Raw genomic sequence first — 550,316 nt, 5'->3', positions numbered from 1 at the left:
CTGCTGCTGCTGGGAAAGATTGAAGGCAGGAGGTGAAGTGGATGACAGAAGATGAGATGGTTGGATGGCATCACTGACTTGATGGACATGAGTTTGAGTAGGCTCTGGGAGCTGGTGATGGTCAGAGAAGCCTGGCATGCTGCCATCCACAGGGTCGCAAAGAGTTGGACACGAATGAGCAACTGAACTGAAATGAACTGAACTGACTCTTAAAGATGATATCATGTCTCTAATTTTAGTGAAGAGGAACCTGAGGGTGTGAGAGGTTAATTTGTGTTCTTTCCCTTGGTACATTGAGCTGTGTGTCCATAGGCCAGTCATCTCCCTCTCTGTAGCCCCTTCCTACAGGGCTGTTAGAAAATTTATATAAAACTTATGTAAGTACACATTGGCACTCATGTATACCTTTTCTTTCCTTTTTCACCCAAGGCAGAGATAGAGCCAGGGAGAGAATCCAGGTCATTGGACTCTTGGAACAGTGCTCTCTGTTGTATCCCAAACCCATGCTTCCCATTTCTCTATGGCCTCACCACCCTCTCCCACTCCCTTGATGTTTCCAAATTTTGTACCTGTCCTTTTGTCTCTTTACCTCTCTTAGCAGCACATGCAAGTTTTAGGGGCCCCACGGGAAATTCTGAGAAGGTTCCTGGAGCTCACATTTAATGGAGACCCTCAGGTGGCTCAAAGAAGCTCATCTTCTGTTGTTCAGTTCTAGGATCAGGTCAGGTGACTTTGAGATTTACTGAGAGTCACTTATGCCCTTGAACCAGGGCAGAAGCAAGAGAGTGGAGTCTAGCTTGGTCTGGACACATAGAGAGAATCCTACCCCTGCAATCTGTGCAACACAAAATATATTCATTAAACAATGGTGTCTGCATCACAGTGGGAAATGCAGTGTCTGGCTTTAGAGTGAAATCTCTAGCAGAGATGACAAGACAAATATTGATACAATATTACATGACAAGGAAGAATATGGTAAATTGTGCATAAGAAGCACAGATCTCATTTAGACGTACAATATAGCACAGACCTAATTTAGACTTTACAATATAGACCCTATTTAGGCCTTCAGAGGACTGATAGGCTAATTCATTCTTTTTATCAAATACTTACTGATAACTGTTTTATCTGTTTTATACAGTGGAAGGTGCTTAGGAGAGGGGAGACATGCAAAAATAATAATAAAATGTAAATAATTACTATGGTGAAGATCCATAGAGGAAGCAGAGTAGAGCTTCAGGAAGGAAAAACATTCACGATGGGCTTTGAGGAATGGGTAGGATATTAGATGTGGAGATAATGTAAACAGTAATAATTTCAGCCAGAGGGACAACAGTTTGCAAAGGTCAGGACGGTAGAGGGGAGAGAGAATGTGAGACACAGCCTGGAGTTTCATCTGGTTGGAACAGAGTTAAGGATGAGGAACAGAAGTGGGAAAGGAGGGGAATTCCCTCGTTGTCTAGTGGTTAGGGCTCTGCACGTCACTGCTCTCACTGTTCGAGTTCAATTCCTGGTCCGAAAACTAAGTGCCCACAAGCTGCTAAGTAGGAAGGGAGGCAAGAAAGGTGGTCTGGGGCCATATCGGGAAGGCCTTGAGCACCCAATCCAAAGGTTTCCCTGTTAGATTGAAGGCTGGCAGATTTAGCAATTAAATTTGAATTTTGAATAAATAAGGAATAATTTTTAGTGTATGAAATATGGGAGACATGCTATACTAAAAAATTTTTTTATCTGAAATTTAGATTCAACCCATGTTTTGTCTGGCAACTTTAGTTGGTACCATCCTTTGGGAAAGTGATTCTGGATCCTCATAACTAAACCAGGCCTGGAGTGGTCCTCCCCCTCCCCCCAACCTGTATTCCCAATTAGATCCCCTAAGGGCCCAGGGATGGAGTCACTCTGGCCAGCCTGCACCCTTTGCTGGGGTGCTTTGGCCTGACCACTCAGGTCCCTCTGGGTCAATACATTCAGTGGTGAAGGAATCTGGCCCATACCCAGCTTCTCTGAAGTATAATCAAGATGTTTAGATAAAATATATGTTGTGATAAAAGATGGTGTTGTAGAAGGCTAGGGTAGTGATGTTACATACAGGGAAGCTGGAACACAATCTTCCAGCTCACAGGTCAAAACAAAAGAGCAAGGACTTCCCTGGGGGTCCAGTGGTTAAGAATCCACCTTCCATTGCAGGGGATGCAGGTGCAATCCCGTGCCCCCTTTCCTCAATTTTACCGGCATTTGCTCTTCCTCTTCACCTATATTTCCCTCCCTCATTACTTGGGTTTGGACTGGAGAAGGTCTTGGGCTGAACAGACCAAAGCAGTTGCTCTACTTTCCACCCCATTCCTGGGCCGACAGCAGTGCACCTGCTGTGGCAGCCACAGCCTTCAGAGCCCGGAGGCCTCCTGGGACTGGTTGGGTCAGGCCAGAGGAACTTGCCTTAGAAAAGCTTATTATTCTTTGGCCAAACTTGCCCTGATTAGCACAGTCACTCTGAACAATGTCCTTTGTTGCGCAGCTCAAAGGATCCCCTCTGCCGTGAGCAAGCACCACAATTCCCAGTTTCCTTTCGAACCAGAGACTCAAGCGCCCTGCGTAACAGAGAAAGGCAGACTTAGAAGTGGGAAGCAGTCTCCCACCATCACACAAAACACAGGTCCCTCACTTGTACCCAAGATTCCATGCCAACAGGCCGGTTCTTTAGTCCAAGGCTTCAGCTTCCTGAATCTCCAGCCTCCCACGGCCCTCCCTCCCTACCCCCCACCCCCACCTCAACTCATCCAAGTCTGCGCAGAAGCTTCTCATCTCCCCATCAGTCACAAAACTGCAGCAGCTCTTGCTTGGGTACCAGCCTTGAGTGGCCAACAGCTTTAAAGGGCCTTCCAGAGGGATGCAAGAGGGAAGAAAGTGACAGCTCCAGGGAATTCAGCTTCAGAGAAAATATGTCAGGAGACCCATTGAAGGGCTGAAGGAGAACCGGAGGGGAGAATGAGTCCCTGAGACATCAGGTAGCTGATTTGCTGTGAAGCCTGAAATAGTCAGGATTCCTGACTCCAGGCCTGGTGACTTGAACCCCTGGCACCTCTCCCTTAAAGCGGGTACCTTGACCTACTTCTCAGAAGCCGCAGGGAAAGAGCAGCCTATAAAAACTATAGCCAAATACAGTAGCAGATAAGTATCCAAGGGCCAAAGACAGCATCTCCACAACACAGGACACCTCAGGAGCTGGGTCAGGGGAACATACTCTTGGCCAGATCCCTGAGATCTGCTTTGGCTTGAAGGGGAGTCTAGAGGGGGCACAGAGCTGCCTGCTGCTGGGAGAGCAAGACCTGAGTGTCTAGGGTGGAGAAGGCTACTGCAGACAGATTTTTACCTCCTCTAAACCAGAGTTCACCAGAGAGTTTGTGAAGTTTGAGATATTGATTATTGACAAGCTGAGGTTTAAAAGTACTAAGTCAGATCTCTGGCGGCCATCCTCCTCTCTGCCTTTTGTTTACCCTGTGTTTACTCTCCAGACAGGTCAGGCTCCCTTCATTGGCTGCAGCTCCCTATGGTCCCTGGGGAAGAGTTTCCTCTTCTACTTGAAGCTCAAATCCATGTCCATGTTGCTTCCAGTTAAGAAGCTCAAGCTTTATCATGCCCTTAGCCTGACTCTTCCATCCTTGCACTCTCTCCTTGCTCCCAGCTGTTGGGAGGCACCTACTCCCCACTCTTTACCTCCCATCTCCGAGTGTGATCCTTGCCCTCACAGGGAGACCCAAGCCCACCCACACTCTGAATGACTCGAAAGCCCATTTTGTGTCATTTTCATTTACTGATAGATGTGACTTAGAAAAGAAAACACAGGAAAATGGACAGCTGGGGAAAGGAAAAAACATATAGTTGGTCAGATAGATAATCTCAGAAGATCAAATCTGGTTTTCCAGGCCATGGCTAAGGAGATCTGCATCAAACACACCACAGCCAGAAGAACAGGCTTGACCAGAGGCTGGCCAACCCGGCTAACTGCTACTGCTAAGTCACTTGAGTCGTGTCCGACTCTGTGCGACCCCATAGACAGCAGCCCACCAGGCTCCCCCGTCCCTGAGATTCTCCAGGCAAGAACACTGGACTGGGTTGCCATTTCCCTCTCCAATGCATGAAAGTGAAAAGCGAAAGTGAAAAGTCAAAGTGAAGTCACTCAGTCGTGTCCGACCCTCAGCGACCCCATGGACTGCAGCCTACCAGGCTCCTCCTTCCATGGGATTTTCCAGGCAGGAGTACTAGAGTGGGGTGCCATTGCCTTCTCCCAACCTGGCTAAAGAGTGCTTTAAATGAAATTGGGTGAGAGGAAGAAAAACACCTCCAGAAAGTTGCAAACCTGGCTACTGGGGAAGAAAATAGAAGATGATGCTGAACTCTAAGACCTGAAAGTGGCGCTGGGGGAGGAAGAGCCCCAGGACCTCAATGGGGTCAGATGCCAACACTCCGAGGGAGTTACCCTGGCCAGTCTGAGCCAAACCCTGGCTTCTTGGCTGTGTCTACTCACTGCCTTGCAGTGGCTGTGGACCTTGAAATCACCCCTCATTCTCCCCCAAATGATGCTGGTTTACTTGCTCAGCTTTTGGCAGCCCTGAAGTTAGAAACCCCTGGCTCCTTTTCCATTCCCTGGACTCCGGAGGCCACAAGACTCCTCTTTGATAATCAGCCCAATTATCAGCTTCTAAATCTCTAGCCCAGTTTTCTCTTTGCTGGCTCAGGGATGACAGCTCATTTTAGTCTCATGACAGGATGCTTAGCAATTCTCAGGTGAAAATAATGGAGAAGCTCAGACATCTATTAATATATACCAACACGCATGTAACCAAAAAAGTCAATTTGATTTTGAACCTGTTAATATCTGATGCCTGTTAGGTCAGGAAGACTTGTGTTCTAATTTACAGAACATGCATTTATTGAAAGCCTATTACATGCAAGAGATTCTGTAAGATGCAGTGAGGAGAGAGAACTAAGAATATCCTTGCCATCGAGAGAAGTGACAGTCTAGGAGAGTAGGTAAGTAAAGACAGAATAATGACATGTCAGAGGAGAGATAAAAATAGTCCCAGGATGTAGATTCTGAAAGCTACAGAATGCAGCTTTAAAAAATTAAAAAAAAAACACAAATAAATAGAAAGACATCCATGTTCGTGGATTGGAAGATTTAATATTGTTAATATGTCCAGGGACTTCCTTGGTGGTGCAGTGACTAAGACTCTGTACTCCCAATGCAGGGGGCCTGGGTTCAACCCATGGTCAGGGAACTGGATCCCATAGGCTACAACTAATGGTTTTCATGCTGCAACCCAAGATCCCACATGCTACAATGAAGATAGAAGAATCAGTGTGCCACAACTAAGACCCAGTACAGTTAAATAAGTTAAAAAAAAGAAAAGATGTCCATAGTATCTAAAATGACCTTCAGATGCAATGCAATCCCTATTAAAATTCCAATGGCATTTTTCTCAGAGGTAAAAAAAAAAAAAAAAACAAACCTAAAATTCTTGAAATGTGTGTGCTAAGTCCCATTCAGTCATGTCTAACTCTTTGTGACCTCATGGACTGTAGCCCGCCAAGCTCCTCTGTCCATGGGACTCTCCAGGCAAAAATACTAGAGTGTGTAGCCATGCCCTTCTCCAGGGAATCTTCCCGACCTAGGGATCAAACTCAAATCTACCTGAATTGCAGGCAGATTCTTTCTTGTCTGAGCCACCTGGGAAGCTCAAATAAATATTACCAAATATATATATATATATATATATGTATATATATATATATTGAAAAGCTGGATCCACCACCTGAAGGCTGTGGAGGCTGCAAAACCCAGGAGCTATTCCTCCTGCAGAGGTTGATGCCCTTGAAGGTGGTAGTAGAGGTCATGGCACTGAGAAGCAACGCAGGCTGGCATGGGAGCCAAGCACTGGAAGGGTCTGATTGAAGGGTAGAGAACAGTTCCATACCCTAGAGCCAGCAACAACTGCAGGAGCCTCTGCCTGAATCAAATATTTTCTAACGGAGTCTGGTTTTTAAATTTTTGAATTTTATTTTTTAAAATATATTTTAAGTCAAATGAGATCCCACTAGTTAATTATTTATTTTGGTACTAAGGACCCATGGTTAAAAACAAAACAAAACAGAACATGAAGGTGTGAAACTTCTGATTATCATGCTGACCTTGCTGCCCTAGATGGAAATTATGTCCCCATATCACTAGCAATTAAGCATCAACATACAGCCTCTGCTGAGCCAGGATCTGTCCATTGTAATTGAAATGAGGGGGGAGGGAGCTTTGCCATAGTAGACATCACAGGCATTCCTGGCCTACTTAGAATAGCCACTAAAGCACTCTCTAAGGCTTCCTTCATGAGCATTCTCTGGGCTACCTTAGAGACACAGTAAGAGGACATGATAATTGTACTCCAATATTTCTGTCTTCCAAGGTCTTTGAATTTCGTCCTCAACTTTATACTCTACTATACCTCCGCTTTGTTTAGCGTTTTCTCCTGTGACTAGGTTTTAGGCAAGCCACCAAGAAAATATTTAGAAACACTTCCAACTACTCAAGCCAACAAGTTAAATTCAAATTTCTAGCAAATACACCCTTGTCGATAAATTCAGCCTGAATCTAAAATGTTGGGTTTTTTCCTCTTTAGAAAATCCATCCCCATGTGTGTTTCCCCTGTTTTCTTGTAAATTAGCAAGTCTCGGTGTGTGGATGCTTGTGTGGTGTGCACCTCGTCTGCAGAGTGTGTGATCAGTAATCCCAGGTTATCCTTTATAATTGGCCTCCCTGAGTGTGCTGGTACCTAATTTTAGTCAAATGTTTGGAGTTAATGAGGAGGGAAGGGGGTAGAGAATAAGGATAATCGGCTTCCTTCTGCTCGATAACTCCCTTTGGTGGTGCTTCACATAAAGCAATAATAGCCTCATTAAACAAGGGGCAGATTGTGCTTGGACTGGTGATGTGCCCAGTGAGGTTTAGGGGCACAAGGGTCCACGAGTTCTGCAAACATTCACATGGATCCCCACTGTAGTTCTTGAGGGGCAGCACTTTCTTGATCAGTGCCCGTTCACATAAGTGACCTGGTGAGGCTGCGGACTCAGTGGACTTGGTCATTTGACGACTCATGGAGTTTGGCTTTCAGTTACCTCTGTTCTGTGAGAAATGAGTTTCTTTTTTGGCACAGTCTTAGAAAATGTTACAATTTCTATTATGATCTGGAAATCTAAGAATTTGAGCTTGTCATTTATTTTTGTTTAAGTAAACTAGATCCAACAGAAGTGACACCATCCACAGTCCTTTAATTCTTTCTGACTTTCCTGTAGTTTGGCAGGAGCAAATAGTTGCTTCTAATGAGCAATAATCAAAGACTTTATTTGTCTTTTAATTTTTCTACCATGGTATGTCGTGGACATATCATCTCTATGCTGTATACTAACATAATGTTTATTGCTCTCAGTCTTAAGTAATCAGCTAGCATAGTCCCTTTCCTGTCCATTTCCCCAAGGTCCTATTGCCTACAACTGTCTCCCAGCACCAATTTTTCTGTATTAGTCAAGGCTCTTGATCCAAATAGCATAAACTAACTTTGGCTAACTTAGGCAGAAAAGAAATTCATCGGAATGGTATAGGATCACAGAGTCAATGGGAAGCTCAAGATAAAAATCCAGCCAGGAACCAAGAGAGACGGAGCGTCCAAATACAGTCAAGATTATGCCACCAGAATAAGGCCACCATCACTGGCACCACCACCGTTGGCTGCTGTGACTCTTGGTGTCACAAAGGATGCCCCCTCCCCATATTAATACTCTAGACTTCTCTACTATAGCAACAATAGAGTCTCTCCTTTCCTGTCTTCACATCCCTCCCTCAATATTAAAAATCCTGTGCAGTAGCATCTGACTCACCAAGCTGAAATCACATGCTAATACCTTTGGGAGAGAACAAGAGCTGTCCCCTTTGGTTTCTACAGTGGGAGGTGGAGTTCTGTTTCCCACATCTTTTTTTTTTTTCTTTTTTTTTCCGGCTGTATCATACAGCATGTAGAATTTTATTCCCTAACTAGGGATTGAACTTGTGCCCCCTGCACTTTGAGCATTGCGTCCTAACCACTGGACCACCAGGGAAGTCCCTCCCACATCTTTTGGATTCCTTTAAATGAGAAGGGTATTTGAATGCTAGGGGTCCCACTGCATTCATCCCAGAAAAAGTCTACTGTAATCCTTAAACAGAAAGGATTTAGAACAAACATTGCAAATAAAGAATTAAAGCAACATAATTGATTAAAGCTACTTATTTTAATACATTTAATATTTAAAAATTTATTCAAAACTGATAATTAAAACCTCCCATATCTAGACAAATTTCTTTCTAAGATGTTAAGAAGACAGACTTGGAAAATGGATTGCAGAGTAACTATTGATAAACCTTAAAAATTCACGAGAAACTAGAGAGGATTTGAAACAGGGTTGACCTTGTATGAAAGGAAAGAGTAAGTTCTGCTAATTACCAGCTTGGTGGTGAATATTGACAATTAATAGAATCCCCTGGTTAAACAGAGTTGCTTGCTGTGAACACCTAGAAAATAATTAAATGAACAGTTGGAGCCAGTATGAGTTTGTTAAGGACAAATCAGTGTAAATGTTTTTCTTTCCTTTTTGAATCAATTAATAGATTTGTAGACCATTGGTGGAAACAGGAGGCTGTTATAAAGATTGTTAACTTTAGAGTTAAAAATACCTTCAATATGCTATTAGTATAGAAGTAAAATATGAAAATTATAGAAAAGGTAGATAGAGTTTTCTAGTTTAATAACCCTAACTATTATGTGCTTCCTTCCCACTGAAAAACACTAAAATTACAATAAAGGAACAAGAAAGATAAAAATTCATAAAGATAAAGTGATTAGGAGAGGAGATAAAAAGAGCAGTAACGACAACAAATGTCTGGAAGGTGAAAAATAACTGGATGAGTGGTAACTGATTTGGCAGAGGAAAAAAAAAAGCTGAAAGCAGGTGCGTACAGAAGATGCCAAAGAAAGAAAGACAATTTGGGCAGCAGAACCCCAGAAAGGCTCAGGAAAAGGCAATATGAACCTCAGACGTAAGTAGTAGAGTTAAAAACAGAAGAACCAGGTATACGCCCTGCCTGTTTGCATTTCTAATAATCATTTTAGTGAGTTGCTTTTAAATATAAACTAACATGACTGAGTGACTTCACTTTCTCTTTTCACTTGCATGCATTGGAGAAGGAAATGGTAACCCACTCCAGTATTCTTGCCTGGAGAATCCCAGGGACGGGGGAACCTGGTGGGCTGCAATCTATGGGGTTGCACAGAGTCGGACACGACTGAAGTGATTTAGCAGCAGCAGCAGCAGCAACAGTCAATCAGACCTTTAAGAAAAGCATCTAACATGAAGGACAGAGAACAAAATACAAAACAAATAAACAGTAAAAGGGACTTGTAGGATATAGAGACAGAAGAAAACTTTACATTTTATATCACCAAAGAGAGAAGATTTTATATGCATGAAAGATGACTTATTTTACACGGCATTTGTAGAACCATATGAATTTATTATACAGGCAAGAAGCAACCAACTGGGAAAACCTCCCACATGTAAGAGCACTCTTGTTTTGTTTTACGTATTGGCATTTTTAAAGTGTCTTTACCTTTTTTAAGGGCTTTAGAGTTAGACTGTTTTTTAATTACAAGCAGCAGAAACTAACCCTGGATAACAAAAGCAAAAAGGCAGTTCATTAGAAGGTAACAGGTAGTTCACTACATCAAAAGTATAGGTGACAAATCAGAATCAGAAAGGGCAGAAGCCAAGGGTGCTCTGGGCTCCTGGCAGCAGAAATTAAGAGCCATTTGGATCAGGGCATGCCTGCTATGATGCATCTGTTCCAACTTTTCTTTGGTGCTAGAAGACAGCCAGCCCCACTGTTCTAGGTTAGGCCAGGTATACACCCTCCAGCTAGGGAAGCAAGAGATACTGTATTAGATAGTTTAACTAAAGGTACCCCAGTGAGAAAGGGGAATTTCCCCCTAAGAAAATCAGTGATATAATCAGAAGAGGGAATAAAAATCAGAGTGAAAACCACACCAGATTTCTACAATATCTATAGCTAAAAATAAGTTTGGAAAACTATGAATCTGAGGAATTTTATTTTTTTATTTTGCAATAGTAAAGAGTAGTCCATCGAAAGTATGTACAAAAAAATGTATTAATCAATGACCTCTTATTGGACTTTAAGGTTGTTTTCTATTTTTTGCTTTTATAAACAGTGCCTCAGCAAACTTGCTTAGAGCCCAATTTTGCAGACATCTTTATTAAGGAGTGGTCATTTTGGTCATCTTTATAGAACATTTATAGACAAGTTGGGAACTTGTAGGCTGAGTGGATTACATATGAAATGTGTTGCTGTTCATTCATACTGATTCACAGAGACTTTTTTAAAGTTATGTTGATTTTGCCTTGGCCTTTTTCTATTCAATAACTTAGAAAAATAATTTTAAAGAGGAGAATTTTTAATATTTATTTATCTGATTGCATTGGGTCTGAGTTGCAGCACATGGGAACTTTGCTGTGTCATGCCAGATCTTTCATTGTAGTGCTTGGGGTCAGTGGTTGTGACACTCAGCAGTTGTGGCATATCAGCTTAGTTGCTCTGTGGCATAGTGGGGATCTTAGTTCCCTTACCAGGGATTGAACTCACATCCCCTGCATTGCAAGGTGGATTCTTAACCGCTGGACCACCAGGAAAGTCTCTCCTGTTCAACAGCTTCATGGATGATTTAAATATAACATTGAAAGACATACTTACCTTACAGATGAGGAAGATCTAGGCATAATAACAAATATAGTAGAATGTTATCAAACTTTAAAACGATCTGTATGAGCTAAAACACTTGGTCCAAACCAACAAAATTAAAACTTATAGGAACAATTTAAAAGTTCTGTATTTGCTTTTAAAAAAAATCAACTGTCCAAAGACAGAAAGGGTAAGTGCTATTTGGACAGAAATTCACACAGAAAGGTCTGAAGGTTTTGTTAAATGCAAGGTCAATATAACTCAACAGTATGATATAGCTGCTAAAAAACAAAAACTATCCAAGTGTAATCTTAGATTATATTGAAATTAGTAAAAATCTAGATCTTGTATGGTGTTAGCCCCTTGTAACTTTTGCCATGTGAGACTAAATAGAATTTGGGGTTTAATTTTGACTGGTTACATCTCAGAAGACTGCATTGACTGGTTTGATGCAAGATCAAACTAGTCAATCCTAAAGGAAATCAATCCTGAATATTCATAGGAGGGACTGAGGCTGAAGCTGAAGCTCTAATACTTTGGCCGCCTGATGCAAAGAGCTGACTCATTGGAAAAAAAAAACCCCTGATGCTGGAAAAGATTGAAGGCAGGAGGAGACAGGGATGATAGAAAACGAAATGGTTGGATGACATTGCCGACTCAATGGATGTGAGTTTGAGCAAGCTCCAGGAAGTTGTGAAGGACAGAGCAGCTTGGTGTGCTGCAGTCCATGGGGTCACAAAGAGTCTGACATGATTGAGGAACTGAAAACAACACACCTCAGAAGAGATATCAACAAAATGGAGTGCATCCAGAGAAAGGCATCTGAAAACTATAACTTGCTGGGTGTTTACTATGTACTAGGTGCCATGCTGAAAACATTTAAAAACTTCTGAAATAGGCATAAATTTATACCTATTTTACAGATGGGAAAACTGAGTCATAGGAAGTTAAATATCTTCCTCAAGTTTACACAACTGAAAACTGGGACTGAAACCCAGTAGTACAACCCTAGAGACAGCTGTCAACCACCCCACTCACTGCTTCTCTATTTTGTAAAGCAAAACACACACCCCCAACATGTAAGTGTGATTTGAGAGACTCTGGGCTGATCCTCTGCAGAGAAAATTTCACTGGTTTGTTGGACAGTACAAACAGACTGATGCACTTGACTTTTATAGTTCTTTTATGTCTAAATATAAATATCTAAATATTTCACAAATTGAAAGTCAGCTGAGAAAAGATTTTGATAAAAGAGAGAATTGCTAGACAGAACTGATGCATTCAACAACTATTTACTGAGTACTGCAATGTACTTGACAACGTGATAGGCCCTGGTAACAGAATGTTGAAAAAGGCTATTATTTCTTTGCCCTGAAAGAGGTAACCTTCAATAAAGGACTGAAAAATAGAATAAGTGATATTAACAAGTGAAGTTGATGAATAAGGAAAGAAGAAGAACTATGGGATCATATAGTAGGGAAACCTTCCCCAGTCTAGTGGGGTCAAAGGTTGGGGGTGGGTGTGTATTTCCTTGGGAAGTGAAGGCCAAGTTGAAACTTGAAGAATTAAAGACTTTTCCCAGAGAAAGGGATGGAAAAGGAAAGAATTTTCCAGCAAGCAGAGCTATTCAGATAATTCCAGTAAGAGACAGTGATGGCTGCAGGGTGAAAAGAGAGTGGATTTTCTGAAGAATGTCATGCCTACCGTTGATCAATACTTGAGATTATTTCGAGTACTTCACAGATATATACATCCTTTTACTAATTGTGTGTTTATTTTAATATATATTATAAAAATATATAAGGGCTTCCCAGGTGGGGCTAGTGGTAAAGAACCCACCTGCCAATGCCTGGAGAATACTCATGGACAGAGGAGCCTGGAGGGCTACAGTTTACGGGGTCTCAAAGAGTTGAACACCACTGAAACAACTTAGGACACACGCACAGAAAAATATATAAGTAGCATATCAAGCCTGTGATTTCCCAGATAGGATTGTTTAAAATGAAATTTAGGATGGTTAAGACACTTGAGTTTTAAACAGAAAGTCAATTAAAATTATTAACCAAAGAATGATACTTGTGGCATTGTATTTAGAGAGCACTTGGTGGGGAGCTAGGCTGAGTTAGCTGGGTGTACCACATGGCCCAGGGTCAGCCCCGCCAGTAACAGTCTTGTCCTGCCTCCCCTTCCTCCATCTTCCTGGACTCTTTCTCTACGCAATGTTTGCCCCAGGTCTTGTCCTCCTTTGTCTTGTTCTTGATATTTCTTTCTCTGCTCATGTGTAAAGAGCTTTCTCTCACCATCTCTTTATCACTGGGTTTTACAGCACTCTAATTCAGACTGTTAATATGAGTTTCAGCTCTCTTAATAGCATTTCCTTTTTGATATAAAAAATTTTACCCCTTTATTTTAAAGTTTTATAGATGTGTTTATATAAACACAGTGGTAAACAATTATCTGGTAGTTCCCACACTCCTCCCACCACCCCCGACTCCTGTTCTCAAGCCCACCTGTACCTCTCGGTCCTTCCAGCATCACTGTGGATTCTCATTCCAGGACGTGCTATCGACACCTTAGCAGAATTAGAGCTCAGTTCCAGTGGTGATAACCTACTGCATTCAGATGGAGCACAGCTGAGCAGGATGACTGGGTCTGTGAATGAGGTTCGGTGTTTGAACACGCTCCTTGCGCACTGCTGCTGGAACAAAGCATCCACTCAAATGCCACAACTCCATATTCCAACAAGGATGTAGAAGAGGGGCTGTGACACAAGCAGAACGTGCAACAGGGAATACTTAACATGCAAGAGAAGGCAACACACACAGAATCGCACTCCAGTGACCACAAAGATAACCCTCTGTGTGGAACCAGGATCTATCTCACACCTCTAGCCTCTGGCCCGGGGAAATGTGCAATGCCTGGTTCAGGTTCAACATCAGGGAAGGGAGACAAGTGTGTCATTGCCATGGTCTGGAGCAAGCAGGTCTGAGTCCTGGAAACATGCTTCCCTTTCTCCTTTCTCCCTGTGACCCACAGGCAACTCTGGGAATAACCAGTTGTGGCCCCTAGCCACATGGTTTAAGGGACAGCCAGATATTTAGTTCTGAGATATCACGGTGACTATTTTGGAACAAAGAGGGAAATGAAAAAGCAGAGGGCTGGTAGCAATATCCCTGGACACGACCACCCACTCTCAGCCACACTCCCTATGGTGGAGGCCACGTTCCTGGGATGTCCCAGGTTCCACTTCAACCTTGAGCCAATGCTTTTTGCTAATATCAGAGGATTCAGTGGTAGGACTTACAGGGGTCATATGGAGGTTTCCAAGAGCAATAGAAATCATTGGGAAAGAGTCCATGAGTAAATTCTGTTACAACCCTTTAAAAAAAAATTTATTTAGTTTTTAATTGAAGGATAATTGCTTTACAGAATTTTGTTGTTTTTTGTCACACCTCGACATGAATCAGCCATAGGTATTCACATATCCCCTCCCTCTTGAGCCTCCCTCCTATCTCCCTCCCCATCTCACCCCTCTAGGTTGATACAGAGCCCCTGTTTGAGTTTCCTGAGACATACAGCAAGTTCCCATTGGCTATCTATTTTACATATAGCAATTAATATCTAAAAATACATCAGATAGGGAATTCCCTGACTGTCCAGTGGTTAGGACTCTGTGCTTTGACTGCTGAGGGCCCAGTTCAATCCCTCACTGGAGAACTAAAATTCTACAAGCTGAAGAGAGCAGCAAAAAAAAAAAAATCATATAAAATATTGTAACTGAACAAAGTTTAAAAAAGGAAGACCACAGAATGTGAAAATGATTCATGGAAAATACAATTGATTGAAGTTTACATTTCTAAAAAATCTAGATCTATGAAAATTTATACAGCTAATCCTTAGCTTCTACTTGGCAATTGGTCAGAGTAGAAAAGAAAAAGAATAGACTTTTATACACAGAAAAATAGATAGAGACCAATGATAGAAATTAGATAAATTATCTAACTCTAGATAGAAATTAGGTAAATACCAAACAGCTCAGGGAATCTATTATATATTTATAGTATAGCAAAAGTGAAATAATAAAAGCCAGCATCAGTGAGATTCAAGTAAAGAATACAAAGGGAAAAAGCATTTGCACAAAGATGTATTGATAGTATTACTTATGATACTTTAAATAATTTAGAAACAACTCCTAAAGTTCTCACAATAAAGATATGGTTGAATAAGTGATGACATGTCAATAAAATGGAATATTATGTAGCCATTAAAATAGTAAGGGTGATGGTCATTGAAATGTGTATATTTGGAAAAAACACAGGAAAACAAGGAATATGTAGGTAAAAATTTCAAGTGAATGTGCACATTCTAATGTGGGTTAGAAGTGATTTGAGAGAGGTGTACTTGTTTTATGGGTTTCCTTTTCTGTAAATATAAGTGCATAATAGAAAGTGTATATAGGCATGCATCATGCAAAAGATGAGGTGGGAATAATTTATTTTTTCTCCTTGCTTCCCGGGGAAGCCATAAGGATGAATTAAGCGGTTTGAACTTCTTGAATGAAAACATTAAATGCTTGAATTGGTGAATGATTCAGGTACTTCCTTGGAGACATCAGAGAATATCCATCTGTCAACTGTTATGATGTTTTAATTTAATTTAATGACTTTAAAAAACACATGATTCTGTTGTTGTTTTTTAAAGATTCTAGAATGTATCCCCTCACATGACTCCCCCACACCCTCCATCATACGCACACATCCACAGTACATTAAAATTAGAGCTTATTATTTGGCATTAGTAAGAAAGGAAGAGACGGAATCTCCAAAGTAGTTACCTTATGTGCCTCCACACCTATCATATTTAATTCATTTCCTTACTCCTCCCACTTGGCTCTTCCCTGCTGCACACGCATCACACACACACACACACACACACACACACACACACCCTACAAATTCCACTAACGCCACCCAGAAGTGGATTCTGTGGATCTGTTACCGACCAGGGTTCTTGAACTCCTTAATCAATAGAAACTGGTAAGAGGCCAGATGAGAATTTCAGGCAAGTCTTTATTGGGACTCGTGCTAGAGCATGAGGAAGCAAAAACAGGTAACAGGTGCCCTTGCTTGCTCCCTGAGTTGAGCAGGGTGAGGGCAAGCTCCTCCCTTGAATGGGCTGCAGGTAGGAGAAGAACCATGGGTTGGGCCAGAGCGCTGGCTTCGATGGTCTGCCCACCCCTCCTGTAGATCTGTATGCGGTATGGTGCACAGTACCCTGTTCTGGCTCACCATATTTCAGGGTTGGCAGTTGGGTTTTTCTTCTTTTTGTATCTTGCTCATAATTTGCCCCAACTGTGTATGGACACAGTTATTTTTACTCCCTTAGAGGTTTTTTTGTAGTCTATTGCTTGAGGAGACATTTGTCCAGGTATAAGACCTGCAGCAAAGGGTTCCAGGTTCCAGTTTCCAGCCTATCTCAGCTCTGCCATTAATGATATGGTACCTAAAACTGAGAAATTCCAAGTCTCTTTCTTTCTTTTGTCCTTTACCTATCCGGGTTTTCCCAGTACCAATGGTAATGTAACAGGCCAGCCTTGCCTCAGAACCAGAAAATAATGGGCAGAGTTGCAAAATCATTTGGAATACACTTTATATGAAAACAGTGAATCTTTAATTATAGAAGGAGATAATTATATCATTATCATATAATGATAAAACCATATTTAAACATTGAATTTTATCATTACATTTCTCAAAAACATAATGTGTTTCATTATATTGAAAACTATGAAAAATAAGGCTCCAAAATGACATCTGATGGTTGTAAAATTCTGCAAAAGAAACTACAGAATGGCGATCTGATACATTGCCTCATGAGAGAGTACTCAAGATACGTTATTAAGAAATCAGAATACAAAATAATGTATATGATAAGAGATCAGTTTTGCAACATACATAGATATTAGTGCATTCATAAAATTTAATAGTGACTGTCAGTGGAATGGTGGAATTGTAATTTAGATTTTCTTCTATATAATTTCTCAGATTATAGAAGGAGATTTTTACTTTTCTCTCATAAGTGTGTGCTAGCTTTATCACAAGAAGAAAATCAGAAAAGTTATTAATAGAAAGCAATACCAAGAGTCTGGGAAGAAGCCTTGCCATTAGGTCAAGGGGCAGCCGGGTCAGGAGCCAGCAGCTATCACAGCTCCTCTTAATGGAGCAGAGGTCAAAGAGGACTTCATCTGGGGAGGGACAGACTCTCAAGAGAGGGTGGCCAAAAAGGGCTGGAGAAATCAATCAGGACTGGGAAGGTAAAATGGTAGATGAGACAAAAGCTCTTTAAGGCTTAGCTCAGATGGCTTCGCGGAGCATTAGTAAGGAAGCTTAACTGTGACTATGCATTTGGAGGACTTCTGCTGCTATCTTCTCGTTGTCAGAAAAGAGCCTCAGAAAAGCTCACCTCATTCCCTCAAAGCTACTCCACAGCTCCCTGCCACCCAGGGTGGTGACTTAAGTGCTCTTGTTATTGTGATTGCTGCCACTGTTCTCATGATGAAAGGATATCACATAATCTTTGACCAGGACTGGAAATCCTGACTGGGGCTGCTTCCCTGACTTCACTGCAGGTGGACCCCCAGTGTTATTCCAGACTGGGATGGATTCACGGTATTTCTGTAGTTCTCTTGGCTCTAAACTTGCTCCCCCAAACCTACTGCTTGGGTCTTGGGACAAGCTCTCATTAGCTTGTCTCCTTTTCCTGCTTTTTCTACTCCTTTTTGTAAATAAAAATTAATTTGCCTTTGTTTTTATCAAAGATAAATTCTTTTCATTCCCATAGTGTTTAAATCTACCAATAAAGCTGAAAAAATAGTGTAAGAACTCTCGTGTATCCCTCTTCTAAATAGAAAAATTGTTAATATTCTTAGAACCTAATCCTCTGCTTGGCTTTCTGCAAATTCTCAAAATGTGTTAGTTGAATGACTTTCCAGAGATGAGCAAAGGTTTTTTGGAAAGAAGGTGTTTTTGCCAGACATTGATGGATGGGTTGGATTTGGGTCAATATTTTTTTTTATTTTGTACATGCCTTTCATATATATGTAAGAGCATCCATGTTTAACACACACACACATATTATATATTTTCTGTCACCATTTGAAATTAGGCTGGAGACTGCAAGACACATCACTCCTCAGTTCTTCAGCGTCACCTAAGAAGAAGGCATTCTCTCGTATAGCTATGATATAATTACAAATCAAATATTATTGCTCAGTTGTGTCCAACTCTGCAAGCCCGTGAACAGTAGTCTGCCAGGATCCTTTGTCCATGGGACTGTCCAGGCAAGAATACTGGAGTGGGTTGCCATTTCCTCCTCCAGGGGATCTTCCTGACCCAGGGATCAAACTCACGTCCCTATGTCTCCTGCACTGAAGGAAGTTTCTTTACCCGCTGAGCCATAGAGGAAGTCCTATCACACCTTAAAAAACTACTATCTAACATTTAGTTCACATTCAGATTTCCCCAATAGTCCCCAGAAATTTCTTTTATAACCATTTCAAGTTTTTGATTAAAGATCTCATCAAGGGTCACATATACATGTGGCTGTTGAGTCTCCTTAACCTCTTTTGATTTAGACTAGAACCTTCACATTTTGTTTTTATTTATGTTTTTCATGATGCTGAAGTTTTGAAGAATTCCAGCCAGTTTTCTTAGCTAATCTCCCATGTTCTGGATTTGTCTGATTATTTCCTTATGATTAGATTCAGATTAAACACCTTTAGAAAGGATACTTTTGATACATAGGGGATGTTCTGTGTTTCTTAACACATCACATCAGAAGGCACAAAACATCAAGTTGTCCCACTTTGCTGAATTTGACCTCTAGGTTAAGGTGATGGCCACCAGATCTTTCTATTGCAAGGGTACGGTTTCCTCTTTGTAATTAATAATGCGTAGAGAGATTCTTTGAGACCATATGAATATCTTAGCATCTGTTGATAATAATAATCCTTGCCTGAACTGGGGTTGCAAAATGGTGCTTTTCCTAATTGTCTTCTCTTATTAGCTGGCATTCTCTGTCAAACAGAAGTCTTCAACGAGTCTCATGTGCTCTCCCACAGCCGTCTTCTGACAACGCCTCCTGCCTCCAGTCTGGCTCACTTCATTCCATCTGCTGCCAGAAGCAGCATGCTTAATTGCAGATCTGGACACATTCATGCCCTGTTTAAAATCCTTCAGGGATAAGCTCAAATCAGTGATCTGGCCCCTCTTACCTCTTCGGATTCATCTCCCTCTTCAGCCCCTCATGTTCTCCACTCAAACTATCTACACTTCTCAACCACAGCACCTCACTTAACACCTGGGTCTCTGCACTCCCCTCATCCCTCGACCTGCGAGACCCTTCCCCACCCTCCAACTTCATCGGACCCCTCTCTTGTGTTGCTAGCTCTGGCTCATGCACCAGCCCCTCTGAGCCTAAAGTTGAACAGGTGCTTTTTGTGGGGAGCTCTCGTGACACCTGTGCACACATCTATCATTGCACAGGTGACCTCAAGTTGAAAATGCTTGCTTGTCTTTCCCACCTGATTGATGCTTTTTGTGGGAAGAGGTTTGTCTTTCATTTCTGGAAGACAAGAATCCAGCATGATGTCTAGCATTAAGTAAGGACTCAGAAAATGTTTCCCAACGAAGAAACTCACATTGCCTCAAATTCTTAAGTAAAGAATGTGACCAGCTTCCAGAATAACTAGAATATATGCTCTTTTAAGGGCCAAATTCTAGTCTTACAAATCTTCTTTTTGTGCACCCCTTTCACCCTATTGCTTGCTCATTAGAATTAGTTTTGAAGTGACTAGGCTGATACTTATTTAAAAAAAATATGGCTGTATTATTTTTTATCTGCCCAGTATATTTTCCTTTTGAGAATTGCTCCTCTTCTGCCTAACAGGAGGGCCAGTCCCTTGCCTGGTCTTCCCACACTACTGGGCTTGTTCAGTTCAGTTCAGTTGCTCAGTCGTGTCCGACTCTTTGCGACCCCATGAATCACAGCACGCCAGGCCTCCCTGTCCATCACCAACTCCCGGAGTTCACTCAGACTCACGTCCATCAGGTCAGTGATGCCATCCAGCCATCTCATCCTCTGTTGTCCCCTGCTCCTCCTGCCCCCAATCCCTCCCAGCATCACAGTCTTTTCCAATGAGTTAACTCTTTGCATGAGGTGGCCAAAGTACTGGAGTTTCAGCTTTAGCATCATTCCTTCCAAAGAAATCTCAGGGCTGATCTCCTTCAGAATGGACTGGTTGGATCTCCTTGCAGTCCAAGGGACTCTCAAGAGTCTTCTCCAACACCACACTTCAAAAGCATCAATTCTTCGGCACTCAGCATTCTTTCTTCACAGTCCAAATCTCACATCCATACATGACTACTGGAACAAACATAGCCTTGACTAGACGGACCTTAGTTGGCAAAGGAATGTCTCTGCTTTTCAATATGCTGTCTAGGTTGGTCATAACTGTCCTTCCAAGGAGTAAGCGTCTTTTAATTTCATGGCTGCAGTCACCATCTGCAATGATTTTGGAGCCCCCAAAAATAAAGTCTGACACTGTTTCCACTGTTTCCCCATCTATCTGCCATGAAGTGATGGGACCGGATGTCATGATCTTCGTTTTCTGAGTGTTGAGCTTTAAGACGACTTTTTCACTCTCCTCTTTCACTTTCATCAAAAGGCTTTTTAGTTCCTCTTCACTTTCTGCCATAAGGGTGGTGCCATCTGCATATCTGAGATTATTGATATTTCTCCCAACAATCTTGATTCCAGCTTGTGTTTCTTCCAGTCCAGCGTTTCTCATGATATACTCTGAATATAAGTTAAATAAGCAGGGTGACAATATACAGCCTTGACATACTCCTTTTCCTATTTGGAACCAGTCTGTTGTTCCATGTCCAGTTCTAACTGTTGCTTCCTGACCTACATACAGATTTCTCAAGAGGCAGGTCAGCTTGTAACATGAACTAAATGTTTAAGGACTTATTTTATCCTCCTTGCCACAGTGGTTGATTCAAGTAAGGACAGTTGGTCTAAGCCAGGCCCATTAGAGCCGTCCTGGGACTTTTGAAGGAGCTAGTGAGAAAGACAAGCAAGGAAAACAATATAGGAGTCATTGCTGGTAGAGTCCCCTTTGTCACAAGTTTGAGAAGAGGCTACATGAGAATGAAGCCACCGCAAGGGCAAACAAGTCAACAAAAGGGAGATGGAACAGGTGACATTATTTAAACCCCTAAACCCAGTCACATCTGAGGAGTCATGTTTTGTGGTTTTTTAAACCATACTGTTGCACATATTAATTTTCCATATAATTGCTATATAAAATTCCATTGGACACTATTTCTATCACTATTTTTATCCAACATACATTAGAAAAAATTCAGATTTGGCAATTTTCAACTCTGCCCTAGCTGTTACTTTTTAAATTTTATTTTTATTGAAATATATCTGATTTACAATGATGTGTTAGTTTCAGCTGTACAACAATGTGATTCACTTATGTGTGTGTGTGTGTGTGTGTGTGTGTGTGTGTATGTGTGTGTGTGTGTGTATATATATATATATATATATATATATATATATATATATAGGTTCAGATTATTTTCCCTTATAGGTTATTACAAAATATTGAGTGTAGCTAGCTGTGTTATATGGTAGGTCCTTGTTGGTTATCTATTTTATATATAGTAGTGTGTATATGTTAATCCCAAACTCCTAATTTATCACTCTCTCTCCTTTTCCCCTTGGTACCCATAAGTTTGTTTTCTATGTTCATGGGTCTGTTTCTGTTTTGTATATAATTTTATTTGGGTCATTTTTTTAGGTTCCACATATAAGTGATATCATACATATTTGTCATTCTCTTTGTGGCTTTCTTCACTTAGTATGATAATCTCTAGGTCCATCCTTGTTACTGCAAATGACATGATTTCATTCTTTTTTATGGTTGTGTAATGTTCCATTGTATAAATATACCACATCTTCTTCATTCATCTGTTGATGGACATCTAGGTTGCTTCCGTGTCTTGGCTATTGTAAACAGTGCTGCAGTGAACATTGCAGGTATATGTATCTTTTCCAAGAATGGTTTCCTCTAGATATATTACCAAGCATGGGATTGCTGGATCTTATGGTAGTAAAGAGTCATGTTTTAGACTTCCTGATACATGAGTAAACACTTCCCTTCCCTCTTACCCTGTAAGTTGACAAAATTCTGACAAACATATAAGATCTGATTCCATGACATTTCGTATTTAGTTAGCAAGTAAACTGAGATGAAGAATTGCACCTTTGTTTAGTTCTTTATTGATATTTGAGAAATTATGTAGAGATGGAATCTTAAGTAAGTTGAAAACCCGGACTTTCATTTTTCTGACCCTTGCTGCCAAATTCCTTCCATAGGGAAGAGGCAGAAACCTGGCTCAGAACAGTGAAGTGAGACAGAGGAGAGCAGCATTTCTCCCTTCCAGCCTATGTCCGTGGTTCCCCCAGTGCCCCAGCAGGTATATCTCTGTCAGGCAGGAAGCCACAACCTTCCAGCTATTCTCAGCTTTTGTGCCCCCCTTCAGGTAACAAAGCACGGATCCCAGTTCTGCCCTGAACTCGAAATCTAAGTTAAAGAAGACACACAAGAGCGATGACCGTACGCTTCAAAAGAACAGCCTGGTGAGCTGAGGGAAAGGAAGGAAAAGACACTTAGCTTCTTTGTTGCCCGTAGGATGGGATGGTGAGAGCAGTTTACTTCCTCTGAGTCCCCTGGTTTATGTAATTAAGTACCTGGGGATTCCAGAGCATTACCTCATAGCAAAGATTAACAAGTACCAGGAGCACTGATCCCCAGAGGGCCTGGGGGAGGGGTGTGAAAGAGGCACCAGCAGAGAGAGGGAGGGTTAAGGGCCAGGCACAGCTGGGGGTGGCCTCTCCCTCCTTCTCTTGGCTGTCATGGGGACTAGCAACACCACAGGCTTAATGATTAGCTTAGTGTCTGCACTGTGGGTCGTGTTCAGAGGTTTCTCCCGGCAGGCAGATTCCTGCTCCGTTGTTCCACCTGTGCACCTGCCTGGCCTCCGCGCAGCCCAGCCCCTCCTGCCTGCCTGGCAGAGCCACTGTCTGCTTCCAGCACTAATTCTCCCATTGTCACTGGTGCCACCATCATCGCCACAAGTCCAGAGGAGCCAGGCTGTGCAGAGAGGGCTCTGCATTCTCCCCAGGTGCCCACAAAGAGCCAGAGCCGCCTGCACACAGCTCTCCGCAGCCAGGGAAAACCAGGGGAGGGCTGGCCCTGTATCCCTGACTAATGATCACGCCTTCAAGACGGATGCAGCCGGTGACTCAAACTGTGGAGGCACTGCAAATGGAAAAGAGTGGGAGGGAGTAGAGGGACACGGAGGAAAACACAGATGGGGGGAGGGAAGAAGGAGAGAAAAAAAGCAAAGGAACCAAGGTCTCTGAACTTTGAATCTAGAAAGGGCTCTCACGCCCATGGCCTCTGCAGTCATTAAAGTACAGCATGATGGCACGAAAGACCTTCATACAGCAGTCTAGCAGTCCAGTTTGATGTCTGGACTTTGGAAGAAAAAGGGAACTGAAGTTATTAGAAGATGCTACTATAATTGCAACTACTGTAACGCAGCACAATGTAACGTATAGTGTTTTATGTAAATTCAGTGTTATATAGACTATGAGATCTTCAAGACAAGAGCCAGGATTCCTTTTAAGTTAGGAAACTAATAATATATATAAAACAGTTTTAGTTTGGTCCCATTCCAAGAATTTAAGTCTGGCCAGGAAGAATATTTATAGACAAGTTTGGTTCAATTTTTCCACAGGAAGTTGTTATGTCTTGGGGTGTATCATTTGATGTATATTATACCTGATTGCTTGTAATAACAAGCTCTGTTATAAGAGGGGATTTGCTTTGTATGTGCAGTGTGTATGGACACATAAGTATCTATGTGTATGTGTGTGCATGTGTGTGTAGACTATAATTCTTCAGTTGTATTTAAAAGTTCATTTAATATTTTAAGACAGTTGTTTCAATCCTGTAAGACTAACATTAACTTTTTATTAAAAATATTTGTAACATACTGAAATGAAATTCATAAACAATGTAACCTACATAATCACATGATTTCCTAAAATTGATGTATATTTGTGACTTAAAAAGGGCTTCCCTGGTGGCACAGATGGTAAAGTGTCTGCCTGCAATGCGGGAGGCCTGGGTTCCATCCCTGGGTTGGGAAGATTCCCTGGAGAAAGAAATGGCAACCCAGGCTAGTACTCTTGCCTGGAAAATCCAATGGAAGAGGAGCCCTGTTGGCTACGGTCCATGGGGTCGCAGAGAGTCGGACACGACTGAGTGACTTCAGTAACAATAGTGTGTGACTTAAAAAAGCAATAAATAAAAGTAACTTATAATAAAACAAATTGTATTTTAATACAGAAATACTCAGACACAGCTTAACTAAAGATATAGTAAAACAGGCAAATGTTTGTGCCTATGCGTGATGAATAAGTTTGCATTTAAGAAAAGGAAGATAATACTCATCTGAATACTGTTGATCTTTCATCTTTGTAGTTACCATTTAGAAAGAAAGGTTAAACAAATACGCTTCTGCATATGGTTCTACGTATGAATCAGACAGACACAAACACAGGCTGATACGGGTGTATTGACTCAAATACCACAAGCAACGTTGCCATCAGTGACGTGATATTCTGAAACTCTGAACAGCTCTTGGTAAAACTCCCAACAAAACAATATGCAGTCTTCTCTCAATCTAACTAGCAGTTGTATTTGAGGAAAATTCAGTATATGGTAAACCATGTAAATGTCTTGTGCCTGTTGACGAGATGGTTGGATGGCATCACTGACTCAATGGACATGAGTTTGAGCAAGCTCCAAGAGATGGTGAAGGACAGGGAAGCCTGGCATACTGCAGTCCATGAGGTCGCAAAGAGTCAGACACGACTGAGCGACTGGACAACAACAATATGTAAAATAGAGTTCACAGCTAGGCTTAGATAAGCACAGAAGGGTTTGTGCCTATGTGAATTTCTGACAGGCTTGGAAAATTATGTGGGAGGTGGGACAACTCTCCATGTTCAGGCTGTCCACACACTGCGGGGTGTCCAGCATCTCTGGCCGTCCAAGCCCCTGGGGCTCTTCAATTATTGCGGCAACCATAACACACCCACAGGTCCAAATACCTCCCAGGGAAACTGTTCTTCTTTTTCAAAAGTGTTTTGGCTATTCAGGGTTCCTTGAGATTCCATATGAATTTTAGGATGGATGTATCTATTTCTGCAAAAAATAAGTGTCACAGGGATTGCATTGACTCTGTAGATTGCTTTGGGTAGTACTGACATCTTAACAGCATTAAGTCTCCCAATCCATGAACATGCATTCTTTACACTTATTTTTCCTGAGCCCTTTTTGAATTTTTAACTATTGGAACAAATCTTCTTTTCTTTGTATCTGATTTTCTAAAATCTAGGACACTGGTCTGTGCCCCAGATACACCCCCTTTCCCTCTAGTTTCTCACCACATCTGCATTAGGAATCTGTTTTCTCTATTTCCTGATAAACTGTTGGCTGGCAGGTCAAGAGTCTATCAGATGTCCTTTCAGCAAACTAAGACTTCCAGCAGGGATGCTAGTAAAGAGATTCCAGAATTAAATGAGATGTTAACTAACTTGCTGATATAAACTTCTCCAGCTCTAAGATCCTAAGATGTATTTTATCTTTCCTTTAGACCATGAGTCACAGATTTTTTTGATACCATTTAATAAATATTAGTAAAAATTTGGGCTGCCCAGGGGGCCCTAGTGATAAAGAGTCTGCCTGCCAGTGCAGCAGACTTGAGACCCGGGTTCAATCCCTGGGTTGGGAAGATCCCCTGGAGAAGGTCATGGCAACCCACTCCAGTATTCTTGCCTGGAAAAATTCCATACACAGAGGAGGCTGGTGGGCTGCAGTCCATGGAGTTGCCAAGAGTCAGACAGGACTGAGCACTTGACACCAGCAGTAAATATTTTAGACTTTGTTGGCCATATAATCTCTGTTGCAACTATGTAACTTGGCCAATGTAGCATAAAAGCTGCCATCAGTTCAGTTCAGTTCAGTCACTCAGTCGTGTCCGACTCTTTGCAACTCCATGAATCACAGCATGCCAAGCCTCCCTGTCCATCACCAACTCTCAGAGTTCACCCAAACTCATGTGCATCGAGTCGGTGATGCCATCCAGCCATCTCATCCTCTGTCGTCCCCTTCTCCTCCTGCCCCCAATCCCTCCCAGCATCAGTCTTTTCCAATGAGTCAACTCTTCACATGAGGCGGTCAAAGTATTGGAGTTTCAGCTTCAACATCAGTCCTTCCAATGAACACGCAGGACTGATTTCCTTTAGGATGGACTGGTGGATCTCCTTGCAGTCCAAGGGACTCTCAAGAGTCTTCTCCAACACCACAGTTCAAAAGCATCAGTTCTTCGGTGCTCAGCTTTCTTCACAGTCCAACTCTCACATCCATACATGACCACTGGAAAAACCATAGCCTTGACTAGACGGACCTTTGTTGGCAAAGTAATGTCTCTGCTTTTAAATATGCTGTCTAGGTTGGTCATAACTTTCCTTCCAAGGAGTAAGCATCTTTTAATTTCATGGCTGCAATCACCATCTGCAGTGATTTTGGAGCCCCCTCCAAAAAAAGTCTGACACTGTTTCCACTGTTTCCTCATCTATTTCCCATGAAGTGATGGGACCAGATGCCACGATCTTCGTTTTCTGAATGTTGAGCTTTAAGCCAACTGTTTCACTCTCCTCTTTCACTTTCATCAAGAGGCTTTTTATTTCCTCTTCACTTTCTGCCATAAGGGTGGTGTCATCTGCATATCTGAGGTTATTGATATTTCTGCATAGAGCCATGTAAAGAAGTATGATTATATGCTAAGTGAAAAAAAAAAAGCCAGGCACAAAAGGCTGTACATTGTATGATTTCATTTGAAATGTGAAGAATGGGCAAAGCAAATAGAGACAGAGGGTAGATTAGTGGTTTCTAGACTCTGTATGAGAGGGGAGAATGGGAAGTGATGAGGAGTATCTTTTGAGTGTAATGGAAATGTTTTCAAATTAGATAAAGGTGCTGTGTGCACAACCCTGAATATTTAAAAAAATACTGAATTATAAATCTTATTTTTAAATAAATTTTTATTGGAATATAGTTGGTTTACAATGTTGTGTTAGTTTCTGCTGTACAGCAAGGTGAATCATCTGTACGTATACATACATCCTCTCTTTTGGATTGCCTTCCCATTCAGGCCACCACAGAGCACTGCGTAGAATTCCCTGTGCTGCCCAGTAGGTTCTCATTAGTTACCTGTTTTATACATAATAGTGCATATATGTCAATCCCAACCTCCCAGTTCATCCTGCCACCACTCCCATTCCCCATATGGTATCTATACCTTTGTTCTCTATGTCTGTGTCTTTATCTCTGCTTTGCAAATAAGTTCATCAATTTCATTTTTCTAGATTCCACATAAAGGCAATATTATATGATATTTGGTTTTCTCTTTCTAACTTATTTCAGTCTATATGATAGTTTCTAGGTCCATCCATGTCTCAGCATGTGGCACAAGTTCATTCCTTTTCATGGTTGATTAATATTTCAAAGAGTCAGACACGACCGAGCAACTGAGAACACACACAAACACACACGAAAAACTCCACTGTATATAGGTACCACCTCTTCTTTGTCCATTCCTCTGCTGATGGACATCTAGACTGCTTCCATGTCATGGCGATTGTGAATAGTGCTGCAATGAATATTGGGGTACATGGATCTTTTTGAATTATAGTTGTATTCAGGTATATGCCCAGGAATGGGATTGCTGGCTTATCTGGCAGTTCTATTTTTAGTTTTAAAGGAACCTCCATACTGTTTTCCATAATGGCTGTATTAATTTACATTCCCACCACCAGTGTAAGAGGGTTCCCTTTTCTCCGCACCATCTCCATCATTTATTGTTCATAAATTTTTTGATGATGGTCATTCTGACTGGTGTGAGATGATATACCTTATTGTAGCTTTAATTTGCATTTCTTTAATAATTAGTGATGTTGAGCATCTTTTCATGTGCCTCTTGGCCATCTGTATATCTTCTTTGGAGAAATGTCTATTTAGTTCTTCTGCCCACTTTTTTATTCGGTTGTCTTTTAGATATTGAGCTGCATGTGCTGCTTGTATATTTTAGAGATTAATCTCGTGTCTGTTGCTTCATTTGCAAGTATTTTCTCCCATTCTGAGGGTTGTCTTTTTATTTCGTTTAGGGTTACCTTCACTGTGCAAAACTTTTAAGTTTAATTAGGTCCCATTTGTTTATTTCTGTTCTTATTTTCATTACTCTAAGAGGTGGGTCAAAAAAAATCTTGCTGTGATTTATGTCAAGGCATGTTCTGCCTATATTTTCCTCAAGAGTTCATCCATTTTGTTACTGATGGAACCTGGGCTGTTTCTAAGTTTTGACAATTTGTTGTTGTTGTTATACATATTTATTTTTTACTTTTTTTAATTTAAAAAATTTCCCATCAATCCCAGTCTCCCAATTTGTCCCACTCCCTTCCCCCCTTGGTAACCTAAGTTTGTTTTCTACATCTGTACTTTTTTTTTTTTTTTATTACTATTCTTAATGATGCTGCTAGGAACATTCTTATACAAACCTTTTTGTGAACACATATTCTCTATTTCCTTGGATAACTACCTGGGAGTATTATTGCTGAGTCCCAGGGTATATACGTGTTTAGATTTATCAAAAACTGTCAGATTTTCCCAGACTCCCACCAACAGTGTATGAGAATTCCAGTTGCTTCAAGGTGAATTTGACATTTTAATCCCTCAAATTATCTATCTATTCTGCTGTACTTTCTTTATAGAGTAAAGAAGCTTCGCACCAAACTAACAGTGTTTCTTTTTTAATGTCCAAGGATACCTTCTCAGAGGGGACCCTGGAAATTATCACTTGGTTCGTGGAATTTCTCTGCCTCCAAGATTTTTCACTCCTATACTCCACTGTGTTGACCATGTGCTGAGCATGACTCAAGTACTTTTCTCAGATCCTGACCTTGCCTTTCCATAAAGTGCTTGGATTTCTGGCTGCCTTTCACCTGAAGCAGCATTTCCAAAGCCTGCTTGACAGCATATACCGTGGCAGCTGCAGACTCCCAGGATCTGGTCTGCACCATGAAGCTCAACAGAAGCCTTGAGCTGTCACAGACCTCCTCTCCTCTTCTGGCAGACAGCGAGTTAAAAACTAGAGCCTGCTTTGCAACTACCCAGAGGGATTTTTTTTTTTACTTCCTCAATTTAGTGTGATTATTAATTTGGTTCTGTTTCTGGAAACAAATAGCCAGCGCTAAGCAACCCACTGTCTTCCATTTGTAATTCTGATGCTGGTATCTTTTCAGAAGTGTTTACTTTTGCAGCTGTATGGCTCTCTGCTCCTCTGCTTCACATTTTCGTTGAAAATCTTTTTGGTCAAGTTAGAAGGTCTGCCCTGAAACACAGTCATCTTCATGTTAATGAGGAGCGTGCTGTCCCTTGCCAGCATTCCTCAGAAGATGTAGCGCACGCGCGCGCGCACACACACACACACACACACACATCCAATGCTGTTCTTCGGTGCTCTCTAATTTGCTGTTTGTTTTGAATATCTGTGCTCCTTGTTATTTTCTCTTTAATACTTGTTTTTGGAATTGTCAGTAGCTACACCCGGTACAAAATATGAAAGGTACAAAGAGTGTTCAGTGAAAAGTCTCCCACTCTTATCTCTCAGCCCCCATCCCTTTCCTTGGGGACCCACAATTACCAGTCTCTCTGCATGTTCAAAATCCACAAGTATGTACACTTCTTAAACAAATGAGAAACCCACTCATTGTCTGTGGTGACATTGGTCTGTGCCTTGCTTTTTCCTTATCTATCTCTTGGAGAGCGTTTGCTATCATCAATACAAAGCTGTCTTGTTCTTTTCACTAGTAGCCTGTCACTACGTGTGTGCGTGCTCAGTCATGTCTGACTCTGCAACCCCATGGACTGTAGCCCACCAGTCTCCTCTGTCCATGGAATTTTCCAGGCAAGAATACTGGAGTGGGTTGTCATTTCCTACTCTAGGGAATCTTCTCAACCCAGGGACTGAACTTGCATCTCCTGCATTGGCAGGCAGATTCTTTACCAACAGTGTGTACCATACCAGAATCCAAAACCTCCTGATGGACAAATAGGTTGTTACTGATCGCTTAGATTTTGTTTTCATGACCAAACCTGTTAACCAGATGAAGAGAGGTGAAAATAGCTGTCATGAACCAGCAACAGTGTCAGAGTTGCCAGCTGAACCTGTGAAGTTTTATCAGAGTGTATGACATTTCCCACACAAACCAGCTGGTGAGTGTTTAATGATGCTTGGCAGGCTTTCTGTCAGATCTTGGATGCATCCTCAAGGAGACTGGCTACCTCCTGATGAGGTATTGCAGGCTGACATCTGGTCAGCTCTGAATATCAAATCTAGCTTCCCTTCTCTCCTCCTTTTTTCAATGCTTGGTGTGATAAATTAGAGAAATAAATGACACAAACGACAAAGAGCATGAGAGTTTAGAAGCAAGAAATTTGTATAAACTGGATAAGAACAACAGCAAAAAAGATTTTTACAGGCAGTGTTTGAGGAGGGCAAACCAGGGGTTGGTAGAAAGGTAAAATTTGTGAATTAAAAGCAAGAAAAACAGAAAGAGCAAAGAGAGGGGAGGCAATAGCCCAAATTCAGAAGATAAGGAGAAGGCCAAACAGACTGGAGCAAACATTTCATACTGAGGAGCAGTGGCAAATGAACTGAATACATGGATGGTAAGTGCATACTTCATCTTTGAGGGTCTAAAATAAGTCTTGCCATGTTATAGGGCACATTTCCCCAACTTATTCTCTTTTGTCTGGAGTGTCTTAATTATTGGTCACCTGTTCTTCCACATAATATGTAGAATCACCTTGCCAGGTTCCTTTTGGGACTGCATTTGTAGTGGCATTGATTCAAGAGATTAATCTGAGAATAGACATCTTTAATTTTTAAATACTCAAGAGATTTCATTTTACTTCTCAGAAGATGCCTACAAATAATTTTTCAGCCCAAAGTCAAAGATAACCAAGCACAGAAGGGAATAAGGCATCAGTGAGGTGCAGCAGAAACAACTGGCAAAGACTTCAGACATAGAACTTTCAGATACAGATTATAATACAAATATGCTGCTGCTGCTGCTGCTGCTGCTGCTGCTAAGTCACTTCAGTCGTGTCCGACTCTGTGCGACCCCATAGACGGCAGCCCACCAGGCTCCCCCATCCCTGGGATTCTCCAGGCAAGAATACTGGAGTGGGTTGCATAAAACCATTATACAAATTTATAGTTTAGATCCAAAATACAAACTTTTAAGCAACCCCACAAATGTCCTCTTATACAGATTCCAGCTAAGTGTAAATTCTCATTAACATATTTTACATCTGATCGCATGTATGCATATAAACACACGAAATGACAAACTCATTCACAAATGTCCTTACATATCATACACCCAAAACTACACACACCAAACTGACAGAGGCACAAGATGAAAATCTACACACACACGTTCACCAGAGCCAACACGTTGGTATACATGTAGATTTCCGTACATACACTTGCATACACACATTTCTATCTTGATGTATCCAGAATAAGTCTCAAAATTTAACAAAGTCAGACACATATTTTCCCCTAGGGGCAAATTTCAACCCACCCTCTTTTTTTTTTTTTTTGGCTTCATCATGCAGCATGCGGAATCTTAGTTCCCCAGACAGGGATGGAAACTGAGCCCCTTGTAGGGGAAGCATGGAGGCTTAACCATTGGACTGCCAGGGAAGCTCCATTCACCCACTTTTTAAAATAATTCTTTTAGATTTATTTATTTTAAATTGACACATGAAAACCCATGGCCAAATCATGTCAGTGTATGGAAAAAAACACTACAATATTATAAAGTAATTAGCCTCCAATAAAAATAAATAAATTTTTTAAAATTAATTTATTTATTTTAAATTGAAGGATAATTGCTTTACAATACTGTATTGGTTTCTGCCATAGATATACATATGTCCCCTCCCTCTGAAACCTCCCTCCTCATCCCTCCCGTCTAGGTTGTTACAGAGCCCTGGTTTGAGTTCCCTGAGTCATACAACAAATTCCCATTGGCTGTCTATTTTACATATGGTGGTGTATGTTTCCATGTTACTCTCTCCATTTGTCCCACACTCTCCTTCCTCCCCCAACCCCCGTGTCCATAAGTCTGTTTTCTATGTCTGAGTCTCCATTGCAGCCCATCCACCCACTTTTAATCTGTCTTTTTGTGGACCTAGAAAATCAGATAATGAAGTGATACAATGATGCTTAAAATTATAATTAATAAGCTCCGAGCTAGAACCTGAAGAACTCTGCTCTAAGTAAAAGTGCTTTTGCTTTAATGCACAGACCCTGAAATGTTCACTCTGCTACTCAAAGACCTTTTCAGGCTGTGCCCTCAGTAAGATTCCACCTTAGAGCTGAGGTAAAGCTTAAAGTTAGTGAGGGGTTATGTGCCTTGTCCAGAGAAGGCCTTTTCTATTGCAAGTCCCTGCCAGCCCTACTTTCCTTCTGGGTTGAGTAAAACGGAAACTAGTCACGGGGAGGGTAAGCTGGAACCAGTTATGGAATGCATTCCTGGGAAGTCATGACAAGCAGTAGTCACAGTTGTCACAGGTGGACAGTGGTCCTAGCAGGGAATGGCTGTGGCTGGAGTGGGATCTGAAAATATAGCGAGAAGACACTTGTTTCTTTGTTGTATATACTGCTTCCCACCACACAGTCTCTGTCTGGTTTCCATGGACACCAAGACCCATCATAGGAACAGCACAAGAAACTCTGAGCAGAAAAAAATATCAGACCAAGTCTGCGTTTTTAACTCTTAAACCCATGTGAAAATTAGGTAGGATTTGTTTTCGTAAACTTTTTGTATTAAAGCGTAACATCATATGGAAAAGTGCACAAAACATTAGCGTGCAGCTTAGTGAATTTTCACAACATGAACCCACCTTTGTAGCCATCACCCAGATCAAGATACAGAACATGACTAATGCCCAGACCCTCTTTACGCCCCAATTCATTCACTAAGCCCCCAAATAACCAGAATCGTGACTCCTAACACCATAGATTAGTTTTATCTGTTTTTGTGCATATGTCTAGTCACTCAGTCATGTCTGACTCTTGCGACCCCATAGACTGTGGTCTGCCAGACTCCTCTGTCCATGGGATTCTCCAGGCAAGAATACTGGAGTGGGTTGCCATTTCCTTTGCCAAAGGATCTTCCCAAGCCGGGAATTGAACCCAGGTCTCCTGCATTGCAGGTAGATTCTTTATCAACTGAGCTACGAGGCATAGTTGGAATCATCCAGTACGTACTCCTCTGTATCTCGTTTCTTTAATTCAACATTATATTTATGCAAGTCATAGCAGTAGTATAGTATTATATAGGGAAAATATAGTATTCCATTGTAAGAATCTGCCACAGTTTATTTATCCATTCTGCCACTGCTGGACAAATGAGTTGTTTCCAGTTTTTGACTAATAGTACTGCTATAAATACTCCTACGCCAGGAACATATAGCTGATAAAGAATATATATATATCTAGAACATAAAAAGAATTCTTACAAGTCAATAAGAATAAATAAACTCAATAAAACATTGGATGAGATAACTGAACAAGTACTTCATGTAAGAGAAAATGGCTTATGAATATATGAAGTCACCCGATCTCATTAGTCATCAGGGATAACAAATGACCATTAGACGCTACTACAAGCCTATAAGGAAGGCTGGCATGAAAAGACTGACAAAGTTGAAGACTACGGAGAATTTGGAACAATTGGAATGCTCATTCCCTGTTGATGGGAATGTAAATTGATGAAGCCACTTTGGAAAACTATTTGGTAGCACCTACATGCCCTATTACAAAAGAATTCAACCCCAAAGAAATGTGAACATAAGTAAAGTGCTGCATGGCATGTAGGGCCTTAATTCCCCAACCAAGGTTAGAACCCACGCTCTCTGTAATTCAAAGGCAGTATCTTAACCCACTGGACCACCAGGGAAGCCCCTGAATGTAAATACTATGGTAGACTTTTCCTGTAAAATGTTAGAGTTGCATTAAGCTGCTAATAGGCATGACTAGTCATCAGCAGACAAATCACTTTAAGCTTTCTTTCTATTGTCTACAGACTCAGCATACTTCCTACTTTTTATGATTATTCACAACTTCTGTCAACATCCCTGCTGAAGGGTATGTTGAGGTAAAGATCTGAGAGAGCTGGGTAAAAAGCAGAAATGTAGAGACTTCCTTCTTTCTTTCATTCTATTTCCTGCCATTTCCTTCTTCCCGCTTCTCTTCCCTCTTTCTTTCTTAAACTTTTTATCAGGCTATTGGATGCCATTAACTGCAACTAGATATGCAAATAGAAACTTTGGTTTGTGCCAAAATCTCTTCTCCCTGGTAACCAGATCATTATGGCTGGAGCACCCAGAAATCTGGGGAAGAGCGTTTTAGGCAGAGGGAAACGAAACACAAAGCCCATGAGATTCAGGGACTTCCCTGGTGGTCCAGTGGTTAAGACTCCATGCTTCCCCTGTAGGGTGTGCGGGTTTGATCCCTGGTCAGGGAACTAAGACCCCAGATGCCACACGGTATGTCCAAAAATTAAAAACAAACAATAAAATGTCCATGAGGTTCAAATGAACTCGGCATTCAAAGAATGGGAGGAAGATGGCATTTGAGCTCTTTCACTCTAGTAATTCACCTGGCACCCTAGAATGTCTCCCAAGAAATCTGCACTTTGCTCTGAGTTCAAATTCATTGGTGAAGCCAAGGCAATTTTCTCCCTGTCTGTCACTGAGTATCACTTGCCACAAACTCCTCGCTACATTCCACTTCCTGTTGGCATCCTTGCTTCATTGGTTTGGCACTTTCAAGATGGCTTGATCCCATGGCTGGCAAATTGGTGTGAGCTGTCATATGGGAGCTCAACTGTGGCTGTGGATGGGGGTGGGGTGCCTCATCTCCTGTCTATGGGGGCTTCTTAACAATTAGAATTCCAAAAGTGAGCATTCCAAGAGAACTAGAAGAAAATCACACTGCTTTCTATTATCTAGCTTTGAAAGTGTCATTAACATCACTTATACCCCAGTCATAAAGCCACCCAGATTCAAGGGAAAGAAGACGTAGACATCCCCAGCAACACCTCTCAAGGGGAGAAATGGCAGTCCCATTATAAGAATATTATATAGGAACCTTGAAGACATTATGCTAAGTGAAATAAGCCAGTCAGAAAAGGACAAATACTGTGCGATTCCACTCAAATGAGGTGCCAAGAGTAGTCAAATGCATAAGGACAGAAGGAGAATGGTGGTTGCCAGGAGCAGCGGGAAAGAGGAGGGGAAACTGATATTTAATGGGGACAGAATTTCAGTTTGGAAAGATAAAAAAGATCGGGAGGTGGATTGTAGTAATGGCTGCATACAGTGTGAATGCACTTAATGCCACTGAACTGTATACTTTAAAATGATCAGAATGGTAAATCTTGCACGTATACCCTATGGGATAGGAAATATTGTTTCAGTCACACAGTCCTATGGATGATAGTAGGATGAGGCTGTAGCTGTCTGTCCTCTGATGGAGCGCAGTGCATGCTTAGAACTAAAATCTTGGAACTCACATGTAAAACAGAAGGGGCTAGTCAGAGTACCTTCCCAGGTCCTTGTATTGCTCAGGAGAAACTCATTCCATGCCAGATGCTTCTCTAAGTTTTTTTTACTCCTCTCCATCATCTTCCTGATTATTATATTACCCTTCTGAATCCCCAGGTCATTGTTCTGCATTTCTTTCAGAGTTTATAGTTATCAGCGGGAGACTTGGTCTATAGAGATTTTCACTGCCAAACTAGAAAGAGAGCTTCTCAATAAATTGAATCTAATAGAAAATTATTCAGTATGTGTATTAGTTTTCTGTTGCTATATAACAACAGCTTCAAACATTTAATATCTCACAGTTCTGTAGGTCAGAAATGCCGGCAAGGAGTACCTTGTTCTCTGGATCAGAAATCTCACAAGGCTGCAATTAGGGTGACAGATAGCTGTGTCCTCACCTGCAACTCAAGAGTTCCTTCGCATCTTATGCAGGTTTTTGGCAGAATTCATTTACTTGAGGTGGTAGGATTGAGGTGCCCGTTTTCTTGCTAGCTATAGGGATTCCCTCTCAGCTCTGAGAGTCCACTAAGGTCTTTGTTATGTAGCCCCTTCCATCTTCAAAGCCAGCAATGGAGAACCTCCCTCACACTGAATATTTTTCACTCTCTGAATACCTCTCACCAGAAAAAAGCTCGTCCCATTTAAGAACTTTCGTTAGCAACCTTCCCTTAACAAGGGCTTCTCTTGTGGCTCAGCTGGTAAAGAATCCGCCTGCAATGTGAGAGACCTGGGTTCCATCCCTGGGTTGGGAAGATTCCCTGGAGAAGGGAAAGGTTACTCACTCCAGTATTCTGGCCTGGAGAATTCCATGGACTGTATAGCCCATGGGGTCACAAAGAGTCAGACACAACTAAGCAACTTTCACTTTAACAACCTGAGGTCTGGCCCAGGGAGATTAATTTCCCTATCTTAAAAACAACTGAATCTAATCACAAGAATACACCAAACATAAATTGAGGGATATTCTAAAAATAAATTCAGATTTAAAAAAGACTGAAGATATATGACAACTAAATGATGCTGGATTAGGCTCCAGACCAGGGGTAAAAAACGTGGTTACAGAAAATACTATTAGAGTAAATGGTAAAATCTGAATAAGGATTTTTGAGTTTGATCAAAATTTCCCACATGTTCTTGGTTCAAGGTGCCCTCAGTGTCTCAGTAATTTTTTCATGGTGTTCCTTGGCCAAAAAAAAAAAAAAATCTAGTTCCAAACAACTTATTAAATATTTATGCTCTAACAATTTAGTTGCCATTTGAAAAAAATATTACACATAAACTGAAAGAAAAATGGCATTTTTATTTCAGTCTTAAATAACCACAATTATTTACTAATGGGATTTAGGCAGCTATTGTGCACTGCACAACTTCTCAAATCTTGGACTCAGTTTGGGTAAGACCACCCTCACTTCCTGTTCTCATTGATTTTTGCACTGTACTTTTTATCACAAACACTGAAAAAAACCCAGCGTCCCAAGTATATGATATTTCCAAGAAACATGGCGCCATCTAATGTTAAAGCTGTGCATAACCTCAAGTGAGTAGTTTTGCTTGCCTTTTGAAAGTTCAGAATGTATTAATAAAATATCACACAGATACCCTCTATGAATTCACCGTGGTGCTGTGGGGCACCCAGTGCATAGTTTGGGAACCACAGGATTAGACGATGGTTTTGTGTTAATGTTACGTTTCCTCCAGTTGATAAATATGCTGTTGCTATGTAAGAGAAAGTCCTTGTTATTTAGGAAATGCACATCAAAGTGTTTATGAATAAAGAAAGACATCTGCAAACTACTGTCAAACGATTTAGACAAATTGTGTGTATATTTGTGCATACCTAGTTAGTGAGCACAACTGATATAGGAAATGAGCAAAATATTAACAAGGAATCTGGATAAAGGGTTTACAAGATTTTTTCCCCACTATTCTTGAAATTCTTTCAAAATAAAGATTTCTAAAAGATGCAATACAATACCATATTTCAGGGTGTATATACATATATAGTAAAACAATATTTAAATGCCTGGAAATTAGAAGCGCCAATTCAAATAGTTGTAACGTTTCGTAGAGTGGGAAGAGGGATGTACATTTGGGGAAGAGTACATACACTATTGCAGATGTTTTATTTCCTAAGGTAAGTGGTGGACACTACACAGATATACATTAATCATTCATATCTTTAAGTATGTCTGACATACTTCATAGTTTATTTTAAAGAATAAATACATAGAATCTGGACTTCCCTGGTGGTCCAGTAGATAAGAATCTGCCTGCCAATACAGGGGACACTGGCTAGATACTTGGTCCAGAAGATTCCACATGCTGAAGGGCAACTAAGCCTGTGTGCCACAACTACTGAGCCCACGCGCTAGGGCCCTTGAACTGTAACTGCTGAGCCTGTGTGCCGCATTTACTGAAGCTGGAGCGCCTGGGGCCTGTGCTCTGCAACAAGGGAGGCCACTGCAATGAGGGGCCCGCACATCTAGAGACTAGTCCCTGCTCTCCACAACTAGAGAGAGCCTCCACACAGCAATGAAGACCCAGTGCAACCAAAAATAAAAGTTAATTAATAAAAAAAATGTAGAATCTTTTGTAACAGATAAAACATAAAAAATATGAGTAAATGAAAGCATACCACTGTTGTTTATTGGGGATTACCATTTACTTCATGGGCAGCCCTGACTGCCACTACACACCCATGTCATGCCAACATTAAAGATTAAGAGGGCTGACTCTGGAGCTCAGTTTCTAATCCCCATACTATATCTTCCAGCTCCATACACAGTTAACATACTTCTCTTTGCTCTTTTTATCTTAGACTGGAAGAGAAAGCTAACTTTCTTGCTTTTTCTGCTTTAAACTAATTTAACACAACTAGTAAACAATATGGCTATACATATTCAAACCTTGAAAACATCAATATGAAGAAATGATAATAAATTTTCATCTTTAGCACATTTCACTGCTCTCATGCTCAACAGTATTATACCTAATGTCTTCAATAATTGAAGATTTGACGTTTTGCAATTATACTTCCACAGTATCAGTTCTATTACACTGGTCAGTATGGCAGAAACCAACACAACATTGTAAAGCAATTTTCCTCCAATAAAAAAATAAATTGGAGGAAATAAAAGAAACATGTTTATTGATTTATCAAATCATACTGAGAGATCAGCATGAAAATGGAAAATATTCATGGAGGTCTGGAAAAATCAGTATAAATCCAATTCTTTTAAGCTTTAAACTATCAAAATTCTAATCAGGACTTATATTTCATAATTGCAAAGATTTTAGAAACTTCATCGAACTAAGTTACATTACTTGTTTACTATGGAAACAATCCAAAATAAGCTTTTTTTTCTTAATAAGCATTTAATGTTTCAAAATTAAATTTTAACATTAAAATACTTGAAAAATCTAACTTAAAATAACTGTTACAAAACTTTGAGCCTTGTCACTATCTTCCTGTAATGTATTTAAAACGTTTATAGCTATGTGTGAACAGAAGCAATGCTACCTTCCCCCTCATAATTTAGTGGGAAAGTGGCAGCCATTCTTTTTCAGGGCACTAAACAAACTTTTGTCAAATTCTATTCTTCTTCTGTAGCTAAATATATTGACCCAAAAAGCGACAGTTGCTCAAACTGTTTTCTATTCTAGAAGATGCTTTCCGAAAAAAAAAAAAAAATGCTTTCCGTCTCATCACTTGGAATGAGAAAAGTGGTTATCTCAGAATTATTATTGTTATATTTTCAGCTAAAGGTGAGAACAAGATGGGGGTAAATGTGGATGAGTAGCAGGGTAACGAGATAAACTGAGCTCACAGCTACAATCACACACACCTTGACAGAAGTGAAAGTGTAAAAAAGGTCTAATCTGAACGTTCCACCTGCAGGCTAGAAGTACATAATAGGGACCCCGAGGGAAACATAATATTGGAAGAGGGGGTAAGTGGATGCGCCCATGGGTACTGAAGACTCCACAAAAAGTACACCAAAACGGACCGTGGTCTACTTGGTATATCCGCACCGATGGACCTTGAACTAATCCGTAATTTCAGCTACTTCCAGCCTGAGAATCTGCCTTCAACAGTCAATAAATTTCTAACACTCGGCTGCGAACCTAACAAATTTCTAGGTCCTGAACCCCACCCTGGGCACAAGGTCGCATGCTCCATGAAGTGTAAAACTCCGCCACCTCCCGCGAGGCCGCCTTCCTGCCTAGGGACGCTGCCGGGCCAGATCGCGCGACCCTAGGGAGCAGCCTCAGCTCTGGGGCCTGGTGATGACGTCACGCGGCCCCTTGCTAGCATCGCGAGACTCTCTTCTCCCTCCCCCAGTTCCCTACCCTCCCAACCGCCAGCGCCCGCTGCCAGGTAGCGGCGGGGATGGCGAGCCGCGGAGCCGGGGCGGTGACGAGAGCAGCGGTCCCGCCATTGGACGAGGAAGCCTGAGGGACGGGCCAGTGTGGTGAACAAGAAGAGACCGAGGCTGCTGGCCCCGAGAGAGCGAGGGCCATGGAGGCCAGCATGCCGAAGCGGAAGGAGCCTGGCAAGTCCCTGCGCATCAAAGTCATCTCCATGGGCAACGCCGAAGTGGGAAAAGTGAGTACCGCGCTGGGAGGGGCGGGACCACAGCGCGGCGGAGCGACGTGCCGATTGGCTGCGAGGGCGGCCACTCAACAGCCTGGTCGCCCGGCCTCCTCCCCGCCCCTGAGCAGGCCTGGGTCTCCGGAGGGATACGGCTCCACCGGGAAAAACTCTCCTGACCTTTTTGACCTTTGGGTTGCCCCCCTCCGACACCTAAGAAGGTGTCTCGAGTGGCCTCTAACCGTTGACTACATCCCAAAGAGAGAGGAGGCCTAGGTCCTCATGTCAGATCGTCTGCTTGGACAACATATCTGCGTTCTGGGTGACCCGTACAGGACTTTGAGGTGGAGAATAAAAGTTTAGTTACCCCAGCAGAGCATAGGAGCTGATAACTTACTGGGCTGTGTGTGAGGATGGGGATTTGTAAAATTTACTCTGTAGATGTGGAGCCCAGAATCTACATTTCATTTGTAAGAGAGCGTAACTGATGCTGAAGTGTTTCACAGGGAGGTGCAGTGGATGTCAAGGAACTTGCTCTATTTTGTTTTGTGTTTATCTCTGATAGTGTCACCACATGCATTATCGCAAAGAAGTCTTAGATCCACTGTCTTTTTCTATGGTGCGTCTACTGGCTATCAGCTCTAAACTCTCCCGTAGTATTGGGGGTAGGGAGGGCAAGAGGTGAACGGAGGTCTTTATCCCCACGTGAATTCTAAGACCGCCTCTTCTTCATCCAAATTGTCTCTTCTTCAGGGTGAGTGGAAGCTGTTAGTTAAGAACCTTCCAAGGTCATCAAATCAGTGACTGAGACAGAATTAGAACCTGGGTCTTCACACTTCCATTGCAATGTTCTTTCCATCATTGTTTAGTCGCCAAGACTTTTGCGACCCCATGGACTGTAGCCCGCCAGGCTCCTCTGTCCGTGGGATTTCCAAGGCAAGCATACTAGATTGAGTATTTCCCTCAATTTCCCTTTCCAGGGGATCTTCCTAACCCAGGGATCGCACCCGCATCTCCTGCATTGCCGGCAGATACTTTACCACTGAGCAACCAGGAAGCCCCCCTTTCCAATCATTACTTGCTGTCAAAATCAACTCCTAGTAGGATCTACATGCCCAGAGAGCTGTTAATGGGAGTGTTTATGCCAAAGACCTGCACGTAGTTGATGCTCAGTAAATGTTTATTAGTGTCTTTTCTTTCCATTTAGTATTATTTTGTATTGTTTATATATCTATGTATATGTATGTAGTAACATAGCTGAAAGTCAATGATTACTGAATGTAAACTATGTGCCAGGCATTGAAAAGAAAAGAAAGACCTCTAGAAGGTCATATACTAAATACTAAACTAGCTAAGTGAGCATGCTCACTTTTAAAATTTTCCTGTGCTTAATGATTCAACTTTAGAAATAGCTTAAAATGTCCAGTGTCAACCACGTTCATGTAATACAGTTCTAGATTTATTAACCAGTGCAGTTAGGGAGAAAGAAATAATGTTTGAAATGCTGAAAAGGAGAAAGCAAAATTGCCATTATATGTTAATGATATGATTGTTTATCTGAAAACCCAAAGAGAATTAACTGAAAACCTATTAGAAACAATGAGACAAAATTAATATATAAAAACTTACAGCTTTACTGTATCAGAATTATAATTTTTGGACTATATAATTGAAAAACTGTTTTAATTTACAATAATGACCAAAATAAAGTGCCCAGGCTTAAACTTCAGAAGATATAGGTAGGTCCTAGGACCTATTATAAAGAAACATTTCTATAGAGACATGCAATTACTTAGATAAGTGGAAAGGTATGTGTCCTCTTAATTAGGATCACTCCAATATTTTGGAGATGTCAGTTCTTTAAAATAATCTACAAATGTCACTCAGTTATAGTTAAAACATCAGTAGTTGTTTTCTTCAGAACGTAATAAAAGGTACTAAAAATCCTTATGAAAAATTAAACATGAGACTAACCAAGAAAATTGAGGAGAAGAAATGAGAGGAAACTAACACTATCAGATATTAAAACATATTTTAAAGTTACTAAGCTTTTCCTATTGATACTGGAAAGTAAATACAGAGACATTAGTGAAACAGACTGGAGTCCAGAAATAAATCAAATGTATAAGGGAATTCAGTTTACAACAAAAATAGTTAAACTGGGAAAGTATGGGCATTTAATAATACTTTTGTTACAGCTATTTACTGTTTGGTCGTAGAGTGGATTCCTTTTGAATGCCTTTCTCAAAAATAATTTTTTTATAGATGAAATATTTAATTGTAATTTAAAAATGTTTGAAAAAAAAATGTTTGCCTTAGTTATAAAAGTAAAACATACTCATTTTAAAGAATTTAGAAAACGTAGGAAGATATACAAATAAATAATTTAAGGTTAAAAAGACATGCCCTAGTAAATAATCCTTGGCTCAAAGGACAAATCAAAGCAAATGACAAAATAACTAGAAACTAATAAAGGAGAGAATCCATGCCAAAATCTTCAGGGCAAATTGAAAGCAATCCTGAAAGGAAAATGAATTATCTAACTCATTTCTAAAAAGGAGACATTAAAAACTAAAAGAATTTAGTAGTTGTACAACTTTGTGAATATGCTTGGAACCACTGAATTGTATACCTTAAAAGTATGAACATTATGGTATGGTATGACTGAATTTTCAAAAATAAAGGAACTTAAACTTAAGACAGAAGAAAAAGGGCACCAAATATGAGAGAAAGAATTCCCTGGAAAGGTTAATGAAAAAGAAAAATGCCTAAAATTTATTTTAAGAAAAATAGAGAAAGCAAAAAATTACAAGGTTAGTACTGAAAATCACATTCTGGATGAAATTAAAAGAAAGATTAAAGAATACTGCATATATTCAGTTCTGTGGGAACATATTTCAAAATACAGAGAAAATGGAGAATTTCTTAGCAAAATATAAATTACCAAAATTGACTCAAAAGGAAGTAGAACACCCAAGTGACCATTCACACAAAAATTTGGAAAAAGCAATTAAAAGATTTACTGTCCAAAAAGGTATCAGGATCAGATGGCTTCATGAAAAGTTTTATTTAAGCTTTAAATAACATATAATTTCAGTTACTTAAGTTATTCCAAGGCAAACAAAAAGATGAACAGCACTCCAGTTTATTTATATAAAGTCATGGTGACTTAAATAGCAAAACTTGATATAATCTCAATAAAGAAGAGTATATATACTATTTTCATATATGCATACAAATGCATAATTCCTAAATATCCATGAATAGAACTCAGCAGCATATCAAAAATTTTACTATTAGCAAGTAGGATTTATTCCCGGAATGCAAACTTGGTTCAACATTAAGAAGTTAATCATAATAATTTGTTTATATTCTAAACCCTTTTTCTGTTAGACGATGTGTCTTTCTTACCAGTTTTTCTGGTTTGAGGATGTTAGAGTTATTAACTTTTTGCCAGCTGTATGAGTTACAAATATTTGCCCCAGATATGTTCTTTTAATACTTGGTGTTTTGCCATACAATTGCTTTCATTATTATTTGTATATACTCAATTATGCCCATCTTTTTAAAAATTGAAATATAGTTGATGTACAATATTATGTTAGCTCCGGGTATGTTACACAGTGATTTGACATTTACCTACATTATGAAATGATCATCACAAGTCTAGCAACCAGCTGTCCTCATATGAAGTTATGCAATAATATTATTGGCTATATTCTTCATGCTGTATAATACATTCTAGTGGCTTACTTCTTTTATAACTGGAGGTTTGTACCTCTTATTCCTGTTTACCTATTTCACTTCCCCATCCCCTACCCCTTCTGGCAACCACCCATTTGTTCTCCATATCTGAGTCTGTTTTTGTTTTGTTTGTTAAGTTCCACATATAAGTGAGGTCATATGGCATTTGTCTTTCTTTGACTTATTTCACTAAGCATAATACCCTCTAAATTTCGTTCATGTTTTCACAAATGATAAGGTTTCATTTTTAAAATGAAAAAAATAAAAATTTAAAATTTATTTAAAAAATAACAGTAATAGTCCATTATGTGCATATATATAAAATATATATTTATACCATATCTTCTTTATCCATTCATCTATGGATGAACACTTAGGTTGCTTCCATATCTTAGCTATTGTAAATAATGCCGCAGTGAACATCAGAGTTCATATATCTTTTTGAATTGGCATTTTTGTTTGCTTCAGGTAAGTACCCAGAAGTGAAACTGCTGGATCATATGGTTGTCCTATTTTTATTTTTTTGCCAAACCTTCATACAGTGTGTTCCATTGTGACTGCACCAGTTTACAGTCCCACCAGTGTTGCACAAGGATCCCTTTTCTCCACGTCCTAACACTTGTTATTAATTGTGTTTTTGATGACAGCCATTCTTACTAGTGTAAGGTGGTATCTCATTGTAGTTTTAATTTGCATTTCCCTTATGATTAGTGGTGTGTTTTTATGTATGGTGTGAGAAAGTAGTTCAGTTGATTCTTTTACATATAGCTGTCTAGTTTTCCCAACACCATTTATTAAAAGTGGTGTGTTTTCCCATTATATATTATTGCTTCTTTGTCATTGATTGACCATCTAACTGTAGGTTTGTGTCTAGGTTGTCTGTTCTGTTCCATTGATCTATGTATCTGTTTTTGTGTCAATATCCTACTGTTCTGATTACTGCCATTTTGTACTATAGTTTGAAATCAGAGGGTATACCTCCAGCTTTGTTCTTTTTCAAGATGCTTTGACTATGCTTTTCTGTTTTTTTTTTTTTATAATGGTTTCTGGGTTTTCTGTCTTGGTTGAAAAGGTTTTCAGATGTTCTACATATAGTGTGTATTTTCTTCTGAAATTTTTATTGTTTTATTCTGAAATACTTGAATCACAAATTCACCTGTAATTATCACTTTTGTCACTTTTAAATTTTTCATGTATAATGGGATCTATTTCTGAGCTCTCTGTACTTTTCTACTAATCTACTTGTCTATTCTTATGCCAATATAAGACCCTCTCAATTGATTTCAAACTATATTTTAATACCTGTCAATGCAAATTCTCACCTCTTTCTACTGCCCTGTCCCTTTCTTGTTTTTTATATTTCAATTAGTTCTTCTCAGATAGCTGTTCTTTCATATGAATTTTAGAATAATTCTATCACCTGCCTCCTGAGAAATCTATATGCAGTTCAAGAAGCAACAGAACTGGACATGGAACAACAAACTGGTTCCAAATTGGGAATGGAGTAGGTCAAGGCTGTATATTGTCACCCTGTTTATTTAACTTATAGGCAGAGTATATCATGCAAAATGTCGGGCTGGATGAAGCACAAGCTGGAATCAAGATTGCAGGGAGAAATATCAATAACCTCAGATATGCAGATGACACCACCCTAATGGCAGAAAATGAAGAGGAACTAAAGAGCCTCTTGATGAAAGTGAAAGAGGAGAGTGAAAGAGCTGGTTTAAAACTCACCATTCAGAAAGTAAGATCATGGCATCTGGTCCCATCATTTCATGCTAAATAGATGGGAAAACAATGGAAACAGTGACAGACTTTATTTTCTTGGGCTCCAAAATCACTGCAGATGGTGACTGCAGCTGTGAAATTAAAAGACGCTTGCTCTTTGGAAGAAAAGCTATGACCAGCCTAGACAGCATATTAAAAAGCAGAGACATTACTTTGCTGACAAAGGTCTGTCTAGTCAAAGCTATGGCTTTTCCAGTAGTCATATATGGATGTGAGAGTTCGACCATAAAGAAAGCTGAGCACCAAAGAATTGATGCTTTTGAACTGTGGTGTTAAAAGCTCTTCAGAGTCCCTTGGACTGCAAGGAGAAAACCAATCAATCCTGAAGGAAATCAGTCCTGAATATCCACTGGGAGGACTGATGGTGAAGCTGAAGCTCTAATCCTTTAGCCACCTGATGCAAAGAACTGACTCATTGGAAAAGACCCTGATGCTGGTAAAGATTGAAGGTGGGAGAAGGGGACAACAGAGGATGAGTTGGTTGGATGGCATCACCGAGTCAATGGACAAGAGTTTAAGCAAGCTGTGGGAGCTGGTGATGGACAGTGAGGCCTGGTGTGCTGCAGTCCATGGTATCGCAGAGTTGGACACAGCTGAGCAACTGAACTGAAATTAGGGAGAAAAAAAGATTCAAACCTTAAGATTTTAATTGAAACTGCTTTTAAAAAGAAAAGTGCCTAAGAATCTACTTAAGAGGAATAGAGAATGCAAAAAACTCTCTCTATATTTATGTTATTTAACTTAGCTTGTAAGATCCTAAGGCCCAGAAACCCTGTTTCTTTATAGGGAGTGGTTATTCATACTATTAATTAAATTTGTATCTCTTTTAATACTTAGGACTAGTGTTTAAATTGTCTACTGGAGTTAAAGGACTTGCAGGTCCCTTAATCTCATGAATAATTTAGAAAAAGGCTGTATTTATTTTTCTAGGATATTGTGAGAGAAAACATTTGAAAAGTGCTTTCAAGCTATAAAGTGTTTTTTAAAGTGTAGCTTCTTAGCAGTAGTCATTCCAAAGAAGTTTTTCCTTCGGTTCCCAGTGAGCTTATTAAGTACTTTTTAAAGCAGCTGTCCTATTTAATTTAGATTGAGGTTCATCAGGAAAGTGAGCAGAATAAGCTTCATCACCAGTGCATCAAGTAAATTGTGTTTCGTAAGTGCTAGGGATTGCTATTAATGTACAAGTCATTTTAAATCGCTCTTTCATTGGTACTGAGCTAATCACTCAGATATGAATATGCAAGATAAAAGGAGTAAAATACCGGTGCCTGCCTTCAAGTAGTTTACTGTCTAGCTGAAGAGATAAAATTATGTACAGGCAAAAGATAACAAGGCAGTGAATGATAACAAAAACATTGTATATTATGCCAGCGTGAGGAACTCCGCCCATGGCAAAGGTCATGAGGAAGGAGGCTTGGCATAGGCAAAGGCGTGATCAAGCCTCAGGAAACCCTCTGTTCCCGAGCATCTAACCCCAAAATCAGAGTCTGTTTTATGCTCTCACCTACACCTCTGACTTTACGGGGGGCTCTCCCCCATAACCGTTTCTCTTGGAGAAGGAGTAAACGCGCAGCTCCAAGGCAATAAAAATTCCTGGGCGTGACAAGAGTGTTTCAGCTTATGGACTTCTCTGAAGGTTGTCTAGCCCGCCTGTATATGTTGGTCCGGCCACATGTGATTGTTTATAGCCTCCCAATCTGAGAGGCACGAGATGTTTTAGACTTACTAAAGGCAAATTCTTTTGGGGAGTTGGAAATTATTAGTATAATGGGTTGGTTAGGAATTATATTGGTGAAGGGTTTTTCATTTGTTGTGTCAATAATTGCTGCTAATTCCCTGCTCTGGGTGGGACAAGAATGTCTCAGGTCAAACCTCTCTGCTGACAGACTAGCTTGTGTGACAGGATTATCCATATTCCTGCCACATGATGGTTTACTACCTCTTAACCATAAACAGCACAGAGAGTTTTGGAGTATTTTGAGAGTCTTAATTAGCATAGGACTTTTTCTTCTTATTGAGTCAATGATTGCCGCCAGGCCTCCATATCCTTAGGCACCTGGGAATATATTAATCAATGTATTTGGACTATAGAAAAGGAAATATGGTAGTTTTTGATGTTAGCAATACTAGACTTTTTGAGTTAATGGATTTTCTCTTTTGTAATAGATCACTATACTTTGTTATAAATCACTGTGTCCTTGCTATGTAAAAATGTAACTATCATATCTTAAGACTAAATAGATCTTAAGGGGAGCATTGGTGAAAGGATTTTCATTTGTTGGGCTGATGTTTGCTGCTAAATCTCCATGTTCCCTACCCTTATGATGAATATAACTAGCATATAGGAGAAATAAGTATTAACCTTTAAGCATATAGGAGAAATAAGTATTAACCTTTAAGATTAATCCTGTTAACCTTGGGTTAAATAAATTCCTTTCTTGATTGTAACTCACTACACCCTCACCCTATAGGAATGCAACTTTATTTGGAGGGTGGTTCCTGGTTTAAGAAAAAACACCCTTGGAAGAAATAAGTTTTTTGGTTATCAGAAAGAAAGGATCATAAAATGTTAGCAGGTCTCACTCATGGCCAGAAGATGATGTAATATCCCTAAGACCTTTTTTTTATACATTTATGTGAAGCACCTGATTTTGATAAAGGTCAGGACTGCTGACCCCCGCGTGACTCTGTATTCATCCCTATGTGTAACAAAAGGTATATAATCAAACCCAAAAATAAAGAAATTGGATCAGTTCCGGAAAGACTGATTCCCCCATGTCGCTTCTTTCTTGCTCCCGTGTTTCTGGCTGAATTCCCATCTGGAGCATGGATGCTATTCCATGTAATCTAAGTTATTCAGCGTCTTTTTCTCCACTGATCTTCCTACTACACTATCCATTTCTAATCTCTCTATATCTGTGATTAAATATGTATTTTTCCAAAGATGCCAACTCCGTCCCCACCTTTGAATCACCCTGGATCCACCGGGGCTGGACCCCGGCAATATATATTTATATATACATCTATATACACATGTAGTTTATGTTGGAGGAGTTCAGATGTAGGCAAGATCTCTTATAACCAGAGTGCTTAGGGATAAGTAAGATTTGGAAAGAAGGGAGAAAGCTCCTTCCAAATAGGAAGGAAAGTAATGACAAGAGTCAGGAAGTCAGGCCTGGAGTTTGACAGAAATGGAGGATTTATATTAAAAGAGTTTAGACAAAAGACAGATTAGGGTCAGATTATAGAGAGTCTTGAATAATGGACAGAGGAGTTCGGATGTTGAACTCTTGGCAGTGAGAAGCTGCCTGAAGATTTTTAGTTAGAGAAGTGAAATAATGTTAGCGGTATGCAGTGTTGGTTGAAATTGGGAGGGAAAGGAGGCATAAAGACCAATAAAAAATTTCCTATAGTTGTACAGGAGTAGATAATGAAGACCTAAACTAAAGTGGTATCAATGGGAATTAGAACGAAGAGAAAGATCGAAGAAACAGTCAAAAGAAGATTTAGAAAAACTGAGTCAGATATGACTTTAATAATTTAATCCTCTGTAATTGGGAAAATGGTATTATTAACGGAAACAGATGTCAGCAGGATGAGCTGTTTGCTGTTTTTATGTATAAGATTAGTTCATATTTGGACACATGGAATTTGTAGAATGGTTGGACATCTAAGTAGAAATTAGTCTAGTAGATATTTGGAGATGTGGATCTGGTCTGGGGAGGGAGGTCGAGATAGATATTTTGGTGTTATTATCAAAAGTATGTTGGTGTTATTATTGAGTAGAAGAGGTCTTCAAAAGAAGAGAGAACAAGGATTGAGCACTAAATTGAAAACATACCCATATTTGGTATTAAGGGAAGAAATTTTAAATAATTTTTCTTTAAAAACTTCACCTTTAGTACTTGTTTCAGTTATTTTATAATTTCGGCTTTTGAAAAAGCTTTGTCTCATGGGGTAGATGAAGAAACCGTAATGAAGAAATGTGCTTATTTTTTATGGATTCCCAGAGTGTCTTTACTAAAAGCTTTTTTTTTTTTTTACCTTTTTAGAGCTGTATTATAAAGCGATACTGTGAGAAGAGATTTGTGTCTAAATACCTTGCAACAATTGGAATTGACTATGGAGTCACGAAGTGAGTACATACATTGTTTCCTTGGGCTTGTAAATCACATAGAAATCCAGAACCCCTCTAAACTGATCTGTCTTGAAATAGAAATTCTGAAGATAAGCTGGTACAGAGAGGAACGAGACCTTTACAGACAGCAGTGATCATGTCATTCGTGCATCATGGAGCACGTTCTGTTCGCCAGGCCTTCTAAGTGGGATGTAGGGATTGGTGATGGGCAAGTCAGCACAAAGCCTGACTGGCAGACGTGGCTTTTCAGGAAGCATGTGTCTATGTCTATGTAAGCAGGTCCTGTTAGCAGGTGTGTTTTTAGGGAATTTTGAAATATTTACTCCAAGAATTTTAAATATTCTGTGAAAATTTTTCTATCAGAGAACTTCGTTTTAGTGATCTTTTTATAGCCTTTTGAAATCTAGCAAAAATGGTCTGGGAAGAGTGAAATTAGGTATCAGTGGGGATTTATTTGAAGGTGGATTGAAGATGGGTTGAGCTTGGGGACACAGAGTCACATTAGGAGGGAAATACACCATGGAAGAGTAGAATGGAGGTAGATAGCTCATCTCCAGAGAGGGAGATTCAAGTGGCCAGTATTCTGACCCCAACCCGCCCCTCCCTTCTCTCTCATTACATTCTCGCACACTTAACTCTCCATGCACACCGAATTCGTGCAGTCATACTTTTCTTTCTCACTGCCATCCTTCATTCTGTCTGCCTGAAATGTGCTTTCCCCTCATCTCTCCCCCTGTCAATCTCCTCAAGCTCTAAAGTATACATGTTCCCATGAGACGTTCTGAACATCCCCTTTATCGGTCAGGACTCATTTTAGTTGAAAATGACAGTTGTATTAAAATTCTCTGCTATTCATAGGTGTTAGCATAAATTGTCTTGTCTTATTATTTGTATGTGTTTAATGTCTCCTGCTAGATTATGAGCTCCGTGTCAAGAGGCTATTAGAATAAATAATCTCCAAGTGCCTGGTACAGTGCTAGTATACAGTCCATACTCAATAAATAATTATTGTTAGGTAAGATACAGCTAAAGAGGAAGTTTGCGACATTAGAATATGAGGGCAACATTCAAGAAGGTAGACTACAGTGGTGAGGGGTATCTGTACTTCAGGGCATAGGATTTCAGTGATATGGTAGTATATCCTGTTTAAGGCAGTTTTGTTTTGAGTCCATATTAGTAGCTAATTTATTTACCTAAGAAGCGAGAGTTACCATGTTATGCCATAGAGCTGTGGTTTATTCAATAGACTATAGTCATCTCAATATCTGAGGAATATTGGTTCCAGGACCCCCTGTGGATACCAAAACCTGCCAATGTTCAAATCCCTTATATATAAGATAGTGTAGTACTTACTATACACATTCTCTCAATACTTCAAATCTTCTCTATATAACTATAATACATAATAGAATATAAATACAATGTTAATGCTATGTAAATAGTTGCCACTTTGCAGCAAATTCAAATTTTGCTTTTTGAAATTTTAAGGGTTTTTTTTTTCCCTGAATATTTTTGGTCCAAGTTCAGTTGAATCTATGGATACAGAACTTGCAGATACAGAGTGCTGCAGATACAGAGTGTTGATTATGCTCTGTTTTTGGTTGAAATTTTTTTTTTGTCCTTTGATGAGGAAGAGGATATGGTTGACAGAAACCTAACTCAAGTCAAAAAAAAAAAAGGAGAGAAAAAAAATGCTATTGATCAATTCACATAATCCAATCATGAGGATATAGCTGGGTCTCAGAGATCCCTGGAACTAGGGAGGGATTTCACAACATGTCTCTCTCTACCTTTTGGCTCCCTCTCCACAGCTGCTAGTACTTCTCAGGCTTTCTAAAACTAATCTCAAATTTAAAAATCCCAGGGAAAGTTTTGATTGTCCAGGTGGTGACAGGCATCTTTCCCCAGCTCTGTTAGCTGTGGCCAGCAGAGTGGCATCAAAAAAGAAGATGGGAGAACCCATTTAAACCACAGATGGCAGGAGGAGGAGAGACACTCTTTGAGCAGTCAAAACAATGGAAGCTCACTCCATCCTTCAAATCACAGTATGCTTAAGAACTACTTGCAGAGTCTGTAAAAGTGAAGATTCCCAAGCCTCATCCAGTAAGATTCTAATTTACTGGGGCTGAGGTGGGGCACAGGACTCTACAATATAAACACTCTCCCCCTCATTCCATAATTATGATTTAGGTGGTCTTCAGGCCACAGTTTAGGAGAGCACTGGCTTGAGGTATTGAATTACCGTTTTTCTTAAAGTAATATCCTCTGTCAGACTTCTGAAGTAAACTGCCCTGTTTTGAGTTCCAATTTGTAAACATAATTTATGTTTCTTCCTGATTTTATAAATTTCAGTTCCATCCCTTGTCAGCTGCTATGTGACAGAACTTTCTGATAGGAGTTGTTATATAAGATCTTCTCCAGATGCTCTCAAACTCTTAAATATTTTGTTTTGTTTTGCTGTTCTCACATCCTTTTATGAGACAGATCCTGAATTCACAGTTGTCAAAATGAAAGCAAATGTGCATCTTAGAACTGATGAAATATGGCAGAGAATTCAGGACTGAAGAAATCACGATGAGTAGTGGTTAGTCTGATTTAAATATACAAGTAATATAAAACAACTGTAGGAATTATGGTTTCAGAATAGAAAGTACATGTTATAAACTTGGACAGGGAATTATAATCATAAACAAAGTAGGAGGTAATATAGAAACAATGAGAGTAGGTGCTATTTCCTTGTAGTCCACAGAGGGAGTCCTACCAATGCTGTCTGAAGCACGTTACTTAAAAAACAGAACTCTAATCTGTTGATTTATTGTTAATAATCTCTATTCTTAACCTTAGAGGAATCTTTTAGGAAATGCTATTTCTGTAATGAAGAACATTTATATTTAAAACTCAGTAATTCCCCCCAATTTACTTCAGTTTCTTTTTCTTTCTTTTGTTAAATGCAGTGAAAATTAAAATTTTCTTTTATTTTAAATTAATATAATCCCAATTTTGTAAAAAATATTGATGTTTATCATTCTTATCTGTATATAAAAAAGAAGTCTACAGTGATGCTCATCTGTTAATGAAGGTTTTTCTTTCTGGGTAGTAGGCTTTGGGGTTACTTTTAAGCTTTCATCTTTGTACTTTTCTTTAGTGTTTGAGTTATTTATAATGTTTCATTGATTCATTTTCCAGTAGTGATTTTTCTCTAGAAAGTAAAAGGACTAGGAGCAAGAATGGTATGAGGTTAGCAGTAGTTAATTCTAATGTGGATGGTTGTTATTTCCCTTTTCTTTTCTCTACTTCCAAATTTCTGAAAACAGATTGACTGTTATTCTTGCTCAAGTGAAGATCATAAGAAAATTGAAAAAACATCATTAAAATAGTAATACAACTTTGTACTATTTATTTGTACCATTTATTGTACTGCATGGTAACAAGCACAACCAGTAGTAATTAAGATGTCATACTAAGTGAAGTAAAACATTTTGTTTTTCTTCATCTTGCTCCTACTGTCCAGATAAATTTGTTTTAGCAGCACAGTAATAGCTACCGTTTGTTTTGTACGGGGTATAGACTGAACTGTTGTGGTAAGGTGAAGCTAAATGGGACTACTTGTTCTAAAAAAGCCTCTTTTAAATTTCATACACATAACCTTTTGAAATTCATAAGCAACATAAATGATATTAACATGAGTACAGAAGCCATGACCCACTTTGGGATTGTTTTCATTTGAACATTTCAGGGTACAAGTCAGAGACAGAGAAATCAAAGTTAACATCTTTGATATGGCTGGAGATCCCTTCTTCTACGAGGTAAGAAAGCCTTTTTGAGAAAAACCTATATCCAGTATTGTCAATGGGTTGAAGGAATGCTCCTGAATTATCAAAACAACCAATATTCAAGTCACGTGTAAAAATAGGTAAATTTAGCCAGTGTTTGTGCCTTAACTTAATGGACATCTGTTGGTCTTTCGTACTGTCTCCTTAAATAGTGGTAGGAAATTTTGTTGCTAATCTTTCAAACACTTAGATAAGACATTTTAACCTTAAAAAGATTGTTGCTTTTCACTTTGTGCCTTAGCCTAGAACACGAAAAGATAATTACATTCATCCTGAGGCTTAGGAATTCAGAAGGGAACCCTTCGTAGCCGGGTGCTAGAGGGATTTTCCAGGGCACTCCTCAGTCATGTGTCCTCTCTCCCCAGAAGTTAAAGCAGCTTCACTTCACCTCCTTTCATCTGCCTATCAGTCCTCAGTACTCTCAGAGTGAATCTCATGGCCATTCTCTTTTGCTTTTCCTCCCTTCTGTTTTTCCTTTTCCATAAGGAGTCTCTTTACTCTTTCTAGTTTGGCCATTTCATTTCTGCTTTTGTCTTTATTATTTCCTTCCTTCTGCTTCCTATGGATTTATTCTACTCTTCTTGTAGTGAAGAGAGCTTAGGTTATTGATTTGAGATGTTCATATTTTCTAATGTATGAATTTGGTATTATAAATTCTCCTCCCAGCACTGCATAGCTGTATCCCACAAATTTTGGTATGTTGTATTTTCATTTTCATTTATACACTTCTTTTCAAAATTTCCCTTGATATTTTCTGTTTGACCTATGGATTATTTAGAAGTATGTTGTTTAGTTTCCAAGTGTTTAGAAATTTTCCTGTTATCTTTCTGTTACTGATTTCTAGTTTGATTTCAGAGAACATACTGTGATCAGAGAACATACTGTATGATTTCAATTCTTTAAATTTTATTGAGGTTTTTTTTCATGGCTCAGGATGTGGCCTGTCTTGGTAAACATTATGTGGGTGCTTAAAAAGAATGTGTATTCTGCTATTGATGGATAAAATTTTCTATAAATATTCATTAGATCCTTTTGGTCAGTTGTGTTGAATTCTTTTATATCCTTGCTTTTTTTCTGTTTATTTGTTCTGTTAGTTGCTAAAAGAGGGGTTTTGAAGTTTCCAGCTGTAACTGGAATTGTCTATTTCTCTTTTCAGTTTTTGCTTTACATATTTGCAGCTATCTTGTTTGGTACATATACATTTAGGATTGCTTTGTATTCATTATATAATGTTGTTATTGTATACTGTCCGCCTGTGTCTCTGATAATTTTCTTCCTAATGTCTATTTTATCTGATATTAATATAGACATTTCTGCTTTCTTTTGATTAATATTTGCATGATACATCCTTTTCTATCTTTGCACTTTCAGCCTGCCTGTGTCTTTATATTTGAAGTGACTTTCTTAGAGGATAATACATAGTTCAGTCATTTTTTTTTAAGTATTATGCCAATTTTTTGTCCTTAGCCCATTTATTTTTCTGTAATTATTGATATGTTAGGGCTTAAGTCTACTATTTTATTTTTTGTTTTCTATTTTTTATTTCTACTTTCTTTTTCCTGTCTTCCCGTGGGTTACTTGAATGCTTTCGGAATTCCATTTTGATTTGTCTATAGTGTTTTTGAGTAAATCTTTCTGCATAGCTTTATTGGTAGACACTCTACTTACTACACTACATGTTATCACAGTCTACTGTTATTAGTTTAACAATTTTAGTGGGGTGTAGTAACTGTTCCTCCTTTTATGTCCCTTTATCCTCTCCCATTTATAATTATCTTCAATATTTTGTCTACATACAAGAGAACCACAGTAGTATTTAATTTTTGGTTAACTGTCAAACATAATTTAGAGAATGAGAGACAGGGAAAGCATATTATATTCACTCATATTTTTGCTTGCCCTATTCTTTCATCTTTTGTTGTGTTCCTATTGCAGGAAGGGGGGCCCCTTCCAGGGCCCGAAAGGGGGCTCTTGTCTAACACTTGGAAAAGAATTGACTGAGGAGACACATGTGCTGACAAAGCAAGAGACTGTACTGGGAAGGGGTGCCTGGGTGGAGAGCAGTAGGGTAGGGGAACTCAGGAGGACTGCTCTGCCACATAGCCTGCAGTCTTGGATTTTATGGTGATGGGATTAGTTTCCAGGTTATCTTTAGCCAGTCATTCTGATTCAGGGTCCTTCCTGGTGGTGCATGCATTGTTCAGCCAGAATGGATGCCAGCAAGAAGGATTCTGGGAGGTAGTAGGACACGTGTTGTCTCCTTTTGACCTTTCCCAAATTCTTCCAGTAGGTGGTGGCTTGTTAGTTGCGTGTTCCTTACTAGGACCTCCTGTTGTGAAGTAACTCACACAAATGGTTATTATGGTACCTGGCCAGTGTGGGTGCTTTCAGTTAGCGTGCCTCCCCTAACATTCCAAGGCTGCATCTTTCATCCTTTCTATTTAGAGGACTCCTTTAGCCATTCTTTTAGTGTAAGTCTGGCGGCAACAGATTCTCTTAGTTTTCCTTGATTCTCTTAGTTTTCCAAACATTCCTTGAATGTTTTGGTTTCCCTTTGGTCTTGAATATTTTTTTTTTTTATTGCAGGTATGGGATTCTGGGTTGATATTGTTACCAGACCAAATTTGGGTCCGCTTGCCCTTGCACAGTAAATTCAGTTCTACTGACAATGGGTTATGGTGAAGGAAAGTACAGTGTTTATTGCAGAGCCAAGCAAGTAGCTGGGAACTGCTAAAACACAGAACAAAACCCCAAATTCCTAAAGGGTTTTTCAAAGCATTTTTAAAGGTGAGGGAGGGAGGGTTGCAGGGTATGACATCAGCTGTTGCACAATTCTCTGATTGGTTGATGGTGAAGTAACAAGGCAGGGGTTGGCATTCTCTATCCTTAGGCACCAGTAGGTCTGGGGGTGCTTCTTGCTCTTGGTCATTAAGTAGTTCATTTCTTCCACTGGTGGTGGTTTTAGCATCTGTAAAACAGCTCAGGAAGTGTGCATCAGATACTGTTATCTAGGTATTTAAAAGAGGAGCTATAGCAGAGGATGTGGGGGAGGAGTCTGTCCTGAAAATGCTTCCATGGGGTTCTGCTCAGTTACAATTTTTCTTCTTTCTTTTTTTGCAGCATTTGAAAAATAGTGTGCTTCTTTCCTCTGGCCTCATGGTTTCTGCTGAGAAATCTGCTGTCATTTGAAATGTCTTTTCCCCCCACTTTGCTTTTTTAACATCGTCACTGGTTTTTTAATATAAGATCAGGTCCATTTCATCTTAAGCTTAGAAATTTCTGCTATAAAATTGTTTCAACTCTGCGTTAAGAAAGCAGCAGTGTTTTAAGCATTGTATTTCGCGGGAAAAATAGTAAATATCACAGAAAACTTCGTACTTTGCTGTTTACTCTAATTTCTCTTGAGCTGTGTAAAAGTTCTTTCATGTTATATGAGAATCATTTCTCCTCGTATGATTATTTTCCTTTTCTTTACTTATATTTCCTTATCATTTGTTGTTTTCATGCCAGCTCTTGTACTCCCTGAGCCTCTTAACCCCAACAATTTCAACACTCTCAGGGAAGAATGGGGTTTCTGACTGAAAGATTTATTGGGAAGGTTAACTTAATTACCAATAGGTTCAGAGAGGGGTCATTTTCTTTTTTTTCTTCTGACTGCTTTCATGATTTTTTTCCTTTGTCTTTAGTTATTAGAGTTTTAATTATGATATCTACTGGCATGGATTTCTTTGAGTTTTTCCTGTTTGGGGTTTTCTCAGCTTCTTATATCTGTAGGCTTCCATCTCTTGACAAATTTGGGAAGTTTTCAGCCATTATTTCTTTAGTACTTTTTCAGTGCTACCATATTTATCCTCTCCTTCCTGGACTCTGATCTTGTTATAGTGTCACAGGTTCCTAAGGCTCTGCTCTTTTCCTTTTTTCTTTTCTTTCTTTCTTTTTTTTTAAAGTTTATTTCCTCTCTATTGTTCAGATTAGGTAATTTTTATTATCTTGCCTTCTGTTTCACTGATTCTTTGCACCATCTCCTCCATTCTGCTGTTCATCACAACTCCTGAGCTTTTTATTTTAGTCATTCTATTTTTTCAGTAATTAGTTTTTCTAAAATTTCCACTGTGCCTTTGCTTGAGTAGGTGCAGGTAGATAGATAGTGTTTTCCTGAGGTGTCAGTTTGGAGGAGAGTGGTTATCATGTAAAGTTCTTTGTCTTTCCTGGTCTTTCACTAAAGAGAGCAGCCTTTTGTTAGGCTTTTATTGGTCTGTACTCATTGGTATTTCCAAGTTGTACTTTTGCAGCTCTAAATTTTGGATACATGAGGAAAAGAAAACCCGGGAAACTCACTGCTGTGTCATTCCTCAGGTCCCAAGGTCCCTTGCTTGTCTGCCGTCTTCTATCCACTTTCCAGAGTCTTCTTATGTATGAGATATATATATATCTATATCTATCTATCTATCTATATATATATATATATATATATATGGTCCAGAATTTTACTTCTGCTTAGAGGAAATAATAGGGAAAAGTACATCTACTTCATCTTCCCAGAGGAAACGTAATTTAATGACTATTTAATCTTCCATCTTGTGACACCCAGATATTTAGGTAAAATGAATTCCTTTTGATTGTGAAGCCTTATAATGGTTATATCAATTTCACAAGTGTAGAATATTGTCAGTGAAAAAGGCATGGAGGCTCTCAGTGACCAGAAGTTTGACATAGATTCTGACTATCAGAAATGCTAACATTAATCTTAGGTTACACCAGAGTTATGTGAGTGGAGAGTCAGGAGATGCCCGAGAATCACTGTGTCCAGAGTTCTGTCATCGTAGGATCTCTTTCTGGAGCATTCCTGATTGATGGCCGTCATTCATCTACCAGATAGCAGCATGCCAGTTTCTGTGCTGCAGACTGGGAATACACAACCCCTGTTTTCACGACACATAAACATGTCAGAGAAGACACATGTTAAACCGAGGACAGAATGCTTGGGAGCACTTAGTACCCACACCTAGCTTATCTGGAAAGACAGGAAATCCTGTTGAAGGAAGCAGCATTTAAACTGGGTGCTGATGGAGAAGTAAGAGTTATGTAGGTTGGTGGGAATCCAGCGACAATATAAGTCACGGGACAGTTCTGAGTAGTGCAGACTCTAGGAGTTTGAAGAGTGATTTTCTTTAATGATGGGGTCTCACCCCTTCACAAGTTAATCCTTTAGAGTTAAAGACTCCATATTAACAACTTCTCTGTTGTGAAGCTGCCTTCCTTTGACTTTTGCCTCTGATTCTGGCCTTGTTTTTGAAGCAACATAGACTGAGTCTGTGCTTCTACAAGAGACCTCCTAATATTTGTTAATTTGCTTCTTTCAAGGTGAAACATTTTTTGTTCTCAATACTGCATCCTGTTGGATAACCCCTAGTGAGCTGACAGGGAGCTGAGAACTGAGCACAGCCTTCCAGATACTGTCTGACTAGTGACGAAGACTGAGTCTTCTGTTACTTTCTGTCATTAGACACTAGAATCTTACTAATGCAGCTCTCAATTTCAATAGCTTTTTTTCAGCAGCTCACAGAAATAGAAATATAATTAACAGAAGTGCCTTAAAATCATCACTTCTGAAGTACCTTTTCTCCAAAGAGCCATGATCTCTCCTTTTTTGTCAAATGTTTGCTGTCTATAGCTCAAACCCTCCTTTTTGACAAAGCCAAAGCCATCATCTTTCTAAGCCCTCAACTGACCAGCATACCCCATTGTTCAGCACATGCCTAGTGAAGCACCCACGTTCATCCTCGGGGTCCCAGGCTTCCTCAGATCCTTAGCACCTGTTCTGTGTTGGAGCTTCCACTGCCACCAGTCCAACCCACCAGGTTAACCCAAAGGACCTCCTGAGAAAAGATGGTCCCTCAGTGTGTCAGGTAAAGTGATCTCAGAGGGAAGTGTCAGAGAGGGGACTACCGCCCAAGAGAAAGGTGGCCTGTGTCTTGCCATGAGTCTTGCTTCCCCTCGCATACACAACTGAATCCTGGGGTTTATTGGAATGAGTTAGTGGGTCTATAATAACTTTCTGAGGCCTGAGTGATATTAAACTAACAGCTTTCTCCAACCTACAGGCTTGAAAAGTGTGCCATCTCTGCTTTAAAGTTCAACAATCCCAGTTCCCTTAGCATCCTATTTAATTGAACTGTGGATTAAGTCTGCCAGGACTCACAGTAGACTGCTCTTTGGGGAGATAAGAATAATAGAATTCTAGGGCACCACTGAGGCATCCACGTGGACCTAAGGATACTCAGGTTTGAGGTAATAAAGTCACTTACTCAAGGTAACATAGGTAGATAGTTGCTGAACCCAGAATTGAGCTTGAGTCCTTTGAAAGAGAAATCCATTGAGCTTTTTAAATTCTCTTTTTATACACAAATCTCACTTTGGACAGCATGATCTCTACTGTACTTTACTATATTTCTGCTCTTTGCTATAGCACATTCAGCCATTTGATTAAACAAATATGTGTCAAATATTTTTACCTGCTAGGCCCAGGGACTGACACAAAGGTGATATGTGCCTTCACACCACTTATAGTCTAGTGGGGAAGACAGCTAGCTATGCCACTAACTATGAAACTGGACAGGAAGTGACATGAGTGCTCTTAGAAGTACAAAATGCTGTGGTATTCCAAGGGATATAGAGGTTGCATTCTGTTTTGCAAGTGGAGGGGACCAGATGGTGAAAAAGGGAGAAGAAAAAGCTACATGAAAGATACAATATTATAGCTTGATCTTGGAAAGTGGAAGATGAAGACGTGTCCATTTCCAGGTGGAATTAGGAGGGCATAGGGCAGGTTTGGGGAATGAGACTATCCAGTTTGAAGTACAGGAGATGGGTTGGGGGACAAGGCTGAAAAGTGAGTGGAGGACTGTTCAGAAACTGTTAATGTCAATTATAAGGGTTTGAACTTTGGAGAGTGTGCACTAGAGAAATAGGAAAGAATTTTTGAGGCAGGGCTTTAAAAAAGATACATATGCACAGTATATAGTGTTGCTAAGGAGATTGCTTAGAAGACTTGAGCAGTCGTGCAATCAAGAGATAATACTGGCAACGAAAATGGAAAGGAAGTGATAGTGCAGGAAGCATGGTGGAGGCAGCTTCTGCAGAATTGTTTGAGCAGAGGGACAGGAGCGCAGCAGAGGCTAACACCAGGCTCTCAACCCAAGTGACTCAGAGAAGGGGGTGCTGCTGTCATCACTAGAAGTTCAAGGGAAGGAAAAGTGTAGGAAGGAATGAGGTGGAGGGTTTCCTGTTATATGGGTTGAATCTGAGGTTCCAACAGGACATTCAGCTGGGAGTCTAGAGCTACTTGGAAATGCAGGAAGCACAGATGAAAGGACTCATCTTGGAGGTTCTCACAGTTGAAACTGTGCAAGTGGTTGACTTTGCTGAGTTGGGGAGAAGGGTAAAAAAGAAAGGACGAGGGCCCAGGACAGGGTTTGGGGAACTGTGGCAGCACACTGGAGTGGGAGCAATGGAAGGAAGAGGAGTTGATGGAAGAGAGATGGGTTAAGGAACCTGGAGAATGTGACGTGGGAGTCAGGCAACAGGATTCCGGATGGAAGGGAAAGCCCCACTGTAGCTGCTATGGGAGGGCTGAGGACCCTGAGTACTGAGGGGAAAGGAAGCCTTCCTGGTCTTCATGATGTTAAATTCACTCTGATTATGTTGGGTTGGATTTTAGAGGATAGCTTCCTATGTTTCTGTAAGGTAAGAGGCACTTACATTCTCTGCTCAGGTGTCTCTCTCTGCTCAGAAACCCATAGATACTTCATGCCAGATGTGTGAGAGAAGTCTTTGTTCTTACCACATATCCAGCATAGGTCTCAGTACTTAACCAGATTTTTCTGAAAAGAACACATAATGCATGGCCTCTGTCAAGATTCTTACTCGTATTTTGGCCTGAAACCCCTAGTCTGTCAGTGTGACTCCTCATCCACCTAGCTTGTCACGCTAGCGCCTCTCCCACTTCACACCCTGCACTTCTGCTCCCTCTTCCCAGAAGTGAAGATACGCCCCAGAGGCGAGTTGCCATGGCTGATAAGAACCTCAGGGAGTGAATGCAAGGAAGGAAGGGAGAATGTGCTGATATTGTTTCCCAGGCACCATTTAGGGGCTCTGCCTTCTTGATCTCATTTACTCCTCATAATAACCCTGTGCAGTAAGTAGTAGTATCCCCACGTTACAGATGAGGAAACTGAGACGCAGGGAGTTAAGGGACTTGCCCAAGGTCGCACAACTAGTGAGTAAGTGGGAACCCAGATCTGACCCCAGGGCCTGTGCTGTTTTCCACTGCTTATGACACAGACACTCAGAGTTCAGAGTTCCAGAGTTGCTGGTGAGACCCAGGAGTCTTAGGGAGGTTCTACCCAGCCTCCTGGGAAAAGCCAGCTTTTGGATGTGATATGTAAATGGCTGTACCTTGTTGCTGAGACTGGTGTCATTTTTGCCTTAAGTTCTTTTTAATTGTTCACCCATCTTCCTCGTTCTTCCTAAGAAGAACTTCGTGTAATTTGTGTTCTTCTTAAGGCCTGCTGATAACAATTAAAGATTGATTGCCTCTGAGGAGTAGAACTGGAGGTGAGGAGGGACAGGGTAGAAGGCTGTTAGATCCATTACAAGTCCTTCTATTCGAATAGACTTTTTTTTTTTAATCATGTTATTTTGATTTTATTAAAAGCCCTCCAAAGACCAGTAGTACAATTAGTAAGCAGTATGAATACACACAAGAACACACTTTGCTAAGTTAATGACTGCGAGAGATACTTTTATAAAATCACAGTATCTACATGTCGTGCATCTGTTTTTTTGAAGGTTCGTAATGAGTTTTACAAGGACACACAGGGTGTGATACTGGTCTATGATGTTGGGCAGAAAGATTCCTTTGATGCCCTTGATGCATGGCTGGCAGAAATGAAGCAAGATCTTGGACCTCATGGAAACATGGAAAATATTGTATTTGCAGTGTGTGCCAACAAGGTAACTGTTTTGGAGATGAGATGCTCAACTTCCTAGGTTCATTATGGGAAGAGTGCAGCTCTGAGTTTTGGGGAATAAATAAGAAGAAAAAAATTATGTAATCTGTAATGTTAAGAATCAGCAGCTTTTCAAAACATATGTTCCTAAAACAACAACAATTAAGAAACAAAACCTGGCGTGTTACCCAGTTTTTTCTGGTGCCATGTTTGGGAATGGATATTGGTGAGGGAGCTGGAGAGGTGGAGCCTGGTAATCAGACTCTGACCTGACTGGAGGAGGGGGCAGAAGTTAGGTGGAACGTGGGCCGTGGAAAAGTGGAAAAGCAGACCGTGAGTGGCAGGTGTGATGGAGCCGACTTCCACAAAGATAAGCAGCAGCAGCCTTCTCAGGAGAAAGTGCTGGTAGCAGGCACTTGTGGTTTGCCACAGAGAATCAGTCCATATTCAGTGCTAGTAATTTTTTGGTCCTGGTAATTTTATATACTGGTGCTGGGGTTCGCTTAAGAACAGTTTTTGCCTCAGCAGAGGGTTGACAGAGACCTCACTGGGCTGGGCCTATTCTAGAGGGACAAGGTTGGAATCTTCTCTGCTGCCTCCAACTCTCAATTTCAGATCGACTGTGCTAAGCACCGCTGTGTTGATGAAAGTGAAGGACGTCTTTGGGCTGAAAGCAAGGGGTTCCTGTACTTTGAAACTTCGGCTCAAACTGGAGAAGGAATCAATGAGATGTTCCAGGTAACCTAGCATTGTATTGTTTTAGAGTTTTTGTGTCTGACCATACCGAATTTTAGCTTAATGATGAGGAGCAGAAAGTAATAGAAGTTTCTTATTAGAATAAGCTGTTTCTTTTCAGAAGCAGGTAAGAAAGAGAGAACGGGAGAGAGAGGGTGAGAATGAGTGTGTGTGTGAGAGAGACAGAGAAAGAGGGAGATTTGCCTGCCATCTCCTTTAGATCAGAATTATCTACTTATCAGAATTACTGGGAAATTCTTCAAAATACAGATTGCTGGGCTCCAGGTCCACTGGAAACTTAATGTTTTGTTGGAGCTGAGGAATCTCGATTTTAAAAAACCTCTCTGGGTGATTCCTCTGATTATCAAGTTTAATAACACTTATTATATGCTTACTTAAATGGGAGAAAGACTTTCTTTAAAACCACGTTTGGTTACATTTATATGCATAATCAAATGAAAGTATTACTTTGGCAAAATTGCCTTGCCATAGCTAATATAATCTTAGTTTGTAGCCCTTGAGGGTACAGTTAGAGAGAGACCAGGAGACTATCATTGCAGAATCAGTGAGTCATATGTAAAAGTTCCGTCTCACCAATCAAGTAGGCAGGAGAAGGATGCAATCTGAGTAGATGGTCACTTTTTAGAACTTGGGCTTCCCTTGTAGCTCAGCTGGTGAAGAATCTGCCTACAATGCGGAGACCTGGGTTCAATCCCTGGGTTGGGAAGATCCCCTGGAGAAGGGAAAGGCTACCCACTCCAGTATTCTGGCCTAGAGAATTCCATGGACTGTATAGTCCACGGGGTCACAAAGAGTTGGACATGACTGAGCGACTTTCACTCACTTTTAGAACTGAATAATCTTGAAGCACTTTAAGGGGCACCTAGAGGGCAGTGGCGACCCACTCCTGTACTCTTGCCTGGAAAATCCCATGGACGGAGGAGCCTGGTGGGCTGCAGTCCATGGGGTCGCTGAGGGTCGGACACGACTCAGTGACTTCACTTTCACTTTTCACTTTCCTGCACGGAGAAGGAAATGGCAACCCACTCCAGTGTTCTTGCCTGGAGAATCCCAAGGACGGCAGAGCCTGTGGGCTGCTGTCAATGGGGTCGCACAGAGTTGGACACGACTGAAGCGACTTAGCAGCAGTAGCAGCAAACAACAAATTAGAGTCAACTTTTAATTCTAGTTTCATTTGGAAGTGGTGGCATGAATAATGCATTTTTTCTTATGAATATATCTGATATTTTAGGAATTTTTAGCATTTCAAATAATGTAGCTATACTATAAAGAGTTGTTCTTAATTACTGAGTGGGATTTCATTTAATCTTTTGTACTGAATCTCCTTCTCACAAGATGTCATCCCTCCTACTAGAAGACAGGTTTCATCCTTGGCTGACAGACTGAATTTGGCATCAGTAGCTTCTATTTCAAGACCAAACATGGTTGATGCTGTTTTGCCACTTTTCTAGCCCTTTGAGTACATAGACCCTTGTGAGTATGTTCCAATATGTGTACAGTAATGATACTTAACCATTGGAATAGTACTTTACAGTTCTGGAGAAGTTTACCTGTTTCATCTCATTTGAAACTCTCAACAGTGTGTGGCAGGTATCATTCTCATTTCAGATATGAGACATCCAAGAGTAGTAGTGATTTGTCCAAGAGGTATAAATAACTGTCTCAATGTCTTTCAGCACTTTAAAGATATTTGAGTTTTCCTGTAGTCCTTGAGACTATTTTTTTTCCCATTTTTCCTCTGTGTTTTAGATCACACAATCGCTATTGATCTGATTTCAATCTGTTAAATCTATCAAGTGAAGTTTTCAATTCACGGCTTTCCAGTTCTAGAATTTGCATTTGGTTCTTTTGTATAGTTCCCAGTTTTCTGCTGAGATTCTCTCTTTACTCATTTTGAACATATTTTTCTTAATCTCTTTGAAATATATAATAGCTGCTTTACAGTTTTTGTTCAATATCTGAACCATCTTGGGTTCAATTTCTATGGACTACTTTTTTTCCTGACTATGGATCACATTATTGTTTCTTTGTATGACTAGTGACTTTTTATTTAACACCAGACATTGTAGATAATACACTGTAGAGACTCAGTTTGTTCATTTTCCTCGAATGTTGATTTTTGGTTCAGCAGGCAGTTCAGTTATTGACAGATTACACTGAATTTGTGTAGGCTTCACTCTTTTGCTTTAATAGTAAGGCTCAGAAGGAAGCCCAAAGTGTGTTCAAAGCTCTTCTAATCTAATTTAGCAGGACTCAGCCTCCAAATTCTGTCCCTCTTGCAGATCTTGTCGATTCTTGGTTTTAGGTTTTGTTAGGCTGAGTCTGCCTCCTAAAGCATATCCTTTTTGTGGCATCTCAGCTGGGTGCCAGGGGTATGAATGAGGTGTTAAGGGTGTCCCTCTACCTTAACTCTCATGAGTCTCTCTCACTATTGAGTCTTTCCCCCTCTCATGAGTCTGTCCCCAGGGAGGCTCTCTCACTAGAGCCAAACTCTAGTATCCCCAGGATGGCTCTTCTCCTCACACTACTAGTCAGTTCTGTTCTCAATCTCTCAATAGTTGTTATCTGGTAAGCCTCAGGTGACTTCATCCTCTATATGAGCCTAGCCATCAGCTGCAAACTAGTAGGGAACCCCCACATGGATTTCTTGGGGCCCAGCTCCCTCCTATCCAAGGCCCTGCTCTGCAGATTCCAGCCACGTCAGCATCCTCAAGCTCTGACCTCTGCCTCCTTAGCTCAGTGGGACTTTGTGTCTTCTTAGACTCCAGCACTCTGTGACATGGTAGGAAATGGACTCAGATAAAAGACAAAGGAGCAGTCTTACACTTGTTGTCCACTACCTGAAAAGAGTTGCCTTATATATTTACTTTTATAGTTGTTTCGCAGGATGTTCCCATGATTCCAACATGGCTGGCACTCAGACAAGGAGTTTGAAGAGACTTTTGACTTCAGTTCCAGTATTCTGTATATCACACCATAGCTGGCCTTCTATTACATTACTTGTTATGACTAAATCCCTCAGAAATTTGTGAGGGTTTATATTTTAGGTTAACTTATAGACTAGTAGAAAACCTTACTGATACATGCTGCTGCTGCTAAGTCACTTCAGTCGTGTCTTACTCTGTGCGACCCCAAAGACGGCAGCCCACCAGGCTCCCCCATCCCTGGGATTCTCCAGGCAAGAACATTGGAATGGTTTGCTATTTCCTTTCTCCAGTGCATGAAAGTGAAAAGTGAAAGTCGCTCAGTCGTGTCCGACTCCCTGCTACCCCCTGGACTGCAGCCTACCGGGCTCCTCCGTCCATGGGATTTTCCAGGCAAGAGTACTGGAGTGGGGTGCCATTGCCTTCTCCACAGGCAAACATCTGGAAACTATGTTTCCTATTAGGTTGCTTTTATTTTTTAGATAAATCTAGGGTAGAATTAGTGAATAATTAGTCTGTTTAAAAAAAAAGGCTAATAAAGAGTATAATAAAACAATTCTATAAGTACTTAGAAGTAGTACTTTCCTGCTGGTTCAGTTTAATAAATACTTTCTTTGTTTCCTATTACTTAATAGATACTTTACGTCAGGAAGGAACTTGGTTTTATCTTACACTGTTAGCACAGAGTAATATTAAGATAGACTAAAACTAAGTCAGCACTTGTCTTGGAATCTAGCAGCTTTTCCTTTGACACCCCTTTTCACATGTCAAGGTTTCTTGTTTAGGTTGCCAAGTCGATTAGCTGATACTGGAGATAAGAAAGAGGAGTCAAAGAGAAAGAAAAAAATTTAGATGATAATAGGAACTATAGAAATAGCTGAACAAAAAAGGAGAAACGACTTCCCTGGAGGTCCAGTGGTTGAGACTCCACCTTCCAGTGTGAAGGTCACAGGTTTGATTCCTGGTCAGGAAACTAAGGTGTTAGTGGGGCTGCACCCCACATTCCTCAGGGTGCAGCCAAAAATTCAAGAAAAGGAGGAAGGGAGATTTTAAAAAATGGAGGAATGAGGAGATAAGTCAATTTAAAAGTCAGTTCAGTCACTCAGTTGTGTCTGACTCTTTGTGACTCCATGGACTGCAGCACGCCAGGCCTCCCTGTCCATCACCAACTCCTGGAGCCTACTCAAACTCATATCCATTGAGTCGGTGATGCCATCCAACCACCTCATTCTCTGTCATCCCCTTCTCTTCCCACCTTCAATCTTTCCCAGCATCAGGGTCTTTTCTAATGAGTCAGTTCTTTGCATCAGGTGGCCAAAGTATTGGAGCTTCAGCTTCAACATCAGTCCTTCCAATGAATATTCAGAACTGATATTTCCTTTGGGATAGACTGGTTGGATCTCCTTGTCCAAGGGACTCTCAAGAGTCTTCTCCAACATCACAGTTCAAAAACATCAATTCTTCAGCTCTCAGCTTTCTTTATAGTCTAATTCTCACATCCATACATGAGTACTGGAAAAGCCATAGCTTTGATTAAATGGACCTTTGTTGGTAAAGTAATGTCTCTGCTTTTTAATATGCTGTCTAGGTTGGTCATAACTTTTCTTCCAAGGAGCAAGCATCTTTTGATTCCATGGCTGCAGTTAGCATCTGCAGTGATTTTGGAGCCCCAAAAGAAAGTCTGTCACAGTTTCCACTGTTTCCCTGTCTATTTGCCATGAAGTGATAGAACCAGATGCCATGATCTTAGTTTTCTGAATATTGAGTTTTAAGCCAACTTTTTCACTCTCCTCTTTCACTTTCGTCAAGAGGCTCTTTAGTTCTTCTTCGCTTTCTGCCATAAAGGAGGTGTCATCTGCATATCTGAGGTTATTGATATTTCTCCAGCAGTCTTGATTCCAGCTCATGCTTCATCCAGCCCAGCATTTCTCATGAGGTACTCTGCATATAAGTTAACTAAGCAGGGTGACAATATACAGCCTTGACGTACTCCTTTCCCTATATGGAACTAGTCTGTTGTTCCATGTCCAGTTCTAACTGTTGCTTCCTGACCTGCATACAGGTTACTGAAGAGGCAGGTCAGGTGGTCTGGTATTCCCATCTCTTGAAGAATTTTCCACAGTTTGTTGTGATCCACACAGTCAAAGGCTTTGGCATAGTCAATAAAGCAGAAATAGATGTTTTTCTGGAACTCTCTTGCTTTTTCCATGATCCAGTGGATGTTGGCAATTTGATCTCTGGTTCCTCTACCTTTTCTAAAACCAGCTTGGACATCTGGAAGTTCACGGTTCATGTATTGCTGAAGCCTGGCTTGGAGAATTTTGAGCATTGCTTTGCTAGCGTGTGAGATGAGTGCAGTTGTGCAGTACTTTGAACATTCTTTGGCCTTGCCTTTCTTTGGGATTGGAATGAAAACTGACTTTTTCCAGTCCTGTGGCCACTGCTGAGTTTTCCAAATGTGCTGGCATATTGAGTGCAACACTTTCTTTTAGGATTTGAAATAGCTCAACTGGAATTCTGTCACCTCCACTAGCTTTGTTTGTAGTGATGCTTCCAAAGGCCCACCTGACTTCGCATTCCAGGATGTCTGGCTCTAGGTGGGTGATCACACCATCATGGTTATCTGGGTCAATAAGATCTTTTTTGTATAAATCTTCTATGTATTCTTGCCATCTTTTCTTAATATCTTCTGCTCCTGTTAGGTCCATACCATTTCTGTCCTTTATTGTGCCCATTTTTGCATTAAATGTTCCCTCAGTATCTCTAATTTTCTTGACGAGATCGCTAGTCTTGTCCTCTATTTCTTTGCACTGATCACTGAGGAAGGCTTTCTTATCTCTCCTTGCTATTCTTTAGAACTCTGCATTCAAATGGATATATCTTTCCTTTTCTCCTTTGCCTTTCTAGTATTTTCTTTTCTCAGTTATTTTTAAGGTCTCCTCGGACAACCATTTTGCCTTTTCCCATTTCTTTTTTTGAGGATGGTCTTGATCACTGCCTCCTGTACAGTATCACGAACTTCCATCTATAGTTCTTCAGGCACTCTGTCTATCCAATCTAATCCCTTGAATCTATTTCTCACTTCTACTATTTAATCGTAAGGGATTTGATTTAGGTCATACCTGAATGGTCTAGTGGTTTTCCCTACTTTCTTCAATTTAAGTCTGAATTTGGCAATAAAGAGTTCATGATCTGAGCCACAGTCAGCTCCCGGTCTTGTTGTCACTGACTATATAGAGCATAATGGAGCAGGCAATGGCACCCCACTCCAGTACTCTTGCCTGGAAAATCCCATGGACGGAGGAACCTGGTGGGCTGCAGTCCATGGGGTTGCTAAGAGTCAGACACGACTGAAGCGACTTAGCAGCAACAGCAGCAGCATAGAGCATAAATTGGATTAAAGATTCACTGAGCATGGCCCCGCCCATCAGAACAAGACTCAGTTTCTCCCTCAGTCAGTCTCTCCCATCAGGAAGCTTCCATAAGTCTATTATTCTTCTCCATCAGAGGGCAGACAGAATGAAAACCACAATCACAGAAAACTAACCAATCTGGTCACATGGACCACAATTCAGTGAAACTATGAGCCATGCCGTGTAGGGCCGCCCAAGATGGATGGGTAGTGGTGGAGAGTTCTGACAAAATGTGGTCCACTGGAGAAGGGAATGGCAAAGCACTTCAATATTCTTGCCTTGAGAACCTCATGAACAGTATGAAAGGGCAAAAAGATAGGACAGTGAAAGATGAATTCCTCAGGTTGGTAGGTGCCCAGTATGCTACTGGAGGGCAGTGGAGAAATAACTCCAGAAAGAATGAAGAGACAGAGCCAAAGCAAAAACAACACCCAGTTGTGGATATGACTGGTGATGGAAGTAAAGTCCGATGCTGTAAAGAACAGTATTGGATAGGAACTTGCAATGTTAGGTCCTGAATCAAGGGAAATTGGAACTGGTCAGACGGGAGATGGCAAGAGTGAACATTGACATTTTAGGAATCAGCAAACTAAAATGGACTGGAATGGGTGGATTTAACTCAGATTACCATTATATCTACTGTGGGCAAGAATCCCTTAGAAGAAAGGGAATAGCCATCGTAGTCAACAGGAGTCTGAAATACAGTACTTGGATGCAATCTCATAAATGACAGAATGATCTGTGTTCGTTTCCAAGGCAAACCATTCAATATCACAGTAGTCCAAGTCTATGCCCCAACCAGTAATGCTAAAGAAGCTGAAGTTGAACGGTTCTATGAAGACCTACAAGACCTTTTAGAACTAACACCCAAAAAAGATGTCCTTTTCATTATGGGGGACTGGAATGCAAAAGTAGGAAGTCAAGAGATACCTGGAGTAACAGGCAAATTTGGCCTTGGAGTACAGAATGAAGCAGGTCAAAGGCTAACAGAGTTTTGCCAAGAGGACACACTGGTTATAGCAAACAGTCTCTTCCAGCAACACAAGAGAAGACTCTACACGTAGACATCACCAGATGGTTGATATTGAAATCAGATTGATTATATTCTTTGCAGCCAAAGATGGAGAAGCTTTATATAGTCACCAATTTAAAAGTAGCTGTAATGTATTAAATTAGTGTTTTGAGTGAAGTTATTCAACAACAATAGTGCACAAGGCGTGAAATATGAGCAGGATCACAAAATAATTTTCACTTTAAAAAACATAAAATAGGAAAAAATAATAACAGTTTACAGAATAAGAAAAGACCTATAAGCATATGAAAAGATATGCAACCTCCCTTATAATTAAAGAAATGGAAATAAAAACTGTGAGATAACATCAGATTGGTAAAAATGAAGATGTATAATAATGCCCAATATTGAAAAGAGTATGGGGAAGTAGGCATTTCCATTCACTGTGATGGGAGTATAAACTGGTATAGCCTTTTTGTATGACAGTTGTCGAAATCAGAAAGTAAAATGTATACACACTTTTATTCAGCAATTTTGCTTTCAGAAATTTATTCTGAAACAGTATCCCCACAAGTGTGCAGAGATATGTACCCATAAAAAAATATTCCCTAAAGCACTGTGTGTGTGACGCAAAACTGGAAACAGTCGACCTGTCCGAGAAGAGGGAGTTGATTAAGTAAATTATGAGCACAGTCAGTCACACAGTGGAATACCAAACACTCATCAAAAGGGAGGAAGAAAGTGTCTATATGCAGCTAGAGAAAGATTCTAAGATTTATTATTACGTGAAGAAAGTTACAAGGTGCTCAGCAGTGTGTTTAATCTGCTCTCTTTTATGTAAATACTTTGGGCTTGGATATGTGTACTGGTACTGAGAGAAAATTATTCTGGAAGGATACTGAAAAAAATGTATTAACAATGGTTTACCCCGAGGAGAGGAACTGGAGGGGCAGGGAGATAGTTTTCATTTTACATTTTTTCTATTTGAATTTTTCTAATAATATTTGTATACTAGTTTTTAATTTCAAGTATGACTGAGAGTAGGATCATAGGCTATTTAAATTCTTATACTTTCTGCGTGCTTAAATATGTACATAATATACATATATGTTCTACATATATGTATTAGTATAAAAGAGAAAAGGTATGTTTGCTTTATTGTGAATTTTAAGTTATTGGATTATATTAAAATTCTTTAAGTTGATGCCTAGAAAGAATTCCTATTTTCCCCAAATCAGTTCTCCTCTGGGATGTGTTTTCTTTTTGCAGACCTTTTATCTATCCATAGTTGATTTATGTGAAAATGGCGGAAAACGTCCTAACACAAATAGCAGTGCTAGTTTCACCAAAGAACAAGCAGACACCATTCGCAGAATTCGAAGTAGTAAGGACAGTTGGGACATGTTGGGAGTCAAACCTGGGGCCTCGAGGTAAGCAGTGCTCTCAGGTCCTAGTGCTGCCTTCTGTTATAAAGATTCAGTCATCAGGATATAGTGTGATATCTTCCTGTAATGGGCTAGAAATATGAAGATGTGTGGAAACAGATTACTTAACACTACTCCTTCACCAAATTAAGTGAATAGCAAAGAAGGGAAACAGAGGGCACAGTGGCCTGGTGTGGGGACGATGTCGTGTGTCTGTTGTGTGAGTACCTTTTGAAATGGTATGCTCTTCTTTTGTTGACCAAGAGTCTAGAAACAAATGTAACCTCAATATATACACATATAATCACAAAAGAGAATTCTTAAAGCTTAGAATTTTTGAAAAAGAATGTTAGCAATCAACTTGTTGAAACACTTCATTTCATACGTGGGAAAACTGGGACTCAGGGAAACTAAAAACGCAGTCAGGGACTCCGGGAGTTAGTGGTGGAATTAACCCTGAACCCTGTGTGTCTTCCTGTCTCTGATTCTGTGTCTCTCAAAAATCATTGTAGTTCCTCATCTGTGTGTGTTTATATTAAATTATTTTATTTTAGCCAAAATAATTATTTTGGAGAAAAAGAAATACAATCACTACTCTTCATGAAAGAAATAAATCGTTACCTAGTACGATTATGTAACTTTTCCCCCAGTCTTATTGAAATATAATTGACATACAACACTGTATAAGGTTAAGGTGTATAGCATGATGATTTAACTTACATACATTGTGAAACAATTAGCGAAATAAGTTCAGTGAACATCCATCATCTCATAGAGATAAAGAAAAAAAAAAGTTTTTTCCTTGTGATTAGAACTTTTGGAATCTACTCTCCTAAGAACTCTCAATTGTTATCTCACTTTTAACTCTATAATAATACTGTTACTATGCGTATTATTGGAGTTCTCAGATCTTTTTATTTTGCACCATAGCTTTCCTCCCTATGTTTCTCCCTTTCTACTTTTTCACCTTGATTCCCAGAAAAGAAAAAAGTACATCTCAAAACTGCTTTATCAGCATCAACAACATTAAGTATCTCTTCTCCATTTTGGTCTCATAGCATTTCTTCAGGTTCAGAAGAGAAGAGGGGATGGGAACAGGGAGACAGTTATTGGTCACCCTTGACTTGACAGGCGTTACTAAGGATGCTTTAAACACCTGACAAAATTCAGATGACCTTGCAGCATAAAGTTAATTGGTGGCTTTTGGGGCTTCCCAGGTGGCACAGTGGTAAAGAATCTACCTGCCCATGCAAGAGATGCAAGAGACTTGGGTTCGATCCCTGGGTGGGGAAGATCCCCTGAAGAAGGGAACGGCCACCCACTCAGTATTCTTCCCTGGAGAATTCCACGGACAGAGAAGCCTGGTGGGCTACAGGCCATAGGGTCACAAAGAGTCGGACACACCTGAGCAACTAATATTCCTTTTACTATTGTGTATCAAATTCAGCTTTTTTGTTGTTTTGGCCTTTCCCTTACTGACTCTGCTCCCTGGCTGACTTTATCCGCTGTTTCCTCCTGGAACTACATGCCAGCTCTCCGTTCCCTCTCTGGCCTCTGACAGTTCTCTCCCTGCTGCTCTGTGTTTCCCATCACCGGATCAATTCCTGAACCCCATCTTCTTGCAGAGTCCTCCCCCAGGGGCCCTGCCCTTATGGCCTCTTGTCCTCATCGCTTCCATCAGCAATTATTTGCCAAGTGCCAAATGCCTGTGAGGCGCTAAACACTGTCTGTTTTCAGTTGATCATGTTTGTATACTCACTTTGTATTGTCTGTGTTTCTACTTGAATGTTACGTATTATTTGTCCATTGTTTGTTTCCCAGTCCTTTAGTCTCACCTTTGAGAACGGGTCACGATAATTCCAGATATGCTTACTGCAAGAGGTGTTCTGTTATCCAAGCAGCTGAAGTGCAGTGGGCAGAGGGTGGGGGCTGACTTCCCTACTGACAGAGAGCTCTGCTTTTTCTTTGCAGGGATGAAGTCAATAAAGCATATCGGAAACTTGCTGTGCTGCTTCACCCTGACAAATGTGTAGCACCTGGTAGTGAAGATGCCTTCAAAGTCGTTGTGAATGCCCGAACAGCCCTCCTGAAAAACATCAAGTAGAAAATAGGAAAAAAAGGTGTAGGCCTCGAGTCCAAACAGACTTTCTCTGGTGGTAAAATAGCCAACATGGGTTTTTCCTCCACAAAATTCTTACAGCCCTTTTCACTCATGTGCTGTCATTAGTAAACCAGTAATTTGGGTGCCTGTTTCCATGTCACAGACATTTTGCAGAGAGACGAAATGAAGAGAACCGAGTGCCACTTATACACTATCGTTCATTTTCTATTTCTGAATGATGATAGATTTTTTTTTCTCATGAGTTGGTAAGCTCTGTCAGTATAGCATCGCTTAGGCACTTTGCTCAGGAAAGTCCACGAAGTTTCTGGAAGGATAGGAGGATCTTTTTGCTTTTTCTTTATTAAAAAACATTCATCATCAGAGGAAAAAAAACAAAAATGGAAGCAAAAATAGCAGAACCCCTGAAAGTGTGTGACCTTGCAAGCAAGTTGCCCCTTTACAATAAGTTTCTTAGATGATATTTGCAGCATCAGTCTGCTTAATTAATGCATGAACTCTTGGCAGCCCTTCGGAAGTGAAACAAGGTGGTGCAGTCCTGAGCTGAGTGGCCCTTTTTTGACGTTCACTCTGTGCCCCTTCTCCATCACCGGGGGAGAGACCAGCCAGTCTTGAGCGTAGAGGTGGCAGTAGCCGCAGGTTCTGGTAGGCTGGCTGCTGCTAGACCTGCCCCTGGGTCTGAGGCCTTTCCCTGGCCATGGGAGTGCTGGTAGCTGTAGGGGCATCTTCACCTAGGAGTCAGGAGTCAGATCCCAAGACAGAAATGCCTGCAGGTCAAACTGGATTGTGCACACATCCCCAGAGGGCATGACCCGCCTGGTTCGGTCGTGTCTGATGCCCTAGGAGAGCCCCCATAGGAGGCTTCTGCCTTTCCTTGTTGCAGCAGCATTTGCCGAGACAGGTGGGAGAGACAGGGATGCGTGTCAGCCTGGGGCCTCCCTTCGCTTCCTCATCAGTGTGAGCTCCCCTTCCCTCTTCTGTTCCTGCCTTTTCTCTTAAGGTACCACATCTGCCACCACCGCTCTCTTCTCGAATCCCCGCCTTCCGGCTATTGCCTCCTCTGTCCTGTGCAGCCTTTGCCGGGGTCTGGTAGACCAGAGACAAGTATAGATCCTTTGGGTGGTGGACAGAGAGATCTTAAGGCCCGTGTGGGAAGAATCTGTTACTTTTGTGTAGGTTCCAAATTTCTGATCAGTAATACTTTTAAGCTGCAGATTCTGAAAATTAATTTCACATAGAGAAATCCATTCTCTTGCCATCGTCTCTCTCTCAGTATCCAAGAGATGGATGAAGATCGCGCGTCAGGACTGGCCTTCCTTCCAGAGCTCACAGAATAGTGTCACCGCGTGGTGCATTATACCATCCCTGTCATGTTACTCAGATTTTTAGCTGTGACCAAGCAGCACTAATTGGGGCTTTAAAGTATATGAAACTTTGCCATCAGTGAATTTTAAACAGCTATCCCATATTGATTGCCAAGTAGCATTCGCATTACCCTACCTGAGAAGAAAAACCACTTTCATTTAATTCACACCCACTGTAGCCTTCTAAACCCTTCCCTTCTCCAGAGCAGCTTCTCTTTGTGTGGCTGCCCTTGGGCGGCACTGAGCTGGTTGTCAGGAAACCAGAGCATTGTTTTCTAGTAAGAGTTTTCATTTTGATATTAAAAATGCTTTTTTTTCTTAGTAAAATTGAGATATGAGATATGATTTTTTGTGGGATTTTCCTTCATTTTAACTAGTTTCTGGGCCTGTAAAACTCAGGCCAAAGTTCTTCAGGGCTTTAATTTTGCTGTAGGCCTTCATCATGCCTAAAGTGACAGACATAGATCTGCTCTTGTGGCAGAACTTAGGAGTCATATGGATGAAGGACCGTGCGTGGTGGTGTCAGCCCGCATTGACATGACGGCTCACTTGTGTATGTGGCCCTGTGTAAAAACTGGTGCCAGTTTTCATCACTGTCATTAAACACTAGATGGGTCACCTCATTCAGCTACATTGTGCAGATGAGCAGTTATAGCAGAGAGAGTTCTCTAGTTCTTCTATTCACATCCTTATGTAATGAGTGACTTGTTGACATTTAGCCTGATCTTGATTCTTAGGTCTTGCTCACTTCCCAGCACCTTGATTACTCATGTTAAGGATGGCTATGTACTGCTTCATTTATGGAAAAGAAAGAAAAGAAAGTTAAAGGTTCAGGGTCCTAGAATTTTTCTGATTTCCATAATTCTGAGTAGAATGTCAAGAAGTAATGAAATGAAGCCTGATCTGCAATGAAAAGTAACTTCATATAAAATTTTACAGACCTCTGTGCATTAATTTAAATTCTTGGTACAAATGTATATTTTTTAGTTCAAGCTTATTAAAATTCTTCAGCCAGTTAGGATTGCACAGTACATCAGTGAGAGTAACAACTAGCAGAATAATTTCAATGGCTAAAGAAAATTTTATACAGGATCTTGTTTTCTTTTCAAAAAAGAACAAGAAGTTTGAACAGCTGTTATTCAAGAAAAGCCATTTCTTCTGCATCTGAGTCACCAAGAATGAACACTTTAAAAACTTGTTAGAAATCCCTGGAGGCTTTTGAAATTAATCGCCAACCTACCTAAGAACTTTAAAATACACCATCCTTTTGTTCCTCTGTTCCTCTTCCATGGCTCCTTTTGAATCAGTATTCTCAACTGTCAACGTGTCTCTTACTTCAGCAGTGTCGTTTATTTCTTTGCATAAATGTGTGCTTGTCTAGACTTGGAGATACTGTGCTGCTTTCCCAAGATAAATTGCTCTGATTCTGTAGATCGCACTCTGTTCTTTAAGGCTCACATTTACCTCAGGAAACTCACGTTAGCATGTTTTTTTTTTTTTTTTTGCATTGAATTCTCAAATGGTAATTATTTCTTTATACTGGTAAACTAGTACCTAATTTACTGTTCACTAAGTGAGCCATAGATAAGGCAGCTAAATTTCTGAAAGAAAGAAAATGGGCAGCCCTTGGTTGCTGTGAATCAGTAGTAAGGTCCCTATTTCTCAAAGAACAATGACAGAATCTCAAGGGGAAGGAGGTATTTCGGTCTCATGTTAGAAAGTGTGGGGGGCGTGTGTACATTGCCTTTGACAAGGTGTCAGTGTCTGTCCCCTAAGCAATTTCAGTGGGCCCTGGAATGTCACTCCCTTCTCCACTACACTCTGTCTAGCTCACTCTGAGTCTGACTACATTTTTGTGAAACTTTTGCAGAGAAATTAAGCCGCAAAATGCAGCTAACTTCCTTCCACTGCAAGTTTTACAAAGGGAAGAGGGGTTCATATTTCTCATGATAGGTACCTAGCACAATTGTAAGAGACAGTTACTAATGTTTATATGTTGGTGTTTCCATTAAGCATTTCTAGAGGAGACGAAAGCTTAAACTTGTGGTGTGGATGAGTTAGATCGTGTCTGACAAGCAGTGCAATATGAAGCTGTGCAATAAAGGCTGTGTTGTGAAATGAAGCGCTGGAAAGCTGGACAGTTCGGGTTAGCTTCCTGCAGCAATTGCCAGCAGGATGGTCTGCCCTTGGCCCAGGAATGCAGAGTCTCTAAAGAAACCCTTTGCTCTTATGAGGTAATTTATGTATTTGCTTTCTGTTGAAATAATGGAAAATGTTAAAGCTAACAGCTGTCTATGTCTTGTACAGAGAGTGTCATATGTATTTAAGTTGTGTATTTTTATAAAGTAAAGCCAAATGCCAAATGGTCTGTGGGCTGCACTTATTTGTTGAGACACTGGTCTTTAACGCAGAAGCCAGTTGTTAACAGCTGAGATCATAGATAAGACATCTTGCTTTAGTTGCCAGTGGGTAAAACGGAGGAAATGGCATTCAGTGGTCCCTCAGGCTGTTCTAACCTTAATTCAGTTGTGATGAAAGAGCTCTAATTTTCATTGTGAATGTCACATGAGAATGCGCTCCGCTCCTGGGGAACCACTCTACCCTCTCCACACTGCTGACATGTGCTAAAGCAGAGCTGCCAAATCCTCCTATAACCTTTGCCTTGCTCCTTGGTCACAGAGCTTGGCCTGAGAGATGGGAATGTCACCCAAGCTCTGGAGAAGGAAATGGCAGCCCACTCCAGTATTCTTGCCTAGAGAATACCACGGACAAAGGAGCCTGGCAAGTCCATGGGGTCGCAAGAGTTGGACACGACTTAGCGACTAAACCACCACCACCACCACCACCTGAGATCTTTCTAGTTGGAATCTAGGAAGACAGACTTTCTCTCAGGACAGAAAGATGGGAGGAGTCCTGCTGATGCTGGCAACCGTGATTCCAACCTCATGGAAAAAATCAGAGTGAATGAAACAGACGTTCAGAAAGAGACCGTATCCGTATGGCAAAGATGTTCCTTCCAGTCCCCAGGGTCCCCTGAACTGGCTGCTCTACAAGCCCGTCACCCACCCCAGAATCCTCCCAATCAATCTCCACTCCCCTGTTTTCTGCTTAAGTTTGTTGGAGTTTGCTTTCTGTTACTCGCAACCAAAAGGATATTAGAAAATAATAGACATTAAGGGTCATAAGCAGGAATGAGAAAGCTATGGTCTGTAGACTGGTGCAGTACTTGATAAGTGAAGTGTGACAGTTTAGATATTAAGTATATCCAGATACTTGGTGTTTCTGTTTTAAAACAATAATAACCAACTGTAAAACTGAGAAGAATTTGGTTTACTCATTTTGTTTCAGGATCAATTTAAGATGCACAATTTTATCTAGCTTTTTTGTTTCCTTTTGATCCATTGCCTATCAGGGGCACTTGTAATATGGTAAATTTCTAATCAAGCTTTATTGTTAAAACAGTCATTCACCATGCATTTATTGAGCACCTACTATATGCCAAGCTTTGTTCTAGGCACTGAGGATATAACATAACACAGAATCGACAAAAATCCCTGCCCTGTGGAGCTTCATTCTTGTTGTTGTTCTTTTTAATTTGCGAAATTTTGAAGAGAGCTTCATTTTTCCTTATAGGTTTATTTCTGAAGAGGCAAATTTGCGTTTTTTTTAACTGCTCTTCAAGATATGCAATTTTGCAATTAATACTCTGATTGCTGCTACATATGGAAGACCATGTAGGTTGTTAAAATGCTGTATTAATTTTTTTCTTGAGAACTTGACCACTATCATTATACGGAGTGGTTTTTCCTGTTGACCTGGAGGACATAGTACTAGACTTTAGGCGTTTCTTTATATATGTTTTATATTAAATAATTAAAATATTAATATCTTCCCCCATAGCAGTTGATAAGGTTGTGTTCATTTTGAGGGGAAAATACCTAGAATCTCAGTTGTTGTTTTAGTTAAGTAGTGTTTACCTCTAATTTCACCCAGTTAAAATTCTAATTAGCGGCCTGTTCTAAAGGATGCTTGGACTTTAGGAAAAATTATTTCTCTGTGCATCCTAAACAGATAGAGTCAGCAGATGCAGCCCAGGAAAGCACTTGTACTAGGGAAGAGAAAGTAAAAGTCTATGACTGAGAAAAATCGAGGTGCTGCATGCCTCAGATACCAGGATGTGAACATTCTGCTGGTTTCAGAATAAGAGAGAAAACAAAAAGGTTCATGCAATAAATACTAAAGAGAGAGGCATCGTATTAGGATAAATTTATTTAAGCTTACACTTTTAACATCACTACATATAAAAGCAACCTGCCAGGCAGTTACTGCCTCCTAGGGGAGATGTAGGTCTTCGCAGGTAGCACCAGTGGTAAAGAACCCACCTGCCAGTGCAGGTAGACATAACAGATGTGGGTTTGATCCCTGGGTCAAGAAGATCCCCTGGAGAAGGAAATGGCAATCCTCTCCAGTACTCTTGCCTGGAGAATCCTGTGGGCAGAGGAGCCTGCCGGGCTACAGTCCATAGGGTCGCAAGAGTCGGACACAACTTAGCAACTAAACCACCACAGGGGAGATGTCAGCGTTTATATGAGAAGATGCTAAATCCCCATGCTGTTCCCTCCTGCTCACAGTGCTGGTGGGGAGAGCACCTGGCCCACGAAAGTGATCAGTTTCAAGAAAGGTTAGCGCTTCTGCCAGGCACTCTGGGCTGCTGGCATGCTGGACAGGGACTCTTTAGTGAAGCGTCCTAGTGAAAATTTAGATATAAGGAAAATCAGTAAGGCTTTGTGTGGCGAGGCACAGAGCCAAGCTGCTCTTCATAAGAGATGAACAAAACTTCCAGGGGTTGGGGCTACCTAAAGGAAAAGGGAGAAAAACTTGGATGAGCAGGAGCTGAAAGCTAGGGTACAAAGAAGGATTATTAGAAAGATCTTAGATATTAAAAATTATTAGATAATCCTAGAAAGACAGCCAATGAGAAGTTCCCAGTGACAGAAACAATCAAAGGACTTTTCAGAACATGCTTTAGTAATGTTAGCCACATTTTACAGATAAGAAAACTGAGGCTCAGAGAGGTTAAGTGACTTGCTCTAGGTCAAACAGAAAGCTGTAAAAATCCAAGCTTACCCAACTTTAGAACCCAGGCTCTCATTGTACACTATCAGCCTCACAGTCCAAATTTTAAAGTACTCTGCTTCATATTCATAAGTAATGTTGTACCTGCTTTACCATGTTACTTACATAGATATAAATAGGCCTGCCTTTTTGATGGGGTTGCTTTTTTTTGTTGTTGTTCTGGATCTCATCAAAAGTGAGATCATATTATATATACTTTTATTTGTCTTTCTCTTCTCATTCAATAGTACCTCATAAAAATCTTAAGTCAGTTGGTTTAGATTTAATTCAGTTTTTTTAGTGGCTGAATAATAATAATTATGTTGGTATGTCGTAAATAATTCAGCCACACAACTTTGTTTCTAGCTTTCTGTCACTACAAATAATGCTGCAGTTTTATCCATGTTTGTATGTTTTTATGAACTAGCAGAGTTTTTTAATTAACTTTTTCAAAAAATTGAACTGAATAGTCAATGGAAGGCTTAAAACTCAACATTAAAAAAACTGAGATCATGGCATCTGGTCCTATCACTTCATGGCAAATAGATGGGAAAACAATGGAAACAGTGACAGACTTTATTTTCTTGGGCTCCAAAATCACTGCAGATGGTGATTGCAGCCATGAAATTAAGACACTTGCTCCTTAGAAGAAAAGCTATAACCAACCTAGACAGCTTATTAAAAAGCAGAGACATTACTTTACCAGCAAAGGTCTGTATAGTCAAAGCTATAGTTTTTCCAGTAGTCATGTATGGATGTGAAAGTTGGACCATAAAGAAAGCTGAGCACCAAAGAATTGATGCTTTTACACTGTGGTGTTGGAGAAGACTCTTGAGAGTCACTTGGACAGCAAGATCCAACTAGTCTGTCCTAAAGGAAATCAGTCCTGAATATTCATTGGAAGGACTGATGCTGAAGCTGAAACTCTAGTACTCTGGCCACCTGTTGGGCAGAACTGACTCATTGGAAAAGACCCTGATGCTGGGAAAGATTGAAGGCAGGAAGAGAAGGGGGTGACGGAGGATGAGATAGTTGGATGGCATCACCAACACGTTGGATAGGAGTTTGAGTAAGCTATAGAAGTTGGTGAAGCCTGGCATGCTGCAGTCCATGGGGTTGCAAAGAGCAAGACATGAGTGAGTGACTGAACTGACTGAAAAATTGAAGTATAGTTATAAACATTGTGTTTGTTTCAGCTATACAGCAAAGTGATTCAGTTATTTATTTCAGATTTTTTTCCATTATAGGTTATTATAAGATATTGAATATAATTCCATGTGAATAGCCCTGCGTTTTTAAAAAGACCACAAAGGTACAATTTTCCTCATTAATGGTCCAAGTTCAAATTTTTGTGCTTAGGAATGAAAAAAAAACTCTTTCTGAGGTGTGCCCAAGCCAAGAGGGAGTTAACTTGACAACTTAAGTTAACAGCAAATTAAAATATGGAATATGATACATCTGGATATTTATTAACAGGGTTATTTAAGTGAAATTCTGAACAAACTGTGGTAGAACCCTCTGATGCCTGCAGAACAACTTGAAAATCATGTCTTAAGGGATATCGGCCCTGAGAATCTTAAGAAATAACTGGTGGGCAGAGACAGATTCCTTTATAACACCTGTCAGCCTTATGATTTTGTTTCTGGGTGATTTTCACATCCCTAACTTATTCTTTTGTCATCTTTAGAACTGAGAAGCTATTAAAGGGCTGTTTCCCTCCCTCGCTCCACCCCAAAGCTTAGCATTTCGCACTAGAATCACTAGCATTGCAGGAGGAAAAGCTGCTTTATATTCATCATACTGTGTAGAGTGACCAACTGGGTTGTGGGTTTTAGGGGATGGGGTCAGGTTGGCATGACTTTCTTTTAAAAATATATTTTATTGGAGTACAGTTGAGTTACAGGTTGTGTTTTCTGCCATATAGCACAGTGATTCAGTTACACATACTTAAATATGCATGCTTTTTCATATTCTTTTCCATTATGGTTTATCACAGGATATTGAATATAGTTCCCTGAGCTGTACAGTAGGACCTTGTTGTTTGTGCCTAGTCACTTCAGTTGTGTCCGACTCTTTGCGACCCTGTGGACTGTAGCCCGCCAGGCTCCTCTGTCCGTGGGCATTCTCCAGGCAAGAATACCGGAGTGGGTTGCTATGCCCTCCTCCAGGGGCTCTTCCTGACCCAGGGATCGAACCCGCTTCTCTTATGTCTGCTGCATTGACACGAGGGTTCTTTACCACTAGCGCCACCTGGGAAGCCCCCCTTGTTTAGCCATTCTGTGTATAATAGATTGCATCTGCTAATCCCAGTGGTTTGACTTTCTGCCTTATGCTTATCTAGATTATTTGAGTTCTCCCAATGAATGTCAACTACTTTAATCATCTAGTATGTTATATGAAACCAAACACTAAATATAGCACCTGATTAAAAAAGAGATTCACTCTGAAGCTTGTGTGGGGACTCTACAGTATGGACACTCTGGGCTATAATTAAATCTTTACATTAGTAGAAACTTCAGACTAAAACAGAAAAAATGCTTTTAGTAATTTAGAAGTTTTTTAAAAGCTAATATAGCATCAGTGCTCTCTGGCTGGAATTTCAGATTCACTTACTGTAGTTACGTATCCGCAGATAACACAGAAGCAGTGGAATTGAAGTCACAAGGCCTGAGGCAGAGGCTTATCTGTTAACAGTGTTGTGTGAGGGGCCCCCTTCTGAGGCTCGATTCCTCCATTATTAGATCAGGTTGATTATACCTGTGGCCCTTTCTGGTCTTCCCAGGTAGCACTAGTGGTAAAGAACCTACCTGCCAATGAGACACAAGAAACATGGGTTCAATTCATAGGTCGAGAAGAACCCCCAGAGAAGGAAATGGCGACCCCCTCTAGTCTTCTTGCCTGGAGAATCCCATGGACAGAGGAGCCTGGTAGATTACAGTCCGTGGGGTCACAGAGTCGGACACGACTGAAGCGACTTAGTACATACACGTGGCGCTTTCTAAAAATCATTATGTTTTGAGATTTTACAAAAGCAATAAATACTAGGCCTCCATATCTCTTGTATATAATTCTAGTGCAACACTCCTACCTCCCAAAAAAAGAAGAGGAAGGAAAAGAAAAACTAATTTAGAAAAAAGTTAGTGAATTAAGTTTTTCCTGAAGTTAACAATAGGCATTGTTGAACCTTCTCATTTCTTTTGATCAAGAAACCCTAAAATTCTTGGAACTTGAAAATATGATATGGCATCTCATTTTACAAAGGCAAATGTCACAGGTCTGAAATTTTTAGTAACAAAACAATAAGACTCGGATGTTCAAAGATAATCTTTATTCTTGTGAAATGGAAGTTATCCTGGCTCCCAAGCTCACCATTTTCATCAAGGACAGGTAAACTTAAAATTTGCCTTCTAAGGTAAGTTACTCATTTCTGGTTTTAAACATGATCAACTTGAGATTAAAACTCAGTAAATGCAAGGTCCCCACCTCCCCCTCATACTTCCACTACCGCCTCTTCCCAGGGGAGATCTAGAGTTGGAACAGGGCTGCCTTACCTCGCCTCTTTTGGCCTTCTTGGCATCTTTCTTCCCAGTGGCCTCACCGGCTCTAGCTGGTCCCACCTGGCCTGCCATCTGCTGATGTCATCATGGTCCCAGCAGGGCTTCCAGATTGAAGGTCCTGGCACTCATCCTCCTAGGTGTCCAAGCTGAGCCCAGGCTCTTCTGCTGCCTGGTCCTTTAAGCACCTCTACGCCCTGCTCACCTGGGCAGTCAGTAACATGGACCACTTTCCCTCAGCCCAGCAATGAGGCACAACAGCCCCTCTTTCAGTCATCGCCACTCTATGCCAAGCTTCCCTGGTAAATTGCAATGCTCCCAGACTACACCTTGGAAACCACCTTGAACTTCTTTATCAGGCCGAGGAGTTTATGGTGTGCTGGTAAACTGACTCTAGGAGGCGGATGAGAGCCCTGGTTTGTGGGTTTTGCCCCAGTTTTCATGGCATAAATACTCTTTGTGGTTGATTCCAAGTTGGGAAGAGATGCACCAGTAAACTTTCATGAACTGTGATGACAGCAAACTCCAGCTTAGCTCTGGGTTTACCTGCAGAAAGTGGAGGAGGCAGGGTTTTGTGCATCCTCCAGTGTCTAAGCTCTCCTCACACCCCTCAAGAACCTCTCCTTTTAAATGATGCAAATGGTCTTACAAAACGGAAAGAGGGCCAGACTTAGAAAACGAGCATTGTTGCTGGGGGATGGTATATAGTTAGGGAGTTTGGGAAGGTCATGTATACACTTCTATATTCAAAAGGGATAACCAACAAGGACCTATGGTATAGCACATGGAACTCTGCTCGATGTTATGTGCCAGCCTGGATGGGAAGGGGGTTTGTGGGAGAATGGATACATGTATATGTTTGGCTGAGTCCCTTCACTTTTCCCCTAAAACTACCACACGTTGTTAATCAGCTATACCCCAATACAAAATAAAAGGTTTAAAATTTGGGGGACAAAAAGAAGGTCCTCTATCTCATCCCTTCAACCAGATGGTTAACCCTTTGGGGCAGGGTTTAAGATTCAGCCTCAAAAAAAAAAAAACAGATTCAGCCTCATCTCTTACAGCACTTGTCACAGTGACTTGCGGGAGGCACTCATTAATTCTGTTGACTGATTACAGTCTTTAACAATATTGCTGTTAAAGACTGAAAACCTCACTCCATTTTCCCTAATAGAGCCCTAAAGGTGACTCGCTTCATGTGATTTTTCCCTACAGACTGGATAAAATTAATCCAGTGCCCCAAAGATATTTATTCCTGCACTAGAGTGTATACCCACCACATTGTCAGGGAATTTTAATACAGCAAGGCTTGGGGTTCTGTAAAATGCACTTTGGGGGGTTTGGTTGAAATTAAACTAGTGTATATCATGATGTAAATTACTAGGTAGGAAGATTGGCTTAACTCACTAACAGCCTCTGGTCAACATCATCAGTGGGTATTAAGTCTTTGATAGTCTTTTAAAACCAAAGTGTATGATTCATTGCAGCAAGGATGGATTGAACACCTGCTATTTGCGGAGCATGGTGGGTGCTTCAGGAACTGAGAAACTGTGTAGGACAATGATTCCCAAAGTGGGAGCTGGGACCAGCAGCCTGAGCATCACCCAGGAGTTTGTTAGAAATGCCAGTAATTCTTGAGCCCCATCCCATACCTATCTACCGGATTATGGGGGGCCCAGCAGTCTGTATCTAGATAAGCCCACAAGAGGAATCTGGTGTGTAATGTTTGAGAGCCACTGATAGAGGACAGACTGCTCTGAAAGAGCATAGAGTATATTGTCCCCTGACATCCCCTCACTAAATCTCTCCTGCTTAAATTGACCAAAGTGGTAGGAAAGAACGCATGTCTTGTAGAGAGAAGGAGGTCCTGCGTTCAGAATCTGGGTCTGTCATTCAAAGCTCAGTGACCTTGGGCACCCGTCTTTCTTCTCCGAGCTTCTGTTGCCTTATCAGTGAGTCTCTTAAAGTTCCCTCTGCTCCCCAAGTTCCTCCCATCTGTTTCGTTTGTGCAAGTCTGCAGGCTTCTCTTGTTTCACTCATTTCCCTTTCTTCTACCAGCCCTGGGCTGTGCCCCTACTTCTAGGGCAGCACCTTCAGGATGACAGAGAGGGACTCTATCTAAATAACTCTAGGTTTTCAGAGATGTACAGCTCACACCGGCTTGGCGGTGCTGGGCAGCCTCTACCCCACCCCCCACCATCTTCATGTGTCCATTTCACCTTAAAACTCTTGCTGTCTCCATCACTGCTTTTCTGGGGTGACTGTGCAGTGTTGCTGCTTTAGGAGCCTCTGGCTGAGTCCGACCTTACAGAGGGCACAACCTAGTTACCTCTGCCTTCAAAAATAGAAAAAACTGGGGAAGTAACACTTTCCCGCAGGGGTGTTTCCTGCTCAAACACCTACTTTTCAAGCTTTTTGTTGCCTATAAGATAAAATCCAAGTTCCTGTCACTTGTTGAGCCCTTACTATAGATCACAGACTTCCTCCGCAACTTTAAAGTATTTTACCTGACTCTAAAATGACCCCTCGAGATAAATACTCTATCCCCGTAGTATGGATAAGGAAATACGCTCTTTAAAAGGTTGTGTCACTTGCCTAGTACTGCAGCACTGCATTGTTGCTGTGTGATCTCCCAAAGAGATGTCCACCCAGAACCTCAGAATGTGACCTTATTTGGAACAGTCTTTGTGGGTACAGTGAGGGTGAGAACCTTGAGATGAGCACATCCTGGATGAGGTGGACCCTGAACCTAATGACAAGCCCTGAGAAGAGAAGGAGGAATCAGTGAGACACCAGAGAGAAGGAGGCCCTGTGAAGACAGAGCAGAGATTGGAGCTATAAGGACCCGGGCCAGGGAATACCAACCGTTGCTGCAGCTTCAGAAGCTTGGAGAAGGGCAGGGAATGGATCCTCCCAAGGGAGCAGCCTTGTCCACACCCTCCTTTTGCACCTGAGGCCTTGAGAACTGTGAGAAAACAGATTTCTGCTGGGACTTCCCTAGCAATCCAGTTGTTAAGACTTTGCCTTCCAAGCAGGAAGTGCAAGTTCAATCCCTGGTTGGGGAGCTAAGATCCCACGTGCCTCATGGCCAAAAAACCCAAAGGTAACACAGAAACAGCATTGTAACAAATGCAATAAAATGGTCCACTTCAAAAAAAAATCTTACAATATATAGATTTCTGCTGTTTTAAACCACCCAGCTTGTAGAAATGTGTTATGGCAGCCCCAGGAAACCAAAACAACCACTGAGCTATTTTAAGAGTGGAATGTGGGTTCGGACTCGGGCCTGACTATAGCACCCTGCTCCACACTGCCTAACCCAGCCTCCCCTCCCTTTGTCCCCTTACCCCCCTCCCCACCATTCTCCCCCTCCACCCCACCCCCAGTCCGGGCTCAGTGGACTTCTCGGTGTCCTCAGGGTCCTTCTGCTGTCCACGGCCTGTGGCTTTGTACTTGGTGCCCCCTCGTCATGGCACGCTGTTGTGGACTCAGTGTTTGTGCTACCCTCCAAGTGCATTAAAGTCCTAACCCCCAATGTCATAGCATTTGGAGTTGGGGGTATTTGGAGGTAATTGGGTTTAGATGAAGTCATGAAGGTAGAGGCCCATGATAGAATTAATGTCCTTATAAGGAGAGGAAGAGACACAGAGCTTGCTCTGAAGTCCAAGCAAGAAGGTGGCTGTCTGCAAGCTAAAAAGAGAACCCTCCTCAAAACCTGGACCTGCCAGCCCCTCGATCTCGGCCTCCAGCCTCCAGAACTGTGGGAAAGAAATGTCTGTCACTGAAGCCCCCAGACTGTGGCATTCTGTTACAGCAGCCTGACTGGACGGAGGCACACGCCCTCTCTTCCTCCTCGCAAATTCTTGCTGAACTTTTATGTCCAACTCAGATACCTCCTCCTCTGAAATGTCTCGAGACTCACTTCTGCTGCCCAGGCACATTTCATAGATTTTCTCCTCAGCTGGACAGGGGTCTCTCCAGTGTATTACTTCTTGGCAGACTAAGACCTTATCTTTTCTTTGTGTTCTTGGTTGCCTAATAAAAGCATAGTCAATGTCTGATAAGTGAATGAATGACCTTTGTTGCTGGACTGTGAAACAGATTGAAGATCTTTCAACCACGTGTTTTCCAACTGATTATGAAAGAAGTCACAACACAACTGAATGTTGGTTAAAAGGAGCCTAATGGAGAGTAAGAAGATAAGGAAAACGAGGGTGCATTTAGCATCCAACTATGTTGCTCATTAACCCGTCAAAGCTTGGCATAATTTCCTCAGTGAAACTTAAGTATTTTCCAGGTTTATAGAAGTTCCTTGGAAAAGTGACAGGAGAGTTGGCTTTGTCAGGAATCAGGCCTAGTCCATGAGGGCCAGCAGAGTCAGTAGTGTTGGAGGCCTGTCCAATAGCCATTTCTCCTCCTTCCTTGTTGGTAGTGTCTGTCCCCCCACTGTGAGGCTCAGGGTGAATCATGAGTGATTGAAGCCGTTTATGGTGGTACCAGTTCTTCTAGTGACTGATTTGGAAGTGGGTGCGTGACCCTGCTCTGGCCAAAAAGACATAATGGACATTCTAGGGAGCTCCCAGGAAAGAATTTCGTCCTCCTGAAAAGGGCAGCATGGGAGGAAACTGTTTGTCTCCTTCTGTGGGATAATGTATCTGTGTATGATGCTAGACTGTGGTACCAGCTGGCCAAGACGGGGAGAGGTAGCCTGTGATGGCAGAACTGATTCCCTAAGGGTGGCAGGGCAGAATCTGGAAAGCAACATGCCCCTTACAGATGGGTTTGAGCCACCAAATAACTAACCTTAGACCTGTTCTAACCAAAGACCTGTTATAGAGATATTTTCTCTACCGTTAAGCCATTGTGAGTTGAGTTTGGGGTTACTTAGGACAGAAATAATCCCAACAATTCTAATACAAGTTAACTACCCAAAAACACCTCTGGCCCCACTCCAGGAGAGATGGCTGAGAACTCTACCATTTGTAATTGATTAAAGAAAAGTTCTGTATGTTAAATTATAAGTTTTACCCTTGAGAGGGATTAATCACTGAGCTTTTAACACCTTAGCATTTATTCATTTATTCCTAAGCATTCCTTCTTCCATCAAGCATTTATTAAGTGCCTTTTCTATGCCAATCACTCTGTTAGACTCTGGGATAAAACACACACACACAATGAACAGTGAGTATCAATGTATACCTAACAGTCAAATCCTTTATATTATTCTCTCTAAAGTTATTTAAATGTATTTTTTGTTTGTTTAAAGGCATTTTTGAACTTGGGCTTGACTTAAAAAGAATTCCCACTTACAGCTACACTAATCCAAAATCATGAAGAAGATGAAAAGAATGTAGATGACTTGTGGGGAAGTTTTATTAAGAGAAGCAAAGAAATACAGACCCCTAAGAACCTGCCCTGAACCTACAGCCTGTTATACAGAGTGAAGTCTCTGACGGCACGAGAAAGAAAGAGCAAGAGGCCTCCAAGCCAATAGAAGAAAGACTGACTCAACCCTAACAGCTGCTAAAAATAGCAGAGTAGAGTTATAAGCTTTCCTGTCCAAACAGATGTAAAGCTGGCAGGTAGTCTGGGGCTAATAGTGAATGGAATGGTCAGAGCCATCTCAACCAGAGACCCTCACAAGGGGTTCTGATCCTCGCTCAGCTATGAGCAGAGCCATCGCTGGCTTCCCACTTGGCAGGGCTGGGTGCATGGAAAGCCAGAGGCACCAAGGAGGGGAGGACAGGTGAGAGACGGAGTTGCTCCAACCCACCCTGAACCCACTTCACTGAAGTGAGTTTTAATAAAGTGAAAAAAGAATTTTTAAAAATAAGAACTATAATTTTTTTTTAATGGACCAAGTGTTTGTTCTGGTTTTGGAAAAGCTTAGCAGATATCCCTGAATAAAACACTTTCAGAAAGATGCTGGCTCTGCCCAGTGTCCCCCATGTGGCAAAGGAAGATTGGAAGAGGGGTGGCAAAGCTTGTTAGCTAACTTATTTCCACCACCCCTTGAGTATATTGCATCTTATCTTAAGAATGTGAGAGGGAAAGTAATGCCAGTGTGAGTTATTTAATAGTTATAGAAATCACTATCAGAAGCACATGGATATGATTAATCTGCTCATGTCTAACTTGAGTGTAAGTCAGCACACCAGCAGGGCCTGAGAACTTTGTGGAATGAATCCTTGAGAGTGTTACTTAAATCTGGACCACTGTCTTCTGGTAATTATCATTTTGTGCCTTCTTGTCCATTATTCCTTGATGGTCTCATCCTTTTTTGAACCACTTTCTATCCCAAATCAGCTATAGCTGGTTAGGACGTGTCATTCCTCCTGCTTTGCTTTCCCCATGGTCCAATGCTAACTTGACCCCTAGCCAAGCAAGGGGGCAGGCTTTGGAGGGTTATTCCCCCATTGATGTCCAGGGAGGCTGGGCAGGTCAGATTGCACAGCACAGCCTGAGGTCAGACATGTGGGTGTAGACTTGGGCCATGCCCTTTACCAGCTATGGAACCTTGGGCAAGTTATGAACCTAGTCTCAGTTTTCTCATCTGTAAAATGGACATATAATCATCTTTCTGCCATAGAACCATGAAGATTACATGAGATAAGTAGGTTGGGACCCAACCAAGGAATATCCTGGATGCTAAAGATTTTAGAATCTGAATCTGAAGGCAGTAGGAAAACCACAGACACTTTTTGATGAAGTAAAATTGTCTGAACTGTGTGCGCTTCTGGGAGATATGCCAAAGACAGCAAAAAGGGGGTTTGGAGAAGAATCTTGGAATGAATCCCATGAACCTCAGACATCCAGTCTTCTGTTGGGCCCATAATGTCCTCTTGATCCCAACCAGCCATCATGGAACAATGCCAATTAGGTGACATGGAAGGGAGAGGGACCCACAGAAGGGCCTCTTCCTTCCCAGCTTTACCTTGCGCTAGAAGATTTCAAGGGCTTCTTTTCTCTTACAAGAAAGTACCTTTTCAAATGAGACTTTTAAAATGCTTCACAGCCTCCAGATTTTACCTGCTAGTGCTTTTAGTGCAGCATCAAGAGTAGAAACCCTGCCTGGAGAGCACGTCAGCAGCCTCGCCTGATCAGTGGAGTAATGTCTCCCCAAACTGTCCTCATCCTGGTCTCCAGAAGCTGTGACGATGCTGCCTTATGTGGCAAAGGGGATTTTGCAAATATGATTAAGAGCCTTGATGAGATGATACAGGTGGGTCCAAGCTAATCACATGGGTTCTTCAAATTGGAAAACCTTCTGGCTCTGGGGTGTGACTATGGAAGAACGGTGAGAAATGCACTGTTGCTGGCCTTGAAGACTGGGGAAGGGTCCCTGAAGGAAGGACTGTGGGCAGCCTCTAGAAGCTGGAAAAGGTAAGGATTTAAGTTCTCCCCTACAATCTCCAGAGAAAATGCAGTTCTACCAATGCTGTGGTTTTTGCCAGTAAGTCCCATTTTGGACTTCTGACATGCAGAATTGTGAGCTAACACACCTATACCGTTTAGACACTGAGTTTGTGGCCGTTTATTATGGCAGCTGCAGAAAAGGATTACACTTACCAGGGAGCTGCTCTGCCCTCAGCACAGGGCAATCAGCAGTTTAAAAACCAAAACAGGATCATTGTATCAACAGAACTCACATGCTATGGGAGAGAAAAGTGTTAGTCGCTCAGTCATGTCCAACTCTTTGCAACTCTATGAACTGTAACCTCTATCCATGGGATAAGAATACTTATCCAGGCAAGAATACTGGAGTGAGTAGCCATTCCCTTCTTCAGGGGATCTTTCTGACTCAGAGATCCAAACCCGGGTCTCCTACATTGCAGGCAGAGCCTTTACTGCCTGAGTCACCAGGAAGTATAGGTATGGAAATGTACAATTGGATGCTTAGTTTCCTGTGGCAGCCAGAACAAGTTATCACAGCTTGGATGGCATAAAACAGAAGGTCTGTGGTCCACAACTGCAGAATCAAGGTGGTCAGTAGTGCCACACGCCCTTGAGGCTGGAGGGGAGAATCCCTCCCCGCCTCCTCCAGCTTCTGGGGGCTCCAGGTGTTCCCTGGCTTGTGGCCACATCCCTCCAGCCTTCTGCCTCCATCACCACAGCACCTCCTCATCTGTGCCTGTCTCCTTTGTGTGTCTTCTAAAGACATCAGATTTAGGGTCATCCAGGCAATCCAGGCAATCACCACTGCAAAGACACGTTTTCCAAATAAGATCACATTCACGGGTTCCAGGGATCTGGCCATGTACCTATCTCCTGGAAAGGTGGTGACAAGGAACCACGCAGCCCACTACAGATCTCCAAAAATGACTACTGTTCCTGGAGGACAACTTCAAGGGAAAATGACATTGAGCACTTTACAAGTATTATCACATGTGATCGCCTAGCACATTGCTAGGTGGGGGACAGGTAGGAAGATGGGGATAAGATCAGATCTGGATTTGGAATGATCGATTGCCCTAGTTAGGTAGTAGAGAATGGGTGAGGGGAGGAGAGAGGAAGAATAGGGTCAAGAAATGCTTCCCGAGTCCTGAGATGGGACGCCAGGCCAGGGAGTGGCTGCTGGAATGGTTTAGGTTTGAATATATGCAGTGAGGGCAGGGAGCCAGCCCTTCTCGAAGCCCCTAGCCTGACCCCCTAAGAACTGAGCTCTTTGGAGTATTGGGACCAGAAAGAGAGGCACTGTGGAGCGGAGGCCTCCATCTCCTGTTGGCCTGGGCCTTGTCACCTCTCAGTGTTCAAAATCTTTTTCTGCTCCTTCAAATCCCCAGCAGGCTAGGAGAGGCTCGTTAGGGCATATTTCTATGGTGCCTCTTCCCGGAGGGGCCCTGGCTCAAGTGCTTTTGGAAACGTGACATTTCCGTAGAGGCCTTGGGATTACTCAGCATCCACATATTGCTTTGCACTCCTTGGGCATGTATCTTACTTGCCCCAAATTTAACCTGCCTGGGCCTCAACTTCCTCAGCCAGGCTGAAGCAGAATAAGTGTCTTCCAGCTCTGACATCTAGGGAGCCATGATTCTGCCGGATGCCCCTGGCCGTAAGCTGGGCACTGAGTCTGAGATCACAGTGTCCTGCCCAGAGCACACTTCTGAGGATTCCCGCTGGAGTTGTGCCGGATGCCCCTGGCCGCAAGCTGGGCACTGAGTCTGAGACCACAGTGTCCTGCCCAGAGCACACTTCTGAGGATTCCTGCTGGAGCTGTGCTGTGCACCACCTGGAGCACCTGGAGTCCAGCCCTCCTTTGCCCCTCCTTGCTGTGGGCTCCGGAGCAAGTCCCCTCTCGTCTCTGAGCCCATTTCCTCACCTGTAAAATGGGGACCTGGGTAGTACCCAAGTCATAAAGCTGAAGGAAAGAACACCACAGAGCCTCGAGGCAGGATCCCACAGGAAACAGGGTCACTGCCCACGACCAGTATGTGCAAGGGGATGAATGGTTGGTATTAAGTTGATGTTATTTCAGAAGCAGGTTATGGAATAGCTGCTGTTTCAAATGCTGGGCTGGAGGAGAGCTGGCCCAGCTCATGAGGAGATGCTCACACCCAGGATGGAACAGACCCAGAGACACCCCCGTCCAGGGAAGAGAAGGTGGTCCGCACTGTGCTCTCTGCCCACCTAGAGGCCCCAGGAAGGGAGCAGAGCACTGGGGCTGTCAGATGGGGGAGGAGGAGATGAGGCCGGAGCCTACCTGCTAGGGCAGTGTGGCTGTGCCCGTGAGACGTGTGCATGCTCACCCATCACACTCATCACACACATGCACTCACACTCATCTCACATACGTGACTCTCACTGTCACAAACTCTAACACAAAACATGTACTCATACACTCCGAAACACTCATAAGCATACTTGTACATGCTCACAGTGGTCCAACAAGTGACCCAGGGGAGGGGCAGAGCTGGGGAGACCTTAACATGGATGCAGAAGCAACAAGAAACAGAGAAGGACAGAGAGACACAAAGAAGTGACATTCGGGCTGAATGTCAGAGAGGAACACCACAGTGGGGTCAAGAGAGGGACCCAGATGTAACCACAGGCAGGGCCCGAGGGAGACGGCAGCCCAGCCCGGTTCTGAGTAGTTCCTGCAGGAACAGCAGCACCAGAGTGGTGGGTGCGACCTGGCCAGGAGGTGGCTGGTAACTCCCATTTGACTTGTTCTGTAGAGACTTGCCAGCCATTCTGCTGGGCTTTCCGGGGAGCTCAGATGGTAAAGAATCCACCTGCAATGCAGGAGGTCCAGGTTCAATCCCTGGGTTGGGAAGATCCCCTGGAGAAGGGAATGGCAGCTCACTCCAGTATTCTTGCCTGGAGGATTCCATGGGCAGTGGAGCCTGGTGTGTTACAGTCTGTGGAGTCGGACATGACTGAGTGACTAACACACACACTGATGCCCTTGAGCCCCATTTCCTAGGGGGCAGTCTCTGTTATCCACCACGAGGATACTGAGAATTGGGGAGCTGGAATCATCTGTCTGAGTCCCCTGCAGCATCCAGGCCAGTGCCCACAGTTGACTCCAGAGGGTTCCTGCCCTCCAGATGAAGGCTCCGAACCTCTGAGCCAGAGGAGTCGGTGAGGGGTCTGGGCCCTGTAGGAGACATCCTCCCGGCCCACCCATCTACTCTGCAATTGCTGCAGGTATACCCTGTAGAGTCCTTGCCTCTCTGCACAAGTGTCCTGTTTCCTGCCCCACTGCCCACCACTCAGCCTCCCTGAGGCTCATACCGGCATGCCTGCAAGTACTTGAGAGTAAACCCACTGACCAGGACCCCTCAACCACTGCAGGATGAAAGCAGACAGATAGATACTATCCCCCCCATCCCACTCCAGTCATCCAGCCAAACATGCCCAGGTGCCTTCTGCACGGCTCCTCAGAGGGTCCCAGAGGGACTGAGCCCCACAGCCAGCGGCAGGGACCACTCCCGCGCACACCCTGTATTTACCGGCTTTCCTGTCTTCCCTCCCTGGGAGTCACTCTCTCAATTAAACCACCTGCACACAGGCCCACGTCAGGCTCTGCTTTCAGCTGAGGCCCCAGTCAGGGCCCTCCCCAGGGCCCAGCACCAGGGGAGCTGGGGATCTTCTCTCCTCCCACTTCTCTTTCCCCAGGACTCTAGGGTTCTGCTCTGATCTATTGTTTGCTGGATTCAGGAGCCACCGCTTTTCCCTGGGGGGAGGCGGGGGGGGGGGGCACACCACTCTTGTTTATCCAGTAACCATTAATTCTCAGCAATCATCTCTAGTCTCAAACTGTACAAACAGAAGTTGCCTTTGGCAAACAGTTATCCTATCTGAGTGGATCCTGGGATCGGCTGGAGGTTGGGACGCCCTCCAAGCTTCTAGCCAAGCCCGTAATTCTGTCTTCACTTTAGGACATGTGTCATAGGCAAGTCACCCACACAACCATTCATGGTCTTGGGTTGTGTGGATGTGTGCATGTGTGTTTGCAAGATAGATTTACTTTATCTTTTGATTGTAAAAGAATGCATGTCAGTTGTCCAGATAATGCAAGACGCATAGCGTAGAAACTGAAAACACTTCGATCCCTTTTCAGTTGAGTGGGGTTATTCTTATTTTTTTAAATTAATTATAATTTTTATTTTTGCCCCACAATGCAGCATGTAGGATCTTAGTTCTCTGACCAGGGATCAAACCCACACCCCCTGCATACCCAAAATGGAAGCTTGGAGTCTTAACCACTGGACCACCAGGATACTCCCTGCGTGCGTGTGTGCTCACTCAGTCGTGTCCAACTCTTTGAGACCCCATGGACTGTAGCCCACCAGCCTCCTCTGTCCATGGGGTTCTCCAGGCAAGAACATTGGAGTGGGTTGCCATGCCCTCCTCCAGGAGATCTTTCCATTCCATGGATGGAAACTGCATCTCCTCTGTCTCCTGCATTGGCAGGCGGGTTCATTACCACCAACGCCACCTGGGAAGCCCAGGATAGTCCCTAGTTATCTTTAATTTACCCCAGCAAAGGACACATTCAGCATCAATGAATAAGGCCTGTTGGTCCTCTCAGGGACAGCCAGGTGCACTTACACAGTACCATTTCTCCTTAAGGAAATCATCCACTCATTCAGTGGCTGTTTTGAGCACCCACCAGGTGCCACATTCTGGAGAAGCAGCCACGAGGGAAACAGCTGAGACTCTTGTGGCCTCACTGTCTGTCTCTGACTAGCTCTGTTTTCCCTGACCGTCTCTCTTCCTCGGTTGCCTCTGGCTTCAATGAGGGGCTGCAGCTGCCCTCCTGGGTTTCCCACGTTCATAGGGAAGGGCTATGCATATGATCCAGGTTGCAGAATGGGGTTGGGAGTGTACTGTCTTGCTGTTGAGCCTTGGCAGAGGCTCCAGACAATCTGATGCTCCCCTCTAGTCCTGAAAGGCCCCGTTTCAGGTGGTCTGTGCTCAGCTGAGGGTCTATCTTCGTGGACATAGTACCCTGGCAGAGCTGGCAAGCATCTTGAGAGCGCGGGCAAGGTGGCTCCTCTGGTCTTTGCTGATGGATGCCTGGGCCGGCTGGGCATCCTGGGTGCTCTCAGCACAGGTCTGTTAAACAGGTGGCATGGCTGAGAGAGGAGGATTGTGGAAGGCCAGGAAGCGGAGCAGTGAGGTCAGCAGTCAGGGTAGGAGGGGCCGAGAGATCTCTCTGTGGAACCCGCTCCCTTCACAGGGTTCGTGGGGAGGAGAGGCCAGAGCATGGGGTGGGAGCAGGCTCATCAGGAAACCCACAGGGCCCAGGGCCTTGCCAAGTGGGAAGCTCCACAGAACCCCAAGAGTTGGCATGTGTGCCAGGAAAGCAGGAGGGATTCACAGAAGGCACCGTGTGCTTGTCCCTTGAGCCCAAGCAGGCTCAAACAGTATTTATCAGCTTTTTCTTTTTCCTTTTATTAACACATGTATCTTGATTGTGTTGGTGCTAGTAAAGAACCCGCCTGCCAATGCAAGAGACATAAGAGATGCAGGTTCAGTCCCTGGGTTGGGAAGATCCCCTGGAGGAGGGAGGGCAACCCATCCCAGTATTCTTGCCGAGAATCCCATGGACAGAAGAGCCTGGCTGGCTACAGTCCATAGGGTTGCACAGAGTCAAACACGATTAAAGCAAGAGCATGAGCACTTGGTTAAACATAAAAACCATGCCTCCTTTAACATTGTGTAATGATTCAAAATTCAGAAAACTAAGATCATGGCATCTGGTCCTATCACTTCATGGCAAATAGATGGGGAAACAGTGGAAACAGTGACAGACTATTTTGGGGGGCTCCAAAAGCACTGCAGATTTTGACTGCAGGCATGAAATTAAAAGACGCTTAATTCTTGGAAGAAAAGTTCTAACCAACCTAGACAGCATATTAAAAAGCAGAGACATTACTTTGCCAACAAAGGTCTGTCTTCCAGTAGTCATATATTGATGTGAGAGTTGGACCATAAAGAAAGCTGAGTGCCAAAGAATTGGTGCTTTGAACTGTGGTGTTGGAGAAGACTCTTGAGAGTCTCTTGGATAGCAAGGAGATCCAACCAGTCTATCCTAAAGGAAATCATTTCTGAATATTCATTGGAAGGACTGATGTTGAAGCTGAAACTCCAATACTTTGGCCACCTGATGCAAAGAACTGATTCATTTGAAAACTCCCTGATGCTGGGAAAGATTGAAGAGAAGAAGGGGATGACAGAGGATGAAATGGTTGGATGGCATCGCTGACTCAATGGACATGAGTTTGAATAAGCTTTGGGAGTTGGTGATGGACAGGCATGCTGCAGTCCATGGAGTCCCAAAGAGTCAGACACAACTGAGCGACTGAACTGAACTGAACGATTCAAAATAAGTGTTTGAATTCCAATGGGGAGAAATGCTGCTTTATTGAAACTGTTGTTTGCTGTTTAGTCACTTCAGTCTTGTCCAATCTTCTGCAACCCTGTGGACTGTAGCCTGCCAGGCTCCTCTGTCCTTAGGATTCTCTGGGCAATACTTGAGTGGGTTGCCATTTCCTTCTCCAGGGGATCTTCCTGACCCAGGGATTATTGAAATTACCCTCCTCCTAATTTGATGTCATATTTCTCACCTTTGGAAGCAAACCCTGACAGGTTTGAGCTGAGATTAGTAGTTTTTTGTAGTTAGTATGAGAAACAGACCGAAACAGCTGTGATAGGGTCAAGTCTCTAATGAATCTGCCCCCTGAGGTTCTGCAAAGGGCCCTCACAGATGATCTCAAGAGATCCAGGAGTCACCTTCATCCAGGGCCTGGAGGGCTGGGTTCCTCTCTTCTCTTACCCAGTTCTGCCTTCCCCAGGGAGCCCACCCTGAAAGGGCTGGCGTCCTCAGCAACTCCCTTCCTCCTCCCTCCACATAGTTTCTTGTGTTTCAAAACAACTTATCTCCCTTCTCTCCCTTTATGTAAATTCCTAAAGCCTGTGGTTGATCTTGACAAGACGTTTTGTCAAATCCGAGGAAAGTAATTTATGCTGTGGAGTAAGAGATTGGTGGCTTCCCTGGTGGCCCAGAGGTTAAAGCGTCTGCCTAAGGCGGCAGACCTGGGTTCGATCCCTGGGTCAGGAAGATCCCCTGGAGAAGGAAATGGCAACCCACTCCAGTACTCTTGCCTGGAAAATCCCATGGACGGAGGAGCCTGGTGGGCTACAGTCCACGGGGTCGCAAAGAGTCGGACACGACTGAGCGACTTTCAACTTTCAAGATACTGATAGACTTAACCATTCAAAGGAGCATCTTCGTTCTTAACAGCGTTCCTACATTCAAAAAACGCCTCAAACAGGTGGAATGTGCACAAGAGACCGTTTTGAAGCAGGGTCTCTTCCAATTCCACGTGCCTCCTGGGCCACTCCTACCCTCTTCCTTCAAGAATCGGGCTCAGCTGCGGGCCCTTCTGCGGCAAGCTCAGACCGGCGTTTGGGCTGCCAGGGTGGGCGGGGACACAGGCCTGGCGCGCCGGGCAGGGGAGTTGTCCCCAAACCTCAGCCCCCGCCTCTCCGAGCCCGGAAGGAAGCCGCGGTAGAGGAGGGGGCGCCCGGGATGCCCCTAGCGTGCCTCACCTGCGGGAGGGCACGTCCCGGGCTTTTAACTTCCGACACCCGGCCTGCAGCGGGAAGGCCCTGACTAGCCCATCCTTCCTGCCGCCGCCCACCCAGAGCTTCCACGCAGCGATCGCCGCCCGGTGCCGGAACGTGGGGCCGCGGGGGCCCCTGCAAGTCGCTCCAGCGCTCCTCCTCCTGCCCCCGCACCGGGTAGGGGTCCCGAGCGGAGCGCCTTCCCCCCGCCCCTCCCCTGCACCCCCCCCACTCCCACCGCCGCCCCAGCTCTGGACCAGCTCGCCGAGAGGGCGGCGACTGCGGGGAGGGAGGGGCGCCGCCCGCCTCCCGGGGCCTGGAGCGCGCGTGGCCCCGGAGCCGCCAGCGCCGCGCGGGGACTCACTGTGCCGCGCGCCCGGGCTCGGCTGGCTCCGCTCGGCACGCGGGCGGGGCAGAGGATGCTGGCGGGCTTCCCTGGCCTCGGCCCGCGCTCCCGCCGCCCAGGGCCCCGGGTGCGCCCCTAGCCCCGCTGCTGCCGCCGCCGCCGCCGCCACCACTGCGGGGCCAGAGGGAGGGCGCCGGCCCCGCGAGCCGCAGCCCAAGAGGCTGGCGCCCCCGGATTTTCTAGCCGCCGCCGCCGCCTCCTCTTTTCTCCAGCGGCCGGGCGCCTGTGGATGCTGAAGGACAGCCCTGCGCCTTTCCCGGCCTGACGGCGGGAGGGTCGCGCCCCGGCTGGGGGACCGGGGACCGCGGCGCTAGCGGGGCGGCGCGGCTCCGTGGAGAGCAGCCCCCGGGCGCGCCAAGCCCTCCTGCCCCCTCCCGCTGCACGCGTGACCCGGCCTCGCAGCCCGCGAGGGGACTGGCACGGGCCACGCGGCTCTCGAGTTCCCGCACAGGTAAGCGCAGGGGCAGGGCCTGCCTTCCGGAGCAGACAGTGCCCTGAGATGGGGAGCCCCAGGGGCCAAAGGGCTGGCTGAGAAGGGAAGTAAACAGAGAAAGATTTAGGAACCCCCCAGGCTGGCGCTGGTTTCTTGGATCATGTTTTATCCTCACATTCTAAGACTTGGGCCTGGAGGCGACTTAGATGAGGAGATCAGAGGGGTGAGAGAGACTGAGATGACACCGAGAGAGACCAGGGATGGTGGAGAGGTAGCCAGGCCCCTCCACAGCCAGAGACAGGAAGCAGAGTGTTTGGGTGGACAAGACTAAGTATGTGTGTGGTCGGGTGGTGGCCGTTAGCGTTGGGGTGGCGGGAGAAAGGCCTCGGTTTTGGAGCCTCTGGCAGCAAGGAGTCTTCCCGGAGGGCTGGGGCAGGTCGTGGAGAAAGCTCGGGTAGGAAGGAAGAGGGGCTTCTACTCAGTGATGTCCTTTTAAGTTCCAGATGGTCAGCTCTCCCTGAGCCCTGGAATCCCACTCTGCGTTCCTGCCCGAAGTGGCCCCAGGTCTCCGAGAGTCCCGGTAGGTGGCCCGTGCCAGAGCACTTCCTCTGCTCTGCAGCCGGCTTCTCCGGAGCCAGTAGAAGCAGATACCAGCCAGGATGCCGAGGACCCAGGGCTTCTCTGAACCCGAGTACTCCGCTGAGTACTCGGCCGAGTACTCTGTCAGCCTGCCTTCGGACCCTGACCGCGGGGTGGGCCGGACCCATGAAATCTCAGTTCGGAATTCGGGGTCGTGCCTCTGCTTACCTCGCTTCATGCGACTGACCTTCGTACCAGAGTCCTTGGAGAACCTATACCAGACTTACTTCAAGAGGCAGCGCCATGAGACCCTGCTGGTGCTGGTGGTCTTTGCGGCCCTCTTCGACTGCTATGTGGTGGTCATGTGCGCCGTGGTCTTCTCTGCTGACAAGCTGGCCCCCCTCACTGTGGCCGGGGTTGGGCTGGTGTTGGACATCATCCTTTTCGTGCTCTGCAAAAAGGGGCTGCTCCCCAACCGGGTCACTCGGAGAGTGGTGCCCTACCTGCTGTGGCTGCTGATATCAGCCCAGGTCTTCTCCTACCTGGGCCTGAACTTCTCCCGTGCCCATGCGGCCAGCGACACGGTGGGCTGGCAGGCCTTCTTCGTCTTCTCCTTCTTCATCACGCTGCCGCTCAGCCTCAGCCCCATTGTCATCATCTCCGTGGTCTCCTGCGTCGCGCACACACTCGTCTTGGGGGTCACCGTGGCCCAGCAGCAGCAGGACGGGCTGAAGGGAGTGCGGTTGCTGAGGGAGGTGAGTCCCGCTTTTTGACCCGGCCAGTGACTTCCTTCCCCAGCGGCTCTCAGCTGAGATGGTACCTATTTCGGAGGGTGGGTGGTCTGGGGCTCTCATCTACGTGTGTAGGAAGGACCACCTCTCTCTCAACCCCTGGCTTCACTGGAGCGCTGGTCTGTGGTTGGCTTGAGGGATCAGAGGATTTCCGGACATTGGCCACTCTGTCAACCCACACCCAGGTGGCCGGAAGGGCCTGGGCCTGATCTCAAGCGAGGCAGCCTTGTCTTTGTCACTGACCCCTGCCAGGAAGGACTCTTGTGGGGAAAGAGGGCTCCCCTGGCTTCTGGCCTCTTAACTTGGCATTGAGTGGCTTCAGCAAGAGGCTGACTGTGTGGACTCAGTGTGCCTCTGCCCAGTGGGGACGGTGTTTGCCTGCCTAAAGTGGCTGTTATCAAGATGAAAGGTTGTGGGTGACCTCAAAGAATGAGATGTGAAGGACTGTGTGGTTGTCACAGATCCCACTTCTGCTGCTGAGAGCTCAGGGTGCTTGAGCACTCAGATGATGGAGTGGTGGTCTCCCCCTGGGAGCCATGGTGCATGGATACAGACGGGGACAGGGTAGCCAGCCATAGTGAGGGAGGGTCTACTGGTTCTGGAGGAAGCTTTCTGCTGGAAGGGGCGGAAATTTGGCTTTAACTTAATAGACAGTCTGTGCTCCCCACTAGGTGCCAAGACCCTGGGTAGGTGCTGAGGGGCTGCGGAGATGTGATGCCTGGTCTTCTGAGCTGGGTCACCTGTGGGGTGATGGGGGTTCCATAGGGCTGAGAGTCTATGAATTCCACAGCTGTGTATCCTACTCGCTACCTTTTCCTCATTTTGTGTATGAGCCCAGAGATGGAGAGTGACCTCTCTCAGTTCACACAGGTATGGCAGTGGGTAGCTGGAATGTCCATGTCCAGATTCCCATTTCTGGACTCTTCCTTCTATGTCACACCACTGCCCCCATCTCAGCCAGAGTCTCCTGGGATGGGGGGGCTGAGTCTCCAGGGGCGTGGCAGTGCCAGTGGTCGATGCAACCACACTGTGGGGCCGCCCCATTGCCTCCTTCTTGGTTAGAGGGAAACACAGGTTTTTTCCTCTGTTTTAACTTTTCCCCCAGTTCTTGGACCAAGATTCTTCCTGTTTTCCCATTCTGGCTCATGCAGTCATCTCACAGAAGCTTTGTGCCTTGATTCTGCAGGGGCCCAGCCCTGGGCTGGTATACATGGATTCATGCAGGCACACTGGAAGGTCCCTTTTCCTCCCAAGGCCCTGTTCATAAAAGGGTGACAGCCTGCCATACCCCTAATGACTTCCGAGTTGGTGAACTTCAAGTTGTGCTCCTGCCAGCTGAGGGCCCTGCTGGAAGCTATCTGGGCAAGAATGGTGAGAGGCATTCCTTTTGGGAATCAATGAAAAGTACAGCTTGCGGACAGATCGGTGGGCATAGCAGCCCTTGGGGCCTGGGATCAAACTCTGAACCCTTTACTTTATCTAAACAGTCACTTCTAGCTCTTTTCTCTTTGCCAGGGTCCCTGGACCCCATGAATTTCCAGTATGCTTCGCTGCCCACGAAGGAGGCAAATCAGACATTCTCCACATTGGAGCCCAGAGGGTGAACGCTTGATTGTTGATGTCTTTGGGGCACTGCTGAGAAACAGAAACTCCAAAAGATTAGGAAACAGGGGAAAAAAAAAGAGAAAAATAAGTAAATCAAGAATAGCAGTTGTTAGCATCCCAGGAGAGCATGACCTTGACATAGAAGCGGTGCCTTGGATACAGCTTTGGGACTAGAAGGGGAGAGAGACGGGGCTCCCAGGGTCTGTTTGGGAGCCTGAGATAGAATGCAGGAGGCTCCAGCCTTCAGTGGCTGTGTTCCAGAAGTTTCTGAGTCACTTGTTTGGGACTAATATGACTTTTTGAAAAGGTGCCTGCGTTCCCAGGCCCACCCACTGGAGTCTTAAGTCATAGGGGCCCTGCATTCAGTTTCTAGGAGCACGATGGAGCCCTGAGGCCCCTGCGGCCCCCTGCCGCTGTGGGGAGAACACCTCCCCACCACAGCCTTGGGATGAAGCTCACCTGCCTGCTGCTCCCCTGGGCCCCTGAAACCCCCCGGGATGGGGTGCCGGCATAGAAGAGGGCAGGGCTGGAAGACAGGGATGTGAGGATCAGGCAGCCAGACCCCCTCCCCCCCGACAGTCCGAGTAACACCGGGCACCTCCTTGGGTCACTTTCTCCTGCCCACAGACTCCTTTTGCTTTGTCTTCTCCCATCACCTGTTGGCCCCAGCCAGGGACTCTCCTGGGTTGGTGGAGGGTGAACCCAGTTTCACAGTTAGAAGTAGACACTGGGTTTCTGGGGCTTTGTGAGTGCCAGCAGCACCGAAGGAATGTTCCCAGTGCCTGAGCGTGCTTCCCCTGGCCCTTCATCCCCACAAACCGTACTTGAGTCTGGGGTGGGAGGAGATAGAAGGACATGGGGGCCTTGGGGTAGCCTGAAGTATCAGAGGCAAGCCACCCAGCCTACCTTGCCTGGCTCTTCTCATGGAGGCAGGCTGGTTGGGGTTCCGTCAGGAAGAGCAGGTGGAGTCAGGGGCTGTGGGATGGGGTGTCACTGGGGCTTCACTTATTAGTGGGTGAGTGGCTTTGACTGAGCACAAGTATGGGCCTTGCAGCTTGCAGGTCTGGGACTGAAGGGAGTCAGATAATGATGTCAGAGGCTGTGGTGGAGGAGAGCATGATGTGGGGCTGGGGAGGGAGAAGCAAACTGGCTTTCTCCACATCCCTCCCCTTGCCTGGGTCCTGGCCCAGCTTGCCTTTTACTGCCCCATCGGTGAGCTGATGAAGCAGGGAGGGGGTCAAGGGCAGGGCCAGGCAGCTGCTGATGGGTGAAAACGAAGGGGAAGATGGGGCGGGAAGAAGATACAGCCGAGATGGGCAACATTCCTGTGGCCAGCGGCTGCTCTCAAGGCCCTCCCATGTAGCCACAGACATCTGTTAGCTTCTGAGGGGGTCCTTAAAAAATGAATCTGACAAGTTAGGGTTGAGGAACCCCTGAGAAATAGTTTACAGCTTTATTTCCTAGCAAAGAGGCTATTCAAGAGCAAAACTGTCTCATGGAATTAATAGCCTGTTAAGACCTTTATTCACAAATTAGAGCATGATGGAGCCGTGGATGTGTGATTCCTTTCACACCTACAAATTACATAGCAGATCATCCACCTAGTGAATGAGCATTTGGCTCTGGGAGGCTGGAGGGAGCTCATGCTGCAGTGTATAGGCTGGAACTGTGTATAGGCTGGAACTCATGTTCACACGCATCATCTCAACTGATCTTGGGTGTTACTGGCTCCATTTTATAGGTGAGAAAAGTGAGGCTTGGGAGGATGAGAGAAGAGAGGAGGACTGGCAACTAGAGAGGGATCACTGGTGAGGGGGGGATGATGGGTGAGGGGCAGGGGGCATCCCTGAAAGCCTCTTTTTCTCTGCGACCTCTTTCCTGTGTCCTTGGCTGTCCCCTGATGCCTTTGCTATAAGCAGCATTGAAGAACAGGGCCAAGAAGTGGGAGGTCCTAAAATATCACAGGGAGCACCTCTCTGTTTCCCCCTGGGAATTGGATGTAAAGAGGGGAGAAGCCTGTGACAGAATGTTCCTGGTGGAGGCGTGGCCAGGAGTTCATGAGAAGTGAGTGCAGGGAGCAGGAACAGGAGCTGGATGGGGAGGTAGGGGGGCATCGCCTGGGGCTTGCAGCCTCAGAGGTAGGTGTGTGTGTGTGTGTGTGTGACAGACAGGTATCTTTGTGTGTGTGAGTGACAGACAGACAGACTAGGAGTGAGCAACAGCAACCCAGCTCTTGGCCCCTTGGAGCAGCCGAGGGGGTGGGGTGGGGTGGGGTGTGTGTGTGTGTGTGTGTGTGTGTGTGTCTGAATGACAGACAGGCAGGCAGACTGGGAGTAGGTAATAGCAATTCAGCTCTTGTCCTGTTGGCCCTGGGCGCTGCCCCCATCCCACAGTGGGACAGATGGCTCATCCTCCACAAGTGTGTAGACAGGCATCATGTAGGAACTGGATAACAAGGAAACACATAGGAGGGGACCGGGAGGCCACTGAATCCAACTGCCTGGGGGAAGGAATGGTCAGTTATTGAACATGTAACAGCTTTGCAGAAAGTTTCCTCTCAGTCCATTCCCCTGGCTGCATTTTTCTGGGGCCTTTTCCTATCCTTAAAGAAAGTGAAGATGCTCAGTCATGTCCAACTCTTTGCAACCCCATGGACTATAGCCTGCCAGACTCCTCTGTCCATGGGATTTCCCAGGCAAGAATACTGGAGTGGGTTGCCATTTCCTCCTCCAAGGGATCCAACCTGAGTCTCCTGCATTGGCAGGTGGGTTCTTTACCACTGAGCCACCTGGGAAGCCCCAGTTGGGTCCTCCAAGCCTGAATAAACACTTGGCCACCCCCTCTCCGATCTGTGCCCTCATGAACACAGGCACTCGTGGTGATCTACTTCCGTGGGTACCATCCTGACTGACACTTAGATTTTGAACTCAAAGATAACCCCCAGGTACAGACCCAGTGAACCTGGGGATGGACAGGGTACTCACATTTACTGAGCTCTTGCAGTGTTTCAGCTGAGCATCTTCCAGCAAGAGGCAGATTGTATTTTTGCATTACAGATGAGGACACTGAAATACGTAAGTGAAATGGCTCATCCAGGGCTACATAGCAAGTGGAGGAGCAGGATACGAACCTGGCCAGTGGAATTCCAGAGTTCCTTCTCTTCTCCCGTCATAAAAGAACCCCTTAGATCTTCCCCGAGAATCTGTTGAGATACAGTTCCAACAGGATTGGGTCCTCAGTTTCTTCACCCACAAGTGTCAGAAGGAGCAACGCAGGGGACGAGGAGGTGTTTCTAGGGGCAGACATATTGCTGCTTATGGAGAGGCCGAGCTGTCTGGGCGTTGCAGCTGATAGGCTGTATACACCTTCCTGGCTGGAGGAGGCATTGCTCCATTACAGGACCTTATAGTAACCCATGTCTATAATCATGATCCCCACTTCAAGAAAACATTAGGTTACATTTAGTGTGAAATGGGGTCTAATACTACATTCTAAAAACATTTTTTATCAGAAATGGATAAGAACACGTTTGGATGAATAAGGATTACATTTTGGCCCTCTAGGAAGTTCACTAATGTGGGTTTTCTCAGTGGCCTTACTAAACATGTTGGTAAAGAATCTGCCTGCAATGCAGGAGACCTGGGTTCAATTCCTGGGTCGGGAAGATCCCCTGGAGAAGGAAATGGCAACCCATTCCAGTATTCTTGCCTGGAGAATCCCATGGACAGAGGAGCCTGGTGGGCTATAGTCCATGAGGTCACAAGAGTCAGACATGACTTAGCGACCAACCCCCACCACCATCCCTTCATTTACTCTGTATTTCAGTTATCCACGGTTATATAACATAACCTCAAACTTAGTGCCTTAAAACAGTAACAGTTTATTTAATCTCGCGATTCTCTGTGCTCAGCTGGGTGCTGCCCTGTTTCCCATACCTTGGCCAAGGCCACTCACTTGGCTGCCTGGACTGTTTCTTTCAGCAGCAGCATTCAACTGACAGCTATGCTGGCAGAGCCTGAGAAGGTCTTACACACATGCCTGGAGCCTTGGAGCTTCTCTAAGTGACCCTTCCACGTGGTTAGCTTGGGCTTCTTCACAGCATGGTGGTAGTCATCAGAGATTTTAAAGGCTAGACCCATCACTATTGGTCAAAGCAAGTCACAAGGGGTAACCCAGGTGCAGAATAAAGGGAAATTGATTCTACCCCTTGATGTGAGAGTGATATGTACATACTAGGAAGGAAGGGATGGAGGGCCGCCGTCTTCTGAGGCTTTTTACTAAACCAGGGGGTGCATGAGGGATGTTGGGGGAAAGAGATGAAGAGAGCCATGAGTCTGGGTGGGGTACCTTAGGATGCTTCAGAAGTTAGAAATGTGGTCTGCTGTGTAGTCATTTCTCTGTATCCGTGGATGTGAAACTTACACATACGGAGAGCAGACTGTCTTCGTTGTACTGTGCCACTTTATGTTAATATATGCCCTTGTTATTTGTGACAGTCCCTGGAACCAGTCTTATGCAGATACTGTGTATAACTTTTTGAAGGTATTGATTCTCTATGAGATCCAACACATCATTTCTAAGATACTCAAAGTTAAAAACTGCCTTGCACGTGAAAAGATGATAGCTCATGGTTCATCTGCCTGGGATTTGCCTTATGTTCTGAAGAAGAATTTGTGTTTTTTTTTTCAAACACACATACTCGCTCTGTCCAGGGCACTGTCCAGGGTGGAGGCGGGCACACTGCCTCCGATCACGACCCCAGCACCAATCCCGGCCCTTTCTCTCCACATATCAGCTAGATGGGCAGCCCGGTCTGATGCTTGTATTCCTTTCTCACGAGGTGGAAATTTGCTTGTGCGCATCCTTCGGAAACACATCCAGTTTGTCTTTCTTAGCAGATTGTCATTTGCCCCAAGGAGAGGAAGACCGCTAGTACAGCCCCTTGCCGTGCCTCGGTCCTGACTCTCTCTCTATACGTGTGTGTTGAATAAATTCATTCCTGCTTTGCTTTTATCTTTATTTCCTTCCTCATCAACTCTGAGAGTTTGGTAAATCTTTGGTTAGATCCAGGCTAGGGAAACATTCTGATGTTAATTTATGTGATTTGAAAATGACATTTTAAAAGCAAGACTTATATAACTCTTCAAGACTGCTAGTCTTAACCACTTGTTAATAAAATTTTTTGTCTTGTCTAGGGAAAAAGCAGCAATAGAAAAGGGTTTTAGCGGCCCAGAAAATGAGTCATTGATATCCTGTTGGCCTAGTTCTAATCTTGACCTTAGGCAAAAATGATTTGCATAAGATCAGGTAGAAGAATGAGCAGAGTTGGAGGTCTCACCGTCCCATCCCACCTTCCTGCTAGTTCCTCTAGTCTAAAGAGAAACTATATTTCCTGTGTCACTTACCAAGCATCATTCTAGGCAGGAGTATACAAAGAATGAGTGAAAGTCATCTCTTGGCATCAGGGAGCTCCCAGGTTGTGGTATAAGCCTGTTAGTGAAAGAGACCCTGCCTCAGGAAACAGAGGAAGGCTTCCTAAGAGCTTATTGTTGAGCTGGGTTTTGAGGGATAAGTAGGAGTTTACCAGAGGGAGCGTAGGGAACAGGGCTTTCTGATCAGAGTCATAGGAGATTCGAACTGGCTTTGGATTGGTGCAAATTCTGTGTGACAGGAGCCGGCGTGGGTGGCAGGAGCTAGAGATACGAGGTATAGAGAAGCTAAGTAGTGGAAGGGCTAAGGAATTTGGGCTTTATTTCTCTAATGATGAGGCTTCATTGAAGGAATTTGGGCTTTTTCCTCTAATGATGAAGCTTCATTGAAACAGGGGATAGATAAGATCTGATTTGTATTTAATAGAATCCTTCTGGTGGACTTGAGTAAGGTTGAAACTGTTTAGGAGGCTGTTGAGGTAGTCCAGGCATGATGCCATGAAGGCCACCCACCAAGATGGAATCAGAGGATGGAGAAGATGAGTTCAGGCTCAAGTGCCTGTGGGATATCCAGGTGGAACTATCAGATTATTCAGTGGATCGTTATTGAACACCTTCTGTATGCCAGGCCCTGGGCTTAAGATCTGGAGCTTAGAAGAGAGGTCATGGGTTCTAGATTTGGGGATCATCAGCCTTTAAGTGGTACCCAAAACCATAGGGAGGATGAGGGGTTGCCTAAGGACAGTGTGTAGAATCAAAAAGGAAGAGGGCTTAGGACCTAACACTAGGGAGCAGCCTTGTTGGGGGACAGTCCCTCACATAGAACATCCAAATCAACCTCTGCTTCCTGCATGTGCCATGCTTTTCCCAGGTGGCTGGTGATAAGTAGATGGCCCTTCTGGGAGCAGGAGGCAGCCCCTGGCTAGTGGTGTTTGCACCGTTTGTTCTTTTGCATTGGGAAAGCTTTAGACAAGCCATGGTGAAGTAGGGCTGGGGTGTCAGGTGGGGGACTGCTCACGGGAGTGTTTGTCACCTTGTGGGGGAGGGGGAATAGGTCTGTAAGGGCACTTTATAAATTGTAAAGCACCTTGAGAATGCTAGCTGTTTATTTCTTTATTGCACCTAATCTTGACAGACCATCTCTGATCTTTGATCTATGAATGAATCAGACCAGGTTTATTCATCATCCTTTTCCTCATCCCTCTTCTGTGTAACCAACTGGCTCTTTCCCGCTCCTTGTGAAAGGATTATTTTAAGGAGTGTTTTTAATTATAAAATGCCATCTAATATTGCAGAAACTTTGGAAATGAGAGAAATTTATTATAATCCTATAATAACGAATTTTGTGTGTGTCTCTTTCTAGTCCTTCGTTTCTAGAAATTTTTACAAAGCTGTACGCATTACTCTGTACTTAGCTTTATAGAACAGACTTTTTTCTGTTTTAAATTAGTGTTCACAATCATCATTTTTAATGGCTGCATAATATGATGTCGGCTAAATGTACCATAATTAACTCAACTGTTCCTTTTCTGTAGGACATTTGGTTACTCTTACTTTATTGATTTTATTTATTTATCATCTCATTTTCATTTGCTTATATTATTATGTATATGTAATACCAGCAGGCCCATTGCCTCTCTCCTTTCCCCTCCTGGCTGTTTTGTGTCTGATGTATCCTCCTTCCTCGGATTACATTTTCAGCCGTTCCTTCCAGCAGAATTCCTCTTTGTGGTTCCTAAGAAGTTTGCTTTGAATAATGATGAAACCTTTTCCTGTTCCTCTCTTCAAGAGCCCTTTCTTTGTTGTAAACAGAAAAGAAAATGACACGTTTCAGAAGAAATCCCATACCACGCTTTATCCCCATTCGAAATCCCAGTGTATGCAGGCTGGATTTGAACGGTCGCAAGATTCCGTGGTCGTGGGTTGTTGTTCCCATGTCATTTGAGGACTGGTCCCCATGAAATGGGGCCAGCTGAGTCAGAGCTGGCAGTGTAAGGCTGGGAGCTGCCTGCCGAGGCCAGGGTTGGGCTCAGGGCTGCCCCTGAAGCCCCCGGAAGGCTGGGTTTTTCACCCGAGGGAGCTGGGCAGTGGAGAATTGATCCCCATGGACCACATTCTTAAGAGACTGACCAATAAGCCCAAGGCTAAGTCACCAACCTGCTGATGGTAGGTGGGCCTTACCATTCTCAAAGGATGGTAACACCCTGTCTGTTACAAGTTTACTACCAATTCCTAAGAAACCAAACCAGTCACTTCCTGAAGGGAAATCTGAGCAAAGAGCATTGCCTGGTACTGAAGTGGATCATCCTCCCAGGCTGGGGCTGGGAGTCCCCCTGCTACCCCCCGGGGCCCGTTTCCCAGTAATGGGCGATGCTGTCAGCTAGACGCAGCCTCCCCCAGATTGCGAGAAAAGTGCCACAGTTTCTCACTCGTCAGCTCTCTGTTTTCTAAACTCCTACACATGATTACAGTTTACCTTTCATTGCGCTGCATCAAGCACTCTGGAAAACAGAGGAGTCCCCCCACCTTCCCTAAACTGGAGCCGTAGTTGTCATGTGGCCTGTCTCTGGGGACAGATCTGGAATGTTGCCTCTTTATGTCAGTAAAGGGTCCTACATAGGGTGGTTGCTTTAGCTGAGCCACCATTTTTCTTGTTGTTGTCTAAGAAATGAAATGCATACTTTGCAGATGAAGTTCCCTATGAGGACAAAAAATTCTGTACTTTGTAAAAAAAAAAAAGTGTATATTTGTTTGGCTGTGCCAGGCCTTAGTTGTGGCATGAGGGATCTTTAATTGTGGCGTGTGGGATCTAGTTCCTTGACCAGGGATCAAACCTGGGCCCTATGCATTGGGAGTGCAGAGTCATAGTCACTAGGCCACCAGGGTAGTCCCAAGAATTCTGTACTTTTGATGCAGGGCTGTTTGTTTGCATCCCAGCCACGGCCTTACACTTAATATCTTTTTTCTTTATTCCCTTTTTTTGGAGGAATCAATTAAGAGTAGCAGCAGGTAAGAGACACAGTGAAGGAAGTCTCTGGAATGATTTAGACTGGAGGAATGTCAAATGTTTTCTTCCTTTCAGTTGAATGCTTGAGATTTCAATGTGAAGCTTGTTTGCTTCCATTATTGCAGATAAGGGCGCTGTGGGTGCCCACTGCTCCTGGGTGGCCTCATTCTGTTCATTTTCATGCCCACCTCACAACACTCATCGCTGGATTTAGGGGTAGAAAAGATGGAGCTTGCAGTTCAGTTTACAGAGATAACACGGTGCCCAGAATCAGAGAGTGATGATGGAGCGTGGGTGGTGTCAGGTCCAAATGCAGTGACAGTCCTTTAACCTGGAGAGATTGACACAGGTGCTTGGTCAGTTGATGCCAAAAATTAAATTATTTGCCAGTGGTCATACAGCTGTGTGTCAGAACAAAGAGAATTTTACTGTATGTGAAAAAAAGGGAGTAGAAACAAAAGCTAGATGGTGGTAAGCGTTGGTGATCACCAGATGACCTTGATGCATTTTGTGTGTGTAAGAGCCACGATGCCCTAGATACTGTGGGCAAGAAGGGGGTTGGATGGGGCACAAAAGAACATTCTGGGGGTGATGGAGGCGTTCCCTGCGGTGACTGTGGATGTAGTCACACAGTTGTGTGAATTTGTCAACACTCATCAAAGTAACATTTTATTATTATTATTTGGCTGTGCCACATGGCTTGCAAGATCTTAGGTACCTGACCAGGAATGGAACTTGGGGTCCCTGCAATGAAAGCACAGAGTCCTAATCACTACATGGCTAGGGAATATACATTTTACACGGGTGCTTTTTATTGTATGTAAACTTTAACTCCACAAAGTAGATTTTTAAAAGTCAGTAGAATCGAAAAATCACAAAAAGTTGCACATAAATATAAACATGTATATGCATTTAAAATAGCTTATTTCAGCTGAAAACATCTAGCTACTCATCTTTTGTGGAAAGGAAAGATCATTGCTTCTGGGTATCCTTTTTGGTGTTCCTTATGACCTTTTGTAGGTAAGATGTGACCTCTGTAATTTCTAGTTTCCTTAAAGTGGAGAGAGGATTAAAAGTCACTTGAAAATAATCTAGGGACCGAATCTTAGATCTTTATGACTTTTATTTTGGCTAAATTTTTACCGGTGTCTTGCCCACTTCTAATTCAGCAGCAGTTTCTGTTAGTTACTCACATTTATTCAGAAAATTCCAAAATGCTCATTTTACTTTTCTTAGAAATAACAACTGTCTGTCGTTCATACTGATGCTTTACTTGCTTAGGTTCTTAATTACATTATGGGCTTCCCTCGTAGCTCAGTCGGTAAAGAATCTGCCGGCAATGCAGGAGACGTGGGTTTGATTCCTGGGTTGGGAAGATCCCCTGGAGAAGGAAATGGCAACCCACTCCAGTATTCTTGCCTGGAAAATACTTGGACAGAGGAGCCTGGTGGGCTACAGTCCATGGGGTCACAAGAGTTGGACACAACTTAGCGACTAAACTACCACCACCACCACCAGAAATTGGAGCAGATGTGCAGGAAAGTTCTAGAGAAGTCCTGCCAGTTATGCACATAAGGTCGGCAGGTTCTGTGGGAGTGGGTGGACTTGACTAATCCGGAACATGGGTTTGGAGGGCTTTAGCGCTGTCCTATGTTCCTGGCCCTCCTGCTGGAGCCCCATCCTGCCCCTCTAAGCATCTGGTCCTGGTTCTGGTTTATTCAGGGGAAGAAACTCACATCTGCCTCTCATTCTCTACCCAGTAGCCTTCCTGGTATTTGGATTCAGCCATCTTGCTCTCTTTCATTCTCCTTTTCAGCCTAACCCATTGCACTTTTTCATGAAGCCCTCAGGTGACGTGGTTTCTGGGCCTTACATCATCCTAGCACTTTCTTTGGCTGCAAACTGAGACGTGGTGCCTTTTCCCATCTTAGACACATTTTCCCCTGCCTGCTCTCAGAACCCTGCCCATCCTGCCTTGTTGCAGGACACAAATGCTAGAGGTGTAAAGACCACAACTGTAATTTGAGGTTTGGTGGGGAGGGTGGTCTCCACTCATGGAAATTTAGATGTTGTTGTTCAGTTGCTCAGTCATGTCTGACTCTTTGTGACCCCATGGACTGCAGCACCCCAGGCTTCCTTGTCCTTCACTATCTCCCGGAGTTTGCTCAAACTCATGTCCACTGAGTCGATGATGCCATCCAACCATCTCATCCTCTGTCACCCCTCTTCTCCTCCTGCCCTGAATCTTTCCCAGCATCACGCTCTTTTCCAATGAGGTCTTAATAAAAGAATTATAGTCTATATGAAAATGGAAGTTAATCTAGAGAAACCCACTGCTGCTTAAGTGGTAGGATAGCTCCCCAGAGACTGACAGAATGTCTCTGACCTGGCAGGATGTGCTATTTAAGAGAGCAGAGGAGCTGGTCCCAGGGAACCATTCACTGAACCTGCAGCCTGGAGCTGGAGGTGCATTTGCCTCCCCGGGCCGTCCTCTGACCTGGGCCATCCTCTGACCTGGGCCGTCCATGTCCCTCTGTAGCCTGTGTGTCCCTTACGCCTTTCCCTTCCCCACAGCTTCTCTGTTCCTCTTGCCCTGCCAGAGCAATGAAGACCAGCACGATTATCAAGTTACCCAGAGTCTGACCCATCCTCTTCTCTGTCTGCCCTCTTCTTTTCCTACAGGGACGCTGTGTTTGTTGTTGATTGCTTAGGAAGCCTAACTGCATGTGTGTGCCTATTGATGGGCATCTGTTGTCCTCCTGTCTGCTAATTTACCTCTTCACTCGGCCAAACATGTATGGTTCTGGACACATGTTTGCACAGGTTCCTGGGGACACAGACACAGTACCCTCAGGTCCTGCCTACAAGGGAGCTTGGTTTATTTATTTTCTTAAAAAAATAATCATTGTCTGAATATGGGCCTGGCACAGAGCAATCCCTCCAGCGTTGTTGAATGTTGTTGCATGAATTATGAGTAAGTTGAATCACATGAAATAATCAATATCCAACCATTTTCAACATGCAAGCAATGGCAATTTCATTTCATATGGTTCTGTTTAATATAAAAGTAATAAATGTGCTCACTAGGGAAAGCCTCAGTTCAGTTCAGTCAGTTCAGTTGCTCAGTCATGTCCAACTCTTTGCGACCCCATGGACTACAGCATGTCAGGCCTCCCTGTCCATCACCAACTCCCAGAGTTTACTCAAAACTCATTTCCATTGAGTCGGTGATGCCATCCAACCATCTCATCCTCTGTCGACCCCTTCTCCTCCCGCCTTCAAACTTTGCCAGCGTTAGGGTCTTTTTACATGAATCAGTTCTTCGCATCAGGTGGCCAAAGTATTGGAGTTTCAGCTTCAGCATCAGTCCTTCCAATGATTATTCAGGACTGATTTCCTTTAGGATGGACTGGTTGGATCTCCTTGCAATCAAGGGACTCTTAAGAGTCTTTTCCAACATCACAGTTCAAAAGCATCAATTCTTTGGTGCCTAGCTTTCTTTATAGTCCAGCTCTCACATCTATACATGACTACTGGAAAAACCATAGCTTTGATTAGACGGACCTCTGTTGGCAAAGTAATGTCTCTGCTTTTGCCTGGAAAATACTAAATAGTATGGGGAAATATGATCCATAGTATTATCTTTCAAGGATACCTGCTGTTAACATTAGGTCCCTTTTTACGGACAGAGGTGATGATTAATTTTTTTCTTCTATACCATGTGTTGTTCTTATTGTAAGAAATATTAACATTTCATGCATGCATGCTAAGTTGCTTCAGTCATGTCTGACACTTGTGACCCTACGGACTGTAGCCTGCCAGGCTCCTCTGTCCAAGGGAGTCTCCAGGCAAGAATACTGGAGTGGTTTGCCATTTCCTCCTCCAGGGGATCTTCCCAACCCAAGGATAGAACCCATATCTGTTACATTTCTTGTATTGGCAGGCAGGTTCAACTGAGGCAGAAATAAAAACACAAAAATGAAGCCCCCTTTTCCTCTGCCGTTCCCCTCCCCACAGGCAACAATTGCCAAGTGTGTGGCATGCATACATCCAGAGAGTTTTCTTTGAATTTGCATGTGTGTGTGATATATGCACATTTGAGATTGAGAGATTATTTATGTAAGTTTATGCAAATCAATGAAGCAAACTTTTCAGTGCTAATATCCACACGTTCCTTTATAGTAGCTGGTGCCCCCTCGAGGTGGTCACACGTCCTTGGTGATCTGTAGCCCTTCCTTCCTTCAGCCAGGAGTCCCCCCTGTGGGGTCCATGCTGGTGGCCTCTCGTGGGCACCTGCGGCCACTCCTTGAGCTGAGGGAGAGTCATAGTATCCACATACCCGCCAAGTGCTGACATCCCTTGTGTTTCTGATTTTGTCTGTTTCATCATTGTCTTGTCAGTGAACAGGAGTTGAGTTGAAACTCTGCCCTGCTGTGGGTGTGGGTCTCGGGAAAACCATTTGATGTCACTGAGCTTGGTCTTCTCCTCAGTGAATAAGGGGAATAGAGGACACGAACCCAGTAAGCAGGAGCCAGACGTGGGGCCAGATGCCAGGGTTCCATGTCTGGTTCTGCCTCTTGTAGCTCCAGGAGCTTGGTCAGGTTGCTTAGTCTGCTCTGTGCCTTCATTACTAAATCTCTGACTGATAGAATAAAGCTCCTGGAATAGTACTTGCCTTGTGTGTTTGCCATGCTGGTAATGATGACGCCCCAGCTCCTCCAGGGTTGTGGTGAAGGCTGTAATGAGAGGATGAGTGGACACACTTTGTGAACCGCAAAGCCCCATTCAGATGCAAGTGTTACTATGATTATATGCTTATCTGTCACTAGCACAACCCCAGAGTTTCCCTGTTGGAAGGTGGCAGACTGCATTTTGCTTGAGTGGTATTTACAAATCGGGAGGAGTTGGGATTTGCACCTAAGAGGATCTCATTCCTGTGTTTGCGCTCCCCTGCTGCTCACACTGCTTCTGCCAGGAAGGGTGGCCTCTGAGTTATTACTGAGTGTTTCCAGAGAGGATGCTGGGGCCCAGAGGGGAAGTGACTCGCCTGAGGTCCCACTCGGCCTCCAGGCCCCCAGGCCAGCACTGTGCTCCACCGTGGCCCACCACATGATGGGCCACAGACCCGCGACGGGAACAGGAAACAGAAGGGACTTCATGAGTAGTTTGTGTGGCTCTGATTCGGGAACTTACTGTGGAGATGGCAGCTTCAGAGGGCTGTGGGTAGGAATGGTTGGCAGGTGTCAGAGGCAGGTGACATTGCAGTAATGGAGTGAAAAGGGAGTGAGGGGCCCGAGGGGCGTTAGGGGGAGTTTGTTTAGAGAGGAGACTGTTGAGCCTGTGGTTGTGTGGGGAGAATGATGAGAATGGGAGGCGAAGACGAAAGGGGGGCAGGTCACCTGGAGTGGGCATGTTTGACGGGATGACGTGGAGTTCTGGGCCCCTGAAAGAATTTCCGGTGAAAAATTGGGATGGCCTCAGGCTTCATGTCTTTTGCTGCTGAGCTGCTCTTGGTTGCTTGATTCATTTTGCTTTAGTTCTTCTAATTTGGGGAATTCTGTTTGCTTTCTTGGGGCCTTGGCAAGGATTCTCTCCTCAGAGACCTGGATCCAAGAGCTGAGTGGTTTCCTGGAATATGATTGCCTCCTCCTGCTCCCCTGACTTTATAAGAAGGAAGTTGGAAGCTGGAATGGTTTTTTTTTCCAACTCTTGAGAGGCCTCATTGAGAGACTGGTCTGAGAGTGAAGATCCTTGGAGGATATTTCCTCTGGCTCAGGATAATTGACTTAATCTGCTATGTGTCTCATTTTTCCCTTTGGAAAAAGGAGAGATGCTGCCTGACTCACTTCTTCCTAAAATACTGTGTGCTCAACTTCTCTCTCTGGAAATTCTCGCTTAGGTGCATTTTGACATATTATCATTCTTAACGCCCATCACGGAGTCCAGTGCCTTTCTTTCTTTGGGGGCTGAGGGTGGGACTCATCCCACATTTACTGAAAGTATGTCCTCAAGCTCTCAGGGAGTCGCTATGACAGATGACCTGTGAGAGTACAGAGAAAAGGCATCATTCTGCCTTAGCTGGGAAAGGTCTCTTAGAGGAGGCAGTACTGAACTGTGCCTTGAGGGGAAAAATATATTTTGAGCCCTGGATTGGTAGGGGGCAGAGACAATTGCTGGTGGGCCATGGTCTGGGGTTGAACACACACATACACAACTTTGACTGCAGAATTGGGTGTATGAGACAGATGAGTCTAGAAGGTAGTTTGGAATCTCAAATGGGTGACCCAGAAAGCTATTTGAAATTGCTTTGACTACATTTTGTAGGCAGTGGGAAGCAATAGAATCCCAGAAGAAGAGCAGAGAGAAGACAGAAAAAGTATTTTTCTAATAGTGGAAAATATTTCCAAATTCAATGAAAACTATAAATTCACAGTTCCAGGAAGCTCAAAATAACTCAAATAAATATAAAGAGCAAAAATAGAATCATACCAAAGCACATCACAGTCAAGTTAGTTAATCCTAGTAGTTAAGGGGAAACTCATAAAAACAACCAGAAAGAAAGACATAGAGGAACAAAGATAAGAATGATAGTAGATGTCTGGCCAGAAGTTATTAAAGGCAGAAAACAATAGAACTGAAAGACAGATCAAATTAGAATTCTATACTCAAAAAATATCCTTCAAAAAATGAAGATGAAGACTTTTTTTTTTCAATAGACAAACTAAAGTTGAGAGAATTCATGACCAGCAGACCTATACCACAAAGCATTAATGAAAATTTTTCAGGCAGTAGAAAATTGATATTAGATAAAAATTTGGACTGTACAAAAAGAATAAAGAGGCCTACGGAAGTAATTTTTTCTCATTTTTAATCTCTTTAAAAGATTGTATAAAGCAAAAACAAACAGTGTGCTGTTTATAACATAGATGTATGATGTATGACAACAATAGCCCAAAGGACGAAAAGGAAGAAATGAAAATATACTGTTATAATTTTCTTCCACTACATGTAAAGTAATAATATTTGATGTAGACTGTATTTTTTTCTTTTAAAAAAATTTAAATTATGGAAGTATGGTAACACATTTATAGGAGACTTGAAAAATGCAGACCAAAGTTATATATACTTCTTCTATATATTACAGTTTTTTAAGTAAATTAAGATTTTTAGTTGGAATTTCAATATCAAACTCTCAAAAATCAATAGGATGGACAGAAAAGTAGAAGGATATATGGACTTGAAAAGCACTATAAACTAACTCAACATAATGAAGATTTATACAGTTTTCACACAATGGCAGGATACAAATTCTATTCAAGTTCTCATAGAGTATAAACCAGGAGAACTGGAACATATCCAGGGACATAAAACAAGGTGCAAAAATTTCATGGTCTAAAGGTATTGATATCATACAGAGTCTGTTCTCTTATCACTGTGGAATTATTTTAGAAATCAATATCAAAAGATGTTTGAAAATAACCCATATATTTTCAAGTGCAGTGTGACATTTACCAAGAACTTTGACTTAGCCACTGAAAGCCACAGTAAAGTTAAAAGATTGAAAAAACACAGAATCTTTGCAGAGAAAAAGCATTTAAATGCGAAATTGATATCAAAATGAGAAATTAATATCTAAGATGCTTAAAAAACCCATGTATTTAGAAATTAAATATACATGAAATAGAGTACATTAAATTAAAGATGCATATAGGCATAGCTCATTTTATTGTGCTTTGCTTTATTGCAGAATGGGCTTGAGGTGGCTCAGACGGTAAAGCGTCTGTCTACAATGTGGGAGACCCGGGTTCGATCCCTGGGTCAGGAAGATCCCCTGGAGAAGGAAATGGCAACCCACTCCAGTACTATTGCCTGGAAAATCCCATGGACAGAGGAGCCTGGTAGGCTACAGTCCGTGGGGTCTCAAAGAGTCAGACACGACTGAGCAACTTCACTTTCACTTTGCTTTATTGCACTTCTTAGACATTGTGTTTTCATAAAGTGAAGGTTTGTGGCCACCCTGACTAGAGCAATTCTGTTGTCACTATTTTCCTGGCAGCATTTGCTGACTTGTGTCTCTGGGTCACATTTTGGTAACTTTTCCAATATTTTGAAGCACCAGCAAAAAGATTATGATTTGCTGAAGGCTCAGATGATTATTACTATTTTTTAGCAATAAACTCTTTTTTTAATTAGGGTGTGGTCCTAGTGGTAAAGAACCTGCCTGCCAATACAGGAGATGAAAGAGACCTGGGTTCAATGTCTGGGTTGGGAAGATCCCCTGGAGTAGGAAATGGCAACCCACGCCAGTATTCTTGCCTGGAGAATCCCATGGACAGAGGAGCCTGGTGGGCTATAGTCCATGGGGTCACAAAGAGTTGGACACGACTGAAGTGACTTAGCACACCATGTTGTTTTTTCAGACAAGCTGTTGCAGTTAGTAAACTACAATATAGTATAAACGTAAGTTTTATGTGTTTGGAAAAATTTGTGTGACTTGCTTTATTTCAATATCCTCTTTCATTGCAGTGATCAGAACCAAATCCACAACATCTCTGAGGTATGGCTATATTGTAAATCTCAGAGCAACCATTAAAAAACATAACAAAGAAGTGTGGCACACAAGCCTGTAATGGAGATAGAGTAGAGTGATAGACAAAATCAAAAGATGGCAGGAAAAGAGGGGGAAAGTAACAAAGAACAAGTAAGACCAGTAGATGACAAAAGATAGTTTTAGATTCAACAATACTGAAAATAATATTAAATGTATGTGATATAATGACTCTATTTAATAGGCAGGTATTATTAGATGGATAACAAAGTAAGAACCAACTATAAGCTATCTTAAAGAGGCCCATTTTTATTACAAAGACACAGATTTAAAAGGATGGAAAAAGTTATTCCATGTAAACACTAATCAAAAGAGAGCTAAGATGGCTGGCTATGTTAGTAACAGACAGTGCCGACTTTGGAATAAAGAAAATTATCAGGAATAAAGAGGAACATTTCATAATGATAAACGAGTCAATTCATCAAAAAGACATTAAGACCCTAAATATATATATATATAAGACCCTAAATATATAAATATATATATATAAATATATATATAATAATAAGGCTTTAAAATACGTAAAGCAAAAAAACAATAGAACTTGAAGGAATTGACAGATTTGTAATTATATTTGAAGATTCCAACACACCTCTTTCAGTTATTGGTAAAAGAAATAGACAAATTAGAAGTTAAAGAATATAGAACACATGACAAATTAAAAGTATGCATTAATAGAACTTAACAACCAGCCAGACCAAAGTGATATTTATAGAACTCTCTACCCAATGAATGCAGAGTATAATATTTTTCAAATGCACTGAAATGTTCATGAAGACACACAGTCTGGACTATAATACAAGATTCAGTATATTAAAAAGTTACTAAAATCATGCAAAGTGTAATGTTATCTGACAAAAATAATGGATTGAAGTAGAAATATATCTTGAAAATTCTAAATTATATTTGGAAAATTAAGCAACACATGCATAAATGGGTAGACAAATCACAAGTAACATTAGGAAACGTGTTGAATTAATGTGAAAACACAGCATACCAATTTTTTGGAATGCAGACAAAACAGTGCCAAGAGGGAAATTCATAGCACTAAATGCTAGTGATAATAAAAAAGATCTAAAATGAATGATCTATGGGACTTCCTTGGTGGTTTAGTAGTTAAGAATATGCCTTGCAATGCAGGGGACATGAGTTCAATCCCTGGTCAGGGAACTAAGATCCCACATGCCCAGGAGCAACTAAGCCTGTGTGCTGCAACTGCTGAGCCCGTGTACCACAGTAGAGAGTCCAGATGCTTTACACACATCGTTTTTCATGAGGTCCCTAACCCACCCTGTGGTAGAGGTCCTGTTATTCTCATTTCATAGAGGAGGGAGCAAGCTTAGCGCAGTGATGACACCTCCCAAGGCCACAACCCGTGGTGGTGAAGTTGGAATTCAAGCCCAGTTTCTAGCTGCTGTGTGTTACTGTCCTTGAGTGTTTCCCTTATAGAGAGATGGGGTGTGTGTGCTAATATGTTTGAGAGGGGTTGGGACAGATAGTCCTGCAGGCCCCCAGAGGAAGCATGCCACAGCAAGTGTGGCGCTGAGTGTGAGCTGGGAGGGACTCAGGTGCCAGTGGGGCAGACCGCTGGCCATGCTGGTGATGGGCTTTAATCGTCCACTCAGGTTAGAAGAGATCTGATCAAGAGCATAAGGCTGATAAGTGGGAAAATTCAGCAAAAACCAAAGGGAAATATTTTAAGAAATCGAAGCTTCTCAGGAAGTCAGGGGATGGGTTGAGAGCTCTCCTGGGAGCCTGGGATACATGTGTCCCCAGGGTGAGAAAGCCCCTGCCTGCTGGGTGGCTGGTCTTTGAGGGCAAGGACGGTGGAGGCACTCATGAGTGGACAAGGCATTTGAAGGAAGAGGATGAAAACCAGGTCCAGAGGGAAACTTAGACCCAGTGAGCCACCTGGCATCATCTGTAAGAGACTTTGCAGTTGACAATGAGAGGATCTCCCTTCGAGTGGTGGTGACCTGGAGTGGGACCACTCAGGATTCATGGCAGCCGAGTTGCCAGCTGGACGCACCCTCGCCTTTATCCAGGGAAGGCTTGTCAGCACGAGGCGATGATGGTTCTGTGGGGGTGACCAGAACCAGCTCCAGTTCAGGAGACGGTGCCTCTTCTGCACGTATTGGCACTGAATGATGAATGATAGACGATCGACTTGACCCCTAGGGTCTGGGGCGGGGCTCTCCCTTCACTCCTGGTGGCTGCAAGCCTGTGGGTTCCTGCATTTCGTGGAGCAGAGCAGGAGGGCCGAGGGCGAGGCCATCCGATGCTGCACCCAGATCTTGTCTGAAGAATCTTGGAAGGTTTATCTTCCCAGATGGCCCTTTGAGAAATCTGGTGGGGGGCGAGGCGTGTCCCGTGGAAACAGGTTCTGGGTGGTTCTGGGTGGGGCTGCCCGCCACCAGGTGTTTCTTGAGGTCCTGCCCAGTACAAGAGGGAGTTTCCCTGAAGACCAGTCTCTAAGAGTCCTGGTCCGGTGGTGGTTAGGGTGTTGCAAGCGAGTGGACGGAGCAGCCGAAACTTCCCATAGTGCCCCTTGTCTTTATTGTCTCTGCCCAGAGAGAGTCACTGCAGAAAGATGATGTGGTGAAAAGGAAAAAAACAGAAGTCATCCTAAATCTTCCTCCCCTGCATGATAAGCGCTGTTGACATTTTGGTGTTTCTGCTCCTGCGCCATTTCATTTCTACTCTTAAAGTGAGATCAGAGTATGGCTGCATATTTAAACTTTTTTTTTTCCTCTGAATGACTTATCTTGCCCTTATTTCCTCTCTAAGAAACTAGAGAAGAAACACAAGGAGAGTGTGATTGCTCAGGGGTGGGGCCATCCCGGAAGGCTCTGTGGAGGGGCGGAGGTCAGCTAGATTTTGAAGGAAGGGAGGAAGATGATGGGGGGCCAGTTTGGGTGGGGCGCTGCTCACACTGGGATGGATGCAAGGGTGTGCTTGCCTGGTGTACTGGGGATAACTCAGGGGGACTATAACATCTGTTTCCATCCTCCTGCCCTGCATCCTTTCCTCCCTCCCTTCCTTCCGTCTCTCCCTCCCCCCTCCATCCCCCATTTATTCATTCCTTCACTCAGTAGTCATTGAGTGCCTCCTATGTGCCAGGTGTTTGTCCAGTGCTGGCCACACACGGTCCTTGGAACAGATCTTGTCCCTGCCCAAGTGGAGCGTGTAATGTAACAGGCTCATGTGTTTTACTCAAAGGCAAACATTCAAGACACTTAATTTATGACAATTCTGCTTGTCTCTTGTGATGTTCACTCATCAGAGTGTCTTTATAAACAAGCTTGTGGGGGAAATTAATGGGTTTAAATGTAATTGCAAGTACTGGACTGACTTTTTGTGAGGAGATCACTTCTGAAAAAAATTAAATATCTATCTGAAAAAGAAAAAAATAGTAATACAAACATGGGTTTTTATGGGATAGAATGCAGAAGCAGCATGCCCCAGCAGGGAAAGAGGTGAAGCTTCCTCCACACTTACTTTGGTGGAAAAGTTTGAGGGTCCTCAGAGTGTGGGCTATGACATGTGCTGAGGTTCAGGAGCGCCTGCCGGGTGACAATGTTGGGGACATCAACTTGGCTAAAGCAGGTGGTTTACATCTGGGAACTGTGGGAGATATTTAGAAAAGGTCCTAGGGAACAGAGTTATGTAGGATCTTGTGTACCAGAATGAGGAAAATTGGCAGCTCTTGAGGTGTTTTGAGCAGGAGATGGAACTTTCAAAAAGGTAATTGTGGAATTTTAACATGATCCCAGAGGGTAGAAAACTGAGTGCCAAAGAATTGATGCTTTTGAGCTGTGGTGTTGGAGAAGACTCTTGAGAGTCCCTTGGACTGCAAGGAGATCCAACCAGTCCATCCTAAAGGAGATCAGTCCTGGGTATTCATTGGAAGGACTCATGTTGAAGCTGAAACTCCAGTACTTTGGCCACCTCATGCGAAGAACTGACTCATTTGAAAAGACCCTGATGCTGGGAAAGATTGAGGGCAGGAGGAGAAGGGGACTACAGAGGATGAGATAGTTGGATGGCATCACCTACTCAATGGACATAGGTTTGAGTGGACTCCTGGAGTTGGTGATGGACAGGGAGGCCTGGCGTGCTGTGGTTCATGGGGTCGCAAAGAGTTGGACACGGCTAAGGAACTGAACTGAACTGAACTCAACAGAGGGTAGATTAGCAAGACCAGAGAAGGGCCAGGGAAACAAATCTGTGCCCAGTCCTGGGGGAGGTGACGGTTTGGGCTAGATGATGGCAGGAGGAGGACAATGAGAAAGACCCAGAAAGACCAGATGGAATGAATGACCCACTGGAGGTGTGGAAAGGAGCACCAACAACAGGGAGAACAGTCAGCCAACAAAGGCTTATTGCCGATTACTTGGCACTGGGTGCTGTTATCTTGGATACACAGTCAGGTGAACTGTGGTGCCAACCCTTGGCTGGCAGAAATGGGACCTTCAGCCTGGGGCTGGCTGGGGAGACTGCAACAAGCATGGGTGCTCCCATTGTTCCTGGGCTATACCTGGGAGCTTTTGAACGATGCCCACATCTGGGCTTCAGATTTCACTGTTCTGGGATGCTGCCCAGGCATGGTCCCCAGGTGAGTTTCAGGTGCTGTCAGGGTTGGGAGCCTACTCAGATGGTGCTAATTCAAGACAGTTGAGGCTGAAGAAAGTTAGGAACGGTGATAGCTTGCCAGGACTTTACATTTGAGTTGTGGAATCTGAAAGTCTTTGTGTGTCACGTGACTCAGATGGTGCGCGGAGAGGACTGGGCCGTGGCCTGGCGGGTCCCTCCCAGGCCAGTGTGTGGCGGTGACTGTGTAACTCAGGGTGAGAAGGATCAGACGACTGTTAGGGAAGAGAATGAATGGACAGAAGAAAAACAGGCAGTGAGCAGAGGGAGTTGATGTTAAGCGATTGCAGTGTTCACAGTTTGGTTTAAAGAACCAAGAAGGTTCCAGGATATTGTCTTTGTTTTTATATTTCCTATAGCAAAATTCTCCAAGCCAGGCTTCAGCAATACGGGAACCGTGAACTTCCAGATGTTCAAGCTGGTCTTGGAAAAGGCAGAGGAACCAGAGATCAAATTGCCACATCCGCTGGATCATGGAAAAAGCAAGAGAGTTCCAGAAAAACATCTATTTCTGCTTCATTGACTATGCCAAAGCCGTTGACTGTGTGTATCACAATAAACGGTGGAAAATTCTTTAAGAGATGGGAATACCAGACCACTTGACCTGCCTCTTGAGAAACCTATATGCAGGTCAGGAAGCAACAGTTAGAACTGGACATGGAACAACAGACTGGTTCCAAATAGGAAAAGGAGTACGTCAAGGCTGTATATTGTCACCCTGATTAGTTAACTTCTATGCAGAGTACATCATGAGAAATGCTGGGCTGGAAGAAGCACAAGCTGGAATCAAGATTGCCAGGAGAAATATCGATCACCTCAGATATGCAGATGACACCACCCTTATGGCAGAAAGTGAAGAGGGACTAAAAAGCCTCTTGATGAAAGTGAAAGAGGAGAGTGAAAAAGTTGGCTTAAAGCTCAACATTCAGAAAACAAAGATCATGGCATCTGGTCCCATCACTTCATGGAAAATAGATGGGGAAACGGTGGAAACAGTGTCAGACTTTATTTTGGGGGGCTCCAAAATCACTGCAGATGGTGATTGCAGCCATGAAGTTAAAAGACGCCTACTCCTTGGAAGGAAAGTTATGACCAACCTAGATAGCATACTGAAAAGCAGAGACATGACTTTGCCAACAAAGGTCCATCTAGTCAAGGCTATGGTTTTTCTAGTGGTCATGTATGGATGTGAGAGTTGGACTGTGAAGAAAGCTGAGGGCCAAAGAATTGATGCTTTTGAAGTGTGGTGTTGGAGAAGACGCTAGAGAGTCCCTTGGACTGCAAGGAGATCCACCAGTCCATCCTAAAGGAGACCAGTCCTGGGTGTTGATTGGAAGGACTGATGCTGAGGCTGAAACTCCAATACTTTGGCCACCTCATGCAAAGAGTTGACTCATTGGAAAAGACTCTGATGCTGGGAGGGATTGGGGGCAGGAGGAGCAGGGGACGACAGAGGATGAGATGGCTGGATGTCATCACTGACTCGATGCACATGAGTTTGGGTGAACTCCGGGAGTTGGTGATGGACAGGGAGGCCTGGCGTGCTGCGGTTCATGGGGTCGCAAAGAGTCGGACACAACTGAGCGACTGAACGGAACTGAACTGAACTGATAGCACCTAGAGAATCCCACAGACAGAAGTGCTTGGAGAGCTACAGTCCATAAGGTTGCAAAGAGTCAGAGGTGACTGAGCGACTGAGCTTGCAGGCCTACCACCTAGAACAGTGAATAAAAGAGAATCACCTGGAGTGGGGGTGCAAAATTTAGATTCCTGAGTCTTAATCAGTTATACTTGGGATGCCAGTGTACCTGGATCAGAAGCTAGAGAAACAGCAACTAAGGAATAAGCATTGAAGGGTCGAGTCAGAACCAGTGACTAAAAAACCACATCCTGGGTGTCTCCAGGCAAGGCTCTGGGAGGCTGCAGGGCTGAGCGAGGCTGAGTAATCCCTCAGAAGCACTCAGAGAGCAGAGAGGGAATCGAATCTCCAAGGAGAAAGCCATGACGCGGGTTTCTGCAGCTGAGAATCTGCAGAAAGTTCTACTCTTAGGACATGAGTCATCTTGCATCGAGAGGTACGGAGTTCTTGGAATCCCAAGTTGGCTGAGTTCCGTGGCTCTGTGTACAGGGGCTTCCGTGTGCTTGTGAGACTGCAGATCCCTTCCATGTTGTGCTGTTTGTGTGTGGCAGTCATACTGCTGGGATTCTAGAACTCTCCTTCTGTCTTCAGATGGTATGCTCCTCTGGGCTGGTGCACTTGTTCTCAAGCTCACTCAAAGTTCCAGGAAGTCAGGATCTCTGCACTCAATCTAGGTAGGGCTACTTAGAGGTGAGAAGGTCAGAGCAGGCAGCTGGAATCCTCTCGTTGTTCTGGTGACTTCCATGAGTGTACAGTTTATTACTTTTTGCCTTTTCTGTATTTAACTTTGGTCCTTATGAGAAATTGGGTTAAATTGCTTTTACTATCCAAGTATTACCCTGGAGGAGGAGATGGCAACCCACTCCAGTGTTCTTGCCGAGAGAATCCCATGGACAGAAGAGCCTGCCAGGCTACAGTCCATGGGGTTGCAAAGAGTCAGACACAGCTGAGCACACACACACATAGTAGAGCTTCCCAGGTGGTGCCAGTGGTAAAGAACATGCCTGCCAATGCAGGAAACATAAGAGACTGAAGGTTCATCCCTGGATTGCGAAGATCTCCTGAAGGAGGGCCTGGCAACACACTCCAGTATTCTTGCCTAGAGAATCCCATGGACAGAGGATCCTGGCTTGTTCAGTCGCTCAGTCGTGTCCAACTCTTTGTGACCCCATAGACTGCAGCCCCCAGGCCTCCCTGTCCATCACCAACTCCCGGAGCTTACTCAAACTCATGTCCGTTGAGTCGGTGATGCCATCCAACCATCTCATCCTCTGTCGTCCCCTTCTCCTCCTGCCTTCCATCTTTCCCAGCATCAGGGTCTTTTCTAATGAGTCAGCTCTTCTCATCAGGTGGCCAAAGTAGAGTTCATGGGGTTGCAAAGAGACCCAACTGAGCACACACACACTGACACACTTACTGATCCATCTATTAATATGTATATAGAAGCTCTGTGTTGTCAGCATGTGCGAAAACCCACAATTGAGTGTGACTAGCCCATTTTACTCCTTCTTGGGGACTACTGTAGAGCACAGGGAACTATATTCAATATCCTGTGATAAACCATAATGGAAAAGAATGCAGAGAAGAATGTGTATATGTGTGTAACTGCATCACTTTGCTGTACAGTAGGGGCTACCACCTTTGCCAGCCTGCCCTCCTCTCCTCTCCCAGTCTGTGTTTCCTGCATTTCCTGTAGTAGATCTGGGCTCTTGAAGTTCTTTTTCACTCTCCAGGACCCAGTATGGGGTCCATCACTCAGTAAGAACTTGGGACAGTTGTGGGTTGAGTTTAAAATTAAAATCTGAAGCCAAACATGATTAAACATTTACAAAATAGATTCCTTTAAGTAGAATCATTTGGCCTGCGGAAAAAACTCAAGGTGACTAATGGGGTCACATATGTAAGAAGAGACACAAGGTGCCGTGACCTGATGTTTTGTATTTCTGCCGTGAAGCCGCGTGAGGAGATGGAGCACTTTTGATTTGTTTTGTGGTTCTTCATCATCTGGGCAAACAGACCCTTTGGAGAATCTGGTGAAAGCAATGTAATTTTCTCCCCAGAAGAGGGCAAAAATCCCCCCTCACCAATTTTAGAGGTTCACTGACTCTCCCTAACCTGGTCCATAGACTTCAAGCTGATAATCCTTCATCAGTATCAAATGCCAACTGTGAGATGCTTATTCCTGCATCTGCTCCTGCAGGGAGGAAACAGACCAGGTACCCTTCTCTGTCTTAATCGTCTCTATCTATGGGATTTGGACCTTCCTTCTGTCCATTGTGGGTGCGCTTGTCAAGCTGCTGTGTCCTTTCATTTAGCAAGTATTGGTAGTGTTGTCCTCTTAGCCCATGAAGTCTACAATTGATATAAAAATAAATCTTCTTGTTCCATCTTTGTCCTCAGAGTTCCTTGTGCTTCAGTCCAAAAGCTTAAGCAGGTTTCTAGTGAAGACTCAGGAATCAAAAGGGAAGAAGGCATTGTTCTGGGCTAGGGTTTCTCAACCTCAGAGCTGTTGACATTTGGGGCTGGACAGTTCCTCATTGTGGGAGCTGCCTGGTGCACCGTGTAGTCTTCAGCAGTAGCTCTGCCCTCCACCCCAGAGATGCCAGAAGCATCCTCCCCTGGCACAACCCTCCTAGTTGTGACAATCAAAAATGTCCCCAGACACATTGCCAAATGGCCCCCAGATCACCACCACCCCACCCCAGTTGAGAACTGTTCCAGCCTTTCTGCAGCTGGATTTTGGCTCTTGCTAAAGGGACACCACAGTGGAGAATGGACTGTTCGTTCAGTTTCTTTCTATGATAGCCCTCCGTGCAGCTAACTTCTGCTCTGCGCCAGTAACTGGGCCAGGCCCTGCAGCTGCAAATGTGAGTACAAGACACACCCTGACCACAGGTGTTGCTTGTGTCCTTGTCTGGGTGGTACACACAGATGCATCAGGAGGTGGAGGGGGAAGGATTGTCTCATGGGAAAGAGTCTTTGCACCAGTGTATTCTCCATCCAAGAGGCTCTTTCTTCTGATTTTTCCTGTGACTGGGACTGTTTTGGCGTTCATATCTCAGTTTAAACAACACTGCTCGGGGAGACCTATCCTAACCATCTAACCACAGTCAGCTGTTTTCACCTCATGCTTTGTAACAAACAGCCCAGACGTCAGTGGGTCACAACCGCACATTTCTTGCTCACATGTGTGTGGGTTGCCTGGGATGTGGGTTGGCTGGGGTGTGGCTGATGTAGGCTGGGCTTCAGCTTGTTTTGGCTACAAGCTGCAGCCTCAGTTTAGCTCTCCTCCATGGGTTTCTCATTCTACTGGACCAGTGAACTTTTGGCACATGTTGTCCTCATGGTGACAGCAGCAGCTCAGAGCGGGAAGCAAGCGTATTTCTTGCTTGTATCATATGCATGGACATCCATTTGGCCAAAGTAGATCACACAGTCCGAGTCAGCAGGAGGGAGGGACCTCATCACCCTCCATGAGGCCATGGCAGAGGTGTGGCTGAACAGGACATTTCAGGGGAGTGAAGAATGGGGCCCAGCCATCTGCCTCACTCAGTCTGCAGCAGCCACCCAGTCACTCACTCATTTTTATTCTCTGCTGAGTTTTGATACTCTTATTGTTGAATCATTTATTGCTTATTTGCCTTTTGTTACCAAATCATCAGCTCCATGACAGTAGGGACTTTTTCTGCCGTATTCACTGCTAAATGCCAAGTACCTACCTAGCACAGGGTGGGCATTCACTAAATTGATGGGTGGATGGATGGATGGTTCTGTCCGGGAATCAGGGAGGGGTGTTGGAGATAATCTTGGAATAGTAACAGCAGCTAACGGTTTCTGAGGGATGACTAAGGGCCAAGGGTGTGCTGCATGCTTATGCTTGACCTGGTTAAGTCAGGGCATCATTTCAGTGTGTAGCCAGCCCTCCGCTGGTCAGGGAAGGGAGAGAACAGGGTGTTCTGGACGGAGCTGTAGAGCCCTGAAATAGCTCATCTTGTTAGAGACTGGAGAGATGCCCAGTGCGGCTGGAGTGAGGGGAGCCTGGTGGGCAGCAGCCATGTACAAGACGTAAGAGTGGCATGGGAGCCCCGCAGTCAGGGCTTCTGTTCCGCGTCTTCAGGGGAGCCGTCGCGTCTGAGTCTGGAGTGGTGCCCCAGTGCACAACCTGGAAGCTCTTCTGGTCACCTAGCAGGTCACAAGGGACATTGTGTCACATGTCAAGATGGCTGGATGACTATCTGGAAGTCATCTTTGTTTTGGAAGAGGGTGAATATTGAATATCTTTTAGCAGAGGCATATCCAAGCTATTAAACAAGTAGGAAGCTTCTGGAAGTCCTTTTGAGGCAGGTGGTGGAGACTTGGCAAAACCCTTGGCTTGGAAGAGCTTGTCACAGAGCCCCAGGCTTGAGCTCTGCTTTGTGTGAGTAGGGTTGTATTGACTAGAGACTCCAGTCATCTCTCGGCTCAAGGATGCTGGCGTTTACCCTGGGGGAGCACGGGAGCATGACCTCACTGACTGCAGACCTCCCCATACGCATAAATGCTCCAGGTCTTCAGTGGGTGCTGAGCTCCCAGGGTCCCCAAGCCCCATAGACTTCACCCAGCCTCTGCTGACCCACATCACAAATCAGCTACCAAGAGATGTATGTGGGGAAAGCAGCCCTGGCCTTGTGTTTGGGTGGTGTGCTTGCTGGGCAAGAAAGCGGTGGTGGACCTGCCCCAAGGTCACCCGTGCCTGGCCAGGCTGGTTTCTGATGTTTGCTCTTCTGAGCCAGGACAGAATTTTTTTTAATGTCTTGAAATTTAAACTCTGTGCTCATAGGGGGAAAAATGAAAAAGGAGATCTGCGTTCCAGTTTCAGCATTGCTAGGAGACCCCATGAATGTGAAAGTTCTTGTAAAACTTCATTAAAGTGTCATTAGGGGGACTTCTGTGGTGGTCCAGTGGTTAAGACTCTGCGCTCCCAATGTAGCGGGCACAGGTTCAATCCCTGGTTGGGGAACTAGGATCCCACACGCCGCACAGCATAGCCTAAAATAAAGTGTTAGGTACCAATTTCCTTCTCTTCTCTGGAAGAAATTTTTAAAATGTCGTTAACCTATTTTGTACCAACCCCTCTGTTAGGTGGTGTTGCAGAGAATCTGTTGTAATTTTAGTGGAACAGCCTTCAGGGTTACGGTGAGGATGAGGAGGCCAAGTCTCAGAGAGGTTAAGTGACTTGCTCCAGGCCGCACAGCCTGCTGGTGATGGGGGAGGTTCTCTGTGACTGCATGGCCCAGCCTCTTTGCCATGTGTTCATCCACCAGTGGGCCCCTCCAAGGGTCTGCCAGGAGCATGGCTTCCCAGGTGGGGACCGTGTGGCTGTCATTGCAGGCTCTGGCCCATCTTCCTTAGGTTGTGGAGGCTGTTTGCTGCAGAGGTGTCTTCTCCCCTGCTCCTTCCTGCCTTGCAGCTCCTGGGAGAGTTTTTTTTCCAAAACATCTAAGTTAGCTTTAATGAACAGAGGCCTTCCCCCAGAAGCAGAGCTTCACAAGATCTCTGAGGACAGCTGACACCCTGGAGCTGCAGTCTTCCCCTCCACCTCCCATTTGGGGAATGTTCTGGAATCTGCAGGCCTGAATGAGCTTACAGAACGAGGTTAGCCTGGGTACATGAGCCATGAGCTTGCCTCTGGTGGGGTGACTTCTATCTTAAAGCCCCACTTAGAGCCACCCCTGTCCCTGTGGGCTGTTAGAGGCTGTGCAGGACGTGGTGACTCGTCAAATTCCAAGAGGAAGGATTTTGTAAAGGATTTTTCTCACGGTTGCATTTCTGAACTGGGGTATTATAAACACTTGGTCCAACTGTCGTGGGTTAGACGAAGTTTTAGTCTGATTGTTTACCCACTTGGGAGATTCATTCATTTTATTCGTTATTTTTAGAATCTTGTATTTAAAAGGAAAAAAAGAACAATTCTTTTTTTATAGTTATGTTTATTTATTTTTAATTGATGATTGCTTTACAATATTGGTTTGATTTTTGCCATATGTCCACATGAATCAGCCACAGGTACACACATGTCCCCTCCTTCCCACCTCCCTTGCTTTCCCGCCCCTCTAGGTTGTTATAGAGCCCCAGTTTGGGTTTCCTGAGTCATACAGCAAATTCCCATTGGCTATCTGTTTTACATATGGCAGTGTATATATATGCTTTCATGCTACTGTCTCCATTCATCTCAAGGAACAATTCTTTTGAAATAAGATTGCTGCTCAGTCTAAAGGAGGCCACTAGGGCATGAAGAGGTGACCTCAACGGCACCCTAGAGCAGTCTTCTCAGGCATTGCCTGTCTAGGTGGGCAGCCAGGTCATGGTGCTGTCGTGGCCAGCCCAGGACCATGGGGAGGAGCAGGAGTGAGGGTGTGCGCATCTGGGCCGCTGCTCACTTTCAGAACTGGAAAGTGGAGCCGGAGGCTTCGGGCCACACTCATTCACTGGCTGCGTTATCAGAGCCTGTTACCATGTTTCGGAGACCCCATCTCTCTTCTGGAGCATGTGTAATGCCATCTAACCTCTTTTTGAATGAACACGGCACCCCACCCATCCCTACCCTTCTCTTGCTGCTTTGTATGCTCTGCTTTATATTCTGGATATTTCTCAGACTGTCTCCCTCCTGCTGTCCTGGGGGTCCGCACCATCCTGGGGGAGTGACCGAGCCCCATTCCTCTCTGATCTTAGGGTGGGAGAGGGTGGGGTGCTGCAGATAGGATGTTAATTAGAAGGCTGGGTCCTGGGAGGTCGTGGGGGGCCAGAGGTTGACTTTAGGATGGTTTCTTGTCTGCTTATCTGTGTTCAGAGGCTGAAGGGGTCAGCTGAGCAGGGAATCTGTGTTGTGGTTTCATTACCTGGTGTGTCCAGCCCAACTGCTCTGGCTTCCTGAGCACTGGGTGCAGGGTGAGGTCTGGGGTGGATTCTGGGGACACAGGGCTGAGAAGGCCAGCAGTGCTGGCCTTACTAGGTGCCCTGACCGTGAGAGACAGGACAGAACCCTGTGTGAGGAGGCTGGGGAGGGGATGGAGGGGAGGAAGGGAGATGGAGGTTGAGCAGAAAGAGGGGCAGCCAGTGGGCTGGGGTGTTGGGGGAGGTATTTATGCAGCAGTGAGTATAAGAAAGGCAGCTGGGGGGTGGGGGTGGGGGGGAGGAGTTGAATTCTGACAAGAAGGCCCTTCCCCACTCACTGGAGTGGGAGCACCGAAAAATTCATCTCAGACCAGCAGAGCTCAAGGTTCAGCTTGAAGAAGCCCATTTGTCGTAATCACGGGAAAGACACATCTCAGATTCTCTCCAGGGTTCAAGCTTTCCTGGCAGCCAAAAGTTTGCAAAAGCTGGGCCAAAGCTGGGTCTGCAGCTTTTAAACTATAGTGTGAGAGGCAATACTAGCAGATGAGTTAGAGAGATGACAGCTGCCCGCCTTGTCCATCATCGTGGCCTCCCCTGGACCTAGACCTCCTCTGGCAGCGCTGGGCTCGTGGGCCCTGGGGTGGCCTCCTGGTCACCTTTGATTCCTCGGTGCAGCACTGGGTGGGGGTGGGGGCTCACTGCCAAAGGAGGCACGATTCATTTTTTCAAAGCACGTTTTTGGGAGGCACACTTACATTTATAAATATGAATCAGGTGATTTAGGAATTCCTGAGCCTAGAGCTAATGACCACCCATGTGTATGGAAATTGTGGAAATCTGTCGATGTACTGCTTTGTTTCAGATGAAAAGTGCAAGCAGCTCACAGTAAGTGCCTTAGGGCTGGTATCCTGGTGGAAATTTTAATTTTAGTGTTAAAAAATATCTAATAGCCTTTCTGGGAAAAGGTGGGGTTATAAATATATAAATTAGCCAAGGGTGCTTGTAGGATGGGATTGTGCATCAAAGAGTAAGAAGCGAGGACTTCCCAGGTGGCGCTAGTGATAAAGAGATGACCTGCAGGAGGATTCTTGCAGGAGACGCCTCTGGCTCCGTCCCTGGGTCGGGAAGATCCCCTTGAGAAGGGGTGGCAACTCACTCCAGTATTCTTGACTGGAAAATTCCATGGACAGAGAAGACCGGTAGGCTACAATCCATGGGGGTCACAAAAAGTTGGACATGACTGAGCAAGCAGGAAGAAACCTCATGCTCTAGTTTGAGCCCTTGTTTAATTTCAGTTTCTTCTCCTGTAAAATCAGAATAACATCACCTTTCTTGTGAAGATTCAATGAGATGAGGCGGGTAAGGTGCGTGCCCGTGTCTAGGATGTGAGGGTGTGATGTGAGGGGGTGTTACAGGCAAGGGAACTGGACAAGAGCAGGGGCTCCCGGCCCTGGCTGCATTTCGGGGTCCCCTGGGAGTGCAGCCTGCTCTGCCACTCACCTGTGCACACCTGGGGCGGAGTAGCTGGGCCCCATCACCCCAGGGGACCTGTTGCAATGCATCCCCTGGCCCCTCCCCAGAGCAGACCCCTGCTTCCTTGGCTACAGGTCTCCTTGGCTAGGCAGCATCACCTGGCGGATTTGTGTCCTGGATTTGGAGGCTGAGAGTTGGTCTATTGTTGTGGGGTGAGCCTCTCTCCACCGCTGCCTGGCCCTGAGGGGTTACCGAGCTCCTTCCAGGCCTCAGAACGGTGGCTGCACATGAGAGAGGTCAGGTGGACTAGAGCAGCTGCACCCCCTGAGGGCCTTTTCTTCAGGGGAAGCAAGTTTAGAGAAGTGGGGGAGCTGCAGGAGACCCAAGGCCTGGGACTGTGGGAAGAATCGCCTGGAAACAGATGCGCTTGCTAAAAGGTGGAGGGGGTTTCCTGGCGTGGAGAGCACTTGCAGGACCCACCTGAGCCTCCAGTGCATGGCCCAGATACGGCCGTTTGCCTCCATATCCCTGCAGCTAAGAGCGCAGGTCAGGAAGGGGGTGAGGTTTCCCAGGACCAGGGGTGCCCTGGGCACGAGAGGCAGTGTGGGTCTGTGGCCAACCTGGAACCAACCTGCTGTCCTTCCCCTGGCCTCTCGGGACCAGGTCTCCAATCCCAACCTTTGTCCTCAGTGAGGTCAGAGGACCAATGTCAGGGCTGAGGGACCTTCCAGATGAGTCAGTCCCTCTCTCAGCTCAAAGATGATGACACGAACTCGGGCTGGTTATTTGACCTGGCAGCACCTGGGTGGCAAGGGGCAGTGCCAGAGTCCAGGGCTCCCCTTGAATGTACTTTCTAGACTCTGTTCCTGCAAGTGGCATTGCAAAAATGGATTTTATTTTAAAATATGTACAGTTCTATATAATGCAACTCTCACATCCAAACATGACTACTGGAAAAACTATAGCTTTGACTAGATGGACCTTTGTTGGTAAAGTAATGTCTCTGCTTTTTAATATGCTGTCTAGGTTGCTCATAGCTTTTCTTCCAAAGAGCAAGCATCTTTTAATTTCGTGGCTGAAATCAACATTTACAGTGATTGTGGAGCCCCCCAAAATAAAGTCTATTACTGTTTCCAAAAAAATAAATAAATAAATAAAATATGTACAGTTCTCTGAAAGGAATGCTGTCCTGCCTACATGGCCCCAGGCATGAACCAAACCTGAATCGTCTTCTAGTTTTGGGATTATAATCTTTGGTTTGAAACTTCTCCACTAGAGCTGCTCTCTGCTGGTCTGTCTGCAAGTTTGGTTTTCTTCGGTGGATGCCTCAGGAGGTAATGCATAACAGTGATCCCTGACACAAGCTCAGTTTAGTTCAGTCTCTCAGTAGTTTCTGACTCTTTGCGACCCCATGGACTGCAGCACACCAGGCTTCCCTGTCCATCACCAACTCCTGGAGCTTGCTCAAACTCATGTCCATCGAGTTGGTGATGCCATCCAGCCATCTCATCCTCTGTCATCCCCTTCTCCTTCCACCTTCAGTCTTTCCCAGCATCAGGGTCTTTTCCAATGAGTCAGTTCTTTGCATCAGATGGCCAAAGTATCGGCGCTTAAACATCAGTCCTTCCAATGAATATTCAAGGTTGATTTCCTTTAGGATTGACTGGTTTGATCTCCTTGCAGTCCTTGGGACTCAGAGTCTTCTTCAACACCACAGTTCAAAAGCATCAATTCTTTGGTGCTCAGCTTTCTTTATGGTCCAGCTCTCACATCCATACATGACTACTTGAAAAACCATAACTTTGACTATATGGACCTTTGTCAGTAAAGTAATGGCTCTGCTTTTTAATATGCTGTCTAGGTTTGTCATAGCTTTTTTTCCAAGGAGCAAGCAAGTCAGCATGGTACCTTTTACACAGCCCACCTCTTCCATCCTTATGGGTGGTCAGGAAGACCCCTGAGTGTGGAGCTCTGTCCCCAGCCGTGTGACAGCCCAGGCTGGCTGTGGCCAGGGCAGACACAGGCCAGTGGCCCCAGGTTATCCCACCTTGTCTGGAGCCCCTGGTTCAGTTGCTGACACTGGCAGGTGTTGGGTCCAGATGTGTGGCCCCTCCCTTACCCTCCAGGACCCTGAGCCCTGTCAGTCCCGAGACTCTCGGCCTGGTGGCTACTGTATCTGGGCTGCCCTCCCGTGGGCTTTGCTGGGGTGCCGCTGTCCCATGAGTATACATGGGGAGCAGCCTGACCTTGACAGTCTAGTTTCCTGAGCCATGAACCTGAGGGCACGCAGATTTCTAAGGCCCCACGGGCCCCATGGAGAGTGGCCTCTGGGCTGGTGGAGTTTCTCGGACCTCAAAGTAGACTGGCTTTGAGACCCAGTGATCTGTGTGATTTGCTTTGACTCACTGAACATAAATTATGAATTGGCAGCTTTTTGATCTTCAGGTGTCTAATAAAGTGGCCTGAGGCCATAATGATGCTGATTGATCGTGGGAATGGGCTGTCACGGTCCAGAAGAAGGTGCAGAAGATGTCCCAAAGGACTGATATCCCACCTGCTTGCCCCACAAGTGGTGTAGGCCATCAGAGCTGCTCAGGCCCAAGATCGGGCTATTGTTAATTGCCAGAACCAACTGTCTAAGAAGCTTGTGAAATTATCACCCAGTGACTTGATTACCAGCACCAAGCACACCTCTGTTATTGTACGTCTCACCTCCTAATTAATTCATTACTAAGTGGGCCTTTCTTGAGTGTCCCCCTACACCTCCAGGCTCAGACTGGTAGCCAAGTACAAGCTCTTTCTGGGCGGTAGTTTCTCCTAGTTAGTATCAACCAGCAGCCCTGATGAAACATTAAAACAGAAGGGATACAGCATAACCAAGGATACTCAGAAAGTTAATGTTACAATGAACTTGCCTTATTATCTATTAAACCTTGCTCAAAAATCTAAAATGGACTTCCCTGCATTTTTCACCTACCTCAGAATTTATTGTGTTCCACTGGACTGATCTTTTCTTCCCCTGGGGCCAGGAACTAAGAACAACTGTCTCCCTTCCCACCTCTCAATTTCCACCTTCTGCTCCCAAAACCACACCCTTGAGAGGAGAGATCTGTCCGCCTCTGACAGGCCCTCAGAGAATCAAGGCAGGGAACCTGGGGCAGCCTCAGGGGAGTAAGAGGTACCAGACCTGGAAACAGGCCTTGTTGGAGACTCACAGGCAGTGGTGAATTCACAGCCACTTAGAGAAGTGGGAGGAACTAGAACCTTTGTTGTTGTTCAGTCGCTAAGTCGTGTCCGACTCTTCGCGACCCCGTGGACTGCAGGACGCCAGGTTCCCTGTCCTTCGCTATCTCCTGAAGTTTGTTCAGTCTCATGTCCATTGAGTTAGTGATGCCATCCAACCATCTCATTCTCTGTTGCTCCCTTCTCCTCCTGCCTTCAGTCTTTCCCAGCATCAGGGTCTTTTCCAATGAGTTGGCTCTTTGCACCAGGTGGCCAGAGTATTGGAGCTTCACCTTAAGCATCAGCCCTTCCAATGAGTACTCAGGGTTGATTTCCTTGCTGTCCAGAGGACTCTCAAGAGTCTTCTCTAAACCAGAAGAAAGCATCAGTTCTTCAGTGGTCAGCCTTCTTTATGGTCCAGCTCTCACATCCATACATGACTACTGGAAAAAATATTATTCTTGCCTTGTGAACCCCACGAACAGTATGAAATTAGAACCTGGTCCAGCCCCAAATGGGGCCAAGTTGGGTCAGAGATTGGAGCTGGCAGCAACCAGCACCCAGAAATGTGGTTTGGATATCAGGTCCACAGTCAAAGTTACCTCTGGCAGCCTCTGGGAGCTAGGGACCAGGGACACCTAGGGCAGCCTGCAGGGTGCCAGGGCTGGGGAAACAGCCTCTTGATGCCCAAAGAAGCCCTTGGTGCCAATACACTGAGCTCACTGGACCGACATTAGATCCCAAACCCCTTCTGCTTCCTGGAGCTTTAGTTCCTTGTGAGACCTGGATGTTGGTGCTGGCCGCCCTCTCACCAGGTGGCAGGTGAGTCAGCTCAAAGGATGCACGTGAATCCTAGAGGTCTGTAACCTGTGATTCACATGTCAAGTAGCATTGTGACAATGGAATCAGCCTAGGACCTCTTCTGGTCTCCTGTGACATTCCCTATGACCTGCAGCTGTTAGGATTATACATGCCTGGCCAGTAGCTTTCTTTCACTTTCCTCCTCAGCTATTCAGCACAGTGCCTAAATGCACCTGTGAAGTAAGGGTAAGTGGTCGTTGAATGAGTGAGTAGGTGAATGGATGAGTAATGGAGGGACCACTCAGGCCTCACAGTGGGCGGGGTGGGTCAGCTTGGCTACCATGTAAGGGAGGATGGGAGAACATTGGTTCTCCTGCCAGCCTTCCAGGCCTGGAGCCACACCCTTGAATAGCTTCAGGCACCCATGGTTGGGGGCAGGGTCTACTCCAGGGATCTGAATCCCTGCTCAAGGCCGGAGACTCTGCTGGACACCTCCCTGGACCCTGGGCAACTTGGGGGTGGATTTTGGTCCCCTCCCTCTCCTGAAGGTGGGCCCTGACCATTGTCCTTTCCTCTCCTCCTCCTTGGCATGCAGATTCTGGCCAACGTCTTCCTCTACCTGTGCGCCATCGTCGTGGGCATCATGTCCTACTACATGGCAGACCGCAAGCACCGCAAGGCCTTCCTGGAGGCCCGCCAGTCTCTGGAGGTGAAGATGAACCTGGAGGAGCAGAGCCAGCAGCAGGTCAGGCTCTCTGGGGAAGGCCTTGGGGCAGTACTAGCCTGGGACCCCAGTTTGGGGCCTGTCGGAAGGGAGTGAGCCCAGTTGCTTCTGGGTCTCCAGGGCTCAGTGGGGCTTGGAGTTTGAATTCTCTTTTCTAGAGTTGTTGTTGTTCAGTTGCTCAGTCGTGTCCAGCTCTTTGTGACCCCATGGACTACAGCACACCAGGCTTTCCTGTCCTTCACTGTCTCCTGTAGTTTGTTCAAACTCATGTCCACTGAGTCAGTGATATGATCCAACTGTCTCATCCTCTGTCACCCCCTTCTCCTCCTGCCTTCAGTCTTTCCCACCATCAGGGTCTTTTCCAGTGAATTGGCTTTTTGCATCAGGTGGCCAAAGTATTGGAGCTTCGGCATTAGTCCTTCCAACGCATGCTGAGGATTGATTTCCTTTAGAAGTGCCTGGTTTGATCTCCTTGCAGTCCGTAGGACTCTGAAGAGTCTTCCCCAGCACCACGGTTTCTTGGGAGGCATCGCTCACCCCTCTGCCACTCCCTCTTGTGCAGATTCATGCTACCCGCCTACTGTGTGCCCAGGGCTCCCTGCAGTGGGGTGGGGGTGGAAGACACATTCCCTGGCCTCAGGGTCCTTTCGGGTGAAGTCTGTCATCCCCTCCTCCCTCCTCCCACGGGCACTGTTTCCTTGGCACTCAGGGCAAGCTCCCCACTGCCTTCTCCTGCTAAGTCATTTGTGGACACGGTAAAGCCAGCCCAGCCCCTGGGGAGCCCACTGTTTACATTTCTCCATTGAGAGAAGTGCCTGCTGTGCCCACGCTGTGTTTACTGGCTTCACTCCAGCCTCGTCCACCGCAGAAGCTCCCTGCTCTCATGGGACTCAGTCTTTTAAATAGTTTTTGGTCTGGGCTCGTCTCAAATGCCTTTTGAAGGTCTTCAGAAATCTCATCCACCAATTTCCTTTTCTCCAAAGGTTGACTTCCCCTGAATAAACAAACTCAGTAGGTTGAAAATATATGCCTCTTTGCTCTGGGAACCATGTCACTTTGTGTTCAGGTGGTGCTGTTTGCTCCGGGCTCAGCAGGTTCACTGAAACTGCTATTTTCCTGGACGCTGCCACCCAGGTGGGCAGGGCAGTAGTTTCGGGGGGTTCCATTGGAGAACCTCACATTCTCCAGACAATGCTGTTTGAAGGCACACACTGACTCATTTAGCTGGTGTGTCCTGGCTTCCTCTGTCCTGGGGCATTCCTTCTCTCTCTATTTACCAATGAGATCTAGAAGCTTCTGAGCTGAGCCTTGGACTCATCTCCTTCAGAAGACAGGCTTTAGAAGGGGAACCATCCTGCCTTCCATGGTGACAAGGAGCCATCACACCTGTCCCCTTCTCCTCGGCCCTGTGTCCTGTCATTACCGAGGAGCTGCTGCGGCTGGAACGTATTTAAAGAATCCTGCTTTGCTGGCTTTATTGAGCCCCTTCAAAGGCATTCTTTACTTTCTGCCTTCTATACTGTCCTGGTTCTTGTTTGCATTTGATCTCTCATACTGTGGAGGCATCCCTCTGTGTTCTCTACATTAAAAAAAAATGTGTGTGTCACCTCTCAGCTGGACTGGAGGGTTCTTTTTTATATAGTGTGTGCAGTTTTGAGCACACTCATCTGGGTTGATCTTGTCAGTCTCATGGTGTATAATCCAGGACATCTTCAGTCACGTTCCACGGTGCTTGGTGGGGGCCTTCTGGGGTGGTGAGAAAGGCCCTGTGTCTCACCCTGGGTCCGTTATTCTATGTGTGGATGATTTGGACAAGTTATCTACCCTGTAGAGCCTCACTTCCCTCATCTTCAGAGTGGGAGTATTGCTACTCCAAAGTGGAGATGTTGATGATTATCATCTTGCTGAGGGTTCCCTGAGGGTCAAATGAGAAACACAGACATAAGTGCTTTGTAACTTGGAAAGCGCGGAGCGGTGATGGTCAGGCCACTAGGCCTGCTTTCTAATGCCCGGGCCATATGCTCACTCCTGGCAGGGTCAGTGCAGGGAGCCTGGGGCCTGGCAGAGAGAACCACCCCTGTGTGCTCCAGGCCTCCTGGACGCTATGGAGTAGCCAGAGGGTGCCTGGCTGTCTGCTCAGGCCATGTGGCAGCAGCAGGGCAGACACTGGCCCCGGAATGAGAGGTCCAAGGAGGTGAAGGGAGAGGAGGGACACACCCCCAGGCCTTGCAGCGGTGCAGCAGGTGCCTGTAAATGTCCATCAAGTGGACTTGAGCCTGAATGTGCCCTTGGGCTAGTTCTTTCTGTCTTTGGCCCTCAGTTTCCCTATATGTGAAGTGTAGATGATAATACATTTGCAGGTAAAATGGGATTGAAGTGTAGATGATAATATATTTGCAGGTAAAATGGGATAATCTGTGTCAATCCCTTGGAGGACAAGAAAAGCACTGGAGTTCTGCCACCTGTGAGTTAACATTTGCTTGTGTTTTTCTTTAGGACTTTTGTGACTATGTACATGAGACCCGCTTTCCATTTTAACTTTCTTTCTGTGTCCTTGACAGGTTTGGGTATCATAGTTATGCCAACTTATTAACTGGAGAAATCTTCCCTCTTTTAGGTTACTCTTTTAATCTTTAGAAGAATTCACTTGTGAAGCCCTATTGGGTCTGGAGTTTTTCTTTATGAGTAGATTGGTTCCTCTAAAAAGTAAGGATCTATATTTCCTTTGGTGTGGGTTTTGGAAAGTTTTTGTTTTTTCAAGAACTTATCCATTTCATCTAAATTTTCAAATTGTTGCTATACGTGTGTTGTATTTTATCTCCATGTATCATTGTCTATGGGATTTGTGTTTCTTTTTTCATTACTGATATTGGTAATTTGTGCTTTCTATTTTTAAACTTTTTCTTAATCTGTTTTACCAAGGTTAATTCACGTTTTAGCCTTTTCAATGAAACACCTTTTTGGTTTTTTGTACATTTCTATAATTCATTAATTTATACTTCTAACTTTGTCATTTTCTTCTATTTTCTTTGGGATTAATTTGGTGTTATTTTTTATCTTCTTGAAACGGAATATATATAGCTAATTTTCAGCATTTCTTTTCTAAAACATGTACTTTTGCCGTAGATTTCCCTCATTATGTTGTTTTAGCTTTATCCCACAAGTTTCAATATGTCATATTTCTGTTGTCAATTAGTTCAGTTTTCTAAATTCTAAAATTCATATTTTCTAAATCCATTGAGGTGCTTTTGATCCATGAACTGTTTCCGTCAGTTCAGTCGCTCAGTCGTGTCTGACTCTTTGCAACCCCATGAACCGCAGCACGCCAGGCCTCCCTGTCCATCACCAACTCTCAGAGTCCACCCAAACATGTCTGCATCGAGTCGGTGATGCCATCCAGCCATCTCATCCTCTGTCGTCCCCTTCTCCTCCTGCCCCCAATCCCTCCCAGCATCAAAGTCTTTTCCAATGAGTCAACTCTTCACATGAGGTGACCAAAGTATTGGAGTTTCAGCTTTAGCATTAGTCTTTCCAATGAACACCCAGGACCGATCTCCTTTAGGATGGACTGGTTGGATCTCCTTGCAGTCCAAGGGACTCTCAAGAGTCTTCTCCAACACCACACTTCAAAAGCATTAATTCTTTGGCGCTCAGCCTTCTTCACAGTCCAACTCTCACATCCATACATGACCACTGGAAAAACCATAGCCTTGACTTAGATGGACCTTTGTTGGCAAAGTAATGTCTCTGCTTTTGAATATGCTATCTAGGTTGGTCATAACTTTCCTTCCAAGGAGTAAGCGTCTTTTAATTTCATGGCTGCAATCACCGTCTGCAGTGATTTTGGAGCCCCCAAAAATAGTCAGCCACTGTTTCCACTGTTTCCCCGTCTATTTTCCATGAAGTGATGGGACTGGATGCCATGATCTTTGTTTTCTGAATGTTGAGCTTTAAGCCATTAGGAGTACATTAATTAATTTCCAAATATCTGGGGACTGTTTAAAAGTTTGTTTGTTTGTTTGTTTTTGCCACACCATGTGGCCTGAGGGATCTTAATTCCCCAACCAGGGACCAAACTGATGCCCCCTGCATTGGGAGTACACAGTCTTAATCATTGTGCCCCCAGGGAAGTTCCTAAAAATTATCATTTTATTGTTGATTTATAGGTTAATTTGACTGTGGTCAAAGAACATGCTCTGTATGACTTTGGCCACCTGAGGCAAAGAGCTGACTCATTTGGAAAGACCCTGATGCTGGGAAAGATTGAGGGCAGGAAGAGAAGGAGAACGACAGAGGATGGGATGGTTGGATGGCATCACTGACTCAATGGACATGGGTTTGGGTAGATTCCTGCAGTTGGTGATGGGCAGGGAGGCCTGGCATGCTGCTGTTCATGGGGTCTCAAAGAGTCAGACATGACTGAGCGACTGAACTGAAGCGTATGATTTTAGCCCTGTGAAATTTGTTGGAACTTGATTTTTGACCTAGCATGTGTATGTATCAAAATGCCTTTCAAAAATGAAATAAGATCAATAAATGTCAATTATGACTCATTTGCATCTACCCCAAAGTATTTGTGCCTCTTTGGTCACAATGAAAGACCTCACAACACTTAATTCCCCCTCCCCCGCATTTTCTAGCCACTGTAATGTGTATTATTATTTGTTTATTTCAGGCTTTTAAACAATCGGGATGTGGTTGACTTACAATGTCTTCTCAGTTTCGGGAGTACCACATAGTGATTCGATTGTGATGCATTTTAATTCGACATATATTTTAACCCCACAGAACAGTCTTACACAATTATCGTTTTTTTACAGTTACTAGTCATTACCTATGTTTGCCCATACTTTATCATCGGTTATACTCAACTTCTTCGTTGCCGTGCTTCCACCTTCTTGAGGAACTCCTTGTCATACTGCTTTTCATGTAGGTCTGTTGGCACTAAATTCCTCCCCATTTTTAATTGCTAGAAGAGTTTATTTTTATTTCAATTTTGAAAGCCACTTTTTAATCAGATAAAGAATTTTAGGTTGCCAGATTCTTACTTTCTTCCCTTTGAAGGAGTCTTTCCCTTGTCCTTGGGCTTCCATTGTAATGCCAGCCATAAGACACACTGTTGCTCCTGTTGTTATTTATTTATTGAAGTGTTATTGTTCAGTTGCTCAGTCACGTTCTACTCTGTGCAACCCCATGGACTGCAACACGCCAGGCTTCTCTGTCCTTCACTTCTCCTGGAGTTTGCTCAAATTCATGTCCTTCGAGTTGGTGATGCCATCCAACCATCTCATCCCCTGTCGCTCCCTTCTCCTCCTTCCTTCAATCTTTCCCAGCATCGGGGTCTTTTCCAGACCAGAGGGCCTAGGTTCAATCCCTGGTTGGGGAACTAAGATCCCACAAGCTGTGGTGTGTCCAAAAAGAAAGGAAAAGAAAGACTGTGGCAACCCTGCACCAACAAGTCCGCCGGCACCATTTTTTCCCCCAACAGCATTTGCTTGTCTCATGTGTCTGGGTCACATTTTGGTAACTCTCACAATATTTCAAACTTCTTCATTAATTTTAGATTTGCAGTGGTGATCTGTGATCAGGGGTTTTTGCTTTCACTATTGTATTTATTTGGGGAGCACCATGAACTGCGCCCATCTGATATGGCAAATTTAATAAATAATATTTATTCTGACTGTTCCACTGACTGGCCATTCCCCTATCTCTCTCCCTCTCCTCGGACCTTCCTATTTTCTGAGACTCAACAATATTGAAATTAGACCAGTCAGTAACCCCTACAGGGCCTCTGAGTGTTCAAGTGAAAGGAAAACTCACATGACTCTCACTTTAAATCAAAAGCTAGAAATGATTAAGCTTAGTGAGAAGGCAGAGAAGGCAATGGCACCCCACTCCAGTAGTCTTGCCTGGAAAATCCTATGGACAGAGGAGCCTGGTAGGCTGCAGTCCATGGGGTCGCTAAGAGTTGGACATGACTAAGCGACTTCACTTTCAGTTTTTACTTTCATGCATTGGAGAAGGAAATGGCAACCCACTCCAGTGTTCTTGCTTGGAGAATCCCAGGGAGGGGGAGCCTGGTGGGCTGCCATCTATGGGGTCACACAGAGTCAGACACGACTGAAGCGACTTAGCAGCAGCAGCAGCAGTGAGGAAGGCATGTCAGAAGCCAAGACAGGCCAGAAACTAGGTCTCCTGCACTAGTTAGCCAAGTTGTGAATGCAAAGGAAAAGTTCCTGAGAAAGCAGACCAGCCTTATAGCTGATATGGAGAGTTTTGGTGATATGGATAGAAGATGAAACCAGCTACAACCCTCCCTGAAGCGAAAGCCTAATCCAGAGCAAGGCCCTCACTCCCAACAGTTCTATGAAGGCTGAGAGAGGTGAGGAAGCTGCAGAAGAAAAGTTTGAAGCCAGCAGAGGTTGGTTTCTGAGGTCTAAGGAAGAGGCCATCTCCATAACATAAAAATGGAAGGTGAAACAGCAAGTGCTGCTGTAGAAACTTCAGCAAGTTATCCGGAAGTTCTAGCTAAGATCATTAATGAAGGTGGCTACACTAAACTGTAGGTTTTCAATGTAGATGAAATAGCTTCCTATTAGAAGATGTCATCCAGGACTTTCATAGCTTGACAGGAGAAGTCAATGCCTGACTCCAAAGCAGCAAAGAATGAGCTGCCTCTCTTGATAGGGGCTGATGCAGTTGGTGACTTGGGAGTTGAAACCAATGCTTATTCACCATTCTGAACATCCTAGGACCCTTAAGAATTATGCTATGTCGCCTCTTCCTGTGCTTTATAAATGGAACAACAAAGCCTGGACGGCAGCACGTCTGTTTACAGCATATTTTTACTGAATATTTGAAGCCCTCCATCTAGACCTAATGCTTAGAAAAAAGGGTGCCTTTTAAAATATTATTGCTCATTAACAATGCACCTGGTCACCCAAGAGCTCTGATGAAGAAGTACAAGATTATGTTTTTTTCATACTTGACCACATAACATCCATTCTTCTGCCCATGGATCAAGTAGTAATTTCAACTTACAGGTCTTGTTATTTAAGAAATACATTTTGTAAGGCTATAGCTGCCATGGGGAGTGATCCCTCTGATAGATCTGGGCAAAGTAAATTGAAAACTTTCTGGAAAGGATTCCCTAGTTTAGATGCCATTATGAACATTTGTGATTCATGGGAAGAAGTCAAGATATCAACATTAACAGAAGCTGATTCTAACCTTCATGAATGACTGAGGGGTTCAAGACTTCAGTGGAGGAAATAGTGCAGACATAGTAGAAATAGCGAGAGAGACAGAATTAGAACTGGAGGCTGAAGATGTGACTGATTTCTGATGAAACTAACAGATGAAGTATGGCTTCTTATGAATGAGCAAAGAAGATTCTACTCCTGGTGAAGATGCTGTGAAGATTGTTGAAATGGCATCAAAGACTTTATTAATAGAATATTACATAAATTTAGTTGATAAAACAGAAGCCCAGTTTGAGAGGATTGACTCCAGTTCTGAAAGTTTTACATGCTATGGAGAAACCATTTATGAAAGAGTCAGCTGATGCTGCAGACTTCATTGTCTTATTTTAAGAAATTGCCTCAGTCACCCGAAACTTCAGCAGCTACCACCCTGATCAGTTAGCAGCCGTCAACATCAAGGTAAGGCCCTCACCAGCAAAAAGATCATGACTTGTTGAAGGGTCAGGTGACGGTTAAAAACTTTTAGCAATGAAGTATTTTTTGATATGCTGTTGTTCACTTGATAGACTCCAGTATAATGTGAACATAACTTTTATATGTGGATCACAATAAACTGTGGAAAATCCTGAAAGAGATGGGAATACCAGACCACCTGACCTGCCTCTTGAGAAACCTATATGCAGGTCAGGAAGCAATAGTTAGAACTGGACATGGAACAACAGACTGGTTCCAAATAGGAAAAGGAGTACGTCAAGTCTGTATATTATCACCCTGCTTATTTAACTTATATGCATCATGAGAAACGCTGGGCTGGGAGAAGCACAAGCTGGAATCAAGATTGCCAGAAGAAATATCAATAACCTCAGATATGCAGATGACACCACCCTTATGGCAGAAAGTAAAGAGGAACTAAAGAGCCTCTTGATGAAAGTGAAAGAAGAGAGTGAAAAAGTTGGCTTAAAGCTCAACATTCAGAAAACGAAGATCATGGCATCTGGTCCCATCACGTCGTGGGAAATAGATGGGGAAACAGTGGAAACAGTGTCAGACTTTATTTTTGGGGGCTCCAAAATCACTGCAGACGGTGACTGCAGCCATGAAATTAAAAGAGGCTTATTCCTTGGAAGGAAAATTATGACTAACTTAGATAGCGTATTCAAAAGCAGAGATATTACTTTGCCAACAAAGGTCCATCTAGTCAAGGCTACGGTTTTTCCAGTGGTCATGTATGGATGAGAGAGTTGGACTGTGAAGAAAGCTGAGCATGGAAGAATTGATGCTTTTGAACTGTGGTGTTGGAGAAGACTCCTGAGAGTCCCTTGGACTGCAAGGACAGCCAACTAGTCCATTCTAGGGGAGATCAGCCCTGGGTGTTCTTTGGAAGGAATGATGCTAAAGCTGAAACTCCAGTACTTTGGCCACCTGATGGAAAGAGTTGACTCATTGGAAAAGACTCTGATGCTGAGAGGGATTGGGGGCAGGAGGAGCAGGGGACGACAGAGGATGAGATGGCTGGATGGCATCACCGACTTGATGGACGTGAGTCGGAATGAACTCCGGGAGTTGCTGATGGACAGGGAGGCCTGGCGTGCTGCAATTCATGGGGTCGCAAAGAGTCGGACACGACTGAGCAACTGAACTGAACTGAACTGAACTTTTATATGCACTGAGAAACCAAAAATCCATGTACTCACTTTATGGCAATATTCACGTTATTGCAGTGTTCCAGAACTGAACCCACAATATCTCCGAGGTGTGCCTATATAGACTTTTCACACACAAATGGTACATTCACTCTTCTGCACTCTCTATTCACCCAGTCCCTTAGAGAGGGTTCCAAGTCCATATTGCATTGCCTCTTGCTTTTTGTGACTGTGTTGAATTCCATGTGTAGAGGTAACATCATTTATTTAAAAGGGCTCCTGTAAGTAGACATTTAGGTTATTTCCAGTTCTATGCTACTGCAAACATTACTATAATAGATATCTTTATAGGGATACCATATTATATATGTATAAATCGGAGAAGGCAATGGCACCCCACTCCAGTACTCTTGCCTAGAAAATCCCATGGACGGAGGAGCCTAGAAGGCTGCAGTCCATGGGGTCGCTGAGGGTCAGACACGACTGAGCGACTTCACTTTCACTTTTCTCTTTCATGCACTGGAGAAGGAAATGGCAACCCACTCCAGTGTTCTTGCCTGGAGAATCCCGGGGACGGGGGAGCCTGGTGGGCTGCAGTCTATGGGGTCGCACAGAGTCGGACACGACTGAAACGACTTAGCAATTATATACGTATAAATTTATCTGAAAGCTAAAAACCTAGAAGTGGAATTGCTTGATCAGTGCATTTTTAAAATTGTATGTGTATACATATATGTGTGAACATGTATATATATATGTATATTTACTGTGATAAAATATACATAAGGTAGAATTTACCATCTTAAACGTTTTGAAGTTTATAGTTCAGTGACATTAAGTACATTCTCAATGTTGTACAGCCATCACCACTCTTCATCTCTAGAGCTTTTTCATTATTCCACACAGAAATTCTACACCCATTAAATATTAAATTTTCATCCTCCCGTTCCCTGACCCCTGGAAATCACTATTCTACTTTCTGTCTTTATGATTTGACTGTTCTAGGTACCTTATACATGTTACTGTTGTTATTTAGTCACTAAGTCACGTCTGACTCTTTTGTGACCCCATGGACTGCAACCCACCAGGCTCCTCTGTCCGTGGGATTTCCCAGGCAAGAATACTGGAATGAGTTACCATTTCCTTCTCCAGGGGATCTTCCCAACCCGGGGATTGAGCCCACATCTTCTGCATTGCAGATGGTTTCTTTACCACTGAGCCACTGTGAAGCCCCCTCATTTAAGTAGAATCCTACGATATTTGTCCTTTGGTAACTAGTTTATTTCACTTAGAATAATGTCTTCAGGGTTCATCCGTGTTGTAGCATGTATCAGAATTTCATTCCTTTTTAAGGTTGAATAATATTCCAGTGTGTCTATATATCCATTCATCTGTTGACGGGATCCACCTTTCAGCTCTTGTGAATGACGCCTCCACGCATTGTTGGTGTGTAAGTATCTCTTTGAGTCCCAGCTTTCCAAGCGTTTGGGGAATAAACACAAGTGGAATCGCTGGGTTATATGGTAGTTCTGTATTTAACATTCTGAGGAACCAGGCACGTGCATTTTTAATGTTGATTTGTTGTTGTTGTTCACTCACGAAGTCCTGTCCAACTCTTTGAGACCCTATGGACTGCAGTACACCAGGCTTCCCTGTTCCCTTCATTATCTCCAAGAGCTTGCTCAAACTCATGTCCATTGAGTCAGTGATGCTATCCAAGCATCTCATCTTGTCACCCCCTTATCCTGCCCTCAGTGTTTCCCAGCACCAGCATCTTTTCCAATGAGTTGGCTCTTTGCATCAGGTAGCCAAAGGATTGGAGCTTCAGCTTCAGTCCTTCCAGTGAATATTCAGGATTTTTCTTTAGGATTGACTGGTTTGATCTCCTTGCAGTCCAAGGGACTCTCAAGAGTCTTCTCCAGCACCACAATTTGAAAACATCAATTCTTAAGTGCTCAGCCTTCTTTACGATCCAACTCTCACATCCGTACATGACTACTGGAAAAACAAGGCTTTGACTATATGGACCTCTGTTGGCAAAGTGATATCTCTGCTTCTTCATATGCTGTCTAGGTTTGTCATAGCTTTTCTTCCAAGGAGTAAGCGTCTTTTAACTTCATGGCTTCAGTCACTGTCCACAGTGATTTTGGAGCCCAAGAAACTAAGATCTATCACTGTTACCACTTTTCACTCTTCTGTTTGCCGTTCAGTGATAGGACAGGATGTGAGGATCTTAGTTTTTTGAATGTTGAGTTTTAAATAAACTTTTTCACTCTCCTTTCACTTTCATCAAGAGGCTCTTTACTTCCTCTTCACTTTTTGCCGTTAGAGTGGTATCATCTGCATATCTGAGGTTGTTGATATTTCTTCCGGCCATCTTGATCCCAGCTTGTGATTCATCCAGCCTAGCATTTCACATTGATGTACTCTGTATATAAATTAAATAAGCAGGGTGACCATATACAGCCTTGATGTACTCCTTTCCCAATTTTGAACCAGTCCATTGTTCCATGTCCAGTTCTAACTGTTGCTTCTTGACCCACATACAGGTTTCTTAGGAGATAGATAAGGTGGTCTGGTATTCCCATCTCTTGAAGAATTTTTCACTGTTTGCTGTGATCCACACAAAGGCTTTAACATAGTCAGTGAAGCAGAAGTAGATATTTTGCTGGCACTCCCTTGCTTTCTCTGTATCATTCAAGGCATGTTGGCAATTTGATCTCTGGTTTCTCTGCCTTTTTAAAATGCAGCTTGTATATCTGGAAGTTCTTGTACTACTGAAGCCTGGTGTGAAGGATTTAGAGCATTATCTTGTTAGCATGTGAAATGAGTGCAGTTGTGCAGTAGTTTGAACATTCTTTGGCATTGCCCTTCTTTGGGACTGGAATGAAAACTGACCTTTTCCAGTCCTGTGGCCACTGCCAAGTTTTCCAAATTTGCTGACATACTGACATATTTAATGTTGATAAATATTACCAAATTGTCTCACAGAAGTTCAAACAATTTACGCTCCTCTCAGCAGTGCATGAGAATGGACTTAGGCACTTAAGGTTTCCTTGTTTATCTAGAAAAGACTTCTCTGTTTAGGAACTCCTGCAGCTCCCCCCACAGATGTCTGTTTGGAAACCCCAGCTGCAGGGAACAGGCCCCAAGGCAGTGGTAGCATCCTGTGAGCTGTTGCCCACTGTTTTCTTATTTGAGTCAAGTCACAGCCAGGTGAACACAGGTTGGAAGAGTTTCTTTTCTTTTTCGGAATACATTGTACAATATTTGATCAAAATAGACAAGTCCAAAGAAAAAATACTGATAAAGGCATATTCCTCCAAGTCTTTTTTCCCCTTCTGTGTTTTGCAAGTGTTAACCCTTATAAAAGTCACAGCTTATTCTCAGATGTAGCAGGTTAGAACCAGATATTCAAGTTTTTGCTGTCTCATATGCTTATTATGGAAGCTAAATGTAAAGGGTTTATTTAGCACAGTGCTAAGCCATGAAATTAAAAGATGCTTGCTCCTTGGAAGAAAAGCTATGACCAACCTAGACAGCATATTAAAAAGCAGAGACATTACTTTATCAACAAAGGTCCGTCTGGTCAAAGCTATGGTTTTTCCAGTAGTCATGTATGGATGTGAGAGTTGGCCTATAAAGAAAGCTAAGCGCCAAAGAATTGATGCTTTTGAACTGTGGTGTTGGAGAAGACTCCTGAGAGTCCCTTGGACTACAAGGAGATCCAACCAGTCAATCCTAAATCAGTCCTGAATGTTCGTTGGAAGGACTGATGCTGAAGCTGAAGCTGTAATACTTTGGCTACCTGATGTGAAGAATCGACTCATTGGAAAAGATCCTGATGCTGGGAAAGATTGAAGGCAGGAGAAGAAGTGGATGACAGAGGATGAGATGGTTGGATGGCATCACTGAGGCGATGGACATGAATTTGAGTAGGCTCTGGGAGTTGGTGATGGACAGGGAAGCCTGGCATGCTGCATTCCATGGGGTCGCAAAGAGTCGACACAATTTAGCAACTGAACTGAACAGAAATAGTAGGCTCTGAACTGTCTACCACTAATATTATCGTTGTTGGATATATTTTGAAGATACAGAGAAGTAGAAAAAAACTTCCCATAATCCAGGGGTTTCTTTTAAAAAATAATTTTTAAAAAAATACGATTTTAAAATTGGGCTCTCGTCTAGAACAGGCTTTCAAGTTTACTGGGATTTTTTGTCTTTTCCCTTTTTGTTGAGGTGAAAAAGGCTGTGTTGAGACAAGGGAGCCCCTGGGTGATGAGGAGATGGGACGGGGTCTCGGGTTCCAGTGACTCGGCTTGTCTCCTCCTCTGCCGGGAGAGTGGGGCCTCACGGGTTTGAGGCTCTAAGAGCGAGCATGGCCCTGGCAGGTGAGGCCCTCTTGTTGCATTGCTGAACACATACCTGACACTTTAGGCCATCCAGTGGGACCACAGGGTGGAGTTGTTTTTCTTTATTCTCATGTGACCATAGCTCCAGGGTTTAGTTGGGGACCTTGAGGGTTGCTAAGCGCCCTAGCTGCCACCTGGCAACTGCAGGCATCCAGGAAATCCACCCAGCACACCTGTCACCAAGTACGGACTGCAGAATTATGAACCTTTCGGAATCACATCCTCAGAATCACTTCCCAGGGATGGGGAGTGGTTGGAGGAGCCTGTTGGGGAGGGTGCAGAGAGGATGGGGACAGGCAGGCCTGCACTTCCCTTCATATCACGCTCGGTTAGTGAGCCACCCTAACCGGGGTCCTCACTGGGGGAGAACTGCCCTTGGTCTCCACGCTCCTGAAGGAGGAAGCTGCAGGGGAGCCCAGGGTCAGAAAAGCAGTCATCATCACCCATCCCCAGTGAGGGTCAGGGCCAGATCTCCTTGCTCCATGGTGTCTTGGGGAATTCAGTGTGGGTGGGCACTGGGGGGGGTCCCACTCAGCTTCTAGAGGGTTGTGCAGACAACAGGTGCTTCTTTCTGCCTCTCCTCCTACTTCAGTCCAAAGCCCAGGTCACCTGTGACCAGGGATGGCCTTTCTTCTTCGTGCAGGAGTCTTTGCTGGGGTGGATGACCTTCTGTCCTTGAGCAGGTCTCCAAGGGGAGCCTTACCCACTTAGCATGAGAGTCAGACTTCTCAGGCAAGAGAGGCTTGGGACTCCAAATTATGCCATTTCAAAAGCTCCATCTCCTGTCTGATTCTGAATGTCTCTGCCCAAGCCGGCCTCCCTGTTCCCTTCAAGACCATTAGCTGTGAGAATAAGGCCCAGAGTGATCTCAGCCTCGGTTGGTGGGGAGAGGGGAGTGAGAGTGACATAGAGGTGAGATGCTCGCTGCCTCCAAGCCTAGGGGTTGGCTTCCAGTGTCAGCCTCAGAGTGCCCACTGTTGTCCTGGCAACAGTGAGGTTGGGACTGGGGACCTGCCTCCGAGGAGCCAGTGGGGGGTGGGGACAGAGGAGGAGGATGCGCCCTGCTGCCTGCTGCAGCTCTGCCTCTCTCTCTTTACATGATGAGTCCTGTTATATAAGCAGCTGATGTAGGTGGGGCAAACCCATCACCTACGTGACGGGAACCACAGAGGAAACCCCCTGACATCAGCCTCTGGAGATCCCTGCTGCCTTAACTGCTTCACAGAACCACTCGCGAGTGTGTTTTTAGTTTAGCCTTGAACGCTTCTTGGTTTGAGAAAAGCCAGAAGGTGAATTTCCCATGGCATGAAGTAAGAATTAGTGCATCTCTCCATTCCAGCTCTCACCTCTTGGATTTCACAGCATGGTCTTTATTCTAACATTCCAGGATTTGGCAAGATAAATGTGTGTTAGATGATGCAAGTAAGGAGCCCTCAGAGGAAAGGTTGTTCTAAGGCCATGGAGAGCCCCTGACGGTGGGGGGACGGGAATGGGCACTGGTGGCACTGCCCGTGCTGCTGGTGGGCAGCCCCCTGAACTGGGTCCCTGCCAGGCTCTGGAAGGTCGTGAGCCCTGGCCACATAGCCCAGCAGTGTTATCCTCTGCACACAGCCATGAAGTCCACAGTCTGCATCCAGCGTGGTCAGGGTTATGGTGCATCCCCACCTTTATCTGGCTAGAAGGATGAAGTTTTGTTTAGTAATAGGGGTAGTTGTGCTTTGTTTGTTTGTTTGTTTTTAAACAATTTCTTGTGCCAGGTTGTAGGCTCAGTTTTTACTGAATTGTTTAATCATAACCAAACCCTTCTGGGGAAGAGGCCCTCCTGTCTCCACCCTGGTGAGGCTATCTACTTGGGAGAGTTACTAACTAGGAGGGTCAGGCAAGTGGTCCCAGACATCCGCTCTGTTGGTTTCTGTTTTCTTTGACCTGCCCAGAGCTTCACGACTTTCCAGCACTTAAAAATGTAGACATATGTAAAAACTGGTTATTTCTGACTGCCTTGGGGAATGGAAAGGTCTGCCAGCATGGCGTCAGAGTGAGACTTGCATTCACATCTGAGCCAGGGCACTTACCTGAGGCATGACCTCGAGCCAATTACTTCTGCCCTTTGAGCCCCCGTTTCTTTGTCTATGAAATGGGAACAGGATAAGATTATCAGACTGTCTCAAAGATAGGATTCATCCCACAAATACTTTCAGCAGCTGTGAACAGAACAGAGTCTAGATTGCTGCTTAATGTCATGGGCCAGAGAAGGCTTTCTAATAAGATGAGATTTGAGCAGAGACCTGAAGGCAGTGTGGGTGAGAGCCACTGCAAAATGAGCAGTAAGTGCAAAGGCCCTGAGGTATGTTTATAGAACGTCAAGGCAGTCAGTGCAGGAGGAGCAGAGGTGAGGGGATGAGAGCGGGGAGGTGCGGCAGAGAGGTGACAGGGGTCTGTTAGACTTTGGCTTTTCCCTTAAGGAGGACCCTGCTTTGGAGGATTTAAATGTATCAGTTTGGCTGCTGGTGGAGAGGACACAGCAGTAGAAGCAGGGAGACCAGTTAGAAACTTTGCAGTAATTTTGGTGAGAGATGATAATGGCCCAGACCAGGATGGAGTGATGAGGAGAACAGAAGATTCTGGATATGTTTTGAAGGCAGGGTACTGGAGGGTAGACTGGGATATGGGAGAGTGATGGCTCAGTCAGAGATGGCTCGAAGGATTTTAGCCTGGAGGTGGTGAATTTGCTCTGGGTCCAAGATGAAAGCAGATGGTCTGTGCTTCCACAGCAGGCATCTTAGCACTCTTCTCCACTGATCACAGATGTGACCTCAGCATCCTTCTCAACACAGTGCTCTGGGCAGCTGCTCTCTGTCCCTCAGAGTTGGCATGTGAGCTGGACTTAATTGCTGCTGTAGCATTCTAGAGGTGTACAGTCATTGGGACTGTTTAAATTAAAATTATTTAAAAATTTCAAATTAGAAATCACTTCCTCCATTGCAGTAGCCACGTTCCATGTGCTCGGGAGCTCCGTGTGGCTGGCTCGTGGCTATGTGTTGGACAGCAGAGATTACCAAACATTTCCATGAGTGCAGAAAGTGCTGTTCTGGAGGGTGATGCCTTGCCCCTTGAGCCGTGGCTCCTGGTTGGCAGTTCATTAACTCACCAGACCTCTTAGGAGCACCTGCTTTGTGCCAGGCTGTCCAGTGAGGGCTTCAGATACCACGCAGTTGGCTATCTTTGGGCCCAAAGTGCTGTCTCCTGAGATGCTGGTCACCTTGGCCCACAGTAGCCTGTCTCTCAGGACTGCACAGGCACCCAGGGAGGTGACTGTCAGCCCCACCTGCTCCGCACCAGCTCTCCCCTCTAGCAGGGTAGGGATGGGGCCCGACCCTTGGTTTGTGTGGTTTCTTGGCTCTTCTCTCAACTCTGATGTTGGGTGTGGAGTTTGCCTTTCTGGGAGATCCTGGGCTGTTGGCTTGGAGCCTGTCTCGCACCAGAAGGTCTTATTTAAAGATACGCTGGGTTTTGAGTTATGCAGCCTCTCTGTCCTCTGAACTCTCCCAGCTTTTGCCTGAAGACAGCAAAGCACTCCTGCCCTGTGAGACCAGCCAGTTGGCATGGAACTTGATGGCCTTGCTCCCGAGTTCCTGGGAATACTGTTCACCATTGACCTTCACAGCATGTAGCTCAGGGGTCTGCCTAGGTGACCAGTGACTGTTCTTTGAGTGATCTCAATCATAACCTTGTCCTTGGGATGAGGCAGCACACGTGGGCACCCTGGGTCTAAATGGTGACTGTCTGTTCACACTCAAATGGCAGACTGTCCAGATTACACGATGTGGTCCTGTGTCCTCTTGTCAGGTCAGGGGCTATTTGGGCCCTGACCTCCCTGGGCTAACAGGCCAGGTTCCTACTCGGCATTTCCTTCTCCTTCTGCCTCCTCTGCTCAGGTAGTCAGACCAAGATGGGCACCTGCTGGGGCCCAGTGACCTTTTGGCTTCTAAGTGGCCTGGAAACTCCAAGAATGTGGATTTATGAGGACCAGAATAGACATGTTTGCAGACTGCTGTGGGTCTTCTCCCAGCCCATAGTAGTGGCATGTGTGTGTGTGTGTGCGTGTGTGTGTGAACACATAAGAACACACACATCCTTTAACTAGATAAGCAGAATTAACATGCTTACTTCATACAGACCCTGTACATAACGCACACGCGCATGCCAACCGCCTGGGCACTGTTGGTCTCACCACAGTTAATCTGTCTCCCTCCCTCTGTCCCTTCCACGAGGATGTTAGCTTCTCATCAGCCAAGCTCATTTAGCCCAGTCCCTGGTGGCTACGCTGCTGTAATTAACTCTTGAATCTGCCTCATCAAGAGTATCAGCTGTAACCACTTGGGGCCCCTGGGAGCAGTGCTGGCCCCCTCCTCTGTCTCAATCCCAGGGCAGCAGGAAGGTGAGACCTGGCGTGAGTCCCCACTAAGGAGAAGGGGGCTTGGTCTGTCCCTTCCCCAAGCCTGGCTGAGGCCGGGCTCACAGTGCTCTGTCCAGGGCTCATCTGAGCAGCTCAGCACGTGACCACTTACAGATGAGGAGACCACAGCTCAGGAGGCCAGTCATCCTGCCCGGGGTCACTGTGCTCTCTTCTCCCAGGGACCACCCCACCTGGGGCTGCTCACCCAGCTCCCGCCCCTGGAGTGGGCCTGGGTCCTTCTCCTCTACTCACAAGGTCAGTCTTCAGCTCTACTCATAAGGCCTGCCAGAGACTTTCTCTCTCTTTCTGGACCTTGTTTGGTTCTTTGCTCAGAGGGTCAAGGCCTTGCCTTTCGTTGCTGGGTATTTTCAGGATGAGCATCAAAGCTTGAGGGCTGGACAGGGGCTTCGGGAGGCTCTTCGCCCGCCTTCTTTCTCCGTGTGGAACCACGTCACAGCCTCTGGGCCCCTGAATCTCCATCTGCTGGCCAGTCCTCCATTGGTGGCCGCCCCCTCCTGCAGCCTTCTCACATGGCATCTGAGGATGAGAGATCACCACCTCTCGGGGCAGCACATTCTTTATTTGAACTCCTTTGACTTTTAGAACATTCTGCCTCCACTGGAAGCAATAGTCTATTCTCTGCAGTCTTCCCTTGTGGGGCCTTCAGAGCAAGTGCATCCCTTTTCTACACAACAGCTTTCCTTGGACTTGAATTCTCTGTGAGGCTGCAGGACCCTCCCTTTCCTGGGCTGATTCCCAGTCCTCATCCCCATTCCCCACCCACCCTCAGGTGCCCCAGCTCCAGCACCCTCACCTCACGGTCACTTGCTGACCACGGCCCAGGTGATCTGTTTCTTTGTTGGGGGAGGACCTAGCGGCTCCACCACCTCCTCTTCCCGGACCTTAACATCGCCTAAGGGACAAGGGACTTGTGTAGGCACCATTTTATGCTGTGGATTCATTTAAGATCTAATAGCGTCTCAAATGGCTAGACTTTCCCCCAGTGTTGATACGCTGTGCCTCCCCAGTTCTATTCTCTTGTAGTTGGTTATTACATTTACCCACTTTGAACTTCATTCTGTACATTTTACCAGACCACTATGGAGTAAAATCCATATTTACCAATTGTCCTGTGATGTCCTATCCAGATATTCTATAAATACATCCTATATGTCTTCTGAAGTTTTCTTTCTGGAAGGATTTCCACTTTGAACAGAGAAAGAGAGAACCCATTTTACAGATGAGCAATCAAGGCCAAAGGGGCAGTGTATGCCCTGGGTCACAGGAGCCTTAGAAGCCTGACCCCAGCTCAGTGATTTTTTTTTTTTTTTTTGCTCTACCCCCTTCAGCTACTCTTCTTCCTTCCAATAAGATTTTTAAACCTTTAAAATGATTTGTCTCTTTAGCAAAGCCTGCTGTGTAGTTAGTCATTATTATCTCCACATCTGTCCTCAACTTCCAACTTCGATTCCTTCTGTTGGTCTAGACCATCAGATTTTAAAAGTAGCTTCAAGGTAAGGAAATGTCCTTTTCCCACAGTCTAGTTTCTGGCAAATGTCCAGCAGGCTCTTGCCAGAACTTTTCCGGGCACCACCAGCCTGGAAAGGCACAGTCCTGAGAAAAGTGGCCTCTGCACACACGTCATTTTTTTATAAAAGGAGAGATGATAGGAAGGGGTCTGGAGTGGATCATAGAAATTCACCTGATAATGAATGCTGAGTGTTAGAATTCAAAATGCCAGGAGTTTTAAAGATGTGGAGGTGATAGTTTCAATTCAATTTTGAAAATGTTACAAAAAACTAATTAAAAAAATTAAAAACGGTTAAGGGAGAAGAAAACTTAAATGAAAAGATCATCAAAAATTGTTGAACACCCTCCCCCTGCGCCTTCTCTTTGTTCCTGATAAACTCCGATCACATCTTCCTCTTCTCCTCCCAGTTCTTTGGGACTGTGATCATCAGTGGATTTTGTCTTTGTTAGAGGAGCCTGGGTGAGGGCTGGACCTCTGCACCTTTGACTGTTCATACAGTCCAAGTTTGTGAGGTGTGTTGTCATTTCCACCTTGACTTGAATCTCATTGCTGCCTTGTCCTCTGGGTTTTAAGTGTTCTCTCTAATCCTCAGGTCTCGGTTGAAGGTTTTGCCTGCTGCTTGAGCATGGCCTTGGAGGCCAGGGTCTCTAGCAGTGACCTCAGCAGCAGGATCTTTTTCTTGGTATACCAGTAAGCCCCTCCTCACTACATAATCATGGCTGTGCCTTTGCCCTCAGTTTCCTTTCCTTCAGATCCTTCTCAAATGCTTCTAAAGTGGTGCTTACAAACTTCAGTGTGGTCCCTAGTCAGCTGAGGATCCTGGGCCAGGTGAGCCTCAGGCCCCCGTCTGCAGGCCAGACTCAGGGTCATGAAGCCTCGGGTCTCATGAGGTGGGCTTAGCTGAACCAGGGGACCTTCTAAAGCCTACGCACCCAAGGACTCACCAGAGGTTGCTGCTCTTCCTGGCAGTGTCGAGTACTTCCAGCAGTAACCGGGCACCTTGGGCCCTTTGTGGTCAGTCCAGTTGCAGCTCACTGCACCTGCTCTGTAGGGGAGTCCTGCTGGCACCCGTTCTAAGTGAGCCCCTCTGGAGCTGCTGGAGCTGATATCTCTCACAGCTTTGGGGTAACCCAGTATCCCAGGGCCCTCATTGTTGGTTACATTCAGAGCCAACTGTCAGTCACTAAGGCAGAGCTCATAGCATTGGCCCCTTTCTCCTCCTCCCCTCAGCCCATGGGGAAGTGGGGGTGAGGCCTTCCCAGGACTGAGCCCAGGCCTCTCCTGCACCCACCTCAGCAGCACCCTCTGCTGACCATCAGGAGGAATTCCAGCCGTGGTCTGATGTGCCCCAGGCCACCATGCTGAGGCGCCCACAGAGGACCCACCCTCCCACATAGCACCACGGGGACTGGGGCCCACAGAATGTTCTGGTGGGCTCACTCCCAGGTGAGCTCCTTACTAGATAAGATTCGGGCACTTCACATTCACAGCAGAACAACGTCTGATGCAGGTGAGGGTTCCATCAGCCAGAGAGCCCTGGGTTCGAGTTCTGGGTCTTGCATGAGGCCTGAGGAACTGGAACAAACCACTAACCCGCCACACCTCGATTTGGGCACCTGCAGAATGGAGGAAGTTTGCACATTTGTGAAAATACAGGGTAGGTGGGAAGGTTTTAGGGAAGGAGAGGGACAGCTGTGATATTGGTCAATAGCGTCCACTTGCCAGGCAAGGTGCTGTCTTCTGAGAACTGCAGAAAGAAGGCAGCCCAGAGTGCTGCTTCTGTCTCACGGCTCCTAAGGAAGGGCTACCACTGCCTCCTCCTCCCTTCACTGTGGGGCTGTGGCCTCCTGCTCGTTTCGTACCTGGCCGTCAGTCTTCTTTCTCAGCTTAGACCCGAGCAGACACAGCAGTCTGGAGCTAGCTCAGTGGCCTTGCAGGGATTGTCCTTTTCGAAGAAAACCGTGGTAGCTGTAGACAAGCTGGGGTCAGGTCACAGCTGGAGGCAACAGGAAGTTTTGTGTTTATTTCCAGTTTAAAACGTAGTTTAAAGAAGCCGCAGCAGTATGACGCCATATGGAGGTGGGCTCATTGCTCAGTCGTGTCTGACTCTTGGCAACCCCGTGGGCTCGTAGCCTGCCAGGCTCCTCTGTCTGTGGAATTCTCCAGGCAAAAATACTGGAGTGGGTTGCCACCTCCTTCTCTAGATGACACCATATAGCAGTTTCGAGAAACATCTGAAAATTTCTCCTAATTCAATCTCCCACATTGAATTGCCCGTTTCTGTCTGGCACATATCTTTCTGCTGTTATTAAGATGCACGTGTATCCAGCGTCACCTTCACAGATTACAGTTCTGTGTCTTGCTTCTCTTTCTCAGTATTTCCTTGTAACAGTTTCATCAAGGTCATTTCGAAGGTTTCATAATCTTCCATCCAGAGGATGTGTCACAATCTCATGAGCCATTTTCTGGACGTTTGGGCTGCTTAGAGTTTTTTCCACAAGTATAAGTGATGCTGCAATGAGGTTCTTCTTGCACATAAATCTTTTTATTTCTTTTGGATTATTTCTGTTGGATAAATTCCCAGAGGAGCCATTAATGGGTCAGAGGCTTGAACATTCTTATGACTCTGAAAACATATAGCAACTGCTGTCTTAGGAAGAGCAGGGTGGGGCTCTGCCTCTCTGCTGAGGAGACCAAGCCATATCTCTCAGCTCTGGGCCCCTGAGACTGCCCTGCGTGGCCCCTGTCCTGTCCACGCCTGCACCCCCGGGAGACCCACCTGGCAAGTGCACGTGGATCCCAGCTTCTCCCTCCTCCAAGGACGTAGAGGAAATGTTGGAGTTTTACCTGGACTCTGAGAGTGACTATCAAGAACCTTCTATGTGTGTGTGAGGATTTATCAGAAAGATCCATTGTTAGCATCACACGGTCTTAAAAGAGGCCAGGCCCCAGGAATGGGTTTAGAATCTCTGAAGTGTAAGGGCAAACAAGGTCAGCATCAGCGAAGATGCTGGTAAAGTGGGTATAAGTGAGGAGCAGGGTGAACACACCTGGCCAGGGGCTGGGGGCTCTGGGGAGGTGGCAGGTTGGTGAGGAAGGGTGTTCTAGAAAGAGTGACACCAGAGCAGAGGGCAGGAAGGCATGCAGAGAAAAGCAGATGGTGTCCAGCTTGTCTACCGGGAGGGGCCACTAGGGAAGTCGGGGGGAGTCAAGGCCATGAAAGCAAGTGGGTCACGTGGAGGAGGCCTTGGGGCCACAGAGAACACTGTGGGAGCCATCCGGGGATGTGAAATCAGACGTGGAAGGTGGTGGGGGGAGGAGGAGAGCAGAGCCTGGCCTGCACGAAAGTCCTGGGGTTGTGATGTGGGCCTAGCCCCTCCTTCACTGCCCACTCAGCCACTTTCCTGCTCCTGTCCTCCACCTTCTAGAATGTTCTTTCCTGTCAAGTCCCTTTCCTGCATTTTTTCTCATCTGACAAATTGTCCCTTCTTCTGTGTACACTATGCCTACTTCTTATTTAAGACCTGTTTTATCAGAGTGACTTAAGGTAGACCCTGCCCTGGAATTCTCCAGGCAGGAATACTGGAGTGGGTTGGCATGCCCTCCTCCAGGGGATCTTCCTGACTCAGGGATCAAACTCACGTCTCTTATGTTTCCTGCATTGGCAGGCAGGTTCTTTACCACCACTGCCACCAGGGAGGCCCCTATCAGACTCTACCTTAAAGTAGACTCTGCCTGCTTAATCATTTCTGGTCGGCCATGAGGTTGCCTCACACGGCGCACGAAGATCTGTAGCTGTAATTTACAACACAGCCGCTTTCTTATTATTTGACAATTTGACATTGAATGATGATCTGCTTTCAGAACTCATCTGTTCTCTTGCAAAAAGCTACAGAACCATATGATGCAAAAAGTGACAGTCCCCCCTGTGGCACTCCCCAGAGATGAGCCCCTGACCTCCTCGCCCTGCTGTCTTCGAGGCACCCGGGTTGGGGGCATCAGAGCTGCAATGCTTTGTGTTTCAGCTGCTGCCTTTGTCCGGCCCTGGTTGACAGTCCTAGAGCCCAGACTGTGCTAGGAGCAGCCACCACACAGGACTAGATTGTATCTTGATGTCCCCAAGGTTCCCAGGGAGCCCAGAGAGTCTTTTTTTGGAGGAGAGTTTGGTGCAGAGTCCGAGGGTGTGGGAGAGGCCTGACTGTGTGGGCAGGGGCCGCAGAGTTTGCAGTAGACGGGCAGCACCACACTGGACTTTCTTGATCCTTGGTGTCCTGTGGTCCCTCTCAACCCTTCCCAGCCTAGCATGTCCTCCCCAGCCCCTCACACACCTGCTGATTCCTTGTATTACTGTGCACCCCGCACGCATATGTCAGGGGGAGAAAAAGGCTGAGATGAGCGTGGAAGGCAGGATCCTTCTTTGTGTCCCCTCATCATGATGCCTGGACCAGACAGAGCTCACAGGCCCGGCTAAGGGACAGAAGGTCTCCTGCTGACCTGAAAACCCCCTGAAGCTTGTCATCTGTAAGCCTGTGGTCAGCTTGGAAGGCTGGGGCAAGTGTAGACCTTGTCTTTCTGGGACACTTTCTGTCTCAGTGCCTTAGTGACACTTCACGTCAAGCGACACAAGAGAAGCTAAGGCATAAGGATACTAGCTGTGTGCAGACACCATTCTAAGGGCTTCGTGGTAACGAGTCACTCAGTCTCTCCATGGGTTTCTGAGCCCCATCAGTGCTCTGAAGACGCTCAGGTCTCAACACTCAGCCTGTTCAGGGCAGGAACTGACCCGTCCTGGGCCTCCAGCTGCTTCCAGGGTGGGGTCTGCCCTGCCAGGTCTCCAGGGAAGGTCACCTGGTTCCTGGCCCACGTCTGTGACCAGGATTGGGGCATTTCTTCCCAGAGTGTCCACACTGGCCCTTCCCTTCCCGCTCACCCTCTCCTCCCCCACAGGAGAACCTTATGCTGTCCATCCTGCCCAAGCACGTGGCCGACGAGATGCTGAAGGACATGAAGAAGGATGAGAGCCAGAAGGACCAGCAGCAGTTCAACACCATGTACATGTACCGCCATGAGAATGTCAGGTGCGCCGGCCCCAGGCCTGGGTTCTGAGCACTGGATGGGGACTTCAGGGGGTCGACTGAGGACTGTGGACTTCGAGAGTCTTCCTGAAAACATGTACCCCCTCCCCGCAGTATGAACTTCAGCCCCTGCAGGAGCTGCCTTGCTGCCAGATGTTGGGGGCTGAGATGGGCTGTATGGTCCAGACCCGTCATTGTACATACACCAAAGACAAGCTAAGCTAGAGGCCAGAGCCCTGAATGTGCCCTGGATGTGCCCTGGATGTGCCAGGGTCTCACCACTTAGGGGCCTGAGTGAGGACCTGGCTGCCTGGGGGCTGGAGTGGGAGCTGGGGGTGATTAGCACGGAGCCCTGCTTGCTATCCGGGTCCTCACTGCTGAGCCTTCCTCCCCTCCAGCATCCTCTTTGCTGATATTGTGGGCTTCACCCAGCTGTCCTCAGCTTGCAGTGCCCAGGAGCTTGTGAAGCTGCTCAATGAGCTCTTTGCCCGCTTTGACAAGCTGGCGGCTGTAAGTACCCTGCCCCTCAGCTGGCTTTCCACGGTGGGGGGTGGGGGGCGGGGGGCACCCACGTGGCCTGGGCCTGCCCCTCCCCCTCCTCCCTGGCTCCCACACTTCCTCCCACCCAGCCTTCCCCAGTGGTCTTTGCCTCTCGCCCCTCCTCACCGAGGAGGGGGTGCCTCGGGACCCCAGTCCACACCCCACCCTTTCAGAAATACCACCAGCTGCGGATTAAGATCCTGGGCGACTGCTACTACTGCATCTGCGGGCTGCCTGACTACCGGGAGGACCACGCCGTCTGCTCCATCCTCATGGGGCTCGCCATGGTGGAGGCCATCTCGTAAGTGGGCGTCGCTGGCGGGGGATGGGGGCCTCCCAGAGTATGGGTCCCGGCCCCTGGGGGAAGCACACCTTCCGAGCTGGCATGTTTTGGTGGGCCCTGTGCAACCCAGGCCCCCTAGGAGGGTCCGTCATGGTGCGACGTGGGTGCAGCCTCCGACGGAGGCTTTTCCGGCCTCAGGCCATGCTGTTGGTTCTGCTAGGCGGGGCCCTCATCATGAAATGCCTCCACCTCGCATTTTCTTTACTTTCCTCCCAAGTGTCCCCCCATCTCTTCTCCCTGTGTTTCCTCATCATGACCCCCCTTATCTCTGGACAGGTAAGCTCAGAGACCCCCATGCCTATCTTTTGAACCAGGAAGTCCAAGTGCAGCAGAGGAGTGACCACTGGGGTCACAGGGTGTTTGGGCAGCAGAGCTGGGCCTGGAACCCTGGTCTCTGAGCTCAGAGCTCTGGCTCCTGCCTTGAGGCGGGGAGCCTTGAGGGCAGTGAGCTCTGCGCCTCCAGGATCTTTTCCGCTGCGGTCTTTGCACCCTAAGCTTGGAGATGCCTGGGGGATGCTCCTGGCTGTCCCCTCAAGGCCTCTGGGGGGCCCTGGGTGGCATCAGTCCCCCAAAAGCACCTTGCTGAGTCTGGGAATTGAGTGTGTGTCCAAGGGGGTGGTTTTGCATTGTTAGAGCATCCTCCTCTAGGACTGGCTGGAGAGAAGCCAGGACTGCCTTTCCCTGGAGACCATGGTTCAGGTTTTAGAGATTCACTTCCACTCCCATCACGGTTGGGCAAAATTCTGAAATTCACGTGTGTTTCCTCTTGGAGGTCTCAGGCTGGGGGGTGGTCCCCTTCACGCACACACACCTAGCACAGGGCCTGCACATAGTAGGCGCTCGGTGATGTCAGCTGCATGGATGAGAGCAGTCGGAGGTCGCTCAGGGGCAGAGGGTCTCTGCTGTTTCCGGCCCCGTCTCCCCTCAAGTCACACACAGGTTGTTGAATGTAGGCCCAAGCCGCTGCCTGCTGTAACCCCAGCAGTGGGTGACTCAGACGTGGGCAGAAAGCGGAGGGGGGCAGCTGGCAGTGGCTGCAGAGGGGTTGGCCGCCTGGCTGGGCACAGGCTCAACCCGCCCTTGTTTGTGTGGGTACCTGGCAGGTATGTGCGGGAGAAGACGAAGACTGGGGTGGACATGCGAGTGGGGGTGCACACGGGCACCGTGCTGGGGGGCGTCCTCGGCCAGAAACGCTGGCAGTATGATGTGTGGTCCACCGACGTCACCGTGGCCAACAAGATGGAGGCTGGCGGCATCCCTGGGTGAGCAGGTGTTCCTTCCCAGGATGGGGACAGGCATAGCGGCTGAGGGAGGGGACCGTCCCAGCCATCCCTCGGGGCTGTGGTCTAGACGAGGGACGAGGGACCTTGGAGCACCAGGCCTCCGCACCCAGGAGCAGCTCCTCCTCCTGGGCCCTGCAGGAGCCTGTCCAACCTCCCCTTTACTTGCCATGGGGCTGCCGGGCTCCGAAGTCCCCGTAGCTCCTGTAGGGCGCAGGTCTCAGTGGAGGGCGTTATTAGCTGTGAGAGTCTCCTGACAGGCCCTGAAGCACCTGCACATCTCACTGAGCTCTTTACAGACTCGGTCAGGGTTGGCAGGGCAGGCCCTGTCCTCAGGATGGACAGGGATGTGGCAAAAACTTCCCAGCCTGGGTCCAGGGGGCTTCCCTAGGACACAGTCACAACTCTCCCTCAAAGTGGCTCCCTAGACATGGGTTACTACCCCTTGACAGCTGGTGGTACAGCTGAGACTCACACCAGGTGGATACTAATCAGACTTTATGACCTTCGTGTTCAGAGCAGACTTCAGTTCCTTATCTCATCTGATACCCTCAGCTGCCTGGGAGGACAGACCATCTCACGGACTGACCGCTGAGGCCCAGAGAGGGGGACGTGCGGGGCTGCCCACACAGCCAGCTAGTGGCAGGACTCGCTGGGCACTGCTGTGTCCTGGGGGCAGCGGGCGGGGTGGGGGCTGCCTGGCCTGTGCTCAGGGCCCCTCTCACCGGAACCCAGGCGCGTGCACATCTCCCAGAGCACCATGGACTGCCTGAAAGGAGAGTTCGACGTGGAGCCGGGCGAGGGGGGCAGTCGCTGTGATTACCTGGAAGAGAAGGGCATCGAGACCTACCTCATCATCGCTTCCAAGCCAGAGGTGAAGAAAACAGCTGCCCAAAACGGCCTTAACGGCTCGGTGAGTCCTCCGCCCACCCCCCAGGCCTAGAGATGAGATTGTAGAAGAGTTGGCAGGCCCGTGAGAGGTCCTCTCGGTGCAGTGTTAGAGCAAAGGGCAGTACAAGGTATTTTGTGCCAAGGGTAAAGTCTGAGCAACAGGAAATGCTCTAAAGAACTCAGAAAAAGTAGAAAGCTGTCCTGCAGAAAATTAGGAAATGTCAGGGTGGAAAGTGGAGCCCCAGGAAATGACACTTGACCCGGTCACAGAATTCTTGAGTCTTCATATTTCATAAGTGCTACACGCGGAACTTCAATATATTCCCCAGAACAAACAAAAAGTCTTCTTCTAAGCAATTCTGTAAGATGCTAACTGACAATCATTTGAGAAATCAGTGACCTTTGTGAAGTGATGGAACATTTAGTTTCTGGCCAAAAAAAAGTTTTTAGTGAATTTTAAAATGTTACTCCTTAAAAAAAATTACCCACAAATTTGCTTGTCCTAGGGACCACCTTGAAGTCACAGAGCAGCAGTCAAATGCGTCTTTGTGACAGCCACACACATTCCTGTTCACTCTAATCTTGTGTTTTCTTATTCAATCAACCCTTGCATGGTGCATCATGTGAGTCAGGAGTTGTTTGTGGCACCTGACAGCCCCGAGAGGGTTATGGGTGGGGTCTTGGCTTGGCAGCAGCATCTTTATAAAGCTGGTTTTCATTATTCAGTTTTCCAATTAGAGAAAAGTTGAGTTCATGGATGTGTAGCTTGAAACACTGGCACAGAGGCTCCGGGTGAGTAGAGTGGGGTCTGAGTTGTTGGGCCCCAGGACCCGGATGCCACCATGCAGGAAGGAAGCACAGGCGACTGCATTCCATGGACAGGAGTCAGACTTCTTCCCAAATGCTCCAACCAGACAAACGAGCCGACCCATTCCTCATGGAGTCATGGGCGCTGTTCCCTTCAAAACTTGTACTGACATTTTGAGGCAATCCAGGTTTTCAGTGTTTTGTAAAGTTGACTTTCAGCTGTTTCTTAGATGCTCCTACCTGAAAAATATAAATGTATCAAAGTGGAAAAGCTGGGTTAAAGGTTCTGCACAATGTAAGTTTAACCCATGTCCCCACCTCCTGTCACCCTCCCTGGGCCCTTGCTGGTTTTTGACTCACTTTTTTCTTCAAGACTGGACACTTTCCACATGGTCGTCAGCCTGGGGCTTCTCTTCTGTGAACGGCATGTTCGTATCTAACCTTTGAGGACTTTCTGCACCTTTGATTTGTAGACTTTGTTGTTTATGAGATGAACCCTCTGTCACACGATGCTCGTCATATCTGTGTCAGGCATCTGCTTTGTGCCCAGCACCGTGGTGCATCTCTCTCAGAGAACATAAGATGCTGGCCTGCTGTAGATCGTATCCGTTAGTTGTCTTCTCTACCAGGCGCTGCAGGAACTGTCAGCCCCCAGTGGGTGTTAACTGTGCTGACAGCTTAGCACAGTTATCATAAGCCTTTGTGATTAGCTCAACGGGAGTTCAGAACTTCTCCTGCTCCAGATGTGCTCTGAGAAGGCTGAGCTAGCAGATCACCAAACCTGCTCAGCAGGGAGTGAGTTGGAAGCAGTCGAGCACGGACAAGATAGAGGAGGTGACACATGGGCCACGTGTGAGTGGTGACAGGGAGCAGAAGGGACAGAGGTGACAGGGCTTCTCTGGGCCTCACGGGAGCAGACACCATTCCATCTGCAGTGACCTCTCCCCGTGGTTTAGCTGAACAGAGTGATGAGGAGGAGAGTATGAGAAGAGTTATCACAACGAATCCTTCCCAAGTGTTGGAAAGACGTCTCCCGTCTCTATGGACCTTGTTGCCAGTCTCATTTAGTTGTCCTGAATGCCATCGCCAACAGCTCCCAGACTGTGATCTCAGCCCCACTGGCATCCCTGTGCTAAACTTCCAGCCACGGGTCAATCTCCATCTGTGTGTGTGTGCACATGCGTGCTCAGTCTTGTCTGACTCTTTGCGACCCCATGGACTGTAGCCTGTTAGGCTCCTCTGTCCATAGGATTCTCTAGGCAAGAATATTGGAGTAGAGCCATTTCCTCCCCCAGGAGATCTGCCCAGCCCAGGGATTGTACCTGCATTTCGTGTGTCTCCTGCATTGACAGGCAGGTGTTTTTCATCATTGCGCCACCTGGGAAGCCCACTGGTCCAAAGCCGAGCTCCCAAACCTCTCTCCACCCTAGAACCCCCTCTTCCTTGGTCTTCCCAATCTCGATCAGTGGCAACTCCCTTCTTTTAACTGCTCAGCCCCAAATCTTTGAAGACATCCTTGCCCACGAGCCCCTTCTTGCACAGTGTACCTCTAGGCCCCTCTTCTCACCCCTGGCAGCCACGTCCCACCTGCACCAGTCAGCATGGTGGTCCCCCAACTTCTCACCCTGCTCCTGCCCTCGCCCCACTGCCCTGTCTGCTCACAGCTGCCAGAGCGGTCCTGCAGGGATGTTGGGTGAATCATGTCACCTCCCCGCCCCCCCCCCCGCCCCCCCGGCTCAGCATCTTCCTTTGGTCCCCGTCTCCCTCAGAGGAAAAGCCAAAGTCCCCTGAGGAACTTTGATCCAGGAACCCCGTCCAGCAGGTCCTCATCTTTCACTCACTTGCTCGACTGGGGCAGCGTGGGCCTCCTGGCTGCTGCTCAGACCCCCCGGGTGCACGCCCACTCCGGGTGCATGCCTACTCCAGGCTTCCTGCTCCCCAAAACCTGAGGGCTGCACAATGTGCTTTTTCACGTGTTTACGGAAATGTTATCCTCACAGTGACTCCTCCCCAGCCTCCCCTTTACAGTCACCTCTCCAGGAACCCCTGTGTCCCTTGCCTCCCCTGCCTCCCCTGCCTCTCCAGGCCCTGCTCTCAGACTTCCTGTAATCACTTATTCTTTGTTTCACTGCTGCCTGCCTGTCCTCACTAGAAGGTGGGATCCCAGGTCAGGACATTGTGTCTGTGTCCCCAGAAGTTACAACAGTTCCTGTCACACAGTAGCTACTCGATAAATACTCAGTAAATGAATGAGTGGACTGTGTTCCTGTGTAGAGGATCTCATTTATTCTGTCAAGGAAAAGTACTAATCCCTGGGGAAACTGGTTTATGGAATTTATTCAGACATTTGGAAGGCGTTTGACAGGGCTCTCTACCCCAAAAATGATCCCTGAGAGGCTCTATGTCCCTGAGTTACTTAGAAATAGGAGTTGGAACAATAGGATCTTTCTCTGCTTGGAAAAGTTTTAATACTAGAAAATTACAGCATTCTAAAGTGGATGTTCTGGAGGAGGAAACGAATAGTGAGATTTCTAAAGCTATGAGGCCTCTGAACTCTAGTGGGGAGATTCCAAACCAGAGAGTAGACCAGCCCCTCGCCTGGGTGGGCGGCTGGCAGTGCCTGGGGGCCCCTGACGGTCCCGCCCTTCTGCTGCAGGCCCTGCTGAATGGAGCGCCGCCTTCCTCAAAGCCCAGCTCCCCTGCCCTCATTGAGACCAAGGAGTCCAACGGGAGCATTCACACCAGCAGCTCTATATCTGAGGAGCCCGAGGAGCAAGATGCCCAGGTATGGGTGGGGCTGAGCCCCAGGATGTGGGCGGAGATGGGGAGGCAGAAGGTGAAGAGTCCTGAGCTGAAGGGCAGGCCTGGCCCCTAGCTGGGCTCCATCCTTGGAACTGCATAACCTGGGGCAGGTCACCCCCCACCTGGTCTCACTGGCCCCTCTTCAGTTACTGGGGATGGAGTGGCTAAGGTCAGAAGACGTGCCCACTGCCACAGCCTGGTCCAGCTCTGATGTCCCTAACTCTGTAGGTCTGAGGGCACAAGGACACCAGTGGACACTGCTCCAGGATCGGACCATTTTGGAAGTGGGCCTTCAGGGCTATGCCCACCTCTCTAGCTAGGTCCAAACCCCACAAGTCCTGTGCTCAGATGGAGGGTTTCCAAAGGAATCAACAGGCTGTCCCCCTGAGATCAGGGCCCACTGTGGGAGTTCAGGATCCTGTCCAGGATCCGTCCATTACTGAGGAGCTTCCTCAGTACATCCACTGACAGAGGCAAGTGCTGAGATGGGTCTCGGCCCTGCAGAGGCTGCCGTGAGCTGGTCAGCCTCACCACTGGTCTCTGCTGCCCTGTGCCTGTAGACCAGGAGATGGAGGACAAGAGGGTGGACGGGGCTGAAGAAAAACTGGGTTTTCTTGAGCACCACAATGCTCAGTAACTCTTCCTTGTTGTGATTTTCTTGATAGAAAGTGGAATACCAATGCAGTGTAATTCACTAACAAGGACACAAAGGCTTAATTAGCAGCCTGTGACTTCTGTCCTCACGATTAGCCAGTGTCGCATTGCTCTCAGATATGCTTCAGGGACAGAGGTTCCTGGTGCTGGAAAAGAGCATCCGTGTTGTGTTATGGAGAAGAAATTGGGGCTGGAGGAGCGTGGATTATACGGGTCAGACTCCACCCGAGGCATGCCTGAGCTCCAGCCCGGGGCATCTTGGTTCTGGCTTCTGGATAGACTCTTGGACCCACCCAGACAGCCCTAAGGAGCCCAGTCCCAGCTGTCGTTTGGATGGATGGCTGTGTAGCCATGGTCTGGAGTCATGTGTCTGCAGCTGATGCTTCTCCTTTGTAACCAGGAATAAAATTGGTAGCGGGTACCCCAGCCCCACCACCCCACTAGCAGTAAGATTGTTGGTTTCTCTGCATTGCTTTCCCCCTCAGATCTTCCTCCCCTCAGAGGAGCCAGATCTGAGCTCTTTTAAGAGCTCCCTTAAGCCCGAGGGCTGGGGGTCTTTTACATCCCTGAGAATGCCGATGCATATGGCTGTGTGACACCCCTGTCCTCACAGCAGGAGGTGCTGGCACCGTGCTGCCCAGCAGCAATCTCTGACTCGAGGTCTCCTGCTCAGGAGCCCGGTGGCTGCGCCCCACACTACCATTAGTGGGCGGTCACTGCAGAGCTCCTGTTAGGGGCACGGGGCCTGGGTGAGCTCAGGGAAAGCCGGAAGGCCTGAGGCTTTGAGTCCAGACCCAAGCAGGATGGAGCCACGTGAGACCACTGGGAAGACTTTCCCCAGGAGATGGTTTTGAGAGCCATGGGGCGGTGCTCTGCGATCCCTCTGTCCTTTTTCCCCCAACGCTGCCGTGTCTCCCCAACCTCTCCCCGCTCCATCCCACCTGCCCCCCCAACTCTGCTGCCCTGCCTTGCAGGCCGACAACCCCTCGTTCCCCAACCCTCGCCGGAGGCTGCGCCTTCAGGACCTGGCTGATCGCGTGGTGGACGCCTCTGAGGACGAGCATGAGCTCAACCAGCTACTCAACGAGGCGCTGCTCGAGCGAGAGTCTGCCCAGGTGTAAGCGGCCCTGTGGACACCCAGCCCCTTGGTCTTAGCCTTGAGCAGCCCTGGCACACAGTCCAGGAAGTTTAGTCTTCTTAAATGTGTCTCACGGGGCTTGTTTGCACTGCAGAGTGAAGAAGAGAAACACCTTCCTCCTGTCCATGCGGTTCATGGACCCTGAGATGGAGACCCGCTACTCAGTGGAGAAGGAGAAGCAGAGCGGGGCTGCCTTCAGCTGCTCCTGCGTTGTCCTGCTCTGCACGGCCGTGGTGGAGATCCTCATTGACCCCTGGTGCGGGGTGGGCAGGGCAGGCCCGACAGTTGGGAGGGTGGAAGGGGACGAGCTACCTAGGCTGGAGGCCTGAAGGGAAAAGGCCTCAGATGGAGCCTGACTCAGGGCCTCAGGCTGGGTTCCTTGCGCTGCACCCCCAGAGCAGCCCAGGGAGTGCTGGGTCTGTGCCCTGCACCCCCTTCCTTCTGTCTGCCCCTGGGTCTTGGAATAGAACTAGCGTCCAAGTGGAGCTCACACCAGGGCTGAGAAGGCTGAGGAAGGGAGGGGTCCAGGGGATGGACATCTGGCTGGGTGGGCCTGAGTGGTGCTGGGACAAGAAGACGGGCTGGAGATGCTCTTCAGCCTCAATCACCATGGCCCACCTGCTCCCTTTCTTGGCTCATCTTAGTAAAGACAGATTTCAGGCTCTGGGTGTAGACTTGTCTCCTCTCACAGCAGCAGGTCCTCCAGGGCAAGGCAAGGCAAGATGTTGTGGAATCCTTGCCCCAAGCCTTGCTGAAGCCTGAACTGAAGGATGGCTGCCCCCTCCCTTGCTTTCTCCCCGTAGCCGATCAGCAGTTTGCTCCAGTTCAGGGATTCCTCACCAGGAGAGATGTGGAGCCCTGTTTTGATCACAGTTTGGGGAACTTAAAAGAGCCCTGGACTTGTCACATAGTCCTAGGTTCGGGGTGTGGTTTGTTGCCTATTTGTTCTATGACCTTGGGCACATCACTAAGGGCTCCTGGAGCATCAGTTTGCTCCCCTGTAAAGTGAAAGATCAGGATGCTGATGATCTGAAGATAGTAATATCTGGCTAACTCAGAATTGTCCAGTTCAGTTCAGTTCAGTCGCTCAGTTGTGTCCAACTCTCTGCGACCCCATGAATCGCAGCACGCCAGGCCGCCCTGTCCATCACCACCTTCTGAAGTTCACTCAGACTCACATCCATCGAGTCAGTGATGCCATCCAGCCATCTCATCCTCAGTCATCCCCTTCTCCTCCTGCCCCCAATCCCTCCCAGCATCAAAGTCTTTTCCAATGAGTCAACTCTTTGCATGAGGTGGCCAAAGTACTGGAATTTCAGCTTTAGCATCATTCCTTCCAAAGAAATCCCAGGGTTGATCTCCTTCAGAATGGACTGGTTGGATGTCCTTGCAGTCCAAGGGACCCTCAAGAGTCTTCTCCAACACCACAGTTCAAAAGCATCAATTCTTCGGCCCTCAGCCTTCTTCAAAGTCCAACTCTCACATCCATACATGACCACAGGAAAAACCATAGCCTTGACTAGACGGACCTTAGTCGGCAAAGTAATGTCTCTGCTTTTGAATATGCTATCTAGGTTGGTCATAACTTTTCTTCCAAGGAGTAAGCGTCTTTTAATTTCACGGCTGCAGTCACTGTCTGCAGTGATTTTGGAGCCCCAAAAAATAAAGTCTGACACTGTTTCCACTGTTTCCCCATCTACTTCCCAGGAAGTGATGGGACCAGATGCCATGATCTTCGTTTTCTGAATGTTGAGCTTTAAGCCAACTTTTTCACTCTCTTCTTTCACTTTCATCAAGAGGCTTTTTAGTTCCTCTTCACTTTCTGCCATAAGGATGGTGTCATCTGCATATCTGAGGTTATTGATATTTCTCCCAGCAATCTGAGGACCAAATTCTTTCATTTACTCCACAAATATTTACTGTCTACTTTGCACCTAGGGTTAAGGTCTAGGGATGCAGTGAACACTGTCAGCTCAGCAGCCCTTGGCCGTAAGCTGCTCTGTTCCATGCTTTCCCCTTCCATCATAGTGACATGGCAGAAGGCTTGTTCCTAAGAATCCCTTCCCATATTTCACTGGGCTCTACCCAGGGCATCTTTAAGTCTGCCCTTCTCTGGGAAATGCCTCTAAAGAACAGTTACAGCTGGGGACGGTTGCGTGTCCCCAGACCCTGCACACAGCTGTGTGGAGGGGAAATCACATGGAACTTTTAGGGTACAGGCTTGGCCTTACTTAGAGAGTCTGCCCTCTGTCTCCCTTCCTCTGCTCTCCTGGCCCTGGACCCAGCTCACTAAGCCCCCTGCCCACGGCCCACCCCCCAAGCCCCAGCCCCTGGGCCCTTCCTCACTGTGTTCTCTCTCTCACAGGCTCATGACGAACTATGTGACCTTTGTGGTTGGGGAGGCTCTGCTCCTGATACTGACCATCTGTTCGCTGGCTGCCATCTTTCCACGGGTAAGAAGTGCATCTCCTCCTGGCTCAGAGCCTTCTGGAAGTGAGGATCACTCCCGGTGAGAGCCAGTGCTGATGGAGCTGTGCGCTGTCAGGTCCTGACAAGTAGACGACTCCTGTTGCGATGGTTCAGCACCATCCATTCATTTATGACAGACTCCTTCACTATTGGCTCTGCACCCACTTTGGACCAGGCCCTTGAGCATGCAAGGGTGAGAGAGCCTGTATCAAGATAAATGGGAACCTGTGTTGAAAAGCAGAAGAGGACTGGCTGGAAGGTGAACTGGCTCCAATTGCAAAGGACCCAAAGCCAGACACAAGGGATTAAGACTTTCTCCTATAAGCAGTGGGTGCCAGGCAGAGGTTTTGATCAGAATGACAAGGGAAAAGCAGCATTTTAGGAAGTTTAATCTGACAGTAACTCACAAGTAACTTGGGGGTTTTAGGCACACTGACCCAGGGAAGGCAGGAGGGGCCAGGCAAAGTCAGCCGGCCCTGAAAACTCCTGACCTGGCTTCACCACCCAGAGGCCAGGAGTGGACTGCTGCTGGAGGGCCACCCACAGGCTCCGCTGACCCCCAAGCAGCTCTGGGAAGGGCTCTGACACCTGGGCCACGGTGTGTCACCCACACCTTCAGCAGCACTGGTAGGCTGAGCTGGGACCCACGTGCCTTCTCAGTTCTGCCACAGTTGGGTTTTGGTTGATGCATGCGCACAGCACTGCTTCCCAGGTTCCCAGGAAGTGTGGGAGCACGCTGAGTGATTAGCAGCCTTGTTTACAGAGGAGAAAGCTGTCAAGGCTCAAGGCCCTTGAAATTCCATGCTTGTAGGCCTTTCCTAAGAAGCTTGTGGCCTTCTCTACTTGGATCGACCGGACACGCTGGGCCAGGAACACCTGGGCCATGCTGGCCATCTTCATTCTTGTCATGGCAAACGTGGTGGACATGGTGAGCCCCCACTGTCCTGCTGAAGGGACGCCCGCTCTCATAGGAGGGTTCTGAATTTGACCTGCATGAGCAGTTGCCAGCCCATCCTGTCCCCCCAGCTATCCACACTGGCTGCTAGACACAGGTTTGAGTGGCATTTGGGTTCCTAACGATCATCCCAATCAGTGGGGTCATCTCCCCAGGTTACCTTCCAGACTGCCTCTCTCCCCCGCCCAGCTCCTTGCTCTCCCCACTTCCAGGAGCCCAGCTCCAGGACCTGTGCTGGGGGCTTTACGTAGGTTGGTTCATTTAATCCGTATAACCCCAAGAGGTCAGTATCATCTGTAGTTTCGTGTGAAAAAATGCTGCTCAGAGAAGTCAAGTCTGTTTTAGGTCACACAGCCAGCTAGCAACCCAGTGGAGAACAGAAGCAGTTCTGAACCCCTGTCCTGTCTTTCCATCCTCCATGTTTCACTACTCGGGGGCCCTGTACTCTAAGCGTTCTGCGTGTCTTAAATGTCCCCAAGTGAGGCTAGTGTCAGGCGTCCAGCAGGACAAGGGAGGTAAGCCTGCTCCCCGAGAGGAGCGCTCCTGTTGGGCCTCCGTCCATCTGAGCGAGGCCAGCCTTCTGGAGCTGGGTCACCGGGGGCGGCTCCTCAGTGAGCCCGGGAGGCTGGCAGCAGGTTCACTCCCCTGCTGGCTCCGATGGTACAGAATCCGCCTGCAACGCGGGGGAACTGGGAAGATCCCCTGGAGGAGCACATGGCAATCCACTCGTGTTCTTGCCTGGAGCGTCTCCATGGACAGGCGAACCTGGCGGGCTACAGTCCATGGGGTCGCCAAGAGTCGGACTGAGCGACTGAGCTCGTGAGCTCTGCTCTCTTCATTTCCTGCAGGTTCCATGAAGGGGCAGAGGGACAGCTGTGGGCAGCCACCAGCCAGTTATTGAGCACTGGGTGCTTAGAGCTGTCACTGGTATTCTCTCGCCAGGCCTCACAGCTCCCTCCAATGTTGGTAGCACTAGGTGCACTCTCTTAAGAGTCCTATTTTTTTAAAAATGTAACCGTATTTGCGTTGTTCTCTTTAACACTGAAGTACAGGAGAAAACTCAGCATGGAGACTTATTCTGGCAGCATATAGGTGAGAAGACCTAGGCCATTCAATCTAAGTTCAACGGGAATGGGGTTCAGAGCCCTGACATGCCCACAGGTAGCTGGTGCCCACAGTGCAGGGAAGAGAAGGCCCAGGTCTCCTGCATGTCAGGAACCCTTGGAACCTGATGTCTGGGCCTGGGAACCGCTATCTAGCAGGGTCGTGGACACTGGCAGTACAGCAGGAGGTCTGGTCACCAGGGGAGGGGTGAAAATCTGGCTAAGAGTAAGACTTTCCCCATGCTAGAGTCACATGCTGAGGGCTTTCCCAAAGCCAGATAAAAGCCAGGGGCTGAAAGTGAAGAAAAGTAGGTCTGATTTGGTTTATGGATGCACTTTCCATTGACCACATCTGCCCAGCAGCAGGACTGGCAATCAGATTCCAGAAAGGAGTCTGAGCGGCAACTGGCTGCCCTCACAGTGAACCGTGAGGTGGCTGACTGGCTGGCCCATGGCTCCTCCGGGGCAACAGTGTGATGTGGGCAAGAGCACCTTGGGCCTGAAACCTAAACCCCAGATTCCTAGTCTGGCTTTACCGCCTGCTAATTTCGCTACTTTGGCCAAGAGTGGCCCGTCTGTTTTATATGATCGTGTGTGTGCTGTGTACTAGGTTGCTTCAGTCGTGTCTGACTTTGTACGACCCCATAGACTATAGCCCTCCGGGCTCCTCTGTCCATGGGATTCTCCAGGCAAGAATGCTGGAGTGGATTGCCCTTCCCTTCTGCAGGGGATCTTTCTGACTCAGGAAGATCAAATTGGCATCTCTTATGTCTAATCTGCATTGGCAGGCACGTTCTTTACCACTAGAGCCAGCTGGGAAGCCCCTTATATGATGGTACCAGTACTCAGAATACACAAGACAGTTTTCATGATCATCAGAGATGATGCTAAAGCTCTTAGCAGGAGTTACTGACTTTCGCATTACTGTCCCCTGGTACTTTCCCTTCTTGCTCGGGGTTTCTGAGGGAAGTGGCAGCTGCCACGGCCCAGCCTTTTCTTACCAGTGTCTGCTGTCCCCTTGCACCCCACGCTCTCCTCACCCACTCACTGTCCTGGCCTCCAGCTCAGCTGTCTCCAGTACTACACAGGCCCTACCAACGGCACCGCAGAGATGCAGGTGGAGGACGGCTGCGTGGAGAACCCCAAGTACTACAACTACGTGGCCGTGCTGTCCCTCATCGCTACCATCATGCTGGTGCAGGTCAGCCACATGGTCAAGCTCACACTCATGCTGCTCATCGTGGGGGCTGTGGCTGTCATCAACGTCTACGCCTGGCGCCCCATCTTTGATGACTACGACCACAAACGCTTCCAGCAACACAAGTAAGATGAAGCCTGTTTGGAGATCTGCATGATCTCCTTCCTCCCACCCGCCTCCCCAGTCCCCACTTCAAGGTCATGAGCCTGCAGTGAGCTGGCCATCTGTCTCTAGGGCTAATCAAAGGCTTGTATGGGAATCAGGGTTCGTGGCTTCTCACAGACTTGTTGGCTGTAATCCCAGGACGGATCCTGTCCCTTCTTGAGGACTGGAAGGCCCAGGTCACCTCAGTGTTTGGCTGGGTGCAAGTATGTGCTGTTATCTGTCCCGACAGCTTTCCGATGGTGGCCTTAGAGAAGATGCAGGTGTTTTCCAGCTCGGGGCTCAATGGCACTGACAGGTAAGGGTGTCTCCTTTCCCGTCCTGCCCTGCGTTTCCAGTCCCTTTCTTCAGGAGACAAAGTACAACAGTCCAAAGCCCCAGGGTCTCATCCTTCCAGAGGCACACTGTATGGGATGTTCAAGCTCGAAAAGTCAGCATGTTTCTGTGGGAGGCTGGAGCAGACTTTAGTGCTTATCTGGCCACGCTGGCCTCTCCTGAGGTGAAGAGAATGCAGAGCGGTCCAGAGGGTGGAATAGAGAGCAGGCTGGAGAGGCAGAGAGAGGAGCAGCCATCTGCGTGACGGCTGCAGAACAGACCTTAGAAGCTGGAGGAAGGGGCCTGTGGCATTCAGTCTAGAACACCCAGACTCCTTTCCCGCCACAGTGGTTCTCTGTGGGGCCTCGGCAGGCCAGTTTGCCTGAGTCTGTGTCATCTCTTGAAGAGGTTATCAGCAGAATTCTTCAAGATTCCATCTTAGCTCTGAAGTTTTAGAATGTTATGATGCAGTGACTTGACTAGACTTTTAAATAAGTAAAAAAAAAAAAAAAAAAGATTACCTAACAGAGAAGATGGACAGAAGACTTGAATAGGCCTTTCACAAAAGAAGTGTAAATAGGAACTAATAAATTAAGGGCATTCAAGTAATCAGGGTCATGCAAATTAAGGCCACCAGGAAAGACTGTCACACACCAACCAGTTTGGCAAAAATTAAGAAGGCTGATAACATCATGGATTATGGTAACCCATACGTTCCTGGTGGAAGTATAAATGGTACAACCATTTAAGAAAACAATTTGGAGTTAATTAGTAAAGGTGAAAATAGACCTATGACTCAGTAACTCCACTGCTATGTATACACCTTAGAGAAATTAATGTACATGTTATTTGTCCCCAGATGTATGTACTAGAATGTCCACAGTTGCACTGTTCATAATAGCCACACGCTCGCAAACATCCAACTCAAAGGAGAGCCCCAATGAAATTAAGACTAAGTGGATATGTAAATTGTGGTATATGCATATAATACCAACTCAGCTCCACACAAAAATATGGCTGACAGTTATAAAAACGCATGGTGCAACTGTGCCCTCATCCCATCACTGAGATGTTAGTCTCTCCCTTCTCCAGATTCCTACATGGTTGAGGCTACTGCTGTGATCAGTCAGGTGATGTGGTGTTTAATAAAACATCCAGAGAGCAGCTCTCAAGGCCTGACGTGGATTTCAAGTGCAGCCAGAACTGTCCAGGAGTTGGCTGGCAGTTAAGACAAAATCCCAGTGATTTCAGAAATTTTTACTGTCCAGTGGGCATCTGGACTTGATATGAAAGTGCTTAAGCTGCTGAGAAAGGTTTCTGGAGTGATAAGAAACAGCATAGCCACATTATAGAGGATAAAAACTCCCTTGTCAGCAGAGGGCAGCATGGCGCACTTTCAACTGAATTCTGGGCCCCACAGGCTGCCCCTGGTGCCGTCTAAGTACTCGATGACAGTGATGATCTTCGTCATGATGCTGAGCTTTTACTACTTCTCCCGACACGTGAGTGCCTGCACACCCACCCCTTCCACGCCGACTTCTCAGGGCCTCCTGAGAAGCAGCCCCAGGATCTAAGAACCCAACCTCCTGGGGAATGCCGTTTTCCTTACCCCACATGGCATGTGACCCCGGTCAGGCCACCGCCTCTGCCATTTCCTGGTCTCCCTCAGGAGTATCAATACCAGAACAACAGTTCTTACCTCTTGCTCTGAGCTGCTGATGGAAGGCTGGGAGTGCGGCATAAAGCCTGGATAAAATCTCTAATTTCCTAGGCCAGGGGCTCATGGATCTCCACTCATCCTGGCTCTGGGGGTCACGAACATACTGACTACAAAGCCAGAAAGGGAAATTTTTGTTTGGTTAAAAGGAAAAAGACGAAGAGGGAGGGGAAGTACCCACACAAGGGACTTACTTCCCTATTAGCTCAGGAGCCACCCAGTGGCTTGTCAGAGAACTGCAGCCACCTCCAGGCACTTGGCGACTGGAGCCTGCTGGAAATGGGGACTTCTCTTCCCTGCGCTGAGATCCCCACTGCTGCCACCACCAACAAGGCCCATCTGTAGCTGAAATGAGGTCCCAGGAGGCCCCTCACATCCTCCTGTAACCACAGAGGCTGGGGTCATCACCCCAGCTGTATGGTATGGCCTTTTTTGATGAATCATCTTTCTGGGGTTCATTTCCCCTGCTATCCAGCCATCTCCATCTTCCTTTCAGTTTTTCCATGTTGGAACCCCTCAAGTTCCCATTTCTCAACTTGTTTTTTTGTTTTTTTTTGGTTGCACTTTATGGGATCTTAGTTCCCCAATCAGGGACTGAACCCAGGGCCACAGCAGTGAAAGCACCTGGTCCTAACCACTGGACCACCCAATAACTCCCTCAAATGGCCAGCTTAGGGCACACACCTTGCCTGTGTCTATATCCATAGGTGGAAAAGCTGGCACGGACACTGTTCTTGTGGAAGATTGAGGTCCACGACCAGAAGGAACGTGTCTATGAGATGCGACGCTGGAACGAAGCCTTGGTCACCAACATGCTGCCTGAGCACGTGGCACGCCATTTCCTGGGGTCCAAGAAGAGAGATGAGGTGAGGCGTGGCCCCATAGGGCTGGAGCCATAGGGCCGTCTTCTGGCTTTCTGCCTTCTTGTGACATGGCCTGGGGGCCCAGGTAGGGCTGGACCTACACAGCACCACAGTATCAGAAGCCAAAGAATCTCTTGCCATAATCTGTGAGGCCTGTTTCAGAAGACAAGGCCTTAGTGGAGCGCACCTGTCAACTTTGATTGTCCCAAGTGGTTCTCATGCCTCACTTCACAGCTTGCCACTGCCCTCTTTCCTAGAGCTGGGGCTGTTGGCAGGAACTAGCAAAGCTCTTTTTTTGGTTTCCAAAGTTGCAATGAGCTTTCTAATAATCCAGTCAGGATAGTCTGGGAGACCTGTGTGTCCAAAAAGCTGAGTGCACGTCATGGGTGTGGAGGACGTTCATTTCTGTAGCATGCCATTCACTTAGACTGTCTTTGAGCACTTTGGCCCTGCCTCTCTTTAGGAGCTGTACAGCCAGTCTTATGATGAGATTGGAGTTATGTTTGCCTCCCTGCCCAATTTTGCCGACTTCTACACAGAGGAGAGCATCAATAATGGCGGCATTGAGTGTCTGCGCTTCCTCAATGAGATCATCTCAGATTTTGACTCTGTGAGTGACTATCCTGGCCCCTGCATCCTGCCACAAAGCCAGCCCTTCCAGACTGCAGCCCAAGAAATTTGGGAGTTACTTTGGCTGCTGTTTTCCCATAAAAACTCCTCAAAACGCATGGCCTTCTGCAGTTGTCTGGAAATGTTGGGTCCCAGGTGGGAGCCTTGGAAATCACCTGTAAGTTCATAGGATAAGGCCTGGCCAAAAGATTTTTGAGGTCCCTCTGGTTCCTGTTATCCTCAAATTCAGATTCAGCAAACAATAATCAGGTATTAATAACTTGTGTACCAGGGGAAATGCTTTTACATACATGCTCAACACTTCCAAGACTGGCACTTTTATCCCTGTTAATATGGTAGAAACTGAGGCTCAGAAAATCAGGACATTGGCCCAGGATAACATAGCAGATGTTGGCTAAATGAAGCTTTTATAGGAAAATATCTCAGATGTTTCATGGGTTTGTTGTAAAAAAGGGGGGGGGGCAGATCTGTCATTTAGTTGGCTCATTCATCTCTCTTGACCGCTGACAATTCTCTCTTAACACTGGCCTCAGCTTCTGGACAATCCCAAGTTCCGGGTCATCACCAAGATCAAGACCATTGGTAGCACCTACATGGCAGCTTCAGGAGTCACCCCAGATGTCAACACCAATGGCTTTACCAGCTCCAACAAGGTAGCTAACCAGCAGTAGCTAGAGGAGATGGATGGGGCAAGAGAGAGGCAGCCCACACATCATTGGTGGGAAACAGTGTAATGAAAATAGCTGCCATTAAGTACTGTTGTTGTTGTGTGAAGGGGTCCCCTAAGACACACCAACTAGCACCATGCGGTACAAATGCAAAATGACTGTTATATTCACATCTTCATTTTCTTTTCCATTATGGTTATTACAGGATATTGACTAGTTCCCTGTGCCATACAGTAGGACCTTGTTGTTTATCCAGTCTCTGTATAATAGTTTGCATCTGCTAATCCCCAACTCCTAACCATCCCTCCCCCACCCTACTTGGCAACAAGTCTGATCTCTGAGTCTGCTTTTGTCTCATAAGAGTTCATTTGTGTAACATTTTAGATTCCACATAAAAGTGACATAGGGTATTTGTCTTTTGGACCTAGTGTGACAGTCTCTAGGTCCATTCATGTTGCTGCAAACGGCACTTTCTTTCTTCGCGGTGGAGTAGAATCCCACTGTACACATGAGCCACATCTCCATTCATCTGTCATTGGACATTTGTTTCCACGTCTGTAGTTCAGTTGCTCAGTTGTGTCCTATTCTTTGAGACCCCATAGACTGCAGCATGCCAGGCTTCCCTGTCCATCACCAACTCCTGGAGCTTACTCAAACTTGTGTCCATTGAGTCGGTGATGCCATCCATCTCATCCTCTGTTGTCCCCTTCTCCCACCTTCAATCTTTCCCAGCATCAGGGTCTTTTCCAATAAGTCAGTTCTTTGCATCATGTGGCCAAAGTATTGGAGCTTCAGCATCAGTCCTTCCAATGAATATTTCCTTTAGTGCCGGGAGCCAGCGTGAGGAATTCCACCCGTGACAAGGTCATGCGGCAAGAGCTCTGATGGCAAGGCTAATCAGACCTCAGGTTTTCCCCCTGGAATTTCCTGAGCATCCACCCCCCCCCCCCAAAAAAAAAAAAAAATAAGAATCTGCCTGCTTTTCCACTCTTCTGACATTCTCTGGAAAAAGTCAATTCAGGGCTTTAGTCTTCTGCATTTGAAAGTGTTTCAATCCAAAAACCCCTCTGATGGCTTTCTGGCCTGCCTGCAGGACTCGTACAACTGCGCATGTGATTGTTTGAGGCCTCCTGACCGCAGGAGGCACAGGAAGCTTAAAACATCCTAGGAATGTAGGGGCTTCCGAAGAGTCAAAATCATTAGAATAGGACTGATTAAAAGTTTCATTTGTTGAGTCAATACTTGCTGCCAAATTTTCATATCCTTTATTTTTAGATATAGTTGGTATATAGGAAAACAAGTAGTAGACCTGGTATTAGCAACATTAGATCTTGGAGTTAAGTACCTTCTTTGTTATAACCCACTGCACCTTTGTTCTGTAGAGATATAACTTTAGCGCTTTAAGGAGATGTAGATTAAAGAAAAACACTTAAGGGGAAACGAGATTAACATTAAGAAAGAGAGCCAAAAAAGTGTTAACAAGCCTCCTGGCCAGAAGATAATGTAAATCACCTGAGACCTTTTGTATACAAAAAATATACAGAAAGAGTCTGGGCTGCGAAGGCTACATAATTTTGTATTACCCATTGATCTCTATGTATAATCAAAAGTATAAAAGGCCTTGAAGGACAATAGAAGGAGAGCCAGTCGCTGGACTGGTTTCCCCCGTGTCTCCTCTTTACTCTAATTTCAGGCTGAATTCCCATCTGGGGCGTGGAGGCTCACTTTGTCTACTTACTTGCCCCGGCTTTTAAGATGCGTGAGAGAGAGCCCAAGGCGGGGCACTCTCCGATATTCAAATGGACACCGGTGGCCTAACATAGATGGTGCAAGCTCCTTGTCTGGAACTTTATTGGCTTTCCATGTAACCCAAGTTAATCAGCCTCTTCTCTCCACTTAATTTTCATACTACTTCTTCCTACTCTAATCTTATATCAATAAGTTTTTCTCACGCCAACGCAATCCACCCTTCAAATTCCCTGGATCCACCAGGGCTGGACCCCGGCACTTTAGGAAATATTTAGGACTGATTTCCTTTAGGATGGACTGGTTGGATCTCCTTGCTGTCCAAGAGACTCTCAAGCGTCTTTTCCAATACCACCATTCAAAAGCATCAATTCTTCAGCACTCAGCTTTCTTTCACAGTCCAACTCTCACATCCACACATGACTACTTGGCTATTGTAAATAGTGCTGCAATGAACACTGGGGTGCATATATCATTAAAATTAGTTTTCTCCAGATATATACCCAGAACTGCAGCATCACATGGTAACTCTTTTTGAGGCACCTCCGTACGGTTCCATAGTGGCTGTACCAATTTACATTCCTACCAACAGTGTAGGAGGGTTCTCTGCACATCCTCTCTAGCATTTGTTACCCGTAGACTTTTTACCAATAGCCATCTCCATTTTATGGATGAGCTTAAAGACACGTCTAGGACGGTATTTATAAGCTAGCTGAAGGCGCCCAGCTGGCCCCTGCATTCATAGCCACTCTCTGGTGCAGGAGGAGAAGTCAGACAAGGAGCGCTGGCAGCACCTGGCAGACCTGGCTGATTTTGCACTGGCCATGAAAGACACGCTCACCAACATCAATAACCAGTCCTTCAACAACTTCATGCTGCGCATTGGTAAGGCCTCTCAGTGCACCCTCTCCTGCTGTGCACCTCCTCCCCAAGCAGGGGGCTCTACAAACCAGGGGAGGGGTCTTGCAAAGACTTGATGCAGTTCGGGTGGGAAGGGTCACACTTCTCGAGCTGAAGGGACCTTAAGGGTCTTTAGGTCAGTGATCAAACCAAAAATGTGATGCTCAGCCATTCCTGTCCCATGCAGTTTATGATGGCCTCCCTTCTGAGTCTGGCTGGGGCTTGAGTTTGTCTCCCTTTCCAGGGAATCTGTCACTTCAATCCTGCCCGCTGGGATTAACATCACCCATCACACACTTCTGGGGAGGGGTTCTCAATCCCGGACAAGGTCACAGGGAACTTGAAGTACCAGGTGGGTGGCAAGAGAAACTGGCAACTTCTGCACTAAATTACTTAGCACAGCAGGGCGGCTGACATCTGCTGAGCACGGTGAGGATGAGAAGACTTGATTTCTGTCCTCTGGGAACTCAAGAGTCAGGCTTGATGAAATCAGGTTATATAACCAGGAGCTTTATGGCTGGAGTCAGGCGGAAATTGAGAAGAGTTGGTGGCTTCTGCGATGGGGCTGAGCTCAATTTTGTGCCTCCCCCTCAGGAATGAACAAAGGAGGGGTCCTGGCTGGGGTCATTGGAGCCCGGAAACCACACTATGACATCTGGGGCAACACAGTCAATGTAGCCAGCAGGATGGAGTCCACAGGGGTCATGGGCAACATCCAGGTAAGTCCAGGGGACAGAATCAGAACAGTGCATGTGTTGCTGGGCACTGTGGCCTCTGTTCTGTGGGCCCAGAATGTTAAGCGGGTCGTGTTGCAGTCAAGAGCAAGAGTGGGACGAGCTTCCTCAGTAGAAGGGAGGAAATATTTCAACTCTATTTGCAAAATGTAGGTTTAAGTTTTGGGTAAGAACATCCTGCCTGTTGGTGTGAACTAGCTGACATTTTGGGCCTCCTAAGTGCTCCCCTCAAAACCACCTGATCTTTGTCACTGGGTCTGGCAGGAAAGCTCCACAAAAAAGGCAAAGAGGACAGAAAAGCAAGATACACGTTGCCAAACAAGGTGACCTATGGCTGACCTCCTAAGAGAGCAGGCAGGAAGGCTACCTTTAGGAGAGAGAAGAGCTGGGCAAACCCATCCCCAATCTGTGCCCAGGCTGAAGGGGACAGGAGGGGTGCCCTGCGGGCCCGAGTATGGGAACTGTGCTGGGTGCTGCCAAGCCCCTCAGCCCAGGCTCTCTCTCTAATCCCAGGCTCTCGGTTCTCCTCTACAGGTGGTGGAAGAAACCCAAGTCATCCTTCGAGAGTATGGCTTCCGCTTCGTGAGGAGAGGGCCCATCTTTGTGAAAGGGAAGGGGGAACTGCTAACCTTTTTCTTGAAGGGCCGAGACAAGCTGGCCACGTTCCCTAACGGCGCCTCAATCACACTGCCTCACCAGGTAGTAGACAACTCCTGAATGGCCTCCAGCCCTACGAGAATCCAAAGGGGAGGGAGAGTTTATTTTGGGGAATCAAAGAAAGGCTTCGGGAAAGGACATGTGACCAAGTCCCAACAACCCAGGCTGTTGAAGTGCACACTCACATAGATTTTAGGTTTAAAAAATCTCCTTCAGCCTTCATTTGTCCGTGAATGTGCAAGCTCTGAGGGTGGCCATACTATTCCTCAGTGTGCCTCTAGCTTACCCAGGGAGTAGGGCTCATAGTCATGGTACTGGAACGTTCCTTCCAGAGCCCTAGTTCTTACCAGCCCTCTTCCACCCAGAGAGGCCATGGCCACTGTGAGTAGGAAGGGCTGCCAGAGGTGAAACAAGGCTGCTGCCTCTGTGCCTGGCTGGGAGCACAGGCGGAGCAGCTCTGCTTCAGATGAGGGCCGCTCGCTGGGCACCACTTGCTCCGCAGCTAGAACCTGGAAGCAGTGCTTTTCACTCTGAAGACCTGCTTGTCTGTGGTCCGAGTTTGGTGAAATGGCTCTTGTCCTGATAATCTTGAAAGGTTCTTCTGGAACCCCAGTCACCTTAGTCATGGGAGCAGAAAGTGCAATATTTCCTTTTACCTGGTGGGCGGGAGGGAGGGAGGGAAAGGGATTTTATTTCTGAAAGAAAAATATATAAACAGATCTTCTACATTTATATTTTTAACTTTCTGTTAAGAAAACACTCCAATATTGCCTTGCCTTTTGAGCTCTTGCTACAGTCGCCTTTGCTACTGCTTAAAGAGAGAATTTACAGGTATTGATAAAGAACAAGACTGTTTTATTAAAAGCTTTATTCAACTTGAATATGATCATTTGTGCCAATTCTGTTAACGGCCCTCATCTGAGAAGTGCTTTGCTCTCTCCCACACTCATTTGAAAAGACCCTGATGCTGGGAAAGATTGAGGGCAGGAGGAGAAGGGGATGACAGAGGATGAGATGGTTGGATGGTATCACCGACTCAATGGACATGGGTTTGGGTGGACCCTGGGAGTTGGTGATGGACAAGGAGGCCTGGTGTGCTGCGGTTCATGGGGTCGCAAAGAGTCGGACACGACTGAGCGACTGGACTGATCCTGATACACTGGTCCTTACCGTGTGCCGGGAAGGCAAGAACTTAAACTAACACCTCCCTCTCATTCTTAGGCTGCTTCCTTCTAGATGGTGGTCCAAGCTGGCTCAACCATCCCCCTGTGCTCCTCCCACAATTACCTGTGACACCCACACCTGCAGGTTGCTGCTTGGCCATCAGCTCTAGGACGGGACCGTTTTAGAATGAGGCCAGAATACAGCTCAGGGCTTTGGACAGTAAGGGTAGTGATGACTCCTATTTGTGACTTGGCAAGTGACAGGTTTTCACATCCATGCACTGGCCTTGCACATACTCCCAAGGCAAGGAACAAAAAAAGCCAGCAGAGCGGAGGCCATGGTTATGTGGAGAAGTGGTTCACTAACTGGACTAGGAGAGGATGAAGACAATTGCATGGCCAGGGCCTGGAGCTTACAGAAAAGGGAAGAGATAAAGGAGAGGAGTCCACTTCCTTTGAATGATCAAGGTATGAGTAGACTTCTGATCATGAGCTGACAATAAATTCAGTGCTCCCCCAACCTGTTTTAGGAAATGACATTAGATACATGCAACTCCAATTACTCTATCCGTAGTACTCACACCACATTCTTTGTAAATCAGTGGCTGAGAATATTCCACTCCAAACCAAAGATTAACCGTACTTCTCTTCTTAACTATATGATTCACGTCATATCATGAACCCTGAGAGTTCTAAGAACTTTCTTCTCAAAAGTCACAGACAGGAAAGTGAGACAAAGTTAGCTGAAGGTTTCATAAAAGCTACATAATTAAATGGTAATACTCCCTCTCTCACAAAATGCCTTCTATAAAAAAATCTCATTTTCAGCTAAAATGTGTGATTAATATCTCAAAAAGAAGAGATGATTTTGAGCACTGGAGCAAGTGACCAGGCAATTTTGGAGACCTGTCCCAAAATGCCAGGGTTGATAGCCTGAAACTTGCCCTTGACCATCCTGATAAGGTGGGTGTCTGTTCTCACTCCAGGGATGGCCCCCAGGAAAGGAGTCTGAGCCTTTCAACAGTTTTCAGTTCCCAGGACCTTGCCCCCAAGTGTGGTCAGTACTTGTTTACTCACTTCTGATGTGTCCCCAAAGAAAATATTCTAGGAGACCAGGCTCATATCCAGCTTTTCTCCTTTTTTTGCAAATGAAGTAAACACCTGATGTAGGGGCTTTGTAAAAAACAGGTTTTCATGGGCTGCTCGCTGTTCTTCCCACATTCTGGGTAATGCTTCTGTCCCTGAAAAAAAAAAAGACAGGATCTGTCAATCTCACAGCGCTAATATTTTGGGACCAATGGAGCATTTATTTTCGTTTCTGGTCTGGAGCTGAGACAGCCTTGCCCCTTACTGGTCCAGTGAAATTTTGAGACCAGAAACACAGACTGTGCGCCCAGAGAAATCTAAAAACCTATGATGTGAAACCTGCCTCCTAAGAACATTTTATCCTTTTTCTCGTTACTGTCCATTGTGTTGCGTTTAAGAACAGAAGTCTCAGCCATCACTGAAAAATTCCCATTCAGAGCCTGGTCTCTGCAGAGCTAAGGGTATGCCGACTTGTCACATCTACTTAGCTTCACAGTGAAGCGAGTCTCAGCTTTCGCCACCACAGTGACCCTATGATGCAACCTCATCACCAGTCTAAGAGGGGTTTCCAATGAAAACAAATCGTAAGCTGGAAGAACTCTGGTGGCGGTGGACTGAGCAGAGGAGAAGAAAAAGTTGGATAATTATCTTTAATACTTAACAAAGAGGAGAGGAAAACTGACAGAAATAGGGCAGATATTCTTGGTATCTTACTGACTGTATTTTTCTGTTCACAGTACAGAAACAGAAGATAGTATCTCAACAGGACCAGCTGATATAGTCTCACTATTTCACTGTTTCAATCACGTGAATAACACAGAGCATATTATAATTTCTTCCTGGAGGCATCCTTCCTCTTACCTTGAGAAGTAACAGTGACATCAGTTGGAAGGGTTGTGGTGAGGTCCTTATACAGCAGTCTAGCACAGAAGGGGAAGGACTGATCTTCCGGCTTCATTTTGTAAGTAAATGACAGCAAGTTGCACAATGAGTTTCTCTGCAAGGGCCCCACAAGAAAGGCTGCAAAGTCACTCTAATGGGGATGGGGATCAAAAGAGACACAAAGTATACAATTACAGCTCCAAGGCAGTAAGTGGCTATGATGCATCAAACCTGTCTGCCAAAAACAGGGCCCATTAATTAAATCTCAGAAATAAATGAAGGATAGAGAAAGGCCTGAAAAAAGGACAAATGATAGAGATGTATAAGATAATTAAGAGTTGGTAGCAGCCTAGAAGGCCTGTAAGAAGCACTGACTAAGTCAATGGCCAGAGGCTGGGGAGACACTATTTCTGCTAAGAACTCAGGGGATGTCACACGTTTGGCTGAAATGCTTCATGTCTACATTCACATGTCAGTATCTAACTGATAACCAGAAGCTTCAGTCATTCCAAATGCACAGAGAAATGCTAAGCTTGTAAGAGTCACTTATTTCCTGCTTGCATTTATTTCCTTTTTTTTTCCCCCCTTTTTACTGCAACCCTAGCTCAGTTACAACTCTAAGAATGTAAGGCTGAGCTTAGGTAAAGATGGACAGCTTTCCTCTATGGCATTTTCAGAAACCATTATTCTGCTTGCACCTATTCCCAAGGCTCAGCAAAGACAGCTGGCACACAGCAGGTCATCTACTGGGCCTCCACTGAATTAAAAATAAAGCAACTGTACCCTACCACTTTGTGAGAGGAAGGAAGGGTCAAGTATAAAAGCCTGAGAATCACCATTCATGAGTAAATAATCACTTCACCAGTACCCATGCTCAACACCATCCAGAGTTTCAACAGAAGAGGAGGTGGAAAACAGCTTGTATGTAAATAAAAATGAGCATTAGGACGACAACAGTCAAACCTCTGGCTTGGAGTTATGAACTATTCTAAAGTACAAAAGAATATGTCCCTTTCTTTCAAGTCTATCTGGGCTCACAAAATGTTTTATAAGATCACAGATACCTGAAGTCGATCTGCCTGGTACTTCCTCCCCGAGTAAGCATTTAGGTATTCGCAGAGAACAAACAGGAAGTGCTGAGTATTAGTCTGTAGGTATTTTGCAGATATCTCTTCTAGGGGAATGAAGACTGGCACTGAATGGTGATGTATCCAAAGTGGTTTCTCCATGACAAGATCCACAAAGTAGGAATCCAGCAGGTTCCCCTCAAAAGCAGTGCTGATGCAGACACATACTCCTCGGCTGGTCAGCTTCCCGCTGATCCCTGGGACAAATAAGACAGTGCCTTAAGGGACATGAGGCAAAGGCTTCATCTGTGCATCCCACGCCCCTCAGCTCCGCCCAATACACACACCATGGGCTCAAATGCTCACTGAACGAATGTCTAGACTTTCTTCTGACTTTGACTCACTTTGAGTTTGTGTTCTAAAACCACAGAATGGTGGGGGAAAAAGAACATTCTAAGTATCAAATTACTGAAGAAAAGATTTTGAAATTTTCAATTTACCTATGGCTCCTTTTTCCCCCAAGTGTCAAGTAACTTACGGTACTACCCAGGTCTTCTCATAATCCTCTTATGATACAGATAATAGGTAAGTAAGTCCTCATTTTAGTGGTGAAACAGAGACTTGAGGGGTTCAAACTATTTGAACAGTGGCATCAAGCAAACCAGCTGTAAAGGAAGTTCTGGCACACGGTCTAGCACATGTTGGATCACTACAATGAATAGTCTAAGCCAGTCACCAACCAATCGGATGCTGCACAGCGGCCAACTTTGCAGGTAAAGCTGCCTATGAATGGCATGCCAGTTCTCCAAGTGTATGTTGGGGGTGGGGGGCAAAATTCAGTGTTAATGAAATAGGTCCAGGACTAATAATACATCTTGCAAACTATCTCACCAGACAGGAGACTCAGACTGAAAAAGGTCAGAAAAAAATTATACCTGTAAAACGATATGCCTGTAGAATGGCTTTCATATTTTCCTGTTTTCTCTCCAAAATTTCTTGCTCACTGATCTCTAATGTTTGGTCAGGTTCTACACTGGCAGTAGATGCTTTAACCTGCAAGACATGTGGCAGATCAATCTGGGTACAGAGGCGTAATAAAAGTCCCATGCCCTCACCTACATGGGACAAATGTACATGCAGAGAATTTGTTTTTATTATGTTATGAATCAAGAAATGCTACTGTGGCCAGCCAGCTGGTGCTATGAATTCACAGTAGAGGAAGAATCTTGTGGGTTATATACAGTACCAGGAATCAGAAGTAGAAACTGTGCTGGCCTGAAGAACATGGCTGCAGTATAGAGTCTTGTGAGAGGAGAAAGAAAAGGAGGTAAGGAAAGCCTAGGGTTAAGGAAAAAACAGCTGCAAAGAGGCAAAGCTGGTAAAGTTGGGTCAGACTGTGCAGGCTTTCAAGTGCCAGGATGACAAATACTGATTATAAGTCGCACACTGTGAGCTACAACCCAGTAAATGCTATCAGACTAACTCCTGAGACAACTACACAAGTTGATGAAATACCAAAAAGAAATAAGCAATTATGCTAGTAAACAAACAGAAAATGGCCCGAAGGCATCAGAGAACCACCAAAATAGCCAGATTGAAGACTAAAGATAAATGTGGAAGTTAGCTGGGTTTCCCCCTTCATAGTCTTGTTGATTTGTATCACACGGCATACAGGCCAAATAGAAAGCTGCAAGCTAGATTCTGCAGCAGTCTCACAGTGCCAGGGCAACAGAAACTGGAGATTGAGGTTACCAGAGCAGACTTCCTATGGGCCAAGACAGAGAAATGGGAACCCAACAGGCTGCATGCCACTTGTCCTCCAGGCATAACAGAAAGAAGCTGGTGAAAATTAAAAAGCTAAGCAGACTGTGGAGGTCAGAGCCTGCCAAAGAAGACGGATCTTGACACATCTGTCCTAGCACACCCAAGCTTTCAAGTAAAGCCTCCACAAAGGACTACACTCTACGAATGAGGGCAAACCAGAAACAGACGACAGATGACCTCAGCTGGTTGACAGTGATGTGCCCATACACTATCTGCCTGTCAGAAAAAAACTGAAATTCTTTCTGGAAGAAGACAGCATAGTTCAGAATCCCTATTTTTTCTAAACACTACCCATCATTGAATCAAAAAGAAAAATTACCAAGCATAGCAGGAAAGAGGAACACATGGCTGAAAACCAGAAGGAAAAAGAAGACAACAGAAGCAGATCTGAGGGGATTCAGCTATTTGAGTTATTATCAGACATAGTCATTAACACAGATTAAAGGATGGAAAATTCATACCAAAGGCCTGGAATCTATTAAAGAGAATCAGACGAAAATCCTGAATCCAAAAAATACAGTAACAGAAATCAGGAATTCAACGGGTTTAAAAGCTGACCAGACACAAAAGAAAAGTGGAAAATAGTTATATTTTCATAGCTAGATTACAGCAGAGTAAAGATAACTCCAGAAATAAAGAAAAAGAACAAGACAGATACATTACTTGAAGAGATAGATACTGGGCAAATTTTCCAAACAAATGAAAACTGCAAGTGATTAAGGCGTGCTATAACACAAAGCAGGATAAAGAAAGGAAACCAATCCTAGCTACATGATGATGTGAAACTGCTAAAACCCAAGGACAGAATCTTAAAAGCAGCCAGAGGAAAAAAGACACACTATATTCAAACAGTAAGACTAACATCTGAAAGAAACCATGGAACCAGAAGACAATGAACATATGTATTTAAAGTGTGAAAGGAAATAAATTTCAACCTATAATCTGAATACCCAGCAAAAATACCCATTTAAACATGAAAAATATAGTGAAAGAAGGGTGCTTTCATACAGACAAAAATAGAGAATTTTCATTTTTAGCAAACCAACACTGATAATAGAATCAAAAGGAGCTACTTAAACTGAAGAAAAATAATCCCAGATGAAAATATGGAAATGCAGTACTAAAGGGCACTGAAAAGGGTAAATAGGTATATAACTTTATAGGCACAATGACTGTACAATGAAGTGTTTCACAGAGTTTAATACATGTAGAATTTACATACAACAATAACATGAAAGGTTGCATGTGTGGGAAAGAAAAGATGTTAGGTTCTATAATTATCTATGAAGTGGTAAAGGTACTAATCTAAAGTATATTCTAGTAAGAAAAACAAGCCTGTTTTCTCAAGGATAATCGCTAAAAAAATGCTAAAAGTCATATAATTAACAAGCTAACGGAAAAGCGGAATAATATCCAAAAAGTAGCAAGAAAGAAGAGAAAGAACAAATAAAACAGTAACATGGTAGACAGAGACCTAGATATACTGCGTTATATGCTTTAGTTGCTCAGCTGTGTCCAACTCTTTGTGACCCCATGGACTGCAGCCCGCCAGGCTTCTCTGTCCATGGGATTCTCCAGGCAAGAACACGAGTGGATTGCCATTCCCTTCACCAGAGGATCTTCCCAACCCAAGGATGGAACCCTAATCTCCTATATTGCAGGCAGATTCTTTACCGTTTGGGCTACAGGGAAGTTCTTCTAGATATGTTAGGAATCATTAAAAGTTCATAGACTAAAAAATTAAAAGACAAAGACAGCCAGGCTGGATTAAAACTAATTATATGCTGCTGCTGCTGCCAAGTCGCCAAGTCGATTCAGTCATGTCCGACTCTGTGCGACCCCATAGACGGCAGCCCATCAGGCTCCACCATCCCTGGGATTCTCCAGGCAAGAACACTGGAGTGGGTTGCCATTTCCTTCTCCAATGCATGAAAGTGAAAAGGGAAAATGAAGTCGCTCAGTCGTGTCCGACTCTTTGGGATCCCATGGACTGCAGCCTACCAGGCTCCACCGTCCATGGGATTTTCCAGGCAAGAGTACTGGAGTGGGGTGCCATTGCCTTCTCCAACTATATGCTACTTACAAAAATAAGAACTGTCGAAGTTTTACTTGACAAAGTTGGTTTTAGGGCAAGAAGTTTAACTAAAATAAAAGGGAACACTGCATAATGATAAAGTCAAAGTTGCTCAGTCATTTCTGACTCTGCAACCCCATGGACTATACAATCCATGGAATTCTCCAGGTCTGAATACTGGAGTGGGTAGCCATTCCCTTTTCCAGAGGATCTTCCCAAGCCAGGGATCGAACCCAGGTCTCCTGCATTGCAGGCGGATTCTTTACCAGGTGAGCCGCCAGGGAAGCCTAAGAATACTGGAGTAGGTAGCATATCCCTTCTCCAGCAGATCTTCCTGACCCAGGAATCAAACTGGAATCTCCTGCATTGCAGGCGGATTCTTTACCAACTGAGCTATCAGGGATAGCTGATAATGATAAAAGGTTGCTGCATAAAAATAAAAGGCTTACCAACCAGGAAGATAAAACAAAACTGAATGAAAGGGGAAAAAATGTATAAATCCACAATCATAATGGGAGCTCAACACATTTATCCCAGTAACTAATAAGTTGACAAGTAAAATAGTGAAGAAATGAACATCACGATGAACACATTGGTCTATTTGATATATAGAGAGAATACAGTACCCAAAAATGTAAAATCCACATTTAATGAACATGGAACATTTATCAAAATTCACCACATGCTGGGTCATATTCTTCCATAATGGAATTAAGCTACATATCAATAACTAAAAAAATTACTAACAAATCCAATTTTTAGATATTACGCAATACACTTCTTAAACAGATGGGACAAAGGAGAGATCACAATGGAAATCAAAAATATTTTGAATTGAAATGATAATGAAAACATATCAAAACTTGCAAGATATAGCTAAAGCCATGTGCTATGAATATTTGTGTCCCTCAAACTTCATGCTGAAATCTAATGCCCAGTGTGATGGTATTTGGAGGTGGGGGCTTTGGGAGGTGATTAGGTCATAACTAGAGAGCCTTCATTAGTGTCCTTATAGTGTCTGGAATTGTCCTTATAAATGAGATGCCAAAGAACTAGCTTGCCCCTTGTGCCATGTGACATTACAGTGAGAAGACCACAATCAAAGCAGCAGTAAGGGGGACTCCCCTGGTGGTCCACTGGTTAAGAATCCGCCTGCCAATGCAGGGGATGCATGTTCAATCCCTGGTCTGGGTAGATCCCACATGCCACAGAGCAACTAAGCCCAAGTACCACAACTACCAAAGCCCATGCTCTGGAGCCCGCGTGCCATGACTACAAAAGAAGTCACCACAAGTCCGTGCACTGCAGCAACAAAGACCCAGTGCAGCCAAAAATAAAAGATTCTTCTAAAAAGAGGCAATAAGTCCTCAGACACTACATTTGCCAGTGTCATAATCCTAAACTTACCAGCATCTACAACTGTGAAAAATAAATATTTGTTGCTTATAAGCCATCTAGTTTACGTATTTTTGTTATTGTAGCCCACGTGGATTAAGACAGTATGCTTAGAGGGAAATTTATAACTTTAAACACATACAGAAGGAAAAAAAAGACTTAAAAAACAATTAAGTATTCATCCCAAGAAACTAGAAGATATATACCATGTACAATGACTGGAAGGCACAATACTATAAAGATTTCAACTCTTTCCAAATGGATGTATAGATTTAGTGCAATTCCCATCAAAATTAAAGGAGGTTTCTTTTTGGAAACTGACAGCCAATTCCCAAATTTATGTGAAATTTGAGGGGACAAGAATGGCCAAGATAATTCTGAACAGTAAGACCTAAACTATAGGAATCAAAACTTTTCAGTAATAAACCTCTGGTACCTGCACAAAGACCAACAGACCAATGGAACAGAACAATCAAAGATGGGCCTGCAGCAGACCCAAAGATCCACTGCAATACCATGGGGAAAGAGTGACCTTCAAGTAGTGGTACTGAATGAACTGCATACCCATATGGAAAAAACCAGCAAGTGTGACCTTCGGGGATTTCCCTCATAGTCCAGTGGCTAGGCCTGTGCACTCCCAACGCACAGGTCCTGGGTTTAATCTCTAGTCAGGAACTAGATCCCATATGCTGCAACTGAGAGACTGCAAGCCACAACTACAGATCCAGAGTGCCATTAACTAAGACCTGGTGCAGCAAAATAAATAATGTTTTTAAAAAAGAACATTACTTCTACTTCACACCATGTTACACAAAAATCAATCCATAGGGACTATATTTCTGAAAGTAAAATAAAAACTTTCAGAAAGAAACATGAACATCTTCATGTTCTTAAGTTAGGCAGATATTTATTCAAAGGAAACATGAAATTAGATTCTTAAATCAAGCCTCATTAAAATGAAGACTTTCTCATCACAAGATGTCACTGGAGAGTGAAAAGGCAAGTTAGTCTTTAAAAGAAGACTTGGAATACAGATATACAACAAGGTACTTCTAACCAAAATATGTAAAAAATTCTACAATTTAATAAGAGATATACGACCCAATAAAAATTCTGCAAAAGTTCTGGAAAGTTCATTTCACAAGACTTTCAACTGTCCAAAAAAGGTATAAAATCATTAATTAAAAGAACTCAAATTAATTCACAGTGACTTACTATTACACTCTCACTAGAATGATAATTTTTTAAAACTGACAGTATCAAGTATTGGTACAGATGCAAAACAATGGAAACCCTATATACTGTTGCTGGTAATGTAAAATTGGTACAATCAGTCTCAAATTCTGTTTGACAGTATTTACTAAAGATAATCTTTGTACCCTGTGACCCATCAATTCAACAGAAAAGTATGTATTTTTACATCAGAAGATAGCAACAAGAATACTGCATTATTCTTAATACCCACAAAGTGAAAAACCCAAATAACTTAAATGTCACCAACAGTTCAATAAGTAAATAAATTGTGGGATATTTTCTGAAATGGAATAATTATATAGCAATAAAAAAGAATGACCAGGGGATTTCTCTAGTGGTCTAGTGGCCAAGACTTTGCTCTCTCAATACAGGGGTCCCTGATTTGATTCCTGGTCAGGGAACTAGATCTCACATGCCACAGCTAAAAGATTCAGCACAACCAAATAAAATAAGCACATACATTGTTGCTGTTCAGCCGCTAAGAAGGACACAGCATGCACCAAAATGGATGAACCTCACAGAAAAATCAATCCGCAAAAGAAGAGAGACACAACAGAATTCATACTTTTTTCATTTATATTATATAAAGCTCAGAAACAAGTAAAACCAGTGTATGGTAACAGAAACCAGAATAGTGTTACCTTGAAGGAAATGACTAGGAGGATGGAGGAGGGAGACTTCTCAGGTACTGGTAATAGTCTACACCTTGATTTGTGTGGTACTTACCAGAGTGCACTCATCTCTATAAAAGGATCTTTAGATTTGTGCACTATATACACATAATTATATTAATATATAGATACATATTTTCTCTTTACTAAAAAAAAGAAAGGGAAGAGGGAGGAAGAGAAGAAGACAAGAAAGAGAAAGAGAAGAAAAAGAAGGCAGGCTGAGGATGCTTGTTGACTTAGCAAGAAAACTTGTAATTTAATGAAAAATGTAGTATTTTATGAACATTTTCTTGGCTGTGCAAAATTTATTGGAAAATATAAATATTAGAAGAGAACCAACTAGCAGACTACTGCAATAATCCCACCATCTAAAACCTGGTAAATATTAAGACCCATGCGCATAATGCACAAGCTATGGTAAGGAGGAGGTGGAAGAACGGGGCACAAAGACAATCTAAAGAATTTGACAGGTTTTACTAACTGGATCTGGGCTAGAGAGAAAGCTTAAAAGAGGGAAGAGTTGAGGTTTACTGTGAAGTTTCAAGTTGGGTGAAAGATGATTCTAGAAAGATGGTATTAATGACAAAAGTACTAATGACTCAAGTCCGGCTGAAACTGAGGTAAGAGGCTCATGTCCATGAGGGCAGGTTAAGAGACTATTATGAATTCACCTGGCCCATCAGTAAGGCCTGCCAACTGTTAGATGATACTGATATCAGCTGACTCTATAGGTGTGATTACTTGAGGAATCAAGGACTGAAATTGCTCCAGTTAAGACCACAGGTAAAACGTATTATTCAGATTGGTTTATCCCAGATCATGTTAGGTTTTTACACTCCAGGAAAGCCTGCCAGTATCGATCACACTTCTACTCACTCTGGCTTGACGCTGTTTCACTTCAGCCCTCAGCTTATCTCGCAGACATTTCAGTTCATGAATCCTGGCTTCAAGAGCCTGTGAGTTCTGTGGCTCTTCCAATTTTTTACGGGATTTGCTCACTTGAGTCTCTAGTCTTTCCAAGTGAGCTAAAACACCTGAGGGAAGTAAAAAGAACTTTCAAACAAAGTTAAGGATTTCTAAGTCCAGGAACAGGAAGCACTGCAGGGAAGAACAGACCGTGACCCTTTCCCCAGAACTTTGCGGTCAGTTAAATTGCAGACTACAATTGCCAACAATTTATAAAACAAGAGGAGCTGACAACAGAAGTCAATGGTCAGCAACCTCTTAGGCAGAACACTGACATACAAGTGGTTACTTACTAAGCCACTGTTCAAAAAGGGAATCATCTAAATATAGCTAATCTCAGTTATCTGTGATAATAGTGACCCAGAGGAAAACAGGGTCAGAAAAAGTTTTTTTTTTTTAATTGGGTTTTACACACCTTTTCCCAAAGTGGTAATGTGTAACTGTTTGGATTTAGACATCCATAAAGACTTGAGTGAGTATTCTGAAGCCCTGAAAAGTATCAGGAGCATAGAACTATAAAAGCACACACTAAAAGGAACTGTCCACCAAAATTAAACAAGAAAACAAGCTCACCAACAGACAGAAACTCTGGCAATCTCACTTTCCAAGAGACTAAAGACCAATATAGTTGAGGTCCTAGTTTTAAAATGCTAATCAACTCTAGCAATGAAGCATCTGCGAACATTTCCTACATATTAAGACACTTACACTAGATCCTTTACTTGCAAAGCATGTAAAGAATTGAAGCGTTTGTATCTCCTATACATTATGCATCTGCTAAATGCCTCGATGAAAAGCAGCAAAACAATTACTTACCTAAGTTCCACAACCACCACGACAATATTATTTCCTCCATTTTTTCAGATGAAGCAATCAAGGCAGAGAAAAGTAAAATAACTTGGCCAAGGCCACAATATTTATAATGACACTGCCAGACTCAAACCCAGGTCTAACCAACATCGGTCACTGCCTGGCAAGGCCCCTTCCACTGGAGTAATGCGGGAAATGGCCCCCCAAAAGTTCTGAGAAGAAAAGAAGGCTCATTGGCTAGAACTGCAGCTCTGAATACGAACATTTGTATACTACTATTGCATGCAACCTACTAGTCGAAAAAGGGAAAAGAGCTTAGAAATAAAAGTCATTTTTCCTGCTCCAATGATCTCAGCTGCCTTTAAGTCTTCCATGTTAGTTTTGTTCATCATCCTACTCCCAAACTTCGGGTTAGAGGAGAAACGGGCTTTCAGCCTGAGAATTATTTTGAGGAGCAGTAGTTAAATGTGAACCTTTGAATACCTCCGCGAGACTCGCCGTCTTGTCTTAACGTATTTGCCAGCTCCATCTCCTCCTCAGATTTTCAAAGGCCTTCCTAGAAAAGTTGTCCATGCACCAGTAACTGAGTTATCCTTGCGGGCAAAAGAAAATGGCAAGAATGTATTCACACTCACGACAAACCCACAGGGCCAGCCCACACAACGCAGACACGCACCCCTGAGCCCCGACACCCCAAGCGTATTCGCTAGGATGCCCCTTCCCTGACCCGCCCGGCCCATCCCCAGGTGCGAGTCGGTGTCTACCTCCCGGTCCCTGCGCGCTGCCGCGGCACCACGCCTCTGGATCCCCTCTCTGGGTTTCCTCGCACACGGAAGGGGCTGCTAAGAGGCCTCTCAGCCTTCCACCCTGGTCAGAGCCCCGTCCGCCACTGGGTCTGGCTTTCCCTTTATTACCTCTCCTCTTGCTCACTCTAGCCAAGGCTAAGAATTCCCGCCATCCTCGGCTACAAAAATCAAGCCGAGTCCCAGCGTGCTTTGCGCTCCCGCCGTACAAAAACATGGCGGCGCTCAGGGCCCCTCCCTGATCCCGGCATGCACCGCGGGATAGGCCCGGCCTTTCAGCTGAGCAGGAAGATGGCGGCCTCTGGCGGAGAACCGCAGATCCTAGTACAGTACTTGGTGTTACGAAAGGATCTATCACAGCCTCCGTTTTCCTGGCCAGCAGGCGCAGTGGTCGCACAGGCCTGTCACGCAGCCACCGCGGCCTTGCACCTTCACCGCGACCATCCGCACACAGCCGCTTACCTCCGTGAGCTTGAGCGCATGCGCAAGGTGGTCCTCGAGGTGAGGCACTAGGAAGAGGGGGTGGGACCTTGAGAACGTTGGGTCGGAAGTGGGTGTAGTTTTGAGTCCAGGCGCCTAACATCACGGAGTGGGTGTGGCATTAGTGTGTGTGTATGTTGGCGGGGGGGGGGGGGGGCGCATAGCATCATGGGGTGGGTGTGGCGTGTGTGTGTTTGTGTGGAAACGGTTCTGGGGCTTGAGCTACTGCCCAGCGAGCCTTAGCTAGACGGGGCGGGGCCTGACGGTGTGAAGAGTGGACACCCGGCCGGTTATAAATGCTTTCCGCGCCGCTCCGGTCTCACCTGCGTCCCTCTTAAATAGATGCCTGTGAGGGCGGAGGGGTTTCTACCTGTCTTTCTACCTGAGTGCTGTGCTGGCCTTTTAATGGCTGTGCCGAAAAGTACAGTCCTTATCCCTCTCCAGAAAACCGATTCAGAAGGGTAGGGACTCAGGGTTCCTTATTGCAAGTGAAATCAAACTGAAGCATTTACCTGGGTCTGACCCCAAAATTTGAAAATAAATGTGAACCCTAGTGTGATTTGAACGTAGCATCAGAGGTAAGGTTCTTTTTACAGGTGGCCAAACAGATCTTACCCTTACCTTCTGTCAATTCTGCCTCTAGAAATGTATCTTAAGAAAATAACAAGATGCACCCAAAGAGCTTTGCACAAAGATACTCATAGGGACGTTTTATAATAGTAAAAAATGTGGAAATCATTAAATTTCCAATACGATGAGTTGGCTAAACTTTGGCCCTGATAATGGATTATTATGAAACTAGTCTAAGTCGTGTTTTTGAAGTACATTTAGCTGGCGTGGAAGAGTGCTCATGACGTGATGCTCATTGAACTATATTCTACATACAAAATGATCCAGATTATGAAAGGAATAACTAAGTAAATACATCCAAATATTAAATAGTGGAATTTTGGTTTTTTTAGTAATGCTTCTCTCTCTCTGTTTTTACTTTTCTACATTAAGCACATATTTTATAATGAAAAAATGATTGCTTTCATTTTAAAGCAGCTTTCTTCTCATAAAATTTATCTTAATAACTGACGTGGAGGGTTGGGGTAATTCCTTCTTGACCAGCTGGCAAAAGCATTATTTTTCAAGAGAAAACTTGCTGTTGAGTGTTGAAACATCAAATAGTAACCTGCAGGGAGAAGTCCTGAGAATCTGTAAGGAAGAAAAGAAATAGATAGTCTTTCCTTTGGATTCTTTTTATAGGACTTTTATAGGAAGACTTCAAGAAATCATGTGGTTTGGACATCTCCCTCTCTCTTGCTTTTAGCAGATAAAATATTTACCCCTTTTCTCAGATGAGACATCTGAAGCCCAGAGATTAAGTGACTCCTCTGAATTTAAAAGACATGTCATGAGTCTCTTGTTAGCTGTGACTCAAGAAAGGGACTTAGGAATCACCACAGATTAAATAAAGGTGCTCCTGTAGCCACAAAGACCAATAAGATATAAGACAATGCCATGATTAATTCCATTCACTGAGAGCTTACTGTGTTCCAGACGCAGATCTGAGCCTAATTTCACTGAATCTCATTACTACTAGGAAGCATTATCATCCCATTTTACAGGGGGGAAACAAAGGTTCAGCTAAGCCACACAACGTATCAGAGATCATACAAAGAGTAAGGGGTGCAAAGTTAAAGTGTTAGCTGCTCAGTTGTGTCCAACTCTTTGTGACCCCATGGACTGTAGCTCACCAGGTTCCTCTGTCCATGGAATTCTCTGGGCAAGAATACTGGAGTGGGCAGCCATTCTCTTCTCCAGGAGATCTTCTCAACCCAGGGATCAAACTCAGGTCTCCTGCATTGCAGGCAGATTCTTTGCCATCTGAGCCAGCAGAGAAGCCCAGTAAGTGGTAGAGCAAGGGTTTAAACTCACTCTAAGTTTACTATGCTGCTCCTGGTGCTGAAGAAGGAAGGAAGGGAAGTCAATGCATTCTTCAGCATGCCCAAAGGACTCAATAGATTAAGAGTAGCAACCCCAGCATCCTCTACTTTGATAAGACAAACCTCTAGTTATCTTAGTGGCTTCTGCCTTTCTAGGCTATACACACACACACACACACACACACACACACACACCCCTTATGCAACATAACACACTAACGATCTTTATTTTCTGAGTGATAGCTTTACTATTTCCTGTAATGGGATTCATATAAGATGATGAGAAATAATTTCACGAGGACGCTAAAGAATCATTTGCCCACCATTGAGTTAACAAGGGGGAACTCTCCCAGCAGTAAGAAAATCCTTCTTGGTGTGTGGACTGGGGTGGAAGTGGGAGGGAGGTGGAAGTGATGTGATTTTAGAAAGCCTTCCAGTAGTCAACTCTTACTGCCAGAGCTGGCTGTGGAATTAGTGATGGCTGTTTAGTCACCAGAACTAGAAAATGCATAGAGCATAATTACTGACAGCGCATTCCCTCAGCATCTCAGGAGGGGAGAGAAAAAGCTCCATTTTATACATAGGAATATTAAACCTTACCCCACTCCCACCCCTTCAGAGAGTGAATGGCAAATGGAGTGATGAAGCTGTTGCTTCTGGAGACATTCTCTACAGTGCCTTGTTTGGTAGAGCTGTTACTCCACTTTCAGTTAAGAGGAGTCCCCTTCATACTTTTTTTTGCTTTTTCTTTTTGTCACTTCCTAAGTGGGCTTTTCAGCCTGTGTTCTGCTCCTTTCAGGCCCCGGATGAGACCACCTTAAAGTTGCTGGCAGAGACGCTGCAACAGAAGAACATTGACCACAAGCTGTGGATGGAGCAGCCAGAGAACATCCCCACTTGCATTGCGCTCCGTCCCTACCCTAAGGAAGAAGTGAGCCAGTATTTGAAGAAGTTCCGATTGTTCAAATAACTGACGTTATCCATTGCTTTGTATGTTTGAGTATCAGCTGGATCCAAAAACTACATGCCGTCCATCCCTAAGCACCACGTACTCCTTTCAATGACAATTCCCTCTTCCTTTTAAATTATGGTAGTTTTTATTTTTTCTTGGCTGTGCCACATGGCTTGTGGGATCTTAGTTCCCCAACCAGGGATTGAACCCACACTCTTGGCAGTGCAGAATCCTAACCACTGGACTGCCAGGGAATCCCCAAATTATGACAGTTTCTTGAAAGTCAAACACATGTTCATATTAAAGTTGTCATTAATAAGTATTTCCTCTTACTTTTAATTAATAAGTTCAGATGGGGAAGGTAGGTGAGTAGCATTATCATCTGTGGGTCATTGCTCAAATAGAAGATTTGGTTAGACTTCTATATAGGGTCAAGGAAATGCCCTTACTTTTTTTGTTAGAATTAATATAGTTCTTTCAATCACCCAGGTTTAAAACTTAGCCTTTAAAGTCCTTATCTCTTACTCATTTTCAGTTCTTATAATCGTTGAATCTAGGACACCATCAGATTTAAGATACACAGTGATTTTTACCTGTTGTTAAGAAAGGAGAAATGCTGCCAGTTGAGACATATAGTTGACTGAAAGATGTATTCCAATTTCAAAGATAAAAAATTTATTTAGTAAAATATGCCCTCTTTGTGACCCCATAGACTGTAGGCCACCAGTCTCCTCTGTCCATGGGATTCTCCAGGCAAGAATACTGGAGTGGGTTGCCATTTCCTACTCCAGGGGATCTTCGCAACCCAGGGATGGAACCTGGGTCTTCCGTATCACAAGCAGATGCTTTACCCTCTGAGCCACCAGGAAGCCAAGAAAGGAGAAATGCTGCCAGTTGAGACATACGATTAACTGAAAGATGTAGTCCATTTTCAAAGATATAAAAATTATTTAGTAAAATATGCCAAGTACCACATCTATTTTCTTATAGCTTCCAGTGCCACCGCCCTGAATCGGGCTCTCGTCTTCCTCGTGGGTGTCCCACTGGTCTGCCCACCTAGTGTATCCTGGTTACAAGGCAGCAGATGTTCTGCCACCAGGTTTATGTAGATCACTGAGCACCCTTGTCAGTACAGGGTCCTACTTGCCCATGGAATAAAGGCAGGATTCCTTAGATCAGCCCTCAGGCCCTCTGTATTTATATTTCCTAACTAACTTTTTAGGTGAATCTTCAATTCCCTTGTTCAAACTTGATGCATCAGTAAAGACACTCCAGTTGCTTCCCTCCAGTCTCTGACCCGGGAGTTGAATGTTAGGACTCTCCTCCTCCCTTGCCTGCCTCTGGACGTAAGCTGTTTCTGGCTCAAGTGCTACCACCTTCTCAGAGCCTGACCCAGCCACAAACGATAGCACTCATCTCTGAATGTCTATATAATAGACAGTGCTTAAAAATAGGCAGGGTCAGGGGCATAAGGGAGGGCCTTGAACAGAGAGAGAGAAAACTTTTGAGACTAGAGGACAGGGAGTGGGGAAAAGTATGAATATATATAAGTTTATAGTGGAAGAAATACCTGTTGACTTAATTTTCTTCTATGAAGTGGGAAGCATATAGTCTTCCAGAACAGTGAATAAACTTTCTGAGCACCTTATTACATGGCATAACATAGTGGTTAAAGCTCAGACTCTAGTGTCAAACAGCTTGAGTCAAATCCTGACTTTCATACATTTCAGCTGTGTGAACTTGGGCAAATCACTCAACTTCCCTGAGCCTAGGCCCTTCATCTGTAAAACAGAGATTTACAGGAGTGCTATGTGGATTAAATGTGTCAGTGTGTACAAATCCTGTGGAACAATGCCAGGGCACTCAGTGCCAGAACCTGAGTGTAAAAATGTAAGACACAGCCCTCAAGAAGCTTTCAGTCATGTAAGCCAGTTGTCTAACTCCTTTTCTAGGAAGTGATGCCATCCACTCCCTGCTACTTCCATTTAAGACAATTAGGTAAGTGTTTCCAAATGATACTGAATTTTAAAAAAATCTATATATTTTAAAAATTCCAATTCTGCAGTACGACAGTGATACAGTCAGAGAGAGATGAGTGTCTATACAGCTGGGAGATAACAGCTCAGGCAAATGCCTAAAGCAGCTCCCAAGGGAAGAAAGGACAGGCACTCAAGTGAGAGTAAGACAGTAGCAGGGAAGCAGCAGCTTTCCTTAGAATCAGCTAAGCTTATTATCATCTGAACTCAGAGTTTCTCAAAGTGTAGTCCCTAAATCAGCATCATTTGGGTAATGGTTAGAAATATAAATCCCAGGGCCCTACCCCAGACCTACTGAACTGGAAACTCTGGTATTATCTAGAAGCAGGCTGGTCCCAAGAGGCAGCCAACCTAAAATGTGTACGATGAATGTGTGTGATTTTAAGTCAACACATATGATAGTGTATGATGTGCTTACAGGAAGGAGGCAGGAGGGAGAGCAAGAATCTGGCACTAATTACACTATGTGGCCTTGCATAGCAAGTTTACAAATAAATTTTTCTGCAATGGGGCAAGGTTGTGTTGGTAGACCTAGAAAAGGCGCAAGTCCTTGACAAGGATCTATGCTTTGGTGAGTTTCTTAGACGTGAAAAACATCTGATTATGAACAAAGCGCTTCCATTGTGCTAATCAATTTTACAGTTCTGTGATGCAGGCTGTCTTGTCTCAAGGTTACTGATTCAGAAAGGCTTAGACTTGCCCAAGATCAAAGTCAGTGGCAGGATTGGGGTTGAAAACCAGGTCTTTCATCAGTCCAGTTTTCTCTTAACCTCTTATAGCTGGTTACTCATTTGATTTTCAGCCATGTAGCTACTAATTGAGAGTGGTTTGAAAAGGGGTCATGAGTAGTTCGAGTGCTAGGAAGCTGTATCTTCCATTTTAAATTGGTTAAATGACATTCCAAATTATAAATCAGCCTCCTGTGACTGTGAGCTGTGACTCTGTACCTTAGGGATCAATTATCAGTGGAGGAGCTGACAAAATTCAGCTTGTGAACGTGTACAGCTGAGGATCAGTGCCTAGGTCATTGCTTCCCACGGGGCCAGCAGAATGCAGAGGGCTCCCCCACGGGGGCATGTTACAGTCACCTCTTATTGTTTAATCAACATATCTTCCCCACAGATTCTGAGATGCCACCCTAGGGGTGTGCACTGCTTCCTGATTGAGAACTGCGGCAATAATGAACCACTGTTGCTGACAAGAAGGTGTTAGTATGGAAAAATGGCTGAAAACCACTGCCCTCAGCTACCTTGGCCTCACAAGTTTTAGCCATCCTCTGAGGTCAAGTCAGCACAGCCCCAGCTTCTCCTCTACTTTGAGATCCAGATATGGAAGGTCTTAAATGCTGGCCTATGCCTAAGTTTTAGCTTTGGGGGCGTTGCAAGGGCCAAAAAAGTGGTACCCAATTTCTTAACCTAGGTTTCTGAGAAATAAGATAAAAAGCAGATGAAGGAAAAAAAAATATTTTTACTATCAATAGGTTAGACAATAGAGCTTTATGTGACCCCTGAATGAGCTTGCTACTTTACTGTCTGAAGGGAAAGCAGATACCGAAGTTTCTGCTTCTGGTCAAGGGGAGAAGAGAGAATAATAAATCCCCCACATTCAACCTGTCAAACTTTGACTAGTTCCACTCAATGAGAAACATGGACCAAAAGCAGTCATCCACCAACTGAGCTATTCATTCAGTCTGCACGAGGAAGAGCAAGGGGTGGAATAGCAGACTCCATATGAACATTATGTTTATTAAACTCACTGTATAAAGAGAGAAGTGGGGAAAAGGCATTCCACCTTCTCCCCAACACTGTATGTAAGGAATTCGGAAGAACAACTAATGATCCAATAGGAAGACTGTTCTGACAACAGGTTCAAGATGGATTTGCTTGGAATGGGGAGGCAAGTTGGGACATAATATAGACGACGTATAAAATCAGGCACAAGACTGATGATGTGGTGGCAAAAGGAAAACTGAGCCATAAGAAACGTGGTGTTATTTCCTTATAGTACAAATGGAAAGCACAAGGCAGGTGACAGTCCCAGAAGACTTGAGATTGAAGCTGAACCCTGCTACTTAATGGCTATGCAATTTGGCTTCTGTTTCCTGAATCTGTGAAAAATTCCTAATGGGAATTAAACAATCAATTTAAATTTAAGGACCAATTAAAACAATACCCCACAAAAGCACTCTATCACCACACAATTTAGTGTGCAATTTAATGCAATCGTTATAATCAATTTTTTTTCTCATTTTATTGCATTATGGAGATGTCAGATCAAGACCTTACATTGGGCTAGGACCTGTAGGACAATAATAGCAGTGTGCATAGGTATCCCTGACTTGCTATCATTGACTATAATGGGAATGCTTTTAAACTTTCAATGTTAGGTATGTTGATTTGTTGAAAGTTTCAGCAAATCCTTTGCGTTAGATTAAGGATGCTCCTTTCTGCCACTGCTTAGCCAAATTAAAAAAAAAAATTCGTATGTGTTTTTTAAAAATCAACCACTTTTTTTTTCCATTTACGGAGATGATCATTTTTTTCATTGTTACCATGGTGACTTGCAGTGCAAGATCTCAAATACTGAACCATCTCTGTCCTTGGAATAAACCCTACTTTGGCATGATGATTTAGTATGAGGGAGATGGCCTAGTTAAGACACGTGGGTTCCAGTTATCTTTCTGTCTCATGGCTTTAAAAACTAATCAAATGATGACTTCCAAATCTGTATCTTCAGCCCCAGCTACTCCCCTAAATTTCAGCCCCCTCTATATCCTATAGGTTAGACAGCTCCTCTGGGATGTCTAATAGGAATCTCAAACTTATCATGGCAGAAAATATACTTGCCTCTTTTCCCCCATCCCTGTTAATGGAAATTCAATCCTTCCAGTTGTGTAGGCCAGAAACCCTGGAGTTGTTTTGATTCTTCTGTCATTCCACATCTGATATGTTGGCAAATACTGTTGTCTCTACTTTCAAAATACATCCAGAACCTGACCACTTCTCACAATTTCCACTGCTACGATTCATCTTAGCAGACGGAGAAGATGGTCCAAGCCATCTTCTCTCACCTGTACTATTGCAGTAGGCTCCTACAGGTCTATCTGCTTCTGCATTTGCCTTCACCACAACTATTCTCAACACAAAATCCCAAGTGATCCTTCCAAGACCCAAGTAAGATCATGTAATTCCCCTGCTTAAGATCCTTCAATGGCTGGTCATCTCAGAGTAAAAGCCAAAGTTCTTATATTGGTCTACACGGCTCTACCTCCTGACCCTCATTACCTCGACTTCATCTCCTACTATTCCCCGCATTCACTCGGCTCCTGCCTCAAGACTTTTGCACCTCTGCCCAGAAAGCTTTCTCCATACTATCACACAGATGCCTCCTTCTCTGAAGATCTGACTTTCCTGTTTTAAACTGCAAACACTTTCCTCCAGTAGTATTCTCTATCCCTCCTTTCCTACTTAATTTTTCTTCATAGCACTAATCACCTGGCACACCACGTATTTTGTTAGTTTGTCAAATCAACCTTCATTAGAAGACAAGCTCTGTGAGGGGAGCAGGGATTTTCATTTTCTTCATGGACGTAGCCCCAGTGCCTGGAATAGTATCTGGGAAATGAATAGCAGGTACTAAATGAACATATATTATCATTGTTAAGAATATTCATTCTTTAAAATAGTTATTGTGCAATGTTTCAAAAGACAAACCCTAAAAATTCCCAAGATTAACTACAACCTGCTTTTTGAAATTGATAGAGTGACTCTTTATTTGGGGTTATCAAAGACTGACTTAAAAACCTAGAACCAGCCCATTATACTAACCTTTCTACTTTAATATAAACATGAAAAGTTCTTAATAAAAAGCTTTAATAAAGCTTTCAGAAGATGGTAGGATGAAATTTTAAACCTTAGGCTTAGATGTGCATGAGTCTTTAAATAGAGTATTTTCTATGTAAAGCCTTTTTCCCAGTTGGTTTTGGGTGAACTTGAAAGTCTAGCTTACTAAGTAATTATCATTTAAAACACTATTGCCAACATCAGCAGAATATTAAAAATAAAAGCTAACTTAAAAATTAATGCCTATTTTATAAAAGTTTGCAAGTTAAAAAAATGAACAGGAAATATGCAGCCTAAAATTTAGTACAGGCAGGTGTATAATAAATTACTATAGATTTGAAAACAAAGCAGAACTAAGCAGGGCTGGCTCTTCAGGTATGAGGAAAATTCCAGGTAGGACATTTGTTCTGTTACAGGGAGCTCTTCCTGTTCATTACTTGTCCCATCTGTCTGCTTTTCAAGTTGTCGCTCAGCTTCCAGAGGCACTGGTTTTAAAGGCCAATCTAATTTCTCTTAAAATTTTCACAAAAAGCCATCTTACTCTTGTTTAATTTCCTCATTTCTCAGTGGCATTATCTTGTGGGTGAACAACTTGTAGGGCACTCTGTATACTCACTTTGGGAGGGAAAACCAGAAGGGATTGTCTCTCCTGATTGGCCTTTTTCTATTTTCTCATTAAGTGTAGTCAGTCCAATCAGTTGATCTTCAGTGGGGAAGTAATTGCTGAGTAAAGTAAAGGATGTAATAGTAGCATGCGTCATCCATAAATATAAAGCTTGATCAGTCAGTAATGAAGTGCTACTTTTGAGTAACTTATATGTGCATTAATTTTTTTTAGACACCACCTTTACAAAAATGGAAGTATTAAAGATATCTGCTGGGATTTCCCTGGTTGTTCCAGTGGATAAGAGTCTACCTTGCAATGCAGGGGACACGCATTTGATCCCTGGTCAGGGAACTAAAACCCCACATGCCACAGGGCAACTGAGCCACCACACTGCCACTACTGAGCCCAGACCACAGAGCCTGTGCACCACAATGAAAGATCCTGCACGTGACAACAAAGATCCCTTGTGCCACAACTGAGCCCCAATATATATAAAACTGCTAATGTTCCATAAATTCTCCAGATATGTGGAGGCTCACATTTCATGAAAAAAGGGAACAACCAACAGGATAGAATCACGATCTTTTCTTGAACTCTTGGATAATCTGCAGTCTTCCATTAGCTTAACAACCCAGACTCTAGGAAGAAAACTCAGCCCCTGGTCTATCAGCTCATTTCCCTTATTTAAAACACTACTTCTGAATCTATTTCTTCAATTGGCAGTTTAATCAAGTAGCCTACTATGTAGAAGGCAGAGTGGGGGATAAAGGAGAGATGTGAACCTCTTTAATAAGCTTACAATTTGGTGGAAGAGAGAAACATGTACCTAAACCCAAGTGCCAAATGGAGGTCCCAACACTGCACAAGGCAGAACAGAATCTAATCTAAGTGTAGGGTCCAAGGAGGGCTTCATGGAAAGGGCACCTAAATCGAAGCCATGAAGGACGAGCAGTAGGGAGAAAGCAGAAACATTACAGGGTGGGGAAAGAGAATGAATATGGCAATGGAAGTGGGAACACGGCAAATCCAAGAATGAAGGCCAGATCAGTGTGGCAGGATCATTTGCTTAGGGACAGTGTAGAGGGTCATTAAGCTTAAATGGCAGATTTCAGATCATGTATAGGCAAGAGTTAGTCACTAACAGATTTTGAAGATTGTGTTAAAAGAGACTTCTGTGATGACTTTGAAGGATGAATGTAAAAGGCACAAAGGTAGTTACTATAGTCACCCCCAACGAAAACAGTCTAGAATTCAATCTCTGATCAATAGGCTTAGAAAGAAAATAGCTATGAGGCATTACAAAAGACAACTTTTTTACAATTCAGTTAATACGAGCAGGAGGAAGTTGTTGAAAATGACCATTAACAGAATGATGATGCAATTAATTCAGGTAGGGGATCAAGAAGCTATTTATCGGGAAATAAGTTATTTGGTTTAGGGCTTAAGTTTGAGGTGCTGATGAGGGAAGGGGTGGAGGGGAGGCAAAGTGGAGATAGCATCCATCTACATGATAATGTTCACCAGTTGGAAATTAGGGACTGAATCTTGAAGAGAGATCTTGGCTAGAAGAGTGGACTTAAGATGCACTTTAATGTAAGCAGCACTGGGTTCAAGGGAAAAGATGAAATTGTTCAGAGAATACAGGGACTTGCTTGAGAACTATTTCCCTTGCACAAATTTAAAATACCAAAAAAAAAAAAAATCAGTATTTTAACACATTCAAAATTAGTGCCCAGATTTTATTTTCAAAACAGAAACTCCAACAAGCTTTGAAGGAATTTGAGTTCCTGAGAAAAACTTCGCATTAGGATTCCCAGTCTTTATATGTCACTGTCTAAAGATGCTTTTAATAGTTGAATTGGGCAGTGGAAACAATGGCCAGTTTCAACACAAAGCCCAAGGATGGATTCTTGGGTCCAGCACTTATCAGCCACCTGACCATTTATCCAAGCTTCAGTTTCACCATTTGTAAGATGGTACTATGACCTACTCTCATTGCTTTGTAGGATTTTGAAGATCAAATGACATATTGTATGTGAATGTGCTGTACAAACTAAGAAATTGTTAGCACAAGAGTATTAGCATAGCATATTGCCTGGCAGAGCAGAAGTGAAAGTATTTAACTTATTATAATCATCTCCATTACTAGGAAGGAGGGAAATGTCTGTGCTTCCCACACTTCCTATCAGAGTGTCTGTACTGCAGCAGCTCATATAAAATGGTATTAATCCTAAAAACTCAGTCTAAGGTTTGTTTTATTCTGTACCTTAGGACCTCTGGGCACTGGAGTGGGAGGAAAACCTGATGGAATATGGAAATTATTCCTTTAGCATTTTAAGTCTTCTTTCCTCAAGCCAATGTCTCAGGTTGGCCACAGATACCTCTAGGCGATGCTTAGTTCTGCCGGTGGCGCAAACAACCAAAGTTCTGAGATAAGCACCAACGATTAGACCAGGGCTATCCTCCAGCAATGAAGAAAGATTTGTTGTCTTCAGAAGGATCAAGAGTGAAGAAAAAGTGAATGCTCCCGTGATCTGCTCCAAGAAGCCAAATTTCTTGGCTCACCAAAGGGATCCTCTGCCGGTCCTTTTACACCTGCCCCACAAGGGACCCACGTTTTCCAAAGTTCTTTCACACTAAGGGAATGACACTGTCATTTCATGGAGCCTTCAAAGCGTCTCCCTGCAGTGCGGGAGACCCAGGTTCAATCCCTGGGTTGGGGAGATCCCCTGGAGAAGGAAATGGCAACCCACTCCAGTACTCTTGCCTGGAAAATTCCATGGACTGAGGAGCCTGGTAGGCTACAGTCCAGGGGGTCGCAAAGAGTCAGAGACGACTGAGCAACTTCACTCACTTCCTGTTAAGATACGCAGGGACAGAATGCCTCCCAAACTGTGTCGTGACTCCTGCTGACTTCATGCTAAAGCTCACCCCATTTCAGACTTCCAAAGGGCAGGCTCTCTGCCTGCCTCCAGAGAACGGGCCTTGTTTGCAAAGACTGTTTTTAAAAGTCATAAAGTCTGCACACCCTGTATGAAGTCCTAAATCATATAGTCCAGAATAGTTCATCCAGAACTTGGAATTAAGAGTTGGTTTCAAGTCCCAGTTCCTGTGTGTGTGTTAGTTGTGTTGACTCTTTGCGACCCCATGGACTGAAGCCTGCCAGGCTCCTCTGCCCATCATCCAGAACTTGGAATTAAGAGTTGGTTTCAAGTCCCAGTTCCTCTGTGTGTGTGTGTGTGTGTTAGTTGTGTTGACTCTTTGTGACCCCATGGACTGAAGCCTGCTAGGCTCCTCTGTCCATCATCCAGAACTTGGAATCAAGAGTTGGTTTCAAGTCCCAGTTCCAGTGTGTGTTACTCAGTTGTGTCCGAGTCTGCAATCTCATGCACTGAAGCCTGCTAGGCTCCTCTGTCCATGGAATCTCCAGGCAAGAATACTGGAGTAGGTTGCCATGTTCTTCTCAGGGGCTCTTCCCAACCCAGGGATCAAACCCATGTCTCCTGTACTGCAGTCAGATTCTTTTATGACCTTACTCTTTACAACTTTCTCAGAGGACTGCAGAGGTTTAAATGAGATAATGTACCTAAAAAGTGCCTTAGAAATTGTTACAGTGCAAATTTATTTTCCCTGAATTTTTAGAATTATCATCAGCTCCAACAGACTGTGTAAAAGATATAAACGCCTTAACTTCTGGCAGGATAGGGCTGTTATAGAAGAGACCTCAGCTACTGGCTGGCACAGTTTCTAAGAGAGGATCCGAAAGCCTAGTTCATATTCCTCCTGGAGCCAAAGGCTGATTTAAATTACTTTTCCTTCCACTGGCTGACATAACTCTAATAACATGTTTGAGAACTCAGAGCACTGGTTACCAGCTGAAAAGAGTAGCTCTCTGGGGCTCTTTCCTGCCTCCCGGCGTTCCTTCATATATGCTATTTCTCAGAATTCTCAGGGTGATCTTCACTGAACTCCTTTCTCTGCATCCTGCAAATCTCACTTCAAATACCATTTCTTCCTCAAGGAACCTTCGAGTCACCAGACAAGGTCTCATTCACAAAGAAACTTCTAACTCTCCTTTATACCGTGTGTGCATGCTCAAGTTGCTTCAGTCATGTCTGACTCTTTGCGACCCTGTGAACCATAGCCTGCCAGAATTCTCTGTCCAGGGGATTCTTCAAGCAAGAATACTGAAGTGGGTTGCCATGCTCTCCAGGGGAATCTTCTGACCCAGGGATTGAACCTGTCTCTCTTATGTCTCATGCATTAGGAGGTGGGTTCTTTACCACTGGTGCCATCTGGGAAGCCCTTCCTTTATACCACTTTATCCAATTGTGATTATAACTATGCAAGTCCTGCAATGTGTATATACGCTCTGAGAGGGCAACGTTCACATCTGTCTGAATCCTTCCATATCTTTGTGCCTTGGATAAAGACAATAAAATGTGCTCAATGAGGCCAGAGCTTTGTGCTTCTTCAATCTTGTTAAGAGCTCTTGTGGCAATGAACATAAAGCATATAAAGAAAACTAATTTAGTGCTGCAGAAAGGGTTCTGGATGGAGGAATGCTTCCTTTGGCAGATTTCTCCAATAAAAAAGAATTTATGGGCTTAATTAAATCATCAAGATTCTTTTCAGAGGAGCAGGAATGGTCAAGGATTGAGCTTGCCCTGAATTATTCACTGTATTCAAGTGGAGCAGCTCTTCTGGGAAGAGCAGTTAACATCAGCAAGGAAATCAGCACAACTTCCTATGTAAACGGACAATGGTCCTTTCTTTCTCTTTGATTGGGAGGACCCAGGAGACAGTTTCCACGTGAGGAAACTACCTTAGGCAAAACCATACTTTGCTTAGGCAAGACGAAATTCTTCTATATCAACAGCACTTTTTCCTCAGTTGTTACTATTTGCTTTTCTAATGCCTTCCCACCCCTACCTTAAGATACATTTAAATCAATGTTCAGCTTCATCTAAGAGAAACATATTTTTTTTCACCTTATCCTGACTTTTGGAAAAAAGGCTTTGCTCCCCCAAAAGTATGACTTCAGACAACAGCGACAAAATCTGTGTGTGGTTATGCGTAAGAGTATGTGTGTGACAGATCCCCTCTCTTCCCTCTAAAATCACATTTGCACACCCTCCTTACCCCACTGGCTCTGGGTGGCCAAGTGTTGGTAGATCTGGTTGTCTTAAACACACACAAACAAGAAATAGGGCCTGATTTTCATAAAATGCTTTGCCAAGAAGGAGCCTCAAGTAAGCTTTAACATCTGTGTAATAATAATGTCTGTCTGTAAACACCAGTGACTGTGAGAAGGAGATTATCTCGTGGCCAGGCAGTGCTGCCTGGACCAGATTTCCTGGGTCAAGAAACAACAGGACCACAGCGTTTAATCATCAGACAAGTGGCCAGAGTTAGAACTTCCTCACAGCCTCCTATCACTGGGACCTTCTCAAATTTCACTGGGCTGGTTCTTATTAGGCTGACTCTGAGGAACTTTGGCTTCAGGGATCAATTTTTATTATCCTTTAATTATCATTAGTCATTTTGGGTTTTGACAATTTCTGCACGATGTAAGCTTCTTTTCCTCCCTGTAAAAGAAGAGGCAACTCATAGATTCAGTAGCTGGAAAAGTGAATTTCCTGTGGAATGACAGGAATTACATAGAAGCAAGCAATTTTATTTTCCTCAAATGTAGCAATAATTTTAATCTGTACATACATAAAACAAACAGTGCAATTATAAAACCTTGAAGGTGACATGCATACTTTAAGGTGCAGTTGGGATGGGGGAGGATGTTAGCATCTCCAATTTTCCTTACCGTTTTTGTTTTTTTTTTTTAGTTCCTTATGCAAAAAGCACTGAGTCAGGAAACTTCATCTGGAATGCTGAAGTTAAAGGTGAACTTCCTGAAGTCTGCACGTCTAAGTATCACAAACAAAACAGAAATGACCTCCTAGAACAGTCTGAGAGGGAACAGAGTAATATGGCTGGGCTTTCAAGCTGGGAATGAATGAAATCAGGGATGCATTTTTCTGAAAAACTAAAAGAATGTTTGTAACTGAGTGTCCTGTTTCTGTTTCATAGTTGCTACCCACTTGAGCCCTTCCATAAATCTTTTTATTCAGTATAGGTTCTGAATAGATGCTGTTCAATGTTACTTGTAACTAAGGGTGATGAGATGCAGAAAAGAGGACCTGGGAAAATGGCTTCTTCCTTGATGTCTGAGTCCGTGCTCCTCTTCCATTGTTAGTTCTTATGGCCTTTTCTCTGCCATGGAAGCAGAGGTAGCTGGTGCACAATGTCAGATGTTGTCATCGTTCACAGGCCCGGGGCGGGCAGTAAAGGCGAGGGACGGGGGGTCTACCTTTGCTTCTTCCACAATCCCTTTCTCAGGCTTTCCTGGCCTTTCAGTTGGAACTTCGAGAACTAGAAAGTCAGTTCACTGGGTCCTTGACTCAGAGGCCAGGATGAGACAAGACGTGGTACAGTGACAAGACACAAAGGGAAGATATGGTACCAATTAGCCTCGGAGCAGGATAGAGAGATTTATATTTGCACTGATGAGAATTCAAATTCCCAAAGTCAATCTAAAAAAAAAAAAAATGAAGATTTTTCCTTTGAGTATTACTTTTTTCTCTGTACAAGTGGTCTGTGTACTTCTGGTGAGAATTCCTTGCACCACTCTCAAGTCAGCTGATCCCAGGAACACGCCGGGGCAGGAGGTGCTAGGCGCGTCTGGAACGGCTCTTTCTGGCAGTGACATTTTGATTTGAAACCCAAAGTAAATCCATACGTGGTGTCATGGTTATTAAAATAATGAAATATTACTAGCCAAAGGTAACTGCAATTCAATCAATGTTATATTTCCACACACAGAAATTTAGAAAAATCAAGAGTATGATAATAAAAACCATAAAATTAAACAGAAGAAAATCAATTTCTACAAAAAATCATATATATGTACAGTGAGATTTAAAGGGAAAAATAAGCTACTTGAATCATAAATTTAATTTTATTTTAAATAACTTTAGCTAACCTCAGCTGTTAATACAATAAAAGCAGAAAGAACAGGCTGCCTTTTTTTCTTCCAGATTTAAATCAGAGAATTGTATCTACAATAATTGACATAACTCACTTCTTGTCCTTCACCCATCTCATCAAAAATTATTGCATTTTCCCCAAAAATTGTATTTTTTTTTGGATTCCTCTGTGAATATACTCATTTCGTCCTCGTTCCTGGAGGCATCTTGGTTTAAATCCATCTTTTAAAAAAGGAGAAGGGGTACATATGTGGAGGCAAAATATTCTCTCGAAGCCAACAGATACAGAGTTGCTAGAAGAAGCTGATTGTACACACAAGCTGCCTGGTTGGGAAGGGGAGGGCTGTTGATTCAGAGACGTGTGACAGCCTTTGGTGGACGGACACAGGCCAAGCCCCACCGGGCCCTTCTTCCCTGGCAGGGTCAGGACTGAGCCAGCTGAAGTGGAGCTGCATCTTGCCCTTAGAACTCGTCCTTCTGGTTCTCCTCCAAAAGTCTTCATCCAGATAAGAAGCCAATGACTGATTACAAAAATAAGAATAATTAAATTTGGCTCAAGAGATTGTCCAACTGTTCTGCCTTGTTATTTTATCAATATCCAAGGCCTTTACAAAGAAAGAAACAAAAACATCTCTCAATCTCCCAACAAAAGTGAACTTTTTTCTTTTTTTTTTTCTTTTTGTTTTTTTTGCTCCAAATGCTAGGACCTGAAGAATGGCTGCAGATTGAGATATCAAAAATCTCAGAAAAATATATAATATATTTGTATATCTCTGTAGGTCTATTATTTAAATTTCACATTCCTTTAAAAGTGGTTATTCAGTCAGTAGCTGCTGAAGGAGGCTCTTCTGCTGGGCCTGGGGGGTCTGTGGTCCTGCCGTGGGTTTTTGAGTTCCCAGTGGACCAGGCTGGTTCAGGTAAGGGTCCCCGCCTACCAGATTCACTGTACACTGGACGTCAGCAAACACCTGAACCTGTTGCACCTGCTGGAACACAAATAAAAGATGTGTTTAGACAGAAGGGTCTGCCCCCCCGGCTTATGAGTGGGTACTACTTGAAGTGGAAACTCACTAGAGCATTCCTCTAGTCTGTAGTCACCACAGAGAAGAACTCTTCTGTCTTCTTGTCCTACAAAAAGAAAATCGCTGCACTCATTTTGCTCAGGGTTCTGGAAAGTTCACACTTTAAAAATAAAATCAAAATTGGAATGGTCAAGCCTCCTACAGGGTTGCCATCAATACTGAAAATGAGCATCATTGCTAATATTGCCAAGATTGGGAAAAGCCCAGTTTCAGTCTGGGTATCCAGTGGTGGGTTTAAAAAATAGGCATATTATTTGGAAAACTGGTTATAAAAGCATTCTATGGATGACTTTAGGAGGGTAAAAAAAAATCTTTATGATGTTAGAAAATTAAGGGCTCTAACCCAGTATTAGCAAAATAAAAACCACCACAACTCAGTAACAGGACATGAGTATTACTAAAATTAATGTCCAGAGGATTTGTATAGTATCTAATATACTATTACATAGCTTCTTTACATATTACCTTTAGAATTATAGCAAAATATTAGAACAATTTTATACTTAACTTATTTTTCCTGATAGACAGTCCATCCAAACGCATGAGCTGAAAATAACACTAAACTACTAGCTAAGAACAGTGTGAATTTTCCCTTTAACTATCAGGTTGGCCAAAAAGTTCATTCCGGTTTTTCCGTAAGAGCTTAATACTTTCAGTAATAATGCATGTATTCCTTTGAAAAGTCTAAGGTTACATAGTTTTAACATTTTCTATCAGGAAAACAAAGCCAGAGTTAGTCTTTACCAACCAGCCTTACTATTAGAAAGTCGCTTGTAGAACTCATGAGGCCAGTATCACACTTGCGAATGTTCCAGACCAGCAGTGGAGATGCCTTCTAAAGCATCCAAAGCATCTATCTGTCTCCACAACTGGCAAACTTGTACGTGTTTAATAGGTTCAGGAAGTATTTTAGATTAGTGATAAGATTTTTTTGGGGGGTCTTTGATGACTAAATTCATGCCAATCATACTCAGCATTTCTGAAAACTTTTCTGTCCTAATTGAATAAAAGCTGCTTTCCATCAACCTTAACAGGCCAACTGTCAAATCTCCCGACTATCCAATTTCTTCATCAGTCTAATGCCTGATGTTTTCTCCTCACGATTCACTTGATTCACTTTCACCTCTACTCCACTCTCTTGGATAACGCTGATGGTTTCTGAGCCGAGTGTTTTTGTGTCTGATGAATTAAATCTCTATGTACATTAGTGTAGTTTCTCTCCTCATCCTCCTCTCTCCCTCAGTTTCCCAAACTTTGCTTCTTGTTCCCATAGGCTCCCATTTGGCTTTCTTCTTTTTCGGGGCTCTTTCTTGTGTACCTACCATACACTAGCTCTCTGTCTGAGTCTGCTCTGGAGCTGCCTCTGTGCCCTCCACCCACCACTGTTCTCTGTACTTTCTCATTCCTACTCTTTTCCCTCTAGAGCGCCAACCTTGGCCTTCATCTCTCTCTGTGTTAACAATTTCCCTGTGTTCCTGTTCTCTCCTTTTCCCCATCCCAGCTCTCCGAATGCAGAGAGCCTTGAATCCTCCCCTAGTCCTTCTCTCCTATTTCTTTCCTTTCTCCTTTTCTGTACAACTATCTTATACTTCTATCTAACTCACTCCCCAGCTTTCGTCTGGCAAGTACAAAAACATTAGAGCAAATAGAGATTTCATGATGAGCCACTATAGAAAGAAGATTTTGCTACTGAGATTTAACATAAACACAAACTACAGTGCATTTAGGCAATGGCTGATTAAAGAAAAATAACACACAATTTTGTTTATATGTTTCAACATATGAAATACATAAGGTGTTTGTGCCTCTAAACTCAAAAAAATTGTTGATAAAGGCATGATAAAACAAATGTGAGAAAATTCTGCTCCTTTAAAAAGAATGTTATATTAAAAAAGATCACCTACTTAGAACTTTTAAAAATTGAAAAGATTAAACCAAACTCCCAAAAGTACATATTTCAGCCTTTTTGAATTACTACATAATCATGGTGCCTCAGACCAGATCTCAAAGGACTTCTGATACTGCTATAACTTCACAGACAGGCAAAGCAATACAAAAACAAAGCTTATGATTTGCCAGGTGAGAGGGGTAATGTGAGGGCTGAGTCCCAACCTCTTAAGATCTTCTGACGCAGTTTCTACTTCAATTCAAATACTGTCCCAGGACTTAGGAACTTTGAAACTCAGGTGTTTTGTCTTAAGTAATTTGTTAAGTTACCCCAGTATATGTCTCTGTAAAGTATGAGACTTTTAAAAAACTTCTAGTGACTGAAGACCTCAATTCCCCCAGCACAAAAGCCTCTCTTCACACAGCACACAGGACTCAGATCGTATTTCCTGAGGCTCCAACTATGAACACAGTTCCCTAACGGGCTTTCCTCTTTCAGAGCTGGTTGCCCAGTGCTCTTCCTCTTCCCCTTCTCCCCCTTAAGATGAAGCCTAAACTAGGTCTTTCATCACTGTTCCCCTTCAGGAATGATGGTCCACTCGCAGGACTGAATTTGAATCCCTTGGAGTTTAGCATTCAAGGCCCTTGGAAATTTGCCCCAACCTACTCTCCCATTTTTAGTTCCAATGAATCCTTGTTACAAACCCTTTATTTTTGTTGGGTGGGTTCCCAGGACTATGCTGATATTACTGTTTCCCTGTCTCTGTGCCCTCTAACTTCCAATCCCCTGGACTTTCAAGCTCACCTCCTTCCCCAGCCTCCAAAACCCACAATACCTTTCTACTCACTTGCTCTGCTAACTGTCCTTCAAGGCCCAGTTCAGTCCCATCTCCCACACAGATGCTCTTCTGACCGTCTCTACGACGTCTCCCTTCTTTGAATGGTTATGGGTCTTGTTACTTGTAATCAATTTGCATTTGCCTTCTTTGGTTATGTAATAATTCATGTGCATATGTCTGAATGTTTTATCAGGCCCTAAGTGGTATGGCAGAAAGAGCATGAACTTTGGTGTTGGAAAGACCTGGGCTTGAACCTCAGTTCTGCCACTTTCTTTCCTGTGAATTACATAGTCAAATCTCCTCAGGTTCTGTTTCTTCATCTACGTGAGAAAAAAGGGAAACTGACTCCTTCATAGAGTTATACTGATGCTTACATGAGACGAAGCACACAGTGCCTAACACAATGCCTGGCAAATCATAGCTTTCTTTCCTCACGTCTTACCATAGTTCACCTAAAGAGCAAACATGGCTCATGTTTCTTTGTTCATGTTTCCTCCACCTTCGCATACAGCCTATATACTTTTTAAAAATCTTAATTTATGTTAATATAGGAAAGTGGCCACCCCTGTTATCTGTATTGCTCTGAAACAAACTTCTAAAACGAGGCAGAGTACACAACATGCATTCTGTTTTGTCTGAATTTATTGAGCTCTTTTGAGGTATTTTGATTACACACAAGTTTTAGCACTGTGTTTACTTACAAATAGCAATTAGTGGTCACCATTTGTGATCCTTTATCCTGACACTTAATATTGATTAAACATTTTGAAAGCATAACTCATTTAACCCTCTCATAATCCTATGAGCAGATTAGTTCTGCTGGTTACACAGCAACTCAGGAAAGTTCCCTAACACCCCTAGGATGACATGGCTAAGAGCAGAGCCAGGACTCACACCCAGCTCTGACTCTCAAGGTCCGGCTGTCAACCATGATGCTATACAAAGTTTCCTGTGTATCTAGATAAAATTTGACAGCTCTGGGCTTAGAATTGTCTTACTGACCTGGGTTCCATCTGCTTCTGTTTTGAGAAGGTCAGTGGATGAGAGCTGGTTGCAGTAGAGGCCTGTGTGTCTCAGTGCTGGATCATTTATCTATTAAAGGAAGTATAAGACCAGATTACAAGCTAGTTGTTTAAGCTGAAGACCAAATTCCTCAATGAGGAACAATCTCACTGACAGAAAAGTAATGGGAAGAGAGCAGGGATAACAAGCTTAGCAATTTACTATATTGTCAGAAGTCAGGACAGTGGTTCCCTTCATAGGAGGAGAGAGAGACGTAAGGGAGTGTGTAACGGGAGAACCTCTGGGGTGCTGCTGGTAATGTTCTGTTTCTTGATCTAGGTGACAGTTATAAAGCTGTGTTCAGTGTATGAAAATTCATCTAGTTGTATACTCTTCTTTATATTCTTATATATGATAACTTTAATAAGTTAATTCAACACTCACAAAAGTTAATTAGCAAAACACTTCCACTGCCAGGCAAGATTCAGTAACAGGGATCAGATTTATCCTCTGCCTGAATCAACTAAAAAATTGGACAAAAATGTGTGAAACGAACACATTCAAGACCTTGGACAAAGGCAATGAAGGAAAGTTGTTCCTAAGGACTGGGAAACAATTGAGGTGAATCCTACCATGATCCCCGCCTACTGCCTACAGAGAATTTGAGGACAGTATGAGGACAAGGAACCAGACAATGCCTGGCAGTCTCACTGAGATGAGAGGATATAGCTAGAATTCATAGAGCAGAATATCAGATGAGAGAGTACACAGAGAGAAAACCCTAAAGATCTGCAGAGTCCCCGCAAGTCTGCAGCTTAGTACTGATCAGTTAATTAATGCATCCATTAATGATTAATGGATCTTAGCGAACTACCTAAAGCAGAGGAAAGATTCATCTGAAAAGATGTACATGGAATAATTCTCAAAGATCACACAGAGTTGGGAATAGGTTCTGATCCCACCAGCCAGAGTGAAAAAGCATCATAATTCAGGTAGTGTACTAGAATGGTTTTGCTGCAGTGGTAGGGTAAAATTAGCCCTATACTAAATACTGTTCTAGTCCTACTAAACAAAAAAGCAAGACCTGAAAAAAATTCAAACTGTTTATTTCCAGGTAATTTAAATATTTCCCAAAACAAACCTCAATATTTATGGGAACATAAACAAGGTAAACTACCCCAGGCATCCTAGTGGTGCAAAGAAATAGAGGAAAACAACAGAATGGGAAAGACTAGAGATCTCTTCAAGAAAATTAGAGATACCAAGAGAACATTCCATGCAAAGATGGGCTCGATAAAGGACAAAAATGGTAATGGACCTAACAGAAGCAGAAGATATTAAGAAGAAGTGACAAGAATACACAGAAGAACTGTACAAAAAAGATCTTCACAACCAAGATAATCATGATGGTATGATCACTCACCTAGAGCCAGACATCTTGGAATGTGAAGTCAAGTGGGCCTTAGAAAGCATCACTACGAACAAAGCTAGGGGAGGTGATGAAATTCCAGTTGAGCTATTTCAAATCCTGAAAGATGATGCTATGAAAGTGCTGCACTCAATATGCCAGCAAATTTGGAAAACTCAGCAGTGGCCATAGGACTGGAAAAGGTCCATTTTCATTCCAATCCCAAAGAAAGGCAATGCCAAAGAATGTTCAAACTACCGCACAATTGCACTCATCTCACACGCTAGTAAGGTAATGCTCAAAATTCTCCAAGCCAGGCTTCAGCAATATGGGAACCATGAACTTCCTGATGTTCAAGCTGGTTTTAGAAAAGGCAGAGGAACCAGAGATCAAATTGCCAACATCCGCTGGATCATGGAAAAAGCAAGAGAGTTCCAGAAAAACATCTATTTCTGCTTTATTGACTATGCCAAAGCCGTTGACTGTGGATTACAATAAACGGTGGAAAATTCTGAAAGAGATGGGAATACCAGACCACCTGACCTGCCTCTTGAGAAACCTGTATGCAGGTCAGGAAGAAACCGTTAGAACTGGACATGGAACAACAGGCTGTTTCAAACAGGAAAAGGAGTACATCAAGGCTGTATATTGTCACCCTGCTTATTTAACTTACATGCAGAGTACATCATGAGAAATGCTGGACTGGAAGAAACACAAGCTGGAATCAAGACTGCCGGGAGAAATATCAATAACGTCAGATATGCAGATGATACCACCCTTATGGAAGAAAGTGAAGAGGAACTAAAAAGCCTCTTGATGAAAGTGAAAGAGGAGAGTGATTAAGTTGGCTTAAAGCTCAACATTCAGGAAACGAAGATCATGGCATCTGGTCCCATCACTTCATGGGAAATAGATGGGGAAACAGTGGAAACAGTGTCAGACTTTATTTTTTTGGGCTCCAAAATCACTGCAGATGGTGACTGCAGCCATGAAATTAAAAGACGCTTACTCCTTGGAAGAAAAGTTATGACCAACCTAGATAGCATATTCAAAAGCAGAGACATTATTTTGCCAGCAAAGGTCCATCTAAGTCAAGGCTATGGTTTTTCCAGTGGTCATGTAAGGATGTGAGAGTTGGACTGTGAAGAAAGCTGAGCACTGAAGAATCGATGCTTTTGAACTGTGGTGTTGGAGAAGACTCTTGAGAGTCCCTTGGACTACAAGGAGATCCAACCAGTCCATTCTAAAGGAGATCAGTCCTGAGTGTTCTTTGGAAGGAATGATGCTAAAGCTGAAACTCTAATACTTTGGCCACCTCATGCGAAAAGTTGACTCATTGGAAAAGACTCTGATGCTGGGAGGGACTGGAGGCAGGAGGAAAAGGGGACGATAGAGGATGAGATGGCTGGATGGCATCACTGACTCGATGGATGTGAGTTTGAGTGGACTCCGGGAGGTGGTGATGGACAAGGAGGCCTGGCATGCTGCAATTCATGGGGTCGTAAAGAGTCGGACACGACTGAGCAACTGAACTGACTAACTGAACTGAACTGAAATAAGGTAAAATTCGCATGTCTGGCATCCAATAAAAAATTACCAGGTGTGCAAAGCAGCAGATTCTGACATAATCATATCAATGTTTTCTTAGGTCAGTCTTCCAAGATAATAGAAATAAAAGCAAAAATAAACCAACAGGAGTTAATCAAATTGTAAGTTTTTGTACAGTAAAGGAAACTATAAACAAAATTAAAAGACCACCTATGGACTGGAAGAAAAATGTCTGCAAATGATGTAATTGACAAAGGCTTAACTTCCAAAATATACAAACAGTTTATAGAAGTCAATAACAAAAACCAAATAACCAAATCGAATAATGGGCAGAAGACCTAAACAGACATTTCTCCAAAAAAGACATACAGATGGCCAACAGTTACATGAAAAGATGTTCATCGATGCTGATGATTAGAAAAATGCAAATCAAAACTACAATGAGGGGACTTCCCTGGCAGTCCAGTGGTTAAGACTCTGTTCTTCCACTGCAGAGGGCACAAGTTTGATCCCTGATCAGGGAACTAAGATCCTGCATGCCACATACCACAGCCAAACCCCCCCCCCACCAAAAACAACAAAAAAACAACTACAATGAAGTACCACCTCACACTGGTCAGAATGACCATCATTAAGCAGTCTACAAATAATAAATGCTGAAGAGGGTGTGCACAGAAAAGAGAACCCTCTTGCACTGTTGGTGGGAACATAAATTGGTAGAGAATAGATTTGTGGTTGCTGAGGGGGTAAGGGGGTAGGGGAGAGAAGGACTGGGAGTTTGGGATTAGCAGATGCAAATTATTATACATAGGATGGATAAACAACAAGGTCTTACTGTATAGCACAGGAAATTATATTAAATAAACTGTGATAAATCATAATGGAAATAAAAAGAAAGTAGCAAGAAAATGATCCATAATTTAGCAAAAAAAATCAGTCAGCTGAAACCAATTCCCAAATAATGCAGATGCTACAAGTGACAAGCAAGACTATTAACAGTTATAATAACCATATTCCATATATTCAAGAAAATAGCAGAAATACTGAACATGTTAGAGATATGGAAGATATAAAAGGGGTTCAAAGTGAACTTCTAGAGATGAAAATAGCAACGTCTGAGATAAAAAATACACTAGATAAAATTGACAGATCAGCTATTGCAAAAGAAAAAAATAGTGAATCTGACATTATAGCAATACACATCATCCAAAATGAAACACATAGAAAAAAAATGATTGGTCTCATATTCCCTTAAAATCTCCAAGCCCAAAGAATCAGTGAGCTGTGGGGTAACTTCAGATGGCCTACAATATGTGTAATTAAAGTCTCTGAAGGAGAGGAGGGGGGTGGTGACAGAAAAAAATAGCTGAAGAAATAATGGCCAATACTTTTCCAGATTTGATGAAAATTATATACCTGTGAATCAAGAAGATTACTGAACCCCAACCCAAGCAGAGAACTATGAACAGAATCACACTGAGGCATATAATAATCAAATTATCTAAAACCAGTGATAAAGAGAGTAACTCTTGGAAGTACCTAGAAAGGGAAAAAGATCAACCATGTCCAAAGGAACAAAAATAAAAGTGATAGCAGATACCTTATCAGAAATACAGTGGAGCAATGTCTTTAAAGTATTGAAAACTACCAACCTAGAATTCAGGGAAAAGAATTTTCAAAGATGAAGGTGAAACAACATATTTTCAGACACATGAAAGCTGAAAGAATTCACCACCAGCAGACCTGTACTAAAAAAATGTTACATGAAGATCTTCTGGTGGAAGGAGAATGATACCAGACGGAAATATGGATCTACAGCAAGGAATGAAGAACAACGGAAATAACTACATGAGGAAATATAAAAATTACCTACTTAAACCTTAAAAGATATAATTGTTTAAAAGTTTTTCAGTAAAAAAGTACTAACAACATATTGTAGGGTATATAACATATATATGGTAATGTTCTGACATGACAGACATGATATTTATGACAACAATAGCATAGGAAGGGAGAAATGGAAATAAACTGATGTGAGATTTTTGTATTTATATGAGATGATATAATTGCATTTGAAGGCAGATGGTGACAAAGATGTATACTATAAACTCTAAAGCAACCACTAAAACAACAGGAATTTATAGCTAATAAAGCAACAAAGGAGTTACACTAAAAAAGACAAGATGGAAGAAAGAAAATAAGATGAGAGACTTAAATCTTCAATATCAACATCAACAATCACATTAAATATAAATGATCTAGCTACTCTAGGTAAAAGGCAGAGATTGTTAAACTGAATAAAAAAGCAAGACCCAACTATATAAAAAATACATTTTAAATGTAATATTCTTTTACCTAATTCATTATATTTTTTATTACTTTGTCTTAATATACAAGAGACAATGAATAATTCTAATAACTGAAAAACAACAACATAATAACAAGGACAAGAAACAATACTATTTAGTTCTTATATTCTGTTATAACATCACTAGGTTGTTGGTTTTTTTTTTCCCTGCTAACTTCTCTGGACAATGGGAATTTTTTTTTTTTAATTCAAATCCAAAAGGAATTCTAAAGAAAAGGTAATTAGTGTTTACATGTTTTTATGACTTGCTATAAATTATGGCTATATGGCTATAGTATAGTCACCATAGTTTACTTTGTGGTTGCTGATAGAATAGTAATTACAGAAAGTTAGCCAAAGATCTTAAATATCACTTTGAACTTAATCATTCATTCCTTAAAAATATTTAGGAGGCTCCAAGATTAACTGGACATTTAGATGGCCTGCAACACCTCCTAAAAAGTTTACTACATAAATTCTGCTCTAAATAGAATATAAACATACCCTTAACATTCACTAGATTTTTCATCTTGAATATTCTTTTCTATTTCTTCCTTTAGGCAAATTTTCCATGAAGACTTTCCTAATCAGACTCTTTTTCTTTTAAACCCTCTGTGGTTAATTGTATATACCCCTAATCTGACAGAACTATATCTTCTACAAAACTGTTTTGTCCTATTATTCAACTAACCTTTTGCTCAGGTTGTACCTTCCCAACTTGTTAATACTGTCTCCCACAGAGCTAACTTTGTATATAGTAAGTACTGAGTTTGTTGAATTGAAAGGTAAAAATGAAGAAAATATGTTCAGAATAGAAAGGGTACGTTCCAATCAATGTATTATACATGTATTATTTTATAATAAATCTAAAACAATAAAATCTCATGAGACTTAAATTTTACATGATGTGTCAAAATTATCTTAATAAATAGTAATTATCAAAAGATAGGGAAAGAAAAAGAAGTTTGGTTACTTTGGGCAAGTATGAACATAACTGATTTTCTTTGGAATAATGAATTGCAATGTGGTGTGATATAGAGCTGGGTGTGTGTGTGGGTAGCAAGTGTGCAAGCTGTGCCACTTACCTGCTCAGGGCACACAGTGTTCATTCCTGGCATCTGCAAAGAGCTCATCTGCATCTGGCCCATCATTGGGTTCATGTTCTGAACATTTGTGTTTCCACCTGCCATGGACACGGTGATGCTCATATTGTTGTACACTCCTGGCTGTGCAGGCGTGGGCTGGTTCTGTATAGCTTGACTGAATACACTGTTAACTCAAAAAGAATCTCAATTACATCCACTGATCATGAATATGGGGATAATATGATTGGACTCTTTATCTAAATTATCAGATACAGGATTCCAAAGAAAATAATTTACATTCTTAACTTATATGTAAGACTTTATATTATTACAATATATAAAAACTAAGAACCATTCAGATGCACTCTGAACTCTATCCAAAGGGTTTAGTAACTAAAAAGACCTCATTTTGTTACAATTATCTGGCCCAGTATCAGAGTTGTTAAGCTTCAATTATCTGAATAACCAAGAAAGTTTTCCACTTAAGTAAATCTTGTAGATAACTGAAGTTTACCAATTTAATCATCAAAAAAATTCTAAAATTTATTACATTATTTTATCTTCTTAAACAGAGAATATCCTTTTTAAGCAAAGTCTCTTGCATATGTATCAATCTTCAATAAATATTCACGGAATAAATTAACAAAGGAATGAATGATTCAAAGGTAACATTCTTATACTGTGATTGGGTATATATCCTTAGACTTAAAACTTGAGGGGAGTGATAGTATTTTGTTTCATTTATTCCTTGTCTCTAGTTAACAAGTGATACACAGCAGCAGGCACTCAGTAAATATCTCATGAATGAATAATTGGGGACATGGGTTATTAGAGCTGTCAACTGATAAAGTTCAGATTGCTTTTATTGGTAGATTTTACTGTATTTATGGGGCTTCCTAGGTGATGCCTCAATGCAGGAGACATAGAGACGAGGGTACGATCCCTGGGTCAGGAAGATTCCCTGGAGAAGGCCACGGCAAACTATTCCGCTATTCTTGCCTGAGAATCCCACGGACAGAGGAGCCTGTCAGGCTACAGTCCATAGGGCTGCAAAGAGTCAGATTTGATTGAAGCGACTTGACACACACTCACTGCATCTATACAAATGGTTTTTGAAGTGTAGTCCAGAGACCATCTGCAAGAGAATTCCGTGGTCTTCACTGAAAATTGAGACTCTCAGAGCTTACCCCATCCTAGTGAATTATATTTTCTGGGGGTAGGTATGGAAAAGCATTTCTAACAACTTCAGTTCAGTTGCTCAGTCGTGCCTGACTCTTTGTGACCCCATGAACTGCAGCACGCCAGGCCTCCCTGTCCATCACCAACTCCTGGAGTCCACCCAAACACATGTCCATCAAGTCAAAAATGCACATTAAAATTCAAAAGCCTTTATTCAGTGTCTACCGCTTACTGTCACTTCTCAAGGTTTCAGTTTCTGGCCTCTTTCAAATATGCTATAAACTAAGAGGAAATCAGAAGTGTATAACCAGATATTTTTATTTGGAAAACAAAATGCTTTTGAAGACTTCAATGGTCTTCTCAGATTTGAAGATAGCTTCATGTCTTTTCTAGGAAGCAAGATACAAGGGCAATAATTATGTTTTGTTTTACAGACTTCTTTCTTTACCACCCATGTCTAGACTGTTGTTACACCAAGGATCTCAATGTTAAACCAGTTTCTGTTAATAGGCAGAAGAGTATGGAATAAACTCCAAGTAAGCAGAATTTGAAACTTTATATCTGAATGATATAGTGATACAGATAAACACATCTAAAGGAAAATAATATGAATTTGCTTTTTTATGTGTGTCATTGTGTCTTTGCTAAGTTCCACAAAACACCAAATGTTTTATGATTATCAATTTTTAAACAATTAGCTGCTGGTAAAATTCCACCCATTTTAATGTTAATTCTAAAGAATTTGATTTCAAAAATTATTGATTCCATCAGTGGCTTTTCTGTTCCTTGCTAGCTCTTTGGAGGAAAGCAGGATGTACTGACATTTATAGCTTCCGGTAAATTAAGGTAATCATACTGAAATTCACAGGCTGAGAAACAGCCTATTCATCATGTCTGAAGAAAAGAAGTGAATTTTCCCTAAGTAATTATAAAACACAAATGCACAAAGAAAATTATATGCCTAGGAAATGGTCAATAATGCATCTGTGGGCCATTAGTGTCTGCAGAGTGTATGCTTGTCAGACAGTGTCCCCACAACTAAAGGTGAGAAAAAAAAAAACCCTATTAGTCTACTGCCCATTTTCTAATGAGAACATTTCTGCCTTAGACAGTGCTCATTTGTCAACTGATACATAAATCACTACTGTGGAGGCGCAGAGCTATGTAAGTTAATGCATACAGAAGCTTCAAGGACTATAATGATGTCATACTTAGTGAAAAAGGTTTAGGATTTAATTTCTTTTCAAATTTCTATTTGGGACTATGTAGTAGCTTAAGTTCTTTCAAACTAAGCCTGCCAATAGTTCCATTTTGGGTTCTTCCCTCAATTGAAAGAAGACCAAGCCCTTTTGTAGCATTAATCACTGTTCCACGGCCTGGAATGGATCATGGGGTTCACTGGCACCTTAGGCCCAATGCATGGAGGACCCCTCCCCCCGCCTAACCCCTGACTGGCCTCATGGCAGTTACCACAGTTTCCTTAAGCCAGCACCAGGTATTTGGTAGTCCCTAAATCATGGTGGGGGAGGTGGGCGGTGAGGGGAGAGATGACAAAGTCAGCCTAAAGCAAGTGTCAGATATTACAGGTATTAACAAACAGGGAGGAGTTCCGGGTCAAATAAGTTTGAGAAACAAAGGGTTAAACCACAGGACTTTGCCTTTAAAATGCTAATAAGGCCTGAGACTATCCTTTGGGACTAGAGTTACACAGAAACACTGCCCTAGTGCCTGGACAAATAGGTTTGTTTAACCTAACCCTTTGTTTCTCTTGCCACCAAAGAGATAAAGAAAAAGACTCACGTTAGTTATACTGTCTCCAAACTGTATCACATCATTCTGCTTAGTGAGTTTTTGTTTCATGTTTTATTTCTCTCTAACCTACTCCTGTCACTAACTACACTCTAGGTAAACTGACAACAAGGGCTATTTTCCCCAGTTTCTTATGGTATCTTGCACTGTGCAAAAGAGACAGTGAGGGATCACAAACTATATGTTGCCTGTGTTGATTATTAAGCTTTTATACATGAACTAAATAAGCAAGTATGAATGTTTGAAAAGTTAGTGATAACTATTTTCTTTCTCAAATGATTTGAGAAAGTCAAAGTTCACAGAAACAGCTTAAGTACAACAAAAACTCAAGTCTATATTTGAATGAGAACCCAAAATATGACTGAGGAACAGGGAATCTCTGCACTCATTTCTTCAACAGATGTATATTAAGTGCTCATGTGTCTTAAAGGATGAGCATACAGAAGTAAACAGATACAAAGTCCTTGTTCTTCTGAGGTTTATATTTCAGCTGGAGGAGACATACCATAAAGAGACTAACACACAATATGTCAGATGTTAAGCATAATAAAGAGATATAAAGAAGGAAATGGAGGGACCAAAGAGTGGGAAATGGCGTTTAGAAATGATGGTAAGGGAAGTCTAAAATGGTGACATTCAATATCTATGTCTAATAAGGTGAGACTTGAAGCATGAGAGAGAAAACCATGTGGCTATTGAGAGAAGAAGATTCCAGCAGAGGGATTTAAAAATGCAAAGGCCTGAGTATGTAATGTACTTGGCATATCTGAGGAACAGAAGAATAAACAGAAGCCACTACGGCAGAGTGAGTGATGAGAATACAGATGAGGTCAGAGAGGTGCCCAGGAGCAGGATTATGCAGGGTGTCACAGGCCCTATATTGTATTTTGAATAAGCTGGCATGTTTTGAGTAAAGGACTGATATCTTGCTTCATGTTTTAAAAGCATCACAATGTGCAGACGAAACTGTAGTGGAGCAAGGGTCGAAGCAGGAGACAGGAGATCACTGCAGTGGTCCAGAAAAAGGATGATGCTGGCTTGCGCTAAAGTATACAAGTGGGGCAGGTAAAGAATGAGAGCTGCTAAGAAGCTCATGTGATTTCCTGATGGATATGGGATGTGAGAAAAAGAAAAAAGGTCTTCTTCTGAATAACTGGAAGAATGGAACTGTTTACTGAGATGCGAAAGTATGAGTTGAGCAGGTTTGGGGAAGAATATTACTTTAGTTATTGTCATGTTAAGTTTGAGATGCCTATTAGATTTCTAAGTGGAGCTGTCCATTAGGCTGCTATATATATGGTATGGTGTTTAGGACAGAAATCTGGGCTAGTGACTTAAATCTGGGAATCATAAACATAGAGATAAGCATGTATCATCAGTAAGATTGGAAGATATAATCAAGGGAGGAAGTGGATGTGAGGAAGAGGTCCTAGAATGAGCTCTGAGGTCCTAAAGCAGAGGTCCGAGAGATGAGGAAGAAAGACCCAGCAGAAGAGACTGAGAGTTAGGAGGTGAGTCACCTTTCTCAAGAGAGAGCTGTTCCACAAACCAAATGAAGAAAGAGCTTCGAGTTAGTGCTCGAATATGTCAAGTGCTATCAATGCTCACTGCATTTGGTACTGTAAAGGACAGTAAAGACTTTGATAAGAATACTTTTGGTGGAATGACGGGGATGAAAGCCTGACAGATTCAATATGGAATGGAAAGAGAGGAAGGAATTTAACTGCAAAGGTGAGCAGATCTGTCACCATTACTGCATTTTTTTTTTCCTCAAGGCACATGTAAATGATCAGGCGTAGGTACGGAGCAAGTGTTTAGTTAGATCTCGTTAGGGAACATTTTGCTAGGCATAACTGCAACAGAGGGAGGGCTGGGCAAGAGGGCTGAGAATGCCTGTTAGGGAGTAATTATAATGATGGGCCACGGAACCTAAAGTGAGTTCAAGAAGCTGGGATTAGAACACACTAGGAGACTAAGTTCTTGCACATCACACAGACAGTTCTATTTCTACCTAGCTGACACCAGTCCTCACGGAGAGCTACACAGTTCTCTAACAGGAAGTTTCCTCTCTCACCTTTCAATGAACTTTGAGAGAATATGGTCTTAAGTTTTCAACATTAATTACCTTACTTATTATGTTGTCAGATCAAACGGCTTCCCTGTCATTTAGAACCAAGACACACCCAAATTAAAACACTTATAAAACTCAAGTGATGTGTGAAAAGTTTAGCAGCCACAATTTGGGAGGAAAATGACTTTAGTAAGATAATTCTAAGTAAAATGGGTAAAATGAGGCCACTGAAAATCTAGAGATTCAAAAAGCCAGATAAGGCAGAATGACCTTAGAAGACTTAAAACCTTTGCGGTTGCTATGAAATCCTTCAAACATACCAAGAGTGAAACTCACATGCCCACTATTCAGCTCCAGTGAACTCTAACATTTTGCCATTCTCACTTTAGATTTTTAAGTGTTTTTGCAAAGACTGACTTTTTAAAAAGTACTCATTCCTACCTCTGTCCCAGGGAAGCTCTGTTACTTAAAGGAGTCGAGCGTATTCTTTAGATGCACTGGGGAGTGGGACAAAAAGGTTTGGGGCCACTACAGTACTTTTCTGTACTAAAAACATATGTATTTGCTTTAAGATTGACTTTAAACTTAAAGGACTTAAGAGACGCTATTTGTCAACATAAAATTCAGTTCTTTGAATCTGCAAATGGATAGAAGCTAATAATCTTCTATTTGGATTCTGAAGGCGTATCTCTTCTTACGTGCTGTGGAGTATTGGGATGCTGATATACAAAAGCTGCCCCCTTACTTGTTGTTTCCCATTGCTCCTTGCTGCCAGGCCTTCATGTCTGGTGACTGGTAGCCAGAAGTGGGCGGAGTCTGCTGGAGCAGAGAGCTCTGAGGAGGAGGGATTGGCATCGGCACCATGGAGCTCCCAGGGCTTAGAGATGGAGCAAAGTTGGCCTCACCTTGGGGAACCATTCCTACAAATTGACACAAATTAATTTATGTGAATACACTATACATTTATCAACACCATAAAAAAACAATCCAGAAGGGTCTATCATAACATAGGTAGAAACAGCCTGTTTCATAGAGTAAGGAAAAGATTTCAGTCTCTCAAAAACAAAACAGGAAATTTTAGTATAAACAGATAAATAAACATGTAAAAGAGATTTGGAAGAACATTTCCATTCACTAAGATATTAATCTGGGTACCATGATTACACATGATTTTCTTTTCTGTTCTTTTCTGACTACATGAATTTTTAAGTATCAAAAACAAATATGAGCACACATAAAAGATTTCTTTTGTAATAAAAAATAAGTAGAAAGGCTAGGGAAGATGTTCACTAAATTTTGATAAACATCTCATGACATATGTAAGTCAAACCATTATGCTGTACACCTTAAACTCATACAGTGTTCTATGTCCCTTATATCTCAAACTGGAAGAAAAAAATGACTAAGTCCTGCGGATGTAATGTATAGCATAGTGACTACAGTTAATAATACTGTAATGTATATCTGAAAGTAGCTAGAGTGGATCTTGGAAGTTTTCATCATGAGAAAAAAATTTCTAACTATGTACAGTAATGGGTGTTAACCAGACTTACTGTGGTGATCATTTTGCAACACACATAAATATCAAATCATCATGTTGTACACCTGAAACTCATACAATGCTGTCAATTATATATCAATAAAAAAAATTTTTTTAAGCTTAAAATATAAGTTGAAGAGGAAAAAAGGTCTAAGAAAAACCCATGTATGAAATGAAAAGTGAGAAAGTTTTGTTATCTCCTTCTCCTCAGTTGTCTTTATGGGCTCTTCTTCCCTTCCCTCTTTTTGTTTTTCCCCAAGCTTTACTGAGATGTAATCTATTTAGCAGGCTTCCCTGGTAACTCAGCTGGTAAAGAATCTGCCTGCAAGGCAGGAGACCCCGGTTCAATTCCTGGGTTGGGATGATCTCCTGGAGAAGGGATAGGCTACCCAATCCAGTCTGCTTGGGCCTCCCCGGTGGCTCAGTTGGTAAAGAATCCGCCTGTAATGTGGGAGACCTGGGTTCGATCCCTGGGTTGGGAAGAGCCCCTGGAGGAGGGCAGGGCAACCCATTCTAGTATTCTTTTTTTTTTTTTTTTTTTTTTAAATTTTTATTTATTTATTTGGCTGCTCTGGGTCTTAGTTGTAGCATGTGGGATCTAGCTCCCTGACCAGGGATCGAACCTGGGCCCCCTGCACTGGGAGCTCAGAGTCTTAGCCACTGGACCACCAGGGAATTCCCCATTCTAGTATTCTTGCCTAGAGAATCTCCATGGACAGAGGAGCCTGGCAGGTTACAGTCTATGGGGTTGCGAAGAGTCGGACATGATTGAGTGACTAAGCACACACACACACACACAATGTATATAGCATCAAATCCACCTATTGAATTGCATAAGTCAGAGTTTTAGTAAAATTATTGAGTTGTACAACCATCACCACCATCCAGCTTAGATATTTTTACCACATCTTAAATTTCCCTGTGGTTGTTTGTGGTGAACGCCCATACCCACCTCTAACCTCAGGCAACTACTGATCTGCTTTCTGTCCCTACAGATTTGCCTTTCATTGGAAACCATTCATATACCTGAGGCCTTTTGTACCTGGCATCTTTCACTCAGTATTAATGTTTCTGAGGTTCAACCATTCTGTGGCATCAATCAGTAGTTTGTTCCTTTTTATTCAGGATAGTACTTATTAGCAGCCATTGATATAGCTGTTGAAAATCAACTGACCATAAAAGTAGAGGTTTATAATTGGACTTTTTATTCTGTTATAGTAATCTATATGTTTCTTGTTGTTCAGTCACTAAGTCATGTGCAGCTCTTTGTGACCCCCATGGACTGCAGCACACCAGGCTTCCCTGTCCTTCACTAACTCCTAAAGTGTGCTCAAATTCATGTCCATTGAGTTGGTGATGTGATCTAACCATCTCATCCTCTGCAGCCCTCTTCTTCTTTTGATCTATATCTATACTCGTTCTAATACTACACTGTCTTGATTGTTGTATTAATAACTTTTGAAACTGGTACTCATCCAACTTTGTTCTGAATTTGCAAAACTGTCTTGGCTATTCTAGGTCCTTTACACTCCCACATAAATTTTAGCAGAAGCTTGTCAGTTTCTCAAAAAAGCATGTTGATATTCAGATAAGGATAGTGTAATTATAAGATCAATTTGGAGCAAATTACTGTCTTTTCAATTTTTTTCCTCTCTGATTTCACTATGTATAGTTTTCCATTGTTGTATCTTCAAGTTCACTAACTTTTTCTTTTGTAAGGTCTAATCTGCTGCTTATCCTGTCCAAAATATTTTTCATCTCACACACTGTAGTTTTTATCTCCAGAAGTTTGATTTTGGTTTTATTTATATGTTTCATACCTTTAGTTAACACATTTAAGACTTCCTCTAGATTCATTAACATACAGAATGCATAATTTATAACTTTTAATTCTGTCACCTGTGTAATTTCTGGGTTGGTTTGAATGACTCATTTTTCTTCTTATTATTGGTTTTATTTTCCTGTATCTTTGCACGTCTGATAATTAAAAAAAAAAAATCAGCTTCCAGGGTTTGTGAATTTTACCCTGTTAGGTGCTAGATTTTTAAAAATCTTTTAAACTTATTTTTGACCTTTGTCTGGGTCATGGGTAGGCTACATGGTAACAGTTTTAATTCTTCTGGGTACTGGGCCTAGAGCGACAAGAGCAAAGTTTAGTCTGGTGCTTATTTTGCCCTGCTACTGAGGTACAAACATTTCTGAGTATTTTACTTGACACTCATGAATTTTGAGGTTTTCTATTCTGGTTGGTGGAAAGAGGAACTGGCCCTGTGTGAACTCTGAAGATGCTCCTTCAGTTCTTTTTGGGTGGTTTTCCCTGGCCTTGATTTGTGTACAGGCACACACAAACACTGATCAGTTCTCAACTTAAGACCTGAGCAGGACCTTCTGTACATCCCCGTGGTTCTCTCTCTTTGTGGTTCTCTCTCTTTGTGGTTCTCTTCTCTGTGGTACTGTTTACTCTAGCTGCCTTGGCTTTCCCAGACTCTAAGTGCCACTACCTCAACTATGGGAAACCACTGGCTTCTGCTGGCTCTCCCCTTCCTACAGCAGAGCCCGGACAATTTCTACAACTATTGTTCAATTTTTGGTTTGTTTCAGAGGGAAGAGTAAATCTCGTCCCTATGACTCCACAACCAAAAGTGGAAGCTGACAACAATTTAAAAAAGAAAAAACGAGCTTCTTCGGATGTTTTCTGTTACATTAGCACTTTGTGCTTTTTTTTTTTCTGACCAAATATTTCACAGTTAAATACTACTGAGGTAGAGAAAGTTATAAAGGTGCAGAAAAAAAAGAATATCGTAATGTGATTACCCATAATTTAGTATAATTCATTCAAATCTTCCTCTATGAAGTCTTGCATAACTTTGTAGACTGCTTCTTTCCCTTATCATTATACCATAAGCATGTTTCTATGCCCTTAAATGTCTCCTTGTAAACATAATTACAGGTTCCTGTATAATATTTTGTGTTCTGTCATTATTAATACAAAGACTTCTCTCTTTGGTTAATCTGGCCAGAGATGTAGTTACTTTATTCACTGTTGCTTTTTATAGGCTACAATTTTTAAAAAGTATTTTAAATTTTCTGTGAAAGTTTAGTCAACTTTGGACTTTCTGAATTTTTTCTTTCACTAAATGTTTAGCTACTTGTCTTCTTGGTAAAATTTATATAACTAAAGCTACATATTTTTTCCTTGTTGCTTCCTCTATATATAATTTAATGTCTGGTAAATAATTCTTGACTTAGAATATATACAGAGATTATTATTCTCATTTATGACTCTAGAGGGTGGGTTTTCCACACCCATCATCTTCAGTTTTATATCAACTGTCTGATTAATTCTACATTTTAAATTTTAACTATTCTAGTTATGATCCTTAAAAGAATTTCTTTCAGGAAAAATATATATGTGAGAGGAGAGATGCTTAACATATTGTGAATATTATTCTGTGGGATCAAAGATAAACAATAAGATTGTAAGTACATTAGCAAGCTTTTTTACTTTTTTTTTTTTCTGGCCTCATTTCACATTCTAACTGCCCATGTTTTCTTTATCAGATGACCTAGTTTTAGTAGAAAGAACCAGTCCAGTGAATAATAAACTTGGAGGGGTAGAGTTCTGGTCCCAGTTCTGTCACTACACTGGACCTTGGATTTCTTGGACCAGACATCTTGTTCCTTCTAGTTTAAAAATTTTACAATTCTATCTTTGATTATGCTAAGTCTCCCTGCTGGAGCGTAAACAGCATCACAGCCATCTGGCAGCGGCAACCAGAATTAGGATTTATTTTTCCCTTGAAAGACTCATTGAGCATCTGCTTTCCCCACCAGACCACTGTGCTAAGCACCTGAGAAACCAAGATTTCAAAGGTCACACTTAGCTCACTCAAGGAAATGTAAGCTGTTTAAAAAGAAAGGCAGCTGATAAACAAGTGGCTATAAGACAGGGTGGTGAATGCTTATGATTGGGAGAGTCAGGGAGGGTTTCCTAGAGGAGATACCTCTGAGGGGAGGGAGGAACAGGAGTGAGCCAGGTGAGGGAAGGACATTTTAGACAGAGGATACACAAAAGTCTAGAAGAGAGAGCAAGGTATGTATTCTTTCTTGAAACTTGAGAGGTTTGTGAAGGTGGAACATGGAGACATGGAGGGAAGGGGAAATGGAGCTGATGAATCTAGCTCTGGCCAAGTTTGGGTCCTGGCGGAAAATTCAAGAATGTCTGTCCAGCAGGCAGCATTACACATGAGCTGAGTGATCTGGTTTAGAGATAGATAGAGTCATTGGCATAAAGAACTCACTGAAGCCACAGGAGTAGATGAGGTCACTCAGGAGTGAGCGCAAGTAGCGCGTTTACTATAGTTCACAGAAAAGGGAGCTCTGGATTGGCTTCAAAGAATCCATGAAATAGGTACAAAAGTTTCTTTTTAAATTTCCCTCATATTTTCTTTGGAAATTACCACAGTAGATAATAAATTTTAAATTTCTAATCCTGTTCTTATGCACTCATCCTTATGGCACAATAGTCTAGAAAAATTTTCTGTTTTCAGAAATAAAAGAAAGCATGCTCTGTCATTATTATTACCTACGTTCCTTCATTTATTCTGGGCCTATATTAAGCTGTGGGATTCCCTTGTGGCTCAGTTGTAAAGAACCTGCCTGTCAATGCAGGAGACATGGGTTTGTCCCTTGGTCAGGAATTTTCCCTGGAGAAGGAAACAGCAACCCATTCTTGCCTGGGAAATCCCATGGACAGAGGAGCCTGGCAGGCTACAGTTCATGGGGTCGCAAAAGAGTCAGGCATGACTTAGCAACTAAACAACAATAATAAACATCAAGTTGAAAATGCCAAGACAAAGGACTAAAGCAAAATTAATTTATTCATCCTTTGGTTTTACTATCATTGATTAACACAGGGGTCAGCAAACTTTTTCCACAAAGAGCTCAGATAGTTAAGATTTTCAGTTTTGCAGGTCATAACATTTCTGTACGAACTACTTAACTCTAATGTGTGAAGTCAGCTACAGACAATATGTAAACTAATGAGCATGGCTGTGTTCTAATACAACTTTATTTAGAAAAACATGTGGTGGTTTTTGTTTTTCTGTTTTCGGAGAAGGCTCGATTGAAAGGGTTAAAATTTCTCTAGAACTTGAACTTGTACCAACATAAAACCTGATCTCGAAGCTTTCTACCAGCTTGTTAAGAACCTTACAGCAAGCTTATAATTTAGAGCAATAGAAAATATTTAAAATATTGCACCTTTAAATGTTTTTATGCTCTCCAGAAAAATAAAAAAAATTTTTCTCTGTGCTTTTGTTTTTTCCATGGAAGACCTGAAAGCTCTGCCATTTCATTTCAAAATGCAACTGGATGAAACCGTTACTCTCTCCACTGTACCTAGCTTCTGGGGTTTGTTTGTAGTACAAATACTAACTTTATTTTTGTTTTAAATCTTATTTTGTGAAAAGCATTTTTTGTCAATCAAAAGTTGGACTGCAAGAAAAATCCAGGTACCAGATAGAGCACTTACAATGGGTAGTAACACATGTGGTTACACTGCCTGGAGAAGAAGGAAGTTCTACCCACTCATCTTGATCACTGTGTTCTACATAGAATTTGCAAGAGATCAAGATGTGATCCACAACCCTGAGGGAAATCGTGTCAGCTTCAAAGGAAAAGGGGTTTTGGATCACCACTTTTCCAGGTGGCTTTGTCAAGAAATAGGAGCAGGGGACTTCCCAGGTGGCCCAGCAGCTAAGACTGTGCGCCCACTTCAGGGGGCCTGGGTTTGATCCCTGGTCAGGGAACTAGATCCTACATGCTGTAACTAAGACCCAGTACAGCCAAATAAATATTTTTTTAAAAAAGAAACAGTAATAGGATAGAAGTCCTCCTTTCTTGGCTTTCCAGAGATGAAGCATTAAAGATCAAAACTGAAAATTTATAGAACTGTTTTTTTTAATTAGTTAATTTTTAATTGAAGTATAGTTGTATAATACTATGTAAGTTTCAGGTGAACAACACAGGATTCACAATTCTAAGAGGTTATATATTTATAATCATGATAAAATATTGGTTAAATTCCCTGTGATGTACAAGGCATCTTTGTAGCTTATTTTATACATAGTAGCTTTTGCCTTGCCCCTAACTTGCCCCTTCCTCCTTCCCTCTCCCCACTGGTAACCACTAATGGTTTCTACATATGTATCTGGTTTTGTCATTGTTGTTCTTTTTATATTCACTAATTTGTTTTATTTTTTTAGATTCTACATGTAACTGATATATCACACAATATTTGTCTTTCTCTGTTTGACTTATTTCACTTAGCAAAATGGCCTCCAAGTCCATCCATGTTGCAAATGGCAACATTTCATTGTATTTCTTATGGCCAAGTAGTATTCCACTGTATACATATACCACACCCTCTTCATCCACTCATTTGTTGATGGACATTTAGGTTGCTTCAATATCTTGGCTATGGAAAACAAAGTTGCTGTGAACATTGGAGTGCATGTATCTTTTCAAATTAGTGTTGTTTTTTTTTCCAGATAACAGATAAGAGTTGGACTGCGAAGAAGGCTGAGCACCGAAGAATTGATGCTTTTGAACTGTGGTGTTGGAGAAGACTCTTGAGAGTCCCTTGGACTGCAAGGAGATCCAACCAGTCCATTCTAAAGGACATCAGCCCTGGGATTTCTTTGGAAGGAATGATGCTAAAGCTGAAACTCCAGTACTTTGGCCACCTCATGCGAAGAGCTGACTCATTGGAAAAGACTCTGATGCTGGGAGGGATTGGGGCAGGAGGAGAAGGGGACGACAGAGGATGAGATGGCTGGATGGCATCACTGATGCGATGGACGTGAGTCTGAGTGAACTCCGGGAGTCGGTGATGGACAGGGAGGCCTGGCGTGTTGAGATTCATGGGGTCGCAAAGAGTCAGACACGACTGAGTGACTGAACTGAACTGAACTGAGGGGAACTGCTGGGTCACATGGTAGTTTTATTTTTAGTTTTTTGAGAAGTACAGTAAATACCTTATTTTTTAAAAAGAGTTTTACTGGGGAATTTATTAACATTTGGCTTATCTGTAGTTATTTTTTCCCCAATGAATGAAATAAATCTTTTGATTTAAAGCTCTACAATCAATATCAAAAATGCTACTAAGAATCTATTTGCTGTTTTGGCTAAGCTGTCATTTTGGAAGAGCAGTGGGGAAACTACATAAGACTTAACTACATAAGACTTCTAATGCTGGAGGAAGTACTTTTGTAGGCTAGAATAAGGTGAAGGAACCGCGTCAGATTCTTTGCATAGAGAAATCAAAGATACAAGAAAAGAAAAAAAAAAAGACAGGAAAATACAACTCTTCTGAAAGCCATTCCTGTTCAGACAGACAATCTTATAATTAAGATACCGATTTATAATCCTTTTCTTGCCCACACATATAGTGTAAGTGATATAAACCAGCCAAAGATGACTTCATTGTCTTGAGGACAAAGAAACTGATATGGCTTAATTTTGATTAAAATGTCTTAGAGAATTCTGATGCTCTTTGACACATGTCTCCCCAGATACTTAATTTAACAGTCAAAAGAATTTCAGCACTTGTTGCCACCAGAATAAAAAGTCTAAATTGATTTGGCTGTCAAAGTTGATAAGCATACTGCCATGTGAAAAAATCTCTATATAGCTTCAACATTTTATTCAAAGTCAAATAGCAGACTTCTCATTGAAATTCATTTTGAAGCAGAATGAAAATTTTTCTTTCATTTATAAAATAAACGGATTTCAACTTTTTTTTTTTTTTACAGAAACCTGCCATTAATTTAGCATCAAAGTTTATTTAAACCTGGTAGATTAGTCAATGTGTTTTATTGCCACTACTAATTAGAATCTCCAAGTGATAGAAAAATCAAAAAAGATATCATAACCTAGGACAAAGGAGTGCTTTTGAATTGTGGTGTTGGAAAAGACTCTTGAGAGTCCCTTGAACTGCAAGGAGAGCAAACCAGTCAATCCTAAAGGAAATCAATCCTGAATATTCATTGGAAGGACTGATTCTGAAGCTTAAACTCCAATACTTTGGCCACTGATGTGAAGAGCTGACTCATTTGAAAAGACCCTGATGCTGGGAAAGACTGAAGGCAGGAGAAGGGGATGACAGAGGACGAGATGGTTAGATGGCATCTCCAACTCAAAGGACATGAGTTTGAGTAGTCTCTGGGAGATGAAGGACAGGGAGGCCTGGCGTGCTGCAGTCCATGGGTCGCAAAGAGTCAGACACAACTGAGCGACCGAACAACAACAACAGGACAGATGAAACAGGAGAGAGATAGTGCAAATAAAAAATTTAAAAAAGAACAAAGCTTTTGGAAGCCAAAAAGTTGCCTGATATTTCAGAGGAATAGCTTACAACCTAAGAAGCTAAGAGCGGAGACACCAATGAGAGGTCTGAGATAATCTGTGAAGACTAACAATCCCTATCTATGTAAACTATCAAAAACAAATTCCAAGATAATAAAAAATCTGTATGCAAATTTTGAGCCTATGTATTTATACCCACCGTCTGACATGGACTTTCATTACAGGGATCCATAAGAGAAAGTAAGACAGTAAAAATGTGCTTTGCAGACAAAATGTTAAAAACTTTAATGTCAGACAGGTCCTTAGCTATGGAAGAGAGAAGCCTCAAACCACTCAACCATTTGGTAGCAAGAGCTAAGCCTAGAGCTTGGATCTCCTGACCCCTGTGTCAGTGCCTTGTGGGATCTCAGTTCATCCAGGCCACGCCAGTGAAAGCCCCAGTCCTAACCTCTAGGCCACCAGGGAACTCCCTCAGCATCTTTCCTCTTCAGCAAACTGCCTCAATGTCAGTGAACTGAAAACACACATGAAGAGAGAGACCTGAGCCTGATGTGGTACAGTCCTCCTTTCATATCCCTGGGGGATTGGTTTCAGGACCCTCATAGATACAAAAATCCACGATGCCCAAGTACCTTAGATAAAATGGGGAAATAGAACCCATGCGCATCCCTCCATAAATCATCTCTAGGTCACTTTTGGTACCTAATACATGTAAATGCTATGTAAAAATGATATAAATAGTTCCCAGGGTGTAGGGAATTCAAGTTTTGCTTTGAGGAGCTTTCTGGAATTTTTTTTTTGGTGGGGGTGGATATTTTCCACTGGGGTTGGTTGAATCCACAGATATGAAATCCATGGCTACCGAGGGCCAACTGTACATACAAAAGCAACATAAAGGTGCAAATCCTCATACCTGATCCTGGGTACTGGAAGACGTTCTGCTGCATCTGAGGAGTGATTCCAGTGCCAAACTGCCCACCCATGTTTCCTGTCATGCCTCTGTTCACCATGCTGCTGCGGTTGGCCAAGGGCGCCTCGGGATTTGCTGCCAGTTGTGAAAAAGGGCTGGTAGAGGCAGGTGGGGTTCCCGGATTTGTACCATAGTTTGGTGGGTAGGGGAATTGCTGTGGAGCACCCTGAGGAAGACGGGGGTTCCCCATTTGAACTGGCAGTCCAGATGAGGGAGGGAGGTTGTTCCCAAAGCTTTGTTGCCTCATGAGCATGGCTCTTTGCTGCTGTATTAGCTGCCTCTGTCGGTGCTGTTGACTATATAACTCCCGCTGGCGCTGTGCCAACATCTGGGCATTCAAGGGTGGCTAAAAAAGAGAGAAAAAAAATCTTCGCTTATTAATATTATTATGATTACCCCTTACCTTGGAAAGCTTACAGGATAAAGCCTACTAGCTTGGAGCAACAGAATATGCAGCAATTATCAGTGCACAAGGCAAACTAAAACAGAAAAAGGAAAAAAACCTCTTAAATAACATTCCCAGGAGAGAAAATGAATTAAGTACATTTTACATATTAAAGTCAAACAGGACTGAGAAAAGTCAAAGAAAACATATATTGATTAGTACTATAATATAGGTCATGAAAACAGTTAAGAGAAACATGAAGACCATAGAGAAGAGAGAGAAAATGTGCTTGCTGATTTCTATCTTATCTGGCATTAGGTTACTAGGGGACTTCTTTTCATTTCCACAAAATTTACCACGTTTCTAGTATGGAGGATATTAGTTTTCTCTTTTCTCATGGAGATCATTTATTCCACTTAACTTAAATGAATAATATGTGATTATAGATGATTTCAATTTTCATTATACTTTTATGTATTTTCCAAATTATCTATAATGAATGTACATTATCTTTACAATTAGGAAAACCTTACAAATACCATTAGAAAAGGAAGAATCAGAAATCTAGGATCCAAGGCCAAACAAATAGTCACTTAAAAAGAAAATCTTTAATTAGAAACAAAATAATACGCAGAAATAAATGAACCCTGGTATTTTATAGCATTGTTGCAGTATGAGACTACTCCAGACATTAGAGTAAATGTTTTAATAGCTATAATATTATGAATGATGAAAGAAGTGGTACAATTAGTTTGAAGTCTCCTTTTGGGCTACCTTCAGAGAAGGCAACAGCACCCCACTCCAGTACTCTTGCCTGGAAAATCCCATGGATGGAGGAGCCTGGTAGGCTGCAGTCCATGGGGTCGCTAGGAGTCGGACACGACTGAGCGACTTCCCTTTCACTTTTCACTTTCATGCATTGGAGAAGGAAATGGCAACCCACTCCAGTGTTCTTGCCTGGAGAATCCCAGGGATGGGGGAGCCTGGTGGGTTGCCATCTCTGGGGTCACACAGAGTTGGATACGACGGAGGCAACTGAGCAGTAGCGGTAGCAGTAGCAGTTTGGGCTACCTTGCGAAGCAACATGGCATGTCAACAAATCTTTCCTCAGAAAATGTCCATTCAGGTCGAGGAGCTGATTAAAGCATACAGCTTCATAAAAATGAAACTTGCCAACCAGAAGTAGCCCAATATGGAAGAAACTGACATATGACTTCTTAACATAAGTTGTCTTTATGTGAATTCCAACAGTGGGGTTTTGTTTCCTTATAACCGATTTTCCCTTGCATTAACTAACCACTGAGACTTTTAAGGCAAAGAAACCCAAGTCTGGATCCATGGAGACGCCAATATCTGCTGCTTAACAGGAGCTTCTATTAATATTTATCCTTTTGGTTAGTATTTGCCCTCAATCCAAGTAGGTCCATTTTATGGAGAAAAGTTTGTCTGAATCCTTTCTAAAATACCTCATCTCCCTAATTTTTGAGTTCTTGGTTGGGAAATTTTTAAAAAAAAAGTGGTTGAGGGAATTCCCTGGCGGTCCAGTGGCTGGGACTAAGTGTTTTCACTACTGTGGGCCCAAGTTCAATCCCTGGAGAACTAAGATCCCACAAGCCACATGGTGCGGCCAAAAAAAAAAAAAAAAGTGGTTGAAGCAAAAATATTAAAGTATGTGCAGAAATAAGGAGGAAAGACTATATCACACTTAGAAGGCTACCTGGTTCTTTTTATGTTTCGTTTCAATGGCTATGAGCTCACCCACAGGATTGTTAAAACAAAAATGGAAAATGCTGACGCTCAGACTCAACAGAGAACACAAGGCAGTTAAGATAACTAAGCAATGTGACTGGGTTTTGATCAGGTTTCAGGTACTGTGCACACAGTTTCATATCCTTGGCTTCTTATTACTGATACTATTCAGGACAGCAATAAGAGTTTTCTACTTAGTCATCTGATATCTAATAGCAATGACAACAATAACAATAAAACGAAACAAAGAATCCTCAGCTTTAGATCAAATATCAGTAGGGGGTATCAAAAGCTGATTATAAATTCATTCTAAAAGAAAGCTACAGTACAAACATCATTAAGAGATAAGTTCACAGACCATTTCAAAAACACCTAAGTCAACACTCTAAGAAACACAACTTGGGTTAGAGAAGTACTAACAATGCCTGGTTTTCTCACATTACCTGAGGTGTAATTTGCTGCTGCATGCCTGATCTCATATTGATGCCAACAGGAGCATTTGCTGCAAATTGGTTCAAGATAGCTTGCCGATTTTGGTGTATCAACTAGAGAAAAATAGAACAACGAGATAAACTTCTACATACAAACATATAGCATGGCCCTTTAGAGTAACATAAACTTTTTATTATTAAGAGGTTTTAGTATTGCAAGTTTAGTAAGATTATTTCCCACATTTGCCAAAAGGTGGCAATTCCTAACATTTATCAAATACTTTCTGTCTGCTGCTGCTGCCGCTGCTAAATCGCTTTGGTCATGTCCAACTCTGTGTGATCCCATAGATGGCAGCCCACCAGGCTCCGCCGTCCCTGGGATTCTCCAGGCAAGAACACTGGAGTGGGTTGCCATTTCCTTCTCCAATGCATGAAAGTGAAAAGTGAAAGTGAAGTCGCTCAGTTGTGTCCAACTCTTAGCAACCCCATGGACTGCAGCCCACCAGGCTCCTCCGTCCATGGGATTTTTCAGGCAAGAGTACTGGAGTGGGGTGCCATTGCCTTCTCCTACAGAACTCTAAATATGGCAGAGCATTTAAAAGTAGAATACACACACAACATAAATATATATACAAGTACACACATGTATGTACATGCACATATGCCTATATGCATATATTACATTTTATGTAATATTTTATGCTCTGCCATATTTAGTGTTCTGCAGTGTTTATACATACATATATATACACACAAATATGTTTACCATGCTATCTTTTTGTAATTTTAAAAACTCTTTATCTTGTGTTGGGGTATAGTCAGTTTTGGGGGGGCTTCAAAATTACTGCAGATGGTGACTGCAGTCATGAAATTAAAAGACGCTTGCTCCTTGGAAGAAAAGGTATGACCAACCTAGACAGCATATTAAAAAGTAGAGACATTACTTTACCAACAAAGGTCCATCTAGTCAAAACTATGGTTTTTTCCAGTAGTCAAGTATGGATATGAGAGCTGGACTTATAAAGAAAGCTGAGCGCTGAAGAACTGATGCTTTTGAACTGTGGTGTTGGAGAAGACTCTTGAGAGTCCCTTGGACTGCAAGGAGATCCAACTAGGAAAATCAGGGAAATCAGTCCTGAATATTCACTGGAAGGACTGATGCTGAAGCTGACACTCCAGTACTTTGGGCCACCTGATGTGAAGAACCGACTCATTGGAAAAGACCCTGATGCTGGGAAAGTTTGAAGGTGGGAGGAGAAGGGGACAACAGAGGATGAGATGGTTGGATGGCATCATGGACGCGATGGACATGAGTTTGAGTAGGCTCAAGGAGTTGGTGACGGACAAGAAGGCCTGGTGTGCTGCAGTCCACAGTGTTGCAAAGTCAGACATGACTGAGTGACTGAAGGTAACTGATAGTCAATTAACAATGCTGTGACAGTTTTATGTGAATAGTAAAGGGATTCAGCCATACCTATATATCCCCCAAACTCTCCTCAGATCCAGGCTGCCACATAACAAGTTGCATGCGCTATACAGTAGGTCTTTGTTGGTTATCTATTTTATATCATGCTTTTAAAAACTCATTAATATTTAGTTATTTTAAACATGTGCAATAATGGAGAAAAAAGAAACATCAGCCTTGGTCTTAAAGGGTTGTGAGTAAAAAAGTACATATACATAGGGAACACTCTCTAAAGGTCTGGAAGATGAATGGAAAAGTTGAGGTACTTCTGACTTGGAGGGTACCTGTCTGATGGGCACGTATTTGGGAAAAATCCAATGTGATTTCATTAGCTGGAGAGAATTATGTAAGAAACAAATGGTCTGAGAAAATGGACTATTTATTTAACTAGAAGAAGTAATTATACTTTAGACCAGCATTTCCCAAATTGGTGTTCTAAAGAACATTGTTCTGCAGGATATTAATAGATGTGCCAGGAAAATAGCATGCTGTGCTGTATTAAGCATTGGAAATAATGGGTTACACAAGGTGAAACAGATTTCTTTAGTGTAGTAATTCTATGAGCCTTCAATTGGCTAAAGCACATTGTGGAGCTCCAAGGAGGGGATAAACTATGCAATTCATTTATTATGAACTTTTTTTCTGACATATAGCCATTTATTATTATTTCCTAGAACAATCTTCTATGGTACACTAGTTTGAAAGATACTGTCTATATCAGGCTCAGGATTCCATATCAGAGGTATGCCTTAACTTTAGCAGGTAACGAAACAGGCATCCTTAGAAAGGGTATTTCCTGATAAACAATCTACTGCTTCAAGGATTACTTGTCCAATAACTTTATATGAATAAACTGGTAAGGGAGATATAATAATAACAATAATATCAACCTTGTTTTGTGTTGATATAGTACTTTATAATTTATAAATTTCTTATAGTCAACCTATCAATATATTTTAATATCTTCATATTTAACATATTTAATAAATTTTAATATTTAAAATTTAATATTTAATATTTACAAACTAGAAAGTCTCTGAAAGTTTTATAAGAGACTCCAAACAGCTGTAAATAGTGATTAAATCTCTCATCTCTAACAAGCTCAATTCTTAACTCTGGTTTCATTCATTTTTTGACTCCAATAATTCATGGGGTCGCAAAGAGTTGGACATGACTGAGCGACTAAACTGAACTGAACTGAGATTAGAAAACAAAATGACTTGGAGGGAGAAGCCCAATATAATATAAATATTACAATTATAACTTTCAGGTACTGTGGAATAGGATAAAACATTCAGAATCACGTCAAAAATAAAGATAACCAATATTATGTCTCTAAAAGTCAAACAGGCTCTTAAAAGTCTGAAAATCTACATACTTCTTAAACTCAAACTTATGTCAGATCTTAGACATAAGTTTAAATTAACCATTAGTTTTACAAAGATTTATCAAAAAGCTTGGTATATGCAAGACACTAAATAAAGTTTGAAGCCTACGAAAGTGAGTAAATTTCTATTTTCTGGGAATTCCCTGTTGAGGTCAATACAAAACACTGCAATGCAGAAGTTATAGGCTGAATATATAGAGAGATGTACAGCAGCATGGGGCAGCAACTAACTTAGCCTAGGACTTGGAGGCAGGGACCAAGAGCATGAGTGAGCTCAATGGTACCTTGAAAGATGAGAATGCCAGGTGGCAAAGAGGGTAGTAGAGTAAACTCAAGGCAGAAGGAACTGCAAGTCTAAAAACCGAAGACGCAGGGAATGAAAACAGGTGAAGAAAAGTAACATTTCCACGAGTGTGGGAGTTGGGATTCCAAACTGACAGCTTTATATATTCTTTGCGTTGTGAGATAACGTGAAAATGAAATGGTTGGGGACAGAGGAAAAATGAGAAGTAATAAAAATGAAAAACAACCTTAGAAAAATAAGTCAAAACCTTATAAAATAAATAGGTAATTTTTAGAAGTAGAAGGAATTGCTCTAAAAGCAGCAATCTACAAGCACTTTCTGTTGAATAAAAATGGTCTATTCCTACCCTCAGAAAAACTCTTATTTTCCTCTTCCCTTGACTATCTGTGTGTACAACCTAACACTGTGTACAACAGTTTCACTCTGACCTGTCTCTTCTTTCTGATTACTAAAATTTTACCCATTTTCCAGCAACTTCTTCCAAGGAAGTTCTCCTAAAAGGATCAGCATGTCCATAATCTCCCCTGAAATTCTAATTTTTGTTAGTTAGGAAGTAGGGAGGAGAGAGGTTGATAATCGTTAGAGCTGGTAACACAAATTCAAAAGCAAGCCTGTAAAGGTTTCGTTGGCAGGCTTGTTGTATTACAAAGGAGATGTATGCGGGGCTTGTGGCCAGTGGAAAAGCACAAACCCAGCCTATGTGTATAAAATGCACACATGTGTGTGCACACACACACAATTCAGGCTTGCTGTCACTTTGTCTGAATGGATTTTTTTTCCCAATGCCTTAGCAAGAAGTCCTCCTACAGTAAACCTAAAAGATGATTATCTTGTCAAGAAGTTCTCAACCAGGGGTATTCTGCCCCATAAAGGAGAGTTGGCAATACATGAAGACATTTTTGGCTATCACAACTTGGGGAGGGGCGGCTCTTAGTATCTGGTGGGTAGAGGCAAGGGATGCTGCTAAACATCCCCCACTGCACCAGAAGCATCCCCTTAACAAGAATTACCCAGTTTCAAAACGCTAATACTGATGAGGCTGAGAATCCTGATTCAGTCACCATGTAAATTATTGCCATGACAAAGATTTCCTTAAGGAAGCTTATTCTTTTATCAAGCAGTTTTTATGGACACAAAGTTTTGTTTCTCATCTAGAATTAAAAAAAAAACAAAACAAAAAACCTCTTTCTGAACCACAGATTTTTTAATCTGCAGATGTGGAACCTGAAGATACAGAGGGCTGAGTAAGTTTTGAATACCCCAGGCTGATGATAAGCTCTGAAAACTGCATCTATCTCTTTATTCTTTGCATTCCTCTCAGGACCTGGTAGTCACCATAAACATGTTCTGTGAAAAATTAAATACAGGGGAGCTAGTAAGTATTTCTTATTCTTATGTTGTCTAGTGCTGAATGAAAAGGTATAACAAGAAACAGTTTATCTTAAGTAATATTCAGAATATATTAATACTATACCCTCGCTTTGTATCTCTTTTTCCCCTTCTCTTCCCTTAATTTCCCTTTGTGTCTTTATTTCACACTAACATTTAAAAATTATTCCTTTTTAGTCTATCATTAAAAGTTTTTCACCTTATGCCATCTCTTTCTTTCTCCCTTTCATCATCTTCCTCTTTTTAAGTGGTATGGAAGCACATTCTATATTATTTGTTGTATTTATTGAATATAATTTCATAATAATAGCGAGCACTCTGTTAAGAGCTTTATATCCAAGCTCTACATCCATTAATGGCTTCCCTGGTGGCTCAGGGATAAAGAATCCGTCTGCTGCCTACAATGCAGGGGACATGAGTTTGACCTGGGTTGGGAAGATACTCTGGAGAAGGAAATGGCAACCCACTCCAGTATTCTTGCCTGGAAAATCCCATGGACAGAGGAGCCTGGTGGGCTATGATCCAGGGGGTCGAAAAAGAGTGGGACGTGACTTAGCGAATAAACAACAACATCTATTAATGTTATCTCATTTAATCCACATACCACCTAAGAGGTAAAGGAATTATTTATTAGACTCTTTTTAAAGATGAGAAATCATAGGCTTTAATATGGTAAATAATCTTACTACTGACCCACCTAGCGTAAGGTTAGAACTAGCACTTGAAACCAGAGCTAACTCTATCATGCTGCTGCTCTAATAAAGTCAGCTCCTTCTTCCTCTTCCTTCCTCTATTAGTAAGGCTCCAGAGAACTTCTTTAAATACTTTCTTAAAAATCCAAAGCAAAACAGACATATGGCTAAAGAAATACAAAAGAGTAATAACAACAGAAGCAACAACCTACATTTCCGGTCCCATTTCCCAGAGGATAGTTTTAGCTATTTGGGTTTCTAGTTCTTAATGATCACCCTTATAACTGCTGCTTATACAGTCCTAAATATTTATGTCATTACACCTGCACATTATTTGTCATGAGAGAAAATATTTATCAGCAATATCTCTTGATGCTCTACTTTAGAAATTAAGCTGTGCTTCAAAATTATTAACTTAACAATTATACAAGATGCTCATCCTAAATATTTTTTATCTCAAAAAATGGAAGTAAATTGCTTTGAAACTCTTGGTGTTAAAGGACTTTGTTATGAGCCAGCAGTCTTTAACTGAATGAGTCTCCCTTATTCTTATCAGAACTGACTAAGGATGACTTTTTGTGTCATAAGGGCCTCCCTGGTAGCTCAGACGGTAAAGCGTCTGCCTACAATGCAGGAGACCCAGGTTCGATCCCTGGGTTGGGAAGATCCCCTAGAGAAGGGAATGGCAACCCACTCCAGTACTCTTGCCTGGAAAATCCCATGGATTGAGGAGCCTGGTAGGCTACAGTCCATGGGGTCGCAAAGAGTTGGACACGACTGAGCGACTTCACTTCACTTTTGTGTCATAAAGGGTCTGGGAGTGGACCTAACACCTTTAGTGCATTGGGCTGGCCAAAAAGTTCATTTGAATTTTTCCACAACATCCTATGGAAAACTCACACCAACCTTTTGGTCCATCCAATAGCATTTGGGCTGTCTTGTTACATAGAGCTACTAGCACATCCCTTTAAAAAGGATCACCTGTAGAACAAGGGTACTCACCTGCTGTTGTCCTTGCAACCGTTGCTGAAGTTGAAGTCTCAGTTGGTTGGGTGCAGCTGGAGGTCTGTTTAGCGTCTGCCTGGGCTGCATGGCCAGGCCAGGTGAAAAAGCACCTCGAGGAGGCGTTACTTGAACAGGCATAGTCCCCAGTGAAGGTTTTTGCCTGACCATGCCTTGGAAAGGGCTAGAGAGATTGGCAGTAGGCGAAGGAGAAGAATAAGGCTGGGAATAAAGGTTGGGTCTTTCTTCCATCATCAACGGTGGTGTTGCTTGCTGTGGTGGAAATCTCTCCGATAATACATCTAATCCACCTCCCTGTTGGAAAATAAGCCAGAACATTTTACAAATACATTTCTGCCAATGAATGACATGCTTCTCTATACAATTTTGGATCTGAGATCATATGAAGCTCTCCAGAAGTTTGCTATTAATACTTAAAGGAATCACTTATGAAAGTTGCTTCTGAAATGGAGTAATAGATTTATGTTTAAAATCTCAGTAAAGAGAGATGAAAATATGGTTAAAATGAAGGCCCCAAACCAATGAAATAAAGCTAAATGGTTTGAAAAGAACCTCACTGCAAAGCCTAAGAATCAACAAATGTTAAATTGAATAGATTACCATGAGAAGTAGATTCCTAAAGGAGGGATTAATTTTTCTATGTCAAATATAGAATTCATGCTTTTATCTTGTTTGAAAAGAAATTCATAGCTGACCTAACAGAATGCCATAGAACTATGGCTTTCAAACTTTTTGACTGTTACTTATTGAAAGAAATATAATTTAAATTATGACCTACTGTTTGTGTATATAACTGAAAACAGAGTTTCATAAAACATAGCTTTCCCTTTTTCTGCATTCTGATAGTCTTTATTCTACATTATTCTAACCATTAAAAAAAATGCTGGTCATGATGCACTAAATTGATTTTTTAACTCCAGAGTCTCAAAAATACTAACCTGGAAGTTGGAATGTCATGGAACATATAAGCTGAAGTCTAGCATGAATGAAGGATAAATTAAGTCCTAAAATAAGAAGTAATAATATAAAATCTGGATTCTATACTAGGGAGAGCTTCTAAGATTATGTTCCATAGTAAAAGGCTATAACTCTGCAATTATTATGACAGGCTTTTTGTTTTAAAAGCCCATTATTTAATTATTATGTATTTTGATAACTTTCACAAAGGTAAATTATAAAATAGCTACCACACAGTGAGAGTCATATGGAAAGGTCTTACTTAAAAATAATTTTCTAGCTTTACAGAAAATCTATCTCTATCATCTAAAAAATGCCAAATGTAGTAAATACCTGAACAAGCTTGTCAATTCCCAAAGCTCTGTCTAGTTCAGCTAGTTCAGTTTCATCTTTTCCACTGAGGAAGGATACCAGCTGTTCAAGAAGGGCCTTCTCATCATTTCTTCCTTCGACTGTTGTTGGTGGACAGAGAAGTTCATCTAATTGTGAACTAATACACTGGCTGAAGAATCAAAAGATAAGAAAAATAAAGACTGATATACCAAATAAGTATTCAACCTTAAGAATACAAATATACATATACATATATACAAATCTAGTTCTAGGAAATTGCCAAGATTTTTTAAAAACCAATTCTTATGCAATGAAATTTTCTATACTTAATGTGCAGAAATTTATGAACATTTGGTATGCAGCTTGAATATATTTTTAATTATTTTGTCAATCACTGAACTTTGTTTCTACATTCTTCATGTTAGCTTACAGAAATAGCCTGAAAAATTAACCAAACATAGTTAAGAGAAAATAATTTTTAATAGAAGTAAAAAATAAAAATCAACCAAAAACTAAAAAAAAAATCATTTAGTCTAATTAAAAATTTATACTATTTATTCTATTTATATTCTATAGGTGCAATTAATTATTGATAATTGAACCATATGAAAATAGTACCTATTATATATATTACTTAACTTTCAAGGATGATCAAATCATGCTGATAACATGACAAAAGAAATCAAACTAGAAAAATGCTCAGTGTAACCAACACTCAGTGTTAACCAACAAATTGTTGATTACATGTAGGAAATACATAGTCTAATCCAATTGATATCAATTGATGCATAAAACTTAAAGATATATAGAAAATTACACTAGTACTAATACTACTTCTATAATGATAAGGATTCTTCTTTGGGGAAGGTAAACAAGGCTAAAGGTCATAATTAAGGCTTCACACTCAATGCTACCTAGTTATCCTTTGGTTGCTATTTATGAGATACACTATATGTGCTGGAATAGAGCTACCTGTGTGGATTAAGAAATCAAATTCTACTCAAGTGGGGATACTAAGCAGATGTAGAAAGTATCTTCCCTTCTTATGTATTCTTGCTCCAAACAAAGAGAAAAGCTGGACAAAATAATTATACAACTAAGAACTCAAGAGCAAGAGAGTTGTGCTGAGGCCAATTCATCTACCAGTCCCAGAAATTTTATGGTAATCAATCAAAGCAAAGTAAGAGATGAAAAATAAAGCTGCATACTATATCAATCTCTTGGTAATTAAAATATACACTAGTCTTTCAGTCATGCAGTAAATAAATCTGTTTGATTTGGTGATCTCCCCCATCCTTTTCATTAAACCTTCACCTTCCGTTAATATCTATAAAACACCAATACAAACTGGAATCTAGTTTGGGAAAAGCAGTTCTTTGCTGTAGAAGATAGTATCTGTTACTTGATAATATACAAAATGTACTACTCACTCTTCTGGCTTATTCTGGTTTACAGCTGTCACTGTGTTATTTGCCCATGGAATCTGATCACCAGTTCCTGGTTGTCCAAACTGGTTATCAATTGCTTCTAATTCCAGTTCAGGTAATCCTGGTTAAAGAAAGGTAAGAAGTCAGGATGTATTAAAACAGAAGATAAGATGATAATATTTTTCAGAAGTAATATATTAAATAGTAGAGTGAGATTTCCCCTATAAAATACTACCTCAATGATACAAAGGTCACTTATTCAGAAACTTACTCTATCTAGAATGTGACATAATAACAGGTAAATGAAAAGGTGAGAAAAGTTCTTTGAATCAAACAGAATCTGGACTTCCTTGGTTGTCCAGTGGCTAAGACTCCATGCTTCCAATGTGCGGAGCCCAGGTTCGATTCCTGGTTGGGGAACTAGACCCTACATGCCACAACTAAGACTCAGCACAACCAAATAAATAAGTAAACAAAATAAATGCAAAGAAAATGTGACGTTAAAGGTTTTTATACATTACCATAAGAGAATCACTTAGAACTTCTTCAGAAATTACTGATTTTAAAGATGATCATAACAATTTCAGTTAACTGCTCTTTCGGTCTATACCCTATTCAGTTCAGTTGCTCAGTCATGTCCGACTCTTTGCGACCCCATGAATTGCAGCACGCCAGGCCTCCCTGTCCATCACCAACTCCCGGAGTTCACCCAAACTCATATGCATCGAGTCGGTGATGCCATCCAGCCATCTCATCCTCTGTTGTCCCCTTCTCCTCCTGCCCCCAATCCCTCCCAGCATACAATATGCTATAAGTAGGGACAGTGCTACTGTCATTAAATGTTTGAGAGATGCAAGTAAAAGATAAAATATGCTCTATAAAAGGCAGAATCAGAAGCTAAAGTGCACTGCAAACTGGGGCCATTTAGTAAATGGACAAAACTCTACACTGGTTAACTGAGAATATAGTTGCACAATAATGGTATGATAATTGTTGTCTATAATGATGACAAATGAAAAAAAGAGGTTGAATTATGCTTTACGGTGTAGTGGTAAAGAATTCGCCTGCCAATACAAGAGACACAGGAGATGCAGCTTTGATCTTTGGGGCGGGAAGATCTTCTGGAGCAGAAATGGCAACCCACTCTAGTATTCTTGCCTGGAGAATGCCATGGACAGAAGAACCTGGTGAGCTACAGTCCCTGGGGTTGCAGAGTGGGGCACAACCAAGCAGAGCACTACAGTACAATGGAAAACGGTAGTATGTACAATTTTTTTGAAAGCTTTGATTACTTCTGTACTATTTATATTAGGGAAAAAACTGTAAAGAACCTAAATTCCAAAATTCATTGATTAATGGATTATGGTATAGATATTTATAACATGCTGATAAATGAAAAAGGAAAAAAGTATAATCCAATACATTATGTTCAGGATGAGTCCATTCTTAGAATATTATAAAATTTCTATATATTAATAGAAAAAATCTGGTAAGCTATATATTCTTGGTAGATTTTAGGTTGTGAGACTAAGGATTACTTTATTTTCTTTTAATGTTTCTGATGGCTATTTGTAATCTTGAAAAGGAATGAAATTTATATGTTGAAGCCCTAACCTCTAGTACTTCAGAATGTCATTATATTTGGCAACAAGGCTTTGAGTGAAGTGATTAAGAGTTGTCAGGGTGTCTCTTCTTCAAACACTTCAATGTAACTGGTGTTATAAGAAGAGGTGATTAGGACACCGATGACACAGAGAGATGACCATGAGGACACAGCAAGAAGAAAGCTATCTACAAACTAGTAAGAGAGGCATCAGAAGACAGCAGACCCACTGACCCTCCTCAACCTGAACTTCCAGCCTTCAACTTGTAGGAAAATAAATGTCTGTTGTTTAAGTCACTGGTCTGTGGTATTTTCTTATTACGGCAGCCCTAGTAAACTAACAAAAACTAAAAATGCCTTAGTGGCTTAAGAAAATATACAATTAGGTAGAATTCCTCATTTTAATGAATGGAAATAAGTAGATTTAAGGATGCCCCTCCAACTTATTTAATGCTGCATACTGATAATTATTAACTGCATAAAACATGTTAGGCTCACTTAATCTAACTTGACTACATATTGAAATATACTCATATTTAGTATCAATGAAATATAGGAGTGCACATAAATGCACATTCACTTCTAAATACAAAAAATTATAGCTTGCAATTAAACTTGTCTTCTCTAGCATGACAAATGATTCAGAAATCAAATTCTGTATGATTCTGGGGGAAAAAAAGCAAAAAAGTACCAAACAACAACAATAAAAGGTGAAGGGAAAGTCATCACTTAATTCTTCTCATTATTTCAATCAGAAAGTTGGTCAGAGAAGATTATCTGAAGTTGTCCCTTTGCTCTACTCCACACAATAATTCCTGTCTTATTTCATTTTAGAAATCTAACATAAACAAAATCATTATATTTAAGAGTCAAAGAAAATTTACATGGCTGTCTACCATCTAGACTTAGTATCATAGAATAGTTTATTTGACTCAGTAACAGGACATAGTATCTCACAGTAGTCTTGATGGGAAAAAAGGTTACGAAAACAAGTTGGATAAAATATTTTCAAAATAAAGTAAGATTATTGTGCTAAATTTGGTGATTAGGGGAAAAAACCCAATCAATCATTGATTCAATTAAAAGTTTTGTTTGCATAGGCTATATACTTAAAAGCAGCTGTTTTTTATTCTAAAAGTCACTTTAACATTTTAGGACTTCTTTTAGAAACTGACTTCTTAAAAAAAAAAAAAATCAATTTGCTGGAATGTTTTACAAAATACACAATTTATCTCTCTTTATCCAGGGAATAAACCTACTACTTTTGGTCATGTTTGTGTTCCTGTTACAAACATGAGTAAGTATGTATATATGTTACACAAGATAGGCATAGTGAATTTTAAAGGGACACATTACTGTGTTTACTAGTCTCTGCTGGAGAAGGCGATGGCACCCCACTCCATGCACTGGAGAAGGAAATGGCAACCCACTCCAGTGTTCTTGCTTGGAGAATCCCAAGGACGGGGGAGCCTGGTGGGCTGCCGTCTATGGGGTCGCACAGAGTCGGACACGACTGAAGTGATTTAGCAGCTGGAGAGAAGCAGCTGATGTGGGGGTAGAAAACAAGCTATTAGGGACTCCTGATCAAGTTGTTAATTTTTTTTTTAATAATCTGTGCAAAGGATTCAGCACCATATTTTCTCCATTTTAAATATGGTTAAAATAAAATCTTATATCCCCATTAGCCATAGTGATTTCAGCTAAACAAACAAACAAACCCTTATATTATTAAAAAATTTAAAAACTCCTTCTGCACATAAAGTAGAAAGCATTGTTAAATCAAGAGAGTGACTTTTGCACATTTTACTCCACTAAGAGTTGATTCAGCATCTAGTGATTCTGATGTTCACAGTTAATTTTCTTCAGCTGTTGATAAAGAGATTCTGGTTCAGTTTTGTGTTACATTTGGCTGTTAACTATGCACAGCAGCTAGTGTTTTATTCGACTAATTTCTCTACTACACAAAAAGAACTATATATCAGTAACATAAAAACTGAATAACCCAGTAGATAACAGGTCACAAAAAAGCACTGAAAAGTGTTCAACCTAATTTCACAATAGAAGAAATACATATTAAAACTACATTGAGATACTTTAAAAACTCATCAGATTGGCAAAGATGAAAAAGTGCATAATTCAAACTATTAGAAAGGATGTGTAGAAAGAAGAACATTATCACGGAGTAAACTGGCATAAGAAAGGCCATTTGGCAAAATCCATCTATGCTTTGACCCAGCAATTCCGTTTAGAATTTACAGTTCAGATATACTCTTAGATGTGGTCAACTATCTGTACTATGTAAGATTATTAATTATAGTCCTGCAGTAGCAAAACATGCCTACCAATAGTAACAACACATTAAACACAACCTCAAAAACAGGGAACTAAAAATGGATTTTTTTGAATACTGAAAATGTTTTATGTGAAACATTAATTTTTAGTTATACAACACTCAGTGTATTACAGATTAATAAAATTAAAAAAATTTTAAACCTCAGAATGTGCATGTTCACAGAACAAAAAAATGAGCAGGAGGTCATTCATTCACTTCAGTAGTGTTGCCAGTGTTCAAATATTTTTGGAATTCTTCTAGAACTGTCTTATCTAGTATAAAAGCCCTTCAGGAAAATACTTCTAACTACATCTAAGTTTGATTCTGATTTTTTAAAAAGTATTATTCTTTTTGGATCAACAAATTTAGCTCCAAATTACTTCACAAAACTTCAAAAGTCAAATCCACCTTTAAAATATAGGAATTAGAAGACGGACAAAAAGACACGGCAGAGGTTTTGAAGGTACTGCTAAGAGAGCACATTATATATGTTTTGATCAAGATCTTCCTAAATTCTTTTAATGTGCTCTTATAGTACATTTCTAACAAAATAAAGTCACATGGTCACACTGCATGGGTGGGTGGGTGTGTGGGTGGGTGTGTGGGGGGGTGTGTGTGTGTGTGGGTGTGTGTGTGTGTGTGCCTATAAACAATGTGTTTTGAAACCAGGTAGGCTGAAATTTAAATCCTGGTTCTGCGCGTACACTAACTGGATAACTTTGGGCAAGTTTTTATCTGTGTGTGTGTGTGTTTTCTTTCTTTGGACCTTAGTTTTCTTGTACGTAAGTAGATCTATGGAACATTTTTGGTCCAATGTGACAGATTTACCATCTGTTTTATTCTACACCCAAAATTTTCATGGAAATAAAGGTAACTGAAAGGGGACAATAAATCTACAGCTGAAGGAGAGGTGAAAGCAGTAGCATGGTAGCTGACTAGAACAATGAAAACAAAACAGATGGAAAGATGAAACTGATGCAGAAGTTCACCTAAACTAAAACACTCACATTAGGACAAAAGGGGAGACTTTCCAAAAGAGGGAGTTACTCAGAGGGACACCAGAACAACTCCAGGCTCAGTGGTCATTTGAGCAAGTAAAGGAACAGGCCATGGGTGACTGCCGGGATAATTAAAGGACAACTGAACAGCTGTCACCAGGCCCTGCTCTGAGTGCAGCTGACTCTGGCGTATGCCCATGGGATTAAAGTGGTGAGGACATGACTCAGTGTGGGAGTTCTGCCCAGGGAATCTCCCAAAGTGGGTGTGAGGGCTGCCACGAGGGATTTCCCTCTCACCAGCCCCCACTCCTTCACAACAACAACTGAGCATCAGGGCTTCTATAATCAGAACCTACACTTACTGCCAGAGCAAAAGGGCCTCTCACTCTAGCTGAAGAGACACTCTAGCTACCACGGTGTTTCCTTCTAAGTCTTTTTCAGTATACGTACACAGACAGCCCTGGTTCACCAAAACATTCAAGAAAAGTCAACAGCAGGAAGGAAAGATGGCAAATTTAACAAAGAAACAAACTTTGAGGAAAAAAAAGATTGTTACAGAAAACGGATGCCAAAAGTATGCCAAAATTATCAATACACAGGAACGCATGTAAGAATTAAAGATTTTAAAATTTAAAAAATTAAAAAAAAAAGTCTATCGTATATATAAAAGGCAATAGACTTCTATGAAAAAAATTTCCACACACGTGATCACTACAATTTAAAGAACTCAACAGACTGACTGAGGAGCAGGATGGATATGGTTGAAGATTCAGTTTTGATCTGGAAAATCTGGCCCAGAGATTCTCTCAGAATACAGTGCATATGGGCAAGGGCAAGGTAAGTGTGACAGAAAAGATAAGTGACATGGCAGATAGATCCAGGAGTTCGAATAGGTGGTGAATAGTTCAACTGTCTTATGCAAGACCTTTGGGCACAAAGTTAAGGCGTGGAATCAGCCATCTGATAATGGAGTCTGGCTCAGGTGAAAGGTAGTGGCGGACAGTGTAGAGGCTAGAGGTGGCAGAGACTCAGAAGCTATTCTCTTCCCTTTGTGAGTTATTACATTTTTGTCCTCATCTTCTTTTTTCTTTCTCCAGTCATTTGTCCTCTTTTCCTTTTTCTTCTCGTTTCTTTCTTATTTGCATGGAAACACAGTCTGCAGCGATCACCCTCTCCTCATTTACCTCATTTCACTCCTCTCTCTCTGGCTTTCAGCAACACTACAGCCCAAGGTTTAACAGATTCTGGCCTCAGTTCAGTTAGTTCAGTCACTCAGTCTGAATGGACTGACAACCTACTCAGATCAGTTCAGTTGCTCAGTTGTGTCTGACTCTTTGCAACCCCACGGACTGCAGCACGCCAGGCTTTCCTGTCCATCACCACTTCCCAGAGCTTACTCAACTCATGTCCATCAAATCAGTGATGCCATCCAATCATCTCACGTTCTGTTGTCCCCTTCTCCTCTAGCCTTCAATATTTCCCAGCATCAGGGTCTTTTCTGATGAGTTGGTTCTTCACATCAGGTGGCCAAAGTACTGAAGTTTCAGCTTCAGCATCAGTCCTTCCAATGAATATTCAGGACTGATTTCCTTTAGGATTGACTGGTTGGATCTCCTTGCAGTCCAAGAGACTCTCAAGAGTCTTCTCCAACACCACAGTTCAAAAGCATCAATTCTTCAGTGCTCAGCTTTCTTTATAGTTCAACTCTCACATCTGTATATGACTACTGGAAAAACCATAGCTTTGACTAGACGGACCTTTGTTGGCAAAGTAATATATCTGCCTTTTAATATGCTATCTAGGTTTGTCATAGCTTTTCTTCCAAGGAGCAAGTGTCTGGCCTATTTACAAACTTTTCCAGGTGGTGCTAGTGGTAAAGAATCCGCCTAACAATGCAGGAGAGGCAAGAGACGCAGGTTTAATCCCTGGGTTGAGAAGATACCCTAGAGGAGAAAATGACAACCTATTCCAGTATTCTTGCCTAGAAAATCCCATAGACAGAGGAGCCTGGTGGGCTACAGTCCATGGGGTCTCAAAGAGCTGGACATGACTGACTGACTGAGCACATGTATGTAAAGCTGTTTTCAGGGGAGGAAATCTTAAGACAGAAAAAGGAGCTATTTGACTCAAGATGGATTATTAATGAAAAACATTCCACTTTCACAGACTGGAGAGCTAGAAGACACTGTCTGTTTTTATTAACTTTAATTTTCATCAAAGTAACACATATACAAAACTTCAAAAGTCAGAACCAAAACGTCTATGAATAAGAATAGTTTTCTGTCTTGTCCCTTCTGACCCTTTGATTACTCCCCTTTCAACAGAGACAACCATTCCCAACTTGTCTGTTTTCTCTGGCATCTGCCAATTTCTAAAGTATCTCCATTTTAAGTTTCTGAGTCCCCATCATGATAGATGGGGCTTGAGTTTCCTCACATCTACCACTCTTACTACCTCCTATGCTCCCAATTCCCTAACAGAGATCATTGCTTTTTTAAAAATAAAATATTAATATTTAGATTCTTAGGACTACCAAATATTACTTACTGCTAAGTCATATTGTATACAAACATCCCTTCTTATATCATGCTTTCATTTTTCTTGAGTTAAAAATTAGTTTATTTTTTTCATTTTCCTACTTTTCTGGGAGACTTTTTCAGATGCTTCAACATTTTTGACATGAATCTATCAATAACCTTTTCTATAAACGCAGAGAGAAATTTCATTTCTTCCTTGGAGGCCGTCCTTTCAGAAGACTTGGGCCTGCTACTCCAATTTACATGTGTTGTTCTCTAATCTGGCTGATCACCTATCATTCCTGGACTTCTTTTCAGATCCTCTGTTTCCCTGGACCCGGTAAGCCTCTCTTTTTTGGTTTTCTCCCTTGCTGAAGTATGGGTTGGCAAAAAAGTTTGTCAGAAAATCCAAATGAACTTTTTGGCCAATCCAATATATCTTCAAGGGCCTTAACTAGAGAAGGTAAAAATACTATGCAAGTATTTGTGCCCTTTTATATCCAAAAATGTCTTTATTTCAGCCTTCACAACTACTAGAAGTTGGATGCCTGAATACAGGTCAGAAATCATTCTAACCGCTGGTATTTCTAAAATAAACTTTATTAATATAGAGTTTATATAAATATGCACTGATTTTCAGTGCACAGTTCAATTAACTTGGCAAAAGTATAAACCCATACATAATCTTCCACCTCAATCAGGAAAACAGAATATTTCTATCACCTTTAAAAATTCCCTCCAGCTCCTTGGCTATCAATCTTCCCTACTTTCACCCCACCACTGGCAACCAATGATCTTCACTTTTTTCACTCATCACATTTTTGAGAATAATTCATGCCCTGCACTAACCGTCCCTTCCTTTTCACTGTTGAGCAGTATTTCATTTTATAAATAAGCCATTTCCTTGTTGATGAACATTCAAACTGTTTCCCGTTTGAGACTACCATGAATAAAGCTATGTGAATATTTGTGGTCAAGTTTTTGATGAACACATGCTTTCATTTGGCTCTGTCTCCAATAACTAAGAATTGAATTGCTGGGTCACATGGTAAAAGCATGTTTAAGAGAAATGGCTGAACAATTTTCCAAATCTGTTTTACCCTTTTACATTGCTACCAGCAACACCAAAGTTCAAGTTGCCCCACATCTTTGCCATCATTTTGTTTGTCAGTTTTTTAAATGCTAGATATTTCAATGAGTATGTAGCAGTACTGCATTATAGTTTTAATTCACATTTCCTTGATGGTTAAAAACTGACCATCTTCTTATGTGTTTACTTGCAACTTTCATATCTTCTTTTATGAAATATATTTTAAAATTCTTTGCCCATTTTTTAGATCGGGCTGTTTCCCCTATTATTAACATCTTACACTAGTGTGGTATATCTGTTAGAATTGATGAACACTGGCGCATTTTCATTAAATAAAGCCCACAGTTTACATTAGGGTTCACTCTGCATTGCTCATTCTAGCGGTTTTGATAAATGTAAAATAACATGTATCCACCATTACAGTATCATACAGAATAGTTTCAGGGCTGCTCTAAAAATTACCCATGTTCCGCCGATTTATCCCTCTCCCTGGCAATCATTAATCTTTTTACTGTCTCTAGTTTTGCCTTTTCCAAAATGCCATATAGTTGGAATCATAAAGTACGTAACCTTTTCAGGTTGGTTTCTTCCACTCAGCAATATTCATTTAAGGTTTCTCCATGTCTTTCTGTGGCTTGATAGCTTCCAAGTTTTGGTCATTACAATTCACTATATACAATTCACAGCTCTCTGCAAGCTTTTAGAATCTTTATCTCTGATGTTTTAGAATTATATGATAATAAGTTTTGGTACAGGTCTTTTGTGTGTGTGTGTGTGTGTGTGTGTGTGTTGAATACTTGTTGAATCATTTCACTCTGAAGAATTATGTCCTTCAGTTTTAGAAAATCCTTTTTTTGTTTGTTTGTTTGAAAATATCTTCTTTTCCATCTTCCCCCCTCATGCATACTGCATGGTACGTCACTTCAGTCATGTCTGACTCTGTGCAACCCTATGGCCTACAGCCCTTCAGGCTCCTCTGTCCATAGGATTCTCCAGGGATTGAACCCACGTCTCTTGTGTCTCCTGCATTGGCAGGCAGGTTCTTTACCATAGCGCCACCTGGAAAGCTCTTTTCCCCCCTCACTGTTTCTGAAATTTTTATTAGTTGCTATTGGCTCTCGAAGGTCAACCTAACTTTTTCTTGCCTACTTTCTATTTGTCTTTTGCTTTCTCTGAAAGATTTTCTCAGTCTTATTTCCTAATATTTCTTTGAAATTTAAAAATTTTGGATATCTAATTTCCAAAAGTCCTTTCTTTCTTTTGTCCTTTTTTTCTTCATGGATGATGTATTTTTTCAAAAACTGTTAGTCCATATACTCATTATATATTTCCACTGTATACTCTTTTTATCTGGTTAGTTTGCTCTCTTTTATGTTACAGGCTTCAAGTCCTGATGGTCTTTGGCTGTGTTTGTTCTAAACAGATACAGTGTTCTAAAACACTGACTGGTTGGGTTCTGTGCAAGGCTTGTGTCTGCTTGTAGCCTTCACTGTTGGACACTTATTACTGTTATTTTATTTATTTTTAGTTTTTGGTCATGTCATTTGGCATGTGGGATCTTAGTTCTCTGAGCAGGGGTCGAACCTGTGCCCCCTGCATTGGAAGCACAGAGTCTTAACTAAAAGACCATCAGTTAAGTCCCACTATTGGATATTTAAGATGGCAGCATGACCTTTGCACTTTAGGGATTTCCCCATAAATACCCACATCCCAACATCTTCTTTTGGCCATGTGGTATCTCTCAAGATAACTCCTCCAGTTTCCCACAACAGAAGGGGAAGGACCAGGATCGAACCAATCAATTCACAAACTCTTATTTTATCTCCTTTTGGCCTTATACCTCATTGTTTCCCTACCTGTGCCTGATATCCCAGAGTCTAGAGTCTAATTTCAATTAGAAGACTTCTGAAATCATTTCATCTAATTCTTATGGTATAATAATAAAAGAGCTGAATCACTGGAAAAGACCCGACTCACTGGAAAAGACCCCAGTACTAGGAAGGATCGAAGGTAGGAGAAGGGGATGACAGAGGCCGAGACAGTTGGATGGCCTCACCGACTCAACGGACATGAGTCTGTGCAAGCTCCAGGAGATGGCGAAGGACAGGGGAGCCTGGCGTGCTGCAGTGTGTGGGGTCACAAAGAGTCGGGCACGACTTAAACAACTGAACAACAAATCCTTATTTCGTAGATAAAGAGAATGAGGTTCAGAACATTCTTTTGCTGAAGGTATAGCTGTTATTAATAATAAACGGGAAATGTGAGACTTCAACCTAGGCTCCTGCTCTCATCTGGTGTTCTGGTCAGCTGAAAAACTGCTTCCCAAAATGTCAGAGATGATCTGAGGTTTTTCTTTCCAAATGCCTAGAAATCTTGGTAAGCTTTCAGGAGTTGTGTCATGATAGCTAAAAGCTGAGGTAAGACTGAAATAAACAAGCCCCACATCTGGTCCCATGAGATGAGGGATAGGCAAATTTTGAAAGTGAGCTGGTTAGGTTCCTTTACTTTCAAGGTCACACAATGGAATTATCACCACTATTTTTTTCAACTTCAAATCTGACAGGTGAAAATAATATAATAGCTCTAGCTTCATGAACTGGAAATATACTATTCAAAGTGTCTCTTAAGTAGGAAAATATTAACATGGGCGAGAACAGTCATGACCTGTTTCAACACAGTTGTCTCCATGAAAAACTCACTCTGTGGGGTGACACATATTACTTGACAAAAGGAATTCCATAATCAAGAAAAGTTTGGTAAATGTTGGGTTAAATAAATATTTAAATTTAAATAATAAGATAGGCAACAAGAAAAGCAAAAAAATTAAAAAACTAAACTAGTTTCTCTAACACAGGACTTCATGAAACCTCTAATATACACTAAGGAATGGTATATATGTCATGAAGCATTTATCCAGTATATGTCAGCACAAAATACTTTTCTTCACAATTTATGGAACTAGTGTTCAAGAAAGACACTTTGGAAACATAATCTGACCCAACATTATACTTCTGAAAGTCCTACTCTGGAAGGGTTGGGTAAGAACATAAAATTACTCTTAATATCAACTGCTCACCTTAAAATTACCTATTAAAAAGTAGAGACTATACTATAACTTAAAATACACAAGATGAGTGACATTCATATATCTAAAATCAACTATATACTACTTACTGTGGCATTAATGAAAAGATACTTCACTCCCAATAAACAAAAGGTCCACACAATAATTATGAGAGACAAAGCTCTAATCCATATCATCATTAAACATTTAAAATGAAGTTCTGTCCCCAACACATACTGTTCAGCCTGGAAGTGGGCCTGGCAGTGGTGGACTGAAGTGCAGATGGCAGGATCTCTGATTTGATGGCCACATTGGTGACTGCACCATCCATCCTCTCTGTCTCACATAAGCCTGGCAATTGTGGTGCCTTCTCCAGCGTGGGTAGTAACTGATCAAACTGGTCAAGGTCAGCTGTAAACTAAGAACGGAAACCAAAGTTAGAGGAAGCACATTCTACACTTTCACCTGAAAGAAAGTAGAAAACAAGTTGTTCCTTTAAAATATATGAATTGAGTGTGACTATGAGAGAATGAAGAAAGAAGAAATAATTAGAAAGACTGGGGCCTCAATGAAATAGCATGACCTAACACTGGAACAAAATGTGGAAGTTTATGGTACTGATATACTGCAGGATATAAGACAACATACACACACTGCTTATCTATTATATTTTGGTATAAAATGTACACACTGGAAAAAGACTGAACTGGAAAGAGATATTGAGAGTACTCTGTTAATGACAATAACATCATGAGTAATTTTTTCCTGTCATATTTTTCAAAATTTTATAAAATGGTTACTTTATGAAGGAGTAAAAAATATATTTACATTGACATACTTTTTAAAAATAATTTCTTAAAGTTTGTGAAATTTTTTAAATGAATATTAGCTTCAAATATCCCAGAAAGGTCACTTCCCATTTAAAGACTTAACAGAGTAGGAAATGTATTTTCTATCATAGGTAGGGAGTTCTTACATCTGTCTGTGGCTAGGCATAGGAGAAAATTGACCTTTATTTCACAACATTATTCCATGACGGTTACCTGAAGATAATTCATAAACATAAAATGTCTAGCTGTTTGGGTTTTATTACTTGATTCAACTAAAATTTCTTCCTAGATTGTAGAATTATATGTACATATTTTTTTAAATGTCTGGCTTCTTTCACATTACATTTCTCAAGTTTAGACATGCTGTTCCAGGTAGTAGCAGTTCATTTTGTTTCTGATGCTGAATAGTGTCCCACTGTATGAATATGCTACAATATATATTTATCAATTCTAGTGACGGATTTGGGAATTTTTCTGGTTTGGGGCTAATATAAGTAAAACTACTATGACTATTTTTAAACACATCTTTCGTGGCATGTGCACAAACTACTAATCAAAAAGGAAAAAACTGACAATTTGGAGTCTACATTAAAATGGAGAACTTCACTTCATCAAAAAGCACCATTAACAGAGAGAAAAGGCAAGACACAGTATAGAGAAGACATCTGTAAATATATAACCAATAAATGACTCGCCCAAAATGTGTAAAGAACTCTTACACATCAATAGGAAAAATACAACATATTGGGAAAATGGGCAAAACACTTCGACAGACTATTTACAAAAGAAAACATTCAAATGACCAATAAATACTTATTGTGTGCTAAGTCACTTCAATAATGTACAACCGTGTAACCCGATGGACTGTAGCCAACCAGGCTCCACAGTCCATGGGATTCTCCAAGCAAGAATACTGGAGTGGGTTGCCATGCCCTCCTCCAGGGGATCTTCCCGACCCAGGGATCGAACATGTATCTCTGTCTCCTGCATTGGCAGGAGGGTTCTTTATTACTAGTGCCACTTGGGAAGCCCAGATATTTATTAGGGGAAGGCAAATTAAAACTATGAAATATCACTACACAGATCCCAGAATGGCTATAAGTTAAAAAGATAGACAACACCAAGTATTAATAAGGACATGGAACAACTAGAAGGAATTCTCATACCCTGGAAAAACTGGCATTATCTGCTAAAGATCAACACACACATATTTTATGATCCTGTAATTCCACTCCCCAGGTATAAACTCAGCAGAAGTGCATGTATGTACACCAAAACAGATGTGCCAAGATAGTGTACAATGGCATTTTCTTGAAGCTGTTACTTTTGAAGTCAATTTTAAAGACTGAGAATTTTAATGTTGTTATTTAAAGCTATTATTCAGTTTAGAAACATGACATTAGTTTAGCTGTACCAAGAAACACAGGACAACCTTCTCGAAGAGTACATGCGTAAAGAAATAACCAAAACAGTGTTATTACAAATAGTAAATAGAGACAATACAGAGACTCTGAGCATTCGAGGAAAAGAATGTCTAACTAGAGCTACTGCAGGAAGCTTTACAGAAATGATTGTGTACTATGTGTGAACGATTGTGAACTGTGTTTAAATGATGAGTAGAAGTTCAGCAGACATAGAAAAGAGAGCAAAGCAGAAGATGCTTAGAAGAGATATGGCTTATCCCAGGAATAGGAAGGGCTTCCATGCACCTAGAATGTAGTATGCCTCAGAGGAGAGAGAGGCTTCTGGAAGATGAGGGCAAAAAATAAAGCTGACTCAAGAAACTCTAGGATCTATACATACTAAGTGTGAATTTGGTTTCACAAGGAAGAATCTTATTAATAAACTGCTTTGTAAATACATTTTCAGCTATTTCACGGATGTCTATATTCTTTCTAAATAATGCATAAGCTTCTAGCGGGGAGGAATAACATTTTCTGCTTTTGTTAAATTCCTTCAGAATCCACTGCAATTATTCAATAAATGAAGCTGCCTATCACTTTTCACCACCCGCTACCCCAGCCTAAACAAAGAGATTCCTGATCCATAAGAATTTACACAAAGGTTTATTTGGATTTACTTCTGTTTCAGAGCATGTTATATACCCTACTATCCGGAATACTCAAAGTCTCTATCTGATGGGGGCTGGGGGTTGAGAGTGGTTAGAGTGAGAAGGAAAATGACTTTAGAAAACGTTTCAAAGGAAATTAAATAGCAAAGCAAGCCAGACTAGGCACCCGTGTCCACCTCCTCACATTTCTCTCTCATTTCACTTACATTGGCGGTTCCCAAACTTAGTTACCTATCAGAGTTCTCTGGGAAGTCTTTAAAATACAAGTTTCTGGGCTCTATTCTGAAAGAGCTGGATTTAATAGGTGGAGAGATGAGAGGAGGGGGCATAGAAGGTATTTTTTCTAAAATCTCCAAAGATGTGAACTCTGACTTTATCGAAAGAAACATCTACTTTCTTAGAATGCCACACTAAATTTTGTAACCCTCCAAGGTTCCAAAGAGAACTTTGAGGGCATCCTGTGGGTTTTCAACCATTGGTATTAGTCTTTTAATATGTGCCCAATGGATGGGGCAAAACATAGCCTGAATCCAAATATAATCTATGCATGGAAAAAAATAAAAGAAAAAAATAACTAGGAATGTTCATCCTATGAAGTAAAGAATTACCTACCTGGCTCTGTGACTCCAGTTTAATTTCCTCAGGAGCAGGCTTGGTCATGGGGGCTGGGTTTGTGTTACAAGGATCCATCTGCTCTTTCTTTTCCACCTTCACCTTTACATCATCCAGGCTCAGGTTCGGAGTGGATCTTAAATCTTTCTCATCTTTATCTAAAAGGTAGCGTAGGAGCTGATGGTCTTTTGATTCTTTTTTCTTGGAGGCATCCAGTTCCAGTTTTACACTGGAATTTCCCTGGACCTGTCCAGTCACTGACACAGAAGCAGATGCACTGTCCTTCTTATCAGGCTCCACAGACAAAGTTGTGATATCCGAGGGGCTACCCTCCTGTAAGAGACGGTGTAGGATTTTGTGCCGCTCAGTCAGTGAGCTATGAGAGGAGGGGCAAGAACCACTTGAAGAGTTAGTAGAGGCAGAGGTGGAAGTGCCTGTGCAAGAGAGTACCTCTTTGCAACTTGTGTCTATATCAGCATGCCGTAACTGCTGCTCTGCAGTCGTTGTCAAAAGCTGCACTAGTTTGTGACTGGTTTGAGAGTATTTATTGTCTCCATCTGAGAGTCTGTCATTGTTATGTAGAAGCCCAGAATCCAGAGGTTTGCTGTCATTAGAGCTGTTGTCAGACTGAATCATTTCATTTAAAATGGATGCAATCTCTTTGTTATCTTTGGATTCAGCTTTTGCTGGTTGTATATTTAATCTACTAGGTGAATTCTGTGAGCTCATCTGCCTGAGGACTGGAGAGCTGGCAGAGAAGCCAACAGAGTTATTGGGTCCTTCATTCATACTCTGTAAAGGTGTTACTGGGATGTTTGAATAGGATCGGTTACTATTATTACAGGCAGTACTTGTCATGCTAACAGGGGAGCTTAATGTCGGAATATTAGGAGGAAATGAATTGTTTGGCATCCTGGGCCTTGTTGCCAATCCAGAACTAACTTGTCTCCTTGGAGACATGAACTGTGCAAGGGATATTCCTGTACCTTCCATAGGGGAATTATTGAGGTTTAAAGGGGGATTAGTGCTCTGGGAACTGGCCTGTCCCTGGTTTAAGGCAACACTGGCTACAATCTGATTTCCAGGTGAGCATCCAAAACTCCCTTGGTTGTTGCTAGAATTGCTATGACTGCTGCTATGAAGGTCTGAGCTCTGCTGGCGGTTTACTCTGGTGGGTACCATGTTGCTGCTGGATGGCGGCAAGGTAGATGAACGGGCCACACCGTGAGCTGGAGAGATACTGGGATTGACGGAAGGGTTTACCCGGGGCACTGACATTCCAGGATTAGTGTCATCTTGAGGAGAAAGACCACTGTGTTCCCTAGACAGGGGAAAAGACATTCAGACATCGTCATTGGTTTCCATTATAATATTTTATGAAGCACATTATAAGACAAGACCATTAACCTCAATAATGTTGCAAACTATCAAGTAAAAAGCTTCTGTATTACTTTAAACTAAAGAAAACCGTGGACTGTTAGTACCATGGTGAAATGTTAGAACACTTCATGGGAAAATAATGTTTAAGATACTGCACATTTGATAATAGTTAAATGTGCAAGAAATCTTTCCTGACCTTGGAAAACTTCCAATATATATACTTTAAAACTTTACAAAATTTAATACAAATAATTAACACTACATCAGACTTTTGGTGGAAAGAGAAACTTCCCACACTTCTGGTTACAAAGTATTTACTCATGACTCCCTTCATTATAGCTTTCAAGTATTTCAACTCCAAAGAGGAAGACTGGGTAAGGAAAATACTGTGTCACTGATGTAAAAATTAAAAAGGGTGACATGCAGACATAGCAGATGTTTTGAAAGAGAAATCACAATATGAAAAAAAGAACTGTGCTAATTCCACTCACAAGCATAAATTAAACTAAAATTAGAAAAAGCAGAATACTGAATTCAGATTTTCATCAAGTTCTTTTACTCAAATCCATAATTAGGACAACAGATTTGTGACTGGTATTACCATGTTCCAATAAGCAAATATATCAGATGAGGGAAAGATGAAGTGAGGGAAAATGTCTCTGTTTTTGTTTAATGCTAGATTTTAAATAGTTGTAAATGTAGTCTTGAATAATTCATAGGATAAAAGAATGGTTTCATGAATTTACCATATATAATAGTGTAAAACACATTTTGAGAGGAGAACAAATTAGAGGCAGTGACATTCAAATATCTCAAGTTGATAGTTAAATAATTTGTAGCTTGGCAAACTGTCAACTTGAACTCAGAAGCTACTGAGTTTTGCCTTAATGAAAATAAAGCACTTTTAAAATTAAAAATAACAATACTAATAAACTTGTATCTTTTATAAGACCATAAGTTTATATATGGAAAGCTGGACAGTTTTAGCCATCTTTTTGGTTTTTATCCCTAAAGCCTATATTCAGCCACACCTTTCCTTTCTCCCTTTTTGAACAACAAAGCTATTGTTAGGTGACAAAACTATAAAACTCAGTATGGATATATTGATTATATTCTCACCATGCTAGTTAAATGCCTAATGTAAAACTCGTTTTCTAGCCATCAAGAGTATAAAACTTTCTTCTCTAAGAAGAGATATGTGAACTGACTTATTTCATATGAAACTCTCCAAATAAATAGTACCTGTCGATGATATGAATTCCCATGATGAAAGGTTGCATGTCTGGACTTTGAGGGTAGCAAAGTTTACACTTGGTGTGGGCGCTAAGCATTGTCCCATCATTCAATATGAATCTATAGGATGGGCTGGAGGCAGTGCCACGAGTCATCACTGTTTCAAACAAAAGAGAAACCTAGTTAAAATGCTGACACTTACACTTTGGGCAGAGGAGAGTTACCAAGCCTCATTTCTACCTAGAACCTCATTTAAATGTCCTTCCAATTGCTACCTGCTCAGACTCAAGGTATGCTTCAGATAAAGCAGATATCTGAGGGGGGAAACGATTCGGGGTGAAAGATACAGTCTGAAAACAATTTTTAATTCAGTTCTACTTGAATGGGTGCCTCCTCACAGAAGTTCTGATTATGAAGAAACCACAAACCACAAAAAAGTCAACCTAACCTTTCCCTATAATGGGGCAGCTCCTTAAATTTATTTTATAAAAGACCGAGAAGTAACTTTCTCCTCTCTCCTTTTCAGTATTATCTCTAACAAGCTTTTCCACCCCGTTAGCGGGCTGATTTTTAAAAATAGCTTTATTGAGATATCAACAAAATTCACCAAGTTTTGATTAGTTTGCAGAACTCTTTAACTGAAATTCAAATTTAGTTTTTCACTCAGGAATGTGAATCAAAAAGATCCATCCTGACAAATTATTATAGTCATATACATTATTTTTGATGTTTGAATTTAGTTTACTAATAAGCAAATTAATAATAAAGCCTCTGATTACTAATACAGAATAAAACCTAGATTAAGGCAATTGAATCACTATATACACAACATGAGTTACGTTTGCCTTAAGGCTTTATTAAAAACAGATGAAACTCTAACTCTACTGGTTGATTTTTATGAAATACATAAAGGCTACACCAGACTACTAAATAAGAAAAAGTCATCAGTGTTTCAGTAATACAATAGAATTCTTTTTTAAGGAAGATTTAATAGATAGATTCAGCTATACCAAGATTAAAAATCATATTCAGTTAAATATAAGAATTATTACCACAAATGACTATATAATTTAGCCTGTAATAAATGTTAGTCCTATTTTCAAAGACATTTTAGAAAGAGCTTCAATCACACTTTAAAGACATATGAAAAAGACAAAATGACCAATTGATAATTTTTGAAGCTACATATTATTTTAAGCAACGAGAAGACAGGCTCTATTTTATTAAGACAGGCTCTATTTTATTGTCTTGGGTGCACCATGTAAACTAAAGAGGGCATAATTTGCTGGAAATCTATTACATGCATAAATCTCCCTCAGTACCAAAATCAGGATATAAACTTAATTGCAAGGATTTCTTACCCATCTGGCAGTTTCAGCCAAATCTTGGCACATTTACCGAAAAAAATATGGAAAAATTTAGTATCTAGTGAAATAATAAATGATAAAAAAGTCTTTAATGAAAACCAGTAATTTCTGTGTAAGGATATAAGTTAAATGTTTGTTATGACAAAGCCCTAAAAAATATTAACAATTCCCATCTGTCAATATCTTTTGACAATATATTTTGGAAAAAACAGTTGTAACAAAAAGGTGGTATTTTAAGATAAATTATTAGTGTGGGACAATGAGAAAGTTATAAATATATAAATATATATTTAGTTATAAATATATATAAAGGGCAAGAAAAGATACAATATGTATTTCATGTTATTTTGCTTATGTCATTCTATTTCCTCATCAGTATTTATTTCTCATTAGGATCATTCTGCTGAAACATTCATTGGCTCTTCACCATTGAGCTCATTGTCCAATATGGTAGTCATCAGTCACTATCATAATGTGGAAAATGAAATTTAAAATTAAATGAAATTTAAAATTCAGTTCCTTACTCATATTTGCCACATGTCAGGTACTCAATAGATGGATGCGGCTAGTGACTACAATACTGGACAATATAGCTCCATACATACAATTTCATTTTGCATTTCCAATCTTATTCTTCATTATTTCCTAAATATCTCTTCTATAGTTCTTTGAGTAGGAGTAGATAACCTTTTATACATTTATTTTTCTTCTTCAGGTAGAATAAACATGAGTTAATACTATGTCCCATTCTTGTTTTCCACTCTCCATTGAAACTGTACGATGCTTTGCATATACACTCATCTCACACGCTAGTAATGCTCAAAATTCTCCAAGCCAGGCTTCAGCAATATGTGAACCGTGAACTTCCAGATGTTCAAGCTGGTTTTAGAAAAGACAGAGGAACCAGAGATCAAATGGCCAACATCTGCTGGATCATCGAAAAAGCAAGAGTTCCAGAAAAAACATCTATTTCTGCTTTATTGACTATGCCAAAGCCTTTGACTGTGTGGATCACAATAAACTGTGGAAAATTCTTCAAGAGATGGGAATACCAGACCACCTGACCTGCCTCTTGAGAAACCTATATGCAGGTCAGGAAGCAACAGTTAGAACTGGACATGGAACAACAGACTGGTTCCAAATAGGAAAAGGAGTACATCAAGGCTACATACTGTCACCCTGCTTATTTAACTTATATGCAGAGTTCATCATGAGAAACGCTGGGCTGGAAGAAGCACAGGCTGGAATCAAGATTGCCAGGAGAAATATCAATAACCTCAGATATGCAGATGACATCACCCTTATGGCAGAAAGTGAAGAGGAACTAAAAAGCCTCTTGATGAAAGTGAAAGAAGAGAGTGAAAAAGTTGGCTTAAAGCTCAACATTCAGAAAACAAAGATCATGGCATCTGGTCCCATCACTTCACGGGAAATAGATGGGGAAACAGTGGAAACAGTGTCAGACTTTATTGTTTTGGGCTCCAAAATCATTGCAGATGGTAACTGCAGCCATGAAATTAAAAGACACTTACTCCTTGGAAGAAAAGTTATGATCAACCTAGATAGCATGTTGAAAAGCGGAGACATGACTTTGCCAACAAAGGTCCGTCTAGTCAAGGCTATGGTTTTTCCTGTGGTCATGTATGGATGTGAGAGTTGGACTGTGAAGAAGGCTGAGCGCTGAAGAATTGATGCTTTTGAACTGTGGTGTTGGAGAAGACTCTTGAGAGTCCCTTGGACTGCAAGGAGATCCAACCAGTCCATTCTAAAGGACATCAGCCCTGGGATTTCTTTGGAAGGAATGATGCTAAAGCTAAAACTCCAGTACTTTGGCCACCTCATGTGAAAAGTTAACTCATTGGAAAAGACTCTGATGCTGGGAGGGATTGGGGACAGGAGGAGAAGGGGATGACAGAGATGGCTAGATGGCATCACTGACTCGATGGATGTGAGTTTGAGTGAACTCTGGGAGTTGGTGATGGACCTGGCATGCTACGATTCATGGGGTCGCAAAGAGTTGGACACGACTGAGCGACTCAACTGAACTGAACTGAGTACATATTTGCTAATTGAAATTCAACTTGAATTTCATCTCAATAGGTTAATATTGATTTGTTAATACTGATCAACTACTACCATTTTTCTTTAAAGGACAGATTTTAAACCTTACCTATCTTCTCAAATGCTTATATTGTATTTTATGTTTTTGTCTGCGTAGAAATCCAGATTTACTTTTGTAATGAAAATTATTGGAGACAAATTTCTTGACTTACTGACATGCCCTGTAAAGTGAGAAAGAACTAGAATCTTGGAGAACATTAACATGGAAACATTAAGATACCTGGGCTTCCCAGGAGTGCCAGTGATAGAAAAACCCCTGCCAATGCAGGAGATACAAGAGATGTTTGTTTGACCCCTGGGTTGGGAAGATTCCCTGGTGAAGGGCACGGCAACCCACTCCATTATTCTTGCCTGGAGAATCCCATGGACAGAGAAGCCTGGTAGACTGCAAAGAGTCACCAGGGTTGCAAAGAGTCGGACTTGACTGAATTGACTGAAGCATGTATTAAGATAATTTATGTGGATTACAGAAACATTAAGAGTTCTTTGGTAATTATACTGCCTTAATTTGGAAGATGCTAAATTAATGAAAATTCTAAAATTGAGGAACCTCTACTAACTTAATACAGGAAAATTATTACAAGTTTTTTTTCTTTTTACAGTTTAAGTTTTGAAGTTAAATGGTTTATTTTGGATAACAATGTACAGAATAAGACTCAGGAAAAGGAAAGCAGCACAGATCAATGAAAAGAATAAAAGCCTAGGAATCAGATTTAGGTATGAACTCTGACTCTCTCATTTACAAGTTTAGGACTTAACAATACAAATTAACCTTTGCCCAGTATCACTAAAATGGAGCCAGTTTACTGTGAGGTAATACCTAGCATGGAGCCTGGTATATAGCAGGTACTTAATGAATATTTCCTGAATAAATACCAAAGAAAAAACCACAAATACGTAGCTTCCAAAGTACTTGTGTCCTGCGTCACACTCACATTCGGCCAATACCAAGATACCTCTTATACTAATAGCTTCAACCCTGTATAACAATCTAAAATTTTGAATTAAGATGTTAGTATTGGAGCCATAGGGCTTCTCTAGTGGCTCACACAGTAAAGAATTTGCCTGCAATGCAGGAGATTTGGGTTTGATCCCTAGGTAGGGAAGATCCTCTGGAGAAGGAAGATATTAAGAATAGGTGACAACAATACACAGAAGAACTATACAAAAAAGGTTTTAATGACCCAGATAACCATGATGGTGTGGTCAGTCACCTAGAGCCAGACATCCTGGATTGTGAAGTCAAGTGGGCCTTAGGAACCATTACCTCAAACAAAGCTAGTAGAGGTGATAGAATTCCAGCTGAGCTATTTCAAATCCTAAAAGTTGGTGCTGTAAAAGTGCTGCACACAATATGTCAATAAATTTGGAAACCTCAGCAGTGGCCACAGTACTGGGAAAAGTTTAGTTTTCATTTCAATCCCAAAGAACGGCAATGCCAAAGAATGTTCAAACTACCACACAACTGCACTCATTTCACATGCCAGTGAAGTAATGCTCAAAATCCTTCAAGCTAGACTTTAACAGTACATGAACCAAGAACTTCCAAAGACAGAAGCTAGATTTAGAAAAGGCAGAGGAACCAGAGATCAGATTGCTAACATTTACTGGATCATAGAGAAAGCAACAGAATTCCAGAAGAACATCTATTTCTGTTTCTATTGATGACGCCAAACCTCTGACTATGTTTATCACAACAAACTGAGGAAAATTCCTAAAGAGATGGGAATACCAGACTATCTTACCTGCCTCCTGAGACCTGTATGAAGGTCAAGAAGCAACAGTAAGAACTGGACATGGAACAACAGACTGGTTCAAAATTGAGAAAGGAGTTTTCAAGGCTGAACATTGCGACCCCACATATTTAACTTATACGCAGAATACATCATGCAAAATGTTGGGATGGATGAATCACAAGCAGGAATCAAGATTGCCAGGAGAAATGTCAACAACCTCAAATACACTACATATACCTCAGATGATACCACTCATTAGGTGGAAGAGGAACTAAAGAGCCTCTCGATAAGAGTGAAAGAGGAGAATGAAAAAAACTGGCTTAAAACTCAACATTCAAAAGAGCATAAGATCACAGCATCCAGTCTCATCACTTCATGGCAAACAGAAGGGGACAAAGTGGAAATAGTGACAGATTTTATTTTCCTGGGCTCCAAAATCACTGCAGATGGTGACTGCAGCCATGAAATTAAAAGAGGCTTGCTTCTTGGGAGGAAAGCCATGACCAACCTAGACAGCATATTAAAAAGCAAAGACATCACTTTGCCGACAAAGGTCCATATAGTCAAAGCTACGGTTTTTCTAGTAGTCATGTGCAGATGTGAGAGCTGAACCATAAAGAAGGCTGAGTGCTGAACAATTGATGCTTTTGAATTGTGGTGCTGGAGAAGAGTCTTGGGAGTCCCTTGGACAGCAAGGAGATCAAACCAGTCAATCCTAAAGGAAATCAACCCTGAATATGTGCTGGAAGGACTAATGCTGAAGCTGAAGCTCCAATACTTTGGCCACCTGATGTGAAGAGCCAACTCACTGCAAAAGACTGTTTCTGGGAAAGACTGAGGGCAGGAGGAGAAGGGACAACCAAGAATGAGATGGTTGGATGGCATATCGATACAATGGATGTCAGTTTGAGCAAACTCCAGGAAAGAGTGAAGGACTTGGAGTCCTGGCGTTTTTAGTCCATGGGGTCACAAAGAGTCAGACTTGTCTTAGCAACTGAACAATGAGAGCCATAATTCTTTACAGGACTGACTGGTTGGAGTACTGCTCTACACGCCAAATTTTCTCCATAAGTAGGACTGAGAAATGGACTAAACTATTCGGAATTACATTTGATCACAGATTCTGATCTTGTTTTCTGATTTAGCTTTGTCAGGTTTTGATCCTTGACCCTTGAGTTTTAGAATATTTAGTAAGGAGGGGTGATACTGATGTGGTAGTACTGACACCCCAGAAACTCTTCGAAGAATCTAGAAATCTGGTTTAACAACTGTCCCAAATGAATGTTACCTTAGGGAAACATTTAACCTAGACTTTTTTCTAAAAGAATGATTCTGAATTGAACTGAACTTAGGAAGCTTTTTGAAACTATATAGCTACATGAACTTCCTCCCAGTTTAGGAAGTTCCTCAGGTGACCCTGATACACATACAGCACCCCCTCACCTCCCGGTCTCAGTGGTGAACCACTCCTTTAATCTAGTTTATCCTGCAAGCTCCCACGTACTGTTTCGCTGAAATGTGTTTTCAATTTTTGATTCTGGAAAATAAAATGGTCAACACTCTTTAAAAGCAGTCTGTGAGCTGTCTCTGTCAAAAGCAGCTGAAAAACTAAGAACTTAAGTTTTTAATGCATATTAGGATTTTATACCAGCTGCTGCCTTTAAAAAGTAAGTTAAAGTCAGGAAAAAAGACAGATGGAGGACCAATTTTCTTGTCTAAATATCAGATATGCAGATGACACCACCATTATGGCACAAAGTGAAGAACTAAAGAGCCTCTTGATGAAAGTGAAAGAGGAGAGTGAAACGTTGGCTTAAAGCTCAACATTCAGAAAAACTAAGATCATGGTATCTGGTCCCATCACTTCATGGCAAATAGATGGGGAAACAGTGGCTGACTTTATTTTTCGGGGCTCCAAAATCACTGCAGATGGTGATGGCAGCCATGAAATTAAAAGATGCTTACTCCTTGGAAGGAAAGTTATGACCAACCTAGACAGCATATAGGAGAAGGCAATAGCACCCCACTCCAGTACTCTTGCCTTGAAAATCCCATGGATGGAGGAGCCTGGTAGGCTGTAGTCCATGGGGTTGCTAAGAGTCAGACACAACTGAGCAACTTTCCTTTCACTTTTCACTTTCATGCATCGGAGAAGGAAATGGCAACCCACTCCAGTGTTCTTGTCTGGAGAATCCCAGGGATGGGGGAGCCTGGTGGGCTTCCGTCTATGGGGTCGCACAGAGTTGGACATGACTGAAGCGACTTAGCAGCAGCAGCAGACAGCACATTAAAAAGCAGAGACATTACTTTGTCAACAAAGGTCTGTCTAGTCAAGGCTATAGTTTTTTCAGTAGTCATGTATGGATGTGAGAGTTGGACTATAAAGAAAGCTGAGCACAGAATTGATGCTTTTGAACTGTGGTGTTGGAGATGACTCTTGAGAGTCCCTTGGACTGCAAGGAGATCCAACCAGTCCATCCTAAAGGAAATCAGTCCTGGGTGTTCATTGGAAGGACTGATGTTGAAGCTAAAACTCCAATATTTTGGCCACCTGATGTGAAGAGCTGACTTATTTGAAAACATCCTGATGTTGGGAAAGATTGAGGGCAGGAGGAAAAGGGGACGACAGAGGATGAGATGGTTAGATGGCATCACCAACTCAATGGACATGAGTCTGAGTGAACTCCGGGAGCTGGTGATGGACAGGGAGGCCTGGCGTGCTGCAATTCATGGGGTCACAAAGAGTCAGACACAACTGAGTGACTGAACTGAACTGATAGAGGTTTTACATTTTAAAAGTTTTATAGAAAATCAAGGATACAGTGGCATAATATTATGCCACTAAAGAACTATTAGTGATAGTTCTTTATACTATCCCTAGTGGAAAGGCAGCAAGGCAGCAAGGAAACTGCAAAGGCTATTTACATCTCTCTCCATTCTTAGCAGACCAGTAGTTCTCCAACTTGATGTACTTAAGCATCACCTTCAGAGCTTGTTTAAAATACATGGGCCCTCACCTGAGATTTTAATTCAGTACGTCAACATCTTTAATAGGTGATTCCCATGTAACTGTTTCATGGACCACATTTTTCTTACCAGGTTAGGTACTGATGAATACAACATATAAAAAAAAGATGCGCTCAATTCATAAATACTATTTGGCAAGTTGTCCAGAATCTCCATAACACTAGAGTCAGAGTTACATGAATTCTGGGCAATTTGACTCTAAGAAAAAAGTTATTTCTTAAAAAAAAAAAAAAAGAAAAGAAAAAAGTTATTTCTATTGAAAAAAATTTTTTTTCTTAAAAAAGTAAAAGAAAAGGACATTAAGACATGACTAATGGAGAAGAGGTGTTGAATTATATTTTTTTACATTTCTCTCTAAATTGCTTTACTTCATATGTTAATGATTAGTTACTTATTATACTTTAATCAATCTATTTTATAGAGAATTCCAATGGTTTAGAAACACATGATTTAAACCATGGCTCAATCACATATATGGGAAGCCTAACATTTGGACAATGAGACAATAATCTAATCCTGCTTTGCCTTGGTCATAATGTATATAAATTATAGGCAAGTAAAACTAAAAGTCTTTTAAGTAAGCCTTGGAAGGTTTAACTTATAAAGTTAAGGTAAAAATCAAACAGAAGACAATCATATACCTTGGCACTTGAGGGAGTAAGTGGAGGCAGTGCTCTGAATCTCCTACTTACACAAAAGTCAAGTGCTATATATATAGGGAGTCACAAAGTTTGCAATAATTGCAAACTATTGGATGGCAATAGTTGCTTTCTGCAATTGTTTCCAAACTTGACTGTACTTCAGGACTGCCTGGGGAACTTCTTGGTTATATCCATTGAAACACCATCTTTGGGGATGGTAAAAGTAAGAGGCCCACTGACGAACTGTTAGTCTGTACAAAGCTGTTCCAGAAGTAGACAGACTAGTGAGATTCACACAGATGGCTTTTCGGAAAAAAAAAATCAAGCTGCTTCCTTCACATACCATTAGGAAGCAGCTGACCTAAAACATAATGAATGAAAAATCATTTGTAAACTGAGGAAACCTAATGTAACAGGAAAATGTTAAAATTAAGAAAAGTGATAGAATAATGAAAAATATTTTTAAAATTGTTTTTCAGGAGTAGCCATACAAAGAGTTTCTTCCCAGAGAAATTGTTTACTTAGAGATTAGAGAATAAATTACAACGGGAAAGGTATATTAGACTCCCATAATTTCATGACAATATTTTAAAATATATCAAAACTCCTTATCTTTGAATCTTTATAAATTTTCTGGCCTTAACACTCAGCTAATTTTTCCTATTTTTCCTAAAATACTGTTAAGTTCCTTAAGGGTGGGAATATGGGAATATGCTTGTGTCATTTACTATGACATAGCAGTTGTTTAATTATTAATTAATAATTTCATATGACATAATTTTAACTTGAAACTCCCATGTGAGTCAGGAGATACTGGCACTGTAATGGTCATGAAGCACAGATCTACATGCATGATATAGATCTGTACTATCTAAAAGCCCTTTGACATGCTTGTTCTGCTTGGAGTGATCTTCTAAAAGGCAGACAAAAATAGCACTTCCTCTCTAAAGCCATCCCTGATTCTCAAGTCAGAATTAATTTTTTTCTTCTTTGGTTTTATCTTTATTATTATGGCCCAGGCCACATAGATCTTTAAAACAGTCATATATCCTCCCAATACAATAGATTTTGAGCTCCTGGAAGCCAAAACCCTGCTTTGTCATCCTTGAATCCCTGGCACCTTACATAGTGTTCTACATATGTGAAGAACTTGATACATGTCTGCTGAATGAATGAATGAATGAATGAGTGACCACCACATGATACCCTGTTCTTTAAAATGTGCATCCCAAAATTCAGTATCTACTCATGAATTACTTTGCTTACCCATTTCTTCCTTTCCTAAAACTGATTATTATAAAAACTAATTGCAATACTTGATAAGAAAATACTTATCAACCCATAGATTGTATATATGTTATTCAATATTAATAATGAGCAAGGTTAATGAAAATAGCTGAGAGGGAAAAAAAAAACCTTACCTTCTTGAAATAGTTGTCTGGCATAAGATGGCTCTCTGCCTTGAGGTTGGAAAAAAGCATAAATGCACTTTCTCACTAAATCTTCCCAGCCAGTTCTGCCAGCAGCTCTCAGGGAACTAGTATCAATAGAGATGATTTTACCTATACAAAGAATGAAAGCTTACATGTATGATAGCCTCCGGATATGTCATTCACATTTCAAGACTAATATGCATCTAAAAATATTCTGCTGCCTCTCAACTGCTTAATGGACAAAAGCACTAAAAAGCACTATTAATTTTTATTATATATAGTAACAGAGTATATCAGTGACATGAAAATACAAAATTGTTTTGGCCTTGGAGTGTGTTGTATCACATCATAAAATTCAATACCAATCAAGTATTAAAGTCATACCATAAAGACCCAAAGCTATGGATACTAATGTAGGTCAAACTTTTCTGGGTTGCTCTTTGGATCCTGCTATCTATATACTAATGTCTTATTGTGGATGGAGAGGCAGAGATGAACTATATTATTTTGGTTTAAATTAATTTCCAGTAATTAAGTGAAGAGACTATGAGAAAGTAAGCAAGTCTTTCCTTTTCTACCTCCTCTTGAGTTGTAAACAATATTGCACTTAAGAGTAAAGACTGAAGGCAAAAAAAGTTAAATCAGAAAAAAATAAGTGAGAATATTAAGATCTGCTAGGCTATCTGCAAACAGAACATATGCTTTATAAAATTTAGTGCTGATTTGATACTGTTATCACAGTTAAATAAGTTTCCTGAATGATTATGGAAGAATTCGGGCAAATTATTTCTTAATTGGGGGCCATTTAATCCAGTTGGTGATTTTTCAGATCAGTTTTATTTTCTATAAATCTTGTATTCATATAAGATAATATAGGGGAGATATATACATATATGTGTATGTGTGTTAGATTATTAAGGTGAGACCTACAAAGCCTCATCCAATTTCAGAACTTGAATATTACCAAGATCATCAATACCACTCCACTAAGTGTGTACTCCGCGCTTGTCACATCCCTCTGTCTTTATATTTTCCTGTCAATCTAGGCTGTTTCCATTTTTTTGTCATTACAATCAATACTGCTATGAAAATCTTTCACATTTTCCATACTGCATGAGGTACATAAGTAGGAATAGAACTGCTGAGTCATAGGTTACATGAATGTTCAATTTTATATTAAACTGTCTCCCAGAAACTTTTATAAGAGTTAACCCAACATCCTCTCCACCGCTTGGTTTATGGTTATGGTCTAACTTTTGTATTTCCCTGATTAATAAGGTTGAATATTTTTCATGTTTATTCACCTCTCAAGTTTCCTCTTCTGTGAACACCTGGTTGTCTTTTCTTCATCTTCCTTTTTTTCACACAATCAACTCAAATCTATTGTACTGTTTGTGCCTCTTTAACTAATCCCTTCTTTACATATTTATCTTGGCTTCTTTAGAAATAAAAGCTTTATTAGACCTCTATAAAGTAGGGTCTAGAATCTAATATACCCAAGTATGTCAGATCAGGTTGTCACCCAAGTCTTGGCATAAATGTAAAAAGAAAATAAATCAAAATTTAAATGAGGGAATTCTTGTTATTTTAGAACAGTATGGGGACAGCCTGGTGAAGGCTGATTGAAACTATAGATAATTTTGGACTTCCTAAGAGTTTCAGTCATTCAATTTTTGTCTCATCACATAAGGGACTAAGAACTGGTTATAGCAGAGAATCCACTGTTATATAATCTTCAAATGCAATAATACTCCTCATATGCAGTGACAAAGGGAGGCCTGTGTGTGTGTGCTTATGTGTTCAAGTTCAGTATTAGGCCACATGAGAGCAATGAAGTCTGTAATTGTAGAAATGGAGGGTAGAAAGTAATTAAATTATCAATAATGGCAATGGAGAAGGCAATGGCACCCCACTCCAGCACTCTTGCCTGGAAAATCCCATGGACAGAGGAGCCTGGTAGGCTGCAAGTCCATGGGGTCGCTGAGAGTCAGACACGATTGAGAGACTTCACTTTCACTTTTCACTTGCATGCATTGGCAAAGGAAATGGCAACCCAATCCAGTGTTCTTGCCTAGAGAATCCCAGGGACAGGGGAGCCTGGTGGGAGGCCATCTATGGGGTTGCACAGAGTTGGACATGACTGAAGCGACTCAGCAGCAGCAATGGCAACAAATGATGAGTAATGTGATGAGTATCTTAGGAGGGAATCATAAATAGGCTGACTTAGAATACTTCTGCTTGCTAGAGCAAAGTTTAACTAACAAACCAACCAAACCACTGTTCAACATTTCCAGGGAGAAAACTTGTTTTAAGGGACAAGAACCACTTCATGTAGAGCTGGAAGTACTGCTAAATTTTAAGGAATTAAATATCTGATACTTTTTATAACTAGTTTATGATTGTTTATCTAACTCAATCCCATGATATAATGCCAATTTTATATTTTAAGAATACTTCATATTATTTTGGTATCTTTATATTTTCTTTATACTTTATACTTTCTCTGGTATTTTTTGTGTGGTAACTGTGTACAGTACGGTAATGCCCTTTTAATAGTGCATTGGTGGAAGAAAACACAATATAAAGAAAGAATCCTATTTTAGGGCCTAAAGATACCTGTTCTCAGTAATTAGTTGCCTGGTTTGGGAAAAGCCACCATTCCCTAATGTGTAAAATGGGCAGGCTGGATTCTATAATCTCTGAGGTTCCCTCTAGATTTATGATTACTCCATTATTCAGAGCTTTTTAATTTTTGCAAATTTATTCTAAAATAAGGCATATTAAGATTTTAATGCTGGGTCCTTGGTCAGAAACAAAACTACCAGTTGTATCATTGTTCCTATAGAAAAATAGTCTTTTTTTAAAACAATCTAATTTAGGATTTAGTTTATGGAAATACAATTGAAGAAAAGCTTAACTATATTGTTCCTAAATTATCCTCATAATTTTTAGGCCTCCCCTGTCTTCCACATTTATTCTGTGGACTAACCATCACCGCTTTCCAACAAGTTTTTATTCTGCTATCTCCCAAGCCCTCTTTGGTTTTACTGACACAAAAGATCAGCTATATTTTTTTAACAGACCCTATCTTTCCTTCATGCAATAATATTTTTGGTTTTTCAACAAGGGTTTATTAAATTTTTCCAGTGTTGTTCACTGGTAGAAAGTAACACATACATGCTAGACTCAAAAAGGGAAAGGAAAGGTATGCAAATTGATCGTTACTACACTTAGATGCTGTATATCTAAGCTCCCAGACATTCTCTTTGCTGTATTCAATTGTCTGTGCCAATGTATCTCCACCTACTACTCTTTAGTAAGAGCAGTTGGGGGTTTATCTTTAAAACCCAAGAATAAAGCATACAACCAAGATTTCTGGGGCTAAAACAGTAATAAATATTGTAAGAGGATGTTATAAACAATGGTAAAGTAAAAAAGTAAATGCTAACAAAGAACAAAATAGTAGAAATGATTTTTAAAATCTTGGTCTGCTATAAGTCTGTAGTATCTATCTCTCTTTTAAAACTAGAGTGGTGAGTGATATACAATTCTCACTGATGAAAACCTAGCTGACAAAGTGAAGACAGGATTAAACAATATAGGGGAATTCCCTGGTGGTCTGGTGGTTAAGGCGCCATGCTTCCACTGCAGGGGGTGCAGGCCTGATCACGGGTCGGGGAACTAAGATCCTGAGCATGCCACGAGGCATAGCCAAAGAAATCTTTAAAAAAAAAAAAATTAAACAACATATGAGAAATTCTTTATATTAAACAACAGTAACAATTTGGTTTTGCTGAAAATCAAATCTGAAGTAGGTCTTTAAAAAGAAGGGCTTATTTTCAGGCACTCACTCACTTTGTGGCTGCCTCCTATCCTCCTTTTAATTCTAACAGACGTCTCTGTGTTAGAACTTTCTGCAGCTCTGTTTCCTCAATCAGGAGCACTCATTCTGCACCCTTCCTCAATGCACCCACCCTTCCAACTGTCTTACTTGACACAGCTGGCATCCTTTGGGGCTTAACTGTGTGGTATCAGCTTGACAAGCTTTCTGTTAACCAGCTGATTTTTAAAACAGGACCTCTCTATTAGCTTCTCTTATACCACTTACATCTTTTCCATCAAAAAAGTACAAATCTGTAATCATATCATTGCTTTTTGCTCAACCATGTATACCCAGAGCAATCATACATATGACAGGCACTTTCAGGCATTTGATCAGTATGTGCTGAATCCATTTAAAGGAAAAGAATAAAGGAAAAATGAAATAGATACATTTATGCACAATACTAAAACCACCCTTTTGTATCTATTTGTAAGCAAATATATTAACACTGCCAATTTCTTTTCATGAATTTGAAGAAATAATTTATAATCAACAGAGATGTGAATAACTATAAAATAATTTCCTCTCCAGCACCCTCCCGTAACAATATTGACGGTAGCTAAAATGCACAATATCAAGACCACATCTGAAATGTTTTCTGTAGAGGACTAGTGAACAGCAGCTGAACAGCAGAGAAGAGAGGAACACAATTAGTTTTAAGGTGACAGTCACATTCATTAATGCTGAAAGAACATCCTGAACTTTGCAGCTAGTACCTGTAGTATCTTGCTTGGTCATAAAGGATTCTACACCCGTAATAGCTGGAGGCCGAGGTAATCGCCGTGCAATACAAATCAAACATGACTGGAAATCTGCCCAAAACAAGAAGAGGAAATTGAAGGAAAAGAGGACAGAAAGTGGTTCACATCTATTACCTGCCATTAACGGTTTTTGTAAAAACAATACATGTTGTAAGATCTGACACAATATTGGAGTGACTCTGATCTAACAGTATAATATCAGAATTAAAATTGCTCGCAACCAAACACTAGTAGCTGCAGAAAGAGGTCTAGTTGGAATCAATTATCCCTTCCCACTGAATATTCTTACATAAACTAGAGGAGACCGAAGAATCTCAAGTACTTGGCGGATAACAGTTTGAAGAAGTAGTTTTGGCTAGATTCAAGCAACAGAGTGGTTTTTAAAATATAGGTTCATAATTTCCTATACTCATTAATGGCTACAAAGATTATTCCTATAACCACTAAGCAGATCACAAACTATCATATGAAAAAAGAACAACATTTAACTGTTTCTGAAGAGGCATTATTTTGCCCTTGACAGAAGACGTTTATGTTCTTAGGACCTGTAATTTTTTTGAATGTCCCATTTCCATTTTTGTGAGAGGCTGCACACAGTATCACACAGCTAAACATGAGACAGGCCTGCATGTATATTCTGTAAAAAGTTCCCAGCTGACGGTTTTACCCTTTCCCAGGTAGGACCCACTACAGACAAGCCTTTTTGCATCTGACTGACCTCCACAGCTTCCTTCCTTGTTCCTTACTCCACCAATTTGTGGTGTTCTTAACTTAGTTCAGTTTAAGTGTGCATGGAAAACTCATCCACTGAAACGTATTTAACTAATACCATGTTCATACCCTATTCCTATTAGAGCTTCAGCTGTGTTTTTACCTGCTCATAAGCTTTCTCCTTATAAATTACCTTGTATGGCCTCAAAAGTGCTAGCTCTATTCTCCAGTGTTCCGTACACGCTAAGCTTGAAACTTTCTAAAAAATCAGAGCTGTTCAACAGCCTGCTGCATCTGGTGCATTTCCAACTGGCAGCAGTGAGTTACAGCTCTTATTTCTAGGCAGCAAGTTGGTTTGAATGTGACATTTTAGTGGGAATGTCAGCTACAACTGAGAATTTGGGGGTATTTTAAAGGGGGGTAGTTCTAGATGTTAACAATTTTTTTCTTAAGTATTAAGAAATATATAGCAAATTGAAGAGCCACTAAGATATATAATATAGTAACCAAAAATATCATCTGAAGAAGGCAGTTTATAATCAATTTCCTCTCTGTTTCCAAAAGCACCGGAAAAGCGATCGAACACCTTAAAACCACCCTCTGTTTTACCTTCTCCATCCTCCTGAATTGATTTCGGCTGTGACACAGTGAAACACTGCATCACTTCATACCGCTGGCAAGCTTCCTGGTTCTCGGGGCCAGGCTCATCTGGACGGTGAATTAGCATCCTGCAGTTAAAGGTATGGCTGTTTCGGCGTGCTGCTTCTTGAGGCCAAGGAACTCCATTCACTGTGAAAGAAAAATTGATTATACGCCTGTGAAGGAGATGAAAAGGTACAAACTCTGAAGATACAAATGACACACCTTTACTCATCTGCTTAATTAGATACTCAGATTAAAAGACAGACCCCTTCAGATCTAACACTATCCTGAGGCAAAAAGACTTACCTTCCATTGCAAATTTAATCCTTTTACCAATTAGAGAAATGTAAAACTTGCAAGAAACTGTATAGTATTTCCACCCTCAAAGATAAGGCCTTACAAATACCCTAATTCGTTAACAGACAAAGACAAAATTAAAAATTAATAGCTTCTTGCTTTTTTGCTCAGAATTTTATAGCAGTTAGTTAATAAGCTTTTCCACTTGCTTCCTGCTATACTCTGGCATTGGGGAAAAAAAAAAAGATTGACAATCATAGGTCTGTTACTAAGCGAGAATTTTAACCTGGAAGGCATGGATGCTTAAGGGATGGCTTGAGAGTATGTTGTATGTTCCTCCTTCTGGTTGGAGGAATCAAAGTTTTTCAAATAAGGTTGTCACTCAAAAAAAAATATTTAGAATAGACAAGAGACCAACCTTGGTTTTTTAAATCATTTTTTTCTTGCTCTTTATTTTATTTGCACAATTTGCATGCTACAATGCCTTAAATATAGCAGATAATCATTTTACTTCATTAAAATGATTGCTAAAACAGAAATGTTACTGGATTCAGTGTAAGAAAACTGAATTCCATTGTACAGCAGATATTTACACATGTCAAGTGAGAATCACTGTGTAGCGAGTCACTACTTTTCAGTTATAATATTATATTCAAGCCATGGTGAGAGACAGGGTTTTTCAGGCTGTTCTCTCACCATTCCCAACAGTTTTTTTACCATAGCTTTGCTGTTGAATCTCCTTCTTTTTTATTATCTCATCACTCTGCAACAGTTAGAGGATATCATGGAAACAAACCTATACTGGAGTAAGGAGTCTTGGTTCTTTGAACTAGTTGTGAGGTTTGGGTTAATAACTTAATCTTTGCCTCATCTTTAAAATAAAGGAATCCACTATATTATCTCTCAAGTCACTCACACTCCACATTAAGACCCCCTAATAACCCCTTGAAACTAGTAATTTTAATAGTAATAATCGTTTCAGGCTCCCAGTAAACACATAGTATTTTTTCAAAGAAGAAATAACACTTCCATTTCATCAAGTGAACAACATAGGAAATAAAGAGCTATGGATAACATTTCATTTTCATGTTTGATTAGTTATACAGGATTTCTAGCCAAGACTCTCCTCCCAACTTCTGGAGTGCCTACAGGTTAAGGAGCAGGTACATGGCTTAGTGAAGAGAACACAGGCTGGAAGTCAGCCCTATCTATCCTCTTAGCTAGCCTCCTCTGGCAGTGAACAGCCCATCCAACCATTGGATGGAACTTCAACCATGCTTGGAACTCGTGAGTTGAAACCACTTACATCAAAAAATGTTCATTTTAGTAAGTATGTAATATGAACACTATTCTTTCCTCCCTCCTTCCTTTTTTCTTTTCTCTAAGCAAGCTGGTAGGATAAATTACATACATTTGTCTCTTCCTTAGACATAATTAAAATTCAAAACAAAAGGAATTCCAAGCAGAAGCTTCTTGTGGTAAGACGACTAACTGTTCTGCTTCCTAACTCTGTCACAGAATTATGGCAAAATCTAGAGGAAGAGGATAAAAGGAATGTTCTCTATCAGCTATTTGATGATGTTCCTCCTTCATATTTAATCTCAGGCTGAAATTAAATTTTAAAATATTTAAAATATGTATGACATAGAATATCATATATTATAAACATAATAATAATTATACTTTACTGAGGGGAAGCTACAGAGAGCTCATATTCTTTAAAAAAAACACATTCCTTTTACCTAGTGATTTTGGTAGCAGATTCTTCACAAATTCTGCATGATCACCCACATGCAGTATGCTGTAGACACTGGTATTCATTAATTCCTCTTGATTGTAACCCAAGTAGCTGGTCACATTTTCTGACACAAATACAATCCTCCCTTCACAGTTCACAACAAAGAAAAACCCATCCAAAGCCTGTAAAGAAAAAAAAAAAAAGGATTAAGAGGTTATGAGGCTAAAAGAGACAAGAAAAATACTCAAATATGTTTCTCTATTGAAAAAGAGAGTGGAAATATGTGTCAAGTTTAAAAAAAGGGTATTAAATAGAAGATTTAATACTGCATGTTCTCTGTGGAGGGAACAGGATTTTAAAACAGACTGTACACTTATGTTTCATGTAGGCATGAATGAATATGTCAAACTTCTTTCTTAGAAAGAAATTTTATGGCAGTAATGTGAAGTAAGCGACTGACCCATTCAGTCATAAACATCTCTAAACTGTGGGTTAAGACCTGGTGTCTACCCTCAAGGAACTTGTGGTACAGTGGAGAGACATAAGCCTAATAAAATGCCAGTGAGAAATACAGTGTGAAAGACAAAGACAGACTATTCTGTGAGTATAAAGAAGGATGCTTATTTGGGGTCAAGGTGGGAGGCAGAGAAAGGCTCCTTACAGGCGCTGGTCTGAGTTATAAAAGGCACAGCGGCGGAGGGAAAGAGGAATGAGGGAAGAACCCTCTAGGCAGAGGAGAGAGCATGGCACATAAGCGAACCAAAAAGCAGTTTGGAGCTGCTGGAGCACATGGCACAAGACAAGCAGTGAGTCTGGAGAGGTGGACAGGAGCCAAGTCACAGAGGGCTTTCTATGCACAGAGATGGAGCCCAGGAGCTCCAAAAGAAGATGCATATACCCAAGGGGAGCGTAATATCCACAGAGGTGCGGCAAAAAAGTTAGAATCTCTATTTATAGTAAAACCTAAAACATAAGGAAGAAATTAAGCTTTATTAACATATCGACACCCTGGTGCCTCACTCAGTCCATACCAGAATCTGAGAGAGGATCCAGAATGGAGAAGATGACAGTGATACCTTATTTATAATCCTTCTGTTTATTGCAACATGTTGCAGTTTACTTGCTATAGAATGTAGAAAAGCAACAAAAACAAGTCCTTTAAAAAGCAGAACATTTACAGAATTTTGTAACAACGTAACCACCCTTGGTATTACACATGATTTGCTGGCTACTTGTAAAAAAGGACTTAACAAAGCTGTCTAATAATGTTGATGAGCTACTCATTTTTCTTTTTTTAAAAAAGGTAAGTGTCCCAAGTTTGCTGACCTTTTCTATGATGATGTGTGGTAATGATAATACCCTACCCAGCAGGTATTTTCCAAATAATATACACACTTAATTTTGTTCCTTCAGGGTAAAGATGAAATTTTAACAATGAAAATAAACTGCTTTCAAAAAGACACATTATAGAGTCAGTATATGAAAATGGATGTTTTGAAATGTTACCACAGTTATCATTTTGTTGCTGAAAATGATGTAAATCACTTATAAAAATTATCTTCTCAGTTTAAACATTTGGAAACAAAACCTTTTCACTGCTCAAAAGTCTTCCAGGTTTGGTGGGCTTTAAAAACCCATTTCTTAAAAAAGGAAAATGCAACACCTTCTGATTAATTTGGAGAATCACTATTTGAGATTTTTTTTAAAAATGGAATTTAAGGAATTCCTTGCCGGTCCAGTGGTTAAGACTCAGCACTTTCACTGCTGGAGCCTGGGTTCAAGCCTCGATGAAGATGCCTTAAGCTGCACAGTGTGGCCAAAAAAAAAAAAAGAAGAAGAAATCTGAAGAAAAACTTACATAATTGGTAGGCAGCATTTCAAAATGAGTAACGTGACTCAGAAACTCATCCAATGATACATTTTTCCACTTATATCTATCTCATTTTTATGAGGTGTCTTGAATTTTCAGGTGATTATTTAAGCCAAATATTCAAATAAACTGAACTTGAAACTACATCTTAAAATCAATGCCTTCCAAAGTATTCAATCAAGATTTTAAAAAATAATGAAGCACAGCACTGTTCTCATGAAAAATACTGCTAATATCTTCTTTAACAAGAACAAAAAGAAATAAAACTATTTTTACTCCACCTGACTGTTGTGACTACTTTTCACTTAGTTTATAATGCGAAGATGAAAGGGATGTGATTAATAATCTAAAAACCTCAACACTAGACAAACCTTTCACTAATCTATTTTGGATTTAGATGAGCACAAGAAGCCACTCTCATATCCAATTGTTTTCTTAAAGTCAGAGTAGCTATAGATTAGATCAGAGTATATCATAACAGGTGATCTATATATGTATTTTTTCTTAAAGTTTATGTGAAAATAGGGATAACTGAAATACAAACATTTATCATTTTCTTAGAAGATCTAAAAGATATTTTTAAATGTTCATAGCTATTAACTGAATCAGTGTAAATATAATTTAACTTCTTTTTTTTCCTTTCTGCCCTCTTCAGTTCAGTTCAGTTACTCAGTCATGTCAGACTCTTTGCAACCCCATGAATTGCAGCACGCCAGGCCTCCCTGTCCATCACCAACTCCCGGAGTTCACTCAAACTCATGTCCATCGAGTCAGTGATGCCATCCAGCCATCTCATCCTCTGTCGTCCCCTTCTCCTCCTGCCCCCAATCCCTCCCATCATCAGAGTCTTTTCCAATGAGTCAACTCTTTCCATCAGGTGGCCAAAGTACTGGAGTTTCAGCTTTAGCATCATTCCTTCCAAAGAACACCCAGAGGCCTCTTAAAAGAGTTTAATAAAAAAACAGTTTGGGCTTCACAGGAGGCACAGTGATAAAGAATCTGCCTGCCAATGCAGGCAGGGCAGAAGATGCGGGTTCGATACCTGGGTCAAAGCGATCGAAGAAAGATCCCCTGGAGGAGGAAATGCCAACCCACTCCAGAATTCTTGCCTGAAAAATACCATGGAGAGAGGAGCCTGGCGGCCTATGGTCCAAAGGGTCACAAAGAATCGGACACGACTGAGCACACACGCATGCACAGGTACAACAAAGTATCTCAGAGCAAGAAACAGGACTGATATACAAAGCAGGCAAGTAAGAAAAACTTGGCTCTTTCATGGCGAATCATTTCCAAGGGACACACTACCCAGCTTCCAAGTTACCACCTTATTTTCTATCTAGCTTTCAGGGTGTCCTTCTAGGACACGGCCTCCCTAGCAACCCTGTCTAACTTCAGTCAGTCAGCTTCTCCCTTGCTTTTTTCACTCTCTGTATCTGTCTCTAGGTCTGGAAGTTATTACCCTTTGTCTGCAGCAGGGCTGGAAGAGACCGAGACCCACTCTTGGGGTCATCTCTGCCCACTCTGAAGACTGGCCAGTCGTGGACACAGGGGTGATGTGGAGATAAATCTCAAGCACTAGCAAGGTCCAGAGAGATTCACCTGGACTACACAGTGCAATTATTTTTAAGGCATCTGTGAAACCCAAAGGACTTAAAAGTTCTCCTTCCTTGCAATAGGTCTGTAGTCCCTGTAGGCTCCTGTTTTCACACTTTCTGGGACTTCTCCAGGCTCTCCCATTGACTGCACCTGACCTTACTGCCAAGCTGGGAAGTTATTCTAGTAGCTGGCCTCTGGAATATGCAGTTGGTCAGCCTTACAGGGAATACAGAACTTTTACCAGGTCCCTGCTTGGCCTCAGTTACATGGACTCATCATTTCCTCTAAGAAGTCTGGGGCATCATGTTTCTTTTGAGCTTCCCCAGAAAAGATTGGCTTGGAAAACAGGTTGACAAAGGCTACCCCATGGCTGCAGAGATGTCCTGCTGACCTTCTCCTGAGATGCAGACAGCCTATCCTGGGCTGGATATGTGGGGTTTTTTGTTTGTCTTCTAAATTAAAATAAAATATATACTTGAAATTTTTAAAAATATGACAATTAAGTGGATAGTATAAGATCTGCCAAAATCCTATTCCCAAGAGATTCATAACATTTCAAGGAATCCTTTGAAACTATTCCTATGAATATATAAACATTTTTAATATCTAAAAGTGGATCTAATAAATATAACCTGCTAATATTTGTTCTTATTCTATAAGTTTCCCTCATGTGTTGTGCATATAATTAATTTCCAAGTATGCTGCTGGGAAGGAATCTTCCTATTTCTCCAAGTTCTCACAGCTGGGCTGACACTGAGCTACACACAGGGGATGATAACAAATGCCACTCCATTCAGTATAGCATCATCAGTTGGAAGAGTTTTTCTCTCTTCCCAGGATATCAGCCTTTGAAGAGGACCACCCTGGGTCTCAACGCAGGGTTCGCACTGGCCAGGGCTTCTCACAGAGCCCTCGCTTTAAATGATTACACAAGCTTCCCTGAGTATCACTAAGTGTCAGTCACTGGACAAAGTTCTGGGAATAAAACACACATTCTCAACAATTTTATAGTCTCTGAGGGAAAAAGACAAGTACACATAGTCACAGTGTAGTACAACAGAGGCGTTCACAAAGGTTACGCACAGATCCCAAATGGGCAAAGGAATGGCTGTTGTGGGTAAAGTTTCCTGGGAGGAGGCTCAATGACACCTGAGCTGAGGCCTGAAGGACACAGAGCAATAACTCGGGGGGACAAGGGGTGGAAAGAACATTCAAACAGAGGAAACAGCTGAGGTTAAAAAAAAATCACCTTGTAGACACTTTCATATTTGTGTTATACTTAACAATAAAAAGTTATTTTTTTTAAAGCTTCAAAGTAAAGCACCATTACCTCCCCCCTCCCAAAAAAAAGCCATGGGGATTATTTTGAAAGTAGTGTTTTTAAGCAGGAGAGTGACATGATCTGCTTTAACAAAGATCCTTCTGGCAGTGGGTGCGGCATGTGGACTGGAAGTAGGCAGACAAACTGCAATGCTATTGTGATACTCCAGGTCAAATGCGAGCCTGGATCATGGCAACGGCAGTGGAAGTGACAGAAGAGAAATCTACAGATGCAGAACAAACAGCATCTGGGGACCTCCAGCAGATGGAAACAAGCACAGGGGATGATCCTTCATTAATGACTTCAGGGTTCTGGTAGATAGGTGCCTTTCCTAGATAAAGGGGACTCAAGGGGGGAAAAAAACAAGTTTTAAATTTTTTTACTTTTTTTTAAAAAATAGGAGATGAGGGGATCGATTATAAATTTAGCTGTAGGAATGTTATATTTTGAAATGACTGAGGAACTTTCTGATGGACATGCTGAAAAGGCAATAGGATATAATGAAAGGGAAGCTGTGGAGAGAGATCTGGGCTAAAGATATACCTATGTGACTTACAGGTACATATTGTATCGTTTGGTCTTTGCTTATTTGTTTTTAACTATAATTACCTTTTCCCCTTTTAGAGAATGTCTGATTTCCTTTGAGGAGTTACTTCTTCCCCATTTAATAAAGTCTCATGGGATTCTTAATCAGGCCATTGGGAAACTTCCTCCCTCAATATGAACCTTGAGAAGAATTACAATCAGAATGTACATGGTTGGAACACATTCATTCTGGCAGCAGAGTACTGTCCAGAGGGATCTTTCAAAGAGACAATTTGTATAGCTTCTCCTTTCTAGCCTCCTTAAGATGCCTAGTTGCTAGGTTGTGTCCAAACCTTTTTTGAACCCATTAGACTGTAGTTCACCAGGCTCCTCTGACCATGGGGTTTTCCAGGCAAGAATACTGGAGTGGCATGTCATTTCCTTCTCCAGAGCAACCTTCCCAACCCAGGGATTGAACCCAGGTCTCTTGCGTAGCATGTGGAGCTACCAACTTTACCAACTGAGCTACCAAGGAAGACCAAGATGCCTTAGTTTCACCTTATTTCTAAGCATGGTTCTGTGTATCAAAATAGTATCCCAATGAATTCACATTTGGTTAAGTGAAAGTGAAGGTCGCTTAGTCGTGCTGGACTCTTTGTAACCCCATGAACTACGCAGTCCATGGAATTCTCTAGGCAAGAATACTGGAGTGCGTAGCCTTTCCCTTCTCAAGGGGATATTCCCAACCCAGGGATCAAACCCAGGTCTCCCACATTGCAGGCAGATTCTTTACCAGCTGAGCTATGAGGTAAGCCCACATTTGCTTAACATAGTCAGAACTGGTGTCTGCTATTTCAAATCTGTTTTAGGTTCACTATCTAGACTTCATGGCTTCCCAGGGGGCGCTAATGGTAAAGAACCCACCTGCTAATGCAGGAGACTTAAGAGACACGGGTTCGATCCCTGGGTTGGGAAGATCTCCTAGAGGAGGAAATGGCAACCCACTCCAGTATTCTTGCCTGGAGTATTCCATGGACAGAGGAGCCTGGCGGGCTACATGGGGTCGCAAAGAGTCAGACATGACTGAGCAATTTAGCATTAGCATTTCAAATCAGAAAGCCCCCTTTGGTATTTTAACAGACACAGACACACACAAAAACATCATATAGACAAAGATACAGATATTGATAAAACGGTCCAGGAAATATGCACAGAATAAAAAACAAAAGGAAAAGAGCCAAAAGAACCTGCGGGAAGCTAACATTGAAGATGCAGATAAAGAAAGAGAGTCAAAGCTATGGTTTTTCCAGTAGTCATGTATGGATGTGAGAGTTGGACCATAAAGAAAACTGAGCTTTTGAACAATGGTGTTGGAGAAGACTCTTGAGAGTCCCTTGGACTGCAAGAAGATCAAACCAGTCAGTCCTAAAGGAAATCAGTCCTGAGTATTCGTTGGAAGGACTGATGCTGAAGCTGAAGCTCCAATACTTTGGCTACCTGATGTGACAAACTGATTCATAAAAAAAGACCCTGATGCTGGGAAAGACTGAAAGCAGGAGAAGGAGGAGACAAGAGAGGATGAGATGGTTGGATGGCATCACCAACTCAATGGACATGAGTTTGAGCAAGCTCTGGCAGTTGGTAAGGGACAGGGAAGCCTGGTATGGTGCAGTCCATGGGGTCTCAAAGAGTCAGACATGACTGAGTGACTGAACTGAACTGAACTACAAGAAAAAGAAACCTGAGAAAAAAGGCTAATGAGCAGCCAGAGAGAAGAGATAGTTTTATAAAAGGGGATTATGAAGAAGTTTTACAAAAGAGGGAATGCTGAGAATATTCTCAAATTAGTGGTGTTGGTAGAGGGAATTCTATTTATTACAAAAACAGAGGATTAGTTTGGGTAATAGGAAAAAATGTATAAAGGAGTTAGAAAATCAAGAGACCTATACAAGTCTGAGTGTTAGCAAGACTTCACCAGAAAGAAGGACCTTGAGGTGGGACAGGAAAGAAGAAATTATTTTATATATAATATAAAAATACATGTATGATTTAAATACACATATTTATAGCTACATACATGTATGTATATAATAAATATAGATATATAAAAAATAAAATTAGGCCAAGAGATAGAAAAGCCTAATTTTGGGGGAATACGTATGTATATATACACACATATGTATGTTTTTAAACATTCATGCATGGCAGGGAGCACTTAAGGTGACGAACCTGCTTGGAAACAAAACATCCGTGTTGAGAACAGAGGGAATAAAGATTAGACAGGAAAAAACAGGTGAAAATTACACAGTAGCTACAAAGTAATTCAAGATTAAAAGTTCTTCATTTTAAAAAGTGTGACAGAGAGTTGTTAAAATAGTAAGTTCCCTTACAATGGTCACATAAATAGTTAAAAAATTCTTAGTCAGAAAACACCTACTGTAACAAAGCGAGGCATCCCTTATTCAGAAGTAAAATCCTACAGCAGAACTGGGTTTCTCTGGTGGCTCAGGCAATAAAGAATCTGCCTGCAATCTGGCAGACCTGGGTTTGATCCCTGGATTGGGAAGATCCCCTGGAGGAGAGCATGGCAACCCACTCCAGTATTCTTGCCTGGAGAATCCCCATGGACAGAGAAGCCAGCGGGCAACAGTTCATGGAGTTGCAGAGTCGGACACAACTGAGCAACTAAACGCACAGCACAGTAGAATTAGCACTAGCTAGCTAAATAATTCCAGAAGTTTTATTTTCCCAATTAGTCCTAACTACCATAAAGAAACAGCAAAGCCAGACAGTTTTCTTTATTTAGCATGTGACCATTAGAATGCCTTTATGAAAATTTCTCATGTCTGTTCCTCGCATTTGATTCTGAAATAATAATAACTGTCAAAATAGTTTCTGAGATTAAAATAATCATTAAAAGTTATTTAAAATTTTACTTTGTTTTATAATTTGTTAATTGGTGTAAAATATAAGGAAGATAAAGGAAAAAATCAGATTGGCTAGAACAAAGATTCTGATCACTTTCTGAGTCAATGAGAACACCTACCTCTAAAAGAAGAGGCCCCAGGGATTCCTTTTCTATCACTCCTTGACTGCTCGATGAGATGTCCGATTTCTGTACTTCATCATCAGTTGTTGATTTCTCTGTAACAAAGAAACAAAAAGTCACACATCTGAAAGGAGCTCATTTCCACAATGTCAAGTTCATGAAGACAAAAATTCACCTAGTTTCAGATTCAAATAACATTTACTCATTATCTAGGCACTTTCACATTTAATCTTAATTATACTCATTTTGTAGATGATAAAATGGAGGTTCACAAAGGTGAAGTAATCTTACAACTAATAAGCGGCAGCAGGAAAATTTGAATTTTCTGACCTGTCAAGTACAGTGTTTCAACAGAAAAAATGGTATAAATATATAACCTTTTTAAAAAAGTCTACTCCAAAAGTTTTTTAAAAAATGGGCAAATTGTAAAAGAATAATTATTCCTATATTTTTCTTTTTCCTTTTCTGAGCTGATCAATTGCCACTGAAGACAGAGTGAAGATATGACTCTGTGAGCTCTGACTGATAAATCAACAGCTGCTAAATAATTTGGAATTCTTTTGTGTGGAGATGTTGAAAAGTCCAACCACTGTCTTAAAGTAGCAACAATACTTATATAAAAGTTTCCAATTGGTCAGACTGGTTAGCTCACCAAAAAAAAAAATATGGTATTACTGAATACAGAGATTCATTTTTTTCACTTTAAAATATGAAATATTTCAAATACTACAAAAAATACATAAAGTGACATAGCTACATTCACATATCCGTCATTCATTTTTCATAGATGTAAGCATTATTTGCTTCAGGTCTTTCTTTTTTAAATAAATAAAATGTTACAAACAGCTCTACCACCATTCCACCTCTGTCCCTTTCCAGAAGTAACCTGTTCTGAAGGCAGTTCTAAGCATGTTTTCATACTTCAACTACATATGTATGATCATACAAATACAGTACTGTTTTGTGTCTAATGTTTATATAAAAACATACAGACGTTTTCAACTTATTTTTCCACTCAATATTATGTTTGAGATTTAACTGAACTGATACTTATAAATTTGATATATTCATTTGAACTGCTGCATGAATAACCCACAGTTGACTTCCTTGTCCCCTACTGGCAGGCCTTTTGGCTACTACGAACAGTGCGATAATAAACTATTTTCCGTATTTTCTCTTTGGAGTATTTGTGACAGCTTCTTTAGGGTAAATACTAGAAGTGAAACTGCTGGATCGCAGGTCCTGTACATTTTCAACATTACCTAAGTTTGACAAGTTACTCTCCAAAGAGGCTGTACTACCAGTAACATACAAGTGTTATTGTTTTTCTGTATGTTGATACTTGATAACAACACAGTTTTTAATTCTGGGGAACCTAATGGGCGTAAAACGTTATCTCATTTAGTATTTATAATATGGTTTTATTATGCTATGATTCACACAGCACACTGTTCAGGCATTTAAAACATACGATTCAATGGTTTTTAGTATATTCACAGAGTTGTGCAACCACCATTACAATAAATTTTAGAAAACTTTCATCACCCCCAAAAGAAATCTCACACCCTTTAGCAGTTACTCCCCATTTCCCAACGTTCCCAAGCTCAAGACAACCACAAATCTACTTTCTATTTCTACAGATTTGCCTAGTTTGGACATTTTATATAAATGGAATCATAAAATACGTAGTCCTTTGTGACTGGCTTCTTTTGCTTAGCATGTTTTCAAGATTCATCGATGTTGAAGCATGTATCAGTACTTCACTCTTTTTACTGCCAAATAATATTCCAATGTACAGGTATACCTTATTTTATTTACCCATTGATCAGTTGATAGATATACAATTTGCTTCCACTTACTGGCTATTTATGAATAATGTTGTTATGAACATTTCTATGTAAGTTTTCAATTCTCTTTGTTATATACCTACAAGTGGACTTGCTGGGCTATATAATTACTCTACCTTTTTAATATCTGGAGAAACTACTGGAATGTTTTCCAAAGTGGATGCACAATTTTACACTCTCACCAGCACTGTATGAGGGTTCCAACTTCTCCCATTCTTACCAACACTTGTTGCTATGTCTTTTTGACTGTAGCCACCCCAGCAATGTAAACTTGTATTTGTATTGTGGTTTTGATTTGTATTTTTCTGATGGCTCATAATATTGAGTATGTTTTTCCTGTGCTTACTGGTCATTTGAATGTTTTCTTTAGAGAAATTTCTATCCAGAGCCTTTGCCCATTTATTAATTGGTTTCCCTGGTTGCTCAGAGGGTAAAGTGTCTGCCTGCAATGCGGGAGACCCGTGTTTGATCCCTCGGTCGGGAAGATTCCCTGGAGAAGGAAATGGCAACCCACTCCAGTATTCTTGCCTGGAGAATCCCATGGACAAAGGAACCTGGTAGGCTACAGTCCACGGGGTTGCAAAGAGTTGGACATGACTGAGCGACTTCATTTAATTGGGCTATTTATTTTTAAATTATTATAGCATGGGAGTTTCTCATCTAGTTCTAAGAAACACTTCCTTCATCATTTCATGTATGTGTAACATTAAGACAGGTTTTTGTTGTTGTTGTTGTTTTTTAAAAGAAACAATTCCAAAAGAATATAAACTTCCAAAGCCAAGTACATTATGAAGTAACTATGCATGAAAAGTAAAACATAAAATTTTAGGCAAAACTTAAGGCAGGAGTGGCTAGAAGCGGCTATATCGACCAGCCTAAGGCATGTGAACAGAAGTGACACACAATTTCTGAGTCTTGTCCTCAAAGAGAAAGAAGCATACCTTCCGGTTTTCCTTCCCCTTCTTGTCGTCTGGGACGTGCACAGGTGAGCCATGTTTGACATGGATAGGGGCAATACCCTAGGAGTGGCACAGCCCAAGAGAGGGAAGGAATCTGAAAATCTGACACACACCTAGCCTATCTTGTTAAAGCCACTGTACATTGGGTCTCTTGAAATAATAGCCTTGCCTGTATCCTAACAATACATTCTTTATTTTTCAATAACATGGTTATTTGCTACATCCTGATTGTGTCCATGTTAGACAATCTGTTAACATGCTATCATAATTTACTTACATCAACCACCTAGACACACACTTTCCCTCTTTATATCCTCCTAATATAGTTACAATAATTTTTAGAGCAGTCAGTATTTAATATCTATGTTACTATGGCTACATACAGTCCATAAATGAGTCAAGGTATGTACTGTAATTTACAATTCTTGTGTTTTATGGTTTAGTTTTTCTGTGAAGTCTGACTCATCTCTAAACTCTCCACCAGACTGAAAAGTTCCTCTCAATTTGCTCAGTCATCACATATTCCTATGAGTCCCACGTTTTCCCCATGGACATATTCTTCCCGGAGCCCTCTGTTTGCCTCCTCCAACTGGGACTGGCTACTTCTTCAGTCTGCTGCTCAATTGTGACCCTTGGTTTCCTTCTACCTTTCTTGTGTTATGATTCCACGGTTTCCCTGGGTTAAGATCCAATGCCTTTCTTTCTTGGTTTACTACCTTGGTCTTAATAGATATTTCTTTTTAATTTTTATTTTTTGGCTGCACCATGCAGCATGTGGGATCTTAGTTTCCTGACCAGGGACTGAGCCCACATTCCCTGCACTGGAAGTAGAGCCTTAACCACTGAACTGCCTGGGAAGCCCTTGATAGATAGTTCTGAAACAAAGTACATAGGAGATAATGTTTTGGAGGCTTTAAATGTCTGAAAATTGTCTTTATTTTGTACCCATACTTCATTTGGATGAACGCATAATTCTAGGTCCAGGATTCTCATTTTCAGTGTTGTTATTTAGAAATCTGGATCCTTCTGAAAGTAATCCAGTATGTGTCTGTTTTTTCCCTTTCTCTTGTTTTTTCTCTCTGGTGTCTAGAAACTGGATTGGTGTGAGGTCTTCTTCTTTCTTTTTCAGTCATTGTGCTGCACATGACATGTACGCTTTCCATCTGGAAACGCACAGCCTCTAATTCTGAGAATTTTTTTGTTTTTGTATTACTTCTTATAATTTCTTCCCTTCTAGATGGCCTGTTTTTTTCTTCCCCTGGGACTAATGATATGTTCTACCCTTTATCTTTCTCTTGCTTTCCTTTGCTTGCCTTTTTATCTTACTTTCTAAGGGATTTCTTCAAATTGTCTTTCAACACTTTATCCTTTTATTCAACAAATACTCACTGAAAAGCCTACTATGTACCCAGGAACTGCTTTAGGTATTAGGGACACAGTGGTGAACAAACAGAAACCTTTGCTCTCATGAAGCTCCAGTGAGGGCAGGCAGACAATAAACAAACAAAATGTATAATATGTTAGATGTAACAAGTACTGTGGGGAAAATAAATCAAGGAAGATGTAGAAAGGTGTTTGTGTGTGTATGCACACATGTGTATGTGTGTTAGACAGGTTAGTGAGGGACAAGTTCACTTAGAAAAAATATTTGAACCATGACATAGAAGGGATACAGGACTAAGCTTTATGTACATCCAAGGAAGAGCATTCCAGACAGAGAGAAGAGCAAGTGCAAAGACCTGAGGCAAACGTGCCTGGAATGGCTGCAGGTGACACAATGAGGGGGCAACGAGTAGAAAACAAGGTAATGGGCTTGAGTTTTTTTCAGCAACCCTGATTTTAAGTTCCAAAAGTTATTTGTTTTGAATGTTGCATTTTATAGCATTTTATAGATGATATATCCTCCCTTTTGTTGGTGAAAGACTGCTGGATGGCTTTACATTTTTCTTTTGTTCCCTGTATCATCTCTCCTCCCCTGAGTTCCTTTCTTTCCCTTTTGTTTCCTTGATTTATTCTCTTTTATATTACAGACTTTCCTCAAATACCTGGATTTTTATTCACATTAAAGAGTAAGGTACTAAAATCCTGACTGGCAGCTGTGTGAAGGGTGTGGACAAAGCAAGGAGCTGACTTTTCCTTTGGGGACCGATACCAGTGTCAGTGTCTACGTGTCCTTCCCTTTGGACTACTCCATTTCCCCATCTTCAGAATCCTCCCATCTTCGGCTGAGGGAGGATGAGCCAGCCTGTCCGGGTGTCCACATCCAGCAGGGAAGGGGCCATACAGCCTCTGGGTGGCTCTCCCCTCTGAAGACCTAGAATACCAGCATCTCTTGTCTGCTGAATCAGTGGTCACTAGACTGCTGCTTATACTAAGTCACTCAGTCATGTCCGACTCTGTGTGACTCCATAGACGGCAGCCCACCAGGCTCCGCCGTCCCTGGGATTCTCCAGGCAAGAATACTGGAGTGGGGTGCCATCGCCTTCTCCGAGTCACTAGACTACCCAGCCCCTAAAATCATAAAATCCTATCACTTCAACCATTTTAAAACAGACTGTTCGTTCAGTCTTTTTACAATGCTGCTGCTAGCGTGAAGTTCTTCAGCGCCTATTCCTTCTGTTTGTTGTTTGTGTTCTTACTCACTGCAGATGATTTCTTGTGTTACATAAGTTTATAGCACACAATCTCCCTCAGGAGCACTTTTTCCTCTGGGAATCTGATGGGGTACGATATGGTGATGTTCCTTCAAAGCACTTTGCCTTTGTTTCTGGTAAGCAACCCAGAGGTTGTATGGTGTGGGGTCCCCAGTAAAGACAAATAGTATAAACATGAGCCATAAAAATAAATCAAGGTTTTCTCAGAACTTCCCTGGTGGCTCAGACAGTAAAGAGTCTGCCTGCAGTGTGGGAGACATGGGTTTGATCCCTGGGTTGGGAAGATCCCCTGGAGAAGGAAATGGCAACCCACTCCAGTATTCTTGCCTGGAAAATCCCATGGACAGAGGAGCCTGGCAGGCTGCAGTCCCTGGGGTTGCAAAGAGTTGGACACAACTGAGTGACTTCACTTCACTTCTTCACTTTCTCAGAGAAGGCTGTTCCCCCTAACCACAGCCAAGGCAGAGATAAGCTTAAATTCAGGTGGAGGGACTCTCCTACCTCTGAGCTGCTGTCTTTCAACGCTATGCAGAGCCTCGGGTCCGACACCACAACGTGTATCTCCTGACTTAATTCCATATGATTGCTATTGTTGAGTCACTAAGTTTTATCTGACTCTTCTGGGTTTCAAAAGTTTCAAGGCAACCAGTTCTCAAGATAACAAGCCACTTTGTGGTAAAAGAAGGGTCTCAGATTCACATTCTAAAATAAATACCATCTACCCAAAACTGCTTCTTTAGTAAAATTACAAAATTAATTCCATTTCTTAGTAATAAAAAGTAAAATCACATACTGTAAATGTCTTAATAACAAAGAACACAGCCAGAGGGTTTTTCTGTTTATTTTCCTACCTTGTTCCATTCTCTTCATTAGTTGTATCTGATCGACTGTCTTCTTCAATATCTTGCATTTGTCTGGTTTTACACTTAAGCTGTCAATGTCACTGATGTTGGCAGACAATAACTCAGCTAGCTCTTCCAAATATTTATTTTCTTGCTCCCTGCGCCTCTTTTCAGTGCTGTTACACAAAGAAAATCCAGTTACTGTACATTTCTACCACCGTATTTCCTTCTCTGATCAAGTATTTGATACTTACATATTTACAGCAATTCTTATTTTCATCTAGAATGTAAAGCCAGATTTAGAAAAAAATCTAAATTTGTATTTGAAAAACATACTACAAAATGCCAAAGAGCAGAAAACAATTCTGGCTAAAATACATAAAGAGAATGACTGCTATCACAGATATCTTACTCAATGATATATATACACTGAATCTTTCAAATAACCAGTAAATACTAGATAGTAAAAGAACCAGGCAGTACATATACTAGTTGCATTTGAAATTACTAGGCATTCTAAATAATAATTCCCTAAAAATAGAAAATCTGAATTTTCAAATAAGTTTGTTGTAAATTAAGCAGGCTGACTACCCAGATTTCAAAGAAATTATAATTGGAAATCTGATAAAATCTTGATTCCTATAATAATCAGACCATTACTTGGTCCCTTTCAAAAGGAAAAAAAAAATGCTTCCAAAAAGTAAAATAAAAGAATAGTAAATCATTAATTAGAGACAGAGGTACAAAGAACAATGTCTCTCATATACTGCTTTGTTGTAAAGAAATAGAAAAAAAAATCTGCTTATAAGCTCTCATTATATAGTAAATAAAATTAAACTCAATTTATCTTAAAGGAAAATAATGAGAATAAAGGATAACAGTGCAAACAACTAGCATTTTACATTCACTCAAATGTAGTAAGTGAATATTATTCATTTTTGTTTACCCCTTGTTTATTTAACCAAGTCATCAGGCACTTAATTTTATTAACACATACAAAGACAATAAAGCATTACTTTTAGTGAATTTTTCTATTATCAAACTAATATAGAAAGAAAATTTGCTCACAAGTAGCTCTTAGTTTTATAAGTATCAATCAAAATCATTTGACTCCATATACAAATAGTATTAAAAAAAAGAGGTGAAAGAGGGAAAAACCAGTTGCTAAACAATTCTTAACTGGCAACAATTAAACTATCACTTACTTTTCATAATTTAAAAAAAACTATAAAAGCAATAGCATTTATATAACAGCATGGTTAAGCTGAAAAGAACCAAGTTAACAAAGATCAAATGTATTTATCTACGTAAGACAAAACACTACAAAATGGCACACATCCCAAAATAAAACCAAATTTTAAAACTGTAACAATCACACATTCTATCTTTAACGTTTAAATCTTTCATTAAGGAATTAATCCCATTTTACTCAGTAAGACTTTATCTTACAATGTTCCCAGCAAGTATGTACGGTGAGATATTTTGACAAATTTCACAACAAAGTATTGAAAATGAGGCATAAAAGAAAATGAATAACATAACACACACACACATTTGATTTTACCTTAGAGAAACTAATTGACACTAGGTTTACTTAGTAGACTCAGTCTAAAGTATGACTTGCTTAAATCTCTTGGTCTAAATGCCAACTGAAATAAATTGGATTCATTTTGTGGAACTCCCAAATCTGTTTTTAACATTAAGTTTTATGTAAAACTGAAGTTCTGGAAACCACTGTTGAGTAAAGGAAAAATAAAAGTAATAGAATTGGGGAGGATCAGACAGAGAGGTGATAAAGGAAGCAAGAAGCTAAAAGTAATGAAATGGTAAGGTGTCTATAAAATGACCTAAGAAAGAAATGAGGAAAATCACCATGAAATGGAATAACTAATAAGCAAGAAGAGAAAATGAGAACAGATTTTTTTTCAAATAAAGTTAAAAACTGAAGAAATGGTGGAGATGAGAAAAAGAAATTCTACCTTAACAGAAAAGACATCTTCATTGCTTTGGGGCACCTACATTTCTCCTCTCACTAACCCACTTTACTTCCACTGATACTATGTACATGCTAGTTAATACTACTACAAGTTAACTTCTCAAGTATTGCATCTTTTTTTTAAACCTCATTAGCTTTTTCAACAAGTGCTCCCATACTTTTATCATGTGCAAGATAACCAGGTACTGTGTCCTGACAATCCAGGAGTAAATCAGATGTAGCCTCCAATAAGTGGGAGAACAAAGAAGCTACTATGTGACAAATTTACAGTACTATAGAAGCACACAGAGATGGCACCTAGATCTAGAGAATAAGATGTCTAAACCTAATGGTAGGGAGAAGCTAGTTTCCTAAAAGGCAAAAACAGGTTTTTCAAAGGTAAAAGTGAGAGCAAAAATAAGTAGCTCAAGATAGTTGAATTATAGATGATTAGAAACAAAAGGGCAGGACGATAAGGTCCAGTAGGTTCACCAGGGCTCTTGTATACACCATAATAAAGAGCACAGGAGATTGCTTACAAACACAAGTTCAAACTTTCTCTATCATTTACTAGCTAAGTAACCCTGGACAAGTTACTTAACAGCAATTTAGCTTCTCTAAGCTTCCATTTCTTTATCTGTAAAATAGGGATAATGACATTAATTACCTCCTAGGGATTTGTGAGGATTAAAAAAGATGGTATTATACATAGAAATGTTTTGCAGAGTTCCTGCCACATACCATTAGCTCAACAAATATTATCTATTATCATCACTTTGATTATGATTATTTATTCTCAGGGCAAAGGAGAGCCCAGAAGGGTTTAAGAAAGAGAATGAGTGGTATGACTGACTAGATTTGTAAGCTCCTTGAAGACAGGAAACATATTTCACACTTATATCCTTCAAACATCAAGCACATGGTGCTGGCTGAATAGTAGGTATTTAATAAAGCGCTTGTTGAATTGTTAATGTTAAATAAGCACTGCCCACAGCTACCCACCATTTAAAAACTGGCATTTTAATTCTCATTTCTCCTAGAAGAGTTAAGAAATGGAGAGGTAACAGGAAGGATATTTGAGACGTCTCACCCCACCAAACAATTACTGAGAAGCTGCCCTAGCTAGAACTCCTGTACACAGGGCTGGCAATACCCTGAGGTCTAACATATGTTCTTTGTAATTAATTAGTTTGCAATCTGTTTGGAGTGACAGTATACAATAACAAAATCAAAAGAAACATTATAAGATGGTAATCATGTACAAACTCATCAATTTCAAAATCACAAAATTTTAGTTAACTAAATTTTTAAAAAATCACTTATTTAAAATTGAAGCCCATTCCTTTCCCAAATTAAGTGTGCATGATTGTGTATGGAACAGATACTAAGACCCCACGGTGGGAGGGCTGGGGAAAGGGGTATGGAGTTCTTACTTGACTTGAATGTGAGCCTGAGGGTGCTTTGTGTAATATATTGTACACTACAGCATCTTATATTTTTTGACTTGAGTTTCAATAAATTACAATTTTTCACCCAAAAAAATAAAAAATAAATAAATAAATAAAATTGAAGCCCATACTTATAAACGTGACAAAGACTATGTTTTCAAATATTTTTAAAGCAAAAGTGCAAGGATAATAATTTTTAAGACAATTAAGAAGAGAAATATATGCATATATATAAATAAAAATTTTGATATTCATCATGATGTGATTATAGACACACACACACACACACACACACATCAAAGACGATCTGCAGATAAAAGCCATTAAAACAAATAAGAAAGCTTAGAACAATGGATGGATATGAGATCAAAATCCCCAAATCATTAGCATTCCTATACACGAATAACTGCCAATTAGAAAATACAATAGACAAAATGATATTCCTAAAAGCAATAAAAATCCTATGGTACCCTGGAATATATCTAACTAAAGATGGGCTAGACATTCAAAGGGGAAAATTATACACTATTATTTAAGATCAATGAAGAACTGAATAAAGGAGAAGCCTTTATAGTCATAAATAACAACACTCTACAATTTACAAAATAAAGCTGTCAGTTCTCTCCAGTTTAACTTATAAAAGCAAATGGAATTCTAATTCAAATCCCATCAAGGAAGAAAAATCAAGGGAAACAAAAAACTGACTCTAAAATCTGTACGGGAGAGTAAAGGACCATGAACAGGAACAACAATTTTGAAAAATAACAAGGAAGAGTGACTTGCCCCATCAGAGAGCATGGCAACTATCACATGAAGGCTCAGGTCAGATCCCTATCTATGCAGGAACTTGGTTTCTGATGAAGGTAAGAGCACAAAAGCAGGGAATGGATATGGTTACAGCCACTGACATTCCATACAGGAAAAAAAATATAGGTTGTTACATTTTTATCCCATAAATGTAAATGCTTGTTTATTTAAAATTCTAAATGCATATTAGAAGAAAATGTATAAAAATACATTTAAGGCCTTGAAATAGAGGGAAAAATCCTTGACAAGACCCTAAAAAGCTTGACATATGAAAATCCTAGGTTCTAAGGGATATCAACAGATTGGGAGAAGATATTTGCATCAAATGTAAGCAAAAAAGAGTAAGAATTTAACTAGAAAATTAAAAATAACTCTTATAAATAAAAAAGGAAAAAAAAAGCAAAGCACAAACTACCCAGAAGAAATATGGGCAAGAGATACAACCAGGTAATTCACAGAAGGGAAAATATAAGGAGCAATAAAAACAGAAATCGTAATCAACTTATCTACTTATCAGGGAAATGTACTTAAAATTATAACCCCACACCCATCAGGATGGCAAAAAGTTAAAGTGAGGAAAAAATAGTGAGGTAAAGATGCAAGAAAAAAGGCAACTCTCAATGACTGTCATTTGAAGAATAATCTGGTAAGAACACAGTTAACATAATAAGGTACACAGATTCTAACGAAAGTTTTATGTATAAAATAGTAGGTATGTACAAGGATGTTCATGTTTGCTGTAGTGCTAGCTGTAAGAATGAAAATTTGTAACAAAAAGGCTATTTACCCATAGGGAATGTCTAGCTGTTGGGAAACAGATTCTTCAAATATGGTATTTTGTGTAATACAATATTTATCAAAAGTTAACAGAACTGAATAAATCTACGTATCTTTATTTCCAAAGAAAAGTATATACAGTATTATATAATATATAAATTTAACAAATATTCTATATTGTTCATGGATACTTATAAATATACATAATCATTAAAAACAGACTGAAAGAATTAGAGACAAATCAGTTTAATCATTAACCCTTTTACTACTTTTACTTAAAACTGCAAATACAATATTATATTAACAAAATACTAAGAATATGACAAAATATTATCAATTACATGTGGTGGGTAGTTTCCTAGTCTCTAATTTTTTTTATAGATTAAAAATTTCCCCGCAAATAAAAATTTCAAGTAAAACACAATAGTGGAAGTCGCTCAGTCATGTCCGAGTCTTTGCAACCCCGTGGACTATACAGTCCATGGACTTCTCCAGGCTGGAATACTGGAGTGGGTAGCCGTTCCTTTCTCCAGGGGAATCTTTCCAACCCAGGGATTGAACCCAGGTCTCCTGCATTGCAGGCATATTCTTTACCAGCTAAGCCACCAGGGAATACCCAAAATACTGGAGTGGGTAGTATATCCCTTCTCCAGGGGATGTTTCCGACCCAGGAATCAAACTGGGGTCTCCTGCATTGCAGGCTGATTCTTTACCAGCTGAGCTACTAGGGAAGTCCTAAAACACAATATGTTTATTTATTTATTCTTTAATTAAGAAGGACTGACATATAAGAAATAAACAGGAACATTAACTCTGACAACAAAGGCTTGATTATGAGTACTTAGGTTACCATCACTCTATAACAGTTCTCTGAATGCAACAACAGAAGTAGTCACTTTTCTTTCCCCAGCCTGAAACCCTGGCAATCTCCCGTAAAAATTCTTTCTTGGTTGCCCCATGAGAAAAACGCATGTAATCCAATGAAAGAAGAGTCTTCTGCTATTTTATACTCTGATCAATGATTATCAACTGGGGGCCATATTGCTTTCTCTGTCCCCAGGGGTATTTGAAAATGTTTGGATTATCATTTTTGATTATCATAACTGATATAAAGTTCTATTGGCGTCTAATTGTGTAGAAGCCAGGGATACTGTTAAACATCCTACAACACACAGGATAGCTTCCCACAACCTAGAATTATCTTGTCCACAATGTCAATAGTGTGGAGGTTGAGAGACTTTGCTCCAGATCCTCAGAGGTGAGTGGAATAAAATCCCCACTCTTCTCTCCGGTAGGAAGCTGCTGTTTTGATCTGACTGAAGTTCTATCTTTTTCTGGCATTTATTAGAACCTCCTTAGCAACAACTCTCTTTTGCCTATTTCAGATGACCATGTTCTGTTAAAACAGAGATATTTAATTCTAAAAATACTCATTCTTTAAAATCCTGATATTAACAATTTATTTCTTTGTCCCACTAATAATATTTCTTTGTACCACTAAGGTACTGAGATGGCAGTTAAAAAATGTACAGTAGATTTATTTATTCCTTTGCCAAATACTTTCTGTGGCCTTACTATATATAAGCTACACATTGTGCTGGGAACTAGGGATAAAACGGTGAGCGAGGACAAAGTTCTTACAATAGTACAGCATGTAGCAGAGAAGCCATGGGCCTCATTAAATAAGTACACAAGCTAGTAAAACCCTGAAATTATGGATCATAGCTCTAAAAATACATGTGAAATACATACACGAATAGAGGAGGTTTGACCTAGTAGTTATGGAAGGAAGAGAAGGCTCCCTTTTAAAAAATAATGACTACACTGATATTTGGAGAATGCACAGGTGTTGAATACAGGAAATCTAGAGGGAGCAAACCAGCCCTGGGGAAGGAAGAGAACATGCTGAGTATAAGGGACTCAGAGAAGGCCGGTAAACTTACAGATGAAGCAAGCTCGAAAGTGACAATGAAAATGGTAAAGCAGCTCTGTCAGAAATAAGACTAAGAAAGAGTGTTCCTACCTTGATGCCAGTGTGTCACATGGTGACCCTTTTCTCTTATGTGAGTCTGGGTTAGCAGGGTCAGATGAACTGTCCCCAAGGCCACTCATGTTGAAAAACTTCACACCTAAAAAGGAAGGAAAATGATAAGAAACCCACCCTAATGAACTTTCCAACCATAAGGAGACAGAAAGCTCCCTTTATGTCAAAATATATCTAAACACTGCAGTTTCTCAGCGGATAATTACAGCCATCATAAAAGCATCCACATTTATATAAAAGCACAAGAGCCATCAGCTATTAGTGTTTCTCCACTTTCTTCTCCATCCCTGTAAAATAAAATTAGTCACCCTTTATAAGACCATAGAGATCAATCAGGATGAAAATATTCCTAGAATAATTAAATACCCAATGAGATGTTTTTAAGAGAAAAATCACTTCATATGTAAATGCAAAAAAATGACCCTATGAGAATCAGAAATTACTTTCTTATTTATTTTAGACTGTTTTGAAAAGGACTTAAAGCAACTTTTTACTCCTAAGGTTTGAGGTTTTATATTGAGAGAAAAAGAAATAATACATATATAATTAAAAGTTAAAGCGATGAACTAGCTTTGGATTTTGAATTGTACTTCCCAACTTTGAATTCTATACTTCTAACCTGTGTCTATGCAGTCAGGCGACAAAGATCAAGTGTTTAGTCTATGTTAGGATCTTGGTATAGATGCCAGAGAACACGGAGTCATTTCCCCTAGCACGCCAGCCAGGTCTCTCTTACGTGCTATGCCGGCTAGTGACTGCACTGAAAGATCCCTTCTGATCTGTCCCTATCAACACTATTCTCTATAGAATCTCTAATGAAACTCAGGTTCCTGCCTCTGGCCTTATGTTCATCACTGCCCTTAGACTTTATTAGTGCCAAACTATACACTGCTCATTCTCTTCCACTCCATCTACCCTTGAGAAAGGAGAGGAAACTCTTGTTAAATGGGAAAAATCTTTAACTTTTCCTTAAATTCTAAAATTATTAAACAGCTACAGTGCTGCATAATTAGTAGTAGTCATGCTTGTAAAGTTGAGATCCCTAAGAATTTCTCATGTGGCTTTAATTAATGTCTGAGTAAATCCTTTTTCTCTCTCTAGTCCTAAAACTTACTTTGTCTCTAGCTCTTTCTTAACACCAAAGATTTTCATGTCCCCTTTTCAGTATAAAAAATACCTAGAATTCTAATCATGAGTTTATTATTCCATGTAGCCCAAGAGGCACATTTTTAATTTCTCCATATTAGATGTAAAGGTCATGAAAATCTCCAGCTTCTAGGACTGCAATCTTTAGTTATTCTTTACTTTTCTTTTTTACTCCTCATTTTGTATCAATGTCCTGTCAAGTCTTTATTAACAAAGATCCTACAACGTCTCCTCTTTCTTCATTCTCAAATACAGTTTTGATTCTTGCTTAGAAGCTAATACCTCATTCTAGATTCATGCAAGATCCTTCTATTTCTTAATTCAGGTCATTCTCACTTCTAATGTGTCCTATAAACAGCAGCAAAACCATTCCTACTCAAATGGCACTTACAAGGTATCTCTTTGGTGGTGAAGAATCAGCCTGATTCTCCTACTGGAGCATGGTAAAAGCATGGGCATTAGGGTCAGAAAGGCCCTGTTTAATCACTACCTGCCTATTCTTGGGCAAAACGCTTAATCTCCTTAAACCTATTTCCTCATCGGTAACTTACAAATAATAACTATACTTTGTTAAGCTGTTGTTCAGTTGCTCAGTCGTGTTAGATTCTTGAGACCCCATGGACTGTGGCACGCCAGGCTTCCCTTGTCCTTCACCATCTCCTGGAGCTTGCTCAAGCTCATGTCCATTGAGTCAGTGATGCCATCCAACCATCCTGTCCTCTGTCATCCCCTTCTCCTCCTGCCTTCAATCTTTCCTAGCATCAGGGTCTTTTCTAAAGACTTGGCTTTTCATATCAAGTGGCCAAAGTACTGAAACTTTAGCTTCAGCATCAGACCTTCTAATGAATATTCACATTTGATTTACTTTAGGATGTACTGGTTTGATCTCCTTGCAATCCAAGGGACTCTCAAGAGTCTTCTCCAACACCACAGCTCAGAAGCATCAGCATTCAGCCTTCTTATGGTCCAACTCTACCATCCATACATGACTACGGGAAAAACCATAGCTTGGACTATAGGGACTTTTGTTGGCAAAGTAATGTCTCTGCTTTTTAATAGGCTGTCAAGATCTGTCATAGCTTTTCTTCCAAGGAACAAGTGTCTTTAGATCTGTAGTGAGGACTGAATGAAAAGTGCATGGAAAGGGTGCACTAAGTAACTGTTGGTTATTGTAATTATCTCCCCTTTAGACCAAGAGCTCCATGAGGGGTAGTATTCATTAGTGGATAACTCATCCCATACTTTCTCATTGAAAAATACAAAGGACACTTTTCATTTCTTCATTTACTGACACTAACTATTATTACTATTACTTTACTGGGCTGCTCGGAGCAGCATCTGAAACTGCTTCCTTCTGGAAATATTGTCACCCATTGACTTCTGTGATCCCACACTTTCATCACTTACTTAATAAATAAATCAAGCATCTATCATATCTTAGGCACTGTGCTAGGAGTTGAGTAAACTGTAGATAGGAAAATAAAGGTTTCTGCCCTCATGAAGTGGGAAACACAAACAAGGAAAACACAAAATAATATGTAATTTTCTACAATGATAAAAGTCATAAAGAAAAAGAACAGGATTCATAGAGAAAAACAATAGAAGAGACCTATTTTTAACTGGGTGATCAACTGAGGCTTCTCTGACAAACTTATGTTTAAGCCATGACCTGAGAGATCAGCAGAAGTAGTATGGTTTTCTACTTACCTTATTCTCAGTGCTTTTTGCCCAGTTGGATTAGACTGTGTTAGATTTCTTCAAGGCTCTAGTGTTCCAGTCCTCTTTTCCCCTCATATTATACATTACTTTGGGGGGATATCACTCTCTGAATCATGGTTTCAAAAAACATTTCTAAACCAATTACTCCCAAATCTCTATCTCCCGAGCAGATCTCCTGGGTCTCAGACTCACAACCCACTCCTTACTGGATAACTCTATCCAGATGTCACACAGACACTTCAAATTCAACTTTCCAAAATGAACTTAACATCTCCTCCTCATGTATTTCTTTTTCTCACAGTTGGTACACTGGAGTCATTCCAGCCTCTTCTCTCACAACCGACATGCAATCAAACATTAAGATGTGTCAATTTTTATTTCCATCCTATACTTACAGTCTCCTCTCACCTCTTGTGGAACTATCAAAATAGTTTCCCAGGTGGTCTTCCTGAGCCACCCAAGCAGGCTATCAAAAACATAAGTCAGGTCAACCTCTTGCTTAAAACTCTTCCCTTAATCTTGACTGTCCACAGGATAACTCTAAAGCCCCCAACATAATACACAAAGATTGCACCAGCTCCCATCTATTTTGTGTCCATTATAGAATTTGGTGAATGAGTGATTAAATGTTTGTCCAATCAGCATTAGCCCAACCAATATAACCTATGTATAAACAGATTATACATATATATAAAATATACTACATAGAGTCCATATAGACACATAGATTATATATGCTAATTTTAGTTTCAATACTAAGGAAAGACTTTAAAAACCCTGGTAATATCCCATCCTCCCTGCAAAGGTAAACGTTAGTCAGAAACTTTACACTGATGTCAGTGTGGAGAGCCTAACTTAACCCAGCAACAAGTATTTATTGAGCTCCTATGCTGTTTAGTAAGTCGCTTTAGTCATGTCTGACTCTTCGCAACCCTATGGACTATAGCCTGCCAGACTCCTCTGTCCATGGGATTCTCCAGGCAAGAATACTGTAGTGGGTTACCATGCCCTCCTTCAGGGGATCTTCCTGATCCAGGGATTGAACCTGCGTCTCCTGCATTGACAGGAGAGTTCTTTAACATTAGCGCAACCTGGGAAGACCCACTGAACTCCTACTATTTGCCAGCTTCTGTTCTAGGTGGTGGGAATACAATTCTGCATGAAACTTATAAAAATTCACTGTCTTCATAAAGTTTCATTCTACTGTGAAGGAGAGAGAGAAAGTGAAAAAGTTAATTACAGAGTATATGAAAAGGTGGTAAAATGGAGGAAAATAAGGTAAAAATAGAGGCTTAGGTTTATGGAAGAAGGGCAGCAATTTAAAATACAGTAGTTAGGAGGCGCCTTACTGAGAAAGGATCAGAGTGTGTGTGCTCAGTCATGTACAACTCTGCAACCCCATGGGCTGTAGCTCCTTTGTTCCTGGAATTCTCCATGCAAGAATACTGGAGTAAGTTTCAATTTCCTTCTCCAGAGGATTTTCCCAAACCAGGGATGAAACCTGGGTCTCCTGCACTACAGATTTTTTACTGTCTGAGCCACCAGGGAAGCCCTAAGAAGGTGAGATGTGAGCAAAGACTTCAAGGAGGTGAGGAAGAGAGAATGACATCTGGAGGAAGAGTGCTCCTGGCAGCGGAAGGGCTGTACAGCCTGAAGGGTGGAACGTAACTATACTTTTTGAAAAATATGAAAGAGATCAGTGTGGGTAAAACTGGGGAGTGAGAAGCGGGAGACAAGGCTGCCTCATGTAAGGTCTCAGCTTTTAAAGACTTTAGCTTTACTCTGAGTGAATTAGCCAATCATTGGAGGGTTAAGAACAGAGGAGTAACAAGGTCTGATTTTCATTCTAAGACTTCCTGCACAAAGGGCAAGCATAATCTTTCTGATCTCAGGGACTTGCTATCTAAATAAGTTTCTAGCTGCTAAATGGACATTTCCATTTGGACATTCCACTGTCACCTCAAATTCAACATGTATAAACATAATGGACTTTTAAGTTCCGGGTTTCTATTAATGATAAATAAATGAGATGAGCTGCATTATGGATTAATGTCATCAGAGGAAAACATTTATTAAACCTCCTGTGGTGGGGGAGAGGAAAAATCTATATGACAAGGAAAATAATTACAATTGAAGGTAGACAACCTCAATGCAAAGATAAATATACCAGACTTGAAATCACAACCACAACAAAAAAAGATGTTGAAAGACCATTCTCAAACACAAAACAAGAATAATCAGTTAAGTGACATATTATTTTAATGAATAAGATGGCTAACATCTTTCCCTGTGAAAAGTCACAGGAACATAAATGAGGTTAACCAGATATCACAGAAGTAAAGAAGTCACTGAATTTTATTTTTACATAGAAATAAAATATATTTCAAAATTAAAACAAAAAAGAAATCATGTGATAAATTAATAATAATGAAGAATTATCAACTCTAAACTTTTCAACAAAAGTAGAAATACAAGAGAGAAGCCAATGATGAACAAGAAAGAAAAATGAAAGAATTGAGAGTCTGCTAAAATCCAAGAGTTTGCTAACTCTTACTTAAAGCTCAGTTTTACTTAGCTGCTCATCTTCTCTGTTACTTAAGACATTAGGTTCTACCTATCTAAGAATCAACCTATCTGAATTCTACAGGCTCTCAAAATACTCCTGGGCATGTATTTCTTATGCTTATACGCTGTAAAATTATAATTCTCTTGCTTGTTGCCTCTTCTAGACTGTGAACCCCCCCAAAAAAATTACTAGATCTTTTTACTGTATATCCAAGATGTAGCATAATGTCTAAAAGTTACAGAAGCCAAAACAGGTGATAAATTAAAAGTGAGTTATTTTACTAATATGACATTTAAATTTTTTAAAGAATGTTTAAGATTTTTTTACAATTAATATTTTCTGAAATCTTTCCTAATGCTTTGGAATTCTTTTCTATAATTGAGAAATTGAGCTTTCTTGAAATCCTCTTTCCCCAATGGGGAAAAAAAAAGAAACTATCTTTTTGGTCCAAAAGTATGAGAATATCTTTTCTAATTCTGAAAAGGTTAATAAGATCTATTTTGAAGAAACCTTCTACAATATTTCACAGTACGATAGAGACACAAAGACATGTATTTACACAACTGTAAATATAAGCAATACAATCTCATAGTTTGTACAATTCTGGCAACAAATAAATCTAGATTTAAAACAGATTGCCCATACCATGCTACTACTGGCTGCAGACTGACATCTGCTAAATTTATCTGAAATTCTGGGGCTGAGGAAACATCAGACAACAATTCAACAGCAATTCAATATCTGGCCTACCAAAATAAGGGCCAGTAGTAAGAAGCTATGAGAAAGTCACCAACAATTTGCTGATGATATGATTCTGGTATTAACTACTTTCTATTTACAAAACACAATAAACAGATAGTGGAATGCAAAACCTCTGATGAGTGAAAACTTTTATAGCTGTTCTATTTGTGGAATGGCTTTATATCTGGCAGTAGGGAACTTAAACAAGGTTCATTAAGAAAAGAAATGCTGGTTTCAGGAAGCCAATTTACATATCACCTTTTAAAAACAGAGGTATGGTTTCTAACTAAAAGTACCCTGTTGATTTAAAAAGAGTTGCTAAGTTATACACAATCTCATGCACTCTCTAGAGAGCAGTTTTAGAAACCAGAAACCACATCTACCTCTGTTCAAATGGACCAGACTAAGCCAAATAGATGAGGCTGAAGAAATAGGTCAGTGCTTTATATTTCAGTTGAATTATAGATTTCTACATATGAAATTTGTCACTCATCTCCCAGATGAAGCTGAGGATTGCATAATCTGAAAAATAACAATTAATTAATAAGCAACACTAACAATGTACTTTAAAATGCTACCAAGCAGTTAGCACAGAGCATAGACATGAAGGGACACTGAGTTAAACTTCTCCAGGGTTGGATTTTGGGGTTGGGAAGATCCCCTGTGAAGAAAGGAATGGCTGCCCCCTCCAGTATTCTTGCCTGGAGAATTCCATGGACAGAGGAGCCTGGTGGGCTACAGTTCATGGGGTCGAAAAGTCAGACATGAGCAACTAACGCTTTCACTTTCCTTCAGCTGATAATATCACACAGGAAAAATCATGATAAATAGAGAGTTCCTGCACTGGGTAACTGCCATAAAGAATATTTCTCAAACTGGAGTCCTCAAATATCTAAGATCTTTAAAAAAGTTTTCACTTTTGTCTTTTCATTTCAATGACAATTAAATTCTTTCTCATGTGATAAAAAACAGATGGGGATTTCAGGACTTCTATTGCCCTTTTTATGGCTGAGTAATTTCACATGTTTGGATATAGCACATTTTGTGTACCTACTCATCAAATGATCGCCACTTAGGTTTTCCATTATTGGGGCTATTAAACAACAATGCTACTATGAACATTTATGTGCAAATTTTTGTGTGAACACGGTTTCAGTTCTCTCAGATATGAAACCACTACGTCATGTTTTATTGATAACTCTCTAACTTTTTGAGGAACTGTCAAACTGTCTTCCACAGTGGCTATACATTAAATTCTCACCAGCAATGCCCAAGTGTCCAATTTTTCCACATCCTCACCCAAAATTTTTATTTTCTGTTTATTTTAATTATAGTCACCCTGGTATATATGAAATGGTATTTCAATATAGTTTTGTTTTACATTTCCCTAATTACTAGTGGGGGCTTCCCTGGTGGCTAAGTGGCAAAGAATCTACCTGCCAATTTAAGAGACATGGGTTTGATCCCTGGGTCAGAAGACCCCCTGAAGAAGGAAATGGCAACCCATTCCAATGGGTTCTTGCCTGGAAAACTCCATTAATAGAGGAGCCTGGTGGGCTACAGTCCACGGGGTTAAAAAGAGTTAGACATGACTCAGCAACTAAATGACAACTGTTAATGGCTAACCATCTTTGCATATGCTTACTGGCCATCTGCATATCTTTGAGGAAATTTTTATTCAAATCCTTTGCCTATTTTTAAATTTGGCTGTGTTTTTTTTAAGTCATAAGAGTTCTTTATATTCATGTCTAGATCCTAATCTGATATGATTTGCAAATATTTTCTTCCATTCTGTGAATTATCTTTTCATTTTCTTTATAGTAACTTTTTAAAAAATTAAATTTATTTTTAGTTGAAGGATAACTGCTTTACAATATTGCATTGGTTTCTGCCAAACTATGGTTAACTTTTGATGACCTAAAGTTTTCAGTTTTGATGAAATCCGACTTATCTACTTTTACTTCTTTGTTTAATAAATACAATGTCTGCTTCCTTTACTAATGGCTATTTTTCCTGTGTATGGGTCATATTTTTTTATTTCCTTGTATGTCTAATTTTTTGTTAAAAAAAAACAAACAAACAGATATTTTAAAGCTAATGACTGAACAGGGATGTCCTTAAACATCTGGAAACAAAAATTCTCTCTGAACCCACAAAGCAGGAACCAAAACTCAGATGGTGGTTATCCCTGGCCCAGAAAAGAGCCCTGGCTTCTTAAGCCTCTGTCATAAACAACGTGCCCATATCTTAATCTTTATGGCCATGAATAAACAGCAAAAGCAAAGAAACAGAGTCTTTGAATCAGACTCATTTTATCTTGTTTCATTTATTCTATTAACTATCAGACTTTTAAAATTGCTTTTTATAAAAGAAAATTCTGTGCACATTCTTTAAATTTATTACACTAATAATGAAGACATTATCAAGGACTTGGCAACTTAACTTCTAAAAATATATCATGTTTGAAACAATGTATTTAACAAATTTATGTTTACCACTAAAAGTTTATTCTACAGATCAAGAAACAATGTTTCCAACCTTTGCATTTTTTTCCTAGATGGAAAAGAGTAAGTTTGGGGAAAGCGTAAAAAAGTATTTTTTGGTTTTCTATTAGCAAATAGATAAGAAGAAGAAAACAAAATAAGTTTTAAACCCAATACTTTAAATTCCTCATACTTAATTTAAAATTTAATTTTTTAACATAAGAGATAAATACAAATGCATTTGCCTTGTGGAAATACTCTATTTAGGAAAAACAGTCAGCAGATGAAACACATTTATAGTAGCTATCTCATTAAAACAATTTGGCAAAAATACCCTCAAATACCTTCAACGTTTCCTTGTAGATCTGTAAAACTAGATGACTCCAGTTATCTTAAAAGAACATGGGGAAACTGTAGATACACTGTACACGTCTTCCAAAAATCAGCTTCACATTGTTCTAACTTGTGAAAAATACATTGGCATTAAAAAAAAAAGATTAAAATCAGCTTTCCTGACTACAGCTATCTTTAAACAAAAAAATAAGTATCTGATATTTACTTGCATGTGCACAGTAGAACAGTTTATAGTAAACTAGCAAAAAGGCAACAGCTTTTAAAAAATTAAGTTATGGTCATATAGACAAAAATTAAGTGACAAAAATGGCAATGTCTGTCTCTTTCCATGAAACAAAGTTCTTTAAAAATAGAGTTACAGTTCCTACCTGGGAGACTTCTTTGTTCATAATGAGTCCTCAAAACAGATATGGTCAAATATGGTGCTCCGTAGGGTAGTTTCCAGTGGAATGGGGGAATACTCTTTTCCAGAGATGGCTCTAGTAAGTCTCTTCACTCTTATCTCATTTAAGACCAGTTATGCAAACAACTAAAACAAAGGAGAAGGAAAAAAATAAAAGCAGAAGGGAGGTTAGATCGTTATTTTATTTTCTAAGAAATAATAAAGGTCAGAAATGTTAAGTTAAAAAAAAAAGACACAACTTTTCAGGCCAAATGGAAAAATACTTCCAAAAGACAATGGATGAATATCTGATTTCACAACTGAAGTCCTTCTGGTAACTAAATATATATATCTATTTAAGACTGCTGCTTAAGTAATACATAATTGCATTCTGCCCTTAATGTTCTGAGAGGCCCATTTATATGTCTTTTAAAAAAAGTTTTCTGGCTGCATTTGTATGTTTATCTTTCTTTCTACCTATAAATTCTGATTTTTAATGTTTTCAGTTTGCATTTAATTCTTTCATTTCTGTAACACTTCCCATTATATATTAAAGTTACTATGGTATTTTACTTTCAAATCTTTTATTGAAAAAGTGTACAAACTTTTTATATTCATAATACCTAAAAATAAATTTCACTGACTTCTGTTTCTTTTTTTGTGTGTGTATGTTTTTATTTTTATTATTATTATTTTTTAATTTTTATTTTTACTTTATTTTACTTTACAATACTGTATTGGTTTTGCCATATATTGACATGAATCCACTAAGGATGAATGATCTTGTATTGGACTAACTTGCCCACAGATAACAATGGACAAAAAAATCTGGACAAAATAAAATTTATTCAAAGACACGGAAAAGTTACCAAAAGCAGGCAGAAATGTGGGACATTTGATAACTGAAAGAAAGGAATACTACTGAATAAGATCTATACTCACAGAGAACTCTTCCCAGTATACCCCTAAGTACTACAGGGAGGCTAGGCCTAAGGGAGAAAACCGCTGTCTCTTTGGCTTGAAGCATTGGAGAATGTAGTTCAGAGCTGACAGAATGCTTGATAATAAGAGGAGAAAGGGCAATAAGGATAGGGCAAGAAAGGATAATAAGAAGGGCAGCAGAGCAAGGGGGTAGGGTACCTTCAATCTGTGTACAAATGCTCCTTAAATCCTTGGTTGATCCTCCGAACTGCTCATGCACAGGGACACTCCAAGCAGCTCCATACAGCCATACCACAACTGAGATTCCTTTCTGCTGTTCATAATCACACACTCCTCACTCCCTTTTTCTAACTCCTTAGTAACCACTTATCTCCCCCCATTTCTACAATTTTGTCACTTTGAGAATATTATAAAAATTGAATCAATTCCATACTTGAGTCAAGTATGGAAATATTTTGTAATGCCTTTTTCACTCAGTATAATGCCCTTGATATCCAACTTGTTGCATATAAAAATTGTTTGTTGCTTTTTATTGCTCCATGGTTTGAAGGTACCACAGTTTCTTTTTCACCATTCACTGTTGAGGTACATTTGGGTTGTTTTCAATTTGGGGCTATTATGAATAAAGCTGCTATAAATACTTGTGTACAGGTTTCTGTGTGAATATAGGTTTTCATTCTTCTGGGATAAACATCCAGAATTGCAACTGGATTGTTCAGTAAGTGTGTATTTACTAGCCAGTAATTTAGTTGCCTACTAGAACAAAAATCAATACTCTTCAGAAAAAAATAACAATCCACAATAGTATCCACAACATCCAGTAGAGAATTAAAAAATTACTAAACATGCAAAGAAACTAGAAATTGCAATTCAAAATCAGGGTAACAAAAATCAGTTGAAATTAGCTGATAAGGATGTTAAAGCAGTTATTATGAATATGTTCAAGATGTTATAATAAGTTAACAGATGGGAAATACTGGGAGCAAATGGAAACTATAAAACAGAAGTAAATGGAAATTGAAGAACTAGTTCAACATTGAAATTTTTCAATTCACTGGACAAGCTTAACAGTAGATTTGTGATGGCACAAAAATAAGTTGGTGAACTTGAAGTAAAAACAATACCAAATATGAAGACTGGACAACTGAAAAAAAATTTTAAACCAAAAGCTGACGTCTTGAAAAGATAAAAAAAATTATTAATACTTGAGGTAAGATTAAGTAAATCCTTTTTCAGGGGTTCACTAAGACTCAATAGCATTAAGATGTAAATTCTCCTCCAAATTAATTCATATACTCAAAAATAAAATTAGTTGTTTAGTTTCTGCATATCTAGTGCATTTTATGATCAAAGAATATAAATCTATTTTTGTTTTATTATATATTTATAATGGAGGTTTTAAATGCTTGAGGCTTTTGCTCTTTAAATAAAGACTATATTTTCTCTTAATCATGATTTCCCCCAATGATGAATTCCAGATTAAAGTGGAATGTCTAGCTAATGTTAGAAAATTGGATGATTCTATGACTGGATCCAAAAGTGCTTACCTCTTATAGTCCCTCTAAATTAGACTAAGTGCTTTTCATATTTTCAAGATTTTTTTCCTTCTTTCCTTGATTTAAATGCACAATTTGAAAATGCAAAGAAACTTGGACTGGCTTTTCACATTGACATAGTTTAAACTATTAAAAAAAGAAATTTATAGGTAGGTTAGTCCAATTTACATTGTACTTAGTTGGGTTTTTCTCACTGTATTGCTAAGTCACTTCAGTTGTGTCCGACTCTGTGTGACCCCATAGATGGCAGCCCACCAGGCTCTGCCATCCCTGGGATTCTCCAGGCAAGAACACTGGAGTGGGTTGCCATTTCCTTCTCCAATGCATGAAAGTGAAAAGTGAAAGTGAAGTCACCCAGTCACGTCTGACTCTTAGCGACCCCATGGACTACAGCTCATCAGGCTCCTTTGTCCATGGGATTTTCCAGGCAAGAATACTGGAGTGGGGTGCCACTGCCTTCTCCGATTTCTCACTGTATATATCTAGCTTATTTGTATTTGCAATCAACAGTGCTATAAAATATTTCTTGGATGATAAGATTCCTCATGATTACTACTTTGTGTTCTTTCATCTTTGGAACAATGTATCTTTGAATTTCCCTAGGTAAATCTGCGTAAGAACTGGAAAGTAGTAATTGAATATAGCAAATACAGCATTTTTTCATCTAGTCAACCACAAGCCCAGGTTCTGTCGTTTTCTGCCTTTCAAGGAAGAGCACTCCTCAAAATCATTTGTGTAGTTAACACTGCAGATAAAATCTTTGTGAAATAATGCCACTGTCTTCCATAAAACCTGCGAGTTTTTACAGGTACTTTTTTAAAACCAGGCAGTAACTGAAGCCAGATGGATCCTGCTAATGACTGAGGGTCCTGATGACTCATGGCCAAACATGTGAGGGAATACAGAAACAATGCTGAGAAAGGAGGCTGAGCATACTCACTCAGAGACTGCATGAAGACAGAAAAGCACAAGATAAATCCATACTCCAAAAAGATATGTAGACAATGAGAAGCAAAAAATATGAAAACCAAGAGATAGGTAATACACTGAGAACCAAAAAAGACAGGAGGAATATGAATGAATAGGGAGAAAAAGAGTACTGCTGATGATCTGATGTTTGTTATTATGAAATTAATTAGCTTACTGTTCTTAAAACGTATCTCTCTAGTATTTATTATCTATTATCTGTGCTATCCAGAGTTCAGTATTTTAAATCTTTTCTCACCCCCAGGAGCCCAAAGCAGGAGATCTGATATGGATGGTACAAACTCCTTATAGACCCTCGTGCCTGGAGGCTTCCCATTACTTATTCCAATTCTCTCCTAAGGCCTTTCTGTCGTCATTATCTGCTTCCAATTCTGTCACAAGTTCTGGCTAGTGCAGCACCTCAATTCCTTTAATTTCGTTTAATAAATTATTCAGTTTAATCTGCTAAATTCAATCTGATTTAAGAATCATATGAGGAAACAAGGTGGTAGAAAAGTACCTATAATGCACTAAATATATAGAAAGAGTAAAAAAAGGAAATCTATAAAACACTCTTCTTCCTTTGTTACTTTGGAGTCAGGCAGAGGTATAGGGCCAGAATTTTTAAATATAGAGAGAAACAAAACAAAGGAATATCTATGGATCTACCACCCAGAAGTAATGACAGTAAACATTTTTGATGCATTTTAATGAAGTATTATCAATAAATCAGAAGTCCCCAAACTCATACAAAGCCTATTCTGCTTGCTTTTGATAGAGATAGCCACTGGCATAAATTTAATATTTATCTTCTGGTCAAATTTTTTCTATCCATCCATAAACAATATACACTGATGTTTTATACTTTAAAATATACATGCTTAAACTGTATACTATATATATTAAAATTACAATGTTTATAAGGTACTTTAATAAAATTAGTGCAGATTGAAGGTTGTCTTTATCATAAAGTTACTTTAACTTTTCTTCTTTGTGATATACTTTTTGATGAGGACAGAAAGGGATAATGTTAGCCAGAATTCCCAGTGTGCTGGGATTAATAGCTTAGTTTAGCTATGCTGTCATCCAATAATAGGTTGTTATAAATAAACCATTAACATTAGTGGCAATTATAAATTATTTTGGTTACAAGTAGTTAAGATTCCAAAGTTCTATCTGTGTTCTTATTAATTCTACCTCAAATAAACTTTAAGAAGTAAAAGGGCACCTAAAAAACTGTGTGTAGAAATAAGTTTTTTTCCTTGGGATGGATCAAAAGAATTCTTTTGTGAAAGAATGAAGAAAAAAATGATGCCACCAACTTTCCTATTAGTAATGACGCAAAAGTCATACTCTCCAAACCAAAGACAAAAACAATCTAAATGAAATTTGAAACCAAGCCATCTATAACAGTTTTTAAATGTCTATAAAGTTTATTGACTTCTCTACAGTATATAGTTGTCTTTTCTTATTAACACTGTTAAGAGAAGGCCTAAAAGAAAATCAACACTTTAAAAATAGAACAGTTCTTCTTAATAGAATGACATAAAATGCTTATTTTTTCTTGTTAATCTTCAATTTTTAGAAGACTGACTTCATTGTTGTTATGATTACAAAATGCGTTTCTGAAAATCTTGCCATTTCTCTCCAGAAAAGTACTTATTTCTTCACACAATTTTTGGGGTGTCTTAAAAATCTGGGTAAATGCATAGTTATTGTTAGAAGATAAAATTGCATTATGTTGGAAATATAGGTAAAATGTCATTTCTTGATAAGAACAAGAGTTCCAAAGGGACAGAGCTGGGAAACAAATCTTGGTAAATGGCAAGTATTCTACAGTGAATCAGCACTACAGAGAATGACCGTAGGAAAACTTGTCATACACATGTGCAACAAGAGACGTGAAGAAAAATATTCATGTTAGCAATGTTTATGAGAGCAAAAAATAGGAATAATCCATGTGCACATCAAAAACAGCATGGCTTAGCAAAGCCTAGTATATTGCCACACTAAAATCTCACACTAGTTAAATAAACTGACCAAGATCTAGCGATTCACATCTGCCTACAGGCAACCACAGTCCCTTGTGAAAATCCAGGTGGTTCAGTTCAGTTCAGTTGCTGAGTCGTGTCTGACTCTTTGCAACCCCATGGACTGCAGCACGCCAGGCCTCCCTATCCATCACTAACTCTTGGAGTTTACCCAGACTCACCTGATGCTGGGAAAGATTGAAGGTGGACATGAGTTTGGGCAAACTCCAAGTCAGTGATGCCATCCAACCATCTCATCCTCTGTTGTCCCCTTCTCCTTCCACCTTCAAACCTTCCCAGCATCAGGGTCTTTTCCAATGAGTCAGTTCTTCACATCAGGTGTCCAAAGTATTGGAGTTTCAGCTTCAACGTCAGTCCTTCCAATGAACACTAAGGACTGATTTCCTTTAGGATGGACTGGTTGGATCTCCTTGCAGTCCAAGGGACACTCAAGAGTCTTCTCCAACACTATAGTTCAAAAGCATCAATTCTTCGGCGCTCAGCTTTCTTTATAGTACAACTCTCACATCCATACATGACTACTGGAAACACTATAGCTTTGACTAGATGGACCTTTGTTGGCAAAGTAATGTCTCTGCTTTTGAATATGCTGTCTAGGTTAGTCATAACTTTCCTTTGAAGGAGTAAGCGTCTTTTCATTTCATGGCTGCAATCACCATCTGCAGTGATTTTGGAGCCCCCAAAAATTAAGTCTGACACTGTTTCCCCATCTATTTGCCATGAAGTGATGGGACCAGATGCCATGATCTTCATTTTCTGAATGTTGAGCTTTAAGCCAACTTTTTCACTCTCCTCTTTCACGTTCACCAAGAGGCTCTTTAGTTCTTCACTTTCTGCCATAAGGGTGGTGTCATCTGCATATCTGAGGTTATTGATATTTTTCCTGGCAATCTTGATTCCAGCTTGTGCTTCTTCCAGCCCAGCATTTCTCATGATGTACTCCGCGTATAAGTTAAATAAGCAGGGTGACAATATACAGCCTTGACGTACTCCTTTTCCTACTTGGAACCAGTCTGCTGTTCCATGTCCAGTTCCAACGGTTGCTTCCTGACCTGCATACAGGTATCTCAAGAGGCAGGTCAGGTGGTCTGGTATTCCCATCTCTTTCAGAATTTTCCACAGTTTATTGTGATCCACACAGTCAAAGGCTTTGGCATAGTCAATAAAGCAGAAGTACATGTTTTTCTGGAGCTCTCTTGCTTTTTCCATGATCCAGCAGATGTTGGCAATTTGATCTCTGGTTCCTCTGCCTTTTCTAAAACCAGCTTGAACATGTGGAAGTTCTTGGTTCACGTATTGCTGAAGCCTGGTTTAGAGAATTTTGAGCATTACTTTACTAGTGTGTGAGTTGAGTGCAATTGTGTGGTAGTTTGAGCATTCTTTGGCATTGCTTTTCTTTGGGACTGGAATGAAAAGTGACCTTTTCTAATCCTGTGGCCACTGCTGAGTTTTCCAAATTTGCTGGCATATTGAGTGCAACACTTTCACAGCATCAGCTTTTAGGATTTGAAAGAGCTCAACTGGAATTCCATCACCTCCACAAGCTTTATTCATAGTGATGCTTCCTAAGGCCCATTTGACTTCACATTCTAGGATGTCTGGCTCTAGGTGCGTAATCACACCATCATGATTATCTGGGTCATGAACATCTTTTTTGTACAGTTCTTTTGTGTATTCTTGCCACCACTTCTTAATATCTTCTGCTTCTGTTAGGTCCATACTATTTCTGTCTTTTATTTAGCCCATCTTTGCATGAAATGCTCCCTTGGTATCTCTGATTTTCTGGAAGAGATCTCTAGTCTTTTCCATTCAATTGTTTTCCTCTATTCCTTTGCATTGATCACTGAGGAAGGCTCTCATCTCTCCTTGCTATTCCTTGGAACTCTGCATTCAAATTGGTGTATCTTTCCTTTTCGCTTCTCTTCTTTTCACAGCTATCTGTAAGTCCTCCTCAGACAGCCATTTTGCTTTTTTTCATTTCTTTTAATTGGGGATGGCCTGGATCCCTGTCTCCTGTACAATGTAATGAACCTCCATCCATAGTTCATCAGGTACTTTATCAGAACTAGTCCCTTAAATCTAGTGCTCACTTCCACTGTATAATCGTAATAGATTTGATTTAGGTCCTACCTGGATGGTATAGTGGTTTTCCCTACTTTCATCAATTTAAGTCTAAATTGGCAATAAGGAGTTCATTATCTGAACCACAGTTAGCTATTTTTTTTGCTGACTGTATAGAGCTTCTCCATCTTTGGCTGCAAAGAATATAATTAATCTGATTTTGGTGTTGACCATCTGGTGATGTCCATGTGTAGAGTCTTCTCTGGTGTTGTTGGAAAAGGGTGTTTGCTATGACCAGTGTGTTCTCTTGGAAAAACTCTATTAGCCTTTGCCCTGCTTCACTCTGTACTCCAAGGCCAAATTTGCCTGTTACTTCAGGTATTTCTTGACTTCCTACTTTTGCATCTCAGTCCCCTATAATGAAAAGGGCATCTTTTTTGGGTGTTAGTTCTAAAAGGTCTTGTAGGTCTTCATAGAACCGTTCAACTTCAGCTTCTTGAGCATTACTGATTGGGGCATAGACTTGGATTACCGTGATACTGAATGGTTTGCCTTAGAAACAAACAGTAGTAATAAAGCATTATCAAGTACGGGCTCTGGAGCCCAACTCCACCATTACCAACTTCCTGACCTTAACCTCTCCATGCATCCGTTTCCTCAACTACAAAAACCAGGATAATATTTGTACCTACTCAGGTCAGGAAGCAACAGTTAGAACTGGACATGGAACAACAGACTGGTTCCAAATAGGAAAAGGAGTACGTCAAGGCTGTATATTGTCACCCTGCTTATTTAACTTCTATGCAAAGTACATCATGAGAAACGCTGGACTGGAAGAAACACAAGCTGGAATCAAGATTGCTGGGAGAAATATCAATCACCTCAGATATGCAGATGACACCACCCTTATGGCAGAAAGTGAGGAGGAACTAAAAAGCCTCTTGATGAAAGTGAAAGAGGAGAGTGAAAAAGTTGGCTTAAAGCTCAACATTCAGAAAAATGAAGATCATGGCATCCGGTCCCATCACTTCATGGCAAATAGATGGGGAAACAGTGGAAACAGTGTCAGACTTTATTTTGGGGGGCTCCAAAATCACTGCAGATGGTGATTGCAGCCATGAGATTAAAAGACGCTTACTCCTTGGAAGGAAAGTTATGACCAACCTAGATAGCATATTTAAAAGCAGAGACATTACTTTGCAGACTAAGGTCCATCTAGTCAAGGCTATGGTTTTTCCAGTAGTCATGTATGGATGTGAGAGTTGGACTGTGAAGAAAGCTGAGCGCCGAAGAATTGATGCTTTTGAACTGTGGTGTTGGAGAAGACTCTTGAGAGTCCCTTGGACGGCAAGGAGATCCAACCAGTCCATTCTGAAGGAGATCAGCCCTGGGATTTCTTTGGAAGGACTGATGTTGAAGCTGAAACTCCAGTACTTTGGCCACCTCATGCAAAGAGTTGACTCATTGGAAAAGACTTTTATGTTGGGAGGGATTGGGGGCAGGAGGAGAAGGGGACGACAGAGGATGAGACGGCTGGATGGCATCACTGACTCGATGGACGTGAATCTGAGTGAACTTCGGGAGTTGGTGATGGACAGGGAGGCCTGGCATGTTGCGATTCATGGGGTCGCAAAGAGTCGGACATGACTGAGAGACTGAACTGAACTGAACAGCTGTTCGGAGACTAAACATTTAATGTTGCTGTTGTTTAGTCGTTAAGTCGTGTCGGACTCTTTCTGTGATCCCACAGACTGTGGCCAACCAGGCTCTTCAGTCCATGAGATTCTCTAGGCAATAATACTGGAGTGGCTTGCCATTTCCTTCTCCCCAAGGATCGTATTTTAACGTATGTTAATTTTGATTACTTGCTCCCCTTAAAAAAGGGTGAAAACACCTTAAAACCAAAATTGCGTGTTTAAACACTCTGCATATCAACTACTAAATCTAAAATATTAATGGCTCTTACATCTACTTTTATATTCACATTAAAGAGATAAATACTGAAAAGTCTATACCAATGGATTTTAATACTAATAATTCTTATAAATACATCTGTTTTAGACATAAGCTATTTTCAAAACAATTGCTACCAGAATCTCAGTTATCACCCTTGAAATCTTTTTCACTCTCATACCCTGTGTATGTTACTCACCAAGCCCCATCTGGTCTATTTCAAAAATAAATCATCAATCAACAGACATACAAATCCGACACCCTATTCCTGCTTAGACTCTTTCCATGAAGTTTTATCTCACACATGACAAAACCCAAAACTCACAACACATAGCAAGTTACACTACAGCCACACTAATCTGTCCTTCAGTTCCTCTCCATTCCCCAGTCTTTCTTCCCCATTCCACAGCCTTCACTACAATACAATCTCTGCTGTGAATAATCCCTCCTGTTTTCTTCACCTGTTCAATTCCTTATTCATTGTCCAAGCTTAACTCCAATTCAATTTCTCTTACCCCAGTAATCAAAATCAGCCCTCCATGACAGTTTCAACTTTTTCTTCATAAAATTAAAAAAATATATTTTTACATATTTGTTTGTGTGATTATGTATACCACTTACCTTCCTCACTAGACTGTAAAACACCAGGTGTACATTTTAAACTGGCACAGAGTAGGTATACAACATTTTAGAAGTTTAATTTGTGGAATAAGTGAATCTGTTCTAATTCAAGAATGGCAGTGAAGTTGAAAGCTCAAAGAGAATGAGGATCATTAAAGTGGTCAAAGGACATTACAAATCTTTCTAAACAAGTGCAAGAAGAGTATGAATGGCATGAGGGGGACAAACTAGATTATTAACATAAAGGATTAGGCAAAGGTTTAATGGTGAGAACACAGGGAGGAAAGAAAGATGAAAGTAGTAAAACTGTTAGATTAGTCTCTACTAACTAGAGAATGCCTATTTCTGTGGCATCATTCTGCAACATAATTTACCTCTCTGCTTTTGTCATACTGCAAGAGAAAACACCAGGTTTTGAAAAGAGCCCATATTCAAAGAGCTAAAAATGAAATGTAACACCTAAACTACAATAGTTTAGTTCTTTCCTAAAGCGCAACTCTACTAAAATGGAAGAATCTGGGGGAGAGAAGATCAAGAAGAGATGAAGATGTAGCAGCTTAATAAGAAACAAGAAAGTCTGAGAAGGAACAAAGATATTTAAAAGCAACTGAGGGGAAGTTCGGAGAAGGCTATGGCAACCCACTCCAGTACTCTTGCCTGGAAAATTCCATGGACGGAGGAGCCTGGTAGGCTGCAGTCCATGGGGTCACTAAGAGTCGGACACAACTGAGTGACTTCACTTTCACTTTTCACTTTCATGCACTGGAGAAGGAAATAGCAACCCACTTCAGTGTTCTTGCCTGGAGAATCCCAGGGGCGGTGGAGCCTGGTGGGCTGCTGTCTATAGGGTTGCACAGAGTCGGACACGACTGAAGCAACTTAGCAGTAGCAGTAGCAGAGGGGAAGTCTTGCTGGATGATAGAGTGTAAACTACCCCTTTCACTCCAATAAAATCTTTAGGAATGGCTTGATTTTATTCATCACCAAAAAAACAATGTTGGTATTACATTTTTTATGTTTCTTACTTGTTTTCTACTTTGCAAGAACTCTTGAAAAGAGCTCCAAGGACAGAGAACGGTAGTCTAAGGAAGAACAATTTGTCCCCCAACCATACAACAATTATATTATGAAAACACATAGGCAGTTAAACTGAATGATAGAGTATTCTATTTCTTATTGAAAAACAACATATTTCTTCAGGTCAACTAACCAATTAGCAAACTAATTGGTTAATGTAAGGCCATAATGAAGTCAAGGATTATGGGTCTGGATCCCTATGATCCATTAATATTTCTATTCCAAAATGAAAGGCTATATGCCTAATCTTTGGTAAATAGCCTTTCAAATGAGAGAAGCTGGATAGCCCATTAATGGCAGACAAGAGAGCATGAACAGATGAATGAAAGTCATCTCTATCACTGTTGGCAAAATTTAAAGTATACGTCACACTAATTCCGAATCCAGGGTCATATTAGTTTGTGAAAAGGGTCAAAGAACCTTTGAAAGTTTGGAAAATAATTCTATTTTGGTCTCATGTAAATTCTTTCAAGAAAGTTCACCATATAATTTTAAGTCTAAAACAAACCCAAGCGAATGCTTTCCAAGAATAAATTAAGGATTACATTTAAAAAGAAATGACTACTTATAATGTAATTATCTCATTTTAATGACGCTTAAAGTAATTAAACAATTTAACAGAGGGAAAAGAATCTATGAAAGGTCCTGTTAACTGTTAACCATAGTAGAAGAGTTTTTTTTTTTTAAAACATTTTGTTTCAATTCCTCTCACGCTTAGATCTAACAAAAGCAATAATGTAATGTAAGTAGTAAGTAACATCAAATTCCTAATCATAATTGAAAAGACAGTACAAAATGTCTACTCTTTCCTGTTTAACCATCTGGAACATGTTAGAGACTCCCTGAAAGCAAGAAAAATCTGCAAGTATAATTACACTCTGGGACTATTAGCATGACATGCTTCAATAAATACTCCTAATAGGATTTGCTGATATAATAATTGGCAATAAAATGGATGGATTTTCTTTATTTGGCTATTTGTTCTTACTGACTAAACACTCAAGAAAACCAATAAATTGTCCCTCCAATAGAAAACAAACAAACAAACAAAAGTCCACCAAGCGAGGACAAAGTGCAACAGGTTGCAGAGGCAGAACTTAAGAGATGAGCAAAGAGCAAAGATTTGCAAACACCTGGGTTCAATTTTTATTTTCCCTCCCACTGTTTCCCTTTCTTTCTCCCTTCATCCAACCCCAATCTGGCATGACTATCTGCTCTCTGGTCAGAAGTGACTTGGTTAGGGTTAAAAGAAAATGTTATATGCCATCTTGGAGTTGGTCAAATTCCAGTAGGCTGAAGGCCTTCAGACAATAACACGGGAAAACATTCAAAACTCACTCTACTCCTGATGGGTTTGGAGATGTAACATTTAGTTACCTAAACTGGAAAGGTTAAGCAAAGGAAGAACCCAACCAACTAAGATGTTCAGGAAGACAGTTCTGGCAGCTGAGCAACAGAGTGAAGGGGGCTGTTGTGATAGACTAGTTCTGATACATTGAGCAGCTGAACCAATGCAGCAACAGTGGAGCTGAATGAGACACTGGACTAAACCAACAAGAGGAGGAGGTGAAAAAGAGAGCCCCAATTGTCAGCATGTATGAATTATGAAAATAATTCATGTTTTCTGTACAAGTCTAGAAAATACAAGTAAATAAAAAGAATAAAATAAAAACCACCCACAACTGTTTCATCTAGAATTAATGCAAACATTTGTATATCTATTCTACAAATATAGAAAACACCTATATAAACCTTTATAGTTTTAATGATCAATGCACATATAAGAGCATCTTTATTCACTAAATTTTTAACATAATTTTATTATTAATTTTATTTATTTTCGGCTGTGCTGGATCTTGGTTGCTGCATGCAGGCTTTCTCTAGTCACAGCAGCAGGGGCTACTCTCTAGTTGCAGTGCTCAGATTTCTCACTGTGATGGCATCTCTTGTCGTAGAGCAAGGACTTACAGACTTCAGTAATTGAGGCACAGAGGCTTAGTTGCCCCATGGCATGTGGAATCTTCCCTGAGCAGGAATCGAACCCATGCACCCTGTGTTGGCAGGCAGATTCTTAACCACTGGACCAACAGAAGTCCACTAAATTTTTATACACACAACTTCTCATGTTATTAAAATATTCTTCTATGTTGTCTGTAAAATATTCTTGTGTGTGTAAGAGAGAGAGACAGTTTTTAAGCAGAGTGTGGGACTTTAGATTAGTTCCAATTTTTTGCTATTAAAAACAATACTATGATGAAGCATCTTTCTGGCTAAAACTTTACTTTCATTCAGGATTATATTCTCTAAATAAGTTCTACAAACACCGAGTGTCCTGTAATGGGAGTCTAGGTGTATATTAAAGACATTTAGCCAAGACTGAGTTTACAGGAAATAACAGATGTCTGAGAGAGAAGCTAATGAATTTTCAGTTATGTACACATTAATTATGAATACGACACCCAAGTAGATCTGTATAGCTGACTTCCAAAGTAGAGGGATATAAAGGTCTTCAGAATCAATGACATATTGATAATAATGGAATAGATGAGAGGACCAAGAAAAAGTATGAAGAGAGGAGAATGGATTACTCTGGAAACATTCCCATATTTAAAGAAGGGGGCAGTTACAGCCAGAAGATCAAGTAACAAAAAGAAAGAAAGAAAGAAAATGAATAAAGATAAGAGGAAAACTAGAAGTTGAGAGCAGAGAGACCATAATATCCAGTTTCAAAAATTATTTTGAACCTGACAAAACAATCACAATCCCTTTGAGGATAACAGCAACACACATCTATCAGATATCACATATTGTTTCCCAGTTGCAACAGTAAATCACACTGCATTCCTTCTGATGACCTCTTTTTGTTGTGAATCTCAGTTTATGGTAGGTGCTGTGATAAAAAGCAAGCACCATGTGGAAATCAACATGAAACAGGAAATGAGGGCCGCAGTGCCCAAGCTAAGCCCAAGATGTGAGAAGTTATGCAGTACTCTCAGATGCACACATCCTATTAGTAAGCAACTGTGGTTATTTAAGAATAAAATTAAAATATTACTTCTTCTTTGAATTCATGTGTATTATTTTTTCAAACAGCTGCTAAGTTGCTAGTACATACATACTTATTAAGTTTTTTGACCAAACTACTTAATAAATGTAGGTATTCCTTGGATCAAAGGACACTATGAACTTAGAAATAGTCGTTACATCTTTACCAGACCCTTAGTTACATCCATTATACCCTTACTATGAATATATTCAAACTAAGAATCCAAAAAAAATGTAGATAGTGAAAGACAACTTTTACTAACAAATGAATGGAAGAGTTATCAACCTGACTTTATGCTAGGAATAGAAGTATGGAATAGGAATATTCCAAAGATATTATAAATATTTTTCACAAATAATTCATAAATATTATTCACAAAATTAACAGATCAAAGAAGAGTCAAGTGATGATTCCAAAAGTTACTGGTAAAACACCTGATTAACTTCAACACTTCTGATAAAATTTTTAGAAAAATCATTAAGATTTTTAAGAAACACTTTCGTTTATAAAGGGTATCTAGAGAACACAGAAAATGCTGTAGATAACTGTGAAATATATGAAGTATACACTTTAAAAACAGAAACAAGTCAAGGACATTCATTCACTAATCACCACCTATATTCCACTTGTACAGGGAATACTTAATCTTTCTAGCATAGTATATATAATGGGAGGTGAAAGAATCAGTATTAAAGAAAACTTGGCCAGAAAATGGGAAACGAGAAACTGGATTATCACACATGGCATAATTTTGAGGACTAAGCCTGAAGATGGCATATGTTACTTCTACTCACATTCTAGAGACTAGAACTCATTTAAGTGGACATTCCTAATGCAAGGGAGGTGGAAAATACAACCTAACTCTGTGCCCAGGAAGAAGAGGAAATTTTTAGTGTATATCTAGCCACCCTGTGCAACAAACCAAGCTGGAAAACAATATAGCGTTAAAACTGAACATGCATATATATATACTCTATGACCTAGCAATTCTATTTCTAGCTGGAAATGCTTGTACATGTATATACCACTAGACACTGAAAGAAACTCATTGAAGTATTGTTCATATTAGCAAAAACAAAAACAAGGATAAAATAATTCTTCACATATTCATAACTAGTTATGAAAATAAATGTGCTACAGAGCAATGCGAATGAACCTTAGAAGTAGATCTTAAGAACACATATAATATACTGCTTTTATACTGTTCAAACATAAATCAATAGAGTATGTGTGTATGTGTTAAGTCGCTTCAGTCATGTCCAACATTTTGCGATCCTATGGACTATAGCCCACCAGGTTCCTCCGTCCATAGGATTCTCCAGGCAAGAATACTGGAGTGAGTTACTATGCCCTCCTTCAGAGTATCTGCCCAACTCAAGGATCGAACGTGCCTCTCTTATGTCTCCTGTATTGGCAGATGGGTTCTTTACTACTAGTGCCACTTGGGAAGCCCCAGTAGAGTATATTACTTAAGTATAGATATATATGTAAAATGCATTTTAAATTAAAAAATAACAGTCACAAAATTCAGTATAGTGTTTACATTCAGAAGGTGACAAAAGGGGGAATGTGCTGAGAAAGGTTTATTTACGCTGGGAGTTTCCACTGTATTGGTAAAATGCTATTTCTTAGGCTGGTATTTATACTACTGCTTGGTCCATATTAACATACTAAACAATATTTTATGTTTACTTTCTAATGGAGGACAATAAATTTTCATTAAATGGATTAAGGAGATTACAGAACAGTATTTTATGGAGAATAATTTCAATGTTTTCGAATATTCAACTAACCCTATTTCTTTCTTTCTTTATTAATCAAAATACATTGTCTTGATTACCTAGATAACTATTCAAGAAACTACTGGTTATCACATAAATGTAGTAAAGAATTTAGAGTTTATTTAAGAACTTTTAGCAGTTAACCATCCAATTACTTCCCCAATCATATGACCATTCTGTAAATTCTAACTGACAGCCGCGTGGAAGTCTCAATGCTCTTCCTGAATTGTGACCACAGTGGTTATTTTTTGAAACTACAGAGGCAGTAACAATGAACAATTAAGTGGGGAAGACATAATAGCTCTAAGCAAGATTAAAGTACATGCAAAGGAAGAAATACTTGTTTTCTGCCCTCCTGAGAAAAGGTGGGAGAAAGGAGGAGTTGTTTTCCACAGAATGATCTCCAGAGGAATTCCAGTGAATAAAACTGTCAAGGAAAGAAGTGGGATTAGGATGTTAAGGAGCTATTAAATGCTTTTCTCGCAGCATTGTTTAAAGTGTAGCTTCATTGATTATAAATCAACAGTATTATTTTTTAAAATATTGATGCTACAGAATTATGGAAAGTTTTCCATGTATACTACACATTTTAAATAGTCTAACTCTGACTAACTTTGTGACAAACCTTAACAGTATCAGATATCGTTTGTTCTGCAAGATGATAACTTATACTGAAATCTTGAAAGCACTGACTACTTATAAAGAAAAGTCATCTGACTGGATGAAAACTGAGATACCCAATATTAACTGAGGTAATGGAAAACAGTTTTATTCTAGTAATTCAAATTCTATGCATATCATAAAAACTACTATAAATGCAATCCAAAGAAGAGATTTACCATGGGAGTAATAACAGTAAGAAGCAATGAGGTTTGGAGAAGAGAAATTAGATGGGGCTTGAGAAGCAGGCACAAGAAGAAATACCATCATTTAAAGAAGCTCCTATCTGGAAAGACAGCAAGAGAAGATAGGCTCAAGCACAATGACAACAGTAAGAATATTTGGCCCTGGACCAAGAAATATCCCAATTAATGCCACTTGGGACTAGGGGCAAATCAAACTAATGAAAACAAAGGCACATACAGTGTAATGACAAAATAAAGAATGATCAAAAGGAAATAACAGATAATCTCAATGCTACCTCAAGAAGTGATCAGTATTTTCATGAATTTTTGACACTGACAGATTAGAGAATGTGAATTGAGAGGGAAAAAAAGGTAAATTATACAACTGATGATGCTACAGTTGCAAGTCAGATAAAAATGATTAATCATCTATAATAAGCAAACAGAAGCTGTAAGTTCCAAGATATCCAAATTAACAAAGTCTTATTTAAAATATGTAGTACCTTTTAGTCATCACTAAACCTCCAATTTGTGGGGCTTTCCATTTGCCCTATTATCCCCACTATGTAAAATATTTCAATTCCTACATATAAGAGCTTAAATCTGATACCTGCCATAAATTCTTCCCAGACAATAGTCTTAAATACCCTCTCACTTTGAACTTTTACAGTTTTCATTATCTTTGTTACAGTACATACTAACTATACATGTGATGGTTAGACATGATTAACCAGTAACTTCATGTCTAATATCTTCAAATATTAAACTTTACACTATAAAGTTTATAATAAAAGTATGCTGGTTTCACCAAGTACAATAAAATTCCTTAATAAGAAAGTACTATATTTTATGCCTCAGAGTAAAATATTAGAATATTATAGCAGAGTATATAGTAACTTTTATCCTATTGAATACCCCTTGAGACTTATCTATGTATCATTCACAATATTCTACCTGTCCACTTTCTATATTTCCATATTACTGTCAAAATTAACAACATTATTCTCATGGCACCAGATTGCCAATTTAGACAGAATTAGTGTATCTCTCTTAAATGTGTCTCCAACATTAAATCACAAAGTTCTGTCAATTCTCTCATCAGTTGCTAGGAGATCTGGGGATTCTCTATTTACAAATCTTTACCAAGGTTCTCACATAATGTACATGGGCTTATAAACCACTTTAGTCCATTATACACACACAACAGTATCTTAAGAAATGTTTTTTATTTACTTACTTTCCTCCTAATTATTCCTCATAAGATTTTTGTAATTATCCAGCTAAAAACTATATAATGTATATTCAAGGCCCCCCTTCGGTTTTTCCCCGTCTTTTCTTCTCTCAGGCTTTTCTTCTCATAAGGCTTAAATATTCTACTTACTGGGATTATCCTCCAATTCCATATATATGCATAGCCATATACTTTCTGGGGAGGCCTTACAAATAACTGTGAAAAGAAGTGAAGTGAAAAGCAAAGGAGAAAAGGAAAGATATAAGCATCTGAATGCAGAGTTCCAAGAATAGCAAGGAGAGATAGAAAGCCTTCCTCAGTAATCAATGCAAAGAAATAGAGGAAAATGACAGAATGGGAAAGACTAGAGATCTCTTTAAGAAAATTAGAGATACCAAGAGAACATTTCATGCAAAGACAACCTTGATAAAGGAGAGAAATGGTATGGACCTAACAGAAGCAGAAGATATTAAGAAGTGGTGGCAAGAATACACAAAAGAACTGAACAAAAAAGATCTGCACGACCCAGATAATCACGATGGTGTGATCACTCACCTAGAGCCAGACACCCTGGAATGTGAAGTCAAGTGGGCCTTAGAAAGCATCACTACAAACAAAGCTAGTGGAGGTGATGGAATTCCAGTTGAGCTATTTCAAATCCTGGAAGATGATTCTGTGAAAGTGCTGCACTCAATATGCCAGCAAATTTGGAAAACTCAGCAGCGGCCACAGGACTGGAAAAGGTCAGTTTTCATTCCAATCCCAAAGAAAGGCAATGCCAAAGGATGCTCAAACTACCGCACAATTGCACTCATCTCACATGCTAGTAAAGTAATGCTCAAAATTCTTCAAGCCAGGCTTCAGCAATACATGAACCGTGAACTTCCAGATGTTCAAGCTGGTTTTAGAAAAGGCAGAGGAACCAGAGATCAAATTGCCAACATCCACTGGATCATGGAAAAAGCAAGAGAGTTCCAGAAAAACATCTATTTTTGCTTTATTGACTATGTCAAAGCCTTTGACTGTAGGATCACAATAAACTGTGGAAAATTCTGAAAGAGATGGGAATACCAGACCACCTGACCTGCCTCTTGAGAAACCTATATGCAGGTCAGGAAGCAACCGTTAGAACTGGACATGGAACAACAGACTGGTTCCAAACAGGAAAAGGAATACGTTAAGGCTGTATATTGTCACCCTGCTTATTTAACTTACATGCAGAGTATATCATGAGAAACGCTGGGCTGGAAGAAGTACAAGCCGGAATCAAGATTGCTGGGAGAAATATCAATAACCTCAGATATGCAGATGACACCACCCTTACGGCAGAAAGTGAAAAGAAACTAAAAAGCCTCTTGATGAATGTTAAGAGGAGAGTGAAAAAGCTGGCTTAAAACTCAACATTCAGAAAACAAAGATCATGGCATCGGTCCCATCACGTCATGGGAAATAGACAGTGGAAACAGTGTTGGACTTAATTTTTGGGGGCTCCAAAATCACTGCAGATGGTGATTGCAGCCATGAAATTAAAAGACGCTTACTCCTTGGAAGGAAAGTTATGACCAACCTAGATAGCATATTCAAAAGCAGAGATATTACTTTGCCAACAAAGGTCCGTCTAGTCAAGGCTATGGTTTTTCCAGTGGTCATGTATGGATGTGAGAGTTGGACTGTGAAGAAAGCTGAGCCCTGAAGAATTGACGCTTTTGAACTGTGGTGTTGGAGAAGACTCTTGAGAGTCCCTTGGACTACAAGAAGATCCAACCAGTCCATTCTAAAGGAGATCAGTCCTGGGTATTGTTTGGAAGGACTGATGCTGAAGCTGAAACTCCAATACTCTGGCCACCTCATGTGAAGAGTTGACTCATTGGAAAAGACTCTGATACTGGGAGGGATTGGGGGCAGGAGGAAAAGGGGACGACAGAGGATGAGATGGCTGGATGGCATCACCGACTCGATGGACAAGAGTTTGGGTGAACTCCGGGAGTTGGTGATGGACAGGGAGGCCTGGCGTGCTGCAATGCATGGGGTTGCAAAGAGTCGGACACGACTGAGCGACTGAACTGAACTGAACTGATACTTTCTTCAAAATTTCTATTCTTTAAGAATACTTGCCTTCAACCCCATTCTGACCATTGTTTCTTGAAAATTTTGTATTATGTATTATGTTATACTTGTTCATATGCTTTGTTTTCCCATGCTGTACTGACATAAAAATTCTATTATACAAATATATTCCTAGCCACAGCCATTGCAGAAGGCAATGGCAACCCACTCCAGTACTCTTGCCTGGAAACTCCCATGGGCGGAGGAGCCTAGTAGGCTGCAGTCCATAGGGTTGCCAAGAGTTGGACACGACTGAGCAACTGCACTTTCATTTTTCACTTTCATGTGTTGGAGAAGGAAATGGCAACCCACTCCATTGTTCTTGCCTGGAGAATCCCAGGGACGGGGGAGCCTGGTGGGCTGCCATCTATGGGGTCGCACAGAGTCGGACACGACTGAAGCGACTTAGCAGCAACAGCAGCAGCCACAGCCATGGATGTTTCTTTGTAATTTTAACTTGATATTTCTTACACTAATTTCAATTTTTATAGCTATTTTATGAAAATACTAAGGAATCTTTTTCCCCCACCAAAATTACTTACTTACATGGTTCCTATATAGTTAATTTTACATGTCAACTTGGCTAAGCCACAGTGTCCAGATATACAGTCAAACACCAGTCTAGATGTCACTTTGAGGGTTTGTTTGGGTTTTTTTTCCATGACATTAACATTTAAATCAGGAGACTTTTAATAAAGCAGATGACCCTCTGTAATGTGTGTAGTCCCTCAATCAATTTGTTCAGTTAAAACATATACTGTCTGCTGAGTGCTATCATACATTCTAAGATTCAAAGTTGATCTAGATTCCTCTCCTCAAGGACTTGGGAGTTGGGGTGGTCTAGTTGAAGAAACAAATAATTAAAATAATGTAATAAATATTATAAGGTTATGAGCTCAAGATACTATTCATGGAGCACAGGGAAGGGACTCATATTAACTGAAGCTCTTACATCAATTGAATCTTGCTGCTTCTGCTGCTAAGTCGCTTCAGTCGTGTCCAACTTTGTGCGACCCCATAGACGGCAGCCCATGAGGCTCCCCCGTCCCTGGGGTTCTCCAGGCAAGAACACTGGAGTGGGTTGCCATTTCCTTCTCCAGTGCATGAAAGTGAAAAGTGAAAGTGAAGTCCCTCAGTCGTGTCCTACTCTTCGCGACCCCATGGACTGCAGCCCACCAGGCTCCTCCGTCCATGGGATTTTCCAGGCAAAAGTGCTGGAGTGGGGTGCCATTGCCTTCTCCGAATTGAATCTTAAGTGCCTATTAATGAAAATATCAGTCATCATAGAGTCACCCTTGGAAACCAATTATATACCTTAAAAATACAGAAATAAAGTAAAAACTCTAAAAGAACAGAATGTGAAACAAGCACAATATAAATACTAGATTTTTACTATTCCTTTGGAGTGATTACTTTGTAAGAACTGGCTAAGGAAACTTAAGAGTAAGATTTAGAATGTTGAAGAATCTTTTCCCAGTTTAAAAGGCCAAACTGATTAACTCAAATAGGAAAGACACACAAATCTCACAGTTCATAAATCTCAAGCATACTATGTAAAATAAACATTGTAAAATGGGATTAGTCTTTCCATCTTTGAAATGCATATTAAATCATAAAATCCTTATTTTAAAAGCACCTTAAGTATACATGAAGAGTGACTGAAATTTAAGTTCATTTAAGGACACTTTCAGGAGAAGGCAATGGCACCCCACTCCAGTACTCTTGGCCTGGAAAATCCTATGGACGGAGAAGCCTGGTAGGCTGCAGTCCATGGGGTCACTAAGAGTCGAACACGACTGAGCGACTTCACTTTCACCTTTCACTTTCATGCACTGGAGAAGGAAATGGCAACCCACTCCAGTGTTCTTGCCTGGAGAATCCCAGGGACGGGGGAGCCTGGTCAGCTGCCATCTGTGGGTTCGCACAGAGTTGGACAAGACTGAAGTGACTTAGCAGCAGCAACAAGGATACTTTCAATTAATTTGTCGCACACTTGCCATACACTTTTTTCAACACTTACAACTACCCTACCATATATTACCAAGAAATATAAAAATTCAGGATCTACGTTCACAATGTAAAATATGACCACTAAATTTAAACATTAAAAAATTAACTTAAGAATAATAGTTAAATCTTTATCAGATAGTGTAACATGGTAAACGAATCAAAATCTTTTTTCCCCCTGCATTGGTCTTATATTTAAACAAGGAGATCTCCTTAATTACCAGTAGTCTGAGAATTTATAATATTTCACAACTCTATCATATTGGTGTACTAATGACCATTATATAAAATGGCTGTCAATATTATTCTACAATATTTTTTTCTTTGGGTTAGTAATTAGAAAGGAAAGCATCTTCCAACATTAATTAAACTGGTGGTATTATTAAATGAACAGAATTTCATATTTTATCACAAGTATTCTTTATGAACTAGTTAAACCTATAGTCCCATAGTGGGCACATAATAAACACGAATGAATGAATGAACAAAATGTTAAATGAATGAACAAAATGTTTACAGGCCCGAGATTTCTTAGTCTGAAGTCTCACGACCTTGCTCCTATATTTTCATATGAACACTGCTTTTTTTATGAAGACTCAGAGATTTTCCTTTGGGACTTTAGGGGCCCTTCATACACAGATCCTCTAAGAAACTACATAAAGAGTATCATGCTAATGTCTCATTAAACAACTGGAGCAAATTATGAGAGATCTCTATTGCACCTATAAAAGCTTTGTATTTAAATACCTTGCTGCCAAGTTGAAACTTCAACAACCTTTGTGCATAGGCTGGAAGGTTAAAAAAGTCCTAAGAAATCTATTAGGATGCCACAAGAGCCCTAGGGGAACCTATGTTAATTAAATAAGGATTTAACTACAATATCCTTGAGTAAGTCACTTAACTTCTAGGAGCTTCCATTTCCTCACCTATGAAAAAATCGAAGTTGGTCATGCCACGATTCTACAGAAAGCAAAGCAAATTTACCTTCACTACTCCTTTGGAAGGAAAGAAGCTTCTAGAAGCCTTACTAAAAAATGCTTTTTGACTTTGGGTGATAGACAGCTTTGAGACTTCAATAAAAAGCCAGACACTTTACCTCAAAATAATTTTCACAAGGACAAAACTTTGTATATAGTATCAGAAAGTTTAATGACCCTCTGAAGTGGTCCAAGGAACCATTATAAATTTCTGCTCTGTAAATTCATACAGAATTCAGTAAACTGGGGACATGTTATTGAGTTTGGAGGGGAAAAAAGCACTTTGTACCTAAATCTTTTGGTGTTTTTTTAACAAATGAAATTTACTTTAAATTTCAAGTAATAGCAAAGAGGAATCAATTACTTCTATGACTATCAAAGAGAAACCTGGTTTTGAAGAACTGAAAACTACTAGCTTAGATAATTAAGCTATGCTGGTAAACCAAGAATTCCAGATTAACTGACACCCAAAACCATTATGATTATATCTCAATCTCAATTCTAATGAACCAACTATAATAAAAATATTTACTTAGGAATTCCAAATTTAAACAAATAGGTGCTCCTTTTGATTTTTTATTTGGACAATCCATTTGGAGATAGGCCTTCAATAAAGATATAAATGAAATACAAAATATTTAATTGCTGCTGCTAAGCTGCTAAGTCACTTCAGTCGTGTCCAACTCTGTGCAACCCCATAGACGGCAGCCCACCAGTCTCCCCCGTCCCTGGGCTTCTCCAGGCAAGAACACTGGAGTGGGTTGCCATTTCCTTCTCCAATGCATGAAAGTGAAAAGCGAAAGTGAAGTCACTCAGTTGTGTCTGACTCTTAGCGACCCCATGGACTGCAGCCTACCAGGCTCCTCCACCCATGGGATTTTCCAGGCAAGAGTACTGGAGTGGCATGCCATTGCCTTCTCCGATTTAACTGCTAAAATGGCTTAAATTTCTGAAAGATTAAATAGCAATCATGTATTTTGAGTTTAATGGTTTCATCACATCATAATTTATAATTAAGATAGGTTAAGTCTATTAAGCTGCAACTTAAATTTGTCACTATTTTACATTGCTAAGAAAAAAAATTAACTTTTCCAATGTAAAAACAAAGAAATTAGAGGGGCCTGACTTAGCACACAGAGGGAAAAAAGAAACAATTATATAATTCTGTAGAGATTAATTAAATTCATGCATCTAATATTGGTGTTAAGGTTTTACAAATCATCTACAGCATAAGCCAAAAGGATACTAATATCTGCTCTTAAGCGGAGGTTCCAATGTAGATTTTTGTGTGTGTGTGCATGCTGCTGTTAGGATTTCTCCTGTCTAAAATGGGTCCCTGGGGAACTAGCAAGAAGAAATTCTATTATTATTTTCTGATGCAAGAAAGGGAGAGGCCTTTCTAGTACTGAATTTAAGGAAAATACGTAATGACTCTGCCCTAGTTGTTATGGCAATATCCCTATCAGGAATATAAAAGTAAAATGGCTACAATTTCTGGCATATTCCTTTTTTGTAATTTTAGTTAAACAATATTTAATTTTCTTAAGGAAGATTTTTTTCATTAGATCATGAAGTCATAAATTAAACTTTTATTATAAATTACAGTTTGTACAGTTCACAAAAGAAAAACATTTAAACACAATTACATACTCCACTTATATCAATAGGGATTCTTGCTTCTACAATGTTTTACTTACAAATTACTGAGGAATTACTATGTTTACTTGAATAACTTGCATATTTCCCAGCAAATATCTGGAACTTAATTTACAGTCATCCTTACAAGCCTAATTTATCTTCTAGAGTCTTCTGTTTATCAAAGACTGGTACACTTACTAAAAATGATAACCAGTAGCAGAGTTAAATTAGAATCTAGATTTAGCACTTCTCTCATCTTTGGTTGTTTCTTTAGATTTCTAAGATTTCTTAGAGCTCCAGATATATGGGTGAGGGTAGACTTCATATGTAAATGCCTCTATGTAAGACAGCAGGAAATTAGTCAAAAAATCAGAGCTTTATTCCCAGGATTTGCAACTAACCTGCTTTTGTGACATCAGGTATAGGATAACTTCTTAGGAACTCGGTTTCTGGAGTCTGTAAAATAAGGATATTGGAGCAGATGATCTCCCAGTTCATTTCCAATTAAAATCGTTAAGCTTACATTTATGGAAGTGTAGGAAACAGAATTGGAGTTAAGTCCATTTGAGACTACAGCTATGTATGTAGGAACAGAAGATGGAAAAGAAATGTTGAAAACAAAATACAAAGATCACATTTAAAGTTTCCTCTCACAAGTTAGGTTTGGGCTTATGACTGAAAATGGCCAGAAAGCCCACCACTTTTATTCAAATCCCCAGCACCGTCCCTTCAAGATGCCACTATTCTAATGTCCACAGGAGTGCAGCCTATGAGTGTGTTTTCTCACAATATAACCCTTCCTGTACCTGGTCCAGGAAGAACTGATCCAGCTCATCTAGATCAGGGGTTAGCAGATTTTTCTGTAAAAGGCCAGACAGCAAATACATCAGGTTTTACAGGCTATCCAGTCTCTGCACAGGATAGTAAGTACTCAATTCCGCCTTCAACGTGCAGAAGCAATCACAGACTACACAAAAATGAATGGGCATAGTGGCTATGTTTTAATAAAACTTTACTGAAAACAGACTGTAGGCAGGATCTGGCCCACAGACTGTAGTCTGCCAACTCCTGGTCTAGATCACACCAAGAAACAAGATGGTATAAATCAGCTATTCTAAATTTTTCCGAGTCCTTTCACAGCCTAGAGTAAGAGACAGCATAATACAGCAGAAATACTAATGCAGGCACTTCATGTGTGTGTGCATGTGTGTGTGTGCACGCATGTGTGCACGTGCGCATACACACTCAGTTGTGCTCGACTCTTTGCAATCCCATGGACTGTAGCCCGCCAGGCTCCTCTGTCCATGAAACTGCCAGGAAAGAATACTGGAATTGGTTGCCATTTCCTCAGTTCAGTTCCTACTCCAGGGGATCTTCCCAATTCAGGGACTGAATCCATGTCTCTTGGGTCTCCTGCACTGGCAGGTGGATTCTTTACTACTGTGCCACCTGGGAAGCTTCAGATGTACATACTAGATGCTTAATAAATATAGATTTCCTTTCTCTTCTCAATACCACCATCCCTCAAAATTTACTTCTAGAAATCACTTATTCTAGCCCTCTCACAAGAGGTGGTCCTTGGTCCTGACAAATATGCTCCTGGTAAAAAGTTGGCTTAAAGCTCAACATTCAGAAAACTAAGATCATGGCATCTGGTCCCATCACTTCATGGGAAATTGATGGGGAAACAGTGTCAGACTTTATTCTGGGGGGCTCCAAAATCACTGCAGATGGTGATTGCAGCCATGAAATTAAAAGATGCTTACTCCTTGGAAGGAAAGTTATGACCAACCTAGACAGCATATTCAAAAGCAGAGATATTACTTTGCCAACAAAGGTCTGTCTAGTCAAAGCTATGGTTTTTCCAGTGGTCATGTATGGATGTGAGAGTTGGACTGTGAAGAAGGCTGAGCACGGAAGAATTGATGCTTTTGAACTGTGGTGTTGGAGAAGACTCCTGAGAGTCCCCCGGACTGTAAGGAGATCCAACCAGTCCATTCTAAAGGAGATCAGTCCTGGGTGTTCATTGGAAGGACTGATGCTGAAGCTGAAACTCCAGTACTTTGGTCACCTCATGCAAAGAGCTGACTCATTGGAAAAGACTCTGATGCTGGGAGGGATTGGGGGCAGGAGGAGAAGGGGACGACAGAGGATGAGATGGCTGGATGGCATCACCCACTTGATGGACATGAGTTTGAGTGAACTCTGGGAGTTGGTGATGGACAGGGAGGTCTGGCATGCTGTGATTCATGGGGTTGCAAAGAGTCAGACACAACTGAGCTGAAGTGAACCACTATACCACTGGAGAAGGGATAGCCTACCCACTTCAATATTCTTGAGTTTTCCTTGTGGGTCAGCTGGTAAAGAATCCGCCTGCAATGCAGGAGACCTGGGTTTTATCTCTGGGTTGGGAAGATCCCCTGGAGAAGGGAAAGGCTACCCACTCCAGTATCCTGGTCTGGAGAATTCCATGGACTGTATAGTCCATGAGGTGGCAAAGAGTCGGACACAACTGAGCGACTTTCACTTCACCACTGTACCAAGATTTTAGTGCTCCTTCACTCCTCCCCTTACCCATCCCGCTAATCCAAAGCTGCAACTTCATAACCTTATCCATCTGGGCCTCAAATGTCAGTATTACTTCACTCACTACTGGCCCTGGGGCACTGTAAAAAAATTGAGGAGAGAGAGAAGAAGGTAGAGAGGGAAGAGTTTCAGGTGGAGAGCAGGTGACTGGTAGCATTACCTCCTTTTCCTGACTCTAAAAAGGAGCCAGGTGCTAGCCTACTGTTAATTTAAATGAAACATGGTCTACTGTGGTGGGAATAAAGAACATTTCACTTTATGTGAAGTGCTCCCCACTGAAAGAACTCAGTTCTAACAGAAGGAAAAAAAACCACAGTCAGCTTTTTTCTTTTGCTTTTATCTAGATCACTCTACCTCCAGCTGTGAAACTGACTAATGTTTTCAAAGCTCCAAGGAGCTTACTAGTAACCATGGTTACTGCTTCAAAACAGTACAAAAAAAGTAGGAGGGGATAGCAATTTGAGGAGAAAAACAGTTTTCCTGATTTTCATCAAATGAAGCTAGGTAAAGTAACAAGAGATAGATAGACTGATGGCTGGACTCAGCCTCAAGACTGTTATTGAGGTGCTTAATCGCTTAGTCCCACAGATCGAGTACCTCAACGAATCAGTTTATCTTATCCAAGAGTGGTCCCCAAAAGCTAATTTAGTCCTTTACAATGAACAGTATCTTATAAACTCAACTAATATCCTTGCCAGGAAGTCAATGAATTTGCTTTCCAGCAGAGCAGTTTACTTGGGAAAAACAAATTGAAAGCATAAGGTTTTTTAGAAGTATTTGAGACTAAGAAGGTACCTATAGTTTTAATATAAAGCTGCCCAACTTATTCTTCTTAACCTTTATTAGTCAAAAGGTTTTCATCAAATGTTTCTCTTTTCAAACTTCTTAGCAACCTTCTCAAGTTAATTAATTCATACATATTCAGTGTCTATCATGTTTCAGGCATTGCATAAGACAACTGGATACATCACAATAAAGATGCCTTTATGAAACTTAACATCTAACAGAGAAGAGAGACAAAAAATACATAATTGCAAATTCTGTTAATGTGCTATGAAGGAAAAATTAAAACCTAAATGGTATTTACTGGGATATCAAGAAAAATATTCCAAATAGTAATAATGGGAGCCACCTTCACTGAGCCTTCACCAAGTGCCAGGCAATGTGCATTCTTAAGTTAATATGCTTTGTCTCATATATGTCTCAGAATGATTTATAAGAAAGGTAGAATTATTCTTGGTTTGCAGAGGAGGAATCTGATGCCTGGGAGATCAGGTCACTTGCCTACATATACTTAATTTCTGATTTTTCTTACCCATAATCACACATCTTTCCTACCACCTATCCAAATATCAGTATTAACTATTAAATTTTACTCAAGAGTTCTCAATTCTTGTTCCATCTCTACAAATAACTGACCCTGGGCTTAAATCAAGTCATTTCACCTTTTGGTCATTTCCCAAAATGAGGCAGATTAGATGATATTAAGGTTTTCCTAGCTTTTGAACTCTACAGTTTTATGATTACATAAATTTTTTCCATATCAGCATTTATACTTATCATATTTTATGGATTATACAGTATAATTCAGGCAAGTATCTAAATATGAACAATTCATTAGTTAATCATTCCACAAATAATCACTGGTCACCTCTGTTCCAGGTACTCTTCTAGGTGTTAGTAGGCAAAACAGTTAAAAATCCCTGCCATGGTGGCACTTACAATTTAGTGAGAGGAGACAGATGATAAATAAAACAAATAAATAATGTAGTCTGTTAGAATACAGTAAGTACTATGGAGAAAAATAAATCCGGGAAGTATAGGAAGTGCTAATTCCCCCAAGCCTCTTAGGAGCAGGAATTTGTTAGGCACTAAGGCAAATAAAGATAAGCACTACCTGAGTCCCTGCCCTTGACTTGATCCACTCAAGTAAATACAAATAGGAGGAATTTTAGAAAAAAACAAATAAAGTACCATGGCAACACACAGGAAAGAGCCACAAAGCAGAAGCACCGAGTTGCAAACTGGATTTTGCTTTCTTACACACACACAAAAACAGAAAGAAAAAAAATCATTTAAAAAAGAATATTAGCTCTATATTTTAAAGTCATGTTTCAAAATTTTACAAAACCTTACTGATAAATGTTCTTTAAAGATAGAAAAAGATATAGACAGATTATTTTCCTGTTTGGGAAAACTATTATTAAAATACAAACTGATCAAAAACTACAGACTTAATATAAATCAAATAAAAAGTAAAGTATGTTTAAGAAACATAATCATATAAGAATCTATACCACAATAAAAGGGTAAAAGAGTAAATGTACAAGGAAAAACAAGGAAACTTGGGAAAAAAAAGAGTAATGAGGGTAGATATACCTTGATGATTAGGAAAATAGTTATATTTTCTCCTATTTGCATTTCCTTCTACTAACTTTTCTACTGTTCTACAAGTAGCAACCACTTCCTTGGAGAAGTTTAGATAAATATTTAACATTTGTCTTTTGAGTTAAAGAAAGGATTTTGCAGCAAGATAAGTCTTGAAGGTCTGGTTTTCCCAAAGAAAGACATTTTTTTAACACTAATGTTTTCTGACCAAGCTTGAAAGACTCAAGAGTGCAGTTTCTTTCACTGTGGAGAGCAGATATCCCTTTTGCTCATGATAGCTAGAACATAATGCCTACTACCTAGGGTAGAAGGAGGATAAAACCGAGAGACTGCAAACTAAAGCCTCAAATTCCGGATTCTGGGGCTTCCCTGGTGGCTCAGTGAAGAATCTACCTGCTAATGGAGGAGACACGGGTTTGACCCCAGGAAGACCCCAAGTGCTGCAGAGTAACTAAGCCCATGGGCCACAACTAATGAGCCTATGCTCTTGAGGCCCAGAGCTTAAACAACTGAGCCCACGTGTCACAACTACTGAAGCCTGCATGCCCTAGAGCCTGTGCTTCCCAACAAGAGAACCACTGCAATGAGAAGTCCGTGCACTGCAGCTAGAGAGCAGCCCCCGCCTCAAGGCAACTAGGGAAAGCCTTCACGGAAACAAAGATCCAGCAGAGCCAAACAAAAAAACAAAAACCAAATCCTGATTCTGGCCAAAGGTCTGTGGGATAAAGACATTAAGACTGAGACGGGAGAAGCGAGTGATTAGACCAGTACCTCCTTTACCCAATCCAGGAGGAGGCTGCAAAAGGAAAGGAATGTCTGAAAGACTGAGGAAATCTGGGAGTTAGAATGGTTTCTGCTCTGCTTCTTGTTGAGTAAGTGGAAAGTCACCGCCTTCCAGAAACATCCTGTGTACCCCCACTGCCCACCCCCAAGCCATTCTCTCCCCTCATACACACCCTGGGCCCCCCAGGTGGTGCTAGTGGTAAACAACCAGTCAGCACATGCAGGAGACACAAGAGACGAGAGTGTGAGCCCCGGGTCGGGAAGACCCCCTGGAGAAAGAAGTGGCAACCCTCTCCAGTATTCTTGCCTGGGAAATTCCACGGTCAGAGCAGACTGAAGGCTATAGTCCAAGGGGGCCAGAAGGGAGGGGCCAAAGAGTCGAACACAACTGAGCGACCGAGCAGATACATACCTAGCACAAGTTGGAGCAAGCCACACCAGAGCATATGCACGGAAGCCCAAGCCAACAGAGGGAGGGGTGAGACCTGCTCTGGGGTCTCCTTTTTCTCCTGTGTGCCATGAAAGGCTCTGGGAAATTCCTGCTGCTGCTGCTGCTAAGTCACTTCAGTCATGTCCGACTCTGTGTGACCCTATAGCCCACCAGGCTCCCCCGTCTCTGGGATTCTCCAGGCAAGAACACTGGAGTGGGTTGCCATTTCCTTCTCCAATGCATGAAAGTTAAAAGTGAAAGGGCAGAAAGGTAACTTAAGATGGTGATTTTAAGTTTGCCAGAAGAGGTCCCTGTAACAGGGGCAAAGCAGCTCCACAGCAGAGGCCTGGAAAAGAGATCACTTGGCTAGTGAGTGGATGGGAATCCCAAACCAGACCTCAGGTTATCCATGACACCTGGGCAAATGGCAATAGATCCTGGGAACCAAGAGAACAGATCTACAGTAACATTAGTTGTAAACTTCAGCTTTAGACATCTGAAGAATACTCTAGGACAGTGCTGGTAGCACCACAGTAGTCACAATTCCAGGAAATAGCCTGACCAGTTACTTTAAAGGGCAGACCAGTACGAAACCAGAGAAAACAGCACGTGGACTTGATGGTTCTGGTATCCTTCCATGACTACCAGGTCACACAAGCATCCATTAAGATTCCATGGGAAAGCTAGAGAAAAGAGATGATACCTGAATGACTAGTATCCAAACAGAGAAGGAAATATCCAAAGAGATCAATTTAAATTACTAGATATGACTTAGTTTACCGGCTTGGAATAACACTGGTACTCTTCCTCCAGTTACCCAGTACCCAGGAAGACAGGGCTTTTAGAAAAATAGAGAAGCTGTATTTTCTTCATATACCTGAGTTAGTAGGAATAAGTTATGATCCTGCTACAGATTTTATGATGTTTGTTTTATGTAAGAATTCAAAATAAACACTTCTTGGCATACTAGAAATCAACATCACTTTAAAAGTAACAATGGATTTCCAGTTCAAGATGGCAGACTAAGTATCTACTTCTTCTTCTCCTCAAACACCTCGTCAAGCCACAGAACAACTAAGTGAAAAGTCACCAAAGATAACCAATAAAAACTGTGATGATAAACGGGAAATGCTGACCACAGCATTTACTGTGGGTCTAAAGTCTTTGTCAGAGGACTTATAGTATGAACTTTGAGTTGGAGATAATAGCAGGTTAGGGACAATCTCGATAGACTGTGATAGAGGGAAGACAACACAGAACTAATCAGAACTCTCCTTGTAGATAAATCCCTTCCTTATAGCAGAGGCTTCCCTCATAGCTCAGTTGGTAAAGAATCCACCTACAAAGAATCCGCAGGAGACCCTGGTTCAATTCCTGGGTCAGAAAGATCCCCTGGAGAAGGGATAGGCTACCCACTCCAATATTCTTGGCTTCCCTTGTGGCTCAGCTGGTAAAGAATTCTCCTGCAATGTGGGAGACCTGGATTCAATCCCTGGGTTAGGAAGATCCCCTGGAGAAGGGAAAGGCTACCCACTTCTGTATTCTGGCCTGGAGAATTCCATGGACTGTACAGGCCATGTGGTTGCAAAGAGTTGGACATGACTGAGCAACTTTCACTTTCACTTACAGCATAAGTTTGTTAGCCTTGTCTTTGCAACTGCAAAAAAAAAGAAAAAAGGAACTCTGCATCCTATTTACCACAGCAAGTGGGAAACCAACTTGCAGAGTCACGTGGTCAGTGATAATATTCAGTGGAGAATACAATTCTCTGGAGAGAAGAACTGAGCTTTACAGAACTACACCAGTTACCAAGACGTTACCAGCATCAGAATTATCTAAACTGTTTAGATGCACCACCAAGACATACTGAATCAGATGTTTTAAGAATAAGGCTAGGAATCTGCATTTAAACTTGGTCCCTAAGAGACCGTTACGTGTACTGAAGTTGGACAAACACTGGTTTAGACCTTCATTTTAAAATATTATAAAGAAGAACAGCCAAGAACTGATGCTTTCAAACTGTGATGGTGGTGAAGACTCTTGAGAGTACCCTGGACTGCAGGGACACGTAACCAGTCAATCACAAAGGAAATCAACCCTGAATATTCATTGGAAGGACTGATGCTGAAGCTGAAGCTCCAATACTTTGGCCACCTGATGTGAAGAGCAGACTCACTAGAAAAGACCCTGATGCTGGGAAAGATTGACGGCAGGAGAAGGGGGTGACAGAGGATAAGATGGTCAGATGGCATCATCAACTCAATAGAGATGAGTTTGAGCAAACCCTGGGAGATAGTGATGGACAAGGAAACCTGGTGTGCTGCAGTCCTTGGTGTCGCAAAGAGTCAGACACGACTGAGCAACTGAACAACAACAAGCCAAGAATCATCAGCTACTTAATAAAAACTAAAAGAGGCACTAAGGTGAAAAAGCAAAGGCACAAAGACCCATAAAAAAGAAAGTAAGGCAACGAAAAGAAATAAAATGTCCTTAACTTTAACTGGCATTTTCAGAGAGATTCAATACAATATATCCATAAAATAAGAAAACTGTCATAAATGTAGCAACCAAGGAAAAAGAAAGAATTTTTAGAAAATAAAAACAAAAACTATTTTCAAAATGAAATATCTTGACTTCCAGTGAAGGCCTGCTAAGTCACTTCAGTCGTGTCCAACTCTGTGCAACCCCATAGACGGCAGCCCACCAGGCTTCCCCATCCCTGGGATTCTCCAGGCAAGAACACTGCAGTGGGTTGCCATTTCCTTCTCTAATGCATGAAAGTGAAAAGTGAAAGTGAAGTCGCTCAGTCGTGTCCGACTCTCAGTGACCCCATGGACTGCAGCCTACCAGGCTCCTCCGCCCTTGGGATTTTCCAGGCAAGAGGACTGGAGTGGGTTGCCATTGCCTCAAGATGGAGTAAAAGCCCATTATATCTCTCCCACTGATTATAATTAGTAAAAAACTCTGGAGAGAATCCAAAAAGCAGTTACCTGAGAACTCTGAAAAATAAACAATAGCAGGCAAACTGGGGAAGAAGTCAAAACGTGAAGAACAATCAATCTAGCAGTGAGTTCACGCTATTTTAAAAATCCTTTCTTGTTTACCACTTTGACATGAGGGTGGGTCGAGTCCCAGAATTACACAGCAGGTGCACACAGCAACAACTGTAAGAGAAACTCCCTTTTTCTCACTGGAATAAAAGGGGCTTCTGCAAGCTGGAAAGTGTAAATGTTTGGGATGGGGAGTTCCCAGCTCCTTTTCTTTTTTTTCTCTGCTGACCCACTCTTGAAGCCAGTCCAAGTCATAAAGCTGCACAAGTGAGGAGGGAAACTTAAAAGCCTAAGAGGAAACTGGCTCCAATCTCCTAAGAAACTAGAAAAAGGAGCCAGGGAAGCATGAAGAGTCTTGGGGTTGGGAAGGCAGCCGCACTTCTCCTTTTTTCCCCCTTATTCCTTCAACAGAGGAGGGCTCTCAGGGGTGCAACTGTGCAACAATGAAGCGTGGTGGGCGGGGCGCAGGGGGGACGGGGATGGGGACGGGCACCACTACTGAGAGAAAGAAAACTCCACGTTCTAGTGAGAAAGCCAGGGAAAGACTCTTGGGAGCCAGAACATAAGCAAAGTGCCCAGGAGTCCAGGGACAGAGAAGATTCCACTAAGGTGCATAAGTATAGATAATAAAGAGATACTAGCTTCCCCCCAAATCAAGACAAACATTTTTGAAAGTCTAATAAGAGAAAACTTAAAAGCTACTTTCAATAATATAACATTAAAAGACTATGATAAACACACAGCAATACAGAATGAGATCAAAGGAACATTATACAGACAAATACATATATAATACATGGGAATTTTTTATATGATAAAGGCAGACTTCAAACAGTGGGTAACCAAAGAAGTATTCAATAAATGCTACCCAAATGAATTACCTAATTTAGAAGAAAAAAGTTAGATTTCTATAAAGCATCATTATAAAATTTTGAAAGATTAAACAAAAAATAGTTATGCAGATGATCAACAGGCACAAGAAAAGATGCTCAATACTGCTAATTATTAGAGAAACGCAAATTAAAACTACAGCGAGGTATTACCTCACACCAGTCAGAATGGCCATCATCAAAACGTCCACAAATAACAAATGCTGGAGAGGGTGTGGAGACAAGGGAACCTTCCTACACTGTTGCTGGAAATGTAAACTGGTGTATCAACTATGGAGAAGAGTATAGAGGTTCATTAAAGAACTACAAGGGCTTCCGTCAAAGCTCAGTCGGTAAAGAATCTGCCTACAATGCAGCAGACTTGGGTTCAATTCCTGGGTAGGGAAGATCACCTGGAGAAGGAAATGGCAACCCACTCCAGTATTCTTGCCTGGAGAATCCCATGGACAGAGAAGCCTGGTTGGCTACAGCCCCTGGGGTCGCAAGAGTCAGACACAACTGAGTTACTTTCACTACTACTACTAAAGAACTAAAAATAGAATTACCATCAGTTCAGTTCAGTCACTCAGTAGTGTCTGACTCTCTGTGACGCCATGGACTGCAGCACACCAGGCCTCCCTGTCCATCACCAACTCCCAGAGTTTACTCAAACTCAGGTCCATTCAGTTGGTGATGCCATCCAATCATCTCATCCTCTGTTGTCCCCTTCTCCTCCTGCCTTCAATCTTTCCCAGCATCAGGGTCTTTTCCAAGGAGCTCGTTCTTCACACCAGGTGGCCAAAGTATTGGAGTTTCAGCTTCAGCATCAGTCCTTGCAATGAATGTACAGGACTGATTCCCTTTAAGATGGACTGGCTGGATGTCTTTGCAGTCCAAGGGACTCTCAAGAGTCTTCTCTAACAACACAGTTCAAAAGCATCAATTCTTCAGTGCTCAGCTTTCTTTATAGTCCCACTCTCACATCCACAGATGACTACTGGAAAAACCATAGCCTTAACTAGATGGACCTTTGTTGGCAAAGTAATGTCTCTGCTTTTGAATATGCTGTCTAGGTTGGTCATAACTTTCCTTCCAAGGAGCAAGCATCTTTTAATTTCATGGCAGCAGTCACCATCTGCAGTGATTTTGGAGCCCCCAGAAAAATGAAGTCTGTCACTGTTTCCACCGTTTCCCCGTTTATTTCCCATGAAGTGATGGGACCGGATGCCATGATCTTCATTTTCTGAATGTTGAGTTGTAAGTCAACTTTTTCACTCTTCTCTTTCACTTTCATCAAGAGGCTCTTTAGCTCTTCTTCATATGCAGATGACATATCTGAGGTTATTGATATTTCTCCTTGCAATCTTGATTCCAGCTTGTGCTTCATCCAGCCCAGCATTTCTCATGATGTACTCTGCATATAAGTTAAATAAGCAGGGTGACAATATACAACTTTGACATAGTACTTTCCCAATATGGAACCAGTCTGTTGTTCCATGTCCAGCTCTAACTCTTGTGTCTTGAACTGCATACAGATTTCTCAGGAGGCAGGTCAGGTGGTCTGGTATTCCCATCTCTTTCAGAATTTTCCACAGTTTGTAGTGATCCACACAGCCTTTGGCATAGTCAATAAAGCAGAAGCAGATGTTTTTCTGGAACTCTCCTGCTTTTTCAATGATCCAACAGATGTTGGCAATCTGATCTCTGGTTCCTCTGCCTGTTCTAAGTCCAGCTTGAACATCTGGAAGTTCACGGTCCACGTACTATTGAAGGTTGGCTTGGAGAAGTTTGAGCATTACTTTGATAGCATGTGAGATGAGTGCAACTGTGCAGTAGTTTGGACATTCTTTAGCATTGCCTTTTTTTGGGACTGGAATGAAAACTGACCTTTTCCAGTCCAATGCTGTAAAGAGCAATATTGCTTAGGAACCTGGAATGTTAGGTCCATGAATCAAGGCAAAATGGAAGTGGTCAAACAGGAGATGGGAAGAGTGAACATAGACATTTTAGGAATCAGCGAACTAAAATGGACTGGAATGGGTGAATTTAACTCAGATGACCATTGTATCTACTACTGTGGGCAAGAATCCCTTAAAAGAAATGGAGTAGCACTCAGAGTCAACAAAACAGTCTGAAATGCAGTACTTGGATGCAATCTCAAAAATGACAGAATGATCTCTGTCCGTTTCCAAGGCAAACCATTCAATATCACGGTAATGCAAGTCTATGCCCTGAGCAGTAATGCTGAAGAAGCTGAATGGTTCTATGAAAACCTACAAGACCTTCTAGAACACACACCCAAAACAGATGCCTTTTTCATTATAGGGGACTGGAATGCAAAAGTAGGAAGTCAAGTGATACCTGGAGTAAAAGGCAAATTTGGCCTTGGAGTAAGTAGGGCAAAGGCTAAAAGAGTTTTGCCAAGAGAACACAAGGATCATAGCAAACACCCTCTTCCAACAACACAAGAGAAGACTCTACACATGGACATCACCAGATGGTCAATACCGAAATCAGATTGATTATATTCTTTGCAGCCAAAGATGGAGAAGCTCTATACAGTCAGCAAAAACAAGACTAGGAACTGACTGTGGCTCAGATCATGAACTCCTTATTGCCAAATTCAGACTTAAATTGAAGAAAGTAGGGAAAACCACTAGACCATTCAGTTCAGTTCAGTCGCTCAGTCGTGTCCAACTCTTTGCAACCCCATGAATCGCAGCACACCAGGCCTCCCTGTCCATCACCAACTCCCGGAGTTCACTCAGACTCACGTCCATCGAGTCAGTGATACCATCCAGCCATCTTATCCTCTGTCGTCCCCTTCTCCTCCTGCCCCCAATCCCTCCCAGCATCACAGTCTTTTCCAATGAGTCAACTCTTCGCATGAGGTGGCCAAAGTACTGGAGGTTCAGCTTTAGCATTAGTCCTCCCAAAGAAATCCCAGGGCTGATCTCCTTCAGAATGGACTGGTTGGATCTCCTTGCAGTCTAAAGGACTCTCAAGAGTCTTCTCCAACACCACAGTTCAAAAGCATCAATTCTTTGGTGCTCAGCTTTCTTCACAGTCCAACTCTCACATCCATACATGACCACAGGAAAAACCACAGCCTTGCCTAGACGGACCTTAGTTGGCAAAGTAATATCTCTGCTTTTGAATATGCTATCTAGGTTGGTCATAACTTTTCTTCCAAGGAGTAAGCGTCTTTTAATTTCATGGCTGCAATCACCATCTGTAGTGATTTTGGAGCCCCAAAAAATTAAGTCTGACACTGTTTCCCCATCTATTTCCCATGAAGTGATGGGACCAGATGCCATGATCTTAGCTTTCTGAATGTTGAGCTATAAGCCAACTTTTTGACTCTCCTCTATCACTTTCATCAAGAGGCTTTTTAGTTCCTCTTTACTTAGACCATTCAGGTATGACCTAAATCAAATCCCTTAGGATTATACAGTGGAAGTGACAAATAGATTCAAGGGATTGGATCTGATAGACAGAATGCCTAAAGAACTATGGATGGAGGTTTGTGAGACTGTACCATCCCCATGGAAAAGGAATGCAAAAAGGCAAAATGGTTCCATATGGTAATGGTTCCATATTACCACATGATCCTGCAATTCCACTTATGGACAAAACTCTAATTCAGAAAGATACATGCACCCCAATGTTTACTGCAGCACCTTTAACAACAGCCAAGACATGAAAGCAACAGAAATGTCCATCAACAGAGGAATGGATAAAGAAGATGCAGCACACAGATACAATGGAATACTGCTCAGCCATAAAAAGAATAAAATAATGCCATTTGCAGCAACATGGATGAACCTAGAGATTATCATACTAAGTGAAGTCAGAGAAAGACAAACAGCATCTTATATCAATGTAAAAAAAATTATATGAGCTTATTTAAAAACAGAATAATAAACAAGCTTATTATTGAAACACAGAAACAGATTTGCAGACACAGAAAACAAATTTATGGTTACCAGAGGGTATAGCATGGTGGGGGAAGTGGATAAATTAGGAGTCTGGGATTAACAGATATACCTTACTATATATACAATAAAAACCAAGGACCTACTATATAGGACTGATACAGGAACAATATTCAATGTCTTGTAATGACCTATAATGGAAAAGAATCTGAAAATAAATATATATCCCACATACATAACAGTTTAAGAAACAATGGTGTGGGGAAAAACTCAATGTGATAATGTGTGAAAAGGCATGCTTATTTCCTGACAGTGAGGAAAAGATAACTCTACCTTACTAGGAAGCAATTTGACAGTAAGTACCAAAAACCTTAGAAAATGCTGATGCCCCCCTGAGAAACTGTCACAATTTAGAAAGCCTTCAGTTTTAGACTTGCATTTCATAGCTACTCGACTGGATAAGTCACACACCACCTTGAGCACTGGTTTCTTCATTATTAAATATGAATACAAGCCCCTAATTCTCAGGGTTGTTGTGATATTTATTAATAAAAGAGCAACAAAGCATGTAAAAGTGTCTTAAAAACTATATAGCAGACACTTGACCCAAGGCCTGTGAACTGTGGGGGATGTCAGAAGGTCCTCAAACGCTATGAATATCTATGCATGTTTGTGAAAAGTGACAACAGCTTTATGCAAACCTTCCAAGGGGCTCCAGATCTAAAAGAAAACTGAGACGCTCCATAAGCAAAGAGCAAAATCCAAGTGAGAACACTCTCCCCACTCAATGTGTCCAGCTTGATGCCAGACGCATAACAGGTCCAAATCAGGAATTCACTAGAAAAATCCAGGTAGTATTTAAGATGATATTAAACTTACCCAACTTATTTCTAAACCCCTCAGAGCAGTATTTAGTGATTTATTAGCATATTAATTCAATCTCTGATGTAGCTGTAAAGAGAACCTGAAATCAGGAAAATAATGAAACAGTCAGTTGTAGCTATTTGGATCAGCTGCATGAAATTAATGTAATCTACTAAGAAAATGGAAGTGGGGGTGGTAGTGGCAGTAAATAAATTTAATATATTTAAAGTAGCATTCTTTATTTCTTAAGATATACATAATTAATACAGAAGCCTTCTTGGGACTTCATCTTTAAGCAAACAAAAACCAGAGATTTTATGTATATATTTTTAATAAAATGGGATATAGAAAACTGTTGCTCTTCCTCCAAAATAATTAAGACTAAAAGATTAATTCTAAAACTTCTGTTTCTAGATGATAAGTCATACTTTCATTAAAAAATTTTAAATCCCTAAAAGTGAGGCACACTGATAAAATTCTACCCAGTCAACAGATGGCAAACAGACTAAAAGGTACTTTAATTATATTGAAAATTAAACAATTAAGAATTTAAAGTACTAAGGACTTCCACTTCGGGGAAGATAGAATAGATATATTTTTTCCTGTTTTTCCCACTAAGTAAAACTAAAAAGTTCTGGACAACAAATATTGATATAACAAACATAAGTAGAGTCTAAAGGTGGAGAGAAGAAGGTAGATCAGTTAGGAACCACCAGATCTAAGGGAAACAGCATGGTGGTGAGCTCCATGGGTTTTCTTTAATGCCATGTATGCTCTAGACTTGGAGCTGACGAAGCTCGCAACCTAGAAACATCAACAGGCCCAGACCCTTCAAAACAATTAACCAAATTACAAAATCCTGTTCTCCCCAGCCAACCCTCACAGAACAAAACTGTGGACCAAGCTCTACCTTCAAAGGTCAAGTGGAGAACCTAGCCTTCTACCTTTCCCAAGCTGTAACAAGGTACCCCACACTCCCTACCACATGGTGTCAGAGAAGGCCATTTGGGAGTTGGTCCTTACCAAGTGACAATGAGACCTTCTTCCTGCTGGTGTCAGTGAAGACCACAGGGAGAGCTTGGATGTCCACCTGGCAGTAAGAAGGTGTACTTCCCTTTCCTTAGGACAGGCTGGTGTCAGAAGAGGCCTAGTGGAGTCGGGCCTTTTGCCACTGTCCAACAGTAAAAAGGCCCCTGTGGAGGACATGTGGGGAGCAGGGCTGAAGCATACCAGCCCCTCCCAGCTGGGGAAGTCAGTGGAGGCCAGACCTCCTGTCTCTGAGCAGCAGTAGTGAGGAATCTCCCACAAACTTGAGAGTCAACAAAGGCAGAGTGAGGAACTTGGACTTTTATTCCCACTAGGCAGAAATGTGGCAGAGCACTCCCCTACTTCCCATGCTGGAGCAGTGCCAGAAGAACCCAGCTAAATCAGAATGCTTAAATAAGATCCAGTGTCTCAGAACATAATATCCAAAATGTCCAGGTGTCAAATAAAAATCACTCATCATAACAAGAAATCTCGTAACTCTTATCACAACAAGGAGTATGTCAAACTGAATGAAAAAAGACAATCCACAGACACCAGTTACCAAGATGATGGAAGTCCTGGTGTCACAGTGGTAAAGAATCTGCCTGCCAATGCAGGAAACCCGAGTTTGATCCCTAGGTCAGGAAGATCCCCTGGAAAAGGAAATGGCAACCCACTCCAGTACTGTTGCCTGGGAAACCCTATGGACAGAGGAGCCTGGCAGGCTATAGTCCATGGGGTCACGAAGAGTTGGACATGACTTTGCAACTACACACACACAATATTTATTGAACATATATTAATACTATGTGCTTAGCTAATGCTATGAACATATTATACATATTAACTGTACCCTTACCATAATTCTGTGCAGCAGTTACTAATTACTGTTATTAGTCCCATTTTACACAGATGAAAAGCAAGAGATTAGATTAGAGATTAAAACCCCAGAGGTTGCCCAGCTTCATCAAGTTACTGAGAAGCAGATTCTGGATTAAAATCCTGATGGCCCCACTACTGACATAATGTTTGAAGCGGACATTATAAAAATGTCTCTGAGAGCAATGCTGCATATGTGTGAAATAAAAAACAGGGAGTCTCAACTAAGAAAAAAATACACCAAAAAAAAAAAATTTCAGAACTGAAAACATTCAATAACTGAAATAAAAAACTCAACAGATGAGAACAACAGTAGAATGGAGAGGACAGAGAGAAGAATCACTGAACTGGATGACAGAACAGAAGAAACTACCCAATCCAAACAATAGAGGGAAAACACTGAAAAATAAAATAAAATAAAACAGAGCCTTGGGGACCTGTGGAACTACAACAGAAGACTTACATCCATGTCTTTGGAGTCCCAAAAAGTGAGAAGAAAGGGTAAGACTAAAAAAGTTCGCTAAGAAACAAAAGCTTGTAACTTCTCAAGCTTAGAAAAACACACAAGTTTATAGAAACTAAGTGAATCCTAAACAGGATAAGCTCAAAGTAATCCACACCCAGAGAGTTTACAGTTAAGCTTCTGAAAACTAAGGACAAAGAAAATACAATGAAAATAGCCAGAGAGAAACAATGCTTTACCTATACGATAAAAAAAACAATTCAAATGACAGATTTCTCTTCTGAAACAAAAGAGGGATGAAGGAAGTGGCACTGAAGTCCACATCTGATCATCTGTGGTTATATATGTGTTTTTCTCTTGTTCATAACTCTTGGCATGCCTGGAATCTGGAGACTGAATGTCAGATGTTGCATAATAAAAATTGTAGAGGTTGTGTCTGATATCTTTTGCAATAGATCTTCTTTAGTTTCTGGTTGGTAATGGGACCTAATTCCATTTAATCAGACATTAAGCTAATCTGAAGACAATTTTCAATCATATTAAGACCTATGAACATGCACCCAATGGTCACAGCAGCATTATTTACAATAGCCAAGATATGGAAACAACCTCAGTGTCTAGCAACAGACAAATGAATAAAGAAGATGTGATATAGATATATATACACAAATACACACAACACACTATGGAATACTGCTGCTGCTGCTACTCAGCCATAAAAAAGAATGAAATTTTGCCATTTGTAACATGGATGGACTTGGAGGGCACTATGCTAAGTGAAATAAGTCAAGACACAGGAAGACAAATACTGTATGACATTACTTATATGTGGAATTTAAAAAATAAAACTACTGAATATAATGAAAAAGTAGACACATATATAGAGAACAAATTAGTGGTTATTAAGTAGAGAGAGGGAAGTGGGGAGGGGCAGAGATTTAAGAGGCTCAAACTATTACAGCTGGGACTTTCCTAATGGTACAGTGGATAACAATCCACCTGCCAATTCAGGGGACACAGGTTCAGTCTCTGGCCTAGGATTCCACATTATGCAGAGCAACCATGCCCATGTGCCGCCACCACTACTGAGCCCAAGCTCTAGAACCCAGGAGTCACAACTACTGAGCCCAAATGTTGCAGCTACTTAAGTCTGCTGCACACCTAGAGCCTGTGCTCTGCAACAAGTGAAGCTACTGCAATGAGAAGCCTGCACACCGCAACAAAGGGTAGCCCTCGCTTGCTGCAATTAGAGAAAACCCGTGTGCAGCAACAAAGACCCAGAGCAACCAAAAATGAAATAAAATAAATAAATAATTGTTTAAAAAATATACAAATATTGGGAACCTTTCCTGGTGGGAATGGTTAAGATTCTGTGCTCCCAATGCAGGGGACACGGGTTCAATCCCCGGTCAGGCAACCAGATCCCACATGCTGCAGCGAAGACCCAGCACACCCAAATAAATAAATAAATATTTTTTAAAAAACCACAGATATACTGTATAACACAGGGAATATAGCCAATATGTTATAATAACTATAAAGGGAGTATAACCTTTAAAAATTGTGAATCACTATATTATACTTCTGTATATTATACATGAACTACATATAATTCAATTAAAAAATTAAAAGACTTGGTCTTCTCTGGTTTATGCTTATTGTTACAATATAGTTATTTATAGATCTCAACTGAAAGCCTAGGATGTCTACCAGGATTCTTCTATCTCTTTAGTACCATGAAACTGCTGAAAATTCTGCTTAGCGTCTCACCTTCTTAGTAGCCACCTGTGGTTCAACTTTTCTGCCTATTGGCTTGTGCTGTTTAGGAATCTGCAAAAACTTCTGGTTGAAACACAGTTCAGACTTTTGGCTCTCCTTCTCTGTGCTTATATTCTCTTTAGGATCTTGGTCATTCAAGCCCTAGAAGTCTTGTAATCCTGAAGTCTAACAGTCTCTCCACCCTTTAAGACTGCCAAAAGCTCCCCTCAGTTTCTGTTTCTTAGCAACCACTATATGTTCAACCCCTCGCTCTTGGTGGTATCATCTACAAAATGGTGATAACTCTCATAAATATAGATTATTTATGTGCCTTTTGCATTGATAAAATTCAAAATCCCAAAATAAAAACTTTTAGCAAGGTAGGAACAAAAAGTGAACTTCCCTACTTTGTTAAAATCTATCAGAAGTCAATAGTAAACATTGTATCAATACTTAGGAATAAAGTAACAAATGAATTCTCATGTATGTTAAAAACAAATATTGAGGGAAATCACATAACTATTCAACAGTATTGGAAGACTTAGTCAATGCAATAAACTAAGGAAAAGATATATTAATTCTAGAAAGGAAAAGACTCCTCAAAAGTCATTATTTGCATATAACAGGAAAAATTCTCCTTATAAAACTCAAAAGAATATAAAACTCATAGAATTCATATCAGTCCTCAGTATGATGTCAAGAAATAAAAAGATAGATCCCTATCTTTGTAAAAATTACATTCCAGATTTGGAGAGAGAGTAAGGAACACGGGTAGTAACAACACACATAATAAACAGGTAAATTATCAAGTCTGTGAAAAGGTGACAAATGCTGTGAAAATGTGAAGTAAAATAAAGGAGGGAACGGGGAAATCAGAACTGGAAACAGGTAGACTATGATTTGTTTCAAAGAAATCAGAACCACTCCATCCCAGAAAAGACAAAAATAAAAATCACCTAGGAATAAGAAAATCTGTGGAATATGAACAAGGTCTTCAAGTAGGAAACAAAGTTTTCAAAAGTGAACCTTATCTGGATCATAATTCAAACAAGTAAATAATTTTTTTAAAAATGGAAGAAATGTTTCTCACATTAAATGTTTCTGACATTAAAACAATTCAAAATTTGAATACTGACTCAATATTCAAAGATACTAAAGAATTATTGTTAATTTTCAAGTGTGATTTGTTGTTCAGTCACTCAGTTGTGTCCAAACATTTGCAATCCCATGAACTGCAGCATGCCAGGCTTCCCTGTCCCTTACTATCTCCCAAAGTTTGCCCAAACTCATGTCCATCGAGTGGATGATGCCATCCAACCGTCTGAGTCTCTGTCACCCCTTTCTCCTCATGCCCTCCATCTTTCCCAATCAGGTCTTTTCCAATGAGATGGCTCTTTGCATCACATGGCCAAAGTATTGGTGCTTCAGCTTCAGCATCAGTCCTTCCAATGAATATACAGGGAATGGTATTACAATTCCATTTTTCTTAAAGAAACAAAAAGACCTTATATTTTTCCAGGAACACATGGAATATTTACAGTTCAAATGACATAGTATCTGGATTTGTTTCAAAATGTAAGAGGAGATAAAGTGAATGAGTATACAGATAAAACAAGATTGATAACTGCTGAAGGTGAGTAGTTCATTCTTCTGTCTACTTTGGCGTAAGTTTGAAATTTTCCTTAGGAAACATTTAAAGGTGATATATCATATGGTTCTGCAATTCCACTTCTTTTTATCTTAAAGCAACTATAATACAGGTACATGAGAAAGTACATACAAGATACTCCTGACTGCACTGTTTATAGTTTTAACTTATGAACAATCTGCAGTAAAAACCTTGAGGCCCTAAATAAGACTAATATAGCCAGAGTATAAAACACAAGGCAGAAAAATAAAACAACAACAAAACACATATCTAAATATGCTACAGAGTGAAAAAAAAAAAACAAACTGCCAAACTATATAAATATACCACTTACAGAAAATAATCCACACAATACATTTCCAAAAATGTGTGTACATATGTATATGTGTGTATATATAAATTACGTATGTATCACCATTTACTTAAAAAAAAAAAAAGGGTTATTCTCTCTAGAACTGCTTTTGCAACTTTATGAAAAATCAACTGGCCATATTTCTGGGGGCCCCATTTCCAGACTGTCTGCCTGCCTGCCAGATAAGTCACTTCAGTCATGTTCAACTTTCTGTGACTGTCTACTCTGTTCCAATGATCTAAGTGTCTATCCCTTTGCCAATACCACATCATCTTTATTTCTGTACTGACATTCTTTGGGTACCTCTAATATGCTATACAGCGGGCCCTGGTGGCTCAGATGGTAAAGCGTCTGCCTATAATGCGGGAGACCCGGGTTCAATCCCTGGGTCGGGAAGATCGCCTGGAGAAGGAAATGGCAACCCACTCCAGTATTCTTGCCTGGAAAATTCCATGGACGGAGGAGCCTGGTAGGCTACATTCCATGGGGTCGCAAAGAGTCGGACACGACTGAGCGACTTCAATGTCAAATGTAAATATGCTATATGCTCCTTCCTTACCTCAAGAACTTCAGATAAGCTGGTTCTGTCTGCCACCACATTCTTCCTTTCTCACTTTGTATTAAAAACTCCTAACTCAACTTTCAGAATTTAGCCTAAATATTGCTGTCTCAGGAAAAACTTCCCATCATGAAAGTCAAAGAGGTTTCAAGGGAAAAGAGAAAAAAGTCAAAATGCATGTAGGGCATCCAGTTATCAACTCAGCAAGAGTCAGAGACTACCTATGGCTTTAAGAAGTTGTTACGATTTCCTAAGCTTTGTCGCACTCTGTGTTTATTTCTGTCATGACCAGCACTCCTTCTCTACCACTTCCTCAGTCTACCTTTCCCCTAAAGCTTAGCTATAAAGTCCTAAAAGCAAAAAGGGAAAATGAACTGTCATCCTGCTGGCAAGCAAGGGGGAGCTGCCAATCCATCATTCCACTTCTGCTCTGGATAACTGTTAGAGAAGATCTCTAAGAAACAGAAGAAAGTGGATGAATTCCCTCGGACCTACGACAAGGTGAAAACTAATCTAGGTTTAACAACAACAAGGTCCATCCCCCAGCCAAAAAGCTAAGATAGTACAGAGGAACAGGCTGACCTTTGTATTAATATTAAGTAATCACAACTTAGAGAACTAGTTAAGGAAGGAAAGTTAAGACCTCTTTTAAAGAGCCTCTCCCCTTAAAATGCCAAGTAGATGACAGTAATGATTTAGATTTTTCAAAATTATAATCAGAAAAAAGAAAAGCAAGGGTAACTAATATTTTCTGAGCACTGTTACATGCCAGGGACTGTGTTGGATATTTTAGATATGTGTTCTCATGTAGTCTTTGTAAAGAATCTGTGGAGTAGATAATATTATTTCTACTTTATAGAGAAACAAATTCAGTTTACACAGCTAGACTGATTCTATTTCCTCTTTATCTTCATTCTCTTAATTCATTTTTATAAAATAAAGCAATATATGAAAAACTGCAACTTAAATGAGACAAGACAATTAACAGACACCAGTACTGACATGACAAACATATCTGAATTCTCTAACAATGATTTTAGAGCAACTATCTAACTCCTTGGAAGAAAAGTTATGACCAACCTAGATAGCATATTCAAAAGCAGAGACATTACTTTTCCAACAAAGGTCCGTCTAGTCAAGGCTATGGTTTTTCCAGTGGTCATGTATGGATGTGAGATTTGGACTGTGAAGAAAGCTGAGCACCAAAGAATTGATGCTTTTGAACTGTGGTGTTGGAGAAGACTCTTGAGAGTCCCTTGGACTGCAAGGAGATCCAACCAGTCCATTCTGAAGGAGATCAGCCCTGGGATTTCTTTGGAAGGAATGATGCTGAAGCTGAAACTCCAGTAGTTTGGCCATCTCATGCAAAGAGTCGACTCATTGGAAAAGACTCTGATGCTGGGAGGGATTGGGGGCGGGAGGAGAAGGGGACGACAGAGGATGAGATGGCTGGATGGCATCACTGACTCGATGGGCGTGAGTCTGAGTGAACTCTGGGAATTGGTGATGGACAGGGAGGCCTGGCGTGCTGTGATTCATGGGGTCGCAAAGAGTCAGACACGACTGAGCGACTGAACTGACTGACTGATCAGTAAAACAAACCAAAATGCAACTGTGAACGCTACTGAAACAAATGGGAAAACAGAAAGTCAAGCAAAGATACAGAAAATACAGAGAATCAAATGGAAATTTTAGAATTTAAAAATACAATAGCCAAAATTAAATTCAATGGATGGATTCAACAGCAAGATGGCAATAACAAAGGAAAAATCGATATTAAAGTAAGTGAACTTAAAGATCAATCAACAGAAATCATCCAACCTGAACAAGAGAAAAGGAATAGACTGAAAAAATAAATGGAGCCTCAGGGACCTCTGGAACAATTACATAAGCTCTAACATTCATGTCATCAAAGTCCTAGAAAAAGAGGAGAAAAGCATGGGCTGAAAAATTATTTGAAGAAATAACTGCTGACAATTTTTCAAATTTGGTTAAAATCATACGCTAACAAAATTCAAGAAGAGCTGAGCAAACTGCAAACGGGTTAAATCCAAAGAAATCCAAACATACTCACATTTTTTAAAAGTTTTTGAAATAAAACACAAAGAACTAAATCATGTATGCAGGCAGAGAAAAATGATGCATTATCTACAGGGGAATTTCTCATCAGAAAACCATGGAGCCCAACTGTACCAATTCCAAAACAATGCACGAGTACTTGATTCCCTATGTAAATTAGTTATTCAATAAGTACAAAAAGATTTTCCACTATTGTTTCAGTTACCCAGGAGGATGAACTCTTTTCCTTACTTTTGTTTATTCTATGTAAACTCTATGCTGACCTAACAGACACAATTTTATCAATGTACTTACCGGAATATTCGTGTTATAATTATGTTTTAAATATTCGTGGTTACTTTAGATAGTATTTAAGGTCAAATTTGTAAATAACTTCCACTTTGTTATTTTCCTTTTTAATTTTGTGTTGGTTTTTCCATTTAGATGTACTTAATTTTTCAGTCTTCTCACTTTGGGTTACTATTTGCATAGCTTCACTAGTTTTTCAGTTTTTAAAAAGTTAACCGCATATTTGCATATGGACAGGCTCAACACTAATTTTTCTAACTGCTACCTGATCAGATCAAAACTTATAATTCTACCACTTGGCAGACTTCAGCATTACTGTATACTTCTTTGCTAAGTCATATTTTCTCAATTCTAAAGATGCTTGTTTCTTTTAAAATAATATTTCTAGGTTTCTGAAAACAGAAGTATCAGAATTAATGTTCAGAAAAACGTACCAGTAGTTAAGCAAGAGTAACGTGTGATGTATGTAACTGCTTGCCCAGGTGTAAAACTGTGAGAAATACCCTCCCATAGGAAGTATCTGTTTATCCAAATAGCACCACAGCTGAATTATCTGCATGGGTAAACTCACAAGCTATAGAATTTTAAGTTAATCCCAAAGCCTAACTATTGCTTGAAAATGTTTTCAGAAAGCACTGAAATAAAAAGTTATTGTGATGCAAATATTGTCTGTCGCAAGACAAGCAAGAGCAATTAAAGGCAATAGAAATTGCTCAGTCCTTCAAAATAGATCACAGAATTATCAGAGCTGGGAGACACTGGTGAGACCACTTTACATTTTATAAAATACTATTACCCCAAATGCTGAATATGTGTCAGAAGTTTCCAGCTGACTCAAAAAGGAAATTATTTAATTCACAGTTTATCTATAGAAAAACTGAAACTATGAATTTAGCCAAAAAAGAAAAGCAGTTAAATTCCAAACATTTCCCATATGACTCAAAACTACACTGACAATCATAATGTGTAAAAAGGCAATAACAGGTGAGGAAAATCAGCATGTCATAATGAAAAAGGATTAGACTCACTCCTGTATTATGATTCCAAAGAAGATGGTATAGGAACTGTATGGATAAATGTATGCTTCTGTCAGTTAATTTCTAAGAGGTATTTTCAAAATAAATTTAATGCTTCTTCTTTCTTTAAAGTATATTAAATCAAGAGTATATATCATAATAATTAATCTCAGAATAGAGAAAATGCACTCTGTGTATATATTTACATACATCTATTCAGTTACTTGGGCTTCCCTTATAGCTCAGTTGGTAAAGAATCCGCCTGCAATGCAGGAGACCACGGTTTGATTCCGGGATCAGGAAGGTCCACTGGAGAAGGGATAGGCTACCCACTCCAGTATTCTTGGCCTTCCCTTGTGGCTCAGCTGGTAAAGAATCTGCCTCCAGTGTGGGAGACCTGGGTTCGATACCTGTATTGGGAAGATCCCCTGGAGGAGGGAAAGGCTACCAACTTCAGTATTCTGGCCTGGAGAATTCCATGGACTCTATAGTCCATGGGGTCGCAAAGAGTCGGACACGACTGAGCAACTTTCACTCACATTCAGTTACTTATCTGCTCATTCATTTCTGGGTAAATGAAAGCAAGAACAGAGAAGCAGGACCAAAACTAAAGATAATAATGCATAAAAATCAAACCCTTCAAAGATCCTAAACGTTACTGTGATGCAGAAGAACACATGATGAAGTAAATACAATCCAGTGAAAAATGACAACCATCTAAACAACTATCTAGCCAATAACATAACCAAAATAAGCTGATACAATTAAAGGTAATCGCAAAATGAAATAGCTGAGAAAAAGTAAGTAAAAGTAAGCCTTAATCCAGTTGAAAGTAAGAGTATTAAGAACTTAATAAAACTATGCAGTACCTAACCAGGGCTTCCCAGGTGGCTCAGTGGTAAAGAATCTGCCTGCCAATGAAGGAGATGTGGGTTCAATCCCTGGGTCAGGAAGATCCCCTGGAGAAGGAAATGGCAACCCACTCCAGTATTCTTACCTGGGAAATCCAATGGACAGAGGAGCCTGGCGGGCTACAATTCATGGGGTTACAAAGAGTGAGATACAATTTAGGGACTAAATAACAATAGTACCTAACCAAGATTCAGAATACTGTAATTCTTGACCAACCACCCTACCACTGCAATAGGTTCCAGAGAATGAAAGTGAGAAGGACTGTACCAGGTGAAATTGACTGTTTATTATTATCAAAGGGTTTGGACCACAGGCAACGAGGAACCCCTCTGCCTCAGTTCAGTTCAGTTCAGTCACTCAGTCGTGTCCGACTCTTTGCGACCCCATGTGTTGCAGCACACAACACCTCCCTGTCCATCACCAACTCCCAGAGTCTACTCAACTCATGTCCATTGAGTCAGTGATGCCATCCAACCATCTCATCCACTGTCGTCCCCTTCTCCTCCTGCCTTCAATCTTTCCCAGCAACAGGGTCTTTTCAAATGAGTCAGTTCTTTGCATCAGGTGGCCAAAGTATTGGAGTTTCAGCTTCAGCATCAGCCCTTCCAATGAATATTCAGGACTGATTTCCATAAGGATGGACTGGTTGGATAATGGGCTGGTTGGATCTCCTTGCAGTCCAAAGGACTCTCAAGAGTCTTTTCCAACACCACAGTTTAAAAGCATCAATTCTTAGGTGCTCAGCTTTCTTTATAGTCCAACTCTCACATCCATACATGACTACGGGATAAACCATAGCTTTGACTAGATGGACTTTTGTTGGCAAAGTAATGTCTCTGCCTTTTAATATGCTGCCTAGGTTGGTCATAACTTTTCTTCCAAGGAGCGTCTAAATTTCATGGCTGCAATCACCATCTGCAGTGATTTGGGAGTCCCCAAAAATAAACTCTGCTACTGTTTCCACTGTTTCCCTATCTACTTGCCATGAAGTGATGGGACTGGATGCCATGATCTTCGTTTTCTGAATGTTGAGCTTTAAGCCAACTTTTTCACTCTCCTCTTTCACTTTTATCAAGAGGCTTTTTAGTTCTTCTTCACTTTCTGCCATAAGGGCAGTGTCATCTGCATATCTGAGGTTACTGATATTTCTCCTGGCAATCTTGATTCCAGCTTGTGCTGCATCCCGTCCAGCATTTCTCATGATGTACTCTGCATATAAGTTAAATAAGTACAGTGACAATATACAGTCTTGATGTACTCCTTTCCCTATTTGGAACCAGTCTGTTATTCCATGTCCAGTTCTGACTGTTGCTTCCTGACCTGCATACAGATTTCTAAAGATACACACAGTTAGTTAAGCCTAATACCTGAAACACTCAGCTCAAGCCAATGGTTTCTTGGTTTCTTTTATTATACTTAGGCCCACATCTTAACACAGAGAAAAGAAGGAAAAGAAAATCAAGTATTTCTACAAAAACCCATGATGGACTAACAGGGATTTGATTAATCCTTCTGGATATACAACCAGAAAACTGGGATAAAATAAAGAATAGCTTTCAGATATTAGATAACAGTCAAAGCAGGAGTGGGATACCTGTGAAAAGGGGGAAAAAATTAGGTGAGCCCTACAGCTGCTTCACCTCTCACACCCTGGAAGCAGTTTCCAGGATGCAGGGTAGAGAGGGAGAACGTCAGCAGAGCCTGGCAGTCTCAGACGACTGAGGAGACAAGAGACTGGCAACGATCAGGTAGGCCAAGGCGGCCAGAACCTGTGTTACAGCCTAGAGAAGAGGCCTGCACACCCAGAACTCCGGAGATCTGCAGAGGCCTCCCCTCAAGCCTTCGGCAGGCCATCTATGACAGGAAACTACTGAGACGGGGGAAAGGACCCATGAAAAACAGATAGGTCAGAGAATTCCTGAAACTCATACAAGGGTAGGGAGATTTTTATTCCCACCAAACAGAGTGAAAAGATCTCATAATACATGAGACATTATTAAGTAAAGTACTCCGACAGTATCAACTCTAAATTAGCTCAAATAAGGTTGCTTGGGACCCATCGAACCAAAGCTTCCTCAAGGTACGTTTTCCCCTCAACTGTTCCCACCACCTCATTCCCTATTAGAGAAGTATTATTTTGGTATCCAACTCTCTCAGTAATCTTTCTCAAACTCAGAGTATTATAAGAAAGTGTCTTACAGAGAACACAGAGATTACTCATTAAACCACCACAGCACATTATCAATAGTTTTTCCCACATGTCCCAGGCCTCAGTTCAGTCAGTCGCTCAGTCACGTCCGACTCTTTGTGACCCCATGAATCGCAGCACACCAGGCCTCCCTGTCCATCACCAACTCCTGGAGTTCACTCAAACCCATGTCCATCGAGTCAGTGATGCCATACAGCCATCTCATCCTCTGTCGTCCTCTTTTCCTCCTGCCCCCAACCCCTCCCAGCATCAGAGTCTCTTCCAATGAATCAACTCTTCACATGAGGTGGCCAAAGTACTGGAGTTTCAGCTTTAGCATCATTCCTTCCAAAGAACACACAGGACTGATCTCCTTTAGAATGGACTGGTTGATCTCCCTGCAGTCCAAGGGACTCTCAAGAGTCTTCTCCAACACCACAGTTCAAAAGCATCAATTCTTTGGTGCTCAGCTTTCTTCACAGTCCAACTATCACATCCATATATGACCACTGGAAAAAAAAACTAACTAAACCATATTCACTTCTCCCCATTTAAAAAAATTAATTAAAGAAATAACAATTTTTTAACAAAATTATGAAGGAGTTTTCTCTTAAACATGTGCTAATAAATGCTTTGCCTAAATTTATCTCATGTAACCTATGTGAAGTCCAATGAGAGAAGTAACTGTATAACAGGTATGGAGGTTGGGAGAAGAAAGAAGTAATTTTATCAGAGAGTCACAAAGAAATTCAGGAAATCAAACCAATAGAATCAACAAGCAATTCAAAGTAAAATGAACCATGAATAGGCTGCTTACTGATCAAGAGATAAAAGTAATTGTGAAAAAAGACTAGAAGCTGTTACTATATACTTTGTTCCTTTTTTTAAATTGAATATAATTGATTTACAATGTTGTGTTAGTTTCAGGTGTACAGCAAAGTGATTCAGAAAAATATATATATATATATTATATGTATTCTGAATATAAAAAATATATGTGTGTTTTATATAGAGTCATGCGTATCTGTTAATCCCAAATTCCTAATTCCTCCCCAACAACTTGCTTTCCTCTTTGGTAACCATAAGTTTATTTTCTATGTCTGTGAGTCTATTTCTGTTTTTTAAATAAGCTGATTTATATCATTTTTTTAGATTCCACATATAAGTGGCATCATATGACATTTGTCTTTGTCTGACTTACTTCACTCAGTATGATAATCTCTAGTTACATCCATGTTACTGCAAATACGATTATTTCATTCTTTTTATGGCTGAGTAGTATTCCATTGCATGTATGTACCACATCTTTATCCATTCACCTGTGGATGGACATTTAGGTTGCTTCCATGTCTTGGCAACTGTAAACAGTGATACACTTTACTCTTTGGCTTCTGGCTACATGCTAAGTCAATTCTTAGTCTTTTAGTGACTACCATGTATTTATATAGGAATAAACTTGACTCTGGAGTCGCTAAATATTAAGACAACTTCCAAAATCAAAATTCAAATGAAAACTGCTATTTAAAAGTTTAAATTCTAGGCAGCACGGTAAAACAAAAGAAACAAACAGTACAAGGACTGGAGTGGAGAGATTAAAAATAAAACCTATAAGGAGAGACATAAGAACTAGGAAAGTACAGACTCTAGGGCTAGAATGCCTGGGTTCAAATCCCAGGTGTACCACATACCAGCTAGGCAATCTTGGGCAAGTTAATGCCTGCTTCACTGGGGCTTTTATAAGAACCTAACGGATTAATATGTGCAAGTGCTTAACATAGAGCTTGGTAAACACTAAGCACTATACAGTAAAACTGTCCTTTGTAGACAATATGATTCTATATATAGAAAACCCAAACAGCTCTAAAAATTTGGCAGGTTGCTAAATACACATAGTTCAGTTGCATTTTTATAAGCCAACAAAACAAAAATGTAAATTTCTGGACCTTTCTCTTATAGGAAATCTTCCAAAAAACGTAGAGAAAAATATCAAGAATTATACCACCACCACCCTCCAACACCACAAGTGCCTAGTATAAGCAACGATCAACTCATGGCCAATCTTGATTCGTCCCCACCCACAGCCTCCTCTCTACTCCAGATAATAACAAAGCAGATCTCAGACATATCCTTGCATCCATCAACATTTCAATATGTACCTCTAAAAGATAATGACTCTTTTTCAACATGACTACATGCTATTATCTATCATATCTAAAAATTAATAATTTAATTAAAATATTCAGTATTCAAATTTCCCTGATTATTTTACATTTACTTATTAAAATCTGGACCCAAATAAAGTCCAAACATCACTATTAATTTCAGTTTTCTTCCTTTTCTTTTTTTTTTTTGTTCCTCACAATTTGTTTTAAAAAAAAAAAAAAGTTGATGTCCCGAGGATTTCCCCACAGCCTAGATCCTGTTGACTCCATCTCCATGGTATCATTTCACTGTTTCCCTGTCATCCTGTAAATCAATAGTTGGAGCTAGAGGCTTGATCAGATTCAGGTTTAAATTTAATTTTTTTGGCAAGGATACTTCATAGGTAGGATTACAAACTTTCATTAAGAGAAACCTAATGTCTAACTGTCTTTATTCTTGTGATGTTAGCAGCCACTGATGATCTTTGCTTAAGTCCAGGAATTCATTAAGAAATGGTGATGTTCTATTTATCATCTCTTAACTGTAAATAGAATACTAGTACTGAGAAAAGAAACTTCCTCTCTTCAACTAGTTGGTTATCTTCAAGTATAGTTGGTTTCTTAGCATACTCCAAAGAAAACAAACGAGTTTTTAAAATATCACCATGAACTCATGAGTTTAAACATATTTGATGTGATTATGTTACAATTTTACATACTAATGCTCAAACTGTCTCATCTTTGGTCAGACAGAGCCCATTCAATTAAGCACCTTCATTGTTCTGTCACACCCTATTACTGTTTGGTAACTTCCTTGCAAGATGTTCAACGACCCCAGTCTGAAGCAGCTTTAGCCATACTTTGTTTTCCCTTTCAACTAGCTCCTTGCTTATTCTTTATTTCTACTACATTAAAAACACCTAATTCCTGAGACTTCCTTGGTGGTCCAGTGACTAAACTCTGTGCTCCCAATGCCAGCGGCCCGAGATCAAACGCTGGTCAGGGAACTAGAACTCGAATGCTAAGAACACAACTAAGACCCACCGCAGTAAGATAAATGAATAAATAAATCTTAATTTTTCATTATAAATCAATTGTGTTGTATATTCTGGATATTATGATTGCATATGGACCCAGAAATTATAGAAACATTTCCTGCTCAGGTCTACTTTCAGGATTCCATTGATTGCCCCCACCAAAAAGCATACCTGACTCAAAATTAAGACGTCAAGTGCTTCAGTTCGAAGCACTTGACTTCAGCACAGACTGAAGCAAGAGAGTCCTAATATATTCTCTGCTGGCATTTTAGCTCTGCAAAGTATGTCTTCATGTTCTATTTCAAAATTCAGATATGGTTTTTAAACATGTATAACAAAAATTCATTTCTTTGATAAATTAGTAAAATCATCAAGTATGGGAAAATGGTCAAGCTCCTAGAGAATTATTCTGTGATTATAATTCAAACTTTTATAAAATCCTTATGCTTCATCCTTTACATTGAAACTCATGATATGTGAATACGAAAGTTTTAAGTTCTATTTCAAAAAGTAAATGTATGTTTATGCCTCCTTGAAATCACAGAAATGGCATTATAGGCAGTAAAGAAACATTCATCTTATCTTACTAAAAAACAAACTAATAAACATGTAAAGCCCTGTCATAGTACACAGTACGTCAAATACATCACTGTGGAAAAGCAGAATCCTACACTTGCTGACCATTTCTTCACCAAAATCCTAAAAAAACACAGTGTCAGTGGCCAAAAATTGCTTACATCCACAATTTTTACTGTTTTTTTTCCAACATTAAATCACAACCAGAAATCATATAATTAAATGCCAATTTTCCTCCCTGAAAAAAAGGATATAAATTTATACCTTGGTGCAATGTCTTTTATTCACAGGCCAAGTGTACCCTCTCCTACAGCTCAGTTGTTGGGGTTTGATCAGAGGAACCAGTGCAACTTTTCCAGGCAACAACGGCTTAAAAAAAACTCAACCAATCACTACCACCACCACCAACAACAACAACAACAAAGACAACACAACAAAATAACAGTAACAACAAAAAGCTCTTCTGCTGGTGTAAATTTCCCAGTGACTAAACAGAAACACATCTCTATGAAGTGCTGGTATGTCCTCAGCACATCAGTGCTTTCATCCAACTGAAAAACAAAACATTCTACTAGCATGCACATGACAGTAATTGCTTTTCCAGATGGTATGCCTTTGATAAGGGATTTTTGCCAAAAGCTCGTTTTACTTTCTCTCCAAGCATAATATTTGTCATTAAGTTTGAAACTGGTTTGACAAGCTTCTCAATAATAGTGTGAGCTGACCTGTTTTTGGCTAGGAGGATAACTATGAATGATACTTCAGCAGTGTGGTCTTCTCTGTCTTTAGCAACAACGTGCACTCATATAACACTGAAAAGCATTATTTTATAAAATTTTATACATTTGTTTCATTTTCATCACAAGTCTAAAAAGTAATTATTACAGAAAAGGAAACTAAGACAGAAATATTAATTCAGTTCCTCAGGGTGGCATGAAGTCGAAGAGCCAATGCTTGTGCTCTTTCCATCCCACCACAGAGAAAATCGTGGCAAGGAAATACCTATTTCCTTAATATACCTGTTGAAATGTTTTTGTGAGTCCAAACAAAGTATTTTTAAAAGGCATTATTTTAATTTAATGTAAACTATAATCCAAGATGGGCTTCCCAGGTGACACCAGTGGTTAAAAAAAAAAAAAAAACAACCTGGCTGCCAATGCAGGAGACATAACAAACATGGGTTCAATCCCTACGCTGGGAGGATCCCCTGGAGGAGGAAATGGCAACCCGCTCCAGGATTCTTGCCTGGAGAATCCCATGGACACAGGAACCTGGAGGACTATAGCCCACAGGGTTGTAAAGAGCTGGAGACAACTGAAGCAACTTAGCGTGCGCGCGCGCGCGCGCACACACACACACACACACACACGTGCATGCATAATCCAAGACATAACCTTACAAATGTTCTAGGGCCTTAAATCATGCCCGAGTGATTTTATTTTGTACACTAAAAATACACAAAAAAAAAACCCACAATCTCAAAATCTTAAAAGCCTCTCAAAAATTTTTTTGAAAAATCTTTAAGAAAATATTCTCAAAATGTATTATATAAAACTTCTGAGTGCAAGTATGTGAAATTTTTACTTCATTTTTGAAAGGGGAAATGACAAGTATCAATAGGAGTATCACGCTGTATAAGCCTGAAAATGAGTGGTGCAGTATAAGAAACTAATGAATTAGAGATCCCTAATTTAAGGATTTAAGCAACTTAATTTGGTTATATAGCACTTTCACAAGAAGAACCATGAACAGCCAACAACCACAACCAATCAGTTACAAAATTCAATTGATCACAATTTCCAATTCTCTAATCTTTTTGTTGACATCTGAATATAGAACTTAACTATATTATTTAGAAAAGAATACTAAACTATGATTTTAAGTGCTCATTTCATAATTGCTTCTAAATGGTTTTTAGATGACAGTGTTTAGCCTCCCTAGCCCCAGAGTAAACATTCTGAGTGAAAGAGGTCTTCAACTTCATTCATAATGAAATTATAGAATAACCTATATCCTTCTACACATTTAGAATTATTCGCTACAAAGCTTAACAATTCAACTAATGCTGTTATATTGAAAGCAAGAAGGAAAGGTATCTTTAAAAAATGTTAGGGACTTCCCTGGCAGTCCACTGGTTAACACTTAACTTTCCAGTGCAGGGGGTGTGGGTTCAATCCCTGGTCAGGGAGCTAAGATCCACATATCTCCTGGCCAAAAATCCAGAACATAAACAACAGAAGCGATACTGTAACAAATTCATCAAAGACTTTTAAAAATGGCCACATCAAAAAAAAAAATCTTAAAAAACAATAAGGGAAATGGTTATGGTAATAAGTTAAATTACATATTTAATCATCATTGCCATTTGATTCAAAGTGACACCAAAAAGTTTTCTAAAAGTTCAATGTATCTGCTAGCTACCAGAGAACTTGTAAAACTTCTCATCAATACAACCTCTTTTTCATCTGCTATTTGATTCAAGGTAATTTTTCTTTGATAAGAACTGCTCAATTACACCACCCCCTTTTAGAAAGCCATCCATTTATTTTAACTGAAGCAATCTTAGGTGTTCTATTGTGGATTCTTATATTTTAGAATTTACTGCTTTACAAGTTCTTCTTTCAAAACAGAACAAAATGAAATTTAAAATCCAAGTAATAAGTGATACATTTTTCTTAGATTTTTCATCTACTCTATCTCCTAGCAAATACAGAGAAGCAACCAACTCTGTCACTGAAAATAATTATCTTTCCATAATTTCTGCCTATTTGGAAACATACAATTAACAAGAAAATATTTTATTTTTAAATAGACACCAAACTAACTGTACCCTCTTTGATTTCATAGGTATTTTAGAAAAATAGAGAGCACTGTGTTTTCTGTTGATACTATGTTTCCTTTGATTGTTTTCAATTGTCTTATGTAGTCTTTAAAGTGGACAGCCACCCCCTGATTTGAAAGTATCATTTGACTCTTTAATTACATATCTGGCTTTTCTGATCCAAGTGAAACTAACCCATCAGATCCCAAAGGTCCTAAAGGGAGTCTATGGGGAGTATAAGTGACACTTCTTTGTGAATAGAAAACCCTCCACAGTAAGTTTAGGAGAACAGGAAAGACAGGTTTCTGAACCAAACCAAAGGACAAGGTCTCTTGTATCATGGAAGCACATGCTGAATTCAATTGTTCATCTCAGAGGGTCATGACATAAATAAAATAATAACTAAACTTTAGGCATTTATTTTATTCCAGTTCTTCTATATTGAGTCATAACCTGCACTCAGTATATTTCTAATAATTGGCATGCTTTTCTAATTATAAAGATTACCTCCTTTTAAAATCTGAATCTCATCTCAGATTTGGGGGAATGTCGGGAGGGGAGTGGATGCATCCCTAAAAGCTAACCATTCTAACATAGAAATTTTTAAACTTATAAAATCTATATAGGTAGAAATCAACATTATACACTGACTGCCAAGAAGTTAAATCAAAGTAAAGCTGTACCTTGAATACCTTAGAGTAAGTAGAAGTTATAAATGTCGGTGTCTTCATTTGGAAGCAAAAATTCTTACTGCCTGATCTTGTCTGGTGGTCCGTGATTTTTATCATCAGAGTCGGTTCCAGTCACATCCCATTAGTATGGATGGATCTAAAGTAGAAAAGACATTAGATTTTAGATACTGTGACACATCATTGTTTCCCTATAAGCATACAAAGATTCTCACACAAATGCTTTATTTTTTCAAGAAATTCTAATTCCCATTCTTGTCCCTACCACAGATTTGAAAAACTGAAAATAAAGAATAAAGATTAAATAAATAAACAGATAAAGTTATCAGTGGTAATTAGTTACTGGCTTTAAAAAGGTTCAGATACCCAAAGGAGGTATGCCGCAAATTAGACTTCATATGGATAATTTAAGGAGGTTAAGGGACCTAAGCTTCTGACTCACTCATCAGAGATCAGAGTTGCTGAAGTCACCCCAGCAGCGGTGGCCTCAGGACCCAGTTTCAGGTAAAATGCAACAGTAGGAAGAAACAGGATTGCCAGCAGAAGATACCTCCGTGACAAAGAAGCGCTGATATGACGACTATCATTCATTCCTAGGTCACTGGCAGTGGGAACGTGACAAATGGCCCACCTTACTAAATTCATGGTAGTGCTGTATCTTCCCGTTTTACCTCACACTTAACTCCAAACAGCGGGACTCTGCAGGCATCAGAGAATACTTGAGAAAGGTGAGCCCTACTGCCTTTCATTATTTAAAGCCTAACTGCTTTAGGTTTTACCACCCAGGGTTAAGCTTTTCACTAATACTCCCTTTAGACCACAAAGACACAGTGGATCAGGCTCCAGGAATGATGTTTACACCACAGATCAACTCAGGAATCTTGCTAGTTCCTTTTCCCTGTGGCTCCCACCCCTGTCACTCTTGGGCTTTATTCAAAGCATAAACTACTGTGACTGACTGCCGTCGCTCTGTTTTCATGCCTTCGGTGTTCTTTTTGCTCTCTCACCCACTGCATGTGTTCCCCAACTGCGGTCCTTCCTTCCAACCTTCTCCACAGGGACCTCTGGAAACCCCTTTTACATAGTAAAACAAATGACCTCTATATCTTCAGTCTTATCACTGACCTTAGCTTCAGCCACTGGGCTAAATCCGCCTCTTGAAACAAACCCTCAGGAGTAAAGACTAATAAGGTCAAAGGAATCATCTCTGTCCACAGTGACATTTCCAGACCCTAACTCATAAGCAATCCCAACCCTTCCCTCAGAGTCATGCCATCTAGCTGTCCTACCCTCTTCTTGTCTTTGTCATTGAATATTCCACTCTTTCATTTCTAACCAGGGTCCAGACTCAGCCCCTCAGATGCACTCTACCTACACTCATCTCTCCAGTTGCCACCAGTCTCAAAATCTGGGTTTCACCACCCAGGCTATCAGTCCACCCAGTATGTTAGTTTCTTTCTTCCACTTCACCACTCTCAAATTCCTAATCCTGGGTCAATTTAACCACCTGCTAATGGAAAACACACAACCATGTAGACTGATACTGCTATAACATTAAGGTCTTCAAAGTTAGTCAGACAGACCCTGAATGCCATCCATGTCATTAATCAGATCCTTCTTCCGTGACAACACTGCCTCTGTTGGCAAACGTGCAACTCTCACTCTTCCAGCCCCACATGGGGTAGAATGGGAAAGGGGTTTTATGTCTTCCTTAACCATGTGTGTAGGTTATTTATATTGTGAAAACACCATTTCTTTCATCTAGTTTTAACATTTTTCTCAGTCTACCGCTGGCTTTTAATACAAATTTTCTATTTTCGGGTGGCCAGACTTACCCATCAGTGCATTTTTCATCTCTCTTATTATTTCTTTGCTTAGAAATTTCTTCCCCTTCAACAATAACAGATAGATACTCTGGTCTTTACTTTTCTGTGGGCTGTTTCTGAATACTTCATTGCAAATGATGAATGGAAAGAGATTTAATTCTAAACTGACCTGTATTTCAAATTGCCAGTTTTCCTCACAACTTAAAGTAATTAAGTAAACTTCTTTTTGATTTATAAATTTCTTCTTATAAATTTCATTTGTCTACAACAAGGTTGATTTCCGGGCTATTATCCATTTCTGTAATGTAATTATTGTTTCTTTTTATGCTTTAATTTGTGATAAGAATATTCTTTGGTATTCTCATGTTCTATTCTTGACAACAGTTAGATACATTTTACCAGTTTCCAAGGAGATGCCAGTGGCTTTATGAGTAAGAAATGGCTCCCAGTCCACTCTGGGTGGTGTGCTTCTGCTACAGTTGCTGTCTGTACACAGTGCTCCTTTGTACTCTGAGGGATCATCCTTATGGGGTCTAGACCCAAAACCTCCCTAATCATGTTAGAAAACCAGCCTTTTTATTTATTTATCTATCTAAAGCCAGATTCATAAAACCATGATCTTTGCAATTCTCCATGCTTTGTATTTACCTATTCATTTCTAAAATCTACTTTATGTAAAAACAGAAGTATCTCACACACAATTTTTATTTCACAGGCCAACATTTTTTTTTTATCAGTTCCAATGGATTTTTCAAATCTTCCTGTTATCTTTTAAGGTTCATATAGTTATGTTTACTAACTTTAATTTTTCTGAATATATACCACATTCACATGAATCAAAAACTTAAAATGATGTAAAAAGAAACATATTTGAAAAGTCTCATTTCTCTATCATCCACATGTGGTTTCATGCTGTCCTTGCTTACTATATGTCAGCACTTTTACTAAAGTGGTGTATAAATAAATGTATATTTATTATACATTCTTACATGTATATGCTTCCAGTGATTCTTTATGCAAATACACTTACCTGTAAATACAGTCTTATTATTCCTGCCTTCTTACATAAAATATTTAATTTTGTACATTATCTTTTTTCGCTCATTATATCCTGCAGATTTTCCATGTTAGGATATGCTTCCATGTTATTTCATTGTGTGAACATACACTAGCTTGCATAACTAAGCTCATAGTTTTAAGAAATTAGATTCTACAAATTTAAGTCATATTTCTGAAAATAATTTAGTTCAAGAACAACTGAACAAACCAAACAGCACATGAAACTATGTGATGTGATTTCACAAAATTTTATTCCATTAATAAATATAAGTTCTCTTGTATATTTCTTTATCTTTTTATCTCAAGTTTACTTTATGATCCTATCTAAAATCTATCAACCATAACAGTCATAAACTTTGAAAGCAGAAGGACAGTTCTCAGGTTGAAAGGCCTCAAATTCTGAAAGCTGAATAACCTCAATGAGGGTTTCAATGGGTCTACAAAAGTGAAATATAGTTATACAAGAATCAAAACAGCTGTAGAAGCAAATAAATGTTCCATACTACTTAGTAAGATCAGAGAGAGACTCATGTAAGAAATAGCCCCTTGGGCTGAATCCTAAATGACCAAGTGCTCAAGAGACAAATAAAGGCAAGAGAAAACAAGGGGGATCAGAATAAGCAGCAGTTTGAAATAGCAAACTCTGTCAAGAACTCTAAGTAGTTCTACTTCCACTTAGAATGCAGAAAGCCACAAAAGAGTGTGAGAAAAAGCCAGATACATAAAATCAAAACTTCTCTTGAATCTAATAAAGAATTGAAGTCAGAAGGCAACCAAGTAATTCAATTCCAAAGAGAGAAAGTTCCTCCAGGGAGAGACTGTACAAACTGTTTTACCTTTGGCAGGTTCCCAGAAAAAGAAGTGGCCCTCATATAAGTATACAGGGGAAAAAAATCAGTTAAGATTTTAACAAATTCTAAGTGACTGAATATGAACTACTGTATCAGTTAGGAATGGCTGGAAACCCTAAACACAAGGGGAGTTTATACTCAAGTTGCAAGTTCTTCTTCATGCCTCAACCAGATTCTCACAAGAAAGATCAGAGGTAGGACAGGAAACCAGAGAAAGTCCCTCATCATTGATGCAAGTGTGTATGAGGTGACAAGTACGGGTCTGAAGCCTTGCCTGATTCCCCAACCTGTCCCCAACACAGACCAAAAGTCTAGAGCCGTTGGGGGAACAACAGAAAACTCTCTCACACCAGGATCCAGGCAAAAATCCACTGCTTCAGCAAACAAGCAAACGCCTCATCCAAACCGGAAGAAAACACTCTTAAGCTCTCAGACACAGGCAAAGGTACACTGGTGCTATGAGAATATAGAGGCAAAAAACCAACCGTCTGCCACTGTAGGGGAGGGGGGAAGGAAAAGTCTTGGGTCAGGGATCCTGCACTAATAACAACAGAAATATACTACTACAAGGGAGGAAAAGGATAGTCTTGCCCAAGACCAATCACAAATGTATGACAGTGTTTGACCATCACAGGGAAGAGAAAGCAGGAAAGCTAAGAAAGTCCTACCACTGAGTCCTGCAGGGCCTGATCAGGATTGAGTTTGGACCAGAACAAAAGAGAACCCTGCCCTGTCCCACAAGTACAGCTGTGGGTAACAAGCAGCAATAATCTATCACTGGGAGAAAGACAGTAACATGAAATCTCTCTGCAAACAGATGTGCAAAGACTGTTGAAAGATGGGGGTAATATAGCATCAGAGAAAAATTCTATAGTACCACACGCCACACTCACAACACAAGGCAACACCAGCCAGTCACTTGAGAACTTTGAAGCCCACTGAAGGTAATAATGGCCACAAATTCCAAACCCAGCTCATTTCAGGATTAGGTTGACTCAATCTCTGACACAAACAACCTGACAGGAGAGAATCACTTCAATCTCTCCTACTCTCTATACGTGATGACGAGCATTAAATCACAAATTATGAAGCATCCACAAAGGCAAGAAAAAATAACTCTTTGTTAAAAGAAATCAGCAAAATCAGGACTGAGCCATTCATTTAAATTATCAATGATTCTAAAATAAGTATGCTAAATGATCTAGTATAAAAGATGGACCAGCGTACATAAAAAGATGGAAATTTTCAACAGTGAGATGAAAACTTTAAAAAAGTAAAATAGAAAAGCTAGAAACAAACAAAAAAATTGTTTTACATTAGAGAAGAAAAATTTCTTTGGCAGCCTCAAGAGCAGCCTGGACAAAGATGAGGAAAGAATCAGTGAACTTAAAGATGATAGAAATGATACAAAGCGAAACTACAGCTTAGAAAAACTAAAGGGAAAACACAGCTCAGGGCATCCAAGAGGTGTAGTACTATACCAAGACGTATTACATCCATTTAATTGGAGCCCCAGGAGAAAAAAAACAAAAATAATGAGATATAAGAAATACATGAATACGATAATGGCCAAGAATTTTCCCAGGAAAATCCAAGACAACAAACCAGAGAGCAAAAAAATCCCAGAGAACCCCAATCAAGATAAATACCAAAGGACACACACACACACAAACATACATGGGTATATCATAGTCAAACTGTAGAAAGACAAAACTAAAAATCTCACAGACAGAAAAAAAATAAACACTACATACAAACAACAAAGATTAAAATTTTCTTCAGAAAATTATACAAATCAAAAGACAATACTGAATATAATATCTTTTAGGTACTGAAAGAAAAAAAAAAGCTGAACACAGAATCTATAACCAGCAAAAGACAATTTTTTTAATTGAAGGAAGACAGAAATTTTCACAAATAAAATAAGAGAATTCACTGCCTACAGACACCAGAAATGTTATAGAAAGTTCTTTAGGCAGCAGTGAAAATTACCAGGTGAAAATTTGGACCTACAAAAAGGAAATGAAGAGCACTGAAAAGAGAAGGTAAGTATAAAAGACTATTTGTTCACAGTTTATTCATTTTAGAAGGTTGCACATGAACTAAAGTAAAAAATGATAATGTAGGGTTAATAACATGTAAGGAAATAAAAGTTATGACAACAAAGTATAAAGATGGTAGGTAGAAAGTTGAAGCATATTGCATATAAGGTATTACAAGACACATGAAGTAGTATATTATTTAAAGAAAAAATGTGATATTAAAAAATGTGGAAAAAAGAATATGATAAGTTAAGATTTTCAACTTATATATCTTTTTAAAAGATATGCCTTTTAGACCTGAGAGTAGCGGTTCTCAACCAGGAGCAGTTTGGACCCCTCAGAGACATTCAGCAAAGTCTAGAAACATTTCTGGTTGTCACAACTGGGGGCAGGAAGTGGGTGCTACTGTCATCTAATAGACAGAGACCAGGAATGTTAAAAATCCTGCAGTGCACACAGGATATCCCCGCCATGACCCAACAACAAAGAATTATCCAACCAAAAAGACCAACAGGGCCAAAGTTAAGAAACCATGACCTACAGCAACCACTAAAATATGTCTGTATGTATCTATAGAATATGCCAAAAGTTAGACAAAATGAAATTATGAAAAATGATTAATTCAATAGAAGGCAAGAAAAGAGGAAAAAATAAACAAAAAGGATTCAAATAGAAAATAACTAGAAGGATGAAAGGTTTAAACTTTCCAAATGACTACATTAAACAGAAATTATCTAAACACCCAATTAAAAGGTAGAGATTATCAGATCAAATTTTTAAAACATAATCCAATCATATGCTATCCACAAGACATAGGTTACATATGTCTGTACAAAGACATAGGTTAAAAGTAAAAGGCTGGAAAGGAAAGAAAAGATAGCATGACTGCACTAATATCTGACAAAGCAGACTTCAGAATACGGAATATTACCAATGATGAAGAGGAACATTAATGATAAAGGATCAATTCATGATAAAACTCTAAGGAAATGGGACAAATCCATAATTGCAGCTGTAGACATTCCTATGCCTCTGCTATTAATTAGAAGAACAAGAAAACAGGAAACCACTAAGATATAGAAGACTTGAAAACACTATCGACTGACATGACCTAATTGAACATTTATAGAAGATTATACACAACAAGAACAGAAAATGCATTATTTTCAAGGCTACATAGAGCATTCACCAAAAAGACCATATTCTGGGCCATAAAACAAACCTCAGAATATTTAAAAGAATTAAAATTAAATAATGCATTTTTTCTGACCAAAACAGAATCAAGTTAGAATCAATAACTGAAAGATACATTAAGAATTATCAAAGGTTAGAGATTAAACAATGTATTTCTACATAACTCAAAGATTAAAAATTAAGGGAAATTAGAAAAAAATTTTAATTGAACTAAAGTAAAACAGAACATACCAAAATTTGTGGGATACCACTGACACAGTTCTTAGAGAAAAACTTACGGCATAAAACATAAACTGCTTGTATTAGAAAACATAAGTTTTGCCTCAATAATTTAAGCCTCCACCTTAAGTAGAAAAAGCAAATTAAACACAAAGGAGTTAGACGGAAGAAACGAAACTGAAAACAAAACACAACACAGAAAATTTATGCAACTGAAATCTAGTTCTTTGAAAATTTCAGTAACACTGAATAAACTTCCGGCCAGAAAAAGAGAGACGCCACAAATGGACTATATCAAGAATGGAAAGAGGGCAGCACTAGAAACTGTGCAGATGTTAAAAGATAACAAGAGACTATTACAAACAACTTTATGGCAACGAAACTCTGTAATTTTGTTAAAACGTACCAATTCCTTGAAAGTTTGAAAGACAAACTACCAAGTTTACTCAATAAATTAAATTACTCTTCATAAGTATTAAGAAAATTTAATTCGTAATTTAAAATCTTCCCATGAAGAGAGTCCAGGACAAATGGCTTCCTTGGTAAATTCTACCAACATCTAAGGAAGAAATCATAACAATATTACATAAATTTTCCAGAAATAAGAGTAAACATTTCCCAATTCATTTTATCAGGACAGCATAACACAAAATATCTTAACCAAATATTAGAAAAATGAATCTAGCAATATACAGAAAGGAATATATATAATGACCAAATAACATTAATACCAAGAATACAATATTAGTTCAATATAGAAAAAAAAAAAGAATCAATGTAATCCAACATATCAATATAAGCAATCATCTAAAAAATTTAGGAAAACCCCACAACCATTCACGATTCAAAACTCAGAAAACCAGGAACAGAAGGGAATGTCCTCAGCCTAAGACATGAATTTACAACAAATCTACAGCTAATGTCATACATAATCATAAAAGGCTAAACGCTTCCCCTCTAAGATCAGGAACAAGGCAAGAACATCTGTTCTCATAACTCCTATTCAGCAATACACTGTACTGTCAGTACAATAATGTAAGAAAGCGAAATAAAAGCACAGAGGTGGGGAAAAAAGAGAAAACAAAACTACCTTTTTTTTTTCACAAGTGCTAGAGTCTATACAGAAAATCCCAATGAATCTACTACTAAAACTAAATTTGCTTTGAATACAGCAAAACTTCAGGATACAAGGTCAATATACAAGATTCAACTGTATTTCTATATGGCAGCAATTAATTAGAAATAAATTAACCAAACAGTAGCAATTATACTGGCATCCAAAAAGAAAGATTTAGGATAAAGATAACAAAACAAACAGAAAAGTCCTGTGCTCAAAAATACAAAACACCAAGTGAGAAATCAAAGACCTCAATAAATAGAGGTATACTGTTTTAAAAAATCAGATTAATCAACACTAAGGTATCAATTCTCCTCAAACTAGTATATAGATTTAACATAAATCCCAATTAAAACCCCACCTAGCTTTTTTGGTAAAAACTGGCTAGCTGATTCTAAAATTTATATGGAAATGCACACAACCTATAACACTAAAAATAATTCTAAAAAAGAACATTATTGGAAATTTTATACAACTGAATTTCAGTACTTTCTATTTCTTTTTTAATTAAAGTCTTTTTATTCTCAACCTGCTTTGCGGGGAGGACAGGGGAGGAAGGGGCACCACTCTGCATCCTATGAGTACTTAAGGTTCCAGACCAGGGATGGAACCCATGCCCCCTGCAGTGGGAGCACAGAGGCTTAACCACTGGGCTGCCAGGGAAGTCCTCCAATACTTTAGAGAAAGCTAAAGTCATCAGGGTATTGCAATGCTGACAGAAAGATAAGCGCACAGATCAGTGGAACAGAGATGTCCAGAAACAGATCTACATACTAACAGTCAATTGATTCGATCTTCAACAAAAGTACCAGGGTAATTCAATGGAAGAACTGTCTTTGTAACAACTAATGCTAGAACAAACGACAATCCATATGGGGAAGGAGGAATAAAAAAGAACCTCAACCCATACCTCATATCTTCTATAAAAATTAATAGACTTACATATTTTAAATATAAAACTATAAAATTTCTAAAGGAAAACATAGGAGAAAATTTGGGGGACACTAGGTTAACCCAAAGAACCTAGTGAGAAACCCTGAGAAATTTGTATGCAGGTTAAGTAGTAACAGTTAGAACTGGACATGGAACAACAGACTGGTTCCGAACTGGGAAAGGAGTACATCAAGGCTGTATATTGTCACCCTGTTTCTTTAATTTATATGCAGAGTACATCATTCGAAATGCCAGGCTGGATGAAGCTCAAACTGGACTCAAGATTGCCAGGAGAAATATCAATAACCTCACATACACAGATGACGTGCCACCCTTATGGCAGAAAGCAAAGAGGAACTACAGAGTCTCTTGATGAAAGTGAAAGAGGAGAGTAAAAAAGCTGGCTTAAAACTTAACATTCAGAAAACAAAGATCATGACATTTGGTCTCACCACTTCATGGCAAATAGAAGGGGAAACAAGGGAAACAGTGATAAGACTTTTATTTTCTTGGGCTCCAAAATCACTGCAGATAGTGACTGCAGCCATAAAATTTAAGGACACTTGCTCCTTGGAAGAAAAGCTATGACCCACCTAGACAGCATATTAAAAAACAGAGACATTACTTTGCCAACAAAGGTCCGTCTAGTCAAAGCTATGGTATTTCCAGTAGCCATGTATGGATGTGAGAGTTGGACTATAAAGAAAGCTGAGCGCTGAAGAATTGATGCTTTTGAACTGTGGTGTTGGAGAAGACTCTTGAGAGTGCCCTGAACTGCGAGAAGATCAAACCAGTCAATCCTAAAGGAAATCAGTCCTGAATATTCACTGGAAAGACTGATGTTGAAGCTGAAACTCCAATACTTTGCCCACCTGATGCAAACAACTGCCCCACTGGCAAAGACCTTGATGCTGGGCAAGATTGAAGGCAGGAGGAGAAGGGAACGACAGAGGATGAGATGGTTGGATGGATGGTTGGATGGTATCACCAACTGGATGAGTTTGAGCAAAGTTCCGGGAGATGGTGATGGACAGGGAAGCCTGGCATGCTACAATCCATGGGGTTGCAAAGAGTCGGACACAACTGAGCAACTGAACTGAACTGAGATTAACCCAGAGGTTGGCAAATTTTTTCTGTAAAGGGTCAGACATTAAATATTTTAGGCTTTGTGGGCTTAACTCTGTCCTGCAGCAAGAAAGGAGCTATAGAGAACATGGAAATAAATAGGCATAGCTACGCTCCAATAAAACTTTAATTGTAAAAACAAGCAACAGACTGAACTAGCTATAGTTTGCCAATCCATGAGTTAGGCAGAATTTTTTGATATGACACAAAAAGCAGGGACCGTAAAAGAAAAAACATGAGATATTGCACTAAATTCTGCTCTTCCATAGACAGTGTTACGAAAATGTAAAGACAACACAAACATGGAGAAAATATCTACGAGTAGCTCGTAAAGAACTTGTTTCTGAATATAAAGAACTCTTAGATACAATAAAACAATAAACAGTTCAGTAAAAACAATGGCAAAGTATTTCGACAATGCAAAAATTACAACTTTAACAAGCAGCCTGCTGACATGGTACCTGTGTTTATTCACCTTTCCTACCGGCCTTCAGGCTCCTGTCTGAATGGCACCCCCAACATTCTGCCCTATGCAAGAAGATAACCAACAAATGAAATAAAAGCTATCAGAGGACTATTTAAGCTGATTTTTAGAGTAGTTAATACACATACCTGTTATAAAAAGTAAACTGTACTAACAGGTTATGATGAACAGAAAGTCTCCCTTAGTCATTCAGCTCCTTTCCTTTGCTTACTGTATATTCATTGGTATTCTAAATATTAAAAAGCATTTATATGTATTTTTAATGAAAATGATGGCATATTATACAGCTTCTCATCGTGATTTTTTTAACTTAATGTGTCTTAGAACTTACTCCATATCATTCCTTAAAGAATTATCTCATGCTCTTTTTCTTCTTAGCAACTTCATTATATTATACATGAATATATCATAATTGTCTAACCAGTTTCTCATGGACAAACTCATATTATTTCCAATATTTCTCCATTATTCACAATGCTCTAAAGAATGTCTGTGTACTCATGAACTGGAATTACTTTGAGTCAAAGAGAGTCTGAATTTAAATTATGATACTTATGATACCCTTCACTAGAATTTTGTTTCACAAAGTTTATGAAGGCAAGGCTTAAAAATATATATATATAGATATATGTCAGTAAACCTTCCAGATCAGAGAACCTATGATTTTCAATCCTAAGTAATCCAAGATACTTGCTAAGTCAAGATAAATTCAGAGTGAGTGAAAACAACAAGAGTGAGACTTAGCAAGGCCCCTCACTACCCCAAATTTTTTCTACTTAATTAAGGAAATACTTTTAATTTAATATGTATAATCTAATCTCTAAGAGGACTTGAACTGGTTACAAGTTAAGATACAATGTAGAGAGGATTAATCACAATAAAACTTTGTAAATAAAATCAAAAATTAAGATACTGTGGTGGCTGGTTGATATGGATACAAATTATCCTCCCAAAAAGGCAGCCATCAAGTCCTTACCAGTCTGTGTGCATGTCACTCCACCCATGAGGATATGATGCTTATATCCCAGTTCCCTGAATCTTGGCTGGCCTTTTGACTTGCTTTGACCAACAGTGACCAAAAGTGACATACTGAAGCTTCAAAGATCTGCAGGATTGACAATTTGCCCTTTCTTTTTCTTGGAAGCTAGAAGCCATGTAAGAAATCGGAACACCCCGAAACTATCATGCTGTGAAGAGGTCCTGTGGAGGCACACCAACGTGCCAGATCTGTAATGGAAGTCTCCTTAGACTATCCAGTCCAGCCCACGCTACCAGCTGAGGGAATGAAACCAGCTGATGCCACACAGAAAAGAAGAATCCCCTAGCCAAGCCATAACCAAATTCCTGGCCCATAGAACTGTAAAAATAATAAATCAATGTGGTTTTAAGTCACTAAGTTTGGGAGTGATTTGTTAAACGACAACAGGCAACTGAAACAGACACTACTGAGCTCATAATACCAGCGAGACAGTGATATTATGTGTCACTATTGGGTTCTGAGTGTCAAAATTGGGTCCATGTTCCCAGGGTTTTAAGTTTTCATTTTTGATAAGGAAATATGTAAATTTTGTATCTGAACAGTATGTACTTGTAAAAAGAACAATGAACCTAGTGGACTATAGTTTCAAATATAATTTTAGAAAATGCACATCATTCAAAATGATATATCTATAGACAGATGGCACATCATTAAATCAGAGTATGGAACAGGCATTTTCATATTAGGGGAGACTGAGAAGACACGATCTTACTATTTTTATTCTCTGAAGCCCTGATACAAGAAATCAGATTGACTACATAATTAAAATATTCATTAAACTATCCTCTCATATCTGATAACTTTCACTGAGCTTTGGATAGACACTAAATAACTGTCTGTGATTAAATCTTCTAATCAGAACATATAGAACACTCTATAAGATTGCTTAAGATTAGAGTCATACACATTTAATAGCCCCAAAATCTACGATTCCTCTACAACAGCTCCCACTTAGATTACCAATATTCTTTAATGTTCAGTTCAGTTCAGTCGCTCAGTCATGTCCGACTCTTTGCGACCCCATGAATCGCAGCACGCCAGGCCTCCCTGTCCATCACCAATTCCCAGAGTTCACTCAGACTCACGCCCATCGAGTCCATGATGCCATCCAGCCATCGCATCCTCTGTCGTCCCCTTCTCCTTCCGCCCCCAATCCCTCCCAGCATCAGAGTCTTTTCCAATGAGTCAACTCTTTGCATGAGGTGGCCAAACTACTAGAGTTTCAGCTTTAGCATCATTCCTTCCAAAGAAATCCCAGGGCTGATCTCCTTCAGAATGGACTGGTTGGATCTCCTTGCAGTCCAAAGGATTCTCAAGAGTCTTCTCCAACACCACAGTTATATCCTATGAAAATACCTTAGTCTTTAACTTATTTAACCTTAAAGAGCTATCAGGGAAGCCCTAAACAGCACCTGCTGCTGCTAAGTTGCTTCAGTCATGTCCGACTCTGTGCGACCCCATAGATAGTAGCCCACCAATACATAAATAACCATTCCCTTCAGTTACTATGTGAAGCACATACTCAAAGGCCAGGGAGTTACATTCCACCTCCTTGAAGGAGAGAAATGTATGCATAAACTATCTGGAGTTCTTCTGTATGAGATAAATAATTGGGGGTGGGAATACCTTTTTATTCAATCATTTAATCAGTGTGGATGGAGGGATATTCACTTTACACTTCGGATTATAAACTGATCCAGTTTTGGTGTCTGAATGCTCTTTCAGATTGTTTCCTATATCTTTTTTTGCCAAGCCCCATTCTTTGGCTTTTGAGTATGTTTACTTACTTTCTGGCTCTACAAAATGTTCCAGGTTCATCTTGTACACTCCCTGCTCCAGTCCTAGAATCAGCCATTTTCTAAGAAGTTTCGTTCTTGTTATTGGAGAATTGTATTAGAAATCAAGATCTGAGTGCTAGGTGTGCACAGTGCTAATGGGGTGTCACTGCTTCTAGGTTCTTTTATCAATAGAAGATAGAAATAAATGTCTATCTAGGAAATAAATGTCTGCATTTTTGGCCATGTGTATTTACATGTCTATAATTGTTTCTGTATCCATATCTACATTAACTTAAACATGAGTTCGTCCTGACTTCTCTAACCCTAATCTAGCACCACATGGTTTGTTCCAGCCTTCCCCTTGCCATGGTTATCTGTAACCTCACTCACCAAAAGTGAGAAACCTGGTTCCCACAATTCACCATCCAATTACTTATTTAATATGAGTGTTCATGTATAATAGTTTCAGATTTGTTAGCCTACACACACCTGAATTTTTAAAAATCATTATATAAGTTTTGGGTGTTTCTCTTGAATTTTTGTCCTCCTTTTTTAGCCATTCCTTCCAAAAGTCTTATCAGAAGAATCCTCATTTTAGATGTGTGTGTTCAAAGATCTTTCATCTAAATCTTTTTCTGTACCTTCTACCAGGGTGATCTTTCATATCCATGCAGTCTTGTACTGTTACACTCAGGAAGCTCTAAGAGCATTTTTTATTATGAGGCTTTAACACTGCTAAGATGAGGCTATAAAGAAATCTGATATATAAGAAATGTCCACAAAACTTTGGTTGCATAGCAATCAATCCCTTTTAAAAGATATCCTCTATTTAAAACATTCTTTTTTTTTTTTCCTACTTCAAGACATTTCTCAGTCTGTCCTTTTCCCTACCAGTGATGAAGTGACCTGCAAAGGTCCTGTACATCCAAATCTAAGCACACATGGACTCTGGACTTTTAACATTTCAAAAGAAGTACTGAACAAAGTAAAAGGAAAGTATAAAGTAACCTGAGACAATGAGTGGAATGTGGCTGCATGTTGTTAGGTTTAATCTGCACAGAGATGATAAACTAGTAGGAAGTAGCTGCTAAGTCGCTTCAGTCGTGTCCAACTCTGTGCGAACCCATAGACGGCACCCACTAGGCTCCCCCGTCCCTGGGACTCTCCAGGCAAGAACACTGGAGTGGGTTGCCATTTCCTTCTCCAATGCATGAAAGTGAAAAGTGAAAGTGAAGTTGTTCAGTCGTGTCTGACTCTTTGTGACCCCATGGACTGAAGCCTACCAGGCTCCTCTGTCCATGGGATTCTCCAGGCAAGAGTACTGGAGTGGGGTGCCATCGCCTTCTCTGAGGAAGCAGCTATATGAAAACAAAAACTGGATTAAGAATAATGGGCCTCAGTAGGGAAAAGAAATCACTAAGTCACCTGAGAGACAAAATGGACAAAAGCCAAAAGTCTGAAACACAGACCCCGAACCGTATTACTACAGCAGTATAAAAAACAGGTCTTTCTGCTCATCAGATGAGTCCTTAATTCCCAAAATAAATAACTCTGATCAGCCAGAAATTTCAGTGTTAGTCACAATAAAGATTCTCACGACAATGTCATTAAATAAATAAATGGCAAGGTGAATGTCATTATTAAAACAATTATCCTTCTCTAGCTCTTAATGGTGAGCACATTGATCATTTTTGTTTAAATCAAAACTGTATTAAATACCTTTTGTCCAAAACTTCTTCAGATAGTTCTGCTGACCACTAGAAGACTCACAAATGTGGCACTACAAAAATAAGCTATTGTTAATTCTAAAACTGAAAATCTTTGGTTGCAACTGTAATGAACTTTGCAATCTTTAGTGAGAGTTATTAAATAAACTATCAAATAAAATTCTATTTCTAAGAAGTAGTAGAGAAATTCTTAGTTTGTGTTGAATTACACTGAGGACTAAAAAAAGAAAATCTGAGAACTCTAAAACAATTTAAAAATATATATAATATGCTATTTTACCACTAGCTAAAATATCTAAGAGTTTGTTATATCATTATCCTAAATATGGCTGATTTTTTTTTTCAAAAAATTAGTAAATAATTTTTATAGCATAATGATAAAAAATTAGGTAGGTAAATTAGGAAATTTAGTATTATCCAATATTCATTGGAAGGAATCGTGCTAAAGGTGAAGCTCCAATACTCTGGCCGCCTGATGCGAAGAGCTGACTCACTGGAAAAGACCCCGATGCTGGGAAAGACTGAAGGCAAAAGAAGAGGGCCACAGAGGAGGGAGAGATAGACAGTAGCATCACTGACTCAATGGACATGAACTTGAGCAAAATCCAGGAGAGAGTGGAGGACAAGAAAGCTGGGCATGCTGCAGTCCATGGTGTCACAAAGAGTTGGACACGACTTAGCTACTGAACAACAACAAAAGAGAACATGTATCTGATACTGATCTTGTAAATATCTTTGTCGAGAAAAAAGGTTAGAAAGTTAAGTGGTAAATGTACTTGCAGGCAGAAGAGAAGCTAACTATAAAATCTCCACCCCAGAAAATGCCAATTAAGCACTCCGTATCCAACAATGAGGGCTTCCCAGGTGGCTTGGTGATAAAACAAACAGGAAAAATCCACATGCCAAAGCAGGAGATGCAGGCTCGATCTCTGGGCAGGGAAGATCCCCTAGAGAAAGAAATGGAAACCCACTCCAGTATTCTTGTGTGGAAAATCCCATGGACAGAGGAGCCTGCTGGGCTACAAATCTTGGGGTTGCAGAAGAGCTAGACACGACTTAGCGACTAAACAACAACATCCACCAATGAACAGGGCTATGGTGGCCTGTCTCAGTGCTCAGCCTCCAGCTGCCCTGTTAAATTTTTTTCTTTTCAATGACTTGCTCCAATAATTCAGAAACTTCATCGTATCTATTGATAACACAAAGCTGAATAGGCTACAGAATGCAATAAATGAATATTAAAAGTGGTAAATGGTCTAAAGGGTAGAACACTGGGTTAAAAACAAACTAGATAAAAATTTAGGGTGATAAGCACATGAGAGTTTGCTGTATAGTATTCTTTACCAGGTATGTACTTTTAATCTATTATTTTGCATCCATTAAATGTTTATTTAAAATTTAACAGTAAACAAAGCACTAGGATAAAGCATATTAAAGTCCCATCTCTAGATTATTTCATGTAATCCTCACAACAATCCTACTGATGAGGTATTATTATTCTCATTATATATTTTTTTAAAGTCAAGTTAATCCAAGGACGCTTTACTAATAAATGGCAAAACCCAATCTTTTTGCTCCATGGCTTGCTTTGCTATACCAATCTCTTCTTTATTTCTCAGTTAAAATGAAGATAGCAGATTCTAGATAATAGCCAGTTGTAAAAATAAATAAATATACAAGCAAACAAATCTACAGGCTTACATGACCAAAGGTGTTAATGGGAACAAAAAGAGGGATATAATGTCATTTAAAAAAAAAACTAATTGAAAACTTGAACTATTATAATCACACTGCTAAAATAGACCCATTCTAATCTGAGTTGATCAGAATTACACTTAAGCCATCATACGAGGATTTAAATACTATGATTTGAAAGATTTAAGGTTAGAGAACATCTAGGGTTTCCAAGACTCTGAATATAATGGTATAGAAAAAACCGGTTACCAAAATTATTCTGGAAAAGAGAAGCATCTGGAAAGACAGACAGCTATCATCAAATAGAGACATCAAAGTAGTCATAAAATATCCAAACCCCTGATGTACCAAAATGGAGAGCGATTTGTTATACCCAGCTTCACAGAGTAGAGCTGGGACCGATAAGTAGACAATATAAAGAAGTAAACCTCAGATCACTATTACTAAAGATAATCAAGCAGAAGAGAGACAGACTAAAAAACCAAAGATCCCTTACAAACATCAGATTCTATTTCCCTAATCCTTATCCTTCATATGAAGTCTTTGTTCTCTACAACAAATTACAGCCTTGATTTTAACTGTATGTTAGTCATTTCACATTTTATATGCATATCCCCATAAAATAAATGTCACAAATTATGGCCCAACTGACAGGTCCAAAAACTTATTTTACAAAGCTGTACTCCAACATTAATTAGAGTGGAGTCACGTTTTGTTTGCTTTTATCTTTCTCAAACTAGTCTCCCAAGTATGAAAATTAGACTACACTGAAGAATCAGCTTGAGTTCTGGGTAAGTGAGCAGGAGACCATCAGAACAAGGCAGACTTAAGAGAAAAAAGTCCTTTTCCCCTAAAGTGGTCACTCCCTAAACTGCCAACCTTAGCAATTTTTCTAATAAAACAATTTGTCTTCTGTAAATCCCACCATTCTGCACAGCGTTTTCCACTCTCCTCATTCCTAACTCCAGTATGTACAAATTACCCTACGCCACAGTATCCTACTCTAGTACCCTAGTCTGGCTGCTTCAGTTGACCATGTATTGACAATTGACCAACTCTAATGTACAAAATTACACTTCTCCCTTTTAATCACAACTAGGGATGGAGAGATAATCTGACTAGAACAATTTATAAAAATGACTGTAAACTCTTAATCTATCCAGAAGTATATAAAAAACAAGTATTTGTCCATCCAAATTAATGCTTAATAGACAGAATTTCAGACAAAATAATAATGAAATTAAAAAACCATCAGACAGTATGGGTGAAGATACTTTCTATCATTAGCCTTGTCTGAAATCCCATAAGTGGATTCTGTTCCACAACTTTTCTCCTCTAGTGCGGAAACCTTCAAATTCTTTAAAAGGCAATGGTTTCCAAGAATTATACCCCTGGTTAACAGGAAGAAGGGAGACCATTTAACAATAAGTAGGACTGGGGAAAACGGTACTCAGTACTTGTGTAGACAATTAAATGGTAATTGGAGAAAAACCTCAAACAGATAAATTATTTAATAAGCAGGGAGTTATAAAAATTTTAAGACTGAAGAAAATGAGTCTTATATACTTGTTTCAGGCTTACATGACATCTGCTCTCTCATTATGACCCACCAAATGTCAACAAATATGTTAGAAAGACAAAAAGAAATCTACTTAACAGCTTAAAAAAGAAGATATAAATGATGATTTTTAAAAAAGCTAGTAAGATGCAGTAAAAACAACTAGGAGAAGGATAGTAAGGAGAAGATGGAAGGATACAGTCAAAGAAGATATATTTTGGAATAGATGAATAATCCAAATGCAAATAATCTACCTACAGATAATCATGACTTGCCCATATATATATATAACCAAATGTAAAATATATTATTCTGAATCAACACATGTAAAATGTTTACAGTGCTGCCTAGGATATAAGCTTTCAAAAAGCGTTCATTTCTACAACTATTGCTTATAATACCCACTGCTTGCAGCTTAAAAGAATTCTAAATACTCAATCCTTCCCTCTCCTAAGAGTATGAGTACTACGTATTTTAAGATAATTAAAGGTAAATGCATTACCCCTTTCAGATCTTTAAAAGCAAGAATCTTACTCCAATGATGCATTAAATTACAAATTACTGCAGAATATTATTATATTGCTAATGATTACGGTTTTACTTTACCCTTTCCATCTTTAGCAATCTTAAGCCCTCTTCCAACCTACTTTAATACCTGGGCAAAACCATCCCTCATCATTACTGCATCTTATTCAAGTATCCTTCCTCTTCCTGTTTCTACACCATCCCCAAATCAGAACCCAACTTCAAGTTCCCACAGAGTTGTGCACTACATCTTGTATACGCTTTCTGTACCTTCAAAATGCTTCTCATGTGTGCCCTTATCAGGTATCATTATAATAACCGCTGATGTTATCTACTGCCACTATAGTCTGAGAAAGAACGTCCATGTTTTCTTCATCATTATGAGGCTGGCACAGAATACTTAACACTAAAGGCTGCTAAATGTTTGCTGAATGAATGATTCCATCCTTCAGAAATAAACTAGATGACAAGAAATAGTTTAATGAATTACAGTACATTTCAGTTACTGAGTCATAAAACAAAAACAAGTCATTATTAAAACTCAATAATAAATGTTAGAGAGACTGTGTATCACAATGATAAGAACATGAGATTTGAAGTCCGTCCAGCTTTTGTTCATTCATTCAACAAATATTTAATGAGAGGCTACTTTAAGCCAGGCATCCATCTATCCTGCTTGCGTAGAATTTACATTCCAATGGGGAGAAGCAAACTATAATCACAATGAAACAGGTAAATAATACAGTATGTTAGAAGGTAATACATTTGGGAGCAGGGTAAACAGAGATGGGGATTCAGTGAAGAGGAGGGGAAGGGAAAAATAGTGATACTAAATAGGATGACACAGGTAGACACACACTCCCCACCCCCTACTTTACTGGAAACAAGATTTGAGCAAGACTTGAAGGAGCTGAGAGGGATATCCAAGAAATGGCCAGAATGTTTTCATAAGTAGCTATACCATTTTACATTCTCACCAGTAGTGTATGAAACTCCTGATTTCTTCCAAGTTCCTATCAACACTTGTTATTATCTTTTTAATTCTAATCATCACAATGGGTATGAAGTGTGGTATTTCATTGTGGCTTATATTTACTTCTCTGATGACTGTTTTTCCATGCTCTTTTAAGTGCCGGCCACTCAGTCATGTCTGACTCTTCGCGACCCCGTGAACTGTAGCCTGTCAGGCTCCTCTGTCCATGGAATTCTCCAGGCAAGAATACTGGAGTGGGTTGCCATTCCCTTCTCCAAGTTTCATGCTCTTAATAGTTCTTAATTTTGATGAAGTTTAATTTATCAGTTTTTTCTTTTACAGATCATGCCTTTTGTGTTGAATCTAAGAAATCTTCACCTAACCCATAATCACAAAGGTATTATACTGTGCTTTTTCTAGAAGTGTTACAGTTTTAGGTTTTACATTTAATTCTACGATCCATTGAGAGTTAAATTTTTTTTTTTAATGTGGTACAAACAACTGATCAAAGTCCAGTTTTCTACAAGTGGATATCCAACTGTTCCAGCACCACTGGTTGAAAAGACTGCCCTTTTGCCACTGAATTACTCTGGTACCTTTGTTAAAAAACAATTTAACACATGTGTATGGATCTCTTTCTGGACTGTCACAGAGAGTATACTATAAAAAATATAAATTGAAATCCCTACAAGAACCAAAGAATTAATAACAAAAGCATGTAAATGGGGCAAGTTTAAACCAATAGGAAGACATGTGGCCTCTATCTTACTAACTTAACAGTAAAACACTGTGTAGCCCCAACAAAACGGTATGAATATGTAGTTGAGGGGAGTGTGTAGGGAAAAACACTGGTATTAAAGATATATTCTTAAATGAAAAAAGCTATACATAAATAGGAGAGTAAACTGGGGGGGGAAAGGTTAGAGAGGCAGTTTTTATACCAATAGATAAAACAGAGGGAGTAACAGAGAAAAGGAGAAAGATAGCACTAACAGGTGGGAGAGAGAAAAAGGTCAGATACCAGATTGAGAATTAAAGGGAGTTAAGTCAAGTTTGCTTTTTTTTAATCTCTACTTTTATCATTATTATTATCATTTCACAAGGGTAGCTATTAGTGTGGCTCAGTTAACAACAGTGATATATATTTGCATTCACAGCTTAATGAACTTTTGTTTTTGCTCCCCCTCAATTAAAAAAAAAAGCAAAACCTATTCATAATCATAAATAGTAAAAAAAAAAAAATTTCCTAGGTCAGGATCCATGTATTGCTCCTTTATAACATGCAGAGCAAGGCTCAGCCTATTCATCACGAAGGGGCTGGCACACAGGAGGTCACACTCAAGGAGCACAGAGAGGGACCGATTACCTGCTGGCTGAGTGGCTCTGGCTATTCTTCAGTGATAGAACTAACAATTACACTTTCTTTCCAGAAGGAGATTCACTGAAGGTTTCTGTTTGTTGTTTGTGTGTGTGTGTGTGTGTGTGTTTAACTCATCCAATGAATGAAAGAACAGTTACTTGCTTTGGAAAAGACACCCCAAAAATCTGAATAAAAATATAAATCTATAATTTTAAATCTATAACTTGCAAAAGTTCTTCGAATTATTAACAGCTTTTGTCTAAAGACAGGACTATATATGGTTAGTTACTTACTTGTTTTACTTGCTCTGTGTTTTTTTCTCTCCCTTTTACTTTTTAATTCTTACCTATTTTCCTCAATAGTCCATTTTCCTTTTGTAGCACAAGGGGACAAAAACAAGCAATCAAGAAACCAAGAGAGCAAGACAGCCTTCCTCTAAGTCATATAATATGAATCACCTCTAATCTCTCAAAATACCAAGGAGAAATAAATTTTAAAAAGGGTGCCAAAAGAAATGTCCCCCAAATTATTTCTAAATGCACCTTCAATAATTCAGAAATTTCATAAGAAACATGTTTTTAATACTAAATATTTAAAAATAAAAGATAAGCTCTTTCTCAATGCTAAATCAGATTTGACAGCTATAACTTATTCTGATGCCCAGAGTTCAAGCAAGGGTCAAGATGTGATAAGCACTCTTACTTCCGGCTTGCACACTTGACTCAACCCAATGAATCTGTACCATCCCTATCTTTAAACTGTAATAGTTAATATAACTACTCTGCAGATTCATGTGACACTCATACTATTTTTATATATATTAATGCATGTACTATACTTAGTCATACTTTGTATTAAATGACCATAGATGTCTTTCAATGTCAAAATCTTAACTCATTAAAATTTAACTATATCTACATTTTATTATCAAATATCTTACACTAATTTTATTAATCTGTTTATATTATTCATTTGAAGCTGCAACTGCCAGAGACTAGAATCTTGCTTCCCTTACTTGCTCCACATGGAGTTTAATCAAGTAAAATATAGGTAATGAAGACTATGGGATTCCCTGGTGGCTCAGAAGGTAGAGTCTGCTTGCAATGCGGGCAATCTGGGCTCAATCTCTGGGTCAGGAAGATCCCCCGGAGAAGCAAATGGCAACCCACTCCATCTTCTTGCCTGGAGAATCCCATGGACAGAGGAGCCTGGCAGGCTACAGCCCATGGGACTGCAAAGAGTCGGACATGACTGAGCAACTTCACTTTCACTTTCAGTGAAGATTATTACCAATGCTTATGTGACAGTGTTATTGTTCTAAAAAAATTAAAATCTGCTATTTTTCAACTAATCTGGTCAAATGAACTACAAGTGGCCTTATAAGAATAAGTTAGCCACAGATCCTGAGCCACACGGTTTTGGGAGCCTTTTCCTTTGACAGTATGTATAACTGTCTCTTTACCCATACCAAGTGCTTCTAGAGCTGGCCAGAGAAATTGCTGAGGCCAGTAATGATCACCATGCAGAACCTGATGAATTCCATTTCAGATAATGCCAAACTTGGTGGAAGAAAGGTAGGGACAGTAAAACTCTTGTACTCTTAACAGTAATGCCTAAATTGTTATTCTTTACTAAGTAATGTGATTTTACTTTTCAAAGTTGAAGAGCCATATACTATTCAACCAGTGATTCCAATCCTATACAAACACAAACACACCCTACATTCTCTCTACAGAATCTCACACATGTTCACAAGAAACATGTTCAGGAAAGTTCATTGGAGCATTGTCTAATGATGAAAAAAAAAAAAAAACTGAAAACCACCTAATAATCAACCAAAGGAGAAAAGGCAAATAAACTATGGTGCACCCATGCAACAGAAAAATGTTGAGGAAAAAAATCATACTGCAAGAGTACACTGCAGTATAGTGTGTATCGAAAGTTTAAAAATATGCAAAACAATTACATTATTTATGGAAACCAATATATTCAAGATAGTGTTTACCTCTGAGGAATGAAGGGGGTTGGGAAAGAAAAGGGTACACAGAGGATTCAACTCCATGGTGTTTTACTTCTATTAAAAAAAAAAAATCTAGAGCAAATAAAGGAAGACGTTAAAATCCAAGAACCAGTTAAGTATAAGTTGGATGGATAGTACATGGAATGGTTTTTCTACTATTCTTTACTCTTTTCTGAATATTTGAAATACTTATCTATTCAGAATATAGAGACATCTGAACTGGGTGGATTCTATTTAACAGAGTTAATACCTGACCAAGAGTACGTAAAGCCTGTGACAGAAGACTGTTTTCACAAGACCTATTTCCATCAGGGAGTGTGAGAGCCATACGCACAAACCATCTAGTTATATCCCTAATAACACTGCAAAAAGGGAGGTGTTATCCCCATTTGGCAGATTTTAAAAATTAAAGTCAAAGAAATTTCGTGACTTGGCTATGGTCACAGAGCCAATAAGAGAAGAGCCCACATAATCTGGAGCTGTAAAGAAACATTTATAACAACTCTGGTGTTTCAAAGAAATGGGACATGCAGCCTAGTAACTCTTGTTAAACAGGGGTTTCACCTGATCACAAGCTCAACAGGAGCTCCAAAGAGGATATGGTTACCAAAAACAGCTTAATTATGGGTTATACTAAATAAAAGAGAAAACAAAAAATTATCAGTCGACCATACTTTGTACTACTACACACAAGTGAAGTACTGAGTTTAATTTTAGATTCCAGGTTTTTAAGAAGACATTGATAAAATGAGGACTTGTTACCAAGGGCAACATTCCAAATGAATAAAAGAATAAACGTTGTAACCATTAGAGCTTTTTAAAGCTAAACTGAACTGCTTTAGGAATGTAAGTATTTTCTTACTGTGCTGGTGGATACAACACTCCCATTTAACCATAAACACTGTGGGCTATGATGTGCCTTAGGTAACTCAGGCTGCTCTAACAATATACCATGAACTGGGTGGCTTCACCAACAAACTGGCAAGTCCATGCGAAGGTTCCAGCAGATCTGATATCTCAAGAGAGCCCTTTTTTCTGGTTCATGGACGTCTGCCTTCTTGCTATATCCCTACATGCTAGGAACAAGAAGCTAAGCTTTCAGTTCTTTTAAGGATATAATCCCATGGTGAGGACTCCACGTTCATGGCCCCACCTTCTCAGAGCAAAAGGCCCCACCTTCTAATACCAACACACTGGGGGTTAGGGCTTTAACATAAGAATTTTGATGAGACAAAAATTCGGTTCCTAACATGATGTAATCACCAACACCTTTTAACTTAAACTGCTACAGGAAAAACAACTCTTTAAAACAATCAAGGCTCTAACTGCCTTTTCCCTCTGGAACATTTTTTATTTATAAAATTACTTTTGATTAGGTAAGATTTCTTAATGTAACTACTTCTCTATAGTACAACACACTCTTGAGCTAACCAACCCTGAAAGTGCCGAAGAGGAAACTGAAAGCTCTTCTTTCACAAACACTGAGGGATCTACTCTGATAAGAGGTTGGACTGTACAGTCAAGCCTCCCCCTAATTCTCACAGTCTATGATTAGTGCAAAGATAAATATGGCTTTGTTAAAAAAAAAAAAAAAGAACTACATTTAAAGCCAACAAAGTACTCTTTAGCAAGGAGTCAGAGGTGAAACTAATGAAGTGGCAAAAAATCGTATACTAATTAAAATACTACCGAGTGAGGTGAACCAGAAGGTCCCGCTGATGTGTACATTTGTGTATATTATATATATACACACACACACAAGATAATGAGCTTTATCTCTACTGCAAAAAAAAAAAAAAAAACCACCTTGGACCTATATCAAACCATACAGAAAAATTAGCTCAAAATGGATGAAAGGCCCAAATGTCACTGCTAAAACTATAAAACTCTCAGGAAAAAAATAGCATAAACGTTAATGACCTTGGGTTAGGCAAGGATTTCTTAGCTATGACATCAAAGCATAAAAAGAAAAACTAAAATAAATTGAGAGTTCATAAAAATTAGAATTTTTGGTGTTTCAAAGGAAACCATGGAGAAAGCGAAACTATAATACACATGATGGGAGAATATATTTGCAAATCATTTATCTGATATAGGACTTGTATCCAGAAGATATAGTAGTTCCCCTCATCTGAAGGGGATGTGTTCCAAGATCCCCAGTGATGCCTAAAACTACAGACAATACCAAACCCTATATATATTGGATTAGACAAAAAGCTGCTTCAATTTTTAAATAAAAATAAAGGACACATTTTTCACTTTTTACCAAGAACTTTATTGAACAACATATTCACAATTCACCATTTTGTTCCACTACCTTCTGTCATTTTCTAGGCAACTTCATAGTTTCATCTTCCCAAAACTTTTTATCTTTTTGAGCAAAGAACTGTTCCAGGTGCCTTTTACAGTCTTTCAGGAAATTAAAATTTTTTCCATTAAGAGAATTCTGTAAAGACCACAATAAATGGAAATCCAAAGGTATAATGGCTGGTGAATCTGGTAGATGAATCAGAACTTCCCAGCTAAGCTGTAACAGTTTTTGCCTGGTCATCAAAAAAACATGTGGCCTTGCTAACGGTCTTCCTGATAGAAGATTATGCGTTTTCTGTTAACTAATTGTGGGCACTTTTCATCAAGTGCTGCTTTCAGCTGGTCTGTACTGGAGGCAGTACTTATTGGAATTAATCATTTAGTTTTCTGGAAGGAATTCATAATAGAGGACTCCCTTCCAATCCCACTGTAAACACAACATCACCTTCTTTGGATGAAGACTAGACTCTGGTGTGGTGGGAGGCGGTTCATTTCGCTTGCCCCACTATCTTCTCCAATCCACATTATTGTACAGAATGCACTTTTCATGGCCTGTCACAAGTTGCTTTAAAAACAGAACAGTTTTGTTACATTTAATTAGAGAATCACATGTGGAAATACCATCAAGAAGGGTTGTTTTGTTTTGTTTGTGTGTGTGTGTGTGTGTGTAACTTATGTGGAACCCAAACATCAAAGCTATGAACATAACCACAAATTTTTTTCAATGTTTGATTTGGATACTTTGAGTATGTCCAGCTATCTCTTGTGTGGTTCAACGTTGATTGTTCTCAGTGTCTCCATTTGATCGCTATCAACTTCAACTGGTCTACCTGACTGTGGAAGGTCTCATCCAGTGAGAAATTTCCAGCATGAAACGGCAAACCACTTCTAAAATGTTCAATCAGTCACAGCATCTTCTCTATACACTGTACAAATCTTTTCTTGCATTTCAGTTGATAAAACAAAGCATAATATGCCAGAAAATGTAGCTTTTTTCCTCTCATCTTCACTATTAAAATGGCCACACAGAAATTCACAAATTTTGCTAAGTTTTTTTTTTAATGCATACTGTTATGACAGCTGTCACAATACAATCTAACAAAACTGTTTCTAATGAAGTTAAAGACAACTAAAGGTCATCTTACAGGAAAAACCAAATGAACCTTTTGGCCATCTCAACACTATGTTTTCTCCTGTGCCTACATACCCATTTATAAATTTAGACACAGTATTTATAAATTAGACACAGTAAGAGACTAACAATAACAAATAATAAATTATAACAACATACTAGAATAAAAGTTATGTGAATATGCTCTCTAGCTCTCAAAATATCTTACTGTACAAATGTAATGCCTTTTCTCCCTTAACAAAACTCTTATCTACTGTGGCTGCAACTTTTGCAATAAGAGGTGTGACCCAAAACCAGCAAGAATTTCTTTTTCCTTCTTTACAGTTTCACAGATAGAGGAGATTTATTCTTATTGTATATCTTCACAACATCAGCATATTCTTTTTCTTTCCTCATTAGGTGAAGAACTTGCATGTTTTCACTTAAAGGAAGCAGCACTCATGGCTTCTCTCTAGCATGTCCAAATTGCCAGCATCCCTACTCTTGCACTTTGGGGCCATTATTAAGTAAAATAAAGGTTACTTAAACACAAGAAGCAGTCAATCCGATAACCAAGAGAGCTACCAAGTGACTAATGGGCGGGGATAATCTGGACAAAGGGATGATTCACATCCTGGGCAGGAAAGAGTGGGATAGCACGAGATTTCATCACACTACTCTGAATGGTGTGTAATTTAAAACTTATACATTATTTCTGGAATTTTTCATATATTATTTTCAGTCCAGTTAACCAAAGGTAACTGAAATTGCTGAAAGCAAAACCATGAGGACCACTATGTAAAGAACTCTTAAAATTAAATTATAAGAAAAGAACCGAGTTTTTAAACAAGCAAAAGATGTAGCAGACATTTCTCTGAGAAAGATGTACAAATGGCCAATAAGCACATGACACAATGCTCAGCATCTTGTCTTTAGGGAAATGCAAATCAAAATTATGAGATGCCACTTCACATTTACTAGGATGACTAGAATCAAAAAGGCATATAATAACAACTATTTGCAAGGATGTGGATAAATCAGAACCGTCATACACTGCTGATAGGAATGTAAATGATTCAGCTACTTTGGAAACCAGTTTTGTAGTTCCTAAAGGTTAAACATAGTTACTGTATGATCAAGCAATTCCACTCCTGGGTATATAAACAAAAGAAAGGAAAACATATTTCATTCAAAAACTTGCACATAAAAGTTAATAACAGCACTATTCACACTAGTCAAAAAGTAGAAATAACTCAAATATATATCAATAGCCTAACAAATAAATAAAATGTGGTACATCCATACATCAGAATAATATTTGGCTATAAAAAAGAATGAAGTAACGATACATGCCACAATACGAATGAACCTTGAAAATATGTGAAGTAAAGGAAACCACACACCAAAACCTTATATATTATGATCCTATGATATGTGGGAGGGGGTGGTGGGGGAAGAGGTAAGGAGGAGTGACATGGTCTGCTATTAGCTATGATAGTTACATAACTTTTCAAATATATAACAAGCCACTGAACTGTATACTTTAAATGAGTGACTTCATGGGATAGGAATTACACTTCAAATAATAATAAATAAATGGGAAATCTTTATTGGGAATATCACAATGAAATCCTAGATATTTCACCATAATAAATATAGTATGGCAATACGATTTCCAAAGTAACAGAAGAAATGCAAGAAGCACAGTAGTAAGAAAATGAGTCCAGGTCAAGGCCTGGGGATTTCTGAAAAACATATTACAAACATGTAGCAAAAAACAAGCATGTATGCCTACACTCAGCATGTCTGGCCCAGGCAGATGTCAGTCATCAATTCACCCTCTGCCATGGAGCTGGAAATGGCCACAGATCTCTTCTCAACACAGTCCTCCATGTACTCAATAACTACTTATTGTAACTGATAATGAAGTACTGAAGGTAAGACCCAAAGGAACTAATTTCACATCTATTTCTCTCTCAGTCTATTACACATACAATTATTACTGTTCAGCACTCTAGTGGTGTTATTAATTATAAAATACTTCAGACATACAAAAAAGGCATTCTGCATAAAATAAGTTCAACATACATAACACCCTCACTAAGTAAAGAAGTATAACATTACAAATTCAGTTAATGCTTCCTCCACTTTCAATAAGCATTTAACCATTTAGAAAAAGAACTATGACTACACTCTTGTCTCTTAAGTTAAAAATACCTGTATGAAGCCTATACATGTGGCCCTTGGAGTCATATCAAGACATCACTATTCACCCAGAGACTCTTAAGCGACCTCTGACATGTGACATTTACCACATATGAAACCTCTATCACTGTCAATTTTAAAAGAGAAGGAAACTCTCCCACATGTCAACAGCCATAGTAATGGAAATAGAAAATGACCAGAGGGTTCTTTCCGTCCAAACTTCTCACTATTACTTGTTCAGTCATCAAGTCATGTCTGACTCTTCACTATTACCTTTCCAAAGGGAAAGGCCTCCACTGTCCACCTTGCCCTGTGTATTGTCAGTCCAGCACACTTCTCATTTTTACATCTATATTTCAAGACACTTTCATACACAATATCTCGTTAGTCCTACAAGATAGATAAGGCAGCTATATTTATACCCCAATTTACAGATATGGAAGAACAAAGCAATTAAGAGTACAACAGTGGAGTCACGCAGGGCTTGAATCCCTGCTTCATTACTTTTCTCACAAAGTGAACTGCAAAATAAAGATACCTGGCTTACAGGGTACTTATGAGGATCAGATTATATGACATATATGAAGCACCAAGCACAGAACCTGGTGTAAAATAAGCAATAAATGAATGGTAGTTGCTGCTAGCATTATTGCTGTTATTAATTATGCAAGATCAAACAGCTCCTAAAGAAGGAACTCAAGACTGAAACCTAGGTCTCCTTTGAGTCTTCACAACAACTGCTTCATTCTCAAATGATCACCAGGAGTCCTATCTGTACAGAGCAGATGGCACTATTTCCAGGCAATGCTTCCTCTTTCTCATTGAGACACCATGGTGACTATTTTAGGATTTTAAGAACAGAAAGCCAATAGCAATACTCACAGCTGATAACATCACAAAAAGACAACTAGACATTATGTGCGTCTCATAATACCATCTATAAAGTCATCTGGCCTTCTCCCCAGATGAAACCTTTATCAGCCTTCTATATCAAATAACCAATTTACAGGATGGAAAGAGAGCAGAAAAACATGTTAAACTCAATAGAAATTCAGATTGTAAGGAATTCTAATAGGACAAACCACCCAGGTTCTTCAATAGACGAAAAAGAGAGAGAGGAAGACAGAAAAGGAGACAGAGAGAAGGAATCTACAAATAAAAAAAGAAAGAAAGAAAGGACTTAAGACACTTTAATCAATCCTGATGTCAAAAAAACTTTTTAAAATTCTCTCTCCAAAAAGGCAATAGCATCGGCCCCATTATACATCTCTGCTTGAGGAAGAGAATATGCTAGTGATATCACCAGAATATATGGGAATATTTTAGGCTTTGGGACATTTCTTTTTTTTCTCTGTAAATCAATAAACCTGGCATTCTGGTTTTTAAAAAAAGATCAAAACAACACAGATAGCCTTTACTCTTCCTACACTACATGTATGATAAAAATCTCATCTGACATGTATTTTTAAACACTACAAGTCTACAAATTCTTAAAATGATCCTCCCTCCTCAACCCCAACCCCCAAATCTACAAGAGAAGGCTGGAGCAAAGGTCAAGGGAAAAAACAAACAAGAAAAGTCAGGAAGGAACACTTTTGTGACTGAAGCTTAAAAGAAAACCCACACCGTCAACAGGATTAGCTGTCAATAGGGACCTCCCCCGGAGAAGGCAATGGCACCCCACTCCAGTACTCTTGCCTGGAAAACTCCTGGATGGAGGAGCCTGGAAGGCTGCAGTCCATGGGGTCGCTGAGGGTCAGACACAACTGAGCGACTTCACTTTCACTTTTCATTTTCATGCACTGGAGAAGGAAATGGCAACCCACTCCAGTGTTCTTGCCTGGAGAATCCCAGGGACGGGAGAGCCTGGTGGGCTGCTGTCTATGGGGTCGCACAGAGTCAGACACGACTGAAGTGACTTAGCAGCAGCAACAGCAGCAGGGACCTCCCCAGAAGTAACACTAGGATGTGATTGGAGATATCTTAATGAGAATTAGAGCACCTCCCTGTCATCAAGAAGCAGCCCTGCTTAAGGTAAATGAAATGAAAATTTGTCTGAAGTTTCAACATGGGCACATGCTGAATGAAGATTCCTTATTTCCATATTATTCTAAAAAAGATTTGAGACAGCTCAAAGAATGCATTAGGATTAAAAAGAAGTGGAAAAGAAGGGGGCAAAGAGAAAATGAGGGAGAAAACAGATACTGCCAGAGGTAAGCTTCCACACAAACTGTGTGTCACAAGGTCTTATACAGCTGTGAGGGAAGGGCTGCACACCTGACTGAACTACCTTGCAGAGAGAAATATCAGTGGTTTTAAGAGTCGTGATGGCTATGTAATACAGGCAAACTAGCTGGTCAAAGGAAACACAGCTATTCCTGGTACCCAGACCTGAGGGGAAAAATTACTACACATTTTTACATGGGTTCTAATAATGATGATGATTATAAAAATGATAGCAACTTAAGCTTTACATTTAAAAATTGTTAAGATGGAAAATTTTATGTTATGTACATCTTACACAATAAAAAGGGCGGGGGGGGAGGGCAACAGCACCTCACTTTCTCTGCATGTGTCCTGGGCCAGACATGTTCTAAGCATTTTAAATGCTTAAGTCACAAAATTCTCACAACCACCTTGTGGAGATAGGTATAATTATTATCCCCATTTTATAGATGAGGCCTCAGAACACTGAGGCAGCAAGAGGCTAAATAACATACAACTAGGAAGTTGCAAACCCAGGATTCAAGCCTAGTAAATCTAGCTCCAGGGCAATAACCATGACATCACCCCTCATCCATAAAGTTGCCTCCCTCTGGGGAAAGGAGACGCAATTGCCATCAGCCAAGAGCAGTATCTGCCCATTAACTATCGGTTCAGTTTGGGTTCAGTCTTAGTCCTCCGGATCAGCAGCTAACATTAACAGTAGTAGCAACAGTTACAACAACATCAACAAGGGCACTGAGGCAGAGGAGATAATATCCTCACAAGAATTTTACAAGAGGAGCACTTGTAAATTGTAAATTTCATAAAACTTTTAATGGCCCTCAATAAATCATGAGAAATGCTGGACTGGAAGAAACACAAGCTGGAATCAAGATTGCTGGGAGAAATATCAATCACCTCAGATATGCAGATGATACCACCCTTGTGGCAGAAAGTGAAGAGGAACTAAAAAGCCTCTTGATGAAAGTGAAAGAGGAGAGTGAAAAAGTTGGCTTAAAGCTCAACATTCAGAAAACGAAGATCATGGCATCCGGTCCCATCACTTCATGGCAAATAGATGGGGAAACAGTGGAAACAGTGTCAGACTTTATTTTTCTGGGCTCCAAAATCACTGCAGATGGTGACTGCAGCCATGAAATTAAAAGACGCTTACTCCTTGGAAGAAAAGTTATGACCAACCTAGATAGCATATTCAAAAGCAGAGACATTACTTTGCCGACTAAGGTCCGTCTAGTCAAGGCTATGGTTTTCCCTGTGATGATGTATGGATGTGAGAGTTGGACTGTGAAGAAGCCTGAGCGCCGAAGAACTGGTGCTTTTGAACTGTGGTGTTGGAGAAGACTCTTGAGAGTCCCTTGGACTGCAAGGAGATCCAACCAGTCCATTCTGAAGGACATCAGCCCTGGGATTTCTTTGGAAGGAATGATGCTAAAGCTGAAACTCCAGTAGTTTGGCCACCTCATGCAACGAGTTGACTCATTGGAAAAGACTTTGATGCAGGGAGGGATTGGGGGCAGGAGGAAAAGGGGACGACAGAGGATGAGATGGCTGGATGGCATCACTACTCGATGGACATGAGTCTGAGTGAACTCCGGGAGTTGGTGATGGACAGGGAGGCCTGGTGTGCTGCGATTCATGGGGTCGCAAAGAGTCAGACACGACTGAGCGACTGAATTGAACTGAACTGAATAAAGGCAGACTGCATCACACCAATAATAATTCTGTAAAAGTGATTCTACCCCAACCTAAAATAATGCAATCAATATATGTGTCTCTCTGGTATTCTGGCTTGATTCAAGTAAAGATTCAATTCAGTTCAGTGGCTCAGTCGTGTCTGACTCTTTGTGACCCCATGAACCGCAGCACACCAGGCCTCCCTGTCCATCACCAACTCCCGGAGTTTACCCAGACTCATGTCCATCGAGTTGGTGATGACATCCAGCCATCTCATCCTCTGTCATCCCCTTCTCCTCCTGCCCCCAATCCCTTCCAGCATCAGGGTCTTTTACAATGAGTCAGCTCTTCACATGAGGTGGCCAAAGGATTGGAGTTTCAGCTTCAACATCAGTCCTTTCAATGAACACCCAGGACTGATCTCCTTCAGAATGGACTGGTTGGATCTCCTTGCAGTCCAAGGGACTCTCAAGAGTCTTCTCCAACACCACAGTTCAAAAGCACCAATTCTTCAGCGCTCAGCTTTCTTCACAGTCCAACTCTCACATCCATACATGACCACAGGGAAAACCATAGCCTTGACTAAACAGAACTTTGTTGGCAAAGTAATGTCTCTGCTTTTCAATATGCTATCTAAGTTGGTCATAACTTTCCTTCCAAGGAGTAAGAATCTTTTAATTTCATGGCTGTAATCACCATCTGCAGTGATTTTGGAGCCCCAAAAAATAAAGTCTGACACTGTTTCCCCATCTATTTGCCATGAAGTGATGGGACCGGATGCCATGATCTTCGTTTTCTGAATGTTGAGCTTTAAGCCAACTTTTTCACTCTCCTCTTTCACTTTCATCAAGAGGCTTTTTAGTTCCTCTTCACTTTCTGCCATAAGGGTGGTGTCATCTGCATATCTGAGGTTATTGGTATTTCTCCTGGCAATCTTGATTCCAGCCTGTGCTTCTTCCAGCCCAGCGTTTCTCACGATGTACTCTGCATAGAAGTTAAATAAGCAGGGTGACAATACACAGCCTTGACGTACTCCTTTTCCTATTTGGAACCAGTCTGTTGTTCCATGTGCAGTTCTAATATTTGCTTCCTGACCTGCATACAGGTTTCTCAAGAGACAGGTCAGGTGGTCCAGTATTCCCATCTCTTGAAGAATTTTCCACAGTTTATAGTGATTCACACAGTCAAAGGCTTTGGCATAGTCAATAAAGCAGAACTAGATGTTTTCCTGGAACTCTCTTGCTTTTTTGATGATCCAGCGGATGTTGGCAATTTGATCTCTGGTTCCTCTGCCTTTTCTAAAACCAGCTTGAACATCTGGAAGTTCACAGTTCACGTATTGCTGAAGCCTGGCTTGGAGAATTTTGGGCATTACTTTAGTAGCCTGTGAGATGAGTGCAATTGTGTGGTAGTTTGAGTGTTCTTTGATATTGCCTTTCTTTGGGACTGGAATGAAAACTGACCTTTTCCAGTCCTGTTTTCTAAATTTGCTGGCATATTGAGTGCAGCACTTTCACAGCATCATCTTTCAGGATTTGAAACAGCTCAACTGGAATCCCATCACCTCCACTAGCTTTGTAAGGTCCACTTGACTTCACATTCCAGGATGTCTGGCTCTAGGTGCGTGATCACACCATTGTGATTATCTGGGTCATGAAGATCTTTTTTGTATAGTTCTTCTGTGTATTCTTGCCACCTCTTCTTAATGTCTTCTGCTTCTGTTAGGTCCATATCATTTATGTCCTTTATCGAGCCCATCTTTGCATGAAATGTTCCCTTGGTATCTCTAATTTTCTTGAAGAGATCTCTAGTGTTTCCCATTCTGTTGTTACGGAAAGCCACTAGACCATTCAGGTATGACCTAAATCAAATCCCTTTTGATTATACAGTGGAAGTGAGAAATAGATTTAAGGGACTAGATCTAATAGACAGAGTGCCTGATGAACTATGGACGGAGGTTCGTGACATTGTACAGGCGACAGGGATCAAGACCATCCCCATGGAAAAGAAGTGCAAAAAAGCAAAATGGCTGTCTGAGGAGGCCTTACAAATAGCTGTGAAAAGAAGAGAAGCGAAAAGCAAAGGAGAAAAGGAAAGATATTCCCATTTGAATGCAGAGTTCCAAAGAATAACAAGGAGAGATAAGAAAGCCTTCCTCAGCGATCAATGCAAAGAAGCAGAGGAAAACCACAGAATGGGAAAGGAAAGATTGATTGTTTCTAAAGCAATGGATTGAATGTGTGTTATTTAAGCAATTTTCAGAGTCCTGTTTCAGACTACTAGGTGTTTGGTAAGAATTTGGCAGCAAGGTAAGTGAATTCATACTTGCTGGAGTGAAGCTATTCTATACTGCCAATTACAGGTAGACTATATACTTTCGTAGCCAATCAAGTACAGAATTAGGTTAATATGCTCTTAGGAAAATTAAGGAACCTAGGGTAGGAGGAGAAGGGGATGACAGAGGATGAGATGGCTGGATGGCATCACTGACTCGATGGACGTGAGTCTGAGTGAACTCCGGGAGTTGGTGATGGACAGGGAGGCCTGGCGTGCTGCAATTCATGGGGTTGCAAAGAGTCGGACACGACTGAGCGACTGAACTGAACTGAAGCACTAAAGACATCTAAGTTGCAGCTAACCCAACTCTCCATGGAGGTGAGCCAAGACAATAGTTCCTCACAGGGTCAAAATTTTCCTCTCAAAGTGGTTCTGATTCAGCACCAATGTATAATGGGTGAGTGCCCAAATTCAATGCAATCACAAATCACAAACCCATGATTTGGACCTGGAAAATTCTCCAACTTTTTACTTTAGCCATAAAATTACCTCAATTAAGTACCCACAGACCATCTATTTGAGATGTGTACCCTGAAGCTCCACAAATGAACTGGGCAGCTATCCAAAGTCATCACATATAAACCAATTAAATATCAAGGGATATCTGTAAATAAATAAGACATGGGTTTTGGAGTAGTAGATATCTCACATCTTTCTTTCTGAAATAACTAAGAAGCAGAATCCCTCATTAGTATAAAATGACTACATCATGAGTGTACTAGGGCTAGGATGCGATTTTAAAAGACAAGCAGCTGAAAAGAACATGAAAGAAATATGAATAAAGAAAGTCTTAGGGGAAAAATCCAATTTAAAAAATCAGAGAGATGATCAACTTTATCAATAGTAGTCAGGGAACTTCAAATACAACAATGCTTTATACCATTTTCACCCATCAGACAGGGCCAAAATAGAAATGACCATTAATATCCAAAGCTGATAAACTCAAGGGATAGCAGTGACTATTACATACTCTTAGTGAGAGCATAAATTGGTAGAGCCTTTGGAGAAATGTTTTGAAAGGACATCAATTTTTTAAAATATGCATAACCATTAATTCCATAGGTATGTTTACATACATATACAAAAACAAGTTCAAACTAGGATGTTTACCAAAACATATCTTGAAACCGAAAAACTAATTATTTAAATGCCTATCAAAAGAGGGATGGTTAAATAAACTATGGCAAACACATCTAATACAACACTATGCAGAATTTTATGTAAAGTAAAATGGCTCCTTCATACTCTAACACAGAAAGATTTTCATATTAAGTTTTTAAAAGCCTGTAATAATTCAAAAAGCTTGATCCTGTGGGTAGAGGGGAGGGAAGGAGAGGGAAGCTGCAACAGGAGTCTGAATTGGCCAGGACTCTTTCAGTCCCAAGAGACAGAAATTCGATATTCAAATTTGCACAAGTTAGGCAGTTGAGTAGCTCGTTTAACCGGAAAATACAAAGTGGATCTACTTTAAGGTTCAAGTGGAGCCAGAGGCTCCAACGACTCCATGCTTATACATGCAAGCATGTGAGACTGTATGACTGTGCATCTGTGAGTGTGTCCGTGGTCACTTACCTTCAGTCTTTATGTTGGCATTCTTTCCTATGGCACATAGGTTTCTTTACTTGGCCAAGCACACGCTATCTCACCTTAGCAACTCCAAAGGAATGAACCTGTCCCATATCCAGTATCTGCTTTTCAATCTCAAGGAAGGGGGGTCTGAACCTGCTTTGGTCATATGGCCATCCTGTAGCAATCACTATTTCCAGTGTTAATAGACCAAGCCTAAGTCACATGCTCACCTCCTGGCCAAGGGGTAGAATATAGCAACACTTGGAAAGGGGCGAAAGGGAACACTACACAGCCTAAATTACCAGCTATCAAGCTCACTATGGAGACTTTCACATTTTAATTCTACATACTCCCATTTCCTTGAATTTATTATTTGAATATAGTCATGTATTACACATATGATTTATTTTTTAATTTAAAAAGGAAGAAATACTAGAATACAGTCAGAAAGAAATCCTAAGGTCTAAAAAGTTCAAGGTTGCTGACTTTAGAATTAAGTCATAGGGAAAATAAGCCTCATGTATAAATAACAATCTGCACTTCCAAATCCTGGACACTCGGCCAACATTTTAACCACCAGCCAGTCCTTATCAAACCAAGCATTAAAAAACAAACAGAATATGGAGAAAACATATTTTAATTAATTAGCAATAATATGCTGATAAGAGGAAGAGAAAAGACCTCCAGGACCTGTAAAGAGAAATTTTAAGAAATTAAAATTAAGACAGTACATGGCTTCCAATAGAATCTGAAAGCTCTTTATGTCCTCTCTCACTTTTCTCACCTTATAATCTTAGCAGTACATGCGGAAAAATTCTGGATCAGTTTTACTGAAGCCAAATAATCACTTTCTACCCGTTTCAAATACCTAGTCTAAAGGTGGTAGCAAACCATCTAAATTAAAACAACTTATAGTATCTACTCCTAGAGACATTAGTAAAAATTTCTCCTTTAACTGTCTCAAGACTACAAGTTCTTTTCACAAATAAATTAAATAATAAAATCCCCATTTAGACTGACATACAAAAACAATTCTTTTTTATTTCAATGACTCCAAGCAGGACCCTACCAATTCTAGTATTTGGCTCTGAAGAAAGCCAATTTTGCTCTACTGTAGTGGGGCAAAGATATTTACTATCACTGAATATGCATTTCTTGCCCACATTGCCTAGTTCCACAAGTAGTGCCCTGTGACTACTTTTGGCCAATGGGTTATAAGAGGAAGTGACATGGGTCACTTAAGTGCCAAAAGCATAGTAACCAAGGAGGTTCCATGTTCAAGTATTGCACCAAACATTGTACTTCATTATTTTAACTACAGAAACCCCTCCCTCTTTGTTTTTAACATTTTCCAAGGGACGATGCTACAAGTCTCATTTCAAATCCTAGAAATCTAACTGAAATTCCATTTCCTGCAAGAAACCTACCCAGATCACGTTCCTGGCAATATTGGTAACACACTTACATGTGTACTACAGTAAAGGACTTGAAATGCACTGTGGTTCTGGCATATATAACTAATACAATAAATGGTCTCTATTTCCTATTATTTACAATGTGGTTGGTAAGAAAGGACACACATCAAAAGAGAAACAAGTATAAATGATAATAAATTTCAAGAGAGTACTAAAAATAAGTGCCAGAGGAGTTCCCCATATCTCATCTGGCAACTAAGTAAACTAGTTAGTTATATACTCCCTTATGACTTTTTTTTTAAATTCATGTATGACTGAAAGCAAAGGAGACTCCCTATAGGAATTATAATCTCCCTGAAGGACAGAAACTCTAAGATACAACTACTTCATGGTGCCCTTTACATTCAAACAACAGGTATTCCATCAAACTTTATCTTCTATTGAGGAGAATGTGTTGAAAAATTAAAACAGAAATGTAGTATTCCTCAAGATATTAGGAATCTGTGTCTCCAGCAAAGCAAAGGAGAGAGCTGAACACACATAAGGTTTTCTATTATCCAAGGCAAGTAGAGCAGGACACGGGAGAACAAAGAGTCACCAGGTTACCCGCAGACTTCTGAACACAGCCCTTGACAGCCAGCTTCTTGTGCTGTAGGACTTACAAGCCCTCTGAGCAATATCTGATTTCCAATTCAATTTCCCAAATACTCTGAAACCAGTAAAGAGGATTCCTAGATATGTTGTATGAGTATTCCAGCGTGTTAGTCACTCAGTCATGCCCGACTCTTTGCGACCCCATGGACTACAGCCCACGAGGCTCCTCTGTCCATGAGATTTTCCAGGCAAGGATACTGGAGTGGGTTGCCATTTCCTTCTCCAGGGGATCTTCCCAATGCAGGGATCAAACCCAGGTCTCCTGTACTGCAGGCAGATTCTTTACTGACTGAGCTACAAGGGCACACATATTAAAAAAGGCCTATTTCTCTAAGTACATTAATAAGTACTTTATAAGTACTATCATGATTTAATCAATATAATTTGTCAAATATTTTAATATCTACAAGTATAAGACATTGCAGAGAACAGAATATAAAACATGATCCCCTTTGCCATTCTCACACCCTAATTTGGGAGACATGACGCATGAAAACAAAAACTCCAAAGTATAAATGCAGTATAAAGTGTCAAGTTAATAATAAAGAAAATAAATATTAAAAGAGTTCATTGAAGAAAGGGATTATTTTCAAATTTTGCAGTCTGAACACTTAACAAGCAAGTTGGAAACTGAGCTGAGCTTTAAAGAATATGCAGAATTTCACAGGATAAGGGAGAACATTCCAGGGAAAGGAAAAATAAAGGGTGGCAAACAGAGAAGCCCAAGGGATGTATAAGGGACAGTGCTGACGATTTTACTTTGAGCAGTTCATTAGGGGAGAGCAGCAGCAGCAGCAGCAGTGGGAAATGAGACCAGAAAAGCAAGTTGGTGCCAGACACTGGAAAGCTTTAAATGCCAGACTAAGGAACTTTATCTTGACAGTAATGAGGAGCCATTGAAGGGTTTAAACAAAGTAATGTAATGAAAATAAAAATTAAGATGATTGTTCCAAAACAAAATTTAGGACAGACTGAAGAAGCAACTCACAGGGACAGTGAGACCATTCTGGGGTACTTTCACAAATATCAGGCCTAGATTAGAATGACGACAGTGAGGAAAAAAGGAACAGATGTAAAGAGCTGATAGGACTTGGAAAGTGTTTTTAGCATATGTCAAATCAGACCTTAAAGACTCTGAAGAGCTGAGATTCAGATGCTACAAAGAGATTAAAACCACAGCAACTGCAAATTCCAGCCTACCCAGCAGGGTGTCCCTATACATGAATTGATATTGGGCTCTTCTATACATTCATGCATTGCCATCTCCACACTCATACAAGAGATCCACTCTTTTTCACTGGGATTTTAGGGAAAAAAGTGGAAAATGATATCTAAAAGCCGCTAAGTTATAAAGGCCAGGTAGTTGTACAATAAACAGATAGGAGCTCAAACAACTGTAAAGGCCAAAGGCACTGCAATCACATCTATTGCAAAATGGAAAAACAGACTGCGAATCCAGTCATACTGCGGGCCTAAGTAATGACATCAGATATATCCATTAAACTTGGCAAAAGACTAAGACTGGATGAATGGAGTTATTGAGGTCCCAATCCTTAACAAAAGAGGTTCTTAACCTTTGGGGAGGTCACAGACCCTTTTGGGATCTGATGAATTTCTCTCCAGAGAAAGACTCATAGAATTTTGCATATACATCATTTCAGAATGTTCATAGACTCACCCAAAGCGTACTAGAGACTCTTAGTCCATGAATTCCAAGGGTTCTTAAGAACTCTTCCTAAAATTGGTGATTAAGAATTGATTATCTATTATAATAAGCATATTGACTAAAAATGATCTGACTTAACAGGGCATGTATAATTATTAGTGTGTCCTATGTAATATTAATTACATATGTTGTACAATAGGTATCTATGTGATAAAAAATACTATGTATGCCAAAATAAATTAAAGCAATAATAAGGTCCCCAAAGATATACAAAAATGTAATAAATGTAACTTAAACACTTTTAAAAAATGGTATGTATGGTAAGTCATTTTACATGTTATGCAACACTTTTAGTTTAATGGATGTGCTTATAAGCATGGAGCAGATAATGTATGATTAGGGCTTCCCTTGTGACTCAGCAATACGGGAGACTGGGGTTCGATCCCTGGGTTGGGAAGATCCCCTGGAGAATGGAAAGGCTACCCACTCCGGTATTCTGGCCTGGAGAATTCCATGGACTGTAAAGTCTATGGGGTCTCAAAGAGTTGGACATGACTGAGCGATTTTCACTTTCACTTTAATACACAGTACATGTTATGTAAGATAAAGCACATGTATCAATACATTTTGATTAGGTAGATCGTCGAATGCACAAAATACTTAGCAATGGGATTATTTAGAATATATTTATGTGCAGTACTAGTAGAGCACATGATAATAATGTTTCACTGTTCATGTGTAATTTTTCAAGAAATAGTTTAAGTAGAATTTCAACTTTGGGTGCTGATGGTGGAGTTGGAGCTTCTCTTAAGTCCTAGGAAGAATGTTATCCTCCTTTACTGATTTACAAGACCAGAGTAAAAAATACTTATACTACAAAGAAAAAAAAAAAAGAACCCCTCCTATATAACTGTGGTAAGTATTTTTACCATATACTCCACAGTTAAAAAGGTTTTAAATGAGAAGCCATATAGGTATATTTATTTATAACTTATATATATTGCTCACTAGACCAATAAATTATGTGCCTTATAAAGCATACATAAAAATGGAAATATAAAAGAATGATGCTTATTATAATAAAATTTACCATTTTTAAACATTTAATTTACCTCTTGATGACACAGCTTGTGCTATCCCTAATAAATACTATTAATACTACCACCATTTTTGTTAAGAATAACATGTGAAAAGTCAAAGTCACTCAGTCGTGTCCCACTCTTTATGACTCCATGGACTACACAGTTCATGGAATTCTCCAGGCCAGAATACTGGAGAATTTTCCCTTTCCCTTCTCCAGGGGATCTTCCCAACCCAGGGATCAAAATCAGGTCTCCCACATTGCAGGTAGATTCTTTGCCAGTTGAACCACAAGGGAAGTCCAATAAGAGAGGGGCCCATACGAGGAAAAACATAATGAACACTAAATTACTTTTTAGTTTTGCTTTCACATTTTGTAATATAGCAACTTATAAGTCTGGTTCTAAATTCAGTTCATTTTCATAATAGGTAATTGTTTTATTTGGTTTTAACAGTAATCATAGCCCCAAAACATACTTCACAAAGATGAGTAAGACAAAGGGAAGAACTGTGTCACACCTGCTGCACTGAGTAAACCTCCACATGATATTCAGTCTTCAATCCTGCTCACCATTTATGCAAAAAGCCTTTGCTAAAATTCAGATAGTGCATTTCCACATTTCCTGATGACAATCAGTTGTTCTTACTAACTAATCAGATAGTAATGCCTTTTTAATTAATATATTCTCAGTTTTTACTAGATTTTTTATACAGGTCAGAAAATTCTGTTTTCAAGTTCAAGTGTACATATAAAAAATATTCTTAAAGATCATATCATCTTTAGCAATTAAATCCAATAATGATGGAAATAATTCCAAATATCAATTTTGGATGTTTAGAATTAGAAATATCCAAATATCCATTCCAAATAACTTCTCTTCATAACAGTGGATTTCATCTTGAAAGGTAGTTACTTTTGGGGCCACTGTTATGAATTTACCAATCATCCCAAAGTGACAGATTAAGTGTATTAATTTTCATAAATATCAGCTAGGTAGTATACAATTCACAGACACCTGTAAGAGGAAAATGTCAGCAAATTTCAGACATTTGTATCTGAAATTTGTGTTTTTGTGAAAGAAAAATTGGTAAGTCATCCTCAGATTAGACAATGCTTAAGTCCTTTGTCTCAAGATGACCAGGTAAACTGGATGAAATATTTTATAAAAGATCTGCATGGTGACTTCCTATTGCAACAATACATGTTAAGAGTCTACTATTTAAAATAATAAATCTAAAAATCTAATTACCCAGGCTCCTATGAACTAAAAAACATCACAGCTGACTAAAAATAAAGAATCTTTCAAACAGACCCCTAGTATTTCTCCCATTTCCCAGACAATTGTATATAAATCCTACTGTAGAGACCACTGCTCTAAATGTGCCTGGGCTCCCAAGGGTCAAAGCCCTCCAGGAGTCCCTTCCAACCAATTTTCCTTACATGCTCTCAAAGTTCAAAGGACTTATCCTTAAAGGTAGTCTAATTATATTGTATCCATCTCTGAATCACTACCAGTTGGCAAAAGACACAACTGCAGCACATTCTGTGACACCAGTTGTCTTCAACACTGTTCCCTCAGTGTCATGTTGGCTAGCGATTCAGTCAAATAATAGACAGGGCTCAAACAAGGTCCAAGACTTTTCATGACATATCCTGCCTTAAATCCTTTCTGGAACATGGCAGGGCATAAATAAATCAGTACAATAAATCATGAGCTATATTCAGAGCCAGGGGCTTTCAACTTGCATGACCAATCTAACTTATACAGTGACATATATTTGCATAAGGAGATGACATTTTTACACTTGAAAAACAAGTCTGCTGCATCATCTTAAGAATGCCAAATGATAACACACTGTTTAAAGAAAGAGCTACTGGGGAAAAAAAAAAAAAGCACAAGCCAGTGAAAAAGATTTTGTACTAACTTCTACCAAGAAAAGGGAAAAAAAAAGTCTGTTCTCAAATATACATAAAAATGAGTAAGTTCCCAAGTGTGGTAAGCCTTACATATGGAATCATTTCAAAAACTATGAAAATATAAAATTTGGGGTGTAAAACCTGCCAAAAAAAGATCCACGTAGATTTGGAAAACTGGCACTTTTCATTTTCTTCCAGATCTACAAACTTCACTGTTCCTCACCACCTCCCTCCATTAAAATCCTTTAATGTCTTACAACTGCACCCAGAACATCTGGTTCCTTCTCCCACTTCAGCTGGTGCCACCTTCCTGCTTACACTTTTCCCCTTCATTACTCCCAAAATAACCCCAAGCTTTTCTGTCCTTTCATCTTTGCTATTTAATCTTCCTGAATATACTGCCCTCCTCCTCCTCACTCACTCACAGAGAAATCATCCCCTGCCTTCAATGTTCCCGTCCAACAACAAGCCCTCCACGAAACTTGCTCTGATCTCTTTTAAATGAAAATAATTGCTTGCTCTCCAGATTCCTCAAAGTATACTATTTCAGTACCTCTCTCATCACACTCTTCACATTTAATTAGTACTACAGGTATTTGTGTGTCATCTTATCACCTCTCTTAGGTCATAATCTCTGTAAAAACAGGATCTATATCTTATCATTTAACTTTTCTGTTTTCACAACACAGCACCTTGAACAAAGTAAGCACTCTTATAACTATGTCTTGAATGAATGATTGAGTACACCCTTAGAAATTCTAAAACAGATTTCCTGTACCATCTGGAATGGAGAGGGAGGCAGGACTTAAGACTGCAGAACGAGTATCTTTTCCCTAGTTTCCTCCAAACAAACTCAGCACAGTAAAGCCAGTATTACACATACAGGTATTTTCAAAGGCAAGGACACTTCATCCTTCAACTATTTGGTCAAACATGGTGTGATTACCCATATATATACAAACACACTCACAACAGAATATCTTCTGTTAAACAATTGAATCTGTGCTTGATAATAAAAGCATGTAAATATTTTAACCATATAGGCAAACTAACAATGCAATATATTAAAGCTATCAGATTAAGACCAACCATTCAAAATACAAGTGGAAACAGAGAGAATGACCAAGCAATTTATTCCAAATGAAAAAAATACCCTAAGCTCTAGCTATTCAAATACTAACAAAACTTGAGAGGCAGAATTGTATTGCTAAGACTCCAAACCAACCATTCAAAGATAAGCTAGACCAGAAGCACCAAAGAATCAACATTACTAAGTACAAAGGTGAGATCAGAAACAGCATGAAAATCTTAAAGTGATACTTTCATTAAGTAACCGCTTCATGGCTCCTGGGTCATCAGAAAGCAATGGAGACTACAGCTGTCTCTACTGCACATGAAGACAATAGAAAGGAGCCCAGACAAGAACAGAGGGGTACAATGTGGCCAAATGTGGCTAACATGCTTGGAGAGAAGCCAATTTAGAGGTATGTTGGAGATTCCAGGTCTAAAGACCTGGACTCAAATGTCATCCCTAATACCGACAAGCTGTGCAATCGAATAACAGCCACTTAACCTTCCTTCTAAAATGTAACATGTAGAGCAAGCCTGATACCTGGGTACAGTGTGTCTCAATGTGTCTCAGAGACAGTCCTCAATAAATATTTACTGGCTTTAAAGGGTGAGGGCCATACAAGAAAAGCATATATTTCTCCCCAGGCACTTCCGTGCTTTTTGAGAGAGCAGCCTTAATTAATTTCTGTTTAATACCTTATTATAATATCTGACAGCTAACTTTTGGCCAAAAAACAAAAATACTCCTTTCCTCCTACCTTACACATTACTCAAAATCTTACTAAAATTCTTAAAATTTTAAATCTGTTTGTAATAACTTCCAAACACAAAGAGTAACTCTCATTAAGAAGACTGGGAGCTGAATACCTGGGTTCCTGCCCAAGTAAAGACATTATGTTACTTACTCATGAAAATTAACATATTTGTCTGGCCTTAGTTTTCTCATCTATAACATTATTAACAAGGTTTTCCAAATTACCATTAAGGCCTCTTTGCTCTAAATCTTGTGGTTCATGCTATCCCAAGGATTTTCTAATCTAATTAGGAAAACCCATTCAACAAACACTAATAAGAGAAACTCTTTCAAATAAATAAATAAATAAAGGAGGAAAGGAAGAAAGAAATTTATTTATAGAACAAACTGAGTAATTGATGCTAAAGGAGTGCGATAAAAATCAAGCTTTCGAGAGAACGTACCGGCTTTGACTGTTTTTGAAGATCAAAAGATAAAGGAAACACTTTAAATAAAGAAACGAAACACGTAAAATCAAAGAAGCAAGATATCTACAAGTGATTATAATACTTTCTTGTATAGCGCTTTACAGCATTTCTACATACACCATCTGCAATAAATGTACTGGAATGAGAAGTATTAGAACAGTTTAAATGATTCACATTTGATAAATTTGTCCACAGAGTGTCCATTAAAAACAATAATATAAAAAAATATTTCAGCAAAGAATTTTTTCATCATTTATATGTAGGATGAATTAGTCAGACAAATGCATGCAGGCAAACAGTTATAAATCTACAAATCACAGAATTTCAGCACAAGAAAAAAACGTGAACTCAAACCAACGTGCTCATTTAACGATGAAGAAATTCCTTTAACGATAAAGGCTCACAGAGTTCATGTGACGCTAACTACTGTATATGCAAAATGACAGGACCAGACTGTAGAGGCAGAAATAAATAGAGAAATCCAAGAAATTGTAAAAAAAAAAAGAATCAAATAATCTGATAATGGATTAGATAGTGGTGTGTTTAGGATATGGAATGTAGAATAAAGTCTTACTATATTATCTTCTTATTTAATATAAATTAATTTAAAGACCACAACAATATGAGCTTAAGTACATTATTCCGATTTTAAGCATGAAAATCTGAGGTTTACAGCGGTTAAATAACTAGCACAAGGTTACATCCACTAAGTAGAAGGGCCAGGACATCATCCCCTGTCTGAAGTCAAACATCCATTCTCAAAAGAAGCTTAAAAATTGCCTCAAACTTACAAGCCAGGCAAAATTACAAGGCAAAAATCAAGCACCATTCTGGAAACATTGGATAATTCAGTGTCATCAGAATTCTGGACCTGTTAATAGGTGTATTTCACCTCTGTACTGGCACCTAGTGTTATCGATCTGGCCTATGCTCTCCTGATGCTCATGTCCAGTACTTACCAATAAAGCCCAACTTCCCCACCCTCCACACTGAAACATATACATGGGGAGAGACTGCTGTTTAGTCACTGAGTCCAGTCTGACTCTTTGCGACCCCATGGACTGCAGTCCTCCAGGCCTCTCTGTCCATGGGATTTCCCAAGGCAGGAATACTGGAGGGGGTTGCCATTTCCTTCTCCAGGGGATCTTCCCAACCCAGGGATTGAACTGGTGTCTCCTGCATTGCAGGCGAATTCTTTACCATTCAGAGCCTCCTGGAAAGACTGGGGAGAGATTAGATCAACTATATCTAAGATGAGGGTGACTAGACTGATTAATCTGAAGTCTTCTACAACTCCTCCAGTGATTGCAGCTTCACCTTCTAAGTATGACAACTATATTAAGCTTTTCTAAAAGTCTGTCATTTCAAGGAGCCTCAGCAGTACCGTGTTGCAGATGGGGAAATGGAGGAGGACACACAGATATACAACAACCCACTCTACTTGCATTTCAAGAATTGGACTTAAATGTTGGAATCAGCGTTTTATAATAATTCTTCTTTTTCAACCAAGTATCTTGCAGAAATATAAAATAATCATTGGTACATTAATCCAAATATGATGCACCCACAAAACATCATCTAAAATTAAAGGAAAAAATCTGCACCTCTTCCTTAAACTAAGCAACCAATAAAGGCACACAGTTGCTATTAGGCTATTTTATGACCTTTGACTCCATATGGTGAGAGGCACAAAATCTGACTAAAACAAAAAAGAGAGAAAGGAAGGTTTGAATTGACTAGACCTCATCTCTGATGTTAAGAAAAAAGGTCAGAGACCACACAGTCCATCCTTAGTGACTAATAACCAAGAGCTAAGCTACTGGTTAACCTGGAAGAAAAGCACTAAAGAAGTCCTTTCCTAAAGTCTAGTCTGTCCCACTTTTAGGAAAGCTATATGAGGTGGGGAGAAATCTGTATGGTTCTGCAGCCCAAACTAAATACAGTGCTCTGCTACTGAACTCCTGAAACACATGTACTTAACCCAGTCCCACACTCTTTTGCACCAATAATTGGAGGTAATGTAAAAAGGAGCCCACCACATGTTTCCAGACCTCTGCAAGAAAAGTAGCTGATGGCCCCCTGAGAAACCCTGATTATCACAGGTAGAAAGTGAAAATCAAAGGAATAATGAGCATCTTGGGATTTCCTCTACCCGATGACTTAGAAGATTCTATTCAGTGGTGTGTGCCTATGTTGACCTCCCATACTTGCCCTAAAATGAAAGCTATTTTAGGCCATATGGTTTAAGACCAACCAACCCCAAAAGATATGTAACATATTCAAACAATGTGGAATCCCTGGGGGATAGGGCAATAAAGACAAGCTAAAGTGAGGAATGAAGGTAATACCTAAAAGAAGGTATGTGAAATTGATGACAACAGAGATGTTCTTTAAAAAGAATTATAAATCATACTGTGATATATAGTCCAAAAGAGAAAAGATTTTCAAAGAATGCCCAATATCCCTTTCTTCCCCTCTCCAGCTTTCAGCACCTCTATGCCGCCCTCATCACTTACTCAACATTTAGTCCTGATAAACACTGATCAGTGGATTAGCAGGATCAAGAGTACATGAAGAGAACATTCCATCCTGGGAACATCTTTAAACTATTTAAGCGTGTTTACCACTCTTTCCTATAGAGTAGAAGCATGAAAATCTGTGAGTGCTTTCACAATATGTACCAGTCAGCACCAGAGCAACCCAATCCTCTGCCCACCAAAAGATTAACACATACAAAGACAACAGGAAATTCAACAAAAATTAAAGTTGACCCCAGACTCCCTCAACAGTTACACTGTCTTAAATATTGGCAGTATCTTTGTACCACACCCACTTCATGCTACCCTTAAAGCTTCCTGGCATAAGCAAGTTCTTGGGATTATACAAACTGCTGCTTCTGTTTCCAGCCCAGATTTCTAGAAATGAAACCCTGGAATTGAAGGAGAAAGAAAAACAAATGTTGGCAGAAAGAGGGAGGAAAATGCATTGTCTATATAATCCCAGTTTAAATGGAACAATCACCATTAGTCCCATCAAGCACTTTTTTTTCAATAAAACCACTTACCCAAAAATGCAGATCTAAAATACTCCCTTGGCTTAAACCACACAAAAAGCAATTTAAAAGATACAATCCTACAGATTTTCTCAGAAAGAAATGAAGAAAAGATTAACTATAAACTATGTAAAATTCAAATTTTGCACCTTAAAAACCAAACTTCATCGTGAGTTAACTAAATGAAATAAATTATCTGTGCAAAACGTCTACAAAAATCAAACGGAATGCCTGTTCTTATAAGCAGCACCCCTGCTTTTTCTCTCCAAACCATATATTCCCTATTCAGGCCCCCTTTTTGATCCATTGTTTCCAAAGCACAAATTCTGAATAAGAAATAGAGGGAAACCATTTCCAAACCTAGTTCACAAAACCAAATTAGACCCACAAAGTACAGGAGATATAAAAGAAACATTTGCAGTTGCATGTAGTTTACAACAAATAGTTCAAGGAATGCCCATTTATTAGGCTAAATCAAATCCCACTGCTACCTTTAACCCAAAACTATTTCTAGTTCAGGAGCCAAAAGACCCAAGCAAATACTTTCTTTTCACATTATTCTCAACATGAAGAAATCTGACCCCCTTCCTACTACATCACAGCTTCTGTGAAACAAGCTGAGAGGCCCCTTTGGCCAACTTTTTTTTTTTTTTTTTGAGACTAACCTTCAACCAATTCCAGAATTGAAGACAAACCTCAAATTTAACCCCTGAAATCCATCCCTTCAGCTGTAGAGTATAATCTAGGCTGCACCGCAGCAATGTTTTACACAGACACTTGAAGATTTCTTAATCACTGAAGTGTAAGCCTCAGCCCTCACAAATCATCGCCACAGAGATTACTCTTGGCATCAACAGAGGGTGCCGGGACTGCAATTCACTCAAGAACCCTTCATTCACCACCATCATACTCGACATTAAAAATTCACCATCACAAAACAAAATAAAAAAGTCACCTTCTCCACAAGGACACCTGCCTCTTCAACGCCTACAGTGAACGAAGAAAGTCAAGTCTGAAAAGCTAAAAGATCCTCCAGCTTAAAGTTTTCCTCCCCACCAAACTCTGCAGCCACAGCAGCACGGACTGTCCTTGCCACACACACAGGCTTTATTGTCAAACCCTCCGTCTCCCTCTAACACCGTCAACTGAGGCAGTGTCTACAGCCCATGGGAGTGACTGCTTCAAAAACAAACAAACAAACAAAAAACAACATAGCTGGGTAGTAAGAGCGGGAATCCTGGTGTCCGGTTTCTCCCATTACTCTTCCAAGCGACTAGGGAAAGGCTCGAGTTCAGTCGAGCTGACCATTAACCCATCCCACCCCTCAGTCGTCCAGCCGACGTGTTTGCCCCCCTACTCCCCACTTCCTACGTCCTTTCAGCGGAATCTGACGATGGGGACCAAACCCTAGACACAACAGGAAAAAAATCTCCCTTATCCATCCCATTTCTGCCTTCGAAATCCCTCTGTCTGGAGACGGGAAAAGCAAGTGCGCGGGGGGTAAAACAGAAGCGCCGTCGAAGGCTGAGGCTTACGCGAACGCTCGCCACGGTCATCCCCATTTCGCAGTCCCGGCAAGCGAAGACTCGGAGAGGTTACCCGGCTTGCCAAGGTCACCGCGCTCGCCCGGGCCGAGGGGCGCCCGCGCCGACTTCCGGCTCCCCCTCTCGGCGGCGGCGGCGGGGAGCGCCCGCGGGCTCGGGGCGCCGCTCCCCACGCCGCGCCGGCAGCCGCGAGCCTCGCGCACCCTCCGCGGATGCTCGCCCGGTCCGCGCTAACTAGGGCAACTGGGAAACACGGGCAAGCCAAAGTCGCTGCTGCAGCAGTTTCCCTCCGCGACGCAGCCCCCAGCTGGTGCCCGTGACAGCTGCGACCTCCGCCCCCTCCAGCCGCGCGAGGCCGAGGGAGAACTCGGGGAAAGTGGGAGGGGGGAAGAGCGGAGAGAAAGGAGAGCGGGGGGCGGAGGGGGCGCCAGCTGCTCCCGCCCCCTAGGGCCTCAGCGGCCGCGCGGCTCGTGACAGCTGCACCCACCGGGAGGCTCGGCGCCCGCCGTCCGCCACTCACCTGCCGCCGCCGCCTCTGGGCCGCGCTGACGGGCGCCGCGCTCGCCCGCGACCGTGGCGGCGCCGCCGCGGCCTCCGCCGCTGCTCGGGCCGGGAGCCCGCCGCCGCCGCCGCCGCGGCTCTCCGGCCCCCTCCTCCGGAGCCAGGGGGTCCCCCCTCAGGGGGGATGCAGAACGGACCCGACACAGGCTCCGCTGGACGGAGCAACAGGGAACAGGGCGGCCGAGGCGCTGGAGGCCGCGGTCCGGCCGTCTAAGGAGAAGGCTTCGAGAATCGCGTCAGACTCCCGCTCTCCTGGCCTGAAGAACAGGCATTTCAGCCGCTCTCCGCGGCCGCCATGTTCTCCTCCTCCTCCTCCTCCTCCTCCTCCTCGGCTGCCGCCGCCGCCGCCGCCGCCCCCTGCTCGCGGCCCCGCCCCCTTCGCGCCCCGCCCCGCCCCGCCCCGCCGGCTCCCGGCCGCCCCGCCCCGCCCTGCCGCCCGCCGCCCGCCGCCCGCCGCCCGCCGCCTGCCGCCCCGCCCGGCGCGCTGCCCCTGAACCCTCAACCTGGCGGAGTCTCAGCGACCCGGCGCCCGCGAGCTCCGACGGCGCGCCCGGGGCAGCCAGTTCCCGCGCCGCGGGGCGGCGGACCGAGGAGCCGCCCCGCGCCCCCTGCCGGCCGCAGGCCCGAGGGAGAGCTGCCGCGGTCCCGCCCCGGCCCGCGTCCTAACGAAGTGTGGGAAAGGAGGCCCTAACTCTTCCCCCTCCCCTCGGGGCGTTCCTTTGACTGCTGCCGGGAAGCCGCCTCGAACCCCAGGGTGCTTTCAGCTAGGCCGCCCGGCCTGCAGCCTCCGGCTGGCCCAATCCCGTCCGGGAAGGTGCGGAGCGGCGAGGGGCGCGGGATAGACCCGGGAGGAGTCGGGTCTGGCCTGTCCCTCCGCTGATTTCTTGTATTACCTCGAGCGAGCCACCTCCGAGGGCCTCGTTTTATATTCTGAAAAATTGGGAGTTGGTTGCCTGGATGATTTCACAGGCTATTAGATAAGGGAAAAGAAAGATCATCTGCTCCCTTCGTTTTACAGATGGAAAAAAAAATGTGACTGGAGCGTCTGGCTGTGCAATTCCATGAATTACCCAAAATGTCTGTCATTGACAGAGCTTTCCCCGCAAAGGGGGTCTACACCTTTTTTCTTTTCGATTCGCTTTTTAAAAATTTTATAATAGAAGTGCTACTTCCCAAAGTAGAGTGTTCCTTGTCACTGGAGAAATCAAACAGGGGCTGAACAGGCTTTATGAGCAGTGATCGCCTTATCACGTGAAAGCACCCCTCACTTCCAGAGGCTGGGATGTAATACCTATTTCTTTCCTCGGGTTGTCCCTAGAATGAATGAGTCGCTGGCTGCGGAGGTGCTTTGTAAAGCAGCTATCCTTTCCTGCACTCCTGTTTCCAGGTAGCTGTCGGCACCTCCCTCAATCCAGTCCTGCTGTTGCTGTCTCCCAGCGTTTTCTGCTGTTTCTCTCTCAGTAAAAGCAACCTCTAGAAATCCTTAAGACCTTCACACCCCTTCTCCTAACTGAAATCTGACTTTGCATTGAAAACACCAACCTCCTCGACACCTCTCTGAGTCAGTGAGCCATTCCTTCCAGAGGCACTCCATCCTGCGATCATTCGCTGCCGTGCCCTCGATCGGATCCTGCTCGTAAAGGAACCTTTAGCCCACACCCCACATTCATCTTAGACTCATTTCATTCTTATTCCTGGAGCTCTAGGTGTATTTCATTAGTTCTTGCTCTCACCTGGTTTTGCAGAACATCTCGCCACCTGCAGAGTCCGCAATAATCGCTGAAAATACCCAGAGCTATGTATCTCTTATTCGCCAGGTTAATCTGCTTGTGTAGGACATACCTCCCAGTCTGGTCCAATCCAAACTGTGTGAAGTCTACAAAGGCACCGCTTGTGTAGGTAATCCTGTCTCCTGGCGGGGCTACTCTTACTGCACATTGCCAGATCCAGATTCAGTGCCCCTCCCCACCACCACCCCCATTATAGGGCCTTGCTTGATACTGCAAAGTCCTCCGTTTGGGAACTCTATTCTCCTCCCCTCCCTATCCTCTACACTATTCTCTCTCTTTGCCTGTTTTCTGAACAGGCAGTTCAGAAACAGTGCTAGTCCTTCACTAGCACTCTTCTTTGCTGCTGCTTTTCCACAGACCCATATAATGTTGATATCTTTAAGGTTTGAATTTTTTCCCCCACCTCTCCTCTCACTTAGATTGACTTGGTTTTGTTTCCACTGCTTTAATTGTTAAAAACACCTGCATTTCCTTTTCCCAGCCCCTGCCCCCCATCCCACCCACTCTGCCGTATCTTAGCTTTTAAACATCCTCAGGAAAGGCAGTGCTGAGATTTTGTTGGATGATGAATGAAACTTAACATATTATTTGTCTTGCTGTCCATGGACACTAAAGATAGGACTTTTCTAGGGTGACATTCCTTCATAAGTAAGATCCTTTGACTTTCTTCTCTTTCCTCTACATTCTTAATCACTTGCCAAAACAGTTATAACCCACTTTTTCTTTTTTATTGTGTCGAAGATCACATAACATAAAATCTATTACCTTAACCATTATTAAATATGTTGTTCAGTGTGTTAAATATATTCACATTGTTGGGCAGCTATCAGCACCATCCCCATAACTTTTTTCATCTTGTAAAACTGAATATCTTCACTTATAAAACACTAACTCCTCATTCTCTCTTTCTCCTGTCCCTAGCAACCACCATTCTATTGGGTTGGCCCAAAAGTTCATTCAGGTTTTTCCATAACATCTTACAGAAAAACCTAAAGAAACTTTTTGGCCAAGTCAATATTTTGTCTTTATGATTTTGACTACTCTAAGTACCTCAAATAAGTGAATAAGGCAGTATTTTTCCTTTGGGGACTGGCTCATTTCACTCAGTATGTGCTAGGTCGCTTCAGTTATGTTCGACTCTACATATGGACTGTAGCCCTCCAGGCTCCTCTGTCCATGGGATTCTTCAGGCAAGAATACTGGAGTGGGTTGCCATTTCTGCCCCCAGTGTATCTTCCTGACCCAGGATTGAACCCGCATTGGCAGGTGGGTTCTTTACTGCTAGCGCCACCTGGGAAGCCTTCCTCAAAATTCATCCATGTAGTATATTGCAGAATTTCCTCCTTTTTTAAGGCTAAATAATATTCTATTGTATGTACGTATCACATTTTGCTTATCCATTCATCAGTCAATGGACACTTGGGTTGCTTCTACTTTTTAACTAGTGTAAATAATGCTGCTCTGAGCATAGATATACAGATATCATTTTGAGATCCTGCTTTTGGTTCTTTTGGGTATATACCCAGACATGGACTATCTGGGTCATACAGTAATTCTATGTTTAACTCTTTGAGAAAGCTCCATACTGTTTTCCACAGCAACTATACCATGTGACAGTCCCACAACAATGCACAAGTTTTCCAATTTCTCCACATCCTCGACAACACTAATTGTTTTCCATTTTTTTAATAGTAGCCATCCTAATGAGTATAAGGTGGTATCTCACTGTAGTTTTGATTTGTATTTCCCTAATGACTAGTGACGGAGAAGGCAATGGCAACCCACTCCAGTATTCTTGCCTGGAGAATCCCGTGGATGGAGGAGCCTGGTAGGCTACAGTCCATGGGGTCGCGAAGAGTCGGACATGACTGAGCGACTTCACTTTCACTTTTCACTTTCATGCATTGGAGAAGGAAATGGGAACCCACTCCAGTGTTCTTGCCTGGAGAATCCCAGGGACGGGGGAGCCTGGTGGGAGGCCGTCTATGGGGTCGCACAGAGTTGGACACGACTGAAGCAACTTAGCAGCAGCAGCAACAATGACTAGTGATGTTGAGCATCTTTTCATGTGCTCATAAGCCACTTTTATGTTTCCCAGTTGGTCTCTTCTTATTTTCAACACCTCTCTGGCTCCATCTACATTTCCTAAACAGGCCTATTTCTTTAATTCCAACCAACACCCTACCCCCAGGAACCATTAATACAGAGGCAAAAGATTTGTCAGATTTACTTCCTGAACCCCACACAGCTTCTTTGAAATCCATTTACTTTAGCTATTTAAGAAAACGTTCTTTGACTCCCAAAGTACAATGCCAATCAACAAATAGGGCTGACTGCAATTCAAGTGTTTTGAAGAGGTTTTTTTTCTTATGTCTTTTTTATAATTTTTACTTATTTTTGACTGCACTGAGTCTTCACTGCTGAACGGGCTTTCTGTAGTTGTGACAAGTGGGGAGCTACTCTTTGTTGTGGTATACGGGCTTCTTACTACAGTAGCTTTCTTGTTGCGGAGCACAGGTTCTAGGCAAGCAGGCTCAGTAGTTGTGGCCCATGGGCTTAGTTGGGATGTGGAATTTTCCTGGACCAGGGATTGAACCCATGTACCCTAGACTGGCAGATGGATTCTCAACCACTGGACCACCAGGGAAGTCCTAAAGAGATTTTTTTTTTTTTAATGAAAATATAAGACAACATTTTAACTTTTATAGCCCAGGTAGGTCTGGTTTTGGAGAAGGCAATGGCACCCCAATCCAGTACTCTTGCCTGGAAAATCCCATGGATGGAGGAGCCTGGTAGGCTGCAGTCCATGGGGTCGCTAAGAGTCAGACACGACTGAAGCAACTTAGCAGCAGCAACAGCAGCAGGTCTGGTTTTAGTCAGGTCCTAGACTAACCTCATATTTTAATATTAATCCTTCGATGGAACAGAAACATGATAGTTACGTGACCAGGGTCTATAATATACCTGTTGAATTTTCTCCAAGGCACAATAGATTCCTAGTTGTATAAAACATCTGGCTACTGTACATGAAATCACTCCAGTTGCTGAGACAAGAACTGATTTAACATCAACACTGTTTTTTTTAAATAGTTTTCTTTCTGTTTTGATTCATAAAATAACCAAACAATACAAAAAACTATAAAGAGGTAAAACAAACAAACTCTTTTCTGCCAGAAAAAAAACATAATGGACACCTTTTCACATATGGACTAAGTGTATTTGCAAATATAAATACAGTATGGTATTTGATTTTACATAACACACTATACATCCTCATAGATAATCTGCTGTATTTTTTAAAATAAATTCATTTATTTATTGGCTGCACCACACAGCATGTGGGATCTTCACTCCCCCACCAGGAATCGAAACTGTGCCCCCTGCATTAGAAGGCAGAGTCTTAACCACTAGACAACCAGGGAGTCCTTCTGCTGTCTTTTATTATATAATACATTTTAATCATTAAAGAGGCTGAATACTCTTGCCTTGTGTGTCTCTTTAGCAATTTAATTAACCAATCCTTTGGTGGGAAGTGTTTACATTGTATTTGTTTTCTTGTTTATGTGTTTGTTTTCATAAATAATGCTAAAATTCTAATACATGCTCTGATCCAGGGCTTGAAGATCATTTTCTTAGGTTAAATTCTTAGAAGATTTATTGCTATCTCTAAATGTACATGTTTAATCTTTTTATTTTTTTAATTATATATTTGATAAACTGACCTCCAGGAAAACCGTTCCAAACTTGTCTACCTTGCATGAGCCTGCCACAAAAGAATTCCCCACAAAAGGATTTTGTCAGTTTTCTTCTGAAAAGTCTTTTACTTCTACATTTGCTTGGTTTATGGATATTAAGAAAGCTAGGTTTAGAATTAGGCAGACTCAGTTTTGAAATAGCCATGTCACTGACTAGTAGTGTGACCCTGAACAAATTCCCTTAACATCTCCAAGCCTCAGTGTCCTCATCTGTAAAATAGGATGCTAGAAAAGGATTATTGCAAAGACTGAACGAAATAATATATGCAAAGCGCTTAGTTTAGTGTTCAGCACTTAGGATTGCCCATGAAAAAGTAAAAATTAGGCTCAAACTAAGAAGGTAAAAATCTGCCTGATTCTTCCATCAAGCTGGAAGAATAGGCCCAGATAAAGCCAGCTGCACAGTCGACAGGATGCAGTGTCCCCTAAGGACACACTGCAGCTGTAAAGTGCCATAATAGCTGCCTTCTTCGAGTGACTACTCACCGACTCACTGAGAAATCTTATTCTCCACAATCATAAATATCAGAAACTTTGGTGTTCATAATTATATCAATAAAAATGATGCATCTGTCTTTTGTCTGGAAAATCTAAGGCCTCTTTGACAGAAATGTGGCCTCGATTTAAAACCCAGAAGTAGAGTTTTCAGTAAAGAGGTGTCTGGGTGAAAATTCTACATCTATCTTAACTTTATTGTTTCCAAATCAATAGTATACCCTGGGTCCACCTTGCAGTCCAGACTGGATGTTGACCCCTTTATACACAGCCATGCTTTACTCTGAACCTATAAAAACACTGTCTTATTTAAATTGCATCTAAACTCTGAGAAGAGTTACCATCTCTTGTTGTTCAGTCGCTCACTTGTGTCCTACTCTGTGTGACCCCATGGACTGCAGCACACCAGACCTCCCTGTCCTTCACCATCTCCCGAAGGCTGCTCAGACTCATGTCCATTGAGTCAGTGATGCCATCCAACCATATCCTACTATGTGGTATTAAGTAGAAGTAGATATTACATAAATATAGGGTTTCATTTGGAGTATCTTAAAAGTTTCTTTTTAATAGTTTGCAAAGGGACTTTCCTGATGGTATAGTGGTTAAAAATCTGCCAGTGCAGGGGACGTGGGTTTGATCTCTGGTCCGGGAAGATCCCACATGCTGCTGGGCAACAAAGCCTGTTCACCACAACTGTGAATCCTGTGCACTAGAGCCCGTGAGCTGCAACTACTGAGCCCTCATGCTGCAACTAATGAAGCCCGTGCACCCTAGAGCCTGTGTTCTCCAACAAGAAAAGCCACCTCAAAGAGAAACCTGCGCTCTGCAACAAAGAGCAGCCTCTGCTCATGGCAACTAGAGAAAGCCAGCACACAGCAATAAAGACCCAGTGCAGTCAAAAATAAACAAACAAATAAAGTTTTAAAAAATACTTTGAAATATTATTTGTTAAATTAGCTGTTGTTAAACAAATTGAATGATTTTACGCCCGACTAATACTGATTTTTGAATTGTTTCTTGGAGTTTCTTTCAGTTCTGATACTCTCTAATTTGTTATTTTGGTGACAAAACTTTTTGCTCAGGTAGTTGATTTTTTTAAACTGCATCATTATATTTGTTTCAGGTATACCACGTAATGATTTGATATTTGTATAGATTACAAAATGATCACCATAGTAAGTCTACGTACCATCCATCACCAAGTAAAGTTACATATTTTTTCCTTCTGATGAGAACTTTTAAGATTTATTATCTTAGCAACTTTCAGATGTGCAACACAATAATATTGACTATATTCAACTACATGATACATTACATCGCCATGACTTATATATTCTACACTTGGAAGTTTGTATCTCTTAATCCCTTCACCCATTTTGCCCACCTTCTAACCCCCATCCCCTCTGCAACCACCAATTTTGTCACTGTATCTGTGAGTTTGATTTTGTTTTGTTTTTTGCTTGCTCTGTTTTTTAGATTCCACATATAAGTGAAATCACACTGTATTTTTATTTTCTTATGTCTGACTTATTTCACTTTGCATGATACCCTCAAGTTCATCCGTGTAGTCACAAATGGCAATAATTTTTTTAATGGCTGAGTATTCCATTGTGTGTGTATATGTGGATATATATATTTATGTATCAGTTCAGTTCAGTTCAGTCACTCAGTCATGTCCGACTCTTTGCGACCCCATGAATCGCAGAACGCCAGGCCTCCCTGTCCATCACCAACTCCCGGAGTCCACCCAAACCCATGTCCTTTGAGTCGGTGACACCATCCAACCATCTCATCTTCTGTCGTCCCCTTCTCCTCCTGCCCTTAATCTTTCCCAGCATCATGGTCTTTTCAAATGACTCAGCTGTTTGCATCGGGTGGCCAAAGTATTGGAGTTTCAGCTTCAACGTCAGTCCTTCCAAAGGAGACCCAGGACTGATCTCCTTTAGGATGGACTGGTTGGATCTCCTTGCAGTCCAAGGAACTCTCAAGAGTCTTCTCCAACATCACAGTTCAAAAGCATCAATTCTTCTGCGCTCAGCTTTCTTTATAGTCCAACTCTCACATCCATACATGACTACTGGGAACACTATTGCTTTGACTAGATGGACATTTGCTGGCAAAGTAATGTCTCTGCTTTTTAATATGCTGTCTAGATTGGTCATAATTTTCCTTCCAAGGAGTAAGAGTCTTTTAATTTCATAGCTGCAATCACCATCTGCCGCGATTTTGGAACCCCCAAAAATAAAGTCTGACACTGTTTCCGCTGTTTCCCCATCTATTTGCCATGGAGTGATGGGACTGGATGCCATGATCTTAGTTTTCTAAATGTTGAGCTTTAGCCAACTTTTTCACTCTCCTCTTTCACGTTCATCAAGAGGCTCTTTAGTTCTTCACTTTCTGCCACAAGGGTGGTGTCATCTGCATATCTGAGGTTATTTATATTTCTCCCAGCAATCTTAATTCCAGCTTGTGCTTCCTCCAGCCCATCCCACTTCTTTATCCATGTATCCATCAAAGGACACTTAGAGTTTATTTATTTATTTATGCTTATGCCACACGACTTGCAGTTTAGTTCTTCAACAAGGTATTGGACCTGGGCTACTGCAGTGAAAGCACTGCGTCCTAACCACTGGATCACCAGGGACCTCTCTAGGTTGTTTCGGTGGTGGTGGTGGTGTAGTCACTAAGTTGTGTTTGCTTTTTGTGACCGCATGGGCTGTAGCCCACCAGGCTCCTCTGTGCATGGGATTTCCCAGGCAAAAACACTGGAATGGGTTGCCATTTCCTTCTCCAGAGGATCTTCCGGACCCAAGGGTCAAACCTGGGTCTCCGGCATTGTATGTGGTCTCCTGCATTGCGGGAGGATTCTTTACTGACTGAGCCACCACAGAAGCCCTGACTCTTTCCAAACCTCGGCTATTGTAAATAATGCTTCAAAGAACATGGAGGAGCTTACATCTTTTCAAATTAGTATGTTTGTTTTCTTCTTCAAATAAGAGAAGACTCTTGAGAGTCCCTTGGACTGCAAGGAGATCCAACCAGTCCATTCTGAAGGAGATCAGCCCTGGGATTTCTTTGGAAGGAATGATGCTAAAACTGAAACTCCAGTACTTTGGCCACCTCATGAGAAGAGTTGACTCATTGGAAAAAACTCTGATGCTGGGAGGGATTGGGGGCAGGAGGAAAAGGGGACGACCGAGGATGAGATGGCTGGATGGCATCACGGACTCGATGGACATGAGTCTGAGTGAACTCCGGGAGATGGTGATGAACAGGGAGGCCTGGCGTTCTGCGATTCATGGGGTCGCAAAGAGTATGACACGATTGAGTGACTGAACTGAATTTCAAATAAGTGCCTAATAGTGGAATTACTAGATCATATGGTAGTTCTAGTTTTAATTTTTTGAGGACCGTCTATATTATTTTCACAGTAGCTGTACCAATTCACATTCCTGCCAGTAGGACACAAGGGATCCCTTTTCTCAACATCTTCTCCAACACTTGTTACTTCTATTTTATGACAAACATTCTGATAGGTGTGAGGTGATATCTTCTTGTAGTTCTGATTTGCATTTTCTTGATGATTAGTGATGCTGAGCATCTTTTCATGTGCTTGTTAGCCATCATCATGCCTTCTTCGAAAAAGTATTTATTCCGATCCTCTGCCCATTTTTAAATCAGATTGTTTGTGTTTTTTTGCTACTGAGTTGTCCGAGTTCTTTATAGATTTTGGATATTCACTCCTTATTGGATATATGATTTGGAAATATTTTTCCCTGATAGCTCAGTTGGTAAAGAATCTTCCCGCAATGCAGGAAACCCCGGTTTGATCCCTGGGTCAGGAAGATCCTCAGGAGAAGGAATAGGTTACCCACTCCAGTGTTCTTGGGCTTCCTTTGTGGCTCAACTGGTAAAGAATCCACCTTCAATGCAGGAGACCTGGGTCTGATCCCTGGGTTGGGAAGATCCCCTGGAGAAGGGAAAAGCTACCCACTCCAGTATTCTGCCTGGAGAATTCCATGAACTGTATAGTCCATGGGATTGCAAAGAGTCAGACACAACTGAGTGACTTTCACTTCACTTCTTCATCTTCTTTTTGCTATGCAGAAGCTTTTTTCTTTTGATATAATCCTATTTGCTTATTTTTGCTTTTGTTGCATTTGCTTTTGGAGTCAGATTCAAAAAATAATCACCAGTACCAATGCCAAGGAGTTTATTGGCTATGTTTTCTCCTAGGAGTTTTATGGTTTCAAGTCTTATATTCAAGCCTTTAATCCTTTCTGAGTCAATTTTTACATATGGTGTAAGATAGTAATCCAGTGTCATTCTTTTACATTTACTGTCCAGTTTTTTCAGTACCATTTATTAAAAAGACTATCCTTACCCCATTGGCTATTTTTGCCTCCTTTATCAAAAATGAATTGGGGGTGCCATCTATGGGGTCACACAGAGTCGGACATGACTGAAGCAACTTAGCAGCAGCAGCAGCAGCAGCAGCATGCATAGGTGTAATTTCTGGGCTCTTTATTTTGATCCATTGATCTATGTGTCTGTTTTTATGCCAACACCGTATTATTTTGATTACTGTAGCCTTGTAATATAGCTTGAAATCAGGAAGTATGATGCCACCAGCTTTGTTCTTCTTTCTCTAGATTGCTTTGACTATTCCCTGTCTGTTGTGGTTCCATAAAAATGTTGGAATTGTTTGTTCTGCTTTTGTGAAAAATGTCATTATAATTTTCATAGAGATTGAATGAAATCTGTAGATTGCTTTGAGTAGAATGGACATTTTAACAATATTAATTCTTCTAATCTGTGAGGATGGAATAGCTTTCCATTTGTGTCTTTTTCAATTTCTCTCATCAATAGTTTTCAGTGTATAGGTCTTTTTCCTCCTTAATTAACTTATTCCTAGGTATTTTTTAAAATTCTGTATTATATTTATTTATAATTCTATGCTTAGTTGCTCAGTCGTGTCCATCTGTTTGTGACCCCATGGACTGTAGCCCACCAAGCTTCTCTGTCCATGAGGATTTTCCAGGCAAGAATACTGGAGTAGGTTGCCATCCCCTCCTCCAAGGGATCTTCCCAACCCAGGGATCAAACCCAAGTCTCCTGCATTGTAGATGGATTCTTTACCATCTGAGTCACCAGGGAAGCCCTATTCTGAGGTATTTTATTCTTTTTGATGTAATCATAAATGGGATTTTTTTCTTAATTTCCATTTTTGATTGTTTGTTGTTAGTGCATTAAAATGCAACCAGTTTCTGTATATTGATTTTGCACCTTGCAACTTTACTGAATTTTTTTTATTCTGAAAGATTTTTGATGGAGTCATTAGAGTTTTCTAGGTGTAAAATCATGTCATCTGCAAAGAGTAATAATTTTACTTCTTCTAATTGATTTTTTAAGTCAAATAAATAACTTACTATGTCATAGTGTTCTATTAGCAAATAACAGGATTTCTGATCTTTTTTCCAAGTCTTGTTGATTAGTTACTATAACTCTATTCTTGTACATTACACAGTAGTTATTTTCTAAAATATTTTTATGTCCTATGTCAGTTAATTCAGTTAATTCACTTGTCATAGCTAACTACGTAGCAACATGCTTTATGCTTGGTAGTGAATTCTCCAGTGACATAAGCAGTCCCTGCGTGTCCAGACCCAAAGGCAATGTAGATGTGATCATTTTTAAAAAACAATCTTCCTTTCCTGAATGACCGCTTCACACCTTTTAGTCTCAATAACTGTCCTATTTCTCTTAAGGTGGACATTATCTATGTATATTCATTGTAGCTAAAAGATGAAGGAACCATAGAATATCTTTGGTTTTCATGTCAGAATTTGGAAGGTTATATTCTCTATGATGAATATTTTGGTTATTTATCATTTCACACTATTAAAAGCACACTGCAACTGATGCTTTCTTTGTACCCTTCTGGGATGACAATATCTCAGACAAGCGCTAATGATGTACAACACAGGCATACCTGCATAACATATGTGGACTTCAATCAGACTTGCTGTAGTGGCTGCTTCTTGCTTTCATTTACTTATTTTTGCCTGCACTGCGTCTTTGTTGTGGCGCACAGTCTTTCTCTAGTTGCGGCGAGCAGGGCCTACTCTCTAGTCGCAGGGCACGGGCTACTCTCTTTGCAGTGGCTTCTCTTGTTTTGTGGAGCATGCGCTCTAGACCTTGCAGGCTTTAGAGTGTGATCTCAGCTGTTGTGGCCCACAGGCTTGGTTGCCCCGGAGCATGTGAAATCTTTCCAGAACAGAGATGGAACCAGTGTCCCCTGCATTGCCAGGTGGATTCTTAACCCCCAGACCACCAGGGAACCCGTGCTGTTTACTTTTGAAGTCTTAATACTAATGTCAGCTGCATATGCAGAAGGACTGGATTGGTGGTAGCCTGTGTTATGCGTTTCAAGAGATGCCAGACAAACCCTCACCCTCAAACTTACCAGTGCCTACAATTTCAACAACAGAGATTCATACCTTTGGGTTTGTAACTCGGCACTTCAAGATGATTCTTTCAACAAATTGTTTCTCCATGATTATGATTACTGTAGAAAATCAAGAGCTTCCAGAGAAGTTGATAAATGAAAATAGAAATTACCAATAGCTCACAATTCAGACTCCACTACTGTTAACATTTTGCTGTTTCCCTCTTTTCCTTTCATATACATAAAACTGAAAAGATAATCTTCTCTTTAGAATCTTTTGTTATGCATTCAAGTAGCTTTGTGTGCATGCATGCGTGCCTGTTCAGTCGCTTAGTCTCTCAGTTATGTCTGACTCTTTGCGACCCCATGGACTGTAGCCAGCCAGGCTCCTCTGTCCTTGGAATTTTTTGGGCAAGAATAACGGGGTGGGTTGTCATTTCCTACTCCAAGGAATCTTCCCTGACCCAGGAATCGAACCCCTATCTGTGTCTCCTGTATTGGCAGGCAGATTCTTTACCACTGAGCCACCTGGGAAGCCCAAAGTAGCTTTACAGTAAAAGAAATCTGATGAATATAAATTCTAAGCATTCCTCTAAATTTACTTCTGGTCCCTTCATTCTTTCAATAAATATTAACTAATCATCTACTATGAGCAAAGCTTTGAGCTAGACACAGATTAATGATACAGAGCATACTATCAGTGTATAAAAATTCACATATTCTTAATCAGTAGTCAGACATGTAATCAGTGAATAAACTATTTTAGGTTCATTATTTCTTATAGACATCTCAAGCTTAAGGGTTGTATAGTATTCAATTGTATTGATTTCACCATTCTCTATCATTGCAAATTTGGGATGTTTTCTCCTCTCTCTCATTTTCAGAGTCTTTCCTTGAACTCAAATCCTCAAAGTGAAGTGAAAGTGTTAAGTCACTCAGTCGTGTCCAACTCTGTGTGACCCCATGGACTGTAGCCTATGCTCCTCTGTCCATGGAATTCTCCAGGCAAGAATACTGGAGTGGGTTGCCATTCCTTCTCCAGGGGATCTTCCCAACCCAGGGATTGAACCCTGGTCTCCCTCATTGCAGGCCGACTCTTTACTGTCTGAGCCACCAGGGAAATCCACAAAAGAGGTTATCAAATCAAAGGACGTAATTGTTACTTATTTGAGCAATCTTCTTTTAGAATTCAAATACAGAAGGAAGAGCAAATCATATATGCCATTGCAGCACACGGGCTGTTTGTTACTGTGGGAGGGCTTTCTCTAGTTGCAGTGCTCGGACTTCGGTAGTTGTGGCCGCCCCGCAACATGTGGGATCTTAATTCCCTGACTAGAGATGGAACCCCTTTCCCCTGCATTAACAGGTGGATTCTTAACCACTGGGCCACCAGGGAAGTCCCAAGGCACTCACCTTCTAAAAACGAAGTTTCACATATTCAACTAAACTTGACAGTTGGTGCTGATACAGTTTGGGGAAGGAAAGTATGCATATTTCCATTCTCAGAGCCAGCATGTGTCAGGGATATACTTCAAACTCAGCACTCCTGGGTCCGTAAGCCCAGAGCCTGCACATAGCTTCTTGTTCCAAATGTGTCTATAGCTATGACTCCAGAAAAGAGTTTATGTTGCCCTCTGCTCCTCCCCATTGCCCAGGCTGCCCTCCAGCCTCTCCTTGCCTCCTCCTCCCCATGAGCTACTCTTGCTGCATGAGCTATCAGAGTTTGCTGTCTCCCCACTTTCCTGTTGTCCCTAACGTCAGGAGACACTAGGGTCCCTTAACTCTTCCCTCATCTGATTTCCTACACCCACAAACTCCTAAGACAGGAAGAGATCTTGGTACAACTTACTCATATGACAAATAAGGCAACGGAGACAGCTAGTTAGCTGCTTCCTACAGGAGGCAATTTTGCTGAGATGAGATTTAGGAGAGGCTTTCTGGGACAAAATTTTCCAGATTTAAAGAATCTCGCTTGCCTGCTGCTTCCCGTTAGCATGGAAAGGAAGGAGAACACTCAGATGACCAAAAAGAGGCTACTCAGATAGCAGGAAAATCACCAGCCACCCAGGGAGGTAGGGATGGATGCAGGATTACAAGTGGTAAAGGAGTGGGCCCTGGGAGGTCAAGATTAACTCACTTGTGAAGTCCGTTAATGGAGAGAGAAGATGGCAATCAAGAACTTAAATGAAGGACTTCCTTGGTGGTCCAGTGGTCGAGACTCCACACTCCCAATGCAGGGACCCAGGTTCAGTCCCTGGTCAGAGAACTAGATTCCACATGCTGCAACAAAGATCCAGTGTGCTTCATCTAAGACTCACAGCAGACAAATAAACTAAAAAATAAAAATAAGAACTTAAGTGAACACAAGAGGATTATCATTGCAATAGAAGGGAAATAAGACACGCTTCTGCTCAAAGGGGAAGATCACTTATTAGGAAAGATTGAAGTGGCAAAAAAATAAAAATAATTGACCAAGCAAGGTTTGCTGCTGCTGCCGCTAAGTCGCTTCAGTCGTGTCCAACTCTGTGCAACCCCATAGACGGCAGCCCACCAGGCTCCCCCGTCTCTGGGATTCTCCAGGCAAGAATACTGGAGTGGGTTGCCAGTTCCTTCTCCAATGCATGAAAGTGAAAAGTTAAAGTGAAGTCGCTCAGTCGTGTCGACTCTTAGCGACCCCATGGGCTGCAGCCTCCCAGGCTCCTCCATCCATGTGATTTTCCAGGCAAGAGTACTGGAGTGGGTTGCCATTGCCTTCTCCAAAGCAAGGTTTAATGGACGTGAAATAGGGATGAGGTTAAAGCCAAAGTGGGTACTTGACTTTTTGGCTTATCCTGCCATTAAGTTATCCATATGACTCTAAACTCCATGAGAGCAAGGACCATATCAGGTTTTGTTCGCTACTACCGTGTCTAGTACCTGATACAGAGTAGGAACTCTGTCTTGTTGAAGGAATAGACAAATGAATAATAAAGGAACCTCCCAATGAGTACCAGTGGTGGTGTTGTTCAGTTGCACAGTCGTGTCCAACTCTTTGCAACCCAACAGACTGCAGCACGCCAGGCTTCCCTGTCCTTCACTATTTCCTGGAGTTTGCTCAAACTCATGTCCATTGAGTCGATGATGCTACCTAACCATTTCATCCTCTTTCACCCCCTTCTCCTCCTGCACTTAATCTTTCCCAGCATCAGGGTCTTTTCCAGTGAGTCAGCTCTTTTCATCAAGTGGCCAAAGACTCAGGAGCAAAAGTTTAGGTACAAATAAAAAAAGAAGAGGGAAAAAAGAGAGAGAGACAAGAAGGAGGTTGAAATATAACACAGATGCCTACTTTGGCCTCTTTGGCCAATGTACTGGATGACATCCAGGAAACCAAGACAAATTGTCAGTAGTCACTGCCATATAGAGAAACTGACAGCTCTGGTGACTTCAGTGCTGATGTTAATTGAAACTGTACACTAAAGCACAATGTTATTTATCATCCTGAATTTGGAATGCCAAGTGAAATCTATCATGTAAATCTTTGTATGAGGACACTGAAGAGCAGATTAGCTGGTGCCCTTGACAGAAATTTTACCAAAAATGATAGAAAACTTATAAATCTGCACAAGGGTGGTATTGAAAATATTTAACAATTGATATGAGACAGAAGCTAACAGACCAGCCTGTGGCAACGCATGAGGCTGCATTAGTGCACACTGGCAATCAGGACTGCGTGTGGCTATTGCTTATATTGATGATGCTCAGCGAACAATAGTGCTGTTTTTAAAAAGCCATTCAACTGGATAGAAAGGAGAGTCTTGCATGCTCTCAGAGCAACATTTTCCCCTCAAATTCTTAGCCTGAAGGTTCTCTATCCAGGAACAAAGAACTGTACTCATTGTTTCTTCAATTTTGTCCTCCAGACTTTCAGCAAATCCTGATCCTGGTCACTTGCTTTAATCTCTGCTTTATTGACTCATCTAACATCTGAGCTAGCCACATGTGTACAAGGTTTGCCCTTAACTAATCCATATGCTGATCACCTTCACCAGCCTGTGGTTATCCCTAATATCTACCACCCTACCCTGGTCATGCCCGAATAGACCAAGTTCTTAACAGGACTCAACCACAGAAAAGATTCAAAGAAAATTTTACAACATAGAGGACCAATGCTTGAAGATAATTTCAAGAAGTTGCACGTGGATGATCATATAAAAGAAAAGATTATAATCTCCTGAGCTTCCTGTAGATCACATAGAGACTCCACCTCTAACTTTAAAAGATGGAAAACCAAATATAGAAATGCTACACTTCTAGTCACTGCTTAAGGAAATAAGGTCTTCTTTGTGTCTTACATTGTATTTTGTGCTATAAACCCCCAGGAAGCATACCTGGTGGACTGCCTTTGAAAATCCAAGATTGTGATAATCAGTAACTCACAGGCAATTGCCACAACTTTTTAGCCTCCTATGGAAAGTGAAGCTTACACCACAGGATTATAATTAGGCAGTCATCCAAAAGGTTATGGTCTGTTCAACAGGACTGTGGCCTCTTCAACTCATATGTTGAAATTCTAACCCCAGTATATGAGAATGTAACTGTACTTGGAGAAAGAGCCTTCAAACAGATGATTAAGTTAAAATAAGGCTGTCAAGGTGCCCTATTCTTATCTGATTGATTTTCTCATAAGCAGAGGAAATGTGGATACCCAAAGAGATACCAGGGCTGTGCACACAGAGGAAAGACCATCTGAGGACACAATGAGAAGATGGCCATCTACACGCCAAGGAAAGAGGCCTCAGAAGAAATCAAACCAGCCAACACCTTGATTTTGGACTTCTAGCCTCCAGAACTGTGAGAAAATAAATTTCTGCTGTTTGAGGCACCTAGTCTGTGGTATTTTGTTATGGCAGACCTTGAAGTCTAAGATAAACAGGCACTTATTGTGGGCCTAATGCACACAGGCTACAGGGACAAATTTTTCCTCAACTAAGCTGTAACTATTTGCAGCCAGGACCTAAGTCTTCTATTTCTCTGTGTCCCCAAGAGTCCAGTGAAGTCCCCTTCAAAGAGTAGGACTTCAGCACCAAGATTTTAATTGATAGTATGGGGAAAATTCTAAGATAAATCACTACCTTCAAGACCACCTGAAAAGTGGTAGTAGAAGAAAGATGAGCATGGCAGAGCCACCAGAAAAAGAGAAAGAAGGACTTACCTGCCAGTCCAGTGGCTAAGACTGTTGCTGCCAATGCTGAGGGCATAGGTTTGATCCCTAGTCAGGGAACTAAGATCCAACATGCTGTGCAGTCCTGTCCAAAATAGTTTTTTTAAAGAAAAGAAAATCAGGAGGAGATTCATGGATGGAGGGGTTGGGAAGCTCTGAGGAATCCATAGGAGAATTTGCGGAGTGCTTGGATTCAGACAGGGAAAGAAGAAGTAAGGGTGTTCCTGGGAGAGAGAACAAAGTAAGCAAAAGCAGAGAGTCCAAAATGGTTTATTTTCTATTTGCAAAAGAGTAAATAATTACTCCAGCTAGAGTGGCATGCTCATGTTAAGAAAATACATGGCGCTTGGGAGAAGTTTGAATGCTAATCTTAGGCCTCCAGAATTGATCCTTATCCTCACTCCCTCAGAAATTCAGTTCAGTTCAGTTCAGTCACTCAGTCATGTCCGACTCTTTGCGACCCCATGAATCACAGCACTCCAGGCCTCCCTGTCCATCACCAACTCCTGGAGTTCACTCAGACTCATGTCCATCGAGTCAGCGATGCCATCCAGCCATCTCATCCTCTGTCATCCCCTTCTCTTCCTGCCCCCAATCCCTCCCTGCATCAAAGTCTTTTCCAATGAGTCAACTCTTCGCATGAGGTGGCCAAACAACTGGAGTTTCAGCTTTAGCATCATTCCTTCCAAAGAAATCCCAGGGTTGACCTCCTTCAGAATGGACTGGTTGGATCTCCTTGCAGTCCAAGGGACTCTCAAGAGTCTTCTCCAACACCACAGTTCAAAAGCATCAATTCTTTGGTGCTCAGCTTTCTTCATAGTCCAACTCTCACATCAATACATGACCACTGGAAAAACCATAGCCTTGACTAGACGGACCTTAGTTGGCAAAGTAATATCTCTGCTTTTGAATATGCTATCTAGGTCGGTCATAACTTTTCTTCCAAGGAGTAAGCATCTTTTAATTTCATGGCTGCAATCACCATCTGCAGTGATTTTGGAGCCTCAAAAAATAAAGTCTGACACTGTTTCCACTGTTTCCCCATCTATTTGCCCTGAAGTCATGGGCCCAGATGCCATGATCTTCGTTTTCTGAATGTTGAGCTTTAAGCCAACTTTTTCACTCTCCACTTTCACTTTCATCAAGAGGCTTTTTAGTTCCTCTTCACTTTCTGCCGTAAGGGTGGTGTCATCTGCATATCTGAGGTTATTGGTATTTCTCCTGGCAATCTTGATTCCAGCCTGCGCTTCTTCCAGCCCAGCGTTTCTCATGATGTACTCCGCATAGAAGTTAAATAAGCAGGGTGACAATATACAGCCTTGACGTACTCCTTTTCCTATTTGGAACCAGTCTGTTGGTCCATGTCCAATTCTAACTGTTGTTCCTGACCTGCATATAGGTTTCTCAAGAGGCAGGTCAGGTGCTCTGGTATTCCCATCTCTTTCAGAATTTTCTACAGTTGATTGTGATCCACACAGTCAAAAGCTTTGGCAGAGTCAATAAAGCAGAACTAGATGTTTTTCTGGAACTCTCTTGCTTTTTCCATGATCCAGCAGATGTTGGCAATTTGATCTCTGGTTCCTCTGCCTTTTCTAAAACCAGCTTGAACATCTGGAACATCAGAAATTAGGAGACATCAGATATTAATCCCTCCTGGCTATGGCGGTTGAGGCAGGGTAGGAGGGAAGGCAAGACTGGCACATGGAATTGCAAAATGTACCAAGGACGAAGATCAAGCTAGTGAATTGGGGCATGGCCAGGATCAAGATAAACATATCGGAGAGGCAGGACTAGTTATGAGGTAACCAGAGTGAACTAGAGGTGCTGTGGAAGAGCAGGCTCTGAAAGGGACATGGGAAGCAGTGCCTGGAGCAGCTCTCCAAGGCCCAAGAATGTAGCAAAAGAGCTTTTTGGAAACTTCATCTAGGAATAGGGAGTGTGACATTAAAAGGATGGAAGCATTCTGGACGATGGCTCAGATGGTAAAGAATTTGCCTGCAATTCAGGAGATCTGGGTTTGATCCCTGGGTCAGGAAGATCCCCTGGAGAAAGGAATGGCAACACACTCCAGTATTCTTGCCTGGGAAATTCCATGGACAGAGGAGCCTGGCAGGCTACAGCCCACAGGGTCACCAAGAGACAGACATGACTGAGTGACTAGCACTTTCACTGAAGATTTTTGACCAGAGTACAACAAAATGGTATTTTAGAAAAATATATTGAGGAACACTAGAACTAGAGTTAGAAACCATAGCACATCAAGACATGAGTTGAAGGTTATAAAAATTATTTTGAAAGCACCCAGTTTCATATTTCTTTGCTCACCTAGTACCTAAAAGTCAGTCCTTAGTAAATAAATGCTAAATATGAAATGTATACCCTCTGCAAAATGATTGCTTTTGTCTTTAGACCAAGAAAATCTCCTAGAATAAAGAAATAAATTAATATGATCGCTTATATATGTCAAATTTCTATGAGTTTGGTCAATGTGTATCACTTTTATGCAGCATAATAATTCCTGAATAAACTGACAGAACTCAGTTTATAAACCTTGCAGGTTCTGATGCCTTATTGGTTCTTTGGTTGAAAATTATGAGAATAAATCCTTGCTATATTGTCACCCTGTTTATTTAACTTCTATGCAGAGTACATCATGAGAAATGTTGGGCTGGAAGAAGCGCAGGCTGGAACCAAGATTGCCGGGAGAAATATCAATAACCTCAGATATGCAGATGACACCACCCTTACGGCAGAAAGTGAAGAGGAACTAAAAAGCCTCTTGATGAAAGTGAAAGTGGAGAGTGAAAAAGTTGGCTTAAAGCTCAACGTTCAGAAAATGAAGATCATGGCATCCGGTCCCATGACTTCATGGCAAATAGATGGGGAAACAGTGTCAGACTTTATTTTGGGGGGTTCCAAAATCACTGCAGACGGTGATTGCAGCCATGAAATTAAAAGATGCTTACTCCTTGGAAGAAAAGTTATGACCAACCTAGATAGCATATTCAAAAGCAGAGACATTACTTTGCCGACTAAGGTCCGTCTAGTCAAGGCTATGGTTTTCACTGTGGTTATGTATGGATGTGAGAGTTGGACTGTGAAGAAGGCTGAGAGCTGAATAATTGATGCTTTTGAACTGTGGTGTTGGGGAAGACTCTTGAGAGTCCCTTGGACTGCAAGGAGATCCAACCAGTCCATTCTGAAGGAGATCAGCCCTGGGATTTCTTTGGAAGGAATGATGCTAAAGCTGAAACTCCAGTAGTTTGGCCACCTCATGCAAAGAGTTGACTCATTGGAAAAGACTTTGATGCAGGGAGGGATTGGGGGCAGGAGGAGAAGGGGACGACAGAGGATGAGATGGCTGGATGGCATCGCTGACTCGATGGACATGAGTCTGAGTGAACTCCAGGAGTTGGTGATGGACAGGGAGGCCTGGAGTGCTGTGATTCATGGGGTCGCAAAGAGTCGGACATGACTGAGCGACTGAACTGAACTGAACTGACGCAAAAATTGATTGGAAGGATATAGGGCAGATGAGGGAATACAAAGATCGGTTGGATCATTTGTTCTCAGAAGGCCATAACGAAAGCAGTTTCAAGGATCTGGGAATCATGAACTGTGAACTGTCTCGTGGCAGCAAAGGATCATAGCTTCACCACCTTCTGTGCCTGCATTTCTCAGCTCAAAGTTCAACTTATTCGGATAAAAAGTGTGATTCGCCAAGCAAAGATCAAATATCAACCTCTCTGTTGAGGGTAGAGCATTGTACTTAACAACATATCAAAACCACATATTGAACATATTGGACACTAGCAGCCCCCAAGGAAGTAACTCTAGACAGAAAAAATAACCAGTGTCTACTCTGTGTACTTATACTTCAAAATTCACCCTCAAAATAGTGTGGACAGCTGATTAAAGAAGATGCTACTTAATTGGCCTTGTCACCCCTGAGAATTAATTGGAATTAATATTTGTCACTCCAGAGACCAAATCCTACTGATGATGATGAGTTTGTGTACTGCAAAGCTTATCTACTTAGGAGGTTCTCGTTTCTTAGAATTTTCAATATTTTTTATTATGTCTACATGTTATGGCAGATTTAAAGTTTTTCAGTATAGTGTAACAAATAGGAAAGTACACAAATCATAATTGCTCAGCTCAAAGAATTTTCACAGATCTAACAATCAGAACCCAGATTGTGAAATAGAATATAACCAGCACCCCAGGAGGTCTCACTCAAGCCTTCTACCCAACGAAAGAAACCACCAAACAGTTTCTATCTCCATTGGTGAGTTTTGCCTGGTTTTTAGCTTTATATAAATTGAATCATATATTATGTGTTCTTTTGTATGATTTTTGTTCGTGCATTTGTTGCATTTTATAAGATTTATCCATCATTTTATAAGTACCAATGGTTTCTTCATTCTCATTGCTGTATAGCATTTTACGATTACATCACTGTTTTATCTACTTTATTGTTGTTGGACTTTTGTTTTCAGTTTTTCACTGTTACAAATACTGCTGCTATGAACATTTTTGTGCATGTCTTTTGTGAATATTATACTCATTTTTATTGGGTATGTATCAAGAAGTGGAACCGCTAGTTCACGGAGTATGTTTAAGTTTGGCTTTAAGAAATAATTCAAATAATTATGCACAGACTTCCCTGGTGGTCCAGTGGTTGGGAATCTGCCTGCCAATGCAAGAAACACAGGTTCAGTCCCTGTCTGGGAAAATCCCCGAGGCCACGGGACAGCTAAGTTCACAAGCCTTAGAGCACCCTATGCTCCACAACAAGGGAAGCCACTACAGTGAGAAGCTCCCACTCGCCACAACCGGAGAAAGCCTGCACGCAATAATGAAGGTCCAGTGCAGCCAAAAATAAACAAATAAACAAGATGTCAAGAACAAAAACAAACAAAAAATTATCCATGGTGGTTGTACAGTTTTACATTCCCAACAGCAGCCGTGTATAAAGATTCAAGCTTCAGCCCATCTTGTGCTGTACGGATTGTCTGCCTTCTTAATTTTAACTGTGATAGGAGATGTGCAGGACCTCATTGTGGTGTTATTTTATACATCCCTGATGACTAATGAAGCAGATCTTCTCATGTGTTTATAGGCCATTGGAAATCCTCTTTAGGGAGGTGTCTGTTGAAATCTTTTGTTCATTGTAAAAAGTCCTGTTGTCTTTCTCTTCTTGAACCATTGCGGCTCTTTTTATACTCTGTACACAAATCCTCTTTTGAATATACAGACTGAAGTATGTTCCATTTTGTGCTTTTTTTTTACTCTCTTAATCGCATCATTTGATAAACCTAAGTTCTTCATTTTAATGCTTTCCAAATGTATTGACTGTAATGGTTACCACTTTTAGCATACTATCTGAAAAATTTTTGACAGAGAGATTGTAGTAGTTGGAAAATATAGTGATAAGTTCATAGAAAAAAAAATTAAACAGAAAACATGGTTTTTATTAACTCCAGGGCAAAAATTGTACTAGAAACAAAACATAATCATAGTATTCCATTGGGTTCAACTGTGAAGATTTATTTATACAATCATTATAATATAATCACTGACTACTGATTTCTCCAGAAATCTCTGATGGGGCCCCATAAGTAGCAAACCTCTTCCCAATCTGAGTTCTGAGCAAATTAAGAAGTTAATCAGACGAGTGGCAGAGGGAAGTTAAGATATTGCCATTATTACAACTGAGAGAGGCCAGGTTGGAGAGGGTAGCATCAAGGTTTTTCTGCAAAGCAGGGTGGATAGAAAGAATCAGACTTAGGGAGAATGGCCCCCTCAAGTAGTGGGCAATGCTGGACTCATGCAGGTTTTCCCAATTTGAGTCCCTGGTGTTGCCCTTTAGCCACCAGGAGCCCCTTCCACTCAAAAGATGACTGTTCTTATTCCAACACTGAGAGACTTTTCAAAGTAGTCTTTAGAAAGTATAGTTTGAAAGAAGGAATGTTTATCCTCATTCTTTTGGTAAAAAGAAAACTATGGTAGATAGTATTCATGTAGAAGTATGTTTTAATTAAGATCTAGAGAGTGCTATAAAAAAAAATAAACTCCTAAATGTATAATGTCTCAAACACAGTATAAATTGATGTCTTGTTCATGTAACAGACCAGATCATATGTTCCTCATCAGCGGAGGCAGCTCGGCCATTTTCCACACGTGGCTTCCAAGGTTGCACTAGTCAACTCAGCACAGAGAAACATATGAGGGGAGGTTTTTATGTGCAAGGCCTGGAAGCAACACTTAGCATTTCCACTCACATTCAGCAGGCTGGAGACCTAACGTGACGGAAGCTGGGAAATGTGTCTAGCTATGAGTCCAGGAAAAAGAACAGACCAGAAGTTTTGGTGAACACTTATCGAACTTTCCCACTGGCTATGAGGCACATTTGGGCAGAATGTTTCACATTGCCTCTTGTGTCTGACACATGGTGGGCACTCCATAAATGTTTGTTGAATAAATAATAAAGTGAAAAGAGCATGTGCTTTGAAATATAGAAGACTCAAATTCTTCTGCCACTTTCTAATTGTCTTAATTTGCTTAGACTCTTTGAGCCTCAGTTTCTTGCTTAGACTCTTTGAGCCTCAGTTTCTCATCCATATAATAGAGATGAAAATACATTTGTGATCTGCTTCTCAGGTCAGATGTGGAAATAGACAGTGATTAACAATATGCCAAGAAAAATAGTATTTGAGAAATAGGCTTCCTTGATTTTCTCTCAAATAGCTCTGACGGTGGGGAAGGGGAGAAAGTAGTTATCTTGTATTTTTTTAAAACAACTATAGTCATCCCAGCAGCCCGTGAAGTCTACCATTTCCCTGGTCTCTGCTCTGGCACCTGGGCTGAAGTCTGTTGACCAGTTTTCGAGGCCTGGACCAAGACTGCAGGTGCCCAGCGCCTTCACGCTCCCAGGCCACTGTATGCTTTCTGCTCCAATTTCCCGCAGATCCCTGTGGGCTGTAGGAAGCCATGTGCGCTGTCCAGCAAGGGTATCTCGGGTCACAGCATCTTGCCTTAACATCTTTCAAAGAAACGGCTTTGTTTGTTCCTGCTTTTTGTTCAGTCTCACTGGGACGAAGGCAGGAATCCCCGGAGCAGAGTCAGCAGGTGATGTTAGTGACCAGCAGTTTATACTACTGACAATACCCTCCCCACTTTCATCCAAACTTGCCCCACTCTCCTTAGAATGGGTTATTTCTCAGGATCTCCTTGATTCCTCAAGCAAGTATGTCCCTTCCCAACAGCATTTGGACCTTCCTAGACCTGTCAGAATTCTGAGTCCAGGTTAGGCAGCTAAGCCAGAACTTCTTCCACAGCCCTTCCCACCTTCTCTTTTTACCTGTTTTGCAGGGTTGGTGTTGGTATTCAATGAGATAAATCAGATAAAATACCAGGCTTGGTGGTGACTTCAAGAAAATACACTGGTTTACACCAGGAAAAATCACAATATCAGATTGGATTCAAGAAAATAGATACAATTATTTGATGAACAAGGTAGGTAACATACCTGCTCTGGACTCTGGCCTTCTGGGGAAGGGAAGGGTGGAAGAAATATAGGATCTGTAGAGTCAGGAAATAGGAGAAAAGATTACAGAAAGTCACTCTGTCACTCTTATAAAAGGGCTAACTTAAAAAGTAGACTAAGAGGAAAGCCAGCAAGAAAGACCAGCTGCAGGAGATGATGATGGGGGAAGGGGGTATGGTGGTCAAAAGAGTATCACTATTGGATTTCAAGAGGCAGAGTGGAGTGCGGTCCATCCTGTGTGGGAGGGTGAGGCCTCAACTGTGTAGGAAAAATGGGACTTTGCTCCCCTATCAGCCACGTGAGGTAAGAACTGGACCTTCATTTAGAATGAGGGTAGAAGTTACCCAATAGAACTCAAAATCACAAGATAAATTAAGTGTTTATTAATAATCAAGATATTAGTTAAGATTTTGATAGGTTGTTAGATAAGTTTAAGTTTAAAGAATGAAACCAGGTACCTGCAATATGCCACCTCACATAGCACAAAATCTAGGAGCGTAACACTGCAGTAAACTGATCTCACATTCTCATTCATTGTTTATGCAAATTGAAACAAAAGAAAGTAAAGTAACAGGGGCCCTGGAGAGAAGAAATAAGAAGTCTGCAATCTCAAGGACCCAGACACTTCTTAAAAAATAAGTTTTTAAAATAAACTTTAAAATCTTTTCTCCCCAAATTCTGATATTGTCACCTGAAAGAAAAGTTTTTCAAACTATGAACCATAAAATCAATTTAGTTGTTCATGACTAGCAGTTGGAAAAAAAGAGTAAGCACTGTTTAAAACATTTTTTTGTTTGTTTTAATTACACACAAACACAAGTACACACACACAAATGTGTACTGAATTAAGACAAAAATGTATTTTTTATTTTGTTGTGGTTCATGACAGCAACAAAAAAAATTAGAAAAACATTGTCTTCTCCCTGGTTGTTCTGAAGAGATTATTTTATTTCCTGCATTTGTCCATATTTACTTTCTTTAGTTTGCATAATGAAAGCAAAATTCTCTTAATTAGTTTCAAATATAAAAGTATATTCTAGTATTGAATTTATTTTTTCAAACAATCCCCTTCTCTATACCTGGAGATTCTATGTTTCCCGAATGGTCAAGGTTGCCCTTGTTGAGAATCACAAGGTTGCCCTAGGGAAATCTGGACTCAAGTAATTGTAGTAGCATTAATCCCTGGCAAGGAAGACCTATAAACTTTCTGTTTAGAATGTTTGCTGAGTTTGTTTCATTACACCATTTCCAGAAAGAATATAGAGGTTGGTGGACTTCCAAGAGCCTAACAGACTGACATTTAGGATCAATGAGTTCTCAGACTGATTAAAGTTAACAGATGTCATTCTCAGGGTGCCTCTGTTCTAGAAGTGGTAGTATTTTAGCCAGGATAATCTTTAAAGTATTAAATAGCTGGTCGGGGGGGCTACTGGACAACTTGAATGTATATGGAACATAAACAGCCATTACATGTGTTCCACCTGTAGGTCACCCAGCATTTAGCAATGAAGGGAAAGTATAATTAAATATCTGGTCCTCACCCAAACAGTATTTGTGAATTGTGAGAAGACACCTCTGAGAAAGAGCTAGAGTTGGCCAATGTCAAAAAATAACAGTGAGGTTTAAACTTTTTTTTTTTTTTAAATTCAAAGCTAGGAATAATGTGGGAGAGAGCAATATACAGGAGTGAAATGATAAAAGGCCTTCAAGAAAACCAGGACATTTTGGAAGAAGGAGGTAAAACTAGGGTTTAAAAAAAATTATAAAAGTCTATAAGGGACGAATGAAAAGCAGGAAGATAGGCTCGGAAGATGGAAGATGATGGAATAAACAAATCTTACTCCATTAGCTCAAGGCTAGAAAAATAAGATAGAATAAGAAAAAGTAAGGAGAATAAACCTAGGGTGCTTTTCATGGAAAGAATATGTATTAAAGGATAAAGACATGATATTGTTTGAGCTCTCTTCCTGCAAAAACAAGTACCCAGGGAACCATACTGCTTTAGGGAACTGGGATCCAGGACTAGGCTCAGAGATGAGGCAAGACTGGCCCACAGACTGTAACTAATGGAGCCAAGGGAAAGATAGCATCCCTGGGCAAAGCTGGGATGCCAAACAGAGAGTCCCTCTGAAGTGTGAGGCCAAAGGATCTGGGCAAAGAGGCAGAAATAACCAGGTGCTGGGCAAAAGCACAGGAATTGAGCTCCCAGGACGAGGCAAGCAGTTTTGAACAACAGGTGGGAGGCAGAGCCTGGGGGTTTCCCAGGGCAGTGGAATATTATCTCAGAGGATTTTTATGGGGCCATTTAGGGTGTTAAGCTGGTTTTACATAAATATAATGGGGCCAAGCCCTTAACGTCAGCAAGATATAATAGCTACAACAACAACAAAAATAACAATAACCATTTTTATACCCATTATGGGCCTTGGTTCGGATTTTGGCTCCACCACTCACCAGGGCAGAATGGGTATATATGACAAGTTATTTAATCTCCTCCAGCTTCAATCTTCTTCTTTTGTAAAATACAGATAATAATTGTTTTACACTCTCTCCCTGGATGGTTACATCCATTCCTGCAGCATGAAGTATCTGTGTTAACAACTCCTAAATTCATTTCTCCAACCCAGACCTCTCCTCTGAGTTTCAGATTCCTGCATCCAAACACAATGTAACAAAAGCAAGTGAAATTCTGTAGATTCACTTTCAGGGTTGAGGGCCCTTGTTGTTGTTCAGTTGCTCCGTCATGTCTGACTCTGTGACCCCATGGACTGCAGCATGCCAGCCTTTCCTGTCCTTCGCTATCTCCCAGAGCTTGCTCAAACTCATGGCCATTGAGTTAGTGATACCATCCAACCGTCTCATCCTCTGTCGTCCCCTTCTCCTCCCACCTTCAGTCATCCCCAGCATCAGGGTCTTCTCTAGTGAGTTGGCTCTTCACATCAGGTGGCAAAAGGAGCTTCAGCTTCAACATCAGTCCTTCAGGATTGATTTCCTTTAGGATTGACTGGTTCCATCTCCTTGCAGCCCAAGGGACTCTCAAGAGTCTTCTCCAAACCCACTCAAAAGCATCAATTCTCCAACATTCAGCCTTCTTTATGATCCAGCTCTCCCATCTATATATGACTACAGGAAAAACCATAGCTTTGACTTTACGGATTTTTGTCATGAAAGTATTGTCTCTGCTTTTTAATATGCTGTTTAAGTTTGTCATAGCTTTTCTTTCAAAAAGCAAGCATCTTTTAATTTTGCGGCTGCAGCCACCATCTGCAGTGATTTTGGAACCCAAGAAAATGAAGTCTGTCACTGTTTCCATTCTTTCCCCATCTATTTGCCATAAAATGATGGGACTGAATGCCATGATCTTAGTTTTTTGAATGTTGAGTTTTAAGCCAGCTTTTTCACTCTCCGCTTTCACCTTCATCAAGAGGTTCTTTCAGTCAGTTCAGTTACTCAGTTGTGTCCAACTCCCTGCGACCCCATGGACTGTAGTACGAAAGGCTTCCCTGTCCATCACCAACTCCCAGAGCTTGCTCAAACTCGTGTCCATCAAGTCATCAAGTCACTGATGCCATCCAACCATCTCATCTTTGGTCACGCCCTTCTCTTCCTGCCTTCAATCTTTCCCAGCTTCAGGGTCTTTTCCAATGAGCCAGTTCTTCACATCAGGTGGCCAAAGTACTGGAGTTTCAGTTTCAGCATCAGTCCTTGCAATGAATATTCAGGACTGATTTCCTTTGATCGCCTTGAAGTCCTTGTCTAAACTTTGAGGGCCCTGGTCCTTGTCTAAACCTCCTCATCTCCATAGATGGCACCCTCATTTAATTCCTTGATTCCTCCTTCTCCCTCATTCTTAAACATCCAACTCAATGACTCCTGGAATAAAGTCCAAAATCCTTTCCAAATTCATGGTCATCTTTTCGAGTTCTTCTGTATCTTTGCCTTAAAATGAATCTGGCATAACCATGAAAATGCACAAATCCCCTCTGGCCTCTATTTCCCAAATCTCCTTGACCACTTGCTCTTCTCTGCTCCCAGCTGCTGCTTCTTATTGCTGCCTTTCCTGATTTTCCCAGCCCTGTTTGGTTACGGTCTTTCCCAATTTTCTCTAGACCTCCTGGTATTTATAATCTGTTTGGGATATGTTCTCTGGCTCAGCCTGAGCCCTATTCCTCAGGAAAGTTTCTTCTATCTTCCTTCTAGCCCAAAGTCCAAAGACCCTGCGTAAGAATCACTTCCAAAATGCCTCAGTAAAATCTGGTTATGCACAGACTGCATCAGGTGGATCAGAGTGGGCGAGGAGAGAAAACAAAGCAGAGAATGTGTGTTAGAAACATCCAAACTGAAAGGTATAACTTCTGATGGAAAACTATTTCCCCTTTTGTGCTGTAGCAGTTTGGAGGGATTCAAGGTCATTCTGAACATGAGGAGGAGGCACACTCCTGGGCTGGGGGTCTGTGAGCTGCTTCTCCTTCCGTGTTGCAATGCAGGGGCCTCGCTCCTCTCACTTTCCCATTCCGCTCACAGGAAGACCACAACATGCAGCCAGGCAGATGGGTTACCGGCCAGTTGTTTTTGTTTAGTCATTTAAGTCCTGTCAGACTCTTTTGTGACCCCCAGGGACTGTGGCCTGCCAGGCTCCTCTGTCCATGGGATTTTCTAGGCAAACATACTGGAGTGGGTTGCCATTTCCTTCTCCAGGGGATCTTCCTGACCCAAGGATTGAACCTGGGTCTCCTGCAGTGGCCTCATCTACCCCTGAGCCACCTGGGAAGCTATAAGCCAGTAGTTCAGTCCATAAAAGGCAGAATGATAAAGAATGTAAACACAAGCATTTTTGCCCTGATCCATCTAATGTGTGGTTTTTGTATGTCAAAACCTCAGAAATATTCAGGAAGCTGAGAAGTCTTATTTGTAATAAGGATGAACAGGGAGTGGGGACAGATGCCTCACTGATCAGGCAGGTTCAGAGTAATACAACTTTCTCTACCTCCTAGAAGAAGGTACAAGATACAAATTTAGGAAATAGTCTTTTGTAGAGGATAATGGCTAGAATATTATTTCACATGCAGCTTCTAGGTAGAAATCTCCCATGACTGCTTTTTTCCTAGGTGCTCTAAAATAGCCAAACCCTGTCTGTCTGTTCATTTTAGTATCCCCCATCAACAGTGCCTGGCATATAGTAAACACTCATGAAATACACCTGGTATCAATAGAGCCACTATGAGTATTTCAATGTCCTAACTTTTCTTTGCCTTTTTCATCTTATATTTTTAAAACATAACTATTTCAATCCTCAAAACACGATTGGTCCTCTCAGAAGAACCCCAGGCAGCCTAGCAAGAGAGGGACTCAGAGATCTCAAATGATTATCAGAATATCAGAAAATGTACATAATGTTTATCATTCTTCACATTCACATTCCACTCCACGCCCATGCCTCTAAAGCAAGAATGCTGATGTAGGCATTGATTTTCCTATTATCTAGAGGAAACTGAGGCCCAGAGAGGATGCGAAACTTTATCAGTTTCTCTCAGTTTTAGAGTGGTGGTGACAGAACTCTCTTGGAATTTTGGAAAGAGCCTGTGCTAACCAGAGCTCAGAGCAGGGCTGTCACTTAGGAATAACCTGGGTGATATTTGCAGCCTCTGTGGGTCTCATCTTCCTCTGTAACAAAGAACAGCAATGCCTGCTACATAGGACAATTCTGTTCAAAGACTGAATTAGACCAATAATTAAAATAGGGTGATATAGGAAAAATCACAAATGAGATTTTTGTACAAATGTACAAACGAGATACACAAAGTAATAGTTTCCTTTTTCTGCCCACAGAGTGAAAAACAGCAGACACACTTTTGTGAAGAGAGTAAAATTTTTTTTTTAATTTTTTGTCTGAAAATAAAGATCACATGAATAAGAAATCTGTATTTATAGTATCTCAAAAAGGCATTTCAACAACGTTAATTCTTGTCACTGGCATATATATTATCACACACACACGCACACCTCTTTCCTCATTAACCAGCTTGAACCATCAGCCTGAAGAAAGGCTTCAGAGAGAGACCAAGGAAGTAAGGATGAAGAAGCTTCCACTTCAGATTGGTTCTGAGACAATTTTCCCCTTCCCTCAGGCTGAGATATTCTGCCATCTGTTTTGATTAAACCTTTCAAAATTCAACTTGTGTTTTTCCTTCCATTCCTTTGAAATCTCCTTTAATTCAACAGTCTTTAGGCTTTCTTCTTTCCCGTAACCACCATCTGGTGCTTCTATTAAAAAAAAAAAAAAAGAAAGAAAGAAAAGAAAACACACACAACAAACACTTTGAGTTCCTTGGAAGAAAGGTATAATGATGAGGATAATTTATTCCCATAGTGAGGCCCATTACTATTTCCATGGCAACAGACTGTGATGTTCTGAACATGGGACTTTGTGATCATCACAAGAACAGGATGGCAAAAGGCCCTGTTCAGACTCTTTGTCATTATGGATTCTTTGGGTAGTCACCCTCGGTGGCTCCCAACTGTCTACAGAATTAAGTCCAAAGGCCTTAGCATGGCATTCAAGGCCTCCTGACTCTGGTCCAATTGCTCCCAGACTTATCATCTGCCAACCCAGGCACCTGGTACTCTGTGTTCTGGACACTCACACTCTGTTATGCCTCCACGCCTTTCCTGTCATTTCTTTTCTTTAAAATGCCCCCCTCCCCTTCACCCACCCACCCATCAGTCTTTTTTTCTAAACTTGATGAAGCCCTCCTCATTCTGAAAAGAAAGTGAAAGTGTTAGTCCTTTAGTCATGTCCAACTGTTTGTGACCTCATGGATTGCAGCCAGTCAGGCTCCTCTGTCCGTGGAACTCTCCAGGCAAGAATACTGGAGGGAATTTCCTTCTCCAAGGTATCTTCCCGACAAAGGGATCAAACCCAGATCTCCCACACTGTGGGCAGAGTCTTTACTGTCTGAGCCTCATTCTAAACAGCCTCATTCTAAACAGTTAGCTCAAATGTCATTTTCTAGGTGAACTCTTCCATGGTTCACCCAAACAAGAGAAAGAAGTCTCTCTTCAGTGCTCCCGTATTTTTATAAAACAAGTATATTGACTCCTAACATTTTGTATCACAGTTATGTTTATAAGGACTTCCCTTGTGGCTCAGCTGGTAAAGAATCTTCCTACAATTTGGGAGACCTGGGTTCAGTCTCTGGGTTGGGAAGATCCCCTGGAGAAGGGAAAGGCTACCCACTCCAGTATTCTGGCCTGGAGAATTCCATGGACTGTATAGTCCATGGGGTGCAGAGTCAGACACAACTGAGCGACTTTTGCTTTCTTATGTTTATATCTGCTTGATATGAATTTGGAGTATTTGCTGTTGGAGACATGCCTGCTTCATTTTTGTAGACCACCCCATTTCACATGATTTCTCAGACTATCCTAAGGGTGGAACTTCCATGATGGTCCAGTGGTTAAGACTCTGTGCTTCCACTGCAGAGGGCATGGGTTTGAGTCCTAGTTGAGGAACTAAGATCCTGAAAGCTGTGTGGCCAAAAATAAACAAAAAATAATAATTTAAAAATTTAAAAATATTCTAAGGGCAAGATGGGCACCCATTTTATCCCCATTTTACTGTTGAAAACATCAATGCTTAGAAAATGTAAGGGATGTTGATAAGGATAAGTGAGAGCCAGAACTCTACTGATAGAATGGAAAGAATGTAGACTTGGAGTCAGGTATATCTGGACTCAACTTATGCCGTCTCTCTAAGCTTCCATTCCTTCACTTGTAAAGTGAGCATTAAACGAAATCATGCATGTGAAGGTGCAAAGCATTAAATCAATACTCAATTAATTTCCGTTTTCTTCTTTCTCCTTCAAAGTCTACCTTCTAGGAGCATCTAGAAATGAAATTTTTGTTCCATTTTGGTTCCCCCGTTTTTATGTGGTGCTGAAATTCAAGTGAACAAGCAAATGAATGTCTTCAGCATATCCTAGGGAAAATCTTTGCCTTAATCCTTTCATGTGTAACCTGGACTAACAAGAGAAGTTAGCTAACAGAGCTGTAAAAATTAAACAATGTATGGATGCATGAGGCTCTTAGCACAGTGTTTGGATTGTAATAAGTACGTTATCATCGTCATCATCATTATTATCATTATTTTTGTGTGGCAGTATGAAAGGCCCTGTGAGAGTTACAAAAATAAATAATAGGGTCTCATGACTCTGTCTTAATGTTTTTCTTACCACAACCTATCTTTTTACTATAGTCATCTATGCAGTAATTTCCTTCCATAATTCTTTCTCTGGGTTAGACCTGAAATGAAGCCCTGTAGAGGAGGAACTTTCAGTAGAATTTGGTCCAAAGAAGGCTGAATGATATTTCTCCAAAATGAGCTCTAATGCTGAAATAAGTTTCAAAAACCTCTGCCTCTTTCATCATCATTAAGATTTCAATCTTCTGCTCAATACTGGTAATCATCAGGGAGATGGAAATCAAAACCACAGTGAGATATCACCTCACACCTGTCAGAAGGGCCATTATCAAAAGGAACACAAGTAACAAATGTTGGTGAGGATGTGGAGAAAAGGGGGCCCTCGTACACTGTTGGTAGGAATACAAATTGGTGCAGCCACTGTGCAAAACAGTATGGAGGCTGCTCATAAAACTAAAATGGAACTACCACATGACCCAGAAATTCCACTCAAGGACATATATTGAAAAAACACAAAAACGCTAATCTGAAAAGATACGTGGAACCCAAAGCTCATAGCAGCATTACTTACAATTGCCAAGATATGGAAGCAAACTAAGTGTACATCAAGAGATGAATGAGTAAAGAAGATGTCTCACACATACACACACACACACACACTGGAATAGTACTCAGACATAAAAAAGGATGCTGCTGCTGCTAAGTCGCTTCAGTAGTGTCTGACTCTGTGCGACCCCAGAGACGGCAGCAGTTTTGCCATTTGCAGCAACATGGATGGACCTAGATATTGTCATATTAAGTGAAGTCAGACAGAGAAAGACAAATATTGTTTATCACTTAAACGTGGAATATTTTAAAATACAATAAACTAGTGAATATAATAAAAAAAGAAGCAGGACCACAGATATAGAGAACAAATTAGTGGTTACCAGTAGGAAGAGGGAAAGGGGAGAAGAGCACGATAGTGGATTAAGAGGTCCAAATTATTAGGTAAAAAATAACACAAGGATTATTGTACAACACAGAGACTATAGCCAACATTTTATAATAATTAGAAATGGAGTATAACCTTTTAAAATTGGGAAGCACTCTATTGTACACCTGTAACATATAATATCATACATCAACTATATTTCAATAAAAATAATTGTCAAAGATGTCAATCTTCAGCAGTGGCATTTTGCTGGGAGAGTCATTTTTGAGAAGATTGTGCATGTCCATTGAGTATTGGCTAGAGCTTTTTAAGACTTTCAGTATTTAAACTTTAGCTTTTCTACATAATCTTTCCTCATAGGAGATGGACAATTCCCAGATTAGGAGAGAGGCAGCTCCTGCTCTCTGGGGGATATGAAAGAGTCTAAACAAATCGTATCCTGGAGAACTTGTCAACCTAGAATCAAGCACAGCCTCGACTGGATGGTCTAGTGATAGTATCACTTAGGTATTCATTCAACTAATATTTTACTGAGTTCCACCTTCATTTCAGGCCCATTATTGAGCCAAGCAATACCATGAAATCCTTTTTAGCAACCTACAACCCACTTTCCTTACCACTAAACCAACTAGCTAATGAGAAAGGATACTACCACCTTCGGATAAGGGGGGTGAGGCTCGGGTTGTTTGAGTGACTTGCCCCAGTATCACACACATAAGTGACAGAAAGTAAAAGAAAGAAAGAAAGTGAAGTCGCTCAGTCATGTCCAACTCTTTGCAACCCCATGGACTATAGCCTACCAGGCTCCTCCATCCATGGGATTCTCCAGGCAAGAGTACTGGAGTGGGTTGCCATTCCCTTACTCCAGGGGATCTTCCTGACCCAGGGATTGAACCCAGGACTTCCACATTGCAGGCAGATGGTTTGCCCTCTGAGCCACCAGTGACAGAAGAAGGATTTAAATTTAAACCCAAGTATCTGGGACCCAGAGCTCATGTGCTTTCCCTGGGGTATCTCTGTGGCTTCTAGGACCATTTGTGGCTTCCCCAAGATTCCCTGCTGGAGACCACACCCCAGTGGCATGTGCTGGTCAGTCCGTCCCCTTTCCTGCCATTCATCATGCTGAGGTTAGGATTAGGGTTATCTTTGCTGGCTCTCCTTCTTAGGAGATCATTGCTTAGACTGTGGCCTCTGAGCTGAACCACCCTAGGAATAGGCAACATCCACAACACTCAAGATTCAAAGGGTCTTAGGGGGTAGGTTTGTAGTGTGTCCTTTAATACCTCCCCTCTTAGAACTGAATTCCCCCCCCAGCTTCTTCTCCCTTTTTTTTTTTTTTTTTGCTATGCCTGGGGTGGGGAGGGGGGCATTGATTCTGAGTCACCACACACTTTGAGAGCCTCTGACTCATCTCGGCTCTGGTGTTCTTCCAACTTTGCTCAGAACACTGTGGGTGCCCTTCCCCAGCTGCCCAGGGGCAGCCAGACCCGTTCAGATGTGCTTGGTTCAGCCCTAAATGACACCAAGTTCATTAGTAAATTAGACACACACACAAGAATCAAAGACTCCCCAGCAACCAACAGGACTTAGGCAAGTTTTAGGCTGTGTTGAAGCCGAGATTAATGTGCAATACCATTAGAATTAATTAACTGCTTTGCATTCAAGCATATAGCTTACATTTATATTGGTAGTATTATTGATAGTAAAAAGGTTCCTTTTAAGTTAAAAAACTTATAAAAGTTAACTATAATTATTGCATGCTAGTAGTTGAAAGTTAACCATAATTTGTAAAAGCTAGCTGCAGGTTAAAAGAAAAAAATTATCTTTATTCATTATTTTATATAGCTATACAATAAGATATCCTCCACTTGGGGAATTTGCAAGATATCACATTTATCAAAAGTTAAGAAACAAGCTTTAATTTAGCTGCTTAAAGAATTATCCTTTTAATTCTTCCTTTAGAGTATATGACAGGTGTTTCTTCAAGGACATGAAGGGCTCCAAGTTCATTTAATTGTTCCTGATTGCTATTTTAATCACTGTGTGGTAATTCCATTTCAAAAAAGAATTTTGCACTTAGTAGAATTTTGGCGTTAGGCTGTCCTTTCTCTTCATGAGCTGTTCTGGTTCACTTTCTGGAGAGCAGAGCCATTCCCTGTCCATTTATTGTCAAGGGTGCTTTGTCCCATTCTCTGATAACTTTGCTTACCCTAACCGTAAAACTTCCATTTCCACCATTTGTTATCTTCTTGGAGGTGATTTTAATATTAGTTTGAAAAATGGTCCCATTCTGTATTATGTTGTTTAACAGCAACGAACAACTTCCTTTTGGGGAAAGTTGGCTTTATTTCTGTTTTTAAGAACAGATGTTTATACGTTTTGATGAATGATCTCTGGAATCTCCTCCAACTTGATTTCTGTGATACCGTTACTTGTTTTCTCCTTGATCTGGAACCTTCTACTTACTGTACCTCTTAAATGCTTATTTACAAAGATATGGTTATAGGCTGGTACGAGGATTTTTGTTACCTCCCTTGGCCACATTTTTAAAAATGTTTCCTAGTAATTTGTGTTCTGCAAGAAATGAAACTGAGCCATGGTTGTGCAGAAACTTGATAATGTCCTCCCGGGAGGGCTACATTGCTCAGCCTGCTGGGGACAAGCAACCTTTATCTACTCTCTTACTGTGGGTCCTCAACACCTCTGTCGTGGATGTATTTGGAACCAGGAGTTTGGTAGGACAAAAGATGTTTTAAGAATTTAAAGAGAAAAGGAGCCTCCTACAGTGAACTCAATCCCGTGCCGAAATTATTGCGGTTCCTGCTTCCAACACCGCATGTGTTCTGGCTTTTAGCAGGATTGTTCTCCCAGCTCTGCTCTGAAATGTAAAGCCCCATTGCCCACTGCAAGTCTTAATGAAAAGCAGCTCATAAGCAAGTTACGTAACCTAATTGTAATCCAGGGATCAGCTTGGTTATATTATTTAAAGAAATAGCATCCATTTTCCGTGACCTGATTTAGAAAAGAAACCCAGGGAAGAAAAAAAAAAAAAAAACAATTCAGCACTTGGCTCCCTCTGCTTATTCTAATGAGAGTGCTTGTAAATAATTCAGAAACAATGATTTTTAAGAACATTAAACCCAACTTAGCTCAGGGTTATATCTCAAGGCAGTTTAGCTGCTTAAAGCAAATTGTATTTGATCTTGAAATATGGAGCTTATTTTTGCAGACAGTTTAGACATTTAGCACATTTAATTTCCTCATCAATTCAACACATGTGGAACACTGATTAGAGGCAAGATGCTGGGGAATGCTAAGATGCATAAGACCTACTCTCAGGAAGCTTCAAGTCTAGTTAGGGTTAATAATAATAATAATAACAATGATAATAATAATGTATCATCACTGGTTCATTAACTGAAACAAATGTACCATATAATATAAGATGTAACAGCAGGGAAAACAGAGTCAGTGGTTGCTGGAAGGCTTACAGTAACTCTGTACTATCTTTGCAACTTTTCTGTAAGTCTAAAACTATCCTAAAATTAAAAGTTTATTTTTAAGAACCTGGTTAGGGAAACAGTTGGATACACAAATAGAAACATATCCATTCTTATTGCCTGGTTTATACAAATTAAGCCAGGCCTGCCTAATAGGCAGCTTCACAAGTGGTATGATTATTTTATGAACTTCAGAAACACAAAACTGGATAATCAGAGTCCTGGTTCATGTTAATAGTATGTCAAAAATCCAGGACTATCATTAGTCCTTTGGTCTTTTCATAAACCTCATTTAATTAATTTATACTGTATGTATCATAATAATATAATAAAGGACTCATGGACTCACCTCTCAACCCAAGCGCTAAAGGACCTCCATGATTTACACTGACTCATGTGTTCCTCCTCTGTGCCATTCCCCGCCTTCCTCTCAGCAGTAACCATTCTCTTAAATTTTGTTTTTATCATATCCTTGCTTTTCTTTACATTTTATTACATACATGTGTGGGCCTAAACAATATGCTAGTTTATTTATGTTTGAACTTATTATACATTGCCTTCTGGGACTTATTCCTTTGGCTCAACATTATGTTCCCTATATTTATTAATAATATTGTGGTTATAGTTAATTCACTTTCGCTGTTGTGTAACATTCAACAGCAGAACTGTACCACAAATTTAATCATTTTCACCAGTGGTTTCTAAGTTTTTGTTACAATGGATTCTGCCATGAACATTCTTAGTACATGTGTACATGAGCATTCTGCCATAAGCCCTAGTATATACATGTATGCATTAGTACATGTGTGTCCTGATAAACATGCACTAATGTTTCCAGTGAACCAGAGCTTGATGAGACTGAACAATCTTAAAACTTCATAAGAAGCCCAATAGTTTACTTACAGCAAATATGTCCAGGGAAGAGCATATAATATAAATTCTTCACCTTTGAGGCAAAGGAAAATATGAATTACACACTAATTCCATGTCAGGATTTAACTGTGCCATAAAACCCAAATTAATAATGGCTTAAACATATGTGTTGCTCTCATGTAAAACGTCCAGAGATAAGAAGCCTTGAGCTAGTATGGCAAGATCCTCAAAACTGTCATGGATCCAGGCTTCTTTGAGCTTGCCAGTTGGCTATCTCTAGGGTGTGACCTTTATCTTCATGGTCCAAAGAGCTGTCCAATTTCTAACCATTCTATCTGTTTCTCTGTCAATAAAAAGGAAAAAGAAAGGAAGAAGAATATGCATCTTCCATTCAAGAACCCTTTCCCTGAGTCACATATGACATTTCTAATTACATCTCATTTACCAGAAGGTAGACACATGGCTACATCTAGTTTCAAGAGAGGCTGTAAAATGTAGTCTTTATTCTGGGCATCCCTGTACTCAGCTAAAAATTCTATTACTAAAGAAGAATGAGAAAAAGGACTTTGAAGACAGTTAGCAGTCTCTGAATTGTCATAGCTAAGCTCTGTGAGAGCAGAATATAAACCAACCCAACAAGGATTTATGTTGAAAAGTATAAAGAAAAAAATAAACACTGATAAATCACCACCCAATGATTAACACTGTTAACCTTTTGAGATATATTCTTCCAGACACATTTATCCATATATACAACCACATATATTTCCAATTTATCCATAACTATGCCTATATTTGCTTCCTGGTGGCTCAGAGGTAAAGAATTTGCCTGCCAATGCTGGAGACAAGGGCTTGATCCCTGGTCTGGGAAAACCCCTGGAGAAGGAGATGGCAACCCACTCTAGTCTTCTTGCCTGGGAAATCCCATGGACAGAGGAGACTAGCAGGCTACAGTCCATGCAGTCACAAATGAGCCAGACGTGACTTAGCAACTAAACAACAACAACAATACCTATATTTATACAAATATATTAGTGCACTGTTTTTAAAGGGACTATTTAAACCATCACAATAAGTCAAAGGGAAAGAAGTCTTGGTTGTTTCTCTCCCTATGATCCTCTTCATAAACTTCATTGGAAATGTAGTATTGCAGGAACTAGAGGAAAGAGGAGAATGTGCTCTATAATTGTATTTTTTAATTTCTCAGAGTTGCCAAATGCAAAATAGCTTAAGCTGCATACAGGGTGCTCTAGAAGAATTGAAAGGTGAATTTGAAAGAAAAATGGGACTTCCCCGGTGGCCCAGTGGTTAAGGCTTTATGCTGCTATTGCAGGGGGCATGCATTCCATCCCTGGTTGGGAAACAAAGATTCCACTGCCACACAGCATGACCAGGAAATATAAACAAATAATATAGTTATTGGATGGACCTAGAAAATATTATGCTTAGTGAAATAAGTCAGATAGAGAAAGAAAAATACTATATGATATCACTTGTACATGAAATCTAAAAGATAATAAAAATGAATGTACATACAAAACAGAAACAGACTCATAAATATAGAAAACAAACTTGTGGTTGCTAAGGGGGAGAGGGAAGTGAGGAGGGACAAAGTAGGGGTATGGGGTTAACTGATATGACATTAAAATTGTTATGTGGAGTGTTTTGGTTCTGACAACATGAGCTAGCTATTGTGGACCAACTTTTATTGCAAGTATATTAAAATGCTATATATTTCCCTGATGGCTCAGTGGTAAAGAATCTTCCCGTGATGTAGGAGATGTGGGCTCGATCCCTGGGTCAGGAAGATCCCCTGGAGGAGGACCTGGCAACTTACTCCAGTATCCTTGCCTGGAGAATCCCATGGACAGAGGAAACTACAGTCTATGGGGTTGCAAAGAGTCAGACAGGACTGAGCACACACACACACATATAGGGTAATACAAAAATTTAATTATATAGTCAAGATTGAGAAAAAGGAAGAAGGAAAATAAGAAGAAGCAGGACCACAGATGTCAAGAACAAAAAGTGAATTCAAAAGTCAGATCACTATACTCCAGGTATCCTGTAGTAACCTGGAAAAATGAGATACTAAACCCAGGTATAAGGTTTAGAATTGGAAACTGGGATTGATAATCCACATGGGGAAAAGTCACATGTCTCTCAACTTGAAAAAGGCAGAGTGCTGGAGCTGGAACACTCATAGCCTATTAAATCCATGACAAAGCAACTGAAAAAAAGTTATCCTGATGATGCACGAAAGTCACAAAGAAGTTTTGTACCTAATACCAGATGGACTAAACCTCCAGTGGGGGAATAAAACCTCTAAACTACCTGAGTGAAGGTATGACACCCATGCAATGGCCCCCCACTCCAGTGCTCTGGCCTGGAAAACCCCATGGGTGGAGGAGCCTGGTAGGCTGCAGTCCATGGGATGCAAAGAGTCGGACACGACTGAGCGACTTCACTTTCACTTTTCACTTTCATGCATTGGAGAAGGAAATGGCAACCCACTCCAGTGTTCTTGCCTGGAGAATCCCAGGGACGAGGGAGCCTGGTAGGCTGTCGTCTATGGGGTCGTGCAGAGTCGGACACAACTAAAGCAACTTAGCAGTAGCAGCAGCAAGGTACAGAGATCCCCAGATTGGTCCAGGACTCATAAAGTTTCTCAAACCCTGGTAAGAAAAATAAAAAACATCAAAATAGAGTGACTTCTATAGGTCAAGGCACTAAGATGATGAAAAAAGAACATCCTATATTCCTCCCCCCCAAAAATGAGCTCATAGTATTAAAAACAGATGAAGAAATGAACCAGTATCAAGCAGAGCTCATAGACACAACAATGCTAAGAGTCAGTGTGCTAACAACCAGGTATAAAAGCAAATCAGAAAGAGACTACTAGATATTTAAATTAAAATGTTTAAGGAATTGACACCAAAAACAATTCTTAAAAGGAAAAATTGACAAATCAGATCTCTCTCTGTTTTGCAATAGATCCCATCAAGAAGATGAAAAGATAAGCTACAGACTGGGAGAAATTATTTGCAAACCACATATCCAACGAATAACTTGTATTTAGAATATATAAGAACTCTCAAAACTGAGCAGTTTTTAAAAATCCAGTTAGAAAATGGGCAAAAGATATGAACAAACATTTCTCCAAAGAAGATATGCAGATGACACATGCACACAAAGAAGTGCTAAACATCATTAGCCACTGGGGAAATCCAAAGCCCAACAACTATGAGATGTCACTACGCACCTGTTAGAATGTTGAGGATGTGAAGAAACTGAATTGGGCATACGATTATAGGAATATTAAATGATATTGCCATTCTGGAATACAGTTTGGCTATTTCTTTTTAAACTAAACATGCAACTAACATACGACATATCAATTGAACTCTTGGGCACTTATTCCAGAGAGATAAAAACCTATTTTCACACAAAACCTGCATATGAATATTCATAACATCTTTATTCATATCAGGCTAAAATGGAAATAACCCAGATTTCTTTCAACTGGTGAATGGTTAAACAACTGTGGAATATATCGTAGAATATTACTGAGCAATAAAAAGGAGTAACCTATTAATACACACATGACTTGGATAGATCTTGAGGAAATAACGCTGAATAAAACAAACCACTTCCAAAGGTTATACATTGTATTACTCCATTTATATCACATTCTTGAAATAACCAAATTATAGACATTGAGAACAGATTTGTGGGTGCCAGGGGTTAGGAACAGGGTGGGTGAATGAAGGAAGTAGGTGTGGCTCTGAAGAGCAGCATTACCCCTGGGGTGATGCACAGTTCTGAATCTTCATTGTGCTGGTTGTTACACAAAGCTATATGTGTCATAAGAGTGCATAAAATTACACACACACACGTACTGGTGAAATCTGAATTAAACAATTGGTTAAAAATATACAAAAAAGGAAAGACACCACAATGAAGAAAATCTGGGAGATTAAAAAAAAAAACTCTTAGAAATAAATATTGTCACAAAATTAAAAGCTTAACAGGTAAGTTAAACAGCGGATTAGACACAGCTGAGAAAGAATCCATTACCTAGAAAATAGATTTGCATAAATCACACAGAATGCAGTACAGACAGATGAAAGAGGTGGAATATGCATGACAGACGCTAAGAGAGAGAAGACACAATAAGATATTGTGATGCCTCTAATAGGAGTTCCTGGAGGAGGAAATAGGAGGAGAGACAGAGCTCAGAACAAACGGATCAAATTTTTCCATACTCAAAGAAAAAGTAAGTTCTCACACTGAAGGACCCAGCAGGGAAAAGAACCCACACGCAGACAAATGATGGTGGAAGAATCTACAGAATACCAGAGAAAGAGAAAATCTCAAAAGCAACCAGAGGGGAAAAGACATATGACCCCCAAAAGATAGCTATTAGACTGACAACACACTTCTCATCAGCAACAATAGGATCTTAATGACTAGATTAGTATCTTCAAAGAGATAAGAGAAAATAACTATTAAAAAAAAGCTTCACACTTAACTAAAGTTATCTTTCAAAATAAGGCTAACATGGGCTTCCCTGGTGGTCCAGTGGTTAAGACTACTGCTTGCAGCGTCAGGGACACTGGTTTGATCCCTGGTCCAGGAAGATCCCACAGGTCACGGCACAACTATGCCAGTGAGTCGCAACTACGGAAGCCCTTGTACCCTAGAGCCTGTGCTCCACAACATGTGAAGCCACCACAATGAGAAGCCCACGCACCACAACTAGAAAGTAGCCCTCTACTCTTCACAACTAGAAAAAGCCTCTGCAGCAACAAAGACCTAGGACAGCCAATAATAAATAAATATTAAAATAAGGCTAACACAAAGACATTTTCAGACTAACAGAAAAAGTTTATTACTCATAGGCTATCACTGGCTGGAAGATAATGATAGCTACTTCTTCCTGAAGCATCAGAAGAAAGATATTGAAGCAAAAGTGAAGACATGAGATGCAAAAAAGAAAAACACAGTTGAGAGGCCAATTGGTAAACATGTAGATTAAATCTAACAAATACTCATTTGTAAAAATAATATTAGTAACACTGAAGACTAATTGGTGCTTAGAAAAAAGTACAAATAAAATACCACTCAAAAGTAACATGTCAGAGAAAAAAAAAAAAAGTAACATGTCAGCGGGAGGTGGATAAATTTAAAGAATCTAAGGCTTTGCCCTATTTGGGAAGAGGGTAGAACTCTTGGTTAACTTTAAACAATGTTAGGGCACCTGATGGCTCAGAGGTAAAGAATCCACCTGTCCCCAGTGCAAGAGATGCAGGTTTGATTGCTGGGTCAGGAAGATCCTCTGGAGAAGGGAATGGCAGCCCACTCCAGTATTCTTGTCTAGGAAATCCCATCGACAGAGAGCCTGACGGGCTATAGTCCGTGAGTTTGTAAGAGAGTCAGACATGATTTAGCAACAAAACAACAAAAGGCAACTGTACATACTAAATGTTAACTATAACCAAAAACACCTCTAAAAGTGTAGATATACAACATATAACTTTCCAACCAACAGAGGAAAGAAGAGGGGTTTAAAAAAAATCAAGACAGTAGATGACAGAAAAAGAGAAGGGTAAACAGAAAATACAAAATACCTTGCTAAAAATAATACCAAATATAACAGGGATCAAAGTAAAAGAAGAGGGATTCTATCTCTCCACTAATAGTCAGCAATTCTTAGACTGAATTTAAAAAACAAAGAAGTCTGGCCATAAGCTGATGAAAACAAAGGGATGATAAAAATACCAAGAAAATAGGCATTTTTTAAAAGTTGGCACACCAGTATTACTATTATACACAGTAAATGTTAAAGCAAAAAGCATTATTAGTGATAAAGAGTATTATTACTTAATAATAAGAGGAATCATTCTGTGTTTTGTTCAATGCTGTTTTTTCACTGTCTTTAACAATGCCTTGTACACAGTAGGTGTTCAGTAAATGGTTGAATTTATTAAGTCATGAGGACAATATAGACCTAGTAGCCTTAAAATATATAGAGAGCAGAGCTTGACAAAATTCTAGTGAAAATTGATAAATCTACAGTAACACTGGGAGGTTTTTTTTTAACATTTCTTACACATGAAATAAGATCAAAAATACAAACTTTGTTAAAGATATAGATGACTTGTATAATCAACTTAACAAATTCAATGTAATAAGCATATAGAGTACTCTATATCCAATTATGGGCTTCCCTGGTTACTCAGATGGTAAAGTCTGCCTGCAATGCTGGAGACCAAGGTTCAATCCTGGAGTCGGGAAGATTCCTGGAGAAGGAAACGGCAATCCATTCCAGTATTCTTGCCTGGAAAATCCCTTGGATGGAGAAGCCTGGCAGGACACGGTATCGCAAAGAATCGGACACAATTGAGCAACTAACACACACACAACCAACAATCTTAAAATATATAATTTTTCAAGATCAGTTATAAAATTGTATAGAAAACATTTATAAATATTAACTATGTACAAGACCATAGCAGAATTCTTAACAAACACTACAGAATTTACATACAATGTGATGGTGTTAGAAATAAATAAAAATACTGTTAATGTTTGGAACTTTTAAAATACTTTTATTAATTTGGTCTTCAAAGGATAAATAATTATGAATGTGAAATGCATGGAATAAAATAGCAATGAAAACATTGTATATCAAACTCATAGTACAAATAGCACAAAAAGAAAATTTATTGTGTTACATGTATATACTTTTAAAAGAAGTATGAAAATTAATAGAGTTAAGTTTATAAACCCAGATATTAGGAAATGAATAATGGAGTAAAATATCTAAGGTTTAATAAAAAATGGCAGAGAAACTTCTAGTAAGGTTGATCAATGAAAAACAAGAAAGCATAAATAATATTGGAAGTGGTATAAAGATATGATTATGGTTAAAAATTCTTTGATATTTGATATTGGCATGATAAATTAATGCCAATAAATTTGAAAACAAATGATGTGGATTTTTAAGATAAGCTATTAAATTTAACTTAAGAAGAAATAGAAAATATTATTAGTTCTATAATTATAAAAGAAATGGAATAATAGCTAGATCTACCACAAATAATACATGAGGTACATATTACTTTGCAGGAGAGTTCATTTCCAGAAAATGAACTAAAAAACGGAAAGTTCATTTTAGGAGGCTAGTGTATCCTTGATATCAAAACCAGACAATGACTGCACAAGAAAGGAAAATATAGGTCAATCTTGGTTTTGAGCAGAGATGTAAAAAAATCCTACACAAAATAATATTATAGCAATCCCAATCCAAGAATGTCATTTAAAAAAAATAGTGACCAATTAGGTTTATCACACAAATGCAATGATGAGTTACCATAAGAAAAAAATCTCTTATTTCATTACAATGCATTAATAAATTAAAGAAGGAAAACCACATGATCATCTCAGAGGATACAGGAAAAGCACTCAGTAAAATTCAAAATCCACTTATGACTTTTTAAAAACCACAGAACTCTTAGCTAACTAGAAATAGAAGGAGATTTCCTACCCCGAAAAAGAGTATCAAAAACCTGAAGCAAACATGATAGTCAATATGAAAAGTTTAGAAGAACTTTTTAATTCAGGGGGAAAAGACAAGGATAACCATTATCACCACCTCTATTTCACAATGTCCTGGTGGTCCTGTGAAGAAATAAATGTGAAAGAATCGGAACCATAGAAACGAAACTATCAGAGCACATTAATCATACTTGTTTCAAATTCTTCTGCTGCATCTGAGTCTGGTTCTGATGATTGCACTGTCTCTTCAGACTGTGATTTTTGTCTTTTAGCATGCCTTGTAATTTTTTGTTGAAAGCCAGACATGATACACAAATAAAAGGAAGTGAGGTAAATAGACCATTAGTGTGCAGTTTTATATTTGTCTGGATGGGGGTTACCATTATGCAACAATTGTAGGTTGTTGTTGTTATTCAAGTCGCAATGTCCTATCCAGCTCTTTGCAACCCCATGGATTGCAGCACTCCAGACTCTCCCATCCTTCACAATCTCCCAGAGTTTGTTCACACTCATGTCCATTGGGTTGGTGACGCTATCTGAACATCTCATCCTCTACCTCTCCCTTCTCCTTTTGCCTTCAATCTTTCCCAGCACCAGGGTCTTTTCCAATGAGTCACCTCTTTGTATCAAGTGGCCAAAAGATTGGAGCTTTGGCTTCAGCATCAGTCCTTCCAATGAATATTCAGGGTTGATTTCCTTAGGATTGACTGGTTTGATCTCCTTGCCGTACAGGAGACTCTCAAGAGTCTTCTCCAGAACAACTCGAGAGCATTAATTCTTCGTCACTCAGCCTTCTTTATGGTCCAACTCTCACATCTGTACATGATTCTAACTCCACCAGGGGCTAGAGTTGGTATTTCCTATCTTTCAGGTTAGTGGGTCTCCGATAAAACCCCCGTCAGTTAGGCTCTGGTAAAACAGTTTCTGTAGAGGGCAGGCCTTTAAGAACAGAATGTTCTGGGCATATTTCAAAAGAGTTTAAAATCTCTGTACCAAGATACCAAAATCACAGTTAAAAGACAAGTTCCATGTTGGCAAGGTTGTGGAAAAACAGGAACTCTTCATATACAGCTGGTAGATGTCTAAGAGAGCACAGCTTCTCTGAAGAGTAATTTGATGTTATCCAGTAGAACTGAACACATACATATCCTCAGTCAATTCAGTTCAGTCGCTCAGTCATGTCCGACTCTTTGCGACCCCATGAACTGCAGCACGCCAGGCCTCCCTGTTCATCACCAACTCCCGGAGTTCACTCAAACTCATGTCCATCGAGTCCGTGATGCCATCCAGCCATCTCACCCTCTGTTGTCCCCTTCTCCTCCTGCCCCCAATCCCTCCCAGCATTAGAGTCTTTTCCAATGAGTCAACTCTTTGCATGAGGTGGACAAAGGATTGGAGTTTCAGCTTCAACGTCAGTCCTTCCAAAGAACACCCAGGGCTGATCTTCTTTAGAATGGATTGGTTGGATTTCCTTGCAGTTCAGGGACTCTCAAGAGTCTTCTCCAACACCACAGTTCAAAAGCATCAATTCTTTGGCACTCAGGATTCTTCACAGTCCAACTTTCACATCCATACATGACCACTGGAAAAACCATAGCCTTGACTAGATGGACCTTTGTTGGCAAAGTAATGTCTCTGCTTTTCAATATGCTATCTAGGTTGGTCATAACTTTTCTTCCAAGGAGTAAGCGTCTTTTAATTTCATGGCTGCAATCACCATCTGCAGTGATTCTGGAGCCCCCCAAAATAAAGTCTGACACTGTTTCCACTGTTTCCCCATCTATTTCCCATGAAGTGATGGGACCAGATGCCATGATCTTCGTTTTCTGAATTTTGAGCTTTAAGCCAACTTTTTCACTCTCCTCTTTCACTTTCATCAAGAGGCTTTTTAGTTCCTCTTCACTTTCTGCCATAAGGGTGGTGTCATCTGCATATCTGAGGTTATTGGCATTTCTCCTGGCAATCTTGATTACAGTCTGTGCTTCTTCCAGCCCAACGTTTCTCATGATGTACTCTGCATAAAAGTTAACTAAGTAGGGTGATAATATACAGCCTTGACGTACTCCTTTTCCTGTTTGGAACCAGTCTGTTGTTCCATGTCCAGTTCTAACTGTTTCTTCCTGACCTGCATACAGGTTTCTCAAGAGGCAGGTCAGGTGCTCTGGTATTCCCATCTCTTTCAGAATTTTCCACAGTTGATTGTGATCCACACAGTCAAAGGCTTTGGCATAGTCAATAAAGCAGAAATAGGTGTTTTCCTGGAACTCTCTTGCTTTTTCCATGATCCAGCGGATGTTGGCAATTTGATCTCTGGTTCCTCTGCCCTTTCTAAAACCAGCTTGAACATCAGGAAGTTCACGGTTCACATATTGCTGAGGCCTGGCTTGGAGAATTTTGAGCATTACTTTACTAGCGTGTGAGATGAGTGCAATTGTGTGGTAGTTTGAGCATTCTTTGGCTTTGCCTTTCTTTGGGATTGGAATGGAAACTGACCTTTTCCAGTCCTGTGGCCACTGCTGAGTTTTCCAAATTTGCTGACATATTGAGTGCAGCACTTTCACAACATCATCTTCCAGGATTTAAAATAGCTCAACTGGAATTCCATCCCCTCCACTAGCTTTGTTTGTAGTGATGCTTTCTAAGGCCCACTTGACTTCACATTCCAGGATGTCTGGGCTCTAGGTGAACGACAGAATGATCTCTGTTCATTTCCAGGGCAAACCATTCAGTATCACAGTAATCCAAGCCTATGCCCCAACCCACTCCAGTGTTCTTGCCTGGAGAATCCCAGGGATGGGAGAGCCTGGTGGGCTGTGTTCTGTGGGGTCGCACAGAGTCGGACACAACTGAAGCGACTTAGCAGCAGCAGCAGCAGCAGCATGCCCCAACCAGTAACGCTGAAGAAGCTGAACAGTTCTATGAAGACGTACAAGACCTTTTAGAACTAACATCCAAAAAAGATGTCCTTTTCATTATAGGGGACTGGAATGCAAAAGTAAGAAGTTAAGAAACACCTGGGCTAACAGGCAAATTTGGCCTTGGAATATGGAATGAAGCAGGGCAAAGGCTAATAGAGTTTTGCCAAGAGAACACACTGGTCATACATATCCTAGACCTCTGCAATTCCACACTTAGATTTGTACTTGATACTATTTGCCGTATTGAATGCGATGTTGTCTGCATTGACAGTGCAATAGGAATTGTGGGTAAAATGCTGGTGATTTAGCACAAATCAGGATGTAGTAATGAACTTTTATGATTGTTGTTATAATCTTTACTGTCAGGTACTTGAAATAAAATCATCATTGTCACCACCATCAACATCATCCAGGTTTACTTATAAAGTTTATTGATGAAGCAGTGAAAATTAATAAGTTGTATTGAATCTCAACTCTGGCTTCCATGTCTTTTGAATATTAATATCCTGTGAAATGAAATGTAAAAGACACATAAAACATTTCTGCACACCAGGGTAGATGGTTGTCTCTCAAGGAAAAACACTTGTACATGAAAAAAAAAATTTTTTTAAGCTATGAACTGAACTAGCTGCTTTTTTTGTGAAACACCATTTCTACTTGAAAGAAAGACTGACAAACTATGGTTATTCAGACCTGGGATTTTGGCAGGCATTTTCTCATAAATGAACAAAGTGAGCCTGTCACTTCAAGGAAAGAAATTGACTGCATCTGTTGCCAGTGATAAATTTTGAGCTTTCAAGCAAAAGTGAGAATTTTGGAAAACTTAAAATCCACCATTATGACCTTGACAATTTCCCAACTTTCAGAAACTTCTGTGATGAAGTCAGTAGTGATATAAATAAATGTTCTTTTTTGATACTGTATAATGAAATCTGCCAGTGTTCATAAGACATATAATTCAGTGAACCAATGTTTTCCAAATGAGAAAGAAAGATCAATGGATTCTAAGTGTAAAAGAGTATGAGAAGTTCATTGACATGATTTCAGAGTCCACATTTCAACCTTTAAGAAACTATTACTTAATGACTTTTGATTTCGTGTCTTTGATGAAGAGTATCCAAAGTTATCTTAAAAGGCTATTAAAATACTCTTCCCTTTTCCAATTACATACTTGTGTGAAGTCTATTTTTCTTCATATAGTTAAACCAAGACAATGTATTGTAACAGACTGAATACAGAAGCAGATTTGACTTCCATCAAGCCTGGCATTAGAGATTTGACAAAATACAAAACAATGGCTTTCTCACTAATTATTTTTTGTTTGGTAAAACGTAGTTATTTTTCATTAAAAACACATTATGTTTAACATAATGAATTTGTTTTTATTTCTAAATAAATTAGTAAATAAATATTTTTTAATTTCTCAGTTTTAATTTCAGTGTACATGTCAATATATATAATCTACACAAACAAAAGCTATTTGGGGTTCTTAATAATTATAACAGTGTAAAAGGATTCTGAGAGTAAAACTTTGAGAACCACTGCCCTAAGGAAAAAAATCTACCGTATAGTTCCTGAGAGACATGTACAAAACAATTCATTGCAGCCCTTTTGTGATTAAATTTTTTTTTTACTTAAAATCTATCAGTAGGGAATGGATGCGTACATTTTGATATAGTCATATAATAAAGTAGCTCTCTGAAATTAAAATGAATGAACTAGATTTACATGTACTGATGTAGATGATTCTAAAACATGTTCGGTTCAGTTCAGTCGCTCAGTCATGTCCGACTCTTTGTGATTCCATGGACTGCAGCATGCCAGGCCTCCCTGTCCATCACCAACTCCTGGAGCTTACTCAAACTCATGTCCATTGTTGATGAGGCCATCCAACCATCTCATCCTCTGTTGTCCCCTTCTCCTGCCTTCAATCTTTCCCAGCCATTAGGGTCTTTCCCAATGAGTCAATTCTTCGCATCAGGTGGCCAAAGTTAACAGAAGCTTATTTTTAACATTCATTTATTTATTTGACTGCGCCAAGTCTTAGCTGCAGCATGTGGGCTCTTAGTTGTGGAATGTGGGAACTAGTTCCCTGACCAGGGATGGAACCTGGGCCCCCTACATTGGGAGTGTGGAGTCTTAACCCCTGGGTGGCCAGGGAAGTCCCAAGAGAAAATTTTAAATGTTGCAAAAGGTAAGAAATAGAATGATACCATTTACATACATTTCAAAAACAGAGAGAGGATATTGCTTCCGGATACATCCATGTGTAGTAACAGTACATACCCTTGGATGTGTATACACAGGAAGATACATACTAACCTCAGGACATCAGTGGTGAGTGAGGCCAGAGGAAGCACAGGAAGATTTGAAAATATATATATATATATATTATTTTAGAAAAAGATATGAAGTAGTAAATAAGGCACAAAGTTAACATTGGCTAATTGGTATTGTTCTGTACATTTCTATCCATTTGAACCATTCCACTGTTAAAATATACTTATTTTTAAAATGCCTCTGTGCATTTGCTCTCAGTTACGAAAGAAAAATTCAACTGGCTGGTTCCCAGGAGAATACATTTTCTCCATCCGGGGCCAGACAGCCAGCTGTCTCACTTTGCCGTCTGCTTATGGACCCTAATAAATGACTTGGGATATTTGAAGGGTAATGTCTTTTCTGTCTGCAAAGCTCTTGATCCTGGGTTCTCAGTCATGGCTGCAAAGGAAATTCTCCCTCAGATTTCTTACAGAACTCCTGCAGCTGTCAGGCAGGGCAAGAAGCCAGCATACCCAGAGAACAACTTGAGCAGGCATCAGCATAGTTCCCGCTTGGGGCAGGACTCCCAATACAAAGTATCCTGTTCCTTTTCCTTTTCCTTCTGAAGCCAGAGAGCAAGCCTTTGATTCATGTGGCGATGATATCATGTAACCCGCTGGGTGTAGCTGGGCTCTGGGCGTGCATCTGGGAGGCATCTAATCCCCCGAGCACTCCCTGAGCCTCCTGAACCCCACTGGATACATTTCATGGTAGAGCTGAGATGATATTTTTCCCTTTAAGTTCATACATTCAGCTCAGAAGCCATTTAGCTTCCTGGAATTTTTGCAAAGAATACCCTTGGCCATCATTTTCGGCCTTCATAGCCTCTGATAAGGAGAAGAGAGCTTGATATTCTGGTTTTGTTTCTGTTTGAAGAGCACATCCCCAAAGGAATTGTATGTGTCCCAGATTCAACACAGCTGTTAATTAGAGCTGAGAACACTTGGTTGACCCCTGTGCGGCTAATTGCTAGAATTGAGAAGTGTCTCTAAGGGCCTCATATGATAACAACTGAAAATTGTACTGAGCATCACCTAATGCTTCTGGAACCAGTTCAGGACGGAAAGCAATAGGCTCCCTGTGGTTCCTGGCGCGGGAGAAGCAGCTATGTGCTGAAGGAGCAGTATTAAGGATTCTCTTCAGTGATTAAAACACCCACATTTCACTGTGGATGTGTGACTGGAGGCAGTGTGCTCAGAAGGGCTTATCAGAGAACTCGGAACTGTGCAGCCGAGCATCTGTGGCCTACTTCAGAGGACTTCCACTCCTCCTGTGACATCTCACCCCAGTTCCGCTGCCTCCACCCGCTCCCAGGCTGGTGCGGTGGGACACGGTGTAAGACAACTCCTGCTGGGATCTTTGACTAGGTTCTGAAGTGCAACTGAACCTGGCGTCCCATTTCCCCATCTTAAAAGGACAAGTCTAGCTCTCACGACAAGAAAAATGTACAGAAATCACCTCGCTCCCAGGCTGGCACACAAGAGTGGGGACCGCCTCTCCTCCCCATTAACTCTTCGGGCAGAGAAGACGGTGGAGAAAACCAGGAATAGAAAGGTAGGCTGACAGATAGGCAAGAGCTAGGCGCAGTGGCAAAGAGGAGAAAACAGAGACAAGAGAAGTAAAGCAGAAAGTCAGCGAGACAGCCAGGGGGCAGTGGTGAGGAAGAGGAGAGACGGGAGAGGAGGAGGAGGAAGGTGGAAGGGGACCACAGGAGAGAGACAGCCCAACAAAGACAGAGGAGAGGTGGCCCTTCCTCCTTTCCACCCGCCCAGGTCCTGGGAGAGAGTAAAAATCAGCAAAGTTAACTGTGTTTTGGCCTTTTCAGCCAAGAGGCCCAGAGCATACCCCAGATAGTTTAGTGCTCTGGCCGGCTCCGCTCCCTCGGCCTGGCCCAAGGAAAGTTGCCTGGAGCCAGAAGCGTAAAGAGAGACTCATGATCCCTTTTCCAGAAGGGGTCCAAACTGTGGGTCCAATTCCAGGAAGTGACAGCAGCAGAAAGCCACCCCAAGGCAGCCTTGCCCAGAGCCGCAGAGGGGAAGACCCAAAGGGAGGTGGAGGGAAAGGGATCGATTTAGTTTTCTTCTTGACCAAGACTGGCTGATTATAGCACCTTGCTCCAGAGATGGCCTGGAGCCCCATATCCCTTGAGTCTCTGACTGGACCTTTCAGACCTTTTCCTCCTAAGAGACTTCTCTCACTGACAACATGCACGAAGGATGCCCTGTGCACTCAGCCTGTGGTGGGCAGTAGCAAGGGAAACGGGGATGGCAAAGGTGGCTGCTGTCTGTGGGCAATGTGTGCTGGAGAAGAAAATCCAACATATGAGGAATCACAATGTGCAACAGAGCATCAGAGGATGCACTGAGCGAGGTGGTGCAGGCTCAGATTCTGCAGGACCTGGAAGGGGTGGCCAGGGCAGGGCTAGCGTCATCAGGGAGACTTCATGGAGGAGGTGAGACTGGAGGGTAAATACACAGGCAGGGTGCCTGGCTTGGATAAACTGACAAGGCTGACCTCATTTGCTTGGAAGGCCCATTTTAAAGAAGGATGAGAAACCATGGTCCTTTATTGCCATAAATGTACATGGTGCTTTTATTTTGATACTTTTCATATAAATGTTCATCATTATTCCTTATAAGGTTTTTAAGAAATATTTTTTTATTTTCAGAATTGGAAAACATCTTAGATTTTATATAGGCCAGGTCCACTATTGCATTTGAGGAAATGATTACCAAAGAGGTCAAGTGCCTAACTCAAGATCATGCAGTTAAGCAGCTCCAGGAATCTAACTCAGGTCTTTGGGGTTTTGTTTTGTTTCGTTTTTGCCACACTGTGCAGCTTCCAGGATCTTAGCCCCCTGACCAGTGATTGAACTTGGCCCCACAGCAGTGAAAGCACCAAGTCTCAACCACTGGATTGCCAGAGAAGTCCCTAGTTCAGATCTTATTATTCTGCTCAGATGGACTTACCAAAAGTGTATACATGCAATTTTGTTTCCATTTACTAATATATAGAATTATTTCCTATAATAGAGACCTATACTTAAAAAGAGTAATTTTATATGTTTTGCTTCCTTACAGTAGAAGACATATTTGATCATCATAGAAAATTTACCTCTCCTGCATTAGCAGGAGGGTTCTTTACCACTAGCACCACCTGGGAAGTCCAGAAAATACAGGTAAGCGAAAAAAAAAAAAAAAGAAAATCATCCATAATCACAGCATCCAGTTTGTAGACTTTGAAAATCACTAAAAGCATATATTATTTTCATTTGACCTTTACACATAGCTTTATTTCAGGAGCTAGTGTCTCCTGAGAGACATTAAGGAGAAGCATGGTACCATAAAGAAGGCTGAGCACCAAAGAATTGTTGCTTTCAAACTGTGGTGCTGGAAAAGACTCTTGAGAGTCCCTTGGACTGTGAGGAGATCCAACCAGTCAATCCTAAAGGAAATCAGTCCTGAATATTCATTGGAAGGACTGATGCTGAAGCTGAAGGTCCAATAATTTGGCCACCTGATGTGAAGAGCTGACTCATTGGAAAAAACCCTGATGCTGGGAAAGACTGAGTGCAGGGGGAGAAGAGGGAGGCAGAGGAAGAGATGGTTGGATGGCATCATCAACTCAATGGATATGAGTTTGAGCAAACTTGGAGATAGTGAGATAGGGAAGCATGGCATGCTGCAGTCCATGGGGTTGCAAAGAGTCGGACATGGCTTAGGGACCCAACAGCAACATGGTAGCTCAGTGCCAATGCAGGAGGCTCAGGAGATTCGGGTTCGATCCCTGGGTCAGGAAGATTCCCTAGAAGAGGAAAAGACAACCCACTCCAGTATTATTCCCTGGAGAATCCCATGGACAGAGGAGCCTGGCAGTCCATGGGGTCACAAAGAGTCAGACATGACCGAATACCCTTGCACAGTGCACACATGCTAAGCAGGACAACACAGTGGGAAAAGCACAGGGTTTGGAGGCCAAAGATCTAGGTTCAAGCCCATGACTAGCTGTGTGATCTTCAATAAATCAATCAACTTTAGTTTCTTACTTGCAAAATAAAGGAGTTTCAGTGATCCGTTTCTTAGTTTGCTAAAATGTCTTTTCTGGAACTTTAAAATCAAGCATTGTAAGCTTAGAACAGTTAATTAAAACAAAACAAAACACTATCTGATGTTTTTAAAGGAATGTAACAGCATGTTAAAATAGGCCCTTTCTTTTCTCAGGGTTTTAGCTGAGGCTTCAAAGCTGAGAACAATAGGTTTAGGTCTCTCCCTACTCACACACATCATAAGTGAGATACAAGACTGTCTAGGCAGAGCTTGCAGAAAGATCCCTAGAGCTGGTTCTGCCATGGTTAGACACACACACCTCCAGGCTTTGCAAGAAAAGGCTAAGAGAGGAGACTGAGTGATTCTACTGGAAAAAAGTCTTTAGCGAAAGGCTGGCTTGTGGCAACTCAGACAGCAGAACAAAGCCAGTGGGCCTCAGAAGGAACAAACTTCACTGCAGAAACAATACAGAAGTTTGGGCCATGAGGATATAAGGAGGAGAATGGCACTTGGGTTATTTTACAGACTCTACAAGGCTCTTCTAGATAATTCCAACATCAGGGACACTGCTGGGAGCAGGGGTTGGGACAGAGGGTGGGGGAGGCTGCTGGAATCCAAGTGATAAGGGAGGAATTTTAAGAGCCTACATGAAGTAGGTATTATTTGAGCAATGCTACAGTAGAATATCCCAGGGAAGAAGGGTCTCTAAATGAATCCTCAAAAAGCACCCCACCAGAGAAACACCCATTAGATCGGCCATACACAGAGGGCTCTGTGCTCACAACTGCAGGAGCTGCTGAAGACCTTGCCTCTTTTTCTCTAAACCCTCTTTTCTTTTGGGCTCAGCTAGTGTAAGAGGAGGTGAAAAAATAGAGAAGAAATGACTGTGAACTTCCCTCTTCACCATATGGTTGCAAGTCTGGTTGAGCCCCACACTAGTGAAAGGGAGAATTTTAATTGGGATAAGAAGTTGAAGTTTTCATATTAGATTGAACTGTACCTTTCAACACCCATAGGGAGGAAAGAAAGATTGGAGAGAGCAGTTTTAAAGGGCCAGTTATAAGACACAACAAAGTTCCTTTCTGCTTAAATCCTCCCAAGTCCAACTTGTTTATTATATTAATGATAGGTGGATAACTTCGGTGGATTGAAGGAGGATTGACTGCAAAGAGGAGGAGTCAAGTTCAGTCACTCAGTCAGGTCTGACTCTTTTTGTGACCCCATGGACTACAGCACACCAGGCCTCCCTGTCCATCACCAACTCCTGGAGTTTACTCAAACTTACTTATGTCCGTTGAGTCGGTGATGCTATCCAACCATCTCATCCTCTGTCGTCCCCTTCTCCTCCTGCCTTCAATCTTTCCCAGCATCAGGATCTTTTCCAATGAAAAGTTCTTCACATCAGGTGGCCAAAGTGTTGGAGTTTCAGCTTCAGTATCGGTCCTTTCAAAGAATATTCAGGACTGATTTCCTTTAGGATTGACTGGTTGGATCTCCTTGCTGTCCAAGGGACACTCAAGAGTCTTCTCCAACACCACAGTTCAAAAGCATCAATTCTTCAGCATTCTTGTGCCCAGAGGAGGGGTACTTGTGGCCAGATCCCAATTAAGAGGCGATTGTGGTGCAGTGGTAAAGAATCCACCTGCCAGTGCAGGAGACAGGTTCGAATCCTGGGTTGGGAAGATCCCCTGGGGGAGGAAATGGCAACCCACTCCAGTATTCTTGCCAAAAAAATCCCATGGATAGAGGAGCCTGGCAGGCTACAGTCCATGGGGTCACAAGAGCAGGACACGACTGAGTACACGTACACTGTCTACAGATTAAGCAAAAAGGCAACAGTAAATCTGGCAGGAATTAATGACCACTTAGATATGGATGAAAAGTAAGGTAGATGACTCATATTAGGGTCTAAAGACTCTAGTCTGAGACACCAGAGGATGGCAATGATGGAGAGTAATGCCTCTTCTACAGCTAAACATGTGCTCTAGAGAGATTTCACACTTAGGTCAATGATGCCACAGTTTTGGAACTATTCAGTTGAGTTCCTCCTGAGCCAATGGCCTCCAAGCCAATTTATGAGTCATGTGAAAAATCAATCTCATTACTGTTCAAGTATCCATTTTTCATTTAATCCATCATCTAATATACATTCTGTGAAGTGTGCCCTATGGGTTATGTGCTGTTCTAGTCACTGCAGAGGAAAATTCACAGGACACAGGATCAGTCCTCAAGTCACTCACAGTCAACCTCCTCCACCCATTCCAGTTAAATACTGGCGTAACCCTGGGTTTTGTAGTCTTATCCCTTGTGTGTGACGTAACTCCCTAATGTCATTGCTCTTATGTAGAAAAGAGCGGAATATGATGTAAATCAGGCGTGTACCATCTTAAATCTACGACCCTTTATCCATTTGCCCATTTGTCCATTTTGCTTTTTGTCCTACAGAATTTAAGCTGTTATGACAACATGGTCCAGAAATTTGATCTCTGTCCAAACATAAGCAGACACTCAAAACCAGTCTGGAAATCACTGGCACAGAAGGTACCCAAACAGACCCATTTGATTGTTTCTCTCTCACATTCTCTCTTTCACACACACACATACGTACTTGTTCATACCACTCAAATTCAGTTCAGTCTGATAACAATATATATATATATATATCTAGTATTCAGAATATCAAAATTTGGTTCTAAATCCTCTAAGAGATAAATTTTAGAAACAGTTTATTCTTTTCAGAAGCCCAAAACTTAGAGAAATAGATACATTTATAAATAGACATATGTGGTACAAAGTGTGAAATGATGTCATAATAGAATAAACAATAAATTGTAAGACATTAACAAGGAAGAAAGAATCTACACTAACTTGTATTTATGTCGCTTGTTTTCTGGCCCTCAGACACAGAGATCTGAGTTAATAATACTCTTCAATGTATTCAGCAAACATCCTTTGAGCACCTACTATGTGGCAGGCTCCTTTCTAGGTATGGAGGGTAAGCAAATTTTATTCAAGTTGGGGCAATGGAAAGAAGGCAGAGTGATGGCAGAGCACAGTATTAGATGGCTCTTAGCTGAGTGATCAGAGAGAACATCTCTGAGGCTGTGATATTTAAGGAAGATCTGGCTGATAAGAGGGAGTGCTCTGCAAAGGAAGATCAGAAGGATAAGAAACTCAGACAAAGGGAACAGCTACTCCAATGGCCCCAAGCAAGAATAAGTTTCATGTGCTGCAGAGACTAAAAGAAGGCATGTGTGCCTGGAACACTGTGGGCAAGGAGTAGAGACCAGAAGGAGATGGAGTTGGAGAGGTGATCCGATAACTAAGGCTAGACTTTTAAATAATATAAAACTTGGCTGATCCTTAAATGCACGTGAACACATACACACACCACACACAGTTCCAAAAATGTTTCAAGCATTGGCAGAACTGGTGGAATCTATGACTACTTGGAAGAAATAACATTCATTTGGATCATGTTTAAAAACTCATTACTTTATACTCACATCTAATACTTAATTTGACTAGGAAAAACCTTGGGAACAAAAGGATGTTTGTAAACCGTACCTAAACTCTAAGCACTATCCATGATATCACTGAACAGAGTTAAGGAAAAGTAATGGTTCCTATAGAACAATTTGAAAAACAGAGACCCCAAAGATAGTAAGCAAGGTGAGTGGAACAGTTTCAACTATGGGGTAAAGAGTGGCATTTTTTGCTGTTTTTCATTAGGCTGGAGATGATTAAGCCATACTCTCACCATTGGTTTTAGATAAGGCTCCTCTTGCATATTGTTCTTTTCCCCAATCCCTAGTTCACAGGTATCCTTTCTAACATGTTTGAAATATATTCTTGATGGATATGCATCTTTGATAAATAAATGGGTTGTTTTCCATGAATGTGATTTTAATGAGTCAACATGGAATCATTCTATGATAATTGTTATGTCCTTCATTTACTCAAGGCTCTACCTAAAGATCTATCCATGTTGCTCTCTATATCTCTAATTCATCACTTTCAGTTGCTGCAGAGAATTCTCTGATAAGAATTCTTCAAACTTTACTCCCCCATTCCCCTAGAGATGGATACTAGGTTGTTGCATGCTCTCTTTATACAATGAACATCCTCATAAAGCTGTTGTTACACACTGAGGTGAACTACTCTGGGGCATTACAGGGCCATAAAGATTACTTTCACCCAACTTCTCATGGTAAGATTGGATTGTTCTTCCAAACGAAGGTATTAGTCGACATGCCTGTTATATTTTCATAAATGATTTATATAGAACACACTGAGTCTCAGAGGGGCTTCCTTGATGGATCAGCAGATAAAGAATCTACCTCCAATGCAGGAGACACAGGAGATGAGGGTTCAATCCATGGGTCGGGAAGATGCCCTGGAGAGGGAAATGGCAATCACTCCAGTATTCTTGCCTGAAAAATCTCATGGACAGAGGAGACTGGTGGGCTACTGCCCAGAGACCTGTGGTGAGGCATTCAAGGTCAAATAGATATTAAGTCCCAGGGCCAAGATCCAAATCTTCTAATCCAGTTTTAAATCTTTCTCAACTGAGGAAAATGTCTTTCTCAGGAAGGTTACCCTAACCCATGTGGTTGTGCACAATCACAAATGCAAAGTTTAGCTGAGTTACTCCTTATAATTACTCTTCACTGTCCCGCATTCAATGTTTATTTGTTGAATGGTAGCTACAGAAAACACTGCTTTTCTCCTTCAAGAGGTCAGGGTTTTATTTCCTTTCATCACTAAACTACCTACCAACAGGTATGTGCCAGGAATCCACCCCTTCCTTTCCTAGAAGAACTTAAAATCAAATTTCCCCTCATAACCACAATCAACATTAGTACAGACTTTCAAGATCTTTCTGTGGTTCTGTTTTCTTGCATATGCATTTCATGCTCTCAGAATCCCTCAAAATTGACCATTTTACCTGGTCCCTGTTCTTCATTTCCAGAGACCACAAACTCAAAGTTCAGGTCTCAAATATCAAGTCAGTAACGAAGAGAGTTAACCAGGTTAGTGGTCAGTACCCAGTGGATAGCACAGTGATTTTGTTAGGAGTACAATGTTTTATGAGCAAGTATAGCAGAACCATAAACTGGGTCCATTTTAGCAGTGGTTGGTTATGCCCTTGGGTTTGAAATAATTACTTTCCTAGACATGTGGCTCCCAGATGAAATTCATGCTGCGATTTGATATTTTGCATGCAAAAATTTTTTTTTCGCTAGCAGAAATTCATCACCAATATGTCAAGGAATTTGATGACTAAAAATAGTCTCCCTGTAGAGTGCATGAATGTGGTGTGCAGACTTGGAAAGGAAGAATGCACCAGAGAGTCTGTGTGAAAGGGAATGACATCATCAGTGAACTGGAGACCCACCTTTTGACCTGACTAGTATCAAAAGGCCGTCCTGCATGTCAAAAACATTTTGAACCTATTAAATAAGAAATGATTTCAAATGCTTACTGTGGTCAGTATAGTGTAGCACTCAGTCATGTCTGACTATGACCCCATGGACTGACTCCTCTGTCCATGGGATTATCCAGGCAAGAATACTGAAGTGGGTTACCATTTCCTCCTCCAGGGGATCTTCTTGACCCAGGAATCGAACCCACGTCTCCAGGGGTTCCTGCATTGGCAGGCGGATTCTTTATTACTGAGCCACCTGGGAAGCCCTGCTTACTGTGGACACTAGCCTTCACACTGTATTAATTCCCTAAAGGCAATTAGAGAGAGCCCAGCACAAGCTAGTCTTAACATCTCCCTTTCGATTCTGACATGGAATCTGTACTTGGTCCTTGTCTATTCTGTACACAACGAGGTGGAGCCCCCTCTTCCCTACTAGTGGTTCCCCTAGTCCCTGGGGAAAGAAACTACCCCAGTTGCTTCAAAAAGAGAAGAGTATCAAAGCCAGGATTTATCCTGGGGCAAGTGAAGAGCAGTGGGTAATCAAAGATGAAAACTGAGGATATGAACAGGTTTATACTGTATCTCTATGTCCAAGGCCATTATTAAGGCTCTTAGGGCCCAGGGCTGAATTTAATCTGCAAGCTTCAGGCCCAAGAATGGAAGCCAGCTGAGCGCTGCCCGAGGGAGGGAACCTTGCAGCTATCTGGGGGAAGAGCATTCTGCGCTGGGGAGGACAGTTCTGTGTTTGGAGATAACAGCTCCTGGCTTTGAGGAAGTGCCCTCCTGGGAATGGCTGCTCATGACATGGCAGCAGCTATGTCGTCAGGTCAGTTCTGCAGTGTGGTTCTAGGAGTTACTACTAATGTGTATGTGTGTGTGAAAGTCACTCAGTCATGTTTGACTCTTTGCGACCCCATGGACTGTAGCCCACCAGGTTCCTCTGTCCATGGGATTCTCCAGGCAAGAATAATGGAGTAGGTTGCCATTCCCTTCTCCAAAGGATCTTCCTGACCCAGGGATCGAACCCATGTCTCCTGTATTGCAGTCAGATTCTTTATTGTCTGAGCCACCAGCTTAGAGGAGCTACCTAATAAATCCCTTTCTGCCTAAACTAGTGAGTATGGATTTTACTGTAAAACCAAGAACCTGGCCCACTTTTGGAATTAGTCCTAAGAGTTTTCCTTTGTGCTATTCAGTGTATCATACTGCTTTATCTGGCTTATCAGTTTTAAATGAAATCTTTTGATTCCCAGGCTATAAAAGATTAGGAAATATCAGCATATTTATCGTTCTCAATGTTTATTATGGGCTTCCTGGGTGGTGGCTCAGACAGAAAAGAATCTGCCCACACGGGAGACCTGGGATGAGAGATCCTCCCACTGCAATTCAAACCTACTCTGTTTTCAGCTGATAACCCAGGCCCTGGGATGATGAGAAGACAGACTCACCTCATCTCTTGCAGACCCCTGGCTTGTAGTTTTCTCCAGTAAAATCTGATCTTTTAGCCAACACTGCATGATGTTGAGGCATTTATTCTAAACCCTGTTTTACCACGGGTGGTGACCACAAAAGGACTCAACCTGCATTACAGTAAAGATCATTTCTCAGGATGTAAAAACCCCAGATGTCATCAAAGAGGAGATCCATAATTGTAACTCCACATATTAAAAAAAATCAATAAAGTAATAATTACTATAAGCAAAATCTAAAGACAAATGACAAACTGGGGGAAATATTTGCACCTCACATCACAAAGAGCATATTTTCTCATATAAAGAGCTCCTGCAAATCTGTAAGAAAACACCCAGTGGGAAAATGGGCCAATAATATAGATAGACAGTTTGTAGAAAAGGAAGTACAAAGGGGGAAAACACTAAGACAAATGATTCTTGAATATGCAAAAAGAGAAAATGTTATTTCAAAATATACTAAGACTCCATTTTGCACCTCTTAGAATGGCATAGACCAAAATGTATGATAGTCCATGGTGTTGACAAGGATCTGGGGAAATAGGCATGCTTACTGATGTGAGTATAAATTAGTACCACCTCTAGGTAATGTTCAAATGATAAATGCACATATCCTTTTAACCCATATTCCAATCTTAGGGCTTTATTCTACAGATACACTTGCATACATATCCATTGCATTATGTACATTGCAGCATTGTCTGTGAGAGCAAACTATTTCAAGTCATCTGAAAGCAACAAGGAGAATAAGAAAATTCACTTTTGATGAAATGACTAAGCTGCTTTTACCATGAACCTTAGTATATATGAAGGAAGGCTGTTTTCCATGGTGATAATCCAGCCTGAGAAAGAAACGAGATCCAGGCAGAAGACTGCACACGGTAGAGCTGGAAGCTGTGCAGCAGTGAGTGAGTGCTCACTCATGCTTGACTCTTTGCAACCCCATGAACTGTAGCCCGCCTGGCTTCTCTATCCATGGGATTCTCCTGGCAAAAATACTGGAGAGGGCTGCTATTTCCTCCTCCAGGGGATATTCCCAACCCAGGGATTGAACTCATATCTCCTGAATTGGCAGGCAGATTCTTTCACCACTGAACCACCTAGGATGCCACACAGAGCCAGCAGCACTCAGCTCAAACACAAGTGGATTCCTGACGTGCAGAACCAACAATACTTTGCTTAGAAAAAGAATTGGTGCGTTGGCAGCTGAAGTTTCCTTGGACACTTTTGGAGACCACAGAGGGCAGGGGCAGCAGGTGAGGAAAGAAGGTTGCAGATCCATCAATGGTGACCCATCCAGGTGGAAGAATAGCTGTCAGTAAGTAATAGGCTGTCCTGCAGGTGCTAACCTTTTCCTCTGAGGAGAAGAAAGGGATAGACCAGCTCATACAAGCACACATACAAAGCCCTGGGAGCTCCAGGAGAGGTTTGACACTCTGCTCTGGTCCCTTCTCAACAAGAATTTCAACAAACAGGTTGTCTCAGCAGAGGTGTCTCAGAAGACACTGTTCATATGGTATTCTATGTGAACGGTGCCCCTTGGAGAGAATACAACATGGATATTGTTCCCTTGTGGCTCAGCTGGTAAAAGAATCCACCTGCAGTGCGGGAGACCTAGGTTCAATCCCTGGGTTGGGAAGATCCCCTGGAGAAGGGAAAGGCTACCCACTCCAGTATTCTGGCCTGGAGAATTCCATGGACTTCATAACCCACGGGATCGCAAAGAGCTGGACACGACTGAGTGACTTTCATTTTCACTTTTTTTCCTTCGGAAATGGATAGTGAGTCAACCCTGCAGGAAGAAATGCCCTTACTAAAGCAGGGAAATGATCACAAGGGGACCAGCCTAGCTCTTTCCAAAAAGACAAGAAAAAAGGAGGAAATCAGGAGGAAAAATCGCTGGTAGATAAAGAATGGCTGCAGAGGGACTTCGCTGGTGGTCCAGTGGTTAAGACTCTGTGCTCCCAGTGCAGCGTTCTGTTAGGCAGGGTGGTCGGCTCAATGAGGTGCATAACAGCGCAGGGCACCTGAGTCATGCTTCTTGTTTTCTTGAAGAACATTCCTTAACCAAATAAGGAAAGATTTCTATATGCGATAGCATAAGGAAGGCGTTGCATGAGCTCATTCTGCCTGTCCAATCAGGTATCGCCAAGTACCCTGTAACTGAGACAAAGAGCTGACTGTATATAAACCGCCATACTGCTTTGTTGGGGGCTCTCCTCTGATTCCGCTGCGTCAGATGAGGCTTGAGCCGTAGCGCGCTAGAAATAAAAAATTCCCTTCTTGCTTTTGCATTACCACGGTGGACTTGTTCGCTCTCTCGGTTGGTTTGGAGATACGGGCTCGGTGCATAAACAGTTCAATCCCTGGTCAGGGAACTAGATCCCACGGGCTGCAAGAAAGAGTTCACACGCCAAAACAAAAGATCCCATGTGTCACAACTAAAATCGGGCACAGACAAATACATACATTTTAAAACATAAATACTAAAAAAAAAAAAAAAAAAGAATAAGGGGAAAGACAAAATGAATGATATTGCCTTCCTTTATTTTTTAAAAAAAAGAATGACAGCAGAAAAATCTTGCTACATATCCAGTGAAAATCATAACCAAATAAATCTCCATAAACCTTAAGAACTAAAGAAAAAATAAACTCTAAAAAAAATGTATATATACATGTATATCAAACACTCAAGGCAGAGATACAAGGGTTTGAGGAGAAAATGACCACACATCTGACGTTAACAAATGAGCTAGCATTAACATCTGTTTCTTTGAGGCCAAATTTGTGTATAGTAAAGTCTTAGCCTGATGAAGTTTTAAAAGGTAATCACAACCAGGTAACCACCCTTTCGAAGAGAGATAAAACACTATCAACACCCAAGAAGGCTCCTCCCTGACCCTTCCCAGTCAAGGGTATTGTCGTTTTCACCACTATCATTAACCATCAACTAGTTTTGTTTGCTTGCCTGGAGAATCCCAGGGGCAGAGAAGCCTAGTGGGCTGCCATCTGTGGGGTCGCACAGAGCCGGACACGATTGAAGCGACTTAGCAACAGCAGCAGCAGCGGTTTTGTTTAGCGTTGAATATTCTGTGAATGAAAGCAAACAGTACTAGGTAATCTTGTATGCGTTCTTTCATTTTATATTGTGTCCATGAGATTCATCCACATAGTTGTAAATATTATATAATAGTTCATTTTTCTGTAGTGTTATATAGTATCCCATTATAGGAATACAAGGAAATATATCCATTATATTTAACCTGTTTCCAGTTTTTAACTATTATGAAAAGAGCAGCTATGAATACTGTTGTACATGTCTTTTAGGGGGATATAAACATTTATTTCTGTTTGGAATATTTCCACAAAGGTGTGGAATTTCTAGGTCATAAAGTACATGCATATTCAGTTTTGGAATCATTAAAAAGTTTTCCAAAGTGGCTGTACTAATTTAAACCAGGAATGCATCCTCCACATCTTAGCTTCTACTTGGTATTGTTAGTTCTTCTAATTTTTGCCATTCTAGTAGAAGGATCTCGTTGTAATTTTAATTTACATTTCCCTGATGATTCAAATATAGGAAATTTTCATGTGCTTATTTCTCGTGAAGTATCCATTCAAGCCTCTGCCCATTATTTACCAGGTTGTCAGTATTTATCTTATTAATGCTGCTGCTGCTGCTAAGTCGCTTCAGTCATGTCCTAACTCTGTGCAACCCCATAGACGGCAGCCCACCAGGCTCCCCCGTCCCTGGGATTCTCCAGGCAAGAGCACTGGAGTGGGTTGCCATTTCCTTCTCCAATGCATGAAGGTGAAAAGTGAAAGTGAAGTCGCTCAGTCGTGCCTGACTCTTAGCGACCCCATGGACTGCAGCCTACCAGGCTCCTCTGTCCATGGATTTTCCAGGCAAGAGTACTGGAGTGGGGTGCCATTGCCTTATCCGTATCTTATTAACATGAAGGAGTTATTTGTATACCCTTGGTAGGAGTCATTTGTCAGGTAAATGTATACAAATATTCTCCCAATCTGTAGCTCGCCTTTTCACTCCAATGATGTCTTTGATGAAAAATTCTTAATTTTAATTAAGCCCAACATGTCAATATTTTATTTTATATTCAGTGCTTTTTGCAACCTGTTTAAGAAATCATTGCCTATAGCAAAGTCATAAAAATGACTACATTCTTTTAAAATTTTATTAACTTTCACAGTTAGCTCTATGATCCATCTCAAATTAATGTTGGCTTATGAAGGGAGATGGGAATCAAGGTCCATTTTTGTTTCCTATATGGGAAGCCAGCTTGCCTAGCACCACTACTGCAAATATCATCTTTCCCTCTGAATTAAATTTACAACAAATCATGGAACTGTACATGTGTGGGTCTGTCTCCGGGCTTCTTTTCCTTGATCTATTTGTCTCTCCTAGTATCTACACCACATTTTATTTTAACTTTATGAGAAATCTAATGCTTAGAAGTCTAAGTACACATCTTTATTCTTTTTTTTTTAAGATGGCCACCTACAAAATTTCTCTAGGTTCTTAGAAATTCCAGATAAATTTTAGAATTGACTTGTAAGGTTAAGTTGGTATACTTCTAACCCAGATGTTAGTGGTCAAATCTTTGTTTGATTAGTCCTTATACATTACATGTAGTTTATAATTTCATAGATAAAATATTGCATAAAAGTTAATTTTCAAAATTAATTGGAAGAATTCAGGAAAGAAGAAGCAAGGAAAAAGCATTTGCCATCATAGAACTGAGGGTCACGATAAGAGCAATGAAAAGAACAATGAACACTTGAAAATGTGCAAAGAACACAGAAGAAAGTCTTGAGAAAAAAAGCAAAACAAATGAAAATGAACATTTTGAATCATTGACAAGAATATGTCCCAATAAGTTTACTGGACTCAAATGATAAAGAAGAAAATACTTTTGAGCATTCTTGCAAAATTATCAACTCATATATAAAGGGAAAAATTTTCAGATGAGCTTAAGACTTCTCCACAGTCACACCTAATGACAGTGAGGAGCTAGAAAGTAGGAGTTATAAAGAAAAGAGTGTGATTCAAGATTTTCATACTCAGCATATTAAGTATAAATGCAACAGATAATATTGTCAAACATGCTAAAAGTCAGGGAATACACAACTGACCCTTGACCAACACAGAGGTGTGGTTAAAAATCTGCACATAACTTTTGACTCTCTCCAAATTTGACTACTAGTAGCCTACTGTTGACCAGAAGATTTTTTTACTGATAAAGTTAACATATATTTTATATGTATTTTTGCTTCTTCGTTTCTCTTGAAATGTTTCTATATGGCGCCAGCCCTTGGAGGAACTTCCCTGGTGGTCCAGTGGCTAAGAATCTGCCTTCCAATGCAGGACACGCAGGTTGCATCCCTGGTCAGGGAACTAAGATCCCACATGCAGTGAGGCAACTAAACCCAAGAACCACAATTAGAGAGACTATGTACCGCAATGAAGATCCCACGTGCCATGACCAAGACTCAACACAGCCGTAAATAAACAAATAGAGTTTTCAAAATGTTGCATTACAGGACAAACCCTTCCTCCATCACTTGCTTTAGTTTCAGTGCCTGTATCATAGAAGGGTCCATGTCATAAAAGAAGTCAAAAGCTGGGAACTTGCCTGGTGGTCTAGTGGTTAGGAGTTTGTAGGGGACGTGGGTTCAATACCTGGTCTGGAAGGATTCCACATGCTGTGGGACACCTAAGGCCATGCACCACAACTACTGAAACCCATGCTCCAGAGCCTGCAAGCTGCAAGAAGGGAAGACCAAGTACTGCACCTAAGGGTAGCCACCGCTCGCTGCGACTAGAGAAAGCGCGCACGCAGCAGTGAAGGCCTGGTGCAGCAAAATAAATAAACAAATAAAGGTCAAACCCAGTTTTGAATCATCTAAATCCTGCTGCCAGATTGGCTAATGTCAGTCCGTTTTCTGGCGCTGCTTCCTCTACGTCTTCCTCATTGTCTGGCACTGGTTCCGAAGCACTCATCTCCATTAAGTCATCTGTTAATTCATCTGGTATGATGTCTACTAGATCTTAAATTTCTCCAAGATCTGTATCCTGAAACCCCTCACCCCTCCCCCAGCCTTTTTTTTTTGCCGTACCCACAATCTCTTTCTTTATTCCCTTGAGTGGCTCTGTCGTAAATCCCCTAAAGTCACGCACAGCATCTGGACATAGTTTCTCCAGCAGGAATTTATTATTTGGGGTTTGATGGCTTTCACAGCTTTTTCTCTTACAATGATGGCATCTTCAATGGTGTAATCCTTCCAGATATTCATGACGTTCTCTCTCTTGGGGTCCTCTTCCATAAGGGTGACAATTCTTTCCAAAGAGTATCATGTGCAATGAGTCCTAAAGGTCCTTATGATCCCTGACCTGCAGCCTAAAATAGACATGTTGTGTTTGGGGGCAAGTATACCACTCAGTCACCTTTGGTGTTGAACTCATGGGGCTCTGGGTGGCCAGGGGCACTGCCCAATATCAAAAGAATCAGTCTCTTACTTTAAAGGTGCTCCCTGACATTGATGGAACCAATCCAGAAAAAGGGTTCTCATTGTCCAAGCCTTCTTGCACAACCAAAAGACTGGCAACTGATGTTTATCTTTTCCTTCAAGGCTCAGAGGTTAGCAGTTTTATAGATAAAGGCAGTCCCAATCATAAACCCCATTGCATTTGCCCAAAACAGTAGAGTTAGTCCTTCAAGCCTTAAATCCTGGTGCCCACTTCTCTTCCTTACTAATAAAAATGCCCTTCATGGCATTATTTTCCCCCATAAAAGGACACTTTCATCTGCATTAAAAACTTGTTCAGGGGCTTCCCTGGTGGCTCAGTGGTAAAAAGTCCACCTGCCAATGCAGGATACACGAGTTCAATCCCTGGTCTGGGAAGACCCCACATGAGGCTGAGCAACAAAGCCCATGCACACAGCTACTGAGCCTGTGCTCTGGAGCCCGGAAACCACAGCTAATGAAACCTGCGCACCCTAGAGCCTGTGATCTGCAATGAGAGAAACCCCTGCAATGAGAAGCCTGTGCACCGCAACTAGAGAAAAAACTGCACATCAACAAGGACCCAACACAGTCGATAAGTAAATAAAATTATATATATAAACTCTGTTCAGGCAGATATCTTTTCTCATTAATGGTTTTCTTAATGATATCTGGGAACTTGTCTGCTGCCTCTTGGTTGGCAGAAGCAGCTTCTCCTGTTATCGTAACGTTTTAAAAGCCAAATCTCTTTCTAAAATTATCAAACCATCCTTTGCTGGCATTAAAATCTCCAGCTTTAGATTCTTCACCTTCCTTTTGCTTTAAGTTTTCATAGCATGACTTTGCTTTTCCTCGAATTATGTGAGTCTATAGGTGTGCCTAACATAGCAAATCCTGCACCCACATAAAAACTGCATTTTCAATACCAGATAAAAACATATTTCTCCAAAAAGTACAAGGTTTCATCCTTGCTGGTTAAGCTGCAGCAACAGCTTCATGAGTTTCCTTTTCTTCTTGTAAAACAGCACTTACACTGGATTCATTTATCTTGAAATGGCTGCAACCACAGATGCAGACCTCAATCTTTGGTACATATCAAGCAATTCAACTTTTTCTTGTAATGTCATGCCTTTTCTCTGTTTTGTGGGAGCACTTCCAACATCAGTAGTGGCACTTTATATGGATTCCGGGTATTACTCAAGGCTTACAGTACTGCAGTAAACACGAGGAAAAGTACGTGAGACCCACAAGAGATCACCTTTTACTATAACACGCAATTTGCTGGAGCTACCAACTGCTCATGCAGAGAAAATGTGTCACTGAGTGCTTTAAGTGAGCTCGGTGTGACAGCAACAGGAGATGGCTACAAAATTATTAGAGCCATGCAGTAGGTCCCACAGTTGATTGTAGGCAGTTATGACTTAATATTGTATCTTTGTTACTTCTTGTTTACATTTCTCTTGACTGCAAATGTCACCATGTACAGTGTTTGTTTGTGTAAGTTTTGATAAACATTAACTTGCCAACATCTGCTGGATCATTGAAAAAGCAAGAGAGTTCCAGAAAAACATCTAGTTCTGCTTTATTGACTATGCCAAAGCCTTTGACTGTGTGGATCACAATCAACTGTGGAAAATTCTGAAAGAGATGGGAATACCAGACCACCTGACCTGCCTCTTGAGAAACCTGTATGCAGATCAGGAAGCAACAGTTAGAACTGGACACGGAACAACAGACTGGTTCCAAATAGGAAAAAGAGTACATCAAGGCTGTACATTGTCACCCTGCTTATTTAACTTCTGTGCAGAGTACATCATGAGAAACGTTGGGCTGGAAGAAGCACAGGCTGTAATCAAGATTGCCAGGAGAAATACCAATAACCTCAGATATGCAGATGACACCACCCTTATGGCAGAAAGTGAAGAAGAACTTAAGAGCCTTTTGATAAAAGTGAAAGAGGAGAGTGAGAAAGTTGGCTTAAAGCTCAACATTCAGAAAACTAAGATCATGGCATCTGGTCCCATCACTTCATGAGAAATAGATGGGGAAACAGTGGAAACAGTGTCAGACTTTATTTTTTGGGGCTCCAAAATCACTGCAGATGATGATTGCAGCCATGAAATTAAAAGACGCTTACTCCTCGGAAGAAAAGTTATGACCAACCTAGATAGCATATTGAAAAGCAGAGACATTACTTTGCCTGACTAAGGTCCATCTAGTCAAGGCTATGGTTTTTCCAGTGGTCATGTATGGATGTGAGAGTTGGACTGTGAAGAAAGCTGAGCACTGAAGAATTGATGCTTTTGAACTGTGGTGTTGAAGAAGACTCTTGAGTGTCCCTTGGACTGCAAGGAGATCCAACCAGTCCATTCTAAAGGAGATCAGTCCTGGGTGTTCTTTGGAAGGACTGACGTTGAAGCTGAAGCTCCAATCCTTTGTCCACCTCATGCGAAGAGTTGACTCATTGGAAAAGACTCTGATGCTGGGAGGGATTGGGGACAGGAGGAGAAGGGGACAACAGAGGATGAGATGGCTGGATGGCATCACCAACTTAATGGACGTGAGTTTGAGTGAACTCTGGGAGTTGGTGATGGACAGGGAGGCCTGGCGTGCTGCAGTTCATGGGGTCGCAAAGAGTCAGACACGACTGAGCGACTGAACTGAACTTTTATAATAGATTTTTAAATATTTTATGATAGTGAATGATGAAATGGACTAGTATCTACATATGTGTTATTCATTCATGGCAATTCTAACTTAAAATTTTTTTCTTTACTATTCCTAGACCACTTAGTCCATCTGTGAGTTTTTTTAAATTTTGTCATAAATCTCCAAAAGATTTTCCAACATATTTATTGAAAAAAATCCATGCATAAGTGGACTCTCAGTTTGAACCCATGTTGTTCAAGGGTGACCCATTGTTCGTTTTGGAAACTCAGCCAACCAAGAGAGGATGGAGAATTTGGAGCGGTACATTCATTAAATCAGAGCATAACGCAAAAGACGACAAAGAAGACTCTTGTCCAGAAACTTACTGAAGACAACTGACAAAAGTTGAAAGTGAAGCTTGTCAGAGGGGACAGCCAAAATGAGAAAGCGATGGCTCTGCATTAAGAGAATACAGAGAAAACTGCCTGGACTGGGCTAATCTGGAGAAGCAGCCAGACCTGAGGTGGGTTATAGGGCCAGGAGGAGAGGTGAACGGCCCAGGAAGTGCCATCAGGCCTCACCTAGCTGAGAGGCAAGGCCACAAGTCCTGGAGCCCAGAATTCAGCTGTGAAAACAAAGCAGCAAGGGGCACCAGGCACCCTTGAGATCAGCAGGTACCCAACAGCATCTCTACAGCACGGTCCCTTCCACCAACACCGCAAGAGAGAAACAATAGCTCCCTCCCTCTGCAAATTAAGACCAGGCTTAGGGACAGCCAGGAGGGCACAGGGCACTTTTATCCAGGAAAAATAAACACTAACGTATATCAAGTGCTTGGAGAAGGTGATGGCACCCCACTCCAGGGCTCTTGCCTGGAAAATCCCATGGGCGGAGGAGCCTGGTAGGCTACAGTCCATGGGGTCGCAAAGAGTCGGACACGACTGAGTGACTGCACTTTCACTTTTCACTTTCATGCATTGGAGAAGGAAATGGCACCCCACTCCAGTGTTCTTGCCTGGAGAGTCCCAGGGACGGGGGAGCCTGGTGGGCACAGAGTTGGGCACGACTGAAGTGACTTAGCAGCAGCAACAGCATATCAAGGGCTTAATGTGTACTCAGCACGGTTACAAGCTCTTTACGTACTTTGACTCATTTAATCGTCACAACTCTTAAGAAGAAAATATTCTTCCTTCTGTTTTAGAGAAACTAAAACAGCAATGGAGGCAGAGAGAGGTTAAGTAGCATGCCTTGGCCTACACAGCAAGCGGTTGTGCTGAGACATGCACGCTGACAGCCTGGTTCCAGCGCCCATGCGCAAACCCTTATGTAAACAGGTGATTTAAATCAGTCAACAGATAAGCCTGAATCTTTATATAAATGGAACTGGTAAGTGAATTGTGTTACACTAATTTCAGATTTAATGTAGATGTGACAAAGAAAAGAATAGCATCACACGTGGAAAGACCTCTTCCACGATATGTATCAAGTAGAAAGAGCACAGCACAGGAGAGTGTGTTACATGCCGCCTTAAAAAACCAAAGGTTTCACAGACACGTATACTTGTATCTCTATAGATACCTCCGGAAATATACTCCAGATCTCAAAATAGTTGTCACTTTTTGGAGAGAGGGACCAGGAATCCAAGAGATCAGGGTTGAGGAGAAACCTGCTTTTCTTGCTGGTCCCTTTTGTGCCTTTTGAAATTTAGACCATGTGCACATGTCACTTAATCAAAAACAGGCGACCTGGGTAAAGAAAGCAAGCTGAGAGGCCTCCCGGGGACAAGAGAGAATAAAGGCCACCTCACCATTTTGAGTGATGCCCTCTGGCAGGGAGGAAGTTTCACTAGCAATCACCCTGTAAGTGAAAGGAATTCCCTTTGGAAGAAAAAGAGAAAACGAACATGACAAGATGTGTACCTCCCAGCCTCCCTGGGAGGCTGGACTGAGGCACCCAGTTTCGAGAGATTTCAGATTCCAAAGTGAGGTGTGAGGCCCTGTGGGCATTTCAAAGCAGGTGCCAAGAACAGGTTAGACAAGGAGCCCACACTGAGGCCCGAGCGGGCTGGGAGGGGAGAAAGGGAAAACTTTGTGAAGAGGGCTTCTCTGCAGGGAGCTTTGAAACTTTCTCCTCAAAGGGAAGGGAGCTACAGCTGGGGGCTGTGGAGACCCACTATGCTCTCCGAGCAGGGTTGGTTACAGGGACCTGTGGTGGAGAAAGCTAAAGGGGAGACAGGTGCTACCCGCCTCCCACCGCCCAGAGCGCCAGCCGGACCTCTCCTGCTGCCCTGAGGTAATTTTAAGTGGCTCCTGCCCTCAAGGGCAGCTTTGTGGGGTGAGAGGACACAGGCAGAAAGCAGACTGGCAGGAGTGGTATCAAGAAGTGCACAGGTGCAGCCAACCAGAAGCAGGGACGTTTCTCAGGTCCCAGGATGGTGAAGGCCCAGGAGCAGAGATGCAGGAAGGGCCTAGAAAACTGCCCAGGAGAGTGGACGCCACTGGGCCAGAGAGGGAAGCCAGCCAGCACCCTCCAGTAGGTACTTTCCTGCTGGTCACTTCGCTCTGTGCTCCCACGTCCGCTCCTGGCTCCTCAGAGGCAGCAGCCAGCTGGCAGGGGTCGGTGAGGGCCACAGAGAGCAAAAAGAAGCTATTTCCCCCTCTGACGCTTCCTGGTCACAGATTTTCACCTGCAACCAGCCACAGCTGAAGGAAGGGATAAGCTTTAATTACTAGGTTGAGGTTGTGTTTGGGACTTAAAGCCACCATAAAGATTTTTATTACCTGAGAATGAGCAGAAATGTGATGGAAGTGCTGGAATCTCCACCTGGCGGGGAAGGCGAGGGCTTCCCTCCTGCAAAGAGCTTTAAAAGGAGAGCAGGAGATAACAATAAGCTGCTTTTGTGGTCACAAAGCTCAAGTCCTGCTTGTTCAATGAGCTGGTTACACAAAAGGATTGGTTAACACGGGTGTATTCAAAGACCCAGATTTAGTATGTGAATTTTTCCTTCTAATTATGAATGAGTAGATTGTATCATAAATGATTAGAGAGAACTATTAAATAACATTAAATGTAGATGGCCGTGAAGATATGTGTAGACATTGAGAAAGAATTAAAACGCTGCTAACGTGTATGACTTCTACCAATTATCCATTTTGAAAAAAATCAGTTATAATGACAGTTTGCAAAATGTTTAATATCAACATACAAATTAAAATCAAAGGCAGTGACCACAGCTCACTTGGTTCAAGCTCATAATGGATGACTTAATTATATCTTTACATCTATCATTCCACATATAAGAAAGGATATTGAGTCACTTGGGGCTTCCTTGGTGGCTCAGACAATAAAGAATCTGCCTGCAATGCAGGAGACCCAGGTTCAATCCCTAGGTAGAGAAGATCCCCTGGAGAAGGGAATGGCAACCCACTCTAGTATTCTTGCCTAGAGAATTCTATGGACAGAGATGCATATGGGCTACAGTCCATGAGGTCACAAAGAGTTGGACATGACTGAGTGGTTAACACACACATTGAGTTACTCTTCTCTATTTCCACCTCCCTCTTCCTGGAGTTTCTCTCTTACATGTTCTACAAATTTGTTTATCCAAATAAATCAAATAAAGTTTTCTGCACCCCCATTTTTAGTTCACAAGCTGTCTTCTGCTGTACTGGCAGCCAAATAACACATTTTATCTCTCCATGTCGTGAGAAAATACAATAATTTTTAATTTTCTTATAGCTCATCTCTTCTCCATTACATCCAGAGATATAAAAATCTCTATTGAATATTACACATGCACTCTGGAGATCAGATCACTGAAACTGTGAACTTATTCTTCATTTTAATATGATGTAATTGTCTTGGACAGATATGCAGGAAGCACCTGAAGATGACTTTATATCTTGCCATGTGCTTGAAACAAACTGATGGATATTCTCATGTATTAATGAGAAAGACCCAGGTCAGTTATATTACAGATAATAAAACATTTACTCTTAATCCTTGGAGGTTATTCAAAGACTACACAGTTAATTGCACAGACATGTGTATTTTGTTTCCAGACAATATACCTCTGATTCTTTGCAAAGCATGACAGTCTTCTAAGCCGAAACCTAATTTTGGAAGTTTAGTTCACCTAGAGTGGAATTTTATATGTGCAATATTCTTCCAATGGTTGACAAAGGTTTAAGTGTTTGTGGGGGAGTGCGGTTTGTACTGATGTTTCTGCAAACAGCAAGTTTCCCAAATTTTTGTAATTTATATACTAGTCAAGGACTGATTTCCAACATATCATGAGTCCCTACCAGAGAAGGCAATGGCACCCCACTCCAGTACTCTTGCCTGGAAAATCCCATGGATGGAGGAGCCTGGTAGGCTGCAGTCCACGGGGTAGTGACGAGTCGGACATGACTGAGCGACTTCACTTTCACTTTTCACTTTCATGCATTGGAGAAGGAAATGTCAACCCACTCCAGTGTTCTTACCTGGAGAATCCCAGGGATGGAGGAGCCTGATGGGCTGCCGTCTATGGGGTTGCACAGAGTCAGACACGACTGAAATGACTTAGCAGCAGCAGCAGCATGAGTCCCTACTTGATATGAATAAGAAGACCAACCCACAAAAATAGGCCAAAAAGAAAAGATATGGATCGTTCCCAGAAAATAACATCTATATGGATCTTATACAAATGATAAGGTGCTCAGCTTCATCATAATAAGGGAAATAAAATTTTAAATGGTAATACAATTATCACTTTCATCTACAGATTGATAAAGACCAAAAAGTTTGATGGTATCTGAACTGATAAGACGCTTACTCCTTGGAAGGAAAGTTATGACCAACCTAGATAGCATATTCAAAAGCAGAGACATTACTTTGTCAACAAAGGTCCATCTAGTCAAGGCTATGGTTTTTCCAGTGGTCATGTATGGATGTGAGAGTTGGACTGTAAAGAAAGCTGAGCGCAGAAGAATTGATGCTTTTGAACTGTGGTATTGGAGAAGACTTTTGAGAGTCCCTTGGACTGCAAGGAGATCCAACCAGTCCATCCTAAAGGAGATCAGTCCTGGGTGTTCATTGGAAGGACTGATGTTGAAGCTGAAACTCCAATACTTTGGCCACCTGATGCGAAGAGCTGACTCATTTGAAAAGATCCTGATGCTGGGAAAGATTGAAGGCAGAAGGAGAAGGGGACGACAGAGGATGAGATGGTTGGATGGTGTCACCGACTCAATGGACATGGGTTTGGGTGGACTCTGGGAGTTGGTGATGGACAGGGAGGCCTGGCATGCGGCAGTTCATGGTGTTACAAAGAGTCGGACACAACTGAGCAACTGAACTGAACTGAACTGAACTGACTTGACCGGACAAGGTTGTTGAAAAGCAGACACACACACCTATACAACTTTCTAAGAGGGCTATTTAGCAATATCTATCAAAATGACAAGGGAAGTCAAAACCTACAGAACTGTATATTAAAAAGGGTAAAATCTGCTGTATATAAATCATACCTAAATTTTTTTCGCGAAAAAGTTAATGTCAAGTTTCCTCATAGGAAAGTCTATATTGCCTTTAAAGAGAATGAGATTGTTCTATATCAACCATTAGACAATACATTTATGTATATATTAAGTGAAAAATAATAGTGAAGGACAGGGAAGCCTACTGTGCTACAGTCCAGGGGGTTGCAATGACCCCCCTCCCCCGCCATACACACATACACACACACACACAACTCGACCGAACAGCAAGTGAAAAAAAGCAGAATGCAGAATGGTGTGAGTCAGATGTTCCTTTCAAGCAGACAAATGACATATACTTGTTCACATATCCAGGTTTGCATATGCATATAATCTCCAGAAGTGTACACACAAACAGTGGCTACCTGTGGGGAGGGACCTAGAAGCCAAGAGACCAAAGGGAAATATTTTCTCCTGTATGTACTTTCATATAACTTAATTTTGTTCTTTTTAAACATATGCATGTATTACTTTTTCAAGTATAATAAAACTGTAATATGTAGGGGAAAATACAAACATACATACCCTCAACCTACAACTCCACTTCTAGAAATTTATTCCAAAGATACAGTCGTTCACATGCAGATTGATGCTTATTCAAGGTGGTTTCCTATAGCATTGTTTGTAAGAGCCAAATATTGGAAATAACCTAAATGACCACCAATAGGACCTTGTGAAATCATGGTATTATGAAACTGTGGAACATTTAGAGGCTATAAAAAAAAGATTGAGGAAGCTCCTTACATACTAAAATAGAAATAGATTCAAAATGTTGTTTAATTGCTAAGCCATGTCCAACTCTTTTGCCATCCCATGGACTGTAGCCTTCCAGACTCCTCTGTGCGTGGGATTTCCCAGGCAAGAATGCTGGAGTGGGTTGCCATTTCCTTCTCCACGGGATCTTCCTGACCCAGGGATCAGACCCGGATCTCCTGTATTTGCAGGTGGATTGTTTATCTCTGAGACACCGGGGGAAGCCTGGATCCGAGATACATTAAGTGAAAAAAGCAAGATGCAGAGTAGTACATACACCATGGTTGAGATAAAACAGGGAAGACAATATTCATGCGCATTCATTTAAATATGTATAAGCTACTCTGAGAAGATGGATCTAAAACCCTAAAATGGTTGCCTCTGGGAAAGAGAGCTGGGCATCCGGGGAACAGAGGTAGAAAGGAAAAGTTTTCACAAATGTTTGTTTGTGCTCTTTGAATGTTGAGCCATGTGAAAGAATTACCTATTAACATAAACCCTCGGTTTCCCTGGAGTAGTATTACCATTGTAGCTGCGGGATAATATGACAGAGCAGCTCGTGATGAAGATAAGCTTCTTCTAGCACAATCACTGTGTCCTTCCCGACTGTAATGAAACAGAATCTGCCTTACTATTTCATTCATGCAAGAAAATGAACTGGGTCTGTTTCTCGGGAACACTCCAGGGTGACAAACTGACTGGCCACTGTCTTCACAATCGTCGTGTGTCAGTTGCTCAGTCGTGTCCGACTCTTTGCAGCTCCATGGACTGTAGCCTGCCAGGCTCTTCTGTCCATGGAATTCTCCAGGCAAGAATACTGGAGTGGGTTGTCATTTCCTTCTCCAGGGTACAATCGTCGTGGCCGATCACAAAAGGTTTCTCACCCTTTGACAGGGATGCCTGGCATCTAGGGTGGAGAGCGCAAAGGTCACCACAGGGAAGGCTAGAGGCACTGAGTTAGGAATGAAGCTTTTCCGAAGTGAACAGCTTCTTCACGCTGATCTCCATCTCCAGGCACAAAGAGCTCTCAGCCAAGCACAGTGGTCACACAGCCGGGTCAGCCTGCTGTGCTGTTTCCCAGGACAGTGCTGTTTCCCAGGGCAGTGCTGTCTGAGCCAAAGAAATAGCCAGGGAAATTCAAGCACAGCACTATACCACCACTTCTTTTACCAGCAATTTATCAACATTTCTAAATATCTTCCAAAATAATGAGAAATAATTTAAAGAAGAAACAAATGTATATGCTCAGAACCTGTCTCCAGAGCATATCACCCTAATAATGGTTAGAATATAGCAAGTATGTGAAAAGGAGAATCGTAATGGAAACTCTTTCCTATATTGTATTATATGATGAGTGGACATTATTACTTGGAGAAAAGACAGTAAAAATACTAGACATGATATGCTATGAGTGCATTTATTCCCTAAAAATATTTTCCATATTAATTTTTATGACACATTCAGTATCTGAGTATATTTCTTGGTCATAAGAGAGTCTGAACATTTGTACAGCTTTTGATAGCAAGCTAGATCTCTTTTGACAGCAAGTGAGAAGAGATCTGATCCAAACACTGGCTGAAACAAAACAGGAACTTACTTGATTATGTAACTGAACAGTCCAGGAATAGGGCTTGCTGCTCTGCTGCTATCTTGGATTGAGAGCTGAAAAGCATCACCAGGGTGCCTCTCTCTCTCTCTCTTTCACAGCTCTTTTCTCAGACTGGTTCCCACTTAAGATGTCAAGATGGCTACAGCAACTCTGAGCCTTACATGAAACATGAAAATATAGCAGGACAGAAAATGAATCTCTCTCCCAGAAGCCCCAGCAGAAATATCACTACTTCTCATTGATTCTGCCTCTGGCTGACTAGGGGACTGCAATATCTGGATTGATTTAGGTCACAACTCTGTGCCTGAGCCAGGGGTGCAGCCCCAGCCCGAGCAACGGCACTGGAGGCAGGGATTTCCGCAGATGGGAGCAAGAGTCCAGTTGCCAGCAGCAGGCTGTGTGGTGGGCAGCGAAGAGAACAGCTGACAGTAAACAGCTGTAGCCTGAGATAATTGGTGTGCGATGGAAATCCAGTAGAAATGAGGATCTACCGAGAAAGAGGGGCACACTGACAGAAGGAGAGTGAAAAATGGGAGATGTTTACATCCATCACTTGACATTAATATTTAAAATTTTAAGAGTCTATATTTCTGGACTTGGTATGCAATTTCAAAAAGAAAGAATAATTTATGTTCCTAGACTTGATGTGCAATTTCAAAAAGCAAGAATAATTGCTTTATTCTTCAAAATTAAAAAAAAAAAAACCAACTTCATGAAATGAGCTTTGAGAAGAAAATTTTATCCTGAGAATTACTGCAAGTATAAGATTACTCTCATCTAAAAGCATGTCAGAAATAAAAGACAGTGCTGGGAATCAGCTGCTGACAGCTCTAGACAGAATGTCTAATTTGAAAATGATTTATTCTTTTCCATGTAAGGCTCTTCTATAATATGTAAATTGGAGGTGATTCGTATAACTCATGTAATGCTAAGATAAGAGCTAGAGTAAGAAGTTTGGGTTAGAAGCAGAGTGACTTTCAAAAATAGTTCTACAGTCAGTTTCTATATTCATCAAATACTTAATGGCAAGAAATGTAGTCCAAGAATTTTTCTAAGTCACTGCAGAGAATTAATAATTATCAGAAGAAGAAAAACATTTTACTAGTTTCTGAAGAGGCATTGTCCTGCCCTTGGCACAGGACCTGGTGGATTCAGCGTGTATAATTTCTCCTGAGTGCCTCTGGCAAGGCTATTAGTAGCCTACTCAACAGCTATTACCCACTTCTTTCTGTTTAAAAAAAAAAAACAACAAAAAAACAGACTACATACATAAAACAAAAGCCCTATTTCAATTGGGTAATGATGTGCCCAGTTTCAGGGCCTAAGCAAATCATATCACTCTCACTTCCCTTTTGTGAGTCTAGCGACGGGCATGAGGTCAAGTTCAGGCCCAAGATGTTTGCTGGGAGCCTCAATGTTTCTTCCTGCTTAGGGAGACTTAAGAGAAAGAGAAAGCCCTTTTCTTGTCTCCTTCCTTCCTGCTTGGGACTCGGCACTCTGACGAAACCGTGTCTAGAGCAGCTGCGCCATCTGGTGGCCAGAACGGGCAGGACATGGGGCAGCCCTTGGGTGCCCAGTCATCCAGCTGTTGAGCACCCCAGTCGTCACCTGCTTTCACACGTTTCCTTGAGTGTCATGTTATGGGTCATGCGGTTTGAGCACTTTTAGTCGGATATTCTGTTTCTCTAGCCAAAGCCATTCCTAAATAATATGGCTCCTCCTCAAATTTCTGACTTGGGATTGCCATACTAAAAACCACGCAGCTAAATTTTCCTTGCAAAGTCAAAACTTCATTCTTAAAGAACCACTATTTCTTAAATTGGCCTATTTATCTAAGTTTGATCCAGTGGTTGTCTTCAAAAAATAAAATTCAAGCCAGATCCTTTTTAATCATTTCTTTTGGAAAACTATTAAATACATTTATTACTGAGATGACATTCCCTCACAGCTGACACCTGTCCTCCTGTTTCAAATATGACAATCTGTAAACATTGAGGAGGAAAGTGGACAAAGAGGAACTTTCCCTCAAAGCCATGCAGAAACACAGCAGACCTCACCCACAGAGGAGCTTCAGTGTAAACAGAATGAAAGGACTTCATCAAGGAAATTCAAGTATCAGATGGAATGCAATTAGATGATCTTTAAGGTTTCTCCTTGGAAGGAAAGTTATGACCCACCTAGACAGCATATTAAAGAGCAGAGATATTACTTTGCCAAGAAAGGTCCATCTAGTCAAAGCTATGGTTTTTCCAATAGTCATGTATGGATGTGAGAGTTGGACTATAAAGAAAGTTGAGGGCCAAAGAATTGATGCTTTTGAACTGTGGTGTTGGAGAAGACTCTTGAGAGTCCCTTGGACTGCAAGGAGATCCAACCAGTCCATCCTAAAGGATATCAGTCCTGAATATTCATTGGAAGGACTGATGTTGAAGCTGAAACTCCAATACATTGGCCAGCTGATGCGAAGAACTGACTCATTTGAAAAGACTCTGATGCTGGGAGGGATTAGGGGCAGGAGGAAAAGGGGACAACAGAAGATGAGATGGCTGGATGGCATCACCGACTCAATGGACATGAGTTTGTGTAAATTCCGGGAGTTGTTGATGGACAGGGAGGCCTGGTGTGCTACAGTCCGTGGGGTCACAAAGACTCGGACACGACTGAGCAACTGAACTGAATTGAACTGAAGGTTTCTCTCAGCTCTAAGATTAAAGGGTTTTAATGGTCTCGGATCTCATATCTTAAAACTAAAAACATCTCTTTGTGTTTGATTCTGCAAAACATTTTAGTACCATCCTCTCTCCTTAAATATTTCATTGAAAGTGAAAATTGCTCAGTCATGTCCAATTCTTTGTGACCCCATGGACTATACAGTCCATGGAATCTCCATGCCAGAATACTGGAGTGGATAGCCGTTCCCTTCTCCAGGGGATCTTACCGACCCAGGAATCGAACCCACGTCTCCTGCATTGCAGGCGGATTCTTTACCAGCTGAGCCACCATGGAAGCCCAGGTATACCCATTTTTTGCTTTCTGACTCCCTATCCATAACACTGTGTAACTGAAATTCTATACCACGTTTGAGTACTAAAAGTGTCCTTAGTTTGCTAACAACTGAAGGTTAAAATTAATCCAACACATTTTTCTTAAATTTTTTTTAATTAGATAATTTATTAGATAGTTTTTTCCTGCAAATGTGCAAGGAATCTCCATGTAGTTTTAGAATCCTCCTTCTAGTATTTTTTGTTGTTGTTTAGTCACTAAGTCATGTCCAACTCTTTTGCAACCCCATGGACTGCAGCCCACCAGGCTCCTGTGTTCATGGGATTTCCCAGCCAAGAATACTGGAGTGGGTTGCCATTTCCTCCTCCAGGGAATCTTCCCAACCCAGGGATTGAACCTGTGTCTCCTGCATTAGTAGGTGGGTTTTTTCTTAACCACTGAGCCACCAGGGAAGTTCTCATTCTTGTATGAACACCTACAAAATTAAAATCTGAATTTCTTGGTATATTTGTAGCCCATATCTTTCTTGTTAGTTTTTGCATAAGCCTCGCACTATTTTTTCCAGCTTTATATTGAGCTACTATTGACATATAACATGCAAGTTTGAGGTGTATGATGTGATGATTTAATACATCACAATGAGGTTAATTAACACCACCATCCCCTCATATAATCAACTTTTTGTGTGCATAGTGAGGACATTTAAGATTCACTCTCTTAACTTTCAAGTGTATAATTTAGTACTGTTAATTATAGTCACCATGATGTACGTCAAATCCTTGGAACTTACTCATCTTGGAGCTGGAAGTTTGTGTCCTTTTAAATCTTTATCCTCCCTGGACTGTCTCTTTTCCAACCCCTGCTTAAAATTCTGTCCTTCCTTTAATCTGATTCCTGAAACTTGAGGGTTTTTTTTCTTCTTCTTTGTAGTCTTTCTTAAGATATAACTAAATAATCTGGGGAAATCTTTTAAAAATCACACACATCCAAGTTTGAGTCCAAGAATTATGATTCAGCGGGTCAAATGTGGGGTACATTTTGCCAAACAACCTATGTTTTAGGGTATGCTGCTGCTGCTGCTAAGTCGCTTCAGTCGTGTCCGACTCTGTGTGACCCCATAGACAGCAGCCCATCAGGCTCCACCATCCCTGGGATTCTCCAGGCAAGAACACTGGAGTGGGTTGCCATGTCCTTCTCCAGGGTATACTTTTCCCCTAATCTGTTCTTCCATCAATTCTGTTTTATAAGCTGAAAAAAAATGGCAAATGGCTGTTGGTTAGGTTACCAAGTTCTGTTCAGCATCACATGGTTAAATTTGGATTTTAGACTGCTGAGGGAAAAGGGTTGGCACTGCTATCAAAAAGAGACAAAGGAGCAACTTCTTCTCAGAAGGGAAACATTCACTCAACAGGAGGAAAAGATTGATAAATTATGCTTCGTTAAAAGTAATAACTTCTACTTATCAAAAGATACTGTTAAGAGAATGGAAAGGTAAGCCACAGGATGGGAAACTGTATTTGCACCAAGTATTATTGAAAAGAGGCTTGTATCTAAAATGTATTAAAAACACTTGCAAAGCAATAATAAAAATATAGACAACCCAATATATAGATATTTATATCAGCATGTGTGTATGCTCAGTTGTGTCCAGCTTTTTGCAACCCACCAGGCTCCTCTGCCCATGGGATTTTCCATATAAGAATACTGGAGAGGGTGACCATTTCCTCCTCCAGGAGATCTTCATGACGCATGGATTGAACCCACATCTCCTGTGTCTCCTGCATTGGCAGGCTGATTCCTTACCACTGAGCCACCTGGGAAGCCTTAGCTATTCATGGATAACACTAGAAACTGCCCATGGGAGAGCCAGTTCTCAAACATTTACTAGCCCAAGAGGATGTGAAGCCATATTATTAAAATGTTAGCCAAGTAAGAACTTTCTTACACTTCATCTCACTCCTAGTGTTACCTCTCTCCTGGCTCTTTGCAGAATTAAAAACAAAAAGCACAGAGCTTACAGTCTGGAGAGAAGGTAAGAACAAAAAAAGCAGTACACACAGGTGTGTCCTGCAGCAGGTACCAGCAGGGAAAAGTTTCAATTACTGACTTGAGGCTATTTTCACACAGCGTTTTAGGAATACTTTCACAGGGTATATAATTCTGGGTTGGCAGCTAGTTAGTTCAGCACAGTAAAGGTATCATTGCTTAATCTCTTGGCTTCAGTGATTGCTGCTAAGAATTTAGCCATCAGTCTATCCCTTCTTTCGTGGTAAACTATCTTTTTGCCTCTGGCTGCTCTTAACAGTTTCTCTTTGTCTTTGGTTTTCCTGGTTTCCTTATGATGTGTGTATGTGTGGCTTTCTTTTTACAGGTCTTCTTGTGAGTCACCAGCTTCTTGAATTTATAGTTTGTTGACTAGAGCTGAATGATTCCCAGCTAGTATCTCATTAGATGTTGCTTCTGTACCATTGCCTTTTACCTTTTTAAAAACTCCAATTAAACAAGTTAGACCTTTTGATTCTGCTCCATTTCTCTTTGTGCTTTGTTTTCTCTCTTTGTGCTTTGTTTTCTCTCTTTGTGCTTCATTTTGAGTGGTTTCTTTCAACTGGTATTCATACCCTAATTCTTTCTTAAATGTGTCTAATTTGTCCTAAATTCATTCATTGGCTTCATTTAGGTTACTCTACCTTTTACTATTAGAAATTCTATTTGGTTATTTTTAAAATCTTCTGTGCCATTTTTAAAAATATAAAAATACTTTACAATTCTCTCCTAAAATATTCAAGCTTCTCTTTTAAAAATATATATTTATTTATTTGGCTGTGCCAGATCTTAGCTCTGGCCCACCAGATCTTCAATCTTTGTTGTGGCAGGATCTAGTTCCCTGACCAGGGATCAAACCTGGGCCCCCCCGCATTAGGAGCACAGAATCTTAGTCATTGGACTAAGTGGCTAAGTTCAAGCTTCCCTTTTATCTACTTGAATTTGATAAATATAGATGCTTTACAATCTGTATCTGGAATCCCTAAGGATCTGTTTTTATAGTCTAGTGTAGCCTTCTTGTTCATGGTGTTTTTCATCTTGTATACCTGATTCTTTTTTTTACAATGTCCTGACAATTTTAATTATTTGTGAAAATAATGTGAGGCCTCTGATGATATTCTCTTTCTCCAAAAAGAATTTGCATTGCTTCTGCCAGGCAGTTGGAGGTACCAACAATCTAAGATTACTCTAATCCAGTTTCACAGCTTGACATTTTCTGGGCTATATAGATGAGTCAAAAGCAGATGACAGTACAGTTCACCCTTATTCCTTTTGTCAGTCCTTTTCGTCTCGACTTAAGGTGGAAGGCACTTAATCTCTAGTGGGCCATGGACCACAACATTTGTCACTCTAGCCCCAAAGGCAGTTAAGCCACTCAATTCCTACTCTGAATTACTAAACATCTTCAGAACAAAGTGGCACTACTTCCAGGCACTTCTCTAGATTTTCATCTTCTCCAGGACCTTACCCTAGGAATTCCTCACTATTTGTTAGTTTGCTATTTCTAGAAAGATCATGTTATATCTTGTTCTGCATTCCAGCTGTCTTCAATGGGAGGATTTATCTAAATTACTTAACTCATCATTCTTGGAAGAAGTCTTCTGTTGACTTTTTTTTTTTCCTTTTTTGGCTTTGCTGTGTGGCTTGTGGGATCTTAGTTCTCCAAGCAGAGATTGAACCCAGAAGCACCGAGTCTTAACCACTGGTCTGCCAGGGAATTCCCTACAATCCACTTTTTCATCTCCTCCTACTTATCACCCTATAACTTTTTAAGGAAAAATAAACATAGAGGAGACAAGGAGAGCTGGGTTCTGGTATGGCCTTCTCCATTAATTTGCTGTACAGCTTAGAGCAAATTACCTAAGTTTTGGCTCTTAATTTTGTAGAAACAAATTAAAGTTAACCCTTCCATTTCTTTAAGGAATTAAAGGAAAATACACTATGTGATACTGAAAGAACTTCTGTGCTGTTCTCCAAAGTGGCTTAGTCTGTGCTGATACAGATAACAAATTGCAAACTTATAAACTAAACTTAAAATTTTTTGTTACCTAATTATTCAGATTTAATCAAGATGTTAAATGACATTAAATTTGACCATGTTTCGTACTGATCATAGATGATACATTTTTCTACTGGGCTTTCTTCTTACTCAACATGAAAAAATAAGAATTCCCTTGCCATCATTTTTAAAAACAAGAGATATATACAAATACTATGCTTTCAAATGTGTATGAATGTCACAGATTATAAATTATGTTTTAGATAATAATGGCAAGTTTTAAAATGTAGCTGATGTAAGACGGTATTGTTAATGTATTAACCAGGATAGACTAGCTATGCTGCAGAATTAAGCAATCCCAAACTTCCATATCAGGGCTTCCCTGATAGCTCAGTTGGTAAAGAATCTGCCTGCACTGCAGGAGACCCCAGTTCACTCCCTGGGTCAGGAAGATCTGCTGGAGAAGGGATAGGCTACCCACTCCAGTATTCTCGGGCTTCCTTTGTGGCTCAGCTGGTGAAGAGTCCGCCTGCCATGCGGAGACATGGGTTTGAACCCTGGGTTGGTAAGGTCCCCTGGGGAAGGGAAAGGCTACCCTCTCCAATATTCTGGCCTGGAGAATTCCATGAACCATATAGTTCACGGGGATCGAAAAGAACAAGACATGACCAAGTGAATTTCACTTTCAAACTTCCCTTGGTTTAGCCCATTACAGCTCATTTTTCCCTCACATGAAGTTAGCCAGAGGTACCATGGCTCTTCTGGACACCTCCCTTCCTAGCACGCCTGACATCCAGGCTATTTCCCCTATTTTTGGTTACACCATCTCAACATCTGGCTTCTACTGCTGGGGTGATAGGAAAAGAGAGAGGCATCAGGAACTGACAAGCGCTCTCTTCTCTATGCTTTGTCCCAGAAGTGACGCACGTCACTGCTCTTCACATCTCATTTGTCACAACTAGTCACAAAGACCCACTTAACTATTAACACCGGGGAGCTGGGAAATGCACGGGAGCACGTGGATACTCAGTGACTAATACATTATAATAAATTACATCACTTTCGATGTGATTGAACTTAAAATGAACTCCTTGAAATATTTCCAAGTAAGAGTTGTTCCCAAAGCAATAGGAAAATCATGGTGTAATTTCCAGTGTTTGAATAAGCAGATATTCTGCTGTCTGCCCCCTGCAGTGGTTAATTTCTTAAAGAGGTTCTGACAGCTTCAAAACAGAAAACACAGCATGGAATTTTGTTTATTCTTGGGTAGTTGCCTTCTATTTAAAAGGAAGGGATTGGATTGAATGATCACTAATGTCACTTAAGAACCCTTGAAATGATTGTTTAAACAATCAAAACCAACTATTTTCTATTTCAACTTGGATTCATTTTTATTTCAGAATTCTGATTTTTTTTAACCAAGACAAATTATGTACTAGAAGTTCCAGTCCCTCAGAAAAAAACATTTGATAAGTGAACTAGAGATAAAGTAAATCTTATGCATCTGGTTTGTGTCACACACGATTTCTGTATTAGGACCTTTACTTTTTTAATGAAGGCCTTTTGTTGGCAACAGAATTTAAAAAATGGAAGCCCCATTTCTCAAGTGCAGTGGCAGGGGATAAGATCAGTTTGGGCTTCCAGGTGGCTCAGCAGTAAAGAATCTGCTCTGTGATGCAGACACTTGAGTTCAACTCCTAGGTAGGAAAGATTCCCTGGAGGAGGAAATAGCAAACTACTCCAGTATTCTTGCCTGGAAAATTCCATGAACAGAGGAGCCTGGAGGGCTACAGTCCAGAGTCAAAAAGAGTTGAACATGACTGAGCATGCACGCTGGAGATCAGTTTATTCAAAAAGTTAACATGAACTTATATCATTAAAACTTTGCTCTTCATATATAATTTTACGTGCCTGAGTTTTAGCAAGATAATTTTGCTAAACTTGTTAATGTTTCCTGTGTTCTGTTTATTGGTAAGATGTTGAGAGAACGTTGGTAATAATCTCTAAACTTGTGACTGCAAAATCAGACCCGAGAGGGTTCAAACAGGTAGATGAAGCAGATGACGTGGGAGTTATGGAGACAGGATGGAGCTTTTTAAAGTGGAGACCCACTACCAGCGTATTGTTATGCCAGAATTTGGGTTCATAGTGTCAAGATCTTCCAATTTAGGAGTAAAGGAAAGAGCTGTTACAAAAGGGGGAGAATGGAAGAGGCAGGGTTGTTGGCAAGAGGGAGAAAGACATTCGCTTATTTCTACTCTTTCTTTTCCTCTCTCGGGCAAGCAATTTCTTTCTATGGAGGTGGGAGAGGAAGGGAAACTAAGAAAGCAAACGCTGTTAGATAGACAAAATTAAAATAGTAACAAGGCTCAAACAAGGCTCGAAAACAAAAGGGGGCAAGGATTAATAACAATAGTAATAGTAGTAACAAATAGTTATTGAGAACTTACTATGTTCCAGGTCATATTTTAAGAGCTTTATATGTAATTATTATTTAATCCTTATACTCAGTTCAGTTCAGTTGCTCAGTTGTGTCCAACTGTTTGTGACCCCATAGACTGCGGTACACCAGGCCTCCCTGCCCGTCACCAACTCCCAGAGCTTACTCAAACTTGTGTCCATCGCATTGGTGATGCCATCCAACCATCTCATCCTCTGTCCTCCCCTTCTCCTCCTGCCTTCAATCATTTGCAGCATCAGGGTCTTTTCAAATGAGTCGGTTCTTCGCATCAGGTGGCTAAAGTATTGGAGTTTCAGCTGATACTGCTGCTGCTAAGTCCCTTCAGTTGTGTCCGACTCTGTGCGGCCCATAGACAGCGGCCCACCAGGCTCCCCTGTCCCTGGGATTCTCCAAGCAAGAACACTGGAGTGGGTTGCCATTTCCTTCTCCAGTGCATGAAAGTGAAAAGTGAAAGGGAAGTTCCTCAGTCGTGTCCAACTCTTCGCAACCCCATGGACTGCAGCCTACCAGGCTCCTCTGCCCATGGGATTTTCCAGGCAAGAGTACTAGAGTGGGTTGCCATTGCCTTCTCCTACTGGGTAGTAAAATATTTGACCTCCAAAGAAAGGTTTGTCTTTAATCCTAACTCCAGGAGATAACCTTTACATTCCTGGAATTTTCCAAGTGGCAAAGTGTCTTTATTATTCATGGTGGGCCCCTTGAACCACACTGAACATTTATGCTAACAAGGTGACCCTTGGTGGGCCCCTGGGTAGTTTATGCTAACAAGATGATTCAAGGTGGGGGCTGACCAGGGCAATAGACCAATTATGTGGTTAGAAGGCTGGGACTATGGGACATGTGGTATCAACCTGACTTCCAAGGAGGGGAGGGAAACTGGAGATTGAATTCAATCACATGTGCAATAATTCAATCAATCAAATCTCTGCAATGAAGCTCCAATAAAAATTCTGGGCACCAAAGCTCAGGTGAACTTCTGTGCTTGGCAATACTTTTGGAGAACTGTCATACTTCAGTGTCTGGAGGGTAACACATCCTGAGGATGGTGGAAGCTTTGCATTTGGAACTCTCCCATACTGAGCTCTATGTGTCTCTTCCTTTGACTGGTTCTAATTTGTATTCCTTGCTTATAGAAAAACATGACTCAGTATGACAGCTTTCAGAGCACGCTTCCTTTCTGCTATTGTTCAGTCAGAGTCATGTCCCAGTCTTTGTGAACCTGTGGACTGCAGCACACCAATCTTCTGCCCTTCACTATCTCCCAGAGCTTGCTCAAACTCATATCTATCAAGTCGGTGATGCTATCCAACCAACTCTGTGGCAGGTTAGCATACCCCATTGATAGTTCAGTGTGTTTCTGGCCTTCAGCTTGGGAATAGGCAACAGTCAGGACCAAGGAATGGCCTGTGGGAATTGTTTCCACTTCTCTTTTGGTGTTTAGTGGAGAGTAGCATCCTTGGAGGCTGGGCATCTCTCAGCCTGTGTGCTTTGCTGCTGCTGGGTCAGTTTGGTTGCTCAGCTGTGACTCTTTGCGACCCCATGGACTGCCAGGCTTCTCTGTCCATCACCAACTCCTGGAGCTTGCTCAAACTCATGTCCATCAAGTTGGTGATGCCATCCAACCATCTCATCTTCTGGCGTCCCCTTCTCCTCCTGGCTTCAATCTTTGCCAGCATCAGGGTCTTTTCCAGTGAGTTCGTTCTTCACATCAGGTGGCCAAAGTGTTGGAGCTTCATCTTCAGCATCAGTCCTTCCAGTGAATATTCAGGGTTGATTTCCTTTAGGACTGACTGGTTTGATCTCCTTGCAGTCCAAGGGACTCTCGAGAGTCTTCTCCAGACCACAATTCAAAAGCATCCATTCTTCAGTACTCAGCCTTCTTTACAGTCCAACTCTCACATCCATATATGACTACTGGAAAAACCATAGCTTTGACTATGGGGACCTTTGTTGGCAAAACAATGTCTCTGCTTTTTAATTTGCTGTCTAGGTTTGTTATAGCTTTTCTTCCAGGGAGCAAGCATCTTTTAATCTCATGGCTGCAGCCAGTGTCTGTAGTGAGTCTTTCCAGTGAATTATCAATCCTGAGGATGGTCATGAGAATCCTGACTTTGTAACCAGCTGGTCTGATGTGAGGGTGGCCCTGAGAACCTTGAAATTTTTGACTGGTTTCTAGAATGAGGGCTGTCTCCTGGGGCTGTGGTTCATGACTGTGCAGTTTGCTAAACTCTTTTGCAAGCACCCAAGAGATTGTTATGATGCAAGAACTAATACCAAGAGGGTCATTTACCTGAGGGCATCAGGGAAAAAGCCAGGTTTCAGACTCTACAAACAGTGTGATATTGCTGCTCCATCATCTCAAACTCTATAGAAAGGATACCTATTATACCTTAAAGTAGCTTTGCTTAGAACATTTTTCAAATGTACTGTGTAATAAATCCTGTATTTTATATTGCCATTCATTCCACACCCCCACACACATAAAACACACCCTTGAAATAAAATATGATATACTCTGATACTTTCTAATCCCAATTCTTTTTATTTCCTAAATGTTAGAAACCTACCAAATTGATTTCTGATACACTTAAGAATTTTACAACAGCAGTGTAAAGAATGCTGGTTGAGAAATTTACTTTAAAATAGTACTTTACAATTCTGGGTTCAAATTAGAATAACTTGGGAATTTTTGAAGAAAATTCTGAAGCCCAGGCTCCATCCCTATAGATCTTGACTCATTTGGTCTAGATGGGGCTCAGGCATTAACATTTTATGTTTTTAGTCTCTGAGTGCATCTAATGTACAGCCAGGAGATAAGAACTGTTGTTCAAAAATATTATCTTCTTTAAGATTTTAAGCAGACATTTTAGGGAATAAATATGCTCTTTTATTTTGAAATAAAACTGCATGAAGAAAATGCATGGTTAAATCTGGTGACTTGAAACTCTTGCAGCTCACTTTCATGGCTACAGCGCTGTTGACAGCATTTTACCTAAACTGGAAGGGTGATTTTTTTGACCAGTTAAAAATAAACATGAAAACTGACTTTGTAACTCTGAAGACATGTAGTCATGTCTTGGTGACTTTTCTTTTCACTTAAAAGTGATTTTATTATCAAGAGGAAAAAAAAATTACAAAATATTTCAAAGTAATACTTTATATTATATATTATTTATGCTACATATGTAATCAAGAAAGTCATATTTTAAAGCATACCTGTATAGTTATTAATTTAAAAAATAAAGAATATTACTATTACCTGTGTGCCTCTCTCTGCCCCATTTTCCTTTTTTTTAGAGAAAAAACACTCTCCTAAATGTTGTTATTTTGTAATTTTTTGAGCCTTAATAAGTTTGTACACATCTATAAAACAGTGTTTAGTTTTGCATGCTTCTGAATTTTATTTGAACGGAATCATATTCTAAGCATTGTTTCTTGCACATTTTAATTAAAAATTATATTCTTAAGACTCATCCACTTTGTTATAGCTTTTGTATTAACACTGTTATATAGTATTGCACTCTATATTGTCCTAGGGTATCCATTCCACTGCTGCTGGACACGTGTGCTGCTTCTAATATGCTGTTATAAACACAGTCACTCTGATTAGATTGGCCCATGTCCCCATGCACACATGTTTGAGGGTTTCTTTAGAACATATACCTTGCAATGAGAACACTGGGTTGTATAATATGTACATCTTCAACTTTACTATATAATGCCAAATTGTTTTCCGGTTACTATCTCAATGTATGCTCCCACCAACTGAGGATTATGGCTTGCGCTGTTCCACGCCATTGGCAACCCTCAGTATTATCAGACATCAATTGTTGCCAGCCTGACAGGTATAAAATTGTACCTTAATGTGATCATTTCCCTGACACAAGGAGCAGCTATAAAGCACATTTTCCACAGGCTGCTCCTTTGTTATCTAATTGCGTTTTCTCTGCTGTGAAGTCCCTGTTTCATCTTTTGCCCATTTATCCACTGGGTTTTCATTCTGGTTAACTCCCTACATGTCAACCTACCAAATTCTCTTAAAACATACCACAGTGAGCTGCCTCCAAAGCATGTCTGTATGGAATTCCTTACAAAAAGTTTTAAGGTGATCATTTTAAATATGCTCAATTCGTAAGTTTAAATCAGGACATTGAAAATTATCCAAACTACCCATATATAGTTGGAGATTCCTGCTCCTTTCCATCCCAGATCTCCCTTAGCTTAGTTAGCACTGAGCTACAGTCTCTAGGTAGATAAATCAGTGGATCACAGGCAAGATTCTGTGTTAACTGCAGGACAGAAACCTGTGTAGAGAAGAAAAGCTTCTGACAAATACAAATATTGTGGAGGAAAATAGGTGATAATGTGATTGGAAGGCAGCTTGTCAAATGGACTGTTATTTATGCATATGCTTTCCTGCCAGAGGATAACAATCATTCCCAAAATCGAGACCAATGCATTAATTCAAAAAAAGTTAACAATGACTTCAGTAGTACAGCTAGAAAAATAAGAACAGAAAACTTGCCCTGCTGGGTCATATCCACACTAGGAATCAATCCCAGTAATCATGCCCCTGGGTTTCCCTGGTGGCTCAGTGGTAAAGAATCTGCCTGCCAGTGCAGGAGATGTAAGAGACGTGAGTTCTACCCCTGTGTTGGGATGATCCCCAGGAGAAGGAAATGGCAACCCCTTCCAGCATTCTTACCTGGAGAATCCCACGGACAAAGGAGCCTGCCGGGCTACAGTCCATGCCTGTGTGCTAAGTCGCTTTCAGTCGGGTCCGAGTAACCCTATGGACTCTATCCTGCCAGGTTCCTCTGTCCATGGGATTCTCCAGGTAAGAATCCTGGGCCTGGTTGCCATGCCCACCTCCAGGGGATCTTCCTGACCCAGGGATTGAACCTGTGCCTTCTACGGCTCTTGCTTTGCAAGCGGATTCTTTACCACTGAGCCACCAGGGAAGCCCAGGCTATAGTCTATTGGGATCGACTTAGCAACTAAACTAAACTAAATCTTGACTCTAACAGAACTAGTGGGTTGCTTATCCAGCTTAGATTCCATCTCATCTTTATAACTATTCTCACATGTAAAGATTCAACTCCTTTGTCCTCAAAGCTCTCCAGTTCACTCACCTAACAAACCTCAACCTTATTGGTATTTTAAAAATAAAATAGCATGACTTTTCTCTAAAATGTTATAATTCTGGACGTTCCAAAGAACTCAAGGAACTCGATAATTTCCCCCCTTTTCTTCAAATTCCTTACTTGAAAGTTTTTAGTCTGTTGATGTAGTAGAGAGGTGTGTGGATGCATGTGTGTGTGTGTGTCAGTGATATTGACTATTTCAGTGAAGAAATGTGGGGCAGAAGAAATCTTTGAAACATGCTATCAGTGTTGGCTTCCCTGGTGGCTCAGATGGTAAAGAATCTGCCTGCAATGCAGGATACCTGGGTTCAATTTCTGGGTAGGGAAGATCCCCTGGAGGAAGAAATGGCAACCCATTCCAGTATTCTTGCCTGGAGAATCCATGGGCAGAGGAGCCTGGCGGGCTACAGACCATGGGATGACGAAGAATGGACATGACTGAGCGACTAACACTTTCACTTTCTTTCATCAGTGTTTCCTCACTGCTCCATTCTTTATTCAAAGTCCTGTTACATTAGCTCTTAAAGGCTTGTCAACAAATGTAAAATGTAAGATGATTTACTTGACTATTTGAGCTTGCCTTATCTTCTTTTTGGACTTCCCTGGTGGCTCAGATGGTGTCTGTCTACCACGTGGGAGACCCGGGTTCAATCCCTGGGTTGGGAAGATCCCCTGGAGAAGAAAATGGCAATCCACTCCAGTACTACTGCCTGGAAAATCCCATGGACAGAGGAGCCTGGTAGGCTACAGTCCATGGGGTCTCAAAGAGTCGGACACAACTGAGGGACTTAACTTCACTTATCTTATTTTTAACTGCTTGTCAATTCTATTATATTTCACTGTACTATAAGAGGACAGATATTTCTTTCTTCATTGTATTAGGGAAAGCAACTCTAGATCTGAGCCTGCTACTGTGTTCTGGTGAGAGGGCACCCAGAGAAGGCTACTGTGAACTATGAAGATAAGGTGAGACTACAGTCAGATGAACTGGCTCAGGTGGAGAAAGCTCCATTCTAACCTCCCACAGTGAGAGGAAATCTAATTCGGCTGACTCCAGGAAACCCTCTAAGACAGAAGAATATGATGTTCCTAGCAACAGAACCAACTCTGCCTGGTTTTCCAGGGTCCTCAGAAGCAGAGTCACCCCTCTTCCTCCTATTTTGTCTAGGGAAACGTCTAAACACTATGGATACTTTGGGCTCATTCCAGGCCAGACTAATACTAACTAGACTGCTTTTGGTGATAAAGATAAAAAATCACTAGTTCTGTTAGGTTCAAAAGGCACCAGTCTTTAAGCCCCAAAGAAGGCAGCGGAAAAAATCCTAAGCATGCTGTTCAGAGGAAGATCTAGGAATTGCTACTGCATGAAAGAAACCTGTCTCAGATCCCATGACAAATGATGAGAACCCGGCTCCCTTCCGGTACTATGTCAGATTTGTGAACTCATCAAGATCAGGAATTCCTTCTAGTGATCATGAGTTTGTTCTCCCAACCTGTTAGACATTTTTCAGTCATCTATGCTACATTAAAACAAACAACCCCTCTCCACACACACAAAAACAAAACGGCAACAGTCAAAAACAGGCTTGAAACAGCAATTTATGATTTTTCACTATGCTATGGGAAGGCTGGGCTGGCCTTGCCTAGGTCACTTGTATGGCTGTGGTCAGCCAAAACCTCAGGTAGATGGCCCGAGATGACTCACCTTCATGCTATCTGGGCCCTCATTTGGGATGTCTGGAATGGCTGGGATCCTCAGCCTCTCTCTCCATGAAATCTATCACTGAAGGCTTTCTCCATGTTGAGAGAAGCATTATCAGAGGGAGAAAGCAAAAAACAAGGTGTCTGGAGGCCAAGATCAGAAATTTCTAAGCTTCTTTGGTCATATTCTAATAAAACAGAACACAAGGCCAGAGTAGACTCAAGGGGAAGGAGATTTCACCTTTTCAGGGGATCAAGAGCAAAAAGAATGGGAGGAATGGTTGTAGCCATCTTTGCAAACAATCTGCCACATGTGTTTAATATTAGAAAACCCATTATGGTAAGAGCTGAAAAGAAAATATATATATGTATCTTTTCAATACATGAAGAAAAGACATGTAATAAAATCCAATACATATCCAAGATTTAAACAAAAACAACACAGTAAGAAGACTAGAAAGGAATTTTCTTAATCTGATAATATATATCTACCAAAACCTACTCCAAATGTTATTACATTTAAAGGTGAAACAGAAAATATTCCATTTAGGACCAGGAAGAACATAGGGATGTCATATCACGATTTCTAATTCACCTTTTTGTCCGGAGTTCTTAGCAGTACACTCATGTAAAATAAATAAATAAGGATTGGAAAGATAGAAACAAGCCTTCATTATATGCAGATGATAAAACACTAGAATTAAAAAGGATTTAGCAAGTACACAGGAAATCAACATTTAAAAAATCAACTGCATTCATATTCATTGGCAATAATAATTAGTAAATGTAAAGAAACTCTTGTTCTAGTATTGAAAACTAGCAAGTTTCTCTTTTCAGGTAAAATGAAGAAAGCATATTTCAAATCTCTCCCACTGAATGCAGCTATAAAATGGACAGAATGCATGAGGCAGCCCATTGATGACTCAACCTAAGTAGGAAAAATTCTCAACATCATTAGCTACCAAGGAAATAAAATCAAAATCACAAGATATCACCTTTCCCACTATGATGGCAATAATAAAAAAGATAGGCACTAATAAGCATTTGCGAGGATGTAGAGAAATTAGAACTATCATGCAATGCTGAGAGGAATGTAAGATGGTGCAGCCACAAACTGAAGAGAAATCCAAGAGAACTGAAACTTGACCCCACAAACACTTGTACATAAATGTTTATAACATCATTATTCATAATAGACAGAAGTGGGAACCCAAAAGTCCATCAATGAATGAATGGATAAACAAAATGTGATATATCTATACAGTAGAATATCATTCAGCCATAAAAGGGATGAAAATGGATTCATCTATTTTTCATAGATGAAAAAATGCTAGAGCATGAATGAACCTTAAAAATAATATGCTAAATGAAAAACACAGACAGAAAAGGCATATAATGTATGATTTCCAACTCTGTATTCGTCAGGACTCCCCAGAGTAGAAATTGGCTCACACGAGTGTGGGGCCTGGTGAGTGTAAAACTGGCCGGCAGGCTAGAGATTCAGAGAAGAGTTGAGTTGTAGGCTTGAGTCCAAGGCAGAATTCCCTCTTTCTCCAGGGGACTCAAGATTTCTTTCCCTAAGGTCTTCAAATGATTGAACGAGTGACTGGTAATGAGTATGGGCTTTCTTTCTGAGATGATACAAATATTCTGGAATTAGACAGTGATGATGGTTACACAACTCTGAAAATATTAAAAAGCCACTGAAATGTGTACTTTAAAAATGTGAATTTTATAGTATGTGAATTATATCTCAGGTTATGACCAACCTAGACAGCATATTAAAAAGCAGAGACATTACTTTGCCAACAAAGGTCTGTCTAGTCAAGGCTATGGTCTTTCTAGTGGTTATGTATGGATGTGAGAGTTGGATTATAAAGAAAGCTGAGCACAGAAGAATTGATGCTTTTGAACTGTGGTGTTAGAGCAGACAAGATCCAACCAGTCCATCCTAAAGGAGATCAGTCCTGGGTGTTCATTGGAAGGACTGATGTTGAAGCTGAAACTCCAATACTTTGGCCACCTGATGCGAAGAGCTGACTCAATTGAAAAGACCCTGATGCTGGGAAAGATTGTGGGCGGGAGGAGAAGGGGACGACAGAGGATGAGATGGTTGGATGGCATCACTGACTCAGTGGACACAGGTTTGGGTGGACTCCAGGAGTTGGTGATGGACAGGGAGGCCTGGCATGTTGTGGTTCATGGGGTTGCAAGGAGTCGGATACGACTGAGTGACTGAACTGAACTGAAAGCTGTTTTAAAAATTCTTTAAAATTTTTTAAAAAGCAGAAGTTTTTATAAATATAAACAAGCCTATTCTAAAATTTATTGGAAAGACAAAGGAACTAAAATGACTAAGACAATTTTGAAACAGAAGAATTTGAAGGAAACGCAGTATCCAGTCTTAAGATTTGTATAAAGCTATAATGATTAAGACAGCAACCATGAATTCAGTCCTGATTCCTTAAGATAAAGGGATTTTAATATGGGGAAATTTTTTTAATCTAAAAATTTTTCATCATTTTTATTCAATTATTTATATTTTCCCATTTCCAAAAAAAAGTTTAGTCACCTTACCAAAATAAATACAGTATTGAATGAAGAAAAGACAAGTGAAAACATAAAATTTAAAGTCTAAAAGTCACTTAAAAGTAATACACAAACATGAAAGCCATAATATCCTCTCCACCTCTGGAATTACAAGTAGATTTAGCTAAGAGCTTTTCTAGAAGCCACTCCACCAAAAGAAAAGTCAGTGGCATGCTCACAGTATTCGTAAAAAATAAAAGCAGATACTCAGGAGAGAATATTGTTCCCTGATTTTGCAAACTGAGAGAACATTCTTCCATTTAGGGAAACACAAGTGTGTGGGGGCAGTAGAGTGTAAAATATTGACAGCCTTGGAGCCAGCAGCTTCAGCAGTGACAAGAAGTAGCATCGCTGGCACAAACACCAACAATTTGACATCAGGTATTGGCAGCCTGGGAGCAGAGATCAGTGAGAGTCAGCAGCCAGCAGGGGTGTGGCCTTCAGTTTGCCTCTGAAAAGAGATGAGCAGGAACAGAAATGTCAAGGCAGCCAAGAGAACAAATTCACAAAACACTTGTGATATACCACATAGATTCCAAGAACTCTTTACATGGAAACAGAGTTCTTAGAATATGGGGAGAAGAGAGAGAGAAATATTGCTATGTGACTATTATTCAGGGTCTCAGACCACCAATGTGACAGGTTTTTCTTTTCATTTTTTATAAGACCAACCCATATATCTCTTTTAAAAAATTAAATAGAAGAGTAGAATTATGACCCTTTGAGCCTTATTCTCAAATTCCCACTTCTTTTTAAATATTTATTTTTATTTATTTGACTGTGCTGGGTCTTAGTTGCAGCATGTGAGATCTACTTCTGATCGAAGCCCAGCCCCCTGCATTGGGAGCATGGAGTCTTAGCCACTGGGCTACCAGGGAATTTCCTTTCATTCCTCTTAAGCAATTCTTTTAACTATTATGGTAAATGAAGATTTAGCTGTCTTAAATAATCTCCCTCAAATATATCTGCTCACATATATTTCTGCATATCCATTTACCAAATTAGTTACACTGGGATTTTTATTTAAATAAATGTTTATTATTTACATTATTAAGATTAGTTTATATTATTCACAGTTATGATAGTGTGTACTATGATAACATTTCATTCCTGAACAACATTTATGTTTTTCCCAGTATTGATAACTGCCTTGGGGGACTTTTGGTTACCTGTTTGCTTTTTTCCCATATCAAAATCAGTAATTCAACTCCAAACTATCCAATAGAACTAAAAAATCATTTCAGAACACATTAAAATACCTCAGATACCTGAGTTTTCTACATGTAGTTTTCTCCCTGGAAATATCCATCTTGGAACCCTCTTATCTATACTGGCTGCTCACTAGGTTTACTGCCCAGCTATCATCCTGAAACTTGCCAGCACTAAAATCGTGGGAATTCTTTCCCCCTTGCTTATATGTCAGATCTTCTGTTTCCTGGATATTATGCCTTTCTTTTTCCTGGCTTCTTCCTTTTTCACGTCACTTAGTGCTTCTGAACAGAAGTGTCATTATTTAATCTTCCTTACCAGGGTGATAATTTGCCTAGGTATAAAATTGTAGATTGGAAATAATTGTTCTTCAGAATTTTAAGGCACTGCTCCATTTTTCCTCCAGACTAATCCAATGTTCTTGTTCTGTTTGCTTGTTTTCTGAGTCCTGAATTGCTTCTCCTGTCTTTGAATTTTTGTTATGGTTTGTTTGTGCTTTTACTGTTGGTTGTCTCTGTCTCTCTTGCTTAAATCTTTCTCAACTATCTAGTGACCTTTTGCAGTTCATTCATGTTTTAAAATAAGGCTCTAAAACACTAAAAGATTGTGTGCCAGACTTTCACCTGGTGAACTTCACTGTGGAATGATGAAGCATATATGTCAAAACTTTCTAATTTTCTATATAGCTACTTTTTCCAGGGAAAAATATCTTGAATCTTCTGATTGGTGGGTGCTAGGGAATAAAGCTGTCAGCCTTCTGGTTTTCAGCTTTTTGGGCATGGAGAAACTCAAGAGAATGAGTGGAAGGTCATCCTGCACCATATGGACTTTGTCATTCTTTATAGTATGATGCTTCTGGTTTGCCTACCACTGTGCTTGTCCCTGAATTGGAACCTGTCTTTTCAATTTATAGATAAAGCCTCCAGTCTTTGCTTTGGGCACTGGAGATAATCAGTAATGTTATATCAAAGAAAATAAGAGTCAGATACTTCTGCATAGGAAAAGATATTGGAAAAAAAGAATATTTAACAGCTAAATACAGCAGATTGAACATATGGCACTCATTTCTGTTGCCTCTAGAAACTCTGCTAAAATGAGAATAAAATTCTTGAAATGAATAAATAGAGTAAAGGGAGACCATGAACAGTGATGAAGCAGAGCTCTGGCAGAAAACTAGTGGGCACACCCAAAGGAGAGCTGAATGGAATTTAATAAGGAAACTATTTACAAAGGTGTGGGCAGGATTAGAAGAACCAGCAAGGGATGGTGAAGTACGTTGGGGGCGGGGGGGGGGGGGCCGCTATCATGATCTTTCTGCCTGGAGGGGCATGTGGAAAGTGGACTTTTTATGTTGGGTCACAGATTAAGTCTCAATAGATTTTAAAAGATTGATATCATATAAAGTATCTTCTCTATTATAGTTTCATCACAAATAAAACTGGAAAATTCACAAATTTGAGGAAATCAAATAATATACTCAACAACCAAGAGATCAAAGAAGAAATAACAAGGGAAATTAGACAGTACTCAGAAAAGAATGAAAATAAAAACACAACATACCAAAACTTACAGGTGTAGTGAAAGCATTGCTAAAGATGAGGGGCAGGGGGGGGAACAAGAAAAATCTCAAAACAATAACCTAACTTTACAATTTAAGGAACTAGAAAAAGAAGAACAAACTAAACCCAAAGTTAGCAGAAAAAGGAAACAACAAAGATAAGGGCTTCCCTGATGGTTCAGATGGTAAAGAATCTGTCCGCTAGTACAGGAGATGTAAGTTAGATCTCTGATACAAGAAGATCCCATGTGCCATGGAGTGGCTAAGCCCGTGCACCACAACTATTGAGCCTGTGCCCTAGAGGCCAGGAGTCACGACTGCTGAGCCCACCGTACCACGACTCCTGAAGCCCACATGGCCTGGAGCCTGTGCTCAGCAATAAGAGAACCACTGCGATGAGAAGCCCTCACACTGCACCAGAGAACAGCCCTTGCTCATCGCAACCAGAAAAAAGCCTGTGCAGTAACAAAGATCCAGCACAGCCAAAAGTAGGTAAATCTTAAAAAAGAAATGAAAATGGAAATATTACCAACTCTACAGAAATAAAAAGGGTTGTAAGAGAACACTGTGAACCACTGTATGCCAATAATTTGGATCAGTCAGTCAGTCAGCTCAGTTGCTCAGTTGTGTCTGACTCTGTGACCCCATGGTCTGCAGCACGCCAGGCTTCCCTGTCCATCACCAGCTCCTGGAGCTTGCTCAAACTCACAACCATCAAGTCAGATATAATATAATTTGGATAATCTAAATTAAATGGACAAATTCCTACAAACACAAAATGAACCAAGAGTAAATCACAAAGAAATCGAAAAATCTGAATAAAGCCATAACTAATAAGGATGTTGAATTAGTAATCAAATATCTGACAAAATCCCTAGACCTGATGACTTCATTGGTTAATTCTATAAAATATTTAAACAAGAATTAATACCAATACTTCTCAAACTTTTCCCAAAAACTGAATGAAGGGAAACTTCCTAACTCATTCTATGAGGTCAGCATAATGCAGATACCAAAGTCAGACAAAGACACTGCAAGAAAAAAACAGCAGACCAACATCCCTTATGAATGGATGCGAATATTCTCAACAAAACAGTAGTAAACCAAATTCAGCAGAATATCAAAGGGAGTATATACCATGATTAAGTGGAATTTATTCCTGGAATCCAAAGATGGTTCAACAAATGAAAATCAATGTAACATACTACATTAACAGAATGAAGAAAAGCCACATAAACACTTCAACTGATGCAGAAAAAGCATTTGACGAAATTGAACGCCATTTCATGATAAAAACACTCAACAAACTAGGAACAGAAGACAACAAATTTCATATAATAAAAACCACATATGAAAACACATAGTGAAAATCATACTTAATGGTGAAAGTCTGAAAGCTTTCCCTCAAAGATCAGGAAAAAGACAAAAACACCTGCTTTTGCCACCTCTGTTCAACACAGTACTGGAAGATCTAGCCAGATAAATTAGGCAAGTGAAAGAAAGTGAAAAGTGAAGTCGCTCAGTCGTGTCTGAATTAGGCAAGAAGAAGAAACAAAAGGCACTCATATTGGAAAGAAAGAAGTAAAATTATCTCTTTGCAGATGATATGATCTCATATGTAGAAACCCTAAAGACTCCACAAAGAAACTGTTATAACAAATTCAAAAAAGTGGCAGGATATAGTGTCAACACACAAAAATCACTTGCATTTCTATATACTACAATGAACAATCTGAAAAAAAATACACAAGTGGTCCCATTTACAACAGCATCAGAAAAAATAAAATACTTAGAAACTAATTTAACCAAGGCGGTAAAAGGCTTGTAACAATACAGTGAAAGCCACAAAACATTACCGAAGGAAATTAAAGATATAAATAAATGGAAATAACCTATGTCCATGGATTGATAGACTTAATATTGCTAAAATGTCAATAATACCTAAAGTAATCTACAGATTCAGTGCAATCCCTATCAAAAGCCCAATGACACTTTTCAAAAAATAGAAAAATGCATCCTAAAATTCATATGAAACCTCAAAGGACATTGCAAAGCCAAAGAAAATCTTGAAAAAGAAAAATAAAGCTGAAAGAGCCAAAACTTCTGATTTCAAAACATACTGTAAAGCTACAGTAACCAAACTCAGGTGATATTGCATAAAGACAAACATAGAGACCAATGGAATTGAATAAAACCTAGGAAAAAAATCCTCACTTATATGATCAAGTAATTTTTGACAAGGGTGCCAAGACAATTCAGTGGGGAAAATACAGTCTTTTCAATAAATTGTACTGAGAAAACTGGATACCCACATGCAAAAGAATAAAGTTGAACCTTCACCTAACCCCATATATAAGAATTAATTCAAAATGAATGAAAGACATAAGGTGTAAGACTCCAAACTATAAACCCTTAAAAGAAAACAGTCAGAAGCTTTACAATAGTGAATTTGGCAATGATTTATGGCTATGACACCACCAAAGGCAACAAAGTAAAAAAACAGGCAAATTAGATTTTATGAAAAATTTTAAATGTTGTGTATCAAAAGACAGTATCAACACAGTTAAAAGGTAACCCACAGTTGGACTTCCCTGCCAGTCCAGTGGTTAAGACTCTGCCCTTCCACTGCAAGGGGCGTGGGTTCAACCCCTGGTAAGGGAACTAAGATGCCAAATGCCATTCAATGCAACTGGATTGAAAAAAAAAGGCAACTCAACAGAATGAGGGAAATTTTACGAAACTGCATCTGATAAAGGATTAATATCCAGAATATACAGAGAGCTCCCATAACTCAACAACAAAACCCCAATTCAAAAATGGGGAAGGGTCTTGAATAGACATTTCTCCAAGAAGATATACAAATGGTCAATGACATGAAAAGATGCTCAATGTCACTAATCACTAGGAAAATGCAAGTGAAATCTGCTGAGATACCACCTCACATCCATTAGGATGGTAACTAACAAAAAAGAGAAAATGACCAGCATTGGCCAGGATGAGGGAGTGTAAAATGGTGCAGTCCTTGTAAAAACAGTCTAACAAAAAGTTATACTAGAACTACCACAAGACTGCATAGTTCTATTTTTAGTCATATACTCAAAAAAATATTGAAAACAGGGACTCAAGCAGATACAAGCATGCCAATGTTCATTGCAGTACTATTCACAATAGCTACGAGATAGAAATAACCTAAATATCCCTCAATAAATGAAAGGATAAATGAACTGTGATATAGACACAGCGGGTATTCCTTAGCCATGAAAAAGAATGAAGTTCTGATACGTGCTACAGCATGAAAGAACCTTGAAAACACTGTGCTAAGTAAAATAAGTCAGACACAAAAGGAAAAACGCTGAATGAGTCCACTTGTATGAAATATCTAGAATAAGCAAATTCATACAGACAGAAAGTAGACTAGAAATTACCAAGGTATAGGAGGAATGGGACTGGATGCCACAATGTTAGTTTCCTGAATGCTGAGTTTTAAGCCAACTTTTCACCCTCCTCTTTCACTTTCATCAAGAGGCTCTTTAGTTCTTCGCTTTCTGCCGTAAGTATGATGTCATCTGCATTTCTGAGGTTATTGATATTTCTTCCAGCAATCTTGTGCATCTGGCCCAGCATTTCTCATGATGTACTCTGCATATAAGTTAAATAAGCAGGGTAACAATATACAGCCTTGATATACTCCTTTCCTGATTTGGAACCAGTCTGTTATTCCATGTCTAGTTCTAACTTGCTTCTTGATCTACCTACAGATTTCTCAGAAGGCAGGTCAGGTGGTCTGGTATTCCCATCTCTTGAAGAATTTTCCACAGTTTATTGTGATCCGCACAGCATGGCAAATAGATGGGGAAACAATGGAAACAGGGACAGACTTAATTTTGGGGGGCTCCAAAACCATTGCAGATGGTGACTGCAGCCATGAAATTAAAAGACACTTGCTCCTTGAAAGAAAAGTTATGACCAACCTAGACAGCATATTAAAAAGCAGAGACATTACTTTGTCAAAAAAGGCCCATCCAGTCAAGGCTATGGTTTTTCCAGTGGTCATGTATGGATGTGAGAGTTGGACTATAAAGAAAGCTGAGTGCAGAAGAATTGATGCTTTTGAACTGTGGTATTGGAGAAGACTTGAGAGTCCCTTGGACTGCAAGGAGATCCAACCAGTCCATCCTAAAGGAAATCAGTCCTGAATATTCATTGGAAGGACTGATCCTAAAGCTGAAAGTCCAATACTTTGGCCACCTGATATGAAGAACTGACTCATTGGAAAAGACACTGATGCTGGGAAAGACAGAAGGCAGGAGGAGAAGGGGACGACAGAGGATGAGATGGTTGGATGGCATGAGTTTGAGTAAGCTCTGGGAGTTGGTGATGGATAGGGAAGCTTGGCGTGCTGCAGTCCATGGGGTCGCAAAGAGTTGGACATGACTGAGTGACTGAACTGAACTTGGGGGGATGGGGAGGATAAGGAGTTACTGCTTAATGGGTACAGAGTCTCTGACTGAGGTAATGAGAAAGTTTTGAAAATAGATTGTGGGGGTGACTGCACAACCCTGAGAATGTAATTAAAGCCACTGAACTGTGCTTAGAGAATGGTTAAAACGGTAAGCATTATGTTATATATATTTTACCATGATGAAAGTAAGAACCTATGAAAGCAAGTGAAGTCACTCAGTCATGTCTGACTCTTTGAGACCCCATGGACTGTAGCCTATCAGGTTCCTCCATCCATAGGATTATCCAGGCAAGAATACCAGAGTGGGATGCCATTTCCTTCTCTAGGAGATCTTCCTGACCCAGGGATTGAACCTGGGTCTCCCGCATTGCAGGCAGATGCTTTACCATCTGAGCCACCAGGGAAGTCCATTGGCAGGTTGGTATAAACCCCTGACAGGGTTTCTGCCATAAACCATATGAGGTCATCGCAAAACACAGAGGAGAGCTTCTCGCTTGCTTCGTGCAGGGCCTGTCATTTATTCACACAAGCACACTGTAGAGTTAGTAAAGTACAGCAAAAACATGTTTGTTCAGAGAACAAAGAACTAGAGCTCCAAGCCTCCTTACCTTAACCTATGGGAAACAGAAAAAATGGTGAAATTAAGGTCTCTATGCATTATTTATTATCCCAAGTCTACTGCCTTTCTCCAGATTAATAATTAAATATTTTCTTAGAACTTCCCTGGTGGCTCAGACTGTAAAGAATCTGCCTGCAATGCGGGAGACCTGGGTTCAATTGCTGGGTTGGGAAGATCCTCTGGAGGAAGGCATGGCAACCCACTCCAGTATTCTTGCCTGGAGAATACCCATGGACAGAAGAGCCTGGCAGGCTACACTGCATGGGGTCTCAAAGAGTTGGACATGACTGAGTGTCTAAGCAGAGGACATGCCATTATTTATTATCCCAAGTCTACTGCCTTTCTCCAGATTAATAATGAAATATTTGCTTAGAACTCTAGTTTACAAGATTTACAAGGGAGTTGGTTGTAGAATACTCCGGCAATACCATACTTGTTTGGGAAACTCTGGCATACAAGGTAGTTTCTTAAAGTACAGTCTGAGGATCACCAGTATCAGAGTTACCTTGCTAAGTCGCTTTAGTCGTGTCTGACTCTGTGCGACCCCAGAGACGGCAGCCCACCAGGCTCCCCCGTCCCTGGGATTCTCCAGGCAAGAACACTGGAGTGGGTTGCCATTTCCTTCTCCAATGCATGAAAGTGAAAGGATGCTTGATAAAAGTGCAGATTCTTGGCTCCAACCAAGACTTCCCTGGTGGCTCAGATGGTAAAGCGTCTGTCTACAATGTGGGAGACCTGGGTTCGATCCCTGGGTGGGGAAGATCCACTGGAGAAGGAAATGGCAATCCACTTCAGTACTATTGCCTGGAAAATCCCATGGGCAGAGGAGCCTGGTAGGCTACAGTCCATGGGGTCGCAAAGAGTTAGACACGACTGAGTGATGTTCCTTCCTGTTCCTGGCTTCAACCAAGATCTACCCAACAGAATTTTTAGAGTAAAGCTTATGAACCTGCATTTTAACTATCCTTCCAAAGAGAAACTATGGTTAGATTTTAGGCAATTGTATTTATGCACAATGAGGCTTCCTAAATTTGGAGAGAAGGCCTGTGCCTGATAGCTCCCTGGATCTTTGCAAAGATAGAACACTTGAAAGACTTGGGCTAAATTAACCCAACTTTGGAGGTGCTGAAGGAGTGAATAAGACTTCGTTATCTAGACTGAAGAGAATAAAATTTTAAAAGCGAAAAGGTAACCATTTTCTACATATTTGAGAATTTATATTCAGGAGCTTGAATAACGGAAAGGTGTTGGCTGTGTTCTGTTTTCAGAGTGAAAAAACTGGCATAAATATTATTATATTGTGCTCATTGTGTATGCAACTCTGATTATGGCATCATACAGCATGATTTTAAACGAGACACAGAATAGGGGAATGCCTCCTTATGTAGTGTATAGCACTGATTTTCAAACCTCACTGTGCATTAGAATTGCCTCATCTTCCACATGCCCCCACCCCTACCCCAGAAATTCTTATTCAGAAGGCTTAAGGCAGGACCCAGAAGTCTTCATTAAAATAATAAAAAAAATAACTCTAGGATATTCTTATGGAGATGGTCCATACTTGGAAAAACACTTGAGTCCCACTTGATACGTCGTGAAATAGCTCTCTGGCTTGCTGGGTAGAACATCAATGGAACACTTGTAAAAAGACTGACTACCCATTTCATGAGTCCTAAGCAGTGAGCTAGCAAGGACTGAAGAATCAGCAACACATAGGTAGAGACTGAACGCTTTTGATACTTGGTTAAGCTCCTTGGAGAGGGAAAGCAACATTCTAGTCTTTCTGACTTTAACAGTAAAATAGCAGTAACAATAAACCCATCCCCAACCCCGCACCACATACAGACACACAGACACACACACACAAATTTGCCAGTCAGTGGTGGATGCACACTTTACCCACTAGGGGGAGCCCAAGAATTTCCACACACAAGCTTCATCCCCTGGGGAGGAAATCTGATACAGGCCAAGGACATTTAGGGACTTCATTGCTAAGGATGGGGCAAAGAATGAAACGATCTAAAAGGCTAAAAGCCCTTGATTACATGCAGAATGTCCTTTCTTTCCGGCTGCCATTCAAATCTTTGCATCTTAAAGAGTGGTGCTCTGAGGCAGCCTAGGCCAGATTTGCCAGGATTGTTAAGAAATTATTCTAACAACGCTGTACTGTATACTTCAAAGTTGCTAAGGGAATACATCTCAGAAGTTCTCAGTACTCGTTCCCCCACTCCCCAAAAAGGTACTGTGTGAGATTTACCTTATTGTGGTAATCATTCCACAATATATTCGTTAATCAAATCACTATGTTGTGCACCTTAAACCTGCACAGATGTCACTTGCATTTCAATAAAGCTGGAAAAAGAACAAGTTATTCTGACACTCTTTTCAAATGGTAAGGAAGACTTTATTCAAGACTATTGCAGCAGATGTCAAGATTATCCCAAAGGGGAGAGAGATCAGGCTCAACTCCGAAGATAGTAACAAATGGGGATTCATAGCCAAGGAGCAGAAAGGGGAGATCCGCGGATAGAAACCTCAGTGGATGGAAAATTATTAAAAGGAGACATCAAAAATAGGGGTCTTGGTAAACTGACTTAGCAGGATTCTGTCTGAAGGCTGACCAAGGACTTAAGACATTAAAGGTAAGGGGTGAAGAACTTGATCAGGTATTGAGAGTTATCAGGTATTAAAGAGACTTGAGAGTCTCTAAACTAATCTGGCAGGATTCTTGTGAAAACTAGGCTATGCAGGCCTGGGCCTATTTGCTGCTGCTGTTGTTCAGTGGTTCAGGTGTGTACAACTTCTTGCGACCCCATGAATTGCAGCACGCCAGGCGTCCCTGTCCTTCACTATCTCCCAGAGTTTGCTCAAACTCATGTCCATTGAGTCGATGATGCCATCCAACCATCCCATCCTCTGTTGTCCCCTTCTCCTCCTGTCTTCGATCTTCCCAGCATCAGGGTCTTTTCAGTGAATAGGCTCTTCATATCAGGTGGCCAAAATTTTGGAGCTTCAGCATCAGTCCTTCCAAAGAATATTTAGGGTTGATTTTCTTTAAAGTTGACTGGTTTGATTTCCTTGCAGTATAAGAGACTCTCAAGAGTCTTCTCCAGCACCACAGTTCAAAAGCATCAATTCTTTGGTGCTCAGCCTTCTTTCTGATTCAACTCTCACATTCATACATGACCAATGGAAAAACCATAGCTTTGAATATGTGGACCTTTGTTGGTATAGTGATGTCTCTGCTTTTTAATATGCTGTTTAGGTTTGTCATAGATTTTCTTCCAAGGAGCAAACACCTTTTAATTTCATGGCTGCAATCACCATCTGCAGTTATTTTGGAGCCTAAGAAAATAAAGTCTGTCACTGTTTCCATTTTTTCTCCATCTCCTTGCCATGAAGTAGTGGGACCAGATGCCATGATCTTAGTTCTTTGAATGTGTATGCGTGTGTGTATGCGTGTGCACATGTGCTCAATTTCTCAGTTGTGTTCAACTTTTTACAACCCCATAGACTATAGCCCGCCAGCCTCCTCTGTCCTTGGAATTTTTCAGGTGAGAATACTGGAGCAGGTTGCCATTTGCTATTCCAGAGGATCTTCCTGACCCAGGGATTGAATCTGTATCTCTTGCGTCTCTTGCATTGATAGGTAGATTCTTTACCACTGCACCACCTATACATATATATATATATATATATATACACACACACATATACATAGGGGATAAATGTGTATATATATATATACACACAACACACACATACATACATACAGTGGAATATTAGCCATTAAAAAAATGAAATAATACCACTTATCGCCACATGGATGGACCTAGAGATTATCACACTAAGCTAAGTGCTAATAAATCAGAAGAGAAAGACAAATACTACATTACACCTTGCGGAAAAACCTGAACAAACTTATTGACTAACTCAATACCATATATCACTTATAAGTGGTATCTAAAATACAACACAAATGAACATATCTATAAAACAGAAATAGACTCACAGACAGAAAACAGACTTGTGGTTGCCAAGAGGGAAGAGGGGTGGGGAGGGAAGGATTAGGAATTTACGATTAGCAGCTGCAAACTATTATATATAGGAAGAATAAACAACAAAGTCCTACTATATAGCACATGGAACTATATTCAATATCCTGTGATAAACCATAGTGGAAAAGAATATGTATATATGCATAACTGAGCCATTTTGCAGCATACTAGAGATAACACAACACTGCAAATCAACTATACTTCAATAAAATTTAAAATAAAAGTAGTATATTTTAAACTGAAATAAGATCATAACATGTGCTTTGCAAACTATTTTATCCAAATGATAAATCATGAATGTTCTGCTTTATAGCCTTCAAATATACTGGTTTGCTTTTCATAAAACTTTTATACTTCTGGGGAAAAGATGGCAGTTTGAGAAGACATGGCTGATTCCTCTCCTTCTGGTTTCCTCTCCCCCACCAAAATGACTAAAGAAATGTAAAATGAAGAACAATCTGTGTCAGTACTGAGATAGAGAAAAGCATCCAAGTATCAGATATTTTGAGGAATTTTACTATATTTAAGGCAGATGATATTAAAGACCATGCAGGTCGGTTTGCCAGATTTAGCAAATAAAAATACAGGGTGCCCAGTTCAATATGAACTACAGATACCAATATACAATAAATAATTTTTAGTATGGAAACTATACTACTGGCTCAGGCAATATTTGTTGTTTATCTAACATCTGAATTTAACTGGGCATCCTGTATTCTGTCTGGTGATCATACTCAGAGTCCATTCACAGCTTCCTTGAAGGAACTTCAAGACCAGGAAGGAAGGATGGAGAGAAGAAAGAAAGAAGGGAGGGAGTGTGAGTCAGAGAAGGGTGTTAAGAGTCTAGATTTGGAGGGACAAGCACTGGGATTGACAGGCATGGTGAGGTTGACTGGAAAGGCTGCATTTGGGGTTCCAATTAGTTGTTAAGGATCCTGTGGGCTGTACTGACCTTACGCTCCAAAGCTGTCAATGATCCTAAGCTGTATAAAGCCTAAGGTAGGGAAATGGGCCCTCTCATACACTGCTAGTGGATGAATAATTTTAAAGCAGTTTTTCTAGAGGACAATTTGGCTATCTGTCAAACTCTGTCAAAAGCTTTACAACATGTACATACTTTAGCTTATCAATATCACTTCCAGGAATTCATTCTAAAGAAACTGTGGTCTTTAGAGTATTGTTCATAATAACAAAGAAATGGGCACAACTTAAATGAGAAACAATAGGGGCATGTTCAAGTTATGGTACATCCATACAGTAAGAAATATACTATGCAGTCACTAAAAATGATTCCATAGATTATTTATTGACAGGAAGACTTTTTTCACAATATAGTTTAATTTTTTTTTTTTTAAAAAAGCCAAGGTACAAAACTGCACTATGATAAGATACTATTTTTGTAAGAATATAGCTATTTAAACATACAAGTACTTTATGCGTAAAAGATGACTGAAAGGGTATATACTAAATGTTAACGGTGGTTTTCTCTAATTAATTGAATATGGGTGGTTAGTTTTTCTTTTCACTTATGTCTATTTTATATACTTCCTTCAAAATGTTTATTACCAGGGTTAATTTTTTTAAGTTTTGAAAACTTTCTGATTGGTGAGTTCATACTTTTGAGTAATTATAAAATGAGATTGCAATTATAAAATAGGCTTTAACATTAAGGAGCATCTAGTCCAGATAAATCAACACTGAGTTTCAACTGGATGCCAGGCCCTGTGATACAAGCTGGGAATAGACATGAGTTGGACACACTCTCTGCCCCGCCCACCCTTCCCCCGCCTGCCAAGAGTCTAAAGTCCACATTCTTTGGGTAAGTTCCTTGATTCTTGGCCTTGCTGGCTCCAAAAACCCATTTGTCAGCCCATTCAAGATCATCCCTCACTTTAACCAAATTCACAGAAGTTGATGAACAAACTAAGATAATGTATTAATTTGTGCTGAGAATTATCACAGTTACATGGATAATCCTCTAAGCATGACCAGAACATTTTTCACCCTTATGGGGTAAACTACATAGGGAACCAAAATATGATTAGCATCTTGTTTACTGAGACTGGAATCCTGCCAGGGGCAGGGAGTAACTTAAAAGTTCATTGAGACCTGGTGTTAGTACCTTTCTTCTCAATAAACATGGTCCTGCCGATGAAACCAGCACACAGTTGTACTCATCTCACACGCTAGTAAAGTAATGCTCAAAATTCTCCAAGTCAGGCTTCAACATGAACCATGAACTGTGAACTTTCAGATGTTCAAGCTGGACTTAGAAAAGGCAGAGGCACCAAAGATCAAATTGCCAAAAGCAAGAGAGTTCCAGAAAAACATCTATTTCTGCTTTATAGATGATGTCAAAGCCTTTGACTATGTGGATCACAATAAACTGTGGAAAATTCTGAAAGAGATGGGAATACCAGACCACCTGACCTGCCTTCTGAGAAATCTGTATGCAGGTCAAGAAGCAACAGTTAGAACTGGACATGGAACAACAGACTGGTTCCAAATCGGGAAAGGAGTACATCAAGGCTGTATATTGTCATCCTGCTTATTTAACTTATATGCAGAGTACATCATGAGAAATGCTGGGCTGGAAGAAGCACAGGCTGGAACCAAGATTGCCAGGAGAAATATCAATAACCTCAGAAATGCAGATGACACCATACTTATGGCAGAAAGCAAAGAAGAACTAAAGAACCTCTTGATGAAAGTGAAAGAGGAGAGTGAAAAAGTTAGCTTAAAACTCAACATTCATAAAACCAAGATCATGGCATCCAGTCCCATCACTTCATGGCAAATAGATGGGGAAACAGTGGGAAAAGTGGCTGACTTTATTTTTGGGGGCTCCAAAATCACAGCAGATGGTGACTGCAGCCATGAAATTAAAAGACGCTTGCTCCTTGGAAGAAAAGTTATGACCAACTTAGACAGCATAGTAGAAAGCAGAGACATTACTTTGTCAACAAAGGTCTGTCTAGTCAAAGCTATGGTTTTTCCAGTAATCATGTATGGATGTGAGAGTTGGACTATAAAGAAAGCTGAGTGCAGAATTGATGCTTTTGAACTGTGGTGTTAGAGAAGACTCTGAGAATCCCTGGACTGCAAGGAGATCCAACCAATCCATCCTAAAGGAGATCAGTCCTGAATATTCATTGGAAGGACTGATGCTGAAGCTGAAACTCCAATACTCTGGCCACCTGATGCAAAGAACTGACTCATTGGAAAAGACCCTGATGCTGGGAAAGATTGAAGGCAGGAGGAGAGGGGGATGACAGAGGATGAGATGGTTGGATGGCATCACTGACTCAATGGACATGAATTTGAGTAAGCTCCGGAAGTTGGTGATGGACAGGGAGGCCTGGCGTGCTGCAGTCTATGGGGTCACAAAGAGTTGGACATGACTGAGCGACTGAATTGAACTGAACCGCCAATGAAACTGTAAGTACAAGTGTGAGACCTTCTCTTCCCAGGACAGTAATAGCTGGATGGACCCTGCCAATATTCATCCCAGATGCTCTCTTATGAAAATCTTCCCAGAATAACTAATATACCTCCATTTACTTCTGATTTCACTGTCAACATATACTCTCATAATTTGCTCAGATCTGGAGCCATTCCATTTCTTCAAAGTAATTTTTGTCTCTTTTCTTCTCTGCAATTTTTTTGTTTACGTAAAGATTATCTTATTTTCTTAATTTTCCTTTCTTAAAAGCCATCTAATTTATACACTGACATACAAAAAATTTTAACTAGTAAATGTGTTTTTTAATTAGGAAAAAAATATTCCAAATTTGGAGGGGAAATAATGGAAAGCGTTTTGGTGAAGAAGTTAGGAAACATCACACAAGGCCTTCTATAACTGCTCATTTGCTCTTCAACCATGATCATCCTGGGGTAAAATTCTTACACTCAAAAGTGAAACTAAGCCCCTGCCACATGAGATAGAAGACACGAGGCACCGCTCTCTCTCCTGAAGTGGTCATAAGGAGTTGCCACTGGTGTAGCTTCCTTGGTTGCCAACTAAGCTACCCAAATTTTCTGTAACTGGAACCAAAGTCCACACAGTCTACTTCACATTCAAGAACATGGTGTACCCACTGTGGGTCATCCAAAAGGCAGATTAAGTACATTCCTAAGGTGCTGGCAGCACTTGTGCAACACACACACACACACACACAATCTGGAAGTATTCAATATTTGAGAGTTTTTTTAAAAAAGGCATTCAAATAGTCATCATGCAAAATTCAAAACAGACAAATCATAGAACTTATTAGATTTCTTGATGTTTACTTTAAGGTTTATATATTTCGATGTTTTGTTTTTTAATTTCACACATGGATTTAGAGCCTCTAAACTCTACTGGGGATATTAATTCTAGTATAAATGCTGTTAGAATTTTTAACATCAAAAACATGTTCCTCAGGCAATTACATCTATGAATTCTAAATTTCAGCATGTTTCAGCCACTGGATACATACTTGACTCCTTCTAAGAAGCCATGAGAAGTTTTTCACAACTCCTTTCATCATACATCAAAATAGCTCTCAAAGTTAATTATACTTAGGGTTTTGTGCCAAAACCCCAACCTTAACAATCATTATTTTTTAAGGATTGAGAGTACAGTATAAACTATCAAACTACATGTCAAAACCTGGTCCCTGGCCCAAGGCTTATCAGATAAATTACAAAAACAAACTCATTCAGACTACTCACAGCATCAGATTAAAAAGCAAGGCTAAACTTGAATGACACAAACTTCAGGAAACTTTTCTATAAATCCCTAATAAGTTACCATAATTCTAACCAGAATTATTTGTTGGTTTGAAGGTAGAATTCTGTATTTTTTTTAATCTACTAACAATGGCACTGCCAATGTTCCAGGAAATAATATTTAACTTAAGAAGAGAATGCTCGAGTCGTAATATAATTTCAGTTACTCTCGTTGTCCCAAATGAAAAAAATCAAACAGCAACATAAAACTCTTAGATATCACCTAGATTCTCCTTAATCATGAGTGAACTGAAATATATCAAGCTATTGTAACAAGAGCCTCAACAGCAGTAGCATACTGCAAAGAGATTTTAATATATACTTTTCTTTCATTAAAAAAAAACATCCATCAGTACCAATATGTCTGCCTG

The 550,316-nt window shown here is 41.1% G+C and overlaps 5 protein-coding genes and 1 non-coding gene across 37 annotated transcripts; 4 read left to right on the top strand and 2 right to left on the bottom strand.

The window, feature by feature from the left end:
* The first annotated feature begins 39,943 nt into the window (after positions 1-39,943).
* DNAJC27 (DnaJ heat shock protein family (Hsp40) member C27) lies at positions 39,944-78,197 on the top strand. Its single transcript, XM_069580261.1, has 7 exons — positions 39,944-40,323; positions 49,893-49,975; positions 53,715-53,784; positions 62,662-62,826; positions 63,438-63,560; positions 72,197-72,357; positions 74,323-78,197. The coding sequence occupies exons 1-7, from the start codon at positions 40,237-40,239 to the stop codon at positions 74,453-74,455; spliced, it is 822 nt and encodes a 273-aa protein (XP_069436362.1). The 5' UTR covers positions 39,944-40,236; the 3' UTR covers positions 74,456-78,197.
* Positions 78,198-99,561: 21,364 nt separating this feature from the next.
* ADCY3 (adenylate cyclase 3) lies at positions 99,562-187,590 on the top strand. 2 transcript variants are annotated; one of them, XM_069582772.1, is made up of 22 exons: positions 99,562-100,435; positions 100,915-101,751; positions 139,690-139,839; positions 164,010-164,140; positions 164,536-164,647; positions 164,851-164,978; positions 166,124-166,282; positions 167,036-167,213; positions 170,655-170,783; positions 172,429-172,571; positions 172,687-172,848; positions 174,958-175,045; positions 175,873-175,989; positions 178,183-178,442; positions 178,712-178,777; positions 180,215-180,296; positions 181,219-181,377; positions 181,838-181,984; positions 182,538-182,657; positions 185,180-185,303; positions 185,913-186,037; positions 186,587-187,590. In XM_069582772.1, the coding sequence occupies exons 2-22, from the start codon at positions 101,077-101,079 to the stop codon at positions 186,767-186,769; spliced, it is 3,438 nt and encodes a 1,145-aa protein (XP_069438873.1). In that variant the 5' UTR covers positions 99,562-100,435; positions 100,915-101,076; the 3' UTR covers positions 186,770-187,590. The 2 variants fall into 2 exon arrangements, with proteins under 2 accessions (XP_069438873.1, XP_069438874.1); XM_069582773.1 differs by lacking the exon at positions 139,690-139,839.
* CENPO (centromere protein O) lies at positions 183,915-204,808 on the bottom strand. 3 transcript variants are annotated; one of them, XM_069582775.1, is made up of 10 exons: positions 204,661-204,808; positions 202,927-203,134; positions 201,167-202,384; positions 200,385-200,494; positions 199,002-199,159; positions 191,843-191,960; positions 190,905-191,164; positions 189,820-189,991; positions 188,950-189,113; positions 183,915-187,365 (listed from the first exon to the last, which is right to left on the bottom strand). In XM_069582775.1, exons 4-9 carry the CDS (start codon positions 200,428-200,430, stop codon positions 188,977-188,979), a joined length of 891 nt encoding a protein of 296 aa, XP_069438876.1. In that variant the 5' UTR covers positions 200,431-200,494; positions 201,167-202,384; positions 202,927-203,134; positions 204,661-204,808; the 3' UTR covers positions 183,915-187,365; positions 188,950-188,976. The 3 variants fall into 3 exon arrangements, with proteins under 3 accessions (XP_069438876.1, XP_069438877.1, XP_069438875.1); XM_069582776.1 differs by lacking the exons at positions 202,927-203,134; positions 204,661-204,808 and having other exon boundaries at positions 200,666-201,178; XM_069582774.1 differs by lacking the exons at positions 202,927-203,134; positions 204,661-204,808 and having other exon boundaries at positions 200,816-201,178.
* Positions 200,905-204,389, top strand: PTRHD1 (peptidyl-tRNA hydrolase domain containing 1). The gene is made up of 2 exons (XM_069582777.1): positions 200,905-201,205; positions 203,915-204,389. Exons 1-2 carry the CDS (start codon positions 200,954-200,956, stop codon positions 204,083-204,085), a joined length of 423 nt encoding a protein of 140 aa, XP_069438878.1. The 5' UTR covers positions 200,905-200,953; the 3' UTR covers positions 204,086-204,389.
* An 11,400-nt stretch (positions 204,809-216,208) lies between the features above and the next one.
* Positions 216,209-435,482, bottom strand: NCOA1 (nuclear receptor coactivator 1). Of its 29 annotated transcripts, none has more exons than XM_069582761.1 (24): positions 434,753-435,173; positions 383,649-383,793; positions 348,719-348,773; positions 323,446-323,606; positions 314,048-314,153; positions 307,027-307,193; positions 300,713-300,810; positions 292,359-292,536; positions 290,287-290,466; positions 288,922-289,017; positions 284,311-284,451; positions 274,007-274,154; positions 271,385-272,705; positions 268,109-268,289; positions 256,272-256,389; positions 254,842-255,010; positions 253,531-253,845; positions 247,304-247,405; positions 244,670-245,072; positions 234,595-234,769; positions 228,791-228,974; positions 222,403-222,492; positions 218,664-218,720; positions 216,209-218,578 (listed from the first exon to the last, which is right to left on the bottom strand). In XM_069582761.1, the coding sequence occupies exons 5-23, from the start codon at positions 314,134-314,136 to the stop codon at positions 218,676-218,678; spliced, it is 4,200 nt and encodes a 1,399-aa protein (XP_069438862.1). In that variant the 5' UTR covers positions 314,137-314,153; positions 323,446-323,606; positions 348,719-348,773; positions 383,649-383,793; positions 434,753-435,173; the 3' UTR covers positions 216,209-218,578; positions 218,664-218,675. The 29 variants fall into 29 exon arrangements, with proteins under 29 accessions (XP_069438862.1, XP_069438870.1, XP_069438863.1 ...); XM_069582769.1 differs by having other exon boundaries at positions 216,209-218,575; XM_069582762.1 differs by having other exon boundaries at positions 383,658-383,793; positions 434,753-435,162.
* On the top strand, positions 253,121-253,192 carry TRNAC-ACA (transfer RNA cysteine (anticodon ACA)). Its single transcript has one exon. It is a non-coding gene; the product is annotated as a tRNA-Cys (tRNA).
* Positions 435,483-550,316: the final 114,834 nt, after the last annotated feature.

The sequence above is a fragment of the Ovis canadensis genome, chromosome 3 (assembly GCF_042477335.2).
Source record: "Ovis canadensis isolate MfBH-ARS-UI-01 breed Bighorn chromosome 3, ARS-UI_OviCan_v2, whole genome shotgun sequence".
In the NCBI taxonomy this organism is placed as follows: domain Eukaryota; kingdom Metazoa; phylum Chordata; class Mammalia; order Artiodactyla; family Bovidae; genus Ovis; species Ovis canadensis.
The sequence above is the reverse complement of the archived record's forward strand: the minus strand, read 5'-3'. Positions and strand labels throughout refer to the sequence as shown.

Excerpts from the sequence above, each read along its gene's own strand:
- DNAJC27 (XM_069580261.1), top strand. The coding sequence starts at position 40,237 with ATGGAGGCCAGCATGCCGAAGCGGAAGGAGCCTGGCAAGTCCCTGCGC. Across the intron at positions 49,976-53,714 it reads ATTGACTATGGAGTCACGAA|GGTACAAGTCAGAGACAGAG; the intron begins GTGAGTACATAC and ends TGAACATTTCAG. Across the intron at positions 53,785-62,661 it reads GAGATCCCTTCTTCTACGAG|GTTCGTAATGAGTTTTACAA; the intron begins GTAAGAAAGCCT and ends GTTTTTTTGAAG.
- ADCY3 (XM_069582772.1), top strand. The coding sequence starts at position 101,077 with ATGCCGAGGACCCAGGGCTTCTCTGAACCCGAGTACTCCGCTGAGTAC. Across the intron at positions 170,784-172,428 it reads CCGAGGAGCAAGATGCCCAG|GCCGACAACCCCTCGTTCCC; the intron begins GTATGGGTGGGG and ends CCTGCCTTGCAG. Across the intron at positions 182,658-185,179 it reads GCTTTACCAGCTCCAACAAG|GAGGAGAAGTCAGACAAGGA; the intron begins GTAGCTAACCAG and ends TCTCTGGTGCAG.
- CENPO (XM_069582775.1), bottom strand. The coding sequence starts at position 200,430 with ATGGAGCTGGCAAATACGTTAAGACAAGACGGCGAGTCTCGCGGAG. Across the intron at positions 189,992-190,904 it reads ACCAGGCAGATCGACTTCAG|AGTGACTTTGCAGCCTTTCT; the intron begins GTATCTGTGATC and ends CATCCCCATTAG. Across the intron at positions 189,114-189,819 it reads TGTCACTGTTACTTCTCAAG|GGACAGAAGCATTACCCAGA; the intron begins GTAAGAGGAAGG and ends TTTTTTTTTCAG.
- PTRHD1 (XM_069582777.1), top strand. The coding sequence starts at position 200,954 with ATGCACCGCGGGATAGGCCCGGCCTTTCAGCTGAGCAGGAAGATGGCG. Across the intron at positions 201,206-203,914 it reads TGCGCAAGGTGGTCCTCGAG|GCCCCGGATGAGACCACCTT; the intron begins GTGAGGCACTAG and ends TGCTCCTTTCAG.
- NCOA1 (XM_069582750.1), bottom strand. The coding sequence starts at position 314,136 with ATGAGTGGCCTTGGGGACAGTTCATCTGACCCTGCTAACCCAGACTCA. Across the intron at positions 268,290-271,384 it reads AACTGGAGTCACAGAGCCAG|TTTACAGCTGACCTTGACCA; the intron begins GTAGGTAATTCT and ends TTCCGTTCTTAG. Across the intron at positions 247,406-253,530 it reads GGTTGCAAGGACAACAGCAG|TTGATACACCAAAATCGGCA; the intron begins GTGAGTACCCTT and ends ATTTTTCTCTAG.